The 576,716-nt window shown below is 44.1% G+C and overlaps 4 protein-coding genes and 2 long non-coding RNA genes across 12 annotated transcripts in view; 3 read left to right on the top strand and 3 right to left on the bottom strand.

Moving 5' to 3' along the window:
- Positions 1–7,955, bottom strand: part of LOC148683464 (uncharacterized) — a 12,135-nt gene extending 4,180 nt beyond the window's left edge. The window contains exons 1-3 of the long non-coding RNA XR_015947000.1: positions 7,909–7,955; positions 6,414–6,517; positions 1–605 (exon numbers count right to left, since the gene is read on the bottom strand). The exon at positions 1–605 is cut by the window's left edge and continues 4,180 nt beyond it. This is a non-coding gene — a long non-coding RNA (uncharacterized LOC148683464). The remainder of the gene's footprint in view (positions 606–6,413; positions 6,518–7,908) is intronic.
- A 32-nt stretch (positions 7,956–7,987) lies between these two features.
- On the top strand, positions 7,988–13,542 carry LOC148683463 (claudin-4-like). Of its 5 annotated transcripts, XM_088657741.1 has the most exons (4): positions 7,989–8,096; positions 9,290–9,482; positions 11,967–12,044; positions 12,516–13,542. In XM_088657741.1, the coding sequence occupies exons 2-4, from the start codon at positions 9,451–9,453 to the stop codon at positions 13,357–13,359; spliced, it is 954 nt and encodes a 317-aa protein (XP_088513867.1). In that variant the 5' UTR covers positions 7,989–8,096; positions 9,290–9,450; the 3' UTR covers positions 13,360–13,542. The 5 variants fall into 5 exon arrangements, with proteins under 5 accessions (XP_088513869.1, XP_088513870.1, XP_088513867.1 ...); XM_088657743.1 differs by lacking the exon at positions 11,967–12,044 and having other exon boundaries at positions 7,988–8,096; XM_088657744.1 differs by lacking the exon at positions 11,967–12,044 and having other exon boundaries at positions 7,988–8,096; positions 9,290–9,503.
- An 11,437-nt stretch (positions 13,543–24,979) lies between these two features.
- On the bottom strand, positions 24,980–38,008 carry BNIP3L (BCL2 interacting protein 3 like). Its single transcript, XM_035139727.3, has 6 exons — positions 37,845–38,008; positions 33,498–33,678; positions 31,640–31,712; positions 29,643–29,746; positions 28,412–28,561; positions 24,980–27,543 (listed from the first exon to the last, which is right to left on the bottom strand). Exons 1-6 carry the CDS (start codon positions 37,930–37,932, stop codon positions 27,495–27,497), a joined length of 645 nt encoding a protein of 214 aa, XP_034995618.1. The 5' UTR covers positions 37,933–38,008; the 3' UTR covers positions 24,980–27,494.
- Positions 38,009–41,388: 3,380 nt separating this feature from the next.
- PPP2R2A (protein phosphatase 2 regulatory subunit Balpha) lies at positions 41,389–120,312 on the bottom strand. Of its 2 annotated transcripts, none has more exons than XM_035138789.3 (10): positions 120,101–120,312; positions 117,359–117,436; positions 65,702–65,799; positions 59,415–59,580; positions 54,526–54,638; positions 53,062–53,239; positions 52,326–52,490; positions 51,015–51,184; positions 50,227–50,318; positions 41,389–42,325 (listed from the first exon to the last, which is right to left on the bottom strand). In XM_035138789.3, exons 1-10 carry the CDS (start codon positions 120,105–120,107, stop codon positions 42,046–42,048), a joined length of 1,347 nt encoding a protein of 448 aa, XP_034994680.1. In that variant the 5' UTR covers positions 120,108–120,312; the 3' UTR covers positions 41,389–42,045. The 2 variants fall into 2 exon arrangements, with proteins under 2 accessions (XP_034994680.1, XP_034994681.1); XM_035138790.3 differs by having other exon boundaries at positions 65,702–65,796.
- LOC148683462 (uncharacterized) lies at positions 120,248–141,672 on the top strand. Its single transcript, XR_015947121.1, has 3 exons — positions 120,248–120,372; positions 138,901–139,073; positions 140,543–141,672. It is a non-coding gene; the product is annotated as an uncharacterized LOC148683462 (long non-coding RNA).
- Positions 141,673–159,127: 17,455 nt separating this feature from the next.
- EBF2 (EBF transcription factor 2) lies at positions 159,128–410,570 on the top strand. Of its 2 annotated transcripts, XM_088657747.1 has the most exons (17): positions 159,128–159,844; positions 166,014–166,170; positions 167,583–167,646; positions 169,927–169,982; positions 170,290–170,363; positions 179,677–179,745; positions 338,333–338,414; positions 354,510–354,627; positions 360,931–361,061; positions 363,192–363,318; positions 371,160–371,248; positions 372,424–372,489; positions 374,383–374,557; positions 380,982–381,167; positions 391,066–391,233; positions 395,832–395,895; positions 408,368–410,570. In XM_088657747.1, exons 1-16 carry the CDS (start codon positions 159,714–159,716, stop codon positions 395,861–395,863), a joined length of 1,725 nt encoding a protein of 574 aa, XP_088513873.1. In that variant the 5' UTR covers positions 159,128–159,713; the 3' UTR covers positions 395,864–395,895; positions 408,368–410,570. The 2 variants fall into 2 exon arrangements, with proteins under 2 accessions (XP_088513873.1, XP_034994678.1); XM_035138787.3 differs by lacking the exon at positions 395,832–395,895.
- Positions 410,571–576,716: the final 166,146 nt, after the last annotated feature.

The following is a 576,716-nucleotide window of genomic DNA, read 5'->3' as shown; positions in this document are numbered from 1 at the left end:
TTTTTTTTAATTAAAAAAAGAACGAATTCCTATGCCCCACAAATAACCCAGAGATGCATTTTAAATAAAAGGGACACATTCTACTCATGTAAAAACACCAGACAGGCCCCACAAATAACCCAGAGATGCATTTCAAATAAAAGGACACATTCTACTCATGTAAAAACATGCTGATTCCCGGACAGTCCGCGGGCCGGATTTAGAAGCTGATTGGGCCGCATCCGGCCCCCGGGCCTTAATTTGGGGACCCCTGCTCTGGGGTATTAGCCACTCCTCCCAATTTGGTGTCATCTGCAAACTTGCTCAGGATGCCCTCAAGCCCATCATCCAAGTCATTGATAAAGATGTTGAATAAGACTGGGCCCAAGACAGAACCCTGTGGCACCCCACTAGTCACTACTCTCCAGGATGAGGAGGAGCCATTGATGAGCACCCTTTGGGTTCGGTCAGTCAGCCAGTTACAAATCCACTGAATGGGAGCATTGTCTAGCCCACATTTTACCAGCTTCTTTACAAGAATATCATGGGGCACCTTGTCAAAGGCCTTGCTGAAATCAAGATAGGCTACATCCACAGCGTTCCCTTCATCTACCAGGCTTGTAATCCTGACAAAAAAATGAGATCAGATTAGTCTGACATGACTTATTTTTCAGAAACCCATGCTGACTTTTAGTGATCACAGAGTTTCTTTCTAGGTGCTCACAGACTGTTTGCTTAATGATCTGCTCTAGAATCTTTCCTGGTATTGATGTCAGGCTGACAGAGATTTCCCAGTCACAGATATCAGATAATAAGTTATCTCTTTTGATAACGCGCAACAGGCTCTTTAAACACTAAAATGAGAATCAGTGAGAATCAATCCAATGTAACTGGTTTCTTCAGCCCTGTAAAACTCCACAGGATCATCTGTACTGCAGAAACGGATCCCTTTCTCCTCCTTCTCCAACTGCTGATAACATGCATGAGCGAAGGACAGAAGAGAGACCCCTGGGAGGGAGTTCCCACAGCGAGGCCCCCAGGCACAAAGCAATGTTCTTTCCATGGTTAAAAAGAAAAACAACCTTCCAAGCATGTTTCAGCCAGTGGGGTGTGAATAGAGCTTCTGTGCAGGGGGGGGGGCGCGCTTCCCCCATTGCCATTCATAATGAACCCAGGAGTGTAAGAAGTTACTATAGCAATAGCTGCAGAATGTGCCTGGGAGGAAATGTGATGTGATTGAATCCTATCCAAAAATAGAAATGGAAACAGTCTGGAAGTTTCCCAAAACACATGACAACCTTAACTGCCACTGTGTGTAATCCTATACATGTCTACTAAGAAAAGCCCCATTATGTTCGATGGAGCCAATAAATTGTAAATTGCCCTTGAGATGAAGGTTCTTTCACAGGAGTCTTGGACACCCTGTAGGAATTGGGATTCCTTTATAAGAGAACGTCAAACGAAATACTCACCCAAGACCTACGTATATTAGATATAGTGGCATCTTTTTAAAGTGTCGTTGGGAAGGGGGGAGTGGTGTCCTCGTTAGCCTCTCTTTGACCAAAATCCTCCACAGATAATTGCAGTTTTACTACTATCATTTTCTTTTCTTCTTAAAAAAATTTTTTTTTTCCGCAAAATAGATGGCAAAGGGTTTTTTTTAATGCAGTAAGTATGCTATGGGTGACATGCAGCATAGTGCAAGTGGGATTCCTCTGAGGCAAAGGGGCTTCTCCTTCCTGTCCCGTCCCTCCACCCCCCAGCCCCAGACCCAGCCCCAGCCCCTTACATAACACCTAAGTTTGCTCTGAAGGAAACAGGTTTTGGGTGCTTTGTGGGGTCATAGAATCATAGGGTTGGAAGAGACCATGAGGGCCATCCAGTCCAACCCCCTGCCAACCATGGAAAGAAGGGTCTGGAGAGGAAGAATGAGAAACCAGAAGCCCCGTTGCACAAACAGAAAAACACCACATAGCCTCCAACGTCCTATTCCATGATAATAATTTTACTGTTTATACCCCGCCCATCTGACTGGGTTGCCCCAGCCACTCTGGGCAGCTTCCAACATCTATAATAACATAATTAAACATTAAAAAAACTTCCCTATACAGTGGACGCTCAGGTTGCGAACATGATCCGTGCGGGACGCACGTTCACAACTCGCAGCGTTCGCAACCCACAGCGATGCATCTGTGCACACGTGGGTCACGATTCGGCGCATCTACGCATGCAAAAGCACGATTTAGCATTTCTGCGCATGCACGAGCGCTGAAACCTGGAAATGGCTGTAACCCGAGGTATGACTGTACAGGGCTGCCTTCAGAAGGCTTGTGGTCTGATAACTCCATACCCTCCAATATTTCTCAGTTGAAAATAGGGATGTCCTAAGGAAAAGCAGGATATTCCGGGATCAAATCAGAAACCGTGACAGCTTCTGTAAATCCGGAACTGTCCCTGGAAAATAGGGACACTCCACCCTCTAATTTCAGAACCTCACACATAGCCTATCAAGTTAAATTTTGCCACTGTAGCATTTTCTACTTTCTTACATTTTATTATGTTTTGATATGATCGTGGGCCATTTGAGGTCTTTTGTACAGGGCAGGAAATTGTCATACATATTTTGCCTTAGGTAGAACAACAACAAAAAATTTTTCTTTTCATTCGTCCCAGATCTATTTTGAACTAGGTGTCATGAATGTACAGTGGTACCTCCAGTTGCGAACGGGATAACGGGATCCGTTCCAGAGCTCTGATCGGATCCCGAGGAATTCGCAACCGGAGGTGCTGCTTCTGCGCATGTATGTGCAGCAAAACCCGGGATACTTCCAGATTTGTCGCGTACTAACCAGAGGTGAATGTAAGTAGAGCATAGCTGTCAACTTCTGCATGGAAAAATAAGGGATCAGCAGACTCACCCAGTAGCGCGGCACCGGAAGTCGTTTCTGCGCAGAGGCGATTTTCAGCAGCACTCGGCAAGTGAGCGAGCAGCCAGCCACCGAACAAGGCGTTTTACCGGGCGGCGGCTGGCTGCTTGCTCGCGCCGGGGGGGGGGGGCGGCCGCCAAGTGGAGCCTCCCTGGCCAGCAGGGAGGGAGAGGAACTGCTTCCTTGGAAATCCAGTAAATTTACAGGGTATTTAACAAGTCGGGGGTGCGGCGGGAAACGGATTTAAATCCGGGGGTTTCCCGCTAAAAACGGGAGGGTTGACAGCTATGAAGTGGAGTTACCACTGTATATGAATAGATCCCACCACCTAATGCTTTGCTAAGAGGACCAGTCTTGTAGCCTTGCTTATGTATGGTGCAGAGATTTTTGTATGTGGCATATTATGCGTCTTCTAATGAAACAGGGCAGCTTTCTCCACAAAATAGGGAGGAGGGGCAGGTGTTGTGTCTGCGCAGCAAGCAATTATTCCCGGGAAAGCCTGGTTGCCTTGGTAACCAGTCATCAAGCCAAGGCCTTTGCAGTATCTGTCAAGCTGAGCCTTCCTCTCATTTTTGTCCTCTTCTTCACGGTAGCAAAAGGGTCTTGCCTCCCAGGCAGACAGCCAGTTCGGTGAAGAAATGAGCAAGCTCCTTCAGATGTGGGTTGTTCAGAAGGCCTGACAGGCGTTGCACCGCTCTGAGATATAGGGAAAGACCTCTTAAAATGTCACCAGGAGGGGGGGTGACATCTGTACCGCACCTGGTTTTAGCATTCAGCAAAGTGGGCAACTGCCTCCAGTAGTGATAGCAGCGCCCCCCCCCCCCCAGCTATTCCTCCTGAGCCCCTTGGCGCTACCCTTCTCAGGAGAATGGCTGTATGTACCACCTGACTATCCTGCACCCTCACAGCTACTGTGCTGCCCTTAGAGGACCCTGTTCCTTTGCTAATATGGAAATAAGGACCAGTTGTTTTGGGGAATGTTTGGTGCAGCTGGAAAGCAGATAATGTGCGGTTGGAAAAAAATGGGAGGCGGAAACATGTTGGGAGCATGTCTTTATATAATAATTCCCTTTCCTTGGGGAAACAAAGAAACACATTCTCTTTTGTGTGAGAATGGTAGGAATCTCTAGGAAACACTATGGACACTTATTTAAAAGTAACCCCACCAAAATCAATGGAATTTACTTCCAAATAGATATGGAAGTTAAGATTTGCTGAATACTCATGAGCTGTTTCCATAGAAACATGGTTGATTCCGTCGCTTGCATGTGTACTCCACTATGAGGAGTTTCTACCTTCAAATAATGTAGAATATACATACACATATCTCTTTAGTCATCTGGCAAATATTGAAAATTATGCCATGATGCTTCAATGCCTATGTTCCACCTCCACTGTTGGAGGCAGTATATGGTACTTCTGAATGTCAGTGGTTGGGAATCACAAGTGTGGCAAGTCCTGCTTGTAGGCTCCTCGCAGGCTTCTGATTGGCCACAAAGAGAACATGATGATGAACCAGATGGACCTTTAGCCAGATCCAGAAGCCAGGCTTTTCCTATGTACTTATGCACTGGGACAAAAAGAACCAACCTCATTCCACTTCTTGCAAAGAAGGCAGACTTGCATTCTGGTCTTTCTAATCATGCCAGATTTTATCAAGGAAGGCTAACATATAAAGCAGCTGTGCCTTCTATTTCAGCTTTTAAAAAGCAGGTGCACTACGGTAGGACTGAGATGCGACCTCCTCCCAGTTAAAAAAAACAAAAAGAAACTCTGCATAAATCACAGGTTTCTAAAGCAGATTCGGAACTAGGAGTTAACTTGAGAATACACACACACAGAGAGAGAGAGAGAGAGAGAGAGAGAGGATCAGTTCCCAAACAGAAAGAGTAGCTACAGATCTTGCATGCATAATTCATTATGGATTATGCTCCCAGCATTGGAAATTAATTATGTGTAATTAATGTCAATTTGAGATGCCCTGCCTGGCTTTGAATTTCATCCAAGCAGTCCTGGGTGGGAAACAACAACAAGACTTCTGATAGGTGACCCAGAATGAGGCCATCACATCCCAATACAGTGGTACCTCTGGTTAAGAACTTACTGTAATTCATTCCGGAGGTCTGTTCTTAACCTGAAACTGTTCTTAACCTGAACCACTTTAGCTAATGGGGCCTCCCGCTGCTGCCGCGCCGCTGCCTCACGATTTCTGTTATCATCCTGAAGCAAAGTTCTTAACCTGAGGTACTATTTCTGGGTTAGTGGAGTTTGTAACCTTAAGCATTTGACACTATCGACCATAAAATCCTTCTGGACCTTCTAGAGGGGATGGAAGCTGGGGGCACTGTCCTACAGTGGTTCCGCTCCTTACTCCTGGGCCGTGTTCAGAAAGTGGTGGTAGGGGATGAGTGTTCAGACCCCTGGGATCTCACTTATGGGGTGCCTCAGCGTTCTGTCCTCTCCCCCATGCTTTTTAACATCTACATGTAGCCACTGGGAGAGATCATAAGGGGGTTTGGGCTGGGTGTTCATCAGCATGCGGATGATACCCAGCTCTACCTCTCTTTCAAATCAGAACCAGTGAAGGCAGTGAAGGTCCTGTGAGTGTCTGGAGGCGGTTGGAGGATGGATGGCGGCTAACAAGACAGAAGTACTGTTTGTGGGGAACAGGAGGCAGGCAGGTGTGGAGGACTCCCTGGTCCTGAATGGACCAGGTGCGCAGCCTGGGAGTCATTTTGGACTCACAGCTGTCCATGGAGGAGCAGGTCAATTCTGTCTCCAGGGCAGCTGTTTATCAGCTCCATCTGGTACGCAGGCTGAGACACTACCTGCCCACAGACTGTCTCACCAGAGTGGTGCATGCTCTGGTTATCTCCTGCATGGATTACTGCAATGCGATCTACAGAATGCGGCTAGATTGGTGATTGGGAGCGGCCATCGAGGCCACATAACACTGGTCTTGAAAGACCTACATTGGCTCCCAGTACGTTTCCGAGCACAATTCAAAGTGTTGGTGCTGACCTTTAAAGCCCTAAACGGCCTCGGTCCAGTATACCTGAAGGAGCGTCCCCACCCCCATTGTTCTGCCCAGACACTGAAGTCCAGTGCCAAGGGCCTTCTTTCGGTTCCCTCGTTGCGAGATGCCAAGTTGCAGGGAACCAGGCAGAGGGCCTTCTCGGTAGTGGCACCGACCCTGTGGAACGCCCTCCCACCAGATGTCAAAGAGAAAAACAACTACCAGACTTTTAGAAGACATCTGAAGGCAGCCCTGTTTAGGGAAGCTTCTAATGTTTAATAGATTATTGTATTTTAATATTCTGCTGGAAGCCGCCCAGAGTGGCTGGGGAAACCCAGCCAGATGGGCGGGGTATAAATAAATAAATAAATAAATAATAATAATAATAATTACACTGTTTTTGTTCAGTTTTTACCCAGTAAAGCGTGATCAGAAGCTTTCTCTCTGGATTCCCTCTGCATTACTTAAGTGATCTTGCTTACAGTACATACCTTTAATACATCTAGCTCAGACAGAATACACTGATCAGCAACAGCTCTTCAACATTTTAGACTGGGACATTCCCAGCCTTACTTGGAGATGTTGAAAATGGGACCTATAAGCAAACCAGACGTTCTATCACTTAGCTATAATTCTTCTTCTAGGGGACATATATGTTTCAGTCTCTATTAGCTGGTTTAAGTGTCAACATTTTGCTGAAATCCACCATAACATAAAATGGGGGGGGGGGGAATGTTTGGATCAAGATCTGCTGTGGAAGCCATGGGTCTGTGAGCCAGTGAGGCAGCCAAGCCAAAGGGACATTGGGACAACTAACTAAACAGCCTCTTGTTATTTATTAATGGCTTGAACAATGCACTAATGATGTCAGGGCAGGATTCTCCCCTACGCTGAATACAGCAGAACAATGGGGCCTTAGTTTCAGCTGGGTTAGGGTCAGGGCACTTCAACAAGGAGCACAATGGCTCATAGGAGGCCACTTCTTGTAGATCCAACTCCTGTAGTGCAGGCCAGGTGACTTGGGACAGTCCACCCAAGGCACCTTTGCTGGCATCCTTGATGAAGACTGGTTGAATCGGGACACTGTACTTGTCCTCAGTTGCCTTTGCTTAATGAGTTTTTAGTGCACCGGACCTTACTTAATATGCTAGTTAATACAATGAGTAATTAATCAATTACCCTGGAGGGTATAGTCAGCCAATTTCATACATACTGCTTTTGCTAAATGGAGTCCATTTTGTTCCCCTTTTCCTCATTCTAACTAACCTATCACATTTGGCCAATCTCTCCCTTAGCTCTAGAGAAGCCGCCTTAACCACCACCACACGGTTCCATCCAGCACCCTGTGATTAACAACATCACCAGCAGAACACAATTTCAAGCCAGCTTCTCTATTATTTCTTTGCAAGCAAGGGTGCCATTTCCTTCCAATGATCCACTGTTCTCTAAAATTATTAGTGTCTGGAAAATTATCTGTCCCTCTTAATGCTTGCTCCCTCACATGGCATATTTATTATTATTTTTGCCAGCCAAGTTAAGTGCACATTCTTACCGCTAGGCTTGTTTTTCATGCATGTCTAATCACTACCGTTTAATCGATTCTTTTTTCTATTTCAAAAGGTTTCGATAAGGAAGGGTTTTTAAATTAAAAGAGAGAGAGAAAAGGAAAAAGCTAAGGTTGCCATGTATCCGGATTTCCCTAGACCCGCCCTCTTTTTCATGGTGAAAATTTCTGTCTGGGGGAATTTTTTTTTTTGTCTTCCTCCTGTTCCTCTCCGTCTTTTTAAACTTTCCTCCCTCCGGCCAGCACAGTTGCTACAAGCAAATGCTTCCGGTTCCCAAGCGAACACCGCTTTGTTGCGTGGCCAGCTGCCTGCTACTCGGAACGCCGCTTGGCCTTTCCCCATCCCGTTCCTTCCCCAGCCTCCCCTGCCCCGCTTTGCTTCGAGTAGAATCCGGAAGTGGTTGTAAAGTATTTTACCTTACCTCTAGGGTGCCTCCTCCTCCTCCTCCTCCTCCTCCTCCTCCATCGCTGCTAAAATAAAAAAAATCCTTCAGTAGCACCTTAAAGACCAACTAAGATGCTACTGAAGGATTTTTTTTATTTTACTTCGACCCAGACCAACACGGCTACCTACCTGTACTCATTGCTGCTGTCAGGGAAGGAGCCACAGGTGGGGGGTGGGGGAGGGAGAGAGGGAGGGAGGGGGGTCATTTAGGGCTGCGGGGCTTCCCTCCTCCTGCACCCTGTGGTACATAGGTTGTTTTTCATGGGGCGGGGGGGGGGGGGACAAAGACAGAGGAAGAAGGAGACACCCCACTTAAGAGGGGAGGGAGGGAGGGAGAAGGCTTTGAGGGGGGGTCTCGGAGGGAGTCGTTCTGTGGGGTGATGCGTCTTTGGGGAGGTTGGTAATGGGAGTTGTTCTTGTGATGGTGGTGATCTTGGGGTGTTCATCTTCGAGGGGGTGGTCTTTGGGGGGTTGGTCATGGGAGTTGCCCCCCCCATATTTGAGCCAATAACATTAGGAAGATTGGCAGCAGCGACATGAGCCCCACGCCAATGCAAGGAGGTCTGGAATTCCCACGGGCGCAAATCCCCCACTCCCGTTGCGCTTGGGAGAGGGTGGCGGGCATGCTTCCTCGCAAGGAAGCTTGTGGCGGAGTTTGCAGCTGCACAGCAGGCATGTGGGCCAAGCAAACACGGCATTTTGGATGCTTTAGTTGAGATTCCTGCATTGCACGGGGGTTTGACTAGATGACCCCTGGAGTCCCTTCTAACTTTACACTTCTAGGTGTCCCCGTTTTTGCCCTTAAAAATATGGCAACCCTATAAGCACTTGTTTAGAACCTACTAAGGCTTGAACCTTTAAAGTAAGGATACATCTTTGATCCAACAGGTGGCTTTGATCACTTTGCAAGGCTCCACCTGTGAGGAAGGTAACTGACCACCTAGGGTTGCCATATCTTTTTTTTAAAAAAAAATATGATTTTTATTGATTTTCAAAAATGAAAATATAAGGATTTTTTAAAAAACAAAAAACAAAGGAGAAAGAAGGAAAGACAAAATAGTTACATCATAATATCATAAAAATTCCACATGTCAAGATTACTCTGAATCTCATGACTTCCCTCCCATCCCGTCCATAGTTCCTACTACTGTACACATACATTCAGGCACACACGCCAACAAGCTACTGTTGCTATTTTCTTGCATTTCTTATGCCCCTTGTCTAAAACTAAGGAACTGTTAGTTACTGAAGCTGGGGGAGATTTTTGTTTGTGTGTGTGTGAGGGGGAGGAAGATTTTTAAGAAGACAAACAGTCATGCAAAAGTGTTTCCTTACTTTTTGCCACTGATTTATTTCAGGAAGATAATGGGCAGCAAGTTAAAGCTACGGGTTCCTCTGAATGTTCCTCAGAGGAAGGAGATAGAGATGATGCAGGAAGATATGGGCTGCAAGTTAATGAAAGGAGCCCCCACCCCGCCCCTGGCTCCCCCGAACATTCCTCAAGTCACCCCAGGGTGCCATGGAACCCTGGTTGAAAACAAATGGTTTAAGGTGAATTCTGGCTATGAAAAGGTGAAAGCGAAAGAGTCTCTCTCTCTCCCCCCCCCCCCGGTTGTGCTGCAGTATCAGGGACGGGCAGGGGTCTGAAGGGTGGGCAGTGGAGACAGGGGGTGGGTGGGTGGGATGATGGTGCAGGGCAGGGGTCAGCAAACTTTTTCAGCAGGGGGCTGTGATTTACACTGTCCCTCAGACCTTGTGGGGGGGGCGCACTATATTTTGGGGGGGAAATATGAACGAATTCCTATGCCCCACAAATAACCCAGAGATGCATTTTAAATAAAAGGACATATTCTACTCATGTAAAAACATGCTGATTCCTGGACCGTCCACGTGGCCGGATTTCAAAGGCGATTGGGCCGCATCCGGCTCCCGGGCCTTAGTTTGGGGTCCCTGGTCCAGGGGAAGGGGCCAGTAAATTGTGGGGTTTGTTGCCACCCATGAGGCAGAAGGAAGAGGAAGAGTCTGGGCAGTCAGAGATAGGAGAAGGGGAGGCAGGGGTAGAGTTGCACGAAGGTGCAGAGGGGGAAGAGACAGAGTCTGGCCATTAGAATCTCCTCCACCCCCTACCCCACTGTCTCCAAAGATGAGGAGGGGTTTAACATGGCAGGAGCTACACAGGAGAAGTTAGTTGCCAGTTTCCTGTGCACACTATGCCAGAAGGGAGGGTTTAAATGTGCTGATGGAGCTGTTGGTCCAACTGTCTGCGTCAGAGGACAAGTAAAAAAAAAAAAAGATGCCTAGCTAGCTATTTAGCAGGAGCAGTGCATGTAATTCTTGCACCTTAGGAACTGATGTAGTCAAGTGCTTTGCCAATAAAGGAATAAACTTCCAATTGTGTATCTCAGTGGTTTTCAACCAGGGTGCCTTGAATGATGGTGAGGGGTGCTGTGGCCAACACTGGCCTCTAACCCTCTTTCTTTCCCTCCCTCCCTCCCTCCTCTGATGCCCTCTTGCATCTCTGCCTCCCAAAAGCTTGCACAGCTTGCAAAGCAGTGTTTTCCTCCACCATATGCAAACTGTGGATCTGTGTGGTAGTGAAGAGTTAGAAGTTGCACTGCGTGTGTTACTACTGTGTAACTTTTATACTGACAAAAGAACCAGATTAGTCTTTGGATTGTGTCCTTTGTGGGGAGATCTTTAGAATAGCATATGAAGTGCGGGTGGGTTCATGCATGACCCAAGACTGAGATTCAGCTCAAAAAGGATTGATTGGAACATCAAGAAGAGTAAGGATGGCAAACGGGGCACTCAGCCCACGCCTAAGGTACAAACTCTGTGCTATTTTTCTAGAAAAAGAAGTGCTGGAACTCACAACGATCGTCTTCCTTGTTCTCTTATAATGGCAACAGTGCCAACCTGAGAAGTGCTGGAACTAAGTTCCAGTTTTTATTGCTGCCATAAATACAATTCTGCCCCTTACATTTTCCCACAGTGATTTATAGCTAGGAATGACTTTGACAGAAGACCACAGGTATTTAGGAACAGATTTCCCTGTACTGTACAACACTGCAAAATTGTTATCCATACAGAGGGGCGGTGGGTTGGGTGCCCACATCTTCCACACTGCCCCAAACGGTCCATCCACCACCTCTCCCTCAGCTGTAGGGTGGCTGAGTGGGAGGAGGCAGGCAGACGCCCCGGAGGCCCCGCGGAGCGTCCTGCCTCCCGCCCCGCAAGCAGCTGGCCCCGTCCCCATGAGCAGCTGGCCCTGCCCCTGGGTGCAGGGCACGCACACCGCCCCAGGCGCCCAATCGGCTTGCTCCACCGCTGAGGGCGGTCTCCCATTCAAGGGTTCGTATTGGGATTGCTGGATATTTCCAGTCCCACGTTTTACAAGGGAAGAAATCCCCATGAGCATGTTCAGAAAAAGTCTCCATAGAAGACTTGTAAATCTACTGATTCAAAGATCCCCCCATCATGAATTTACAAAGTGGCCCTAAATTAAACAAGAAATTATTTCACAGTACCAGACGTCTCCACACCTCTGCCAGACTAATATGGAGATAATACTTGCCTGTCCCCATAGAGTTTTTTTATAAAACTTTTCATTTTTAGAAAAGGGAGACTGGACTAGTCAGATCCACCAGTACTATTGAATAAAGTTGCTGTAATTCAAAGGGGTGTTCAAACCCAATGGAAACAACTAAATATTTGTTTATTTGTGTATTAGTTTATTTCAAATCTTGCTTGCTCATTCCTTTGGAACTGGCAGCTGGGGAGTTTATTTCCACATTTTGTATCCAATCTTTGCATAAGCTTACTTCTGACAGAAAAGTGTCTTTTAAAAGTTGCAGAATCGCACTGGTATTTGAATGCATACTGCCTCCAAGCAGTTGCCAAATGTTCCAAACAACCAGTACCCTGGAGTTATGATTTGTGTTGTTCCGAGCGTTCAAAGCAAGCTGCATTCTAACTGCCTCAGAACTCCAAGGAGCAGTTGCTACGGTGCTCAGACCTGCCTCACTCTTCTCTTAGGTCAGACACTGGAAGAGAGAGACCTGGAGAAATTCCTTGCCCTGGAAAAAGACTGGTTGAAGAACTGATTTATTTGACGTAGGTGCATATATGCAGCGCTCCTCAGTTCCCCACCAACATAGCAGTGTTTTCTCAGACAGGAACAAATAGACGTTTTTAAATTTCCTTTTGTCCTGTCTGAGAGCCACTTTGTAGGCTTTTCACATTGTGTGTGTGTGTGTGTGTGTGTGTGTGTGTGAGAGAGAGAGAGAGAGAGAGAGAGAGAGAGAGAGAGAGAGAGAGAGAGAGTGTGTGTGTGTGTGTGTGAGAGAGAGAGAGAGAGAGAGAGAGAGAGAGAGAGAGAGAGAGAATTTGGACTAAAGTCAGAAAGGATTCTTTCCTGAACAGTAGCTGTATTGGTCTGCTGCACCAAACTTCCTTTCCAGGGTAGAATGCATAACTTTGGTGGGATCATGCCTGACATCACTATTAGCTCAAACTTTAGGAGATGTCCCTATGATACTGTGCCTAAGTATCTAACGGTTATCTTTTGTCTGTGTTTTTCTCCAGCATGCCTTCCATCGCAAGACTTCCGAGCAGTGAAGCTGAAATTCCACCCCAGGGGCATCACGGCTCCTTCCCCGTCCGACTGCTGTGCAGGGTCTCCTGCATGCAACTAGGTGCCTTTGTCCTGGCTGTTCTGGGCTGCGTAATGAGCATCTGGTCATCTGCCAACCCTGAATGGAGAGTCTGGCAGGTCATGGGCAGCAACCAACAGGGCACTGTGGTCATTGGCACCTGGAGCGCCTGTTCCGTGCAAAGCATTACAAAAGAGAAAATTAACACGGTATGCGCACGCTTAAATGACGAGGAGACCATACCAGCTGAAATCCTCATGGCCCAGGACTTGATGCCCTTGGCCTCAGTTGCCAATGCAGTGACCGTTCTGTGCATGGCCTTTGCGCTATTTAACATCTTTGAGCCGGGAAAAGCCGACAATTTCATCGCCACCTTCTTTTCAATTGGAGCAATGATGATCTTCGGAGTGGGTACATGCGTACTTATTTCCATTTTGTGGAACCTTCATTCTGTATTAACAAATGAAGGAATTCAACTTCCGGAGGTTTTGGAGGTGCCTCCCCTTCCAACAAAGCAAAGGGCTGGAATTTCTATCTACATTGGATTTGTAGCGGCAGCTTCCCAGCTGATAAGTGGAACACTGGTGCTGGGGGAAAAATATTTTTGGGAAATAAACACTTCCAAGCAAAAAGTTTTAAATGACCCAGAAAGTGTTGCAGACACTGAAGACCGAAAACCGAGGATGAAGACTTCTGTGACACTTGAATGTGAAGAAGAAAACTCAACTATTTGGCGGCGATACAAAAGTCATATCAAAACAGAAACCATGCCATAGTCATTAGGAATATTAGGCTTTTTTTAAATAGTAGCATGGGACGTTGTGAATGTCTGTATCCCACCATAGGGTTAACTATAAATAGGGGGGAATAAATGAAAAGTTTAAAACTTATATTTAGGTATTTATTTTATGCTATGTCTCTTTAAGCAATAAAAAGAATGTTATCGCATCGCACACTTATGCTGGAGTGCTTATTTCGCTGCAGATTCTACTGTCTGGTGTGTTTCAAATTTTCTCCATTTCAGAAACACTGCAAATAGCAAAAGGTTCTGGGACATGCTTCGGGTGGGTGGGTGGGTGTTTGCAGTCCGTTTTACAGAGAATGCTGGCCAAGCCTTTGAGTGTCTGTGTGCTGCTCCCAGCCCTGGCCAGCAAGAACAAGAATCAGGGACACCCGGTTCCATTGGTCCAGAGAGACCTGTCCTAGGCCACTTCCAGCTTTAGGCAAAAAAAAAAAAAAGGATGGAACACAAAACAAAATAGCGCCAACACCAAAGAAGTGAGATGTCATTAAATACGATGAAATATCTGCAAACAAAAAAGAACCATGTCTTTTACCAAATCACCTCTCATTTGCTTAAGTTTGAAGCTCTAAGTCTAAGCTGAGAGTGGGTGTCACATTTAGGTCTGCTGCAGGTAGAAACAAGAGGAGAGAAGAATCAAATACCAAAAATATTAAGAAGTGACTAAATCTGAGGCCCACTTTGACGTTGTCCACCTGCAACCCCTCCCCCAAATTGGCCCTGCTTACAGGATTCCTTCAAAAAACCCTGCTGCTGAACACCAAACATGACAGTGGAGTGGGCCCTAAGGCAGAGGTGTAGGAAGGTCAGGTGGTACCCGGTGCAGAAAATTTCTTGTCACCCCCTCCACATTGATATATTATTATTATTATATATAATTTTTGCCTGCAAAAGTGGTTTTACGTTATTTCATATTTTCTTACAAAGGAATGTGGATTCTGGGCCTCTGATAACAAGTAGTCGACTATGGACAGATACCATACTTAAATCTACAGGATGGGTTGTGTTTTGGCTTGTGTTATTTTATTTATATTTTTTGTTTATTTATTTAATAGTTTATTTTTTAAAAAAACCTGCAAAGTGGTTTACCAAACAAAAAACCCCACAGCAGTAAAATCTAGAAAAATTAACAATCCTACTTTAAAACATACAAAAGCTAAAATATTAAGATTAAAATTACTTCCAACTAGGCATGTTTGCCTAAAGAATGCTTTTAGCAGGTGCCGAAAAAGAGTCTAGCAAAGGCACATGCTTTGTTGCAATAGGCAGGGAGTTCCAAAGTGCAGGTGCTGTCACAGTAAACAATGCAGTACAGATATCATGTGGAACCTGTAGTAGTGCTTCAAACTACTGAAGGGGAGGTTTTATTTATTGCGATTTCACCACACTCTGTATTATCTAAAAAGGAAAACGTTTATTTAAAGAACAGGACTGCACAGCAGCAATCTAGTCTCATCATGATCAGTGGGACTTACAGGTGAAACTCAGGAAATTTGAATATTGTCAAAAAGTGCATTTATTTCAGTAATGCAACTTATTACTATTTATTTTTCTTTTAATTTTTACAAATGCCTTCTTTTGGAAATTCCACAGTAATAAAGCAAATAGTTACAATAATACAAAAATAAACATCGCTATTGCATTTCATTAATTACATTCCATTTATAATTGACCCACCTAACGACAAATAATTACAATAAAGCATTGACATATCTTGCTTTGCATGTTATGCATCTATCTTATATATTGGTTTCACCTTTTCAGTTGCATTACTGAAATAAATGCTCTTTTCAACGATATTCTAATTTTCCGAGTTTCACCTGTATTCCCGAGCCGCCGGTGCATAAGATGGGCTGCAATCCTATGCACCCCTTGCATCCAAGCCTGCACCAGAGAATTGGAGAGTTGGAAGGGACCCCTGAGGGTCATCTAGCCAAACCCTGGCCTGGGGCTATGCAGGAATCTCAACTAGACCATCCCTAACCGAGTGTGTGGTGTGTGGCTGAGGGAGGGGGGGGGGTCCTAGCTTCATGCAGGGGAGGCTGGGGGCAAAGGGGAGGCCGGCCTGCCTAGTGCCCAGAGTGGCGCTGAGCTGCTCCTCCCGGCGCCATGCGCAGGGAAAACGGGGTGGCAGCGCTGCCATTGTCCCGTGCGCTCCACTTTTGGGGGCAGCAGAGGCTTTTCGGAGGGGGATTGGGGCCCGAAGGGGGTGCGCAGGACAGGCCTCCTCAGCAGCCTGGAAAGCCGGCCTATGTGAAGTAAATGAGCCTAGGCCGAGTAGATTTGGCCTGGCCTTTGCCCCGCCCCCAACCCAGCTGGCCAATCGGCTGCGGGCAGGGGGCGGGGTGAAGGCAAGGCAAAGCCGAATCTATTCGGTCTCCCCAAACTACAATTCCCATCTTCCCCAACCACTGGTCCTGTTAGCTAGGGATCATGGGAGTTGTAGGCCAAAACATCTGGAGGGCCGCAGTTTGGGGGTGCCTGGTCTAGTCTCATTTTCTTCACAGGACCTGGGAGGGCAGTAGGGCGGTTCATTATATACATCATACATGACTCCCCAGGCCAAAGGATCCTTCTGTGACCCATCAACACCTTTTTGTAATGCTTACAGGTCTGCTCCTCCCCCAGTCAGCCAGGAATTCCTTTGCAGTTTGCATTCCACCTTCATACCACAAATTACCAAAATCCTAGCAGCTATTAATTTCTACGTTTTCCCTGTCTTAAACACCTTAAGCCGGGCCAGACAACACCGCCACCCGTTTCCTGGGGACAGTCCCCGGATTTACGAATCAGTCCCCATACAAAATCCATTGAAGTTGAAAAGTGTCCCTGGATTCATTGGGGGGAAAAATCTGGTAACCTTATACTGTACTAAGGCCCTTAAGCCGGGCCAGGCAACACCGCCACCCTGCCTGTGATAGCTCACAGACTTCCACAGCATTCTCTATCCTCCATCCAGGCAAGCAAGATGCATTATCAGAGTTCAATGACATTCCAGCCAGGTGAGACCCTCCTGTAGAGTGCAGAGCTGGACTGGTGATGGATGTGGACCGTGGAGAGTCAGGGTCAGGATTGGATTAAAGCATACTAAGGTAAGGTTACCAGATGTCCCCGTTTCCTGGGGACAGTCCCCGGATTTACAAATCAGTCCCCATACAAAATCCATTGAAGTTGAAAAGTGTCCCTGGATTCATTGGGGGGGAAATCTGGTAACCTTATACTAAGGCCCTATGTCAAACTGAAAAGGCCCCATAGCAGGGCTGGATTAACCATTAAGAAAAATAAACACGTTTTTACTTAGGTCATCAAGGGAAGGTGGGCACGACAGAAATTACCCACACAAAAAGCTCAGCTGAGCATTCATTTTCTCAGTTGAAGAATATTGAAAATCCCAACTGAACAACTATAGAACAAGGCTGGGTGGATGCCTCACCTCTACAGAAGCAGGTGTGTTACGTAAGATTATTTCTGAGCATCTAATCAAACACTTTGCAATTAGAAAAAGTAGATTTCCCCCCCAAAAAAATATACATAAAGGGGAAGTATACCAAAATAAACATTATTTTCCATCTTAATGTAGGTTTCATTTCATTTCAAAGAATGCAATTTTATTTTACGGTTATTATTGTTGACATTTTGAATTAGATTTTTGGCACACCAAAATCTTTTAGGTGCTTAGGGCCTCTAAAGGTCTTGATCTGGCCCTACTCCATAGCATCCCCCCACTGCTAAGTGCATCACAGTATTCTCACAGAAAGGACAGTGAAAATGGACCTCGCAGCAGCTGCAGAAGAGGAGCAGCATCCAGAACAACTACAGGAAAGGCAAACTTTTGCCATCTGTCCCAGCTCTTCTTTAGCTGCTGCTTTTCTCTTTGGGGAGAGAGAAGTTCCCTCATCCCTGGAAGGCACCTGTACCCACCAACCCAATTTGCAGCTGCCAGCCTTGAGGGGAGAAGAGCTACATTGCTGAGCTGACTTCTGAGCCAAGGGGTGGGTATCTGTGTTTTTATATTGATCTGGTGGTCAGTGTGCGTATTATTTTCTAAGGGAGCCAGGAAGTATTTATCAAATCTATCATGTGCCTGGGAAAACATACCTTGGACCACGTGGGGGCAGTAGATGGGAGTCCATTTTCAGTGGCCTTGGATAAGGGGTAGCTATGGAGTTGGATCAAGTTGAGGGAACTCACCTAGCCTGGACCATGGCACAGGGAGCTGCAGCCTGTGTTCTGTTTTGTTGGTGGCTGTGCCAGGCTGCCTGCAGGTCTTTAGGGGCTGTTTATAAACGCCAGATTGGTTCACAATAAGATATCCCTTAAGCATGATCTAATCAAGGCTGACCTTGTGTGCATAACTGAGAGCGGGGGGGGGGGCAGGGTGGAGTTTGCTTGTGCCCCCAACCAGTGTAGGCTTGAGAGCTGGAGAAGGGGAGCTGATGTCTAGCTCTCTCTACATCCAGGTACCAAGTGTCTGACCTTTATGTTAGACCAATGGGAAAGATGGGGGATTCTTTTATATTTGGATGTATATCCATAAGGCGAGGATGCAATGGAAAACCAGCAATCTAATTAAAACATATATTGCAATAAGACTATTTGCATATGAAATACCTTTAAATGAAAATATCTTGTGATTTGTACTTAGCAAATATAGTATGAGTACTAGTATTACAGCTTTTCTAAATAGATTTATAAATACAATATGGCAAATGATTGTGCAACCATTAAATATATATTTGTCATGTCAGAGGTGTATATTTTAGAGGTTTTTTTTTCTATTTCCATTATTTCTTAACCAATAATGTAAAACTTGGAATCCATTAATTTTGGCCATTTCGAGGTCCCTCATAAATGTGAGGCCTTAAGCTGTAGCTGACCTAGCTTGTGCCTGGAGAGCGCCACCCCTCCCCCAAAAGTTGGGCTTATTCTGATCTTGGAACCAACCACTTCACTCTTCCCCCCCCCCCCGGCCCCTGCCCAGCAGCTGACTCTCTCCTGGCCCCTGGCCCATTCCTCCCTTCCTGTCCCTTGCCCCTTTACGCTCCAGCTATAAGGCAATGGAGAAGAATGTCCTGGCCTGTATATTTCTGGCATACTGTAATTCTATTTTCAACTGCATATCAATACTTCTCCAGTTTTTCATATTTCTAGATTATCTGTACTTTCTGTTACAATACAAGTGCATTTAAAATCCTGCTAATGTTTTGACCTGTTTACAATGCTTTTGTATATACATAATAAACATTTTCCAATATTTTTTGAACTTCTTGTCTTCTTGATTCCTGAGTAGGGTTGCCATATCTTGAAGAACAAAAAAGAGGACTGCCTGAGCTGCTGCCAGCCCAAGCTGGGAAAAGAGGCACGCAGACACAGGCGCACGCGTCTGCCAGCATGCATCTTTCCCCAGCTTAGGCTGGCAGCGGCTGCAGCATGCAGAGCAGCCTGAGCCCACAAGAACTCCCAAACCAAGACATTTCCTTTAATATGTAAACATCTGCCCGGATGGGCATGCTGCCCCCCCCAAAAGAGGACATGTCCAGGTTTTCCTAGGTGTGTGGCAACCCTACCTTTACTGGACCCTGATGGCTCTAAAAGTTCTTCTAGAGCATGAATGGCTAGCACTAGTCTGTGGCCCACTGAGTATTATTGGACTCCAGCTCCCATTGTCCTCGGCCATTAGCCATGTGGCTGGCGCTGATGGGAGCTGAAGGCCAATAATAACTGAAGGGTCACAAGTTAGGTACTTGCCATAGGAGTTCACAGGATGCTGTCAATAATTGCCAGAGATTTCCTTGTCTTAGTTTAGGGATCACTGCATTATGCTCCTCTGTATCATCCTTTGTGTGTGTGTGTGGGGGGGGGGGATTTCCCTCTTTGCTTGGGAGAGATTACTTCCAGTGTGAGAAACTACTCTACACCCAGTTCCATGATCAGTGCTATCCAGTAGTTCTGATGGGTATTTATTTCCACATTAGGATGCTGCATAGAAACAAGTGTGTAAGTAGCACTCCTTAGAACATAGTTCTGAACATACTCATTGGGAAGTAGGTTCTAGTGAATGTACTGAGACTTAGGCCTAATTATCTCTGACACAGTAAACCTGTGATCGAACCACACAATTCCAGACTGCAGGGGGCGCTCACGTGATTACATTATTCACCCATCCCCAAAAGTCCTAGGCATGTAGAAAACTAAATTAGAACCCTTCTCCCTAACATGACAGTTTACAATGTGCATATTTATTTTTTCAGGACTGAAAATATTCAATCAGAAGTGGGCTCTGCAACAAAATGTTGCAGTATGGGGTGCTTCTGTTCAGCATTCCAGCTAGTCAGCCAGTCGCACCATCTTGCAGCCTCTTCCCATGACCCCCATTTTCTGCTTTTCTCTGTGACCACAGGGGCAGTTCTCATTCAGCTTTAGATTCCCCACTTTAGGGGGTTTGCTTTTGGGTTCTGGCACTTCTGCAAATCTTGAAGCACCCACAAGTCTGCCAAGACAACTCCTTCTTACATGTTACTGGTGCTATTTGACTGTATAAAGTTCCACACACTAGGATGCTTATGTGTCCTATTTTACAAAGGGCAGTCTGGAATTTCAAGAGCTTTCAGAGGACAGTCCTCTGTTTGCAAGGGCTGTGTGGTCCAAGCCTAGTTTAAAGATAAAAAACCATAAGAAGGAAGAACAGAGACCTTGAAGTTGACATTATTTATTTCACTGTTAGCACCTGAACAGCAGACTTTGCATGCACATGTGTCAGTTGGTTACAGTCTTCCCCTCTACAGCATTATCCTTTTATTTAAATTGTAGTAATTATTTCTAAATCTGCACATATAAATTAGCATATGTGAATTTTATGCAAATCTTTCTCCTCATTTTGGGTGGCTGATTCTACAGGTGACCAAGATAGTATCTGCTGATCAGGGAAGATAAAGCAGAACGAGGATGTAGATCTAGAGAAGGGCAGCAGAGAACATAGCTGTATAGCCTGAACAATGGGAAACCTTTGTTCAAACCAGAGACAAACTGCAAGGAAAAATTCTGCGTGGAGCAGCTGTGCAGTCAAGTCAGGAAATCCTGCAACCAGATCTCCCCCCTGGGTTTCCCAGCCAGTCATTCTTAATTTTATTCCTGCTGTGTTCTGGCTTAAGCTCTGAAGTGGTCCTGTTCTCGGCAAGATTAGCGTTGGGAAGGGGCCTTTCAGCACCAAGCTCTTCTTGTCTCTTTCAATCAAAGGAGGTAAGATCCCAGCCTGGAAAAGCTCAGGAATAAGCAAGGCCTCCTGAGTGACATCACTAGTCAGCCCACTGCAATCCCACCCAATTGCGAAAGCTTTTGTGCCTACCAACCCTCAAGCCAGGAAATCAAGCAAGAAATTCCACAGGGAAGCGGAAACCTCTCAGTTCTGCTAAGCAGTTTCCTCTCCCTGCCCACCCCACCCTCAATGTGAGCAGCCGTTTGTGCTGAAGATCCTAGTGGACACAAGGGCAGGCTCTACCACATTGTACGAAATTAAAAGGAGAATGACGAGCATTTCCTGCTTGCCCAACCCACTGGAACAAGGAAAACCAGATTTTATAAACCTTTCTACCTAGGAACCATGCTGCAGGTGATAAAACTATGAATTAACATGTCAGCAGTTTATTTTACAAGCTGTAATTTATCAACCTACATCCAATCTTCAGTTCACATTTTGAAGCAACTACTGTATTGGTATAAGGCTGCTTTTGATGTTCCAAGTGTGACCATGGCTGTCTCTAGCGCAGTACAGCGGTACCTTGGGTTACAAACGCTTCACGTTACAGACTCCGCTAACCCAGAAATAGTACCTCGGGTTAAGAACTTTGCTTCAGGATGAGAACAGAAATCGAGCAGCGGCGGCGGGAGGCCCCATTAGCTAAAGTGGTGCTTCAGGTTAAGAACAGTTTCAGGTTAAGAACGGACCTCCAGAATGAATTAAGTTCTTAACCAGAGGTACCACTGTATTACCATCACTGACTGGCAGCAGCTTTGTTTTCCACAGCCCTACCTCAATATGCCAGAGATTCAACCTGGTACGCTCCACACACAAGGCATGTGGTCCACCACTTATAGCCCTTCATTAGTTTCTGTTTCTCTTGGGGGAAATGCATGCAGAGGCCACCCAGAATGCCCTGGGTGGAAGGATGTCCTATCTGCCAACCTTGGCACCCCCTGGGAAGCTCACCAAACCAGCCGAGCCTGGAACTGGGTGCATGCAGTGTAGCTAGGTGAGTCCTGAGTGGGAGACAGCTGTGGGCAGCTCCATGGCCATAGTCAGGATTTTTGTTAGGGGAGAGAGAATCTCAATTTACTATGCATTTGTATTTATTTTCATTGACCGGGGGGGGGCAGCTGCCCCTCCCTGCCTCCACTTGGCTACACCCATGGGCAGCTCCATTGACCTTGGTGGCTGCCCATCAAAGCAAGCCTAGAGCAAGAAACTAGGCTGATGTCAGCATGTTCCAAGAATCTTCTTTGCTTGTGAGAGTTTGGGGGTTATCTGTGATCTGGGTGAGATTAAGAGGGGTGGCATCTTGGGCGAGAACTAGGAGCTTCAGAGGGGCAGAGTGAGGAGCTGCATTGGAAGAATAAAGTGTTATCTTTATAGGTTTTATTGTGAATTTTGTAACTTTTGTTGCTTTTCCATTTTCTGCACTCTGCTAAGAAATATTTTTATATATTAAACGGGGTAGAAATGAAATAAATATCATACACGGAGAGAGTTAGCAGCAGTAATTTTATTTTCCCAGAATGTTCCATTCTAGCACGGGTGTGGGGAACCTTTAGTCCTCCAGATGTTGCTAAACTATAACTCCCATCACCCCTACCATTGGCCATGCTGATGGGAATAGTTCTTGAAATATTTTTTTTTGGGGGGGGGGGCAAAAGTTCCCACCACATCTGATCTAGGGGAAATACTGGCAGCTGCCATTGGTGGTCACTATAGCATTCTGTTTTCTGTGAAATAAAACAGGCTGACAAAAACCAGTTGTTGCAAGAGGAGAAAAAGGTAAACCCTTCCCATGTCTGATAAATTGTCACAAATCACATACAGAAAATGAACTGTCACTTAAAGGTAAAGGGACCCCTGACCATTAGGTCCAGTCGTGACCGACTTTGGGGTTGCGCGCTCATCTCACATTATTGGCCAAGGGAGCCGGCGTATAGCTTCCAGGTCATGTGGCCAGCATGACAAAGCCGCTTCTGGCAAACCAGAGCAGCACATGGAAACGCCGTTTACCTTCCCGCTGTAGTGGTTCCTATTTATCTACTTGCATTTTGACGTGCTTTCGAACTGCTAGGTTGGCAGGAGCTGTGACCAAGCAACGGGCGCTCACCCCGTCACAGGGATTCGAACCGCTGACCTTCTGATCAGAAAGCCCTAGGCTCAGTGGTTTAACCACAGCGCCATCTGGGTCCCTCGAACTGTCACTTATGCATTTACTTTCTCATAGAGAACCAAGTAAGTCACATTTGGTTCAACAAAACGTGTGGCCACTACTACTTCCCTTCGCAGAACTGGGTTCTATGGGCTGCAGCATCTTGAAACAAATTTAAGGATCCCCAGCATCAATCTGCAAGAACAAGAGCTGCCTCTACAAAGCCTGGAAATAGTATCTCCTAAAAGGAAGGATATGCTTTTTCACAATCCCAATCTTAATCTAGTTTTGTAGTATTAAAAGTGTCACCTAACATCTCACGCCACTCACTATGATGTCAATAAGGAAGTTAGATAGTCCAAGAGGAAATTACTCAGCATCCTTTACATGTCCCATGGCTGACTAATCAAGAACTAATAGGATGCCAGGAACACATTTCATGGGATCTTCCTAGTTAGTGTATTTTAGCTGTCATCTTGCAGGACATAAAACTGTGTGCCACGATCTTTGTGTCAGGGTTTGTGCTTTTGCTACTGCTTTGTGAGACACCTGGAGCAGTTTAGTGGTATACGCTGGAAGCTGCTGCTGAGCTATTAATACTGAGGATGAGGAGCAAGTGCCTTCTCCAGTTGGGTTTGAGTCAAGGAAACATCTTAGGCAAGTGCCAACATTACCGGTATGTCTCCAACCATGTGAAGGTTTTAGGTACCTCATGTTAAGGACTGCAGGTGATGGGAAATGTTTCTGCTCAAGCATTGCTCAAAGAAAGCTGATGCCAGAAACACCGGTCCTCAGTTTCGTATGTTCATGTTGAACTGAGCTATCTTTCCTCCATACCAAGCATATTTCTTGGTGAGGTCCCCATGTATGATGTACAGCCAGACCAGAATAAATTAATCGCCTCCTGAACAGACAGTAATTTTAACCATTGATAACTGTAGGACTCTCTAAATCTGCTCCAGGTGGTTCCATTCTGGAGCAGATTTGGTGGTAAAAGCACCCTACATGTGCAACAAATTAGGTGGATACAACCCTATTTTCTTTCATGTGCTTCCAGATCTCAAGAGAAACACGAAAGCTCCTCATTCTGCTATGATAAAAAATGAGCAGGAAAGTATCTTCCCACAACCCTTGACCCCAACAATTAGTGCCAAAATGGGGGTGGGGTGAGGAGGACAATGTGTGCTACCATCAAAGTTATAGAAATGATATTATATGCACTTTGCACATGTGTGCATTCAGGTATACTGCACTGCATATTACAGAGAAGTCTGAAGAGTCCTGGACTAACAATCTGTTCAACAACTTTGTCTTGATCACAACATCTGCATCCTGATTTCATGCCGACGACACTGTCAAGCTGTGAAGGAACAATTCAATTCAGACTCACTTCCAGAATGAAATAAGGAAACCTGCAGTATAAATTTAGTGAAATATTCTTATGTTCCCACAAAATGACTCCCCTATTCTGCCATACCTTAGCAACACCACTAATTCCCTCCCAGGGGAATTAGGGAATTTCCATACCGTACCTTTCCTAGATGAAATTTTAGCAAATTATTGCAATGATGAAAATAATCTTAAATCTGAAAAATGTCACTTTCAAGTCAATGTATGAGGAAATAATCAGGGGGAAATAAAAGAGATTCAAACATTACCAGTATTTTTTTATGAGTGTGCAAACCATTTCACTTTGCTTTTATCAGCATAATTAAAGGATTTTGTGAACATTTTGGATTGAAATTGATAGGCATGCAAGCTCTAAGCACTGAGCAAAACTTTGAATGAGGATGCAAAGTCACTTCAACCATATGTGAAAGTTGGTTTTGAGAACATCTGGGGGCTCTTTGTCATGTGAATATAAAATGAAGCAAGAGAGTATTTGTTCTGAAACAAGCAGTTCATGGTAAAATGCCTCAAGTCAGAATACGCACTGGGGCAGTTTCACACAATGTATGCTCTAAGTGATGGAGCCAATTCCAGCACGTCACCAAGCGTAGTTATATAATACACAGGTTTACAGTCATGTTCTTGTCACATTAATCCTTTACATGCTTAGATGTACCTAAAGTGGGTGCACACCTAAAAATATATAGTATAAAGTCCCAAGAATGCGTCCAACATGCACAATGATCAGTTATCTAAAAATTCTTATGGGGGAAAAATAATTGGTAAAAAGCAACCAGCAGAAACTCAGTTTTGTGACAGCTTTAATGGCACAAAATGCTTATAGCTACAACTTATACATGTACTGTAAACTGTATAATAATGTTACAAAGTGCTAACTAAATATGAAGAATGCATTACTTTGGCTCAGTTAACTCCAATTATTTCAGTGATGTGTCTTTTTTTTTAGTTACTTCCAAAGTTTAAGTTTTCACTTTAAAAAAAGAAACAGTAAATATGTGTATTGTTTTATTAGTGTTGCACTTCAGCCCACTGCATTTTTTAAAAATGTGCGAGTTTATGCATTTCTGCTTGATCCTATGTACAAATATTTCAAGCCTGGTTTCTCACTGATCATTTGAATAACAAGGCCTGCAGCCCCCCCAACTGTAAACAGGTATAAAGCTATTTAACAATTAAATTAACAAAGCTTTATAGTTGATACCCCTTTTCAGATTATAATAATCTGGCCCATTCCATAGAACAACAAAAAGTCGTGGTCTTTCAAACTTGTAGTTGCATATCAATAAATACTGCTTTGTATCATTACATGACAACAAGCCCAACAGTGATCAGATATGAAAACGCCAATGGTATTTCTCCACCAGCAATTTCAATCTTATAGCTGCTTGAGTAATAGTATAGAAGTCCCAAAATATAGATATGCCCATTTATCACACAGCATTCTGCAGATTAATTATCATGTAATCTGGAAAGGAGCGAAGCTTTATTTTGTTTTAAAACAAACATGGTCCCAATTTAATATACATTATGCCATGTTGCAATTGTGTTACAAAACAGGGTACAATAATCAATGTTGAAAGTACTGCCAGACTTTTAACCCTAGCTAGGTTTGTCAGTTTGATGTTATTGTTTTAAACTCCTTATTATGTGTCATCACTTCAAAAATATCCCCATATCCACGCAGGAAATAAATACTCAGTTGCAAGTAATAAAAGTGCTATCATTCAAAGCCTAAGGGGGCAAAGGGAAACCCAGATGTTACCACAGAATAGTAAAAAATAAAAATAAAATAAGTATGTTGTGTTACAGAAACAGAAATGGATTTCATGCTTGTTCACTCTGCTTCATGACGTTCACCTATTTTCACTGGCATTGGCCACCATGCTTACACTGCCTACTTGGAGATCTGATGCAAAGGGAAAAACAGAGTACCTGTTTCCAAAGGTTTACCCAACTTATATTTGGGGTGTTTTTGCTGTCAATCTAATATGTTCTATTTCAATGGAATTTCACTCATTTTAAAATTAGTAATGGTTCCCTAAATATGCATTATTAAAGTTCATCATTATATAGATATAAAACAAAGCATTCTATCCTTCAGAATCATCTACATGTTCCAAAATCCAATACAAATCTACCTTAGGGGCATTTGTTTGCCCACATGTGTTGAAACCATTTGGAACTAAGCTTCATATTTTTTGGGGGGGGGGGGAAGTGTATCTGAAGGAGGAAAAGGCTGAGTGTTCCCATGAGCAAGATTCCCATCTAGCTATACAAGATATCACTAAGGACCTTAGGATTTCAGGTATTGCCAAGGGACATTCAACCATGGAAAATGGGAGTAATGAAACTCAACCACAGAAGACAGCTCAGAGCTTCATAAAATGTCTTTTACACAACTGCAAGACTATTTCCAGGAAGTATGCCTCGAGTAGCTACTGAAACAATCATCTATTTGTAAATTTGCAAGTGGTCCCAAAACAAGTAAAATCTCCTTTTACATGGAGTCTAAATACTTCAAAAATACTTCAAGTTAAACTACTTTTAAAAGGAAACCTTTTGTTAAGTAAAATGCTAAGGAATACTAAAAGCTTCTTCACATGCAAATAATGCAGTTCTTTCTAAAAACAATTTCTAGGTGCTGAACAGGTTTTTTCCTACCAGAAATTAATTCACTACTTCATAGAAAAGACAAGTATTATTCAGTATTAAAAGTTGCTGATTAATCAATTTTTATCCTGCTTTGATTTTTGTGAGCTTTTGCCTCCCAAAAGCTAAAAACATTAGTCAAGAGAATTGTAAAATAAGCTACACTTTAGAACAAAACTGCCAATGATTTTGTTTGTTTTTACAACCAACTTCAGTTAATTATGAGTCTTTTACAGACTGGAGGTTCTTATACCCAACAATTTAATCATGCATGCACTGTGCAGATTATTTCTTGCTGTAGTACAGAGGAGGGAACACCATCACTGATAAAATTATAATTTGCTGGTGGCATTTTGCACTGAAAGAAGCCCTTGCAACGTATAGGCAATTGTAAACTCTGTTAGGCAACTCTGATGTGTCTTGCAGGATGTGGAGAAAGGCTAGGGACAGGGAAGAGACTATTGAGACGTCTCCACAGAGTTCCAATACAATACTGAATTTCAAGAGTTACTGGAACCTGGATATGTAAAAACAAGGTGGAGGCTGGGAAGGGGTCATGCTTAAAGTTGTCTCAAGTTCAAGATGTACAAATGTGACAATAACACCTTCACAGATTACAAGGATTTCCAGGGTTTGTGCACCACTTCTTTCAATAAGTGCTAGCTGAAGGTGTGGTCAGTCGTTTTCCAATGTAGATACTGAAATGAAGCACAAAGCAAAGTATGCTGTCTTAGAAATTCTCATTATGCTTAAGATTTTGTTCAGCTAAAGTAATAAGACAGACACCCACCAATCATACAAATAGGTTAATGTAGTTTAATACTAATTCACACAACTCATCAGACTGGAATGAACATATCTTGTGAAGAAAGCATATTGTTATCATCTATAGTTGATTCTTCCCAGGATTAAATTTATTTATTTCATAAAATTTGTGCACTACTTGAATGTAAAAAACTCTCAAAGCAGTTTACAAAAAGATAGTAGCTACTCACACAACAGAAAATTATGGGAAATATCTGCAGGGTTCCCCCTGCTTTCTAGTCACTGAGTTTACTTCTATAACATTCTTCTCTTCTGATCTGGCTGATCAAATGAACACTTTGTATTGCTTCACAGGGTTTGCCTTGGTATGTAAAAATATTTTTATTCTTTCTCCAAATACAATGGAATCTCTACTGGGTTACCGTCAAAACTGCTGAAAGTAATTAAAATGTACAAATATCCAAGAGTTTATTCACTCAGTTTGCATCTGCATTGGAATTGTTCTGAGACGTTTTGTTTTATTGAAACAAAATAAAAAAAATCCTTCCAGTAGCACCTTAGAAGACCAACTAAGTTTGTCATTGGTATGAGCTTTCGTGTGCATGCACACAATTGTTTGTGTGTTTGTCACCCTGGGCTCCTTTGGGAGGAAGGGTGGGATATAAATTTAAATAGTTGTAGTAAATGATATGCATCACTTCCCTTAAAACATCCCAAAGCAATTGATGAGTAAATTCCCCCATATAAATACACGTTCTAATCCAATGCAGATAAAACCTAAATATATGTGCAAGTACTTACCCTAATCCCAAAGCCAAAACATGAGATATGAACAGAGATGGAATGAAAACCTTAAGAAACTCAGCTGAGAAAATGCCACCTTTCTTCATGGCTCCACTCTTCCTCATGCTTAAAGAAACAGCTCGTTTAGGATGTCTGAAGTGAAATTCCCTTCAAAAAAGAAATGGATGGCATGTGATAGAATGAACTGAACTAGACGCGTTTTAAAAAGCACAACGGACAGCAATTGCAAAATCTAAGAGTTGGGAAGCTTCTGGGAAAACATCTCACTCCGATTCAGAAGACATGGGAGCAGTAGCTGAAGAGATGGGGAGGCCCGAAATAGCATTCCTTTTTCAGATAGAGAGATACTGTTATCTACCTCCTACTTTTAATATACGAACTAGGGACACTGCATTTAAAATCCCCACGCAGCTTACCATTCATGATGCGCAAATCAGCATTAGTTTACCATTACCGTTAAGAAGATGATGATGATTATTGTTATTGTTACCCCGCCCATCTGGCTGGGTTTCCCCAACCACTCTGGGTGGCTTCCAGTACATATAAAAACATAATAAAAGTCACACATTAAAAACTACCCAACACAGGGCTGTCTTCAAATGTCTTCTAAAAGTTGTGTTGTTCTCTATCTCCTTGACATCTGATGGGAGGGCGTTTCACAGGAAGGGCACCACTCCCTCAACCATTCCTCATAAGGCTTGGTTTCCAGACCCTTGAGCATCTTGGTCACCCTCCTCTGCACACATTCCAGCTTGTCAATGTCCTTCTTAAATTGTGTTGCCCAGAACTGGAAACAGTACTCTAGGTGTAGTCTGGCCAAGGCAGAACAGAGTGGTACTATTAATTCCCTTAATCGGGACACTATTCTTTTGTTAATGCGGTCTAGAATACCATTAGCATTTTTTGTTGTTGCAGCATCACACTGTTAACTCATGTTAAGCGTGTGGTCTACTAAGGCCCCTAGATCCTTTTCATATGTTATATCCAAATCCTATGAAGAGTACTGCAGCACAAGTACACTAGGATGGTGGGGAGCAAGCAGGAATGTTTTCCATATTTTTCAGAAAAAAATACAAGGTACAGAATTTAACTATTTTTGCTAAAAGCCTTGAGAGCACTTTTTACAGTAATCCTTTTAAAAACAGCACCACCACAAAGCTTTATATTCTGATACAACAGTATTTCCTTCTAAGCAAAGGACCACTGAGTAGTAAAGATTTCAACTCACTTGGGAGGAATATTTTCAGGTCTACTTGACCAGTCCGATACCCAATCAACACTTTTCTTCAAAATGTCCACTTCCTTCTCCCCTTCTAATGTTTCCTCTTCAGACTGAAAATAAAAGGGAGCAATTTCACAAATTCAAGTAAGGTAATATTAAGTGTAATTCCATGATGTTTCAAGGATTTATTGTCTCTTTGGTTTTATCTTAAATAGAAAATATATTTTCTTATGTTTGTGTCAATAGGCATTTTGTGTTATTTGCAACTTACTAACTCAACTACTCCTTGCGGTAGTTACTGCCCAGCACTGATAGGGAGTTGTGCAAAAGATTACTAGTTCTGGCCCTCTTACCCAACCCATGTACTTAGGTGAGAACAACTTAAACAGAGTTAATTTGCATCAGTTCTTGTCACTTATTTAGACGGTATCCTCTCTAGCAGCGCGTAAGTTGGGGAACTCCTTTCTCACAGACCTGTATCTGGCACCTTCATTGTTTAGCTTCCATATGCTGAATACATACACACACACACACACACACACACACACACACCCCAAACTGCCCTTGATAGCCCCCCCCTCTCTATATAGGGACTCACCCATTATAAACTGTTTAAACTGATTTTAACCTTTGGTGAAAGGTATGTAAGTAAAATAACAACAATATCAAAAACAAAGCTTTCTCACAATGACCAGGCCATAGGGTTGCCGGACTCAATAAAGGACAGGACTTCTGTGCCTTTAATTGCCCTGCTCTCTTTTGAGTCTGGAAACCTTAAAGAGAAACTGCTGGTTTCTCTTTAAGGTTTCCAGACTAAAAAGAGAGCAGGGCAATTAAAGGCACAGAAGTCCTGTCCTCTATTGCAGTGTTTCCCAACCTTGTGCCTCCAGATGTTTTGGGACTACAACTCCCATCATCCCTAGCTAGCAAGACCAGTGGTCAGTAATGATGGGAATTGTAGTCCAAAAACAGCTGGAGGCACAAGGTTGGGAAACACTGCTCTATTGAGTCCGGCAACCCTACCAGGCCAGCATTTATCTAAAGATGTTTATAAAATGAAGGATTTAGGGAGAATGATATATTGTAACATTTGTAATAGGCTTGAAGACTGAGCACTGTCTGAAATTAAAGGCAACCTTGTATTGAGAAATACCCTGAAATCCTAGCTATCGCTTCAATGTAATTTGAATGACTATTGGTCTCCCTGAGTGTATAATTACATACATAAAAGCGTTCTGGCAACTTGCCACAACACACTCTCCAACACTTGAAACTCTCAGGTGAGATCAAAATTAGTTTTCTAAAATCCTAATTGCAATCAAGGTTTCAAAATAAACATTTTAATTTACAGCAGGTGTGGGGAACTGGATTCAAATGGAGGCCACATTCTGCCCTCACCCCCTCCCACTTGCAGGCCCTTTTGACCAAAAGAAGGGTATCAACCTGCCAATTGCCAGATGTTAAGTGAAGAACTTTTCTTTGTTGGAGCCCACACCTGACATCATAAACGATGCCAGGTGAATGTGGACTGGAGAAAACAGCACCATGGGCCAAATTAGAACTCTTTCCAGGCCTAATTAAGTCCATGGGCCAGAGGTTCCATGTCACTCATTGTTTTAATCATTGCTTTAAATTATATGATGCAGTATCTCAGGTGCTTAGCCACTGACAAGGTCAAGGCCACTGACAGGACAAAAAGCATTAAGCATAAGGAATTATTTATAAACTACACACTGACTGCATAGCAGAAGTGTGTTTTCCACAACTCAAAACCGAGAAATGCAGATTATGCCATTTTTAAAGGTTAAAGCAAATGAAGATTCATCGCTAGTAAACAATTTTAAATTCTGCTTACTAATCCACTTATCCACTTAAAAGCATGCTGCTCTTACTTCAGTTCTCAGTAGAAAATATGATTACATGTTTTAACTTAAATTGCTCTTTCAGGTGGACCTAACATCTTCACCTCAAACAGTATTATATGGAAGTAGTAGGAAAAGTACCTGAGAACTATTGTCTTTACTAGTGTGCATCTCCACGTCAAACATTATCTGTCCATCTTCTTGAGGAGAAGGGCTAGAATAAAAGGGTACCATTACTATTGTTATGGAACTTAATTATAATAATTACGTGCACTTAGAAGTACTGAATGTAACCTGTGTAGTACTGTATAGAGCCAGGTAACACCAGGAGATCCAGGGAACATGTAGATTGAGGACAGGGCAGAAAAAGCTGCTGAGAGACTACTGCAGTTGAAGTGTGCAATGCTATATAACTAACATGGAACACCATTAGACATATTTCTGTAGTGCAAATCCCATTAAGAAAATGTTAGTACATTTGAAATTAGGACAAATGACTGTAAAGAATCACTTACATATATGCTGGATTCTAATTCAGAAATTAAAAGTTCAAAGAACTTGATTTCTTGTGCTTCCTCAGTGGCAAAAACTCAAAACTATGCATATGTTGAAGGCTGGTAACAGCAAAGCAAAAACAAAACAGTTTACATTGCTGCCCAGAGACCACCTAGCTCCATTCATATCCTCTCTTCCTTTTTTTAGAGTAGTTGGTGCCTGTCCCCCTAATCATCTACTTCCAGTGAGAAAGTAGGGCCACACCCATTTCTGAAATTCAGAAGCCAGTCAGCTCGTCTCCCTAGCAAGTGAACAACTACTCTGTCATATTATAGAATCATATAGTTGGAAGGGACCCAAGGGTCATCTAGTCCAACCCACTGCAAAGCAGGAATCCCAGCTAAAGTATCAATGACAGATGGCCATCCAACCTCTGCTTAAAAACCTCCAAGGAAGGATATCACATTGACATAGACTCAAATATAAGAATTTCTTTGGTCATCTTTAAATTGATTAATGTAATCAACTAGTAGTATATTAAATACAATAGGAGGACAATTTGACATACCTAAGGACGAGTTACAACCTATGACTTCTTCAGAACACACTTCTATTTTTTTCTAAAATTTTATTACTGTAAAATAGAAGGGTGTTTTAACATTATCAGAAAAAGTAAAGCCATGCCCAGTGGTTAACAGGAAAAAGGACAGAGAAAGCAATTACAGCAGGACATTTTGATTTACAATAATAATTACAAAGATCCAATGAAGAGATACTGCGTGGCATAGATTCCTGCTAGATTGTCAAGACTATTTGAGAGATTTGATGGGTGAGTTGTGTTTTGCACCATATTTGGAAACAAGAAAATGTTCCTCTAGGTCAGATTGACAAATAATTGGGGAGTGGTTTTGCTATTCCCCATTACCGGTTACTTAGTAGGTTTTAAACACTCCTTGAAACTACAAAGACAGTCATCTTTAACTTGGGTTAGCCTATTTACTCGTACCTGTAGATTTGCACAAGGGGATGAGGGTGATCTGGGGCATAGAGGTGGCTGAACACAAAGAACCTGCCTCAAGATGAAAGGATGAAATAATTGACCAACATGGCTTACAGCCAATTTCTAGTTAAGAAGATTGAAAAATATTCTTTCTTTCTTTCTTTTTTTAAAAACCACCTCAAAAAACTTTAAGTTGATATTCAAATGTAGATGTACAAGGACAGCACCCAGGTACATGCAACTTTTCCACTCATTCAGAAATAAATCTAAGTAATTGAAGATTGAAGCCTCCAGAAGTCAATAGGATCATTTTTTTTAACAGTATTTGAATTGTAGCCCATAGATTCATAGTAGCAAAAGGTTATTTGTTCAAAAATAAATGTATATAGGAGGTAAAGAAGAAAAAACATTCAATTTATATTCAGACTAGGAACTGAACTGGCAGTACTTGGTTCAAGAAAAATGAATCTATTCCAGTGAAGTTGATAGAGCTTGAATTCCTACCTGTCACAGTGAGAACTACCTCTTGAACTGCTCTGTCCAGACTCATGCTGAGCATCTAGAAGTATCTTCTCCATGTCTCCATTGTGGATGGAAGATGAAGAAGGAACGTGTTCCAGACCACCATTTTTCGCATTTCCATTATCGTTGCCATTGCCATTCATCTGCAACTCTACCCAGGAGCCTGTTGAACAGTCAGATGTTTCATCAGAAACCATGAAACTAAAACACAGCATAAGGTTTATCTCTCACTTGCAGAAATATGCAGTCATGCCAAATTTAGATAACCAGAAAGAAGACATCCACAGGCACCAAATAATAATTTTCCATTCATCAACAGAGCAACATTATGAACTATTTCTTAAAAGTAAATTCACACACTATGAACCAGCCACATGTAAATAACTATTAATATTTGTTTACTTGTGTGATCAGGCATGTTGGAGATGCTGATGCTGTGTCTTCAATGAGTGTGTCTATGAGCAGTGTGCACGGGAAATGCAAGGAACTCCTGCTGACAGAAATTGCCACTGTATTTTCTATGTTTACGCTTGGAGCTGATGGAAGAGAAGTATGCATCATTTGCTTCTGAAGTCCTTCTGCACAATTTTATCAGTATCCTATTCCTTCCCTAGGGACCCAGGTGGCGCTGTGGTTAAACCACTGAGCCTAGGGCTTGCTGATCAGAAGGTCGGCGGTTCGAATCCCTGTGACGGGGTGAGCTCCCGTTGCTTGGTCCCAGCTCCTGCCAACCTAGCAGTTCGAAAGCACGTCAAAATGCAAGTAGATAAATAGGAACCGCTACAGCGGGAAGGTAAACGGCGTTTCCATGTGCTGCTCTGGTTTGCCAGAAGCGGCTTTGTCATGCTGGCCACATGACCTGGAAGCTGTACGCCGGCTCCCTCGGCCAATAATGCGAGATGAGCGCGCAACCCCAGAGTCGGTCACGACTGGACCTAATGGTCAGGGGTCCCTTTACCTTATTCCTTCCCTATGATAAGATGAATCTTGTTCAAAAGGACTTCTACATCTGGGAAAATTTGAAGCAGTCTGGATTGACAGGACTTAAAACAAGCACACACACATCCTGACCCTTTCAGGAAAAAATATATTTTGCTGCCTCAAGTGTAGAGCAAGGACAAAATGTTCAACTTGTACTTTTTAAACAGCTATCAGATATCAACTGTTCAGATATCAACTGTATAGTTAACACTAAGCAAGTGCATTTGACACTGAAGTCAGGTCTTGAAATTAGCTGGCCACCAGGTGCATTTTGTGCCTGAAGATTCTCTACAGTATTTGCAAACAGATCCAAAAGTCTGGCTGCCATTCTTGGCCTGAGACTCAAGGCTGCCCACTGTTAGCACTGACATCACTGGGCACAGGAGGACAATTGCCTCCCCTCCCCAGCAACAGACTGAGTATGCTCACTGCTGCGAGCGCATGGAAGAGCCACACTTCCCCACAAAGGCTGCCCACTGCCAGTGCTCACATTGTGCAGCCGCTGTTGCTCCCCAAGTCCTCCGGAGGCACCTGCTGCCGCCAGTGCCACCCCAAGGAAACCCTGCTCTGGCAGCAGGTGGGCAAGCGCCATGTGGAGATGCTGCCTGAGTGGGCGGGTTAGTGCCTGGCTCGCTGCTGAGGCACCTCGGAGCTCGCTCTCATCCTCCTCACATGCTTGGGCTGATTATAAGACATGATCGCAACATGGAGCTACCTGGCATACCAGGTGCTAGAGCCAAGAAATATTGTTGCGTATATGCCTTGCTTGTAACTTTCCCAGAAGAATCTGTCTAACCACAGTGGGAATCAGAATGCTGGAACAGATGGACATTTCGTTCAATCCAGCAAGGCTTGTATTACATACTTACAGAAAAAATAATCAAAAAATATTTCTAAAATCTCCTAGGACTTTTTCAGCTCTGATCATCAGATAAGCAAGGATTATAACATAAACGGTATTTTGAAGCAAAACTAAAGATACCGTTTTAACTAGTAGTCACTGTGGCCTAACATGAGTCAAACTTGAATCTGGGAGACCTGGGTTCAATTCTTGTGCAATTTCCATTTTGTAAAACACTGTTAAGTGTTTCAGGCTGAATTCCATGAGTTCGGACAATGGCTGAAGAAGACAGACGATTGTAGTATGAGATGAACAAACTGTTTTTCTGGGTGGGGAGACCAATTCAGAGTTTATGTTTTATAACTATCAGTGTGGCCGTCCTTCTAGACCCAGGCACGAGTCGTAACAAGAACAGTGATCCAGATGGTCTCTTTATCTGCCCTGTGACTTGATTCTGATGAAATTGTTCACTGTGATTTTCATATTTTGCTCACTGGGATCACTGGTCGATAAAGGGCAGATTAAAAATGTTTCACATGAATACATGCAATGTGTTATTTTGCCTTAATGATTTTTAATACATTTTTAAAAATAGTTTACAATACTAAGTGAATGGGAGAATACCTTTTATTTGTGTGAAGTTCAAAATACAACATGCATATGTGCAAGTTAAAAAGAACTTTGATAACGCATGGTCTCAAAGAATTTCAACTACAATCCTCAAAAACCTTATTAAGGAATAATTGTACGCATGATAGTGGACTCATTCAATAGGCATATGCTTTAAGAACAGATTAACTGTCTTTCATATTAACTTGTCAGGTATACTGGGGGCTGGGAGAGGGCAGGGAAGAAGCTTTCAGGCTATCCATCTTTTAAATCATTAGTTCACATACAGTATATGAAATAGCCAAACATGTGAGATGATCAAGAATAATTTCACTATTGTATTATGAAATCCAAGCCGAAGCTATTTGGATGTTCCTCCATCCTGATCCACAAACAAAAGGTTACACTGGACCAGCTGACAGACCCCGGATATAAGAGAAAAACAGCACACGTCAGTAATATTGACTCAGCCACTGAATAAACTCATTCTCACACTCTAGCTAGTTCCCCAGCATCCCAACTATTTGAGATAGCCAGCAACTAAATTAGCTCACCCTGTCAAAACATGCCAATTCACAGATCTCTCAGGGCATAGACATCTGACTCGTCTGCTATACTCATATCTGCCTGCAGCTATTGAAACTTACTTATAAACCCAACTGAAACCAAGTTTAGTCAATTTGCCTTCAATGAGCCATACTTTCAAGGTATGTTTAGGAATGCAACATCAATCTAATTCTTTCTGTCTAGAACAGTAAATAAACAAGAACAGACCATTCAATAAGTCCTTCTCTCATAAAGATTCCATCCTTCCCACACCCCAATCCTTTCCACTTCCCCCTTTAATTTCCAAAAATTAACTCATCAGCTCCATCCATAGCCATCTCCAGCCCATTATTTTTCTCCTACCTGTGACCACCTAAACTTCCTTCTTTCAAAAAGCCTGCATTTTTATTCCTGATCACTGTTTCTCTGTGATTGCACACATCCAGTTCCTTTCATTTCCAAGGAGGTTAGGGATCCAAGTACTGTATCTCAGACAGACAACCTGGCATCCATCACTTTACTGGAGTCTGGAGCCAAGGACCAACATTCATTCATTGCTCGCAAGGGGGGGGGCACAGAACAAGACAAAGAAAGGCCCCCCACAATGCCTTTCACACTTTATGACAAAAGAAATAAAGTTTATCTCGGTACTGGCAGCCAAACTGCTGTGAAATAGCGTCCCTTAACAGAAGAAAACTTAATTATTAAAGAAACAAAAAAGAAGCAGCAGCTAATAAGTAGAAAACGAAGAATACATATGTATAAATTTTAAGATCGTTGTTTTACATATTTTGTGGTTATAATTTTTTCAGCAGGAGTTAATCACGCTAAGAAGCTCCAAGGCAGAAAATGTGTAGGTCCACATAAACAAAAGCACATGGAGGTGTTTTTGAACTGGCGAGGCTTTTTGACCAGTGCTGCATCCTAGCCGCCTTGAGTGATGCGAACTTGAATAAAATAGACAAGCAAGCTTTGCCCACCACCTAACAAGCCCTCCTCCTCCCAGGTGCCCTTCTTCGGCTCGAGGCCTTTCACCCCCTTTTCTGGCGCCCCCCTTCTCTCCCCTCTCCCCAAATTCTTGCCCCCCCGCCCCGCCCTCTCCCGACCAGCATTCCATTGCACGCCCCGCCCCCTCTCAGCCGCCAGCTCCCCCCCCCAATTGGCCAACCACCTCTCGCGCGGCCCAGCTGCCAGCCAATCCAGGAGGGCATGGTGGGGTGGGGGTCCCTCCGCCCCTGAGGGGATGCGAAGTCTCCTGGCCGGGAGACCCGCTCACTTACAGGCCGAGGAGCCTAACAAGAGCGAAAAAGGCGGTAGCGATAACAATTCAAAATAAAGCCCCCCCCACTCACTATTGAGGCCTGCCTCGGCGGGCGTCCCGTCAGGTGGCGGGTTGTTGTTGTTGTTGTGCTGGGGAAGCGAGTCCTGAGGGGAGGACATGGCGGCGCCCACGACAGAAGCGACACGGAGAGGCCTCTGTTTGTGCTTGTGTGTCTGTGTTTGTATGCTCGGCAGGAGGAGCAGCAGCAACCCCAGCCGCCCCGGCTCCACTGCGCAAGCGCCCGGGCCGCCACGCCCACGCGCCGGAGCAGCAGGCGCCGCTCGCCCCGCTTTCGCCCCATTCCTCCCTGACGCTCCTCACGTCCGCGTGGGAGGTGCGGTCGCTCCGGCGGCACCGCGCGTGCGCTCTTGCACGCGCTCACCAACTCATCCCTCTTTCTCCGCCCCGCCCCCCCGCGCCTCTGACCTGCCCGCTCTTACACTGCGCACGCGCCGGAGCTTTGGCTGGTTTTCGCCTCCTTCAGACCCATTTTGTGTTTCTCAAATTTCGGCTGTTGTTGAACTACAACTCCCATCATTCCTGACCGCTGGTCCTGCTAGCTAGACATATACAGGGTCGAGTAGCCGCTGGCGACCAAAGTTTGAGAAACACTCATTTGTCTTAATAGGACTTCGGGGCTCTTGTAGCCCACCAGGGAAAGGGGACCTTGTGGGCTTCCAGTTGTTGCTGGACTCAATCTCCCATCAGCCTCAGCAATCGCAGCATAGAGCGAGGGATGGCGGGAGTTGTAGTGCAGCAGCATTAGCGGTGTAGGCGCGCTTCGCCCTCCTTTCTGCCGCTGTTTTCCTTCCCTCGGCACATACGTGGTGGGGAAGCTAGCTGTCCACAGGAAAACTAAATCCAGGAATTTAATGTATAGCTGTGGGGAAAATAGGTAGCAAAAACCAACAAACAAAACAAGAGAGTCAATCTTCCTTCTCGCTCAAGATTTTCTGTGAAATAACATCATTTGGGGACACAAAGAAGTCTGCAGGCTCAGATGTCCCCCGGGCATGTATAGGACTGGGTTCCAAATCTTTGTTTGGTGTGACTATTATCAGAAAATACTGCTCAGGAGTGTGAGTCACAAATACCAGAATGTGCTTTATATATGCGCAAACTGCCTAAACACAGTTCTAAAGTGGTGCATAGATTATGTGAATGTCAACATATGACAAAATTGGATGTCACTTTGGTTAGCAGATTATTTACGTCATACAGGATCCCTCTGTGACAAGACCAATAATAATTTTAAGGTGTTTGCAGCGGATCGCTTTATAAATGTGCCACTGGCACATCTTCACTCAAGTCAATATTTTTTTCCTATGGGAAAAGTATTCAAACCACCTTTTGTGATAAAAGCTTACTGCTTGTATGGTTATGTCACAGGTTACTACCGGATAGTCCCTGAGACATCAGCACCACCCTCATGATCAGAGGCCCTTTTCAGGTCAAGTGACTGTGTCTATTCTCTGCTCCTAATCACTATTAGGTCTTTATTTGTGTCAAATTTTCAATTGTTGCAGAAAGCACATTCATCCAACCTCGTTTGTAGGTTCTGCCCCACTTTTCAAATAACAGCATTGCTGATCCACTGGCTACAATTTATTGAGGTACTGCCATTAGAGCCAGATTCTGATCAAAAATACTAGCTTTCCACATGCAAATAGATTATGATAGGTTCATGTTCAGAGTAGACCCAACTGTCAAGGGATCCAATCTTCTGAAGGCTGCACCATGTCTCATTTTCTCATAAAAAGTTTTGGGTCAGTTATCTGAATATTAAATAGCAGAAAGAATCTAGGAAACTACTTTCAATCCTAACAGTTTGAAGTCCCACATAACTTTTTCTAAAAATAAGCATGCAAGATATTGCATCCCTAGAAAACAGGGGTTTGGGTCAGTGCAGCAAGTTTCTTAGGAAAACCTTCTATCCTGAGGCCTTGCTACTATAAAAAAAGTTGCTTACGTATTTATTAAGCCTTTATCTTCAAAGTTCAGAACAAGGATTAAGGAAGTGATTAGCGACTTCCCCCGCCCCCCTCCATAAGGACACCCTGCATCCATTCTTGAAAAGCAGTCATGGAGATTCCCAGGGGTAGCACTTGGGTACTGGAATTATCCTGAAATCAGTAGCAGTGAAAGAAAACCTTTCATTCCAAGATGTTTCCCCATCAATCTTACATGTATTTGTAAAATGCCCTTTCTTTTTCAAGACACTCAAAGTAATATACAATAAAACTAAAAGCATTAAAATTAACAATACACCCAAGCATTAAGCAGCTAGTGGAAACACCCACCACTATCTAAATAGAGACTAAATAGACTTCTGATCAAAATTGCCCAACCAAATTTTAAAAAAGCTTTTGCATGTCTGAAGGCAGTCTGGCAGTTCTCCCTGGCTCCTGAACATCACTTTAGAAATGAAATCCTGAAGGTTTGGATTCCCAACAGAAACCACACTGCTTGCACAATGTTTCAGATGTGTTCTTAAACACACACAATAGTAAACGTGGTGCATAAGCACCTTGCGCTCAGCTACATTAGTCAAAAAACAACATTTTGAATGCATTATAAATATCCAACACCAGATGGCGCCAGAGGGAAAAAAATTCTATGTGATTTTTACATCGCGTTTCCCCCCTTTTGTTAACGATTTAATTTCTGACTTATTTAGTGCTTAGATTCTGAATGACATGCAGACAGCTACTGTCATTTATCTGTGGACTTGAAGCATTTTCTGATCACCGTGACTTTTCAAGTTTGTCTTTAATGGCAGGAGTTTCGAAAAGCCAAATGAAAAAAGGAACACTCATAAGGTAAAACTACATTTCCATTCAAGTTACCAGTAGCAACAGAAATACATAAAATATAGGGATACTCAAGAATGCAGTATAATTTTTAGAACTATTTAAATCACTTTATATTAAATTTTGCACGACGTACTGCTTAAAAAACAAGAAATTTTAATGACATCTTTTTTAAAAGGAAAAGAAAAAGCACTGTCATGTGAGCCTGGATCCTAAAAAAAGGCATTCCATAAAATTAGGACGAAGGGGTTAACATAAGAAAAAGGTTAGTCCCATAAAACCTTAATTGTAGTCTACAAAAGTTCAACCCCCCCATCCCAATTCAGACAAAGAGCTCTGTTAACAGAGGAAAGAGAGGGAAAGGGAAGCATTTACCAATACTGTATATGAAATGAATGAATGACTGTTCAATAGAATCCAAGAGGTTGTTGTAGTTTTTTTTTTTAAAAAAATGCAAACTGCTCTTAAATACTAAAGTGACATTTTAACATTTTCATATAGGAATAAAAAGAACAACCCTTCCTCCATTTCCTAATGAAAAATAATACTGGTTAAAATCAATGCCAAAACATTTTATCATGCGTCAAGTTACAGTATTTTTAATAATAATAAAAAAGAAATTCATATATAAAGAGGTAGATTAAAAAGGGGGGGAAAGAACAGATTCACCATTCTTTGTCACTTTTATTCAGTAGAATCCCCCCTCCCCACCTTTTAGGACTTTATTTTTTTATGTCTGAAATGGCAAAGAGTGATTACAGTCAATTGTTTATTAAAACATTTTATTCTTTGCAACACAGACCCCTTTGACCCATTTTATGTGCTTTTCACTTTTTTCCCTCTATGAACCACCACCATGGGGCGGAGGGGAGGGGGGAAGGTTTTTTTGTTTTGTTTTTTTTAAGGGAAAGGAGTCCAGGAGGCATAGGAGGAATGCTACAAGCCACAGCAAGAACGAGCTGTTGTTTAATAATAAAAAAGGGCCACAAATAATACAGTAATGAGGTTACACAATTAAATCCCACAGCATGACTTGAAGGCTTTTCCCTGTGGCAGACGTCATCACAATGGAAGGCATAAAAAACTGGAGGAACCAAATGTTGATAATAGTCCAACCTCTAGTCCATTAGGCAAGATGGTGCAAGTCGTCGTCGTGTTAAAAAGTGCCCTAGCCTCACCTAAATGGCCAGCAGACATGGAGAACCCCTCAACAGAGAGAAACCACCCACATAGCTATCTAGAAGAGTGTGTTGTCAAATATGGCACATTTTTAAATACTGGGAAAGATGTGCCACAATGGACTTCTCTCTCTCGCTCTCTCCCACACTCTGTTTTCTCCCCTCTATTGTTTATGGGTACAAATGCTAGATTCATCTATCTGAACTATGCAGGAAGCGGACTCCCCTGCTAGGAACACTAGCTCTAATTCACTTTGTCTTGAAATATATACAAGTTGTTTGTAGTGGCTACGGCAATGATATTTTCCTTGGGATGCCAGGCTGTGTGGAGGATTTTCTTGTTGAAGTCTAGGCTGTCAACACTGATCTCGTCCTTCTTCCGTTTGCCGCTTGCGCAGACTTTGCGGGGCTTTAAGACTGTGCGGGGTTTATTGTTTTCCCGAGATGCTTCTAAAGTGATATCCCGCTTTGTGTTCCTATCAAACATTCTGAAGAAGTTGTTGTAGGAGCCAGTCATGACGACACTGAAAGATGAAGACAAAAGAGAGTTTCCAGGTGTGTTCCCTTGCTAGAAGCTTTTACTGCATTTATTTATTTATTTGGGGAGCTGAATAAATAGCCTATCAAAAATACAATTGCATTTCATCAGCATGGGCACTTAAAACATGAGCATAGGAAGCTGCCATATTCTGATCCAGCTAAGTATCAATGCTGATCGATCTCAGTATACTTATCTAGGATCAGCACTGTCTACACCAGTGTGTCTCTAACTTCGGTCCCCAACTGTTGTTGGACGACAACTCCCATCATCCCTGACCACTGGGGTCCTGGCTGCTAGGGATGAAGTTAGAGAAACACTGGAGATGGCAGGAATTGAACCTGGGACCTTCTGCATGCAAGATAGCCTCCTCAGTGCTCAAACGGTTTAATGATTAACTATTGTCATGGTACTGAATCATGTGTGCTTTAGGAAATGGATTTCTGAACAGAAATTTCTGGTTTTACCAATACAAAACAGAAACTGGAACGCCAACATGTATAGTGCTTACACTAAATCCCCTTACACATAAAACGTAACACACATACATGTAAAGGGAACTGGGATGCCCACTTGAAAGGGCTTCCTCTATTAAACAGTTTTCAAACTGCTAGGTACCCAGTAACACCTCTGCATTGCTTGCTTTTAGAAGGATTGTCAGAAGTTGTTTTATCAAACCCTGCAGTGAATGCAGTTCAGCCAAAGGAGCCGGGTAAATTCATGGCTGCAATGTGATGATCCCTGCCAAGGGGATGGGGAACTTTGCCCTCCAGATGAGGTAGGACTTGAATTACCATCAGTCCCAGCCAACACTGTCAGTTGTCTGGGATGATGGGAGCTGTAGTTTAGGAGTAACTGAAAGGTCACAGGCTGCCCATCCCTGCCGTAGCAGTCTGCTGTTACTGAGAAACAGTGAATGTCCTTCAACCCCACATACAAAAATGCAGACATTCCAAAATACCAAAAACAAAACAAAAAACAATCAAACACCACCTCATTGCAACTATCAAAAGAATCAAGATGGCAGCATTGTAATGGCTTCTCTCAGAGCTCCAAGAACTGAGAATATCTGGAAGAGTTTGAAAACTGTGTTAAGAATCTGTTCATTTGGGCTTCCGGTTCCACTTTGCCTTAATGGAAGCAGCCCCCAAGACAGCGGGAGATCATAGGTGAAGGAAAAACAAGGATGATTGAGAGTAAATCATCCTTGCAAATTCCCTCAATCGTAATTCGTCTCGGTACCTGGCTCTAGCATGGAATGAGGGGGGGGGCAGGGAGGCACTGTGACTGGCGAAAACCCTCCAATGCTGCCATTAAGAAGCAGAGGTTCTTCTGTTAATTAGAACTTAATTGGATTAAAGTACAGGTGCGTGCTGGAAGAGATGAGATCACAAACTGTGGAAAAAACCAACTGCAAGGACTTTAAGGTTTGAATTTGGGATAATACTTAATTTGGTGAAAAAGACGAGAGGAGGGGAGCCTACAGTTTCTTTATTTAAAGTTTTATTCTCTACATTTATGATTTGGCAACCCTCCTCTGAAAGTTAGTTCAAATTATATTTGTACAAGTGTGGATGGAAGAACTTGGATTATAAAACATCAAACAGAACTGTGTGTGTAAAAAAAGGAAAAGGGGAGGGAAGCTCTATTTTGCAAAAGGTTTACGATGGAAACTCAGAACTGACTCTTCCCCATTTTTTATTATCTACGAAGTGAACTGAATAACGCTAAGAGGACTTGGAATTTAATTTAATTGGAAGGATAATCAGCTGGAAAGAAGGATGAAATGAGTCTGTGAGCTGCCAAGGAACTGATAAGGTTCTTTATTGAGTCATCTGCAGTCTGACCACTCTTTTTCCCAGGCTGAGGGGGGAAATGGTGACAACAGTTTATTTACTGGGACAGAGTGAATTTTGCAGCTGTTGTTAAAGTTCTTGGTGCAAAACAATGAAGCACGAGACGGAGCGCTGGAGAAATTTCTGGAATAACAATGGAATATCAGCTCCGTCCGAGGCATGGCGGATAACAGCAACAATTGGGGGAAAGAAAGACATAGCATCTTACAACGAAACACCATGGACAAAATAATTGCCACACACAGGAAGAACAAGGGTATAGTTTGAGTTCCTCACTTGAAGTTTTATAAAACATTTAATGTGTCAACATGAATAGAAGTTATTAATATTGCAGTTGTTGTATAAAGGATTATTATTATGACCGGAATGTAATTGAAACTAGTAAGATTTTGGAACGCAGAAATATAGGAAATAATAAAATAATAAAATCTAGCATGTGGGGAGGGGTCAGTTTAATTAAATTATATAATTCGGTACTTGAATGGTTGGTATTAATAACTGTATTATAAATTGGTATTGTTATAATGAGGCTATTATTGGACTGTAAATGAAAACTGATACAAATTTATTCCAAAAAGAAAAAAGAAATCCGTTAATTTGTTTAGAACATTTTAAATCCCAGGCACTCAGGGCAGCAAATGTGGTTCCTCTTCATTTTGCCAACAACTTTATGGCATAGGACAGCCTGTGAGATGGCAACTTGTGCAAGATAACCCAGGGAGCTTCACGCCCTAGTGAAAATTTGACACTCATAACTACTACACCCAAAGTCTCTTACAGGACTGCCATTCCTATGACTGACTTCATATTTTATTTCCAGGAAACAGTTCGTGCTATACTGGGAATAGTGACAAGCCCTCTTGACACTTATGACACTTTCACACTCCCAAGAACCAGAAAAGGGTCACATCACTCCTGTGTAGTTGTTGTTGTTTAGTCGTTTAGTTGTGTCCGACTCTTCGTGACCCCATGGACCATAGCACGCCAGGCACTCCTGTCTTGCACTGCCTCCCGCAGTTTGGTCAGACTCATGTTGGTGGCTTCGAGAACACTGTCCAACCATCTCGTCCTCTGTCGTCCCCTTCTCCTAGTGCCCTCAATCTTTCCCAGAATCAGGGTCTTTTCCAGGGAGTCTTCTCTTCTCATGAGGTGGCCAAAGTATTGGAGTCTCAGCTTCACAATCTGTCCTTCTAGTGAGCACTCAGGGCTGATTTCCTTCAGAATGGATAGGTTTGATCTTCTTGCAGTCCATGGGACTCTCAAGGGTCTCCTCCAGACCATAATTCAAAAGCATCAATTCTTCGGCGATCAGCTTTCTTTATGGTCCAGCTCTCACTTCCATACATCACTACTGGGAAAACCATAGCTTTAACTATACGGACCTTTGTCGGCAAGGTGATATCTCTGTTTTTTAAGATGCTGTCTAGGTTTGTCATTGCTTTTCTCCCAAGAAGCAGGCGTCTTTTAATTTCGTGACTGCTGTCACCATCTGCAGTGATCATGGAACCCAAGAAAGTAAAATCTCTCACTGCCTCCATTTCTTCCCCTTCTATTTGCCAGGAGGTGATGGGACCAGTGGCCATGATCTTAGTTTTTTTGATGTTGAGCTTCAGACCATATTTTGCACTCTCCTCTTTCACCTTCATTAAAAGGTTCTTTAATTCCTCCTCACTTTCTGCCATTAAGGTTGTGTCATCAGCATATCTGAGGTTGTTGATATTTCTTCTGGCAGTCTTAATTCTGGCTTGTGATTCATCCAGTCCAGCCTTTCGCATGATGAATTCTGCATATAAGTTAAATAAGCAGGGAAACAATATACAGCCATGTCGTACTCCTTTCCCAATTTTGAACCAATCAGTTATTCCATGTCCAGTTCTAACTGCAGCTTCTTGTCCCACATAAGAGATTTCTCAGGAGACAGATGAGATGATCAGGCACAAGTTCCTGTGTAGTAGAGCTAGACTAATAAACCTGTAGTCTGATCAGACACTGAATTAGATTGCTTGCTTGGAATGCAGCTCTTCAAGGTGTAGGTGGAGAAGCCTCCAATATGCGGGAAGATAGTCTATCATTCTCCTATGCAATGTTTCAACTTGTTTGTATTCACTCTGTCCCAGGAAGGATGTTTTACTAATCAATCAGGCACTCTGGACTGCATTGTCCAGGAAGAACTGCATCATCATCCCTTTCTTTATATTTAAATTCTTTATTTATTGTATTTCTTTAAAGAAAAAAATCCATAAAAATCCAGAACAAAATCGCAGCCACATACAGATTACCCAGCATCCATATGGAGTATGAAAATTAAATATTGCTCCCTGTTTGCTCCAGCAATCGAACTGACAGGGACACTTATTATTCAGGCTATAGGAGGAAAGTTTGGATACGAAAGCAGTAACTGGAATACAGATACACAACACATTTAAATAACTGCTTGTGCACATTAGCTTTTAATGCAGCTTTTCCTTGTAGAGGAGGGACCACAGCTCATCGAGAGCACATGGTTTGTATGCTGAAGGTTCCAGGTTTGAACCAGGTTTGAACCAGGTTTGATTCTCCAGCATCTCCATTGTAAAGAAAAGGCTCAGGTAGCAGGTACCAGGCTGGAGGGATAAATAATCTGACCTAGCAGTTATGGCCTAAAATGAGAAAAGGAGGCCAAGAACCAAACTGTCCATAGGCAAGGCTGCTTTTCAGCCTTAAAAATTAATGGCACGCATAACGATGCACCCATAATGATGGCAATTAATCAAGCCAAAATGGGCAAAACACCAGGACCAGATGAACTGTCAGCGAAGTATTATAAGAAATTGTAAGATAACATTGTCCAGCCATTGAAAGATGTAATGAATAAGATACTAATAACAGGGAAGACTCTAGACTCTTGGAGAAATGCTTATATTACATTTATTCTGAAACAAGAAACAGACTTATTGTTAGTAACAAAGTATATTATTTAATTTCTCTATTAAATAATTACTGTATGCTGTTTGCAGCTATATTGGCAAACTGGATAAAAGTGGTACTAAAGGACATAATTCACCAAGATCAGACTGGGTTTTTGCCAGGTCGAAAGATGAAAGATAATGTAAGGAATATAACTGATAGAAAACGTGGAGGTAAGAAATTGGAAGCAAGTGGCATTGATGTTTAAAGATACAGAAAAGGGGGGGATTAAGAAAAACCTAGATGTGTGGTGAAGGATGAATCTGTCCTTATTGGGGAGGGTATCAGTGATAAAAATTAATGTGCTACCAAAAATGTTATTTCTACTTCAACCAGTGCTAGTGATCAGCAATACAGAATGTTTTATACAATGGCGAAAAGATACCACTGGCAGGGGAAGAAACCAAGAAGAAAATACAAATTGTTGATAGATTCAAAAGAGAGAGGTGGAGTCTCCCTGCCAGATCTGAGATTATATTATGAGGCATCCTGTCCTTGCTGGTTAAAAGAATGGATATCATTAGAAAATACTTATGTTTTGGATCCGGAAGGACATGATAATAGGTTTGGTTGGCATGCATATTGTGGTATGACAAGGTTAAAGCCCATAAGGGCTTTTTGAATCATGTTATAAGGCCCTGTGGGTTAAACCACAGAGCCTAGGGCTTGCCAATCAGAAGGTCGGCGGTTCGAATCCCCGCGACGGGGTGAGCTCCCGTTGCTTGGTCCCAACTCCTGCCCACCTAGCAGTTCGAAAGCACATCAAAGTGCAAGTAGATAAATAGGTACCACTCTGGCAGGAAGGTAAACGGTGTTTCCATGTGCTGCTCTGGTTTCGCCAGAAGCGGCTTAGTCATGCTGGCCACATGACCTGGAAGCTGTACGCCGGCTCCCTCGGCCAATAGATCGAGATGAGCGCCACAAGCCCAGAGTCGTCTGCGACTGGACCTAATGGTCAGGGGTCCCTTTACCTTTACCTTATAAGGAAGACTATGTACAAAGCATGGAATACAGTGATACCTCTACTTACGAATGACTCTACTTACGAATAGAAAAAATTGGGGTGCGCTTACGAATTTCTTCAACACCCAAAGGGCCCTCACCGCCGCTCCCGCCACCCCACTGGGCCAAATCGGGCCCTCGCCGCCGCCACGCTCAGCTGGCTCCCGCCCCCTTGCTATTCGGCCTTCGGCCGAATCGGGCCCCCGCCACTGCCGCGCTCAGCCGGCTCCACCCCTCGCCACCACCGCCAGTGCTCCCGCCACTCCGCTGGGCCGAATCGGCCCCTCACTGCCGCCGCCAGCGCTCCCGCCACCCTGCTGTTCGGCCTACGGCCGGATCGGGCCCTCACCGCTGCCACCTGTGCTCCCTGCACTGAAAGGTAATGTTGCTGTGCAGTTTGCATGCCTTTAAAGTGCACTTTAAAGTCTTTTTTCTAGGCTCCGGAACAAATTAATCTGTCTCCAATGCATTCCTATGGGAAACCGCAATTTGACTTACAAATTTTTCTACATACGAATGTGCATTCGGAGCGGATTAAATTTGTAAATAGAGGTACCACTGTAAATACAAAAAATAAAATAAAAAATAGAACAAAAACACTGTGGTGTCTCTCTCCAATAGAGGCAACCTATGTGAAATTCAGAAATGAGAAACTATTGGGTGATATGGAAGCATATCAAGAGATAAAATTAAGGAGACTTGAAGATATAAGAGGTTTAGTAATCAATTGGCTGCAGTAGTATCAGTTTAATGAAGTATTTAAATTGGATTTTAAAATGCTTTTTCGACTAAAATCTCCCAATTTGAAAAAGAATAGACAATAAAAGTAAATAAATTTCCAAAATGTACAAATGGCAAACAGAAGATGAGCAGGTCAAATCAGTGGTGATATACTGGGCGAGGGACTTTGGCTATAATATTGAAATGACAATGTGGGAGAGATTATGGAACATAGACATAGAATTTACAGCATGCTGTACTTTTAAAGAAAACTATATGAAAATGATGTACCGATGGTATTTAACTTCTAGTAAACCAGCTAAAATGCATAAATCAAAATAAAATGTATGCCAGAAATGTAAAGAGAAGGAGAGCACCTTTTACCACATGTGGTGGTCATGTAAGGCAATAAAAAACTTTGGGGAGATGATATATGATGAGTTGAAAAAATGTTAAAGATAACTTTTTCAAAGAAATCAGAAGTTTTTCTTTCAGGTGCGTAGATATTGAAAGATCAGAAAAAGCTGTTCATATGTGCGACCACAGCTGCCCGGATGCTGCTAGCCCAGAGATAGAAGGAAGATATGGAGCCAACCAAGGAAGAATGGCAGAGGAAATTAATGGACTATGCCAAAATTAACAGGAAGAATTAGAAACCACAAAGAATAAACTTTTACTAAAGAATGGGGAAAGTATATAATTTATCTGAAAAATTATTGTAAACAATTAAATTCATTAGCAGGATTGATTTATAACTTGTAGTTAAAAATCTGAACTAAGGAATATTAAGGATTTATTAAAAATTGGAATTATAAAGGAGATATGGGGTGGGTGGGATTCTAAAATAAGGATCCACAAAAGAGGGAGAGAGTTTTCAGATTTTATTTGGTGTTCGTAAAATTGAAAATCTGACAAATAAATTTATGAATGACTTGGAAACAAATACACACACACACACACACGGTTTTATAGGTGGAGTACATGGTCAATTTTTTTTTAATGGCATGCATTTGCACAAGGCTCCCTTGAAGCAGGAGGTTGGGGGATTATTAATACAGTTCATCTGGAATCCACAAAGTATCCTGAGACAAAGCCACATGGCAGGAGACCAGAACAGTAAAACTATGACAGCTGAATGAACGAAAATGACAAGTCAACAAGAAGTTCTTTTCACCTCCCTGCCCCCCCCCCAAAATAGTCTCCTGAACATCTGGTTTAAGGCAAAAATGTGAAACTGAGATAAGGGAGGGGAGGGAAGCACATTTCATTCAGGTATTGCCCAAGCAAGGAAGTAGTACTTTAAACCACCAGCATGCATTCAAGTGCTCAGAAATAAAAGAAAACAAAATAAGTCGAGACTTGCCTGTCTGATCCATTCCAGCAGCACTCAAACTTGTCAAAAATGCAGTCATTTTCATAAAGTGAACAAAGTTTACTTCTGAGGTATTCATGTACCTAAGGAGGAGGAGACGCAGTGGTTGGACATGACGACAATAAATGAATTGTTCAATTTTTTTTTTTAAAAAAAACATCAGTATCTATTATGAAGCCAAATATGGAATTGTAATTGTTAAAATTGATAAAGTACATATTTTATTTTCCACTTTTTATTTTTATCTTACGTTGTTCAATTAAAGTATTCTTAAGAAAAATTGGGTGGCGCTGTGGACTAAACCACTGAGTCTAGGGCTTGTCAATCAGAAGGTTGGAGGTTCGAATCCCCGCGACAGGGTGAGCTCCCGTTGCTCGGTCCCAGCTCCTGCCAACCTAGCAGTTCGAAAGCATGTCAAAGTGCAAGTAAATAAATAGGTACTGCTCTGGCGGGAAGGTAAACGGCATTTCCGTGCGCTGCTCTGGTTTCGCCAGAAGCGGCTTAGTCATGCTGGACACATGACCCAGAAAAACTGTCTGCAGAAAAACGTTGGCTCCCTCAGCCAGTAAAGCTAGATGAGCGCCACAACCCCAGAGTCATTTGTGACTGGACTTAACTGTCAGGGGGGTCCTTTACCTTTTTTTTAAAAAAGAAAAATCAATTAAATATATATATTAAAAAAGGTCTCATCCGTGCAGATTCAAGGAACGTATGTATTACTTAGACACATACGCTGATTTCCGAAGTCAAATCTGAGACTCAATATCTTCATAGCATACCTGGTACGTTTCCACAGGTCTGTTTTCCATATTTAAATCCCAAATTTTCACGGACAGATAATCCCTAGTCATCATATATCGACCACTGTGGCTGAATTTGACATCAGATATGGAGGAGATGATTTCGGAGAAAAATGATCGGTTGCTAGGGTCTTCTGGCTCTTCAAACACTGCAAGCAGAAGATAATCACAGTGGTTTTATCACATTTCATGAAGATAAACATTCTTTTCTCATGCACATTGAAGCAAAAAATGAGTAATATTACTACTGGGGATCTCAAATGGATGTGAAGAGAAATTTTACACTTTAGTTGCCTGATTGAAAAACAAACAAAGTCTGAGGCAATGTTGTTATTTTAAACCAGACACCTCACAAAGTGAGACAGACCTCCTTATACAGATGGATACATTTCCCAGGAAAGGTGTAAGTCAGGCTTCCCCAAACTTCGGCCCTCCAGATGTTTTGGACTACAATTCCCATCATCCCTGACCACTGGTCCTGTTAGCTAGGGATCATGGGAGTTGTAGGCCAAAACATCTGGAGGGCCGAAGTTTGGGGATGCCTGGTGTAAGTGGTTCAAAGTCTCCAGCCAGGCAAACTACTTTTTGTGCCAAAAATATCCAAATCTACCAGCCTATATAGGATCATAGAATTGTAGAATTGGAGGGTCCCCTGAGGGCATCTAGTCCAACCGCCTGCAAACACAGGAATCTCAACTCAAGTATCCATGACAGATGGGCATTCAACTTCTGCAAAGACTATGCAAACTGAACTTTGTAGAATACCTTTTTTAAAAAATGAAAGCAATTTGCTAATAAACATGGGGGGAAGTATGGAGCAGTCTGAAGTCTAACTGTCAGCCACTGGAAATAATTCAGCCACCTTCACCCACTCCAAGTCTGGCTATTAAGATCTCAACAAGCACTGCCCACAAACTTTTCAGAGCATCTCTGCAGCCACTGATAGACAGAAACTTGTTTTCAAAACAACAATAATGTGAAATCCTCAAAGCGCCACGTTCTGAAACCAATCTTTCTAGGCCTTGAGTGAACTTCTACTGTCTTGAATGGACTTGGAGGAATGGTACAGACTAGCTGTTTGCCTCTACCATAGTCTCATTACTATGGCTTGTGTGCTGCTCCACCATGCTGAGTAGCAGTGGAGGGAAGCAACTGCATTGTTTCTACAGGGTTATGGCACCCCTTGGGGTTGACAAGCTTAAGCACCCTCTACATTTTCTTGCTTGATTTTCTTGAAAGAGAGAAGAAACAGCAACAAGAAGTTGATTAGTACTGAAAGAAACTACTTACATTTTGAATGCCTGTCACAGAGTGCAGAAGCCCTCATGTCACAAAGACGGATTGTTCCTTTGCTACTGCTGTATACGAATGTGTTACAGCTGTTTGGATGGAATTCTGCTGCCGTTATCACCTCTGTCAGTTCTTCCATGTTGGCAGGCTTAATATCTACAATATCTAGAGATTTATTACGTTAAGGACTCTCCTTTTAGCAAGTTTCACAGCCCCTGTTTTGCACTCTAACCAACCATCAGATTTCTGGAGAATGCTGCTCTTTAGATTCCAGTACTATGGGGGAGAAAACCCTTTCTACCCATGTTATCCAAGCCATATACATTTTGTAAATCTCTACCACATTTCCCCATGCTTCCTTCCCCAATACACCATTAAATAGAACCTTGCCTTGTAAGAGAGTTGCTCCAGCAGCCTGTGTCATTTTTTTTGCCCAATTTCACACTTTTCCAGTTCCACAATATTCTTTTTGTCCAGTCAACTGCGCACAATACTCCAAGACTTGTTGTACCACAGATTTATATAATACTGGAAGTTTTGTTTTTGATATGGTCCTAATGTTCCCTGACATGGAATTCATCTTTTTCACAGCAGAAAAGGAAGGAAGGAAGGAAGGAAGGAAGGAAGGAAGGAAGGAAGGAAGGAAGGAAGGCAGTACAACTCTAAGATAAATCAAATGATCTTCCACCGAATTGAATATAAATACAATATAAATACATTTTGGAGAAAAGGATACTAAAACTTCTGTCTGTAATTTCCAGGTGCCACAAGTTAATCCGTAGGTCATCAGCAGACAGGTATGTTTCATAATCACTATTGATGGAGATAGAGTTAATGTGGTATGTATGTGCATTGGCAAATATTCTTCGTGGACTGGCTTCCACCATGAGATCCATGGGCCTGAATACTGGCACCTGCAAAGTACAAGGGAACAGAGACATCTTCAGCAGCAGCGAAGTAGTGGCAAATTCTGAAGTGCAGGAACACATCATAACAGACCCCAATGCCCTGTCCCTCCACGAAGAGCTCAAAAATGCAGGCAGCTATGTTGAGCTAGATATGCACATATACCTCTACCCCACAAAACAACAACAGTGCACAGTACAATACCCAGTTTACTAGAATCAGTTGACAGTGATGGAATAGATGTTTCTAAAATAAATTCAGCTTGTAAAAGAGATCTGGCAAATGATTATACAAGCAAGTATTACCATTTAAAATGCAAGCACAGAGTACAAACCCCAGCAAAGAAAAGGAAGAAAGTGTCCAACCTCTGTTTGATTAGTTGACTTCCTCTATGCTAATCTATCACAAACAATAAGAAAACATGAATGAATGCCTTCTTATCACCTCGTTCACTTGCCAAAGCAAGGAGGATCCATCAATTCACCCAGTGCTTCATCAGATGTCACATTCACTCCTGTCCTGCAAAAAGTGCCCTGGAGCTGCCTCCCCTGTGTTTCCCTTCCACTGTATCATTGGGGAATGAAGAAGATTTTATGATCTCCAACCATAAATCTTGAGGGTGGTCCAGCATCACTTCCTTGCATGTATGCTAGATCCCTCGCACAGCAGAGTGACGATGGTACAGCTTAAGTGTTGAAAGGATCAAGTTGTGCATGGCCGATGGCAATTAAACACTCATGAAAGCAGTAAAGCTCAGTCAAGCATTGTTTACTTGAAAGACAATATCAATCTTGTCACTTCAATCCTACATGCTGCCTGCACACAGCTCAGCAGTCTCTCCCCTGTAGGAATCATGCAAGTCCACAGCTAAGTGGCCCACATCTATTTAAAGCTGCTGTAGACTAAACAATCTTGCACCTCAATGCTTCAAGAATCTTCAAGAATCTTCTCACAGTTTTTGGAAACGAAACTTACTCTAACAGGGAAGTGCACCACCAAATGCTATCAGCATGAGAGGCAGAAAGCCAACATCTCTTGGCATGGGAAGATCAGGGCTCATAGGAGTGGTGGTTGTTGTTTTGATCTGCTCAACATGGCACTGGGCCTTTGGAGTTGGAGAAATAGCTGTAGTGATTATCTGTTGATTTGGACACCATGCCAAACCACAGTTAGCCAGCATCTGATCTGAAGCCTGTTTTCAAACCATGCGCCACTGTGGGGAAATCAAGACTATGCATGTTGCACCCTTGACATTAAGTGCTTGCCACACATGACAAATGAAAGTGCTACTCACCCGTAATGTTGTGACTGTAGTAGGGTCCCTATACCGCCCATCTTCTTCTTTCAAGTTATAGCCCTCCGGTCTTTTATCCCGTTCACTGATTTTCCATAGTTTTATTGTTTTATCTGAAACACATCACAGTGGTCACAGTGAGCACTGTTAAGAGTACCGAAACCACCACCAATAAAACTTACTGATTGCACAAGGGAAGACAATTGCAGCTAGTTAAAACTTGTTCATAGCTTTTATTTTTAAATGAACCTTTCTTCCACTGATGCTGAACAGTGGGCTGATAGTGCCCTGGCTTTGAATAATTTCCAATAGCAGAGGTAGCTAATTTGTAGTCTTCGGGATACTGGTGGTCTCCAACTCCCATCGCCCCCAGCCAGCATAGCAGATAGTCAAGGGATGATGGGAGTTGTTGTCCAGCAATATCTGGAGGGCCACAGGTTAATTACCCCTATCGTATAGGAAAGGGTGGCTGCCCTAATCTGTGGAACAGCATTCTTATGCCCGCAATCCGGAAACAAATGAAGACATTTTTGTTCCAACAATAATTCCCAGCTGGATGAACAGATCTCTGCCACTGGTGTCTACTTTGTATTTCTTTTAAATTGACTATCACTCAGCTGTGTAACCCAGAGCCAGTCTGCTTAGTAGAACGCTTTTTACCAGCTGGTCAACCTGAATGATACATTACAAAGTACAGGTCCCATTCCTGAGGAGATTACAATCCAAATTCCAATGCTAAAGAGACAAGAGAAAGAATGGAAATGTGGGTGGGGCTAAACTGGGGGTTGCCTATGGATTTATTTCTGTTACACATATTTTAGGCTTAGCAGCAGTGGGGGCATGGGGGCAAAGGACAGTATAAACAATGGTTCTGACTACCGTGCAGGTTACTCAGAACAGCTTGCAGAACCATGAAAAGATGTTTTCAAGTCTAATTTCATGCCTTATAGCACAGAACTAAAGGCAACAAAGAAGCCCTCTTTTTGAAGTAGGAACGCCAAAGTGCACAGCCTGTCAAGGAGCCAAAGAAGAATATGACAGAATCCTGGGCTTCAGATCTTACATTCAGGAATCCTGATGGGACAGACAGCAGAGCCAGACTAGAGTCTAGTGATACAGTCCTGAAGAAACCACCAAAGTGCTGGAGCTTCTCCCTGACTGATAACAAAGTCAGCTGGCCACGGAGGAAGGAGGAGCAGCATTTTGGGAGGGAGAATAAAAGGAGAAGTTTCTGAGAGAGTTGGATAGGGCTTGATTTGAGAAGGGAGACAGGAAGGAGGGCTGGGCAATAACTGCTTTCCAACATTGTAATATACCGCCTGCTAAACATTGTGGTATGATTCCAAGAAATATTATCTTGGAATTTTATGAAAAGAAATTTTGAAAAAATGGAGGTTGGCCAAAATTTTGTTAATGGGCTTAATGGTATCTATTCTGAGCAAAGAGCGAAGATTATTGTAAATAATGTGGTATCAGATGAGATAAGAATTGAGAAAGGAACAAGACAAGGGTGCCCACTCTCCCCCGTTATTTATTTCTGTACTAGAGGTTTTGTTGAATATGATAAGGAGCGATGAAGGTGTCAAAGGGATTACAGTGGGTTCGAAACAATATAAGTTAAAGGCCTTTGCAGATGATTTAGTATTGACTTTGCAGAATCCCGAACAGAGTGCAGTGAGAGCACTGCAGATAATTCAAGAGTTTGGCAGTGTGGCGGGTTTTAAGCTGAATAAAGGGAAAACTAAAGTATTGGATAAAAATCTGACACTACGAGAGAGACAGAATATAGAGGAATGCACAGGACTGAAGTGTGTAAAAAAGGTGAAATATCTAGGAGTTAATATGACGTCAAAAAATTTGAATTTGTATAAAGACAATTATGAGAAATTATGGAAAGAAATCCAGAGAGATTTGGAAGTATGGACGAGGTTAAAATTGTCTTTAATGGGTAGAATAGCAACTGTTAAAATGAATGTTTTGCCGAGAATGTTGTTTTTATTTCAGGCCCTACCGATAGTTGATAAAATGAAATGCTTTCAAGAATGGCAGAAGATACTGTCTAAATTTGTCTGGCAGGGGAAGAAACCAAGAATTAAATATAAACTTTTGACTGATGTTAAAGAAAGAGGAGGATTTTCCCTGCCGGACTTAAAGATTTATTTTGAAGCTGCTGCCTTTTGTTGGTTGAAAGATTGGTTTTTGTTAGATAATGATGATTTGTTGGATTTAGAGGGTCATGATAACGCATTTGGTTGGCATGCATATTTATGGTATGATAAAGTGAAATTGCATAAAGGTTTTAAAAACCATATAATCAGGAAATCATTGTTTAATGTCTGGATGAGATATAAGGATTTGTTGGAAAGGAGAACTCCTAGGTGGATTTCACCTCTTGAGGCAAAGAAACCTAAAAGGACAAATATGGATGAGAATAGGTTGAAATACAAAGATATCTTGATGGAAGTGGGAAACCACTTTAAGTTAAGACCATACGAACAATTGAAAGATAGGTTGAGTGACTGGTTTCAGTATGTGCAGATAAATGAGGTATTCAAGTTAGACAAAAAATTAGGATTCCAATCAGAAAAATCGAAATTAGAGACGGAGTTATTAGAGACAGATCACAAGAATTTGTCCAGAATGTATAATTTGTTGTTAGAATGGCATTTGAAAGATGAGCAAACAAAATCAGTTATGATTGAATGGGCCAAGGATCTGGGTCATAATGTGATGATGTCGGAGTGGGAAAAATTGTGGAAGAAAGGTATGAAATTTACGGCTTGTACGGTGTTGAAGGAAAATTTGATGAAAATGATGTATAGATGGTATCTGACGCCGGTCAAGCTAGCTAAAATGTACCACAAAAGCGACAATAAATGTTGGAAATGTAAACAGGATGTTGGCTCATTCTACCATATGTGGTGGACATGCCCTAAGATAAAAGGCTTCTGGGAAATGATTTACAATGAATTGAAAAAGATGTTTAAGAACACATTTTCGAAAAAACCGGAAGCCTTTTTGCTTGGAATAATTGGGGAAGAAATCCCCAAGGATGATGTTAATCTGTTTATGTATGCCACCACAGCCGCTAGGATTTTATTAGCAAAATATTGGAAAAAAGAAGAATTGCCTTCGAAGCAGGAATGGCAAATGAAAATGATGGACTATATGGAATTAGCAGAATTGACAGGAAGACTCCGGGACTGGAAGAAATTTAAAATGTATATAGGGAATGTATTCGATAATTAGAGTTTGAAAATCCAGGAAAGTAAAGAGGTTAAGGCATTAGGGAAACAATAGAAGATTTAAAGTTTGAAATTAGGGTAAATGATATGAAGATGAATTAACTTGGAAGTTTTAAAGGGATTGCATGATGGGAAAGAAGATGATTTAGAAACTGCTATAGAAGTTTAAAAAAAATGAAAACCAGATAGTAGGGAATTGGGGAAGCCTGAAGACAATGAGTATTATAATGGATGAGAAATGATATATATTTTTTTGTTATATTTTTGTATGTTGATGTTTTTGATGTGTTTTTGTATTTTGTATTTTGTATGTTTGGTGTATGTTTGTTGAAAAAATGTTCAATAAAAAATATTATTAAAAAAAATAAAATAAACATTGTGGTATGGCGGTATATCAAAATGTCAGAAAGGAAGTGGCAAGGAAGAAGGCAGTTGCTGGCCGCTGTGTGCAGCTTCTGCCTTTTCCAAAGCAATTCCTCCTCCAGCGCCCACCGTCCCCTCTGTCAAGGCAGTGGCAAATGAGGCAGATGAGAGAGAGCTCCATTTCCATGCTTGCCTCCTCTGCTGCCTTGGCACTGGCAAGGGGTGGGGGGTGGGGCAAGCAGGCTGCCTCTCCCTTCCCATGAGGAAGCAACACACTTGTGAACCCCCCCCCCCCGGTGCCAAGGCGGAGGCATCATCTGCCGCTTCCTTGAGATGGGCACACGGGGGGGGGGGGGGCTGCCTCTCCCTCCCAGGATGAAAAAGCAGCCCACTCATGCCTCCTCCACCACTGCCTTGACACGGAGTGGGTGGGGGCAGAATGGTGAGGCTCAGCTGGGGGACGGGAGGGCAACTTTGAACCTTCTCGCCTCCCCGGCTGAGCAAGTCCCCTGTCCCTCTGGTGCATGCGAGTTAGAGCTGGAGAGATGAGGGGCTTCTTTGCGCTCCTCAAGGGTGGGGGTGCAGGAAGCCTCCCACTACCCAGCTGAACAGCCCCGATCCTTCTACTGCTTGCATATGAGCAAGAGAAGGATTCGGGCTCCATCAGCTGAGGAGCGGGAGCACTTTAACAGAGCCCTGACCCTGGCACTGGCAGGTTGGGGCGCCATAAAACTGCTTGGCTGAGGCAAGGGTAGTGAGTGGCTGAGGCAAGGGTATTGGGGTGAGTCTGCGCTTTACTACATGGTGGCTAGTGGTGGGTCCACTACACCTGATTTTAAAGGCAGCGGCCAAGAAGGAACACCAAAAAAGGCCTAAATCAAAATGCAGAGAGCTGGCAAGGCCCCAACCCCAGCTTGGATTTTGCCAATTTCCACTCAGCTACAACCCTTCACATCATTCTTGAGGGTCCCCCAAGCATGGGGTCAATGAAGTGTAGCCAGAAAGGGGCAGGAAAGTCCTGTTACACATGTGGAGCTTGACACAGGCTGCCCTAGATTCAAGCTAACGTAGAGGACCCACAACATTAGCTGGGGATATGAAGATAACAAGAGTCCTGAAGAATCAAATACAGTAGTCTAAAAAGAAGTGGGGAGGGTACACTTCTCACTCTAGCCATCAACTGCAGCACACACTTAAATTAAGAGAATGAAGAAAAAGAAAGGCTGCACAAATAGGTCTATAGGAAGACCTGTCATAAATCAAACACTGAATGAGCCTTACCATTTGTAGACAATAAAAACTGAGCAGCATTTTTCTGGGGTAACCACCTAATTTTGTTGATCTTTTCTTCAATTTCTAAACTTTTCAAGTAGTCAAACTCTGGTTCATGGCTTTGAAAGGTACTGTAAACATTGTATTCGCCTCTGCTGTGAGATGGCGTTTTGTTCTGAAAGGGGAAGGGGAGCAGGGGGAGAGGGGCGAGAAATTGCATGGAATTCAGTGAATAACCAGTGTAGTTAATGTAGGCCACCTACAGATTGCAATTAGTGGGATACAAATAAATTAGAGCCACTTCACAGATATGAATTATTTCTGAGGCTGTCATTTAAGCAACAAACTCTTAATTGACCAATTATATAAGCTTACTGATCAATTTGCATTCATGAATACAAACATTCTGAAGCAATGAAAAAACATTCTTTAGATCAAGGAAAGCGAATCTGTGGTCCTCCATCCCTGCCTGATTTCAAATGTGTAATAAACAGCTATTGTGCTGTAGGACATCCTAGTCATGACTCACAGATGCTCTTCCCTCCAAACTGCTATCTAACGCTAAACATCTTAGCACTTGTTTAGCCAATATCTGCAATTCCAAGAGGGTGATGAACCACACTCAAGGGCGTGAGAATGCCAACATCATTTTAAAAATCCCAGGCACCTTTTCAAGCAGGAGGCAGGTTTGAAGCCAAATTCCAGACCAAGGTAATTAACATTGCACTGGCATGAATCTTGCTTTATTAGCAATTACGGGGCAGTATTCATTTCCTGTCTCCTAAGCTGCTCCACGATGCTTTGCACGGTTGCACTGCCACCTCATTCCAGCCCAGGCAGGCATGATGACAGCTTGCTGGTGAACAGAATTTCATGTCAGTCGAATTCTACGAAGAGATCCTGTTTCAACCGATACTGCTCTGTGGATAGCAACTGGGAATCACCTGTTCTGATGGGTGGTGCTTGGCTGATACACAGGAAGCTGCCTTATATGAGGTCAGACAAATTGTCTTTCTAGTCCAGTGCTATTACTGGACACCTTAAGGATCACCTTTTCCCATAACAACCTGCTCAGGAATGAAGTTCTTCTACAGAGACCCTTCTCAGGGTGCTGCCAACAACTGAGGTCAAGCAGATAGCACTGAGGCCTCCTGTGGCGGAGTGGGTCCGTGCGCCTGGCTGATAACCAGAAGTTTGGTGGTTTGAGTCCACCCAGGGATGGCTATGGGAAAATTCCTGCATTGCAGGGGGGACTAGATGACTCTTGGGGTCCCTTCCAACTCTGACATTCTATGATTCTAAGAGTACAGTACTATGGAATTGCCTCCCTAGGAAAGCTCACCCAACACCCACTTTGTTATCATATAGGTGGCAGGCCAATACATTTTTTTTATTCTCACAGGCATTTTAATAAATTGTAAAGAATGAAGCAAGTAGCATTTTAAACACCAGGCCAGTGTTATTTTATCTCACCCTGTAGTTAAGATTGTTTGGAACTGATTGCTGAGTGTATGGCATTTTTTTAAAACAGCAGACAAACATAATCTGGACAGCGTCCATGCAAAAAGGAATGGAAAGGATTTCATTGTGACATTCAGATGGACAGGTAAGCAATATTGACTACAGGCGAGTCCCACGTTCCGGATTTTAGGAAGATTTTATGAAAACAGAACTTTCTTCAATAAATATTGTGATCTGTAGCAGCTCTTCAGAGCTTTTGTAGAACTCTTGCTCATCACCTCCTAGCTTCAATTAACTGGAAATGCCAGAGACTGAACCTAGGACAAGCATGTATCTCACTACTGAACTTATGTCCTTCTCCCACTGTCTTGCTCATGAAATGCGTAATGAACAAGACAATCCACCACAATCATGCAGGTGTGAAACAATGTACCCCACTATTGCACAGGGAGCATTTCATCAACAGAGGTGGGAAGAGACCACTGTCTGCTCCCAGTGAGGGTTTTGGCATGAATTCTGGAACGGGCATTTCCTCTGACGAAACATACATGTTTCCATAAACTCGGTAAGTCCTTTACAGGACAGAGATAGGGAAACATTTAGCCCTCCAGGTGTGGTTAGGCTGCATCTCCCACCAGCCCCAGACAGCATAACTAGAGTTCAAGAATGATAGGAACTGTAGTCCGGTAGAAGCTGGAGGGCCAAAGGTTACCATCCTTGTCTCAAAATACCTTTTCTGATTTCCCTAAGAAATAGATTTTATATATTAGATTCATTTCAATTTCATTTATCTCAACCATAAACGACCACAAAACAGTTTAGCCCGGACACTGAGATCCAGCGCAGAGGGCCTTCTGGCGGTTCCCTCACTGCGAGAAGCAAAGCTACAGGGAACCAGGCAGAGGGCCTTTTTGGTAGTGGCTCCCGCCCTGTGGAACACCCTCCCATCGGCGGTCAAGGAGATAAACAACTACCTGACATTTAGAAAACATCTAAAGGCAGCCCTGTTTAGGGAAGTTTTTAATCTGTGATATTTTAATGTATTTTGCTATTTGTTGGAAGCCGCCCAGAGTGGTGGGGAAACCCAGCCAGATAGGCGGGGTATAAATAAATAAATAAATAAATAAATAAATAAAAAATAAGTAAGGACAGGTTAATAATGAGAACAGATCAAACCAGCAGATAACGCCAACCATAAAATACCATTTATCCAATATATGCAGTTTTGATTATATTTTGCTGTGGCCAAGCCAAGAATTGGCTGCCATCTGTATTACAGAGTTCTCGCTAACTTCTCTGCAATATATGTTATTTTAAGCATTAGCCTCCTGAGTTCCTTAAGTAGGTTATAATCTTATTTGATTTAAAAAGACCATACCACGAAACTGATGTTTCCTATTTCCATAAATTCCCTTCCCAAATTTGGAACCTAGTATGTGACACTGGTTTTAATGTTTTAATTTTAATGTACTAAAAATATCAGCTTAGCCACCTTTTGTTTGCTGTCTCGGTTGTCCAGTTGAACCAGAAAGGCAGGATATAAATGTAATAAAAGTAAAGTAAAGGGGCCCCTGACGATCAGGTCCAGTCGTGTCTGACTCTGGGGTTGCGGCGCTCATCTCGCTCTATAGGCCGAGGGAGCCAGCGTTTGTCCGCAGACAGCTTCCGGGTCATGTGGCCAGCATGACAAAGCTGCTTCTGGCGAACCAGAGCAGCGCACGGAAATGCCGTTTTACCTTTCCTATTTATCTACTTGCACTTTGATGTGCTTTCGAACTGCTAGGTGGGCAGGAGCTGGGAGCGAGCAACGGGAGCTTACCCCGTTGCAGGGATTCGAACCGCTGACCTTCTGATCAGCAAGCCCTAGACTCTGTGGTTTAACCCACAGCGCCACCTGGGTCCCCATAAATGTAATAAATACTGTAAATAGGTATCATTGTCCCCACTAGATGGCACTAAGAGATCAAAATAACTTGGTAAGGAAAAATCCTTACCAGAAAGAAAGGGTACAGAAAGAGAGTGATTGTTGTGAGATGAGAAACATACAAAGGCTAGAGGAGTTGGAAAGATGACATATAAACCGCAAGAACCTCCAAGCGCTTTTAATGTAAAAACCGCCCAGTATACGTACCTAGGCAAGACATCCTAGGCAATCAGAGACTCCCTGGCTGGAGCAGGCCAGTGGCCCATCTAGTCGAGTGCCCTGTGCTCACAGTGGCCAACCAGATGCCTGTGGGAAGCACACAAGCAGGACATGAGCGCAACAGCACCCTGCCCACCTGCAACTCCCAGCACCTGGTACTCAGAGACACATTGCCTCTGACAGTGGAGGTAGAGCACAGCCATCATGGTTAATAGCCATTGATATACCGGTAGCCTTTGCCTCCGTGAATTTGTCTCATCTCCTTTTAAAGCCATCCAAGTGGGGGGGGGGCACTTGCTGACTTTTGTGGAAGCCAATTCCATAGTTTAATAATGTGCTGAGTGAAGAAGTACTGTACTATCTTTTGTGTGCTCTGAATCCTCCAACATGAGTTCTAGTTACAAGAAAGGGAGAAAAACTCTTCTCTATCTACTTGATCACACCATGTATAATTTTATGCATTTCTATCATGTCAACTCTTATTCGTCTTTTTTCTTAACTATAAAAAGGCCCAAAGTGATGGCTCTCCTGTCTTTCTGGGCCACAAATGAGAGACTCTTAATTTCAGGGTTGTGGGTTCAAGTCCCACATTAGGCAAAAAGGTTCCTGCATTGAAGGGTGGGACCAGATGTCCCTCGCAGTCCCATCCAACTCTGTATTTGTATGATTCTATGAAATGCATAAAACAGATGTGCAGTACTTTCTAGGCATCGTGGTTGTCTGATGGGCACCTTATGAGCACAAACTGGTTGAGTGGTTTCAAAGCCATTTTAATGAAAACAGACAAAACACTTGCTGTTCATATGACATAGTATTTCCAGTGCTCATAAATGTCCAGTGCCTGTTCAAAGGCACAATATCAATTATATTTACTGCAAGAGAAAATCTATGTAGGGCAATCTATTACTGGCACAAATGTAGGCTACTTGAGAAGGATTTTAATAGGACAAAAGAAGAATGCTATTTGAAACTCAATGACTGTAGGAAAAGCATTGCTTTAGTAAGTTACATACAATGGGTTGGATAAAAAAACATGAGGAGAAGGGAAAGATGCATTACTGCTACTCCCTGGACTCCTGAGCAAGAACAATCAGAAGAATTCTTGCAGGACTATGAAGCACCTATGAAGATGCTTAAATCTAGTTAGACCCCTGGCTCATCTAGGCTGTATAGGTGCCAGGGGAAGACAACATTTACAACCCCTCACCTACACTGGCTGGCAGCAACTCTCCAGGTATCAGGCAGAAAGATATCTTTCCTAATCCTGCTAATAGATAGATGGGGGCGATGGCTTCCTAAAATCTCCTGCATGAAAAGCTTGTGTTCCACCAAAAAGCATTGACTCCTTGCTGATTTTAAATTGTTTTTTCAAAATATATTCAACATCTATGGATAAATCTTATACCAACAGATTGATTTACTTTTCCAATAATTAATAAATGGCCACCTGTTTTCAATAAATTGGTTACATCATCAATCTTCTGTAGGTTTTATACAACAGTGATTTGGAATACACAAGCACTGGAATACATCATTCTAGATAATGGTCTGCGTTATCTGTTCTGTAATACTCAGCATATAAGATAGTAAAGGAACCACTTCTCAGTATTATTATTTTTACAACAGTTTGGTGGGGAACAAACAACAGCCCAAAGAAACTGAACATGTAGTTTTGTAATTAAGCTTGTTGCTCTTACAACCCTATAGATACGTACATGGGAATAAGTTCCAGTGAATGAAATAGGACTTACTTCTGCAGAAAGTCACACAGCTTTGCACATTTTTTAATTGCATTCCTAATCTTTAACCAGTATTTCCTTACAATCAGTCATGGCCACCATAAATTATAAATTTCCTATGTAACATGTCCACACTGGGTTATAACAGTAGAATATCATGCTGGTACTTTTTGGTGTGGTTCTTGTTTTCAACTTATTCTCAGAGCACCATTTTCAGGTAATTTTCAGGTAAAAGCCACATTTCCCTCTTGAAATCTATAGAGCAGGGTGGATGCAACCCAAGGGCTACATGTAGCCGTGGAGGCCTTTTTTGGCGGCTCTCAAGTAACCTTTTACCCCACAGTCCTCACCTCGCAGCATAAGCCAATGGTGTCCAAACTTTTTTCAGAGGGCCAGATTTGATGGCGTGAAGGGCTGTGAGGGCCGACTAAAGAGCTGACCAAGTTGTTAACCTTTTTTAAGGATTGAAGTTGTTGAGCTTTTTTTATTATTTTACCCCAAGAAACAAACTGCCACAGGGGCTGGATTAAACCGACCGGCAGGCTGGATTAGGCCCCCGAAATGCATTTTGGACATGCCTGGCATAAGCGAAGCACTGGAATTCAGGAAGGAGGCATGAGGGCTCTGACTGGGTCCTAGAGTCCTCCTGCCTCCTTCCCAAAGCCTAGTTAGCACTTGCTCAGCTTTGGGAAGGAGGTGGGTGGGCTCTAGAACCCTGCCAGAGCCTCGTGCCTCCTTCCCAAAGCCCAGTGCCTCATTTAGCTGGGTTTGGGAAGGTTGCTGGGGGGGGGGGCATCAAATTTTGGCCTCACTCTCCACCCCATGTGACGAGGCACTGTGTGGCCCATGAGTTCCGTGGCCCATGAGCCCACTTGATATGAAAAGTTGGACTGCCTTGCTCTAGAGGAAATTGGGTTGTGGGTATGAACAGACCACACTGACACAGAACTCACCTCCTGCTCTTGTTGAAAGATAACAACTCTACCGCCTTTGTCTCCTGTTGCTAGCAATTCTCCAGAATGATTAAACTCTACTGTAGAAATTATATCTGCTGTATAATAAAGAGAGAGAAATGTATGTTAATATATTTTCTGTGTACATTTTCATGAAATACATTTACACAGCAATCAGAAAAACTTGCACTATGATGCGGCAAACTTCCTCCTGTGATCAGAACTGGGGAGATTCAGATTCAAGTTCCTTCTTATCCACAAAGCTCACCTTGGGCAGTCACTATTTCTTAGCACAACCTATTTCACAGGTTTGTTGTGAGAATATAAGGCAAGAATCAGCATGTATGTTGCCCTGATCTCTTTGGAAGAATAAACAAGCAGTTCTAAATTGTCAGCTGCACCAACGTTGCAAGGTTGTTGCGAGGATTAAATTGGGAAGGCGGGGAGAAAAGATGGGATGCACATTAATTTGAAATCGAAAAAGGATACTTGACAACTGGTACACCATGACCCAAAATAGGGGGGCTCAAGGAACCTAAAGGCACCATTCTTTAGCAAACTCACATTTCATTCACTCATTTAGTTAGCACTTTTGTGTCAAAGGCAAAACAGACACACATAAATAGCCACCACATAAGCTGACTTCGGGCATTTCTCCTCATGTGACAAAACTACTGTCTGAGGGTGAAATTGGGCCCACCACTGAATCTCCTATAGTCTGTATGCTGGAGAAATGTCTGCAATAGGGAAACTTTTTAAATGCAATACAAGAATGTTCTTTTTTTGGGGGGGGGTTGCTCAGGATAGGGGACACAAATGGCAGAGCCCAGCCCTCCCACTCGCTCAGTTGTTGATTGGGCAAAGGGGAAGTGGCAGCTGCTTCCCAGCAGCAAGGTACCCAATTCGGAAGGAGAATGAAGAGCCACTCTACAGGGTTGTTGAGGATAAGATGGGGAGGGGGAGAGGGAGAGCTGTGCATGGCACCTTGAGCTCCTTGGAGGAAAGGTGGGATATACTGGTAAAGGCTGAAAAGGCGAATAAATACACTCAAAGGAGCTTTGCTTGTTTCAGGCTCTTTCTGCACCAATGCAGATTCATCAGTGCAGAAAGGGGCCTTTGCTCATTTCAAGATCTCACCACATTCAGAACTATAGCAATGGCAGGGTTGAGGAGGCGGCAGTCTGTTGCTCACCTTAACCTCCCCCTCTGAAGCCTTAACTTCCAATGATGACCACAGCCAACTGCAGTGGCGTGATGTTCACAAGGTAGCCACCACCACAATGTAGGAAGTGGTCCACTAGTTCAGCCAGTTCAATACTATCTGCACTGACTGGCAGCAGCGCTCCAGGATTTCAAACTAGGGTCTCTCACAGCCCTACCCGGAGATGCGGGGCGGGGAGAGATGAACCAGGGACCTTCCATGTGCAAAGGCAGATGTTCCAAAAGTGAACTTCAGCTTTCCCTCCAGTACTGCTATTCCACCTGTAAACCCCCGATTGGGGAGAGAAGCAAAAGTGGTCCCCTTACTCGCTCTCCCACATGCACACAGACATACACCATGCTGAGGCTTTTGTCTGGGAGCATCCAAGAGGCTACTGGCATTCTGTGGATGTGTGAGGTTTAGTCACCCACTTCCAAGGGAGAAGGAAGGGAAAAACTGAGATGGACAGAGACAAAGGAAGAAGCTGAGCAGCCCCTAGCAACTGCTCAAGCACCCCTGGAGGGTACCCACCTCACACATGGGAACCATGGGAACCTCGTGGCACAAGGCAGGTTGCCAAGAACAAAACAAGACTGTTGTATTAGGTCTCCCCACCACCACACACTGCCTCAACCCCAATGATCCTGCAATATGAGGCCAGGGGAAGGAGGATCAGAGAGGAAGATAAGAATGCCTTACGTTGCTTGTTGCTAAGAGCTGTCGGCTGGCCTTCGCTAGCATTACCAATCTGCCCTTTTCTTGCAAACAGCCAAACAAAACGATTCTGCGAACTTGTAGCAGTGCAATGATTTTTACACTCCAAAATCCTCAACCTCTGATATGTAAAGTCAAAAGCAAAGTTTTAACCTGAAAATACACTCTTCTGTGTCCTGTGAACTGCTGAACCTGTAATAATGAAACTGTTGACCACCCCTTTAATATCATCTCAGCTTACCATTTAAGCTATTTTATATTTTCCAATTTATTTGCAGAAGGATCTCTCTCAGCTCTTAATTATCTCAGACTGCTACTTGGTTCCAGTTCATGTTTCTGTATTTGTTTTCAAGGGTCCTTTGCAAACTTTGACCCAGTTCAGAAATCATGCCAGCATATAAATAAGGAATCTTAACTGTGCCTTTGATATGAAATTGTATATTTGTGACCCAACAGCAACCCAAAAGCAGAAATTGTGGCTGGAAGCAGCTTGCCAATATGGTGTGTGCTAACTATGGTTTGGAAGGATGTCTGAATTGACAACCCATATTTTGGCCTATGAACACAAAGAGTCTGGAGTGCTCAGCAGACAGAAAATGAGACCAGACAAGCGCCTTTGAACCATGGCATGCCTGTATACTCAGAGACTAAAATCATGGTTTAAATTCTAAACTCAAATTAGAACAAGTGATAGTAAGCTGAGGTAACATACTTAAGTCCAAAACATTTACACCAGGCAGTTCCATATTTGAGGATATTCTTCATTTGAAGCATCAAGCATATATCTTGGTTTGAAGTAGTAAAAAGGTAAAGGTAAAGGACCCCTGGTCAAACTTGACAATGGGGTGTGGCGCTTATCTCGATTTCAGGCTTCTGGTGCAATGGAACACTGTGACGGAAGCCAGAGTGCACGGAAACACCTTTCATCTTCCCGCTGCAGCGGTACCTATTTATCTACTTGCACTGGTATGCTTTTGAATTGCTAGGTTGGCAGAAGCTGGGACAGAGCAACGGGAGCTCACCCCGTCATGTGGATTCGAACTGCTGACCCAACAGCAAGCTCAAGAGGCTCAGTGGTTAAGACCACAGTGCCACCCGCGTCCCTGGTTTGAAGTACAGCCTGCCTCATTAGTGTGGATCATTGGCTTTAAAAAGGGATTGGGCAAATTCAATGGACGATAGGACTATCAATTGGCTACTAATCATGATGGCTGTGTATTACCTCCAAGGTCAAAGGCAGCATGGCTCTGAATAACTGCTGCTGGGGAACAACAGCAGGAGAGGCTATTGCCCTCATGTCTTGCTTGTGGAGTTTCCATAGGCATCTAGTTTGTCACTGTGGGAAACAAGATGCTGGATGGGTCTTTGGTTGTGTTCGGTATGTCACTACTTAACTGCTAAGACAGTGATGCAACTGAGCATGCTTTTACAATCCTGCCTGGAAATGCTGCTGTGCTACTACTGGCAGGGCAACCAAGAACAGGAAAATTGTCTGCATTGGAAGAACTGAGCCAACCTTGCAAGGGGGAGGGGAGGGGGAAAGAGAGAAAGGAGGGCTGCCAATGTGCCTCCAACAGCACACAGCTCAAAATTGGCTTTGGAAACTAATGCAGGATGGCACAATGCTATAACACCAATGTATTGACAGAAAAAATGCTCTGAAAAGAGCTAAATCACCTAATTAATCAAAATGTGTACTTTGTGCAGGCAGTTAAGATGAGTCAGTAAAAGCAGTGAGTGCCTATTTTACACAGCATCTTGAAGGGAAAGTTGGGGGGCGGGAAACTACCAACAGAATATCAAAACATTATTATGAACTCACCAAGAAATAAGACCCAGGAACCTCTCAAGTGAACCTGGAGGACAACGCCCCAAGGCTTGTTGGCTTAAAACTTTTTGGATATTGAAACTGGTCATTAACATAGTGCAGGAGCTTCTCATGGTTTTATCCAGCTGCCTATTGTTCAGTACAGATTTTGTCATTCATGGGGTGTGGAGCCTTCTCTTAAAGGTTTACTTTAAGCAATAAATATTGGGGCCTTGTTGTCAATGGTTCCTTCGGGCATCACCTTGCAGCACTGGGATTTGTGCCTGCTTACAAGCAGGCGCAATTCCCAAATCCATCTATAAAAATCAGCATTCCCTCACATTCACATCCCCACGTTCTCCAGTTAAACCCAACATGCATATCTCTGATTGGTCCACTACACGATTTCCCTTCCTGATGTAGGTGAAACTGACAGAGGTTTTTTTTTTCTAAAATGAATTGGACCAATTTTAAAAAAGAAAATTTACTGCAGTGCTACAACTGAAAGTTAACATATCAGTAGATCATAGCTTTTCAATTAAAATTAATCCAAAAGGCAACTTGCTTTTCCTTTGTGGACAAGCCTTCAACCTACTTTATCTCAAAGGGGTGGGGAAACATGAAGTTGCAAGGCTAAACAGAATGATGCTCTGTTAACAACTACAACACACAGTACCAAACTACTCTGCACATAAATAAGCCACTAGAGCAGTAACTAGGCAAGCATTTGGAAGCAAAGAAACTCACCGTTAAAAATAGTGCATTCCCATACCTTGGTCAAAGAAACAAGCAGACATCAAGGCACTGGTGTTGAACTGGATGGATTTAATTGTGTTTGAGAACTGACAAGGGAAGCATTTCATCTTCCGCAGCACACCGATTGGCTTGTGTATTTTCATCTGTGTTAACACCCTTGCTGCCAAACAAAATGAATGCGACTCTTTTCTTTGAAATGGTAACTGGTATCTCAGTGATAATTATGGGGGAAGTTATTTTCGTCCTTCAGTGTGCATCCTTCAGCCGCTTCCTGGAGTCTCCTCCCCTCTGTGCGTGCTATTTTTTGCTATAGTCTCTAGGTGGGGGCCTTGCAACCGCACAGGGCTGCTCACACCACTGCCCAGGATCCTGCAAAGCGATCCCTACCACAAGTACGATGTAAAGAAAAAGGAGGAATGGCAGAGAAGCCAATGCACCGAAGTGTGTCACAGCACTCAAATATGCACAGCAGCCGATATACTGTGGAGCATGCTCTTCCTTGTGCTCAAAATCCAACACAAACAAAATGAATCACAGAGAGAGAGAGAGAGAGAGAGAGAGAGAGAGAGAGAGAGAGAGAGAGAGAGAGAGACAGCAGCCACCTAGCACTGCACACCAGCTGATATACCTTGAAAGCTAAGGTCAAATCAATGAAGACAATCTGCTGACAGATCCACCAGAAGTCACACCAGTAAAGCACATGATCCATCTTCGCTTTAAATAAGCCTACGTTGGACATTTTTTTTCTTAACAGCAGTTGCCTCAGGAGTCCAAGACAGCCTTGAATAGAACCAGCAAATGGGGGATGCTCCTGAGCCCTGAACCATTATCTGTCCTTCATGACCCCATGGTCTCCCACCCCACTCTGCCCATCAGTTGTGCCTCATTATCTTTCCTCTTGCCTTTTATCACTCCCTGCCAAAGTGCAGTGTAATCGGAAACATGTGGATGAAGCCATTCTTTGGAAGTCTACATAATCAGAGTCAGGTCTTCTTGTGTAAAACTCTACCCCTAAGGAGCCATATGCCATAAATCTCACCCACCCCAATAAGGCCCTTCTTATGGAAGTCACAGAAAATATTACACATGCTTTAAGGCACGAATGGGGAGACCTTTTTCAGTCCAAATGCCACATTTTATTCCAGGCTACATTCTGAGCAGTGCTAGAAACCAGCCAGGTGCCAGATTCCTGAGATTCCTGCATTGCAGGGGGTTGGACTAGATGATCCTTGGTGTCCTTTCCAAATCTGCAATTCTGAGAGTCTATGAAAAAGACAGGGTGGGGGGTGGGGAAGCAGGGTGTGGTTTAAGGAGATAGTCCCAAGGGCCAGATACAGAACCAGAGCACTGTTTTTGGCCCATAGAGCCTGCGGTGCCCTCCTCCCCATTTCAAGGAATGAAGACCCAGCTTTAACAAATGTTTCAAGGCCCACAATATCTAAAGCAGTTCTAGGCAACATGGTGTTTGCCAGATACAGTATTGTGGACTACAGCTTCCATCATCCTCAAACAGCAGCTGATGGGACCCGTAGTTTATAACAAACAGAACAAGGATTCCCGATATGTGGTATGTCAGGGGTCCCCCAACTACGAACTGCCGGCTGGATCCAGCCCGCTAGCTAAAACACCACGCCATGTTTCTGAAGGGCTGTCATATGGAGGAGGGAGCATGCTTGTTTTCTCCTGCTCTGGAGGGAAGGAATTCAATGGCTTCAAGTTACAAGAAAGGAGATTCCGACTAAACATTTGGAAAAACTTTCTGCCAGTAAGAGCTGTTTGGCAGTGGAATAGACTCCCACAAGAGGTGGTGGATTCTCATTTCTTGGAGGTTTTTTAAAAGAGTTTGGATGACCACCTGTCATGGATGCTTTAGCTGAGATTCCTGCATTGCAGGGGGTTGGACTAGATGACCCCTGGGTCCCTTCCAACTCTTAAGATTCTGTGATTCTATGATTCCCCCACAGAGTATATTTTGTATGTGAAAACAGATCAAATTTGTTTTTGATTAGCTAATATATTGCACATCTTTCTAATTGTTTCAAGAGTCATTTGAACTTTCAAATATATTTATCTTAATACTGTCCAACCAATTAAAGGTGCTGTATCTGTGTACTCTAAGATTGACCAAGTTGGGAAATTACGACCATCAGCAGGTCTCCAACGTTTAAGACATCAATAGATAATTTTATTGTTTTATCTATTTTTTAAATCATTTTGAAGTTTTTTCTACAATCAAGCAGTATATAATTTTAATGCAACAAATAAATAAACAAATTGGGGCTTGCTTTTGACCATATTCCTCCATGGAGCATTTAATGTATCCATACCACCAGAAGACTGAATTGGCATGGGGGGGGGGGACACACAAGGTTGAATTCAGGACACAAAACTGAGGAGGAGTGAAAATAAAACACCTTGCAATAGGTTGGCAATCAAAGCACAATCAGCACGGCTATGGATGCAAGGTGCACAGCAGTGAGGGTAACCTCTGGCCCTTGAGATGTTGCTGATCCAAAACTCTCATCATCCCTGTGCTTGCTGGGGCTAATGGGAGTTGTAGTTTTGCAGCATCTGAAGAGCCAAAGGTTCAGCACACCAGATGTACAGGAACAATGTGGTATAATACTTGGTGTGTGTGTGTGTGTGTGTCGGTAGAGAGAGGTGAAAAATGTTTCCAAAATTGGCTCAAATCAGACAAGTCACATCTCGCTATACCTTACAGCAGGCTTCCTCAACCTCGGCCCTCCAGATGTTTTTGGGCTACAACTCCCATGATTCCTAGCTAGCAGGACCAGTGGTCAGGGATACTGGGAATTGTAGTCTCAAAACATCTGGAGGGCCGAGGTTGAGGAAGCCTGCCTTACAGAAAAAAACTAGGTATCAGATGACCAAACATTTTGCATGTTTAAGAGTGCAGCAGTTCTGCATTTCAGTGAGGTTTGCATACAAGCAGCAGTTTGATGGACTTTGTTTTGGGACACCCACATCTGCCTAAGTTTGATATGTTCGAATGAAGACACTGATGTATTTAGAACTATCTGCCTGGCAGCTAAATCCTTTATATAGAAACTCTTGTGTACTGAGAATTATTTCAAAATCCAGTCCAGTTCCCACACCTGTCCAAACTTCATAACTGCCAAATCATAAGCTGGTGATTGGGACTCGCCTAGAAAGGGCAACTTGTAACACCTGACTTTCCATACACAGCATGTGAGAAAGTGCCACTGATGCCTTTGCAGACAGAGTTATTCTTGATACTGTAGAATATTTGGCAGGTACTGACATCTTCATCTAAATGTCACTCAAGACTGCTTCATTACATTTTTAAGGTGGATCCATGAAACATTAGTGCAAACAAAAGATGTGTATAAATGCAGAGTGTATTTGCAAGGGGTTGTGCCACATGCCTGTTGTCTTTGTCCATGGAGTTTTCCTAGCAGGGATACTGGAGTGGCTTGCCAGTTCCTTCTCCAGGTGGATCACGTTTAGTCAAAACTCTCCACTATGACCTGTCCATCTTGGGTGGCCCTGCATAGCATAGCTCATAGCTTCTCTGAGTTATTCCAGCCCCTTCGCTTGAAATTCTCGAAGCTACGAACATGAGTTTGACCAAACTGTGGGAGGCAGTGGAAGACAGGAGTGCCTGGCGTGCTGTGGTCCATGGGGTCACAAAGAGTCGGACACGACTAAACGACAACAAGTGCCACATGCACAAGTGCCAAGAAGCTGGAACTTCTTCCCCATCCCCTGGTTCCTATGACTGGCTCCTCTGGGTGGAAGAGTAGAGACTTTAAAAAGTTTTAAAAATTGAAATGTTGAGGTGTTGAAATAAAAACAACAACATAAAAATAAAAAGTGATGATAGTAAGTGAGAAGGCAAGGAAAAAAAAATGAAAAATAAGAATAAAAGATTTTTAAAAGAACAACCTGTGAGCCAAACTATTGTTATTTTGTTGTTGTTCTTTTAAAACTCCTTTAATCTTCTTTTTCATTTCCCCCCTTGCCTTCTATTATCATCACTTTTTATTTTTTATGGGTTTTTTATTTCAACACCTCAACATTTTAATTTTTAATTAAACATTTTAAAGTCTCTACTCTTTCCACACCCTCCCCCTCCCCCCTGAATAAAATATTTTATGTATTTTCCCCATCCATTTTCAACAGTACTTTTTTGTTTTTTGTTTGTTTTTATCTCTTTGCTCTCATACTATAACTTGAATCACCACCACAATTTTTGGTTTTTAATACAATCCTGCTAGCCTTTAATTTTTAATTCTTAAATGTGAACCTCTAACCCCACACCCCACCCTTGACTCCAGTCCCTCATTTGTGTGCATGTATGTGTGTGTTTGTTCACATATAACCCATCCCTAGATTTAAGGGGTGCGAGGGGAGCAGAGAGGTTGGAATGCTCTGTTGCACAAGCAAAAATCCTTGCACTTGATGGAGCGTTTGCATACTGCTACTCTGGATATGACCCTTGCTTCTAGAAGTATATGAACATTTGCAAAACATAGAGCAGAATTTGGCAACCTTTCTGCCATGGGCATAGCCAAGGGGGGCAGGGAGAGGCAGCTGCCCCCCCATCAATAAAAATACATAGCAAACTGAGTTTATGTTCCCACTAACAAAAGACCTGGCTACGCCCATGCTCTGCTCCACAGAGCTTTGTGTAAAAAGACAATCTGCCTTAACTGGAGGAGGGAAGCGATAAGAAGCCGGGTGGACAAAAAACATGAATGCCATAAACGGCAATCTTTAAATGGTTGCAGGAGGCTTGTGGAGAATGAGGAGGCCCACATGGAAGCCGGGCAATAGTGAGGCCATTGTCCTGCAGGCTTCAGCACAAAGCTTTTATTAGAGTCATTTTTAAGGGGAAGGAGGAACAGTAAGAGGGGGAGGGAGGGAGCCCTGATCAAGGATTAGCATAATGAAAAGTTTGTGCCCTATTAGAATTGAATTACAGATAAACTTGTGACCAGTTCTTGGACAGTACACAGATGAGGACAGCAAGGCTAAGGAACCTCAAGTGAATAGCTCTCCATTTTAAGTCTTAAAGGCAGCAAATGAATATCTTATGCCTGCCACCTGAAAAGCCAAACCATTAAAAACAGAGCAGACCCGCTCTCTTAGCCACATATGCTTGATACACAGCAAGGATCAGGGCAGTATCCTTCCCAGAAAACAACAAACCTTTGGGCTATAAGAGGGTGGTTTCTAGTGGTGGTGAATGACAAACCCAGACAGGTCTACACACTTTCCCCAGCATTTTCAAGCAGTGTTAGAAACTCTGATATATGAGCAAGGCACCAAATGGTTCCTTAAATCAAGGTTACAGCCACCAAAACGGAATGTCTAGTTGCCGTTTTGGGGTAAGATGGCTCTAAAGTCTTACTTTTCAAATGATGGACCGATTGTGATTGATTATGTTAAACACCTGGCTCGCTTAGATGACTACCTTGATTTAGGTTAAGAACTTTGAGAACTTAAGGAAGAAAAGTCACTTGATCCGGGGACAGTCCATGTATATATTTGCCTATTCCTACCTCGTTTTCTTAATGGTGACAAGGACCCCATTTATAACGTAGGGATAGTCTTCACAACAGTGAGCAGGGCAGTGGGGTGGGGTAAATGAAGACAAACAACAACAATTAACGATAACTGCTCCTGCTCAGGCTGCACAGAAAATTCATTCTGATTGTGCAGATAAAATATAACTGACAGAATTCTACAAGATGTGGTATTAGTGTGTAAAAGCAGTCAAGATCCGATGATTCCCAGGCATGTAGCTAAGCAATTATGTGGGCTTCTACCATTTCCCCTTCCAACAGCAAGTTCTCAGGCTTCAACAAATTGTGTTCAGGGGACCAGTTGGAGTGACATGGAGGAAGAAGCATAGTCCTTTGGATCCGTCACCATGTTTTAAAAATAAAGAAGTTATTTAGTTAACTATTTATCATTATATTCACTCTCATACGGCTTACTCTACAAGAATAATAATTGATTACATCAATCTGCACAATATGTAGCTGAATAAGTTCAAAGTAACTGAGCCAGTTTTAAAACCATTTTATGTTAATGTCTGCATCAGATCTGAACAGGATGAGACAGTATGGCAGATGTAAGCTTGTCTGTAGGGAAAGGGGATGTTATGGGATCTGCTCAGAAACCCAAACCGATCTTGGTTAGGCTTCTAATTGCCAAGAAATAGGAACACCTCCCTGTGAAGTCATCATACTCCCAACCAGCCCAGGGATATCAGCTGAACAAAGCACTATGGCCCTTTAGCACCCCAACAGGTCTAATTCTTTAGGACCCACACATGCCAGGTTGCCTCCCATATAGCAGCTGCTCTTCTCAAACATTCCTTTTGAGAATGCCAAAGTACAGTGCACTGATGAAATAAATGTTATGCCCCGCTTCATCTGCCCAATTTACTCAGTAGAATGTGTGAATGTGGCACTTGTCGCGTGCTCCAGACATTAATAATGTTTCTTGATTAATAGAAAGGCCACATTTGCATAGCCTACTGAAAAGCAAATACACAAATAGGTATTTGCAGAAGTTGCACCAGTTATTCCGCACACACATAAAAGTATACACAATTCTGTTTTCTCCATCCTAACCATGTCTACTCAGAAGCAGTGTTCAAAATCAGTCCAGCGCCAGTCGCATTTTGCGACAGGCAGCTAGGCTTTTGCGAGAATGTGGCGGTGTCCAGGCACCATATTTTGTGCCTTGGCGGCAGTGGCAGGGGATGGCAAAGAAGGCCAAAGCGGGGTGCTGGGGGCTGCAGCAAGAGGTATCACTGTCGCTGACTCCTGCTGCAGAGCCATTTGTGGCTGCCACTGGGAGCCCCGCCAGCGCTGTGAATGCAGAGCTGCTCGCTCTGCTTCTGCAGCTTCAGCAAGACCAGTGACTACAAGATGTCTGCAGCCCAGTGTTTGGGCTCATGGATGCGCTGAGATAAACAGGCAACAATTAAAATAAAGTAATCAAGCGCCCATGACAGCAGGATTTATCCCCCCATTCATCAGCTGATGAGCAGGAGGGTCTAATTCTGTTTAGTTCAGGAGAATTCAATGCAAGCCCCTTCCTGAATTAAGGGTCTTGATCCTGAATCAGTTCCTATTCTGAGTCGTCAAAGTGTCAAGTCACTGTGATGTCAGGCAACAGATAGGCAGGTGTCTCTGCGCACATGTCAAACAATCTTGGTGAAGATATGGCTCACGCAGCCAAAAATGTTCTCCACTTCTGACATGAATCCACAGTTTTGCTCAAGGGGATTCTTATGCCTTTAAGGTTCAGAGAAGATAAATGCATAACCAAAGTTACCCTTTAATTATGTACAGTCTTATGAAATGATCTGGTGCCACAGTTGTAAAATTCAGAGCACCACTACGTATCTATCTATCTATCTATCTATCTATCTATCTATCTATCTATCTATCTATCTATGTGTAGGCATTGCACACGCGGATGAAACAGCCTTTCTCCATAACCGCTGAACCAAATTGAAACAAATTTGGGCAGAATGTTCCACGCCCATCAGGGAGGGATCTGGCATTAAAAAAATATCAAAAAACCACACCTCTCACACCTAAAATAATGATTAAACACAAAAAGTGGCACCCCTATTACACATCACCACCAGAAGCTCTGAAGACTCCAGCAGCTGTGCTGCCAGATGACATCACAAAATTCCACAGCAACCAACTGAAAACAGTCCTTTTGCAGCAACAAGGCCCAGCTTTTTCAATAGGCTGCAGCATTGCCAAGCAGGGAAAAACAAACAGAATAGGGCCTTTCACAAGGGGGGGGCACAGGGATGAGGCACAACAAAGGGAGGGGGGGAAACACATAGCCATGGGGGGGAGGGAGGACCCTGAGTCAGCCAAGGCAGTGGGAGGAGGGTTGGGACAGGGAAAACTGAGTAGGCCGCCCGCCAAAACGGCCATTCCACCTCCAAAGCCAAAGCCCAAAGCCTCTCCCAGCAGCTGCATTAATAAACACCTGGCAGCATTAGACAGTCGTTCATCATTTCCCCTAACATGCACTTGGGGGCACAGTGAGGGGTTTTTGCTTTTTAATTTAGTGGGTGTTGTGTCACATGTGAGGCTACGGCAGCCATTTTAAGTAAGGGCAGTCGTGCCCCTTTTAACCTAGGCTTTATACTATGACTGATTGCCAGCCTCTGCGACTTTGTCCTCAAACCAACCCCACATCCTACATTCAAAACACCTACTCCAAAATAAGAAAATCCAAATAACCAAAACAAACAAGCAAACAAACCACAAAACACACAACGCCCAAATCATACAATACCCACAAAAATAAATGACAACCCCAAAAATAAAATCAAACAATAGTAACTTCTGCTTCTCATGTTCTTATTTCAAAAATAATCTATATATATATAAATGTTCACAATGTGTGCGCAGTAGCCAATGTAGCCAATACAGGGGGGAGGGGACAACACTCCCCAGGGACAACAGAGGGCTCAGACAAAAGTGCATGCTGGGAAACAGAACCCATAAGCTGACAGTTCCTTCTCCAAGGGTGGGGGCCAAGGTATGGAGAAACAGGGGGGGCAGCTCTCCCCGGAGACAACAGAGGGCTCAGACAGGGTGGTGGTGGGAGGAGGGGGCTCGATAGCTCATGGGTCGGGACAGGGTGGGGGCAGTCACAGGGATGAACCAGGGGGGTGGGGGGGAAGAGGGGGTCATGTGTCCGGACAGATTGGGGGGAATCACAGGAAAGAACCACAGCAACGTGTGGCCGGGCCAGCTAGTTAGCTTATATAAAACCAAACATCTGTCTTGACAGAGCTGCATGTTTCCATGACATGGCATTTTGGATGCTGGCACTTGTAAACATACCCCCCCCACACACACACACGTATTTCCCAGGGGCCTTCAGTTTAAGGACCGTTCATTTACAGTAACCATTTCATTTGTTTGATTTAATTTCAAGACAGCCAAGTCTTCATTTCGTTCTAATTCTGAACTCAAATTAGGTATTTGTGAAAATCCTAAATAACTTTCCTGCAATAAGAGGATATTATATTATTTACTCAAAATATAGACTGGTTGGTCATCTACCCCATAAATACCAAATAGCATTCCCCTCCACAGAAATAAGATGTGCCTGAGGCTTCCTGGAGTGACTCATAACAGGTTATACTAAAGAAGCTGACTGATCTTGAAATTGTAAAAGGTTTGAAACTGCAAAAAAAATATCATCTTAGTTATTTTGATCTTTACAGTCTGGCTACATGAAGTGGGCGTAACTTTGCAAGCAGAAAATGACTGTGGTTAATTCATAATTAAACGGTGCTTAGCAATCAGAGAAGTGCTTTCAAGTGTTCAAAAAACTTCAAACACATCATTTCAGTAATTCTTACAACCACCCTGTAAGGTATGCCAATATCACCTCAATCTCCATATTACAGGCTTGAGGTTGAGAGTGATTTTCTTTTGCTACCTTACTGAGCTCATGGCACTGATGCAAATCACACCAGGGACTTCCAGATTCAAAGCACATGCCCTTAGTCATTATGGTTCAGTTTATGCCAAACAAGGTTAAGGAAGTTTAACTAATTTGTGGTGATTTCTGAATTACAAAACCATGATTTCTTATCAGGCAGTAAACAACTATCAGAAACCACAGACAGTATTCGATGAACTATTTCTGCTTCTGCTGCAAGGATTTACACTTACAGTACACAACAAAACCACCCTTCCCTCTGCTCTCCCTATATGCTCTGGCACCCTCTGGCAGTTGGAGGATGGATGGCGGCTAACAGATTGAGGTTGAATCCTGACAAGACAGAAGTACTGTTTGTGGGGAACAGGAGGCGGGCAGGTGTGGAGGACTCCCTGGTCCTGAATGAGGTAACTGTGCCCCTGAAGGACCAGGTGTGCAGGCTGGGAGTCATTTTGGACTCACAGCACAGGTCAATTCTGTGTCCAGGGCAGCTGTTTATCAGCTCCATCTGGTACGCAGGCTGAGACCCTACCTGCCCGCAGACTGTCTCGCCAAAGTGGTGCATGCGCTAGTTATCTCTTGCTTGGACTACTGCAATGCGCTCTATGTGGGGCTACCTTTGAAGGTGACCCGGAAACTACAACTAATCCAGAATGCGGCACCTAGACTGGTGACTGGGAGCTGCCGCCAAGACCACATAACAAGGGTCTTGAAAGACCTACATTGGCTCCCAGTACGTTTCTGAGCCCAATTCAAAGTGTTGGTGCTGACCTTTAAAGCCCTAAATGGCCTCAGTCCAGAATACCTGAAGGAGCGTCTCCACCCCCATCATTCTGCCCGGACACTGAGGTCCAGTGCCGAGGGCCTTCTGGCAGTTCCCTCGTTGCAAGAAGCCAAGTTACAGGAAACCGGGTAGAGGGCCTTTTCGGTAGTGGCACCCGCCCTGTGGAATGCTCCCACCAGATGTCAAAGAGAAAAACAACTACCAGACTTTTAGAAGACACCTGAAGGCAGTCCTGTTTAGGGGAGCTTTTAATGTTTACTAGATTACTGTATTTTAATATTATGATGGAAGCCGCCCAAAGTGCCTGGGGAAACCCAGCCAGATGGGCGGGGTATAAATAATAAATTGTTGTTGTTGTTGTTGTTGTTGTTGTTGTTGTTGTTGTTGTTGTTGTTGTTGTTGTTACTACTCTTCAAATCTGTACAGGGCTGAGAAGCAGCACACAGAAAGAGGAGGAGGGGGACCAGGTCCATTGGCATGATACCTAAATTAACAAACCATCACTATGGTCATCCACAGAGGCAGAAAGGAATAGAGAAGCCCGGGGAGGAGCACTCGGCCCTCAAGAGTTGGAGGTTCCCCACCCCCTGAACTGAACACCACAAAGTCTTCCAAATCCATCTGTGTTGTTACTAGCTTCCAAACACCCTTTACTGCTGAATGTAAAATGTGCAAAACCTGTTGTGTGGTTTTTCTGACATTCATATTGCTCATGTTTGCAAAACTGAACTTAACTTGTTCAATATTTTATTCAAAACTGCAGTTAATATCTGCTAGATTATTTTAAGCATATAAACACAGTTAAATAAAAGGTTATAAGCACAAATCTTGATAATTTTAACCATGCTATTTGGTCACTTGAAAAAGGATCACCACTGGCTATCTGATTTAATTCTGCTGACCAGCACTTGGTTAAAAAAACCCTCACTTGTACACTATTAGGAACATGTAACCTCTTTTGAAAAGTCATTAACAGGATGGCTCAGATACACCATCAATGTCATGGGCTGGAGGGAAGTGGTTGCCACCCTCTTATTTGTACACAATCTGTTGCTCTGATCCTGTTAAAAAATCTGATATTTGGCAGTTCAGATTTAGTGCTAAGCCAGTGGTGGGAAACCTATGACCCTCCAGATGTTGTTGGACTCAGGCAGCATGGCCACAAGGTTCCCCACCCCCACACCATGTCATAGTTTCGGGTTATAAGTCTGGGGGAGCCCTGAGCTTGCATGCTTCTTTTCCTCATTCATGGCCATGAGAAGGAAGAGACTGGAAACACCCACTTCAAGGTTTAACACAAGCTTCATTGCCATGGTGCCATCACATCCAACAAGGACAATTTGCAGTTGATTTAAGCAGTGACTTAAGTCAAGATTCTGATGCTGATTCCTCACCTCAGGCCACGGTTTCTGGGCCTGATGGCAGTTGGAGCCCAGCAACATCAGGAGGGCCACAAGTTCCCCACCCCTGGTTTACACACAGGACAGATCTACATCATATATACATGATTCCTCCCCCTTCACAAGGAATCCTAGGAACTGTAGCTTCTTAAGAGTGCTAGTAATTGTGTCTCTGTGGGGTGGGGGAGAACTACATTTCCTAGGACTCTTTGGAGGAAGAAATGTTCTTTAAATATACATTGTATGTTTTTAAAATGTAGTGTGGATCTGCCCATACTGTAGTTTAGGGTTGTCAAATTGTAGTTTAGGGTTGTCTCATCTGAACTGGGGTTAACTCAAGCAGGTGTTCCCAGTCACCTCCTGTGGCATGTGCCAGAAGGGGAATGCTTAACCTCAATGCCCAAACAGGTTCTTCCATGCAGTGTTGAATTATGCTTCACAGTTTTGTCCAAACTGGGCCAAAATTTCTGGGAAGCAAGAAGCAAGAAACTGAAAGCTCACCAGCTACTAGAAACAAAGAAATGGATGGTAAGCTTGGCCAAACTGTGTTATTTTCTATGGAAGCCTTTAACTCAACTGGCTTCTGCCCAGCATGGCCTCCCAGGTGGTCTCTCTGCTAGCCAGAGACAAAGTGCACAACTTCAACAAATGTCCTTGGGCAGAAATTGGATGGGGGCTCCATTCTCAAGGAGTTTACAACACTGTTCTACACAGTGACTCCACCTCCAGGCAGAGGAATTCTTAAGCATTCATTCTTCTCCTATGCTGGAGTCAAGCTGCATGCATACACATGCACGACCCTGCAGTGACTGATGTACAAGAGCTGTTGAACCACTCTGGTGAGGGTGGCGGAACAGACAAGATTCCTGCTTCCTTTTATGAACAATTTTGGGTGACAGCAAGCACTAGGCTCTACTTCCACTGGCAGCTTTAATCTCATCTCTGCTTTCACCCCAAAACTCTGGGTTTCATGTTGGATGCAGTCATGCAAGTTGCTACGTGCTCCAACTGTTGCTTAAGTAGCTGCCCTCAAAACAAGCCTTTCCCTGGATGGGGGTTTCTATTGTCAAAGTAGCCAGTAAATGGCCTGAGGGCATCTAATATAATTTCATATCTGAAGGACAATCAGAGTGTGGATGGTATATTCCCCATGAAGTCCCATATATGCTGTTGGGGCTCAGTGGAGGAAGAACACAGCACCAAATGTAATAAATAAAAGTGGAAATTGCACAAGTACAGCCAGCCAGTCTAACATCCATCAATCTTTTATGTCATGACTATATCCCTCCAACCCAGAGGGAGAAATGTATATAAACACACAAAACTGAGCAAGCATGCTATTGAAATACGCGCGAGTCTTTTTTTCTATAGGAGGCTGCATTCCTGTTACATAGAAGTCAGTGGATTCTACACACATATGCTATAACCACTACTCTCCATCCAGGTATCCTCTCCACTTTAACAGCACATTCCAGCGTGGCAAAAACACTCCAGGAAGGTGTACAGCATGGCTGGTAAAAGGCAGAGTGGCCTGGGAAGTGGGCGCAGTCAGGGCAGAATCTCAAAAGGCAAAGAATCCTGAAGAGCCTGTTTTACCCCCAAGCCTGAGGTTCCCCAAACCAGTTTATACCAACATACAAACATGCATTGGGGTTACTTTACTACAAATCATGAATATTTAACTCTGAACATGAGCTCCCCCGCTTTTGTGGTTATTTTCTTTGCTATGTTCAGATGGCTAAAAGAATAAAACTATTCACATTTTGCTACTAGGTTGCAAAAGCAGTTTGTTTTAGGTACATCCGATATGTGTGCAACCACGCACACACACACATCACGCCAAACCTGGCAGTGACATGAAAATGTCATAAAGAAATCACCAAAAGGGGCAGAATGCGGTGGTTTTCAATGGGTGTTCCGATTACACACAATTTTACACAAGCGCACAATGACCTGGAATGCAACCCCTGCGCATACCGGTATGGGGAGTTGCCTGCACTATTTTGCAGAAATATTCCATGAATTGTGCAAAGTACTGAAGCTCCGTTCAAATAGGATCTTTGTCAGCCCTCCTTCCAACTTTCACTAGCATTGGGTGTACATCTTCATAGTCTTAAGGAACACAAATTTTCCTCATGTTTAAAATTAATAACTGGATGCTGAGATAATCAGGATCATGAATTCTGCCCCCAGTAGCAAAGTGCTTGCATGGTTCCAATGAATAATTGCAAAATAAGTAGCCCTGTTTAGATGGTGTATGAACACATCAAAAATGGTGGGAATACAAAATTTGACTAGTCTATAGGATATTGCTGTTTTTTTAATCTTTCCAATCAAGGTGCTTAACATTTCATGGTGGTACCTCAATCCAACAACTATAACCGAATCAACATACAAATTCTCCTGTTTCTAACCTCTGCTGTTAACTGAAACAAACTAAACAACTCTGTATAACTCTGAAACAAACTATATACAACTCTGTATAAAGCCTCGACTTACAAATTTAATCCGTCCCGAAGGTACCTTCGTAGGTCAAAAAATTCGTAAGTCGAAAAGCGCCATTGGAAACGCGATTTCCCATAGGAATGCATTGGAAACGGAAAAATTTGTAAGTCGCAGCAACCCCATCTAAATATTCGTAAGTCGAAAAACCCCTATCTAAAACCACCGTGGTTTCCGTTCAGATGTCGAGAAATTTGTAAGCGTGCGGCCATTTGCCCCACTCATAAGTCAGAAAATTCGGTTGTCGAGTCGTTCGTAAGTCGAGGTACCACTGTATGTGGTTTACAAAAAATCATTAACAATAATGTACGACATTTCAACTCCTAATAAATGGAATCTTAAAATAATATCTACAATGCCAAAATAATGACATATGCCAGGCATCCCCAAACTGTGGCCCTCCAGATGTTTTGGCCTACATCTCCCATGATCCCTAGCTAACAGGACCAGTGGTCGGGGAAGATGGGAATTGTAGTCCAAAACATCTGGAGGGCCGAAGTTTGGGGGTGCCTGACATATGCAACCTATTATCTCAAAGCCAAACAGTCCAAATATTCCTGACATAAGTCCATGTGAATGACTATGTGTATACTTGGGCTGGTGCGATCCCGATGGAACTCCGACAACGAGATACCCAAATTTCAATCTCTGTTTCATGAATCTTCTTCTGGTCAACCTGAAAAAGAACTATACAATGGCAATTCTATGCTCCACCAAATAAATCAGCTCCAATCTTAGAATGGCTCTTTTTTTTAAATGGCTGATTAAACAAAGCAAATTGAAACAAAGCAAACATGACTCAACATACCAAGAGCCAGGATTCTACGACCTGGGATTAAAAAAAAAATCCTTGAGAGGCCTTTTGCCTCCTTTCAGGGGGCAAGTTGCCAAGAAAAGTAGTATAGGGCTATTTATGAAGGGGGGGGGGGTAAAACCCTCCACTGCAAACACAGCAGAATAGGCTTCACAGCACACAAAAGTCAAGAGCTAGTGCCAGCTAAGGCACAACTTGCTAGATCAGTTCCTGCATACAGTGTATCAAAAATGCTTTTCAGCAAACATTTCGAACAACCACCGCCCAGCACTAAAAATATTGCAAACTTGGGAGAAAGGCTGTCCTGCTGCTAGACAGCTTAGTCAATATACTGTAGAAAGCTTTGATAGAGGTAATGTTATGTTCCATGAGAGTCTGGTGGGTGGTGGACCTGCACTACCAGCACCGTGTCAGTAGCCCAGGACACAACTCTGCTCTGGATCAAGACTGTATAAGACTATATAAACTACTTCTTCACACAGTGCATATTTGGCTCCCACATGAACCAATGACGGCCACCAACTTGAATGACTTTAAGAGGTTGAAACAAATCCATCAAGAATATGGCTGCTACCCCCAACAGGCATGTGATGCCACCCGTCAGAGGTGATATGCTTCTGAATACTAGTTGTTGGAAACGGGGATGGGATGGGAGGGTGCTGTAATTCTCAAGTCCTGCTTGTGGGATTCCCAGAGGCGTCTGGCTGGCCTGGATGCTGCACTCGATGGACCACTGGCCTGATCCTACAGGCTCTTCTCATGTCCTTTATGGCTTGTGAGGGGAGGCTGCTAGATTGGAAGTGCTACTTGTATCCTCCACAATATCTGCTTTCTAAATAATGCTTTAATTCAAAATACATTGCTTCTGGTAAATGAGCCCCCACAGCCGCTAGAGGGCCATGAAAATTTGTGCCCCAGACTCATCTACCCATGTACTAGTCGAAACCAAAGCGGTGCATTGGTTGCCAGATGTGAAACACATTGGCATTATTTTCAGCTCTCCCACCCCACCAAACTGAAATGTCTAACCAAGGTGATGAGAGATCAATCAAAGTGATCACAGAGGAAGCATTTCCAGATTCGCATTTTCATTTCACCCCTTTCAACTAGGATTTTTTTTGGGGGGGATGAGTTGTGCTATTCCTAGAACATTTGGAAGTTCTTCTTAAGCTCCCCAGGGCATCTGGCCAGCCACTGTTGACAAAAGGATCCTGGACAAAATAGACATTTGCTGTGACCCATCAAGGCTGCTTGTACATCCTTCAGAGATGTAGAGACTGGTATGCACTCCCTCCCACCTCTCCCTTCACCGAAACACTTCTGGTGTGTGTGTTTCAGTGGAGTAGAGGCTGTGCTTACTGGCCAACTGTTACCGGTATTTATCTCCACCCTGCAATCCCTCCCCCTGCTGAGAGATGGCAGGGTCTTCATTCTGCAGGGTATGAATAAGTAGAAGTCTCTTCTTACTATTAAGGGGATTCTGGCTACTTCTAACCTGTGTGTGTAAATAGCCTTATATAACCAACATATAAGTCCAATGAATGAATGAATGAATGAATGAAGAGGTGCCAGGCTTAGTGAAGTCACTTTCCCTTACCTTGGGAGGAAATGAGAAATCAAGCCTATTGTTCAACCTCCAGCCTGCCTGAGAAGTTCAGCTGGTGAGGAGATCTGAGCTGGTTACTCCAGCTCAGCCACATGGCTCTCACAAGTCACTCTTGAGTTTCTATGCCAGTGATGGGCAACCTTTTGAGCTTGGTGTGTCAAAATTCACCAAAAAACCGAGCATAACTCGGGTGGTGTGTCACTTCGAGAAAAAAAACCATAATTTCACAATATTTATAGTTTAAATAACAAAAATGTGTAATTGTAATATATAACTGTATTTAATAAACCAAAAACTAATTATTTAACCAAACCAAACCAAACCAAAAAACCCTTATTTATCACAAAGTGCCCAGAGTTGTTGAGCTTTTTGGGGGGAGCTGCTGACCAAAGTTTTGGAGCTTTTGGGGGGGGCAAAAGTTGCTTTGGTTTTTTGGGGGGACGCCCCGCTTTTGGAGGGGGAAAGAGAACAGAAATAAATGATGAATAATACCTTTGCTGGAACTAACATGCAGCACTGACATAGTCTGCCAAAGCGCAAAAAAAACACTCAGCACAGAAAGGGTTAAAAAGCGCCAAATAAAACCAGCACAGAAAGGGTTAAAAAACAAACCTGTTGCACCCAATCAGAAACATCCACTGACTCAGCAAATTGAAAAACAGACCAATCGCTGAACACAATCTCTGACTACCAGGAACAACAACAACAACAAAAAGGATCGAGGCCCCTGGCTCGTGCCAGCAGTGAGGGCTCTGCATGTCAAGTCTGACATGTGTGTCATAGGTTCACCATCACTATTCTATGCCAATGATTTAGGAACTTTCACCACTGTAACTAAGCCAAGTTTTACTGCCTGTGCAATGTTTCCTGAATTCTGTAATGAAAAAAGCACCAGACCATTTCTAACTTACCAAATGAGTGGTCTTTTTCCATGGTATGGGGGGAAAGGAAGACTCAAAAGGGCATATTTAAAGGGTCTAATAGCCTATATTTTATATGCAAAGACCCCAAAGAATGAAATATTTGGCCATCTACCCAAGCAACAAAAAAAGCACCAGGCTAAGTAAGTGGCTGTGATCTGCTCAATCTAACTCTTTGTATGTAGTACTTAATGCTGAAAGTTTTAAATGGTCAAATTGAAAACTTATAGCCCCATCATCATGAGAGAGCAAAGAAGTTTTGACATCCTGCAGCTATTATAGATTTATAGAATTGTAGAGTTGGAAGGGACCCTGGGGTTCATCTAGTCCAATCCCCTGCAATGCAGGAATTTGCAGCTGCCCCACAAGGGGATCGAACCTGGAACCTTGGCTTTATCACTACCAGGCTCTAATCAACCGCTTCCCCAGCCTTTCAGTTTCTCCCTCATTTTATCAATAGTTAATATGTGAATAGTTTGTATTAGTAGGGGAATGAGGAAACTGAAATATTTGAACTAAAATACTGGTTACATCCTTTCAGTGATCTGATAAAAACAGAGGAGGATCCAAGATGGCGACGTGAACGGTAGCCTTGTTCTATGCTCGGTAAAGCTTTTGCTTTTTACTTTCTGCTTTGAAGGGTTTTAAGGGCTCTAAGATGCCTTAGGACGTTTATTTTAGAAGTTTTATGGTTTTATGGTTCAGATTATTTCTACTTCTCCCATAAATCTGCAAGAAAACGCTGTAGATAAAGACTGTTTAAGGGAGCGGGGCTCATTAACAGCACAACCTGCCCTGACCCTGCAGTTTTGAGAAATCTTCTCCTTATTTTCTTGCCGATATGAGAGGGAAGAAACGCCGCAGACAGCATTCGAATGAAGCTACAAGCACTGCCAAAAAACAGACAAATATCAGGGATTTCTTGCCTGACAATGACCTAAATGATATCTGTAGAAACTTCCCTACCGCAAACAGCTATGAGGTCCTTGCTCCCAGTACTACTCATGAGGAGCCTGCCGGCACTGTGGATGGCCCACAACTAGCCTCGAGCCTGTGTATGAAGGAACAGAAGGAACAGACTCTTGAGTCCCTGCAGAAAACTTCACCTGAATTATCCCAGTCACCAGCCCAGTTAAACGAGGACCGAGAGGCACTGGAACTGCTAATCTGTCAGACTGAGTTGATAACACATACCATCACCAACTTATATAAAAGGCTGGATGGGATCGAAAAGAAGCTTGAAAAAGTCTTTGGCTTGTTCAGTTGCCCCCCCTCACTTCCTCAGCTTAACAACATTGCAAACTCCGCTCATCCCTGCCCAAGTGTGCAGGCCAACCTTGCACAAAAACAAGTGAGATGTCTGCCCAACCAAGTACAAAACTCAAGTCTGCAACTCCAGAACAGCAAACTTGCAGTACTGGTGGGAAACCACCCCTTGAACTATAACAAATGGGTGGGTAAACACTCGGTCGCAAATTCCCTGACCCAACTGTTGGGGCAGACACTACGCCCCGTAGATATCGTGGACATCTCATGGTTGCCCTCTGGACCTTATATGAGACGTATGGTTATTAACTTTAGATCTGCCCATCTCGTTGCAAAGATTCTAAAACTAAGAAACCGTACAAGAAAATGGTACATCTACTTTACAAGGGTATTCGCCAATCTGACCCGTACACCGCTATGCACCAGGATAAGTGCTGCCTGTGTTGATGCTGGGCCTGTGTGCCACAAAGAACAAATAGACGGGGGAATGGAGCCAAGGACTCCAAACAAGGGCAAACCTACTACCCCACAGGGAGTGGCAAGCCTGCCTGCAAATGACTTAATTGATTTTCTACACCCCCCGCTTGGTACCCTGGTCTCTACGTGCAACGAGCCTGACAGTGGACTACCCAAGCAAGACCAGTCTGAAATGCTCTCGTCCTCATATGCCTCGATGCCGGAATTGGAGGCTTCCATCATTCTAAGCCCAATACGCAATCAAGATTCACAGCATTTGTCAAATTCTGACCCGTTAGCAACATCGACACAAGATACAGCTGTTGACCTGTTACCTTTGCAACCTATACGGGTCAGCAAAGCCCTTGCTCTGGAAAAACCAGCTGAACATCTTGATATTTGTAATAGTGTCATCGAAGATCCTCTGGGCCATATCAACTTATTGGCCCCTCAGTTAAAGTTATCACACCCACCTAGGGACCAGCGACCTCAAACCTGGAAACACCAAGCAGGGCAGAAAGAGGACGAGCCTAACCCAGGAGCCTCAACCCATCGGAAAAGAGACTGACTGCCACTAATTCCACCATCACCCTATTTCCACATTCTATCTTGGAATATGGCGGGATGGCTATCTAAGCAGGGTGACGTCGACCTTCTGGATTTTCTTACAAAATTTCAGATTATATGTCTACAGGAGACATGGTGTCTAGATCCCCATGTCCCTTCTTTACAGGGATATGAAGCCTTTGTTACCCCTGCGATAAAACCAAATATCCGGGGCCGACCTAGTGGCGGTTTAGTCACTTTTGTTTCAACCAAGCTAAAGTGCAAGGTCCAGCAACAGCAGTGGGTGAAGAGTAACAATTTACAAATCTTACTCATTTCTAGCAGTGAAGGAGGAGATTTCCTTTGCTTTAACATATATATCCCTCCCATGGGCACCCCTCCCCAGTCGTCACAAACCTGGGAAGATCTAGAGCTATGCTTGGAGAAGGCCGAACTAGAACTCCCTGGCATGGATATCCTGCTGGCCGGTGATTTCAACGCCAGGATAGGAAATGACATTAACATGTACTGCTCCAAATCTCAGTTCCTGCCAGAGGCAGATTGGTTTATTCCCTGGTCCTCTGACGATAAGGTCTTGAATAAGGCAGGCATTACACTAATGGAGACTGCCTTCAAATACAATTTGTATAGTCTGCATGGTACCTATATGGATAGGTCAGGGGGTTTCTTTTCTTTCCTTGGGCCTAGGGGTGCGAGTGTTATTGATAAAAACAGGTCCTATGCAATCCCTCAAGTTAATTTGAAGCCATATATCAGTTACATTATGTGAGGGACAGGGGATATCGCGAAGTCCCTCCCCTCCTGAGTTCAAGCCCGTCCCCGAGCAAAGGGGAAAGCAGGGAGAGTTCCGATTCCAGTGGGGAAGCAGGAAGTCGTGTCCGAGGCTCAGGCAAGGTAGAGGAGCCAGGGTCCCAGGTGGGACAGGAAGGGGCAAGTAAGGGGGGAAGACCCATCCCCCCAACTCCAGAATTACGCAGGAAGAGGAGGGGCAAGAGGATGGGTCTGCCAAAGCTTTTGTGTTGGAGAAAGACGCGCCAAAAGCCATTAGGAGGTTCTGAAACCGACTGACAACATCGCTCCGTGTAAATAGCAATGACTTGAGCACTGTAAATACGCAGCACCAATAAAAGAATAAAATGCAGAGCTGCGTAGCGTCGTTACTCTGAAGTAGTCCACTCCGGCCACTGTGACAGCAACCTCCTAATCATTTTTGGGCTACTTTGGAGTTGCCGGGATGAGCGTGTCAGAGGCGGAGAAGTGGCGGCAGATCGCTGAGCAAGCCCAGCTAGAACTGCAACAGCTGTCGCTGCAGGCGCAGGGAGAATTGAAGGCAGCTAAAGAGGAGACTAAGAAGGTCCAGGACGACCGGCTACAACTTGCGGAACAGGTGAGAGAGCTCCAGGAAAAAGAGCAGCATTTAAGGGCGGTGGCGGTAGACCTCCAAAACAAGCTGGATGCAGAGAAAAACAAGGCGGGAGGGGCACCCCAAGTCCAAGTGCTGCCAGGAAGGAGAGCCGGGACCCTAGTAAGCAAGTTCAATGGAGACCCGAAGGAGTTTCAGGGCTTTGAGACTGAGATTGTGTATGCTCTTGAGCTGCACCACGATGAGTTCCCTGATGATGAGCACAGAGTAGCGTTTATTGTGGAGCACCTTACAGGGGCGGCCAGGGAGTGGCTAAGACCGTTAATTGCAACAAGGAATCCTTGCATGAAGAATGTCAAACTATTTCTAGAAGGTTTGAAAACGATGTATTCGTCCGATAGTCATATGGACCAGACTAAGGAGGAACTTCATAATTTACGCCAAGGAAATATGACAGTTCGCGCGTATTGGGCGAAATTCACCATGCTGGTGCACAGATTGGGGTGGGATCTGGAGTCTGCCCCAATGCAAGCGGCGTTTTACTTGGGGTTGCATGAGGAGGTGAAGGATGAGCTCTCGAGAGGTCCAAAGCCCAGTAATATGGATCAACTGAGCAAAGCGGCTCTGGCGGTGGGGGTGAGGCAGGAATCCAGATGGAGCGACAAGCAAGCAACGCGCGCAAAGCGGGCTTGGTTCCCACGGTCGCAGGAGAAGCCACTCCCTCAACAACCCTTTCAAGCCACGCCTGGGGCCAGTCAGGACCAGGAACCCATGCAGATTGATAGCGCGCGCGCGCGGGCTTTTCAAACCCCAGCGGCGCCAAGACGCAAGGAGGGAAGGGGTGGGAATTGCTTTCTCTGCAACTCCCCCCAGCATCTCGTCAGAGACTGCCCACATCGCAGGGAGTGGCAAGGAAAGGCGGGAACGGTTGTGCCCTCCCCCACTGACGCAGCACCACAGCAGGGAAACGGGAAAGCCTGGCTGCAGGAGACAAGGGGCGGCAGCCAGGCACAGTCAGCAGACAACAGCCCCAGCCCACCCACCCGCACAGAGAGGAGCAGAGCCAGCCCACCCCTCCCAGAGCAGGAGTGGTTCTAGAAGTGACGCTCACGCTCCCAAATGGCTATCCATTGACGGTCCTCGCCCTAATTGACAGTGGTGCCTCAGCCAACTTCTTCTCGAGAAACTTTGCAGAAGAGCACCAGATCCAGCTTCTGCAGCTGGATTTTCCTCTGCACGTGGCAACCATTGACGGCAGAGAGCTGCTGGGAGGGGCCATCACTCATCAAACCCCCCCCATGAGAATGACGGTTGGAAGGCACTCAGAGACACTGGCATTCAACGTCACCACCATCTCAGACCCCCCAATCGTTTTGGGCATGAGCTGGCTGGCGCGCCACGACCCCTCCATAAGTTGGCATCAGAGATGCATCACTTTTGGATCGGACTTTTGCCTGGAACATTGCATGCAGCACCAACCAGGGGAGGGGCCTCCGATAGCCACGGTGGCCACCATGCACGTCAAAGGGGGTGAGGCGATACCCAAACCATACTGGGACCTGCAGGAGGTCTTCAGTGAAGCGGAGTCCGACCACCTGCCCCCACACAGGCCTTTTGACTGCCAGATCAACCTGGTGCCTGGGGCAACTATACCCCCAGCCAAGCTGTACGCCATGTCAGACCAGGAACTGGAGGATCTGCGCGCTTTTATCGACAAGAACCTCAAGCGGGGGTTCATCAGAGAAAGCAAGGCAGCAGGGGGCAGCCCGGTCTTCTGGGTGGACAAGAAAGACACGCAACAGCGCCGTCTTGTGGTGGATTTTAGACGGCTGAATTCGGTGACAGAGCCAGTGGCTTTCCCCATGCCCAGAGTGGATGATCTCCTGACAGCGGCACGCAGAGGCAAGATTTTCACCAAGCTAGACCTGAGGGGGGCGTACAACTTGATCAGGATCCGGGAAGGCGATGAGTGGAAAACCACGATGTTCACGCCTCTGGGCTCTTTTGAATATCTGGTGATGCCCTTCGGGTTGCAAGGGGGCTCAGCATGCTTCCAGGCCTTCATGCACCACGTCCTGGGGTCCCTACTCTTCAGGAAATGCTTGGTCTTTCTGGATGACATCCTTATTTACTCCAACGACCCAGTGCAGCACGTGAAGGACGTCAGGGAGGTGTTACAGCGCCTGAAGGAGAACCACCTGTATGTGAAGCTGGAGAAGTGCAAGTTTCACACCAAGGAGGTGGACTTCCTGGGCTACAAGCTGTCAGACAAGGGGCTGGCAATGGACAAGGACAAGGTGCAGACCATCCTGGACTGGCACAGCCCCAGGACGCGCAAAGATGCCCAACGCCTACTAGGCTTTGCCAACTTCTACAGGAAGTTCATCAAGAACTTCTCTCGAGTTACGGCTCCCATCACTGACTGCCTGAGAGGCAAGCAGAAGTTCAGGTGGACACCAGAGGCGCAAGCAGCGTTCGAAAGCCTCAAGAGGGTGTTCGCCTCAGACCAGAACCTGTTCCACGTGGTTCAGGACGCGCCCCTACGCATTGAAACAGATGCTTCTGATAAGGCTGTGGGCGCCATTTTGTTGCAACTGGACGCCAACAGAGAGTGGAGACCCTGTGCCTTCTTCTCCAGGAAGTTGACCCAGCCCGAGCGAAACTACACAGTTTTTGATCGGGAACTTCTTGCGATCCACGCGGCGTTCCAGCACTGGAGACACTTCCTGGTGGGCGCCAAGCACCCCATCCAGGTGTGCACAGACCACAAGAACCTGGAGTTCTGGAGAACTGCCAGGGTGCTCAACCAGCGGCAGATACGGTGGGCGGAGTTCTTCTCGAACTTCAACTTCTCCATACACTACATCCCAGGAGAGCAGAATGTCAGGGCGGATGCCCTCTCCCGCAAGCCAGAGTACATGGAGGAGGAGGCGCCACCAGCCCCAAGGCACATTTTCCCCCCGTCGGCATGGTCCTGCGGAGCAGCAGTGGTGAGCGAGGCAGAACTCACAGCACTGACGGCAGCGGATGAATTTGCCAACCGCATCTTCAGAGAACTGAGAGGGGGGAGGGAGCAGGCAAAAGACTTTGCAGAACGCAGAGGGCTGCTTTTCTACAAGGGTGCGCTGTACCTACCCACCACCCAGCTTCGACGTACGGTCCTCAAGCAGATGCACGACAACCCTACAGCGGGGCATTTTGGAAGGGACAAGACCACTCACCTAGTCATGAGACACTTCTGGTGGCCAGGGGTGAGGGAAGATGTTCGAGACTATGTAAGGGGCTGTACCACCTGCCAGCGGGCGAAGGTGGTCAGAGCAGCGCCACCAGGGTTGCTGGAGCCCTTAGCCACACCACACAGGCCGTGGGAAGTGGTGTCCATGGACTTCATCACAGATCTGCCTTCGTCCAGGGGTAAGACTGCAGTGTTGGTGGTGGTGGACCTCATGTCCAAAATGTGTCACTTTATACCGTGTGCCAGGGCAGTCTCGGCAGAAGAGACAGCCAAACTGTTTGTTGATCACATTTTCAGACTGCATGGATTACCTTTAAGGGTTATTTCGGATCGTGGCCGCCAATTTGTTTCCAGGTTCTGGCGGCGGCTCATGAACCTCCTGCAGGTGGAGGTCAGCTTGTCGACGGCTAGACACCCGCAGACCAACGGACAAGCGGAGAGGGTCAACGCCATTCTGCAGCAGTACCTGAGATGCTACGTCAGCCAGCGGCAAACGGACTGGGTGGATCGCTTGCCACTAGCAGAATTTGCCTACAACAATGCAGTGCACGTCTCCACAGGGGTGTCGCCCTTTAAGGCCAATTACGGGCGCGACCTCAGATCTTTCCCAGAGAGGGAGAGGGAGGAGGAGGAGGAGGGCCCACAGGCTGAGGATTGGGCAGAGGAACTGGAGACGGTGCACCAGCAGCTCAGAGAACACTTGGAGAGGGCCAAGGAAGCGTACAAAAAGGGGGCAGATCGCCACAGGCGACAAGGGGAGGTCATCAGGGTGGGGGACAAGGTGTGGTTGTCCTCGGAGGGCCTTCCCACCAGAGGGAGGTGCAAAAAGCTGGCACCCAAATGGCTGGGCCCCTTCACGGTCACGCAACAGGTCAACCCGGTGGCATACAGGCTGGCACTGCCAGAGGACATGAGGGTGCATCCAGTGTTTCATAGATCGCTGCTGTCGCCGTACAGGGAAAGCAGCAGGCTCAGAGACAGCGAACAAACCCCCGAGGGAGGGGGGGAGAGGGAAAGCAGGGAGCAACTCAATGAGGCCACGGCCATCCTGGATTCAAGGTGGGGGGTGGGGGGCCTGGAGTACCTCATGGCATGGGAGGATGCTCCACCGTCCCAGAATGAATGGGTTCCCGCCACTCAGATACAGGAGGAATTCTTGGTGGAAGAATTTCACGCCCTCTTTCCCCACAGACCCAAGCCCTGGCACATGGAAAGGGAGGGGGAGGAGGAGGAGGCACGGGAGAACAGCTCACCATGGCGCTGGGAAGCGGAGTTTGAGGAACCAGAGGATGAGGTATGGGTGTCGCCAAGATCCACCCAGTCAGAGGAAGGAGCAGATTGGCAAAACATTTTTACCCCCACCAGCTCTGACGCCACGGACTTTTTGGGATTCCCGTCCTCCCAGGCGGAAGGGGGGGGCTCGCAGGACTGGGGGGAGGTGTTCACACCAACGGGCTCGGAGAGCACCGAGTTTTTAGGCTTCCAGTCGTCACCGACACATGGGGGGGGCCTGGGGAGGGGTGAAGGAGAGCTTGGGAGGGGGGTGGATGTGAGGGACAGGGGATATCGCGAAGTCCCTCCCCTCCTGAGTTCAAGCCCGTCCCCGAGCAAAGGGGAAAGCAGGGAGAGTTCCGATTCCAGTGGGGAAGCAGGAAGTCGTGTCCGAGGCTCAGGCAAGGTAGAGGAGCCAGGGTCCCAGGTGGGACAGGAAGGGGCAAGTAAGGGGGGAAGACCCATCCCCCCAACTCCAGAATTACGCAGGAAGAGGAGGGGCAAGAGGATGGGTCTGCCAAAGCTTTTGTGTTGGAGAAAGACGCGCCAAAAGCCATTAGGAGGTTCTGAAACCGACTGACAACATCGCTCCGTGTAAATAGCAATGACTTGAGCACTGTAAATACGCAGCACCAATAAAAGAATAAAATGCAGAGCTGCGTAGCGTCGTTACTCTGAAGTAGTCCACTCCGGCCACTGTGACACATTATTTCAATGATGAGATGAAAACTGGGAGCCACACAGAGGTGTTGGGGAAATACACAGATGAAAACTAATCTGATCTTGCAATCTCTCAAAATGCAGGGTCTCCAGATGAACCTACAGCCAAACTGATACTCATGTGAAATAAGGTAATTTGCTTTCAAAATGCAAAGTGCATTATTCTGGCAAACCAGTTTCTCTGCACCATGCACACAGACATCCGTACATTAGTAGTGTGTAGGTCACAGTATAAATCTGAATCCCATTCTTACCATTATGGCTTGAAAAATAATAACAACAAGCACAAATCCTTATTCTGAAGATGAATAAATGTTCCCTGAAATAGAATCATAGAATCATAGAGTTGGAAGAGACCACGAGGGCCATCCAGTCCAACCCCCTGCCAAGCAGGAAACACCATCAAAGCATTCTTGACATATGGCTGTCAAGCCTCTGCTTAAAGACCTCCAAAGAAGGAGACTCCACCACACTCCTTGGTAGCAAATTCCACTGCCGAACAGCTCTTACTGTCAGGAAGTTCTTCCTAATGTTTAGGTGGAATCTTCTTTCTTGAAGTTTTAATCCATTGCTCCGTGTCCGCTTCTCTGGAGCAGCAGAAAACAATCCTTCTCCTTCCTCCATATGACATCCTTTCATATATTTGAACATGGCTATCATATCACCCCTTAACCTTCTCTTCTCCAGGCTAAACATACCCAGCTCCCTAAGCCGTTCCTCATAAGGCATCGTTTCCAGGCCTTTGACCATTTTGGTTGCCCTCTTCTGGACACGTTCCAGCTTGTCAGTATCCTTCTTGAACTGTGGTGCCCAGAGCTGGACACAGTACTCCAGGTGAGGTCTGACCAGAGCAGAATACAGTGGTACTATTACTTCCCTTGATCTAGATGCTATACTCCTATTGATGCAGCCCAGAATTGCATTGGCTTTTTAAGCTTCTGCATCACACTGCTGACTCATGTCAAGTCTGCGGTCTACCAAGACTCCTAGATCCTTTTCACATGTACTGCTCTCAAGCCAGGTGTCTCCCATTCTGTATTTGTGCCTTTCATTTTTTTTTTTGCCCAAGTGTAGTACCTTACATTTCTCCTTGTTAAAATTCATCTTGTTTGCTTTGGCCCAGTTGTCTAATCTGTTAAGGTCATTTTGAAGTGTGATCCTGTCCTCTGGGGTATTAGCCACCGCTCCCAATTTGGTGTCATGTGCAAACTTGCTCAGGATGCCCTCAAGCCCATCATCCAAGCCATTGATAAAGATGTTGAATAAGACTGGGCCCAAGACAGAACCCTGTGGCACCCCACTAGTCACTACTCTCCAGGATGAGGAGGAGCCATTGATGAGCACCCTTTGGGTTCGGTCAGTCAGCCAGTTACAAATCCACTGAATGGTAGCATTGTCTAGCCCGCATTTTACCAGCTTCTTTACAAGAATATCATGGGGCACCTTGTCAAAGGCCTTGCTGAAATCAAGATAGGCTACATCCACAGCGTTCCCTTCATCTAACAGGCTTGTAATTTTGTCAAAAAATGAGATCAGATTAGTCTGACATGACTTATTTTTCAGAAACCCATGCTGACTTTTAGTGATCGCAGAGTTTCTTTCTAGGTGCTCACAGACTGTTTGCTTGATGATCTGGCTCTAGAATCTTTCCTGGTATTGATGTCAGGCTTACTGGGCGGTAATTGTTTGGGTCCTCTCTTTTCCCCTTTTTGAAAATAGGGACAACATTTGCCCTCCTCCAGTCTGCTGGAACTTCGCCTGTTCTCCAGGAATTATCAAAAATTATTGCCAGTGGTTCTGAAATCACCTCTGCCAGTTCTTTTAATACTCTTGGATGTAGTTCATCTGGCCCTGGAGACTTGAATACATCTAAACTAGCCAAGTATTCTTGTACTACCTCCTTACTTGTTCTGGGCTGTGTTTCCCCTGCTGAATCATCTGCTCCATATTCTTCAGGTCAGGCATTGTTTTCTTTTTTGGAGAAGACTGAGGCAAAGAAGGCATTGAGGAGTTCTGCCCTTTCTCTGTCCCCTGTTTGCATTTCACCATCTTCCCCTCTAAGTGACTCCACTGTTTCCTTGTTCTTCCTTTTGCTACGGACATACCCATAAAAGCCCTTTTTGTTGCTTTTAACCTCTCTGGCGAGCCTGAGTTCATTCTGTGCTTTAGCTTTTCTGACTTTGTCTCTACATGTGCTGGCTATATGTTTGAATTCCTCTCTGGTGATTTCCCCCCTTTTCCATTTTTTGTACATATCCCTTTTAAATCTTAACTCAGTTAAAAGTTCTCTAGATAACCACCCTGGCTTCTTTAGGCACCTTCCATGTTTCTGTCTCATTGGTATTGCCTGAAGTTGTGCTTTTAATATCTCTCTTTTAACAAACTCCCAACCATCGTGAACTCCCTTCCCTTTTAGTATTTCTGTCCATGGGATCTCACCCAGCGTTTCCCTAAGTTTTCTGAAGTCGGCTTTCTTAAAGTCTAGGATTTGAGTCTTAGTATGCTTGGTTGCTCCTTTCCGCTGAACAATAAACTCCAGAAGAGCATGATCACTCCCACCTAATGATCCTGCCACATCTACCCCACTAACCAGGTCATCACTATTGGTTAGGACCAGATCTAAAATGGCTGATCCTCTTGTTGCTTCTCCCACTTTCTGGACAATGAAATTGTCTGCAAGGCCAGTGAGGAATCTGTTCAACCTTATGCTCTTGGCTGAGTTTGACATCCAACAAATATCAGGATAGTTGAAATCCCCCATTACTACTATCTCACCTCCTTTTGAATGCCTGGTCATCTGTTCCAGGAAGGCTTCATCTGTGTCCTCAGTTTGGCTTGGGGGTCTATAGTAAACTCCCACAATGAGATCACTGTTATTTTTCTCTCCCTTAATTTTGACCCAGATACTCTCAATATGGCTTTGGAGTTTTAAATCCTGGATCTCTTCACAGGTATACACATCCCTGACATATAACACTCCTCCTCCTCCTTTCCTATTTGGTCTATTTCTCTGAAATAGATTGTATCCCTCTATTTGTACATTCCAATCATGAGACTCATCCCACCAGGTTTCAGTAATGCCTATTATGTCATATTTAGTTTGCTGTACCAAGAGCTCAAGTTCATCTTGTTTATTTCCCATGCTCTGTGCATTAGTATACAGACATTGAAGACCATTTATCATTCCCCCATGCCTCTTATTTAAGGATATTTTCCTTCCACCACTAGGTCTGCGTGCTTTTTGCTCCATTTGGTCCTTGACATTTGGATGAACATCTTCAGAACTTGATAGACTCCTACCTTCAGGACCACTGTCTCCCTCCCCCATATAAGTCAGTTTAAAGCCCTCCTGATGAGGTTTTTGAGTTTCAATGAAATGCTATTTGTTATACAGCAGAATCAAACAGAGAGGTTTTAAAAAGAGCAGTTTTTACACTCTGTTTCCCGGGGGGGGGGATTCAAATTTCCTGCATACCTCTCAAGGCCATCTCTGCTCCTCCAGCCCAGTTTCTTACAATACCAAGACTGCCCTGTTACTCTGCAGGCTCAGAGAAAGGCAATGGGAAGATGATTTCATGGTGAGATTGCAAACTCCTCAAGGAATGTAGGCTGCTGAATGTCAGCAGCCAGTGATATCAGTTGGATATATACTTACTTGTGTGTGTTTTAAGGTTATACACACACACACACACACACACACACACACACTTTCATGGTCCAGAAACCACTTCATCAGCTATTTCAAATGTTATCCCAAGTTGTTGTTGTTGTTGTTGTGTGTGTGTACACACAGGAAAGTCAGAGAGGGGGAAAGAAATGCAAAAGAAGAAGAAGACAGTGCTAATTGTGTTGATTATAACACAAATTTCCAGGCATTGGTAAGTTATTTAACATCTGCAGTGAGATAGGAACACCTTATCTTGATCCAAGGTGACAGAATTGAAAATAAATAAGCTAAGGAAATGAAATGTGAATTTCACTGTAAAATCGGTTGGAATCCAGAAACAGTTTAAGTTTCTCAGCATTACTTGCTTCAGCTTCTGTACAAGCAACTCCCAGTTTCTGAGCATTTGATATGTGCACAACTGTGCACAGCAGCAAACCCAGAAGTGACCAAAAAATGTCATAAAGATGTCACTGAAACGTTGCCAAAAGATCAGAGCTGGGGCAGAACAGGGTGTTTGCAGGCTTTTCCAACTAATGTTCAATTACATGCAATTTCATGCAACTATGCAATAACCCAGAACACAACCCCCACGCAAATGGGGAGTTGCCTGTACTGAATACGGATCCACCTAACCAAAAGGGTTTCATTGCTAGAGTTACAGAGCAGATATCGAAACAAAAAATAAAAAAATTCCTTCCAGCAGCACCTTAGAGACCAAGTAAGTTTGTCACTGGTATGAGCTTTCGTGTGCATGCACACTTCTTCAGATGTGTGCATGCACACGAAAGCTCATACCAATGACAAACTTAGTTGGTCTCTAAGGTGCTGCTGGAAGGAATTTTTTATTTTTTGTTTCGACTACGTCAGACCAACATGGCTACCTACCTGTAACTAGAGCAGATATCCATAGCTATAGCTGAAGTATTGAATACAAAAGGAATGAGACATGGTATTAAATTGCAGAGTTCAATATACAAGTTTTAATCCCTTTTTAGCCTGCTATGTTTAATTGTCTTTAAAACACTTTAATTACTTGTTTTCAGTTATTCACTGATAATATTCCTTGTAAAACTGCTTAGAGATATTATTACAATCAAGTGGTATATGTATTTTGTTAAATAAAAATAAAACACAAGCAATTTGAAGACCATTAATTTCTTCTTACAAGTGAAGTGATGACCAAACTTGTTTTCTCTATACTCTCCCTAAAATTTAGTACAGTCACCAGGGGCTAAAAGAAGAAGAAAAGACTGTGGGCCAGACATGGTTACTACTACGATCTGGTGGGCTCTTTTTAAATATAGATTAAAAGCCTAGTTATCACAAAGATAAATTAGAACTCTTCAGCAGCAAAAATATTCAAACAGTAAACTTTGCAAGGTATTTATTTTATAAACCTGGAATAAAAATGCATTGAATCCAGCTCTTCAAACCCCATCACAATTCTGCAATTATAAAATTAGGACAGAAGCTTGCCTGCCTGCCTCAGGGGGTAGGCAAGTAACCCAAATAGCAAGGTTTTTAAGGCAAACCAACCTACCATTTGTGAGTCTCGAATGGAAAAGCACATTCACATGTATGCCTCAGTAAGGTAATTATTTACCCTTCAGTGTACAACAAAAGAACAGTGGACTAGGAGAAAGATCACAGCAGTTCCCAGCACTCCAGCTGAATTACAATACTGTACTCATCTCTGGGAGGATGAGGGTTGAGGGGAGCAGGGAAGAGAATCACTATGTTGTTGCTGCAACAGTATAACCACCCTATTACAGTATAATAAAATCACCGTTTTTGCTGTGAAAATTGAGATTTTAAAGCTCAATGGTTTATAATGTTCAGATCAAATAATGTAAACACTCTGCACTGAATGTCCCAATGCAATTGGTATTATGACTCAAAATAATATCCGCACAAGGTATATTTGTACAGTCACAAAGAACTTGAAAAAAAATGCAGACCCCCTGAGTCTCGGGTCGGTAGTGGCGTCCAGGGGGACTGAGAGGCCCGGCGTGGAAAGGAGGAGGAGGAGGAGGAGGAGTTGGGGGTGGGTGGTTGCGAGGTAGGAGGAGGAGGGGGTGGGGTGTGTGTGGTGTCTGTAAAAGGATATGGCATTTGTTGGTTTGCCATCCCCTGGAGGGCGCTATTATTATTATTTTTACAGAAAATCACGTTTTTACCTGTCTCAGGTATGACATATCTATACTCTATGAGTTTATGCAAAAACTTGCATATTGGACTGGAATGTTGTGTCCAAATTTGAACGCAATTGGTCCAGCGGTTTCGGAGAAAAGGCAGGACACACACAAACATGCCCTATAATCCTCCTTACAGAACTTCTTGTAGTTCTACTACCGTATCTTTTTTCCAATCTTGTAAGAACCTCTGGTCCAGTCGGTTTCAAATTTTTCCTGTCATCTTATCCAGTTCTGCCTAGTCCATTAATTTCCTCTGCCACTCTTCTTTCGTCGGTAAATCTTCTTGCTTCCATTTCTGTGCCATCAATACTCTAGCTGCTGTCATCGCGTACATAAACAGTTTGTTATCCTGTCTATTAATATATTCACCTACAATGCCTAACAAGAATGATTCGGGATTTATTTTTTTTACAAATGTATATTTCAACATCTTTTTCATTTCATTATATATCATTTCCCAAAAGCCTTTAACTTTCTTACATTGCCCATACATGAGCATCTCATCAATTGGAGTCCTTCATGTACACAGTCTTATCTAGTAGATTTACTCCATAGTTGAACTATTGAACTCTTGATCTCAATTATATTGAACAGCAGTTTGCAAAACTGCACATATATATATATTCTAGTTGTAACTAGAACAAGAGTAGCCCAGACTGTGGCAAGGCTACAGGAGTTCCACAGGAACTCCTCACCACCAGCACTACTTGGGCTTCCAGCAGCAATGCTAGGTCAAGGGACACATGCAAGCTATCTATCACCTGCTCTTTCAAGGGGAGTGTGACCCCATTCAAAACAGTCCAACCACTTAATTCCTGGATCCGGGGCCTCCAACCCACAGCACCTCTATTTTGTTGGGATGTAATTTCAGTGTTGAAATGCAGCCCATAATCACCTCGTCACCTGTTTCATATGGAGACAACCTGATTGGCCCACAGCATTTCATTTCATTTTATTTTAGCTGTGGGGCTGCCTGGTCTCGTAGTGGGTAGCAAAAAAGAAAAGGAAAGGCACCTGGGCATTTTGTTTTGGCACCCACAACCTAGGTCCCAGGAGCCACATGGCTCCTAGCCATTCCTATCCCAGTTTCTAACATTATATCAATCAAACCTGGGCTCATTGTTTGAGTGAAGCAAGACAAGGCAAATCAAAGCTTAAGTTTGCACAACATGCCAAGCCAAATCAAGGCATGGATCACAGCAGCAGCACAGAAGGAACGAAGTAGCCACAGTCTCCTCTTTGGAAACTTGCACGCGTTCATACTAAGCCACAGTTTGGCTCAGCCAGTTTCATCAGCAATCACATTGTAAACACTCAGTTATCCAATAATCTGAATCAATTTAAATGACACACAGAGGTTTCTAGTCCTCTTAGTTGCAAAGATGAGTCTAATAAAAGCCATATAAATTGAGAGGGGCTATCAAAACCCCAGAGTACAGTAAAGCAAGGGAATGGTGCTTCACCATTTTGCATACCTTCCTGTTGAGACCAGCACAACTGAACCTCTGAGAACAGAATTGAATATGTAGGGCTACCTAGCAAGCCAAGAACTTGCAGAGATCACAGTGCAGCAAGTCCCATTTTTAGAATGGGCTTGTGTCATCTAAATCCACTGGCCATTGCTGCATATTATGGCAGCAAGTTTCATGTGTCCATCTTGAATCCACTGGCCAGTCAATTCCACCGGATGTCCCCAAGTTCTAGTATTAGAAGTAAGGGAGAAATACTTCCTGCTGTACACCTTCTCCATGTATTTTATAAGTCTCTATTATGTCCTAACACACTGATCATTTTGGTAGCTCCTTTTGTGCACCATAAATCAGAAAAATACATTAAAGAGCTTGTGGCACTTTCAAGATAATAAAAAGAACTCTCTCTCCCCCTTGTGCCCATTTGCCTAAGAACCTGAGCCATGTGGTACAATACATGTAGGCAGCTTCAATGTGCTCAGGATTCTCACACCTTATGTTTCACAATATGGTGCCCTTCAGTGCGCCCTGCATTATTCCCCAACCCCCACCCCAGAGTCAATGCCTCATGTGCAAGTTGTCAATCATGCTTCAATTTTATTTACCATTTACCCCTGTATTAATAGCTAAGACCACCTCAGGTAGAGAAATGTTATTGCTCCCTATACCTGACCAACATAATTCAATATGGATAGAAAAGTGTTCTTTTTTTTCTGAAAGCAGCCCAGTTTGGGCAAGTCTATAGGCAACGAGAGTTTCAGGGTTGAAGGCCTATGTGCACCCTCCTTCAAGCTTGACTCTCATGTTCTACCTTCTGTGTACACATTTCCGTTCATGTGTTCTGGAATGAACACGTACTAATGTACACGTCTGCACATCTATACACACACACCTGCCTGCAAAAGCAACTGTTTAGTTACCTTCAGGAGACTTGCTCTTGCACCAATGCAATGCAGTACAAAAAGAAACGCTAGCAAGGAGAGGGAGGGGGAGAAAGGGACTCAAAAGAAGGGAACAACAGCTGAGAGAAACCCAAAGCCTCAGTGGAAGCAGATTTAAAGGGATTGTATTGCTCTTTCTCTATATATCCGATTAATGCCAGGCACTAGGGCTGGGCAATCTCTGGTTTTCAACATCACGATATATCATCAGCTAAATATCACAGTATCACGATATATATCGGTGGTAGCAGAGGGCCTTGCTGGGCCTTCTCGTGACAGCAGAGGGTCCCACCATACCTCCCTGCAGCAGCAGAGGGTGCACCCCGGTCTCCCACAGCAGCAGAGGGCCTTACCATGCCTTCCCGTGGTGGCAGAGGGTCCCGCCGTACCTCCTGACAGTGATGGAGGGTGCACCTGCAAAGTATCTGCAAAGTATCATTTAGCTGAGCTACCCCCTGGGAAGCTGTCACGTCTCCACCCTTTGTTCACTGGTATATTACCTTGTCAAAAAAAAATTAATCCTTCCAGTAGCACCTTAGAGACCAACTAAGTTTGTCATAGGTATGAGCTTTCGTGTGCATGCACACTTCTTTAGATACACTAAAACAGAAGTCACCAGACCCTTATGTATAGTCAGAGGGTGTGGGGGGGGGTGATGGGAATGGGTGATGGGCTGATAGGAGTGGTAAACCTGTTGATGACTGTTAACGACTGTTAACGACTGCAATTGGTCTTGCAGGAAAAAGCAAGGGCTGAGGTGCTAAAGAAAGCTTGATCATGTATAATGAGATAAGAATCCTATGTCTCTGTTCATACCAGGTCTCTCCGTGGTTTTAAGCTTGGTAATGAGTTGCAATTCAGCAACTTCTCTTTCCAGTCTGTTTCTGAACACAGCTACCTACCTGTCAATATTACCTTGTTGAAACACTTATCGCAATGTTATTTCAATACCGATATTCAACAATATGGTGATTTATTGCACAGCCCTACCAAGCACTTGAACACCAGAAAGGCTTTTGCTGAAACTTGGGGGCAATTTATATACCCAGTACAAAAACAAGTGGCAAGGGGGAGTGCATCTTGGTACATCTGAACATCCACCCATCTGAAAAGGCTTGGGGAGCTTCAATTGGCCCTTTGAACACTTCTGAGCATGCAGGTTCTCCTCACTCTGAGGAGACCTATTGCATTTGGGCAGTTAGGTGAAAGCATAAAACTGCTGTTTCATTTAGACCACCAACAATTAAGCAGTACCACAAATTTGCAATCAGAAAAAGTTACACATTTTACAAAGTGTGATCTGACTCCTTAATTTTCAGTTGTGCTGGTACCCAAGTTCCAGGACCTTTCCAGGAGGAGGGGGATGGGAAGGAGGAAAGAGGTCAAGTCAATCTATCAAATGGCCTCGACACTTTTAAAAAGGAAAAACACAATTGGAGGAAAAGTGACACATTGTGCAAATGAAGCGGTCACCACTGCAACAGGAACACACATCTTGCAAACTGTTGCCCATGAGAGCAAACAGCCACTGGACCATTTCTCCTATTGAAAATAATTATTCAGGCATTCATGGGAATGCAGGGGATGATACAGTAGTTCACTGCAGTCTATCCCCCCCCCCAGGAACAGTCAGCTCTAAGTCAGTCTAAAAACTGTAGTAAAAGCAAGGGAAACAAGTGTATAAGATTAGGGCTGGGTGACATCTGGTTTTCAACATTGTGATGTATCACCAGCTAAACATCACAGTATCTCAATGTATCACAAAATATATCCAAAGCGGCAGAAGGCCTCGCTGGGCATCCCCACAGCAGAGAAGGGCCTTGCTAGGCATCCCCACAGTGAAGGAGGACCTTGCCGCAACTACGGTATCCCTGGCGGCAAAGGGCCTCGCCGGGCATCCCTGCAGCGGCAAAGGGCTTTGCCGCACCTCCCCATGGCGATGGAGTCAAGTGATACAACTTCTTGCAAAGACCTCTGGGGTCGGAAAGCGGTATCTGTCTCAATGCTAGCTGTGGACAAGATGATACTTTCAACATGCCAAGGTGCCCCAGGAGCCTAGAATCCCAGAACTTTGCACAGGGCACCCAGGAAATAAAAAATGGTGCTTCACAGAATTTTAGAGTAATTTAGATTCAGTCATCAGGATGAAGCTGCCTTTTCTAAGCAATCATCAAAGGAGTACCTACATGCCACAAGCTACAGTGCATTTCATCTGTCAAGACTCAAAACTACAAAGGTATTGATGACCACCACCCAGGTCAGGCATCCCCAAACTGCGGCCCTCCAGATGTTTTGGCCTACAACTCCCATGATCCCTAGCTAACAGGACCAGTGGCCAGGGAAGATGGGAACTGTAGTCCAAAACATCTGGAGGGCCAAAGTTTGGGGATGCCTGATCCAGGTCATAGTCCCAATGAATTGGTGCAGCCTACTTTTAGGATGGAGTCGATGAAGTTAGGGCAAAGAATTCTCCAAGGCTTCCTTCATTCCTCAGATTATATGAAAGATATGGAGAAATTGTCTGGATAGAAGTATACCTGTTTGAACTGGATATATTTACTTTACCAAGCCCTGTAAAAATTGAGGTATTTTTTTTTAAAAGGCTTGGTGAAGTTTTTTCACCCTAATGATTAGAAATCAGAAAACAATGCCAGCCCTTTGAATGTTAAATTAAGATAGCTGTCTAAATTTATTCAATTTACTGAATACATTTTGGTTTTGTTGTTACAGCAGCTGGGGTGTTCTAGTACAGAATTTAGGGCTCCAAATCACATAGCAATAGACTCCACACCTCAACCTTCCTTCCTCAACAGACCATCAGCTACCCTTTACTGCAGTAACAGCTGATCTACTTGACAACCAACTGAACATTTTAGAGCTGTCAAATACAGTACAGTATCTCCAATGAAATGCATTGAAAATACGATTGCGGCACTCATCTCGCTTTACAGGCCGAGGGAATCGGCGATTGTCTGCTTCCACAGACAGTTTTTCCGGGTCATGTGGCCAGCATGACTAAGCCACTTCTGGTGAAACCAGAGCAGTGCACGGAAACGCTGTTTACCTTCCTGCCAGAGCGGTACCTATTTATCTACTTGCACTATGTGCTTTTGAACTGCTAGGTTGGCAGGAGCTGGGACCGAGCAACGGGACCTCACCCCGTTGGGGGATTCGAACCACCAACCTTCCGATAGGCAAGCCCCAAAACCCTGTACTAAAAGATTCAATAGCAGCTAAAAGCTGAAATGCAGATGGTGCCCTTCAATTCAACCTTAGTTTTGCACTGTTACACAATGAACTTGGGGTTTAAAATGTCTGAGCTCCACAGCCACTTTGCAAATTTGAAGCAAACTTGCAATGTTTACATGCACTTGTTTCAAAATACTAAAAATAGCTAGACAAGCAAAAAAAATTCCCCTTAATTCTGTCGCACTGTCCTCTTCAATTCCTGAAATTAAGAAACTTCCTCTGCAACATTCATCCTTAAAGAATGCTCAAACAGACTGAAAACGTAACAGAAACAGAAACATGACAAGCTGTACCAAATTAGTGCCATCATTTAATGTTGGCCTCTACTTACGTCAGAAGTCAACAGCCTGATTTCCCAGAAGTGGAAATGCAGAATCTGGGAACTTGAATAACTTGGCCAAGGGTCAAAGAGGGAAACTTTGAAAGAAGACAATTAAAAATGACTGATAAGCACCCAAATCTTGTTGGCTATGAAGTTTTTGAGGCCAGGCAGGCAGCATCTCAAAACAAAAGATGGGCAAACAGCTCAATATGTATAATAGGGAATGCTCCTTCCACCCCACTGTCAAAACAGCAACCCCCCTCCCAATTTAAAGACCTAAGTGCTCCAAGGAAACGTGGAAGAGAAACAATCCAGGCCATGTGACCCCAAAGAGAACACTGCTTCATAACTGTTTTAACATTTGCTTTGCTGTAGTATTTCAAAGCAAATACTACCTTGGATAATTTGGAAGAGCAAATTATTATCACTTTCAATAAATAAAAATAAACTTAGCGTTGTATTCAACTAAGTTCTACTCAGAATGAACCCTCTGAAATTAATCATATTCATTAACTTCAGTAAATCAACTCCCAAGTAAAACTAGAATTGGATACAACCCTTAAATTAAAATTACAAAGTCACACAGAAGAGCTGGATTTGCATTTACAAGATGGTTTCCCAATTCTGAGAAAGCTGGACACCTTTGACTTTTCCTGCTTGCACAGGGCTTGATGAGACCATCGAGAGAAAGAAGTTCCCAGATTATCATGCTGATTCTACTACCAAATGCTCCTGAACAAGGAATCTATCCATCTGTCAGTATTGCCTCATATTGATTAACAGAAACCCCTCTCAGAAAACTGTGCAACTCTGATGTTACTACATGCTCCATCAAGATAGAAGAAAAGTATCTGCATGCTAGTCAGCCTCATGATTAATAGTAAAGCAAGTCAACATGTTTCCTTGAATTGTGTAAATAAACCTGCTACCAAGAACAGGTTTGGGTGTTGTTCTCTAGAGATATGATAATGCAGAGTAAGAAACTTTGCATTTCATTTAGGTCACCTTTAACCATTCAAATTCACCAACATAGAAGGACGCATGCATACGAAGACATACAGCCAGACTACTGGCACATCTAGTTCAGTATTGTCAGCACTGATTGCCAGCAGCTCTCCAAGGTCTCAAACATGGGATAAGAAGGGCATGAAGGCAATAACATCTCCCACTGTTGCTCCCCTGGAATTTGCTCAGGATAGTCTGAAACCTTCTGCATGCAAAGCAGCTGCTCTACCCCTAAGCTACAAACCTTTTCCTGAAGGCCATTATTTAGCCATTATTGGCCCCTTGGAAAGGAGGGGTCAAGAGCATGTTCAAATCCTCCTGCTCCTGCAATGTGTTGGAACCAGGAGATACTGCGTTTATCTGAACATGGTATTTTCTGTGACTGCAAAATTAAAGCCTCTCTAGAGGTTAGACTTGTGCATACAGCTATCCATTTCTCTTTCCCCATAGAATAAAGTCTCCCTCCTTCCATGTCTTTTAGGAACACCTCCCAAATCATGCACACTGTAAAGCAAAACAACAGTGTTAGCCTTAATGTTAACCAGGGCACCTGTTTTTAGCTGTTTGAAACCATGCTCAAATGTTGGTTCCAGATCCTACTGAAAAATATTTCCCTTAATCACACTTAGAGATGATGAAGCAGATGTTCCTGCAGCTGCCTCTCAATCCCAGCTGCTGTTCACAGGCTGCCAGAATTACTTCTGAAACAGCCAATACAGCTGAGATCAATACAGCAAAATCCATTTGAGGGCTGCAGATAGTCATTTACTGGGACATTGAAACTCTTGTAGCCAGCAAGCTATTGTCTAGAATGGGAACGGGGAACCTGTCTCCCCAGATGTAACTGGATGTCATTGGCTCCAGCCAGCATGGCCAACAGCCTGGGGTGGTGGGAATTGTAGGACAGCAACATCTGGAGGGCCACAGGTTCCCCATCCGTCATCTCTAGAAAAGAATATACAAAAGTTAGATCATTGCTGCATCTCACACAGTGCTGCCCAGTGTGAGGGGGCGGGGCTGGCGCCCATTCTGGAGGTGGGGCGCGCCTCCCGGAGGGCTGTGGCACGCCTCCCGGGGACACGGCGCGCCTCCTGGAGGGGCGTGACGCACATTCCGGGGGTGTGGCGCCTCCCGGAGGGGCATAACACGCGTTCCGGGGGCAGGGCACGCGTATTGGGGGTTGGGCGGACGCCCGCAATAGCACCCCTTGGACCCCGCAGCTTGGGGCGGCCCGTCCCCCCTTATCTTCCTATGCCCCTGGTGCTGCCTGTACTTACTGGCATCAGCTCTCCAGGATTTCAGACAGAAGTCTCTCCTAGCTCTATCTGGAGATGCTGGGGATTGAACCCGAGACCTTCTGCATGCAAAGCAAATGTTATGCCACTGAGCTATGGGCTGTCCTGTAAAGGTCACCCTAAAAAAAGAGGCCTACATATGATTTCCTTTAAAAGCAGTATTTATTACATTTTTATCCTGTCCTTGCGCCAAAAAGCTCATTGTAGTGTACATAGCAAAGTCTCCCTCTTTTATCCTCTCAACAGTCTTGTGATGCAAGTGTTAGGCTGTGAGATGGTTAAGTCTAAGGTCACCTAGAAAGTTTCACTTGCCTGTCCAATACTCCAACAACAACATCGTGCTGGCTGCTGTTAGGTTTAATTAAACGAAACACTAAGTGTATTATTATACTTCAGTAGAATAAGGATACAGCACTATTTCCTTGCCTAGTTACTTCATGTTTAATAAAATGACAGTGCATTATTAGAAATAAAAATGAGTTATTAGTGTGTATTTTAAAGAAGTGCAGTATTCAATGAGGAAGGAAGAACTCTTTGCTACTCATAACTGGATGTTGTTGAACTACATCTCCCATCATCCCTGATCACTGGCTATGTTGCCTGGGGCTGATGGGAGTTGTAGTCCAAAACATCTGGAGGGCCACAGATTGTGTACCCCTGCTCCATCAACTCCCTCCAACCCAGCCCATGGTCAGGAAATGAGTGGATTGTCATTTAAAGCCCTTTAAAGTCCTTTATGGCCTCTGCCCAGTATATCTGAAGGAGCGTCCCCACCCCCATCGCTCAGCCCAGACACTGAGGTCCTCCTCTGAGGATCTTCTGCTGGTTCCCTCACTGCAAGAAGTGAAACAAAATAAATAAATAAAAATTCCTTCCAGTAGCACCTTAGAGACCAACTAAGTTTGTCATTGGTATGAGCTTTCATGTGCATGCACACTTCTTCAGATACCTTCAGATTCAGATGCAAGAAGCGAGTTACAGGAAACAGGCAGAGGGCCTTCTCAGGAGTGGCACGATCCCTATAGAATACCCTCCCTTCAGGTGTCAAGGACATCAAGAACTACCCAACTTTTAGAAGACATCTTAAGGCAGCCCTAGATTGGGAAGTTTTTATTGTTTGAAGTTTTTTTGATGTTTCTGATTCTGCTGGAAGCCGCTAACAACAACAACAACAACAACAACAACAACAACAACAACGTATTAGAAACAAAGGCATCAAAGGCTGCAATCCCAATTGATGCACATGGAGTGGATTAGGATTGAGTGGACATCCTACTGACTGGCCCCTGCTGTTGGTGGGAGATTTTGCTGTTGTGAAGGTTCCCACTGCAGATACAGTAGTACCTCGGGTTACGAACGCGATCCGTTCCGGATCGCGGTTCGTAACCCAAAAAGGTTGCAAACCGAGCGCCGCTTCTGCGCATGGCGCGCACGCCGCTTCTGCGCATGCACGAGGCGCGCCGCTAACACTTCCGGGTTTGCGGAGTTTGTAACCCGAACTGTTCGCAACACGAGCGGGTCGTAAACAGAGGTACGACTGTATAGGAAAAAATTGCAGGGGGTTGAAGGGTCCCTTCCAACTCTACAGTTTTATGATTCTGTAAAATTCCACCACTGATAGTGCTCCCATTGGCAGTAACCAGTGAAAGTTTCTGAAATAGGGTGTTAAGGACAGGGGCTGAGCAAAACTGGTCATGCTTCCATTGGATCCTAGGCCTGTCCACCAGGGCTAGATGTCAGGTTTTGAACATCAGAATGTATCGCCAGGCTAACATCGCAATCTGGCAGTACACTGTGATATTCAAAACCCTGCTTCCAACAGCAGCACTGCAAGACATCGGGGCAAAATCGCTGAGGTGGTTTCACCCCAGCACCTCACAGCACCAGGGAGGAAGCAGCTTCGTGCTCCCCGGCTGAGCAACCCCATCCTCCTCCAGCTTGCACATGAGCAGGAGAAGGATCGGGGCTGCCCAGCTGGGGAGCGTGAAGCTGAGGGAGACCCAATGCAAGCCAGAAAAGCATCAGCTCCCTCAGCTGGGTGACAGGAGCACTTTAACAGAGCCCCCACCCCACCACTGGTTCGCATGAGCCAGCGGTGGGTCAGGGGCTCCGTAAAACTGCTTGGCTGGGGTAAGGGCAGCCATGCACTCCTCAGCCAAGCAGTTTAAAAGAAGCAGAAGGAGGAAAAAGCTGTACCAGCACCTTGTCGATTCAGCTTGTTTCTCCCTCTGCATCGGTATGAGGGCAGAGTGGGACGGCTGCTTCACTCAGCGGTATATCGCTGGTGAAACTGCTCCTGCTCCTGAGTCCCTTGGCCTCTGGCTGCAGCTTGCTTTTCCCTCAGCGCACTGGTGGCAGAGGGACTCAGAAGTGCTGGCAGTTTCACTCTCAAAGTACCACCAAGTGAAGCCACCATTGTGGTCCTGGGTGATGTATCAATACATCGTCCAGGCCTACTGTCCACTCCTTGAAGAGGGGGCCCAATTTGGCTCCCTCTACCATGCCAGCTAAGAGCTGGTGGTGCAAAGGAAAATCCCTGCCTCAACTTTCACCCTTGGCTGGTAAGATTGCAGCGGAGAACCTGCACATGGCACTTCCCCAGCCCCTCTTACAATCGCTTTGCAAGGTTGCTACATTATCACACAGCAACATTATACAACATTTTCAGACACCAGTTTAGTTGATACAGTAGCACCCCTTCGAAATTGCTGAATGCTTATGCTTCAGAAGTGTACTTTAAAAGCTTGCCTTCAGAAGTAAGGATGCAATTTTTTAGCTCAATGCAGCATCTCGTTTGCTCTGACGAAATAATATATAAAGGCTTCCAGAAGGGTAGCTGTGTTTAGTCTGCTGCCACAAAAATAAAGAGTCTTGTGGCTCCTGAAATTTATTATTTTTAGATCGCATATCATGTAGTGTAGTGGTTAGACTGAGTGTCAAACCCGGACCTGGGATACTCAGCTTCAAGCCCTGCTCAACTATGAAGCTCAATGGGTGACCATGGGTCAGTCATTGTCTCTCAGTCTGACCTGCCTCAGCAGTGGCATGGGGTGGGCAGAACCAGTATGTTCCTTGAATGAAAGTTGGGATGTAATAAGCAGATGCTGCTTGGAGAGGACCATATTTCAGTGGCAGAGAACTTGCTTTGCCTGAAGAAGGTTCCAGGTTTCACACCTGGCATGTCTGTGTTTTTGTTTTGAATCAGGTAGCAAGTGATGGGAAAGACCTCTGTTCTGAAACCTAGGAGAGCCACTACCAGTCTGAGCAGACAATACTAGGCTAGATGGATAGCCTCGTACTGTATGCCAATTATACCACCAAGAAGAAGAAAAAGTAAGCTGTAATTTGTCTAACCCAGGGGTTGGGAACCTCCTGCCTGTGGGCCAGAACACGTCTGCCAGGCCTCCCCATTAGGCCTGTGAGGCCATTCTGGCCCAAGCCCAGAATGAAGTTTGTGGACACCACTGATCAGCTGATTTGTGGCACCTACAAAGTGCTGTGTGTAGGAGCTTCACAAGACTCAAAAACCAGCTGCTTGTTGGCATTTCGTGGGCTGTGTAACGTTGCATCTGATAAGTGAGTGGCCCCACCCACCCGCCAATCTCAACCTATGGAAGGTGGGGAAGATCCAGTTCCCCATCACTGGCCTACCCAGACTGCAGCAGTTCTCAAGGCTCCAGGCCAAGGGGCTTTCCCCATCCCAACTACCTGTAATGCTTTTTAACTGGAGATGACAAGAACTGAACCTGGGACCTCCTGCACACAAACACAGTGCTCTATCAGAGAGCTATGGTTCCAGCCTCAGGAAAAATGAAATCTAGATTATTTCAAGTTAAGGCTGCAAACCTATGCATGCTTGTTCATTTGAGAATAAGTCCTCCTCAATGCTATAAGACTTCCTTCTTAAGAGGCAGAACTATGCATTGGATCGGGCTCCGTGGTGACATTCGCTAAATGTCGAATTTGCATGATGCTCTGATTAATTTCTTGCATACTAATGGTGGCTGCTCCAAGACTCTAGAACTTTGGAGGGATCCCTGGAGAAGCTAGACTGGCTCCCTCTTGTTGTCCTTCCGCCAACAGGTAAAAACCTCCTTCTTCCAAGAGGCTTTTGGGAAGTGACTGCTTTTAGTGAAAGGGTTGGCGCCAAGCTGTTTTCATTGTAATTATTTGTATGTTTTAAACAAGTTTTATGTGTATATATATATAGTTTTAATTCTATTCATGTTTAACAGTTTTTTAAATAATTGCTTTTTCTCTGGCTTTCGCAAGCCGGAGGCCAGGTGGGGGCTCCATTCAACTTATTCAGTTGGGGGGGGGCAAAGCCTCCTGCTCCCCAGCTGAGCAGCCCTGATCCTTCTCCTGCTTGCATGCACGGAGAAGGATCGGGGCTTCCTCAGCCAGGGAGCGGGAGCACTTTAATGGAGCCCCGACCCCACTGCTGGCTCGTGCAAGCAGGTGGCGGGCCGGGAGCTCTGTAAACTGCTTGGGGTGAGGCAAGGGCACTGGCGTGCTCTTCAGCCAAGCAGTTTAAAGGAGCGGAAGGAAGAACAAGCTGTATTGCACCTCGCCAATGCAACTTGTTTCTCCCTCTGCGCCAGTTATGAGGCAGAGTGGAATGGCGGCTTCACTCAGCAGTTTCACTCAGCGCTCGTAAGTCCCTCTGCCTCTAATGCCCGGCTGCAGCTCATTTCTCCCTCTGTGCGCTGGGCACTGGTAGCAGAGGGACTCAGGAGCAATGGCGGTGTCACTTGCAATATACTGCCGAGTGAAGGCGCCATCACAGTCTGCTCGTCATACATATCAATACATCACCCAGGCCTACCTATGAACTATAATACTTTCATGGTACCTTCTATCACATTTCTCATTTGAATGGTTCAGAGCTAATGGGAATTTCTAATGCTGTACTATAACCTCAGCAAAATCAAGCATGCAGAAAATCATGCCAGCCCTTCAGGTTTTGGATTCTAATAACTACATTTAGCCCAGACAGAAAACTTCACACATGAATTTCCAAAGCCACTGTGATACAGCTACTGGATAACTAAGTATCCATAGCGCTGATTGGTAGGACAGAATATACAGTATAGCCTCGGATGAGAAAGGTACCATCACCGGGTGTATGTGAACAAAGTTTAATGGTGCTTTAATGTTGCATTATAGAGGTGAAACAAAACCATATCAAGAGATCCAACTTTTTTTACCTCATGTCATCCAGTTTTGTTATTATTCTGTACACTCGTTGAATGATCAAAACTATGTTTAAATCTAAAATTTTAATTATTTATCTCATCCTGTTTGTGAGTTATGAAGGTTTGAAATTTCAAAAAACTGACAGTTTTGGCCTTGACAAACAAAGGATGAACCAAGGACTGCAACTGGTCACACTTACACTTTGACAAAAAATGAAATCTTGTGTGCAACAAATGCTCTTGAAAAGCATTTGGTGTAAAGTATAAATAATGGAGGAACAAATGTTTTCATGCGTAAAGTGTTTTTTTCTTAATTTTACATTTGTTTAATATGCACTTTATTGTAATGTTCATGAAATTAAGTACTAACAAGAATTCTTTCAAAGTGTTAATTCTATCACGCTATAGCAAGCTATCACTCGGCTTTGGAACACATTTTTAAAAGAAAAGCCTGAGTAGCTTTTCAGATAACTTTTAATTGAATAACTTTCTAAAGAAATGCTGATCAGAAGTAATTGATATTATAGTTTGAAGTCTTGTTCATTCTGTTATAATTTACTCCAAGAAGACCCATTTATCCTAAATAAAGCCCAATAAAGCAGACACGAATGTACTAATTATTATTTTTATGTGATCTCACTGAGATCCCAGGTTGAAAATTTGCAGCTCTTCAAAATACATTTTGGGAGAGGAATTTTATCATATTAATTTTTAAAACACTTTTTAACAGTTCCAATTTTGTAACTTAAATTGAAAATTTAAAGTAAGTCCATCACGTGACCTATCATATTAAAGCCCATGAAGTTCTGAAAAGATTTGTGTTTTTAGTTTTGACATATCTCAATTCTGGGCTGAGCTTTTAAGGTTTCTGTGTAGTCCAGCAAGGCAAAAATAGTCATTTAAAAAAAAAATTCAAACCCTCATAACCAGTGGTGGAGCTTCATGGTCTGGCACCAGGGGCAGAGAGCAGGCAGGGGCGGGGCTGGTGCATGTTCTGGGGGTGTGGCGCGATGGCGCCCTCGGGATCATGCTGCCCGGGGCGGAGTGCCCCTATTGCCCTGCCCTTCCTACACCCCTGCTCATAACTAACAAACGGGATGAGATTTAATAAAATGTAGATTTAAACTTAGTTTTGATCATTCAACAAGTGCACAAAATATAAAGACAATTGGATAGCATGAGGTAAAAAAGTTGGATCACTTGCTATGGAATGACCTAGAAAGGGCTACAAGCCGACAGACACCTGCATGTGTCAAAGGAGTCGTACACACTTAAAAACACATCCCACTTTAGTCTTAAGTGCCAATGAGCACGGAGTTTCTTCGTGGTTTTCTGAGATTACTGCCGATGTGCAGAGTTCAAGAAAAAGACAAGTACATTTCCGTGAACATCTAGCTGTGGCATCACAATCACATTGTCATTGGCAATATCAAGGGTTAATTGCTCTTACCTTCAGCTACATCATCGTCCACGGCCCCTTTCACCTGAGAAAAGCACCACTGAATGTCATTCCCGCCACCTCCGGCTCCTAGAAACAAAACAAAAGTTAAACAAATGTAATCCACACCCTGCTCATTAAACTTGCTGGACTCTGCTAGCATTCCACTCTAGTAAACAGTGGTTGCTGGCATGGGGAGTCAATGGTGCTGAGAAGACAGCACAGAAATCAAGTATTTTCAAAGCAGATGGAAGAACCTAGGAACCCAATCAAACTCTTCCGTTTTCACCCTGTCCCTGCTGCCACCCCCACCCCCCACATCCACACACAGAGACACACTTTTGTCGATGAGGATCAGTCCAGATTTCAAAAATATTTATCAAGCACAAACACCAGTTTCTCGACAAACTGTTGACATCTCTCAGAACCGTGTAACTAGTAAATCCAGAAGCCATACAAGTTTAGAATATAAGCATGCCACTGATGTCTGCTAGAATTTCTCACAGGAAGCAAAACACTTTACTCTTCTTCCCACATAAATTAACTTTCTGCATTCATTTTTCCTACACTGCTATTAAGATGCTAGGATCTAGAATGAAATCATGTAATTTATCACATAAAACAAGCCCATGTACTTATTTTAGGAAGCATGCTTCACTCTCCAAGTAAAAGGCTCTAAAGAATTAACACAGAGTCTTTTATGCACATAGACAAATATGTTAACATTCAAAGTATTTATTTAAAAGAAAAACAGGAGGACCTCCAGCCCTCAAACCTGCATAGGTTGGGTTTAAGGAGCTTTGTTTTGTTTTGTTATGAATAAGCTTTAAACTACCGTAAAAGATGGAGCGGAGAGAAAATTTCAGGAACATTACTGCTTCAGCGGAAGATGGTGAATCATTTGAACCTTGCCACCAAAACATGTAGAAAAGACACCACCCATTTCTTCTGCATGTCATTTAGACCAAGTCACTAGGGTTGGGTTCATACAGGAAGAGAGAGAATGAAGAAAGAGCTACCGGTAGTTGTCCTCAACTCCTGGAAGATGTCAAAATGGAGCTTTCCCTAAGACATATTCCCCAAAACAAGAAGTCTCTCTCTGGAAGAGCTGTGCAACAGTTGCCCCTTGGCAAGGCGGAATCAAGGGCGGTTTTCCCTCTCCACACAAGGCTAAGCAACTTTAAGAAAAAAGTTCAAGTCAGGAGAAGAATGAGCGTGCCAGAAGCATAAACAACAATCAGAGCACAGGAAAATGGAAACAATCTACAAATATTCTATTTCCACCATTCTTTGTTACTTTGTGCTGACACATTTTACCATATATAGGCACCCTGGAAACGTGAGGGGATGTTTAGCTACATGTTATATAGATAGATGTACTGTGTTTTAAAAGTGCATCTAACTGCAAGAGCTCCTAAAGCAGGGGAAGCTAGCAGCGACCTCCAGGTGCTGCAGGACTCCAACTCCCATCAGCCCTTACCAAGAGCCATGCTGAGGGGCTGATGGAATCAGACGCCACCTGGAAAACAGCAGCACATTGGCGACCCCTACCCTCTAAGGCCCACATCCGGTTCACCCACCCACCCACACCCTTTACTCTTTCCTAGCTATAGATATTTGGGTGGGGCAGGGGTTTTTCATGAAATGACAGAAAACTCCACTTTTATCCAGGAAAAAAACTGCTGCATCATTCCCCAACATCACATATATAATCTGCTACATTCATGGCTTTCCATTGATGAAAAAAGAAGGGCAAAACGGAGGCGTGTGGCTTGTGTTGCGAGACTGCAAGGCACGAATCTAAATATGTACAGCCGCCCATGCGACTCTTCCAAACACAAAGCAATTAGATGTGTGGGATGTGGGTGAACAGATTCCAGAAACAGGAACACAAATGGGACAGCAGCACATACCCTGTGCAATGAGACTGGTTTGCAGCCTTTTTACACCATGCAAGCTCTAGCACGCTGCAACATGGGGGAGCTCCTCTCAGAGAGAACACGCCTCGCACCACCCCACATGGAGGAAGCCCAGGCTTCTGTCTCTGCCTGCCAGACCCAATACCCCATGCTGCTACATCCCTCGATTTTGCATGCAGATTACTGCCAAGCTGCACCTCCACTCGCACCAAACCCTCATTTCAGACATAAGCAACGCTGCCCCATTGCTCTCCCAAAAGCTTGCAGAAACACACACTTAGGAAAGGGAGATCAGAAGGCAATGGATGAGACCCCCGGAATCACCCCCACCTCTGCCAGGGGAAAGAAGAAAATCAATCCCTGCACGCCCATCCGTCGAGATTTCTCCCCCAACTTCTGCCTCTGCCTCTTGTTAGAAATAAAAGGATAAATGGATGAAGCTGCATGGTCTAAGGAGGGAAGGAGAGAAGAGCAGGGGAATGAAGACCAAGAGCAGGCATTTGTGCTTCGGCGGTTGAGCTATTGGCGGAGGAGAGCAACAAAAATGAGGATGCAATAATAATAATAATAATAATAATAATAATAATAATAATAATAATAATAATAATAATGAAGCGGACCAGATCTGCAGAGAGAAATACATTGCAAAGGGCGAGGGGAGTGAGGAAGACGAAGCAGCCCAGCTCCGTCCCCCCAGGGTCAGCCTGCAAAGTGCAGCAAGCAACAGCAGCGCAGCTCTGCAAGCTCCACTAGAGGCGAGGCCAGTCCAGCTCCCTCACCTGCCTCCGGGCAGGCGCCCGTCCCCGGGAAGAGCGAGGGTCTGCTGTTTCCTTACCTGCCATGTTGGGCTCCCAAGGGTGGCCGGGTTGGCTGAAGCGGCCTCTCAGCTTTCCGGTACTACCCCCGTCCCAGGCTGAAACGGAGCGTGGAGGGAGGATGGCAGCGGATCGCGTCCGGGGGGGAGGCGGGGAGCGGGAAAGGCGGCTTCGCTCCCAGGGCTTCCCCCGCGCCTGGCTTCCTCTCCTGACCCAGCCCCTCCCCCCTCTCAGGTTCCACTTTCAAAATGGCGCCGGCGGAGCCGAGCGTGACGTCACCGGCGGAGGCGAGGTAGGGTGGGAAAAAAGGAGGGGCAGCTGGGTGCTCGAGGGGGCGGGGTGGGGCGGGGCCTACGGGGGAAGGGGGCGCGCGCATTGGGTGGCGCTCCTGCCGCGACCGCTCGTGACTCCGCTGCGCTGTGGGCGCGGGTCGCAGCCACCCCCTCGGATGTGGTGGGGGGCGCTCTTGCTTCTTGCGATCCTGTCCGTTGCAGCCCCGCCACTGCGCGGAGAAAGAGGGGCTTTGGCAAGGACGCAGAAGGAGTCACACGGGGCCGGCCCATATAGCCTGACCGGGTAGCTTAGTTTTCTTCTGAATTTCGAATAAATTTCGAAAAGTGGATGCGGTGGGACATAGTGCTCCTCGATCATTCCACATTCATGTCACTTGCCATTTCCCCCATATTTCCCCTCTCCTTCTCTCTTTCTTTCACTGTTTTCACAGGCCTTTGGATACAATGCTAAATGCAAAAACAATAAAAACAAAAAGCAGGTGTGTGTTGTCTTTAAAAGGTGTACATCTTACAGAAAGGATTGTAAGAAACTGGACTTGACAGACTAGTGTGGCATGGGGACCTTAAGAGGTCCACAGTGGATCACAATACACCCCTATTGCTTTTTATGGTGACTGCTTTAGACTTTTCACCTCTGTTATTCTGGGATCAAAATAACTATGGAGGTGGTCATATAGATCATGTGGTTCTCATTGTTTGCAACCCCAGCCCCCAAACTGGTGGAAACGCCCCATGGTTTAAATATACTGGAACATAGTTTGAGCACTAGCCCAAGTCATGTTGGTGCCAAGGTGCCCCACCCCCAGTCAAGGTGCTTCTTCACACAGTGCCAAGTTAAACTATAGAACTTGTTCCTGCAAAGGGTAGTGACGGTCACTAACTTGGCTTTAAAAGAGGACTAGACAAATTCATGATGGAGAAGGCTATCAGTAGCTGCTGGACATGATGTTTGTGTTCTGCCTCTGAATGCCAGTTGCTGAGAATCACAGGCAGAGAGAGGAATATTGCACTCAGGTCCTGCTTAGGAGCATCTGGTTGGCTGAGAACAGATTGCTAGATGGGCTTTTGGCCTGATCCAGTTTGGCTCTGCTTTGTTTTTGCATTCTTATGAGAATGCAAAAACCTCAATTGTAGAACTTTTAATGTTTTTATTACTGTGTAGCCGATAATTCATGGAAGACAAAGATACTGGTTAGAACTACTTGTTGGCCCGATGAAGGGGAGAACGGGACTTCCATCGTGTTCCAGAGCCCAGCAGTTACCTGGGCAGATGTGGAGGCTGAAGGACCAGTGGTACTAACAGAGCATGCATCAGGCCCAAGGACGGTCACTGAACCAGAGACACCTGAACCCAGGAACTGCTCACCTGGGGGGGTGGAGTCTCAGCAATAGCCTCCTGGATGCAATGTTGCTGCCTTTTAATGGGAAGGGGTGAGGCAGTAGAAAACACTGTGCACTGCAGATGCAGATGCGGAAGCTGTGTGCCTGAACACTTAAGAATTGTGCAGGCATGTCCAACAGGTAGATCGTGATCTACCAGTAGATCACTGGATGTCTGCAGTAGATCACTGGTAGATCATTGGCTCCCCCCAAAGAAGCTGAATAACTGTGGCTCCCCTAAGAAAAGCTCAACATTTTACCTCCTCCCTGAAAAAACTCAGCAACTTTGACCTTAACCCCCCTCCAATTGGTCTTCCTCCTTCCTAAAAAAAGTTCAACAACTTTGACCTGAACCCCCAAAAGGGGGGTAGATCACTGCCAGTTTTTAAATCTGTGAGTAGATCACAGTCTTTTGGGAGCTGGCCACCCCTTGTGTAGAGGAATATTTCAGTGGTTGCAAGTAGGACTGAGCGATATATCATCCAAAACCAGTTTGAAGTTCACATTATGATAACTGTTTCATAATATTTGAGCTGGCAGTATATCGTGAATCACAATGTGTGTGAGGGCTAGGCAGTATTTGGTTTTCAACATCACAAAATATCACCAACCAAACCAGTGGTTTTCAACCAGTGTGCCGTGGCCCCCTGGGGTGCCTTGAATGATGGTCAGGGGTCCTGCAGGCAACAATGGCCCCTAAACTTCTTTCTTTCCTTTCCTCCTCTGATGCCCTCTTGCGTCTCTGCCTCCCAAAGGCTTTCACAGCTGTTTGTTGCAGCAGCTCTGGCTATAAGCTCCCCAGGTGAATGGTGCCTTGGGGGCTGGCCAGGGGGTGCTGGTTGCCAGGAGCTGAGGTGGTCTCGGAGTAAGCAAGTAAGCAGGCCAGGGAGTTCAACCAGCCAGCCAGTCCACCAGCCCTTGCTGTTGGGAATGGACAGACAAGTCCCAGGCCCCTGTGGGGCAGTGTGAGGAGGCACCGCTCTTTGGGTTGAGTGGGGGGCAGCTGAGAGACCAGGAGCGGCAGCTGCTGCTGCCCAGAGGACTCCCAAGGAGAGGGGAGAAGAAAGGAGGTTGAGGGAACACTCCACAAGGGAGGGTGTTCGAAAAAGGGTGAGAGCCTGTCAATTCTGCAGGCAAGGGGTGACATAAGTGGGCTCCTGAGCCCCACAGGGGTGCCGCAGAAAGAATGTAGTTGTTCAAGTGAACCGTGGATTAAAAAACGTTGAAAACCTCTGAGCTAAACATCGCAATGTTATCACCAGTTAAACATTGCAATCTACCACAACGTCTGAAATAAGGATGGAACTATGCAGAGGCAAACAGGCAAATGTCCTGGCAACTGCTACTACTTAAGGGTCTTGTTATGTACTGAGCTGAATCCTAGAACAATAGGATTCAGAAACAGCGGGAGCTACCCAATCCAACTCCAGGTGGAAGTGAATCCGCAACCTGATTGGCCTGCTGGAGCAGCCAATCAGGCGGCTGGCAGAAGTGAATCTGCTACCTGATTGGCCTGTAGGAGCAGCCAATCAGGCTGCAGGCAGAAGTCAATCCACAATATAATTGGCCCACAGGTGTAGCCCTGAAGTAGCCAATCACGCAAGGCCCATTGTGTAAATAATGTATATAAGCAGATGGTTTGGGGAAAAGAGCCATTCTTCTTCTCCTTGATGACTATGAGCTGAATAAAGAGCATGAAATTCACTCTCGACTCCGAGTACATTTCAGGTCTGTAATTCAATCACTATACAGTGAGTTTCATTAGCAGGCTAGCCAAAATGCACCCAAACAGGACTTTTGATTTGGGGTTTAGCTACCAAATGGTGGTATTCAAGACAATCCAAAGTACGGCAATGAGTCATAGTAATGGGTCAAATAATCTGGGACTGCCAGCAGGCCTGTTAGGTGGCAGAAGTGGCAGTGGCAGAAACAACGGTGACCTCGTTGGCCTTGCCACAACCGCAGGACACGGCAGTAGTGGCGACAGCCTACAAGGCTTCGCAACAGTGGCACAATCAATGGCCACCTGTGAGGCTTGTGGTGGCAACAGGAAGTGGTGGCAGTAGTGGCGGGGCCCTGCGAGGCCTCGTGGCAGTGACCAGAGGTGATAGCAGGTGACATGATGTCAGGGACTAGGCAGATGGGTGGGGACCACCACCCCAAGAGCCTTTCAGAGAGGAGGAAGGGGCAGAGATTATAGACCTAGATTCATGGTTGGAGGAGGAGGAGGGAGTTGGGAAATAATGAGTGATGAAGGACAGGAGCAAAGTAACATTGAACCAAGGTAGGAGCCAGATGTTAGAAACTGTGCAGCAGCCAAGTTGCTCGCTGTCTCTGGAAAGTTTGACAGAAAACCCACCCTCTCAGAAACGTAGGCATTCAATGTGAATCACTGAGCAAAGATCCCAGAGGGAATCTGCCCTTTGCACTTGCCATAGGCAGCAGGAGGAGTCTGATCAATAGGAAGTAAAGGCAAAGGGGGTGGAGTTTTACTCTGGTCAACATTAGTCTGAGCGTAAGCTGTGTTTGCCTGCATTTCTTGATCCTTTTGAAATTAAAGAATGGAAAAGCTCCCTTTTTTCTGCATCCTTGATTTCCTGGGTGGTGATCCAGGAGCTGTCGGCAATGGAGCTTGCAAGGCTTCACCACGGCAGCGAGAATTGGTGGCGGGCGGCCTGCCTCAGCAAGGCCTTGCAGGCCTCCTCCGCTTCTGATGACGCCTTCTACTGCTGACACCACAACAAGGCATTGCAGGCTGGTGCCACTTCTACCATTGTTGCAAGGCTTTGCAGGCCACCACTACTGCAGCCGCCAAAACAAGGCCTTGCAGGCTGCCACCACTTCTGCTGTCACCACCCACTGCTGTGGTGAGACCTCGCAAGCTGCTAATGATTGTACCACTGATGTTAGGCTGCTGCCACTTCAGCTCCCCGGCCGTTGCTGATTCTGCTACCTAGCAAGCCTGCTGGCAGTCTGGCAGTCCCAGATTATTTATATTCACTATGATTCAACATCATACTTCGGATTGTCTTGAATGTTTGGATGTATTTTGGCTTGCCTGCTATGATGAAAGTGACCATTGATAATATCATCCTTTGTCAGTTTTAGTCCCTTAAGTAGTAGCAGTTGCCAGGACGTTGTCCTGTTCACCTCTGTGTAGTTCCTTATTTATTTCAGATATCGTGATATATTGAGGTTTAGCTGGTGATATATTGTGATACTGAAAACCAGATGCCACCCAGCCCTAGTTGCAAGTATGCACCTTGTCATGCAAGAGCAAATGAATTCTATTTGAGGCTTCCCTGTTGTCAAACTTTGAGACTACACTTAGCACAGAATGCTGCATCGTGGTTGCTGACGGGAGTGTGACCCTTTCAGCATAGGCACTGGTTGCCTATTTATTACCAGACCAAATTCAAGCTGGCACTGTTGATCTATAAAGCCCTAAACAGCTTGGGAACCGTTTACATGTTCTGTTGTTGCCTTCAGGTGCCAGAGTGTGGGTTGGGGAGCGTCCCAAGGGCCAGAGAGAAAATGTGGAAGGCCACATTTGGCATCTAAGCTTTCCCACATCTGACTGATACAGATAATCAGACTGGTATGAAAAGCATGAGATGAACAATAATACTGCTGAAACAATAAATTACCACCACCATCACCACTATAATCAGCCATAGAGCAAACAGGTATAGGTCAAAATGAATGGAACAGATAGGTGTCAACTAAAAATCTTATCATGCCCATGGCAAATAAGTTTTGGCCTGGCTGGCACTCAAATTATTGCAGTGTTGGTGCCAATTGTATGGTACCCCTTTGCAGGAGGCCATTCCCTAAATGGGACACGGCCACAGAAAAGGCCCCCTCGTGGCCACATATTGGACTTCTTCTAGCAATGGAACACAGTTTAAAGAGATGCCTTTGAAGTGCAAAGCTCAGGATGATTTTACTGCATTCATTCTGGACACTAATCGGATGCTGTCAAGTAATTTAGGAGTGTATCCAACACTGTTTTTCAATTCGCACAACAGACTTCTGCTTGCACAGCAAAACTTCCCGGTCCTCTCCAGCACACCATGCAACCTCACAATTGCTCCAGAGCACTGGGAACCCTCTAGCGAGCAGTGTGGTGTAGTGGTTAAGAGCGGTAGTCTTGTAATCTGGCTCCGCTCCTCCACATGCAGCTGCTGGGTGACCTTGGGCTGGTCACACTTCTTTGAAGTCTCTCAGCCTCACTCACCTCACAGAGGTTTGTTGTGTGAGAGGAAGGGAAGAATGTTAGCCGCTTTGAGACTCCTTCAGGTAGTGATAAAGCGGGATATCAAATCCAAACTCTTCTCTTCTTCTTCTAGAGCAGAGTTTGGGAGCAGGAATGGAGAGGTGTGAGTGGAACACCCACTTGCACAGTGTTGGCAGCTACAATCCTTAGTTTCCATTAAGGGTTTTGCATGCTTTTGGATTGCCTCAAAAAGCATATAAACATGAATTCTAAGCTGCTCCCTGCTCTGATTCTTGGGAACGCAATCTATTTTTCCAAGAAGTAATTAGTTTTCAATATAAGAGGCTCCTACGAGGATGGGCTTCCTGCTTTGTTTAGATAGCAGGGCAGCATCACCCCCAAGACTCTGCTTTGCTGCCACCTATTGGAAGCCAGAAAGCTTTCCCAATATTCAAGGCAAGTGGCCAGTACAGTGGTGCCTCGCTTAACAAACGCCCCGTAAGACAAAATTTTCGCTTAAAGAAAGGATTTTTCTAGCGGAGGTTGCCTCGCTAGACAAATTCGTTTTACGAAAAATTTGTCTAGCGAATCGCAGTTTCCCATAGGAATGCATTGAAATTCAATTAATGCGTTCCTATGGGCAATTTTTAAAAAAATATCAATGCATTCCTATGGGATTCGCTAGACAAATTTTTCGTTATAAGAATAGACCCGTGGAATGAATTAAATTCGTCTAGTGAGGCACCACTGTATATTTGTGTCATCGCCACCCACACATGAAAATTAATTGGTTATATTCTTGGTAATACTTGGAGGTTGCTAGACCCTTCCAGTGATAAACTTGCTAAGGCAGAGTATGAGAAGCTTGCCTGAATCCAGTGTCTTCTGCAGGGGCATAGCGTTTTGGGGGGGGCAGGGGAGCCAAAGCCCCATGCACAGATTTTTTTAAGGGACATGAGGGGGCATAACAGGCACCCCCACGACAAGCTCCCTCATAAAGGCCAGAGCCATGAGGAGGCAAGCCAAGCTGTGCCCAGGCCTTCCGTGGGGGAATGTGCCAGCCAGCTGGGAGAGGAGGCTGGACAGCTGGAGGAGGAGGAGGAGGAGCAAGAGGAATGAGCTCTGTCCTGTCACCAGGATCTCAGCATTCTCTCCAACAATGGCAGCAGACACATAATACTCGGAGAAGTTCATACCTCCCCAGGCACACCAGTCTTGCACAGTTGTTGTTGTTTTTTGGGGGGTAATATATGGTGCCAGTCTTACTACTTGGTACACGAAAGTGTGGGATATTGCCCTGTTGAAAAGACTAATAAGCGAATGAATGTGGCTGAAACAGTGACTCAGGGCATTTGAAAACTTTAATTATTTTTCCTTGGTATAACAGGGTTTGTGTTTTGCAGCCTTGTGTTGTTTAACCATTGTGTGTGCTATAAATACTTACAGTCACTACCTTCCACACATTCACATATCTGTGGTTTATTTATTTTGGTTATATTTATGTCTGTATTTGTTCAACAGTTATCTATAATTGTATATATGGACTATATATATTTTCATTAGTTCCTGTTAGGTAACACTATATTGTAACCCTTTTTTTAAAAATATCCATATATTTAAAAGTCACCAGTATTTTACAACACATTTTTCTTAATATGCACATTTTTAATATGCTTTTGTCTGATAGATACATTTCTGCAAAGCATTTCCCTAATCATAGCTGTCAAGTTCTCCCTTTTTTAAAGGGAAATTCCATTATGCTGAATAGGCTTCCTCGTGAGAAAAGGGAACACTTGACAGCTATGCCCCTAATATAAGACATTTAATTTTCGTATACTGTTTTCCCTAATGTACAGGGACACATTACTTTTTTCTCCAAAGAACTCACCCCTCATATCCTCATTTAATCCCCCCAACAACTCTCTGAGGTGGGTTGACTTGAGAGCGAGTGACTGGCCCAACGTCACCCAGTGAGCTTCATGGCCAAGTGGGGATTTAAACTCTGGTCTCCCAGGGTCCCTTTCCAAAACTCTAACTGCTGCGCCACACTCAGATGGAGAGCTGCACTGAAAAATTCAGAGAAGTGCGGAATTTCAAAGGTTGGCTGTGTTTCAGTTTGCATGTTGCCTTGGAAAGTGTGCATCAGGTAAGTTTACCTTTAAATGCAAACCAACTCAGATTTCTCCCTCATCTCTTTTTAAAAAAATGTATTTATTAAAGATTTTCAAACAACAAAAACATACAAAACACAAAAAGAAAATACAAAACACAAAAAATACAAAATGCAAAAAATATGAAAACAAAAATTCTAACTTATAACGCTTATTTCTAATCTATTGGCTTCCTCATTCCTCCTCCTTCTGCGATTCTTTACATAAAATCTGTAGTAAACTCTAAATCTTATATAATTTCTAATTATTAACTTAATATTGCCTTATTTCTCTATCTTTTACATCTTATCCTTTTATATTCTATCTATATCTTACTTCTTAATTAAATTATCATTAACTTCTAACAATACCTATTTCACACCATTGTATTAACTACAACCTCTATTTTATCTCCCTCACTTCCACTAATTCTAATCAATTATATGCTTATTCTTTAAATAAATTTTAAATTGCTTCCAATCTTCTTCCACTGCTGCTTCACTCCGATCCCGGAGTCTCCCGGTCAACTCAGACAGTCCCATGAATTCTATCAGCTTCTTCTGCCATTCATCCACTGTTGGCAGATTTCTCCCTCATCTCTCCTAGCCTAGCATCATGCTCCCGCTATGACTTACCAAGATATCATGGGGAAGCCCAGGTGCTGTGCATGAGTGCAATAGCCCCCTCCTGCTCCCCAATGATCATTGAGCTGCCTCTATGATCAGCAGTCAGCCATTGGGGCTAGTAGCATAGCTGCCAGGTGTTCCCTTTTCTTGCGAGGACGCCTATTTAGCATAAGGGAATTTCCCTTAAAAAAAGGGAGAACTTGGCAGCTATGGCTAGTAGCCATTGACAGGCTTACTTGCCAGTTTACCTCAAGCAGGGTTTCAGCACAGCCAACTCCCTCTGAATTGTGGGTCTCAGCAGCTGCCTAATCTGTGCGGTTGGGCTGGCCACCTGAGACCACTTTTATACATTTGAATGGAATGTGTCCTTTCCTATGAAAGTTCTTCTGGCACAACAAATAGGAGCCATAGGACTCTTTTTTGAGTCTGCACAGATGTTGTTTTATGGAGCCATTTTATTGTGGGGGATGCAGATGTTTCCCCTCAAAAGTGGTGGTGGTGGGAACCCAGCACTCAACCCAATGCTGCAAATAAAAATATACATTATAAAATAAAGTTATGTATTAAAATATGCATCAACTTGACATATATTGGCCCAGTATTGGAATTTAAACTGATGATTTTATTTATATTCTGAATGTGTTTTTTTTTTTAAGTCAGCTTGTTTTTATTTTCCTACTGTTATGGGTAATTGTAATGTATATTTTATGTAAACTGTTTAGAGACAATTAAGCAGCATATAATTTCTGTTAAATAACATGAATATATATAAATAAATGGGGACCCAGGTGGCGCTGTGGTTAAACCACTGAGTCTAGGGCTTGCTGATCAGAAGGTCGGCGGTTCGAATCCCTGTGACGGGGTGAGCTCCCGTTGCTTGGTCCCAGCTCCTGCCAACCTAGCAGTTCGAAAGCACGTCAAAATGCAAGTAGATAAATAGGAACCGCTACAGCGGGAAGGTAAACGGCGTTTCCATGTGCTGCTCTGGTTTGCCAGAAGCGGCTTTGTCATGCTGGCCACATGACCTGGAAGCTGTACGCCGGCTCCGTCGGCCAATAATGCGAGATGAGCGCGCAACCCCAGAGTCATCCGCGACTGGACCTAATGGTCAGGGGTCCCTTTACCTTTACCCTAGTATATGCTATTATTTAGCATAATAGTGTGTACCAAAAAAAAAAAAAAAATTTATTTAGCATAATCCCCTTCATGGATCAATGCCTTGTCGTGGCGAAGGGGCTTGAATAACTCAGAGAAGCTATGAGCTATGCCATGCAGGGCCACCCAAGATGGACAGGTCATAGTGGAGAGTTTTGACTAAACGTGATCCACCTGGAGAAGGAACTGGCAAGCCACTCCAGTATCCCTGCCAAGAAAACTCCATGGACAAAGACAACAGGCATATAAAAGTTATGACGCTGGAAGATGAGCCCCTCAGGTCGGAAGGCGTCCAACATGCTACTGAGGAAGAGCGGAGGACAAGTACAAGTAGATTCAGAGCTGATGAAGCGGCTGGGCCAAAGCCGAAAGGACGCTCAGTTGCGGATATGCCTGGAAGCGAAAGGAAAGTCCGATGCTGTAAAGAAAAATATTGCATAGGAACCTGGAATGTAAGAACCATGAGTGGAGGTAAGCTGGATGTGGTCAAAAATGAGATGACAAGAATAAATATCGACATCCTGGGCATCAGTGAACTAAAATGGAAGGGAATGGGCGAATTCAGTTCGGGTGACTATCATATCTACTACTGTGGGCAAGAATCCCGTAGTAGAAATGGAGTGGCCCTCATAGTCAACAAAAGAGTGGCAAAAGCTGTAATGGGATGCAATCTCAAAAATGACAGAATGATCTCGATACGAATCCAAGGCAGACCTTTTAACATCACAGTAATCCAAGTTTATGCACCAACTACCGGTGCTGAAGAAAGTGAAATTGACCAATTCTATGAAGACCTACAACACCTTCTAGAAATGACACCAAAGAAGGATGTTCTTCTCATTACAGGGGATTGGAATGCTAAAGTAGGGAATCAAGAGATAAAAGGAACAACTGGAAAGTTTGGCCTTGGAGTTCAAAATGAAGCAGGGCAAAGGCTAATAGAGTTCTGTCAAGAGAACAAGCTGGTCATCACAAACACTCTCTTCCAACAACACAAGAGAAGACTCTACACATGGATATCACCAAATGGGCAGCATCGAAATCAGATTGATTATATTCTCTGCAGCCAAAGATGGAGAAGCTCTATACAGTCAGCAAAAACAAGACCTGGAGCTGACTGTAACTCAGATCATCAGCTTCTTATAGCAAAATTCCAGCTTAAACTGAAGAAAGTAGGAAAAACCACTGGGCCAGTAAGATACAATCTGGATCAAATCCCTTATGAATACACAGTGGAAGTGAGGAACAGGTTTAAGGATTTAGATTTGGTGGACAGAGTGCCTGAAGAACTATGGATGGAGGCTCGTAACATTATACAGGAGGCAGCAACGAAAACCATCCCAAGGAAAAGGAAATGCAAGAAAGCAAAATGGCTATCCAACGAGGCCTTACAAATAGCGGAGGAGAGGAGGCAAGCAAAATGCAAGGGAGATAGGGAAAGATACAGGAAACTGAATGCAGATTTCCAAAAAACAGCAAGGAGAGACAAGAGGGTCTTCTTAAATGAGCAATGCAAAGAAATAGAGGAAAACAATAGAATGGGGAAAACCAGAGATCTGTTCAAGAAAATTGGAGATATGAAAGGAGCATTTCGTACAAAGATTACCATAATCAAGGACAAAAGTGGTAAGGACCTAACAGAAGCAGAAGACATCAAGAAGAGGTGGCAAGAATACACAGAGGAATTATACCAGAAAGATATGGAGGTCTCGTACACCCCAGGTAGTGTGGTTGCTGACCTTGAGCCAGACATCTTGGAGAGTGAAGTCAAATGGGCCTTAGAAAGCACTGCTAATAACAAGGCCAGTGGAAGTGATGATATTCCAGCTGAACTATTTAAAATCTTAAAAGATGATGCTGTTAAGGTGCTACACCCAATATGCCAGCAAGTTTGGAAAACTCAGCAATGGCCAGAGGATTGGAGAAGATCAGTCTACATCCCAATTCCAAAGAAGGGCAGTGCCAAAGAATGCTCCAACTACCGCACAATTGCGCTCATTTCACACGCTAGCAAGGTTATGCTTAAAATTCTACAAGGCAGGCTTAGGCAGTATGTGGATCGAGAACTCCCAGGAGTGCAAGCTGGATTTCGAAAGGGCAGAGGAACCAGAGACCAAATAGCAAACATGCGCTGGATTATGGAGAAAGCTAGAGAGTTCCAGAAAAACGTCTACTTCTGCTTCATTGACTATGCAAAAGCCTTTGACTGTGTCGACCACAGCAAACTATGGCAAGTTCTTAAAGAAATGGGAGTGCCTGATCACCTCATCTGTCTCCTGAGAAATCTCTATGTGGGACAAGAAGCTACAGTTAGAACTGGATATGGAACAACTGATTGGTTCAAAATTGGGAAAGGAGTACGACAAGGTTGTATATTGTCTCCCTGCTTATTTAACTTATATGCAGAATTCATCATGCGAAAGGCTGGACTAGATGAATCCCAAGCCGGAATTAAGATTGCCGGAAGAAATATCAACAACCTCAGATATGCAGATGACACAACCTTGATGGCAGAAAGTGAGGAGGAATTAAAGAACCTTTTAATGAGGGTGAAAGAGGAGAGCGCAAAATATGGTCTGAAGCTCAACATCAAAAAAACCAAGATCATGGCCACTGGTCCCATCACCTCCTGGCAAATAGAAGGGGAAGAAATGGAGGCAGTGAGAGATTTTACTTTCTTGGGCTCCTTGATCACTGCAGATGGTGACAGCAGTCACGAAATTAAAAGACGCCTGCTTCTTGGGAGAAAAGCAATGACAAACCTAGACAGCATCTTAAAAAGCAGAGACATCACTTTGCCGACAAAGGTCCGTATAGTTAAAGCTATGGTTTTCCCAGTAGTGATATATGGAAGTGAGAGCTGGACCATAAAGAAGGCTGATCGCCGAAGAATTGATGCTTTTGAATTATGGTGCTGGAGGAGACTCTTGAGAGTCCCATGGACTGCTAGAAGATCAAACCTATCCATTCTTAAGGAAATCAGCCCTGAGTGCTCCCTGGAAGGACAGATCGTGAAGCTGAGGCTCCAATACTTTGGCCACCTCATGAGAAGAGAAGAATCCTTGGAAAAGACCTTGATGCTGGGAAAGATGGAGGGCACAAGGAGAAGGGGACGACAGAGGACAAGATGGTTGGACAGTGTTCTCAAAGCTACGAACATGAGTTTGACCAAACTGCGGGAGGCAGTGCAAGACAGGAGTGCCTGGCGTGCTATGGTCCATGGGGTCACGAAGAGTCGGACACGACTAAACGACTAAACAACAACATTTAGCATAATGGGCTAGAGAACTGCATCACCAAATTTTGCTAGGTTCACCTTGAAATCAACTCTCTACTCCATCCCTGTTGCAGTAATGGCTGCTTATGGCCCTTTCCCAGCAAGCGGCGGTTGCGCTCTGACACAGTGCCTCCCATGGCTTGGCCCCGCTGCACCATGACATCTTTGCTTCATCCCGCAGCCCCTCGGCCACTGCAGAGACTCACGGGTTCCTGCCAAACCCAGCAGTTCATATGGGCCAATCCATGGTGGGCAGGGGGGGCATGGCTTGGTGGGCGGGTGGGCCTGAGGAAAGCAGGCTTCCCTTAGGTCCACCAGCCAACTATATAGCTCGGCTGACCCTGCATGCAGCAGTCCAGTAACTCATTCCTTCCCAAATCTCCTCGCACAAAACCATGCCTACACAACTGAGCATGAGTCTAGATTCAGGTAGGTAGCCCAAGTAAAGAGATGATTATGAAGCAATCTAACAGCCACCTTCAATTATTTGAAGGAATGCCCCATAGAAGCTGAAGCTTCTTTATTTTACTGAGATACTTTTATATCACTTACCACAACGCTTTTGAGGTGATGTGCAAAAATTAAACTATAATATATGGATAAAAACACAATACAATAACTGCAAATGAAAATAGACAAGAATGCAATAGAACATATATTAGAGCCAAGTGTCAGCAAAGACCTGGGTATGTAAGTTTCAAAGAGGCTTATCAGGGGACAGGATCTGACCTAATTCAGATTGGCACTGGGCTGCTGCTCTGCAGCCATTTATGATAAACTTTATTACTGAATTATTATGCATTTGTACTGAATGACATTGTTTTTCTAATAGTTTGCTGATACACAAGTGCATGCATATGTTCAATACAAATTTTAAATCTTTTAAATGCTTTGTTATCATTTGTGAGCCCAGGGTTATTGTTGGAAAAGCAGCAAATAAAATGAAGAAATAAAAGACCAAATTACAAAAGAAGGTGAGTTGTAGAATATTGGGAAAGACTTCCCTGGTGGTTGGAGCTGTATAAGAGTGGAACACTGGAACAGGCTGCCTTGTTAGATGTTTTTAAGCGTGCCCGCTTATCAGGGATGCTGTAGCAGCAGATTTTCTACAATGGTGAATTGGACTAAATGACCTTTGGGATATCTCTTTGATTCTGTGATTTCTGCTTCTTAAAAAGGTAAGAATATGGACTGAGCCATCCACTCCAGCATTCTGTCATAGTGCTGTCCAACCAGATGACTATGAGAAGAAGTCCCCAAGTGGGACCTGAGTGCAAGAGCGCACTCTCCACTTGGGATTTCCAGCAACTGGTATTCAAAGGCCTACTACCTCCAACAGTGGAAGGAGAAAGACTAGCAGCCACTGACAGACTTATTCTCCATGAATTTGTCTAATCCCCTATTGAAACTATCAAGATTGGCGGCCATCGCCACACCATGTGGGTGTGAATTCCATACCTGACCTATGAACTGTATAAAGAAGTCCTTCCTTTTTGCCTGCCCTGAATCTCTCACCATTCAGCTACATGGAATCATAGAGTTGGAAGGGACCCTGAGGGTCATCTAGTCCAATGCAGGAATCTTCCTGCCCAACGTGGGGCTTGAACCCGTGACCCTGAGTCTCATCAACTGAGTTATCTCAGAATTCTAATACTTTGAGAAAGAAACAGAGAACTTTATCCACTTTCTTCACGCCATGCCATGCCATTTTCTTACTTTCCTATTCCGTATGCTAAGAAACATCCACAACCCAAAATATTATGAAATTTATTTATATATTTATTGGTTCACATATAACAAAACAGAAATTAGAAATCATGGGTGGAGCAACCTCCTTTCTGCATATTTGTATCTTGTTCATTTTGATGATTATTGTTCGGTTTTGCTTTTTAGAAAAGAAAAAGAAATGAGCCAGAGAATAGTGAAGAAGCTGTTGCAGGAGCAGTTATCTTAGTCAAAAGCGAAGCTATACCTCTCTTTTTCTTTTCTGAACAGCCACCCCACGACAGTGACATGGCTAGGCTTGTGCAGTCACCAGCATTAAGAGGAATGGCACACCTATTTACCAAAAAAAGAGGGTTTCTATTAAAGAAAGAAGAAGGATGTTTTTCTCATTACAGGGGATTGGAATGCTAAAGTAGGGAATCAAGAGATAAAAGGAACAACTGGCAAGTTTGGCCTTGGAGTTCAAAATGAAGCAGGGCAAAGGCTAATAGAGTTCTGTCAAGAGAACAAGCTGGTCATCACAAACACTCTTTTCCAACAACACAAGAGACGACTCTACACATGGATATCACCAAATGGGCAGCATCAAAATCAGATTGATTATATTCTCTGCAGCCAAAGATGGAGAAGCTCTATACAGTCAGCAAAAACAAGACCTGGAGCTGACTGTAACTCAGATCATCAGCTTCTTATAGCAAAATTCCAGCTTAAACTGAAGAAAGTAGGAAAAACCACTGGGCCACTAAGATACAATCTAAATCAAATCCCTTATGAATACACAGTGGAAGTCAGGAACAGGTTTAAGGATTTAGATTTGGTGGACAGAGTGCCTGAAGAACTATGTATGGAGGCTCGTAACATTATACAGGAAGCAGCAACAAAAACCATCCCAAGGAAAAGGAAATGCAAGAAAGCAAAATGGCTGTCCAACAAGGCCTTACAAATAGCGGAGGAGAGGAGGCAGGCAAAATGCAAGGGAGATAGGGAAACTGAATGCAGATTTCCAAAAAATAGCAAGGCGAGACAAGAGGGCCTTCTTAAACGAGCAATGCAAAGAAATAGAGGAAAACAATAGAATGGGGAAAACCAGAGATCTGTTCAAGAAAATTGGAGATATGAAAGGAACATTTCATACAAAGATTACCATAATAAAGGACAAAAGTGGTAAGGACCTAACAGAAGCAGAAGACATCAGGAAGAGGTGGCAAGAATACACAGATGAATTATACTAGAAAGATATGGAGGTCTCGTACACCCCAGGTAGTGTGGTTGCTGACCTTGAGCCAGACATCTTGGAGAGTGAAGTCAAATGGGCCTTAGAAAGCACTGCTAATAATAAGGCCAGTGGAAGTGATGATATTCCAGCTGAACTATTTAAAATTTTAAAAGATAATGCTGTTAAGGTGCTACACCCAATATGCCAGCAAGTTTGGAAAACTCAGCAATGGCCAGAGGATTGGAGAAGATCAGTCTACATCCCAATTCCAAAGAAGGGCAGTGCCAAAGAATGCTCCAATTACCGCACAATTGTGCTCATTTCACACGCTAGCAAGGTTATGCTTAAAATTCTACAAGGCAGGCTTAGGCAGTATGTGGACCGAGAACTCCCAGAAGTGCAAGCTGGATTTCAAAGGGGCAGAGGAACCAGAGACCAAATAGCAAACATGTGCTGGATTATGGAGAAAGCTAGAGAGTTCCAAAAAAAGTCTACTTCTGCTTCATTGACTATGCAAAAGCCTTTGACTGTGTCGACCACAGCAAACTATGGCAAGTTCTTAAAGAAATGGGAGTGCCTGATCACCTCATCTGTCTCCTGAGAAATCTCTATGTGGGACAAGAAGCTACAGTTAGAACTGGATATGGAACAACTGATTGGTTCAAAATTGGGAAAGGAGTACGACAAGGCTGTATATTGTCTCCCTGCTTATTTAACTTATATGCAGAATTCATCATGCGAAAGGCTGGACTAGATGAATCCCAAGTCGGAATTAAGATTGCCAGAAGAAATATCAACAACCTCAGATATGCAGATGACACAACCTTGATGGCAGAAAGTGAGGAGGAATTAAAGAACCTTTTAATGAGGGTGAAAGAGGAGAGCGCAAAATGTGGTCTGAAGCTCAACATCAAAAAATCCAAGATCATGGCCACTGGTCCCATCACCTCCTGGCAAATAGAAGGGGAAGAAATGGAGGCAGTGAGAGATTTTACTTTCTTGGGCTCCTTGATCACTGCAGATGGTGACAGCAGTCACGAAATTAAAAGACGCCTGCTTCTTGGGAGAAAAGCAATGACAAACCTAGACAGCATCTTAAAAAGCAGAGACATCACCTTGCCTACAAAGGTCCGTATAGTTAAAGCTATGGTTTTCCCAGTAGTGATGTATGGAAGTGAGAGCTGGACCATAAAGAAGGCTGATTGCCGAAGAATTGATGCTTTTGAATTATGGTGCTGGAGGAGACTCTTGAGAGTCCCATGGACTGCAAGAAGATCAAACCTATCCATTCTGAAGGAAATCAGCCCTGAGCGCTCACTGGAAGGACAGATCGGGAAGCTGAGGCTCCAATACTTTGGCCACCTCATGAGAAGAGAAGACTCCCTGGAATAGACCCTGATGTTGGGAAAGATGGAGGGCACAAGGAGAAGGGGACAACAGAGGACGAGATGGTTGGACAGTGTTCTCGAAGCTACGAACATGAGTTTGACCAAACTGCGGGAGGCAGTGGAAGACAGGAGGAGTGCCTGGCGTGCTCTGGTCCAGGGGGTCACAAAGAGTCGGAAATGACTAAACGACTAAATAACAACAACAACATTAAATACACACAGTTTAGTCTGTTTTACTTTTGAGTTGCTTGTAAATGAAGTGACCAGTAGGTGGTGCTATAACACAGGTAAACGAAGTCTGTGTGGCCCAAAGTCCTCAGTCACAGTGTCATCTCCTCATCTGCAAGACAACAAAGGTGTTTCCTGGTGACATCACAGAAGGCCATGGAGGTGGCCTTGGCCGTGGGGGATAGTTTGAGACTCGAGTGGAATAGCTTTGCCTGACTGTCACCAAATCTGCTAAAATGACTCCTTTGTTATGCAGGGAAAAATAGACTTTTCTAATGCAAAAATTGGGTTATTTTAAAAGGCAGTCTCTACTCTTCCCTTTCAGCTCTTTGGAGTTACTGCAATTATGTATTATTATGATGTGTTGCTTTCTAGTGAAGTACACTAAGAACTCCTAAAACAGATACAAGCTATCTTTTTTTGGAGGGGGGGTATTTTCCGAAAAATAAATAAATCATAAAGAGTTTTCTGTGAGAAGTTATACTAGCGACATTTGTAAGCCAGGCTGGAAATCTAGATTGATATTTTGACTGTTCTTATCTACTCATTGAATGTTTGCCATTACGGTAGTTTTGGGGCAGTTCAGCACTGTTGCCAAGCATGCTGGGTAGTGGGGGACTGTGATGTTTTCAGCCCTCCAAAAATTTTCAAGGTGGGGGCTGCCCCCCCCAAAATCCTGTGGTACTGCTCCACCCTCCAAAGCTGCGTGGGCAGAAGGAGGCCAAGGGTGGTGCTATGATCCGCGTTCCCCAGCGCATGAGCGCTGACATCACAAGTCATTGTTTCAAACGGACTTGTTGTGCTAGGGCCACAGGACACTTTAATCCACTTTAAATGTGCAAACTTCAAGTTCGGGGATACAATTGAATCACTCCTGCAAAATACCTGCACTCTGGAGGCGCTGTGTGTGTGTGTGTGTGTGTGTGTGTGTGTGTGTGTGTGTGTAGGGGGGGCAAGCAGCTTATTTTCTATACTCTTTTAAAGATATATATATTATTTTTTCATAGCCACTGTGGGATGCCTGCAGTTTTCTGCAGCCACCTGCAGATTCTTCTCTGCTAGACCCAGGGAAGGAAATTCTTTCCTAGGACACACACACATAGTATGTTGTACACCTTAGCTGCTTTCACCATCTGGATTTATTTTGCTTGCTTCCTGTTGCACAGGCACCTCCGATACTTTGCCAGTTCCTTCCCTCTGCTCTATATGATGCATTGTTGAGAAGTACTGCATTCTGGGTGCATGGTGAGAGGAGCAACACCAAAACAGCCTCATCACTTAAGGACTAACAGATGGACTCTGGCAAAAAGCTTTTTTGTGTGTGGTCCCATTTCATCAGGTACATGTTTACAGAGCACAGGAAAAGAGTGGGAAATGGTGGGTTTTAATCCGTTTTAAATAAAGCGAGACCAGGTTACCTGTTTATTGAGCATTCATTCTTATTTGTTTGCAGGGAGGTTAGATGGTGATACATCAAAGCAAGTGTTATCCCACACTACTTGGTGCATTTTCCTGTCACTTTCTTTATTGCAAAAAGTTGTTATCTTTTGAAGAAGCAGGGTTGTTGTGCAAGACCGCCCACTCTAATTGCACAACACAAATTTGCTGGTATGAGGTTGACTCCGACCCCCCGAAAGTGACGGTCTGGAAATGTCCTCAAATTAATATGAAAACCCCTGTTGAGTGGTTACTGCACCAGACTAGGGCTGAGAATGTTCATTTTCCAAACCAAATGCATCCATGTCCTTTTCTGGATGGTTTGGGGCCATTTAGTTACCATCTCTCAGCCTACTTCATAGGGTTGGTGTGAAGATAAGATGGAAGGGGGAAGGGAGCACCCTAAAGTGGGTCTGCTTCTGGTTGGTGGCTGTTTTCAGTGGCAGACATTCATTTATAATTCCATTCATAAAATTTCAGCATCCATATGTTAAATTTTAAAAATCCATACACATAATTGTGTCAACTATGTATGTATCTTCTCACAAGATACACATTTCTACCAGGGATGGGTGAATCTGTCATGCACTGGGAAATAACAAATCAGCAGCTCTTTTTGGAACTCCCCAAATAGCACTGGGGATTTTAGACAGTAGATGGGCCACTGGTCTGACTCTCTATGTTCCTGTGCTCAGAGGCTGATTCTTGGGTAATGAAGGAACCATGTTTCCCACAATCCTATCCCACTTTGGAATGGTGTGACCCTTCCTCCTGGTACTCCAAACCCTATGTAAAACCAATCCCATCAGTTTGAAAAGCATATGGTAATTTGCACTTTATGCAGTGCTATCTGAGTGGCTTAGATGCAACCTGAGATGATTCCTCACTTGTATATCCCACCTCTTCTCGGTTAGGTGAAAGGGTTATGCTCAACAGTAGAACCACTACTGATTTGATTTCTATTTACAAGGCCAGCCAGGTGTGAATTGGCTCAGTTTTAAGACATGCTATCTCAATTTTTTAAAACATGCAAATGTTCATTTAACAGTTGGAATCTTTAAAAATTATATGTAATAGAGCAGGTTTTGAGATTAAGTCACATTATGGTGGTAAATGAAGTCATAGCCTATATGTTAAACAAAAAGTATGGTAGTGTGTATGTAAAATGTTCATTTAATACGGTTTTAACTTTACATGCCCTATAAAAGCCAGACATGATATAGATTCATAGAAACTGAAAGAACCTGAAAGTCACTTAATCCAGCCTCTGAGGTGAGCCTTTGTGAACATTGCTGTAAACCATGAGTGGGCAACACTCAAATTATGAATTATTTGTTGTTGTTGTCTTGTGGTACCGATCCTTGTTCCTAGCACTGCAAGAGGAGGCTGTGGAGGTGTTCATTAGCAGTGACCAGAGGAAAAATAACCGCTGGGAAGAGCGCAGGAAAAGATACACGATGGCGCATCTGCAGCAGCAGAACCAGATGCCTTCATCGGCCCCAGCTGCAACAAAACATGTCTCTCCTGCATTGGTCTTCACAGCCACAGCAGGTGCTGCAACCTTCCAACAGCTTGACCTTACCCCCCCCCCCCAGGTGCATCCTCCATTGTCTCTCGAGGCAGACAGGTGCCAACCATTATTATTATTTCTATTTATTACCTACCCTTCACCATCAGGTCCCAGAATGAGTGACAGCAATTTAAAATTCCATAGTTCAAACAAATCAGTCATGAGGATATGGTGAGTCCTGAAAACACCTCAGATTTCAAAGGATAGGATAAATGTGATCCGTTGCCTAGTAATAAATGTTCTCTGCAAGCTACCAGTTCAGGCCAATGATAATGTATTTTCCTTGGTAGCCTAGTACTGCATGGGAAGAGAGAGAGTGACCCTGACCTCTCCCACCATTGCCTTCAGCCCTGACCATCAATTGCATGCATCCCCCCCCCACTCCAGATTAGTCCTTGAAAAACCAAAGAGAACAATTGCCCACCACAGCTGTAAGCAGGTCGGCCTGAGGCTAAGTAGTGCCCCGGTTGCCCTCTTCTGGTCAGCTTTGAAGAGCCACAAGCCACAAGGCTGGGGGCCACATGTACAAAATACTGCATGCAGGTCCTATATGTGAGAATTCTCACCTCCCGTTCCTCCTTGCCCTGGGATCAAGCAGAATGATAGAGGGACTTCATTTTTTCTCATGTGGGCTTAGGGAAATTAGGCTGCATTTCTCCTGAGTACCTCCTCCAGATTTTTTTTTAATCCTCATGAAGATTTGAAAATTTGTCAGCTTTTAATGCAAAACTTTCATAATTTTGTATGTAGTTTTGACCAATATACATTTTTCAAGTAATTTCTCCTAAAGTATGCATTTTTAACATATGTTTGGTTGGAGAGCTGCATAGCAAAATTCGGGAAAGTGTGAATTTGAAAGGATAGCAGTGTTTCCGATTGTTTATTGGTTTGAGAAGTGTGAAGTTTCTCATTAAAATGCAAACAAAATCAATTTTCTCCCTCGTCCCTACTGACCTTCTCCCTCTGGGCCCAATCCACCCAACTGTCAAAAGGAAGGGAGGTGGCCATCATAGCTGCCAAGTCTCCTGTATTCCCCGGAAAATCCCTGTTTTTCCAGCTGTTCCTAGCTGAAAAAACGGATTTTTTTGTTTTCCCCCCGGTTTATTCTGGCGCGGAGGCCATTTTGGAACTGGGCGGAGCATGCTCAGAAGCGACTTTTGATGCTGCTCTGCCCAGTTCCAAAATGGCTGCAGTGCGACTTCCGGTCTGCTACTTCCACCCGGTCCCTTATTTCTTCGACAGCAACTTGGCAGGTATGGTGGCCATCCTTCAGACAATCCCCCCCCAATGCCTGTTACTGCTTGCATGCTTAGCGACGTCAGGGAATGACAGCAAGGGCACCCGCTGCAAGGTCTTGGTAGGTTCCTTACCTGGCTTACCTCTGATGTGATCCCTGAGTAAAAACCTGGGAAGATTACATAGCTTGATGGCTTTCAAAGGAGTGGGGCCACCTTCAGATAATAAATTACAGAAATTACAATACAGAAAATGACTTCTGCCGAAGAATCCTGGGAACTGTAGTTTACCCTCAACAGAGCTACAATTCCCAGTACCCTTTACAGGATTCAGTACCTCAGGATTCTTTGGGAGGAGCCATCTGGGTTAAATGTGCTTTAAATGTATGGTGTTGGATGTGACTTGGGGAGCTTGTGGATGGGAATGCTTGGCCCCCAACACAGAAGTAGGGGGGACAGTATTTGATGATGATGATGATGATGATGATAATGATAATGATAATAATAATAATAATTCATTATTTATACCCCGCCCATCTGGCCGGGTTCCCCCAGCCACTCTGGGCAGCTTCCAACAAAACATTAAAATACAGAAATCCATCAAACATTAAAAGCTTCCCTAAACAGGGCTGCCTTGAGATGCCTTCTAAAGGTCTGGTAATTGTTGTTCTCTTTGACCTCTGGTGGGAGGGCATTCCACAGGGTGGGTGCCACTACCGAAAAGGCCCTCTGCCTGGTTCCCTGTAACTTGGCTTCTCGTAGAGAGGGAACCGCCAGAAGACCCTCGGCGCTGGACCTCAGTGTCAGGGCAGAATGATGGGGGTGGAGACGCTCCTTCAGGTATACTGGACCGAGGCCATTTAGGGCTCTAAAGGTCAGCACCAACACTTTGAACTGTGCTCGGAAACGTACTGGGAGCCAATGTAGGTCTTTCAAGAACAGTGTTATGTGGTCTCGGCAGCCGCTCCTAGTCACCAGTCTAGCTGCCACATTCTGGGTTAGTTGTGGTTTCCGGGTCACCTTCAAAGGTAGCCCCACGTAGAGCGCATTGCAGTAGTCCAAGTGAGAGATAACTAGAGCATGCACCACTCTGGCGAGACAGTCTGCGGGCAGGTAGGGACTCAGCCTGCGTACCAGATGGAGCTGATAAACAGCTGCCCTGGACACAGAATTGACCTGTGTCTCCATGGACAGCTGTGAGTCCAAAATGACTCCCAGGCTGCGCACCTGGTCCTTCAGGGGCACAGTTACCCCATTCAGAACCAGGGAGTCTTCCACACTTGCCCGCCTCCTGTCCCCCACAAACAGTACTTCTGTCTTGTCAGGATTCAATCTCAATCTGTTAGCCACCATCCATCCTCCAACCGCCTCCAGACACTCACACAGGACCTTCACCGCCTTCGCTGGTTCTGATTTGAAAGAGAGGTAGAGCTGGGTATCATCTGCATACTGATGAACACCCAGCCCAATGTGATGTTTATGGACTCCAACAACATCTGGTTGTTATGGGCTACTAGATTTTCTTTCTGGTGAATATTAGCAAATATATTCATCCATTCCACAAGGCTGAGTAGCATGACAGAAGATGAAGCAGCAATGAAAATCACTAAAATCTCCAACAAGCCTCAAATGTGGTTTTAATTAATGTTTGCAAAGGAAGGCAACAATGTGCTTTGTTATGTTGGTATATAAACCAAGGAATTGCACCCTACTGTCTTGGAAGGCTGACAGTCCAAATCATTTGCGGCAGATTTCAACATGTTTGTTAAGGCCACAGCATGCTTTTTTATTTGGCTGGCTTCTTAAGATGCTGGAAAACGGTTGGGTGGCGATCAGTCATTTGCAATGTTCTTGCCCAGTTCTCTCCAAGATGGTCAAAGAACTGGCATTTAAATCTTCATAGGAGCACCTGAGCATCTGTCCTTCTTCCGGATCATTCTGGATCAGTTCAAAGGTCCATCCTGATTCTACCAATGGTCAGCCAGATGCCTCCTGGGAACTCAAAAGAAGGCTAGATATTGGATAGTCTCCACCTCCTACTTCCCTTTCTGTGGCAATTGGTATTCAGAGGTGTACCAACTTGGATGGCTTCAAAAGAAGATCAGAGAAATTCATGGGGAATAAGGCTATCAATGGCCACTGGCCCAAATGGCTATTTTCTTCTTCCACTATCGGAGACAGTATACCTCTGGATACCAGTTGCTGCCACTCTTAGGTCCTGCTTATGGGCAGGGGCGGAGGAAGGGGGTGTGGTGGGTGTGGGCCGCCCTGGGTGTCACCACTGAGGGAGGTGACAAAAGGCCAGGCGGCACTCACCATGGGGCCCGCAGCGTGCCCAGCCACACATCTCTCCCAGCTCTGTGCTGCCCAAACGATCCACCCGCTGCCTCCACCCCATGTAGGGCAGCTGAATGGGAAGAGGCAGTCAGACTCCAGCCCCTATGGGCAGCTCTCCCTGCCCCTGGGCACGCCATCCCAGGCGCCCGAGAGGCTTCCTCCGCTGCTGCTTACAGGCTTCCCTTTGGCACCTGGTGGGCCCCCTTGGGCCTGATCCAGCAGCCAGACTCTTCTTATATAAGAGATATAGGGTTGCAGCCTTAAGCACATAGAATCCCCACCAGCTTGGCAGCTCTAGCCATGGCGTGAAGATTTTCGTTCTCTCTCAAAAGCTCCTGTCTGTTGAATCCCCCCCCCCCGTTTCTGAATTTAAGGTGAAAGCAGGATAATGAGAAACAGATCTGGAGAAAATAGTATGGAACAGAGTTGTGCAGCAACCACAACACATGAATATTAACTCAAAGGCAAGGCTGTGCAGTATTGTGTCCAAGGGCCAAACAAGGTGGAAAGGGGCCATAGCTCTGTGGCAGAGCACCTGCTTTGCAAACAGAAAAGTCTCCCTTTTGGTCCCTGCCATCTCCAAGTTGTTTCTTTTAAAAAAGACCACAGCCCCCCCCCCATGAAGCCACTCATTGGAGAAGGAGGCTGCTGGGACAAGGAGCCTCCCTCGCAAGCCCCCCTCTTCTGCAAGCGGGAGCCTGGCGGCCTTTGCAACTGGGGCGAGCATTGGGGAGTGGGGCGATGCTGAAAGTGAGGCCTCCACATGCAGTAGCTGTGGCCTCTGAACAGCATGTGGCGGGGGCTGGAGAGGCCCTCCCTCCTTGCCCCGCTTCGCGCGCCGGCCGCTTGCGGGGAGAACAGGCCTCCCCGGGACCATGGGGAAGAGCTATCCTGTGAAGGAAGTGAGCGCCATGGTGGCCTGTTTGTGCGAGGGCAGATGTTGAGAGAGAAAATCACGGTCCCCAGGGAAGAAGCCTAACCCAACCCCACTCTGAGCCCCACGAGCCTGCTGTTCCAACTTGAACCACCCTCAGCTTTAAATTTTATGTCTATTCTTTGAAAGACATACTTTCTTTACCTTGGATCTTTAACATTAATTCTATTGTATTGTATTTTTTTTAAGTACTTTTGACTTTTAACATAGATTTAACATACAGTGGAACCTCGGTTTACGAACACCTCAGTTTACGAATTTTCAGTTTACGAACGCCACGGACCCATCTGGAACGGATTAATTCACTTTCCATTACTTTGAATGGGAAAGTTCGCTTCAGTTTATGAACGCTTCAGTTTATGATCAGACTTCCGGAACCAATTACACCCATGCTTCGGGTTAAGTACGCTTCAGGCTGAGTACTCCGCGGTCCCGTCTGGAATGGATTAATCCACTTTCCATTACTTTCAATGGGAAAGTTCGCTTCAGGTTAAGTACGCTTCAGTTTAAGTACGCTTTACTCCGCGGACCGTCTGGAACAGATTAATCCACTTTCCATTACTTTCAATGGGAAAGTTCGCTTCAGTTTATGAACAGACTTCCGGAACCAATTGTGTTCATAAACCGAGGTACCACTGTATATATGTTGGGTAAAATCTATGTTAAAAATCAAAAGTAATTTTTACACACGCACGCACGCACACACACACACACACTATACACACCTTACCCCCTTTTCTTTTTCTTTTTTCTCCACTTATATACACATATATTGGTTACTTTTTAATTATTTTTAATGATTACTATTTTTCTAATTATTATTAAAAACAATAATTCCTCCCTTATTATTTTTAATTGACAGACAGGTCAAGGAGAATTAACAGGGACCAAAGCAGTTTCTGTGCCAAAACTGGGCCTAAACCCTGATTGAAATGGATCTAGAAAATCAGTTTCTTCCAAAAGCACCTGGATCTGGTCCGTGTCCACTCGCTCCAGAACCTTGCTCAGGAAAGGGAGATTAGCAACTGGCCGGTAATTAGATTTTCCAAATCCAGGGTAGCTTTCTTAAGGAGTGGTTTTACCACTGCCTCCTTCAAACAGGCAGGGACCACCCCCTCTCATAAAGAGATATTGATCACCTCCCTGGCCCAGCCAGCTGTTCTCTCCCTGCTGGTTTTCATCAGCCAAGAGGAGCAAAGGTCTAGAGTGCAAGTGGTCGCTCTGACTGATCCAAGCACCTTGTCCACATCGTTGAGCCTTACCAACTGAAACTCATCCAGCACAAGAGGACTAGACTGTGCTCTGGACACCCCATGAGATTCATCTGCAACGACAGCAGAGTCAAGATGATCCTCAGGGATCCCTCCCTTCCAGCTCTAAAGTTCTGTGATTCTATTATTCAAAGAATGTGCTCTTTCATTTAGCAATGGTTCCTTTCCTCCCCTTTGTGTTTTTCTTTTTAAATTTAATAGCAGCCGTCGGATTAGATTTTGATATTTAAAGTCGGATATAAAGTAGGATATAAATTTTGATATAAATGAATGAATAGGGATCGCAGTGCTGGTGGTAGATTACTATTTGTTCTGTAGGGAGGAATTTCAGATACCTACATGGAACCTTTAAGCAGGAATGGAGGAGAAATGCATTCAGCTCACATATCCATGGCAAATCTAGCTAATTCTCACTTTCTGAAACAATCTGTGAACATACCCATTCTTTGAAATTTGCACTTCTCCAAATTTCATGATGCAGTTCTTCAGCTGAGTAATGTGTGACAAAATGCATTTACTGAAGTGTGCATTAAAATGCGTATGTTAGTGATGATAGCATACAAAAATGCATTATGTATGGGGAAATTGCTTTACAAAATTGTGGTTACTTCTGAACGTGTGTCTAAAATTAGATGGCTTTCCCCCTTGGTAGTAGGTGACCATATGTGAGTTCATCCTCCAAATGACTGCATTCCTTCTTCACTTGAAATATTGGGCTCATCTGTTCTTTGCAGCCATAAGTAAGCCCGTGTTTCCCACAAGGCTGACTCTCAGTGGTGTGTCCTGGGTCTGGAAGACTAGACTTACAAATCCATTGAGATCTTATAATTAGACTGGTCGTTTTCAAACTTTCTACCTTGGGGAAATTCTTTCCATGTCTGCTAAGGAACTCCTGCATGTTTGCTGCAGAAACCCATCTCATCCTTCTGTTTTGTGTCATCATTCTTTGCTGCTTTCAATTTATTAAAATTTTGTTCACAAAAAGAAAAGGGGAAAAGAGAACTACCAATGTGGTTTATTTATTTATTTCTGCATTTCTACTCTACCTTTCCTCCAAGGGGCTCAAGGTGTGACATAAACTGATCTCTCTTGCCCCATCATTTTATCCTCACCACAAACCTGGGAGGGTTCAGCTGAGAGACAATGACTTGGCCAAGATCTCCAGGTCCTACACTTTAATCACTATAAGACACACTGTCTTTGGGTGAATTTGAGCAAGAGGGTCTAATGCCTATGGCTCTGGAACTGCCTCCTTCAGGATGCATGTTAAGACTGTCAGGATGGGCCTGTTTAGATGTACTTCTTATGCTATCTGATCCCCCAAAACATTGTTTATGATGCGGCTGGGTTTTGTTCTAGCCCTTTTAGTCATGTTAACAGTTTGCTCCTCTATATGTCTACCTAGAAGTAACTTCCGGTGAGAGAATGGGATTGATAGGTTATTCTTTTAGGCTGTGATGCAGGAATGGGTAAGCTTTTTCAACCTGAGGGCTATATTACCCTCTGGGTACCCTTGCAGGGGCCATAGGTGGGTAGGATCAGAGACAATAGTCGACAGGCATCAAATGCAAATCTTACCTTTGTACAATAGGCTAGTTTCTATACAACCTCTCTATTCTGTATCTATCCTAAATCCTCACTGTCCTCCATCTGGTCAAGCAAGAGGCATTGTCAGAGAGTTCAAGGACAAATTCCAGCCAGGCAGAAACACCCATGTAGGTGTCATGGATTGACTGGACACAGAGGAATGGTGGGAGGCACCAGCTTGGGAACAACCAAGGGAAGAAGGCTCAGAGCCCGGGGATTTCTGTTGGGACAACAATGAGTGGTCAGAGGGAGAAGACTAGGAGGAGGAGATGTCAGAAGCTGAAGAGGTAACGGGGCTTAGTGAACGGGGGGAGTCTGTGGCAGAGAAAAGTCCAGAAGCAGGAGAGGAAGGAGGCTAAGAGGCAGATATGAGTCAGGCTGGTGAAGAGTTGCGGGTGTCTCTCCTGCTGTGACAAGTTCCCCTCCCACCTGGTCTTCCAGAACTAGGAGAGGCATAGTCTCAGATTGCTTGGGAATGACCAGGGAGAGGAGGAGACTTGCTTAAGCAGCTATAGGAAGGTGGGGACCTTCAGTCTCCACAACTGCCTCATAGGTGTAATACCTAGTGAGAGGGGTTGCTGTGCTCAGGAGCGTACCCAGGATTAAAACTGGGGGGGGGGCAAGCCATGGTCATTCAGGTTGTGACATTTCAGCACGGAAAAGGCGAATGAAACCAAAATTTTAAGAAAATTATATATAATTATAGCAGTGCTTTATTACGGTAGTTATTACAATCATTTGCTTGAAAAATTCTTAATTTTTATTCTAGTTACATGTCTTATACTAATATCATTTGTCTTGGGTTTGAAGAAAACTTGTTCAAAACTTTCGTTTCAATCCGGTCCTGATTTTCCTTGAAGAATTTTCGATGGACGCTCATCAAACACAACCCAGTCAGTCTGTCCTCTCCCATTGTACTTCTGAGCCAGGTCTTTACCCTTTAAAATTTAATTTTCTACAGAAATTACTTAACTTACCTTTTTGGAACCAGTTTCTTATATCCATTTAGGCAGCCTCGATGTCTTCTAAATGTAAATAAGAAGGTAAACTAATAGCGGGCGGCTCAGTTTAGCGGCGGGTGGCTCAGTTTAGTGACGCGGAACTCATTAGACCCCTCTAGAAGATTCCATCTTCTCTCTGCTAGAGCCTGCTAGAGACCTTTCCTTCCCTTGAATCCCAATGGCTGGCTGACATAGATTCCTCTACCAGTCACTAGGTGGCTCTAGAATCTAGATACTTCTTGGTTTTTACACCATTTCAGTGTGGTAAACAACTGATTATTCGCCATCGCCCTACCTAATTTTGTTTCGTTTCATCACTTTATAAGCACTTAATATTTTTTTTGCTTCTGGGGGGGCAGCTGCCCCCCTGCCCCTCGCTGGGTATGCCCATGGCTGTGCTCATTAGTCCTGGCCATCCTGAGGAGACCTTGGTTCTTCTCATAAAGAGTTAACTTCAATACTCAGTGTGATTTACTGCTGTCTTGCTCCTGACAGAAGGGTGCAGATCAGGGTCGGTTTGGGATGTGGCCTAGTGAGAGTTCTGAGGGCTAGAGAGAGAGGGCTGAAGCATCAGATTTGGCCTCTGGGCCTGAGATTCCCTGCTATAATTCCATACCCACTAAGGTGCAGTAAATTCCACAGAACTCAATTGGATTTAAATGCATAAAGGTAAAGGTAAAGGGACCCCTGACCGTTAAGTCCAGTCACGGACAACTCTGGGGTTGTGGCGCTCATCTCGCTTTACTGGCCGAGGGAGCCGGCATTTTTCCGCAGGCAGTTTTTCTGGGTCATGTGGCCAGCATGACTAAGCCGCTTCTGGTGAAACCAGAGCAGCGCACGGAAACGGCGTTTACCTTCCTGCCGGAGCGGTACCTATTTATCTACTTGCACTTGCTGTGCTTTCGAACTGCTAAGTTGGCAAGAGCAGGGACCGAGCGACGGGAGCTCACCCCGTAGAGTAATATAAGGCTCCCTTATGGGGTTGGAAATCAGCATTAAAATGTTTTAATACACTGATTAATACTATTTACAGACCACCCTGTAACAGTGCACAAATTCACTAAAATGAATGCAATTGTTCACACATATTTCTTTAATTATTCACCCATGTGCCACTTTTCTCTGCCCATGATAAAGCAGACTAATAATAAAATATGAAGTCAGAGCTATAAATGAAGGTGAATTCTTATTTTAAACAGCAGCAGTCAAAACATCACCACCAATTGGGCTGAAAAGATATCTCTTTTTTTTTCAAACAGGCCTTTAAAAATACTAAAGGTGGCAAAAGACATCATGATGATGACAATAATGATTTAAAGCCTTTTCTATGCCACTTTTCTGGACAAATGCTTGTCCTTAGCAGCTTACAAAAATAACAACTACAGTGTATGTATCAACTTTACAAAATACCAAAGGATTGAGACCCATCCAAATCCTCCAAAACATAATCCACTATCTTTTCTGATAATCAAAGCAGCAGCTCCAAAATTAAAAGTTAATTATTATTCTATTAATTATTTTCCAGTGCAGTACATGTGATGAAAGACATCTGTTGCCCAGAAGGTAGTGTATAATATTGCAGAGTCAGTTTTCTAGCTCAATGTTATGGCTGTTTGTGTACAGCACCTTCAACAAATCATTGCTAAGGTGGTCCCTTTTAAAAAAGATAAAGGTCAAGATAAAGTTAAAGGACCCCTGACAGTTAAGTCCAGTCGCATACAACTCTGGGGTTGCAGCGCTCATCTCGCTTTACTGGCCAAGGGAGTCAGCGTTTGTCTGCAGACAGTTTTCTGGGTCATGTGGCCAGCATAACTAAGCTGCTTCTGGCGCAATGGAACACCGAAACCAGAGCAGCACAAAGAAACGCTGTTTTACCTTCCCGCCAGAGCGGGTGTGCTTTCAAACTGCTAAGTTGGCAGGAAAGATGGTCTCTATCCTCAGCCTAAAAAGACATGACACACAAGGAAAAATAAATGGGATAGAGGAGAGAAAAGAAAGTTCAAGCACAAGCTCTTCGGGTTGCAGCTGATGTGTGATGGCTCTGGCTCTCTTGCCGTCCATAAAGAGCAGTCCGTACATGTAAGCACTCCTCCCCATCAGATCCAGTAGCAGAGGTGGTGACAATATCTGGGCAGCTTGTGCAACACTGTTTAATCATCCTCCATGTAAGGGCAGTATTCCCGCAAAAGCCTAATATCAAGGGGAAAACTTAAAGGTAGGCTGTTGCCTTCCTGTCTTCCTTCTGGGCTTACCACTGTGGGGAACAGGAAAGGAATGTAGGAGCATAGGAAGCTGCTTTGTACAAGTGAGATCATTGGCCTGCTCAGTAAGGATTGTTATGAAGGTTGTGCACCTCCCCCATTCTCTACTAAGCCACAGCAAGATTCCAGGGGGTTCCAGGCTCTTACGGCTATTTTACACCTGCATACACCTGGCAGTGGAAGACTGGAGTGCCTGGCGTGCCCATGGGGTCACGAAGAATTGGACATGACTAAACAACACCTGGGTCTAGGTGGAGGAAGACAGTTCACAGCATTACATCTTGAGAGCGGCTTTTTCCTCATAGCAGCACAGCATTGAAATCCAAAGCACCCTGCACTCTATTCCCATGTCTCTGTCCCAGCCTGCTAAGCTGGTTCTGCCCCGCATGACCTCTCACTGGAGTTTTGGCACTTTCAGTGGGTATATTCTGAGTATAACTAATGCTTTGTATTTCCAAAATACTTCTTGTCACCTGACTATCCCTGGTGACTCTTCTGCCAGCTTCAAGCAAAAGGGGCTGGATGTCATGTAAACTGGCTTAAATGAACCAGAAGGTGACAGTTTCCCCAGTTTAATTAAAAGGCTCAGATACAGGTGGTTTGTGAATCAGGTTGCATCTCATCCTTAGGTGCCTACATTATTTCAGAGACAAGGATAATAATAATAATAATAATAATAATAATAATAATAATAATAATAATAAATAATAATAGTAATAATAATTTATTATTTATACCCCACCCATCTGGCTAGGCCTCCCCAGCCACTCTGGGCGGCTTCCAACTGAATATTAAAAACAGTACAGCATCAAACATTAAAAACTTCCCTAAACAGGGCTGCCTTCAGTTGTCTTCTGAAAGTAGAATAGTTACTTATTGCCTTGACATCTGCTGGGAGGGCGTTCCACAGGGCGGGTGCCACTACCAAGAAGGCCCTCTGTCTGGTTCCCTGTAACCTCACTTCTCGCAATGAGGAAACCGCCAGAAGGCCCTCAGTGCTGGATCTCAGTGTCCGGGGTGAATGGTGGGGGTGGAAATGCTCCTTCAGGTATACAGGACCGAGGCGGCCACTCCCAGTCACTAGTCTAGCTGCCGCATTCTGGATTAATTGCAGTTTCCGGGTCACCTTCAAAGGTAGCCCCATGTAGAGCGCATTGCAGTAGTCCAAGCGGGAAATAACCAGAGCATGCACCACTTTGGCGATACAGTCCTCAGGCAGGTAGGGTCTCAGCCTGCGTACCAGATGGAGCTGGTAGACAGCTGCCCTGGACACAGAATTAACCTGTGCCTCCATGGACAGCTGTGAGTCCAAAATGACTCCCAGGCTGCGCACCTGGTCCTTCAAGGGCACAGTTACCCCATTCAGGACCAGGGAGTCCCCCACACCCGTCCTCTGTCCCCCCAAACTGTACTTTTGTCTTGTCAGGATTCAACCTCAATCTGTTAGCCGCCATCCATCCTCCAACCACCTCCAGGCACTCACACAGGACCTTCACCACCGCCTTCACTGGCCTTCATAACGAAAATTGTGCTTCTCTAAATGTGAGTGGGCCCTCCTTGGGGTCTGGAGCACCAGGTGGAAGGAACACATCATTCCAGGATAGGATATGGTCATGTGAAGTGTGATGCCTTCATTCCCTAATGCCAGCACCTCAACATAGGAATATATATTGAGCAAGACCATTGGTCCATTTACTCACTGACAGGCAGAGGCAATCCAAGGTCTCCCCCAGCCCACCCTGGAGATGCTGGGGATTCAATCTGGGACCATCAAAAGCTCTGCTAAGGACTTGCAGCCCCTCCCCTAGCAAAGGAGCTTTAAAATGTAAAATTAAATCTATCATCCTTGGCCAGAGATCTTCCCAGGAAAGACTGACTGGCAAAGCTAACCACTAGAGGTTGGATCCAGACCAGCAGTGTACACCTAAACATGCCTACTCAGAAGTAAATCCTACAGAATTCTTTGGGGGCTTGCTCCCAGGTAAGTTTAGCTTGGTTGTAGCTGAAGTTAGTTGAACACAGATCCCACTGAAATTAAGGGGACAAGGTAGTGATGATGACCAGTGATGCAGTGAAGCTGGGATGAAGCACCACCACTTATTTCACAGCAGGGGTGATGATGTCACATCCTGGGCATCTTTGCCTGTTTCCTGCATGCCAAAGAAGTAGGTTTTCTCTGAGAGAGATTTTAAAATAAGCTAAAGAGGGGTTGTTTCATTAGCACACATGTCTAAGGGTCAAGCTGCCATTTTTAATCTGAAAAATACAAAAGTCTGGGAGTAGCAAAAGAGGGAGCAAGCTTTCGGATCCACCAGCCAGAGTTCTTCATCAGTCAGGCTGCATGTTAAGGAAAGGAAAGAGAGAAAAGCTGCCTTGCTATCGAAACCATGTTTGCATTGCTCAAAAATTCACTGCTGTTGTCCCAGACCTTAAGAATTCCCCCCCCCAAATAATATTTATTCATTTTATAAGAATAAAAAAATACAAAATACTGCATCCCTGGTTCTGACTTTACTGAAGTCCTATTGCCTTCAGAGTGGGAAGGAAGTTCAACTAATGGAAAGTTGTAAGCAGCACGAGTCATACTCAGAGTTAGACCCCTTGCAATCAATAGACCTCACTAACTTAAGCCTGTTCCGTTCAGTGGGTCTACTCTGAGTAGACGTTAGTTAGGCTCCACCTCAAATCCTACGCAGAGTAGACCCATTGACCCATTCAGTGCGTCTACTCTGAGTTGGACTAGCATTGGATACAACGAGCCCCGCTTGGGAACCCGCCCCCATGGGGCTCTTCTTAAGGCGCTTACTCCTAAGAGCCGCCCAGCTGTATGGATGTGCGGCGCGCGCAGCGTCTTCGGAATTGCAGTGCTGAACCAAGAAGTCCGAAAACAAAGCAAATCGAAACTTTTTACATCATTTACTGATATCTTTTGCTCCAAAAAAACCGGAAAGGAAACAACTCCTAAGGGAGCCGATGCACAAGCTCAGTACGGCTTGTGTCTGGATAGGATGACGCCTAAAAGCGCCCCAAAGGCCGTGCAGGAGTGGAAATAAATAATACTTGGAGATAAAGTGGAGCCGGTGTGGGTTGCTTAAGCCGAATTACGTAGTGGGTAGGAAGATGTGTTTATGGCCAAGAGGTGGCAGTCGGCAAGCTCTTTTCTTTCGGCTGCTGGTAACACTGAGCAAGAAACGCTCCCTTCCGGCATCGTTAATTTGTGGAACCCTCCGCCGCAGGATCCTTGGTTTACACGGCTTTGAAAGGGGATTCCTCCCTTTCGTGGAGGAGGAAAGGTCTGCCAACGCTTTTATTCAGGGCTAAACGGGACCTCCAGCTTTAGAGTCAGTATCTATTTCGGGGAGGGAAGGACTGGGCTTTGCTTGCGGGATTCCCCAGAGCATCGGATTGGCCTATTGTAGGGAATAGGACGCCGAGTTAGAGGGATTCTTGATCTCACCCAGCACAGAGCTTCTGACATTCTTATACAGGTATGTCTGTGGTTTAAAAAAACTTCCGAATCACCAAACCTACCAAGCCAAAGCTTGTCTGACGTTTGCTTTCTTTTCATGGAAGCAATGGCTGTATCCTAGAATATGTAACAAAGGGGTGTTTGCCTCTGGTGGGAGGGGGGAGTTTCCCTTGGCAATAGAATTAATAGCAATTATAATGCTAAACTGGATGGCCTTCCTTTTCATCATCATCATAAACATTTATACCCCACATTTCCTCCAATGAACTCAGTGTGGCCTACATATCTGCACAACAACCCTATGAGGTAGTGCATGCTGAATTCACGACTGAGAGAGGATTTGAACCCACGTCTCCCGGGTTCTAGTACAGCACTCTAACTAAATCTGCATAGGCTGCTGCTATTACTATCACTACTACTAACTGCACGGAAATTGACTTGTTGGACCTTTTGGGTGGCTCAGATAACGTTTAAATCAAAAAGGTTTCTTCTGCTCCGTTGCCCCCACAAAGACTCCTAGGAATTGTAGTTTATTAAGGGTGCTGGGAACTGTAGCTCGGTGAGGCGTAAACCAAGGTTGTGTGCGTGTGCTTAGATCTAAGCCTGTCTGCTTAGATTCGTGATTTGCACAAAGCCCAGGTTGCACTTGCTACAATGAAAACATCCCACTTCTGGTACTTGGTTCTGAAATCCTCCCAGAAGAAGGAGGGGTTGAAGCTTTAAAAACAACAACAGCGAGGTAGTAAACTGAGGCAAGAGAGGGAAACATGGGCGTGGCCAAGGGGGCAGCTGCCCCCATCAATAAAAATCAATACAAATCTGAGGTTCTGCCCCTCTAACAAAAACCTCCCCCCCCCCCAAAAAAAAACCCTGGCTAGTCTTCACCCATGGAGGGAAAGGTTTCCGGAGATGAACTAGGAGGGTCACGCTCCTCTTTTGCGCCACTTTCGGATGTGCTCGAGAAAGGCGTTGACGCGCCCTCAACCTGCCTCAGCGGTCCGAGCTGAAGTCCCAGGTTTGGATTCGTTTGCGCAGTTTCCAATGCGCTGCACGGTATCCGCGGCGAGCCTTTAACTTGGCCTTGGAGCCGGGGAAGGTTCACCTTGAGTTGGGGCTATGAGGAAGAACGATGGGGAGGCAGGCAGGCAGGTTTCGCTCGTTTTCCCAGAAGTGCAAAATTTTGGTGGCAGCTGTTAGAGGCGAGAAGGCAGCCCAGTTCCTGACCGCGTCCCCTGACCACCTCTGACCCTCTCTCTCCCTTCCCTAAAAGCCAGAATCCCTCAGGAGCTTCGGGACACACAGGGCACTGTCTGTGTGTATGTTCCTGTTTTCCTTGCCCGGGAAGAGAGCACGTAAACACCCCGGGACAAATTGCGTGAGCAAAGCCAGTCCCTTCGCTTTTCTATGACGGCAATCCTCAACGTGTTAGCGTAGAAGTAATCCCGTTGAGTTCAACCGGATTTCTTTGAAGCATGCACAGGACTACAAGCTTGTAGAATGATCCTCCGCAAGTCTGACTGACCTCCATGCCATGCATTTAAAGCACGTGGTACTCCCTCAAAGGTATCCCGGGAACTGTAGTTTACGCACCACAGAGCCACAACTCCAAGCATCCTTCACAAGCTACAGTTCTCAGAGTTCTTTGGAAGAAGCCGTGTGACATGTGCTTTCAATGTACAGTATATGAGTTCTAGGATCGCATCCTTTACAGCTCAATCCTAGGTATGTCTACTCAGAAGTAAGTCCGGTTGAGTTCACTGGGAAGGAATTGCTCCTGGGTAAGCGTGTGTGTACGGTTTGCAGTTCCATTTAGGGAGGAAGTGTGTGTACACAGACACAATACATGGAGAGTATCAGTGATGTTTCATTAATCCTATCTTGTGCTTGACCAGAGAGCCAAGATTTTGGAAATAAAGCTGAAAACTGTCTTCGTGCGATGGTAGTTCCGTTGAAATCCACGAAAGAAGCGATGGTAATAGTGCAGCCACTGAGACCACCGCAATTTACTCACCAGCCTCGACTTGCTCCAGAGTAGACCCGCTGAGTTGGAGTAAACGGCTTTGTTATCCACGGGGTTGGCAGTTGGCGGAGAGCGCGTTATCCTCCCATGTGCGATTTACTTAAAAACCCCATTCATTTCAGTGCAACTTTAGGGCGCAATAAATGTGATGGGTACCATTCAAACGTGATACAGGATCGTGCCGTGTTGAAAACGAAATTAGTGTCATTGCGTTTAAAAGTAAGGACTGCTCAATGCAGGCAAATCCTTTCAGGGATTTAAGGTATTGTTTAAGAACATTTATAGAGGACCAACGGCTTGGAGACTTTTCCTGTTCCTTGCCTGACAGGCCGGGGAAGTTCTCCTGCGGAAGCTCCAACGAAAAGCACGAGAGCCGCGCAACAGCCACATCCTGCTCCCATTAATTCAGGCGACTAACCCAGGATTGTCTCTAGCATCACAGTAAGGACAAATTGTGCTAGGATTTTATTTTAAAATTTGCTTAAAAAAACAACAGCAACCTTTCGAAATTCCTTTAAAAATAGAAGCAAAGCCTTATATCGAGATATCTCAATTCCTAGGTTAATATCCATTGGTGGATGGAGAGAGGGAGGTAAATGCTAAGTATTTGTGCACCGCGGTGGCTTTAGATTTATTAGGTCATCTAACGCCAGAGCTGTCATGAATATGGACAGAATAATTTAGAAATCACCCTTTCTTTTCCCAACCCCTCCTAATCCTGAGAAAAAGCACCCCATCACACAAATACATACTTCCCAAGTCTATTCCTTAAACAGAATTGTAAACCTTTATTTATTTATTCGAAAGGGGTTGATTAAAAAATGGGCAAAACCACTCTTCCGACAGAAATATAAACGTAAGATTTAAAAGTCTAGGCTAACCCTAGGATTTGGTTTGAAAGCGGAGTTCCACGTTACCTTTAAGAGCGAGAGGAGTTTAAGAGGGGAGTTGTGCATAATGAGGCAAGGCAACCCAGGCTCTGTCGCTTTAACCGGGGGACATCTGATTCCCTCATCTGGCAGATGGTCTCTGAGTCCAGATTTGCATTCATTGTCTTGAAATCTGTTTTCCCGTTGGTGTTATATAGATTTCAGGGGCAGATCTATACCCCAGATCGCAGTACAAAAGGAACAGGGGGGGGGGTGGGAGGTAAATGACACCAAGCCAGCTTAATTTATATAGAGATGGTATTATTTCCAGTAAAATGAGCGTGGGCGGATGGAGAGGCTGCAACGTTGGGTCAGTATGTTTTGCATGATGATTCACTACAAAGAAGTTTTGTGTGTCTGTGTGTGGGGACACACACACACACACACACACGGCATATATGACAAGAGGACTATAATCCTCTGCACGCTTACTTGAGAGTAAGTCCTTTTGGAAGCTGTGGCTTATTTCTGAGTACATATGCATAGGATCGGACTGCAAAGGGCTAACCCCCCCCCCACCAACCTCGGGTTTTTTTCCCCTCTGAGAAAGGGTGTGTGAAGAAGCATGAGGTGCATATATCCAGCTCCCGCGAGCTGTGAAATGTTTGGAAGATGGATCGAAAATGTATGCTTGGATCCCCTCTTCATCCCCACCCCAAGCACCCACCAACAAACTGAGAATTTAAAAGAAGTATTTTGCTGCCCCATCCTATGCATATCTACTCAGAAATAAGCCGCTGCTTCTTTCAAAGGGACTTGCTACCGAGTAAGCGTGTAAGACTGGGAGTCCTACCCTACTGCCTCCTCACAAATAGCACATTGCTGGGATCTCTTTCCATCTTCACAGTCCTTCCTGTTTCCTACCAGACGCGTGAAACGATATATATATAACACAGCAACAGCAACACATTATTAATTAATTAACTACTACTACAACACTATAAAATGGAACATGGGGGAAAAAATGGGACGACGCTCGGTGGAGGAAGAGTAACATTTGCGGCCGCAGCCGCGAAGGAAGCTGATCTCGGTCCTCTTCAGAGGTTAACAAGCCGAATACAAAGTATTTGGTAAGCAACTTACTCGCCTTCCTTAGAAAGCTGCCTTGCCCTGTTCCATCTCCCCGCGAGGTTCCCGCGCCCCGCCCACCAGTTGTTGTTGTTTTAATTCCCCGCTCCTTGTAAGCCGCCGCCGCCGCCCGCGTGTATCAGTTTGGAGACCAAGTCTCCCCTTCTCATCCAATGGGGCGAGACTATGCAAATAGAGGCGCCTTATATGGCAGCGCGCTCCTCCCCTTTTCCTAGGACGTTCTCTCCCAGCGCTGTAACCCATTCATGGGGAACTGGGCACCGAAAACCAGCCGCGCTTTGCCTGGTTCAGAGGGTGTAATCCGACTCTCTTTAGCTGCGTCGCGTCCTTTTCTTTTCCCCATTGATCCCCGGCTTCTTTTCTTTTCTTTTTTTGTGCCTCCCCGCCCACTTTTCTTCCCCTTCCTCTTTTTCCTCGTGGATTAGGGAGCCGTCAATGCGACCCTGGTGTCTCCGCCGAGCAGGTGATCCTTGAGGCTGAGCGAGGACTGCGCTGTCCTGCGGTTTCCTCTCCGGCGGGGCTTCTTCGAAAGATGATCGCCAGTCTCGGAAGGGGCTGATCAGCGCAGCAACAACTTCAATCTGCGAGAAGCTAGAGAGGGACGGAAAACTCACGCAGCACCCCCTCCATCATTCCTTTATTCCCTTTCTCTTCTTAAAGTGCCATAGCAGCAGCCCAGGTCCTCCTTAAAGACGGAAGGAGCCCGCTAAGGCGAACTTCTTGGGATTTCTGCGTCTCCTTGTTTTGAAGTTTCAGCTTCGTCCGGAAAGGGGAGCGCGCGTTGCGGGGGGGGGGGGGGAACCGTTGTTTTGGTTTGTGTTTTGGAATAAACTTTTCCAATGTTTGGGATCCAAGATACTTTAGGAAGAGGACCCATCCTGAAAGACAAGGTGCTGGGCTCAGAGATGGATCCTGTCCGGTCCTGGGTCAGGAATGTTGGCGTGGTGGACGCTAACGTCGCCGCTCAAAGGTAAGTGGACCAAACCTTGAATCTTGCAAAAGAAAAAAGTGATGATCGCGGCGATTATTTCCTTTGCTCCTCGTAGTTCTCTCCAAATAATCCGTTAACGATCCGCAGTGACTCTGGAACAGCGGGAGGCTCTTGCTGTGATCCAGGCGATTCCTGTTTATTTATTTACGTTTTAATGCAGTCGTAATAACCAGGACCAGTTGGGGAGAATCCCGCCTGCTCCAAAGCTACGGCCTTTCCCCTGGTGGGGGCAGAATCAGTGCAATATCTTTTTTTGCGAGGGTGGGAGCCGCTTTAACCGTGAAATCCCAGCGATGTCTTACCGGAAAGCAAGTGCCATTGAGTTCAGTGGACTTTGTTCCAAGGAAGTCTTTGGCTCCCCCGAATGGAAAATGAATTGAGCTTCAGCAGCTTCCTTACATCCCAAGGATCGTGCTGTTAGCCCCCCCCCCACCGCTTAAGGAACAGGCACCATGGGACATGTTTGTAGACACTTAGAGGGATGCTGTTCTGTTCTTCTGCAGTTTAAATGCTATTAGGTGATTTTAGGCTGCAACCCGGCCACTGCCACAACCCAGTCTATGGCCAGGATGCTTTCCCGCCTGCAGACAGGAGGACCATTGATGCAGGCGGTGAATCCACCGTTCTGATCTTCCTTGGCCCCAATTCAGATAGCGCTGCTGTACTTAGGGCGCTCATTATGCACCACCCCAACTTTAGCTGAGAAGATGCATTGCTTCCTTTACCTCAGTGAGGTGAGCTAGCCCCATGCTTAATCGGCGGAGTGAGGGCCCTAGACCTCTGACCCCCAAATCTTGCCCTATCGCCATCGCAGTTCATACACTCAGGAGGTTCGTCTGAAATCAGCTTTCAGCTTAAGCCCCCCCCCCCCCAAGGATGGAGGAACTTGCAGATGTTAATGCAGAGTACAGTATCTTCTCCAGGTTATCCCAGCCTGGAGCTCCATGACTCAGTTTAAGTAAAAAAACACCACCTTTTAAATTTACGCCACACTTCAAAGCCCGGATGCTAAAATGTTTCGGGGGTGGGGGAGAGGGGCACTACGCACCCCCCTTTACAGCGCAATTTTAACCATGTCTACTCAAAAGCAGATTTCAGTGGGGCTTGTTCTGAAGTAGTTTGGGGCAGGATTGCAGCCTTAAAATGTCGGGGGCGGGCGACAGGGTTGCAAGCAAATCTAATAACCTAATCTGGAAAAACTAACAATCTGACAGCTACAGTGTAGTTGAGCCGAAGTGAAGCAGATTTAAAGCGAGCGGGGCTGCGATCCTAAACATACTTTTAAGGGTGCAATCCTAACTCCACTTACCCGAGAGTAAACCCTCTTTGAATTCACTAGTACTTAACTTCTGAGTAGGTAGGGTTAGGGTTGTGCTGTAAATCGAATTGAAGTCGATGGGGTTTACTTTGGAGCAAGCAAGCTTAAAATGAGGCGCCATAAATATATAATATATAACTAGGCAGGAAATGACATTCCGGTCAATGGAGCGACAATGGATTTTTGATGGGGTGTAAAGATCTGAAGTCGGCTGTAGCTCTGCCGAAAGTAAACTCCGCTAAATAATAATGCCTATATACCGACGGGAGTTTCAAAGAAATCTGTGTCCTAAAACGGACCATTGATCTCACTTAGCAACCCACACCACTCTGTGCAAGGCAGACCAACTTTTAATTCCGAGTCATGTAACAAATGGGATTTAAGACCTAGCGGCCCCAAATGCTCTTGACCCGAAAAGAAGATCCACAGAAGGAAACGTGGAGGAAGGGTGACAGGAGAGAGATCACTGTGGATTCCAGGCTTTAAGAGAGCCGCGGATCTTTCGTGGCTTTAAACTTATCTTCACGGCCTTCTGGAAGGGAAGCTGCCTAAAGCCGAGATAATCTGGAGGCTTTAAAGCTCAGTTTCCGAAAAGGAAAGTCACCGGCGCAGGAACAAACTCCATAGAGGCCCAGACACCACCGCGCTTTAATCGGCCAGCTGTGCTCCGGATACATTACAGGCATAAATATCCTAGCCCAAACCTAATGGGGGCTTACACAGAAGTATTTTTCGTTGAACTCTATGAGACTTCTCGAAAAGAGTGCTGGAGGAGGATCGTAGCCCGAGGAAGGTCTAAAACTCCTCTCCAAAGACAGAGATCAACCCCGCGGCTCCTTCTGGCGGCTCTTGGCGTTAGGAACCGAGACACCACACCAGCTGCTAACTCCGTGCGATAGATTTGCTTTCTAAGAAAAGCGGGAGAGGATGAAAACCAGCACGCCGATCCTGGAAACACGTCCTTGCAAATAAGTTCCAGCGGTTCCAGCAACACCTGCCGGACAAGGAAAGCACCGATTTGAAGTGAGCCGAGACTTTTTTGTTCGCATTGGGGATTTTCGTGAGGTTGAAGTCGTGGCCCTGAACCTGACAAGACTCACATGCAAAAGGTGATTGCCGGGAGCAGCTTCCACTGACACCGATCAGTACTACTTCCGCGTGTGTTCGGAAGACTTTTTAACGCGGCAAACCTGCGCGCGCTTCTTGGACAGGGCGGCCGCCTCTGGAGTTTGACGGGACTTTTTACCTAACGCGCATTCAGCGCCAGCCTGCAGGATCACAGCTTTGCTAGGTGGATTTCCTTCCTAAATCAATTTCCCAATAGATCTGGAATCTGCAGAGGAGAAATTCGGAGATGGGTCAGAACTGTGCTGGGCTCTAGGAGGAGGAAAAGTGTCTGTTCCTAGGCAGATGAGAGGATCTTCCGGACTGAACTGGAACGCAGGGAGAATTAAGTCTATCCTGCAAGAGAGCGAAAATAAACATCCATCTTCTCTCCAGGGCCGTAGCCTCCCTCCTCCTGTGAAGAAAGCGGCAGGATCGGCTTTCTCTAGGGGAGGTTTCCCCCCTCTGATTGTTCTAACAGGTCTTCCCACCTGGAGGCGCAAAAACAAACCACCGCCCCAAACTTTTCAAACTCCGTTGAGGAAATAAAGCTCTGCCATAATGAAATGAGGAAACGAGGAAATAAAACTCTTCTTGTCCAGACGGAGTTAGCTAAATTCAATGGAAAGGTTTTTTAAAGGGAAATAGAATTTTAAATGCCTTTCCAATGCTCTTAGACGCATGTTTAAATTAGCAGGAAGTCCCATTAAACTTTCTGGGATTTATTCGAAGAAAGTGAGGTTAGACAATTAGACCTTCCTAGAAAATAAAGTAGGATTTTTGGATCTTCAAACAGTCGCAAGTGTCTCCCCATTTTCCTCAGCGTTTGATAGAGCAATCCGGGGTAAATTCGGGGATTTAAAGCGGGGTAAGCCAAAATTCATTCTTGGTCTTCAATACATGCTTGGAAGGTTGTGTCCCGCCAAGGAATAAACAGGGCTGCCCCAATCCTGAACAAACTTCCTAGGTCAAAGGGTGTCGCCTGGGCAATTTTTTCCTGGAAACAAATCATTTTGCTTTTAGTGGGAATTATCAGAATTATGCTTTTAAAACGCTGTAGCGTTGACCGTTCTTCAGACCCGACCTTTTGCATATTTACTGGGAAATAAGCCCCACGGAATCTAATGGGGCTTCTCCCCAACGTAAGCGGGCCTAGAACAGGTAAGACTGCCTGCACCCTCAGACTGCAATCCTATAGTCTACATTTACCTGCGAGCGAATCCCATTATAAACCAATGGTTTATTTCTGAGCATTACTTCTGAGCAGACATGTCTCGGATTGGGAAGTTAAAATGGGAGGAAGTCCTAGTAGGATCCGTGAGATTTAAAGTAAACCTTCATAAAACAGGGCAGGAGAGCGAAGCAGGCCATAGTCAAAAGTCAGTGCTCAACTCCTATTGTTTTGCACACTTAACAACGGCGGCGAGGGCTATTTAAAGCGGTAGGATTTACTCCGAAAGATATGCATAAAATCCGTGCAAGAAGAAAGGGATTTGGAGGGAGGAGGGGGAGTGAAATATACGATCCTATGCAAACTTAACTCCGAGAAACTTACAAGTAAGCGAAGAAACGGATTGGATCAAGTGAGAATCTATTCCAGGGAAGAAGCCTAGCCGACGTCTGCTGAACACGCGCAGGGCCCTGTAGTATTTAACCTTCGCTTGTTCACTGGTCAGTGACCCACCAATCCTAAACGCCTTGACTTCGAAGCCAGTTGGATGGGCCTGCCTTGTCTTGGAAGTTTCGTCCTGTTCAGCGGTCCCTCCTCCGAAAGCCGGGAGGTTGTAAAGGCGACAGGTAGTATGCACATTGTCTCAGATACACTCCACTTCCTGCTCTCACCGCCCTCCGCCGCACGACTCTACCTAAAAGAGTTCAGAGTCCACTGAAAGCTTCGAGACTTTCTTTTCACTAAATTCGTTGAGAGGACTGAGGCTGCCAAGAGGGCAGTTTTAGACAGCAAAGCGTTTACCTGGCTGCAAGCCTCCATGAAAACAGCAGGACTAAATTTCCGAATGACCCTGCGCCGGATTGCATTGGCAATTAGGAAAATGCAAATCGTGCCATTGACACTATCGACGATGCCCCGGGCTTAAGCGAGCACTTCCTTTGGCAGTTTCTCCGAAATCGATGAACTTTCCCGGTTCAGTGCTACACTGTCCTCCTCCCGCGCACCGCCCCTAAGCGATGCGTTTCGAAACGGGGTAGCCATATAGGAGGGGAGGGGAACCCCCTCGCATTGATCACCATTCATTGATCCGAATTGGGTTCTTAACGGGAAGCGCACAGAAGTCGCTTCGCTGCTGTTTAACGAGACAGACCCTTTCCTAATCTCCTCCAGGGAACAGCAACTTAAAAGTAGTCCACTGAGCCTCAGGCGTCGTGGGTTGGCGAGCTGGATCGGGTCTAAAGCGAACAGGGACCTTTGGTGGTTGGGAATGCTTCGAGTCAGTTCTTTTGCCCTGGGCTATTTCTCAATGGACCTTGCTTCCTAATAAGACCAGGCGGTTGAGAGGGAGAAATGAACGGATTTGCGTATGTTTGAAGGCTGCTGCACCCAAGAAACTAAACTGATTTGGAGATTTCGCGATCCTTCTCTGACCTTCAGTTCCGGAGCTTCTGTTTTAGTACTGGTAAAACACCAGGATATATTTTAAAAACACAAACACCACAACTCTCCCCCCCCCTCAGTACCGCTATCCTCCAGCTTCCCCCAAATTAATGGTAGAAAATGTTAGCGAAGATGAGAATGAAAGTCATTAGACAGAGCCGGCCTTACTGTTAGACAGGGGGGAGGCGGCCCGGTCCGTGCAATAGTTGTTTTGAGGTGTGTGTGTATGTGTGTTTTGGGTTGTTGTTGTTTTGTTTTGCAGCGTTAAAGATTAGCAAAAAGAAAACAGCTCGGTTTATTCTAATTCTGATTTATTTGAATTTTGTCTTACATATATTACAATGATAAAATGTGGAGGATACAGTATTCTGCCTCCGAGGCACGGGAAGCAGAATACTGGTTGGGCCATCTCAAGTCAACAGTGCTAGAATCTGAGGCGGGCTTCTTGCAGGTGAATCGTCTATTGGGGCTCTTTCCCCTGGTGCTGCTTCCCCCCTCCCCCGCTCCCCTCTGTGCCCACTACCAAAAGTAAATAAATAATAAAAACAACATTGCGACCCCTTAAAGGCCCTGTCAAATATCTCTCGAGGCAGAAACCTTAGAGTACCCGACCGGTCAGACGCCTGCAGTGTTTGCTTTCTTTCTGTCAGGCACATATTAACGGTTAGCAACCGGGCTAAAATAATCTGGAAATAGAAGAGGAGGAGGAAAGAGTTCTTGCATTTGATGAAAAGAACTTTAGCTGTATGGCCGAAGAAACCTGTTGGTTTTTAAAGTGTTACAAAACTCGCTCTCAGTGTGTGTGACTGAGTATGCGGAAATGAAAGTAACAGCCGGATCCGATCCGTGTTTGACTCGGAAACACTGTGGCAATCCTGTGCATGCTAATACTGTTGGAAGGAAGTCCCACTGAATCCAGCGGGGCTTGCTCCTAGGAAGCGTGTATCGAGGAATGCAAACTAACGCTGAACTCGGATGCGCGCTGCGCTGGAAGGCCCACCGGGCGCAGCAGGCATAGGATCGCGCTCAGCCGCGGCGCCTATTTTACGTCCGTTCACATTTGCTCATTCAATCCACTTCTTTCCCTCCTTTTTCCCATTTCCTTTCTTCCACAGCGGCGTGGCTTTGTCGCGAGCCCACTTCGAAAAGCAGCCGCCCTCCAACTTGAGAAAGTCAAATTTTTTCCACTTCGTCTTGGCGCTTTACGACCGGCAAGGGCAGCCCGTGGAGATCGAGCGGACGGCCTTTGTGGACTTCGTGGAAAACGACAAAGTAAGGCTTTTATTAGGCTTGATGGCTCTCCCTGAAACCCAACCCACCCCCAAATCCCCTCCACGTCACCCCACTTGTGTCTCGCTCCTTAGCGTTAGCGCAATTTTTAAAAAAGACAAATCAAGCTGAGATGCTACCGACTTCTAAGAAAACGATCGTTAGAATTGGGGCTTGTGAAATAGCACTCAGCTGCACACTCAGGCACCCTCGGATCGCCCTTTAAAAATCAGCAGCAAAAGCAGCTCCTGCTAATTTCTAGGAACTGAATCTTCTTGGCAAGGACTGATTTATCAATTACTCCCTGGAGTTCAAAAGGCGCAACCCAACTGCCAGGAGGTTCTCCTGCGCAAAGCGCCGATTGAAATACACCTGAGCCCCGCAAGTGCAGCTCCCGTTCATTACTACCAGCTCAAGAGAACTTCCTCGGAGCTTGCCTTGCTGGTTGATTTCATCTGGGTTCAGAGGCTTGTCAGTTTCACTTCCTGCAAGCCTTCCTGCAAAGCGGCCCGCGATTCTGCCAGAGTTAAGCACTTCTGCAGCATGCGCCTAACCTTCGTTCAAAAGTGCGCCATTGGGCTTACTCTCTCATAAGCTTGCTTAAGAACTGCATTCTTTACGCGATTCCCAACAGGACTTAGAAGTCCTTAACTTTGGCGAAGCTGGTGCTCCCCACGGCTACTGGGCATAAACGTTTAAAACTAGCGCCCTGCGTTTTGTTTGTCGAGTTATACTGCATATCATTAACCGATGAGATCTTCTCTGGTCCACTAGGTGACTACTGACGTAATTTTAAAATAAGATGTTAAGTCCTCCTCCTTCCTTCCCAGCACTTCTCTCTGGGCCCTTTCTCTCCCTCCCCCCCCCACGTCTTTTCCCAGGGAATTTCCAGGTCAAGTGCTGGAATTTGAATTTTGCTGCTGAAATTTCTGTCTCCAAAGCCTCATCATCCCGGATCGCCGGTCCAGGAGGCAACATCACGTCTCCATCAGTCGCGGTTTAAACAAACACACACTTATTTTAGCGAAACTAAACTATACAGGTTATTGGCGTCAAATTTTAGAGGCAAAAACTCCGTCCCGGATCAAGGCAAGCCGGAAATGTCCGAGCAGCTCTCCGGAGTGCAAAAGTCCTCCGCATCAAATTCTTTTTCTGTAGCACTTAAGGAGAAGGGGTGGGGTGGGGGGCCAAATCTTGGGCACTCTTACTCGGAAGGACAATGGGACCGACTTCCATGTAAACCACGGATCAGCTCGGCCAGCACAAGAAAAGGTTAATTTGCGCTAGTAAAACACTTTCCTGTCTACCCAGAACTGACCCCAGCTTAGTGGGACTTGCTCCTGAATATAAAATATGTAAATGGGATATTGTGCCGGCAACCGTATTTGAATCACTTCTCTCTCACTTCTCGGCAGGAACAAGGCAACGAAAAAACCAACAATGGGACCCACTACAAACTGCAGCTTCTTTACAGTAACGGTGAGTCTCCTCCCCCTGGGGTTCAGAAAGAGTGATCAGAGTATTTGGGGAGCTCCTGTTCTAAAGGGATAATGTCTCGATTAAAGCTAAAATCAGAAAATTTACCCCCACCTCCATGTTGAAGTCAGTCAAAGAGAAATAACTGATCCTGGTATGGATGCTGGTCCCAGTTCTGCCACAGGTAAATACGATTGACAGGTCAGTATGGTTTAAAAAACCTCACAAACTCTTATGACCATAATAGGCAACATGGGACCAAAACCCGATGCATGTATTCAATGGGAAATTGATTCTTTTAATTCATTTCTTAAAAAAAAATAAAATGAAAAAATGTCCATCTCCAGTAAATAGGTTTGGTAGGTCTCATTTCATTTCATTTTTTAAACTACTGAAGCCTGTTTAATCTGGAGTAGCAGCAGGGCAAAATAGAGATGTATGTGCTCCTTGAGACTAGTGCCTATTTCAATCCAGTTTTGATGCTTCCTTCGCCAAAACAAATCCCCAGAATTCTTCATGGCTAAGATGGGGGAGTGTCCAGCACTCCAGCCACCATACCACACTGGCTCTCAATAGTGTAATAAAACTGCTAGCACATTTGTAAAACTAAGCAGGGTCTGGTCTGGTATGGTCTGGGGGATTGCGTGTTGAGAATTCCTGCATAGCAGGGGGTGGACTAGATGACCCTTGGGCGTACCTTCCAACTCCACAATTCAAGTTTTGTGGCGTCTTTAAAAGACTGGCCATTGCAGCATAAAGTACATTGGGCTGGTGTTGTGAATACCAGTAAGTGTGATAAGCTGTATAATTAAACTCCTTTTGAGGTTGCAAAGAAATGTTCATGTTAGGCCACCACTCTGTTCACAGCGTAGGTCACCCAGTCCACTGGTATGTAAGTGTGTGTGTGCGCGTGCGTGTGTGCAACACTACCCTGTTCCTGGGAACCAGCAGCCCCCGCCACACCACTCATTTCAGCAGCTTTACTAGATAAGAGAGAAGGGAATGAATACTAGTGCTGAACCTTCAGCTTCTTGAAAGTTTTCTTCCTTTGCAAAAATGGCTTCCTTTTATTATTTTTTGCTTCATTTTCAGGGAACGTTCAGATTTTGGTTGGGTCAGCATTTTGATGTTACCTTCTTGTTGTGAGGTGGCCAAAGGTGGCACACCCATGGGTCTTGAATTTCCTGGACATGTTCAGAATACTGCAGTCTGAAGCAGTGTCTGGGCAGAAATTGCTAAAATATCTGGGAAAATCCAGACGTATGGCAACCCATGTTGGCAGTGTTGTTTTTGGCGATTTCCCTTAAAAATAGCTCCAAAACTTCAATTTTTTGTGAATTTGTTTGAAATATGGCAACCCTGACATATATTCCTTTCCACTAAACCTCCCCCCCCCAGCAGTTTGCAGCCTTGCAGGCTCATGGAGGGAGTTGCCACATGATGTCTCACTCTGGGCTTTAATTGAAGGATAGGAAGGTTACAGGGTATAGACCAGGCATCCCCAAACTGCGGCCCTCCAGATGTTTTGGACTACAACTCCCATGATCCCTAGCTAACAGGATCAGTGGTCGGGGAAGATGGGAATTGTAGTCCAAAACATCTGGAGGGCCGAAGTTTGGGGATGCCTGGTATAGACCACTGGTGAGATTATTGGTAGTGTGAAAGAAAAGATACAGTACTGTTCCTTCTTCTTCTTCTTCTTCTTCTTCTTCTTCTTCTTCTTCTTCTTCTTCTTCTTCTTCTTCTTCTTCTTCTTCTTCTTCTTCTTCTTCTTCTTCTTCTTCTGTGATTACTCATAGCCGAGTAAGATTGTTTTCCATAAACACGGTTTTAACAATGCAAGCACACCTTGGACACTTGAGAAGCGAAGTAAGCATTCCACTCATTAGAATGTCACTGAAATTTTCTCTCCCCTTTGATAATTCTCAAATGCAATTTCATTTCTCATTAATTGATGGGGAACAGCCAGGGGGTGGAGGAAAATGTAAGAGCAATTTTCAGCTCAGCATCAATGAATACATTGATCTGGATCTGTAACCTAGAAACAGCTGTTTGGATCAGAAGAGGGTGGAGCAGGAGTGGGGAATTGGTGGCCCTCCAGATGTTGTTGGGGACTTGAACTCTCATTTGCTAGCATGGCCAATGGCCAGGGATGTTGGGCATTGTAGGCCTCCAGCATTGGGAGGGCTGCAGGTTCCCCATGCCTGATTTAATGGCTTGAGGAACTGATCCTTTGGAATTGTCTTATTTTTATTCTACCATGTTCTTCAATGTTCCCTGTAGGTGTCAGAACTGAACAAGATCTCTTCGTTAGGCTTATTGACTCAGTCACAAAACAGGTAAGATTTTCTGCCTCCTGCCCTTTAATTTCCCTACATACTAGAATTTCTTCCTAATCAAAGCTATGTCTGTAGCACCCTAATCAAATATTGGTGTTTCTCATATCCAAACTATTTCTAGTGAGATTTTTTAAACGCATAGATTGCCTACTATGTGCAAAAAATAATAATGCTTTCAATAATCAGACCTGTTTTTCTCCCTTTCTTTTAAAAGAATCAATTAACATAATACTACTAACACATTCTGCTGCTGCTGCTGCTACTATTGCTAATTCCCCTCTCTCAATGCTTGTTCACATTTCTATAGCCTATCGCCTATGAAGGACAAAACAAGAATCCAGAAATGTGCAGAGTTTTACTCACCCATGAAGTTATGTGCAGGTAAGTTGGCTTCAGTTATTTATGTGTCTGAGGGCATAGTATGCAGCCACCTTGCAGAAGCTTAGCAGGTGACAGAACCCCTGAACCCCGTGTATTCCACTTTAAACTCCATAATGGAAGAAAGGCAGAATATCAATGTATTAAAATAAAGCAACCCCTTTTCATTGGTGCGATGTGTGATTTGCACAATGAAAAGGGTGAAAAGTTTGCATTATTTGTAGAAAGATCCTGATCATATTAGCCCAAAATAATTTTTTAACCTGTGATCTTCCAGTTGCTATAGAACAGGCACCCCCAAACTTTGGCCCTCCAGATGTTTTGGACTACAATTCCCATTATCCCTGACCACTGGTCCTGTTAGCTGGGGATCATGGGAGTTGTAGGCCAAAACATCTGGAGGGCCGCAGTTTGGGGATGCCTGCTATAGAATAACAGCTCCTATCACTCCTGGCTTCTTGGTCTTGCTGGCTGGGGCTGATGGGATGTTAGGAGCTGTAGTCCATCTGGGAGACCTCAGCTTCCCTGTTCTTGGGCTTCAGACAGATTCAGCCTTATCTGAAGATAGTGGGAACTGAATGTGGAATCTTTTCCATGAAAACATGTTCTTTACCATTTAGCATCCTTGGACTGTGCTGTGGACTCTATGGAAATAAGCTTACGTAGGAAAGTTGTGGAAGTGATCTTTAGCATCCAGCTGTGCATCTATTACACAACCAGTTTCAGGCTTGCTGAGTGGAAATTTCGATTGATAGATTCCTTTAGTTGACACTTTTTGTTAGTTTTCCTGGAAAATCTGTCAGATCACCACTGCAAAGTTCTGCATGGGTACACACACACTGGGCTGTTTCCAATGTAGTGCTGTGTTAATGTCATTTAGTGGTATATGGGTTCTGCTGGTGAAATGGCTCATGCCAGCGGAATGTTGTTGCACAAGTAAATGCATAATCAGGTTGCTAGTAACTTAGTTGCACAACGGATTGTGCAATCTGTGGCAGCAAGAGGCTCCATTAGCGAAAGCACGCCTCTAGTTAAGAACAGTTTCAGGTTAAGAATGGACCTCCGGAATGAATTAAGTTCGTAACTAGAGGTACCACTGTAAATTGAAAACCTGTGTGTGTGTGTGTGTGTGTGTGTGTGTGGTGCCAGAAGATTAACTGGGTAGGAGGTATTGAATTTTTTAAAAATGAAATCTGAGGGTTGCAGGCACCATATCAGAAGCGTTCCATCCTTCTGCTACACATTTGGGGTGAGGTAGGGAGATTGCATCTTTTAAGCAGGTTTACACTGTAACACAGGTATGCATGATCTAAAATAATTTCTTCTTCAAGCATGAATTTGTTTATTCATATGCAAATGTATGCAGCTTTAATGCAGCAAATGTGATGAATTGCCTCATGGTACAGTACATACTTGGGACGCAGGTGATCAGAGCCTAGGGCTTGCTGATCAGAAGGTCAGCGGTTCAAATCCCTGCGACGGGGTGAGCTCCCGTTGCTTGGTCCCAGCTCCTGCCAACCTAGCAGTTCGAAAGCACATCAAAGTGCAAGTAGATAAATAGGTACCGCTACAGCGGGAAGGTAAACGGCGTTTCCGTGTGCTGCTCTGGTTCGCCAGAAGCGGCTTTGTCATGCTGGCCACATGACCTGGAAGCTATATGCCAGCTCCCTCGGCCAATAATGCGAGATGAGCGCCACAACCCCAGAGTCGATCACGACTGGGCTTAATGGTCAGGGGTCCCTTTACCTTTACAGTACATACTTGGACATTAAGCTCACTGTGTTCAGTGGGCCTTATTCCATACTATGTGCATTTAAGATTGCAGTTTATGATTTCTTTAACTGGGTGAAAGCCCTAGTTGGCACATGCAAATGGTCAGTGATCTTTATGTTAAAGCTGCGGTCCTATGCACACTTCCCTGTTAGTAAAAGTACAATGGCTGTACCCAGTGTTAGTCCTGCTCAGAGAAGACCTGTTGTAATTGATGGACCTAGCTAACTTGGGTTCATCAAATTAAGTCAGTTTATTCTGAGTGGAACTTAGCTGGATACATCCCAATGAATCTTACTTCTGAGTAAAATTCATATGCTCAGAGTGAAGTTGGTAGGTGGTGTTTTCTTCAGCTGAGAAACATGAGACCAATCTTTATCTTAGTCTGACTCCATTGTCCAAGGGTTTCAGTTTTTTTTTAGTCTAGCAGTGCTTGACCATATGTGTTTTCTCTAGTACTTAAAACTGCTAGGTGTTGTGTAAAAATTAAAATTAAAGAGGGCCCTTACAATCTTTCAGTTTTAGATTCTCTAGATTCTAAAGAGATCACAATTGATCTCAATACATATATGTTACTTCAAATACAGACATGCCTTTTCTTTCTATTTAAGCTCCCCCCCTAAAAAAAAAATCACATGAATTCTGTTGAAAGTTGTGTTTGTGTTCTTCATAATTAGAAAGCTAGTATATCAGTGAAGTTGTGGAAATAATGCATCAAAAAGGATAACAGTGGCTTTTTAATGTGTGAAAACAATAGGAATTGTTGCACGCGTCTTCTCCATGTTGGTCTTCAAGTATTTTTCATTATGGACATTTACAAGCATGTTTATTTTGGAAAGTGCCATAGCTCAGTGGTGGAACATTACTTTGCAAGCAGAAAATCCTAGGTTCAATCCCTGGCATCTCCAGGTAGGGTTAGGCGGGTCCCCTGTCTGAAACCCTGGAAAGCCAGTTAGTCAGTAAACAGTCGGCGGTTTAGAGATACATAGGCAAATGGTCTGACTCTTATGTCTCTAAGTATGCGTGTTCTTTATCAGACCATGTGGCTGTAAGCAAGTCTGAATATGAAGGCTGTATTTTTGTCAGTCTTATGCCATTGATATATGTTTTAAAAAGTACATAAGGGCGGATCTGAACTGAAATAAGTTTATAATCTAAAATTGTCAATGCAGAAGACAGATGTAATTGTTCTTGTTTTCTCTCTCTCTCTCTCTCTCTCTCTCTCTCTCTCTCTCTCTCTCTCTCTCTCTCTCACACACACACACACACACCCACACACCCACATTGTGTACTATCTTGCTTGGCAGAGACTTTGGAAAATTTAAAAGCTTGCCACAGTCTTGTGCCACTTTGGTTGATCCTAATGAAAGTATTTCCTAACTTTGGTTTTGAGGTTTAAAACTGTGCCAGGATTGTGTTCATGGCATGGTATTAATATCTCAGCATGATCAGTGCACATAAAATTCTAAGGATAGCAGTATGAGAATGATCCTTTGTGTAAGGAGAAATCCTCACACTGACAAAACGTTCACTTTAGTGCTACATTGAATACAACCCAAAGTGCATCATATCCATATGTGCAAAATAGAGTTGACACAATCCAGCCACAATGGAGCACATTTAACTCACATTGATTTCAAGGGAAGGGTTAAGCATGTGTTTACATCCCTTCTACTGAAATAAATTGGATTTAAAGGCAATTAACTTTTGCTAGGTCACACCAAGTAAAAGTAAGTCAAGTTTCATTAGCTAAATATGCTTGGTCATCACAAATATGGGAGGGGGGGAGGTAATTTTATACAAAGTTTAGTGACAGAGTACAACTTGACATTAATATGATGTTATAATTAATTGTTGATTATCTCAAGCACAGTGTTCCATTTTGTGAGACAAAACTCATGCTTACTTTGTGTCACTGTGAGGGTAAACATAGCATCTTTTTGTGTGAAATATTTATCCTTATCAGAGAATAACACTGCATTCTGGTCATCAGTTAGGAATGAGATGTTCAGTGTGCACTTCTCTTTTGGACTTCAAAAGAAGTTTTTATAAATAGGAACTCATTTCCTGTGAAATGCTTTAACATAAGCATGATTACATAAGAAAAAGGGGGTGATTTGACATTTTATAGATTCTTCTCGCAAGGGTAATGACATATCATAAATGGAGGCTAGTGTTTACCCCACATTGCCATATCACTGCTACGGTAATATACTACATGAATATGTAGGCAGAACTCTGGGGCTCTTGTGCCTTGGCTTATACATCAAATGCTTTGCATTAATTGTGATGGCAAAAAAGGCTCTCTGGTTATAAAATAATTATTTGTTAACATGTAACCACCTTGCTTGATAGATTAACTGAGGAAGAATGAGAATTCTCTGATGTCCTTTCAATGTAATGCATGGATTAGTGAACCAAATCAAGAGCTCTCTATAAAAAACCTTAATCGGGTAATTTGAGCAGAAGTCTTTATGTAGACATAACTTTTATAAATTGGATTTTTTTTTAAAAAAAGAAAACAACAAAATGAGCATGAGGATGCATTTCACATGGAATAAGATTTGATTTAACTATTGAAGCTTAGTTAATTTTGACACTTTTATTTTAAGCCCAATAATCAGATCTCACTGTGAGCTGCTTAAGAAGTAGCATCAATTTTTAAAGCTCCTAGTTTAGCCTGCATTAGTAACAGTATATCAAAATTTAATGTACTGTACTAGCCTTGCTGTTCAAGTGGAGGCCCATTGTCTTTGAGTGACAGGCCTTGCTTTTCAGCCTCAGTCAGAAGATAAACATCTTTCTGGTTTGTCATATGGAACTGCACGACTATTCAGCTCAAATGCAGACAAGTGTATCCAGCATCCCCTACATCTTTCTCCGAGTGACAGATGCGAGCTTAGCAGGGATGTTGTCTAAATATTTATGCAGATGCAATGATGTGTCACTGGTAGAAGAAGGGGAAATCTCTGTTTCACAATAATTAGTGTACTTGTTTAGTACTTGGAGGGTGGAGTCAAGCTGTTGGTGTTGACACCTTAAAATCTTTAAAGTGTGCTCTGTGAAGCTTCATTGATTGAAATGAAACTTCTACAGAAAATAGTTCAGATGGGAGATGTTAGACACATAAGCCATAGATCCTCTTAGCTGAATACAAACGTATGCAAAATCTTTGCTCCTATGATGGATAAAAAATAAGGCATTTCCCCTCCTGGAATAATCCTGCCTCCCCACACCCCAGTCTTGCCAACTATTCACTAAGAGGAAAACTGTTTTGTTTTGCTGTTGCCAGAAAGCCCCAGTGCCCTTGATGCTCAGGGGGGTGAAAAGGTATTATAATGTGAACAGAAGTAGTCTCGGGGCCTACAGCTGGCTAATAACAGAGTTGCATTGAGTGCAAGCGAGACCCACAGCTGTGACTTTCGCCACAAGGCCCAGACTAGACAGCAGCAGACATAATCAGCTGAGCCAGGCGGCCAGTGAGCCTAGGTCTTTATCGGCCAGATGGTGTGAATTTAGACACTTTTGTTATGCAATGCCAGGGAGGAGTTGGGGAGAAGAAAACAAAACAAAGGCCACCATGCTGGGTGCTTATTTGAGTTTGAAATTAGAGACAGATTTTTTTTTTGGTGAAAGTTGAGGGCTGAATTTTAAAACCATTTTGGAAGGGGGAGGGGAAAGACATAAGCCCTTCTTTGAAATGGGCAGCTTTCTGGGCCATCCAGTTTCTTCCAAGGCTATGTTTCATCTAGAGCACTGTTTGTGTGTGTATCCCCAGCATGCAACTATCCTATCTATTGATGTGCTAAACTAGATGTCATACTATTCCTATAGTTAAGAAGAATATATATTTTAGAAGTAAATAGAAGGTGTTATGTGTGTGTGTGAGAGAGAATGAGAGTGTCTCATCTGGATTGGGACCCTGGTGGAATAGGACTATTTTTCCTTGGCCTTAGTACCAGTTGCAACCAGCCCCCCCATGCCAGCTGTTTGCATTAGGGTGGCTGCATGTGCATCACTAAAAAGGAAAAATGCATCAACCCCCCCCCCCAAAGGAGGCAATAGGGAAACAGACTTTCATGTATTGATTTCTATGTAAAGGTGTGCATTTAGAAAGCTTTCTGGAATTTAAAACCAAAACACACTACATCTCAGACGGTGGCCTGTGTGTTGACTCAGTGTGTTTTCTGGGTGCTAACTATGGAAGGACAACTTTCAAGCTCAAATTCTGCTCTCTCTTATTGTTCTCTATCTCTCAACTGGGATTGGGCCATACATGCTTTCAAATAAAAGACTCCTCCAAAGAGAGGACTGTCCACTGTAAAGTAGGACACTTGCCGCTGCCCCCCTCCAGTTGCATTGACAGTAAAGCTCCCATTGGAACCACTCATGTTTTTAAAACGGGGTGTGTGTGTGTTTTTGCAATATGGGGATTCTTGCACCCCAAACAACATATGGCTACTTGCTAGCCCAAATTTATTTTGCCTGCAAGTGGCAGTTTCACAAGTGATGTTAATGCCTTTTAAAAACCAACAGTTATGCTGCCCAGTTTTCCATTTCTTGGCTGAGAAATATGAGTCTCCAAGTAGGACGTGGAACTAAAATGTTGCAGTGTGAAAGGATACTCCTGTTCAGTTTTACTCTTTGCCAGGTGTGGGGAACCTTTGACCCTTCAAATATAACTCCCACCAGCCCCAGCAAGCAATAGATGATGAGAGTTGCAGTTCAGAAACATCTTGTGGGCCAAAAGTTCCCCACACCTACTTGTTGCCATTCATCTGTGGATAGCTCAGTTGGTAGAGCATAAGACTCTTAATCTCAGGGTCATGAGTTCAAGCCCCAACTTGGGCAAACGATAACTTGGGCAGGGGGTTGGACCAAATGGTGTTTGTGGTCCCTTCCAATTCTACTCCATGATTCCATTCCTTTTCCTCCTAACTTCATGCTTCTGTCCACCCCAACAATCGTAGGTCAGCATTCCGTGCTGCAGAAAGGTTTCACTTCTCATTACACCCCTGCATTTTAAGCCCATTGCAGTTCTTTCTTGTCATATACACAGTGGCGGACCCATGGAATAGGTAGGGCAGAAAGCAAGGAGGCCAACAGTAGGGGGCCAGAGCAAAGGGTTCATGAATATCAAGCTAATGATAGGTGGAGTCAACAAATTCTGGTTTTGTCCCCACCCTCCTCCCTACTGCATTCCAGAATGGCAATGTCAAGATTGATGAGAAAGAGGAAACTGATTGATATTGCTACTCCCTAAACTCATTGTGGAGAATGAGGTAGGCAGGTGGGGACTGGCTGAGGACACCCTGAGTTGGGTAGGGCAGTGCCCCACTTGCCCCAATGGACTAGCCTCCACTGCTTTACCACTATGCGTATTGAAACCTACAGTGTGTGGTGGGGGAGCAATTGAGAGTGGAGAAGCAGTGGCAGGGCTCTCCTACTGCCCTGCTCTACCCCCCCCCCCAAATTGTTTTGCTTGTTGAAGAGAAGAGCTGGTGCAACTTCCCCAGCACTGAGTTTCAGCTTGCAGTAACCCCTTCTCAAAGTTATTGGAATGAGAGGCACTTTTGCTTTTCAGAATACTCCTTGTGAGTATGGAGCACCGATGCCGGCAAGCTTTCTTTCTTCCAAAAGTTCCCGTTGCAAGCAAATGAGACAGATGGCTCTCACTTTGCATCTGGATTCTCTGGTTTACCACAAGGGGCAGGGGATCATAGACCAGGAAATTACATACACCTTCACCCGCTTCTAGCCCTGATTGCTCCTATTGGCTGAAGACCCCCAAATATTAAAGGTATGATTTATGTTAGCACAGGAACACAGAAAGCTGTCATATTGATTGAGATCATTCAGTATTTCAGCATTGCCTACAGCCTGAGGGCTGCATTCTGTTCTGGGCAAGCTTCCAGGGGCCAGTGATGAGCAGGGCCAAAGGTAGAAGTGGCTAGGGCAATTAAATTCACGGGAGCCAGTGTGGTATAGTGGTTAGAGCATTAGACGAGGATTTGGGAGACCAGGGTTCAAATCCCCACTTAGCCATGACCTTCGGCCAGTCACTCACTCTTAGCTTAACCTACTTCACAAAGTTGTTGTGAGGATAAAATGGGGAGGAGGAGAACTATATCACTCCACCTTGAGCTCCTTGAAGGAAAGGTGGGAGATAGCAATAACTAAATAAATTTTACCTTTTTTTCAGTAGGTTTGTTCACACACATTCTCTTCTCTATCCTAAGTCCAGATGAGCAAGAGGCTTTGTCAGAATTCAATGATATATTCCAGCCAGTCAAAAACACTCAAATCTTCTTACATTGTTCTCCTGCATAGGAGGCCCTAATCTCATCCTGTTTTTTGCAGTTTCGGGCAGGTAACAAAAAGGATCTTCAAGCTTCAGTTAGGCCACCATTTATGCTCTGCAGTTGTATCCAGTTTGCTTGACTATACTTGTGCAAGCTGTCCTGTGGGGTACATCTTGCATGCCACTTTGTGGCTGCGATTTAGCTACATTGTGCTTCATTTCATCTGAGACTCTAAAAATATACATGCAACCTAACTATTTATATCCTTGAAAGTGGATCAAAATTTTATTGCACATTCAGCAGACATATAAAGTTATAATATTTTGCCAGTGAGAAATGAGCCAGCCACTCAGTGGCATTAAAAATTACTTGAAGGTCTGGGCTGTTGTGTATTTATCATAGCATTATTAAAAAGTTGGGAAGGTGCAATTGCAAGGCTGGCCCTGGGTTTGAGAGGGGCTCTGGTGTGGACTAGAGATGGTGGGCAGCCATTTCCCACAATGACCTAGAAACAGTGGTTGTTTCTGCCTGACTGGAATGTGTCTTTGAACTCTGATAATGCCTCTTGCTTGCCTGGAAGGAGGACAAAGCAAGACATGTGAGGGAATGTAGAAACCAGGGCTGTCTTAAGCATATGTGATGTCAGGGTGCAAATATCCTCCTGGCGCCCCCCCCTCCCCAGGTTGCCCAGTCCTAGGTGCACAGGATGGTGGAGCCAGCTGGCTGCCTCAGCATCTTGCTTGGCTCGGTTGTCCCCGAACTCGTGGCGCAGAGGAGCCCGCTGCGGCACTCCGACCAACGGACGGGCTCTTCCCCAGACTCCAACTCTTGGGCCCTGGACTCTTGGCCTGGTGCCCCTGAGAGCCCAGCGCCCGGGTGCCCCACACCCCTAGCACCTAAGGGTAAGACAGCCCTGGTAGAAGCTAGCCTACTGTGCAGAGGTAAATGTAACATTCATTATTCCACCCACATTTGCTTTTGGCCCTGTCTGCCATTGGCGTGTGACTCCCAGAAGGTTGTCCAGAAAGGAATGTAACCATCATCCTGTAAAAGGTTTCCCACTCTGGGCTCAGATGTTTGGAGAAGGCAGGACAGTGTATGATGAAGACAAGGAGAAAGAGAAGGACCAAGGGGAGGCAGGAGCATGACAGAAGGTGGGGCCCAATGATACCTGCTTCTGGTGCCCACCTTGGTTATACTTAGTGAATTATGATCCTTTTTTGTTTGTTTCCTTCATTCTCCAGCCGTTGTTGTGAAAAGAAAAGCTGTGGAAACCGCAATGAGACTCCTTCAGACCCTGTGATCATCGACAGGTAGGAAATAAAAGTTAAGTTTTAAAAAAGCAACAAAAACAAAGAGCAAGGTTTTTTTTTTATCATGTGCAACTGGATGAGGTGAAGAATCTTGATGCAAGTCTCTGCTTAACTGTTGATGTTAGTGCTGTACTATTTTTTGTGGGGGGGGGGAGGCTCTCAATATTTCTTGGTCCTCTGATGGAATGTCTGTTTTTTAAAAAAAATATAATGTCTTCTGTTTGCTTATCTAAGCTTGGCTAAGTATTCATTTTGTGGCTGCATGCTTGATGTCTGGTGAGGGATGGGCTTCTGCTGGATACATAGAACAGAGAAAGCATTTCAGGTCCTGCTTGCTGCTTCATTAACATTCCTTTATAAAATAATGATGTTACAGGCACATTCTAGTGGAAAAAGCATTAGCCAAGTTTGAAATGCCTGGCATTGGAATTACTATAAACTTTTCTACAGGTTGTTGCATTTCCACACTTGCTTTGTCTTCAGAGTTGTTTCTTTCTGAGCAGGAACCAGAGTTAAAAAGTGTACCCTTTTGTATCCTGATTGCAATTTGGGGCCTCTAATGAAAAATTGGTAGTAAACAGGGTTTGAAGTTGGCTGATGTATCGGCGGTGAAATTAACAGTCACTCTTTTTGGAAGAGAATGAACTCCTGAAGTTTGATAAGCTTTTGTGTGTGTGTGTCTGGTGGTGCCTCTTGCTTTGGAGATCTTGAATATGGTTGAAAGAGACACTCTGTGCATCAATAGAGATCATTAAGTTGAATGTGACCACTGTAGGTGGAAGCTGTTAGAAGTGTATGCGTGTGTCATGGACTGAAGCCCTCGACACAACACAGACAATCACCCACATGAATCCATTTATTGCAGTTTCCCTGAAATTACTCATGTTGCTCCAGAGGACAATGTTTGGAAATGGCAAGGAAGCAGAATTCATCTACATCTTGAGTTAAGGGCCATTTGGCAATAAAACAGACTGTCTCAGGAGGTGGTGGCTTCTCCTTTTCTGAAGGCAAAGTGAGGCAACTGCACCAGGTGGAAGATGCTGGAGGGCAGCAGTGGCAGCATCCTGGCTGTTCCTCATAAACGTCCTCACGCCGCCAGTCACCTCCCTCTGTGTAAACTAGTCTGATGCCTCAGATGCAATGGATGATGCTCATCACTGTCCTCTATTACTGGTGCTGAAGTTAGATTCAGCTGCTAGTCGGGTTGGCTTCTGTGCATGAAATGGGAAGGGGCAGAAAAATGTATTGGACCTGTTCTGGTATTTAAGCAGAGGTTAGCTACCTGTGAAGCATGCTGCGAAAGAAAGTAAGAGTCCTGCCCTGTGCAGGGCATGCCCTATGACTTTCAAGTTCCCATCTATTGTTGGGCTAGTTAAGTACAGCAAATTCCATGTATTATTATTATTATTATTATTATTATTATTATTATTATTATTTGTTGTTGTGAGTAGACTGATGGTTCATAGTGTGCTTTGGAACATCTCTATTACTTCTCTTTCTCCTCTGAAACAATTCAAGAGTTGGAAGCAGGTATGTGTGTGTTTGTATGTATGTATGTATGTATGTATGTATGTATGTATGTATGTGATACCGTAAGTTAAAAGGGTACAATCCCATTTCCTCCAGGCATACTGGTGAGCAAAATTATACCATTGCAAAGTTCTGTTCTGCAAGGTGGAGGGCAGGGGCAGCCTGTTCTGTTTCAGTGTCTTACCACGGTCACATGGCTGCAGCTTATGGCGAGATCTCATGGATCTCTTGAAAGAACTTGTGGAAGTCTCACAGAGTTCCGTGAGCTCTCACTGGAAGCCATTGCCACCGCACAAACCTGGTGGCAGCAGGGGTGGGCAACATGCCTGGAGAGGCACTTCCCTGCAAGATTCTGCCACCTGAGGCAGGCTCCTTCAATCCGCCTCATGGGCCCCAGTGAAGAGAATGGTTGGGCATGACTTAAGACTTTTAAATAAATCTTATAGCACAGCCCTGTACAAGTCTATTAATAAGTAAGTCCCACTGAACTCAACAGACTTTACTCCCAAGTAGCTGGCTATAGAATTGCAGCCCTCGTCTATTAATTGTATGAGATTAATTAATTAAGTTGGCAGGAATTTTGCTCATTAATAAGGAAATAATTTTGAAGGGGGGCAAGAAAACTTGTTTGATTTGTTTCTGGACGATAAATGTTAGTTGCATTAAGAACTGTCTTAGAAGCATTTCCTCCTGTGAGAGAGTTAAGGATAGTACTTTTCATCTGCTACTTTTAAAAAGAAAAAGAAAAAACTTTATGGTGCCTGGTTGTTGTTATTTTGGGAGGTGCTTTTTAGTAAATAATAAAAAAATTCAATCAAGAGTTTGATCAACAGAATGTGAAACTCATTCCTGGAATTGCTACAGGAATCCTGTGAAATGATAGCATTTGGGGCAATGCATCACACTACTTTCAGAGGTTTCTCTAAAGCATGTTTAATGCAGAATTATTATTATTATTATTATTATTATTCTGCAAAAAGCAACTGTGCAGAGCTCCTATTCAGATTGAAAGTGTGGCACATGTGGAGGAAGGGGTTAATAATTTCCTCTCTGTGCCTTTTTCCTGCCAGAAACTGCTTCTTCCTCCAGCATCTGTTTGTCCCTGAAGATGTCAGATTTTCATTAATCAGCACCTTCCAATGACAACAGAAATGAGAGGGGTGGAGGACGATTTGCACTGGGAAGATGATACGTAAAAGGAAAGGGTCAGCCTATTCTTCCCACACACAACAGTCCTGATCTGGCCACCTGTCTTCCATGCAGTGGTCTGCTTTCCACCAGTCTTTTCTGAAGTGATCCAGTTTTCATCTCTCTCTTGCACGGTCCAGATTTGTTGTGTGATCAGAAGATCTCACATGCTTTGTATCTAATCCCTTTCCGTCAGTTCATCAGCCCACATCTGTTACATCTAGGTGTCAAGGGGTTATGGGTTAATTTCTTACAGAAACAGCCTGTGTCCCCATCATTCCAGTAAGATAGCTAAGAGCTTAATATCCAGCTTGAATTTTGTAATTTGTACAAACCGGCCTCATGCAATTTCCCCAAAATTGTTGCATTTTGACATAGTTCCACCAGAGACATAAGCAAGTCACCCTCCTAGACATCCCTTCCAATGGAGCTCATCTCACCAGTCATATGTATGCCAAACTATGTTTTGGGGGCAAAATGGCAATTTTTACAAAAATTTTAGAAATATATAAGTATTAAGAATTTATTAAGCTATCTATTCAACATATGACTTTTCAGTAATGGACTAATCATGTATAGTTCTAAAGAAAAAAAGACTCTTACTTTGATTTAAATGAAGTAAAGGAAACTGGGGGGAAATGAATGGGTACCAAGATAGTGATGAGGTATCCTGTCAATATGGTTCTTAAAACCTATCAGTTTGTTCCAGTCCTTCTTCCAAAGAGTTCACAGTAATAAGTTTCTCACAATGTTCCTGTGAGGTAGGTCAGACTGTTTCAAGACTGGATAAATGTTCTCTCTAGTATTTGGTAATACCCACTCCATACATTTAAAGCACATGACTTTCCCCAAAGAACTCTGGGAATTGTAGTTTGCTAGGAATTGTAGGCCTATGACGGGTAAACTACAGTTCCCAGGAGTCTTTGGGGGGGGAGTCATGTGCTTTAAATGAGGCATCCCAGCCTGAAACCCTGGAGAACTACTGCCAGTGTAGACCAGGCGTCCCCAAACTTCGGCTCTCCAGATGTTTTGGCCTACAACTCCCATGATCCCCAGCTAACAGGGCCAGTGGTCAGGGATGATGGGGATTGTAGTCCAAAACATCTGGAGGGCCGAAGTTTGGGGACGCCTGGTGTAGACTGAGTATGCTGAGCTAGATGGACCCAATGATCTGACTGTATAAGGCAGCTTCCTACATCTCTTGTATTGAACAGAGCTTCTTTCCAGAATCTCTCCTTTTAAAAAGAAGTAGTGACATATCTACTGCTTCTTCTAGTTTGCCCCCACAGCACTTACTAAATCCCACTACAGAGAGCTGTCCAGTTCTGTAAAGCAGTGACAACAGCTTTCTTCTTCAGCTGTACAAATGAGTTGGAAGAAGAGGAGTGTGAATCTGTGGTTGGAGAACATAAACTCCTCTTGTCAAGATTTTTAACCTTGAACATTCTCCAAAAATTTCTTCACAGCACAAAATGTTTCTGCTGCAGCCTTCATTCCAAATGATGCAAACACCCATTTGCTTTATCTCCCACTTAATTTTCATTGGTAAGAGTTATTATTGTAAAAGCCAAGGCTATAACAAATATAACCCTAGTGTGCATTTTATGCTGTTTGCCTCTGAATTATCAAGCAAAATTTCCAGGTTTATAGCAAAGGTCTAAGTATGTATACTGAATACTTCTGAGATGGTTGCTCCCAGAATTGTATTGTAGGAGTTGCATAGGATTGTAGTTTTAATACACTTTGAAATAAAACATGTGAGAATTTTTTTTCAAGCCAAATCAAAAGTCTTAGCATACACCCCCTTATAATTCAAATGTGAACATAACTGCATCTCTGTTAATGTTTCATTCATTTTTATACACAACTTTTCATTTCCAATATCTCCAAATGGTTTGGTAGGTCCAGAAATTGTTGCTGTATCTACTACGGTATATTTGTAAAAAGCTTAGATTTTTAAGAGCTTTAGATCTTTAAAAATAAAGGCATGAGGTTTTCCAGCCTTCATTGCTGTGGAGCATAAAGGAGGGCTAGAAACTTGGGTTGCTTTTTTAAAAAAAATGTGAAAGCTTTGGTTTTTAGGAATCTGCGGATTATTGTTGTTGTAGAGGAAGGTGGAAAAGGCACTGACAGCAACAAGCCCCCAGTCACAAGTCGATTGTAGGACTCGGGAGCAGCAGGTTTCAGGTCCTTGTTTCCCAAGCTAAAGTACCCCACAGGATAAAATAACCCTTGAAAGTCTATAAGGGCAGGATCATAGCTAGAAATTTCACAGTGAGTGGATGTAGTGGAAGGGTTCTTTCTGGAACAGCCAGATCATAATTACCAGTAGCTCAAAAAGCTTAAATATATTTGATTGTATTAAATGTAATGTAAGAAAACTAGAGAACCTGGAACATCTTCACAAGTAAGAGAACGATACTTATTTTTCATCATGAATGAAAGCTGAAAATTCAAGGATCTGGAGTGGGATCTGGAGCATGTAGGCTGGCCCTGCCCTGACATCATGCCCCCTGCTGGCCATGTGGCCTCAAAGGCCACACAGTGATTTGGCCATTTGCAAAGGGCACCTGAGCACATGTAGCTGAACACATAGGAGCTTGACCTGATTGGGACTCCCAGTCATGCTGGGCCCTGAGTGCATGCAGCAGCAGCAGCAGCAGCAGCAGCACCTCCTCATGTACAACAGTGCACATATTGGCATTGCTTTGCTGACCTCTCACTTGACATGTGGACGTTGGGGCCTGGGCGCATGATGCCAGAGGGGTGGGACTAGTACCTGTGGATGGCAACCTGTGAAAAAGAGGTTAAAACTGAACAGCAGAATTGCAAATGTCACTTCTCAAATCAACCAATGAATGCTCCTATTTTACAGGTGGGGAACACTGAGTCTGAGAAAGGAGCAATTAGCAAAAAGCCCATTGTGGCTGAGAACTTTCACTTGCTATAATTGTTCAATTCATTTGTAATGTTTAGGCTGCCAGGGCCATTGTTTATGTGATCAAGATAGCATCAGTCTCACACAAGTATTAGCAAATTCGGGGGTGGGGTGGGGACCTTGAGGTTTGAAGAAGTACAAAAGAATTCTTAAGGAACCGGGGTGCCGACTTGCCCCCCCCCATTGAGGGGGCCTGGCATTGTGTGACGTCATAAGCACGTCCATGCGCAAATGGTGTGTGTGTGTGAACCAGGCGCCCTTGGAGAGATCCTCCTGCTGACAGCATGAGCTGGAGAGCACGGAAAGATCACCCTCCGTGTTGGTGGCGGGGGATGGGAGTGCAGAGGGCGTGTTTGCAGGCAGGAGGCCAGTCTGTTTGGGGGCTCCCTGACCGCAAATATTGAGGGGGCCAAAGCCCCTTCTACCCCTTATAGTTGGCACCCCTGTTAAGGAAAAATCTCCCCCAAACTGTCCAATAGAGACTGATCATATTCAGTGGGCATGGAGTGCGGTGCGGGGTGGAAAATTATGTGTATATGTAGACTTGGTTACCTGGAATTCTGATCAGGGAGCCATTGACTCTGCAACACTTTGTTGCCAACTCAGCTTGCTGTCAAACTATAGGGAATATGAAGCTTTGCTGATCTACTTCAAATAGCTCTCAGACGTACCACTAGATCCCAATCTTCTTTTGGCCTGCCCATGGCCTAGAACTCCACCCAGGAAGACAGGAAGTTACAGTCCATCAGGCTAGTTCATCAGGGCAAATAGGGCATTGTCCCACCAGCCTCTCTTTGTCCTCAGCCAGCCCCCAACCTGCCTGCCTTCTGCCAGGGGTGGTTCATCCTGCTTTGCCACTTGAGGCAAAATGGGAAGGTGCCACCCTGCATTTGTGCTACCCACCACCCCTCTTGCTGCCCGCCTAAGTCTTTCTTATCAGGGTGACTTGGCTGTGACTTCTGGCAAGAACCTTGCACGATCACCCGGAGGCCTCTAGAGGCCTCACACAATCTTCCTGGGAACCAAGTAAGCAAGGCATCCCAGGAAGGTCACTCAAGGCCTCCGGAGGCCTCTGCTAGATCTTGTGGGGCTCTTGCAAGATTCCCCAGGGCTCTTGTGAGATCTCACCAGAACCCAGAAACCACCACAACCACAGTTGCCTCAGTCTGCCTCATGGATCGCCCAGTTGTTCTGGGGATCCATGGTTGACAAACTGCTGATAAAAGTGTTCCCTAACTTTGGTCAAGTTTGGTTTCTCAAACTTTGGTCCCCAAGTATTGTTGGACTACAACTCCCATCATCAATAGCTAGCAGGACCAGTGGTTAGGGATGACAAGAGTTGTAGTCCAACAACAGCTGGAGACTTAAGTTTGAGAAACACTGCCTGAAAAGTAAAAACGTGGCTACTATTCCTATGCTATATAAATGGGAGCAAGCAGACACCTTGCATGTCCCCATGCAAACCAAGGAAGTTGACCCAGCCATGGCATGTTTTGGAACTGTTCCCAAGTCTTCTTTTCCCTGTCGGCTGCATGGTTGTCAAGGCAAGGCTGCTTGTTACCTACTGTGGTGCAAGAAAAGTCAAAGCAGACACATCTCTCTTCTCATGCCTCTCCACGGGAGCTGGCCAAAAGCCCCTCTGCACACACGCCTCTCCCCTCCTGAGCTTGCAGTGATCTCCCTACTTGTCCTGCCGAGTCCAAATGCTTTTGTTTGCTGCTCCAGCCTGGCTCTCCTGCGACGAACTGCTGCTGTGCCATCTGCTGCTGATTAATTTTTTAGTAGCTGGGGATGTTTGTGAGGAATCAGTAACTTGATGTGCTTTTGCCCTGTCACTTGACAAATGGCTGCCTTGGTCCCTTTTAAAGAACACTGGATTTCTTCTCTCCTCACCACACGGCCTCCGTCCTGAAGCTAAAGCACTCTGAGTTCTAACCAGATAACACTGAAAGCAAAAAATGTGTCAGCAATGGCCATAGCAGGCGGGAGAGAAGTCCACTGCCTTCTGCATGCAGCAAGCTGATGGCTTCTTTTCCCAGCATCTTGCTGAAGGAGAAAGCTTTTCACGTGGTCAGCCCTGCTGGGGAGTTGGTGACTCAGGAGGGGAGGGGCAGAATTGGGTCAGAGAAGAGCTTTCTTAAAAGGAACTGAAGCAACTGTGCCTTGACTCCGAGGCCTTCTAGATCACTAGCAGGGGCCTGCTGGAGAAAACCATCCTTTCCCTGGCAGCAGTGTTGCATAGTGGTTAGAGAGTGCCAGGCTAGGACCAAATGTCCATTCTTCCCTGAAGAAGCATAGGGTGAAAACATAATAAATAAAAAGATGAAGACTCTGCATACAGGACCTAGCAATTTGGAGCTTAAACGGTCACCTTGGACTTCTCTGCTGCAGCCAAAGCAGGTTCCGAGACTTCATGATGATTTACTGTATTTTGGAAGATGTCTTCTCTTATTAGGAAGACTAAAGGTAGGTCCTGGGAAACATAAAGCTAGAAGCATGAAGCCACATCTCAAATGCTAATGCATCTGATCAAGTACACAATGGAACAATGTGTCTTGCTGTTAACCAGAAGGTTGGTGGTTCAAACCTGCTCAGGAACGGTTGTGGGCAGGATTACTGCATTGCATGGGATTGGACTAGATGCCTCTCTCAGCAACAGCTTAACCTCAGGCATCAAACGTCAGGCCTGAAATCCAGGTTAACTATGAGCCTGCTAGTTGCTTTACGTCTGGCACATCTACAGGAGACTGGTAAGCGATGGTAGTTTGCCTTCAGAATTGACAGGATGGAAGGCAGAGAGACCAAGAACAAGTTCGATCTAGAGCCAGTGACAGGCAGAGCCAATTATTTCTAGTTTTGTTCCCACCCTCCTCCCTGCTCAGTTCTACAAGGGGCAGCATTGAGCCTAAGCTGGCAGGCAGAGCCCATACCCTGGGCTTCAAGGCAGAAGAAAGGCAGTTTCCCCTTCGCTGCAATGGACCAGTCTTCACTAGGACAGACATTCTTCTTTCTTGAGCAGCTGCTGTCAAGAACATATTACAAAGGACATTGTCAAATCTTAATACATGCAGTTGATTCCCTTGTGTGTTGGATATTTGTCCCTTGTGAGTATGGTCTGTTTCTTACTGTATTTCCCAGGGTGCTCGCAAATAGGGAAAAGAACAAGTAGTAAAAAGGGAGGACAAATAAGAAGACCAGGAGTCTGTGAGAAGAAAAACTTTTCTATTTTCTGTGGGTGAGGATATCACAAAGTTGTTTTCGTAAAAATATATATTTGAATTGAATTGAAAAATTAAATTGAATGATTAAATTAAAATGTCATTGCTGTTCAGAATAGACCCACTGGAAAGAATGAACATGACTCACCTAGATCCATTAACTTCAGTGTGCCTACTGTAAATTAGCTGAACACAGTTCTAAGTACCAGTATGAATTATACAGTGAAACAGAAAAGACAAGCAATTGCTTATCTTGAGGAGGCTGTGTAGGCTGTCTCTCCTCCCTTCCCCTCAAGGCAATGTGATTCTTCAGAAGCCCCTGGGGGTTGAGAGAGAAAGACCTTTCCCCTCCAGGAATAGTTTTATTCTTTCAGGGGCTTGGGGATGAAACAATACAATGGTATCTTGGTTGTCGAACGGCTTGGCTCCCAAACAAATCAGCTCCTGAACGCTGCAAACCCGGAAGTAAGTGTTCTGGTTTGCGAACATTTTTTGGAAGCCGAATGTCCGGCGTGGCTTCCGCAGCTTCCTATTGATTGGTTTTTGAACGGTTCCAGGAGTTGAACGGACTCCCAGAACAGACTCCTGCAGCTCTACCTCACTCTGCTCCATGTGGTCTTTCAAACCTCTGGCGCAAATTTGGGGCGTATGTAGGGGACTGCAGATGGAAAGAGTAACTCCCACTTGCGCAAGTCATTTGAAGAAGCAGAACATCACAGTGTGATGTCAGCTGGTGTTTACAAAAGTTCCCAGATAGTTTTGGATGGAGAAATCTCTCAATTCCAGGTTGTCCTGGCTTCTCATTTTGACAACCTTAAATGCCCTTCACCCCATTTCTATATCAGTTTGTGATGTTTTCTTTTATGAAAAGTCTGCAGGAAAATATATACACATTTTTATGCACATTTATCCTAACATATGCAATTTTTGCCTATTGCAATGTTGCCTACTGTTGTTGATGAGTGGGTGGTTGCTGAACAACTCCAAGCATGTCTGGAAGAAGCGGACCATTTGGATCCCTTCCAATCGGGATTCAGGCCTCATCATGGGACTGAAACTGCCTTGGTCGCGCTGGTCGATGATCTCCGGCGGGCTAGGGACAAAGGTAAGAGCTGTTTCCTAGTTCTGCCGGATCTCACAGCGGCCTTTGACACCATTGATCATAACATCCTTCTGGACCATCTAGAGGGGTTGGGAGCTAGGGGCACTGTCATACAGTGGTTCCGCTCCTTCCTCCTGGGCCGTGTTCAGAAAGTGGTGTTGGGGGATGAGTGTTCAGAACCCTGGGCACTCACGTGTGGGGTGCCTCAGGGTTCCGTTCTCTCCCCCATGCTTTTTAATATCTACATGCAGCCGCTGGGAGGGATCATCAGGGGGTTTGGGCTGGGTGTTCATCAGTATGCAGATGATACCCAGCTCTACCTCTCTTTTAAATCAGAACCAGTGAAGGCGGTGAAGGTCCTGTATGAGTGCCTGGAGGCGGTTGGAGGATGGATGGCGGCTAACAGATTGAGGTTGAATCCTGACAAGGCAAAAGTACTGTTTTTTTAGGGGATGGGGGGGTGGGTGTGGGGGACTCCCTGGTCCTGAATGGGGTAACTGTGCCCCTGAAGGACCAGGTGCGCAGCCTGGGAGTCATTTTGGACTCACAGCTGTCCATGGAGGCACAGGTTAATTCTGTGTCCAGGGCGGCTGTCTACCAGCTCCACCAGCTCCTACCTGCCCGCAGACTGTCTCGCCAGAGTGGTACACGCTTTAGTTATCTCCCGCTTGGACTACTGCAATGCGCTCTACATGGGGCTACCTTTGAAGGTGACCCGGAAACTGCAATTAATCCAGAATGCGGCAGCTACACTAGTGACTGGGAGTGGCCGCCAGGACCACATAACACCGGTCCTGAGAGATCTACACTGGCTCCCAGTACGTTTCTGAGCACAATTCAAAGTGTTGGTACTGACCTTTAAAGCCCTAAACGGCCTCGGTCCTATATACCTGAAGGAGCGTCTCCACCCCCATCATTCAGCCCGGACACTGAGATCCAGCACCAAGGGCTTTCGGGCGGTTCCCTCATTGCGAGAAGTGAGGTTACAGGGAACCAGACAGAGGGCCTTCTTGGTAGTGGCACCCGCCCTGTGGAACGCCCTCCCAGCAATAAGCAACTATTTTACTTTTAGAAGACAACTGAAGGCAGCCCTGTTTAGGGAAGTTTTTAATGTTTGATGCTGTACTGTTTTTAATATTCGGTTGGAAGCCGCCCAGAGTAGCTGGGAAAACCCAGCCAGATGGGCAGGGTATAAATAATAAATTATTATTATTATTATTATTATTATTATTATTATTATATTTTATTATTTTATGTTTTTAAATTATTTGTTTCTTATTATTATTACTGTTATTCTATTACATAACAAGGGATAAAGCAACTAAAACATATATGCATTTTTGCAATGAATTGTCCATCATATGCCATTCTGCACATTTCCCCACTAATATATGCATTTTGGGGTCATGTTTTAAAGTTGGAGAATTGCATCACAAAATTCAGAGAGTTGCAATTTTTGAAGGATAGCTTTGTGTTTCAGTTTGCTTATTAGTTTGGGAATTGTGATTAGGGGAAGTCCACATGCATATGCAAATTGAGTCAATTTCCCTCTCACCCCTGCTCACACGTAGAGAATTCTGTCTTCACTCTACCACTTTTAAACTCTGTTGCCAAAATAAACCAATGTACCTTACCGAAACCCAGCAGCTTTGTTATTGAAGAATAGACATGGGATTAACACTACCATTAGAGACAAGTTTATAAGATGAGCAAAACTGAAATGTTTATTAGGTAAATGATTTGCATGGAGGAGGGGATGCACTGGCTGAGAGAAGTAGTTCGGCTAATTAGTTTGTTACTAAAATATGAACTGCAGAAACAAATATATGTATATGTATATGTTTTATGAAGATTGTTGGTAACATTAGAAATATGGGCATAAAGATTAATAAATCGAAGAGAAGTACCGGTATATAAAACTTACATCATGGATTGATATCCTGCACTTAACCTTTCAGCTTAGAGAGATACTTTTTAACTTGAAGTGTTAAATTTTAGGGATAGTTTACAGAAACTTAGAGAATTCAGTGAGCTGAGCAGAGGATTCTGACTCTTTGTTTTGTTCTATTCTGAGCTGCTAACTCCAACAGAATTCATAACAGGGATTTTAAAAAAGCTAATCAAAATAATATAAATATGGGTTGGTTTTTTTTGAGACGTTAAAGGGGTTTGTTTGCAAAGCCTCCCCATCTACTGCCATATTAGGCCTCGTCTGCACCATAAGTTTAAAGCTGTCTTATGCCACTTTAAGAGTCATGGCTTCCCCCGAAGAATCCAGGGAACTGTAGCTGAGTATTGTTAGGAGATCCCCTATTCCCCTCCTAGCACTACAATTTCCAGAGTGGCTTAACAGTCAACCCATTTTTCCTGGGGAACTCTGAGAACTGTAGTTTTTAAGTTGCACTGAGCTCTGTGGGAGAGGAACCAGTGAATGAAGGCGATTTGGGATGCAAGGCAACTCAGTTTATCCCTTTCCCCACCCAGTTCCTGACCTTGACGCACCCAGTTTTGCCCTTTACACCAGTTTAACTTCCACTAGCTTAGCTCCCCCCAGCAGGGCATTACCGTACATCAGCCTGTGTATGTAGAAATGCCAGGGGAAAGCATTTATGCTGGCTTTTAGAAGGAAACCTCTGATTCTAAACCTCTGCTGCCTTCCAGCTATACTCATCCACGAGTAAACCCCAAGAAAAAATCTGTGCCTGCTGCCTTGCAGGACATCTTCAGGAGAAGAAAAGGCTATGTAAACACTACACAAATCTGGAGTTGAGTCCCTAAGACAGTCGGATGGCATCTTGTATGCCTCTTTCCAGCAACTCCTGCATCCATGCTGGTGCCAAATATATTGCTCAGCGAGGCTGAGAGGGAAATCTGTCTTCTGGGCAGCCCAGGACCTCTAAACCAGGGGTCAGCAAACTTTTTCAACTGGGGGGACACACACACTATATTTGGGGGGGGGGGAATGAACAAATTCCTATGCCCCACAAATAACCCAGAGATGCATTTTAAATAAAAGGACACATTCTAATCATGTAAAAACATGCTGATTCTCGGACTGTCCATAGGGTGGATTTAGAAGGCGATTGGGCCGGATCTGGCCCCCGGGCCTTAGTTTGCCTACCCATGCTCTAAACACACAGCTCAGGCTTGTGCCCCAGAAAGGTCACACTGGTGCTGCTAATGTAGCAAAACCAGCATGGGAGGCAGTAGTTACAAGTTACCGGTCTCTGCGGTCACAGCAGGCGCTGTGATTCTCCAGTGGTTTGACTTTACCTCCAGAGGTGCACTCCATTGAATTGAAAAGTGCCAACAAGTCCAGATGAGCTGGGGTGGGGAGATATGCCAAATCGCAACCCAGCCAGCATATCAGGGCTAGGACTGTCCATAAGATAGCAAAATCACAAGAAATATGAGATAAAAGCCTTCAGAAGGCAGAGGATTAAAGAGTGCTCTCACCAGTCGTTTATCTCATGCAACTAGGGCAAAAACCTGAACACAGAATGTGAAACCCACCCACCCCCTGCATAAAATTCCAAGCTTAACTAGAGGAATTAAGGGCTTGGTGGTGGAATACACCCACCCCTTGCTTTTAAATTAGTGGACGCTATTCTGTTTAAAGGACTGTACAATTCAAGATGAAGTGCTGTAAAAAGAGTCTTGAAGTTGTCCATCATCACCATCATACTGCCACAGTCATAGGCAGTGTGCTTCTGAACACCAGTTGCTGGGAACCACAGGATGGGAGAGTGCTGTTAAGTTCAGGTCCTGCTTGCAGCTTCTCATAGACATCTGGCTGGCCACTGTGAGAATAGGTTGCTGGACTAGGTGGGCCACTTGCCTGATCCAGCAGGGCTTTCTTAGTTTCTTAGCATCTGGGCAGCCGACTGAACTACCTTCCCCACTATGGCAAGATATACAGTGGTACCTCGGGTTACAGATGCTTCAGGTTACAGACTCCGCTAACCCTGAAATAGTATCTTGGGTTAAGAACTTTGCTTCAGGATGAGAACAGAAACCGTGCGGCGGCAGCGGGAGGCCCCATTACCGTAGCTAAAGTGGTACCTCAGGTTAAGAACAGTTTCAGGTTAAGAACGGACCTCCAGAACAAATTGCGTTCTTAACCCGAGGTACCACTGTATTGCATTTCTATTTAAATTAAAGCATGATTTCCAAATTTGCAGAAAGAAATGTAAATCAGCATGAGGACCTATAGATTAACATATGCAAATATTATTTTTGCAACCCTCTTGTCCACTTCTTTTTGACAATGCAAAAGTAGACAGCCTGCTGCAAAAATGCTGCCTGGCATGAGACCCGCCCTACAGTCTAAAACAAGTTTTAAGGTTCAGTCAGTGCAGAGTTATCTGGGTGTATGGCCCACTGCCTTTAATGGAACTGACTTCTGGGTAGGCATGAATAGCAGTGTGCTGTGGCCCCGCAGTGCAGAAACTCTCTCACTGGATCATCATGCCTTCTCGCTCACAACACAAATTAAATCCTAAACATATGAACAGGGTTCATTCATTCATTCTCTTTCTCTCCTGCTGCCTTTCCTTTCAACCCCCCAACCCTTTAGTGCTTGTATCCCCCACCGCATCTCCTTTCCCCTCTCTGTTTATTTTGTTTCCAGATAGAGAGTCCTGAAGCTAATTTCTTTGTCGGAATTCTATTTAGAACTCCAGTTGGTGGTTGTATTTTTGTGTTTCGTATGTGTGTGTTTAAATTTCAAGAGGACTCCATCGAGCTTGTAAATTGTATTGGATCAGTGAGCTCATAATGAGGCTTCCGAGTCCAAACAGTGCACGTCTGTTGGGACTTTATTGTTCATAAAGCGCCTTCCCCAGAGAGTAATAGAGTCATTAGGTGTGTGCTGTGTTTAATATTTGGCCATGACAGGAAGCAATAATTTTTTCTATCTTTACTGTGGCTTTGGAGTTGTTGTTTAAACACTTGGCTTATTTGAGTCTCGGTGACTGTGAACCAATTAGGCAAAGAGTAAAATGAGGAGAGTCGCTGCTGTTTTCTCATGCAGCACAGTGCCTCTCCCTTAAATGCATATGCTGCAACTGCCCCAGTAAATGAAAGCCGGCTCCGTGTGTGTGTGTCACTTACGGACCCATTGTTAAAACTGTGTTTATGGAAGACAATCTTACTCGGCTATGAGTGATCGCCAAAAAAGAAAGAAGTGTGTGTGCGTTCCCTGTCCTTGGTAAACTTACTGTCCCTATTTTGTCCCTTTTAATGGATATTGGGCATGCCTTGCTAGTGTGAGGGTGTTGGAGCTTAGTGGTAGAGCATCTGCTTTGCACACAGAATAGTCCAAGTCCAGTCCTTGGCAATACTGATTCTGATCATACAGGTTTGGTTCAGTACAGTACAAGGCAACTTCCTGTGTTCCAATGAGATGCTAAGAGTCTTCTTTCTTCCGGGTTCAAATCCTTTCCCGGGTCTCTCTGGAAGTGAAACCTTTGAAGTCTAAACTACATGTTGCATTAACTGCTTTGTTTAAAATAGCAGGTTTCAAATGAGCTACACCCCTTCCTAAATCCTGGGGACCCTTGTTTTGGATTAAGACTGGTGAAATGAGAAACCAAAATTGCCCACCCATGGATGGTATCATGTTTGTGTGTTAAGGAATGAATGCATTTCCTGAAAGATCCCCTCAAGAGGCAGATGGAGAGTGATGGCTAAAATCCCCTCACCTTAATTTGAAATTGACCCAGTATTTATGGGATTTCTCAGTAAGCATTTGAGAAAAGTTTGTTTGCTTTCTATGCTCTCTTTTTCTCTCTGCTTACAATGTCAAGATTTTAGTTTTGCCTTCATTTTTATTATTGTCAAAAGCCCTCCATTTTCCAGTAAGCTTTCAGTTGCTCCCTCAAAATTTCATATATTTTCACTCCAAGTTCTTGACATTAATCACAGCTAGAGATGAATTAATTGGTCAGTTTTGGTGTTCTCAGTTTCTTGTTTTTTTCCAGCCTTACGTTCAATTTATTTCTGCATCAATTTACTTTAAACCCTCTCCCTTTTTAAAAAAAGCCAGCGTGGAAATTTGTATGCATTTTTGTGTGTGTGTTTCTCCTCATATATGCATTTTTACACAGTTTTACCTAATGTGATTTTGTACTTAATTTTCATTAAATATGCATTTTTGTGCACTTGTTTTGTTTACAAAACTCCACCACAAATTTTGGGGAAAGGTGAAGTTCAAAGAGTAGCTGAGTTTCAATTCACTCTTTGGTTTTGGGAAGTAGAAATCATGTACAATTTCCCCCTCCCATCTCTAATTCTAATCTCAGGCTGTGTACACACTATACCTTTAAAGCTTATTCAAAGAACATTATTTCCCTCTCAGAATTCTGGGGACTGTAGTTTGTTAACGGTTGCTTGGAATAGTAACTCTGTGAGGGGTAAACTAAAGTGCCCAGAATTTGTTGAGGGGGAAAAGTGTGCTTTACAGGCATAGTGTGTACACAGTCTTAGAGCTGTGGAAACCACTGGAAAACAGCTATTTTTAAAAAGACTCCCCAGAGTCTTTTCCTGAGCTACTGAGACAGGAGTTAGATCAGGGATGATCCTGAGCCTTGGAAGAAAAGCTTGGGGATGTTTGCTGATCTGAATGAGCTGCATTTAGGCAACAGCTCTTTTACATATGTATATTTGTAGGCTCTTCTGTCTAAGATCAATGACTCTCAGAGCATTATAACTGGAAAAATCTGTATTCTAAACCAGGTAATAATACGGGGGGGGGGGCACTGTGGTCTAAACCACTGAGCCTCTTGGGCTTGCCAATCAGAAGGTCAGCGGTTCGAATCCCCGTGACGGGGTGAGCTCCCGTTGCTCGGTCCAACGTAGCAGTTCAAAACCACGCCTGTGCAAGTAGATAAATAGGTACCGCTCCAGTGGGAAGGTAAATGGCGTTTCTGTGCGCTGCTCTGGTTTTGGTGTTCTGTTGTGCCAGAGGCAGCTTCGTCATGCTGGCCACATGACCCAGAAAAACTGTCTGGCCTTGACGCGCAACTGTTGATACTTCCTGCCTGAAAGACTGCCTGCCACTGTGTAGAACTGTAAGATCACCTAAGGGGTGGAGTCAGGCTTAGGGATAAAATGTGACCCTCCAGGCTTTTATGTCATGTGAAAGTTCAAATGTACAGTAACACGAATGTCTGCCTTGTCTAGCGTCCATTCCAGCGAATGTCCATGGCAAACCCAGAAGTACTGGAACGGGTTACCTCCGGGTTTTCTGCTCACGCATGCGCAGAAACGCTAAATCACGCTTTGTGCATGCGCAGAAGCGCTAACTGCTTCGCGCTTGTGCGCAGACTTAGCCTTGTGTCCTATTCGGCTAGCGGCTGGGGTTCTGGAACGGATCCCAGCTGCAAAACGAGGTCCGACTGTAATGCAGAAATTAACAGTTAGGGAAACTGGGAAAACAGAAGAAACCACCATGTGGATGTGGCCTTTCTGTTGCTTGAAAGACAAACACGCCTCCACCTCATACTTCCTTTGGGTTCTGCTTTGATCTCTGATGCTCTTCATGAGAAGTTCATATGAGAAAGGAAAGAAATAATTGCTTTGCTCTTCTGGTGCTGTGCTAGAGGTCAGCATTGCAAAGGCACCACTGAGCAGGGCATTTTTCAGGGAGTACTCAGGGGTACAAAGTACCAGCACCTCTTTTTGTTGTTGTTAAAAAGTGTGACACTTACTGTAACAACTTTGTGCTGAGTACCGGCACCTAGGAAAAAGCACTGCCACAGAATAAAGTGTGCTTGCGCTAAACAAAAAAGATTTTCATTCATCATTTTAAAGAATATTGCTGTTGGAAGAAAATAAAGTTCTCTCTCTCTCTCTCTCTCTCTCTCTCTCTCTCTCTCTCTCTCTCTCTCTCTGTGTGTGTGTGTGTGTGTGTGAGAGAGAGAGAGAGAGAGAGAGAGAGAGAGGAGGTGGCATAGGAAGAGTTTATTTCTTGGAGCTTGAAGAGTGGTAAATAAGATTTGGCTAATTCTGTCTAAAGACATCAGGGATGGCTTCAGTATGTGGTTTGAAACACAGAAGTTTTTAAATTATTTTCAGAGGGAGACAATTAAGGAACCCAGATAAAAATGTTAAGTGCTGTTTTAAGTAAGTTTCTTTAAAATGTTCATTTCCTTGCATAAAGAGAGCACATTCAAAAAAGGTTGCTTTCCTTCCAGACTTGTGCAGAAATACAGGTGAAACTCGAAAATTAGAATATCGTCGAAAAGTGCATATGAACAGTAAATGGCCTTTTAGGCTTCCTCCACGTGAATAGGAGTTTACTTTTTGAATAATAAGAATTATATGTCACAGGGAGTTGGGGCATCAGGATTTTAGAGATGCTTAGGTGGGGCATGGCCAAAAAAGGTTGGGAACCACTAGTCTAGTCAAATGTTTTAACCATTATACAACACTCTTGTAACATTCTTCCTATTTTAAATGGAAGGACATGGGACGAGGAAGGCCTTCAGCAAACTGAGGATCTTTACAAGGCACACATGCAGTGTTTGAAACTCCCGTTGTTCTAGGTGCATTTTGCAACAGGGAATTTCATTAGCGCAAGCAGTTTCTGAGCTCTGGGTGCAATACTGTGCCTAAGATTTCAGATTAAAACTGCAGAGTGTTCTGCTTCTCCACTTCTAGATAATCTCTGAAAACTGGAGAAGAGACCCTCTTAAGAATATTAGGGGAGTGGGCAGGGGAAGGACTAGAGACCATGTGAAAAATAAACATAATATTTTAGCTGCAGTTCATTCATTTTCAGCTTTGTATTCTTGTTATAATAAAGCATGCCTAGACATTCCATTGTTGCACCCACAACCCATGTTTAAGGTGCCTTTTAGCCCCTAGCTTTCGAATCTCAGTTTCTAACACTGCACACATGTTTAAAAAGGGAAGAAGAAAACAGTGTGCAGTACAGTGGCATGGTATGGATGATCACACCATAGCTACACACATAGATGGTCTAACTGATAATGTCAGCCTGGCTTTAAACAGCCATCAGAGGGCATGTAAGCGACATAGGTTAGAGGAAATTAATATCTCATTAATCTTTTTTCATCACTTAATCACCCAGCCATTCCTGGGAAAGAAGTGATCGCAGCATACGTGTGTGTGATTTTAGTCTATGGCATATTATTATAACCTGCAAATTGAGGGGTGTGTAAAATAATGTTTCACTCTCTTTAGTGTATGCTGTGCCATTCAAATAGTTACAGAAGCAACTCGGGAGGTACTTTTCTCATTTCCCAGCAGTCTCTCATATTTTTGAAAGGCTTGCAACTGAATGCATGGGACCAGCCTTATACCTGTATTGATTACCTTTTTATCACGGCTGTTTTTCTCATAATGAGCCACAGACTGGCTATTTCCTGTCCAGGTATCAACCAGATCAAACCTTTTGAAACTTTATCAGGGCTCTTATATTATTTTGTACCTTCAGATCATGAGTAACGGACAGCTGAGCGAGACCAGAGTCCAGTGATGCAGTGCCTAAGGATTCCACCAGAGGACTGAAGCCTCTCTCTGATTGGCTACCAAGACAGCTAGCCAGAGGGGGTGGAGCCAGCACTTTGGGAGGGAGAATATAAAGAGCTGTTTCTGAGAGAATCCTCAGATACGGAGATGGTTTAAGAGAGGAGAAAGAGTTGCTTCTCCGTGTGTAACACCCACTAGTTTTATTATATTTATTAATTAGTTAAGTGTGCCCTAAAATAACTTGATTTCCTGACACAAAGTTTTGCCAACATTGTTCTGTAAAATCAACCTGTTCTTATTTGTTCACCTTCTGCTTGAGTCTCCAAGTGTTGAAGTTTTGCCTAGGACAAAACCCACAAGATAACCCATGGTGTTTATAAAGGGTCTGTGGAGGGGAGACGCGGGTGGTGCTGTGGTCTAAACCGCTGAGCCTCTTGGGGAAGGTTGGCGGTTTGAATCCCCGTGATGGGGTGAGCTCCTGTTGCTCTGTCCCAGCTTCTGCCAACCTAGCAGTTTGAAAGCATACCAGTGCAAGTAGATAAATAGGTACCGCTGTGGCAGGAAGGTAAACGGTGTTTCTGTGCGCTCTGGCTTCTGTCACGGTGTTCCGTTGTGCCAGAAGCAGTTTAGTCATTCTGGCCGCCTGACCTGGAAAGCTGTCTGTGGACAAATGCCAGCACCCTCGGCCTGAAAGCGAGATGAGCGCCGCAACCCCAGTGTCGCCTTTGACTGGGTTTAACTGTCCAGGGGTCCTTTACCTTTTATCTATGGAGGGGGCAGGTTTTCCTCTCCATGCCCTTGGACCTCTCTGCAATTTACAAGAAGCCAGGGAAGGCCTGCTTCAAGTTCAGAGGTACAGAGAGGTCAGCCTGCAGGGGTGTTGCTAGGAGTTATACTGTAGAGGCAGTGAGAGATTTTACTTTCTTGGGCTCCTTGATCACTGCAGATGGTGACAGCAGTCACGAAATTAAAAGACGCCTGCTTCTTGGGCGAAAAGCAATGACAAACCTAGACAGCATCTTAAAAAGCAGAGACATCACCTTGCCGACAAAGGTCCGTATAGTTAAAGCTATGGTTTTCCCAGTAGTGATGTATGGAAGTGAGAGCTGGACCATAAAGAAGGCTGATCGCCGAAGAATTGATGCTTTTGAATTATGGTGCTGGAGGAGACTCTTGAGAGTCCCATGGACTGCAAGAAGATCAAACCTATCCATTCTTAAGGAAATCAGCCCTGAGTGCTCCCTGGAAGGACAGATTGTGAAGCTGAGGCTCCAATACTTTGGCCACCTCATGAGAAGAGAAGAATCCTTGGAAAAGACCCTGATGTTGGGAAAGATGGAGGGCACTAGGAGAAGGGGACGACAGAGGACGAGATGGTTGGACAGTGTTCTCGAAGCTACGAACATGAGTTTGACCAAACTGCGGGAGGCAGTGCAAGACAGGAGTGCCTGGCGTGCTATGGTCCATGGGGTCACGAAGAGTCGGACACGACTAAACGACTAAACAACAACAACAACATACTGTAAGACTTTGCATCTAGAAACAGATTTGCCTCTGGAAAAATTGAGGTGGTGGGTGGGCTCTCTGGCTACCCTGTAAGCCCAAGGGTGGGAAATCTGTGGACCTTCCGCCGATATGTTTGGATGTCATCTTCCATCAGTACCAGCCAACATGGTCAATGGTCTAGAATGATGGGCGTTTAATAACATCCTTCTTAGCTACCCCTGCTGTTAGCAAAGTAAAAATGCTGGTTTTAAAAAGCAGCCAAGGAGTAGAGAATCTGGAGTGTAAGGTGTCTGGAGCTGCCACCCCTAGCAACACCCCTGCGGATCAGTCCATACATGGAGGGTCTTTTCAGTGGCTGCTCCTCCTGATCCTTTTTGAGATGGGTCCAAAACTTGCCTTCTTGAGATTTCTTTTGGAGATAACCCCCTGCTGTTAGTTATCTGCTGATTTATCATATTTCTGGTTTGCTTATTAATATATATTACATATCTGTTTCGGTTTAATTTGAGTGCTATTCTTTTTATCACGCTCAGCTGTGAAAGTGCTTGCTGGAAAGCAGTTTCAAAAATCCCCCAATAAATAATAATAAATCATGTGAGTTTATGGTCCATGTGATTGGTTTCACCCACATGTTTGTAGGTCTTTAGGCCATGGGTGGGAAGTCTGTGCCACCCCCCCCCCCAATCCTGCAAGATATTGCAAGACTACAATTTCCATCACCCCTGACCATTGGCCTTCCTGGTTGGGGCTCATGGCAGTTGGAGTCCAAAAACATCTAGGGGGCTATAGATTAGGTACTTCTGCTTCTTAGATGTTAGACCAGCACTATGGGATGATGAATCTTTTGGAAAAGTGCCTCCCATGGAGCAAACACGACCTGTAAAGTGAACTTATAAAATTGCTTTAAAAATATGAATGCTTATGCTGTTCCCTTGTTTTGTTACCCACTCTGGATTGCAGACAGCATGCTCTCTTTCTTCCCCTCACATTAAAATATTCCTGCACCATAAAACACCCAAGAAGTCGCAGAAGAGCCCTGCTCATTTGGTCCGTCAAAAGCCTCCCATTAAACAAGAAGTCAGGCAAATGTACAATGCAGTGTCAGCATCACTTGTTGACAAGAGTGCCTGGAAAGGATCCTTTGGGACATTTTTGTTTAAGGAGGAGGGAGGGAGGGAAGGAAGTCCTTTATCTTTAAGCATTTCCCAGTGTCCCTTCAAGACATCTGGTTCTCTCATTTTCTCTCTCTTGACTTCTGTGCTTTCAAAAATATCACTGTCAGATTTTTTTTTAAAAAACTATTTAGCCAAGCAACATAACGGAGCGGTGGTCCTGCATGATAACTTGCTTGAGACATGGCTGTCCTTCAGAGGCAGTGACCTTAACCGTTTTGCCAGCTCGAGTTTTGACATGATTTTGTGTTCTTTCATATCTCTCTCTCTCTCTCTCTCTCTCTCTCTCTCTCTCTCTCTCTCTCTCTCTCTCTCTCTCTCTGGTTTAACATATTGGGTGGCATTTTTTACTTGTATGAGAAAATCGATCTTTTGATTTTTTTTTAAAAAAACTATCCAAACTCTAGGAATGCCATTATGTCAATTAAAAATCTGAAGTGCTTTTAAAAAATGAATTTAATAACAGTTAGGATAAAATTTCTAACAGAAATGCACATTTGAAAGCTGAAAGACACTGTTCGTGGCAACCCTGAGATCATTAGATGAGATAATGAACTGAAATGACTAGATACAAATTATTTTAAAATAGAAAATTTAGGTCTTTCAGGAGCTAACTAAATTTTATTTATTACTTTAAATTTATGATGTGATTATGTGGTGCAATAAAAGTGTGCTACGGAAGAAGGCAGCTTTGGTAGAGGGAAATTTCAAGTGGAGACGTAGTAGTGGGGAGTTGACATTGCTTAACCTATGGGATTGCTTAGCCTATGCTTAACCCTCTGTTTCTCTGCTCCAAATCACTCCCCAAGCAGCTTCTTTACTAGTTTCCACCGACCTCTGCACAGGCTCTGGAACTCTTTCCCAAGGGAAGCTTGTCTCAACCCCTCTCTGATGGTCCTCTGTAGGATGGCCAAAATCGCCATTTTTGGAAGACTTTTGGGCTATAAATAGTTGCTCCCTTTTTAAAGTTGTTTTTAATGGCAGTGGTTAAATTATTTGTAATAGTTCATTTTTTAAATCTTTTTCTCCCTCTGCTGTTTTAGGCTGTGGTCCTAAACATGCCCACTTGGGAAAAAGCTCTGTTGAATGAAATGGGGCTTCCTTCTGGGGGGCAGGGTGGGAAGAGAAGTATATTCAATTTGCATTATAATGTGAATCTACACAGGTTATACTTCCTGAAGCAAAATGTGAGCCAAAAAGCAGTGATTCTTCAAAATAATACTTTCCCAAACTATGTCCAAAACCATCAACATATATTGGGGGAGGAAAGGTGCACAAAACTATGTATATTAGTAAAAACATTATACAAAAATATTATGGAATGTTATTTATAAAAATGCATATATTGGGAGAGATGCACCCCAAAATGCATTTTAATCCTGATTTTTTTTTTTTTAGAACAGCTTGCAACCTGATATGGAAAGGGGCTGAAATGAAATTCGGAAAAATGCCAAAACTAAGAGAAACCAAATTGAGATTTGTTGGTCCCTACTTCTGAGGAAAACATGCTTAGAATTGCTGCTTACTTATTGGTGCTTCACTGCTCTGTTGTCAAATGAGTTAAATAATTCTAATGTGATATTGTTAGTTGATTGTGCTTGCTGCAGGGAAGGTATGGTATATATGCTTTACACTTGTGTAAGCTCACTTAGATAACATAGGGAAATTCTACCTGTGGTACAACACTCTGCAGAATATCATTGGGTCGTTACCTAAATATGGGCATTTTCTGCTATTGCTCCTGTGTTATGGATTCCCCTTCCCTCTGCCAGTTGCTTCAGAAGCCTTGTAAATACATTTCTCTCTGCCCAGGCTTTCTTGACCCACAAGATCAGCCCTTACTTTTATTTCTTTGAATTCACCAAAGTCCTGTTTTTATTTTTTTGCTTAATGTGCTTTTATGCTACTTTACTGGTTTTATGTTGTTCTTTTGTTTCAACAATATTTTTCATTGTCTTTATGTTGTATAGTGCTCAGAGTCCATTCCCCCAAATAGTAAGTGGTTTATAGATGCTTTAAAATAGATAACTAACAAATATAAATTTAAATATGGAACAGTTTAAATAAATTTGGTGGGATTGTGCTAGTCACATGTAAGGTACACTTAACTCCTAAATTGAAATGATTCATCTGTGTGTGACAACGTAATTTGATTGAGATCTACAGGATTTATTTAATTCTGAAGTGAGAAAAGTTTGATTTCCACACACATGGCTTGTAACAGGATACATTTTTGTTTTTGTTTTCAAAAGCACCCTCCTCCATTTTTTCAGATTTCCTTTTGCCGTGATGATTACAGCTGTTTTCTCAAGATGCTTTTTGAATGTGACTCATATTAGTAACTGAGATCATTCAGGGAGGTGAAACCAAAAGATGCTGGTGAGATGAGTTGGATGACGGATGACCTCTCACCTTTGGAGGCATAGATCTGAACTTGAGAAATTAACATGGCCTCCTCAGCTCCTGCTTTGAATCCACATATGGCTAAGACCAAAACTGAAATCTGCAGGTTGGGGGGGGGGGTGATTGGCAGTCACCTCCTCCAGTTGAGGAGGCCCCAAGGTGGAAAGAGTAAGGGATAATGAATGGCTGCCTTGATCCCTAGAGAGTGTGGGGAGGGGGGATATTTTTCAGTGGAGTCCCACTCCATTCTGCTGTCACCCCCACTCTTCCAGACCCCCTTGGCTACAAAAGAGGCTTCAGTTTGCAGAGCTATAAATCTTAGCAGACTTTCTTTTCTCCCCAAAGAAATATATGAAATGTTCCCTCTTCCTTTGAAACAGAATCCATTTCATCGGAGAGGTATTTGTACTGGATTAGTGATTGTGTTCCTGATGGTGACAGGAGGAAAGCCAGTGCCAAGAACCCAAGACCCCTCCTTTGGGTGTGTTTGCTTGTGCACCGACCCTGCTGAGTGTCCTCCTCAAGGCTTGGCGCTTACAAATCATTGCCGGGTGCTCTCTTTCCAGAGGAAAGTTTTGTGGAGTGCTTTTCACATATGACGCTTAATAGCCCCAGCCTAGGTATGTATGTTTCCTCAAAAGGGAATTCTGTGAAGTTCAGTGAGTCTTACTCTCTAGTCAGTGGGCATGGGACTGGAACATGTTTGAGCAACACACACACACACACACTCCTAGGTTGTATCCAACAAACTTCTTCTGAGTCACTGAAATTAATGCACCCTAAAATAGCCATGCCTGTTAATTTCTTAGTATGCTCTATAATGAGTATTAGATAAAACCTATACCTATATCATTTGATTTTGCAATTCCTTTTGTTTTCATTGTTCAGTAATGCATTCATTTTGTTATTAATCTGTTAAAATGGCAGGCTACTCTTTTTTGCTGCATAGCATGGAGGTGAGGCATATTTGGCCCTCCTGACTTTGTCAAACCAAGAATCCTATCATTTTATTTATGTGTTTGTTTATTGCACTTATACCCCACCTTTCCTCCCTAGTTGCTCATGGTTCTCCTTCTCAGTAAATCCCCACAACAGCCATTTGAGGTAGGTTAGATTGAGAGACAGTCCAACAAGGGTATCCAGTGAGTTTCATGGCTGGTGGGGATTTGAACCCTGGTCTCCCAGGTCATAGTGCTCTGATGATTACACCACACTGGCTATCTGGCAAGCATGGCCAATGGCCAGGTATTATGACATTTGTACTTCAAGAATCCAACTCTGGAGGGCCAGAGGTTCCCCAAACCTGCATTAGCATTTGTTCATTGTCATTTCTTTTTAATTTCTGTTCAACCTTTGGCAGTGTTGAACAGTGTTTTTTGTTTGGTGGTTATCATTCCCCTCCCCCACCATCATATAAGCCAGAGTGATTAAACATTTGAGCCATTCTGGAAAAATAAAATGGCAGCTGCCAAGAGAGCCTGCCAAGAGAGCCTTTGCTCTTGCTTCTGACTCCCAAGTGAGTGACAAATGGGGCATTAAAAATATACCCTATTCATGACATTTGGCTACTCCTTCCATGTGCTCCATAAATTGTGAATAATGAGTCAAATATATATGACCATAAAAAGAGCTCTGCTGCATCTAGCCAAAGGCCCATCTAGTTCATCATCCTGGTCTCACAGTGGACAACAGCTTGTATTCAGAGCCATACTGCCTCCCAACAGTGAAGGTAGAACATAGGCATTGTGGCTAGAAGTCACTGGTAGCTTTATCCTCCATGAATTTGTCTAATCCTGTTTTAAAGCCATCTGAGTTGGTGGCCGTCTTGTGGAAGTGAATTCCATCATTTTAAGTACAGTGGTGCCTCACTTAACGAATGCCCTGCTTAACAAAATTTCCGCTTAACGAAAGGATATTTTGAGCGGAGGTTGCCTCGCTAGACGAATTTGTTTTATGAAAAATTCGTCTAGCGAATCACGGTTTCCCATAGGAATGCATTGAAATTCAATTAATGCGTTCCTATGGGCAATTTTTTTAAAAAAAAATTCAATGCATTCCTATGGGATTCGCTAGACGAATTTTTCGTTATAAGAAAAGACCCGTGGAACGAATTAAATTCGTCCAGCGAGGCACCACTGTACATATGTGAAGAAGTACTTCCTTTGGTCTCCCCTGAATCTCCTAACATTCTGTTTCAGTGGATAATGAACTAGGCTCCACTTGGTTCAATTTTTCTTTTGTTGTGAGAAAAATGCACATCCCTATAACCGAAGATATATTTTGGAACTTTAAAATGTGCACTATGGGCCTAAAAAAAAAAGGCGCAAATCCTAGTATGCAGATGATTATCAACTGACCAGACAAAATGCTCCCCCCCCCCAATGCTCCATGTTAATAGAAAACCATAAAACAAGACTACAGTGGTACCTTGGTTTACAAACTTAATGCGTTCCGGAAGTCAGTTCTTAAACCAAAACAATTCTTAAACTGAGGGGCCTTTCTCTAATGAGGCCTCCCGCCGCCGGTGCCCTTCCACCGTTCGGATTCCATTCTTAGACCGAGATAAAGTTCTCAAACTGGGACACTATTTCCGGTTTTGCGGAATTTGTAAACTGAATCGTTCTTAAATCGGACTGTTCTTCAATCGAGGTACCACTGTATTTTCAACTTCCTATTACTTAATAAAACAAAAGAAAAATAAAACCATGTTCCTTCAGTGAATATAGGCAGCTTTTACTCTGGGCTCCACTATCAGGCCTACCCAAATGGTAGTGAGTTGAACAGAGTGTAGGGTTCTCATGGAACACACCAACCAAATCGTTAGACAATAACTTTATTGTTTTTCTTAAACAGGTACAGTACAGCAACATTATCTAAAGATGATGTATACTTCTGAATTTTTTTTTGAGGTTATATCCAGCAGCAAGCCTAATCCAGCCAGCACACTGTGTGGACCAGGGCTGGTGGGAGTTGTAGTTCAACAACATCTGGAGGGTGCCAGGTTGGCAAAGGCTGTTGTAATAAGAAAAGATCCATTGAAATGAAAGGACAGGAGTCACTGAAGTCCATTGATTTCTGAGTAGGGCTAGCATTGGTTACACCCCTAGGATTCATTGAGACCTGTTCGATTCCTTCATCTTGTGTATGGATAGTACTGTGATTGGTATTAGGAGAACTGAGAATGTTATTAGTATATACAAGGTGGACCTGCAGCAAAATGTTACAAAATTGACTGCTCCTATTTGTGGTTCCAGGATATTCCCTTCCATTTCTCCTCACACTGCTTTGTATCCCCCCTCTGCCCAAGCATGCTGAGTCCTCACTGGGCTTTTGGGGTCTCCCCACCCCCCACCCCACCCCGCTTAGCAAGGAAAACCTCTAATACACACACATACACACAAACACACAAAAACCTTGGGGTTTCCCCATGTCTGCTTCTGTTTATTACTATTATAAATATTATGATCTTGAGCATGGGAGGTGCTGATTAGCTGCCTAAGAACTGGCACTCATGGTGCATTCAGACGTATGCCGATATATCGCTTCAGTTTACTCTATGTCAGTATACTGCTCCATTTTATTCCTGTGATTTTCTGGGTTAATGGGTCTGCATATGTTTTCTTTTCTTTTCTGGATGCAATTAACATGGAAATGAACATTAAACTCCACTATATTCTGTTAGATTTCTAGAAGTGGCTTTTACGTCATGGGAAAGCTCAAATATAATGGGGAAACGGAAATGTGTAGGGAAACGTCAGGGAAATGGAATAAACTGCTGTGTGAATGCAGCCTAAGTCCCCTATTAGTCAATGGAAGGGTGGGATGATGGGTTCTAGGGCAAGGATGACGAACCTGTTGCTCTCCAGGTCTTGGTGGACTCCAGGTCCCATCAACCCCAGCCATCATGACAGGTGGGCATGATGGATTTGGAGTCCAGCAGGTTCTCCAACCCTGTCCTAGGACATGGCTTGACTATGAGATTTCTCTCAGGAAACCCTTTGTATACACCATTGTCAGTTCCATGGTGGAAGAAGAAAGGTGAAATAGAAACATAATAAAGAAACATGGCATCACATTTACAGAGAAATGAAAGTTTTATTTATTTATTTATTTATTTATTTATTTGCTTTTCTGCTTAATCATATTATCAATGCATACTGTACTATGTTACAGTCAAGCTCAAGGTAATAAGAAAAAAACAACTTAATAATGACATAACTTATTCCTCCACTCTTATATACCTTGACTTTAACTCTCCTTCCTCTCTTTCCCTGGTTTCCTATCTGAGATCTTTTCAACCTGCATTTTCTTACTCTACTAAATTGTTTTCATTACCATACACTATCCCACTTTGTCACGTCTACTGCTGAGTATTTTTTTCAGTCTATTACACTTAATTTTCTTGTTATAATATTTTCCCATATAATCTTTATATAATGTCCAGTCTTCTTTTAGTTTCTTATCATCTTTATTTCTTAATCTGTTTGTCATGCTGGCAGAAAATTAAAATTAAAGCTGCTTGGCAGTATACTTGTTCCACCGGTGAGATGTTTTTGCACCAGAGGAACATTGTCGAGCATGAGAATGCATAAGCAGGTTGCTGATAACTTTGTTGCACAAAAGATTGTACAATCTGTTGTGCAATGCATTTGTGCTAGTGCTGGAGTCCTTGGTTGCACAGCATTAAACTCACCCACCTGCTAGCACATGAGCACTTGTGCTAGCGGATGGAGAATGTTGGATACAGCCCCATGTGTTCAGTGCCTGGGACAAGCTCTTTAAAAGCCACTAATAGCCTACTGGTGATTGGTATAAAATTAAAAATTAATTTAGTTTTGGGAAGTACTAGACTGCAGTCCTCTCCGCAATTACTTGGAAGTGAGCCTTACTGAATTTTGCTAGAATTACACCTCAGAATTACTTCTCAGTACTGTAAAGACTGCACTGTTAAGACTGGTATCCAGATGATTTTGGTTTCAACATCCAAACCCATAAGAAGGAAATTTGATTTTGCTGGTAGGGCTCTCATTGTGCACTTTACTGTGGCTAACCAGTAGCTTGTTGCCATCGGTTGGAGAGCAACTTTATATTCAGAGGATATTGCAATTCCAACACACATACTGTATTTTAAATTTCCCAATAAAGAACAGCACATGTTTTGCAAGTTGCTTGGTCACTTAATGTTCTGGTCAAAGGCTACCACATTATACAGCTTTGGAACTACAGACTTTCCTTATACAGAATCTATCATTCCATCAGATCAACTGTGGCCACTCTCAACTGGAAGTGACCTGTGGCCTTAGACAGAGGTCTTTTCCAACTCTTTTGTTGGTGAGCCTTTTAACTGGAGATGAGAGCCTGTGGATTGAGCCTGGGACATTCTGCAGCCAATGCAAGTGCTTGACCATGGAGCTTATAGGACTGCAGGAAAACAGCTCTTTAATGATCAGAGAGGAATGCTACACAGAACAGTCAATTTCTAGCTAGCAAGGTGTTGGAGTGCTCAAGGGAAGCCCTGTCCTCTGACCTACAATCCTGCCCCCTAAATAAGGTGGGCAGAAGGTAGATTGCTGGGTATTTTGCAGTACCTTTCCAACTCCCAGTCGTTGAACAATGACAACAACAAAAAACTACTTTTCCCACCTAAATTAGCCTGTTGAAATGAGGGGAGCTAACCAGTAGTGGACTTCTGTGTGAAAGGACTGTGAACACACCTCGTTTTTGGCACTGAAAACAAATCCCACCTAGGCTGATAATGTGGTCAGTGGAACCCTGTTCTTTAATTCTAACCCCCCCCTTAATCTGGCTCTGATTGATTCAGGTTATAGAAAGAAAACAAGTTAGACCTGTCAAACTGGAAGTCTATCCACCCTTGTCTTAAACACGGATGGGTAGGGGTAGTGAGGGAAAAGCTTTTGGCTTGTTTTACATTGTATGTTTCTGGTCTGAGCCTGCTCTGCTCATAGACTCATAGAATCGTAGAGTTGGAAGGGATCACAAGGGTCATCTAGTCCAATCCCCTGCAATGTAGGAGCTCAAACCCATGACCTTGAGATTCAGAGTATCCTGTTCTGCCAACTGAGGTACCCCAGGTGCTGTTGCAAAAAGATTCCGATAAGCCCTCAGAGTAAATCCTGACTGAGGCAAATAGGGTTTCAGCCAATGCTAGATCTACTCAGAGTAGACCCATTGAAACATGGCTAACTTAGGTTTATGGGTGTATTCTGAGTAGAACTGAGTTGGATACAACACTTAGTTCTGTAACACTAAACATACCTTTCAAGTAACAGACAATAAGAGCTTTTTTGCATATGCAAATCCTAGGCTTGTTGATGCCTGAAGCATCATATTAAACTCCTTCAGTACATGAAGATGCATGCATGGACCAAGCCTGTTGTCCCTAATTAATGTAACGATATCACTGTTCAGACAAACATCCTCATTTGCAAGATCACCTGCAAGCTGTGGCATACTAGTGCGCCTCCTGGCTACACCCCCTCATCAGCCACATGATTAGTATCAATGTCAAAGGGGTCTATGAGCATACAGATGTACCTGGTCTGATGGCTGTTGATGCAGCCACCTTGACGAAACAGCCAATCAGCCATTGGCGAATGCCTGAATGGGAGACCACCTAGGAACCCAAAGGATGCTTGCTTTTCCAGAAAGAAACAAAGCTGGGATATACAGTAAATGTATTATATAAATACATTTTCCCTTATGGGTGGAGAAACAGCTTGGGTAAGAGATAATAAAAAGCATCATGGGTGTGCAGCGCTTCTCCCTGTGTTGCTTGATTCAGAATTTGCTCCCACAAAGATGTAGTGATTGCTGCCAAGTTGAACAGCTCTAAAAGAGGATTGGATAAATTCATGGAGGATAAGACTATCAGCAGTTAGTAGCCACCATGGCTGTGTTTCACCTCTACTGGCAAAGGCAGCACACCTTTGAACACCAGCTGGGAACCGAAGGTGCGGAAAGCACTCATGTTCTTATGTCCTGCTTGTGGGTTTCCCATAGGGAGTTGGTTGGCCACTGTGAACGCTGGATGCTAGACTAGATTGGGCATCCAGCAGGGCTGCTCTCATGTTGTTATGTAGCACTCACAGCTACACACAATAATAATTATAACGATGATGAAACCTTTTTCCTCAGAGCAGACCTACCGTACTGAAATGTATGGATCTAATTTTGGCCCTCTCTGCACTATACTTTTAAATCACTATACCACCTTCAACAGTCATGGCATCTCCCCAAGAACCCTGGGAACTGTAATTTGTTAAGGGTGCTGAGAGTCTAGCAGACCTCTATTCCTCTTACAGAACTATAATTCTCAGAGTTCCCTGGGAAACGGAATGGACTGTTAAACCACTCTGCTAATTGTAGATCTCTGAGGGGAATGGGTTTTTCTATCAACTGTCAGCACCCTTAACAACACTACACTTCCCAGGATTCTTGGGGGAAGCCATGGCTGTGGAAAGTGGGACGGAGCTTCTTTAAATATACAGTGCAAATGGGGCCTTAGTCATCTTCATTAATTTCTATGGGTCTGCTCTGAGTAAAACAGTTGAATAGCACCCATAGTGTCTTGCACACGACATCTAGTTTTGTCCTTGGCTCCTATGATGTTTCAGCATTTAATGCTCCTTGACCATCCTCTAGGCCCAAGTCAGTGTTACCTCCTAATAATGCTGGCTCTCCTAGCCATTTCTTTAACCCCCCCCCCAAAAAAACCCCCACACAGCCTCCATGCGATACTTGCCCTTTCCCTTTCCCCCTCCATGCAAGGGATAATGACTTCCCTAAGGCACCAAGATGATGCGAAACATACTCTATTATCGGCTGTGAAGTGCTGGGAATAGTCTGTACATGGAAAACTGAATGATCACCCTTATTCTTTTGATGATTCCTTCTGTGATAACATTGTTGACCACAGCTCTCTCTCTCCTCCCCTCTCCCTGGCTCTCCATTTTCTAATTCTGAAAACATCAGTCTCCCGTGTGATCCACCCAGATTTTTTCTCCTATATCTAGTTCACCTTACTACTGGTACTTTTTCTTTGTTTTAAAGAAACACTCTGTTACCTTAATATTGCAAATGCAGCCCCCCTCTTTTTCATGGGGGGGGGAGAGTTGTCCCTCTTATTAAGCCATGTTTTCTCTGTGAGTTCACTATTGTTTTCTCAGCCCTCCTGTCACAAAGCAGAGGTCACATCAACACGACCTTTTGCTGGTACAAGGAGGTTGCTAAATAATTCACATGGCCAACTTGATTTCTGAGTCCACATTTGTTTTTTCCACTCTCCTAATCAGGATGCTCATTTAATTCTATTCCAGCACCTGTTCAGCAATTAACACCCTACAATTTGCATCTTACCCTGACATTTGCTATCTTTCCAATTAGTTTTTATATCAGTATAATTAGGTAGGGTTATTACAGTGCATCTAACAGGGTCGAGGCTATTCCCAAGTCTTTTAAGCTCTTCCCCAGATTTGTTTAGGGATGCCACAGAGGGTAAATGGTTGATTAGGATCACTGTTTTTCTTCTTCATTCAGATCAGGAGAAAACTGTTTCCCCATGTGGCTCGTGAAAGAGCAGGGGAAATATATCAACCTAAAAGCATGAATATTATGTTGCTCGTGAATGCTAGGCTGAATTTTGGCAGGGTTAGCACAAATGGTGATGCTCTGACGTCCCTTTATATGACTTTTGCATGAGAGAAAATATAGCTAAATCTTTTGAAAAGTAGCACCGTGTGTGTGGGAAAATGAGTGGAAACAAATTTGGGAAGAGCAAGAAGAGTACTCTGAAACGCAGATTGTAAGCTCCCTCTCTTTTGCTAATGTCATTCCGTAAAGCATCTTGCACTTCTAATGGTACTATTATTGTTTTATTGTGATTATCACTACCTTTGCTGCACCGATCCACCAGAAGAAACTAGCACTATACACTATTAGCAAAATCCATGGTGATTCCTTAATTACTCTATTAAAAACAAAAACCCACAGAGAAGCTTCTGCAGAGAATTTGGAAACATCAGTCTCCCAGCTGATCCACTGTGATATATTCTGCAATAAATTCTGCACAATTTGCAGAATTATTCTGCATAAACAGCGATGGCATGTTCTTTGAGAAATGTATTTTTTGTGTGCAATGGGACTGTCTGATCACAATCAAGGAGCCAGGCTGTTCGGGAGAGTACCACTATTAGCAGTCTATGATGGAGCTTAAGTGGAAGCGCTGCCCTTTCTAGTTCACCTACATTGTCATATCTGGAAAATTTATAGGCATGGATAAGCCGTGGGAGGTGCCTTATGGAGAGCTACATATGGGTTTTGTACATCTCCCCCCTCCGCATGGTTTGATTGAAATTTCACCCTATCTCCTCTAACTAATCCACTATCCTAGCCTGATTCTCTTGGGTTGCAATCAGGCACTTTTGCCACTAGTCAGCAGGTATAAATGTATATAATGATACACAACTGAACGAGGTGAGGGGTTTTTTTGTGGTAGGCATGGTTTTTTACATAATGTTTTGAGAATATTGTTTATGGCATTGTGGTATAATAAGACAACGATAAGGTGAATGTTTTATGGTGTGAGATTAATGTAATCAATCTGAATCTGTCAATTTTGGTTTCTCTCAGTTTCACATTTTTCCATATAATTTGTGATTTTAAAAAAAGGTCATTGTGAAAATTTAACAGCAATGCAGTGCATCCCCCCCCCAATATACACAGTTCAGAATGCATTTTTGCCTGATGTGCACATTTTTGCATGCCTAATATAGTTTAACCTAATACAATGCATTTTTGTATGTTATTTTCACTATATTGTGAAATTTTTATGCACACTTCTCTTCTATATTCACATTTTTCGGTTGGAGAACTGCATAGCAAAATTCATGAATTATTTCAGGAAATGTGAATTAGGTAGGTTCTCATTAAGGTACAAACCAAAGTAAATTTCTTCCCAATCCTCTCTGGGCATTTATTTGAATCCGCCTGTTCCATGGAATCCTACCACTACATCTTCTGCATTCCTCCCTTGTTTCATTCTGCAGTGGCTGACCAGATGTCTCTGGGAAACTAGCAAGCAGGATTTGAGCACTCTCTCCCCCTGCAGTTTCCAGCAACTCGTATTCAGAAACATTGCTGCCTCTAGCCAGGGAGGCACAATATAGCCATCATGGCTAGCAGTCATTGGTAGCCTTGCCTTGCCTTCCATGAATTTCTCTAATTCTCTTTTAAAGCCATCCTTCACTGCTACTGTGGGAGGAAGTGTTTTCTTTTATCTGTCCTGAATCTCTGAACATTCAGTTTCAAAGTCCATGAGTTCTAGTGTTATGAGGGAAGGGAAAAAACTTTTCTGTATCCACTTTCTCTATGCATGATTTTATAAATTTCTATCATGTTACCATACCACTCACTTGCATTTCCTGTAAACTAAAAAGTCCCAAATGCGGCAACCTTTCTTCATAGGAGAACTGCTCCATCCCCTTGATCATTTTGGTTACTCTTTTCTTAATCTTTTCCAATTCTACAATATCCTTTTTGAGGTGAGGCATCCAGAACTATGCAGTATTCCATATGTGATCACACCAAATATTTGTATAATAGTACAATGATACCGGCAGGCACAGACCTTAAGGACATGGAACAGCTCTGCTCATTGGTTGGGAGTGTTATATAAGGGTGTTCACACATTACATTATACAAGTGTACAATCTGTGTACACAAATTGTTGAGCTGTACATTTGTAAATATTCACATCCAATGTTCAGTGAGTGTACAGTCTCTGCACTGTTGTACACAGTAGATGAGCTGTACAAATCAACAAGTGTACACTCTTTCACACAAACACTTGTACCTAGAGCCTGTACAAAGAGCTTGTACATCTTTTCTGTCTATTGTGTGAAGAAGCCTGTAATCACTGCAATATGAATATCCAAGAAAAACTTTCAGAATAGTTGGGGTCCTTCATAAACTACTGTAAGAATATTGCTATTAGTGTAGGGATACGATATCCTATGATTGACTGATAAAGCTGGGCTTGCCAAGAGAGAATAGGCAATTGCGAATCTAATTGTCAGGACCATGGTCAGCAACTGGCATCTTTTGGCAGCTGCCAGGGCCTGAATGTCTTGACAGGACCAACTCCTGATCCTTGGCCTGCTCAGTGCTCTGATAGTAGCTGCCATATTAATACCCTTCAGAGCCCTCAATGTAGCATCACTCTGGACACTGTGAGAAATTAAAATGGCAGCTCCTAGCCACCACGTTCTGCTTACTGCTCAGCCTTCCACCAATGATGTCCAGGCAAGCTTCCACCAGAGGGTTCTTTCCCCAGGACTCTTGCAAACCTGTAAGTCATTAATACTGGGCACCAACTGTGTTAATTTCCCTTGACTTTCTATATGAGGGAAGGTTTCTCTGCTACACAGGCCAAAGTGAATCAACACGATTTTGCCACAAACCTTCAAAATGCACAGTTTATTTGTGTGCAATTAAATTACAATGGTGCAAATCCAGGTTTAATCCTTAAAAAAACAGTTTTAGCTAAAACGATGAAGGGGGACAAAGAAAGAAATCTTGCTCTAAGTCCAATTGAGGTGTTGTTTTTGTTCTTGTTTTTAAGTTGCAGAATGTTTTTTTCTTCGAAAAGACATCACCCTTGTTCGTTCTTTCATTCATCCCTGAAGAATGAAGCCGATCTTGAGCCAACAGGTATAGGCAGTGTTTGACATTGTTTGGAAATAAATTAATTTCTAAGATGAAAAGGTCATGCAAAATATTTGGGAAGTTTGGAAGTGTTGGAGCTGAAGTCAGAGCTGCTGCCAGGATGGCCTGCCTTTTCCTTGCCAGGTTTTGGATGTGATAGATACTTGTTCACATACATAGATGACTCCCCCCCTTCATCTGGGCGTTTTGTCACTTGGAACAGGTGACTGCTTGATTAGTTGCTACTATGTTTTGAGGAAGGAAGAAGGAGAGAGAGGGGGGGGGAAGAGAGAATGAATTCCAGCTCTGCTTGGTCGCATTTTAACACCTTCTCTGCTAAGCAGGAGGCCAGCTTAGGGTGCTAAATTCTTGTCTGTGTCTGTCTGTGAAATAAATCTGTGTGTTGTGTAGTTCCAAGCTGTCAGCAACGGTTTGCACTGATGGACTCCTGAAAGGAGTTTCGTCTCCGATCTGTGGAACAGTCAGCAGCCACTAGGGAGCTGTCTTTAGCTCATATTTCAGAGTTAGCTCATTAGCCCAATATCAGCGGTCGCTCACTTCAAACCTTACTTCCAAAGTTGCATTCTGGGTTGTTGTTTTTGTATCTGTGCACAACTTTGTATAGTGTAATATATTGTTACTGTAGCTCTATATATTAATATATATAATATATTCTACTATAAAACGGGTCACAATATTTAATTAATTAGGCTGATCAGTAAAACACACACACACACACACACACACACACACACACACACACACACACACACCAACCTAACAGTACAGACGGAGGAATCAGACTGTTTCTGGTCTCTATCACTTTTATATATGTTCACCTATAAGTCAGTTCTGTCTTCTGTTTTTATCTTCATTACATACACACACAATTTTATCTCAAAAGATGCATTTTTTTTAAAAAAACAAACAAACATATTTTGATGCATTTAAACTGCCAATTTCAACATGTGGAGAATTTCAAAATCTAGTGTATAGTTAAGGTCAGAGTTGCAGATTGAGTCAGTTGGTATCAGATTTTACAAAGATAAAGTTCCTTAGCACAGCCACATGTTTATCTGAGAGTAAGTAGCATTGTGTTAAATGTAGCTTGCTGTCTATTAAGTGTTTTCAGGATTGCAGTACAGATCAGCTAAAATTCATACAATCACAGTGCAATCTCATGCGTGTCAATTCAGAATTCCCACTGCATACAACAGGATTTCCCTGGGAGTAAGTTTGTGTAAGATTGTGGCCTTAATTGACTGACGATTTATTTAATTGGGTGACAACCCTGATGACAATGATATACAAATCTGTGTATTATTTATTTAAATTATTTAAATTTAAATGATTGTTTCTTCCACTTCAATGTTTCCATTTTCCAGAGATGCTTACAAAATAAATGAATAAACAACAGCAGACACAACATGTGGGGTGGGTGTGGGTGGGATGAGAAATAAATCTGTTTAATTAAATTAAAAAGCAATTAAATCAGAAGAGCAACAAAGTAGACCAAATAGCAACATTAGTTAAAACAAAATTCAAATGATTAAAAAGCCTAAAGAAATAAATAGGTTACTATCTGTTGCCAAAAGGACATCAAAGTAAGCGGCATGTGACTTCACTGAGGGAGAGCATTCCAAAAATCAAGGCATCATAACCAAAAATGCCTCCTCTCACCCTCTACATGTGGAACTTCTGTAGGCAGGGGAGCAAGATGATCTAGTACTGAGCTGTAATCTCTCCTCCAGTTTCTTGAAAGTTTTCTTCCCCTGCAAACATGGCTTCTATTTTTCAACCTCATTCTCACAGCACAGTAAATATTTATCCAGTATTCCGTCACCTCTCAAGCGCCCTACACTTCTTAATCTGAAAAAAGGGCCTAAGGGAGGAGTTGCCACAAGATACCTCCCCCTGGACTTTAACTGAACCAAGGGCAGTCGGTCAAGCTGCAGAGTGCAGACCACTGGTGAGATGATTTTTAGAATGAAAGGAAGGGCGCATCAAAAACTCCCCCCAGCCACCTCAAAAATAAAGCAAGTGCATCAAAAGCCCTGATATCCGCCCATGAGAATTTCATGGAAATGTTCTCTTCCCTTTGATATTTTTCAAATGCAGTTTCTTTTCTCATTAATTGAAGGAGGATAGTTTTGGGGGTGGGGGGGGGAAACATATGAGAAATTTCTGGCACAGCACAAGGATGATCTTAACACACAGGCAGCTTCATGCGAAAGAAGAAGGTCCTCCAGACACCCAGGTCCCAGGATATTGAGGTCATGGATAGTCAAAAACCATATAATAAAAAAATGTATTCAGAACTGGTCTGACAGCCACTGCAGCTGTTTAACCACTGGAGCGTTGTGTTACATACAACTGATTCCAATCAATGACCTAATCACAATACTTTGGATCAACTGATTTTTCTGATGTCTTCAAAAATGCATTTCAATCAGAGCTGGTTCTACCACTAGGCAAAGTGAAACAGTTCCCTCTTGCAGCAGAATCTGGCAATATGGGTAGGATTACATGCCTTTGTTGGCCCTTTGGGAGGGGACAAAGAAAGAGCCCTTGCTTTGCATGCAAGAAGTCCCAGATTCAATCCTCAGCATCTCCTGCTAACAGGCGTGTAGCATGGGGGGTGCCAGAGGGGCTGTGGCCCCAGGTGTGGATTTTTGAGGGGGCGTAAAGCAGGTGTTCCAATGCAGGCACCCCCAGTTGGGCTCGGCTTGGTGCTCCTCTACTGGCATTGGAGGAACCAACGCTTGTGGAGAGGAGCACTGGGTCGGGCCATGCTGGGTGTGTGTGTGGTGTGGGGGCATTTGGTCCATGCCTGCTAACTGCTGTGTCGGCTGACCAGGCTCCCCACTGTGTGGTTGGGCAGGAGGTGTAGTGCAACCTTGCTTAGCTCTGGGGCAGGGTAGAGTTGCTCTGTTGTTGGCAGTCAGGGCTGGGTTGCTGCTGCAGGCTCCTTCATCTTCCGCCCCCCTCCCCCCATGCACACATCCCTCCAGCTTGTGTGCAACCGCTCCAGGCATCATGAGCCCAAGCAATACTGCCACCTGCCAAAAGGATAAAGTTGCAGATGACATGAAAGATGTCTGCTTGAGATATTGGTGAGTTGGTCTGAGTTGCCTTCAGATCATCCTTCAGATGTTACTGGACAACAGCTCCCATTGTTCCAGACCATTGCTCATGCTACCTGGGGCTGATGGGAGTTGTAGTGCAACAACATCTGGAAGACCACAGGTTCCCCAACTTGAATGCATGCTGTGACCCTTACTTCTCTTGCCAGAAAAAAAACCAAAACATTTTCCTTCTTTTCCTGTTTCACTTCTAACTTTTCCCCTTTCTTTTGGGAGCCTGCTACCATTTTAGCAAATGTGCTATTGACTAAGTTGAATAGTTCTGGATTCTATTGGGTGAGATGGCAGATGGATTCTGCTCTCTCGAGCCATCGCATAAGAGGAAAGGATTGTCACTCTGCGAAGCTTGGCAAGTTGAGCTGGCAACCCAAGTATTAATTAAACAGCTGATAAAGTTTCATTTGGCTCGTTTTCTCCAAATGAACGAGATCATTTCTGAGCATCCTGGTAGCATGGAATTGCAGCGACAGCAATTGCGACAGCCATGGATGTTAACAATAAACCCTCAAGTGCCATAGAAAGGAATATCACAGGACTGCCTTCATGGGTAATAGAAGTGTAATGTAATAGGACTTAACAGCTGGAGCAAAAATCTGTGCCCAAGGACAGGGCCTCATGGGTGCTTTTGCATGGTACAGCTGTGTCTTAGCTTCAGACACGGGTGCAGCCTCAGACTGCAGTACATCAATGCTGCGTTGGGTCTGTGTTCAAACTGGCACAAACAGCACCCCAAGTGTGGCAGTTGATCATGACAGTGCTTTCTAGGTCTGAATGGCTTGACAGAGGAGTGGGGTTTGTGATGGGACATCCTGAAACCATTTCTTAAGCTTTGGGACAGGACTAATGCTCAGCTGGCGGGGGGCGGGGGGATGAAAGAGACATACTGTTAAGCACTGCAATACTTTTCAGAGGCACAGTTTCTTGGAATAAATATAGTGGGAAGGTTTGGGCTGGGCGCACCTATTGGGGGTTTGGAGGGTAGTTGTTTTCTTCCTGATGGGCATACTTCTTTCCTTTCATTTGCTTGTTGTCTACTAGTTTGTCAACATACCTTCACATAAACAAACTAACAAAATAAATTGGGGAGAGAAAAGGGAGTAAAGCGAGATGAGCATCGCAACCCCAGAGTCGTTTGTGACTGGACTTAACTGTCAGGGGTCCTTTACCTTTTACACATTACTTGGTTAGAGAACTGCACTGCAAAATTTAGAGAAGCGAGAATTTTGAAGGTGTGGTTCGGTTCACGGTTGTTTCGGAAGGTATTTTTGAAGGTACAAATGTGAAGTGAATTGAATTTATCCTCCAACCCTCCTCACCAGAATTTTGGCTGAGTCCTACATTTAGGAAGCTGCAACCACCTCCTGTTATTTCTGTGTCTTTACAGGGTTGTAAATATTTCAACTAGATAATGCAGGTGAAATGCTTTGAACACTGTACAAACACTAAGTCATATTTATTTTACCTGTTTAAATATGTATAAGCTGTGTGCTTCCATAGAAAAATATAACAAAATGTGGTACAACCACAGTTCTAAAATAACAACAGTAAAAAAAAACATTAATGATATGGATTAAAACTGGTTCATTAAAAGGTTTCCAAAACATTGGTTGCCAATGTGGTGCCCTTCAGGACCACAATGCTCAGGGATGATGGAAGTTGTAGTACAACATCTGGAGGGCACCACATTGAAAATGAAGGAAAGCAGGAATGGTTCCTGGCAAACCTGGCAAGGAATACCACACGATAGCCTTGGTCCCGGGTAAAAGCTGACCAAACTATTGGAAGATCTCAGTGATTGAGATGGGGAGCATAAGGAGTCCTCAGGCAGTCCTCAAGGGTGTTGATCCTTTAGATTAGGAGTAGGCACACCAACGTGTATTTCCCAAAAATTAAACGGCTCATGTTTGAAATATCAAGGGTTGGCATTTTTGCATTTTCACACTGTTAAAAAAGACAAAATGTTGATTATTAAACAATTAATTAATAATTAATTAAGCAGGGGTCAGCAAACTTGTTTGGCAGGGGGCCGGTCCACTGTCCTTCAGACCTTGTGTGGAGCCGGACTATATTTTTTTTTAAAAAATATGAATGAATTCCTGTGCCCCACAAATAACCCAGAGATGCATTTTAAATAAAAGGACACATTCTACTCATGTAAAAACATGCTGATTCCTGGACCGTCCACGGGCCGGATTTAGAAGGCGATTGGGCCGCACCCGGCCCCCGGGCCTTAGTTTGGGAACCCCTGGTCTAAAGTGATGCTTTCAAAAGGGGTAGCAGGTGTCTCTCCAGCAATGGCCCTAAGTACAGCTTTCACACACATGCATGTTTTGGAGCCTTGTTGACTTTTGTTAAATAAGAGAAAGCAGCTTTGGGGAGATGGGAATTTAGAGCAAAGAAAGGGCCGGGGATTGGGTTCTCCTGGAGCTGCTGTCCTACAAATTACCACCACCATGCCTGCCCCTCCAATGAGATTCCAAAGGTGTGTTAGCATTTGCCTTTGTGAATGCACATCTGGAAAAGCAGCTGGTGCCCCTCCCCATGACTGCTGTATTCCTAATCACCTCTTCCCAATACTACTTTTCTCTAACTGAAGTGGCTCTTGTTACATGATACTATTATCCAGCCCACATTTAACCACATTTGCTATTCAAATCAAGATAAACTATGTCCACCACATTCCCACAATCAACTGATTTTAGTCTGATTAAAAAGAGAGCTAAAATTAATCTGGCAAAATTTGACAAATCCAAAATGGCTCCTACTAATCACTGCACTAGTATAAAGATGCTATCGACTGCTATTTAACCACAGAAGACAAATGCGGTTTGGCAGTATTCCACTGAAAACCAGTTGCTGCTCTTTTCAGGGAAGCATCTGGCTGGCTACTGTGGGGGACCAGGAATCTGGGTAAATGGGCCTTAAGGAATCTGAAGTTTCACTGCCTTTAAAGGTATTTGTGAACCACCCTGAGTTCTGTGGGTATAGGGTGGTATATAAATTTAATAAATAAAATAATTAAAGATTTAGGAGAGCTGTTAGATTCTCATGAGCATTCTTATTTTTTGGAGGTGGGATTGGATCTGTGGGGAAGCATCCTAAGCATGAATAGATGTGCCTCCTTAACTTCCTGCAACCTTTTCATCATAGGCTAAAAAGCTTCACTGAGCTGTATAGTTCACATCCATCTCCCTCTTCCTTTATTATTATTATAGAGAACCTATTTCCACTCCACGCTAGCAATTCCATTGTTGCTCCGCTGAGAATAGTGAGAATAAAAGCATACACGCGGGGAAATTGTAGCTCCTTTTAGCATTCCAGTTCTACTTATATCTGATGACATTTCAGGAGCCATTCTCTCCAAGGAGCCCGGTTCCTTTGGAGACAAGTGCTTTGGGGAGAAGCAGCAGCCGCAACAATAAAACTGCGGAGCCATATCTTTCAGGCCTCTCTGTGTTGTCTACAAGAATTCTGGCTGTCATAATTTTACCCACCTTGCCTAATTCAGAGCACATGGCTCAGTTCAAACAGGCCTTCCAGAGGCACGTTGCTGTCTACCTCCCAGTGGGCCTGCTGTGAGTTTGTCAGCAACACCGTTAACAATGACAGAGTAGTGTGTGTGTGTGTGTGTGTGTGTGTGTGTATTCCTTTCCCATCTCCAATATCCTACAAGCAGCAAAAAAATTATGTGCTGTTCCTTTGCCCCTGGTCAGACAGATTCAGCTGTGGAAAAGAAGGCTTTGTAGGCCTCAGGGCAAGTTGTTCTGTAGGTCACCCTATGAAGTCAGGGTCTGCGGGCTCACGATGCAGCAACCGTGGTGAAGCTAAGGAGGTCTAGATAATCAGTGCCTGGAGGGGGAGGCTTTCTGGGACCCTCATAGTCTTATTCACAGGTTACACTGAAGACACATACAAGTATTTGGCTGTACGTATTTCTTGTTGATTTGCTTAGCTCATCCGTTGCAGGGCACAGCTCCATTAACAGCACAGTCACTGAACATTGCCTGTGAATAATAATCCACAGCTCAACAATTGCACAGGTCTGTTTATTGTACACTAGTTGAATGTCTTTTTTAGTTAAAGAGAAGAAAACAGGAACAAAAATGAAATAAGTGCACTCTCACTTACTTGTGAGCCTCACAACCTAAGGCAGTTGTGTGGCACCTTGTACACCTCCTTCTAGCAACTCTTGCAGCTCAGCTGGTGCCAAAAGTAATGCTCTGCTTTCCTTTGGACCACATCAGCAAGGCTGAGAGGTAGGCTGTGTCATCTGGGCAGCCCAAGACCTCCATACACACTGCCCAGCAGGGGTGCCAGCTCCTGAGGTAGAGGCATTTTAACCCCCCCCTTTAAGGAGGGGACTGAGCCCCCTCAATATCCAGTGTTGTGTGCCGTTGCGGGTGGGATGTCATAAGATGTGCCCTCAATTGTGGGCACAAGCTTGCACCAATGCTACCCAGGGTTGCACCCTGGAGATGTAACTTTGGTCTCTTTGTGCAGCAGATTGACTTCATCCCTGGAGACACATTCTTTTGCCACTCAAGACAGACAGATGACAACAAAACTTCCTTATCAGCTTTGAAGATAACTTCAACAAAGCGCGTTTGATAGGCCCTCTTGTACTGTGGCAAAGCAGCAGGCTTTTGCTTTTGAACATTAAGGAGAAAGAGCCATCTGGCGTCCACCATTTTGTTATTCCCATGATACCCCAGGTTCTGCATCATTATGGGGCAGTGTGAGATAAACAAAATGGCTGTTCATGCTTTTGTAGCACCCACCATTTTGGAGTTTCTAGAAAAACAAAACAAAATGGCAGACTCCAGCCCAGTTGTGGTTGCCATAACTCAGTCCTTCAGGGGGATGCTGAGGGCTAGCAGGTGTCAGTTTGGCTGCCACACATTAACACAGCCATGTCTTTACTTGCAATGTAGGGATAATAATGCTGAGGAGTTACTGTAAGATACTCTAGTCTATGTGATACACGTAAAATACTCTAAAATGTATTCAGTTCTCAAAACTTTAAAGAGCTAGTGCTAGCATGGATTATTCTGCTTGAATTTTTCTGTTACTCTTGGGATAGCAATCCTTTAACTCTATCCAGTTTCTGATGCGTTTACTCATTCAGGGGACTATATAAAAAGCAGCTAAGGAGGCTGGACCCATCTTCCGCCATCTTCTTTAATTTGAGCATGGTAATTTACACAAGTCAGCAGTGGATATCTGGCCAAACCTAAACAGAATGTGTAATTGAAGTGCATGGACAGTGATGATATGGAAACATGAAAGCTATTTTGCTTTATTATTTTCTTAATGGTAAAATGGCTGTTTTCTGTTTTGAGGCAGTTTTTTTCTTGGGTTCCTAAACCTGAAATGTAAAGGAGGAGGAAAGAAACCTGGTGATTATGGGAACTGGAAACTTAACAAACTTTACTGTCCTACTGATTGGCTAAGAGACTAGGAAGGAAGTTTAAAATAGTCTTTTTAAGTGAAGCTGGCAAGCAGGTGTAAAAGAAATCAGAAGAAGCAGCTGCCAGGATGGAGAGGGCAGCGGAGGACCCAGCCTCCAAGGACAAAAGAAGATGAGTCCAGGGCCTGGCAGTTGACTAGGGCAGCAGAGCTAAAAGCAATTCTTTTGGCCAAGAGTAGCTGGTGTGGTGGAGCATTGCCACATAAATACTTTCTCAATCACTACTGTTTTATGTATACCCTCCAGAGGTGCAAACTTCTGAAAAAGACGGGGGGGGGGGGGGCTGACATGACACCCTGCTTTCCCCATCCCTCCCCATGCTGCAGCAGCAGGAGCTGCTGGCTACCGAAGCTGTGCCACACCCAGCTCTGTATTCGCTCTCCTCCACCCTCTGACATTGGGAGGGGGGAACAAACCAACCAACCAAACAAACAAAAAAACATGGGGGGGGGGCAATGTGCCTCAGCCCCTAGGAGTTGGTGCCTATGATACCCTGCAACACAGAATGATGGAAAAACTGGGATGCCATCTTACGGGGCCACGCAAGTCACAGGACCCACACCAGGTTGCAGCCACACTTTCCTGGGACAATACTGCGGCAGCCAAAATGGCTGTATTGTTTTCTTTTAGGTCCTGGCATGGGGAACATTTGGACCTCCAGAAGCTGCTGAATGACAGCTCTCATTATCCCATGTCCATTGACAATGCTTGTGGCTGATGACATCACTCAGAGGTCAGGGTGGCATGCAACACTCTTGTTAATTGTGGGTCTTCCTGGTTTAATACTGTCTTGCACAAAGGGAGAAGCTATGAGTCTGCATGCGCATGCAAAAAAGCTTGTTCATATCTCAAACCAGATGAGTATGTAACTTCCTCCTCTGCATTACTTGCTCAATGTTCCCATTTGCTTCTTCTCTGGTGAAACTGACAAGCTTTAGTCAATTGTGTCCACCCTCTTTTCTTAAAAAAGGTGTGTGTGTGTGTGTGTGTGTGTGTGTGTGTGTGTAATGTCTACCAGTGCTGATGTGTGTTAGGGATGCATTAGAATTTTGGTCAGTTAATATTTTTAAGTGAGTCAACCTGATTTATACTTCCCAGACTAAGGCTGCCTATGTACCATCCACCAGAGGTTTCAACCTTTTTGAGTCCATGGCTCCCTTAAGCAACTACATTCTTTCTGTGGCACCCCTGTGGGGCTCAGGAGCCCAGCTATGCCACCCCTTGCCTGCAGACCTGGCAGCCCCTCACCCTTTTTCAAACACCATCCAAGCAGCTGCTGCTGCCAACCCCTGGTCTCTGAGCTGCCCCCCAGCCTGCCCCAAAGAGAGGTGCCACCTCACACTGCCCCACAGGCGCCTGGAACTTGTCTGTCCATTCGCAACAGCAAGGGCTGGCGGACTGGCTGGCTGAACTCCCTGGCCTGCTTACTTGCTTACCCTGAGGCCACCTCAGCTCCTGGCAACCAGCACCCCCTAGCCAGCCCCAGAGGCGCCATTCACCTGGGGAGCTTGTAGCCAGGGCTGCTGCAACAAACAACTGTGAAAGTCGTTGGGAGGCAGAGACGCAAGAGGGCATCAGAGGGAAGGAGGGAGGAAAGAGCGGCAGAGGCCAGTTTTGCCTTTTGGCAGGCCTGACCATCATTCAAGACACCCCAGGGTGTCACAGCGTACTGGTTGAAAACCACTGCCATACACGTAAAAGCACACACCACCCCAAGAATTCTGGGAACTGTAGTTTGTTAAGGCTGCTGGAAATGTAGCTCCATGAGGGGTAAACTGCAGTTTCCAGGGGTGGTAAGCAACACTAGCCCTACTCAGAATAGACCCATTGAAGTTAGTGGACATAATTAACTTGAGTTCATTAATTTGAATGGAACTGCCCTGAGTAGGACAGGTGTAGGACATGATTCTTGGGGTGGAATTGGGGAATGTCCTTTAAATGTATGGCGTGTCTGCAGCCCTGATATGTGGCTCTAAATGTGGCCTAGAATGTTTCTCTGCTGTCCTTCCTTGTTAGTTTTCAGGGCAGTTGACAGAATAAAATATAATTCCTGGGGATAACTGAGGCAAGGGAGTAACTGTCAGTAGTTTGAACTCTCTCAGAACTACCCACCATACATATGCACTGCTTAGGGATAGCTATGATTAAGCGGTATACAAAAGGTTTGAAATTATATAATATTTTGACATATATAGCGTTTAATGTAATGCAGACTTGCGCCTGCATTTGCCCAAGGAAGAGGCAGACTTGACTGTTGTGCTTGAGCTTAATCTGATGTGAAGTAGGAATTTTTCCATGCTCCTCTTGTAATAAGAGATCAATCTCTCTTCGCAGCACCAAGTGCAGCCCTTAATTGCCCCATTGTAACATGTTATCCCTGAACTAATCATTTGAGTTATTTCTTTGTTAACCTTTACACAGCCAATAACAAATTAAACATCATTACCTGGGTTTAAAACTGGTTGTAAATCTTCCGGGACCTGGTAATACTTGGGCACTTACAACAAGGGAGCAATAAAACGCTATTTAATGGCACTGAAAGACAACTCAGAAACCTCTGTGAACAAACCTCGGGAAAATGGGCCCGTTATTGCAGTGATGCTTGATTACACAATACTTTCCACTTTCATTTCTAATTACAGGTTCCCAGGACTAAATCTGATGCAGTTGTGTGTGTATTCTGTACAACTGCAAGGCAAAAGGTTAGTGTGAGCTGAGCTGTACTTGCAATGAGCTGTACTTGCAATGATCATCCCATGATCCCTAGCTAAGAGGACCAGTGGTCAGAGATGATGGGAATTGTAGTTCAAAACATCTGGAGGGCCGAAGTTTGGGGATGCCTGGTCATAGTGATTAGAGTACCAGACTAGGACTGGGGAGACCCAGGTTTTAACGCCCACTAAGCCGTAAAATTCATTGGATCATCTTGCACCAATTTCTAGCTCTCAGCCTGATTTACCCTACAGGGTTCTTATGAGGATTAAATGGGGATGACAGTTACATACATCACCTTGAGTTCCTCAGAGGGAAGATGTATTATTAGACATATTAATACATAAGCATAAATGCAGCAGGGTCATAATTTCAGTTTCAATGTACATCTTTATGAACATACCCATTCTCTAAACCACTTAGGATGTTGTGCATGGTTTTCTCTCCAAGCCCATTTTACGTCCCCAGTAACCTTGCCAGGTAGGTTTTGGCCAGGGATGGAGAGGCTGTGGTCCTCTATAGACAGGGCTGGACTGGAATTAGGGATGGAGGAGAAATTCAGTTCACTTTACACTGAAAGGTGAACTTCCTTAATTTGCATTTTCTGAAACAAGATGCAAACTGAAATATTTTGCAATGCAGTTCTCCATTTTTATACACATTACTGTTATACACATTTACATTTTTATACACATTACTTAATGTGTATAAAATGCATAAACTGGGGTAAGTCTGCATATAAATTAATCTAACAGACAATGCATTGAATTTGTAAACCTGCTTTGCAAAAATGGGTGTATTCTGAGAAATATACACTAAAATGTTGAATTTTCATGAGAAGTTTCATTAAGATAAATAATATACAGTACCATGGAAATATAGAGAACTGACCTTAAGCTTGGAAAAATGAGAAACTAAGAGGAGCAATTATTTCCCACTGTTGCTCTCCAGCAATGGATTAGTCAACTGATTTTTTATTTTCATTTTATTACCCACCTTTCACCATAAAGTGAACAAACTCAGTCTATAATTTGAGAAGAAAGGAACAGAGACATTTTCTCTTAGGTCAGGCCTTGTACAGAGCAGGGGGATATTCAAGTAAAAATACAGAGGAAAAGCTTCATCAGAACTACAAAGCCAATCAAAGCATGTGCTACCTCAGTAAACATCTGGCCACCCAGCCTGGTTGCTAAGGAACCCATCCCCCTCTTGACTGTTTCACTCCGACACTAACAGACTCTACCCTTAAGTTGCTCACGGGATGATCTCTGCTGTTGCACTTCCAACATTTTCTTCATACAGTTCCATATCCACATACAAGACTGTGTGTAGGAATCTGGCAGTGTGAAGCGGCCCTAAGGGAGCATGGAGGCCAATGATTGACAAAACACTGTTTTGCAAGGTATGAGATCCTTCATCAATCGGAAGTTTGCAGGCAAAGTGAAAATATTTGTACAGCGGTTATATTACATAGTACTTATCATTCATCTTTCTAAAGGTTTTACTCTTTCTCATCCACTAGCATCGAAACAAATTCTGTATGCCCAATCAGCCTTGGATATCAGACATTTGATATTTGCAGCTGGGTTTCAGCACAGAAACCTAAACTCTAATCCTGGGAACTGATCACTAACTCGCAAACTGGTATTGGCCACCATCCAATTCCCCCCCCCATATTTTTCTGGCAGAAAAACTTAAATACACAGCACAATATATACTACTGGGGTTTGCTCTAATGGGTTAGTCAGTGGTGGTTCATTTTCCTGGATTCTATCCACTTGAAACGTATTTAAATCTTGGGTCACGGTTAGCAGAAGATTTATTTTCACAGAGAGACTAATTTTATACTGCTATTCTAGCCATCATGCCTTAGGTAAAACTTTATTATCAATCATTTATATGTCATTTTAATATGCACATTGCTTCCTCCAATGAGGTGGAGGTGGCAGCACATGGGTTTACTTCATTTCCCCCTCATTACCATCTGGCAAATTATCTTAGGCAGAAAGATAGTGACTGACCCCAAGTTCTCTAATAGTCTGTAAATCAAGCAATGATCTGCATGTGAAATGATCTAAAACCAGCAACCAGGACGACAGTTAGATTGTTTCCATGTTAGCTCAAACACAATGGGTTGTACCCAATTTAATGCTAATGAATGCATTTCATCAGCGCAAGGATATCCACTTCTGCAATGGAACTGTCCTCCTCTCCTGCCCCTACAAATCCCATAAAGCTGTTCTGGGGTTTCCCCAAAACTTGTGGAGCAGATTTGGAGAGGTTCAGGGGCCAAGTGAGGAGAGCAGGAGTTGTGTTGTCTAAGCAGAAATCCTTGTGCTGACACAACACATGAACTGGATACTCCCCAATGTTTTCCACTGAGACAATTCACCTGTTCTGCTGCTAGTCATCAAGTCAATTGATGTGGGAGAACAAGTCTTATAAAGAAAGGTCAAAGGAGGTGCCTCCTTTTAGCGTGGAGAACAGATGACTAAGATAAAGTTGCCAGACACCTGAGGTGGGTGGCAAGTAGGCAGGAGTGAAAAGGGGTCCTTGCCTAGTGGGTCAGGGAGATGAGAAGGCAGAGAGGAGCTTCTGCACCTTTAGCAGAAAATGTGTGCATGGAAAGGGGAGTTTCAGCAGGTATGGTAGAAGTTGGCAAATTTTCCCTTTTCCTCTTCAAAATATGGCAGCCCTAACAAAGAGACATTATGACAGCTGTCTTCTAATATGTTTGAAGGACTGCCACATAGATGATGGAACAATTTTCTTGTGGTTGCTCCAGAAGGCGAGACCTGAGGAAATGGGTTAAAATGACAAGAAAGAGGATCTCAGCTAAGGGCTTCCTGATGGTAGAAGCTATTTGACAGGAGAACAGACTCCCTCAGAGGGTGATGTACTCTCCTTCATTAGAGGCATTTCAGCAGAGGCTGGCCACCTCTTAAGAATGCTGCAGCAGCAGATTCCCTGAAATGGCAGAGGGTTAGACTAGATGACCTTTCAGGCACCTTTAAAATATTTCATTCTATTACTATCCGTGTGTAAGAGTGAAAGAGCTTCTCATCCCCTTCAGCTGCCAAGGTGTGTTTATTAGGAGCTCAGGGTTGTCAGAACCCTCCCCAGGCCACACACCACCCCCTCCCTGATCCACTCACTTTTGCCTCTGATCCTTCCACCATTGGCATGTGAGCCTCATAGGTTTGCCTAGAAGGGAAGGTGGCCCTTGGGCCAAAAATAGATTCCCAATCCCTAGTATAGACATGACCCTCCTTCCCTTCTACTGCTGCCAGAGACCCTGCAGTTTTCAAAGCTCCTGTGCTACATTGACATGCCGACCCTGCCTGCCACCATCATGCTTAGATTACAAAGCATGCTAAACATTACTTTCCTATCAGAAATGTTCTCATTGTCAATATCTTTCCAAGATGGGACAGCTTTGAGGCACGGAGGTTTAAACAAAAAATGAATGTTTCTGGGGGATTTGGATCACGCCCAGCTCTTTTCTGTTTAGTTAATTCTGGTGTCATTTTCCCTCCACTCAGTGTATGATCCCAGATTTGGCATTCCCTTTGAGTCAGGAAGTGCTAATTTGAGTGGCATTTTTCCATTACCCATGGAAACAGCCAAGAAAACACGTGTGTTTATATGAAGAGCTCTTGGCTTTGAAGCTGTCTTGTAGCATCAATCCCTCCATGGGGGAGTGACTGAAGGAGCAGCTTCTCCTGGAGTCTGATGCTGTTTTAGTTCTGTTTGATAAACTGTATTTGCTAACCTTTATCAAACACAGCTGACTGGGGTGAGCGTTCCCAGTAGCAGCCATGCATTTGGAATCTTCTTCTTTGCCGATCACTCGTAGCCGAGTAAGATTGTCTTCCATAAACACGATTTTAACAATGGGTCCGTAAGTGACTGTGGAGGCCAATTCTGGATCCACACGTCCTTCCACAGTGGGGACATTGGTTTCCAGGTGGGAGTTGATCACGGAGTGGATTTGCCAAGCATGCCTTCCTTTTAGCACGTTTCTCCCTTGTGTCCTGAGATTGAGTTTCTTCAAAGCCCATGACATCTTTGGTAAAGGCTGTTCTCCAACTGGAGCGCTCGCAGGCCAGTGTTTCCCAGTTGTCAGTGTTTATACTGCATTTTTAAAGATTTGTCTTGAGACAGTCTTTAAACCTCTTTTGTTGACCACCAGCATTACGCGTTCCATTTTTAAGTTCGGAATAGAGTAGTTGCTTTGGAAGACGATCATCAGGCATCCGCACAACATGACCAGTCCAATGAAGTTGATGTTGAAGAATCATTGCTTCGACACTGGTGATATTTGCTTCTTCCAGTACACTGATATTAGTTCGCCTGTCTTCCCAAGTGATATGTAAAAATTTTCAGAGACACCGTTGATGGAATCTTTCAAGGAGTTGGAGATGGCGTTTATAAGTGGTCCATGTTTCACAAGCATATAGTAAGGTTGGTAGTACAATAGCTTTGTAAACAAGCACTTTGGTTTCCCTGCGAATGTCCCGGTCCTCAAACACTCTGCACTTCAATCGGGAGAAAGCCGTGCTCACAGAGCTCAGGCAATGCTGGATTTCGGCATCAATGTTGGCCCTTGTGGAAAGGTAACTGCCTAGGTAGGAGAAGTTATCGATATTTTCCTATGTTACACCACTGAGTTGGATTTGTGGCGCTGCAGAGGGGTTATTTTGTACTTGTCGGTGCAGCACTTTGGTTTTTTGGATGTTGAGTGATAGGCCAAACTTTTTGTAAGCTTCTGCAAAGATATTTAGGATGGTTTGGAGGTCATCCTCTGAGTGTGCGCACACTATGTTGTCATCTGCATACTGAAGCTAGTCAAGACTGAAGCTGGTCAAGACACCAGCAGGGAAAGTGGCGTATTCCAAATGCCTTCAGTATGCCACTTTCACTGCTGGTGTCTTGACGCCTTTGGGTATTTTTTTAATTATTTGTAATAACTGACATACCTTTGTTTGGGGAAAAACAGAGTCAGGCTCCTTTCTTTCCCCCTGTGGTGAGGCAGATAATGGAAATGATCATACACAGGAGAGCCAACTTGACTAAAATATGCCCCCCCCCCAGATAAGCAGCACACACACACACACACACACCATTTAAATGGCAATGCATATCAACTTGGGGGGCAGCCCCCTCAAATATTTTATAGAGGGTGAGGGGCATCAGCCTCCAGGTGTTGGCTCCTATGATCACACAATTGTAACTTCAAAATTGGCATGATTTCTGATCAGGGCTGGTGCCAGAGGTTGACATCATCAGGTACTTCCTGATGCCCACATTCCTTCAAGGGGTCCACATATGACTCCTGATTCTGCCCTCCCTTCCCTGTGCAATTGCTTACTATTCACCCCCTCTCCAAGGATGCAAGCCAGGGAATGGCCATAGCTCAGTGTTGGAGCATCTTCTTTGACTTCAGAAGGTGCCAGGTCCAATCCCAAGCAACTCTAGGGAGGGCTTGAAACCCTGGAGAGCTGCTGCCAGTCAGTGTAGACAACACTGAGCTAGATGGTCTAGGGCATGCTGCTCAAAAGTCTGTGTGGTGTTTCTTCCAGCACTCCTTCTCCTGCTGCATTGCAAAAAAAATAAAAATAAAGCCAGGCTTTGTCTTGTTGCGTCTCCAAACAAACCATGACTAGCAATCAAGGTTTGTTCTTGATGTAGCACTTTTTTATTGGCCGGGGTGGGGGAACAAACCAGACACCTGGGTATGGACAACACAGCTAAACAGACACTGGGTTGTTTCATCCCAGCAAGAGTAGGGATGCAGCACTGAAGGAAGTTTTGAGCGGCATGCTGCTCATTCACATCAAACTGCGGTCTGCTTCAAGCTACAGTTTAATGTGACATACAAACTGGGCCATTATGTAGCAATTGTGTTAGAGCCAATTCCTCAGTAATATTCAAAAACCAATGGGTGGCATTGAGGATGATTTCTGTGGACTGTGCAACTGTTCCATCCATGTTGGTCCACCACACCCTCCCCGCAGCTCCAGTGAACCCCCACACACTGCCTGGCATAATACAGGATTGAGTAGTCACTGATGTATCACCAAAAAGAAAAAGGAGGTCACATACATACTATACATAAAAAGCAGACTCTGGCTGTAAGTGGAAGCTGAACTCTGTATTTGTGTATATTAGGGTTAAGAACTTTGCTTCAGGATGAGAACAGAAACCGCATGGTGGCAGCAGGGTGGCAGTGGGAGGCCCCATAAGCTAAAGTGGCACCTCAGGTTAAGAACAGTTTCAGGTTAAGAACAGACCTCCGGAACGAATTAAGTTCTTAACCACAGGTACCACTGTATTGTTTATAGCATTGTGGTATAATAAGACAATGATAAGGTGACCTTTAGGTGTGTGTGGTTGTTGTTTTCAAACTTTAGAATCCCTACAGACTTTTGAGCAGCATGCACTAGACCATCTAGCTCAGTGTTGTCTACACTGACTGGCAGCAGCTCTCCAGGGTTTTAGATATTCTTTAAATATTTTCCATTCTATGTATACTTTCTGGTTTAAAAGCCCTCTTACTTTCCCTGACATCATTGCCAATTCAAGATATTCTATCATAAGCGTCTGCCATTCTATTATCGTAGGTGCTGTTTCATCTTTCCATTTTCTTGCCAATAGTATTCTGGATGCCGTTGTTCCATACATAAACAATGGTCTTATCTCTTTTCTTATTTCCAATGACATTATTGCAAGGAGGAAGGCTTCCAGTTTTTTTCCTAAATGTGATTCTAAACAGGTAGGTAGCCGTGTTGGTCTGGATCGAAGTAAAATAAAAAAAAATTCCTTCAGTAGCACCTTAAAGACCAACTAAGTTTTTATTTTGGTATGAGCTTTCGTGTGCATGCACACTTCTTCAGATACAGTGAAATGGAAGTTTCCAGGCACTTATGTAGAGAAGGGGTGGGGAGGGGTGGGGATGGGGAGGGGGGATCACTCAGAAGGGTGGTGGAAATGGGTGATTGACTGACTGATAGCTGTTGATGACCGCAAACGACTGCAAATGGTTATGCAGTTTAGAAATGTGATTCTAAACAGTTTTTTAAATTCATTATATAGTTTATCCCAAAATTCCCAGATAACACTGCAATTCCACCACATATGTAAATATGTTCCTACCCCTTTTTTTTGCACCTCCAGAAGGTTGGTGATCTACCTTTATACATTTTTGCAGTTTTGCCATCTGTAAGTCATTTTCATTACATTCCCTCTAAGGTTATTGCACGCTGTGAATTTTATATCCTTCCTCCATAGTCTTTCCCATTGTTCCATGTAGATATTATATCCTAAATCTTGTGCCCATCTCACCATTACACCTTTAACTTGCTCTTCCTTCACTTCCCACTCTAATAAATAATTGTATACTCTTGAAATATGTTTTCCATTCTTATGTGTTAGTTCTTTTTCAAATTTTAATGTTTCTTTTGATAGACCCTCTCTCCTATCTATGGTTTATTTGAAAATATTGGAGCCAATCTGTTAGGTGGTTTTTAATTTCATCATATTTCTTCAACATTGGTTTATCTTCAACAAACTCCAATATTATGTGGGCCATTCTTTCTTCATATTTCTTTTTTTTTTTTAGTGCTAGAGCTTCTGCTGGAGAGATCCATAAGGGTATCTTTGGTTCTAGCAGTCTTTTATATTTCTCCCAGATCTTATAGGATTTTCTTATTACATGGTTCAAGAAACCCTTATGGACCCTCACTTTATCATACATCAGATAGGCATGCCACCTGTATCGATTATCGTGGCCTTCAAGATCAAGTACATCTGTATCTTCTAGTATAATCCATTCTTTTAGCCAGACCAGCCCTGTGGCTGTGTGGTAAAATTCTAAGTCAGGGAGTGAAAAACCTCCTCTCTCCTTTCTGTGTATTAACAATTGATGTTTGATTCATGGTTTTCCCCAATTCCATATAAATTTTGCAATTTCTTTTTTCCAATCCTGGAAGCATTTCATTCCTCCCAGGATTGGAATTGCTTGAAACAAAAAGATCATTTTAGGAAGGGTATTCATTTTTAAAACTGCGATTCTACCCAGTAAGTTTTGTCCAAGTTTCCATATTTTTCTTTATTTCCTTCCAGGTTTTAACATAGTTGTCCTCATATAAATTAATGTTCTTTGTCGATATCCAAATCCCCAGGTACTTAACTTTATTTTTAATCTCTAACCCTGTTATTTCTTCTAATTCTTTTTTCTCTTCCAATGTTATGTTTTTAGTCAATAATTTTGTTTTTTGATAATTTACGGTACCTTCAATCCTGTTTCAACCTTCAATCCTGCTATTCTACCATAGTCTCCAAGGCTGCTGGTACGCTCTGTTGTGGTTCTTGTGTTGTTACAATTAGGTCAAATTAGCAAATGCTCTGACTTTGTATGATTTCCCCCCTGTTATGATTCTTTTTATTTTTTCGTCTTTTCTAATATTTTGTAGTAATACTTCCAGAGATAATATAAATAATAGCGGTGACAAGGGGCATCCCTGTCTTGTCCCCTTGGCAATCGTGATGCTTTCTGTAAGATTACCATTTTTTAAGAGTCTGGCTCTTTGTTGATTGTAGATTGCTTTTATTCCATTTCTAAATTTTTCTCCGAAACCCATTAATTCTATTTGTTTTTCCATGAAGAGCCAGGAAATGTTATCGAATGCCTTTTATGTGTCCAGTAATAACAGAGCTGACTTTTTATCACTTTTAGATTCTAGATATTCTAAAATGTCAACAATATTCCTAGTATTTCCCAAAATCTGTCTTCTCGGCAGGAAACCTGCTTGGTTAGGATGGATAATCTCTTTTTTGGCTTCTTTTAGTCTGTTTTCTAATATGTTAGCAAATAATTTATAGTCACAGTTTAATAATGATATTGGCCTATAATTGGCTATCGATTCTGTATTGCCTCCTTGTTTAGGTATTAGCGTTACATATGCTTCTTTCCACGAATCTGGGATTTTCCTTTGAGAGTGAGGCTCATTATTTCTATTAATGGTGTTGTTACTACTTCTTCAAGTTTTTTTGTAGAATTCTGCTGGCAGGCCATCTGGTCCTGGTGTCTTTCCTGTTGTTGCCTTTTTTAATTGTATTTTTGAGTTATAGTATAGAAATCGGATCATTCAATGTTTTAATTTTTAATTTTTTTCACTTCTGGAGTTTTATGTTGTTTTAGGAAGGAATCTATTTCTTCCCCTACCTCTATATTTTTAAAATACAATTCTTCATAATATTGCACAAATTTTCATGTTATTATTTTGGGATCATCTATGCTTTTCCCTTCTATTTTTAATCTGTTAATTTGTTTCTCATTTTTTCTTTCTTTGAGTGCCAGGCCAGGTATTTACTCGGTTTATTTTGTTTCAGTGATTTCAAATTCCATTCCATTTCTTGCTCAATTTTTGGGATGAAATAAATTCTTAGCCCAAGGTACCACTGTACATAGCAGGAAATCTAGGTTGGACTCAGTGTAGAAAAGGAAGGAGGGACAGAAATGATGGGGTATGTGAGATTGAACCAATGTACATTTTTCAAAATGCAGAATCCCTTTATAAATAGCAGTTTGTTTGTTTTTTAATTATTTGTATAAACTATTTAGGGCATGCCGCTCAGTGAACCTGACAACCAACAGGCAGTGGTGGCTGCTTTACACAGTAAGCTAAAATACCACCCTCTCCAAGTCACTCACTTCAGGGTCTTGTTGCTTGCTTGAGAAAGAAGCGAGGCAAAGAGCCCTTTATTAACCAGGAGCTCTTGACTTGCCTTGGATTCATCTCAGTTTAACTACATCATCATCATCATCATCATCATTTCTACCCCACCCATATGGCTGGGTTTCCCCAGCACTTCATCTAGGTATGAAAAGGTGGCCAGATTTTAGAGCTGTTTTTAAGTGCACGCTGCTATGGAATAAGGGATTGTATTTACTAGGGCTGTGTGATAAATTGCCATATATTGAATCCCGTATTGAAATAACATTGCGATAAGTGTTTCAACAAGGCAACATACCAGTGAACAAAAGGGGGAGACTTAACAGCTTCCCAGGAGGTACCTCAGCTGAACTGATACTTTACAGATAATTTGCAGGCACCCTGTCTCCTGCTTGGTTTGCTCTCTCCCTCCTGCCTCCTCACCTAAGAAATGAGCATAAGTGCTCACACAAACCAGCAAACTCTTTCAACTTCACAGGCATCTTTCCACTTAGAGGTTAGCTACAGTAATTATGCGGAGCATGCTAACAATCCAGGAGGGACGCTAGACAATCAAAGATTCAGTAAACAAAGAAGTAAACAAAGAACTGGTAAGCACTTCTTTCACCCCTCACACTCCCCACCAGTGAAAAAAAGAGGGGAAAGAGTTTTTGTTTTTATTTTCTGGTGGTGTTTATGTTGTTGGTTTCCCCCTAAATAGCTTTCCTCCATATAGAAAAGGAAAGTTTTATTATTATTTAAAGGAGACTGTCTTTTTGCTTGCTTGGCCTCCCTTCCCTCCCTTTGATTAAAAGGGAGAGATTGGTGGGATGAGGGATTTTTTTGGGGGGGGGGATTCTTTAGTGTGTGTGTGTGTGTGTGTGATGTGTAAGTTTAGCTGAACTCAGTGGGGCTTATGCATGCACAGATTCCACTTAGACCTCTGAGTGGGGAAGCAGATGCAACTTGACTAGTAAAGCACTTAAACTACTCTTAGTTGAAAATATATTAAATATATTATATGGAAGTCAATTTAATATTTTAATTAAATTGACTACTTCCTTACATGTTAAGGTCCTCCAACGCTGCAATGAACCTTGTCAAGGCCCTCGGTAGGGCAGGACCCTCTGCGGCCACAGGAGGCCCAGCAAGGCCCTCCACTACCACAGATATGTATTGTGATATATTGGGATATCATGGTGTTTAAGTGGTGATATATCATGATGTTGATAACCAGATATCGGCCAGCCCTAGTGTCTACAGCACCCTGTGATTCACACACATACACATACAAAAGAGGTTGTTGACTCAGAATTACAACACTGTGTACATATCTCTGTAATTTGTTTAAATAAACTCTTGTTAAGATATCCAGCTACTTCAAGGCGCTTCTGCTGCTTCCTCAACAGTCGGAAGAAAGATTTTGCTAGGTTAGCCTAATGGATAGCACTTTATTACTAAATTAGCTTTCTAACCACTTGGCAGCTTGCTTAAATAAATGGAGTGGAAGCAGGTTGGGGCAGGGGAAAGAGTTGCAAGAGTGGTGTATTTCTCAGCTAGGATATTGTTAGCTATCTTGTTGAATGGTTGGTTTTGAGAATGAGATTGTAATGAGGATATAGTGAAGTGCTGGCTGTGGAAATGATGGGGAAGGGAAGAAGGGTCTTACATCATGTTTAACTCAGTATATATTGGGGTAGCAGTAATCTAAAGGCATTGCAACCAAACACCTTTCTCAACTAGCTCTGACAGCAGGGTCACAGTTCACCCAGGTTCCATTTTTTCCTCTTTCTTCTAAAAGACTTGGGAGGTTTTTTGCCAGGCAGGGCAGCACGAGTGCCATGGAGGTGGAGTCCCACCATCATTACAGGGGTCAAAGGTCAGCAGTCTAGAAATTGACACACTTGACCCATTTCCTTGCTGCACTGGACTGCGATCTGTAGTGATGCCCCCAAGGGACTGTAGTGTGGGTTAGAAGTGAGTCTCCAATCCTTTCTTCCCAGGAGGTGTATAATTTGATATTTATAGCCTCTTTTTCTGACAAGGTCTATGACACCTCCGGGACCCATTTGGCAAAGAATGCCGATTCCCCTTATGAATTTTTGATGTCAGGGGAGGAGCGTCATGATCCACAATGGGTTGCTTGTGAAAAGTTACTCAGCTCCCCTTTTAGTTTTGGCAACATCACTGCAGGCCCCTTTCCATGATAAAGTTGCTCTATCATGCCTTCTTCTGTGCAAAGCATATTTACAGGAGGAACAAGTCATGCCTGGGCAATGCATTTGAGCTCAAGTCTCCAGCTTTTTTAAGACCCAGGATGACCCATTATTAGCTCCAAACCTGCAACATGGGGCAATTCACCAGCTAAAGCCCAATGCAACAGAGCATATTCAGATTTCATTCTTGATCTTTTTTCCAGCAAGGAGCAAATGGAATATGTTGGGGTAAGATTTTTTTTTGTCCAGCTTGGGGGCTGCATCCACTTCTGGACAACCTTCTAGGGACCACATGCCAAAATGGGCAGAGCAATCAGTGCGCAATTACATTTGTACAGTGGACTAATTATATGCACCCGGGCACAACCCTCTATATTTACCAGGCCTGCAAAAACACTCAAGGAGGGTGCAAAGCAGGACCAGTAAGGGAGGCAACCTACAGAGGGCCACCTTTGGCTCTCAGGGCCGGAGGTTTCCCCTTCACTGACACAAGTCATATTTGCTTTCCCTTACACACCATTCAGTCTCATAGATGCTATTCTTAAGGTTTCACTTTCTTCAAGGTCACATTAGAACTAGGCTGAGGTTAAAATGAGAAAAAATATTTTGTAGCTGTTCCATTCACATCAAAATGGGTTATTTCAATTTTTGAGTGCAATGGGCAAATAAAGAAGGATGTCTTTCAGAAACATGGAGATACTTATTTTACTTATTTACTTTTACTTATTTTACTTATTTACTTTTACTTATTTACTTACCCAGGCCATGCAGGTTTATTCACATACTTCTGCTTATGGTTGCTGAAGAGGCACACTGAAGAATCAGGAAAACGAGTCAGCAAAATGAAGGGGTGAATGTTTCACACAATGGTTTCTCCTTGAATTGCTGAGTCATTTTCATGAACTTCGGGTTGAACTACTGTTTCTCATTAGCTCCAATCAGAACCCAGCCCAAGAATGCCAGAGTGTTGATTCATTGTGGGTGTATTCATCATACGTTCTTGACACAACAAGAGAGTTTTAGTGGTGTATTTATTGTGGTTTGGTTTGGTTTGCAATGCTTCCCTGAAGCTACCAGATTATTGCTGTCAAGGGGAGCCTATAGCACAATAAACGTGGAACAAAACAAAACCGCAACATTTGTGGTATAAAAACATACAGGATATTTTTGTTAAATATTCAGTTAGAGTCGGAATTAATTTGGTGGTATGTGAAGAAGAAAAATATAAAATTATTCTAATATTCACTGTTTGGATGCTGCTCAATTTAAGGATTTATATAATATTAATTTATGCTTTTAGTGTTAAGGTTGTTTCATGTTATTTTCTAAATTAATAAATAACAGTTGGAAAGAATCAAAAAAATCCCTAATCAGAAGTTTGATTCTTTTATTCAAAAACTCAAAACTCTCCAGGCCCAATTCAAAGTGCTGATTTTGACCTATAAAGCTTAATGGGGTTCAGAATCCCCTAAGGACCGCTTATCCCCAGATGAACTAACCTGGACCCTGTATTTGTCTCCTCTCCCCTGACATCAAAGTCCTGATCAACTTCTCTTGCTCCTGTGAAGCTGTGTAAGGAGATTTGAAGATAACAGCAAAGACCCACTTTTTGGGTGGTTGTCTGTGATGAGTTCTGAACAGAGAGATTTAAAGGTGTTTAAATTTGGCTGGAGTGTGGCCCCAAATGATTATGGTGATGGCTTTTTCTTTCTGGAGATTTTTCTGCCTGCTCCTAAATTGACTTTGACGGTGGCCTCTCTGTAGAAAATCTCATCTCCTGTTGCGTTTTGTGTTATTGTTCTTCCCCTCCACGCTCTGACAGTTTATTTTTGGCAACATATGGTTCATCATACGTATCATAAAACAAGATGAACCATTGTGCTTTAATTTGCCCAGCAGAGAGCATCAGTCAGGGGTTGAAAGGGACAATGTGTCTACCTGAGCTTTCATATGTCAGAAAGTGAGAAGAACCTTGCAGGCTAAGAAGGTGACTTTTGGGAATTCTGACTTTCGGAAGTGGAAAGATGAGCTAAGGGGCTGGTAGAGCACTGAGCCTGGCTGTTCAGAGGTGTGCCACTTAGCAGCCACATAAATTTTAGAGGGGTGGGGGTGGGGCAAGAAGTCAGTTTTGATCATATTTCATTATGAACCTTTTATTTTGCACTTACTGAAACAATATGCAAAAGTGAAATAGTTATCCTTAAAAATTCACACTTCTATGAATTTTGCAAGGCAGTCATTCAGCATCCCCCCTCCAAAAAAGTGGATAAAAATGCATATATTAGGGGAAGGTTTGCATACAAATATACATATTAATGAAAATGACATACATAAATGCATTATATTGGGGCACTGGTTTGCAGAAATGCACAAATTAGGCAGAATTGCCTGCAAAATGTGTGTATTAGGAAAAATGTACACAAAAATGCTGATGAATTTCCATGAGGACTTCTTCTTAGAAAACAAATAAATCGCAAACTGATGTGGAAATGTGAAGAGCTGAAATTAAGATTGGAAAAAATGAGAGACTGAGAGCAACCAAAATGGGCGCCTCCATCAATTTCACCCCTTGTCCTTAGTGAGGCAAACTCGGCCCTCCAGATGTTTTGGGACTACAACTCCCATCGTCCCTTACCACTGGTCCTGTTAGCTAGGGATGATGGGATTTGTAGTCCCAAAGCAGCTGGAGGGCAGAGTTTGCCTATGCCTGCATTTAACCCTTCTGTATTTTCCCCACTCACCTCACATTTGTCAATTGACAACTGTTTATATAGCTTGGCAAGAGGCAGAGCTGGTTCCTGGTTTGGGGAAAGCTATGGGCATGATGCTCTCAGTGGGACCCCTAACCTGAATGGAATCACCTCCTTGCTGCTGATGCCCATTTATTCATCCTCCCCATTTTGCTCCGCTTGGCACCATTTCCCAGAGAGAGCACAAAGTGTGAATATATTTACTACTCTTTGTTGTTTGCTTACTAGTAGACAACAAGAGAGCAGGCAGCAATAGCAGGATGAGGGAGAGCTTGGCTCCCTACTGGGTGTTGTCAAGGACCAAGAGTCAGATTCCTCTCATAACTGCCAAGTCTCCCGTTTTTCACGGGAAACCCCCATATTTTAAACCGTTTCCCGCTGGCAGCCCGGATTGGGAAAAATCCCATAAATCCCCTGGATTTCCTACCTGCCAGGGAGGCTCCATTTTGGGCCCTGGTGCCGCCCGATTTACGGTGCCCAGACATGGGTAGCGCAGCTCCGGAAGTCGCTTCTACGCATGTCCGGAGATGCGTAGAAGCGACTTCCGGTGCCGCGCCACTGCTGATCCCGCATTTTTCAGGGGGAGACTTGGCAGCTATGATTCCTCATCTTCGGGCGATGGAGCTGAGGACTCCAAACCAGAAGAAGAAAGCCTTGCAGGGCCACTCCTAGAAGCACTGGTGTCAGATGAGCCTCTGGCCTGAGAAACTGACACTGCCATTCTTGGAGGACTTTTTAACATTTGAATATGTGCATCATTTGTACACACTGCATGTTGCAAAATCTGGAGAAGTGTACATGTATGCATTATTTGTGCATTATTTCAGGAAGTATGAACTAAGTAGTTTCTCCTGGAAATGTAAACTGGATCAAACCCTCCTGTCCCACAGTACTTATCCAGTCCTCCCTCTACTACACCACACTCTTTCCTAAGGCCACTTAAGGAGTGAATGGTGTTTCTGATTCAGATCTCCAGCGCATCAGAGGATGATCTCATTAGTAACACCTGCTGAGGCTCATATCTTGAAGCAGGTCCGCTGTTGGTTATGCTCTCCCTGTACTCTCTCCCTCTGGTGCAGAGTAGCAATGGTAGCAATAAGGACATGCGTGCACACAGATACTCTGTTTCTAGCTATGATAAACTCGCCCTACTTATTTTTCCTCAGACCTTGTCAAGAGGAACTTGTCTCTGTATTTATATACTCACAAGCAGCCTCCTTCCCTGCTATATTACAAGGGAATTATGACCCAGGCAAATTCCGCAGGCATCTGCCAATGGAGTCCCTGATCTAATTTGAGGAACTTGGCGCCTCGCCGTTTTAACCGCCAGCCATCTTGATGTGTGGCTGCTTTGCAAATTGCTTAAGGGACACAGCCAGTCATGTAGCATGTATTGGGCAGGGGGGAGGAAGAGCCGACTGTTGCTGAGTGAAACAATGGCTGGGTTTTGTTTTGTACTTCTAGCAGGGGAAGGGGAGAGAGGAATATATATTAAGTGGGAGGGTGGGATCCTAAAGGGTTGTTGTTGTTGTTTTTAGGAAGCTGAAGCCTTGAATTTAAAGCACACACACACACACACACACACACACACACACACACACACACCACAAGAGAGAGAGAGAGAGAACTTCTGCAGTAAGCTCAAGTCTTGGTTTAAAGAAAACGCAAAACACATTATTTGAGAGAGCAATAAAGCAAGCAAGCAAGGTTCTTAATTTTATGTTCTCTCTCTCTGTATGTATAAATGTGTCCTTCCCCCTTTTGGTCTTCTTTCCTTCCACAGCGAGCGATGGTGGGGGGTTTGAAAGATAACCCGTGCATGTGTAATGGTCCCTTCCCATTTGCACAAAGTGACAAGAGCTCCCTGACAGACACTTCTGATGGGCTCAGGGGCTGAGGCCAACCTGCCCACCAGTCTGTGACGAGCGACTTTTCTGCTGGACAGACGGGGTTCATGGTGCTTCACTTTTCCTCTTCAAAGTGACAAAGGGTCATTTTTTCATGCTTCTGAAGTGACAGTGAAAGGAACTGAGAATGAGGAGAGGGGGAGCGGTTGACTCTGGGTGCCTCCGTTTGAGGGCATGCAGCACTGAGTCGCCATAACCGGCCTTTTGAAGTTTTTCAGTTGTTTTGAGAATGCACAACATTACCAGCAGGCTCCCCAGATGTTAGGTTTCGACCTGAACATTTCTGCCGCTGGCCTCCGTTCCCCAACCGTGGGATGGAGATTATGAACTGGGATTGTGCCTAGTGGCATCTGGCAAAGTCTACATAACAAGGCCAGAAGGCTTTCTTTCTTTTGTTTGTTTGTTTAAACGTGAGAATTGACAATTTGCGTGTTCAGACCCAGAGACCTCCCCGCTAAATAAATTTACACTTGACTCAAATTTTGGTTTGGTTTTTGGCAGAATTTAGGCCACAACTTTATTGATTACAGAAAGTGAGTGTTTGCATAGGCTCTGGTTCGACTAGCTCCCTGCAGGTAGCGCTGACCCAGAGCAGCAGCATAGGTCAGCCTAGGGTGAACACCTGGTTAGGTGGAAAGCTGGGAACAGGCTATGTCCGCCACCCAAATGCCCCCTGGATTCAGGCACGGGCACAACCCCCTCACAGGGGTTGACCAAACCATTTGAATCCTGGATTCCTTTAACGGAATACTGTACCCTTCACATAGGGATGGCGAGAGCGTTCTCCCATCCCTATCACCTGAACCAGTGCCTATCCGCAAACTTACAAGTTGTGACGATTTGCTACGCGGCAGGCGAAACCCAAATGGCACCAGCCAATTAGCCAAGTGGGGAAAATTCCTGCCCTGCCCCTGTGCTAACAACAGATGACACATGACGGCATAGCAAGGTCAAGCACAACAAAGCCCTAAAAGTAGGGAGAGGTGGGCGGGTGTTCCGAATGCATGGGCCGAAAGAGGAAGCTCTGGGTCATGTGCATGGGTATATATAGGTCCCTTGATCTATTTGGACTGTGCCCCATTGGCCAGATTGAACCCAATATTGAGGGACCTACCAATCGGGTGTTGTGGCTGACCAATCCTACCCACCCACAACACAGGAGGCCGGTCTCCAGGTCTCACCGCTACACATGCCTTCTTTGAGGGAGGACCCAATTTATAAATGGGTACAGCTAAAGCTGTGTTTTGGAATGTGTTCCTAAAGCAGGGGTCCGCAAACTTTTAAAACAGGGGGGCGGTTCACTGTCCCTCAGACACTGTTGGGGGCTGGACTATATAGTTTGAAAAAAATATGAATGAATTCCTATGCATATGTAGATTGTGACACATACATATGCACAAACATACTGTGTGTGTGTGTGTGTAGAAAAAAATATTATTTGTAATGTACATAAAAAAGAAGTGGGCTAGTGTTTGCTTTTGGAGGTTACTTTTAATGTGTGTTTGTGGGAGGTGATCCTGGAAAGTGCTGCGCCTGTTAACAACTTCCCCAAACTAAAGCCTATGTTGCTGTTCATATTTAAGTTGTTTTCCAAGCTTTATCTAACAAAAGTAAATCAGGGTTCCCGCATGAACAGTGTCAGCAACAGGAGGGAAAAGCCCAAGACAGAAAGCAAACCTGAATAAGCAAAGGAAGGGCGAGAGGAAGGAGGAAGGGAGAGAGGGAGGAGGAGAAAGAGACAAGAAACGGGATGGAAAAATAGGGAAGGGGCTCTCAGGTGGTGGGGAAAACAGCAAGAAGAGGCGGGAGGGGACACCATGTGTTGTGCGAGCCAGGATCTGATCCCACGAGCAGAAGGGATGATGCAGGGCATGAGGAGGAGGAGGAGGGAGGAACGGGATCCCCGCCATAGCTGCCAAGTTATCCCTTTTTTCAAGGGAAATTCCATTATGCTGAATAGGCTTCCTCGCGAGAAAAGGGAAAACTTGGCAGCTATGATCCCCGCACAGACCTCCAACATCCAAAAAGCCAACATCTTCCGCATGTAGGGCTGGATTTCCTTCTGCACGCTATAGCGCTCTTCCTGACTCAGGAGGCTCTGCAGGAACTGGCGGTCCCTTAGCAGCTGTGGATCCCACTTGGCCTGGATCACCCGCTCCATGCACAGCAGTTCCATGTGTCTGGATCTGGATGCAGGCAGCGGCTGGAGGGTGGCTCCTCTGGCAGTACGGAGGCTCCAGGCGCCGCACGGCATGGCGGAGGCTGGCTCTAGGAGCTGATGTGGAGAGGCACCGCGTCCAGCCTCTGCCTCTTCCGTGGCACCCTCCAGAACTGGGCGTCGTGGTTCCCTGTGCCACTAGCCTCTATGGCTAAGATGCCCTTGAAGGCATTTAGCCTGTGCCAGTATCTCAAATAGGCTAGATCAATTCTGGCTGCTAGCAAAGGGAGGCTGCCGGTGTCCTGCAGGGAGGCCCCAAAATCCACTGTCCAAATTTAACTAGCATCCTCCTAAGTCTGATTATTTAGACCCAAGTCCACTCGTCCATGTCCATGCCATTTGTTTCTGGTCTTCTTCTGGGTAAGTGGCTGCCTGTGTAATTTTGGCAGCCTTTTAGCTCAAGGAGCACCTCTCTGTTTGTGAAGAGGTGAATCAGCAACCAGAAAGTATCTCAGGTCAGTGAGTCTGAGAAGTTCAGTTCAGTGCTACTTTATGGCCTCTGTGTGCCCATGTGTTTACAGTGAAAACTCTCCCCAAGTATCAGGGACGTCCCCAAGGTGTCTTGAATGTTCGCCTGGATTTCTGCCTCAGTTGGTAGGACACCATTGGTAGCCACTTGTGGATGATCACATGTGGGCTGGCTTGGGGCCTCAAGTGGGGAGTGGAGTCTTTGGGTTTTTAAAATACCCTGTGGGAAGCATGGCCAGCTGCTGTGGGTAGTATTCCATCATGCCAGGGCTTTGGGCATTCTCACATCTGGGCTCCCTCGTCTTGACCCCTCCAACCTCAGCATTGGGTCAGAAGGGGTCAAGTCCAATATGTTAAATGAATCCAAGATATTGGGTGAGACATCCAGATCAATATCCCCAACAGCAGTGATGTTTAATCCAGGGCTCCTAGCTTGCCCTGCATCCTGGGTTCCTAGCGACCCTTCGTTAGCAAATGTCTCAAACAGCATTTGGTCACCCACAACATAATGCAGTGGTTTGTCGTTTAGAGCCCTAGAGTCCATGTTCTCATAGGAGGGGGGTTGCAATCCAGATCCATTTTCAACAAGTCCCACAAAGGCCTTGAGACCCATTACCTCCTTGCGAAGTGAGTCCACACTTCTAAAAATTCCTTCCACAGTGTGGTGAGATAGAAGACAGTGGTCCCGTAGGATCTCCCACAGTTCAGGAACCCCACTCTCACCTGGTCGCTGTGTTTCTATGGTGGAGGCATCTTTGCCTGTTGACGGTGTAGTTTTAACCTGTGAGGCTTGGTGTTGCCCAGGTTCATCGAAGATGCCATCATAGAATGCTGGGTCAATGAGCCAGTTAAGTGTCTCTTCAGCAGTGACAATACCAGGTCTGCCTTCTGTGGGGAGATGAACCATAGTGAGGCCAGGGCTTTCATGATTCTCCAGAGGCTGAATTGTATCCTGGCTCCTTGTATTTGCAATATTAGTCCCTGTTAGTATGTTGCTTTCTGTCCTGTAAAAGTCCAGGATGGTTTTCTGTTGCTGGGCACTTCCTTCAGCTTTCCTTGGGGAGAGGAAGCCCTAGTAGTTTCTATATGGGTGAGCACCATCCTCCCCTTACCATCCTCCCCTATTGTAAGCCTTTTGTAAACCAAGAAGATAAAGAAAATAATTGCAATTCCTTATATAAAGATATAAGAGTTTTTCTTGTGGCCAGCTTCCTTCCAGGTGGGTGGGGCAGTTTCTCATAGAGCCTCCTCTCCCAGGTGATTTATATGTAGCAACCAACACTATTCTTTGCTAACTGCACAGTAAAATTATTTGAAGGGAACAGGCCGCCTAGACTGGTGAACCACACATTTCCCAAGTTTTCAGGTCTCCAAAATAATGGGGAGTTGATAAAACAAGTGCAAGTTAAGTCTAATTAACAATGTGTTAAACCAAGTTAAAATCTCAATAGTTACAGTGTCGGTTTCAGCCGCCTTCTGCGCTTCCACTCGATAAAAGGGATGCTGACAAGACAGATAAGCTCCAGGCTTGTTAATTACTGTTTATCTCACAGCTCTGCATTCTTCTGCTCTCCAGCTTCCAGGTTAAAAGAACAGGTGATAGTGCATAAAATACTTGGTTTAAAACAAGTTAAAATCAATTAAAACTCAATTAAGATCTGTGAAGTTCTGGAGCTGGCTGCCTGGCCTGTCGCCATCTTAACCAGAAGTTGGATGTCCCATTGTTGCAAATGGGGGCTGAGAGTAAGAGAGGCGGCATCTACACAGCTATAAAAAAAATAAAACCTTCTGAAAAAAATGTTCTAAAGCTCACAAAGGAAATTTTTGTAGAGCTCCGATTTCAGCTGTACAGCGCCATCTGGTGTCATAATGCTATAATGCATTTATAATGTTTTATTTACACTAATGTAGCTGAGTCCAGAGAGTGCTTTGGGCCATACAGTACCATCAGCACAACAAATTAATTGCATAGAGAGATGAAACACTGTGGGTGGTGTAGACAGGGTCTGATCACCTATCTGCTGCCCTGAAAGCAAGGCAGTGAGTACGCATTCCGCCATACATCAGATGTTACAGCTGTCTTCCATCTGTTTTCAGTTGAACCAGTCTGGCCATAGACCAGGCATCCCCAAACTTTGGCCCTCCAGATGTTTTGGACTACAATTCCCATCTTCCCCGACCACTGGTCCTGTTAGCTAGGGATCATGGGAGTTGTAGGCCAAAACATCTGGAGGGCCGCAGTTTGGGGATGCCTGTCTTAAGGCATGACCAATTTCACACATGCCACTTGGCTGCCTCTGATAAGCATCTTAAAGCAAAAGGTGGGGAGGAGATAGCAAACATTTAAATGTGCCGCTTTTAGGTTTGATGATGGATGGCTCCCCATTCCTGCTACACTGGGAAATTCCAGAGATTATGCATTTCTGTAGCAGACTTTGACTTGTGGAATTGTCTTGCCCCATGCATGTGCACTCCATTGCTTCAGTCAATAGCACTTGCACTGTTACAAATTCAACATAATAGTCATGGCAGCATCTTCACTTGGGAACTCCCTGCTTATTGACACCAGGAAGTCACCTTTTCAGTGCCTGCTTGAAACATTTTTGTTCATGCAAGCCTACCCAGAAATGTAGAAGTTACATGCATTTTTTATTTAAAAAGTACTGTTGATTTTAATCACCTTTTGAATATTTTTAAATGCCTCTTTCTATTTTTTAAATTGATAATATGAATGTTTTATTTTATATTTTATAAACCACTTCCACTGTCCTTCTCTCCCAGTGACCAATCAGCTGTCTTTGGTAATACGGTGCTCTGAGCAAGGACAAAATCCCCACCCCCATTTCCTATTTTCACAGTACAATTCCTTTGGTACAGTTTATCAACGTTGACAATGATACTTTATGCAACTTGTTCTTGGTGTTGTTCCTTTCTAGAAGCTATTTTGTTATTTTTTTTTTTTAAATATTCATTTAGGATGATTTCTTTTTGGAAAGGCTCCAACAGCATATGGCAATGTTGAGCGAAAGCATTCACACTTTCCATGTTAATATTTGTGGGTGATCTGGACACTAGATTAATAGCCCATAAATACAGTCATAATATAGTACGGAACCGGCAACTACAGGCCATTGGGCCATGTCTTTTTGGAGGAAAGTAGAGTGCTTAGCCCACCATAGCCGTGGGTGAATCTGCCATCTTTGATTTCACATTTTTCTAATCTCTAATTCAGTTTCTCATATTTTCTCTCCAGTTTGTGATTTTTATAAAAAATAAAACCCAAAGCCCTAGTGAAAAACTACCAGCATTTTAGTGTGAATTTTTGTAAAACAATTTCCTTGAATAAGATTAATCTTAGATCCTTTTAGGGATCAAATTTGTTGCTGAGCTGGTAAGTCAATGGCTGTCCTATAAGATGTTGCTATCTTAAAGCCTTTGTAGCTCACCTATAAACTGATCTGCCTTGCCAGGTGACGTAGCTAAGGATCATGGAGCATGCTAAGAAAGAAAGAAAGAAAGAAAGAAAGAAAGAAAGAAAGAAAGCCTCACTATAGAGGAGATTAATTTGTCATATGAGGCAGCTAAACCTACATAGTGCAGAAGGGCCCTAATTGAAAATTGATGCACACTTTTGGAGTGTTTTCCTCCCACTCCTTCATTCAAAGAGGAGAAGACCACAGTTTAAAAGATTTAGAACACCAAATTATTAGAGCAGCCTAATCTCCCTAATTAATCTTTCTGCCTTTGGATCTCCCCTTTAAAGACACAAAGGCCAATTCTCTTACCTCAGTGTCAGCCTGATAACGAGCAGGGAGGGGCCACCAGTAGCTTGATTGTTCTGGATGAACTATCAGACATCCACCGGGAATACTAGTACCTTGACCCCTTTGACCTTCACATTGCTGAGTGTGGCAAACATAAAATCTCTGCAGACCTCGGTAGGCGCACAATGTCAGGGTGAAAATGCATTTCTTGGGAAGCTACCTTAAAAACCAGGCTGCATCAATGTGCTAATGTTTCATACACTTTGTATTTTAATTATCAGTTGCACATGTTTCCTCCTTTTGCCTCCCTTCCACCCCCATTCTTTCTTCATGTTGTAGGGCAAAGCTTTTTTTCTTCCTAGTCCTACAAATGCGTGTGCACAATGATCTTCTAATATTGTTCAGAGCTAAAATAGGGGCAACTCTTGTATACTAGTAATGCCTCTCCACCCTACCACTCGTTATTATGTACAGGTATTGCCAGAGACTCTCCTCTGTTTGCAGTTCCTTGACTCTGCAGTAGCCAGTCCTGAAATGGTTCTGAATTAGGATAACTGGTTGTCTGGATACACATTTATAGGTTAATCAAAAGAAAAGGCTATACAGTGGTATCTTCTGCACCTGCATTTGTGCCTGGGTCCATCCTCCTCAGTCCAAATTTCATGAATGCATTCTTGTACTTAATGGGCAAAATGACATCATCAGCTGGGGTGGCACTTGTAATTAGGTCAGAACAGGGAATGTAACCCTGCTGCAATCAAAGCCTACTTCTGAAGATGGTATTTGCTTGGGGGAAGGGAATCCCCCCCCATTGGTGTCAATGGGGAATTACTGTTCATTGTAATTCATTGCTTCAGAGGAGGGATTTACTGTGGGACTGCAGCAAGGAAAGGGTAAAATTCCCTCTTCATGTCTGCCTCGATCCTAATGATCAGTGGTTGTCTCTCATCTCCCCTCCCACAGCTGATACTATTTGCATTTTAAAATGAAAAGTAAAGGGAAGGAAAATTGCACGCTAAATGCCGTCATATGCAATGTCTAGTTTAAGACATTTTAGTACATGTGTCTGAAGAATTACACGTTGTTGTTTTTTAAAAGATGGCATTATTATTAATATGGCAGTGAATGCCAAAATAGGCTCCTAATCTTCCTCAGAGGTTGTGGGACCCAGGGATGTTCTCCAGTAGCTAGATACCCAATATGGGACCTTTTCTACAGTGGCCCCAAGGTTATGGGAACTCCCTTGCCAAACAAATTGGGAGCAGGATAGCTGATGGACAATCTTATTCACTATGAGCAACTGTGTTCCTCAGATTGTGCACTGCTGATGGTACTGTATGGCCCAGGAATGTGCTTAGCCTGTACTAGAAAATAGACTTTTAGTATTGCAGCTCCAGCTTTCTGGAATTGATTACCAGTGGAAATAAGACAGGCACCTAGCATGATGATGTTGAGGCACTCACTGAAGCCTTAAAAAAAGAAAGGCTTTCCCTAAGGTTTTCCCTTATATCAGATGAATTTGTTTCATTTTTAAAGAGTTTGTACAGATGATTTTACTGTTTTAGAGTTTTTTGGTTTGATTTTATTGTTCTTAGACCTTATGTTTCTGTGTTTTATTCTGGCTTTATGCTGTGAAGTGGTCTATAAATTTGTTTAATAAATTTAAGAAACAATAATAATAAATATTATTGTTTAATAATAAATAAAAAATAGAGATGATCCACTCCCCTCTGACTTTGCTGGTTTTCTGATACATGGTTTGTTTGGTTTTTTTAGCTTTTTAGCTTTTAGACTTTTAAGCTTTTAGGCTTTATTTCACCTGGGTCAAAGACCCAGTTTGGCACACACACCCCATGAGCATTTTCACGCGTGTGTGTGCGCACACACACACACACACACACACAGGCTAGGACAAAGAAAAAAAAGGCTTCCCCCCCAGCTATGGCTCTGTTTTAAGCATTCTCTTTTAATATTGGAGTGGATTTTTCTTGTTTCTCTGTCAATCATTCCTGCTGCTCAATTTATTTTGATGTTTTTGCAGTTTGAGTACTGTTTTTAATACTTTAACATGCAGCTTAGTATTTTATTAGCCACCTTGGAGGCCTAATGGAAGAATAAAACGTTTTTAAAAAGCAAACCGTGTATAATCATGTGAATAATAATTTACCTATCTTCCAATGGGACCACAGACCTCATATGACCTTTATTTTAAATACCAGTATATTTTCCTCCACCTCACTTTTTGGAATGGAAAGTAGTATAATATGACCCAATAAATCTGACAATGTGTTCAAAGAAATCTCTGTAAAGTCCATAATCATCTGCACACTTACATGGGAGTAACAGCACAAGCCTAACTATATCTACTCAGAAGTAATTCTATTGAATTCAGCGGGGCTAGCTTGAAAGGAAGTGGGGTAAGGATTGCCACCTCAAGTCTCTTGAATGTAGTTGAACTTTCTTTGGAATAATGATAAGACTGTGCTGTAAACATCTTCAAAAACATTGGAAAGAAACTCCCTCCACCAAAAAATGGGAGAAAAGCAAAGTTTTTATTTTAAAACAACAACAACATGCTGAATCAAAATGAATGAGTCAAAGGACTGTAAATATTACAGTTTGTCCCTCTGAAAGGAGGGGAAGGAAGTCTGCATCATTAGCATGAAAACCCAGTAATAAGTAGAATATGTACGTACCGGTAGGTATTTTGTATGTCTGTGAGAGAAAGAGTGTTGTATGTTAAGCTATTGGAAAACGGTTTAAAATCCCAACTGACATTTGCTTGTTATAAACTGCTTTGGCTGTCTCACCCCACCCATATACTGTAATTCAGAGATCACAAGTGTGTTTCTTCCAATGTAGACTCTCCACCTTCTTCATTTGAGATGGTGTTAGATAGATAGATCGATCAAGAGAACAAATGATAGCAAGGATCTCTTTGCTATTAAATTCCTGTTGCTAGGTCTCTAGAATATGTGGGTAAAAGCCTTTCAATATTTTGTATCTTCAATCCCACCCAATCCTAGATGTTTCAGATCAGTGGCAACAACTTAAAAGGCAAAAGTATAAAAATCGATCTCAGAACAACAAGGTGTCCAGATAGAAACTCACCATTCCCAGCATATTTTGAACCCAGGCCAAACCATTGTGGAACAGGTTCAACCTCAATCCCTCGAAGCTAAGTTAAGGAGTTGTTTGAATGCAAAACTTCACATTGCAAGCTGAAACTCGCTCATTTTATTACTTGCTTATCCCGCGTTTTCTGACAGAGTGGCTTGTTGTCTTTTCAGTTTGCTTATACATTCCCTATTATCTTCACAACAACCTTATCAGACAGGCTAGGTTTAGTGTTAGTGAGTGATTCAAGGTCAGCCAGCCTGCTTTAGGCAGCTGAGTGGGGATTTCAACCCCGGTGGTAATCCAAAATTCACACTGCTACACTTACATTGGCTCTGGATGGGGAGCTGTGAAGCCCAACAGACAAGTGGGCATAGGGACATGTTTATAACATCCTGTTTGTGCCTGTGGGCACAAGGAGAAGGGGATGACAGAGGACGAGATGGTTGGACAGTGTTCTCGAAGCTACCAACATGAGTCTGACCAAACTGCGGGAGGCAGTGGAAGACAGGGGTGCCTAACGTGCTCTGGTCCATGGGGTCACGGAGAGTCGGACACGACTAAATGACTAAACAACAATGCAATCCACACTACAAACCCAATCCCCCCCCTAAATATTTCTTTGTGCTTCTACAAACCCCAGAGTTCCCACAGTCATGCTTCCATCAGCTGCATAATACTATACTTGGAAATGTAATTGTTACACAGGATGTTAACATTTCAAAATGCATTGCAGCTCTGCTGTGAGTGAAATGGCAGGCTATGTATTGTGTGGTGACTTTGTCTTCACACTTGTGAATAAAGCAGTCCACAAGGCTGCCAAATGTCTCTATTATTTGGAACATATGAGTAAATGAAGAGCAATTTTGTCCCCTCTCCAAAGCAAATTCAGTTTTCCATGCTATTCTGTGGCATTTGTTTATCTCGTTCCCCAAGTGCAGCACCGTTTGTTGTGTTTTTATTTTATTACTTAAATGGGAAGCATTGCAAGTTGGAGGAATACTTAATTAAACTGAATTGCTGCGACTTAAAATATACCCACACCTGCTTCTGTGGGACTTTGAGAGACTCCTGCTCCCATAAGATCAGAAATACGAGGAGGAATTAGCAGGGCAATACATCTGTTTTGTTCCATCTGAATCTACAAGTTGTGAACTGCATTCTATTTCAGGTGTTCTGTAGCCAACCTTAAGTTAACTGTAGATTTTTTCATTTTATTTCACCCCCTCTTCCCTTTCTTCTTTTCCTTAATCAATTTTATACTATCCTCACCACACAACTACACCTTGAGAAGCTCAAAATAATGTGGCATTAAAATCCACTGTAGCTTAACTTCTCACAGTGAGGGAACTGCCAGAAGGCCCTCGGAGCTAGACCTCAGTTTCCAGGCCGAATGATGGGGGAAAGATGCTCTTTCAGGTATACTGGGCTGAGGCCATTTAAAGCTTTAAAGGTCACCACCAAAACTTGGAATTGTGCTTGGGACTGTACTGGGAGCCAGTGTAGATCCTTTAGGACCAGTGTTATGTGCACCTGGCAGCCGCTCCCAGTCACCATTCTAGCTGCCTCTTTCTGGATTAGTTGTAGTTTCCGAGTCACTTTCAAAGGTAGCCCCACATATTGCGCATTGCAGTAGTCCAAGTGGGAGATAACCAGAACATGAACCCCTCTGATGAGACAGTCCACAGGCAGGCAGGCAGGGTCTCAGCCAGTGTACCAGATGGAGCTGTGCTGGACACAAAATTGACCTCCATGGACAACTGTTCACCCCACCTGGCAAAGCACTTCTGGAGTTAAGTATCAATAAATAAACCATCAATAAATATACCATCAATAAATAAACCCCTAAAAACACAAAGCAGTCCAATCCACTTCAGACAAACACAGAAGCAAATGGAATATCAGTACAGTGGTACCTTGGTTTATGAACACAATTGGTTCAGGAAGCCTGTTCATAAACTGAAGCGTTCATAAACCGAAGCGAACTTTCCCATTGAAAGTAATGGAAAGTGAATTAATCCGTTCCAGATGGGTCTGAGGCGTTCGTAAACCGAAAATTCGTAAACCGAGGTGTTCGTAAACCGAGGTTCCACTGTATAACCACTTGCTTTCACTACAATGAATTTTAAATAAGTGGCGAAGTGGGTGGTGTTCCTGGCTGGCAAATACTCCCCCATTTGTTTCAATGGAGGCAACTGATCCAGGGGTGTTAGCATTTCCTTGTGTGCATCTGCTATCTCAATTGAAATACCCAGGGCAGCTCTTTCACGATATACTTTTTTATTTTTATTTAAGACTTTTACGGTAGTTTATTTACTATGATTTGTTCATACTTTTTGTCTGTTGTGTGTCTATATCTATTTTGTTCAGTATTCATGAGTGCCATTGGAAATTACATGGGTCTGTGGATCTGGCTGTTATTTACACCAAACCCACCAACACCAAAAACCCTCTGACAGGCGACAATTCTGATTATAATCCAACTAAAATCCAATTTACAAGGATTAACCAATTAATCATGCTGATCTTGTTAATTGAGTAATGAGCTCAGTTCTAAGGACTGATCAGATGTCTTTTTTGTAAAAATTGACTTTGCATCCCATCCATCTTAATGCAATGCTAAGAAGAAACAGGACAGAGTATTTCACCCCAGCTAAATTACCTAGCATTAAAAGAGCTATGTTGCAGTTGTCAGGTGTCTTGGAGGCCAGATCCTAAAATGATGGGAGTGATTCCTAGCAACACAAAGGGTGAAGTCTTATAGGATGGAATGGAGCCCATTGGTGCTTGGTGGGTCTGTAAAAGAACTGGCTGTGGGACATGATGACATTAAGAGATGCATCAAACCGCAGATGTACTTAAGCCTTACACGAAATAGGCCCCCTTGTTAATTCTGGACCCACACCTTGCAAACTTACACAGAATACTATTTTCCCATCTATTGTCTGTTTTAACCTTTCCCAACTTGGTGTTCTCCAGATGTTTTTGACCACAACACCCACCATCGCTGACCATTGCTATGCTGGCTGGGGTAGATGGGAGATCTAATCTATTCTGTTAGGTACCTCTGCAAGCAGCTGTTGGGTACAGATCTTCCATATCACCTGTTATCTGAATATTTCCCCCCTGGAACTACAAGGGATTGAGCCTGGGACCTTCTGCATGCAAAGCACATGCTCTGCCATTGAGCTGTAGTCTTCCCAAATGCACTTCTTCCTGCAGAGACCCCAAAAAGAAGACTAAAATCCCAACTACACTGAGATTGGTGCTAGAGAAGCACAGATTCAAATCTCCCTTAGAGGTCCATAGACCCATAGACCTCAATCCCGAGCCTTACCTGGGAGCAAGTCCTATTAAATTTAACAGGCATTTATTGCTGAGTAGGCATGGTTAGGATTGTGCTCCCAGCATGGCCAGTGCTAATGGGCACTGAGTGTTGCAGTTCAACAACATCTGGAGGGTCACAGGTTTCTTATCCTTGACCTTGAAACTCCCCCGAGTTGCCCTCTCTTTAATGGCCTTCACAAGTTGGGAAAACCATCCTTTTTAGGAAGTCGTTAGCTAAATGACTGTTTTATGATGTCAGTTTTTATCTGTCTTTTCAAATACTCACGTAAAAAAAAAAAAGCTGCTCTGCTGTGTCCCTCTGTTTTTAGTGATTTAGTATTTTTGTGTTAGATTGTAAGTGGTTTTTTTAATGGTTCATTTGTGGCAGCTTCATTTCTTATCCCTAGCTGCCTTGAGCTCTTTTGAAGAAATGCAGGATGGAATGGTCTTTAAGAAATAAACATTTTATGGGTTGGCACGTTCCATTGAAATTGATCAGCAGAGGGTGTAGTCTTTAGAATTAGGAGAGCCTTGCAAGCCAAGAACTACAGAAGTAATTGATTATTTTGAACTGTTCAGTTTATGCTCGGTGTGACTTCAGTCGAATACATGTTGCCATTTTCAATCTAAATGAGGAGCTCTGGATGGAGGATCAAGAAGGATGTGCAAGTGAGTATTGAAGCACACCTACTACACAAAGATTAAATTAAAATCAACTGCTCCACCTCCTATTGCCTCTGGCCACACTCACCTCTGCCATGTGGCCCCCAGAAGGAAATATGGCCCTCAGGCTGAAAAAGCTTCCCCAGCTTTGGGTTACATTGTTATCCCATCCTTTTTTCCAAGGAGCTAAGGGTGATACAATATATTTTCTTCTTTATATTTTGAACAAGAGGCACCATTACAAGAGGCACCATTACAATCCAAGGACACATTCCAACCTAATAAAATCTTCCAAAGAGGACATGGACCAAAGCTACTGGCTCCTCCAGCAGGCTGCTGTTGTCCAGGTGCTGCATGGACATCTGAAGTATAAAAGCCTGCATACATAGATTTCTCTGGGTCCTAGAACCCTGTGCAGTGTGGATCCCAGGACCCAATGAATATAGATATCAAGTCCATGGGCTTCTCTACCTCTGGGTGGGTCATGTGATATGATATGTCAGGTCATTCAAACATAATTCAAACTCAGGGCCTCCTCTGAGAGTCTTCTAGCAGTTCACTCACTGTGAGAAGTGAAGTTACAGAGAACCAGGCAGAAGAAGGCCTTCTTGGCAGTAGTGCCCTTCCTGTGGAACACCCTCCCAGAAGATGTCAAGGAGATAAAGAACTACACAACTTTTAGAAGACACCTGAAGGCATCCCTGTATTGGGAAGTTTTTTAATGTTTGATGTTTTACTATGTTTTTATATGCACTGTAAACAGCCCAGAGTGGTTGGAGAAACCCAGCAAGATGAGCGGGGTAGAATAACAACAACAACAACAACAACAACAACAACAACAACAACAACAACAACAACACAAACAGAGGAAGAGAGCATATGGCACTTTTGAGGCAGGCCGTGAAATCAGAGAATGCATGGCACAGTTGTAATTTCACAAGTTTTTCCTGAGAGCAGAAAAAGGAGAGAGCTTTCATCCCCATGCTTAACGTCTGGATTCCATAGCAAGCAATAATGGGATCCAGGCTGCTTGTTTTGTGGCACCTACACCTTCATCCAGACGACTGGCAAGAATCTGAGGGCTTAGGCTATTCTAAATGACAATTCCATCCCTTTTCAATTAGTAGGACATTGTCCGTTTCCTTCCACCCTGCCCCTGTTTTCAGCAGCACACTTTCTCAGGCGCATTCCTCTTCTACCCTGAAGAATCATTCAATAAATATGTGTAAAAAATCCCTGCCCTCCCAGCTGTTCTCCACCCAGCTTCAGGCTCCCATGCCTGATGTGTGTATGCACTTACTCTCCTACAGATGCTGTGGTTGCTGCGATCAGCGGAAAGACGTCATGCCTTTTTCTCATTAACTCCCACACTGTCAGCCTTTTCATTACTTCCTTGTAGTTGGATGCAACTTATCCTTGGATAACAGTTACATTTTTGGCACTGGGTGTCTAAGAATATTAATGGCTTATGAGCAACAAATCCTTATGCTGGAGCCATGCAGGATATCATTTACTTAGTCTTCTCTTTCTTTCACCTCCCAGATCCGGCAGTTCATGTGGATTAGGAGCCTGACAGCATATTCCAAGGCTGCGAGCTCCAAGTTGTTGGGATTTTTAGAGGTGATGTTCCATGCTAGTGTTGCTATGGGCTTGCATCCAGAGAAGAGGAAGGGAGTTAGGAAGATGAGAAACTATATCAAGTAAGACCATTGTAGACGGTACAGTATATAGTATGTCCAACTGCAAAATGAAGAAGAAGGACATCGTTGTCACCATTGCCATCACCTTCTATCTCAAAAGGTATATGCTTGGAGAAGCATTGAATCTCCTGCCCCTAGAGAATTAACAGGCCCTGTCCAATAGATTCCCCCCTAATATAAGTGCAACCACATTTCACACCACATTAACAAACACAATTGATGGCTATCCAAAGGGGTATATGATGTTTGAGTGTTGGGAAGTTACAGTTCCTGCAGCAAAAGTGTTTGTGCCTTTGAGGAAAGAAATCTAGATCCTGTGCAACCAAGAAATGTATTGGTATAATGGCCACAATCCAACACCAACTGAATGTATTGGTATAATGGCCACAATCCAACACCAACTGAAATGCCCCAAAGCCTATGCATTTAAGCCAACTGAAATTGAAATGAAATTCAGTTTGCTGTGTTGGATTGTGGCTACTGTATGGGATCAGACTGGAGGGCTGATTCCAAACCATGCAGCTGGAAAGTGATGTCATCATTTTGTTTCTTATGCATTGAAGAGGCAAGGCAGTCTTTCCCCAGAGGAAGATGGGCGTGTGGGTGTAGAGGAAGCTGTACTGTCCACAAATGATATAGATCCACTTGATCTTCTTCAGACACTGGGAAGTATAGAAAACTCCTTTCAGGCAATCAACAGTCTTTAGGCTTCTACAGTTCCTCTCCATGTAGTCCACAAATTTACTCCAGTCTTTTTGGAACCTTGCCTCTCCCTGGTTTCGGATCCTGCTAGTCAGCCTTGCTAATTCCGCATAGTCCATCATTTTCGTCTGCCACTCTTCAATCGTCGGTAACTCCTGAGTTTTCCTTTTTTGGGCTAACAAAGTCCTAGCCGCGGTTGTTGCATAACTGTGTGTAATCTGTGATGTGCTGCAGGATCTAGAGCTGCCTCAGTTCACAAGCTATTGTGGCATAAAGGAGTGTGCAGTCTGCAGTGCTTGATTGGAGCGACTGTCTGTAGCAGAGGCATTATGGCCCTGTGTTGAAGGAAAGTAATGTAAGACACGATCTGTCATCACTGGCTTTAATGTTGCTTAGTGAAATATGTTACAGTAAATCTTTATAGACTGTATGAGTACACTGAGTTCCAACAAAGTTAAACCAAAGCAAACATTTCTCTTATGGGAAATTAAATTCCATACGGTTAGGGCAGGACTATGATTAATTCAGCGACAATGGAAACAGAGTAAATGCATCCACTGCGAAACATTTTGATAGCCAGAAAGAAAAAAATGCTCTAAATAATGAAATTGTGGGAAATGACAGGCTTGGGGTCACTGATGGTTTTGCTGCCATGGAATTTAAAAGGAACTTTGGACAATTGAAACTTTTGTCCAAGAAATTAAAATGGTTTACTTGACAGTATCCTGATATTTGCAGCTTTTCTCTCTCTAAGGTTCCAGTCCTCATAGATGTAGGAAAGAAATAATCAAAGCTTGACTTCTATTTTTCTAATTTTGCCTCCTAAATTTCACTTTCCTGAAGTATTGCCTATTCTGCTCTCAGCAAAGAAATTCACATGAACAACGCAGCAAATGTGACTATAATTAAACAATTTAAGCTGCTCTTGGTAGTGGGGCAGTTAGGAAATTTTAGATGCTAGACTTTATGGGGAAGGGCCATAGACCAATGACAGAACATATGCTTTGCACACAGACGTTTCCTGCTTCAATCTCTGGGTAGGGTCGGGAGTGTCCCCAGTCTGCAACCCTGGAGAGCTGCTACCAGTCAGTGTAGACAGTACTGAGCTAGATGGAGTAATGGTATGACTAGGTATAAGCTAGTTTCCTATGTTCCTGAGTCTTATGGGGCTGGCCCTGGACTTCTCTCCGAAAGTCCTGCACTGATGCCAACACAAACTATTGGAGGAGGGACTTACAAGAAACAATGCAGCATCCTGCTCATGAGAAGTCCAGCTCCACAGGTACCTATCACTTTCAAATTTATCTCCATTACCCTGTAGTAGGACTATGGAAGTCCCCCCCCCCAAGTCACACCTGTCACCAGCAGCACAACTCACTAGCACTGGTCTACTAGTCTTCTTCAAGTGCCTTTGTCTGTAAGTAAAACTTGTTTACCTGGATGGAGAAATGTGGGAGGGCATCAGATGCAGTTGAGATTTGCCACAGACATGTTGCTCCACCCACTATTATCTGTGACCCTGCCCACTTGTACCTCTGGCCCCAGCCACTGTGGCTCACAGTCCCTGGAAATTTTCACATGAGAGAATGCATAGCTTAGGCTAAAAGAAAAGGTTTCTGTTTCCTGCCTTAAAGGTTGAAAGGCCAGCTAAGATTCTCTTGATGCTGTCATCAACCTCCAGTTCTTTTGTATTACAACCAAACTTGAAGTATTGCAATATGTTGTATATAGTTTGTCCTCCCTCTCTTTGGGCCTCACAGAAAACCTGTGTGGGAGGTTAGGCTGAGAGATGGTGACTGACCCAAGGGAGCTTAGTGGCTACATGGGGATTTGGAGCCAGATCTCAACAGTCTTGGTCTGGTACTCTAGTCAGTGACTTTCCATACCAGTGTGTCATGTGGCTATTGCATTAGGGCAGGCATCCCCAAACTGCAGCCCTCCAGATGTTTTGGCCTACAACTCCCATAATCCCTAGCTAACAGGACCAGTGGCAGGGGCATACCCAGGTTCAGAACTAGGGGGGGCAAGAGATGGGAAGAGAGAGGGAAGGAAGGAGGGAGGGAGGGAAGAGAGAGAAGGGAGGGAGGGAGGGGTGAGAGAGAAGGAAAGGAAGGAAGGAAGGAAGGAAGGAAGGAAGGAAGGAAGGAAGGAAGGAAGGAAGGAAGGAAAGAAGGTGTGTGTGAGAGAGAGAAGGTAGGGAGGGAGAGAGAGAGAGAAAGGAAGGAAGAAAGAGGGGGAAGGAAGGATGGAAGGAAGGATGGAGCTCCCTTCTGCCCCCCCCCAGCTCAGGCTGCTCCTCCCCCCTCCTACGTTCCTGTCGCTGGCTGCAGCCGTGGAGGGGGCGGAAACAGCCCGATTTCCATAACCCGCAGTGACTTTTCCCCTTCAGTTTTCGGAGGAAAAAAGTGTGGGTTATGGTCCGTAAAATACGGAAAATTTTTTTTTGCTTGGGGGGGGGGCAGCTGCCCCCCTGCCCCTCGTTGGGTACGCCCATGACCAGTGGTCAGGGATGATGGGAATTGTAGTCCAAAACATCTGGAGGGCCGAATGGGGATGCCTGCATTAGGGACTAGTGGACTTGGAAAAATGTTAACCTTATCAGTTGGGTGCATCAGGAAAATAATAATAGAAGAAGCCTTCAGGTATGTTTACTGTGCTCAAGAAGGTTTTAACATAAGAACATAGGAAGAGCTTGCTGGATCAGGCCAAAGATCCGGCAGTTGGTTCTCACTGTTGCCATCAAGATGCGAATGGAGAGCCTACAAGCAGGACCAGAGCACAACACTCTCCCCACTTGCAGTTCCCAGCAACTGATATTCAAAGGCATACCGCCGCCCACAGTGGAGGTAGATAGAACATAGTCAGCCTTATCGTCCATGAATTTCTCTAATCCTCTTTTAAAGCCATTCCCCTTGGTGGCCGCCATCACCTGTTATGGGAGCTAATTCCATTGCTTGACTATGTGCTGTGCAAAGAAGTGCTTTTCTTTTGTCTTTTCTGAATTTCCCCACATTCAGCTTCACTGGGTGTCCCACAGTTCTCATATTATGGGTTTTGGATATTAATCCTTCTTCAGGGCAAATAACACCTATTGCACCTCTAAGACTCAAGCTGGTTGTGCTTTAAGAAAAGTTAATCAGGTTATACCCTGAAAAAAGAAATTCACCTGCAAGACATGTTGGACTGTATACATACTTCTGTGCCCCTGGAGGCTCTCTCTCTCATTTTTCTGCATTCACTATCGTCTGCATTATATCATAAATAACCACCCAAATGGTGCTGTATTTGTGTGTGTGTGTGTGTTGAGATTTGTGTATCATCTTGTTTAGTCTTCCCACCGTGAGGATAGCCATGAATGGTGAGTGCACTGAAGGCTTTTGGCCCTGAGCCTTAGCTGGGGCAAATGGTTTCATAATGTTCATTTTAACGTTAAATGATTTTTAATATTTCACATATGGTTTCATGGTTTTAAGCTTCCTCACTGGGAATGAACAAGGCTGTGGTATGATGATGAATAGTGGACGGTGTCCAGGAACACCCACTTTATTCCCTCCATATCAAACATGTGGCGCTCCCATTAAATTTGGAATTCTCTCGGGGGAGGTTGACTTGTCCTATCTAATCCAGGCCTATTTTGTTCCTTCGACCTGGATTGAGTAGGATGCATTGTTCCCATACATTCTTCATTTAATTAAATGCAGTAGATATGTCATGTCAGTGAAATATTCCAGGTCTGTTTTTACATCTGTAGCCGTTTTCTTCTCCACTCCTTCCATTTGGCTTCTTGGAAAGAAAGTTCGACATTCAATGCAGCCTTGGATTAGATGATTGGCTCTGGGTGTGCTGCCAAAACAGCTCAAATCAAAATCTTAATGTTGGGGATTTGGGTTTTGTGTGTGCATGTGTTTGTTTGCCCCTCCCGCCCTGCTTTATAAAATGAAGTTTGTAAAGGGTGCATCGACTGTTTTGGTTCCCAGAGAATGAGGGATGTAGACTTGGCTTGCATCAGTGCAAAAACTAAATGATACTACTGCTGTGTAAGATGGAGCTACTATATGTTATACTGCAAAAAAGAAAAGAAAAGAAAGTGCTTAACCCTTCCCGCCACCATCAGTTTTCCCTTGTAAGTGCTACTCTGGCAAATGTGTTTTTAACTCTCCCTTCTGCTGCCAATTTCCCTCTGTAATTTCTGTTGTGTACTTAAACCCTTCCTGCCACTGCCATTTCTCCAGTGTAAACACTTACTACGCTACCAGGTGTGTGCTTGATCCTTTCAGCTGCCTTCAACCCTTCCATGTAAACGCCTTATTGCCAATTCTCTCAGGTAAATGCCACACTGACAATGCCACACTGTTGCCACCCTTTCTCACATGTAAATACTATACTGCCATTGCCAGTTGTCCCATGTATATACAGTACCTAAGAAGGGGGGGGGGAATGAGCAGAGGAGCATTTCAGGGAAGAAATGACATGTGTCGTGCAGGTTAAATTTCACCCTCACTCAACATCAGTATTATGAAACAACCACAGGTCTCAGGGCAAGCCCAGGACATTTTGGTACAGGACAGGAGACAGACCACAAAATGCTGTGCTCCCCACCACCACCAAGGAAGAAGGTGTGAGGGATGATCTACATCAGGAGCAAGGGATGAAGAGAGAGCAATATAAGGATCTGCTGCTCTGGTGGACCCTGCCACCCAAGGCAGTCATCTCACCTTGCTTCATGGGTAGGGTTCCCATATTTCAAAACCAGGAAACCACCAAAATTGTTGAGCATTGACCAGGACAAGCCCAAAGTATGGCAGGCCTATTCGCGGGTGGGCCAACCCTGGCAATGACATACCTTGCTAGTCCTACTCAGAGTAGACCCATTTGAGTAAATGTGTGTGCTTGACTCAAGTTAATTGATTTCAGTGAATTTACTCTTGAGTAGGAATAGCATTGGATACAATTCTAAGATTTAACTAGTTTGGACAACTGTTCAACTAGAAGGAATCTCCAAGAGAGGCTGTATGCATAGCACATTGCTCTAGGTGCAGAGGTCCTCTTCCCACTACTGCATTGGCTGGTCAATTACTTGAATGTCCAAATTGGCTGCAAGTAAAATTTTTCTGTTAGGCATTTATGGCAATAGTTTCAAATTGTGTCCACTCAGGTTTTTTTAGGAGGGCCACATTGGAAAAACTGTATGACTGAAATTGTAGATGTTCTGTTCCTGTTATATATTCTGTTCCTGTTTATATTTTCTTGTACAGTAAGTGGCTAAAACCTTTTTGGTTGGCCAGTAAACTGAATTGACAGTGAACAGGGTGAACAAAAAGAGGGTGGACAAAAAACTCAGGTGAATAAATTGTGGATCTTTCTAAGTGATGTTGGATATCACTCTGCAGCTAAAGAAAATAATGTTATTTCTACCGATAGTTTTGGATGAAGCAGTGCAGGGGAAGCAGCAATCTTGGGACAGTCTTGATCACTTTTGAAACTGTTCTGTTGTAGTGTGACATATGCAATATCACTTTGAGAACTTTAAGAAACATACTCTTGGAATTATCAAGCTCAATTCTGAAGCTGTTATGCCAAATGCCTTTGTCATAATAATTTGTTACTTCCTGACTGTTAGAAGGAATGCAGATTACGGCTGCTAAAGTTGATTGCTCTTTGTTTTTAATTGATGAACTAAACAAAGGGTGACTGAACCAACTGCTACAAAATAGTAGTTCTTCTGCATATACACACGGCAGATTATTTTGGTCTGAAAACTGATCTCATTTTTTTAATACCCCTGTTGGATTATTATTTTTTTAAATGCTGGATTACAGTGAACAATTCACAAGAGGTTAAAACCGCAGCCTTATTATAAGGGATACTAGAAGTAAACATTATTAATTATAAAAATCGCTTAAATTAAGAGTTTTTTCCACACCTGCCTCTTGCTAATTAGCAAGTAGTCCACACACTTCAGTTGGTTGAACTCTTTAGTATTTATTCAAGCATACTTGACATTAACATACCGTTTGATGTTTGATAGCTTGAGTTTTTAATTTAACCACACGACAACAAATGGTATTTATGAAATATCAGTGAGCTGGAAAAGTAGCTTGTGTTTCATTTGTGCACGCTATAGTGAACTGAAAGCAGCTTTCTTCCCTGAGGCTTCGGTAGAGGAGATATGCAGGAAGCAGAGGAGAGGGGAAGCTCCCCCCCTTTTGTTGGGGTGCATATCAGAAGTTGGTGCACAGCACCAGAGGCACTCATGAGGCAGGGGAATGGCAAAATAGCAGACAGCATGATATCACAAGAAAAGATGAATCCAGGGACATTATCTCTCAGTTCTCCTGCCCAACCACCGTTGACATGTTCAAGAGCAGCGCAAAAATGTGGCGGTGTTTTTGCACAACTATTTCACTGGAGCTCCTTGACAAAAAGTAACATTCAAAGGTAGAACATTTTGAAGGCATTATATTACGTAAAACATAGGTCTATCTGTTGATCAAATCTTTTTCAGAAACACCCTTCTATGTAGCTCATTGGTAGTGCACCTGTTTTGCATGCAGAATGTCCCATGTTTAATCCCTGGCATTTCCAGGTAAGGTTGGGAGAGACTTCTGCCTGAAACTATGAAATACGCTGCCAGTCAGTGTAGACAGTACAGAGCTACAGTAGATGGACCCCAGGTCTGACTCAGTGTAAGGCAGGGGTCGGCAAGGTTTACCTCGCCTGGGCCAGTTCACTCCAGTGGAGATCCCTCCGTGGGCCGGATTGCGTGTGCACCCATGATTTCCGGCGTCTGCGTAGACATAATTTTCAGCGTCTGCGCAGAAGTGAGTCCCCGGGCCCCACTGTGCTGGTTTAGTGCAGCACATGGGGACTCACCAAGCGGGCGGCTCAGTTCGGCTTGTGGACCGGTTAAACAACCTCCATGGGCCGCTTGTGACCCATGGGCCTTAGGTTGCCTACCCCTGGTGTAAGGCAGCTTCTTATGTTCCTGTAACAGTCATAATAAATGTTAAGCAAATCATTTTATTTAGGGCTGTCTTAAACATATGACAATGTTTCTATTTTGCTTAATGGGGGGGGGATTGTCAGTGTCGCTTGTGTAGGTTCTCTGCTGTTCACTTGTGTTCCTTTGATAGTGAGAGATGTTGGGGTTGGCCTAGGATATGGTTGTTCCTTTGTGGTTGGCTGTGTGGTCTTTGTTTTGTGTGTGAGTGGGGTGGGTGAGTGTTTTGGGTCAGGTTAACCATATTGATTCGTATGCTGTTGGTGGATTTTTGTCATTGTCTTGTTGGGCTGTGTATGTGATAAAGGGGAACCATACCGGGGTGAAGCCGTCTTCTTCTATTTGTCCCCGTGTCAGTTTCAACTTATTGGTTAATTTTTCTAGTAAGGCTGTTTCCCATACTATTTGGTACCATTGGTCCATGCTTACCCCTGACAGGTCTTTCCAGTGCCTGGTTATGGTGCTTCTGGTTGCTGAGAGTAAGTGGGTTATGAGTTCTATGTGATTGGCATTATTGTCCTGGAAGATGTTTAGCAAGACCAATTCTGGGGTAAATTCTAATGTTTGTTGGGTTATTTTACCTATTTCTCTTATGGTTGTTGTCCAGAATAGTTGGATTTTGGGGCACTCCCATCACATGTGGAAAGATGTGCCTGTTGAGGTGCATCCTCTCCAGCATTTTGATGAGGTTCCTGGGCGTATTATCGCTAGTTTTCACGGTGTTAGGTACCACCTGTAGATGATTTTCAGGGTGAGTTATTTCCTTTTTGCTGATATGGATTTAGAGGGGGGGGGGTTAGACCACATTCTGGTCCATTGGGTGGGGTTAAATGTCGTCTTCCCATTGTCTTTTGATTGTGTCTAGGGGGTTTGTGGGATTTCGGAGCAGTATTTTATATATTGCAGATACTATCCCTTTGCCGTGTCCCTTTGTTGTTAGGAGGAGGTTTTCAAAGGTTGTCAGGGGCCTGGTTGCTGCTGATTTTACTGCTGGATTAAGAGGGCATGTAGTTGCTGTTGTGCTAACCAGGAAATTTGGGTGTCTTCTAGTTTATCCTGTATTTCTTGTGTTGTCAAAGGTTTGTTATTTTATAAAAGTCTATTAGGCGATATAAGCCTTTGGTCTGCCAGGTTTTTATCTGGAGGTTTTGTGCTGCATGGTGGAATAATGGGTGGTAAACCAGGGGGGTAATGGGGGCGGGGTTGTCTGTTTCTGTTTTCCATGCTTTGAACATGGTTTGTGTGTACCTATTTAGTGTTGTGGGAATCTTCCTTAGTTTGTTTGGGAGGAATGGGTATGCTGTGGTGCAGATACTTTCGATTGTGTCCCTCTCTAAGTGTATCCATTGTTTTGTCTTATCTTCCAGTATATATGGGATTATATGTCGTATTTGGTTGGCTCTATAATATGTTTCTATGTTAGGGATTCCCCATCCTCCTTGTGAGGTGGGGAGGTGCAGGTATTTGGTGCTTATTCTTGGTTTTTTATGTGGGAAGATAAAAGAGTGTAGTTTTCTCTGCCATCTGCGAAGTTGGGTTGGGAGGATCCAGATTGGGAGGGTTTGGAATAAGTAGGTTAATTTTGGGAGAGTGATCATTTTGATCATGGCCATTTTATCTGAGAGGTGAAATTCATATTGTTCCATCTCTTTAGGACTTTGTTTATTTGTCACCACAAGGGTTTATAGTTGTTTAGGTATAATTTGTTGAGGGTTTTGGTTATTTGTACCCCTAGGTATCTGAACTTGGTGTGACAGAGTTTTATCTTGGTGATATTAGTGAGTTCTTTCTGGGTGTGAGGAGGGGTATTGAAGCACATGGCTTCTGATTTTGCAAAGTTTACTTGTAGGCCTGACACCGTTGCAAATGTGTTGAATTCTCTGATTAGGGAGATTGATGTTTTTAAGGGGTCTGATGTTGTGACCATTAGATCATCTGCCAAGAGCCCTAATTTATATGTTCTGCCTTTTATTTCCACTCCCTTGATGCTTGTGGATGCTCGAATTTGGTTTGCTAGGGGCTCTAGAGCCAGAATAAATAGGAAGGGAGATAGTGGGCATCCTTGCTTTGTGCCTCTTTGGATTGCTATGGTATTTGAGTCCATATTATTAATTCTGCATTTTGCTGAGGCTTGGGAGTATATTTGTTTGAGGATTTGTAGGAAGTTGGGGCCAAATTTCATGTTAGTTAGTACTGCTATTTCCACTCTAAGCAATCAAAAGCTTTGAGGATGTCTAAGGACATAATTGTCAGTGGGAGTTTAGTTGCCTTGCTGTGTTTGATTAGGTTCAGTAGTTTCCTGATGGGGTCCATAATACTCCGACCAGGGACAAAGCCAGTCTGATCTGGGGCTATTAACTTGCCTAAGAAAATTTTTAGGCGATTGGCCAGGATTGTTGTGAATATCTTGTAGTCTTGGTTTATTAATGAGATCGGGCGGTATGATTCTACTTTAAGATTGTCATTCAATGGTTTTGGGATGAAAACTATTTTGGAGTGGTTCCATGTTTTGGGAATGGGCCCCCCTTTCATGATGTCATTAAATAAGCATGTCATGTAGGGACCATATTCCCTTCTGTTCCTCTGAATGCTACAAGGCAGACATGCATACTAGTTGTGCCTTAGCAACACGAAGGTTGCTAGCGTTCTTCTTCTTGAGAGCCAGTGTGGTGTAGTGGTTAAGAGCGGTAGACTCGTAATCTGGGAAGCCGGGTTTGCGTCTCTGCTCCTCCACATGCAGCTGCTGGGTGAGCTTGGGCTAGTCACACTCAGCCCCTCCCACCTCACAGGGTGTCTGTTGTGGGGGAGCAGGGGAAAGGAGATTGTTAGCCGCTTTGAGACTCCTTCGGGTAGTGATAAAGCGGGATATCAAATCCAAACTCTCCTCCTCCTCCTCCTCCTCCTCCTCCTCCTCCTCCTCCTCCTCCTCCTCCCCCTCCTCCTCCTCCTCCTCCTTCTTCTTTTTTGCCAGCCCATGCTGCTGTGCCTTTAAGAGCACTCTGACCTGTGGCTATGATCAAGCAAGGTTGCTCATCTGTGTGGCGTGAAAAACTTGCTAAGCTGGAGGGTAGAGAAGAGTGAGCATTTGGGGAAATTAGCCCAAAGTTATATTCATTGCACTGTTTACTTTTGCCCCAGGCTCTGTCCACCACTGTTATGTGGCCCTTGGACAATTATCCAGAAAGGAATGTGGCCCTTTGAATGGAAAAAGTCCCCACGCCTTGTCACATATAATGCTCCACAGGAGCTTCAAGCAGACACGTGCAGCTACTCTTTAATTGTGTGCCCCCCCCAAATTTGGCTATAGAATGCATTAGCATCACTCAAATGATGGAGGAGGAGGAGGAGGAGGAGGAGGAGGAGGAGGAGGAGGAGGAGGAGGAGGAGGAGAGAGAAGTGTCTCGGTGATATACAGATTCTGGTTAATGACAGAAACTTGTTCCAGTGAATTTCTGCTGAATGATGCTGGCTTGCCTCCAGTAAGACACCAACTTACATCTGATGTTGATTTGTGCCTTTAAATCATTTTAACATGGATCTTGTAGAATTTTTTTTTTAAAAAATAGCACCGTCAAACTATTGTTCTGGTTTGACATCCATCATTAGTCTTGTTCTTCTGTCTGTGCCATTTATATTTTGGCTGCCAGGAGAACAGAAAGTGTGTGTTTGTGTTTGTGCATGTGCATGCACACAAGAGTTCTTTGGAGATGCAGTGGCTATAACCTCCTTCTAAAACGAAGATGCCTGTGGGATGGGATATCAGTTGTCATGCTGTATACTCAAGGGGTGGCTTTGCTTAGAAAATTTCTGGTGCAGATTTCTTACCTGCCTTCACCATGAGATCCCAGAGTGGGTTGCAATAATTTTAAAATACAATGGGTTGTATCCAATTCTAGTTCCCTTCAGAGTTGACCCACGGAAATTAATAGACATGGCTAACTTAGGTCAGTAAGCAGTGGTGGACCATATCTCAGATTTCAGGGGTGGTGCTCTTCACCTCCCGTCTTCCATCCTACAATATAGTTGCAGTGCCCCCAAGGTTCCACAGCCTTTAAATCCGCCTCTGATCTCAGGTGTCAAAGGCAAGGGTAAAGAGGTGTGTCATCCCAAACAAATTTCAGTCAGGCAAATGCACTCAGGGATGGCACAGAGCATGGGGGTAAGTGGTGTGACCTGGGGAGGGTGTGTGTGACTTAGTTGGAATCTTCAAGAGCTTGATAGAGATGGAGGACTGGACTTAATCTCTAGGCCTGAAGTTTCCCATCCTGGTTCTCACAGGTACAGTCTCCTATGATATAAGAACTCCTTTCCCAACCTGGTGTTCTCAGATGTTGTTGGACCACAACTCCCATCATCCCTGACCATTAACCCTCCTGGCTAGGGATAATGAGAGTTGTAACCCAACACTTTCTGGCAGGACCATGCAGAGCAGGGGACAGCTAGGTACACTTGTTCCAGGTCTCAGAGGGCTCAGCCGGACAGGAGGCTTATGCTACCTAGCAGGCCAAGAACACCCCATGCCTCCCAGCCAACCAGGAACTCTTGCCCTGGGCCTCATATGAGCTCTGCATGGGCCTGCCTTCTGGGAACCCAAGCTTAGGAAAGGCTTTACTCAGAGTAGACCCATTGAGATTAATAGACCTAACTTAGTCATGACTTAAATGGATCTACTCTGAATACAACCAACATATGATATGGGTGGGGAGCCTTTGATCCATCAGAACAGGGTTTTCCAAACTGACTTTGGACTACAGTTCCCATCATCCCTGACCACCTGTCCTGCTAGCAAGAGATGATGGGAGTGGTAGTCCCAAAACAGCAGGAGACCCAAGTTTGGGAAACCCTGCTCTGGAAGTTGGGGAACTACAACTCCCATCAATCCTAGCCAATGACCATGGGTGATGGGAGTTGTAGCTCAGCAACATCTGGAAGACCAAAGTCTCCCCACATAGGGCCAGTTGCCTTCTCAATCCGACCCACAAGCGGTCCGGGAATCAGTGTGTTTTTACATGAGTAGAATATGTCCTTTTATTTAAAATGCATCTCTGGGTTATTTGTGGGGCATAGGAATTCGTTCATCCCCCCCCCACATGGTCTGAGGGACGGTGGACCGGCCCACGGCTGAAAAAGGTTGCTTATCCCTGGTCTAGTCCTTCCCCTGCCCACCCCTCTAATATTCTTAAGAGCAGGCATGTCAAACCTGCGGCCCTCCAGATGTTTTGGCCTACAACTCCCATGATCCCTAGCTGGCAGGACCAGTGGTTGGGGAAGATGGGAATTGTAGTCCAAAACATCTGGAGGGCCGCAGGTTTGACATGCCTGCTTAAGAGGGTGTCTTCTCCAGTCTTCAGAGAGTAGCTAGAAGTGGAGAGGCAGAAAAAGGTCCTCCTTTCCTTCCACTCTGCAGTTTTAATCTGAAATCTTAGGTGCAGTACTGTGCCCAGAGCTCAGGAACTGCTCGCTGTAATGAAATTCCCTGTCGCAAAATGCGCCTAGAACAGTGGGAGTTTCAAACACTGGAGGCAATATCTGAAGGCCCCTGTGTCAGCAATCTGTGGCTTAGTAAATACTGCTCTTTGACTGTAGCAGCAGGTGAAATTAGTTGCTGTGTTCAATAGCAGTTTGGTGATGTTATTGGGCGGTTGTAGGAAAGAGCTCAGGACTGCAGTGAGGTAGCCCATGAGGAATGCAGGAAGACCATAAGAAACTGAGAAACAGACAAAAGCTGTGAAAGGAAGGGTGCATAACACATTATCATTATTATTACTCTTATCTATTATTATTATTACTCTTATCTATTATTATTATCTTCAAATGCAAATAAAAAACCCATAAAATAGACTAGCAGGAGAATGTACAACACAAGTGGGTCATAAAATGTTACAAGCAAGTACATTTCCTTTTGATACATTGAAATGTTACATCATTGCTATGTAAGCCAGGAACGAGAGAATTTGCTTCAGCGCACTGGAAAAATCACTTGGACTTTGTGGGATGAAATTTCCTCTTGGACTTTGCAAGGAGAGGGAGGAGGGTAGAATTTGCAGCCAGGGGAGGAGAGGAGGGAGAGAGAATGAGAAAACAGTGTAGGCCAGAGAACTGGGGTTAAAATTGAATGTTGCTATTGGGCTACTTCCAACATAACATTGGGAGTGCATTGAAAAGGATTCCCATGGAGGATTATGGCTAGAAAACACTATGACAGGCAGGGCCAAACTAGACAGGACAGCAGCAGACCCATGGACTGATTCAGGTTTGCCACCAAATCCCCATAAAATTATGGGAGCATGGAAGAGTTGCAGCATGGGGGTGGGTGGGATGGAGGGAGATGTGAACCCCCCCTCTCTATATATGAGAAAGATTTGAGAACCAGCAGATTATCTAGTAATCCTTAGGTTATCCTGATTGTGCATCTTACCTGAGAAACTTAGATGGATTCGAAATTCCAGTGAAACTGCCCATCATACAATGCTTTCAGCAGACAACAGGTCCACTTGTGAACTCTGATCAGAGGTTCCTGGCTAGACGGAATCTTGGCAGTGTGGTTTTATTTGGTGCCAAATTAAAACAGTATGTAATGTGAGCAGTATTCCAAAAGAACAATTCGGAGCACACTCTAAGGCTCCTGGTTGTTTCTTTGCATCCATGGATCTACCTGCCCACAGGTGATTTTCTACGATGTCATGTGAGTACCAGATGGCTGTGGCCAGGGGAAAACATTCATGGGCCAAATTAGGAGGCCTGATGGGTTTCATTAGGCCTGTTGGCCAGAGCTTTCCCACTAAATATGCCAAATATGCTTAACTTGGTGGCTATTGCTTCAGAGTAGGCACAATGCAAAGTTCTGGTGAATAAGTCCTGCATGGTTTAGGATGGGAATATTTGAAGGCTGTCTTCTTCCACTTAAACCTGAGATCATAGCCCCTGCTATGTGTGGTAGCATTCCCCTGCACTTGGTTGGGACCAAGGAACTGGCTTTTCCTTGTTCTCACCCAAGCTCTGAAAGTCCTTCCCAGGGTATGCCTTGACCCATCTTTAACAGTCTTCCAGAAACTAATTAAAACCTTCCTCTTAAAGATATTTGCTTTGTAGACAACTGTTCTATTGTACAAGTTTTAAGCTACTGATTTGGAATACTGCTGCTGTTGGCGTATTCTTTGCTTGTCATTTTTTGTGTTTTAATGGTTTGTGACTTGTACTTGCAATCCAAACCTCTTTTGCATCAGACTGAGGTAACTGGGCAGAGATGTCCCTCTGCCCAACTGTACAAGGCTCTGTCCCCCACATGTGCACAGTGGCACCAACATCACTACACTGGCATGGAGTTCCCTGTTCCACTCCCTGAGAGTTTAGGTGGGTGGAAATATACTTTTGGAAAGCCCCCAAATGAGGGGTCTTGGGCTAAAATGGCCTGGTATCTGCTGTTTCCCTATCTGGCCCTACTGCTATCACTTGACAGTAGATTTGCTTGCACTCTTCCTTCCACCCTGGCAGGCATCAATCTCAGGGCTGTCAATGCAGCAATGATTCTCTGCCACTCCATCACAACCTGCCACAGCCTGGCCAAGGCGTGGAGTTGCCCAGTTAAATGGTTAATTTAGGATTTAATGTTACTGCCAGTTCCAGGGATTGACCAGGTTAAATGCTGTCTAGAGAAAAACTTTTGGTTGGACAGTGTCTTCTTTCCCCTGCTCTTGAAGGAGACATATTTATTGTCCTATATCTCATGCAACCCAGTTGTCTGCATGCATACTTAGCAACATGTTCAACCATGTCCAATGAGTGTTACTCTCCAGTAGGGAGATGGATGAATCTGTCAGTTTTAGTTTCAGTTTCTCTTTTTTGCCAATTTTCAATTTAGTTCTCCACATTTTTTAAGCATTCTCATGCACCATTCTACTAAAATACACATTTTGGTAGAGGCATTTTTTTTTTACTGATACACACATTTTTGCAATGAATGTTCATCAATGGAATGCACATTTTGCTAGACACACATTCTCCTACTACATGGATTTTTGGACATATTGTTGGAGAACTGCATTGCAAAAGTCAGAGATGTGCAGATTGTGTTTCTGTTTGCATATTTGGTTTGAGAAGTGTTAGTCAAGCAAGTAAAGCTAAAGGGACCCCTGACCATTTAGGTCCAGTCGTGACCGACTCTGGGGTTACGGCGCTCATCTCGTGTCATTGGCCGAGGGAGCCGACGTACAGCTTCCAGGTCATGCGGCCAGCATGACAAAGCAGCTTCTGGCGAGCCAGAGCAGCACACGGAAACGGCATTTACCTTCCCGCTGTAGGGGTACCTATTTATCTACTTGCACTTTGACGTGCTTTCAAACTGCTAGGTTGGCAGGAGCTGGAACCGAGCAACAGGAGCTCACCCCATCACAGGGATTTGAACCGCCGACCTTCTGATCGGCAAGCCCTAGGCTCCGTGGTTTAACCCACTTCTCATTAAATTCTAAGAAAATTGAATTTCTTCCCACCCCTACTCTCAGATAAATATGTAAAGAATCATAGCCTGATTTAATGGAATAGATCTGGCAAGGTATCAACTGGGAGGGGTGGAAGATATTTACGACGGTGCAAATTGTTTGAACATTGTCTTAGAAATGGTGAAATATCCTTGCTTTAGCCATAATTATTCAGCAACATAACATAAGTTCTAATGTGCCTTGGCTTGTTGTTTTGTGGGGGGTGGGTGAATCCTTTTTTATGCAGTAGACTTTTTAATTGGGCCACCAAAAAGACTTTTAAGGGTTGTTTTATTTTATTTTATTCCAGGAGAAGGGATAGAGGCCAGATCAACAAGGGCTGTGTAAATAAGATGCCTCAGGCGCTCTCTCTCTCTCTCTCTCTCTCTCTCTCTCTCTCTCTCTCTCTCTCTCTCTCATATATATATATATATATATATATATATATATATATATATATATGCATGCTACTTCAGATTCTGCAGAAGTAATAATAAAGCTGGACCTAATGGGTCACCATATGTGGAGAGCCATCCTCTTGGGCCTTAGCATATACACTTAAAGAGTGAAACAAAGAGAAGGAAAAAAGCTGTAATATTGGCAACTGTTGTTAGGTAGTATAAACAATGGGCTGCCATTGGCACAGAAGAGGGGATCGGATTCCAATAGCACTCAATAGGGAGCCTTCCTTAAAAAATTAGAAGAAGCTGGGCTGGAGCTGGCCCATGCTGGGAATGGCAGTAGAAGCAAAAACAAGAGTAAATGAATGGAAATTAAGCAGCAGGAAATGGGGATTTGGCACAAGGTCGGAATTTGAAACTGCAGAGAGGTGTCAGTGATAAGGGCTGGATAGAGTTTCTGGCTGAAAACAGAAAGAAAGAATGCAGATGTGTTCATTGAATAAAGTACAGATGTAGAGAGCAAAAAAGAATCAGGGGGGGGGAATCACGTCAAGTGGAGGTGCTTTTATGGAAACTGCTCTGTCCATGATCCTGGGTGAAAATGACAAGCTCAGCTTTATATCATGTTTTGCTGTTTATTACACATATGCACAGCCTTGGTTGTTGCTTTTTAAGGGAAGATATCAGAGTCTGAGGCTGGTCTCTGTGTGCTCAGGCCTCTGGACCCACTCAAAGCACAAAGGGCAGCTCCCCACCATTGGGAAGCAAGAAAGAACTTCTGAATAAGGCATACACACACACACACACACACACACACACACACACACCAGAAATAGGGGGGGGGGGGCTGTGACCTCCAGATGTTGATGGAACTCCCATTCCTATCCATAGCTGCCAAGCCTCCCGTTTTTCGCGGGAAACCCCTGTATTTTAAACCATTTCCCGCTGGCAGCCCGGATTGGGAAAAATCCCGTAAATCCCCCGGATTTCCTACCTGCCAGGGAGGCTCCATTTTGGGTCCTGGCGCTGCCCAATTTCCGGTGCCCAGACATGGGTAGCACAGCATCGGAAGTCGCTTCTATGCATGTGCGGACATGTGTAGAAGCAACTTCCGGTGCCACTCCACCCATGCCTGGGCAACGAAAATTGGGTAGAGCAGCACCGGAAGTTGCTTCTACGCTTGTCCAGACATGCGTAGAAGTGACTTCCGGTGCTGGTGCCACCCGATTTCCAGTGCCCATACATGGGTAGCGTGGCACTGGAAGTCGCTTCTACGCATGTCCGGACATGCATAGAAGCGGCTTCCGGTGCCGCGCTGCTGCTGATCCCACATTTTTCAGTGGGAGACTTGGCAGCTATGTTCCTATCAGCCTCTGTCAACATAGCCAATGGTTAGGGATGATGGGATTTGTAGTCCAATAATAACTGGAGGACTCCAGATTCCCCACTCCTGAGTTAGAGGCTAAGACCTGCCATTGACTCTTACCACACACCTCCTTGCTTGCAATATTTCAGCTTCCACTTCTTTTATCCTCCAGATCCACTTCCTGACCATGAGCAGTGTTGTGTATTAAAGTAATAGCACAACCAAGTATGTATTGTAATATAGAGTTTATTGTATTGTATTCCAGGGTTTATATGAATGTACAAGTTCCAGCGGGAATGTCAATCATTTGCTGGTTCAGGGTGCAGGATTTGGATCCTCTGCCGGATTGGTTTCCGCGAGAGGGAATCTGTGCCATTGGTTCCCGCCAAAATGTATCTTTTCCCTGCTAGTCCTCTGTTATTATATAAGCCCCCGTTTTCCCCATTCCTGTGTTCTGGCTCTTACCTGTTCTTTGAAGTAAAGAGATGTTGTACCAGATTCTCGCCTCCAGCTTCTTATTTGCCCGGGCTGAAATCACTGAATACCCACTACACAACAAGCACTGTGGAATATAAGACTTGGGTACAACTGCTTGCAGTCCCTGCCTGGCTCTGAATATATTCATATGTATGTATTTATTGCAAAATCAGCCTCCCTCAGATTAGGTGAGTGATGAGAAACCTATGGGCTACAGCCTCCATCATCACTGACCATTGGCCATGCTGGCTTGCACTGATTGGAGTTGGGGTTCCAACAGCTTCTGGAGAGCCACAGATTTGGGGCAGGTGATTCCTTACTTAAATATCTGGGTGTTCACCATATGTTTCTGGTTCTTCCTGCCTAAGTGCAGAACCTTACATTTGTCCCTACTGAAATTCATTGATGAGCATCCCTTCAATTCCTTCGTCCAAGTCGTTTATAAAGATGCTGAACAATAATGGGCCCGAGACACCCCACTGCGGCACCCCACTGTTTATGTATGCTACTACAACTGCAAGGATGTTGCTTGCCCAGAACACATATGGGTATTCCATACAAGAAATCATGGGAGACTGTCAAAAGCATTACTGAACTCAATATACACTATGTTCACAGCATTCGTCTGATCCACCAAGCTTGTAACTCCATCAAAAAAGAAATGATATTGATCTGGCATGACTTACTTTTGAGAAACTCATATTGGTTCTTAGAAATCACACCATCCTTTCCTAAGTGCTCACAGGCCAACTGTTTAATTCTAGGACCTTCCCTGGTATTGATGTCAAGCTCACCAGTTGGTAGTTACCTGGGTCTCCCCCCCCACCCCCACTTTTGAAGATGGGGACAACATTTGCCCACCTCCAGTCTGCAGGGACCTCACCTGTTCTCCAAGAATTCTTCCAGATTATAGACAAAGGCTCTGAGATTACACCCACAAACTCCTTTAGTACCCATGGATTAGCGGTAGAGCAAGTGCTTTGCATGCAAAAGGTCCCGGTTCAACCCCTGGGTTCTCCAAGTAAGGCTGGGAGAAAACCTTGCCTGAAATTCTGTACTACTTATGCCAATCACTGTAGACAATACTGAGCTAGATGGACCAGTGGTTTGCCTTAATATAAGGCACCTTCCTAAGAACACATGTCAGTAGTGTGATGTGGTAGACACTGCTTAGAGAAGGGTAGAGCAGCTACCCTTTGGTAGATTTTGCCCAACAAGCAGTAGTCATTTTTATTTCATTTATTGATATAAAAAGTTCTATCTCATAGTGATGTGCCCTTAGCCAGTGTGGTGTAGTGGTTATGAGCAGTAGTCTTGTAATCTGGGGAACCGGGTTCGCGTCTCCGCTCCTCCACATGTAGTTGCTGGGTGACCTTGGGCTAGTCACACTTCTTTGAAGTCTCTCAGCCCCACCCACCTCACAGGGTGTCTGTTGTGGGGGAGGAGGGGAAAGGAGATTGTTGGCCGCTTTGAGATTCCTTCAGGTAGTGATAAAGCAGGATATCAAATCTAAACTACTATTCTTCTTCTTCTTCTTCTTCTTCTTCTTCTTCTTCTTCTTCTTCTTCTTCTTCTTCTTCTTCTTCTTCTTCTTCGCAGCCCCTTTAGTAAAATGCTGCTCATATAAGCAGAACATATGAGTATGAGTTTTTAAAAAATGATATTATGTTCTTTCTTTTTAAATTTTATTATTTATTATAATAATTTCTATTATTATTTGGTTCTACAAGTTCATTCACAGAAAAATATTCTTGCAAATATTAAAATTCTTTCAAATCCTAGGACTTCCCTCCTCCCCTCTGTGGGTCCGTTAAGAAACTTTTCCAACTGCATATTGTAAATCCATTCAGTTTACAGTCCTCCATTATATCCAAAGTCTATGTATCATTGCAAGAGTTAATTAAAGCCTGCCAAACACTTTCAAGTGTTTACAGTGGTCTTTCAAATACACTCTATATTTGTCCCATTCTCTGTTGAAGTTTTGATCCTCCTGATTTCTGATTTTCCCAGTTAATCTTGCCATCTCTGCACAGTCCAATAGTTTCATCTGCCAGTCCGCCCTTGTAGATATCTTACCATCTTTCCAATTCTGGGCAAGCAACATCCTTGCAGCTGTTGTAGCGTACATAAACAGTCTTTTCAGTTCTTTTGATATTTCTGCACCTACAATTCCTAACAAAATGCTTCTGGTTTTTTTAACAAAGGTTATTTGAAACATTTTTTTGAACTCATTATATATCATTTCCCAGAATTCCTTTATCACTTTACAATTCCACCACATATGGTAAAAGGTGTCTTCCTTCTCCTTATATTTCCAACAAATATTTGAACTTGTTCTATACATTTTCACTAATTTACTAGGGGTTAAATGCCATCATTTTCATATGATTTTCTTTCAATGTATAAGACGCTATAAATTTCAAATCCTCTCTCCATAGTTTTTCCCATGCTGCAAACTGTATATTATACCCCAAATCTCTTGCCCATTGAACCATGACCAATTTGACTTCTTCATCTTTAGTAAATCATTCCAACAACAATTTATACATTTTAGAAAGTAGTTTCACATTATTTTGTAACAATTATTTCTCAAACCTCAATAGGTCAGTGGCAAAACCCTTCCTTTTATCCATTTTAAAAACATCATTCAGCTGATGATCCTGTAACCAATCTGTTAAAAGGTCTATTATATCCTCATCCCCCCCCCATTTTAGCTGGTGGTCCTCTATGCCGTTTTTTGTTTTAGCAAATGTATTTGTCCCAAACTGCATGTGACTTTCTTATTAAATGGTTCAGGAAACCTCTGTGTACTTTAACTTTTTCATACCATAGATGCGCGTGACAACCAAATCTGTTCTTAACATACAAAGGATAAAATACAAGTTTTGTCCTGGGATTTAGGAGAAAATGAAGTTCCCCCTTAATAAGGCACATTCCTTGTTTGTTTTAATCTATCATGGGCAAATTAATGCCCCATTGGGGGGGGGGAGATTTTGGGATGGTTTTTGTAAAAATGCTGTTTAGTATCCACACACATGCGTATTCCTTCAGATTTCAACCCTGCCTCCAAACTGGATACGGTAGTTAAATCTCTGTGTGGAGCATGAATGCATCTTGAGTCTAGGTGCAAGCATTTTTGTGAACAGAAAAGGCCAAGACACAGTTTCTGTTCTACATCGCCATGCCGAACATGTCTAGACTATTTAATATAAGATGTCTAGACAACTTATTTATTTTATTTTATTAATTATATTTCTATACTGCTCTTCATCTGAGGATTACAGGACAGTTTACAATATAAAAACACAAAAATATATACTATAGTAACAAACAAACAAACAAACAAACAAACAGGACGCAGGTGGCACTGTGGGCCACAGAGCCTAGGGATTGCCGATCAGAAGGTCTTCGGTTTGAATCCCTGCGACGGGGTGAGCTCCCGTTCCTCGGTCCCTGCTCCTGCCAACCTAGCAGTTTGAAAGCACATCAAAGTACAAGTAGATAAATAGGTACTGCTCTGGCGGGAAGATAAACGGCGTTTCCGTGCGCTGCTCTGGTTCAGCAGAAGTGGCTTAGTCATGCTGGCCTTAGTAATGACCCAGAAGCTGTATGCTGGCTCCCTTGGCCAATAAAGCAAGATGAGCGCCGCAACCCCAGAGTCGGCGACGACTGGACCTAATGGTCAGGGGTCCCTTTACCTTTACCTTAACAAACAAAAACAATACCCTCCTCCACAAGTTTAATCAGTTATAGATTCTTTAATTAGCCAAAGGCCTGGTTATAGAGTAATGTTTTTGCCTGCTGCCTAAAGATATGTAATGAAGGTGCCAGGCAAGTCTCCCTGGGGAGAGCATTCCACAAGCGGGGAGCCACTGCGGAAAACACCTGTGAGGGACAGAAGCTATAGACAGCCCCCTCCCATCTTAAACACAAGCTCTTCGCCCAGCGCAAGTGAGAGCGGGGAGGGGGATGTTTCGAGTGGGGAATCAGGAAGCAGAAGCCTGGGCTCAGGCAGGGTAGCCGAGCCTAGGCGCCGCTTGGGAAAGGAAGGGGGAAGTAGGGAAAACGCGGGACGAAGACCGATCCCAGCGACCCCGGAATTGCGCAGGAAACAACGGGGGCGGAGATTTAGTATCCCCAGGCTACTTTGCTGGAGAAAGACGCGGGAATCTCCATTCGGAGGTTCTGCACCGGACTAGCAACATGTACATAGTACTGTTTCTGCACTGTAAATAGACTGCACTAAATAAAAGGATAAAAATGCAGAGCTGTGAGGCGTCGTTACTCTAAAGTAGCCACCACCGCCACTGTGACAACACCCATTGCCATGTTGCTGTCCTCTGGGTCTCTCCCAGGGGAGGCACACAAAGAAGGGCCTCGGATGATGATCAAAGGGTCCAAGCTGGTTCATACAGGGAGAGGCCCTCCTTGAGGTATTGCCTAGAAGGTTAGAAAAAAAATCTAAGTGATATACAAATATGCAGTAAAAAAGCATACAATCACTAAAAGCATCATAAGAATATAAACAATAAAATGCAACATTGAGAAAGTATGGAAATGTAGAGTTACAAAGTCTAGCCTTGGAGGCGGGTGTCAGGAAATGTGGGATAAAAGGAAGGAAGGAATATTTTCAAGAAGTGCCTCAAGTAGATAACTGATGGCACCCCACAAATCACTGAGACTGCCTGCTGAGATAGTTTATGCTGATGACTGTTAAGTTAGAGGTGAACCCTTCTATGAAACCTTCTTCTGATCTTCAAAGAAATAAGCTGTTATGGTCAGTTTTGTATAATGGACAGAGGAAATGTTTCAAACATAGGCCTATCCCGATGTTCTGAAACATGCTATGATACTTAGGGAAAGTAAATAAAGAAATTAGAGAAGTTGTTGTTTTTATACCCATTGAAGTTTTTGAGCTTTTTCTTTTTTGAAGGCAGCACCAGGTCAGGAGCTGTATAACATGGTCCTTTAACTGCTCTTGGGCTTGGGAGGACATGTTAAAATAAAATCGTTCTAGCTGTAGTCTTAGGTTCCTTGCATCACACACAGCCGATTGAGATTACCTACTCATGTGGGAACTTTCTTATTTTCTTTTTGTTGCTTATGCTTTATTTGTTGTGCTTAGTTGTGTACCTTCTTAGATAGCTATGTATGTCTTACAAAATATAATAAACAGAAAACTACAAAAAGGAAACCAACACAACCCTAAGAAATAGTTAGCATTCTTTCATTGAAACGAAATCAGATCTGGCATCCCTAGTATAATCCTCAACTCTCTGTCACTCAACAAATATATTGGGACTTCTGCAGTAGGAGCAGTGGAGGAGAAGAAAAAGGCAGGAATCAGGATCACAGATCTGGAGGCCTCCAGAAAATCCTCCTCTGGATCTTTAATGTGTGATGCATAGTTGTATTTTTATATTACACTAGTTGGCCCGGCCATCCATGTGATTCCCCCCACCCTGTGTCGATCCATGACATATCCCGCCCCCTCCTTCCCCCACCCCCGGCTCATCCCTGTGACTGGTCCCACCATGTCCTGACCTATCCTGTCCCCTCCCCCCCCAACCCCCATCCAGGTGAGCTAGTACCTCCTTTCAGCCTAGTATGTAAACGGGAGCCGAGGTGCTGTTGAGAGGAAAGGTTTTATAGGTGCAGTACCAGTGTAGCCACTGCTAGAGGGCACTGGTTTGCAACCTGGTTCCCAGCATGCATTTTCGTCTGAGTGGTGTGTTTTGAAACACAGGGGTTTGGGGGGTTTTACCTGGCGGAGGTGTGACACCTGCCTTTGAAAACGTTACGGGGTCACTCTCATATTTGCATGTGGCATTGTGGCAAAATTTGAACACAATTGGTCAAGCGGTTTTGGTGAAAAGCTAATGGTCATGGCCAGTTTGCATCTTTTTATATATAGATTGGAAGCTGCTCAGGGTGGCTGAGGCAACCCAGTCAGATGGATGGGCTATAAATAAATCGCCATCACCATAATTTCTGCATGTTCATCTGAAGGGGTTTGAATGCAGCAGGGTAACTTTCTGCCCGAGGGTCAAATGTGTGCCTCCAGCCCTCAACATCTGTCCATTGGGATTCTCCCCAGGCCACACACCCCTGTGGTCTTGCCTCACATCCTCCTTGACTGTTTTTGCCTGGCTGGAATGTGTCCTGGAACTCTGCTAATGATTGTTGCATGTCTGAATGTAGAATGAAGACACACACACACACACACGAAGGGAATGTGGCTTTGGGGCTGAAAAAGATTCCATACCCACAGCATAGAGCCTAGAATGTTTGAGCACAGGCTCTGTGTACTCATTGCCCTTTCATTTTTCAGGGTGCAGGGTGCCCAGTTGTGCAAAGATATATAAGCTTTGCTCAGACTTTGAACCCTTTTCAGCCCAAGGGCTACCTTTTCTTCTGGACAACCTTCCGAGGGGCATGTGCCAGTAGTGGCCAAGCCAGAATCTAAAGTGGGTGGACTGGCCTTTGTTTAGTGTCATTGGTCCCATGCTGTAGAACATTCTCCCAGCAGAGAACCAGCAGCCCCCCTCCCATCTTTTCACTTTCAGGCATCTCTTGCAGAGTTTTATGCCATTATATAAAATGTCCCTTGCTTTGCCTTGTTTTTAAATGCTTTTATGTTGCTGTACAGCACCCTGATGTTTTGCAAGAGGGTGATACATGAACACCTTTATAAATAACAAATAAATACAATTGCATGGCCCGAAACCTGCTACTGCTCTGTGCTATCCTGGCCCCATCCAGGTAAGCAACAAGTGTGTGTGTGTGTGTGTGTGTGTGTGTGTGTGTGTGTGTGTGTAGCCATGATCAAGCTGTATCCCATTGATCACAAATTTCTGATCAACTATCTTCTGGTGCTTCTTACCAGCTCCATTCATGCCCCATCACCAGAACTCTTTCTGGCTGTCAGATAACATTTTTTCCACTTCCCAAAAACCTTTCGGAGCAACACTGTTGATAATGTAGTGCTACACTGATGGGGGCTTCTGGCAGGAAATGGGGACAAGCACCCCCTTCCCATCCAAAGAACATCACTTCTGAAGGATTTGGGGAGAGAGAGTAAATGATAGCTGGTGGCCACCAGAAGGCACTCCAAATCAGCTAAAATGTTTCTCTCATGTTGTCTCCTACAAATGGGGAGGGAATATGTGGGGGAAGCATTTTGGCTCAACCCTAGTGTAACCCCTTTCAACCCGCATAGCATTTGGCCATTGTTGAGGCTGGTGGCTGGATGATCTACAGTGATGGTGCTGAAGCAAACAGGCTTCCTCTTCAAAGTGCCTCACAGTTGCAGTGAAAATGAATGAAGACACACACACCCCGCCACCTTTAGAGGTCTTTTGTCTCTAACTCTACAGCATGGAGCCGCTCAGTTTTTCAAATGGGTTGCTGAAAAGTTGATGGGCAGGATCTCGTTCTCTGTAAACAGCCAGAGCAGCTTGCACAAAACTTTAATCATTTAAATCTTTCTTGGATAGTGACGCTGCTCTGTAGGAATTTGCTAGAAGTAAATGTTGGGTTAACTTTTTCACTTTGGCCGTGCCAAGGCTTTCCATCATTCCAGAGCCAGCCATTTTCACAAAACCTCATGTGCCTTTTTAGCCCATTGATGATGTGTTTGCATGAGCTGTTTCTGTTCACGAGGGAAGAATAAATGTTTATTGAGAATCAGCATAGAGCCAGCGGGGGTTGCCCTCTTCTTCAGACATACAGAGTCAAGCTTACAACCTTAGTATACCTAATTTCAATATTATTTTATTTTATTCATTTTCTTACTTTCATATTCCACCTTTCTTCCATTATAGAGCCAAAAGTGGTTGGATGTGTTGCTTCTAGGTGGTCCCACAACCAAATGGCCAGACCCAGACCTCAGTCAAGTGGTCTGGACATATTTAAAAGGCTTGGTTTTAATGAAGGCTACAAAGTGTACTTGATAAATTGGCTTAATCAATTGGTTTTAAAACAGTCTGTGAGCACCTAGAAAGGAACGCTGTGATCACTAAAAGTCAGCATGGGTTTCTGAAAAATAGGTCATGTCAGACTAATCTGATCTCATTTTTTGACAGAATTACAAGCCTGGTAGATGAAGGGAACGCTGTGGATGTAGCCTATCTTGATTTCAGCAAGGCCTTTGACAAGGTGCCCCATGATATTCTTGTAAAGAAGCTGGTAAAATGCGGGCTAGACAATGCTACCATTCAGTAGATTTGTAACTGGCTGACTGATCGAACCCAAAGGGTGCTCATCAATGGCTCCTCTTCATCCTGGAGAGAAGTGACTAGTGGGGTGCCACAGGGTTCTGTCTTGGGCCCAGTCTTAGTCAACATCTTTATCAATGACTTGGATGATGGGCTTGAGGGCATCCTGATCAAGTTTGCAGGTGACACCAAATTGGGAGGGGTGGCTAATACCCCAGAGGACAGGATCACACTTCAAAATGACCTTAACATATTAGACAACTGGGCCAAAGCAAACAGGATGAATTTTAATAGGGAGAAATGTAAAGTACTACACTTGGGCAAAAAAAATAAAAAATGAAATGCACAAATACAGGATGGGTGACACCTGGCTTGAAAGCAGTACATGTGAAAAGGATCTAGGAGTCTTGGTAGACCACAAACTTGACATGAGTCAACAGTGTGATGCAGCAGCTAAAAAAGCCAATGCAATTCTGGGCTGCATCAATAGGAGTATAGTATTTAGATCAAGGGAAGTAATAGTACCACTGTATTCCGCTCCGGTCAGACCTCACCTGGAGTACTATGTCCAGTTCTGGGCACCACAGTTCAAGAAGGATACTGACAAGCTGGAATGTGTCCGGAGGAGGGCAACCAAAAGGGTCAAAGGCCTGGAAACAATGCCTTATGAGGAATGGCTTAGGGAGCTGTTCAAATATATAATGGAGCAATGGATTCAAACTACAAGAAAGAAGATTCCACCTAAACATTAGGAAGAACTTCCTGACAGTAAGAGCTGTTCGGCAGTGGAATTTGCTGCCAGGGAGTGTGGTGGAGTCTCCTTCTTCGGAGGTCTTTAAGCGGAGGCTTGACAGCCATCTGTCAGGAATGCTTTGATGGCGTTTCCTGCTCGGCAGGGGGTTGGACTGGATGGCCCTTGTGGTCTGTTCCAACTCTATGATTCTATGATTCTATGAAAAATGTGTCCTAATTATCTGGGTAGCATTTAAAAATATTGTTGTTTTTATTATACTTATAAAAGCTGTAGATGACAAGCAGTCTAACTCTTGGGAGATTATTATTTCATAAAATTACACACACCATACATTTAAGCACATCCCCCCTGGGAACCCTGGGAACTGTAGTTTGTTAAGGGGACTGAGAATTGTAGCTCTGTGGTGGGTCAACTACAGTTTCCAGGTTTCTATGGGGGGAAGCCCTGTGCTTCAAATGTGAAATGTATTATATACAGTGTGTCTGTGTGTGTGTGTGTGTGTAAACTTTATTGAGGTCTAAAGACCCATAGAACAATTTCAGAACAAAATACAGTTAAGACAGCCAACCACAAAAGAGAGAGAGAGAGAAACCGAGGCGGTCATTTTGTTTTATCTCCAGCTTGATGATCTTTGTTTCTTTTGACTTCTGAAAGAAACTTTGCCATGGCCAAATTTAATATCATTAGACCTGTCATCCAAAAGATACTTAATATGGGAGGCTTCAGATTTCCCCAGCAGATTTGCCAGTAGGGGTTAGATCAGTTGGTCCCTTGCTTGCTCATATTGCCTACAATGCAGTAAGTGCTTCAAATGTGCTTTAAATAAATGGTGTGTAAACTGCCCAGGTGGAATGAACACATGTATTGGGGGAGGTGAGGAGTGAGATACTGGCTGAAAGCCCCTCCTTAACATATGTATGCTCATTTTATTGACGGAATAGTATACAGCTCCCTGTACAACTCTCTGTGTGCAGGTGTGTGCAGGGAGGACCTTGCTTTTTCAAGAGTCCCAGTCATATGAATAGAAAGCTGCATATGCTTGAGGAATGGGCAAATATGTTATTGTCTCTAATTTTCTCTTTTTAAAAATCCTATACCCATTTTTCTAACCTTATGTTGTAAACTGCCCTGAGATCTACTAGTTTGGGGTGATGTACAAATTATTATTGTTATTGTTATTATTATTACTACTACTACTACTTCCCAATTGACATTTCTGTTATTTACACATGTTATTTTCACTAATATGCTTTATGCATTTTAATGCACATTTTACACTTTTTGTACACATTACTTGGCTGGAAAACTGGATTGCAAAATTCAGAAAAATGTGAATTTCCAAGAATGACTGTGTTTCAGCTTGCAAGCTATTTTGAAAAAGGTGAATTAGGTAATTTCAACTTTTAAATGCAAATAGAATAAAATTTCTCCCCATCTCTCAATGGGGATGGACTAGGCTCACAATCGTAGGGCTAGACTCAAATTTTGAGCAAGGCACGTGTGATTCTGCTTTCTCTTCTGTGAACATTCACAGAACGTGTGAAAGAGTTTAACCTTTAAAAAGGTATTCCCTCCTTGACCTCACACAGAAGACAATGCCTCTTCTAAGACAACACACACAGCTGGTGTCTTCCCCCAGAGTGCATTGTCTATTTAGTGGTGGATGGACCTGTTAATCTTGATTTTTATCAGTTTCTTATTTTTCCAATATTTCTTTCAGTTAACCCTGTTTTTTAAAAACAAAAACCTTCTTGTGTGTATATCCTTTCCAAGCAATAACACTTTCCAAGCAATTTCCCCTAATATTAGGCATGTGTGCGTGCATTATTTTCACCAATATCAACATTTTTAGCACATTTCTATCATGGAGCCAAAGATGGTGCAGATGTGGTTCCCAGGCTGTCACCCATTTAGGCACTGGCAGCTTAGCTTCTACCAGGTGGTGGCTTCATATACCTTCTGACCATGCCATGGGACCTTCCTTAATATCACCCATCCCTACCTCCTGCATTTTTCTTTTTCTGACATTAAGAATATTTCTTTTCTCTCCTAAAAAAGAAAGTAAAAAAAATTACGGTACACTGTTTTCCGTATTGCATTTTTGTGCCCTAAGCAGAGTACTTCGTTTTAATGAAGCTTAACAAACCTTTCTGGTGGAGAACCCCCATGTTTTGATGGGGTTCTGAGTAACCAACTATTGATGGGAAGGGGGTGAAGGGGAGGGGTAGCAGTGGGGAGGGGATCATGCTGGTCCTGGAGGAAAAGGAGAAGGGGCAGCTATAAGAAGAGTCAAATGCATCAAGAAAAACCCCATCATGAGCTCTTTATTAAGTGCTGCTCCTGCCAGGGAAAGCTTGATGGCAATAACTTCTTGATGCATATCTTTAAAATCAAGTACAAGGTTAAGATATTACTCATCTAGGTGCGGTTAGAGACAGGCAGAATTTTCAACAGCTGTGTAGCTGCACTGGGTTTTTTATTTGTGATTTTTCTTTCTCTCTCTCTCTCTTTTTTTTTACAGCTGAGAAGAGTGGAAAAATTACATTAACACAAAGGAGCACTTCTTACTAAGAGTAGGCGGTGAAAGGCATAAAAAAAATAATACCTCAAGATGCATTGAAACATTTTAGGGAATTAGGGAATACTGATCTCCTGCAAAAAGAAAAAGAGAGAGAAAATTAATATTAAAGACAAGCTGTGAGTGCTGCGATTTTCCATCTGGCCCAGGCGCTTTCGACTAACGCTTCCATGACGGAATTCATCTGTCCATCAACTGTCAAAAATTCTCCTGTCAGTAAATCCCAGGATACCCCTTCTGGCCCACCCCGCTCAAAAATATTCCAAGCCACAAAGAATTCAGAATTCAGAATCTTGCCTCTGCACCCCCTCCACATCTCTGCAACTGACAATAAACACACACACACACACACACACACACACACACACACAACTTCTTGTTGTGGTTTTCCTTTCCTTTCCAATACTGGGGTGCTAGGCAGGAATTGAAATTAGAAGGGAGTGGGAAGGGGCATTCAATCATGCAGAGATTAAATTCTTACCAGACCATTTTAAGGTCGTCGTCCCCCACTCTCTCTCTCTCACACACACACCACCCATTCTAGCACAACAACAGAGAGCCCACATCTGTTTTAAAACTCTGAGTGGTTGTGAAGTGTGAACTCCCCACTGTTTAATGTAACTACATGACTATTTAATGTACACAGTGGTAGAGTGAGTTGGAATGCCAAGATGCTGTGACATGCCTGAAGGATGGATATAAACATAATATACGGTGGTTTATTGTGACAAATGCATCTAAGTGGCAAATAGGGATGACTGGGCTGGCTTCGTGAGCGGCACTGAAAGGAAACAGATTATTTACGGCAGTTTTCCTTTCCTTTCCTTACAAAGCTTAAGATAAATATACATGGAACACATGTTCGCAAAAAATGACACAGTCTATTTAAATGCCCAAAGCAAACAACTGGAAGTGTCACCCACCCACCCACCCCACACATGCATTGCAAGAAAGGAAAAACTCTGGACAAAAACAGGAAATAATTAAGCTGGTTGTATATATTCAAACACCACCACCCATATTCTTGGTGGTTGGAAAAGGGTTCATATTAGGATGGAGGTCAATGTATAATAATTACTCTCCTTCTCTCTCTTGCTTGTAAGTCATTCCAGAGTTTGGAATTCCACCCACCCACCCCATCATATAGGTAGCTAAATGTCATTAGGTGTCATTTAGGTCCCCTCTTTCAGCTTGGGATGCAGAAAGTGTGTGCAGACAATAACACAATTTGCAACTTCATTTGCTGTGTGTGTGTTTCCCCCATTCTGTTTTCCCCTTGCCCCACTCCAACAGAAACATAGAACCTGTAACTTGTGGTTTCTGACACCTCATTAATCAACCATCAGAATAGAGTATTTAACAGCAGAAAGGCCAATTAGCTTTTCCCTCTTCTTTTTTTTCAGAGCAGCCAAAAATAATTTCTAATTGTCAAATGGAAAAACAACCCCTGCCCGATAGGGGGTCTCTACTCTTCCCCCACTCTTCCACTCCCCTCCCCCCCCCAAAAGGAATTTTACCTGTGTTTGTTTTAAAAGATTTCTATCAGAAAGGAATGTTTCAATGGAAGCTTGTGTGTTTCACTTTCTGGACTCTAAAGCAAACAGTGAAATGTGAACACATGCAAAGAGCGCAAAGGTTTTAGTCTTGATTCAGCAGCAGAACAAAACTGCACCGACTTTGAAATCCCTTTGGACAAAATAGAGGTGTACTCCACTCTCACCTTGCAATTTAATACCCCAAATTTGCAATTTGCAGAAAATATAACTTATACTGAGGACAACCAGTCAGATATGAAGTGAGTCAGCCTGAGAACTTAAGATCACACCGTTTTGCATGTTCTCTCTCTCTCTCTCTCTCTGTCTGTCTCTCTCTCTCTCTCTCTCTGTGTGTGTGTGTGTGTAAAAAGAAAAATGCATACATTTCCCACTTAATCTTTGACCTGAATTCACCTATTTATCAGTCTGTTGAAAATCTTGATCTCAGTGAAGTCATTGTCGATTTTGATTTAAGGCTTCACAATTAATTGGGAGTAAGTTTCACTGAAGTCAGTGGACTTACTTCTGAGTAAACACACTTGTGGTTGGGCTCCACATTGATTTCAATATGCTTTAAGGTTCAGATGCAAAATGCTTTCAGGCACTTTTTAACAGCTGATTTTATGTCATATTCTTTTGAAGTCTGGAGTACAAACCAAACTACAATTTGCTGAAGGGTTCTTAACATATGGAAAATTGTAATAGTGGTGTGCTTAAATTGTCAAAATTGTGACAGTTATCTGGGTCCCCCCCTCCCAAAGCATCCTACATCTAGTGGGGATGAGACCTAGGCTGCAATGCTAAATATACTTATCTGGGAGTAAGCCCTATTGAACAGAATGGAACTTATCTCTAAGTAAACATGTATAGGATTGCACTGTTAACTACCAGCAGAAATTTACTGGGAAATAGCTGAGTTTTTTTTAAGGGCAAGAAAAAGAAAATCTTTTATTTTAATTATGAAAAGTTTTAGTTTTTTAAGACCATTATTTTTCCGAACTGGTGGATGCAAGAATACGAAGCTTTTATTCAAGAACACACACACCGTAGTTAATATATTTGGTTTTGTTCCAAAAGCAAAACACATTTTATACGCAGTCCTGGAATGTCACAATGACAACCTTAGTAAAGTAAACACACCCGTGAACTCAGGAAGATGAAAGGATAATTCTAAAAGGATTATTGTTTGTATAGAAAAGTAGGTTTTTAAATATATGCACAAATGTGTGTGTGTGGTGCTTGTTATGCACATGTATGTGTTATCTCTCTCTGTGTTTGTGTGATCTAATTTTTTTTTGGGGGGGAGGGTGCTTCAACCTGGCCCTTTCTCATGAAACATGATATTTGCAGCAAAGATCCTTCACTGGCAAATAAGTAGTTTCCAACTGTTGTAATTCCTGTCATTTAGTCCGTCAGTTTTGAGCGGACCTGCATATTCATAGGGCTGTTCCGTTGACTGCTGTGCTTCACTTGCTGATGTTGAAGAGTAGGAAAAATCTGCCTCGCATCACTTTGTTTTGCATTGTTGTCCTTCCTGTTTATTTCTGCTTATGGTCCAATCTGGCCAATATCATTTGGCAGAACTTTCACACAAAGTTCTTTTACCCCCCCCCCAAAAAAAAATCCAGTTGGAACCGTAAGGACCAATTCCTTCCCGAAGATGTATTTAAATCAGCGTAGCAGTTAAGTCTCATCAATCACACTTTTAATTAAAAAGACGGACATCAGCACCCTCACGTTAGGCACAAAGCACATAATGAAATTGTGTAGTAGGGAGGTCCTGTGGGGAGGGGGGGGCTCCTCCATCCTCCCCCTACCGTGTGTTGTTCAATATATTTCGAGGAGGGGAAGAGATGGAGGGGGGGGGGAAGGTCAAAACATGCGGGTGAATATGCGAGAACGAAACAAATAACATCTCTAAATTCTGATAGGGTTGGGTGAGATGTGTCAAGCCCTGTCATCCAGGAACAAGAGAGGCAGTGTGCCTAGACAAAGGGGAGGGTGGGATCTTGACGCACTGGCAAACTCTGACCCACGCGTAAGGGCTTTGTGTAGCAGATGCCACGTCTTATTGTTGCCGCTTTCCCCTTCCCAACACCCCTGACAACAGCCACTGCCGCTGGCATTCCACCCTGACATCTGTTCAGCTTTATTGATGCACTCCTGGAGGGATTCCCAGTGTAAACAGGGAATTCTCTACGGGAACCCTATGTTGTAAAAGGGATGAGCTGCATAATGCAAAGATTTAACCACTATTTAAAGGTGTGACACTTGATTGAAAGTGACTGGATTTTTTTATAAAAAAACAACAACACCCTCCCCCCTCCCCATACTTTAGCTATATTTAGTGCAACATCTCTGATTCCTTTTTGGCTCATATCTTGTCCACATTCTTGCCATTTCCTCCTTAAATAATAAAAAAGCAGGCAGGCAAGCAAACACATTTTTCACTGGGGGGGGGGGTTGACTACAATAGGGTGGAGTGTTGCCCCTTTCAGGTTCTTGAGACAGCAAGTGTGTTCCTCACAGGTCTCTTTCACACAGATACCACCGTGTTTGTACATGGATGCTTTCAGGCGCTGCAAAATTGTTAGCTTAGGATAATTTAAAAACAAAGCAAAAACCAAGAAGCAGTATCAAGCAAAAAAGTAGTTCTGGCTTCATTGTGATCTACAAGTGGCTTAAAGTGATGCTATCGCTGCTTGGGAGCCAGTTCACATCTTTCATTCAGCTGCACATTTTCTCTTTTTCATGCTCAAATGAATGAAGAATGTGAACTGTGAACTTGGTGAAGCTTAGCTGCAGGAATGATAAAAAAGTGCTCCAAAATGTATTTAATAAGAAATCGCTGGGTCTGATTTTCTTATGATTCAACCTGCGCTTATGAAGTGACACTAGGCCCTTCAAGTACCTTTTGATGAAACAAAACTTATTTAATTGGAAGAATAGCGGTTGAATATATTTGTACATACTGGATGTTCAATTTAACATGTCCTTGTTCTAGCGGGGCAACAGAGGCTTTACATTTATTCTAACGTTACCATGGTTCTGCCATGGATGGGCTATTTATCTATTTAATGCTGAAGCACCTATTTCCCCCCCTCAGCGTTGTATATATAAGATACTAAAATCCACACACACGATTGAGGAAAGAAGCTCTGCCGTGGTTTTCTATTTGTGATGACTGCTTTGCATGACTGGGGACCTTGCTGTACCAGAGGCTAGACAGATCTTCTCATATTCAAGTGAATGCATGTGGAAGTCACCTTGAGTTGCATGTAACTGAGTTCTTTTCACAGGGGACCCTTTGAAATGAATGAAACTAAGTTAGTTGTGGCCATTAATTTCAGTGGACCTACTCTGAGTGGGACTAGCATTGGTTACAACACCTTCTATGCATAATATGAGGAAAGTAATGGAATGTGGGGGGGGCACAACATGCATGATGATGTTGGGGTGGGATTTAGATATGTGCCCCTGATCCCCAGCCCCCATCCAAACTTTGTGAGCCTTTGTGAGTTCAGGCCAATTTATGAACATGCCTACAGCACATAGCAGTGTCAAAGCAGTTATCTATGTCACCTGATACTATTTACTGCTGGCGTGGGAACCTTTGGCCCTTCAGATGTTGTTGGACTACAACTCCCATCCACCCCTGGCCATTGGCCTCGCTTGCAGGGGTAGATGGGAGTTGTAGTTCAGGAACACATGACGGGCAAAAGTCCCCAACCCTTGATTTACTATAATTGTCAGAAACTCTTATGGTTGTGGTGTGTCCTACTCTACAGAGGCCATTCCTCTGTTTGAAGGGCTGCCCCATCTTAAGTCTAGCATAAAGGTCCATAAGAATGAAAAGATAGAGGAGATTTCACAATCCCAGACTTAGAACTGTACTTTGAAGCCACCTGCCTTTGTTGGATAACAGACTGGGTATTGCTTGAAAATATACAGCTGCTATATTTTGAGGGTCATGATGTCAAATATGGCTGCCATGCTTGTATTTGGTACGGCAAAGTTGGAATACATAAAAGCTTCACCAAACATGTTATGGGGGGGGGAGGGTGTGGGAAAAATATATAAAAAATTATTAGAGAACAAAACACCAAGATGGCTATCCACAACAGAAGCAGAAGCAAGGGGAAAAAATGGCAACTGGGGAACCTATAATGAATTGTTAGACTTTTCATAAGGAGAGCCCGCACTGCAGCAGACTTTGGCTATAAGCAATAAACTTGATACCGATACCGATAAGGAGAGCCCAAATAAAAATAAAATAATAATAAATGATTAAAGAATATGTGTTGGATTGGCTAACTATCACCAAATCAACTCAAAATTTAAGGCAGATAAGAAATTGGGATTTGCAGAAAAACCATAACAATTCGAAAAAGCAATATTAATATCTAGAGTTAAAAAATTATCTAAAATGTATAGGATATTACTCGACTGGGAAACGAATGAAGAACTTGTGAAATCATCTATGATCAAATGGGCACAAGATGTGAGTCATAATATTAATTTGAATTTGTGGGAACAATTGCGGAAAACAAATCTAAAATTTACTGCTAGTTACACATTAAAAGAAAACTACTTTAAAATGACCTATAGGTGGTATTTGACAACAAGTGAACTAGCCAAAATGTTTAGATCAAAAAGAGACCTATGTTGGAAGTGCAAAGAAACAACCAGCACATTCTATCATTCATGGTGGTCTTGTAGAATAATAAAAGAATTTTGGGAGGTGGTGTATAATGAACTTTAGAAAGTGTTTAGAAGAACGTTTCCCAGAACCCCAGAAGCTTTATTCTGGGTTAGTAGAGTCTGTAACCTGAAGCGTTTGTAACCCAAGGTACCACTGTAGATGTTACAACATGGGATAGTGTAAGGTAATGAAAACAATAGAGTAAGAAAACGCAGTTGAAAAGAAAGCAGATGGGAAAGCAGGGAAAGAGTGGAAGCTAAAGTTAAGGTTTATAAGAGACAAATAAACTGGAGGAAAAAGTTATGTTATCATTAATATGTGTGTGTGTGTGTGTGTGTTATTTTTCTTATTATCCTGTGTATGACTGTAACACAGAATATGTTGATGATATGATGGAACAGAAAAGCAAATAAAATATATTTTTTTAAAAAAAGAATGAAAAGTGGGAAGTGGAGTCTTGAATTTGCCAATAATAGTCATTTTTTAAAAAAAATATTATAACCCAACCATCTGGCTGGGTTTCGCCAGTTTGGTGTGTATCTAAATCGCGTCTACTCATAGTAGACCAATTAAAATCAATGGAGCTAAGTTTACCATGTCTGTTATTTTTAATGGGTCTATTCTGAGTACAAGTATCATTGGATCAGCATCTCTGCAGCAGACTAAGCGTGTATATAGACTACCTAGTCACAATCTTCCCTACAATGGTGAAATATATTGTATTTCTATTTAAATGATAGCAAATATTTCTAAATTTGCATCTATTGTGATATGCAAATTTTATGCAGACCTGTCCTCCTTTGCCCTCTTTCTTGGCAATGTGTGAAGCGACTACCCTTGAAGCTCTTATTGCCAAGTATTGTTGCCTGAGATCCATTATGTAGAAACGCACTAAGGTTTGAACCTGGACTTCAAGGTGGGAGTGGGAGACCAATGGCCCTGCCTAACACCCCAGACACTGCAGGACCCTTGGAAGCTAGGGTGACAAGAGATGTGCAAACTTATTGGGAAACAGACATCTTTGCTGAAAAGAGTTCCTTATGAAATCATCTGAAACTTTAGCTTTGTGGCATTCTAGAGTTGTGACTGTGGAAGAGATTTTGAGAATCTTTGGATTTTAATTGTAAATGTGATCGTGTACTTTTCAAATATAATTCTATGTAATAAATGCATTAAATTATTGGGTGCTTTTTATGTATGTATGCATGCATAGAAGGTTAACACCACACTTTGAGCTGAATCCAAAGCCTTCCACTAGCACAATGGAACTTCCCCTCCCCCTCCTTCCCCTCCCAAAATCTGCTCCAGAGGGCTGGGGGAAAGTACAGAGTAGATTTCAGGGCTACAGAGGGAGAATAGAGGCAGGGGACATTGCATTGATATAGTCCAATATTTAACTCTACCATTCTATGATTCTATTTTTTCTCTGAAATATCAAAATCTAGTTATTTCAATTTTGCCAATTAAATCCCCAAGATTATAATCAGACAGCTGTAACTGTAATACAGAATTAGAATGTTACGGACTGACTACGAATGCTTCAAATTTCATTTGGATTGATAATTCTATTTTGTCATCCTTTCCCACTGAAAACAGTTTTTAAAAAAGCTGGCACGGGGTGGGAAAGAGATATCACGACTGTGGTGTAAAGGGAGATTTTTAATCCTTGCCTTCATCACAATCCTAACAGAAATCATTATTTGCAATCGGAGGAAAGCTCCCATGGTGGCCAATGGAAGAAAAGCTCCCATTGCAACCAATGAGAGCTTTTCTCCAACTGTGAACAACAGGTGTGTGGGATTCAGATCATGACATGGCAGAGGCATAGAGCTAACACCCTCCCCACGCCATTGTACTGATCCATTGTACTCACAATCACCTCGTGCCAGCTATTTAGTTTTTTAAACAAACAAACAAACAAACAAACAAACAAACCAAAACCTATGGTAATGCAACTTATGTGGCAAATCTAGTTTGATCCTGCATCTATGTTGGAATGTACCCATACCCTACAAGCATTATTCGAGGCGCTTCTCCTTGTGCCTCCTACAAGAGAGGTGCAAAGGGCTGCAACAAGGGTGACAGTCAGGCCCGGCTCTAGGTATAGTCCCGGTGGTGCGGGGCCGGCAGAGGGGGGGGCAGAAGCCATGCTGTGCACTGTGAGGGCAGGGGCGCCGGAGTGATCTCTGTCCCTCAGCGCCAGGGCGCCTGACCTGCTTGAGACGGCCCTGGTGACGGTCTTTTCAGTTGTGCCCCCCCCCGAATAAGGCCCATTGACTCTCATCTTCACCTAGGCAATTTATGGTTGCAAAGATTTTAAACTTGATTGTAAATTGCCTGACAAATTAATTAATAGATTCTATAGCGAAGATATAAAGGTAAAGGTACCCCTGACCTTTAGGTCCAGTTGTGGACGACTCTGGGGTTGCACGCTCATCTCGCTCTATAGGCTGAGGGAGCTGGCGTTTGTCCGCAGACAGCTTCCGAGTCATGTGGCCAGCATGACTAAGCCACTTCTGGCAAACCAGAGCAGCGCACGGAAACATCATTTACCTTCCCGCCGGAGCGGTATCTACTTGCACTTTGACGTACTTTCGAACTGCTAGGTGGCCAGGAGCAGGGACCAAGCAATGGGAGCTCACCCTGTCGCAGGGATTCGAACCGCTGAACTTCTGATCGGCAAGCCCTAGGCACTGTGGTTTAGACCACAGTGCCACCCGCGTCCCACTACAGCGAAGATATAAGGTGATTTTAATTTAAAATCCTTTCTTCCCAGGAAAATTTAGGAACTGTATTGCTATGTCCTAGGCATAATTTAGTCAAACTCACCAGATAATCATGTTTAGAATTCTTTTTTGGGGAGGGAAGAACAGCTGTGTGAATTAAATGGTAATAAAACTGAAATCTGCAGTGTAGATACTCCCTGAGCAATGGAAAGATAAAAACACTGCATATAACCCAATCAAAGGCAAGGGTTTTCAAAAATCTATTTTATTTCAGTTAGAGAGAGATGTATACCTTGATAGCATGTAGAGTTAGGTTCAAACTGGTGGGTTACACACAGAAGGGTGTAACATTAGCCCACTTTTTAAAAATAGGAAAACAGTTCCGGAGAGGCACTCAGGATTGTAAAAGTGCCAGCTGTGGGCAGGGAAGAGGAGATTTACCCCTTTACCATCTGCCATTTCCTTGATCTGAATCACCCTTCACCCCAGCTGCTGTCCCCCACCCCTAAACACACACATAGACTGTTTGATTAGATTTCCTCCCCCAATTAGATGACTAAAGTAATCTTGATCTTATTATGCTCCAGCTCAAAAGCTTATGTGCAATACAAATTTCTGAGGAGCTATTTAGGGGAAAGTCTTCAGGACAGAAAGCATTGTGTTTAAAATCATACATGGAGTTGCCCAGTAACTCTCCACCCCTTCAGGAAGAGGGTATAAAGAGCGAGGGGAGGGGGACACAAAATCCAAAATCCAGCCAGAGGGAGCTCTCCCTGCCTATATATGCAACCATCTGTTCCTCTCTCCTATCTGTAAGACTATTGTTCACTGCTTAAGAAATCACTTTCATTTTTTAAAAAAGTTCTGGGCCTGTGGAGTGGCCACTTTGTGCTGGTGAAGCAAAGGGGCCATAGCTCAGTGTTAGAGCACATACCCCTCAGTACAACTGAGAAAGATCTCTTGCAGAAACTCTGGAAGCCAGCATGGGCAATTGTCAGGAATGCTGGGAGTCATAGTCCTGCAACAACTAGAGGGCACAGGTTCTTCACTCCTGAGGATGAACTAACCAGTGGTTCAACTCGGTACGTGGCAGCTTCCTGTTAGAAGTCAAGAACAGGAAACACCCTGATGATTATGAAATTCTTCACCAGTGGTGTTAATGCTTAAATTACAATACAGTTGAACTATGGCACTTCCCCAATACAACATTGGTTTGTTGGGCTTGGTACTTAGCTTTACATGACCAATTCCCCTGACCTGTGATGGTTTACTTAGTAAACTTTTACTTACAAATATTTGGTGAAGAAGTTGCTCAATGCCCTCCCACTCTCAAGTAGGGGCAAACTTGTCACACCCCACAACCCCTGTGAAGAAGCCTCCCGTAGGGGAGGATTGGGGTTCAGAACTTTGGCTCTTTGGCTCAATCAGAAAGGGGCAGTAGCCCAGCTTCCTCAGTTGGCCCCACCCCACATTCTGCCCTCTCCTTCACTGCTGCACCCTTTGGTGTGTGGGCTACGCTAGTCACTCATTTTGTGAGGCTGAGTGATATGGGGGGGGGTGATTCATAATTTTTTTATTATTTATATCCCGCCTATCTGTCTGGGTTTCCCTGGCTGGACTGCTTACAACATATCTTACAACATAATAAAAACACCAATCCTTAAAATCGTCCCTAAACAGGGCTGCCTTCAGATGTCTTCTAAGTCAGATAGTTGTTTATTTCCTTGACATCTGATGGGAGGTCGTCCCACTGCTACCAAGAAGGCCCCCTGCCTGGTTCCCTGTAACTTCACTTCTTGCAGTAAGGGAACCAGAAGAAGACCCTTGGAGGAGGACCTCAGTGTCTGGGCTGAGTGATGGGGATTGAGACGCTCCTTCAGGTATACTGGGCCAAGGCCATTTAGGGCTTTAAAGGTCAGCACCAACACTTTGAATTGTGCCCAGAAACATACTGGGAGCCAGTGAAGAAGATCATATAAGACCGGTGTTATATGGTTCCGGCGGCCACTCCTAGTCACCAGCCTAGCTGCCACATTCTGAATTAATTGTAGTTTTTGGGTCACCTTCAAAGGTAGCTCCACATAGAGCGCATTGCAGTAGTCCAAGTGGGAGATAACCAGGGCATGCACCACTTTAGCGAGAAAGTCTGTGGGCAGGTAGGGTCTCAGCCTGCATACCAGAAGGAGCTGGTAAACCGCTGTCCTGGACACAGAATTGATCTGTGCCTCCATGGACAGCTGTGAGTCCAAAACGACTCCCAAGCTGTGCACCTGGTCTTCCAGGGGCATAGTTACCCTGTTCAGTACCAGGGAGTCCCGCCATACCCACCCACCTCTTTTCCCCAAGAACAGTACTTCGTTCTTGTCAGGATTCAACCTCACTCTGTTAGCTGCCATCCATCTGCCAACCACCTCCAGACACTAACACAGGACAGCCCCATGGAGGCCATGCTTTCCACGAAGTCCTGAGCAGCCCCTTGTAAGGTTGTGTCGGCATGGATGTTAAAATCCCCTAGCACAACTAAACTAGCTGTCTCCAGGAGAACATCCACCACAACCTGAAGCAGCTTGGGCAGGGAATCCTTGGTGCAGTGGGGAGGTCGGTACACCAATAGGAATCCCGTACTGCCTTTATTGCCCAACATCGAGAACATGCACTCAAAAAACTGGGTCTCCCTAATAGGATGCCTGGTGCAGGATAATGACTTCCTAGAAATTACTGCAACTTCCGCTCCCTGCCCCTATGACTGGGTTGCTGTGCATAAGAGAAACCTGGTGGACAAGCAGTGGCAAGAACAGGCCCATCTGCTTCATCCAACCAAGTCTCCATTACACATGCCCAGTCAATTCCTAGCACTGATTGGCCTGATTGCAACTCCTCTTGTATACCCTCTTCACACAACTAGGTGATTTTCCTTGCTGTTGGAGTGACAGTTTGTGTATTTTGTTTAATTGGCATTTAAGTGAGAGAATTTAAGAAGTGGTTGGTTAAACACCTGAGCATAGCTGCCAAGTTATCCCTTTTTTTAAGGGATTTTCCCTTATGCTGAATAGGCTTCCTCGCGAGAAAAGGGAAAACTTGGCAGCTATGCACCTGAGGCATTATTGGGTTTATTCACCTTTCACTGCTGTTGGTCTGGCAGGGGGGAGATGCCCTTAAGGCTTGGAATGCACAGCTTGGTGAATGCTAGACAGCAGGACCACAGTGTGCAGGTAAGGTTCCCATACCCAAGGTTCATGTAGGAAGGAAGGAGAATTTCCTCCAATCCTTTGCTGCTTGGCCACAGATTATGGCTGTGCATGTGCCCAGGAGATGAGAAGGATGAGATCCCTCCTTACTGAATATCTCTCCTGCTTGGACTGCTTTGATTTGGCTGATCTGGTTGATTGGTTCATGCAGATCCTGTAATTTGTTATATTTAATAAATATAGCTTTCCCCATGTAATACATCTCAAATATTCTTTATGGGTAAGATGGCAAAGGCTTTTTGTGAGTATTACGTTTTCCACATTGCCCGTTACAGTATGTCTGTTGGTACTCTCAAAAATTTCTAAAAAGGTGATAAGGCAGGAGTACACTTTGCAAAAGTCATACTGATTCATCCTCAGCAAGGCTTGTTCTTCTATATATTTCACAATTTTAGCTTCATTAATTCTTCAATCAATTTATCTAGGACTGAACTTAGGCTGACAGGTCTATTGTTTCCTGAATTCCCCCTGGAACTTGTTTTGAAAATGGGTGATACATTGGCTATATTGCCTATCCTCTACAATTTAATGATGAGTTGCTTAAAGACCAGACATTTTACATGCAAATTCTTTAAGTACTTTCAACTGAATGCTACCTGGTCTGGTGGAGTTATCAATTTGCAATTTGTCATTTACCTGTAAAACTTCATTCTCTGCTTGATATACTTTTTAGACACCCTCCGTGGTAACCATGGTTTCAATGTGGTTGTGTTTCAGGAAGTGGTTATAATTCAATGTGGTTATAATTCAGAATAAAGACTGATGCAACGAGTTTGTTGATCCTCTCTGCAATTTCCCTTTCCCCCTTTTACTCTGTTATAGTTTAAAAGCTCTACAATTTACTTAGCTTGTTTTCTGTTCCTTATAAGAATGTGCTCTTTTCAAAGGAAGCTTTCTAGCATTTCCTTGGCACTGCTATCACCATGTCGGCATCTTCTTGGACTTGTTTGTGCAACTTCTAGTTCGCAGCACGTGTTTTATCTGAAACTTTCTTATAGTGGTTTTTTAAACCTGCCTGCTTCCTGAAGGGATTTTTAAACCTCCTGACTCTGCCCTTCAGCTTCCTTCTAAGTAATCCCCTCATTTTTGAGATATTACCTCTTCTATAATTAAATGCAATAGTATTATATTTTTGGGGCAATTTTCCAGTGATTATATATATATATATATATATAGAGAGAGAGAGAGAGAGAGAGAGAGAGAGAGAGAGAGAATTTGGTAGTGTTTGGGCTGTTATTCCCAAATGGTTCAGCAACACTTACATCTCTTATCAGATCCTAGGCACCATTCAGTATTAAATCAAAGGCCAACTCCCCTCTTGTCAATTCCATGACTTTACTATTCTAAAGCTCTCTGTCGTGACCTGCATGTGTATTTACTCAGTCAAAGTTAGGATAATGGAAGTCACCAATTATCTCATCATTTCCCCCCCTTTCCTGTCTACTCTGACTGGCAGCAGCTCTTCAGGGCAAAGGGGATGGGTCATTAATGTCCCCTGTCGCCCAATCCTTTTAACTGCAAATGCCAGGGACTGGATTATTGCTGTGTGTTGGCCTCTGAAATTCTCTACTCCTCTCCTCTCCTCTACTCATGGCCAGAGTATATGGGGAGGGGAGCAACTGTTTTCTCCAGGGAAAGGAGAACAGAAGTGGGGCTCACTATTAGCAGTGGCAGTAGCAGATTCTTCCTTTTATGTAAGCTGTTTGTTTGCTTGCTGAAGTGCAGTCTGTATCCCAACATAACCAGAAGTTAGCATTGTTCAGTCTGGGGGGAAGATATAGATTGCCACTTGTGGAATGTGGAATGGTAGCTCCAGTTGCGTAACAGCTTCAGTTACACAGACTCCATGCGAACAGACAAATCTTGGAATACCCCACCAGCTCAAGGCAGTGGGGAAGCTGCAACTAACTGCAGGACAACAGAGCATACCATATCATAGCAATTATTTGTTATTTCCAGGTCAAAGGCCTGGAACCGATGCCTTATAAGGAACGGCTTAGGGAGCTGGGCATGTTTAGCCTGGAGAAGAGAAGGTTAAGGGGTGATATGATAGCCATGTTCAAATATATAAAAGGATGTCATATAGAGGAAGGAGAAAGGTTGTTTTCCGCTGCTCCAGAGAAGCGGACATGGAGCAATGGATTCAAACTACAAGAAAGAAGATTCCACCTAAACATTAGGAAGAGCTTCCTGACAGTAAGAGCTGTTCGACAGTGGAATTTGCTGCCAAGGAGTGTGGCGGAGTTTCCTTCTTTGGAAGGAATGCTTTGATGTGTTTCCTGCTTGGCAGGGGGTTGGACTGGATGGCCCTTGTGGTCTCTTCCAACTCTATGATTCTATGATTTATTTATTTGTTATTTATTTGTTTGATTTATGCCCCACCCTTCCTCCCAAAGGAACCCAGCGCAGCAGACACAGCAATGATAAAACAATTTTAAAAGTAGTTTTGAAACATTATAAACACAGTTTAAAATATTATATTCTAGCCACTGGTTTTGAAATTTCTCCTGAAAGTCCGTCACAAAGAAGGCAGAAGTAGTTCACTTGGGAGAGCATTCCAAAAATGGGGAACTGTCATTGAAAAGACCTTCTCATGGGTCACCACCAACTTGACAGCCCCCAGTGGTAGCTTCACCACGACTTAGGCCAGGCTATCACTATCTAGGAATGACCTTACTGGTAAATCTGCCTAAGCTGGATATAAGTGCTCTTAGACACACAAGTCACTTGAAACTCCAGTGACAAATATGAATCCAGGAATACTAGCTCAGTTGGTTAGAGTGGGTTTCTGATAATGCCAAGGTTTCAGGTTTGATCCCAATATGAGACAGCTGCATATTCTGACATTGCAGGGGGTTGGACTAGATGATCCCCAGGGTACCTTTCAACTGATTCTATGCTCTGCAAACATGCCCCTTTGGAGGGAGTGCAGCCCCTCCCAGAACAAGTCATGCACCTAATTCTCAGACACAAGAACCACAATATTGCCTACATAGCACATGTTAAGGGTGTGTCCATTAGCAGATGTTCTTTCCTGGCATTTTGGAGCTTGAGTGAGCATGGAAAGCCCTTAACACATGTTCAACTGAAAGGGTTTCTGTTTACCGAATACATCATATATCTTACCCACTTAAATCACAACTTCTATTACACTAAACTTTTTATTCTCAATTTGCTTGGTTAAAATCAAGCTGTTTGGTGTGGGTATATTTTTTTAAAAAAGAGTTAACATCTGAGCTTTTTCTAATCAGTTTTCTCATTTTGCTAATATTCTAACGACTGTCAATTTACGTCAGTGGTGCCATTTGCAGAATTTTCCAATTAGCAGGAAACCTGTTCCTCCTTCTTCTATAATTACAGGGGACTCACTTCAGATCAGCTGTGGCCAGACAGCAGAAGAGACCCTTGCCAAAATCTTTGGAGTGTGTGCATGTGTGGTTTGGGGGGTGGGCTGGGGGGGGGGACCTTTGAATGAGTTGGAACTGATTTAACGCCTCTGTTTGTAGGAATGGAAAAACCACTCCAGTGGCATGTGTCAAAACATCCAAATAATTTCCAATAAACATGCCACAATGAAAACACAAATATGCACAGACCATATTTTTAAATAGATCTAATCAGCAACAGCTCTTCTTAACTGGTTTACATAGATCATTGCTAATTTACAGTATGGAGATAAAATATACAGTCATCAATCCCTTACTTCCAACATTTACAATAAATGTTAAAAGCAATGTATCAGCCAAGTTCTGCCCTAAATGGTTTGGGTAGTTCAGCAAATGTAATGTTGAGTTTTCATTTTGTTGTTTTGTTTTGTTTTTCAAATGTTTTCCTATTAAACAGCAAATCTGCTGCCTTTTAAAAGCATTTAAAGCACTGACATTGCAGCCACACCGATAACTCTGATTGTTACATGAAAAGAAAATATATTTAATAATAAGCTCATTGATTTTTAACAGCATCTCTGTGTTGCCTAATTGATGGGAAGTTGTATGTTTGTGTAGCCAACGGGGATTATGAATTAAATATGGCCGTCGTTCCTTGAGGGATGCATGTCAATGGAAGAAGGATGGAAGATCTACATTTTCCCCAAGCTAAACAATCCCCTTGTAACAGAGATAGGGAAATCTGAAACACAGGGAGGTTGGAGAAGGGGAGGGATAGCGGGGGTTGGAAATAAAAAGCATCCATCACTGTTTATTAAGTGCTGCTACTTGAAGGTAAAAGAGGTATTGAACTGTTTTTAAATTGGAAGGAATGTAGCTAGACAAAACATTGATGGTAATATTAGGTTGGTGACAAATTTTATTATTTTGTCCACATTTATCAAAGTAGCAATTTGGAGTGATTTATGTCCTATGCATCCAAGGATCCTTTTTTTTCCAAATAGAAAAGAACCTATTTATTAAGAATTCTTTAGTAATAAAATGAACTCCTTTTAAAAAACAAACAAATCTGTCCTAAACTATGGGATAAAGGAGATTTAGAATCTGGGTGGATTTTAAACATTGTTTATTTAATCTAGCACGGGTAACGTGATGCTGTTCAGATGCTGTGGACTGCAGCTCCCATCAGTGCCAGCCAGGGATAATGGGATATGTAGTCCAAAACATTTGGTTTCTGCTACCCACATTTGCTACCATAATTTAATCTGAATACCCCTTTAATGCATCTCCTATGTAGGTTGAAACAATTTAAGAAAATGACAATAGTTAATTGTTTTGTAAAGTGGATTACTGGTCCATCTCAAGCTCATACCAAAATAAAAACTTAGTTGGTCTTTAAGGTGCTACTGAAGGATTTTTATTATTATTTTGGTCCATCTCAGTTTCACATGTGTTCATTCATAAATTCTTTCTACACAGTTTCTGTATTAATCTGATTTTTTTAATTTAGAAAATTTCGTAGAAAAGATTCATATTTAAATTCAGAACTAAATGCCTCTTTAAATATGCAGCTTATATTTTGTCCCAAAAATGTATAAAAACATATTTTCCTCAATATAAGCATTTCTAAAAGTATGCTATGCAAAATGTACATTTTGGTATATGTTTTTGAGCCAAGAGCTATATTGCAATATTTGGAGAAGTGTGAACTCTGAACAATAACTTCCATTCTGCACGTTACTTTGGGAGGTTCAGACCAAGTGAGCTCACAGAGAATTCAGATTTCTCAAGCATCTCTAGGGATGGAGGAGAAATCCAGTTCTGTTTGAATTTTAATGTAGACCTCTCTAATGGCACATTCCAAAACAATATGTGAGTCACAGTACCCTTCAAAATTCTCTAGAGTTTGTGATGCAGTTCTCCAACCAAATCATGTATACAAAATGTGTACATTAGGGGAAAATGTGTATAAATATCCACATATTTGTGTAAATAATGCATAAAATGTATTACATTAGGAAAATGCTTGGAAAAGTGCACATAGGCAAAATTGTACACAGAAATGTGTTTATTGGGAGGAATTTGCACTGAAAAGCAGATGAATATTCATGAATTGTGAATTTTCATTTTTGAAAAATGCTAAGTGGTGGGGGAATGTGAACTGAATTGAAATCTGGGGGGAAATGGATACTGAAAAATTAACAGAACCATCCATTCTTAAGCATCTCCACTCAGAAGTGAGGCCTGTGGCATGCTATTGGGCTTCATCCCACTTAAATTGTCTACAGGACAAAGCCAATGTCAGACAGAGCCAGCTAATTCTAGTCTTGCCCCTATTCTCCTCCCTGCTGAATTCTGCAAGGGCACCACTGAGACTAAGAAAGAAGGCAGGCAGATGAGAACTGGCTGGGCAGACTGAGGTTGGTCAGTGTCAGGGGCGGGTGCTGGGAGAAGGTCAGTAATAACTTACACATCATCAGTGAAGCTAACTCTTTATTCAAAGAAACAAGCAGCTCAGGAGGCAAGGTCTAGTGAGCACAGCAACTCTTCCCAGCTGTTCTTGCTCCAATGAGGTAGTTGTGAGGACTGAAGGTCCCCACCTTCCCACAGTTACCTAAGTCTTCATACCTCTTATGGTCCTGGGACACTGGGAAGAGGGGAGCTAACTGCAGAAGGAGCGAGAAACCCCCTGGCTTCTTCAGCAGCCTGCCTTATCTCTGCCTCTTGGCCCCTCTCCTCTCCAGCCTCCGCTTTTGCCTCTGATTCTGTACTGCTCTCTGCCATAGCCTCTTCCTGCTCACTAAACCCTATTGCCTCTTCAGCTTCCAGCACTTCTCCCTCTGACCACTCATCCTCCTCCTACCGCCAACCCCCTGGTTCTGAGCCTTCTTCCCATGGGGGTTCCCATAGGGGTTCCCCAGCTAGTGCCTCCCACCACTCCTCTACATCCAGGCAGTCCATGACAGTGGGGCAGTGCCCCACTTGCCCTAATGGACCAGCCTCCACTGACCAGACAGCATCTTTAGATGACTTTTTAAAAAGAAGTGCACATGTTCATGGAACATGAGCCACTGCCGTTATGTTAGCTAAATTGTTAGCTCCATGGTCAGAGCCAGTGGGCCCCTAAGTGTCAGTTGCTGGGCATGAATTCTGCTTGTTCAGTCATTTGAGGTCCCCATTCCCTAATTCATAGTTTTGCATTGCACTGTCTTCAGTAGCGGACATGAAACTGCTCCTCTCCCATCTGAACACAATTGCATGCAGCTCATGGTGTGCGTCTGTCTCTGAGTGTGTGCACTGTAGTTCAATAGTAGGTGCCATGCTTTCCATGCAAGCAATCTCAGAATCAGTCCCTGGAATCTCCAGGGAGGCTGGGAAAGACCCTTGTCTGAGACTCTGGAGAACCAGTTCCAGAGCAGACTGCTGCCCTCCAGATATTTTGGACTGCAAGTCCAAACAACTGATTATGGGGATTGTGACCACCACCGTGAGTTTATTATGGTCAACTGACCATAAAAACCATATAGTACACCAACAGGGTGTACAGGACAAATAAAAAGGAAAATAAGATGTAACAGTTGAGTTATATGCAAAATGAATAACCTGAGACAAGCCCCTGGAAATAATCCCTTCCTATTTGAGATGATTAATTACCTCCATATTCTTAGTGCCACTGATAGAAATTTGGTCACTATCAATGAGACCACAGGCTTTTCTCTCCCAGCAAATATTTAACACAGAGAATTGAGCTGTCCTTCCTGATAGTTTAGCCGGTAGAGGGCCAATCATCATGGTCAGGGCCGGCTCTAGGTAGAGTCCCGGTGGTGCGGGGGCACCAGGGTGCTGGGCCGGTAGGTAGGGTGCTGCACGGCGAAGCCATGCTGCGCCCTGCAAGGGTGGGGGCGCCGGAGCGATCTCCACCCCTCAGCGCCAGGGCGCGCGACCTGCTCGAGACTGCCCTGATCATGGTCGAAAACATCTGCTTTAGTTGAGTATTTGTTCTTGAAATGAATGGCAGTATACGCCTTTCTTTGATAATGATTTAATAATAAAGCATCTGGAGAGCACCAAGTTGGGGAGAGCTAGATTCAGGGGTCAGCAAACTTTCCCAGCACTGTCCCTCAGACCTTGTAGGGGGCCGTACTATATTTGGGGGGGGGGTGAACGAATTCTTATGCCCCACAAATAACCCAGAGATTCATTTTAAATAAAAGCACACATTCTACTCATGTAAAAACACCAGGCAGGCCCCACAAATACTGTAACCCAGAGATGCATTTTAAATAAAAGGACACATTCTAAACATGTAAAAACACACTGATTCCCGGACCATCCGCGGGCTGGATTTAGAAGGCGATTGGGCCAGATCCAGCCCCTGGGCCTTAGTTTGCCTACCCATGAGCTAGAAGGAGCAAAACTCTGACTTGCTAATAGGTAACCTCTTTATTCCAATGTTCATCCATGTGCCTTTACCACTCTCCTACCACTAAACATGGATGTGTTGGTGAAACTTTTTTAAAGCAGAAATCTTGATGTAACTGAGCATTTTGCTGTATCAATATTCATTTTTGTTGTGTGTATAGAAAGTTTACTTAGCTTTTACTTTAAAATATTTATATGCTGCTTTTCTGAACAAGCTCTGTCTGAAGTAGATTATTATAATTAAAACTGCAAATATATATACAAATATGTATATATCTATATATTTATGTCTATATCATTTATTACTAAAGCCAAGAAGAAAACAGATTAAAAAGAATTTCCAGCAGCATTACAATATTTGCAGGCAGGACAATACTTACCCAGGGAAGGTCAGCTGAAACACAGGCTTTCAAGCATTCTGAAAAGGCTGAAGTGTTAGCCACTCACCAAGGGAAGATGTGGAATCACCACAGGATGTGGTCTGTCTCTCTAGGCCATGGAGGTAGAAACATCAACAGGGCCCCTGATTGAGATTTATTTTATTTTAGTTTAAGATTTATAAATTACTTTCCAAACACAAGTTATTTATTTATTCATTAAATTTCTATTCTGCCCAGCCTCCCCAAAGAGCCTTGTACCGAAGCTGTGTACAATAAAAATAAAATACGATAAAATGTAAAATACAAATGATTCAGTAAGGGATAGGTAAATCTGTCTGTTTCTCTCAGTTTCTCTTTTGTCCAGTGTTAAATTCAGTTCTCCACATTCTTCAATCAGTTTATGATTCATTGTTTTAATTCCCTCATGAAAACTCACCAGCATTTTCATGTGAATTTCTCCTAATATAAACTTTTTTGCAAAGCAATTTTATTTAAGGCAATACATGTTTGTATGCTTTTCACTAATATAAGCATTTAATGCACACATAGACATTTTGTACACATCACTTGGCTGGATAACTGCACTGCTAAATTCAGAGATGTGCAAATTTCTAAGGATATCTGAGTTTCTGTTCATGTATTGGTTCAGAAAGTGTGCATTAGGTAGGTTCAGCTAGTGAACTGAATTGCACTCTCCCCACCTGAACTCAGTCAGCTAAAAGATCTCAAAATGCAGGCAGGATGGTACTGGCATACAGGTAGGCAATCTGCCAGAAAGCCCAGGTTCGATCTATTTGCAGCTGCCAATATCAAAAAGTTAGAAATGCATAAAAAGACCCCAGATGCAATTGCACATAGAATCAAAACACTGTAAAAAAGTGACATCACTAATGTGGAAGGAGGGTGAGGGAGATGCAAATGACCTCAGCAAACTCAATGCTGAAGGAAAACTATGTATTCTCCAAATATGAAATGAATTTTAGAAATTGTCCTGGTTTTTCTTTTCTTTTTTTACTAAAGGTTTTCTTGGTTTACAAAGATATGTGTAATGTCTCTCATAACATTTTTACAAATCAGTTTCATTTGTTGAGACATTAGGAAGAAATGCAGGAGTATTAGAATAGTGCATTGTACAATAAGGATGGGGGAGAAATTTCTGGATACCTAATTCACACTTACTGAAAAAATGGGCAAACGGAAACACAACCATCCTTTGAAATTTGCACCTCTCTCTATATATACTTTGCAAAGCAGTTCTCCAGCCAACTGACGTGTACAAAATGTCTATTCTAGAGTAAAATTTGCCTATGAATGCACATATTTGTGAAAGCAACATACAAAAATGTATTATATTAGGGGGAAATGTTTTGCAAAAATGTCTATATTGGACAAAATTGCATTAAAATGTGGATTTGAGAAATGTGCACTAAAATGTTGGAGAATTTTCAGGAGGACTTTAAGAAAAATGGCAAACTGATGCGGCAATGCAGAGAACTGAACCTGCATTTGGAAAAATTAGAAACAGGGAGAAATGGAAATTGACAGATGTATTGATCCCTAGTAAGGAGCAGGCCCAATCAACAATAAAGGAAGAGAAGGGGGCAATTTCACCTCTCCCCATTTAGATATCTTTGGGTGGCGCTGAAGTTGATGAGTAATTGGTTCATGCCATAACTTGCTCTGACAAAGAAGGCACTGACTCCTCGGTCTAATCTCTCATCCAACATGATCATGCTAATGACAATGCTACTCCCTTGTTGGTTCCATTTGCTAGTCTTGATGTCTAGCTCTTCCAGCAGCTTCTCAATTATTGAAAATGCAAACATCTGGATGAAATAAACCAAGGAAACATCCTGCAAGCTTTGCATGTGATCGAAAACTTGGTTACATTTTTTTAAAAAAATTAAAAAACCTTTAGATTTATGGTGGCCTGGGGAGCGGGGTGAAACTTAACTAGGAAAAAGTTTCCAAATTGCAGCATCCAGTGAATGTCTAATGCTCCTAGTGATAAGACTGAGGAAAAGGAAGAGACTTTTGCTGGTAGGGAATAGAACACATTCAGACAAGACACATTGAAGTGTTGTGAAGAGGACAAAAAATACTTTGTATCATAGGAATGTGTCTTAGGCCGAGTCCATCTAGTATTGTCTGCACTGTCTGCCAGCGGCTCTTCTGGGATTCAGAGAGGTTATCTTCCCAGAGGGAGATGCCAAGGACCTTCTGAATGCAAAGCAGATGCTCCAGCTGTTTTCTCCTTCTAAATGGATGGATGTGTATGCATAATCTATACTGTTATGAAAGGTGCATCAAAAATGGATATCTGATTAAAATGGTTGCCCACTTCCCATTCTAGATAAATGGTGCAAAAAATAGTTTCAAGGCCAAGAAAACAATGCTTTTCTACATTAATAAGAGAACAGAAATCTCTGCTGATATCATCCAAATCCAGAAAACTGGAGTTCTGTGACCAGTAAAATAATTATGCAAAATGTTGGGCTGCAACACTGAGTCAATTAGATTAATCAGGTCAAAACATTTTGATTAACTTAAAAGATACCCCCCCCCCCAATTTAATCAGTCAGCAAATTATATATGGAAACTGCAAGTCCTACGTGGAATGGCTGAAAGAGCTAGGTATTTTTTGCTCGAAGAATAGAAGATTAGAGTCTTTAAATATCTGAAGGGAAGTCACACAGAAAATGGAGCAGATGTGATCTCTGTTGCTCCAGAGGACAGGACTAGAACCAATGCAGAAATTGCAGGAGAGGGAGCAGATTTCAGCTAAAACATTAAGAGAAATGTCAGAGCTGCTGAAGAGTGGAGCAGGCTGCCTCAGGAGATAGCTAGCTCTTCTTCCCTAGAAGAAGCTGGATAGCCATCTATTAGGTTTGCTTTGGGCACAGTCTGCACTGCAGATCCCACATTGAACAAGGTGGGGAAGTAGATGGTCTCCAGTATCTCCTTGCAAATTTTGTGGCTTCGTGAGCCAACGATTCTTGCATCATCCCTCTGTATTGCTTTTAATAGTACATAATGAAAACTGTAGACATTCCCTGTTTGCCATCTTAAAAGAAGCAGTCTCTTGGAGTAAATGTGGCATGCATCATAAGAAGATGTGGTCTTCTTATTTTAGAACTACCGGTATTGGGTTGCATCTTGTGTTGTACTCAGAGCAACACCACTGAAATTGATGGATATGACTAAAGCCCCAACTGCACTTTACATTCAAAGCAGTATCATATCCCGCCCCCCATATCCTGGGACCTATTGTTTGTTAAGGGTAGTGAGAGTTGTTAGGAGGCCCCCATTTCCAGATGCTACAGTTCCCAGAGGGGTTTAACAATCAATCAAACCCTTTTACTGGGGAACTCCAGGTTGTATAGTTCTGCAAAAGGGATGTGGGCCTAACAATTCTGAACAGTTTTAGCAATCTACAGTTCACATGGTTCTTTTGGGGAAGCCATACTTGTTTTTGAGGTGTAGTGCAGATGGAACCTTAGGCCAATTAATTTAAATTTAATTAAAAACTATGCAGACACGTTGAATGTTGGTGTATGTTTTAATCTGTTTTTAGTTAACTGTTGGTTTTTTAACAAAATGTTTTAAATATTAAATGTTTTAACTGTTTTTTATTGTTTTATTCTGTTTGTAAGCTGCTTTGAGTTTTTTTAAAGAATTTTTTAGATATTATTATATCTAAAATAATAATAATAATAATACAGTAGTAGTAAATAATAATAATAATAATAATAATAATAATAATAATAATAATAATACTTGATTGGCAGGAAGAGAAAGAAAGTGTATTACAAAACTGAAACCATCTCTTTGAAGAACCACATGGCTTGTCATCAACATATGAAGAATTGGATCCTGTAAGCCTGGTCCACACTTCCTGAGATGTTTTCAGACCCATCTCCCATCAGCCTTGGTCCATATGGCCAATGGTCAGTACTGATGGGAGTTCTGGTCCAAAATTTCTGGAGAACACTAGGTTACATCATGCAGAGAAGGAATCAACAACTAAAGTAAGAGCAGAGACTCCTTTGGGGCCTGATGATCCCATTCCCTCATGGACAAATGTCGGGGGGGGGGGCACATGACAGAGGCGGGCAAGGCTAGAGGCGTGATCACCAGAGGCAAAAGTTGGCAAACATTTGCCTTTAATTAGCCACCTGCTTTCCTGTCAAACAAAACCTGGGGGTTTTCTAACACACACACATCTCTCCATCTTCCATCTTCCAAGGAAAGGGTGAGACATTATCATAGTTCAATGGCACCTTCCAGACTGGCCATATTACTCAGGGGCATGGGCTGGGAAGGGTCCTGAGAGGGAATTGGAGAGGCCTGGATTGTTGCATTTATCTCCTGGGCCTGAGGCGCCAGTCCACACCAGAAGTAGAGGTTGCAAGGCCGAGCCCATACCTCTGATGAATCTCAGGTGGCCACTCAGCTGGCAATGCAGGCACATGTTGTAATGAAGTGGGGTGGGGAGGTTTGCCCCTTCAGCTCCCTCCTCAAATTTGCACTCTTGTAAAATTTGTTAATGACCAATTCGTTAGTGCTGGAGATTATTCCAAAAATATTGGGCAAAAGGGGCTCCTTTTGTGTTAGGGATTTTTATTTGTTATTTATTGAATTTACACACCACCCTTCATCCAAGATCTCCAGGCGGTTCACAAGATAAAAATATGGGATAGAAGCACAAAATAAATAGTTAAAACAAAAACAAAATAATAACTTCCCCTCCCACAAACACATTTAAAAGGCCATAGGATATTAATTAGCCAAAGGCCTGGTTGAAGAGGAATGTTTTCGCCTGGCGCCTAAAGGTGTATAATGAAGGTGCCAGCCAAACCTCCTTGGGGAGAGCATTCCACAAATGGAGAGCAGGCCACTGCAGAAAAGGCCTGTTCTCATTTTGCCACCAAATGAAGAAGGGCCTCAGAGGATGAGCACAGAGTTCGGGGCGGTTTATATAGGGAGAGGTGATCCTTTAAGTATTGGGTTCCTGAGCCATTTAAGGCTTTAAAACAAGCACTTTGAATTGGGCCCGGGAGCTAATTGGGAGGTAGCGCAGTCAGGCCAAGATTGGTATGCTCAAAGCATCTTGCCTAGGTCAGCAACCTGACCACCGAATTCTGCACTAGTTTCTGAATCGTCTTCAGAGGCAGTCCTACATAAAGCATGCCACAGAAATTTCTCAGAAATCTAAAACAGAAGAAGGAAGAGAGAAATTTTGACTCAGTTCTACATAAAAATCTCATATTAGTCTGGAGTATTCATCACAGAGGATATACACTGTGTATCTTTAGGATTCACTGTGTTGTTTAATCCAGCACAGATGGGATTCATTCTGCCATAGTCATATTTTTCTCATCCATTCATTCTTTTATTTCACACTTTTTTTACATCATTGAACTCAAGTTGACATGAGGTTACAAGGTGGTATCCTATCCAGGCACTGAACAAAGACAGCTGGGCTTAGCTTCTCCACAGTGGCTCCTTCATGTACCCTCAGCCCTTTCCCTTGATAATTTCATACTGATGCATGCCCCATACATGCCCCAGAGTGGCTTGCCCTCTGATGAAGCTTCCCATTGCCTTCTAGTGTGATGAAACTGAATTGTTCTTGCCTCCTTCAAATCAATCCTTGCTGGAGCTGGGTTATTTTGCCCTTTACTTGCCTTGGGTTCAGTCATTTGTCCTGATGCAGAATGGCCTTTGCTCAGAGGATACTCCTCATTGACTTCTTAATTTCATCTAAAAATGAAAGGTGTGTGTGTGTGTGTGTGTGTGTGTGTGTGTGTGTGTGTGTGTAAACATCCCTGCAATTTAAATTCAGAAGTGGGGTGGGAAAGTGGTATCAAAGTTTGGGAAAGACAGATCTAGATTGTGTGACCTCTTATTAAATCCACTACAGAGCCCCATTTTTATTGGATCCACAGTGATTGGCTCATAACAAAATGTAGCCTTGAAATCTCAGTTTGGGTAAGTGATGCACTTGCTATCAAATTACATTTTAAAAGCTCCTTTACTCATTGGCACACATGCTTCTTGAAGCCTAAGTTCTCCAACATTAAAGTGATCCCCTTCATTCTAATTATTACCGAATGCCTCCAATACTAATGGCACTTAATTGTTCCACTAGAGCGATTGCTGTTGTTTTTGGCAGATGGAATAAAAACAGTTCCAAATACCATCAAAAGTGCTTATCAACACACAGCGTGTACAAGGCAAACGTTTGATATACAAGGGTGTGTTAATATCATGTCACTTCTTAATGCCACAGACCGTTTTGTAATCCGTTCCTGCCACAGTGCATGCTTGAGGAAAAATCCAGCGGGTTGAAAGCACCAAGGAGGAACTTCTTGGTAACAAATAGAACATTTATCCCTGTCCTTGCAAATAATTCACTGGCGGTCTCTTATTTCCTGAAGTACGATTCTTAAATTGATCTTGATTTACCTCTATCTTTCCCGCTTGTTTGAATTTGTATGCAGCATCAAACATGCTTTTCTCACATATGTTCTTACCGGGGTTGATTTTTTTTTTTAACACTTACTTAGCAGTTTATAGAAGGAAGTGAATGATCTCATCAAGATGCTTACAAATTAAAAAAAAAACCTGTGCTTATTAATTATGCAGGATTAGTCTAATTATAATTCAGCAAATTAATTAGCGACAGAAGGTGTTCTGAAACATTGGCGTACATTTGCATGTTAAATGGAGAGGCTAGTCTGTAATATATGTAAATTTATGCATGGCTTCATAGTTTTAATTTAAAAATTTGCAGCTGCATATGGTATGGGAGCAGGTGAAAAGTCAGTTTTAGTTTAATAATGCTAACAAACATGGGATGCCGTCCTGTCTTAGGGAAGGGGTAGGCACCCATATCTGCCACTCTATAAATCTGTCATTGGAGTCTAATGTTACATCAATGTTCAAACTCAAGGTCATCGTCAGCGACTAAGACACGCCAGTGCAATAGGTGTAAAAACACCAACTGAAACAGACCTTTGAGATGAAGGGGAAAAGGTATGTGGACCCAAGGTGCTTGATTGCAAATTGGCTCTCTTAGCAAATTAATGTATGTTTCCTTTCACGCAACTGCAGTTTAGGGACTAGTAGGGCTCCTGGCTTGTGTAGGAGTGAAAGCCCTTATCTGAGTGTTATCTGCTCTGGCAGGTGTAAAATAGGTTCCTAACCTTGATTCTGTCTCTTGAATGTTCATGCCACGGCTGCCTCCTCCTCCTCCTCCTCCTCTCTGAGAGTTACAGGAAAGTTATTACCAAGTTTGGAATTAAATAGCAGAGGGTGTTTGTTTGTTTTTAATCGGGTTGGCCTCTACCATCTGGCAGCAATAGTAAAAACCAGTGGACCAGTCAACAGCAAAAAAAGGATGGAAAGGAAAGGAAAAGGCTAGTGGTGTAATTGGTGTTCAGTGCACAGCCTTCCACAGAGATGTGGGGGAGAAAGGGGGATTTGCTCCAAAGGCATAGGAATGACTAGGCTCTGTTGAGGATGAATGTGTCTGTTGGTAATTGGTCCTGCCTTGGGAATGGGGGATGCAAAGGGGTAATAATTGCCCCAATAATCCTGAGTCTGAAATAAGGCTTTGCATTCGGAAATTGTAGGATTCATGAGGCTTCATTTCAGGTATCTCATAACAATGGGTTTTTGCATCCTGCCTCCCCACATTTGAAATAGGCACAGAAATTAATGTTTGAACTTCTGACAGGGAATATAGGAACATATGAAACTGTGTTGTTATTGGTCTGTCCAGCCCAGTGTTTTATCTATCTACATCTCCCTCTCCCTCTCCCCCTCCCTTCCTCCCTCCCTCTCTCTCTCTCTCTCTCTCTCACTCACACACACATTCTGCAAGGTCTCAAGCAAATATTTCTCCCTTCAGCTGCTAACCTGATCCTTTAACTGATATAGAGGATGGAATAGACATATACATGGGAACTGAGCCAAAGTTCCTCAGAAGACATTTTTCCTCCTGAGATTTTTTTATTTTTCTCACCTGCTAGAATTTCTCCAAATATTTGCCACTGTGTGTGTGTGTGTGTGTGTTATGGGATGTAAGAAGGCATCGATTTTCATTGCAGCCCGTGTTCCCTGCATTCACTGCTGTTTCTGTTCTGCTGCAGTTTAGCTTCTGACAAAAACTATTCATCTGACTGTCCACTGTAGTGATGCTGTTTCACACCATTCATTTCAGTGCAAAGGAAACATAATGCAAATGTGATGAATGTCATCAACAATGTATCCTTTGCAGACTGAAAACAACAACAGCAAACATGATTGTATCCGCTGGATTTTCCATTCTAGATGTGGGACAAATAAGTGAACATCAGCAATTTCTGCTCCCATTTTTGTTGGAATTCTCCAGGATCTAATGGTAGCCAAATCTGTGCCCCCCACCTGCACTGGAATGATGCTCAGTTGAGAACATTGCAGAGGCTGAGAACTGGTGGCCAGGCTTCCAGTACAGTTACTGATGCTGCTGCCACTTGCAGTAGAATACAGTGAAATTGCCCCCACCCCAACAAACAAGGTATACAATTTTATGAGACCAATTGTGCTCAGGTCAAAACACATTGAGTTTCATTGTGCAAGGATGTGTTGCATTATGATTTATTTTACATCTTTCCTGAGTAATTTGAGAATGCATATGCATGTTGTACTAGTGTTTGAACTTGGAGTGTAGAATTGTGTCCTGAATGTGCATACCAAAGCTTTCTGTAGATTACTCTGATATCTCAGCATTCAAAGCAGGTATTGTGCTACAATGTATTTTGCACCTTACATTTTCCACCTTGAAAACCAGAGTTTTGGTAGATTTGCCATTCACTATTGAAGTGTAGTATGTACTACATTCAGTTCAGGCATGTCAGCACTGAATGAAGATATCAAGGTATTAACTAACAAGCAGAGTACAGTAAACAGGGGGGGGGGTCATTTCTTTCTAAATCCAAACATTTCATTCTACCTATGCAGCATGCGGGAAGGTATCAGCTCTCTGATTACACATTTATCTATAAGACAAAGAGAGGATGTGAGCTTGTGCCTTAACCCTGAATTCCTTACTTAATTCACAAAGAAAGATGGCCTTGGGATAATAGCTCTCAGTGGCTGGATCCCCCTTTGCACCTCTCAGTTTTTTCTGCCTGCATCTGGGCTCCATCATACTTCTACCACCTCAAAACTCTGCCATTTTATTCCTACTTGAGTATGCATATGTGAGGCCTTCATTTACTTATAGGACATTGTGGCAAAATGGTGTTAGAATTTGGGTATTAATAGATCAGGGATAACCAATGAGGTGTGTTCCAGATGTTGTGAACCTCTACTCCCATAAACTGTGGCTGGTCTGGTCAGTGGTCAAGCATATGGGAATTGTAGGGTTGTCCCCAATGCTACTCCTACACAGAGCAGCCCTGCTGAAATTAATTTCAACTGGTCAACTCTGAAGAGAAGCTAGTTGGATATGACCCAGTGTCTATAACACCTGGACTACCCCTTCTATAATTCTCATCCATTTTTTTCCAAGCTGACTTTTTGTGGGTGGGGAGGGGAGAAGGAGAGAAAAGGGGGAGGGGAAACTGAGGAGAAAGGGAAGCTGCTCATATTGCAATTTGCAAAGATCTCTCCAAAGACTTTTTTTGGAATAACAACGGCAATTACAACTGCATTGTTAGGGTAGTGTTTTATTTTCAATCCCAGCCCATAGAGCTCAATTATTATTTTTTATTAATGGTGCCAGATTTTCAAAACAAGGTGGCTTTCTTTGGAGATCGTTTTGTTCCTAGTGAGTGTGAGAGTAGCAAATGACTGTCTTTGGAGCTGGGATGTAAGCAGTAACCAGTTGTAGTTTTGTATAATTGCTATGTTAGAAAATAAATGGTGGATGAAAGGGGAAGAAGAGCATTACATATTGGATGTTCTCCCACATTAAAAATAAATAAATCCCTGCATTTTTTTAAAAAAATGTTTTGTTTGTATATTTCTAGTCCTTGATGGAATACAAGGGCTGATGCTAGGGCTGAGCCTGGTTCTCTCACACGCAGGAATGCAGAAAGCAAAATTGATTAAACCATTAAAAGAGGCATCCCCTCCCGTATGAGAAAGGTAAACAGAAATGCTTCTCTTGAGATGGTTCTTTTCATTAACAGTTTATGTAAGTACTTTGGTCAAACTTCGTTAATAATATGATAATATGATTGATCCAGGGTTGAGGAACCTGCAGTGGCTCCGGATGTTGTTAGACTCCAACTCCCATTAGCCCCAGCCAGCATGACCAATGGTCAGGGATGATGTTAGGGAAGTCCAATAGCATCTGGGGGACCCCAGGTTCCCCATCCCTGGATTAAGCATTTGAACATTCAACATTTCAGTTCTAATCTAAGCCAGCTATGTTGAATGTGAATATTTATTTCAAACTTTAAGATAGAAATAGGGAAGCCTCCAGATCAGGCATCCCCAAACTTCGGCCCTCCAGATGTTTTGGACTACAATTCCCATCATCCCTGACCACTGGTCCTGTTAGCTAGGGATCATGGGAGTTGTAGGCCAAAACATCTGGAGGGCCGCAGTTTGGGGATGCCTGCTCCAGATTAACCATGCTGCTCAGGCTGCTGGGAGTTGTAGTCCAATAACATCTAGAAGGCCACAACTTCCTACTCACTACTAGATATGATAAATGCTGTAATAAGAAAGGTGTTGATCCACTGGTGATCCAATTATCACACAGCCTGTTGTTGAACTCACTTTCATTTCAAGGTATTAAAGGGGCATAAGAATTAAGGCAAATAGTCAAAATAATAATGATGATGATGTTCCACAATTATAAGAATCATTTTTCTGAAACTTATAGAAATGACACCAAAAACCTGATTCATCTAATTGATGTGTTCTGTGAATGAGTTCTATGAACCGTGTTTCCATGCGCTGCTCTGGTTCGCCAGAAGTGGCTTTGTCATGCTGGCCACATGACCCGGAAGCTGTGCGCCGGCTCCCTTGGTCAGTAAAGCGAGATGAGCGCCGCAACCCCATAGTCGGTCACGACTGGACCTAATGGTCAGGGGTCCCTTTACCTTTATGAATGTCCCAAATTGAAAACCAACTGATAAAAATTGCCACAGGTACAACTGAAATGTGTCATATTAATAGTTTTACTCAGTTTTTTCATATATTTCTTTCCCATTTTGTCAATAACTACTGGTGTATTTTATTCAGACTTGTCAGGGAAGACACACTTTCATTGGTTTGATGAAGTTCTGAGCAGTTACAAAGGTTTTCCAAAATAATATGGTGTGTTTTCAAGTTTGAAGTGAGAATTTTGCTAGTACTCCAGTATTTTCAGAAAGAGCCATCTGCTGGATGCTATGCACAATGCCTATAATTATGGAATATGACAGTGTGGTGCAGTAATTAGACCAGAGGTTACTAAATATTTTAGACCACAGTTACATTTGTAAACCTAATAAGCTGTTGTTGGGATCACTCACACCACCTTGAAACCACACACACACACACACCTGTGTAAAATATTCTGCTAATGTACATGTGCGCGCACACCCAACTGCAGTGTTCAAAACTCCCATTGTTCTAGGTGCATTATGTGACAGGGAATTTCATTAGCCTGAGCAGTTTCTTTGCTCTGGGTACAGTACTGCGCCTAAGTTTTAATAATAATAATAATAATAATTTATTATTTATACCCCGCCCATCTGGCCGGGTTCCCCCAGCCACTCTGGGCGGCTTCCAACAAAACAGAAATTCTAAAATACAGAGATCCATCAAACATTAAAATACAGAAATCCATCAAACATTAAAAGCTTCCCTAAACAGGGCTGCCTTGAGATGCCTTCTAAAGGTCTGGTAATTGTTGTTCTCTTTGACCTCTAGTGGGAGGGCATTCCACAGGGTGGGTGCCACTACCGAGAAGGCCCTCTGCCTGGTTCCCTGTAACTTGGCTTCTCGTAGTGAGGGAACCGCCAGAAGGCCCTCGGAGCTGGACCTCAGTGTCCGGGCAGAACGATGGGGGTGGAGACGCTCCTTCAGGTATACCGGACCGAGGCCGTTTAGGGCTTTAAAGGTCAACACCAACACTTTGAATTGTGCTCGGAAACGTACTGGGAGCCAATGTAGGTCTTTCAGGACCGGTGTTATGTGGTCTCGGCGGCCGCTCCCAGTCACCAGTCTAGCTGCCGCATTCTGGATTAGTTGTAGTTTCCGGGTCACCTTCAAAGGTAGCCCCACGTAGAGCGCATTGCAGTAGTCCAAGCGAGAGATAACTAGAGCATGCACCACTCTGGAGAGACAGTCAGTGGGCAGGTAGGGACTCAGCCTGCGTACCAGATGGAGCTGATAAACAGCTGCCCTGGACACGGAGTTGACCTGTGCCTCCATGGACAGCTGTGAGTCTAAGATGACTCCCAGGCTGCGCACCTGGTCTTTCAGGGGCACAGTTACCCCATTCAGGACCAGGGAGTCCTCCACACCCGCCCGCCTCCTGTCCCCCACAAACAGTACTTCTGTCTTGTCAGGATTCAATCTCAATCTGTTAGCCGCCATCCATCCTCCAACCGCCTCCAAGCACTCACACAGGACCTTCACCGCCTTCACTGGTTCTGATTTAAAAGAGAGGTAGAGCTGGGTATCATCAGCATACTGATGGACACCCAGCCCAAACCCCCTGATGATCTCTCCCAGCGGCTGCATATAGATGTTAAAAAGCATGGGGGAGAGGACAGAACCCTGAGGCACCCCACAAGTGAGAGCCCAGGGGTCTGAACACTCATCCCCCACCACCACTTTCTGAACACGGCCCAGGAGGAAGGAGCGGAACCACTGCATGACAGTGCCCCCAGCTCCCAAACCCTCTAGACGATCCAGAAGGATGTTATGGTCGATGGTGTCAAAAGCCGCTGAGAGATCCAGCAGAACAAGGAAACAGCTCTTACCTTTGTCCCTAGCCCGCCGGAGATCATCGACCAGTGCGACCAAGGCAGTTTCAGTCCCATGGTGAGGCCTGAATCCTGACTGGAAGGGATCCAAATGGTCCGCTTCTTCCAGGCGTGCCTGAAGTTGTTCAGCAACCACTCGCTCAATCACCTTGCCCAAGAATGGAAGATTTGAGACTGGGCGATAGTTGGCCATATTGGCCGGATCTAAAGATGGTTTTTTAAGAAGCGGTTTAATAACCGCCTCTTTCAGCGGGTCTGGGAAGGCTCCTTCATGGAGAGAAGCATTTACCAACCCGCGAAGCCCATCGCCCAGCCCTTCCTGGCTAGCTTTTATAAGCCAGGATGGGCAAGGATCAAGGAGACAGGTGGTTGGTTTCACTCGTCGAAGCAGCCTGTCCACATCCTCGGAGGTAACAGATTGAAATTGATCCCACAAAACTTGACTAGACAGGACTCTAGCACTCCCCCGCCCCGGCCCTGCTCCCACGGTGGAGTCTACCTCTTCCCGAATCTGAGCGACTTTATCTGCAAAAAACTTTGCAAAATCATTGCAGGAGATCATGTGGCCCGTACTGGGCCCGGATGGAGCAGGTGGTTCCGCTAAATTGCGAACCACCTGGAAGAGTCTCCTGCTGCTGTTTTCTGCAGATGCGATGGAGACGGTGAAGAAGGTCCTCTTCGCTGTCGCCATTGCCACTTGGTAGGCTCGAAGTTGAGCTCTAACCCGTGTCCGGTCTGATTCAAAATGAGTTTTCCGCCACCGGCGCTCTAGCCGTCTCAACGACTGTTTCATCGCCCTCAGCGCCGGGGAAAACCACGGGGCTGTCCGGGCTCCATGCAATCTGAGAGGGCGCTTCGGAGCCAGACAGTCAATAGCGCTGGTTAACTCCGCATTCCAGCGGGCCACCAGGGAATCAGCTGAAAGGCCATCGACATGGGATAAAACATCCCCTACCACTCTCTGGAAGCCAATTGGATCCATTAAGTAGCGGGGGCGGACCATCCGAATCGGTCCCACCTCCCTGCAGAGGGGAAGGGTTGCAGAGAAGTCCAGTTGCACCAGAAAGTGATCTGACCATGGCACTTCTTTTGTTTCGCTTTTACTTAATGTCAGATCACCAACATCCATAGAGGTGAACACCAAGTCCAAGGCATGTCCGCGGCTATGAGTTGGGCCAGACTTATTCAGGGACAGCCCCATGGTGGCCATGCTTTCCACGAAGTCCCGAGCGGCTCCTTGTAAGGTCGTGTCGGCATGGATGTTAAAATCCCCTAAGACAACCAAGCTAGGGGAGGGGCAGATCAACCACATCTGGAGGGTACCACATTGGCTACCCTGATATATAGGATTTCAGCTCCCAAAATGATTGATGGTACAGCAGACAGCAACTCCCCACTAAAGATTTCTTTCCCTGAGGATCAGCAGCATTTGATTGCTGTTTGCCCTCTAGCCAGGCATTTTCTGGACTTTAACCTCTTTCAATTTCCCTATTGAAATCAATATGAAATGGTGGAATAGAAAAAAATGCACTGTTTTTCCCCAAAAAAGAAGAAGGGTTGTATCCAACCAAGATTTACCCTGAGTAGGCCGATTAAAATTAATGTACATTACATAGTGAGGTCCATTTATTTTAGTGGGTCTACTCTGAATAAGATTAGCATTGAATACAACTGCATGTTTGGGGGGGGGTTGAGGGGGAAGGAATAGCATATTCCTAGTATTTGTTCTTTCCTCTTCTTTAAACCCTAGTTTCTAGCCAGAATTTAACCACTTTGGAACCACTCGGTGCTGGAATCCCAGAATGATTATGGAGTAGAATTGTTCCATTTCACACAACTCTCGTTGTGTGAATCCCCAAATTTTCCTCTGAGACTTTTCTTCTTTTTGCTTTTTGAGGAGTGTTGAGAGATGCACATGAAATAAAACACCATGGAAGTATTTGTGTCGGAGATTATTCTTATGTTTGAGGTCTGCTCTATCAGATCTCACAAGCCAGATGGGATCACGTTGCCGGACTCTGAAAGCGGCTTTATTCCTCACTCACTGTGGGCCACCTGAGCTGCTTGCTCACATAATGTAATGCCAAGGGTAAACTATTTTCATCTGTCAAGCGTTAGAAGGTATGGACTGCGGCACCTGAAAAATAGCTTTGGTAACCTTGCGACTGTGTCCTGATAATAATACATGCTGATGGTGAGAGGAGAAAAAAAGACAGCACTTCCATCCTGGGAGGAAAAGAAACAAACAAACATAATTGTCCAAGTTGAAATGTATGTGTGTGGGGGGGGTCTAGATTCTGGACTTCTGAAAGACTGAGGAAGTTTGCATCAAAACACCCCAATTTGTTGTCTCCTTCCTTTGCATGATGGTATTGGAATTAGGCTCTGTATCTTGCTGACCTCCCAGTTGGCAATGCCAATGCTCAGATTTTCCTTCTGGAAGCAAGACCTTCACACTACCAGTTTTTCTGATGTTGATTCCAGGGCAATTAAAATAGCTATATGGAAATGAGTTGATTCATAATGCGCTGTTGATTTTCTCTCTGTCCCTTGAATATATTCTTAGTGACTTAATAACTATTTAGGAGGCAAAGGCAGAATGCTGTTCTGTTACACAAGGGTCTGAGGACCTCATAGCCCTTGAATGAAGCCTTTGAACATATTCCATGCAGATAACAGCTTTCTATGAATACGTTGCTGGATGTTTGGAAGGCTTATATTATAGGTTTAACTTAAGATGTATGCAGTTAGGGCTATTGCATTCAGATTGTGAACTGATTATGGGTTTTTATTGGGGTTTGTTGTTGTTAAATTAGCAAATAATAATAGCAGCAGCAGCAGCAGCAACAACAACAACAACAACAGCAACAACAATGTAGGGTGCCAAAGGGCTTTAATTGATAAATATTAAACACCCTGATGCTGCATATTAATAGTCAGCTCTCCATCCTGATGAAAAGTACAAGAATTTTGCCCTCCCAAAAAAGAGGAACTGCCCTCTCTACAGGAATGGCAAATGAAAATGTTGGACTTTATGGAACTGGCAGAATTGACAGGAAGACTCCCAGACCAAGCAGAGGAAAGGATGGAGGAGGATTGGAGGAAATTTAAATTATATATAGGGAATTATTTTTGAGAGTTGAAAGTTTGAATATCTAGGGAAATACAGAAGTTAAGGCAATAGGGAGAAAAGTGGAGAGTAAAAAAAATTAAGAAAAATACAGGATGATGAAAATTAAAAGTAAGGAAATAGAAACTGTTATAGCTGAATTTAAAAGGAAAGAGAGGAGTTGGGGAAGCAAAAGAGACAATGAGTTAAAAAGATAATATAAGATGATGTATGTGTTTTTTTTCTGTTTGTATTGTTGTGTTTTTGTTTTCTATAAAAAACCTTCTAATAAAAAATATTTATTAAAAAAAAAAGAATTTTGCCCTCCCCCCTGAAAGTGCAGCTTGCCCCTTTTGGTATTCCCCAACCACATCCATAAATTCAGAAACAAAGAAAAAAGGAGCACAGAAATCATTGAGCTCTGTCCTCATGCATACCACCCAACATTTCTCTGATGAAAATAGGGATGCCCTATTCCATCATCATCATCATTATTATTATTATTATTATTTTCACTCATCTGACTGGGTTGCCCCAGTCACTCTGGGCAGCTTCCAACATATATAAAAACATAATAAAACTATACAGGGCTGCCTTCAAGTGTCTTCTAAAGTTTGTATAGCTACTTATCTCATTGGCTCGGGGGGGGGGGGGTCGCATAACTACATACCCATGCAACATTTATCTGATGAAAATAGGGACAAAAGCAGAAATTGGGACAGCTTCTGAAAATCTGGGTTTGTCCCTGGAAAATTGGGGCACTTGGAGCTCCTGCTCATGGTCAATCCTTCCACGCCATGTAGAATTTAGACCTGTGGTGTAAAGTGGAGCAGCCCAAAACAGGTTTATGGCCTGAAAGAGAAAGGGTGGGGAGAGAGATCCTTTGGTTGCAATGCTGTCTACTACATGCCGTCTACTACAGCATGGGGTGGGGAGGGGAACCTGTGGCTTTCCAGATGTTATTGAACTCCAGCTAACCATCTGCCCCCGCCAGCTTTATGGTCAGGGGAATGATGGGAATGGTACTCCATCAACATCTGGAGGTTCACAAGTTCCTTACTCCTGTACTACAATATGCTTGTGTTTGGCTGCCTTTAGGTGCCTATGGTTCCAGTAGGCCTGGAATACTTCTCCAAAATAGCCATGCATTTCAAATTAGGCCAGGCTTGCCTCAAGTACTTGAGTGATTGAAATATGTCATGAAACAAGCTGTATCTTTCCACATGTGGCAGCAAGAGTTTGAGTCATGGCTGAAAATATTTGAAGCCAAGCATGGGCCAAGTAGCCATTGGAGTCCCTGTTTAATGCCTGTGTGAATTTTGTCTAGGAAAAGTTGTGAAAGCAGCTTTCTAATTATATAAAAACCAGGAAAACCCATTCTGTGGCTCTCCCATTGCCCCTAAATCATACTTCTGTGGTGTTAAGCTCTGCCTCCTTTTTTGCTTCCTCTCTCCTGAAGTCATTTTTATTGTAATACCTCCATAAATATTAATGCCTTTACCAGATGCAAGCATGTAAAATATCTGGATATATATATAAAAGACAGCACAGAACTCTTTTATATGGCTGCTTAGTTATCATTAGAGACTGGCTAGAAAATATCTGAAAGGAGAGGAAGGAATGAGTAACACGGTTCAACTAACACACACACACACACACACACACACACACACACACTTGTGCATATGTGAGTATTTAAAGAAGTTTAAAGCCAGAGGAAGAAAATTAGGCACTTTAATGTTTCTACTGGGGTTTAAAGCAAATAAAGCAGCCATAATAAGGCTGAGTGTAGGCAATGACCCATTGAGGTTGAAATGCTAAACATTCCTTGTGATTTAGGGTGTAGTGTTTGTTTGTGAAGAGGTTGAGAGGCTGATGTTGAAATGGTGGGGAACCATCGCTTTGCAATTCAGGACTTTGAAGGTGTTTCTAAGAAAGCACACTCAACATGCTTATGGGGCATTGATATAAGTGTGTGTGGTGCTGTTATTGTCTTTGTTACTATAAGGGCTGCATATGCTTGAGCAGCTCTCACTTGCTCCATAAGGAACTCCAGCTAGCCATGAACTTCATTTGAACTGTGTCTATTTACACAGCTTTGGCACCTTCCCACGGAAATATACACAGGAACTCAGGAAGCTGCCTTACTTAGGAGGTGATCTAGTCCACCTCTGCAAGTTTTCACGCAGGGATCTTTCCTAGCCATAGCTTGAGACACCAGGGACTGAACATGGAACCTTCTGAATGCACAGCGTGTAACTAAGGCTGATCTATTTGGGCAATAAGGGCCCTGCCCTGCCTCAGCTTGCCCTCAGTCGACTCTCTTCTTACCTTCTTACCTCTTCTTAGAGCCAGGCTGACACTGGCTTTAAGCTTTCTCCCTCAACGTCTCAGTGTTGCCCTTGGGCAACCTAATAGCAAGGAGGCCAGGGACAAAGTTTGAATTAGTTGGGCATGTCTTCCCATGGATCTGGTTCCACCTCCTGTTGGTCTCCCTGCTTTCCATCCTACCAGTCCCAATAGGCACCAGCCATGTGCTCTGCCACTGAGCTATGGCCCTTCTGTCATGATTCATTTCTTAAGAGCAGTGGGAATTGTAGCTCTGTAAGGGGAAAAACTACAGCCCCCAAGATTCTTTCAGGGAAGTCAGGTACGTTAAATGCGTTCTGGGTGTGCTTTAACTGTATAATGTGGAGCTGCCCTTTGGTGACCTGGTTTTCCCCAAATCATGCTGGAACTGGAAGGTGGGGATGGACTTTCTTTGGCGATCACTCGTAGCTGAGCAAGGTTGTCTTCCATGAATATGGTCTTAACAGTGTGTCCGTATGTGACTGTGGAGGCCAATTCTAGATCCACACATCCATGGGATGGTAATATATAGATGAGTAAGGCCACAAATTAGAACATGTAACAAATTACAAATATCTCGGAATGGTAGTACAGGCCTCAGGATCCAACAAACTACACATAAATTCTATCGGGAGCTAAGCAGAAAAAAACGCAAACTGCATCCTCAAATTTTTCAGAACAGGTTTTTTTTTCTGTTCCTGTGGCCCTTAAGCTATTCAAGGCCAAAACACTGGCCCAGCTCCTCTATGGAACCTTTCTGGGTCTGCCCTCCTCTTCCTTCTCCCCCCTGGAGCACGTACAATCCAAATTTCTCAGAGCCCTCCTACACGTCCCCAGATGCGTTTCGAACACATGGGTCAGACTTGAAACGGGAACGATGAGAGTGGAGGCTTCAATCTGCCGATCATCAATCTACAAATGGCTGGCTTTAAATCTGCTCCGCCGAGGAATTGCTCCATTGATCCTCTGTGACCAGTTCCAGTCCGGCTGGCAGCTAGCAGTCCTGAACACTCTCTAGACAATGGGCTTTGCTCCCCAAGCCCTTCTAAGTTTGGGATTGGGCCAAGCAAAAGCCACGGTCAGACAAAGACTCATAGATATTGAGAGACAACAGGACTGCTCAAGATGCCCTGAATATAAAATTGGAGAAATCGAGAGATACATAGCCGCTCCGGCACCCTACCTCTCCTTTCTCTTATCAAAAAACGCAAGAAGGGCTTATACACTTGCCAGAAGCGCGCCCTTGCCCACGCCTGTTTTGGAAGCATCATACAAAAAAATCCCATACTCCCAAAGACTCTGCACCTGCCCTTTGAGGGAAATAGGAAGCCCAGAGCACCTTTTCTTCAGATGCCCCTTCCAAGAAGAGGCACGGAGGGAGATCCTGGACCCCATACTGGTGAGGTCAGCAGGCCTCCCGGAAAAGCAATTATACGACCTGCTCCTGCTAGGCAAAGACCAGAAGATAACCAGGACGGTCGCCAGATTCTGCGTCCAGATATGCAGACACAGACTTTCTACTGAGAATAACCAGCCCGTCTGAACGTCCCAAAATACGGTTTCCTGAGCAACCTAGTCTCAGTTCTCTGCGGCAGCTTATTAAGTTTTAAGGCTTAAGTTTTAAGTATTCCTATGCACATTGCATTTACAAATATCAATTTTATTGTTGTACAAAGTGTCACATATATGTTATGCTCCTTGGAACTGTTCTTCCAAAGGGATTTTTACAAGAGCTGGTCTTTGACCGTAATAAAGTATTCTATTCTATATAGATGAGTAAAGGTTTAGCCCCACAACCACTACCCATTTGCTCCAAATATCATACACCACTCTCCAAATGACTAGGGTACACTCAGATTTAAGGAAACAGCTCAGTTGGTTAGAGTGTGATGCTGAGAGGTCTATGACCATGCAGTTAGTTAGAGACTGGTTCAACTGAAAACAGATGGAAGACAGCTGTAACATCTGATGTATGGCGGAATGCGTACTCACTGCCTTGCTTTCAGGGCAGCCGATAGGTGATCAGACCCTGTCTACCCCACCCACAGTGTTTCATCTCTCTATGCAATTAATTTGTTGTGTTGTTTTCCATGGGAAATGGGGCCAAACTAGATGTGACATCATGCAGGTGATGTGCACATTTCTAATGATGTAAGTAGCCATGGGAAAGCCTCAGCAACTAGATGCCCATAGAAGTGAGGAGGACAGATTGTACTCTTTCCTTCCCTATACCATGGTTCCAACAAAAAAAAAATCCATTTAATATCTCATAATTTTTGCATTTCAATGCATTCTTGTATCAATAGCACACATTCTTGTTATGGACTTCTGGGCCGAGACTGAGATGTCACAGTTGTATCATGCAGACAAGCTTGTGGGTCTGTGCATCTATTTAGCAAACAATTGGAGGAGGATGTCAGAAGGAAGCTGCCACCTCAAAATGTTCCTCTTTCCAGATGTTTTGAGAAATAATTCTCATCCGCTTCAGCCAGCATGGCCAATAATCAGGATTGATGGAAGCTGTCCAGCAATGTCTGAAGGGCACCAGATTAGTGAAGGCCGACATAAACAATCATGCCCACGAAACCTTAGGGACTGACTTCTCCCATATGTTCCTCCTCTTCCCCCATGTGCACAGGGAAAGTCCTGCTCTAAATACTTTGTTCAGACTTTAAAAGTATAGGGCCTTATCAGTGGTGGCACCTACTCTAGAAATTGCTTTCTAGGGTGACTAATGAAGTTTGGTCCTTCACAGTCCTTAGGAAAATGGGGAAAGACTTTTAAAAAAATACTTCAAAGGGCACTGGATTTTATTAGATGAACTGGTTTGTTTATTTGTTCCTCTATTTTTTAGAATTCGTGCTGCAAATTGACCTGCTCTCTGAATCTTGTTGGCTATGGCTGTTCTTTCAAAATGTGTTGTTTTTGTAGTTTGGATTGTACTGTGAGTCCCTCTGGAAGGCTTCTGACATCATTTTGAGAGGCATATCCATTTAAGACTGAATGAATACTTTATTAGCTAAACTATTTATCCAAATGAGTGTGAGGCATGCTCAAAGGTCCAATACTGTATTAAAAACTGTATTAAAAAAGATAGCATTTGTTCATGAACAATATGGATCAGTGGAAGAAGCAGACACTCTGCCTCTTCCCTTTCACACTCAGCTCCATCCTCTCTCTCTCCATATATTGGAGCTCAGCCCCCAAGTCAGAGAAAGCAAAGTGCTGCTATTAGTTGCTGGGTCCTAGATTTGCACATCCTCACTCTCTTTTTAGTCCAGGCTACAACAGCAGAAGACCCACAAGCCACAAGGCCATCCTGGGATGCAGGCATTCCCTCATCAGGCAATCTTAGGGAAAATTTTGTTCAGGGGAGACGATAAGTTCTTTAAGATTTTACTCATTCTCTTGCACAATGTGAGATTTGGGATCAAACATAAAAAAATGAATTTTTTAAATGAATTTTTGGGTTTATAAAACCTCAGAGTTTGTAACTCTACCATAGGGTGAATTGCAATTTTTGCATCTCTTTAAGTACATACAGTAATGTGGATAGCTATATATCCAAGGGCCAACATTTGCCATTATCTACTCACCCTAAAGTGTGGGCATCTGTATGGATTTCAGTGGAGTCTGTTTCTGAGCTAGCCAATGAGGTGCCCTCCAGATAGCATTGGACTATAACTCCCATCAACCCTGATCATCCGCCATGCTGGTTAGGGATTATGGAAGTTATAGTCCAAGAACAGCTAGAGGGCACCACGTCAGTTGTCCCTGATCTATTTGTTCATAAAAGTTGCACTCTTTTGGGGATGCCTTTTATTCATCTTTTCCAACTTAAATTTAACAATGGAGTTAATTGACAGTAGCCAGGAGTTTGTGTGTATATACTTCCATGTCCATCAGACAAAGAGGTTTGGATAGTCTGCATTAGCCACAGAGGGAAGTTAGTACAGACATGGCAGGAAGGGGAAAATGACCTTACTTTTTAGTAATCCCATTGAGAAAGACACCAACTTTAAAATAATAATGATAATACACAATCTGTTAATAAAGTTAAAAAACACAACATTGGTATTTTTAAGAACAATTTAGGTGATATTAATATCTCATCAGTTTAATGATTTTCCCACACTCCCCATTCTTTTGTTGTTTATTATTTGCTGTTGGAAATGAATTGGATCTCTAAATATTTCCTTTGTTTCTGTCTGTTGGTAAAAAGAACCCACAATTTTTGAAGTTGGAAAAACTAAGGTTTTATTGGAGATGTAACACTGGTGTGTATGTTTTTTGGGGGAGGGGGGTGATATGTTTTTTGCCTTGTATGTCTATTGCTTGTTTTTCTTGTTGGTAAACCTTGGGAAAAATATACATCTTTCTTCTTTAAAGTTCTAATTCAAGGCATGAATGTGTGAGTTCTGGAGGGACTTTGGGACTGCGGTAAAAATTCGTTGTCATAGTAACAGAAAGGGAACTAGGCCTAGCTCACCTGGGACTTTAACTTACTGCAAAAGCTGTTTTTTTTAGACAAGCACTCAGCAAGGGAAATAAATAAATAAATTGCTCATTGTGTTCCCAGCTGACTTTCAACTCCCGCCCCTCTCCGCAAGTATTCAACCCTTATATGAATGCATTTTATTTTGTCCTGCAGCCTTCATGAATTTTCCGTGTCCCAGTTAAATCTGTGGGTTCCTCCCTCATCACTGCAATTTAGATGTACTACTAGGATATCAGGGCAAACACACACACACACACACACACACACACACACACACACACACAACGAGAACAGAAAATGTTTCCAGCTAAAACAAAGCTAGATAGATCACAGACAGACCTAGTGATGGTGGAGAAATCAGTTTTGTTTGCAATATAATGAGAAATTACTTAATTCACACATCACAAACCAATACATAACTGGAACACAATTATCTCTCGAAATCCACATTTCTCTGAATTTTGCGATGCAGATCTTAACCAACCAGTTAACAAAAATATGAATGTTAGTGAAAATCACATACAGAAATGCATTGTGTTAGAATAAATGGTTTTGAGAAACTTACATGCTAGTCAAAACGGCATGCCAAACATGTGTATATTAGAAAGTCACATGTTGGTTACTTTTCATGAGTTTTAATTATTATTGCAAATTACCGCAGAACTAAATTTGAGACCAGAAATAGGAGAAACTGAAACTGACAGATTCATCCATCCATGAACAGAGCCATTCTCATTTTTGTGTTTGGATGGTGTAAACTCTGAAAATATGTTTAGGGGCCTTTTGTTTTCTCATTCTCTACCAGTTGCACACAAAAATATCTAATGTAGCATAGGCTAATAGGTCACAAAGAGATCTGCTATTTATTCTGTAACCTCGTTGTACATCTCACCTGCCCAGTGTTTCATTTTGATTTGTACATCTTGTGTCCCCTCAGTCCCAAAATATGGAAACATCCATGTGTTTCTTAGCATGTTTAAGATTGTCTCTTCTTTTTGAGTATTTTGAGTGGGGACCTAATAGATTTATGACTGTATCAGATGGAAACAAAACAGAGCTGGCTCACACCATTTTGAAGCAAGTAAAATAATGCACATTAGCAACTAATGTGCACATTAGCCTACTCCTAAAAATATTAATTCCAAAGGCTAAAATGGTCCACTGTGAATAACCTATTGTAGGTTGTTTGGTCCTGGGACAAATTGTCGTCCTGCTGGATAGGAAGGCTCACCCTTCTTGCTGCACTGTTTCAATGGCCACAACTGCAGATGGGCAAATATGTCAGTTGTAATTTCAGTTTCTGGTTTTTTCAATCTTAAATTTATTTCACTACATTTCACTAAGAATTGGTGATTTACTTTATTTTATTCTATTTGGGTTTCTTGGCATTTAAGTGTGCATTTCTCTTAATAGACACATTTTTTTCAGGCAACATCCATGTTTCCATATTACTTTCACAAATATATGGTTTTGCGTTTTTGTGTTGTTGTTTTTGTCTTTAATAATATGTGTCTTTAATATGCACATTTTAAATCCCCCTTTTGGGGTTGGAGCACTACATTCACTAAAACGTGAAGCAATGTGAATTGTGAAGGTTAATTGTGTGTTTTTTATGTATTGTTTTGGGGAAGGGAGAATTGGGTAGATTTGCATTAAAATGTGAACTCGACCAAATTTCTTCCCCATCCCTAGCTGCCATGCTACGGCCATAGCAGCAGGGCTCTCGGGTGTGTTGTTAAGAGGCCAGCTTAGCCCTGCTCTCGAAGCAATTTGCCTTTTCCCTCTCCCCACCTTTGCCCTGACTGGCCTTACCTAACTGCACTGTTGAATTGTACAGTCTATTCTACCACTTCCAAACTTTACCACCTCGTTTCATTCCACGTGTAGACAAGGCCTTAACCAATCCCTTTTCAGATTTCAAATCAGGTTCTAAGTCTCAAACTTTAATAAATTAAATGTACCAATGCTATTCATTCAGGTTTGGTGGGGGGTTAGGGGAAGGCACAACATCACAACAGATGCAATATTCAAGGGTAAAACTGAATTTTTCAAGTCAGTAAAACATTGCACTTTTAGTGGCTGGGAACACATGGACTGCAATAGAAGAATCTGTAACCATGGTGGTAAATAGAGAGGCAAGGAACAAGGTTGATTGAACTGGGCTACAATATTTTCACTTTTTGGGATACTGAGTCCTTCAGCCTTTCAGCCTTCCTGCTTAGCTCCCTCCTAGCACACCATAAGTCTGGGAATATGTTACAGCAGGCATCCCCAAACTTCGGCCCTCCAAATGTTTTGGACTACAATTCCCATTTCCCCTGACCACTGGTCCTGTTAGCTAGGGATCATGGGAGTTGTAGGCCAAAACATCTGGAGGGCCGCAGTTTGGGGATGCCTGTGTTACAGGCTGCCCCCCTGCTGGCAAGTTCCACAGCCCTGTACAAAATTCAGTCAATATATGCACAGATCTCAAGGGCCCTTGGAGATTATGTATATTGACCCAGAAATGTGCACAATTCCTGCCTTGTGGAAGGATTGTGTGCACATTCTCCATGAAACCGGGTGAATGTGCACAATGGCCAGTTGTTATGCACATTAATCACTCAATTTACAGTCCATATACAGTATATAGATATAAAGATTACAGTGTGGTAAACAAACAAACAAACAAACAAACAAACAAAAACAAACTCACCACTTGTTGTTGTTGTTGTTTAGTCGTTTAGTCGTGTCCGACTCTTCGTGACCCCATGGACCATAGCACGCCAGGCACTCCTGTCTTGCACTGCCTCCCGCAGTTTGGTCAAACTCATGTTCGTAGCTTCGAGAACACTGTCCAACCATCTTGTCCTCTGACGTCCCCTTCTCCTAGTGCCCTCAATCTTTCCCAACATCAGGGTCTTTTCCAAGGATTCTTCTCTTCTCATGAGGTGGCCAAAGTATTGGAGCCTCAGCTTCACGATCTGTCCTTCCAGGGAGCACTCAGGGCTGATTTCCTTAAGAATGGATAGGTTTGATCTTCTTGCAGTCCATGGGACTCTCAAGAGTCTCCTCCAGCACCATAATTCAAAAGCATCAATTCTTCGGCGATCAGCCTTCTTTATGGTCCAGCTCTCACTTCCATACATCACTACTGGGAAAACCATAGCTTTAACTATACGGACCTTTGTCGGCAAGGTGATGTCTCTGCTTTTTAAGATGCTATCTAGGTTTGTCATTGCTTTTCTCCCAAGAAGCAGGCGTCTTTTAATTTCGTGGCTGCTGTCACCATCTGCAGTGATCAAGGAGCCCAAGAAGGTAAAATCTCTCACTGCCTCCATTTCTTCCCCTTCTATTTGCCAGGAGGTGATGGGACCAGTGGCCATGATCTTGGTTTTTTTGATGTTGAGCTTCAGACCATATTTTGCGCTCTCCTCTTTCACCCTCATTAAAAGGTTCTTTAATTCCTCCTCGCTTTCTGCCATCAAGGTTGTGTCATCTGCATATCTGAGGTTGTTGATATTTCTTCCAGCAATCTTAATTCCGGCTTGGGATTCATCTAGTCCAGCCTTTCGCATGATGAATTCTGCATATAAGTTAAATAAGCAGGGAGACAATATACAACCTTGTCGTACTCCTTTCCCAATTTTGAACCAATCAGTTGTTCCATATCCAGTTCTAACTGTAGCTTCTTGTCCCACATAGAGATTTCTCAGGAGACAGATGAGGTGATCAGGCACTCCCATTTCTTTAAGAACTTGCCATAGTTTGCTGTGGTCGACACAGTCAAAGGCTTTTGCATAGTCAATGAAGCAGAAGTAGACGTTTTTCTGGAACTCTCTAGCTTTCTCCATAATCCAGCGCACCACTTACCTGTTGGTAAAACACAGAAGTAAATTAAATGCATCCTATAGGATACTGAAGGGACGCCATGTTGTTTCTGTTCTGGATAACAGACGTGTGTGTGTGTGTGTGTGTGTGTGTGTGTGTGTGTGTGTGTGAGTCTTTTGTAAGCCCCTCAGGGTTATAAAGCAGGATGCAAGTATTCAAAATAAATAAATAATCTATTTATTGCTATGTCTTGAAAATATTATTGTCTCTAATACTTTCCAGTGTTATGAAAAGATATGTGATGTGGAATGTTTTCCCATTCATATTTATAAATTGCATTTCTGTTCCCCTGGAGATCTGAGGATACTATACATTGTTCTTCACTCCCTCATCATTTTACCCCAGCACCCCTGGAAGATAAATTAGGCTGACAGGTAGAGACTTCCCCATGGTCAACCTGTGTGATCATTACAGCAGATGAAGATTTTAAACAAGCCGGTCACATTGGCCTTTGTGTTGGACCACACTCACTGACCTCATCAGAATGTCTGCAAACATCCCATGCAAACATCCCAGTCTGTCGCTTAATATCCATGTGCTGATTGGAACATCTATGCATTCAAGTGTTGTGTGCTGATGTTCTGCTTAATGCCTATATATCAGGCTGTCTCCCCCCCTCCTCCGTGCTTTAGGGGGGGGGGCTCTGTGAACAGCTCTTACATGAATTTCATATTTTATGTAAGCTCCCAGCAATTTTATAAAATAGTCTAAACTGAGAGAGAATTGCCCAAGGCTATTCAGTAAGGTTGATGACCTGAGTAGGGATTTGGCCCTGTGTCCCTCCACACCAAAACTCAATATTCTGTCCACTTCACCATGTTTGACCTCATTATGGCTTCTTCACTTTTTAAAGTATATACCTTAAAATGTAGAGTATGGATGAGATCATCACATAAAATTGCCTGACACTTAAACAGACTTTTAGTCCTTTATCTCAGTATGGTCTGCCACAGTATTGTCTGTGACAACCCCCCAAATGTTGTTGAACTACAACACCTATCATCCCTGACCATCAGCATCTGGAAGGCCAAAGGTTCTCCAGCCTTGGTCTATCATGACCAGCAGTTGATCTCAGAAAGAGGATCTTTTCCAGCCCTGGTACTGAGATCCTCTTGTTGAGATGTTGAGGATTCAACCTGAGCCCATGTGCATCCAAAGCATGGGATCTACCATTGAGGTACGGCCCCTGGAAACATATTTATTATATACATACACTCAGCTTTTTTTCAGCTGGAACTCACCGGAGCTGTGTTCTGGCACCTCTTTGCTGCGTTCTGGCAGCTTCGTAGTGCTGCGTTGCCCAGTGTTTCATTTTGAATTTTGAATAATGGGCCCCCATTAAAAAAAGCTCAACAACTTTGGGTGGGTTCAACAAGTTCTAGCACCTCTTGTTCTATCAAAAAAGCCCTGCATACACTTATGAAAACACCAGGATTGGCTTCAGCTCCTCTGGATTTTATGCAAATCCCAGTTTCACATCCACATAATGTGTGAATGTCACTTAGACCCAGATAAAGAGATATAAATTGCAGAGTTGCATTCATGAGTATACAAATACTTTCAGGGTTTTTTTATGGGGGGAGATTCTAGGTCTATTATCTTTATTCTTTCTTTTTGTTTTATTGTTTCAAATTCCCAATGCAACTGTTCTTGCCTCTGTCCTCAGATTGGAAGCTTCACCTATTGTATTTTGCCTTGTTTGTCTGTGAGCTAAAAGTTTTTTTTTTAATATAAAAAAGGATCTCTGGTTTCTAATAGCACTAGGTATTTCTTTGCAGGGCAAACAAATTCCACGAGAAATGTCATTTTAATCTGTTTTAATTGACAGCATGCTTTTAAAACACTCTGTTGATGTCTCCCGGTGGATTCTGCCACAAGGCACAATCATATCCGCACAAAGCAAGTAAATAATAACAGACACAATTTTTTTTAAAGTGGAAGATGTCACACACACTCTCTCTTTCCCCCTACAGATTCTTCTTAAAATTTTTCCTCAAGTGCAATCAGAATTGTTTGAAAACAGCCGGGAACCCTCGAGATATGCGACGGTTCCAGGTAAGTGTTATGGGATTCTCTGTTAAGTAAGTTGTCTGTCTTTTCGCTTCCGTTCCTCGTCACTGACACTGTGGGTAATAAATGAGATGACAGTAAATGATAAACCCCATCATATATTGTTAAAGTTTTCCCTGCATTTGTCGTATTTAATCCTTGCTTCCCCCGCTTTCCCCTTCTGAATGCCCAGGAGGGGAGGTGATGTACCCTGCCAACTAGTGATGTATATTTGATTTGACACCCCAAAGCAAAGCGCTTGCATGTACAACTGCCCATAGCAGGGACTGTGTTCATGATAGGTAGCTGTCTCTGAATTTTTCAAAGTAGCTCTGTCTGTGAGCCATGCACAAGTCCGACACACACACACACACACACACACACACACACACACTTTAACATGCTCAGAATTGTCCATTCAAGTGCTTTCAAAACGGCAGCTGATCCAGGCATGGTCACTTTAAAGATCTTGCATGGTAAAGGCAACAAGGCCCATGGGACAATGACCCAGCTGCTTTGCAGGAAAATCTGCCACTGGTTTCATCATAGCTGTCGCTGATGTATTGAGAATACCAGCTAATAAAAACACAGAAGGAGGTGAAGTGTGTCAAGTTGGAAACATGGGGAGGGGGGGAGGGAAGGAAGAGGAGGGGGCTGAGGAGACACAGGCACTAAATCTCATCTCTCTTTCTCTCTCCTTTCCACGCTGTAATTATTTAAGGCTGTGTGCAGACGTAACACATTCACAGCAGTTCTCCACATACCACTATAATGCCTCGAGCCTAACCACTCTCCATTTGATTCTGCTACTGTAGCTTGATGACTGAGCAAACATAATGAAAGAGTAAACACACAGCCTTGCTGCAGGTGGTTTTAAGGGTGCTGGGGGTAGGAAACAGGGTTGCTTCTTAAAGAAAAACAACCCAGCAGGTTAGCTTTCAACTTGGAGAGAGATAATTTATTCTGTAAATCGAATCTGGTGCTAAACCATCATGGTATGGTTTAGACAAGTCTCTAGCCACCACATTCTGTACAGATTGTGGAGTTCCCAGGCTACCTGCTTGTGACTGCAGAATCAATGTACCTTTCCTTATTTTCCTTTGACACTTAAATTTGGCACATTATCTATAGTGCAACAAAGAGGGTCTATCCCTAACCCTAACCCAGATTTTCGGTGGTGGTGGTGGTGGTCCACAACAATTGCATAAACATTTCTCTGTTGTTGCTTTGATTCCTGATGTCTTCCCTTCCGGAATTCCACTTCTGGTTCTCTTGCAGTGTCTGCAGAAGCAAATGGCCTTTGTAATCACTTTGAGAAAGGGAAGTCTCTGCATCAACCAGGGTGGAAGAGGGCATAAAGCTATTTAAGCCTGTTCTACCACTTCTTTTGGCCTCTTCAGTTTCAAAACTCAGAGTGGATATGGCCAATGTTCACATACAGTCATACCTTGGATCCTGAATGCCTTGTGAGTCGAATGTTTTGGCTCCTGAATGCCGCAAATCCGGAAGTGGGTTTTCTGGTTTGCAAATGTTCTTTGGAACCCGAATGCAGCTACATGGCTTCCAATTGGCTGCAGGAGCTTCCTGCAGCCAATTGGAAGCCGCTCCTTGGTTTCAAAACATTTTGGAAGTTGAATGGACTTCCACAGGGCTGTCTTAAGGGTATCCAGCGCTGTGGTGCAAAAATCCCTCTGGAATCTGCCCCCCCCATGGGCTTGCTAGGCACCGTTAGAACGGCGGCTAGCAAGCCTGCTGTTGCGAGGGGGCGAGGCGGGAACAGTGCACCGAAAGGAGCCCTTTCGGGCGCTGCTCCCGCTGCCCCCCCGCCTGGGCTCGGGAGCCACCGGAGCTCTTTCTGCAGTGCGCCCCGGCCTCGCCTCCACGTGGGCCGCGCACCTCCCTCACTTGCTGGGGCGCCCCTGAGAAGCCGGCGCCCTGGCGCAACGCGCCAGTCAGTCCAGTAGGAAGGACGGCTCTGGACTTCCGGAATGGATTCTGTTCGACCTCCGAGGTACAACTGCATTTGTTTCATGCTGAGACAGAAATCAAACCAGCAAATATATATTCACTGTTGTTTTTGCTTTTTGTCCACATTTACATCTTCCTGCTATTTGCATTGTTTCCTTTGCATTGAAATGAATGGGGTGGAATAACAACTTAACTTTTATAAGTTACTTAATGTGGCTTGAGGACCTCTGGCCCTCCCTTCCCCCAGATGCAATACGTCAGCATCAAACTACTTCTAAACTTCTTCAGGCACAAGTCTTTATGGAAGACGCTGCTATGGATGCTATGCAATTTCCAGCCAGGGCTGTGTCCTCTCAAGCAGTGGAATGGAAACAGCATTGCATGTGACAAATACAGGGAAGAATGGAAAATGTCGTCCTCTTACACCCCTGACCCTCAGATACCTTTAAGAGTATAATTTCACAACTGACCTTCAGAGCTGTGGTGCTTGCTGTCAGGGAAGGGAATATTTTGGGGGCCAACCTGTAGCATACAGCTAGAGTTATGGGGCCTTGGAAGGGAGTATAACAGGAAGGTTTCCCTACTTAAGGTTTGAGACTCAGAACTTGGATTGAAATCTGAAGAGGAATTAGTTAAGGCTTTGTGTACACATGGAGTGAAATGAGGTGGTAAAGTCTGGAGGTGGTAGAATAGATTGTACAATTCCACAGCACAGCTGCATTGGACTTAATAGTCTTATGAGGCCACCTCTTTCAATTTAAATGTGAGTTACTTTACTTCAAAATGTGTTAAATCATTTCTGCTACACTGAGGATCTGCTTGCTCCTTCTTCTGGGTGTGGTCCTCAACTATAGCTTCAAAACCTGTCCGCGCAACATAACTGGTACCATTTCAGATTGCAAAGGGAAATCCATCTTTTAAGTGCTCTTTGTTTAATTCTCTCCATGTGAGAGAATTTTTAAAATGTGTTGGTGAACATGGTATTTTTTCTTTCTGTATTTTTTTCTGTATTCTTTCAGTATTTTTTCTGAGCTCCTTCCACTGCTAAACACTATGCACTGTAAAAGCCCAGAGATTCCTGGATCCCACATTAAAACTATCTATATGGTATATTAAAGAATGCAAAAAAAATACTAAAACTTTTTCTCTTCTGAAGAGTTTCACACAGATGCTGGTAAGAGTTCCACTCAAGTGTTTTTAGTGTGAATATCATATCAAAATATCAGTAATGTTTTTGCAGCTCCCAAAATGCATGCTCTTTTATCTTTCATCCAACTTCTTCCATATGCCCTATATCAGCAAAAAATAATTAAAGTGCCAGAGATTACGATTTAGGTTACAATGGACACTTGTCAATCCTAAAAATGTAAGACCATCTCAGATTCATTAAAACAAGATACAGGCGTTGCACATGCAGAATGAAGGATTAAAGGGGGTGTTTCTTCAAACTCTTGATTTAATTATGTTTTAGAAACAGAAAAGTAGGTGAGGGGAACAAAAAGATCTGAGTTAATTTTATCTCTATGCTAGATCATGTACAGGTTATAGAAGGGTCATATATATGTAATGTAAGCTTGTATACTATAGGTCATGTAACCTTGTATAGTATTAGAAACACTGTCAGAAGAGAACCCTCTATTTGAAGGTAACTGATGTAGATATGGCACAAGGCTTTTTAGTGCTAGTACATGTCCAGGGAGAAAGTCAATTCAGTTCACATTTAAAGGTAAACCTACCTCATTTGCACTTTTTGAAACAGTACATGAACTGGAGCATGGCCATCCTTCTAAACTCACCCATCTTCGAATTTTGCAATGCAGTTCTCCAGCCAAAGTCATTCTGTGTAGTAGCTTTACAATGAGACGTGATCAGTGATGTGACATTATTTTGTGGAAACCCCCTCCCCCTTTTCTAACAAAATACTGAGTCTGGAGGTGACCAATCAGTATATCCTCTGAATAAGCAACTGACATCTTCCATAGATCTCTGGGACAAGTAAAAATTTCATCCAACCAGGTTTCCAAATTAAACATATCTCTTACCATTATTTAGCCACTATTATTGTGTGAACCCCAAAGTGATTAGGCAGTATTAACAATGAGTTAATCCGTTAACTAAATTGGTGCACACTCACAAAGACAAATTCATTAGTCATTTTATCTCTTCCTTTCACACTGGAACCCCAATGGATCACTTTGGGAAGCTTGTCCGAATGGAAAGAGAAAGCAGAATGGGAGGCTGCTGTGACTTGTTTTTCTTCTTCCCATGATGAAAATAACAATAATAAATATTAAAATTTAATAGCATAGCAACTTTTGCCAAACTAGAAAAATATGTTAGTGTAACTGAGCAGTTATAAAGGAAAGTACATCATGAATTTCGCATTGTTTCCAGATGTCCGGTGCTATAAAGGATCCCCACCCCTCTCTTGGAACTATATCAGGATTCCACCCCCACCATTTCACTGAGGGATGAGATAGGCTGCACAAATTCTGGACACTCATTGGGAACACAAACCTCAGAACAATTCTAGCAGAAGAATAACCTTGGAGTACATTGATGACACCATTATATTTCAATTAGTGCTGGTTCTCACAGCGGTCCCCACTAATAGCAAACTCAGGTGCCTGTGTGCCAGTCAGTCTGGGAGCAAATAAATGAGTGATTGCTACATGCTTTGCAGAAAGAAGAAGAAATTTTAAGGACCAAAACAGGCACCTGTGAGGTCCTGTTATTTAGAGAATAATGTTGGTGATTAACTCTAGAGAGAGACAAGCAACTATACCCTCTTAGACCCCAATCACCTGATTACAATATCATTCTTCTGCATGCATAGACATATTTTAATCTTAAAACCAGCAAGTAATGAACAGGTAACTTGTAATGGGATATGCACTCCTAGATGTAACTAATGTGCAAGAGAGAGAGAGAGAGAGAGAGAATATGTGAGCAAAGGTGAAGGCAGATCCACTCAGCCACTGTATTAAGTGTACATTTACAACGTAAGAATTAAATTCATGCCACCAGTGTTTAATCTTGGCTGGCAAAGTGAACCCAAACTAGAAAAGTGTCTTTCAGGAAGGCCTTAGCCTGACATCTTGCTTAGCTATACAAGTGATACTTGCCTATGGTGTTCAACAGTTATACTAACAGTCCAGTGTCTTTCACCAGCCTTAAATACCCTTAAAGAAAACAAAAGCATGTCATGTTTTATGATAATGGGTGAACAAGTGGTATTGATGGATATGCCATCAGGAGGGCATTGGCAAAAGAAGGGAGGGGGAAAGCACCTAAATGGTTAACAAGATAATGGTAAGAAATATTGACCTTGATTTGTTTAGCTAAGATGTAAAGATTTCTGAAGGTCAAAGGTTTTCTTGTGTAGTGTTTTGGAGTCTAACTGTGCCTGACCCTCTAACATTAAGTTGCTGCGGCCTGCAGTTTTGAAGAGTGAAGCGAACGAGGGGGGAAAGGAGAAGGGGGAGAGAACAGGAAATGGAGTGAGGTGTTTCAGGAAGTTGTCAGGAGTTGACTGATTGATTCCAGATGGAAAGGGTCACCCTCCATGACCCAGGAAATGCTCACTGGGGGAAAGCTGTTGGCTGGTGAAAGGGGGAGGGCCTGGGAGCTGGAGACTATAGAGGAATGTCCGCTTCCTTTTTTAAAAAAACCCAAAACAAAACACAAAAATCATGGACTTTTAACTCTTCAGTATAGAACATGCTTGGTAGTGGTCTATTTTCAGCATGAGATTTGAGTGGAGCTAGGAATCAATTAAAGAACAATTTCTCATCCATAATGCTAAGCAGCTTTTCGTTGATAAAATATGTTGTTGTGGTGATTACAATAATGGCAAGCTAGTATACAACAAAACAACTCAATACAAAACAGCAATTCAAAAATGAATTCAATATACAATAAAACCAACATATCATTATTAAAGTAGTGGGGAATCATTCAACTGGTATCAGGAGGCACTGGAAGCTACAGTAGGTATATTTTAAAGTAGATGAATGATTCATGGTGAAGGAAAAGCTTGGGTGGAACATGATGAAGATTCATCTAGTACTCTCTCTAGCCCTGTGCCAGAAAATGTCCCCTGCATTCCTCCCCCCTGACTATTCTCCATTAACTAATGGAAAAAAGAAATTTCACCTGAAAATTATCAAAGGGGACATAAAAAGTTGGTGAAATTCTCATGGGATGCAAGTGGCCAAGGGGTCATTGTGAGTGTCATGTCTTTCATTCTGTAAATCATCTCACCAGTGATCTGCACTCTGCAGCATTCTTGGGAGTCTGCACTTCAATCAAAGCCCAGGGAAGACATCATGATGTAACTTATTCAATGGGGTGGAATGGAAAGTGAGGGCAACCCAAAAGGCTGTAGAGTGCTGGAGAAGTTTTTGATGGAAAGAAAAACACAAACACTACCCTTGGCCACCTGTCAGAGAACAGGTTTATGCCACACTGCAGACCAACCAAAATCCCAATGAAGTTCTAAAGTGCCCTATAGAAGCCTCTTTCACAGAGGAAGAAAACTTTTGAGAAACCAGAAGACAGATCTTGGCACAGCACTAGTTTGCCCCCAGTATCCAACAATTGAATTGACGCATCCATGAAACAAGATGAGGTGACCACCTTGAGTGGCAGGATCCACAAGGGCAGCAGATCTGGCCTCCAGTGAATACATTGCCCACTGCTGCTGCTGCTGCTGCGGTGGCAGCAACAGCTAAGGCTGTTGGAGGCTGATCTGCCTACTCCTTGCCAGCACTCTTGGTGAATAGGAGGTCTCCTCCCACCCTTCTTCCTGACGTAGATCTTTCTTCCCCTTTTGTTCTTCACTCACCCTTTCTTCCCTGGCCGGGGAGTGGGGCATGTTGCCATTTTATGATTCACCTCAGGTGTCAAAATGTCTTGGGTCAGAGGCATACTGACACTGGGTGTGGATAATAATAATAATAATAATAATAATAATAATAATAATATATTTATACCCTGCCCATCCGGCTGGGTTTCCCCAGCCACTCATGTTCCATTCTTATTGTTCACTTGGGATATGCAACGAAACATTGCAATGTGGAGTGTTGTTTCTCAAGATGCCAATCAGCCATGCCCTTTTACAGGATACTCCACTTCCTTCTAGTTGCCCAAACTAGAAGCAGCAAAGGCGGGGGGCTGGAATCTATTTTGTTGTTTTTGTTGCAATACACAGCATATTTGTGTACTGTTCTGGTGGACACACATACTATGAGCTGTGAATGTCATATGGTAATGATGGCTGTAACAGTAACAAACATGTTAGAACCAACATATGCCAGGGACTGCTGTGCCCATACTGATTGTGCAGTTTGAAAGGTACGTTTGTTAAACATTTCCCTTGGTGTCCTAGAGTACTACTGCCAAGGTTTGAGAGTGCAGATATGGAATATACACAGTTAGGTGTACGTGTGCTGTTCACATATATGTATTCTTTGGGCCTAGTGTGCATAGGGTTGTATCCAGTGTAGTGCTAAGGAACCCATCATGGTAGCACACTTCTCCCCACCCCCACACTACCCCAAATCTCTTCTGGATCCCCTCCCCACCCACTAGAGCAGATTTGGGAAGGCTGCTGGGTTGTATGGGGAGGAGGAAAAGCAGATGAATTTCTGTTGCACAAGCATAACTTGTGCTAGTACTCTGTCCAGAGTATGTAAGAGACTGCAAAACTATGAATTAATTTACTAATTATTTATTTCAACATTATCTAAATTATTTTGTTTTGGTGTGGGGTAAGAGAAACTCCCCAGCCCCCTAAATCCAAGACAATTGGGATAATGTTGAAATAAATTATAATATGTAATAAATGAATAGATCTATTAACCTCAGGGGGATGGTGCTTAGCATTATTTACCATTTTATTATGTATACTTGTTTTTTAAATTTTGTGGATTTTATCTGTATTTTTGGTGGATATTTTATGGAAACAGCTGAGAGATTTTTCTTTTTTTGTGGTGGTGGCAGGAAGCACACCCACAGGAGATTCACAAGTTGGACCATTCCTAGTTTGGCACTGAGATACTGGGCAAGAACTAGGCTGGGGAGGGAAGAGCTCAAAGCATCCAGACCTGCAATAAGGTAGTGGGGCAGTCAAGTTTCCTCCTCCACATGCAGTTTTTGTTGTAAAAAATAATATATTTCCTCACCTTACTTTATATGAAAAATGAGGCAGAACCATGAGAAAACAACCATAGCTACCACATCACATCTTCTCTGGCCCCAAATCTCTCACTACATGATTGTTTTTGATACCTTATGCCACTGCCACCTCCAGACATATTAAATTAAGCACACGCATGAACACACATATATACATAAAAATATGCTAGAATGATCTGTGGTTGACTGTATGCTTCCGGTGTATATATAAGTTTATACCTCTATCCCAGTGGGTGTGTATAATATAGTCTCTGCTTGTGCGTGGTTGGAATTGTTTGTGTGTGTGTGTGTATTATGTATGTGCAATAATATACATTTTGATTTACATTTGGTTACAATTTAAAATCTTCTCGTAAATATTTCAGACACTGGAATAATTCAACCTTATTCCCTTGCCACTGAAGTGTGGTCTGGGCTGGCCAGCAAGAGATTAAAATTTATTTCCATTGTTTAAGAGAAAATAATGAAGTGCATCTGACTGGGCTCTCTTATGTCACAGGGGAAATGTTCACTTTGGAGCAGAGTCCCAGCTCCACCCAAATGCACAATGATGAAATCTATTGGCACATGAAAGCAATACATTTTGTGGCGGGAATGCGAGTACAGCATTAATGTGCAGTATGACAGGCACCTTTTGGAATGAATTAAGTTCATCTTGTGAAGACAAAGCATTCTTTCAGTCAGCATAAAATTCTCCCAGAGAGCAGGTTTCCCTTTTGTGGGCCAAGAACAGTTTTGTCAGCTGTTAAAGCCAGAAATTCTCTTTCTGAAAGTGGGACACACAGGTTTGAGAATATTCCCACACAGGGTGAGCTTTTTATTTTTCAATGAATGCACATTGGTCTAGAGAATATGGGTGCTTCCAAAATTCTCCTCTGAATTTCTCCGTGGATTTTTGAGGTCTGGAGTATCTTGTCTTCCTTCTAAAGTAAATTGATGCACTGGCCACACTCCATTGTCCTGTTTGGCTTTTTTAAATACAAATTTTCTACTAAGAAGAACCCTACTGGATCAGGGCAAAGGTCCATCTAGTCCAGTAATCCATTTACACACTGGTCAATGAGATGCCCATGAGAACCTAAGCATGAAGCCCTCTCCTTACTTTCAATTCCCAGCAACTGATGTTCAGAAGCCTACTGCCTCCAGCAATCAAGGAAGAATGTAGCCATCATGGTTAGAAGCCAGTGACGGCCTTCTCCTCCTCCATGAATTTGTCTAATCCTCTTTTAAAGCCACCCAAGTGGTGGCCATCACTACATCTTGTGGGAGCAAATCCCATAGCTTAACCATGCACTGTGTGAAGAAGTACTTTATTTTATCTGTCTGGAATCTTCCAACATTCAGCTTCCATGGATGTCCCTGAGTTCTAGTAGAATTAGTTTTGACTTTTTAATCTTAATCCTTCAGGGGAACTCTTGAGGCATTAAGGCCAATGCCAGTCAGGGCTCCATTGGGAATAAGGGCAGAAAATAAATTTAATTAATAAAATAAATAAAAATAGTGGCGATAAGAGAAAAAGCTCTAGGCCTTACTGACAAATAAAAAAATGAACAAGCCACCAGGTCCAGATGGCATTAAAGAAGTTCTAAATTCGAATGTGAAATTGGTGATTTTCTTACCAAAAAAAAGTAAGATAAACATCCATACCTTAAGATTACCGTAATACCCATACCTGACCAATAACACTAATAACACTAATGAATAAGAATAAGAATTGAGGTGAGACATTACAGGCTAGTTAGTTTAATATTTTTCTGGTAAAACTGGTGAAAAGCTTTCTCAAAGAGAGAATTACCAAACATATAGAAGAATACGTCTTGCTGAATAAGTGCCAGCATAGCTTCCTCAAGTCCCATCTAACAAACCTTTAGTGTTTTGAGTGGGTAAGTATGCAGATGGATAGACATTGTGTACTTGGACTTCTGAAAAACTTTTGAAAATGTCCCTGAGTAAGATGAACAGTCATGGGGCATGAGAAGTGGTTCTCATAGGATAAGTAACGGGAAGAAGAGAGCAGGAATAAATGGAGAGTTTTGACGGTGGAGAGATGTAGTGGAATCTGCCCAATACGCTCATTGGGATCTCTGTGTTTTAATTTGTTCATAAATAATTGGGATGAATGGTGAGCTGGGATTGAGAGGAGCCCCCAGAGAACCTCTCGAAACTGAGTGAATTGAATTCAGATGAGAAATATGATTCCAATCTAAACAAGTGAGGCAAAAAATTCACACTCACACTGATGGTGCCTGAACTAGTGAGGACTGACCAGGAAAGAGAAGTTCATGATAGTTCAGTGAAAATGTTGACCCAGTGTGTGGCAGCTGTGAAAAAGATGAAGTCCATGTTACAAAAGGTATTGAAAACAAGGCTGCCAACATCACGATAACATTATAGCAATCCATGGTGTGACCACATTTGGGATACTGTGTGCAGTTCTAGCCACTGCATCCCCACAAAGATATTGTAGAGGTGGAAGCAGTTCAGGAAAGGGCGACCAAAGTGATCCTAGGGTAGACATAACTGCCTATTTGATACCACAAGATGTAGTGATGCCCACCACCTTAAAAGAGGTTTGGACAAATACATGGAAAATAAGGCTATCAATGCCTGGTAGCCCCAATGACTATGCTCCTCTTTCAGCATCAGAGGTAGTATGCTGAGGAGCACAAGTGGGAAAGCACTGTTGTGCTAATGTCCAGGATTCCCATATTATGCATCTAGTGAGAACAGGATGCTGGACTAAATGAGCCTTTGGTCAGATCCACCAGGAGATTCTTCTTATGTGTGTATAGGATTGCAGCCTTTGATATTACTTTAGCCATATGGCAGTTACAGCTCCCATGCAGCTAGAGGCAACATGAAAGAGCCCCCTTTTCACAACCATAAGGGGTAAAACCCAGTCAATTACAAAGGAGCTTTCCCCCACTGCCCCATCCTTAACCCCATCTTGTTGTCTTCTGTAAGCTTATCAAATCATTACAACTTTGTATGGTTTGGTGGTTAGGCATTGGAAAAGCTTGGTTGATGGGAGGGGAAGCTGTGGCCATCCCCTGTCCCTCCATACTAAAGGGTATTCTGTTAAAGGAATCCGAAGGGCGTGGTCTCTGTCCAAAGCCCAGACGGTGGCTAGGGCCATGGCATGACCCCTATTGGTGACCCTGGGGGAGATCCTAGTTGATGTGTATTAGCAGGGCTCCCCCTGCTGGTGGTAAACCCTTGTGAGACTTCCTGCAGGCAGGCAGGAGTCAGATATAGTCGGTTCAATTCCAGTGCCTAAGCCAATACCGTTCACATTCTGTAAGCAATAAAGTTGTGGCCTAAATTTTGCCGATTAACTTAAAATACGGTGTGCACGTGTTATTATTCAACATAAGGGGAGGCCACGGGGTCTTGACACACACAAAAATGTTCATTTCCCCCCAAAATATAGTCCGCCCCCCCCAAGGTCTGAGGGACAGTGGAACCTGCTGAAAATGTTTGCTGACCCCTGTCTATTCCCTTTCCCTGAAATAAATTACACATGTGCTGGTTTCAGAATCAGTTTTAGAAATGCTTGGAAATAGGGTGGAACATGAAGCTGGACCAAGCAAACTTAGAGAATAATGATGGAATTGAACTAAGGAAATAATAATAATAATAATAATAATAATAATAATAATAATAATAATAACTATTATTTATACCCTGCCCATCTGACTGGGTTTCCCCAGCCACTCTGGGGAAATCTATTCATTGTATGGTTCTACATTTCAAAATGGAGGTGTAGAATTGGAAAATGTTCCAGATAAGACAACCACAATTATCAGGGGGCTGGAGCACTTCCTGCATGAAGGAATGTTTGAAGCTTTTTAGTTTAGGAAAATAGTGACAGGAGGGGGCTTGATTGAGGTGCTTAACTTTATGCACAGTGGGGAGAAAGTGAACTGAGAGACCTTTCTCTCATAATATTAGAATTCAGGGTCATCCAATGAAACTGACTGGAGGCGATTCGGAATAGACAAGCTGAAGTACTTCCTCACACAGTACTATGGAATTCACTCCCAGAAGATGTAGTTCACATCTTCACAAATATTTAAAGCAACATAAAGCATTTGGCTTCCCCTAAAAAAAATCAAAAATAGTAGGAGCTGTATTTTTTAAAGAGTGTTGAGAATTGTAGCTCTATGAGGGGGTACACAACAATTTCCAGGATTTCTTGGGGAAAGACATGTGATTAAAATTTGCTTTAAATATCTGGTGTGGATGTGACCATAGTGACAGCCACTAACTTAGATGGCTTTAAAAAGAGCTTTGATAGTAAGTGGGTTACTCTCAGTAACCAGAAACACCATAACCAGACACTGGAGAGACCTGTCAGGAGTAAGCATGGACCAATGGTACCAAACAGTATGGGAAACAGCCTTACTAGAAAAATTAACCAATAAGCTGAAACTGACACGGGGACAAATAGAAGAAGACGACTTCACGCCGGTATATTCCCCTTTATCACATACACAGCCCAACAAGGCAATGACAAAAATCCACCAACAGCATACAAATCAATATGGCTAACCTGATCCAAAACACCCACCCACCCCACTCACACATGAAACAAAGACCACCACAGGCAACCACAAATGAAAGCCATACCCTAGTAGGCCAACCCCAACATCTCTCACCACTAAAGGAACACAAGTGAACAGCAGAGAACCTACACAAGTGACGCTGACAAAACAAAACAAAACCTCCCACATATATTAAGCAAAATAGAAACATCGTCACTCCACCCCACCCCCACCCACCCTTCTCCCATCTACCTCTTTTCCCCTTTTCTTCCCAATGTCTCAACAAATGAAACTTATTTGCAAAATGCTATGAGAAACATTGCACATATTTCTGTAAACCAAGAAAATCTTTAATTAAAAAAAATGGGGAAAAAGAGATTTGATAAATTAATGGAGGATAACAATGGGTATAGGCTCCCTTCCAGGTCAGAGGCTCTGAAAGTTGGAGAACTTGGTGGAAGAGGACTTCTGCACCCATCTCCTGATTGTGTGCTTCCCAGAACATCTGGTTGTTCTTTTGCAATAAGATACCTGCTGTGGAATAGAATGCATGTCAGTAGATTCATATATTAATGGTTGCACTCATGTACAAATTGCAGCAAGTCACTGAGCAGGGGGCAATATATGCCCTTGTTTCATACATTGTTTGCCAGCAAAACTGGCAAGACGGATATTACAGAGAATGTCTAACTGTTTGTGACTGAATCCCAGATGGGGTGTAGTGGGTTAGAGTGTTAGGCTAAGCCCCAAGAGACTGGGGCTCAAATCTCCACTCAGCCATCAAGCTCACTGCGTGATTATTTAGGTCACAGTCAAGTTCACTGGTGCATTTCATTTTTGGTTATTCATAAATATTTGGTGTGGGATTTGCAGTATTTACTTGCAAATGTTGACATTCAGGAGCTTTCAGATATTCGTTGTTGTTGTTGTTGTTACTACTGCTACCACTAGCATTTCAATTTAGCCATGCAATAACCAATAACACTCAACAAAAGAGCAGCAAAGCTAGTACATGTTTGATACAGGCATGCTCATTCATATAAGACTACTCTCATTGTATGATTTGTGTTTTGGAATACATTCCAGCTTACAAAAACACTCTGAGAATTATGTTCTGATTCTTGACCAAACCAGGCTTACCAGACACCCTTTAGAAAGGGTGTACTTTATGTAACGTGATGACTTCATCCTGCTGAATTGCAAGGTGAGCTGTTAGGTGCCCCTTGCTTGCACATTTAAGATCTTTAATGCACTGGGTGTTCTTTAATAAATACAGGAGTAGCCAAAAGTCTTAAGAGCATTACAAAAGCTCTGCTGGATTGGATCAAAGGTCCTTCTAGTCCAGCAATCTTTTTCTCCACAGTGGCTAGCTGCTAGCAGCTTCCAGCAAGCTCCTCAGCAGGGCACAAAGGCGATACCCTTTCCCTGCTGTTTAAGGCCTTGGCATGTGCTGACTCTCATGCTAGCTAACATCATAGGGGCTTCCCCTCATTTCCCTCAGTGATGCTCTCATTGCTCAGAGCAAGTGCTTCAATTTCTTATTGTACCAGTTTTAAATTTAGTCCTCCACATTTCCACGTCAGTTTGCAGTTTACATTTTTGAAAAGTCCTCTGGAAAAAATGTCAGTATTTTTGTCTGACTTTCTCCTATACAGTTGATATCTGCAAATACATACATTTCTGCAAAGAAATTTCTACTAACATAATTCATTCTGTATGTTATTTTCAGTAATATGCACATGTATACACATGCTTTTACTATGTGCATATTTGTACATATTGCTTTGGCAGATGACTGCATTGCAAACTTTGGACAGGTGTGAGTTTTGAAAGATCATAGACTTGTAGAACCATAGAGTTGGAAGGGACCATCATCTAGTCCACTGCCCCCTACCATGCAGCAATCCTTTGCCCAGTGTGGGGCACGTATTCTAACAATGATTATTGTTTCAGAAGGCAAATACCACCCAGTGTGCAACATAGCTAATTAGGGATTTGAATTCAGGTATTCTAGGTTCTAATCTAATTATCTACAACCTCCTCTTACTGTTTGCTAGAGCCTTAATTTTTTCCAGTGCTGCATTTGTAAGGGCCAGCTTGTCTGTTCTATTGATTTTCGAAGCATGCTTAGGTGATTTGGGAAAATGTACACAGAGTCCTTGACTTCATAGGCAAATGCATTTTAAATATGATGTTCTATAATGCTTACAGGTGCAGTATTGCTGATGGCTGCACTACCCATGCGCGCATTGAGAAATGTACTTGCTTTGCATAGTACTTCTTTAGACTGTTCAGAAATGCATGGAGGGGCAGTGGGTTTATTATTTACTTACTATTTATTCCATAAAATTTCTGCACTGCTTCATTCTAAAAAACAAACAAAGCATCCAATCAGTTTGCAAAAAGATGATACAATGAAAAAAATTACAACAATGCTTTAAAAACAATACTTTAAAAACATGCAAAAATACTAAAACAGATTAAAATTAAAAACAACTTTCTAAGCATCTGGGTAGGTTTGTCTAAACAATAATGTTTTTACCTGGCACTGAAAAGAATGCTTATTGTTCACCCCACCCACATCACCAATGACTACATGTTAACAGGCTCTGTATAGAGTCAACATTCTTGCAACTTGCATGTAAAGCAGGATACATGGCCACCCTATCAGAAGTAAAGAGGCAGTGCACACAAGCAGGACTTTTCCCACTGACTTCCCCCAGTAACTGGTATTTGGAGCTGTGGAACTTTTCATCCTGGATTAGGGACCTTACTTTTTCCTGAATACTCAGTAGTGCATAAAGCTTGTATGTGCATAAGCTCTGTGATCAATAGATGGCACAGTCCCATCCACTCATCTTTGGGGAAGTGCTGTGGTGTGCAGAAGGTCCCAGTTCAATAGCTGGCATCTCCAGGTAGGAGAGGGAGGGACTCCTTTCTGAATAGCTCAGTTGGTTAGAGTGGTGCTGAGACCCTAGAGAGCCATTGCCAGTCAATGTAGACTGAACTGAACGAGATGGACCTGTGCTCTGACTCAGTACAAGGCTTCTTTTTATATTCCTATGTATTCAAAATAGGGCCTTTTAGCAAGTCTGAAAAGAGTCTGTGATACTTTCTGATATAGGAAATAAAATGTAAGGCCATTTGCAGTCCACTGGCATATTACGATGCCAAGACCCAAGGACGATTCCAGTCCTTAGGAAGCTTTGCTAAATGAAATTAATGCAAGGCAGAAAGATATTTTCCCTCAATGAAAGAATAAGCCCCGCAGGACACAATTTCATTTTGCCAAAATAGAATGGAATTTTAAACTCAGCTGATTAATTAATGCATCTCAAACATGGATCTCTGAAAGTAATTTATCTGCCTTGTCTTCCCCTGTAATACACAGGTTGTGTTATCAACAACGGTGAATGTCGATGGGCACGTACTGGCAGTATCTGACAACATGTTTGTTCACAACAACTCAAAACATGGACGGAGGGCGAGAAGGCTTGATCCGTCTGAAGGTATGGCCCTTTATCTGGGGTGGGGATGGGGAAGGAAAAACAGCTATTAGCTATTTTACCCCTCTTATCCATTTGAAAATATTTCATAGGTCTCTTTTAAAAATTGTGTTGCCATGGACAGCTGGAGTTACCAATCGTCAACCCTCCCTCGCCCCCCTCTGTGCCTTCAAACATTAACAATGCAATCCTATACAATGTATGTTTACCAGGGCTTGTTCCTCAGAAAGTATGTTTAAGATTGCTTAACAGAGCAAGCATAGACTTTTTACTTACTCTTGGGCATCTCAATGGTTCTTAATTCCAAGAAAACCTGTACAGGGTTGTGCTTTAAATCCCCAATTGGAGGCATGGTGGCTGCACCCTCTCTTTAGTGAAAATCTAAATGTGCACACATAAGCACTAGGTCTCACTCCCCTCAACTGGAAAGGTCATTTTTGAATTGTTGCTTGCAAATTTATATTTCTAGTATGTTGGGGCAAGAAACCCTTTTCAGCCAGAGGATTGCATTCCCTTCTGGACAACCATCCAAGGGCCACTTGCCAGTGGTGAGTGGGGCAAAAAGCAAAAGAAGGCAGAGCAACAAATGTAAAAGTTATTTTGGGACAGTAGGCTGGTTTCTACACAAACTCACACACTCCTTGGTATCCGCCATCCAGATGAGCAAATTAAGGCAAGGAATAGCTTGCATTCCAAGTAAATCTATGCCATTAATATCATATGTTAGCTTGGCCCTTCTCTGTAGTGTGTAGCTGAACAATTCGTTTGGCTAATTTACTAATGTTCCTAAGATCTGAAGGGAAAAGCATCTGCTTTCCATGCAGAAGATCCCAGGTCTAGGGCCTGGGATCTCCAGGTAGGGATGGAAGAGATCCTAGTCTGAAATCATGGACAGCCATTGACAGTCAGTGTAGATAATACTGAGCTAGGTGCACCAATGGTCTGATTAAATACAAGGGAAAGACCATAACTTGAATACAGAAAATTCCAGCTTCAATCCCTGCTATCTCCTTGTATGGCTGGGAGAAAGCCTGATCTGGTATCCCGGAGAGCCTCTGCCAGTCAGTGTACTGCTCTGGATGGACCAATCAGTGTATTATGACAGTTCCCCATGTTCCCATCAGCTTATGGATTACCTTGCTTGTTGGGTTGCATAAGGAGGCAACCCTTGCGAATGAGATCAGCAACCCTGCATAATGTCTAAAGTTGACCAACCCTTTTGTATCATTAAAATTTGGCGGTCTCACTATGCATTCTAGTTGCTTCTTTAGGACAGAGCCGCTGAGAGGCAATGTGCTAAATATTCCACAAAAGAATTTCAGACTCCGTTGCTCAGCTGGGCTTGACTTGATTTTGAGCAAATCAAGCAACATGACATCTTAGTTAAACAGAAATGTAACAGCACAAGATGTGTATGAAAAAGTGTCAGCCGTTCCCTTAAACAAACTGCGGGAAACGTAACAATGCGCAGAAGGGAACTGACACTAATTGATTTTCGTTTGTTTGGCTAAGCGAGGAATCACCATCGTCTGCAGGCTGTATTTTCAAGCAATTACAAATCACTGGATCTGCTAAGCTTCAAATTGGATAATCGCCTACACTCTTGCCAGCCCCATTCTGGCACCAGTTAAAAATAACTAGAGAAGCCCCTCTTGGCCCTGTCCTTGCAGCTAGTGAAAGTGAGAAGACTTTGTGACGTTACGAGAAGAGACAAGTTAGTCTATTATTTCATTAGGGTGTTTTGTTGCGTCCCTCCCTTTTAAAATGTGCCCTGCATCAACCTAAAGGAGAATTAATGAACTGGAAGAAAATGATTGAATCAGTAAAGAATTCGGAGCAGTGTTAATTCTCCCCCAGCGGGCAGTGAAATGGTAGAAGGAAACTCCCAAGATTCCAAAGCTAGGAAGCCTTCCAGTTTTTCCTTGACTGATTGAATGTGATTGACTGGCTGTTCAAAGGAGTCTCGTATTTTTGGAGCCCTGCCAAAGCTCCCTTCCACCTCTGACCTTGTCAACATTGGGAATGGAGTGATGGATTGACTTTGGTTATGGACTGGAAAACCATATTGGGATCTTGATGGGATGTATAGTCCAGAGGCCCTGAACGTATGAAAGAGGTTGGAGGGTGTGTGTGTGTGTGTGTGTGTGTGTGTGTGTGTGTGTGTGTGTGTGTAGGGAAATACCCTATCCTATGAAAGCCAGAAATTCTTAAAATGAATTTTATTACCTATGATCTATTTATTACATTTGTATACAACTCTTCAGTTTATATTCCCCTGGATGGCTTGGGGGGGGGGGGAGAGGGGGAATTAATACAGGCATTAAAATGTAAATACACCAGGGACAAAACACAATATGTAAAATGTAGATATCTCTTGCAGTAATACTGGGATGAATGCAGGAGGTGTTTTGTTTTCTGTTTTGTTTTTTACTATGCCAACCATTAATACACCCAGCCTATTGATACTAACTTGTTTTTATTTGTTTTAAATTATATTGCACCATCAAATTCCCTGGGGCTTCACAGAGTTAAACTTACTTCTGAGTAGACATGGATAATAAATAATAATAACAATAATTTATTATTTATACCCCGCCCATCTGGCTAGGTTTCCCCAGCCTCTCTGGGCGGCTTCCAACAGAAAAATAAAACACAGTACAGTGGTACCTCGGTTTATGAACACATTTGGTTCCGGAAGTCTGTTCATAAACTGAAGCGTTCATAAACTGAAGCGAACTTTCCCATTGAAAGTAATGGAAAGTGGATTAATCCGTTCCAGACGGGTCCGCGGAGTACTTAAACTGAAGCGTTCATAAACTGAAGCATGGGTGTAATTGGTTCCAGAGGTGTGTTCATAGACTGAAGCGTTCATAAACCGAAGTGAACTTTCCCATTGAAAGTAATGGAAAATGAATTAATCCGTTCCAGATAGGTCCGCGGCGTTCATAAACCGAAAATTCATAAACCGAGGTGTTCATAAACCGAGGTTCCACTGTAATCTATTAAACATTAAAAGCCTCCCTAAACAGGGCTGCCTTCGGATGTCTTCTAAAAGTCTGGTAGTTGTTTTTCTGTTTGACATCTGATGGGAGGGCGTTCCACAGGGCGGGCGCCACTACCGAGAAGGCCCTCTGCCTAGTTCCCTGCAACTTGGCTTCTCGCAACGAGGGAACCGCCAGAAGGCCCTCAGTGCTGGACCTCAGTGTCCAGGCAAAACTATGGAGGTGGAGACGCTCCTAGTATACTGGACTGAGGCCATTTAGGGCTTTAAAGGTCAGCACCAACACTTTAAATTGTGCTCGGAAACGTACTGGGAGCCAATGTAGATCTTTCAAGACCGGTGTTATGTGGTCTCGGCAGCCGCTCCCAGTCACCAGTCTAGCTGCCGCATTCTGGATCACATGCTTAAGAATGTAATCCTAACCACACTTACTAGGAAGCCACACTTAAAGCAGGACTTGCTTCCAAGCAAATATGTACAGGATCAGAAGGTCGGTGGTTCGAATCCCCGCGACGGGGTGAGCTCCCATTGCTCGGTCCCAGCTCCTGCCAACCTAGCAGTTTGAAAGCACGTCAAAGTCCAAGTAGATAAATAGGTACTGCTACAGCAGGAAGGTAAACGGTGTTTCTGTGTGCTGCTCTGGTTTGCCAGAAGCGGCTTAGTCATGCTGGCCACATGACCTGGAAGCTGTACGCCAGCTCCCTCGGCCAATAACGCGAGATGAGCGCTGCAACCCCAGAGTCGGTCACAACTGGACCTAATGGTCAGGGGTCCCTTTACCTTTACAGTTAAAATGCTTAATATAAATGTTGTGTATTGTTATTAGCCAGTTGACATTGGTGCTTATATTTCTGCTTGGTGCTGCCTTATGGCTGGTTCAAGACCACTGATGCATCTAATCAATTACTATCAGTTCTGACTGACAGCAGACTCTCAGGGCTCTCGGGCAGGGGTTTCTCACCATCCTGCTACCTGAGCTCTTTTAACTCAAGATGCCATGAAGGAGCCTGGGACATCCCACATGCAAAACATGTGACCTACTGTTGAGCTGTTGTAGGGACCCAGGTGGCTCTGTGGGTTAAACCACTGAGCCTAGGGCTTGTTGATCAGAAGGTCAGCGGTTCGAATCCCTGTGGCGGGGTGAGCTCCCATTGCTCGGTCCCAGCTCCTGCCAACCTAGCAGTTCGAAAGCACGTCAAAATGCAAGTAGATAAATAGAAAGCGGGAAGGTAAACAGTGTTTCCGTGTGCTGCTCTGGTTCGCCAGAAGTGGCTTTGTCATGCTGGCCACATGACCTGGAAACTATACGCCGGCTCCCTCGGCCAATAATGCGAGATGAGCGCGCAACCCCAGAGTCGGTCACGACTGGACCTAATGGTCAGGGGTCCCTTTACCTTTACTGTTGAGCTAATTCATACTTCATTGCAGCTGGCTCTGTTGGTTGTCCACCCCCACCCCCAATATCAGTTGGACAGATATTAACATTTTTGGACTGCTGCAAGGCAACATGATTCCCCAACCATCACCTTACCAGCATCAGAAGTTTAACAAAGTTATTCTGCAATGAATATCCTACACACTCACTAGAAGGGCATATCTGAACCAGGGATGGGCGTCAGAATCCCCTCTGCTTCTCATTTTAACATGAATCTACCTCATCCACACTTCCTGAAACACTATACAAATGTATATACAGCTCTCCTTCAAAATGCATCCTCCTTCAAAGTTTGCAAGACTGTTATCCAACCAAAAATGCATTATAAATATGCATTATAAATGCATTATAAATAATAAATTATTATTATTAATTTTATTTTGTTTGTGATTTTTTGTTTTTTGTTTGTATTGTCTTATTGTATTTTTATATATAGGTTTTATAGATTACTGTGTTTTATTTTCTGTTGGAAGCCGCCCAGAGTGGCTGGGGTATAAATAATAATAAATAATAATAATAATAATAATAATAATAATTATTATTATTATTATTATTAAACTGAATATTTGTAAGGACTGTTTTTCTAAAGAACAATAATAACAATGCAAACTGATCTGGGAATCTAGTGAACTGAATGTAAGACTGACCGGGGGGGGGGGGTAGAAGCTGAGAGAAACAGAGTTGGCCATCTCTAGTAAGAGCATAAAAACACAAGAAGAGACCTGCAAGGGCAAACTAAAAAAGCCAATGCAATTCTGGGCTGCATCAATAGGAGTATAGCATCTAGATCTAGGGAAGTAATAGTACCACTGTATTCTGCTCTGGTCAGACCTCACCTGGAGTACTGTGTCCAGTTCTGGGCACCACAGTTCAAGAAGGATACTGACAAGCTGGAACGTGTCCAGAGGAGGGCAACCAAAATGGTCAAAGCCCTGGAAACAATGCCTTATGAGGAACAGCTTAGGGAGCTGGGTATGTTTAGCCTGGAGAAGAGAAGATTAAGGGGTGATATGATAGTCATGTTCAAATATATAAAAGGATGTCATATAGAGGAGGGGGAAAGGTTGTTTTCTGCTGCTCCAGAGAAGCGGACACGGAGCAATGGATTCAAACTATAAGAAAGAAGCTTCCACCTAAACATTAGGAATAACTTCCTGACAGTAAGAGCTGTTCAGCAGTGGAATTTGCTGCCAAGGAGTGTGGTGGAGTCTCCTTCTTTGGAGGTCTTTAAGCAGAGGCTTGACAGCCATCTGTCAGGAATGCTTTGATGGTGTTTCCTGCTTGGCAGGGGGTTGGACTGGATGGCCCTTGTGGTCTCTTCCAACTCTATGATTCTATGAACATCTTAGGATGGCAAAGAAGAATGTAGAAGTTCTCCAGAATCAGCAGAATTTATATCTATGTTATAAAAGCCCAGGGAGAAAATGTTAACTTTTCTGAAGTTTCTGGCAATAGAACGATAGTTATTTAACCCAACTTTCACTGCTAATATTTACTTTGCTGTTCTCCAGATGTTGTAGGACTCTATCTCCCATCAATCATAGCCAGCATGGCTAGTAGCCAGGGGAACACCTGGCCCTCCAAATGTTGCTGGACTATGAGTCCCATCATCCCTGACTCCCACTGACCCATGATGGCTGGGGGTGATGGGAGATGGAGTCCAACAACATCTGGAAGTTCCAAAGGTTTTAACCCGTGTAGTAAACAATACTGGCTGCAATTGGTATAAGTCAGCTTTATATTGTAACAAAATGGAGATAGCTGGAATCTTCCCTGCAGGGAAGGCTCAAAACTCTTGGTACAATAAAGCTATTAATCTTTGCTAGAAAAGTAACTCTGGTGTCTCTTTTCCCCTTCTCCCATCCTGTAGCCACTCCCTGCATCAAAGCAATTAGCCCAAGTGAAGGCTGGACCACAGGTGGAGCAATGGTTATCATTATAGGAGACAACTTCTTTGATGGGCTACAGGTCGTTTTTGGGACCATGCTGGTATGGAGTGAGGTAGGTCAGCGTGCTTTCTGGTTATTGCTTGCCAAGCTGTCCTTCTCAAAGAGCTAAGGTAGATTGCATTGGTTCTACTGTACTGGCCTGAATATAAGCCACATTTTTTTTCCCTTCCAAATTCTGACTGGGAAAAGTTAAAGTGTGGCTTAAATTCATGACCTTACAAAAATGGGCTTTTACGATATCGCTGCTGAAACAGACATACTCTAAAACAGAATGGGTGTGAGTGCCTGCGGAGCAGCTTATATTTGGATATTGTCTTTTTTCCGTCCCCTCCCCCCCATTGAATTTTAAAGGTGTGGTTTATATTCGGGCCAATACAATATTTATCATTTCTCAGGAGGTAAAATTCAAATAGCATAATCAACGGGTTGCTAACAGAGAGAGAATATCAATTTTTTTGTAAGATTTTGTACAGTGCACCCCCAGTGTTTCATGATGGGAATGTCCCCCCAGTGGCAGAGGTGATGAGGTTGTGTGAGGTTGCTGCAAGGACAGAGGAGTGCCATAGACCATTGCCATCAACCCAGAGCTCCTTTAACCTCACTTTTGTCTTGCCTCCATCCCTAAAAGTGCCGTGCTGCTGCCAGGAGACACAACTGCCTCTGCTCCCCCACACCCATCAATCAATCTCTGCAGTTTGCTGTAGCTTTCATGTTCCTCTAAAGGCCTACTTCAAGTGGAGGCATTGGCTTCGGACCACTCACGCCCCCCATGGAAGTGAAAAATACGTAATACAGCTATGGGGGCGGGACAGACAAGCCAAGGTTTTCAGAGGAGGGTTGGCTTAACTTCAGGTTTTATACAAGATGGCCAAGTGTGCCCCTATTTACACTTTAAAAAAAAACATTTTGATGTCGACCAAACAACTTTCTGAAATATATAGTAGATGGTGGAGGGGGGCTTGTGGGAAAAGAGAAGATGAAACTCATAGGCAGCAATGGGCAGAAAAGGAGGAGCTGTTGATGTAGACATCGTGGGCACCAAGACAAGTTGCTTCCCACCCCCCACCCCCCATGGCATGCCTGAAATGGCAGAACAATTTGCCCACCCCCAGGGAAATTCAGACAGCCCTACACCAATCCCACCAACAATAGTTTTGGGGGGCAGTGTTTTGTCAACATGGCCACACTTTATGCATTAGCTCCATAGAAGGGGTGCAATGGGGAGGCACTCACTGAAAACTGTGCTGAAAACTGTCACAAACTGTATATGCAAAATTTGGAAATGAAAAATAGAACTAGTGAGGACATTTAGTGGATTGGTTTGTCTTATGAAACAAAACCAGGCAATTCATAACTTTTTTGATCAGGCTTTACAGATATGAAAAGTTGACCCAATTTATTCAGTACTTAAAACAAAAAGTACTAGAGATGGAGTAAAATTGGTTCAGTTCACATTTTAATGCAGACCTACTTACCTTCCTGAACTAAGACGTAAACTGAAACACGGCTGAACTTCCCAAGTCACTTCTCTGAAATTTGTAGTCCAGTTCCTTATGCAAAAATACACACCAAATAGCATATATTAAAGAACACTTGCACACAAAAAGCATATATCAGTGAAATATGCATCTTAGAAAAAAATAATTTAAGAAAATGTATTATATATGAGGAAATTGTTTTAGAATGCATGTATTAGACAAAATCGCATGCAAAAATGTATACTAGGAGAAATGTGTAAATTCATACAAATTGTTCAGACTTTTTTAAAAAGCAAATTTATGTGGAAATGGGGCAAACTCAACTTAAGTTTGGATAAAATGAGAAACTGAAATGGACAGACTTGTTGTGCACCCCACCTTCATCATTAATCTGAGTAAATAAAGGTGTGTGTTTTATTTACCCGCTGACTTGGAGAAGTTTAATTCTGCTAAATTTTAATGTCCATTTTTATGTAGAAAAGGCCTGGGGAATCTTTGACTCTCTGGATGCTGTTGGACTACAACTCCCATCATCTCTGACTATTGGCCATGGCGTCTGGAGCTGATGGGATTTGGAGTCCCACAGAGTTTGGAGGGTCAGCAGATCTCCAGCCCTGTTCTAGCAGCACAAACTGAGAATGGTGAAGGGTCCTGTGGAAATGCTTCACCACTGTTAATTCTTTTCTCTCCTTGACCCTTCCCAGCTGATCACCCCTCACGCCATCCGTGTCCAGACACCCCCTCGTCACATCCCTGGGGTCGTTGAAGTAACATTATCATATAAATCCAAGCAGTTTTGCAAAGGAGCCCCTGGTAGATTTATTTATACAGGTATGTGAAAACTGTGTATCACAAAGGACCAAGTCCAGGTGACCTATTTGTTCTAAATTACTAAAGTGGAAAGTTGTGTTGAAAATGGATCTGGGGGGTGGGCAGCAGCAAAATGTAGTTTTTTGTTTCACTTTTCTTTTCTTTTGCTTTTTTGCCTCTTTCCCAACATTTGCACTGGTTTCTTCCCACCCAACCCACTGGTTATACTGTATTTAGTTGTCCTGAGATCTCACATTGAAATATCAGTATAAACAACAGACCATGAGGAAGGACTAGCATCAGCACCCAATGTCCTTGGACAGTTGTTGAGGTCCCAGCACCAGAGCAGGGCCTCTGACACCTGTCCACCTGTCCTTCACACCCCCTGCATCATTTTCCAGCCTAACACTATGACTAACACTGTGTAGCAGTATCGTGCTGCCATCCCAATGTAACTTAGCTCAGGGGCATTGTGGGAAAATGTAAATGGTGACTAGATGCAGCCACACAACTCCGCTTGGAGCGCAGCTCTTGGTAGAGTTGCTGCTGCCATTTTCCCATGAACCCCACAAAGCTGGAGTTGGAGCTGTCGTAAGAGTTTTTGTATTTCTCATGAGTAATAATAATACAAACTAAATGTAGGCCTGATTTCTTTTGCCTAGGGTGGTCCACCTATGCCTGGGCTGTATCATTTTGGACAGCAGCTGTGAGATCCCCCACTTGTACCTTTCTGCATTTCTTTCAATGACAATAGTGCTTTGTGGTAGAATGGATTGTGCCAGCACTACTGAGTTTGAACCATTTCAGAGTGCACTGATCCAGTTGTATACTCTAGGGCATGTATTGGCTCTAGGTATACTCCAAATTATATATATATCATTTATATGCAGCTATGTCACCTGGACGCGGGTGGCACTGTGAGTTAAACCACTGAGCCCAGGGCTTGCCAATCAGAAGGTCGACTGCTTGACAGATACAATGATCTGATCCAGCAGAATTATTAATACTCATAATAGCAGATAATATTTTTTGTTTTTCATATAGAAAATATGGGTGTAAATAGAAGTTCTGCACAAGCGGATTCTGCTTATACTGTATTTGAATAAGCCACAGATTTTGCGAAGGAAACTTTGTTTAGAAGTCTAGAACTAGCTCCACAAAGACACTCACATGTCCCCTTCCTGAAACCCTGGAAAGCCACTGCTGGTCAGTGCTGAATTAGATGGACCAATGGTCTGACCCAGTAGAAGGCAGCTTGCCATGTTCCTACGTGTCTTGAATGAGAACCAATTCCCATGTGAGAATGTAAGTAAAAGAACTTGCTGGATCAGGCTAGTGGTCCATCTCGACGAGCATTCTGTTCTCTCAGCAGCCTAAGGGAAGCTGTAAATCAGGACTTGAACAGAATTCTCCCCACTTGTGGTTCTCAGGAACTGAAAATTCAGACGCATCCTACCTCCAACAGTGGAGATAGAACATAGTCATTATGGCTAGTACCATTGATAAGCTTACGTTCCATGAATTTGTCTAATCCTCTTTTAAAACCATCCTAAATTGGTGGACATTACTGCCTGTTGTGGGAGCAAATTCATAACTGTGTCTTATGGGTGTCTCAACTCTTCTCCCCACACAAACCTTCTTTTTACCTTTTGGTTCCCTCCCCTGCACTATGGGCCCCCCACTTTCTGTTTGAAGTGTGGCTTCAGCCAGTGCCCCAAGTGAGGCTGCTGCCAGAAACAGATAATCCATCTATCCAAACAGTGAGCCAGTCCCACTGCTGCTGTTTGACCATACAGAAGAACATAGATACCCAAGGAAACAGTGAAAGATGATTTTCAGATCCACCCAGAAGGGAAAGGTTGTTTTGCTGCTTTGTGCTAGAAGATGCTCCATAAAATTAGTGATGGGAGGAGGGAGAATCAAGCAATTTCTCAGTCTCTCTATCTAAGTAGATCATGACAAGCAAAGCGATAAACACAACTATTAAGTACAGCTGCACCTGGTGTAAGCAATTCCCCCAGCTCATTTTGGCTGGTAGTAGAATTGTTGAAAGAAAAACACGGAACAATAAAATAAGAACTTCCAAGCTGCACAATTAACTCAGGGTGCTGTTGTTTTTCTTGCCTCCAATCACTATATTAGTGGTGTTCAAAGTCTGTTTTGATCGCTCCTTTTTTCAGCTTTCACTGGTGAATCTATACATAGTCCTGGATAATATGCAATACTTCCTATATGAAATCAACAATTTAAGTCAAAACAATGGCTGGAGTAAAAATCAAATTGGGGCAGGGAAGTGGGAATAATTTCTTTTAAAAGTAACATTTGAAATTTAAAATTTTACCCTGCCCTCAATAAGCTATAGGTACAGCAGCTGTCTTGCACATATTCGTGGCAAGACTGAAGGGTCAGCATTCAAAATGTGGTGTTATAATTTCTGCATTCTGAGCAGGCAATCCATGTGTGTGTGTGTGTGTGTGTGTGTGTGTGTACACACGCACGTACGTGTGAATTAGGTATAAGCCAATTTCACCAGTTCATTTCTTTTTGGGGCGGCCATAGCTCAGGGGAGAGCATTTGCTTTGCATGTAACAGGTCCCTAGTTTAATACTGGCCATCTCCAGGTAGGACTGGAAAGCCCCTACATGAAATCCTGGAAAGCTGATACCAGTTAGCGTAGACCAGGCATCCCCAAACTGCGGCCCTCCAGATGTTTTGGCCTACAACTCCCATGATCCCTAGCTAACAGGACCAGTGGTTGGGGAAGATGGGAATTGTAGTCCAAAACATCTGGAGGGCCAAAGTTTGGGGATGCCTGGCGTAGATCAATATAAGGCACCTTCTATGTTTATTGTTCCATGGATTCCCTCTGTCTGGCATCTAGCTCCTCCTGAATTTATTTATTTAATCCACCAGTCTTTCTTCAAGCAGTGATAGGTACTATCTCAAGTTTTCTTTTCTTAGTAAAACAACACAAATAAAGAATCTTGATGCAACCTTGCACCCAAAACAGCAGTTCTTCAATGTGTGCAAAACTATGACAAATTCCACATACAAAGAGCTCTGTACCACATTTGGGGAGGGTGGGGGTATGGAACCGTTCAAATTTGGAAACAGGATCAGGTAATAATTCAGATCTCAGAATAATTGTCAAATTGATGCTCAGTTTCCACTTAACCCCCTACAAGGTACTAGGAATCAAGTCCAATTAAATCCAATGATATGTCTGAATAATCATGGATAGGAATCAGGATCAAATATTAAATTTGTTCTCATCTCTTAGAAACTGCTTCTAATTGTGTGATACTTTGAGCCATTCTTCCTTATTAGGAATAAGATGGATCCAAGTCTTTGATTGGATTTGTACCATGATCAGCACCAGAGTGGAAGTGGAGTCAATAAGTCAATAGCAGTTTTGATGTCAGAATCAGGTTCCTATCAAGATCCCTCCCAAGGGAACTGGCCATGAAGGCAGAGACTGAATCCGGTGTTCCTATTAGCAAGCAGGTGGAGAGATGATAAAGCAGAGATTTTCGGAGCTCAGGTTGCAACTGCTAAAGATCTGAGGAGAAGTCTTCAATATTTAATACAAAATCCAATATTCATTCCATGTTCAAACTGATTAGGCATTAGCTGAACAAGAACAGCACTGAGACAGCTTGTTTGAAGAGGAGAGAGCCATAAACTGTTAAAAAGACAACCATAAAAATTAAAGATAAATTCCAAGGGTAAATCTAAATGTCACAGTGGGAGCTGTTATCGGCATGCATATGTTCCCCATAATGGGTATTTATAATAGGTTACGGCAAAGTATGTCATACTAGCAATGCTGTAGTTAAGAATCTGTCAGCAGTTCCTCTCTGAGTGTTATCACTCACAATGCTGCTGCAAAGCAATCACCCAGCTGATTGTGGTGCCAAGGCAGTGTTTATTGTTTTGAGCTTCTCCCCGCTTCCCTCTACCCACTCTATAAGGGGGGGGGAAGTCCCCCAGTAGCTGAAAAGGTTTAGAAACCTATCCATGGAGGTTTGTGGAAATGGGTTGATTTTTGGCACCCTGCTTTGGGCCTGAAAACACAAAAGACACACAACAGTGGGATGGATCCAGTCAAAAGCTGCAGTCCTAATCCCACTTATCTGGGGGTTGGGATGCTGGAGAATTCTGATGAAGGCAGAAATAGGAGTGGAAGTTGCCACTGTACACTTATTTGTTCCATGTCCAGAATGGAAATCAATCTAGTGAATACGATCAGTTGTTGCAGCTGCTGTTGCTTTCAGTCCACCAAACAATTTGAAATTGATGACATTTCCTCCACCATTTGCATTATGTTTCCTTTGCATTGAAATTAATGGTGTGGAATAACATAATGGCAATGTAATTTACGTAACTTACATAATTACACCACAGTGGACAGTGAGATGACACTTTTTGGTGGGGGCAAACTGCAGAGGAATGGAAACAGTGTTGCATGCAATTAATACAGTGTGGAATGCAAAACGATGCCATCTTACATCCTACCTGTTTACTATTATTGATGGATTATTGAATATTGCTTTATTTGATATAAATTATTTTGGTGATGCAAACACTCTTTTTTTGGCAATGCATTACTGCCCTAATAAAATTTCATCAACAAACTGGAGGACTAGAATTGTTAACAGAAAAATCAAATCAAATAAGAACTGAGATTCACTAGATGCTATAGAGCAACTGTTGCAATTTATCATGACAAACTGAAAGCACATTTTTGTTGATTTTTTAAACAATTAATACTAAGTAGTAGCCTGATTGTTTTCTTGATCATTAAATCTGGATATTCCCATTAGATATTTTTATTTAAATATGCACATTTAGATTTTATTTCATTTATTATTTTTATTTCATAAGTTCATAATCACTTTTGCTTGAAATAAGACATGTAATTCACTTAAACTATTAGACTCGTAAGAAAGAAGAGAAATGGCACATTGTGATATATAAGATCTCTGGAGGATTCTGACAAATTCTCACGATTATTGGCATAACTTTCCTGCCCTGCTCCCAAATGGGAAATAGATTCTGTGGCAGTTGAAATGTGTAATATTAAACTCCTTAAGTGATCCAGAATGGTTCCCAGTAGGCAGGAAAAAAACATTCTAAGTATAGTAAAATCTAAATTCTCAGGTTTAAGGCTTTCCTGCTCAACTCAGTCCCATAATATTTAAACTTGCCATCATTGTTTCATTAAAATAAATCAAAATGTATGTCACCAGGACATATTATTATTTCTTGCTTCTATGTTGCTAAGTAGAGGCAGATGAGAGCAGGGGACACCACTATGATTGCCAGTTTAATTCATTGCTGCCAATCAGCTGTCAAGCCCACTCGTGTCCCCCAGGCAAAGTGTAGCTCTGTACTATTCTCAGCATTAGTGCCCTCCAAGTGGTTTGACCAGTGGTGAGGGTGGGCTGCCGTGGAGTGAAGCAGCAGTGGCGCAGGCTGCAGCAAGGGTTTGTGAACCACCCACCATTTAAAATTTCCCACAAGGCTCTGGTGCAATTTTGCTCTATTTGGATATTGTGGGCATTTCAAGGTGGTGAACCATCTGCCATTAAGTTAAAAACTAGGATGAAAGGAACAAGTGGGCCCGAACTCTGCTTCCCGCATCAGCACTAGTGAGCTCTCCCAAGGGGCTCTCCTAGCAAGCTTGCTTGTTGATATGGGTAAAAGTAGGAGTCTGTCCAGAGCTGAATCCACTGTGACCTCCTCCAGTCCACTTTGAAAGATATTCCTTTATCGTTGATCTGGTCCAGGGGTGGAGAACCTTAATGTTTTACATCAGGCATGTCAAACCTGCGGCCCTCCAGATGTTTTGGACTACAATTCCCATCTTCCCCAACCACTGGTCCTGTTAGCTAGGGATCATGGGACATGTAAAATTTACATGATGGGTTTCATTTGAAGACAGTTCTGCAGCTGGTGCAGCATTCGGTGGCAAGGCTGCTGATGGGGGCAAGACAGTCTGAACAATTAATACCAATTCTGGCATGCCCTGGTTACCACTTCATTTCTGGGATCAATTCAAAGAAATGTTTTTGAGCTATAAAGCCTTATGAGGCTCAGGACCCGGTACCTCAAAGACCGCCTCTCCTTACATAAACTGCCCCAGACCCTGCAATCAATATCAGAGACCCTTCTTTGTTTACCCACTCCACAGGAGGCATGGAGGGTGAGAATACGAGACTGGACCATTTCAGTGGTGCCCTCACACACTTGTGGGGAATACTCTCCCCACCTAAAGGGTTTTGTTTTTTTACTTAGGCTTTGGGTCCTTATATTGAAATGTAGCACTGTTTTATCTCTTTAGTTGCATTTTTTAGATTTTTATTGGATGTTCTGAATTGGTTGTAATGTAAGTCACTTTGGGCCCCTCTGTGAGAAAAGTGATCAACAACTTAATAAATAAATAAATAAATGATCAATCAATAGGTCCCTTCTGGGCAACCTTCCAGAGGTCAGACGCCAGTGATTAGTAGGGTTAAATGCAAAAATGGCAGAGCAACAAATGAAGATTTTACCTTTGTACAGTGGGCTAGTTTCTACGCACATCCATCTCTATCCTCCATCCAGGCAAGCGAGAGGCATTCTCAAGTTCAGACCTGGGGAGATCAGGTGTGGCGGGGGGGGGGGAATGGTATGGGGAAAGTTTTGTGGACCAGTTAGAGAGGTTTAGAGAGATGCTTTTGGTCCCCGAGCCAGAGGTTTTTCCTACCCCACCCTGTTCTAATCCCTAGGAGATTAGCCTTTGCACATTCAGTAGAAATTGTTCTCATAGAATCATAGGGTGCACATAGGTGTTCTATTGCAGGTGTGACAGGGGTACTTTTTGTTGTTTTCTATTGGCTGGAAGATGTGATGTCATAAGCCCCCATTTCCAAAGCACTTTGACAAGTTATTTCCCCCCTCTTAATATGGCCAAGAATAAACAGACAATATGCCTCTTAAAAGATAATTAAAGGCATCTGCCAGCCTGACAAAACTAGCAGCTGTTGCAGCATTGGGTGATTGCTGTGTAAAGTTGGTTGCTTTTTCAGTGCTGCAGAGATATTGCTCCCCCCCCCATATCAACTGGAAACAGAGTTAAAACAGAGGTTCCACATAACACTAAAAGTACTTTACTGTTTAGCAATGCCATTTTCAATAGCCCATATCCTTCTGTAATACAGTGGTACCTCGGTTTATGAACACAATTGGTTCTGGAAGTCTGTTCATAAACTGAAGCGTTCATAAGACTGTCCGCGGAGTACTTAAACTGAAGCATTCATAAACTGAAGTGAACTTTCCCATTGAAAGTAATGGAAAGTGGATTAATCCGTTCCAGACAGGTCCGCGGAGTACTCAACCTGAAGCGTACTTAACCCGAAGCATGGGTGTAATTGGTTCCGGAAGTCTGTTCATAAACTGAAGCGTTCATAAACTGAAGCGAACTTTCTCATTGAAAGTAATGGAAAGTGAATTAATCCGTTCCAGATGGGTCTGCGGCGTTCGTAAACCGAAAATTCATAAACCGAGGTGTTCGTAAACCGAGGTTCCACTGTACTTACTTACAAGTAAGGCCTGTTCAGTAACAGTACCTTGCACTGTTAAAACTTTTTTCCATAAAAGTTCTACATGTTTTAAAAATTGCCCCTTAATTGCCCCTTAAATAGCCAGCTTCTGTTCTCCACTCGTGTGTGTGTGTGTGTGTGTACACGCATGTTTGCTCTCAGTTACTGATTTCATTGTTCCTGCAATAGCATTTTTCTTTCCCAAAGGAAGGCACATCTTTAAGCCGGTTGTTGCCCATATGTGATCTTTATTTATTTTTTCCCCATTCCCTATTTTAGCTTTAAATGAGCCTACCATAGACTATGGTTTCCAAAGACTCCAGAAAGTTATACCAAGACATCCTGGTGACCCAGAACGACTAGCGAAGGTAAAAAGTTTTCTGTTACTTAACATATTTTTGAAACATTGAAATAAATATTGTATGTGTATCTAAATGTATGCCAGTTTAATTGACTGGTTGATACTCTCTAGATAATATGGATTATAACTGCCATTATCCCTGACCATTGACTAAACTTGGTTGTAGCTGATGGTAGCTGGAGTCCACAGTATCTGGAGGACACCATGTTTTCTACTCGTGGATTAGTCTAACAAAGCTCATATAGTCAATCAATGGAGATTTCTTAATAGATAACTCCCACATTAAACATTCATAAATGAAGGGTCAGAGTAAGTACTGGAGGTCAAATTGACACATATAATCTCCAAACAATTGTGAGTGGTCAAAGGATGGGCTTACTTGCAACATCTGTTTTCTATCATTTGTAGTAAATGGCACAGCAATAACCATGGTAACTTGTGTAAGTTCATCATTGTTACTTCCCAATGCCATTCAAAAATTCTGTGATGGAATCCATTGAATGAGACCAAAAAGAAGAGAGATTTCTGGGGAATGTAATTGTCCTCAAACCTGCTTTCCACACGTTTCACAGCTACAGCCTCTCCATCCGCCTGTTGGAGAATTCCCCTGGCTGGCTGCAAAGGAGGGCAGTATAGCTTGCTATCCACTGGAATTCAAATTGGCCAATCATTGGCCAGAGAGGGCAGTGCTTGAGTGACAGACCAGAGGGAAGTAATCTCTCCAGTCTGCCAGCCAGCTATATAGGCTGGCTAATTTTATGTTCATTTCTTTTGACACTGGACCTACTCCCCAAAATGTGGCAGTCCTTCCAAATGAGAAACTGGTTGGTTGTCCACTGGAACCAACTTATTTTTTAAGGGAGAAAAGGATAACCCCAAGGAATTGCATAGCTGCCAAGTTATCCCTTTTTTAAAGGGATTTTCCCTTATGCTGAATAGGCTTCCTCGCGAGAAAAGGGAAAACTTGGCAGCTATGGAATTGTTAGATTTGTTGTATTATTCAGGATGATACTGAGAAAACTAGCAGTGTGAGAGTGCAAATGATGTGATACATAGCATCATTATGGCTACACATAACATCAAAGCAAATCTGAGTCATTCCAACATGGGATCCTGTTTCCCAGAGACTTGCTGGCTAGCCCTTCTTTATAACCATTGGTTGTCCTTCTCTCTTCCTTGCAGGAGATGCTATTGAAAAGAGCAGCTGACCTAGTTGAAGCACTGTATGGAACGCCACACAATAATCAGGTTTGAACACACACCCTTTTCTCTTCCCACTTCTCTCTCTGACATTCATTGAATTGGGGAGAGGGGAGACATCAGGATTGAGTTAGCTGCCTTTTCTCCACACCTCTGCACATTTATCTGAACAAAACCAATGAGCTCCTCCCTCTTTCTCTTTGTCCCTGATTTATCCATCCATCCATGACAAGAGCCAAGGGTTGCATGAAAATGGACTGACAGCCACATGCAGCCCTGGAGCTGCAGATTGTCCACCTGTGTTTTTAAATAAATAGGTGAAGGTTTTTAGCAGGGACAATAGCCCTGACCCTAATTTTTAGGGGTATGCATCAGATTCAAATGAATCCCAACCTGAGGTTGCTGCCTCAGAGGGATTTAAGACTTGTCAGAGGCAAAGCAGGACCTGTACAAGGTGGCATATGTCAAAGTGGGGACCCATGAAGCACTTTGTGGTGCCATTGCATTCCAGACATTAAAAAAGGTCGTGCAAACAAGTGTCGGCTAAAAACAAAAATAATGTCTCTAAGCTGGAATAACACCAAGAGCAAAGACTGGAGTGGAGAGAGCTTGGGGGAAGAGCTCCATTGTGACTGATTCATCAAGCTTGTAACCAGAGGGACTGAATCCCTTTTTGTTCTCTCACCTCCACTGCCCCACCAAATCAACTTTACAGGTATCTAGCACAAAAACTCTTTGTCCGGTTTGGCAGGTTTCTTACTCCAGGACACCTCACTCATGTCTACAGTTTTCAGATCAGCTGCCCACAAAACACTAGGGGAGAATAAGTGATTGCTTTTTACAAACCCGAAAACTGTAACGGTTGCCCTTATGTGAAAACTGTTCTGGCCATCCTTCTGAAATTTGGCAGGATTCATGCCCTCTGCCTCCAAATTAAAAAGTTATAGACATTTCCTTTCTTAAAAATATCAAATTTAAAGGTGTCCAGCACAAAAGCCTCTGGAAATATTTGCCTCTAATATGACAGGCTTTAACTACTACAGAGGGCTGCAAATGTCATCCACTCTTGTGAAAAGAGAAAAGAGGTCTTTCCAATAGTGAATAAGAATGAGGAGGACCCTTAGCTGAGCTGGGCTGCCTGCTTAAGAACATAAGAACAGGACTTTTTTCAGGCGGAACTCGCTGGAAGTCACTTCCGGCAGCTCTCAGATGGGCGCCATTGTCATTCTAAGAGAATGAGGGAGGTGTTTATGGTGATTTCCGGTGTCTCTTTTTCTAGAAACGTAGCAGTGCATGAGGAGGGTCATGCTGTATCAGAGTAAAGACCTGTTGAGACCCCATTAGCACATATGTGAAACTAGGTTTCTTTGTTTCTTTGCTCCAGTGTTCATCAGTTTATGCTTGCTTACAGTGAATTTCATTTGCCATTTCACCTTCCTACAAAGTACTTCAGACTAAGGCAGGATGTTTTTTGAAGTGCAGAACAGGGGTCCGAATTGAAATGCGGCCATCCTTTGAAATCTGCACTTCTCCAAATTTTGCAGCACAGTTCTCCAAATACTGGAGCAAGGGGTGCATAGAATGCATATACAGTGGTACCTTGGTTTCCGAAATGTTCAAAAACTGAGGCAAAAAGGGCAGTCTGCAAATTTAATAGAGAAAATTGAGAAAAATAACATATACACTCAGTGGAAGCCATTCGACTTCCAAGGCGCATTCGAAAATGGAAGCATTTAGTTCCAGGTTTACAGCGTAAACATTCATCAATGGAGACGTTCGAAAACCAAGGTACCACTGTATTGGTCAAAATAACATATAAAATGAATTATATTGGGATAACTTGCTTTGCAAAAATCTGCATATTGGGGAAAGGTAGATACAAAAATTAGAAACTGGGAGAAACTGAAACTGACAGATTTGCCCATCCTTTGTTGCATGCAGGACATTATTCTGAAGCGAGCTGCTGATATCGCAGAAGCTCTCTACAGTGTCCCCAGGAATCCAGGCCAGATCCCTTTGTCAAGCTCTCCAGCTCACAGTAGCATGATGGGCATCAACTCCTACAGTAGCCAGTTGGGAGTCAGCATCTCAGAATCAACACAAGGAAACAATCAAGGTAAGGATCCCAATATTAGAAATATGGAAATGTTTAGCTGTTTTTCTTTTTACCCTAGTTTTATTTACACAATTAGCACATTGCACTTGTCAAATGATTGAAGGAGCCTTCTGTTTTTTTTAAAAAAACTATAAATTACACACTAAAAATATACAATCCAATAAATACATCATTAAGTCTTCATACACACCCACACACCCACACCCCTTACATATTATTTACTTGGTCACTGCCATAAATTATTAATAAATATGAAATATTTTAAAGTGTTAAATTATAACCCAATCATTATTCCAATCAAGAGAGACTACTTTTGCATTCTATTCTGTTTTTTCTTCCTCTAGAAACAAATAATCTATTCCTTTTTCTGATATATATTTTTTAAAAAACCACAATGGATTCCAATGCCTTATTTCGTATGCTACACTAGCCAGTGACATACTTTGCCCCTGTGAATGCACTGGCTTGCCCTGGTTCCAGTTGATCTATGGGGAGTAGGGGTTGAATCCTGTGCACCTCTTTGATTCACTGGTTGTATAGTCCCTGGCTCCCCTCCCTCTTTGATCACATGGGTACTAGTCTTCCTAGAATGTTGGCTTCCCATTTCTATGATTTGGGGTTGTTTGCTCTCATGATTGGCTTCATCCATATGACTGCAAGGAGGAATTTTTAGCCTTCCACCCATACTTGGCCTTCTCATTCTGGCTACCCAGGGGTGATTTGTGCATGTTAAGTAACTTAGGAAGCTGCCTTATTTCAGATTATTTGTCTATTGAACCTAGAATTGTCTACTCTGGATGTAGCTCTTTAAAGTCACAAGCATAGACTTTTAAAATCCCCTACTAAATGATATTTGTGACTGGGGATGCCAGAGAATAAACCTGGAACTCCTATGTGGAAATCCCAGTGACCTCTGGTCAATGCAGGTGCATTGCTGTATAAACACAATTCCATCCTGTGGGCTCAATAGATTCAAAGCTGGAAGTTGCCCTTCCACATTCATTTCTGATCCTTGTTTTGAATGTCTTTAGGCAAGGCAATCATTGCCTTCAATCTACAGCTACTCTTTTATTTGATTGGGTGTTTTATTCTTCCTGCCCTATCAGTACATTGATTATTACAGCTTTGGTCAGTTAGCTCCGCCCAAAACAGACTCCAGGCAAGGGAGCAAGAAGCCAACAGGGAAGCTCAAAGAAAGACAGGTCAACAGCCTGCAAAGCACCCAAGGCTGGAGAAAGACTACAGTTCAGGGATGGTGAACTTCAGGCCCAAGTCTCTATATATGACCCTCAGGATTCTCACTAAGGCCACAGCCCTCACAACTCCTGCTCTGTGCTCTCAAGTGCTTTGACAAGTTTTGTGTCCTTGAACTCTGATGATGCCTCTTGCTTGCCTGGATGGAGATAATACATGTGTAAACATTTGTGTGGCTGGAATGTAGCCTATCTCTGCTGCCTTGTGCCTATACTCATTCATGAGAGAGGCTTCAAACCCCGAGGAACAATCTGTACCCGCTGCCTTGTGGGACATCTTTGGGAGTACAAAAGACTAAGGAGTAAACCCTACACAAATCCCTAAGATGGGTGACACCATGTACATCTCCTTCTGGCAACTCCTGCAGCCAAGCTGGTGCCAAATGTATTAAACTGCTTTCCTTGGGACCACATCAGCGAGGTTGAGAGGGAGGTCTTGTAATCTGGACAGTCCAGGCCTTGCGCCCTGAGGAGGTAGGTCACTTTGGTGCTGCAAACATGCCAAAAACAATGCAGGAGGCAGAAGATACTAGTTATAAGCTCAACCTGTTCAGTGTAAGGTACCAGCACTATGGGTTGCCTTTGTCGGTGGGAGGGATCATCATGTCTCACCGGTCAGCTAGTGCCCACCATAGCTGCCAAGTACCCCGTTTCCCCCGGGAAACCCCCGTATCACTTCGTCTCCCATTTTTCTCCGTTATTTTCTAATGCCGGAGGCCATTTTTTTCTTTCCGATTTGCCCTTCTATGGGCACCAAAAATGGCCACCGCCGGCTTCAAAAGTCGCATCTACGCATGTCTGGAAGTGCAAAAACGCGACTTCCGGTGTCGGCCATTTTTGGGCGGAGCGACACCGGAAGTTACGTCGGCGCACTTCCTGACATGCCTACAAGCGACTTTCGAAGCCGGTGGCGACCATTTTTTGTGCCCATAGAAGGGCAAAGCGACACCGGAAGTTACGTCGGCGCACTTCCTGACATGCCTACAAGCGACTTTCGAAGCCGGTGGCGACCATTTTTTGTGCCCATAGAAGGGCAAAGCGACACCGGAAGTTACGTCAACGCAACTTCCGGTGTCACACGGCTGCCGGTCCCGGATTCTGCAGTCCGGGACTTGGAAGGTAAGATGCCCACTTTAAGCTGGGCAGCCCCTGGTCAATAAAGTGCTGACCTGCCACTGTCTACCTGCATCAGTGGTAGACTTCTGCACCAAGTAAAAAAGAAATAAAACTAACACTCTTGTGCCCAGCAAGCTGGAACATCAGGACTATGTAACCTGGCATGCCCACCGACCTATTTCAGGTCAATAACTCATGGAATGTAGCCTAATGTAGGAAGGTCAAAATCACACCTGCTCTTCCACTTGCTTTTTGGCTCTGGCCCTACCCTACTCACCACTGGTATGAAGGCCCCAGAAGATTGTCCACAGGGGACTGCAGTTCCCCACCCCTGTGGTGTGTACATGTGCCCCACTTTCACCTCTTTTAAACAGGTTTATGAGCCGCCATTCATTAAAAAAAAATAAGCAAATGAGTTCCAAATGAAAATCCATTCCACGCTCTTTTTGTGTAACTTGGAGCCCTGCTGAAACAATCTTTACAGGTCACAAAGAGGTTACCAGGAGGGGAAGGAGAGTGAAAGTTGGCCTGCCTTTATAAATCACTTATAAAATTAGGAACCTTTGTCCTTTCTGTCTGAAATGATCCTTTGGAGGAGGAAATTGATGTTTTAAAATCTCATAGCAAAGAATAGAAAACAGACATTGCAAGCATGCAGAGATCAGCAGGATCTTCCATTGACAGCAAGGTTTATAAGATGTTCATATTTTTAGTAGCAACTGAAACTCTGGTGCTTTGCCCAAATCATTTGATATCTGGCAGATCTCATACCTTTACAGAATATGCCTGAAAACATCAGACCTATAGGGTGGAAAACAACAAAGCTGCCAAAAGTAGATGATTGTCTGGGTCTCTCATCGAAACCAATTGCAATGAAAAAGAAATGGGAGCGGCGGAATGTGTTGGAATTGGCAATGCCATGAATGCTACATTAATGAATGAATAACAAAATGAATACAACTTTTAATAATGAAAGTGAAAGGACTAACAAAAAAACCGGTTTGTATGTTAGGAGAAGGGGTGCCCTAGAAATGAATATAAAATATACAATTTCTTTTTTAAAAAATGACTTATAGCAGTACTTAGAAAATTGGGAGGCACTGGCTTAGAGGAAGGGTAGCCAATGTGAATATTGTTGGGCTTCAACTCTCAGCATTCTTGACCACTAGTCATCTTGGCTATGAATGATCAGTATTATAATCCAGTGGTGTCTGGAGGACACGACACCAGTTACCCCTGATCTAAGCCATCATTATTACTCCATAAGCATCTATTGTGTGAAAACATTGCAAAACCTATTTTTAAACAAAAACAAACAAACAAACAAATGCCCTCTGCAGTGGAGAAGCACCCCCTGAATCTCTTGAAATCCTTGAGAAGATACAGCCTTGACCACAGTTTGCAGCAAATCCCATGTTAATGTTATGAACATTAAAAACATAAGTGCACTAATTTTTTCCAGATCCAGAAACACCCTTTCACATTCTTTCAACAATCAGATGTGATCAGCAAAATGTACACATGTTGTCAAACAAAGGCGTGCTCTCCTCAGCCAGAGAAACATGCTTAAGGGGTGAGAAATGGAAAGAAATCCTGCACAGTGATCCTTGTGTCTGCAGGCAGCTCTTCATCCAGCACTCTGGAGTTGGGGTTTCTGCCAGCATTAGCACACTGGCTAGTGATGTGCCCTGTAAGAGTAGGCCTTTATTCTAACAGTAACAATCCTGAGCAGGGATTTGGGGTGTGTGTGTGTGTGTGTGTGTGTGTGTGTGTGTGTGTAATTTGATTTAGTTCCCATCAGGGCAGTCTCGAGCAGGTCGGGCGCCCTGGCACTGAGGAGCGGAGATCGCTCCGGTGCCCCTGCGATCATTTTCATGAGGATTTTTTAAAAAAGAGAACAGATTACTGCAAAAAAAGAGAGAACTGCTTAGCTTCAGTAAGCTTTTGGACCAGGGGTAGGGAACCTGTTTTAGTCGAAGAATCACATTCCCACACAAACAGACTCTTGGGCCAAATGATAGGGCTAGAGGTAAAAATGGATGAAACAACAGGGGCACAACTCTTGTATCTAGTGTAGTCAAAACAGCACCACCTGGGTAGATCAGGGAGACACCAACAGACTTGGAGGCAATCCTGGTACAGTGGTGCCTCACAAGACAAATTTAATTCATTCCGCGGGTCAATTCATTTTGCGAAAAATTCATCTTGCAAATCGCAGTTTCCCATAGGAATGCATTGAAATTTCTTTTTCTTTTTTTTGCCCATAGGAATGCATTAATTAAATTTCAATGCATTCCTATGGGAAACCGCGATTCGCAAGATGAATTTTTCGCAAAACGAATTCGTCTTGCGAGTCACCATCAGATCGCAAGACACATTTGTCTTGCGAAAAATTCGTCTTGCAGGGCATTCGTCTTGCGAGGTACCACTGTACAAGGGATTGTGTTGCCTGAGGTGAGCAGGGGCTCTGGCCCTGTCACCTCCTTCCACCACTGCCCCATTGTCTTCTTAGTGGCAGCATCACTACCACCATTCTTATCTTCTCTCCTACCCCACCCCCATCGCTCTCTCCCTTTCCACCTTCGGCCCCCTCTCTTTCTTTCTATTTTAAAACCTGTAGCCCCACTACGGTACATTTACAGTGTCAGTGCTGAAAGCTTCTCTGCCACCTCCCCCCCCCCCCGCCTCATTATGCCTGACTCTAAGAAAGGGTTGCGGGGGTCCTTCTTCAGAGCCAGAAGACGACATGCACCAGTTTAAACAGCATTTCTAGTCACTGTGGCATCTCACCACAGTAGCAGAGGCCCTCTTCTGGCCACCTTACCCAGAATGTCTGGCTCTGAAGAAGGACTCCTTCAGCCCTTTCTCAAGTTGAGGCAGGGAAGAAGAGATGGAGACAGCGGGAGGGGGGCGGGAATCAAAATTCTGATGAGGACTTGACTTTTTTTTTCTAAACTGATATGGAAATGTAGAGAAGTGAATTTAAGAATGGGGGTGGGAATGAGAAATGGCCTTGGTCCTGTATACCTGAAGGAGCGTCTCCCCCCCCCATCATTCAGCCCGGACACTGAGATCCAGCACCGAGGGCCTTCTGGCGGTTCCCTCACTGCAAGAAGTGAGGTTACAGGGAACCAAACAGAGGGCCTTTTCGGTAGTGGCACCTGCCCTGTGGAACGCCCTCCCAGCAGATGTCAAGGCAATAAGCAACTATTTTACTTTTAGAAGACAACTGAAGGCGGCCCTGTTTAGGGAAGATTTTAATGTTTGATGCTGTATTGTTTTTAATATTCAGTTGGAAGCTGCCAAGAGTGGCTGGGGAAACCCAGCCAGATGGGCGGGGTATAAATAATAATAATATATTATTATTATTATTATTATTATTATTATTATTATTATTATTATTATTATTTGAGATCAGCAGATTTGTCAACCTAGTCCAATGAACCATTGAAACTGATGGGCCTCAGTTAGTCATTTTTTATTATTTCATTTGGTCCACTCTGAGTATGACCAGCATTGGACACAACAGAGTGTGCCTGACACACACACCTATGCCATGAAATAACGCAATTCTCAGGTGGGTGGCTGCACCCACTGTGATCATTGTGTCCTTCTCCTCCCCCTTGATGAAAAGCCACTAGCTGATGACAGCATGCTATGATCAGATGGATTCACATTCAGGACCATGACTGGGCTACTCTGAGCGTCACAGGGGGCAACATTTGGTGAAGGGAGTTGTTATAAGAAAAAAGATGGAGGAAAAAGGGAGAAAAATGGGGCGGGGGGTGTCCACTACATGCACACTCTTACCAAGGGAAGAATCCTCAGCTATTAAAGGTAGGATTTAAAAAATGGCAAAATTCTCTCTCCCACCCTCCCCAGAAGCCTCCAGTGCCCTCTGAACCACTGAGATTCATCTAGGGCCAGGACTAGTTTCCTCATCTATGGTAACATTTGTTCCATTGAAATCCAAATTAGTGGAGAAATGCGCGGCTGAGAGAGATCATCCCGCTGTCCTCATCTCTGGGCACTCAGTGAATGTTTATTTCTTGTAGGTTACATCCGCAACACAAGCAGCATCTCCCCGCGAGGTTACTCTTCCAGCTCGACCCCTCAGCAGTCTAATTACAGCACCTCCAGTAACAGCATGAACGGCTACAGCAACGTCCCCATGTCGAACCTGGGTGTTCCTGGCTCGCCTGGATTCATTAATGGCTCTCCCACAGGATCTCCCTATGGCTGTGAGTAGTCATCCCTTCCCTTCCTTTAAGATGACCTTTGGTTTGACTTAAGCCAAGAGGCAATCTGCCAGAAAATACTTCTCTCCTCTCCGCCACCAGCTTTCTGGGGCAGTAGTGCACCAGAAGATTTCCCGACTCTACAATAGGAAATTGAATGCAAAGCTGCTACAGAATGAGCCTGCAAGGGCCACCGCTGCTTCTGCCTTCTTGCCTGAACCTGCCAGTTGTGTAGCATAGTGGCTAAATTGTTCAGACCACCCAGTGTCAGCATTTGCCACCCTTGAGAAGTTGTCAATGATGCCTTCCTGGGGCTCTGATCCAATGAACACTAGGTGTGGGAGCTGGTGTCTTAATTTTTGCAATACCCCTGAAATAGCATTGCAGTGGGGCACTGTGGGAAATTTAATGGTAGCTCCATTGCTGTTGCAGCCTCTTTCTGTTTTTGATACCACTAGGTAAATTAACATAGGGGCAAGGGGCAAATTAATATTGGATGGAGGGGCAGCAGAGGCTCCAGTTCTGGGCTGACCCAAACTCTTGCCTATGTCATTAACTCACCAGATTGGCTGAGACAAGCCACAGCTCTCCTAGACTCAACCAGCCCTCTACAAAAAAAGGGCAATAACATCGGCCTGCTTTATAAGAGTCATTGTAAAGGAAGCTTCCATTGTCTGCTTGCCTCCAGTGGACTAAATAACAGACTGTCTTCTGGGTTGGAACACTGGCAGGAATGAAGGTTTAATAAACCCTGTATACAACCCTGATTCAGATCAGGGTACCTGTAGCTTCTTTTTGCATTAAAACTAAGCATATAATTATCTGGCCCTAAGTCAGCAAAAAGATGCACTGAATGTAAAAGGAGAAAACTGGAGGGCAGTTTTCACATTATGGCTCCATCTGCACTACACATATAAAGCAGCATCCTAGCACTTTAAGCAGATGTCGCCTCCCCCAAAGAATCCTGGGAAGTGTCGTTTGTTAAGGGTGGTGAGAGTTGGTAGGAGACCTCCTATTCCTCTCACGGAGCTACAATTCTCAGAGTTTCCCGAGGAAAGGGATTGACTGTTAATCATCTCTAGGAATTGTAGCTCTCTGAGGGGTCTCAGCTCTTAGGATTCTTTGGGGGAAGACACGACTATTTAAAATGAAATGAATCTGCTTTAAATGTATAGTGCATATGATGCCTATATTTGTGCTCAGGTTTCAGTAGGGGCATAGCAAGGTGGCAATGGGGGCGGTGCGCCCCAGGTTCCACTCTAGGGGGGTGCCACTCGGTGCCCCCCACGACGCCCAAGCCAAGCCCCAGCGCCCGGTTAAAAGCATGCGCCGACGGCTTGCTCGCAAACCTGCTCGGCACGCGCTTTCCTTTTTCCAGCTGGAGCAGAGGCAAGGGGCGGGCCAGGGAGGGGCCTCAGTGTTGCTCCGTAGCGCGCATGCGTCATGTGTCGTGACGACCCTCCCTGGCCCGCCCTTTGCCTCTGCTCCAGCTGGAAAAAGGAAAGTGTGTGCCGAGCAGGTTTGCGAGCAAGCTGTCAGCACATGCTTTTTACCGGGGGGCAGGGCTTGGCTTGGGTGTCGCGGGGGCGCTGAGTGTCACCCCCTGACTTTGCTTGTGGGGTTTGTCGCGCCGCCGCGTCCTAACGTGCATGTGCAGTGCCACGACGCACAACACATGCGCCACGATGCATGCGAGCTGCGGAGCACTACGCTCTGCGGCTTGCTCGTGGGGTTTTTTGTGGCTCCGCTACAGACACCCCCGCCCCCCGGTGCCTTCAGGTTTGCCACTTGCCAGTGGGTTTCAGTAGCCAAGCACAAGATACTTTGTCAAATCTGAAGCATGGAGGCATGTGGAATAGTGAGGTTTTCACACATTTTCCTCAAAGAGAAGCATATGCTGTTATTTTGTGTGTGGAAACCTGCAGTCAGATATAAAATGTAAACTGAAAGTTGACTTATAGCCAAAGGCAAAACTTCATAAATATGGAGCTCTCCCTCTCCCTCTCCCCCCTCCCTCTCCCACACCACCCAAGAATATCTAGCATTCTGCCTCAATCCCACGTTCTTTCTCTCTGCAAAGTATTTTTTTGCTATTGGCCCACCGTGTCTATGGTAGTTGCTAGAGTGATCATGGCCTGTCCCATCCTGCAGGCCTGGGTCAAACTACATGCTATGTATGTCAAGAAGACATTTAAAATAGTGTGCTTAGGACTGGCCACTTTCTTTCTCTGAAAAAGAAGTCGTCGTGGGGTCCTGGCCCAGATCATGAATATGTTATGCCAGGTGAGCACTTCCTGCATTGTTTTTCAAAAAGTCCCTGTCCAGCTGCAGTTCATAATTTTGAATCAATGAAATACAAAAACAATCCACAGTTCTAAAACAATTGATCAATAAAAGACAAACATCAGCACAAAATTAACAGAAAGTCATGCAAACTATAAAGAAGTGTAGAACCAATAAATGGCACTTTTAAACCCAAGAATTATAAACAGGTAGGAAATAAAACACCTGGGAGAAAAGAAAAGCCTGGCACGGAGAAACATTTAACAAGGAATTACCAGGCAAGCCTCTCTGGGAAGAGCATTCCATAGCCATGGTGCCACCACTGAAAAGGCCCTCTGCTGACTAATCCTGTGGTTCTTTGGGTGCATGGTTAGGATATATAGTAGTCACCTACCATACCTCATTAGGGGACAGAATCTGGAGAAGGGTCTCTGCTGATGATCTCAAGGTGCTAACAGGTATATATTGGAAGACGGTTGGATGGCATCTTGTTTGCCTCCTTCTGGGAACTCCTGCAGCTCAGATGGTACAAAACATGTTGTCTGGACAGCCCAGGACCAATGTGGCAGGCAGCAGTTATGTGTTACTAGTCTCTGCAACCACAGCAAGCACTATGATTCTCCAGTGGTTTAACTTTACCTCCAGAGGGGAACTCCGTTGTCTCTTGATAGGAAATCTCAGCCCCAGACACCAAACATGGGCCCCAGGCCTCTCTATTGGGCCCTTGCGACCAGGCGTGCTGGGTTCTTCCCCACTTTGTTGGTGCCCGTCATGGTCCTGTGATGTCACGCCCGCAGCACGTGCGTGACTTCACATGGCAGGAGGAGACCTGATGAGGCCCATTGTGGCCTCCAGAAGGCCCAGCAAGGCCACGAGAAGACCCAGTGGGGCTGCAGGTGGGGCTGCACCATGGCTGTAGATAGGCCCATCGCAGCCTCAGGAAGGCCCCAACCGAGGCCCCACAGCAAAGGCGGAGGCCCCAGCCCAGTCACTGTGGCGGCACCAGAGAGCAGCAAGGCAGCTGCCACCGGCGGCTGGTGGAGGCCGGGCACCCACAGTCAAACGTTTGTGGGTGTCCAGGCCCCCCAGAGATGGCTTCAGTGCTTGTGACTATCTTGCTTGCTTTTCGCTTGGTGGGAATGTGTGCCTGACCTATGATCATGCCTCTTGTTTGCCTGGATACTGGATGGAAAGGTCTATGTGTGTATTTTTTAAAAAAAAAAAACACAACCTCTGACTTTTATACAAAGGTCACTTCTGTTGCTACACTCACTTTTGCTTCTGGCACCATCCATTGCTGGCGTGCAGACCCCAGAAAGTTGCCCATGAAGGAATGTGGCTTTCAGGCTGAAAAAAGCCACACACACAAACACACCCTCCATACAGTAACACAGCTTTAGAGTGTTCCCAGCATTTAACACACAAGAAGCCATTAAAATAGGTGGTGGTGGTGACAACTGAAGAGAGATTATATCGGGAAGAGAAAATGATTTGCCTGTGTAAGATTAGTGGGGCGTGATTATTATTATTATTATTATTATTATTATTATTATTATTATTATTTTATTATTATTATTTATTGTGGGGGAGATTCACACTGCCATGGATACACCTTTAACATAAAGGTGTACCAAAAATCTTCCTTTGCTTTCAGATGAATGCTTTCAGAGGGGGCCTTGTTCCCCTGTGAAAGTGGAGGAATTTTCAGCTGCTTTTAGGGCATGGGAGTAATTCTGAGAAATATTGAGGACTGGGTGTATTTGGCATACCTTAATTTTAAACAAGGTGGTCAAGCATTCATCATCGTCATCTTCTTTATCCGTTTACTAAAACACCATGTCCTTATGTTTTAGCCATAGTCAGTGGCAATAGCACAGCTACCATTTGGGTGGCCTGTCTCCTATCTCCTACCTGTGCACTGTGGTGGGGAAGTGGCAGTTCTACTGGACCTTATACTACTGTATACTGTATTAGATGTTTGCTCCATCAATCCCAGTATTGTCTGCTCTGGCTGGCAGCAGGTCTCCAAGATCTGAGCCAGGTCTCTTTCTTACTACAGTATCTGAAATCCTTTCTAATGGAAGAGGACAGGGATTGGAGCAGGCATCCCCAAACTGCGGCCCTCCAGATGTTTTGGCCTACAACTCCCATGATCCCTAGCTAACAGGACCAGTAGTCAGGGATGATGGGAATTGTATTCCAAAACATCTGGAGGGCCGAAGTTTGGGGATGCCTGGATTGGAGGATAAGGTCAGCAATGGCTACTAGCCATTATAGCTATGATCTACCTCCACTGTTTGAGGCAATGTGCACTGAATACTAGTTCCTGGGAATCCCACATGGAGAGAGGATGCTAGACTAGGAGGGCCTTTGGCCTGATCCTGCAGGGGTTCTTATTGAAACTGGGATCTTCTGTGTATAAAGCAGAAATAGGGAACTTAGTGGCCTCCAAATGTCATTAGACTACGACTCACATTACCCCTGCCAGCCAGAGTTGATGGGAGTTGGAGCGTAACAACATCTGGAGGGAGCTGCAGCCCAAGATATGAAAAGAGGTAGTAAGGGGACACGTAGCTACTTTAAATGAATTCAAATCTCCAGAGCCTGATAAGCTGCATCCAAGGGTACAAAGGAGCTTGCAGATGTAATTTCAGAGCCTTTGTCTATTACCTTTGAGAATTCATGGAGAACAGATGAGGTCCTTACAGACTGGAGGTGGGTCAAGGAAATGCTGTGGACATCTTGATTTCAGTAAGGCTTTTAAGAAAGTCTCCCTTGATATTCTTGGGAGGAAGCTGGTAAAATGTGGGTTAAATGATGTAACTGGTAGGTGGAATTGTAGCAGGTTAACTGACCAAACCCAAAGAGTACTCATTAATGGTTCCTCATCATACTGGAAAAAGTGAGAAGTGGGGTGCTGCAGGGTTCTGTCCTGGGCCCGTTGTTGTTCAGCATCTTTATAAATGACTTGGATGAAGGAATTGAGGGATGATCAAATTCACAGATGACACCAAACTGGGAGGGGTAGCTAATGCTGCAGAAGACAGAATCAGAATTCAAAATAACCTTAACAGATTGGAGAACTGGGCCTGAGCTAACAAAATGAATTTCAGTAGGGACAAATTTAAGGTTCTGCACTTAGGCAGGAAGAACCAGATGCACAAATATGGGATGGGGGAAACCTGGCTTACTAGCAATACATGTGAAAAGGATCTGGGAGCCTTAGTGGACCACAAGTTGAACCTGAATCAACAGTGTGATGCAGCAGCAAAAAAAAAAAACTAATGCTATTCTAGGCTGCATCAACAGAAGTATAGTGTCCAGATCAAAGGAAGTAATAGTACCACTCTATTCTGCCTTGGTCAGACCACACCTGGAATGCTGTGTCCAATTTTGGGCACCACAATTTAAGAAGGATGTTGACAAGCTGGAATGTGTGCAGAAGAGGGCAACCAGGATGATCAAGGGACTGGAAACTAAGCCTTACGAGGAACGCTGGGTATGTTTAGCCTTCAAATATCTTAAGGGCTGTCACATGGAGAAGAGAGCATGCTTGTTTTCTTCTGCTCTGGAGGGTAGGACTTCAACCAATGGCTTCAAGTTACAAGAAAGGAGATTCCGACTAAGCACCAGGAAGAACTTTCTGATAGCAAGAGGTTTTCAGCAGTGGAATGGTCTCCCACAGGAGGATATGTACTCTCCTTCCTTGGAGGTTTTTAAGCAGAGGTTGGATGGCCATCTGTCATGGATGCTTAAGCTGTGATTCCTGCATTGTAGGGGGTTGGACTAGATGGCCCTTGGGATCCCTTCCAACTCATAAGATTCTATGACATATGATCAACCACTGAGCTCTCCCTTTCACCTATAAAATCAAGTTACAGTCTATCCATGTCTTTCTTATCAATCTTACCCAGAAACTAAAATGTATCATGGGGGTGAGGGGAGTGAGGAGAGATAAGTCCGTTAAGATGCTGGTCCATAAGACCATCTGCTCCAAGTCATACGTTATGAAAAGGTTTGTGCTAATATTAGAAATCAAACCTAAATTCCAGGTTCCTCAGTCAGTTTTCAGGGGAGAAAAGTAGGCCGTTTGACCATTAAGGTTGAGGGAGAAATTTAGTTCACCTAATCTGCACTTTCCAACGCAATACACAAAGAGAAACACAGCCATCCTTTGAAACTTGTACTGCCGTTCTCCACCCAAGTAACATGTATAAAATTGCAGATATGGGGATAAAAATGCATTATATTAGGGGATAATGTTTTGCGGAATGTGTATATTAATTAAAATTGCATGCAGAAATGTTTGTATTAGGAGAAATTCATAGTTAAATGCTGAAGAATGGGAACTTAGTTTTTTTTAATTAAAAAATGCAGACTGATGTGGAGATGAAAATTGGAGTGGGGTGAAAATTAGAAACTGAGAGAAACGGAAATGGGCTGATTCACCCATCCCTAGAAATGGACTTTGCAGCTTGATTTGGATAGTTTTGGATAGGCTTGGGAAAAGGTTGACAACTCTGGGAAACGGGGGGGGGCAGCGCCAGAGGGATCTTTGCACCACAGCGCTGGATATCCTTAAGACGGCCCTGCTTCTAGTAAGCAGCAGAGAAGCAACTGACTGGAGGTCAACTGAGTGCTGGCTCCACACCGTGCTGCCTGCTGCTGCTGAATAAGCAGCTGGACAGTACAGTTTGGTTTTAGTCTATAGTCTATACTCTATACCATTAGCCACATCCACTAGCACTAAAAGCTGAAGTAGCAGCCATCATGAGAGATGGGGGAGAAATTTGATTCAGTTCACATTTAAAGGCAAGACTACTTAATTTGCACTTGCTGGAACAAGATTGGGCCAAAACACAGCCATCCTTCAAAATTTGCATTCTTCCGAACTTTGAAATGCAGTTTTCAAGCCATGTAAGGTGCAAGATGCATGTACTGGGGTAAATTATGCATAAAAGTGCACGTGAAAGTGACATACAAAAATGCATTAAAACAGGGAAAGTTGCACTGCAAAAATGTGTGTTATTGGGCAAAATAAAATAAAATGCTGCTGAATTTTCATGAGGGCTTTTAAAAAACCATGCAAACTGATGTGGAAATGTGGAGAACTGAACTTGAGATTGGAAAAATGAGAAACAGAGAGAAGCTGAAATTGACAGATTAACACAAGCCTGGTCTTCACTCCTTTTAATAAGAAACTCAGGTGGTGAGTCCTGGCAGGATTAGAGACCAAACAAGCCACTAAGTAACAACAGGGAACTATCATTATACTGCAGAGGTAAAATAATAATAATAATAATAATAATAATAATAATAATAATAAATGAACTGAGGGAGAACCCCCCCCTCCCAAAAAAAACCTCCACAGCCTCAGTAAAGACTGAGGATGTTCATCAACCATGGAATGTTGAGTGTTACGGAGGCTGACTGGAACCCTGAACAGGAGATGACTTGTTAAAAAGCAAGTATGCACTGAAATAGTTTGTTGCTGGTGCCTCTTGTTTGCTTTACTATTCCATCTGTCCACTTATGAGTGGCTGTAGTGGAACTGAGATTAAAGGTGATTGTTCCAAGTCCTTGTCAATGTCATTTCATTTAAGATAGCCATTCATTATCCACCGACAATACTGAATTGTTTTTGAAAAATAAACCCAGCCCACATTATAGGATGAAAATATATTGAAGTATTTTTTAAGGAAAATAATATTAATAATAATAAGTTGCCTTTTTAAAAAAGTCACGCTTCAAAAAAGAAATTTGAAATGTCTATTGATTTTTGCACAGAGAGTTTAAAAATGGCCAAACAGATGTTTGGTAGATTTTTTTCTTTTTTTGTAAAAAAGAAAACCCTTACAAACTCTACTTCCTGACTGAGTTATGTGTGCCAAGTTTTAGCTCCAGGGAAAAAGAGCGAAATTTTTACAGCTGAGTTATAAACCCCTGACAATAAGGGTTTACAATGAGATGCTGACAGACCCTTTAAAAAAATTAAAAAAAGGAAATGTTCAGGCTCTGAGAAGAAAATGTGCAGAGTAAAATCCAGCTGTGATTGTGTGGGCATGCTGTGGATTTGAGGAACAAAATGAGTGTTTTTGCCAATTGGATCCCAAAATGGATTGCAAGGCTTAGTTCCTTCCAGGTTCAACCATCTCTCGCCCATTGTCTAAAGTTTGCTTCAACAACAACAACAACAACAACAACCATGAATTTGCCTAACCCTGTTTTAAAGCAATTCAATCTGGTGGCCATCGCAGCCTCCTGTGTTTATCCTTAGTTTATCTGTGCGCTGCATGAAAAATATATGCTTTCTTTTGTCCATCCTGAGTCTTCAGTGAGTTTCAATGTCACTAGATGTCCATGAGTGTTATGAGAGAGGGAGAAATCATGTCTATGTCAGTTCATTTGAAAGATTGCCTTGCTCCAGATGTGGCCTCTGAACCACTTTGATATGTGGAACTGGCCACTTTACAAGTGCCACATAATATTCATTCCAACCAGTCTTCTAGTGTGGCAACACCTAATCTCTGGAGGTAAAGGTAAAGGGATCCCTGACCGTTAGGTCCAGTCACGGATGACTCTGGGGTTGCGGCGCTCATCTCGCTTTACTGGCCGAGGGAGCAGGCGTACAGCTTCCGAGTCATGTGGCCAGCATGTCTAAGCCACTTCTGGTGAACCAGAGCAGCGCACGGAAACACCGTTTACCTTCCCACCAGAGCAGTACCTATTTATCCACTTGCACTTTGACGTGCTTTTGAACTGCTAGGTTGGCAGGAGCAGGGATTGAGCAATGGGAGCTCACCCCATCATGGGGATTCGAACCGCCAACCTTCTAATCGCCAAGCCCTAGGCTCTGTGGTTTGGACCACACCTATTAATATTTGGCAGGTGCCTTCTCTGTATTGCTTTAAAGGTAAAGGGACCCCTGACCATTAGGTCCAGTCGTGACTGACTCTGGGGTTGCAGTGCTCATCTCGTGTTATTGGCCGAGGGAGCCGGCGTACAGCTTCCTGGTCATGTGGCCAGCATGACAAAGCTGCTTCTGGCAAACCAGAGCAGCACATGGAAACGCTGTTTACCTTCCCGCTGTAGCGGTTCCTATTTATCTACTTGCACTTTGACGTGCTTTCAAACTGCTAGGTTGGCAGGAGCTGGGACCGAGCAACAGGAGCTCACCCCGTCGCAGGGATTCAAACCGCCGACTTTCTGATTGGCAAGCCCTAGAGCTCTGTGGTTTAACCCACAGCGCCACCTGGGTCCCTAGTGTATTGCTTTAGGTGCCTGCTAAAATAATGGAATAATGGAATTCTACAGTTGGAAGGGACCCCAAGTTACCTTGTTCAATCCACATTTTACCAGCTTCCTCACAATAATACCATGGGGGACTTTGTCAAAATCTTACTGAAATCAAGATACAGTAGGTAAAGGTAGGGGGACGCGGGTGGCGCTGTGGTCTAAACCACTGAGCCTAGGGTTCTCATCAGTCACCCCTTAAAGATGCTCTTTGGATTGTAAATTGGTGTGAAGTGGGAGGGAAAGAGGGAGGTGGATTTTCTAATCCCCAAAATTCCTATTTATTCTAATGAAATTTCTGTTTCTCCCTTCCCCTCCTCTTCAGTGATGTCTTCAAGTCCAACAGTCGGTTCCTCAAGCACTTCCTCCATCCTCCCATTCTCCTCCTCTGTTTTTCCTGCTGTCAAACAAAAGAGTGCCTTTGCTCCCGTCATCCGACCCCAGGGGTCTCCTTCCCCGGCTTGCTCCACTGGCAATGGAAATGGGTTCAGAGGTACGTAAAACTCTATTTTCCACTCCCTACCCCCTGGAGCCTCCATGCCTGCAGAATGTTTTGTTTCAAAGGCAAATACAGAAACAACAAAGAAGTTGAAAGCTTGGAGGATCTCGATGCATTAGCAATATCACTTAAACAACACAGATGGAGTCCAGACACAATAGGAATCCTGATAAAGCATCAACGGAGAGAAACAAACAAAAACAATGTACAACCTGGAGAGAAAGGTTTTGACTTTTCTTTAGTCAGGTCTTGTTCACAGTGGGGGGATATACAACTAACACATATAAGGGGAAACTCCCTCAGAACTGCACAGCCAATCAGAAGACAGCCAACCTCAGCAAAGATCATGACACCGTAACTGGTTGCTAAGCTACATCGCCAGCAGCAGCCTCTTGGTTGGCTTGCTTTAACATTAAGAGAACACCTTAAGTTACACTCTGAATGATCTCTGCTGTTGCACTTACAACATGATGTACAAGTAATGTTTGTGAATCTGGGCTGAATGTAAGCTGGGTGCCACCCAGTTCATGATATCAGCAGGCCGAAATGTTTCAGGAACCTTAAAGTTAAAGCGAAGTGTAGTAGGCTGGGCTGTATTTTTGGAGTGAGCCTACTGGAGCCCGCCTTCATCTTGGACATGTGTTCCCAAACTGTGGTCCATGAGCTTAAATCAGTGGGTCTAGGGATGCCTGAGAACAACAGTTATCTTTCAGAATGCACACTTCTCTGAATGTTGTGCTGTTGTCCCCGCACCCTACCCAAAAGAGTATGGAGAAAAGTATGTTTGGGAAATACGTCCCCACCGAAAACTGACACCTGCAAACAGAGTAGTGAATTTGCAGGATGGAAGATACACCCACAGAGAGATTTGTGAGTGTGTGTGTTGGGGGAACCAGGCATTGTCTGCACTTGTGATTCTCAGCAACTGTAAATAGTACCTAGCCAGCAGTGGGTAGTAGCCATTGCCTTATCCTCCCAAAATTTGTGTAAATCCCCTTTTAAAGACTCTTTGGTGGAGTGAGGAGGCCCAACATTTATGGTGGCTGCAACAATGGGCCTTTGGTCCCTGTTGTATTTTCGGTTTTTGATGGGAACTGTTGGAGCTCCTTTCAGAGGACAGGGACTGCCATCCTCACCCCTGTGAAGCGATGCTTCATTCTGGGGATGGAAGGGTGGCTGCCAGCTGGTGACTACCAAGAAGAGCTGTATTGCCAGCACCTGCAGAGACTGTGTTATAAAAAGTTAAAGCCCTCCCACAGACAGCTGAAGAGTTTTTCTCCACTCTCCCAGTTGTCCTGAGGTGGCTTTTATTTTATTTTTAGTGTGTGTGTGAATCTCCTTAATAGCAGGCTAATAAGTTTCCACGCAAGACCTACTGGCTCACCCATATTGCTAGGTAATTTGCAAATGGAAAAGGGGGGAAATCATTCTGAAAGCGCCACTAGATTAAACCAGTGGTCAACCAGATGCCTGCTATTATTATTATTATTATTATTATTATTATTATTATTATTATTATTATTATTATTCACCACTCACCCTAAGGTCCCAGAGTGGGTTATAACATTAAAACACAACATTATGATGCAATATTAAAAACAGTTTTACATTACAACTTAAAATTACAGAAGTAAGGTAGGTCCAAAAAATATAGACCTCTTAAGTGTCTAAAGCCAGGGCAAAGAGGTGCATCTTCAGCAATTGCTGAAAGCTGTATAATGAAGGGGCCAGATGCACGGCCAATGAGAATCCTCTCTTCCGAGCCACCCCACCCCCTGAGCTTCTGAAGATGGAGGAACTACCAAGAAGGGTGTCTCTGCTGATCTTAGCACCTGAGAGGGTAGGAACGGAAGGAGACTTGGATGCAATAACTCTGTTCCATCCCTCTTTTCCAGCAAATTATATTCGCATCCTGGCACCCTTGGGCAGCTGACTGGTCCTGTCACCTGCCCTGGACACTCTACTCTTAGCAGTAGCAACCAATTTAATTTCCCACACTGCCCCAAGAAAGCAAAGCAAAGGTTCACTTGGGGGCCATGCATACCTCCATTTGACCCACAGCTTTCCTCCAGGAAAACCCATGGTTTAGCATTAAATCGGAACAAGTGGCAATTGGGTGGTGGGGCAAAGGCAAATCTGCTTGGACCCATGCCTGGAAAGAGTGGGACACATGGGAAAGTGCTTGGACTCTTGTTTTCTAGGCATGGGACAAGTAGAAGTGTGGACGAGCCCTGAGAGACAAGTGGGCAGAGGGATCAGGCTAGTGGAGCAGGCCTGACGGGGAAGGGTTGTAGCTCCATTGAGGAGCTCCTCCTCTACATGCAAAGGTCCCAGATGTGATCCCCAGCATCTCCAGGTGGAGCTGGGAATGTCAGCTGCCTGAAACCCTGCAGAGCTGCTGTGTAGACAATACTGAGCTACAGAGGCACCATCTTGGGGGGAAGGCAAGGGGCTGAGGACCCTTCAAAACATTTCAAGGAGGAGGCCTGGCCCCCTCAATATTCCAGAGTGACATGCACATGCTGTGTGTGAACAACTGCAACGTACTGATGTATCGCACACATGAGTGACATGAGCTTGTCATGCAGCGTGTACGCATGACGTGATCACGTCATGTGGCACCGGCCCCCTCAATTGCAGGGGCAAGCTCATGTGCCTGCTGAGCTAGATAGACCAAGTGTCTGAATCAGTAAAAGGCAACTTTCTATGATTATTGTTCTATGTGTTCCCTCTCTTTGGCATTCCATTCCTCCTGAATTCCCATTTGTTTATTTTTCTTATTTCATATGTTTATATCCACCAGTCTTTCTTCCATCAATGGGATGTACAATCTCAATGGTTTCTTTTTGCAATGTGCTCAACTGCACAAGAACCTTGAGGCAATAGTTCTTCCAAATAGTTCTTCTTCCACGTGCTGTCGCCAGCCAGCTAGGCTGGCCACTGGCCTAACTCAGGAGGCAGGGGCTCTTGGAGCCATTTGTGGGATTCCCTGCTAGAGCATAGGCCTTGGCAAGCGTTTGACAACATCACCCTGGGATTCCAGCCATAGTATCAGTTCAGCTCTTGCAGAGCTTCTCTATCTTCTAACGTTGCTTAGGAACCTCACCAAAGAAATCATCCCTCTGTGAACCTCAGTGAGACTGATCAATTTGAAAAGGGAGGTGAATGAGAATGGACAGTTCTAGCCATGTAAGTTATGTTTTACAGCCAAAGCCAAACACCCAAAGACATAGGGCTTGAATAAATTTCAGCTCTCCATAGAGCAAAATGATTTTAATATAGGGAAACTGAGTGGTTCCAGGGCCTTCCTGGTCTCAGCAGTGATCCCCTATCCCAAAAGAGCACAGGCAGGGCTCCAAAGTATATGTGAAATCTCTTCTTGAACCACCAGGGGGGTTCAATAAGAAGTATTTATGTCCCAAAGTGGAAACACACAACACAATCTCTTTAAAGGTAACTTGTATAAATGCCCCATAAAATCTCCATCCCTTGCTTTTTGTGAGTGAATATGCACTTCCATATAAACATGTATAATACATACCTTATACATACTTATACATATCTCTAGCTAACTAGTTCCATAGCTAGTTCAACACCTGAAGAGGTTTTTGAAATTGTGTAGAGGACACAGTCGCCACCACTGCCCCCCAAATCCTTGATCCATCCACCTTTGACCTCCTACATGGAGCAATAAGGTCTGCAGGGTTATTGTAAACTTGTTCAAGTGAATGCATTTAGAAGTCTCCCCGCAGTCAGGTATCCCACTTTATCAGGGTTCCATTCTCCCCATGTGGAACCAATCAGTCTGCCAAATTATCACATAGTCTAAAAATGTCCCCCACCCCATCCTAAACCAGATCCCCATTTTCATGTAAAGGAAATGTCATGTGTGAAGTGTTCCTTACAGGTGGTTTGAAGTGTGACCATCTACCTGGGCAGGAGCATTAGAAGAGTTCCGCTGGATTAGAGCAAAGTCCTACTAGTCCATTATCCTGTTCTCACAGTGGCCAACCAGATGCCTATGGGAAGCCCACAAGCAGGGCCTGAGTTCAACCAGGCATTGTCTGCACTTGTAATTCTCAGCAACTGTAAATGGTACCTAGCCAGCAGTGGGTAGTAGCCATTGCCTTATCCTCCCAAAATTTGTGTAAATCCCCTTTTAAGTCATCCAAGTTGGTGGCCATCACTGCATCTTGTGGTAAAAATTCAATAGCTTAACTATGTCCCATATACTGTCCTCCCTTTTGTCTGTCCAGAATCTACCATCAGTTTCATTAGATTACCCTGGTTCCAATATTATGAGACAGGAGGAAAAACTTCTCTCAGTCCATTTTCTCCCTGGCATACATAATTTTATATGCCTCTATTTAGTCTCTTCCAACCCCCCCCCCCAACCTTTCTGTCTAAACTAGAAAGCCCCAAAAGGGAGTTGCTCCATCCCTCAGATCACTTGCATTGCCCTTTACCATGTGCATCAACCAGAACAGTACACTATGTTCTATGTGGGGTATATTACAGCATTATGATATTGGCAGTTTTATTTTGAATCCCTTTCCTAATGATCCCTAACATGGAATTTGCCTTTTTCACAGCTGCCGCACAGTGGGTCGACATTTTCATCTAGCTATCCACCACAACTCCAAGAACTCTTTCCTGGTCAGTCACCACCAGTTCAGACCCCATTAATGTATATGTTTGTTAAGGGTGGGGTGGTTGCCCCAATCAAACTGAACCTCATTTGCCCATTCACCCATTTTGGAGAGGTCCTTTTGAAGCTCCTTGCAAACCCTTTATTTTCATTTTCAGCATCCTTGGTAATCTCTCCCCTAACTCCAAATCCATTATGAGCTGATTGTCCCTGACCTGACACTGTGTTTTTAAGTGCAATGTAAGGTCAGTGAAATGATTGTATGCTTTGGGAAATGAATGTATTATTATTTATTTATTTTATTTATACCCCGCCCATCTGGCTGAGTTTCCTACACCACTCTGGGCAGCTTCCAACAAATACCGAAATACATTAAAATAATGTAGTCCTCTTGTTTGCCCACCAGCTTAGATGAGCTCATAAGCCAGTTGTAGGTGTCCACGGTTATTTGCTGGCCTGGATGGGAATCCAGTATATTTGTGAGCACCAGGACTACATTCATTTCTCAAAGCATACAATCATTTCCTTGACCTTACTTTCCACCTTAGAAACAGTGTCAGGTCAGGGACAATCAGCTTCATGGAGCTAAGAAGTGGGTGGGGATTCTGCCCTTCCTCCAGCTCAGACTTGGAATGGGGTGCAGATGTTTGATTCATCTCCTTGGTTTTTGAGTTCTATAAACAACCAATCAGTGCAGAACCACAATAAACCAAAACCTTGGGGCTGAGGAGAGGGCAGAGAGCCTTCCACCCTGAAGTTCCAGTTCTGAGGTGCATCTTGCTCACCAGAGGGAGACTGAGCACTCTACCAGGGCAAGCATGTTAAATGAAATGGTGGGGTCCTGGGAACCAAACAAACACATGGATGATTATCTTATTAATGGCCATGATAGCTATATCACTGGCGGAGAAAGAGGAGTGCGGGGGGGGAGCGCACCGCCCCTGGCAGCGCGATCCCGGTGGGGTGCCATCGCGGCTGGCCCCCCACCCATGCTGGGTGCCACGCCCCCACAGGCAGCGTGCCATGTCCCCAGGACGAGTGCACCAGCCCCGCCCTGCCTGTTCTCCGCCCCCGGTGCCGGAGCATGAAGCTCCGCCACTGAGCTATATAAAGCCTCCATGTTTAGAGGCAATGTAAGAAAGGGCTCAGTGGTAGAGCTGGACTGGATGGGCCAAGAAGGTTCTTCTTTTCTTATCCATGGGGATAAGATATGCTCTCTATTTCACTGGTGTGCCCTTATCACCAATTTCTGATAAAGAACACGTTTGAAAGCTCGCAATGTTTCAAGCAATTGGTTGCTATTCTAAGTTGCTCTATGGTTCTCATTAAGGTTACACAAGGGAGGAAACCCACATGATTCTTGGCTTCCACAGTGGTGTTAGGAAAGACACGTGGATACCCTTAGATAACCCGCCTTGTGCCATGTGTTCCTGCTTTCCGCTCCCTGTGTGCCATCTGCTAGACATTCCTCTTATGTAGCCAGACATGGTAGGCAGGGGGAAAGCAGCAGGCCTGACAACACCCCCATTTCTTGGCTGCTCCCCCAAATTGATAGCAGGTGTCCTGATCAGGAAAAGCCCGGCATTTATTTTGTGTCGGACGTCAAGGCTGCTTAAAAACAGCGTGGCAGAGATGTAATGTGACGTGACGCAACGTGAAGTGATGAGTACCCTGGTGTCTAATCATCTCATCACAGATGCAAGGCAGCAAATTGGAAACTGCTGGAGCAGTACAAAGGAACTGTTGGCCACCTATGCCTTTGCCTAGATCGGAATATCTGAATGGAGAAATTATTTCCTCTGTCTCTAATGTTTAGGTGTGCATGTCATTGGTCATGTAGCCAAAATGGCACCAGTGAGGGATCAGCAGGCTTGCATGGGAACCCAAGGTTCACACAAGTACACAACAGTCTTTCGTGGGGAGACTCCTCAGAGCGGGGAAATCAACCCAAATAGCCCAGTGAGGACTGAGCATGCTCACTTGCCACAGAATGCTAACTGGCTTGTGTGTGCGGAATGGAAAAGTAGCTAGGAGAAGGGAGAAAATGGAGAGTCATGGATGAAGGTATGGATTAATGACTGGAACATGAATACTCCGCACTGCAGGTGTTCAGCGACTGAGGAGGGAGCACAAGGGCTCCTGCCTCTTGGATTTGTGTGACTGTCCAGGCTTGTGTGTGTGTATTTCTGGCCGGTGACCTTGCAAGTGTGGTGTCCCTGAGCACATGGTCTTAGGGGGCGAGGCTTCCGTGGAGTCAGGTGCGTCACGTGACTAGCTGTGGGTGGAGCTAGTCAGTGCCTGGAGTTCAGCAACTGAGGAGGGAGCACAAGGTGAGCTGAGCTTGGGGGACACTCTGTAGGTTTAGTGGATTTGTCTTTTTGGTGGTGTGTGTGATAAAGTTTGTGTGCTTATCTGTTTCATTTGCTTGTGTGCTTGTGCTTGTTTTCTAGGGCTTCTGCCTCTTGGATTTGTGTGACTGTCCAGGCTTGTGTGTGTGTTTGTTTCTGGCCGGTGACCTTGCAGGTGACCTTGGAAGTGTGCTCTCCCTGAGCACAAGGTCTGAGGGGGCGGGGCTTCTGTGGAGTCAGGTGACTAGCTGTGGGTGGAGCTAGTCAGTGCCTGGAGATCAGCAGCACACGACGCTGGTTTGACCCATCTTTTAGATTTAGGGGAATTAGTCTTCAACGTTTATTGGGGGAGACCTAGGTGGCTGCTTCTTCTTCTTCTTCTTCTTCTTCTTCTTCTTCTTCTTCTTCTTCTTCTTCTTCTTCTTCTTCTTCTTTTCCCCTGACTTCAAGCTTTTCAAGATGGAGGGTAAGGGAACAACTGCAGTCACCTGCAATTCCTGCGCAATGTTTGTATTCTTGCCAAAGGATGTAGGCAGCTACACCTGCAGCAATTGCAAGTTGGTTGCCCTACTAGAAGACAATTTCAGGCCCGTGTATCTACGCTCCAGAGAATTAAAGAGCTGGAGCTTTTCTTGGATGCAGCAGAGCACACTGTCTGCACCAAGGAGGAGACAGGGGACATCCCTGAGGAGGAGGTCAGTTCCCCAACACAGGAGCCAGATGTATGGAGGAACGTGACTCATAGAAGTAGAAAGCCTAGGGATCACTCTGAGTGCTTAGAACTACACAATCAATTTGAAGTGCTCTCCCTTAACATGGAAGACGAAGAACAGACTCCATTTGAAGATCTCTCCCTCATCACAGTTGATCATGCCCTCCCATCAGAGGTCAAAGAGAACAACAATTACCAGACCTTTAGAAGGCATCTCAAGGCAGCCCTGTTTAGGGAAGCTTCTAATGTTTGATGGATTTCTGTATTTTAGTATTTTGTTGGAAGCCGCCCAGAGTGGCTGGGGGAACCCGGCCAGATGGACGGGGTATAAATATTATTATTATTATTATTATTATTATTATTATCAGAAATATGAAGACGAGCGCAGCAAAGTCAGTCCTCTGGGAATATGCAGGTGACCTTGGAAGGGACAGCACATGGAAGAATCCCGACCAAGCCTATGAGGAGGCTTATAGTGGTGATAGGGGATTCCCTACTGAGGGGTACAGAAGCAGTGATCTGTGGGCCTGATAAGACGTCTCGAGAGGTGTGCTGTCTCCCTGGGGCCAAGATCCAAGATGTAACAGAACGGCTGCAAGGAATCATAAAACCCACTGACAAATACCCCTTCCTTTTGGTCCATGTGGGAACCAATGACACTGCAAGCCATAGCCTTCAGAAGATCAAAAGTGATTATGAGGCTCTGGGCAGGAAGTTGAAGCAATTAAATGCACAAATTGTCATCTCATTTGTCCTCCCAGTTGAATGACGTGGCACAGGGAGAGAGGGAAAAATAGGGGAAGTGAACAACTGGGTTCGCAAATGGTGCAAGAAGGAACGGTTTGGATTCTTAGATCACGGTCTGCAGTTTCTTGAAGATGCACTTCTGGCAAGTGATGGGCTGCACCTCACAAGCGTTGGGAGGAATGTTGTTGCCATGAAACTCAAAAACCTCATCAGGAGGGCTTTAAACTGACTGCAGCAGAATGCGGCAGCTAGACTGGTGACTGGGAGTGGCCACCGAGACCACATAACACCGGTCTTGAAAGATCTATATTGGCTCCCAGTACGTTTCCGAGCACAATTCAAAGTGTTGGTGCTGACCTTTAAAGCCCTAAATGGCCTCGGTCCAGTATACCTGAAGGAGCATCTCCACCTCCATCATTCTGCCTGGACACTGAGGTCCAGCACCGAGGGCCTTCTGGCGGTTCCCTCGTTGCGAGAAGCCAAATTGCAGGGAACTAGGTAGAGGGCCTTCTCGGTGGTGGCGCCTGCCCTGTGGAATGCCCTCCCAAAAGATTTACTATAGATCCCCAAGCCAAACTGAGGACACAGATGAAGCCTTCCTGGAACAGATGACCAAGCATTCAAAAGGAAGTGAGATCGTAGTAATGGAGGATTTCAACTATCCTGATATTTGTTGGATGTCAAACTCAGCCAAGAGCATAAGGTCGAATAGATTCTTCACTGGCCTTGCAGACAACTTCATTGTCCAGAAAGTTGGAGAAGCAACAAGAGGATCAGCCATTTTAGATCTGATCCTAACCAATAGTGATGACCTGGTTAGCGGGGTAGAAGTGGCAGGATCATTAGGTGGGAGTGATCATGCTCTTCTGAAGTTTATTATACAGCGGAAAGGAGCAACCAAGCATACTAAGACTCAAATTCTAGACTTTAAAAAAGCCGACTTCAGAAAACTTAAGGAAACGCTGGAGTACTGTGTCCAGTTCTGGGCACCACAGTTCAAGAAGAATACTGACAAGCTGGAACATGTCCAGAGAAGGGCAACCAAAATGGTCAAAGGCCTGGAAACGATGCCTTATGAGGAACGGCTTAGGGAGCTGGGTATGTTTAGCCTGGAGAAGAGAAGGTTAAAGGGTTCAAATATATAAAAGGATGTCATATAGAAGAGGGAGAGAAGTTGTTTTCTGCTGCTCCAGAGAAGCGGACATGGAACAATGGATTCAAGCTACAAGAAAGAAGATTCCACGTAAACATTAGGAAGAACTTCCTGACAGTAAGAGCAGTTCCACAGTGGAATTTGCTACCAAGGAGTGTGGCGGAGTCTCCTTCTTTGGAGGTCTTTAAGCGGAGGCTTGACAGCCATCTGTCAGGAATGCTTTGATGATGTTTCCTGCTTGGCAGGGGGTTGGACTGGATGGCCCTTGTGGTCTCTTCCAACTCTATGATTCTATGATTCTATTTTGTTGCAGGCCCCATTTCTGTATGCTAAGAGTCACACTACAAAGCATTATCTGCATATGCAGAGGAATGAGGCAGAAATTAAATTATGACACTGTAGAATGAACTGCACCTCTTTAGGCCACAGGCTCTGAGAAGGTGGCACGAGGGCTTCTGCAGCAACCCAGAGCCCTCACGCCTCTTTTCCACTGCCTGGAAAGTGTGGCACCTCACTTCTTGCTTTGGAAAAGAGGCCCAGGGGCCCTGGGAAATTCACATGGCCCTCCTGCAACTTTCTAGAACCTGTAAGCGAGAAAAACCTATTGGGTACACAGGTGTGTAGTGAATCATAGAATTGTAGCATTTGAAGGGCCCCGAGGGTCATCTAGTCCAACCCCCTGTAATGCAAGAATCTCAACTAAAGCATCCATGATACATGGCCATCCAACCTCTGCCTTAAAACCTCCTATGAAGGAGAGTTCTGCATCTCCCAAGGGAGAATGTCCCACTGTCTAACAGTAAGATACCATCAGAAAGTTTTTCCTGGTGTTTAGTTGGAATCGCTAGTAACTTAAATCCATCGCCTCAAGTCCTACCCTCTAGAACAGGAAAAAACCAGCATGCTCCCTCTTTCATGTGACAGCCCTTTAGATATTTGAAGGTGGCTATCCTATCTCTAGTGGGAGGTCTCTTCTTTTCCAGACTAAACATACCCAACTCCTCAACCGTTCCTCATAAGGCTTGGTTTTCAGACCCTTGAGCACCTTAATAAATGGAGAGCAGGGAATGGTAGGTGTTCCCCACTCTCCTGTTATTCATTTATTTTCCCCATCACCCACGTAAGGTTGCAATCATATAAGTTAAGTGAGTGTAAGTTGTGTGTTTACTGTGTAACTGTCACTTCATATCTTGGTTGCAGCAGTGGTACATGGGAAGTCATGACAAACGAGAAATTCATTTAGTTTGCATTTTAATGGGAACTTGCCCAGATCACACTTTTTGAAATGATAAGGGGATGATACAGCTGTCATTCAAAATTTACACTTCTCTGAATTTGGTACTGCAGTTCTCTAACCAAAAAGTGTCCACAAAAACAGCATATGATGCTACAACCTATTAGTGGAAATTGCTTGTAAAAAAAACAGGTTTACATCTTAGGCAAGGATGCAGATATTAGGGGAAATGTGCTTGGAGATGGATATTGATTTATGTGCAAACTTTTTAAAAGAAAAAAATGAGAAACCAAGAGAAAGAGAAAGAAGCAGATTTGTCTATCCCTAGTGGGAGGTAACTGGTTTTACTGCCTTGCTGCCACCACTGCCTAGTAACCAAAAGAGGAAAGGACACTTGGCAGTGGCAGCAGAAGCAGAAGCAGGGAAATCACATTTGGAGAGTTCATGCTCCACACCTCCAAATAAAATTATTTTGGACCTGAGTTTCTCTGCCCTGTAGAATACCCAGCAGGAGGTGGAAACTGATGAAAAGCCTTGAGGCACAATCTGGAGAAGCCTTTTGTCAGTTTCACCTCTGCAGTAAGTCCAGGGGAGCTGAAACTGTCAAGAAGCTTTCCCCCCCCTGACTTTGCCTTGAGACTTGATTCCTTGTGAAATTGGTGGAGTCTCAAGGTATAGTCTGGAGAACTCCCATGTCAGGCTCTATTCAATTTCAGTTTTCTAGTTTAAGAGTCTCCCTCCCTCTCTCCCTCCTTCCATCTCTCTCTCTCTCTCTCTCTCTCTCTCTCTCACACACACACACACACACACACAGAGAGAGAGAGAGAGAGAGTTCAAGCTTGTGGGATCTCCTTTATTTTTTATTAGAACCTCAAGCAAAGCCAAGCAGAACCAGGTGCAAAAATAATGGCTCAGAGAGATGGACATAGAATTAAGGAGCCTGTGTCTGAGTACATGCTTAGTGCAGCAATTTGGTTTTGGTAACAGAGCTAAATTCACAGTCATATTATAGAACAGTCCTTTCCTTATTTTCCCCACACGTTTTTGTGGGGCCAGAGCACTCTCATTTTGAAAGGGGGGTATTTTTGGTTGCAATCCTATGTGCAGTGGGAATTGAGTTGCAATTAAGACAGGACTTATTTCTGAGTCAGCATGCATATAGGGTCACATCCTTGGCTATTGCTGTTGTTGAACAATTAGGAGTAAGACACTAGAGCTGTGTTGAAACAGTGCCATGAAATTCACCCTCCTATTCACAGGCAGTTAAATTTAGGAGGCAAACCTCACATAATTTATCCAGGAGGAAGAGAAATTTTCAAACAGTTTATCAAGGATTGGACTTCTCATGAGCAGTGGCTTATGTAAGGGTTGATGCTGCTGCTGTTGTTGTCTGGGCACAATTTTGCATCTTCCACAGTGCTCCTGACAAAGCATCATTCTGGGCACTGTGGGGTAGAAAATGAGATCCAAAACAAATGAATGAAATGAAACCCAATTGCACCTCACTTTCTCTGCACTATACCTGGCTGATTTAGATAGGAGGTGTTAAGATAATATTATACCTAATTACTCTCAGTTTTAGACTGCTTATGATAGCATAGTATATCTATGCATTTGAAACTATAGCTTCCAGTGATCTCAAACAAAAGGGGAGGCCTTCACAAGGAGGAAACAAACATTCAAGACGTGATGGTGTTAGTAATGAGAGAAATTTGAGAGCCTCTAGACCTTGGGCAGCACATGTCCAAGCAATTGTGTATCTTGTTACAAACCTGAGGCTGCTTTTTCCAACAAGTTACTGAAATAACCCTCAGAGGCCATCTCAGAAGAAGCTAATGGGGGAGAGGAATAGTTACATGCCACAGCATTTTCCTCCTTAAATAACGATGCCTGTTTTTTTCTGAGGTTCTCAGCCCAGATCTCGCCTCTTATCATTACTGAGATTATGAGCTCTTGTGAAATGTGATTGATTACAGCAGTGGTTTGCTATATGTGTGTGTGATCCTAAATGTTTGAAATGTTGCGTGAAGTTGACAATCCTCAACAAATTTTGTGAATGTCTGGAAACCCACATATGCAGCAGTGAACGCAGAAAGTGATCTAAATTTGACTGTTCACCATTCATTAGTGTATGTCAGAGAAGGTGGGAAATATTAGTTTGGAGGCATTCACAAATTCACCTGTGATTGTCAGCATTCACATGTGAACATTTACATTCACCATGCACAGGCATTCCCTGTAACACAGAAGCAAGAATGCATGTTTCCCAAAGCCAGAATAAACAAGGGAGGAAAAAGCACCTTCCTTCAAGAGGTTATCAGCAAAATGTGTATAACATATGCTCTCAAGCTTCAGACTGCTTTTGATGGGTTGAATAGAATATCTGTGAATGTAGGTATTTGAACCTATAGTTTTCACTGAACTCAATCAAGGCAGGGATGAGAGAGCAATCTGCAGAACACAAATACCCAAGTGGGCTCCCCTGATTTGATCTGGTTGGATCATGACCAGGATTGGATTATATTATGAGCCCACTTCAGAATCAACAGATCCCTTTATCAGGAGCCGAAGAATTACTTACCTTTTGCCCAGCTCTTTACAGGCACAGTCCATGCTTTAGAGCTCCATGTTTTGCCCTGGCACTTTCCCCACAAAAACCTGCTCTTTAAATATCAATTGACGCAAAAGGCAATCCACAGAACCCACAGATTGGTGTTTGCTCCAGTTGAGCGCTAGAAAGCGGGTTTTCGTGAGGAAAGCACCAGGGCAGAACAAACCAACAAACCTTTGCTTGGACTCAGAGCTTTTAGGCGTGGAGCTGTGCCTGAAAAGAGCAGGGCAAAGGGTAAGTGTAGGAGTGGGCAACAGGTTCTCCCCATTTGCATTTTTAGAAGCCCAACACAGGCCATCCAGACACAACCTGGAGTGGGTACCATACAAGGCTCCTTGCCATCACACACGTTGAATACAATAGAGCAAGTCCCCCTGGGAATGATGGGACTTAACAACATTCTGTCAGTCTCAGAGGGAATTGTACAGGGGGGGGGGACCACAAGGCTGCCCCATGTAATAAAACTGCTCTATTGTACTCAAATCATGTATGGCAGCAAGGATCCCTGGTTGGGAGCTTTATGTAGAGGCAAGAAAAATGCCTATTATCCAGACAGCAGCAGCACTTCATACAACTTCATATTCCTGTGCAGATTTTAAAAGGGTTTCCCTTTAAACCCCACACAGAAATGGGATGGACTTGGTCCTGGCTCATGGGATGAACCAGATTCTAATGGGTCCTTCCATCCCTTGCTAGGCCATTCCATAATGGTTACATGCAGATATCCAGAATTTGCTTTAAATTGTAGGTGAACCTTTCAGTTGTCTCTATGCATCATTCTCAGGCAGTACATGAGTGCTGTTGCATACAGGCCAAGTCCACCCACCTGCCCACTCCACTTGGCTCAGTTTTTGCCCTGCATTCCAGGTGGGTGCAAATTACCCATGGTTCCCTGCAATGCCCTTCAGTGGCCATAGCTCAGCAGAAGAGCATCTTGGCATTTCCAAGGTAGGAGACTGTCCCCTGCCTGAAAACCTGGAGAGCCTCTGCCAGCCAAGGCTCATCCAGACTGGCCCTTCTCCCTCCACTTTCCTCAGAGGTAATTCAATCTTTACTGCTGAATTGGAGCAAATGTCAATTGCGGTGTTTTTTCCTGGATTGCTCCAAACTATCACTAAAGGGTGGGGAGATTGGGGAAAAGTGGTGGCACAAAGGTAAGATCACTCAGACCTGTGCCTTGAAAGCGCAGGACAGGCAGAAAACCACTTTCTAGTGCAAGTCTTGATGGGCCCTCAGCGTAGATACATGGGTTGGTGGCTCAACTTGATATAAGTCAGCTTTCTATATAGCTAGGTTCCTATTGAATTTTTGGAAATCCAGTGGAATGCAGCATAGTTGCTTCTTTGCACCACAGCCAGTGAATCCAATACAAGTGCAGGGGTGTCAGATTGGGGGGGAGGCAGCAGATGTCAGGGGCCCAGCAGGTGCTTTTTGCTAGAGGTCCCCTTGAACCTCAAGTCCCCCATAATCTGTCCTGCTACAAGGTATATGTTCCTGTCCTCTGTCTAAAGCAACCTGCTTAATGTCGCTGCATGAGAAAGATGACCTTGCTTGTATTTTGTTTGTTTTTTCTTTGCAAGTAGGAAAGCAACAAAAGTTCCTTATGTTTATTAGTATTATTAATAACACATACCTAAGGTGTGCATGTCACCCTAGCATCTGGGTGATTTTTGACAAGCTTAATCAAGCGTCTCATCTGATCACGGCAGTCTTTTGAGGTTAATACAATGCAGCATGTCTCTAATTCTTCCCATTTCTCTCCAATAAGAGAGAGAGAGAGAGAGAGAGAGAGAGAGAGAGAGAGAGAGAGAGAGAGAGAGAGAGAGCAATCCCTGTGGAATAATCACAATGGTTCCTATATTCCCCCCTCATCATGGTATGTCCTGCCATGAACCACCTTTATTGAAAAGTTACATCGATTCAATATATAGTAATACAGGCAAAAATAATTACAGCTTTGCGAGCAGTGTAAGACCTTAATCCGAAGCTCACAAACATTCAATAAAAAGTAGTGCAGACTGGGAAATAGGCTTTTGACAGCACAGCCCCAAAGGGGAGGAAGGTGAGAACAAAAGGTAGGCTACAAGCTGCCATTAAGTCATCTCACAGAAATAGGTCAAATAGAGGATTGGTCATTTTAGAAAGCAATTAATACCCTTGGATTTTATCACTGAAAGCAGCAATAAAACCAGAGGAAGCTTATGCCACATCATCTCAACATTGGGGAAAGCATCCACTTGGCTCCACAGTAGTTTCTGCCTTTATGGCAACCCCCCCCCAAAAAGTTCTCTCCTCACTGAGAGTTTGCTGTTACCTAACCAAGAAAGGGTAAGATTAAAGTTGAAAAGAGATGGAAGCTGGCCCATTGGAGTAAATGGGGCACTGCCTCTCCAGCCCCAGTCTGCCCCCAGCCAGGCTCCACTTGCCAGGCTGGCATTTGTCTGTTGTTTTCCTCTTCCTTATTCTCAAGTGTTGCCCTCATAGAGCTCAGCAGAGAAGAGGCTGGGGACAAAACTAGAAGAATTAGTTGGTTCTGGCTGTCATTGACTTTGGCTCCAACTCCTGTTGGTCTCCCTGTTGCCTACCCTATCAACTCCAATGGGCACTAGTCATGGCTGGATGGCAGCTGAGGTCACCCTACCCCACCCCACCCCACCCCAGAGAATTAAAGGTGATATGATACAGCTATTATTGCACACATTTTGTACACTTTCAATTTTTTTATTTTATTTTGGCTCTACTCTCTAAGCAAATCTACAAAATGTTCCAAAAACTTCAATGTCTACAAAAGTATTTCTTTGACCAGGTTCAGGAGTTAGATAGTAGAAATCCATGTGCAGAATTGTGACTGCCACATTCAGCATTCTGAAAAGCAATTGCTTCTAGTCTAGGACAAGTTGGCACAGTGGTACTGCTAGTTACGAACTTAATTCATTCCGGAGGTCTGTTCTTAACCTGAAACCGTTCTTAACCTGAGGTACCACTTTAGTTAATGGGGTCCCCTGCTGCCGCTGCGCCCCAACATGTGATTTCTGTTCTCTTCCTGGGGCAAAGTTCTTAACCCGAGGTACTACTTCCAGGTTAGCGGAGTCCGCAACCGAAGTATTTGTAACCTGAGGTACCACTGTACTCCACTTGCCCTTTTCTCGTCATCTGTTCACTCACAACCCCTTGTGGTTTTCTTTTCTTTTTGTTGCAAAATTAAATAAATAAAAATAATCCTCATAAATCAGGGTTACTAGAAGGCGGATCTGTGGAAAGGCAACACTGTAGTGCAATTATTTGTCAATGATACCACCACAATTCTCTGTAAAAGTGAGTTAACAAATTATAGAATTGTAGAGTTGGAAGGGTAACATCTGTCCAGTTTGGAAGGGCAAAGTACTTATTATGGTTTCAAATCCTGCCTATTTCATTGCTTCTTACTGACCATGGATAGAGGAAATAGGGACGAATATTTATTTATTTTAGCAGTACAAACAAACATACGGAGTGTCCAGGCTGGAAGGGGCACCTGCCACATTTCTATATATTTCTATTTTAACAAGCATTGGAAATGCCGATGTTAATGAATAACTAATAATTGAACCATCTTTGTCTGCTAAATTTCTATTTTGCTATATTTCTTTTTTGACAAGCGGTTGCAATGTTAATGCTGTCCATTTTCATTTTCAGCTATGACAGGTCTTGTCGTTCCTCCAATGTAAAAGAAGAGGAGGAGTTGCTGGAGTCCCCTTCGACATTTCCCCTCCTTTTTTACAGCACAAAACTACTTATTGTTATGGAGCACTAAAAGGGGGGGTACTACAAGTTCTATTGCTGGGGGAAGCAATGTGCAGAACGCAAGGGCACTTTTAAAACAAAATAATAGTGAATCCGACACACCAGGAGGCTGCTCTCATCTGTTCCGGGTTTCATATATGCTGGCATCAACCCACCCCCTCTCACAAGAACATTAAAATGAGGAATTGGCCATGATCCAAATGCACACTGTTTATGGGATTGAGTCCGGAGTACAAGAATTCTTTTTTTCTTATGGACACAAAGCCTTCCTAATGTTTGTAAAATATTAAACGGAGGAACAAATTGGCCAACCATTCAAGCTTGATATTTTGGATACTCTTTTGTTTTACTTTGTAGGAAAATAAAAATAAAAATGTTGAAGTTTCTATTTTCTATGGAGCCTTTCAGATACCAATTTAGTTTGTGCAGAAAATAATAACCACAAAACAGGGTACCAGCATGGAAGTCTTTCCTATAAAACTGATATGAATGGTGGAATGTGGGTGTATGTGTGTATTTGCTTATAGTTTAATCTCTTTTAAAATGGAAAATGTAAGATGTTTTACAATTATTTAAATAAATAAACTTGTAAGTTATTGTATGTAGAGGTAGAAATTGAAGACTTTGGTGGGGAGGGGAACTTTTTCTGTCTCCTGTTGTACGATGAACAAAAATAATGCAAAAAAAAGCAAGCAGCTACAAGCGTACATCTTTATAGTACAATCTGTCTTCACTTCTCTCCTGCTTCTGATTGAACCAATGTATAAGAATTCCTTAAATTCTTCACGAAGGACTCATCCACAACCTTTTATACGCATAATGGTATATATACATATATATACCCTGTTTCTCATATTTTAAGACATACCCATAAAATAAGCCATAGCAGGATTTTTAAGCATTCAAGGAATATAAGCCATACCCCGAAAATAAGACATAGTGATAGGCGCAGCAGCAATGCCGGCCGCGGCAGGAGGAGGAGGAAAAAAATAACACATCCCTTGAAAATAAGCCTTAGTGCGTTTTTTTGAGGAAAAAATAAATATAAGACATGTCTTATAATATGAGAAACACGGTAAATATAGGACAGTAGTTAATGTATGAATATTATACACCTTTTTCACCTTTTGATTCAATTAAGGTTTCAGGTACTGACGTAAGCTGTCTAGTTTCATACATCCTAACCAGTAACTCTGTGGCATGTATGGGCTTTTTATCAGGTTTTTGTGCAGAACTGTCAGGTTGCAATTTGAGCAAGAGGGAACAGAAAAAGATTTCTCCTATTGTTGCTTTTTTGTGTAGCAAAGGCAAAATTCTGTGTGTGTTTCGGAGAATGTTGAAACTCATGTATGAGGGATTTTGCCCAAATTCTATCTTGGATGCCAGTCGATAGTCACCAACATTCTTAAGTTTGGGGAAATTTGTCCAGAATTGTCAATGTTCATATCTGAATGCTGACACATTTCAATCAAATTTCAGTTATTTGATGTAACATGTACATTGTAAGAAACAATGCAGCAAAAAAATCAGGAATTTGGATTTGAATATACATTTGGCTCCCTGGCAGGCCACTGATCTCCATGGGTTTGTACAATGCTCCCCTCCCTCCCTCCCTCCCTCCCTTTTTTTTAAAGAAAAAGAAAAAGTGGCTAGAGGGACAGGTTCTGCACATGCAAACAATGGGGCCCTCCATTGAAATGAATGGGGAAGCATGGCTGCACAAGAGATTCATATGTGCTTTAAATGTAAACGGATCCATGATTCAGGGCAACCATCTCCGGAAATTCATGAGGAATGCCGTGAATAAGCTGATCCATGCCTCCCCTATTCATGTGGTGATTGCTGGTGAGAGCTGTTCTAATGAATTGGTAGAGTCCCTAAGACTTTCTAAACCCCCTTCTGCTTCTGTCATTGTAATCATCTCCACTGGAGTCCCATATGTTGATAATATGCCTATAAAAATCTATTGATCACTTATTGGCTTTTTACAATATACTATTTATATATGTACCTGTATTTTAAGGTGAAACCCAAACTTCTGTGCACCCAATGAGGGTAACTGTGTTTTTCAGGGGAATAAAAACATTAGTGTTTTCCCATGATGATTGTTTGTGAAAGTTCATGACAAAAAGTACAGTATACAGTATATGAAATGTTTACTTAATTCCTGAATTCCTGTTTTCTTCATTAGGGCAACTGCTCTCTCTCTCTCTCTCTCTCTCATACACCTGCAACTCTCAGTTATGTTAGACAAATGAAACTACTCTCATGGATCAGCAATCACGGTGCATTCGCTTTTATTATGCTGAACACACCCAGCAAGATAATGGTATCATTTATTACATCTAACTAAATAATAATAGCCACAAAACAGCAAGATAGCCAGTGATGATCCTCATATCCACATTAATTTGCTTATTGCAAAGAACCAGTTCAACAGTAATGGACCATGTGGTCTAGTGGAATGAAGAGTTGCCCTCCAGTCTTAAACATAATTGCAATTTACCTGGACAGGACTGGAGTTGACTTGGACAGGGAAGATTTGGGGTGGGTGGAGGCACTGGTGGGAACAGCAGATTTCACAGACACTGCCCTGCCCACTTGTCAAAATGGCCTGCATGCCAGATTCATGTTGGCCATTGTGGGAACCAGATTGCTGAACTCAAAGGACATTTGATCTCATTCATTCTTATGTTTTTATGGACCAGAACATAAATCAGTGCTATATCACTAGGAGCTGCAGCTGACCATGACTTCCCAGCATAAGCACACAGCATGACTTTCACACATGTAGGATCATTATATGTTACAATCTACATGCTGATTACCCCACACAATTTGTAACATGTGAAGTGGCTTTTAGGATCTGAGGAAGCAAAATGTCTTGGGTTGGCCTCCTCCACCCCTGCTTTTGAAGGGGAAAGTTTCGGACGAGGTCATAGAGAACTAACTTCTACTCAGAGTAGAACCATTGAAATTAATGGACCTAATCTGTGCACAGACTAGAACTAGCATTCAATGCATTCCACAGGAATCTCTGATTTTGAGATCTGTACATCATGAAAAATCCTATCTATAGACAGGATTGAGGAAGTAGCTTACAGAGGCACTACACCAGTGTTTCTCAACCAGTGTGCCTCCAGATGTTTTGGGACTACAACTCCCATCATCCCTAGCTAGCAAGACCAGTGGTCAGGAATGATGGGAGTTGTAGTCCCAAAACATCTGGAGGCACACTGGTTGAGAAACACTGCACTACACTAATAACAGACACACACCCCCCCAAAAAAATAACAACCTAATTTGGAAGAATCAATGGAGCCCTCACATAGATGCAGAAACATCAGGCATAGAAGAGGACAAGTGAAGGTAAAGGTAAAGGGACCCCTGACCGTTAGGTCCAGTCGTGACTGACTCTGGGTTTGCGGCATTCATCTTGCATTATTGGCCGAGGGAGCCAGCGAACAGCTTCCAGGTCATGTGGCCAGCATGACTAAGCTGCTTCTGGCGAACCAGAGCAGCACACGGAAACACTGTTTACCTTCCCGCTGTAGTGGTACCTATTTATCTACTTGCACATTGACTTGCTTTCGAACTGCTAGGTTGGCAGGATGCAGAAACATCAGGCATCGAAGAGAACAAGTGAAGTGAGTGGAAAAAATGAAAAATCTCAGCATCACCTCTTTTATTGGAAAGTAGTAGCCATCTGTGGAACACCTCCAACTTTATATCTCTACTGATGCCATCCAGGCTGCCTTATGTCCATGCACCAGCTATTCATTTTTATTATTTATTTATGTCAACAATTTTTGTTTAATTACAGTCATCTCTAAGCAGTGTACGGAAGACTCCATACTAAAAAGAATTAAACTGTTTAAATCAAAATTTAGTTAAAATGTATGCTGGGAACTGAAGAAGACTTCAGTAATAATAATAATAATAATAATAATTTATTATTTATACCCCGCCCATCTGGCCGGGTTCCCCCAGCCACTCTGGGCGGCTTCCAACAAAACAGAAATTCTAAAATACAGAGATCCATCAAACATTAAAATACAGAAATCCATCAAACATTAAAAGCTTCCCTAAACAGGGCTGCCTTGAGATGCCTTCTAAAGGTCTGGTAATTGTTGTTCTCTTTGACCTCTAGTGGGAGGGCATTCCACAGGGTGGGTGCCACTACCGAGAAGGCCCTCTGCCTGGTTCCCTGTAACTTGGCTTCTCGTAGTGAGGGAACCGCCAGAAGGCCCTCGGAGCTGGACCTCAGTGTCCGGGCAGAACGATGGGGGTGGAGACGCTCCTTCAGGTATACCGGACCGAGGCCGTTTAGGGCTTTAAAGGTCAACACCAACACTTTGAATTGTGCTCGGAAACGTACTGGGAGCCAATGTAGGTCTTTCAGGACCGGTGTTATGTGGTCTCGGCGGCCGCTCCCAGTCACCAGTCTAGCTGCTGCATTCTGGATTAGTTGTAGTTTCCGGGTCACCTTCAAAGGTAGCCCCACGTAGAGCGCATTGCAGTAGTCCAAGCGAGAGATAACTAGAGCATGCACCACTCTGGAGAGACAGTCAGTGGGCAGGTAGGGACTCAGCCTGCGTACCAGATGGAGCTGATAAACAGCTGTCTTGGACACAGAGTTGACCTGTGCCTCCATGGACAGCTGTGAGTCTAAGATGACTCCCAGGCTGCGCACCTGGTCTTTCAGGGGCACAGTTACCCCATTCAGGACCAGGGAGTCCTCCACACCCGCCCGCCTCCTGTCCCCCACAAACAGTACTTCTGTCTTGTCAGGATTCAATCTCAATCTGTTAGCCGCCATCCATCCTCCAACCGCCTCCAAGCACTCACACAGGACCTTCACCGCCTTCACTGGTTCTGATTTAAAAGAGAGGTAGAGCTGGGTATCATCAGCATACTGATGGACACCCAGCCCAAACCCCCTGATGATCTCTCCCAGCGGCTGCATATAGATGTTAAAAAGCATGGGGGAGAGGACAGAACCCTGAGGCACCCCACAAGTGAGAGCCCAGGGGTCTGAACACTCATCCCCCACCACCACTTTCTGAACACGGCCCAAGAGGAAGGAGCGGAACCACTGCATGACGGTGCCCCCAGCTCCCAAACCCTCTAGACGATCCAGAAGGATGTTATGGTCGATGGTGTCAAAAGCCGCTGAGAGATCCAGCAGAACAAGGAAACAGCTGTTACCTTTGTCCCTAGCCCGCCGGAGATCATCGACCAGTGCGACCAAGGCAGTTTCAGTCCCATGATGAGGCCTGAATCCTGACTGGAAGGGATCCAAATGGTCCGCTTCTTCCAGGCGTGCCTGAAGTTGTTCAGCAACCACTCGCTCAATCACCTTGCCCAAGAATGGAAGATTTGAGACTGGGCGATAGTTGGCCATATTGGCCGGATCTAAAGATGGTTTTTTAAGAAGCGGTTTAATAACCGCCTCTTTCAGCGGGTCTGGGAAGGCTCCTTCATGGAGAGAAGCATTTACCAACCCGCGAAGCCCATCGCCCAGCCCTTCCTGGCTAGCTTTTATAAGCCAGGATGGGCAAGGATCAAGGAGACAGGTGGTTGGTTTCACTCGTCGAAGCAGCCTGTCCACATCCTCGGAGGTAACAGATTGAAATTGATCCCACAAAACTTGACTAGACAGGACTCTAGCACTCCCCCGCCCCGGCCCTGCTCCCACGGTGGAGTCTACCTCTTCCCGAATCTGAGCGACTTTATCTGCAAAAAACTTTGCAAAATCATTGCAGGAGATCATGTGGCCCGTACTGGGCCCGGATGGAGCAGGTGGTTCCGCTAAATTGCGATCCACCTGGAAGAGTCTCCTGCTGCTGTTTTCTGCAGATGCGATGGAGACGGTGAAGAAGGTCCTCTTCGCTGTCGCCATTGCCACTTGGTAGGCTCGAAGTTGAGCTCTAGCCCGTGTCCGGTCTGATTCAAAATGAGTTTTCCGCCACCGGCGCTCTAGCCGTCTCAACGACTGTTTCATCGCCCTCAGCGCCGGGGAAAACCACGGGGCTGTCCGGGCTCCATGCAATCTGAGAGGGCGCTTCGGAGCCAGACAGTCAATAGCGCTGGTTAACTCCGCATTCCAGCGGGCCACCAGGGAATCAGCTGAAAGGCCATCGACATGGGATAAAACATCCCCTACCACTCTCTGGAAGCCAATTGGATCCATTAAGTAGCGGGGGCGGACCATCCGAATCGGTCCCACCTCCCTGCAGAGGGGAAGGGTTGCGGAGAAGTCCAGTTGCACCAGAAAGTGATCTGACCATGGCACTTCTTTTGTTTCGCTTTTACTTAATGTCAGATCACCAACATCCATAGAGGTGAACACCAAGTCCAAGGCATGTCCGCGGCTATGAGTTGGGCCAGACTTATTCAGGGACAGCCCCATGGTGGCCATGCTTTCCACGAAGTCCCGAGCGGCTCCTTGTAAGGTCGTGTCGGCATGGATGTTAAAATCCCCTAAGACAACCAAGCTAGGTGTCTCCAGGAGCACATCCGACACGACCTGAAGCAGCTCGGGCAGGGAATCCTTGGTGCAGCGGGGAGGTCGGTACACCAAAAGGAATCCTGTACTGCCCCTATTGCCCAACTTCCAGAACATGCACTCAGAAAACTCCGTCTTACCAATAGGACGCCTGGTGCAAACTAATGACTTCCTAAAAATCACTGCAACCCCCCCTCCCCGCCCAGATGGCCTGGGTTGCTGTGCATAAGAGAAACCTGGTGGACAAGCAGCGCCAAGAACGGGCCCATCGGCTTCATCCAACCAGGTCTCTGTCACACATGCCAGGTCAAATCCTCCATCCACAATCAGGTCGTGAATGGCAGTGGTCTTATTCATCATCGACCTGGCATTGCACAGCAGCACCTTCAGGTCATGTGGGTATCCCTTGCTGATTCCAATATCCGTCCGGTCAGGACCAGACCCGGAGGCAGGGATAGTCCTCAGACAACGACTAAGTCTGCCTCCTCGGTAACGACATGGTCTGGTCTTAGCGTAACTCCTCCTCCTACCCGTGACCACTGAGATCGGTTGTCCCAGTGCATCACCCCCTGTGGAATCTGCCCCAGCCATTTTGCTTGCTGGGACCCCCTCCCGGGCAGCCCTGACCCCTCCCCTTAAAAACAAAATAAAACCTCTGTAAAAACAGCAAAGAACAGAACAAAAGAAAAACACAAAAAACACAATAAAACAATAAAACCAAAAACAATAAAATTTACAAATACACTAAAATTTAACAGATTCCCACACCCGACTAAAAATCCCTCCCTAAAACCTATGTAAATCAAAAACTACAGTAAAACAATACAAAGACAGAAAATTACAAACTAAAATTGACCCCTCCCCTTAAAATCAAATTTAAAAACAATACAGAAAACAAACTAATGCAGTAAAACAATACAAACAAAGACAGAAAATTACAAACTAAAATTAACCCCTCCCCTTAAAATCGAATTTAAAACCAATACAGAAAACAAACTAACAGACTAAACGATAAACAAAAACCAAAAACAATAAAAGTTACAAACACATCAGAATTACAAGAAAAGCAGCAGCGGCACTGTTTCAGGCCTCCTAGGAGCCTTAAAGCTGTGGTAGAGTATGGGTCCCGCCCCCGGGCCCCAGGTGGAAGTGGGCTTCAGGGGGAGCAGTCCTCCCAAACACTCCCTGGCTCTTGAAGTTCAACAGGGAGGGGTCCTGTCTGACAACAATGGGAAGGGAATGTCCCAAAATTGGGCCCACAATCCTGAATGTCCAGCTTCTAGTGGATCTGAGCCATGGAGGCCCACTGACAGTGACGCCCACAATCCAGCAGTGGTTGCAATTAGGTGGTTCCTGTGGTATTCCAGACCTGACATTATTTAAGGGCCTTGTAAATTAATAACAAAAACAAAAAAACTTTGAAACTTGTTGAGTAGCATATGGACAGCCAATGCAAGCTTTTGAGTGCAGGAGTTACGTGCTGGTGAAAGTGTTGTTTGAGTCTGTAAGGGGGAAGGCTTATAGGGAACAGCCCCCCCCGCCCCAAATCAGGTCGAGTTCCTCGCCAAGCAGTAAGTCAAGCACAGGATCAGATTACAAGAGCCAGGAAACAGAAAGGGAGACCCGAGGCTCTGAAAGCCTCAGAGAGCCCTTGCTCCAAGGGGAGGGAGAGAGAGCAGTGGAAGAAGGGACCGGCAGACAGTCAGCCGGGGTTCCCAGGCTGTTATGTTGGGCACAAAACAGAAAGCAGCCATTGCGAGATTCTGACTCAGACTGAGGCAGACATGATTTATGGACACTTTGCACTGTAAATAATATGCATCAATAAAAACATCTGAAAGACAAGCAGATGTGGAGGGTCGTTACTCAAGAGTAGCCACAACAACCCCTGACAGAGTCTAATGGAAAATAATTTTTAAAATGTGCCTAGTGGGAATCACTCAGCACAGTGGTTTTCTAACTCTTCCATTGGGGAAACTCAACAGTTCATTGGAAGCCTAGAAGGATTTATGCAGCGAGAAGGTCAGTAATGGGAGAGAAGGTGAAATGCAATTTCCCCACCGCTAACCATGTTTCGTCACAGAATGCAGCCTCCTAAGGAGTATTGCTTCGTGTTCTAATTGCAATGTTCAAACCCTACACTGTGGTTAATCTTCATGGTGGCTTATTAAAAGAAGCCACTGTCATAATTTATTGTTCGAAATTGCCTTGTTTCAATAACCCATAATTAAGACTAATAATAGTTTGTACAAATTTGGACATACAGTTAGTAAAAACAAAAAAAAAGTTTCTGATCTCTTTCTTACATTCATACTGTAACAGAGGGCAAGTGGGGGCCTCACCAGACTCCCTCCTTCCAATACCTGTGAAAACCAAATATTTCCTTTTCTCTTTCTCTCTCTTTATGCACACACACACACACTGTTCCTGTAAGACCAATTGCAGTCGTTAACCGTTGTCAACAGGTTTACCACTCCTATCAGCCAATCACCCATTCCCACCACCCTTCTGAGTAATACCCCTCCCCACCCTCTGACTATATATAAGGGTCTGGTGACTTCTGTCTCAGTGTATCTGAAGAAGTGTGCATGCACATGAAAGCTCATACCAATGACAAACTTAGTTGGTCTCTAAGGTGCAACTGGAAGGATTTTTTTATTATTATTTTGTTTCAACTGTTCCAAGAGTTTGTTTGGGTCAAACTTGCATTCCACATTAATCAGCAGGGAAACAGTAGCCTCTCTTTCAGCCACTTATGGGGGACAGCTAGGGAATTGACGGAACAGTTAAACCATTTAAGTCATTGACAAGGCACAGCTGCTGCAAGGGAGAGGATCTGAGGAGTTCTAATCACACCAAGCTATGGACGTGGAAGTGTCTCATTAACTCTGCTTGCAGGACTAGATTAAACTGACAGCTGTGGGGCTGTGCAAGAAGCAGGAGGCATGGCAAGGGTAGAATGGGCAGCTTCCATTTGAACCATGGAACGGGGGGGGAAATCATTCCGACTATGCAACAGAGGGGAAAATAAAATCCTGCCCCAAAGAGAAATGAACAGTTGAAGCTAGAAAGTGGGCCCAGCTGACAGATTATTTAACCATTTGGATGAGAGGGGTTTCTTCAAATCTGAACATCCCATCTCCCTACATTGCTCAGTATTTGACCAGCGTAATTAATAACAGCATATTACACAAGTCCTAGAAGCTAAATTCAGTGCATTACCTGTACTCTTAATGTATAGGGTATAGGTAAAAGTACCCCTGACCGTAAGGTCCAGTCGTGGACGACTCTGGGGTTGCACACTCATCTCGCTTTACTAGCCAAGGGAGCCAGCGTACAGCTTCCGGGTCATGTGGCCAGCATGACCAAACTGCTTCTGGCGAACCAGAGCAGTGCACGGAAACAGCGTTTACCTTCCCGCCGGAGCGGTACCTATTTATCTACTTGCACTTTGGTGTGCTTTCGAAATGCTAGGTTGGCAGGAGCTGGGACCAAGCAACGGGAGCTCACCCCATCACGGGGATTTGAACCACTGACCTTCTGATTGGCAAGCCCTAGGCTCTGTGGTTTAACCCACAGCGCCACCCGCTGTATCTAAATGTAGAAACCCCTAAATGGCCTAAGAGCAGGTTATCTGAAGGATCACCTTGCCAGACCACTGCAGTCATCTCCAGAAGCCCTCCTGACTGTCCCACTGTACCCATTCCATAGTCAATTGTATCAAAAGCCACAGAGAAGTCAATAAGCGGGAGCAAGGTCACACTTACCCTATCCTGCTGTCTGTAAAGGTCATCCATTGGGGTGACCAAAGGCATTGCCACTTCTGCTCTAGGCTGAAGCTCCCAAGGTACCAATAAGCCACTTGGGCTCCAGAACACCAGAGGGCTCAGAAGTCCTAACAGAAGTCCTAAAACTACTCTTCTGTGTATATTAAAAACAGAAGAAATATAGATGTTCAATTGACTCTCAGTCTGCTAACAGGAGTAAAGTTTTACATTGCACAATTTGAAAAGAGAAAATAATTCAAACATTAAAAGAATGATTACAGAAGATGTGGGAAACTGACATATCAAAGAACAACATCAAATAAACAAGAAAAAAATAGATGTACATAAAGGTCGAATAACAAAATTAATGATATAATAGCACCATATGACACTGAGTCCTCCTGTCCTTGATATATTCATAATTTCAACCCTTTGTTTCTTATCTGTCTAAACAGAATAAATAAGTGGGAGGGGAAGAAAGCAGATAGCTGTGATGAAACAGTTACAATATCTGAAACCAGGCATGGGGCAAATAAAATGCTGTTTTTGAGCTATAACATAAGCTGAAAGGGTCCCCTGGATTTTATCCAATATTCTCTGTCACTAGTGGAAGGGCTCTTGTGCTAGTGGATGGGTGAGCTTCAATGTTGCACAACAGAGGAATACAGTGCAACAGCTGCCACTAGTAGAAACTTGTTTTGCAACATACAGTATTGTGCAATCTGTTGTGCAACAAATTTACCAGCAACCTTATGCATTATCCTTGCAACAGATTTCTACTGGAGCAAAGCATTTCACCAGAGGTTAATGGCACCCAGATTCATGGTGCCCTGAAGGACCCATCTTTGTCTGAGACCCTGAAGAAGTACAATGCTAGGTGGCCAGCTTCATGTGTTCAACCAGGGCTGGAAGCTTTTCTTGGCTTAATCAATCAAAACTACTTTAGTTGATTGGTCAGTGAGGAGGTAAGAATCAAACACAAAATGTACTATTCTGAGGTCATTTTCGTTCTTGTAGATTACTTGTGAGGTGTGTGTGGGGGGGGGAATCCAAAGCACAGTCTTTACTTTGTAATTAGAGTGTCAAATTGTGTCATGTTTATAGATGTGAGATCTTTATTTCCAACATTTCCCATTTCTTCCATGGGAAATATTAGTTTTAATACAGTATTTGCTTAAAATGGGATTTTAAACTATCATTTTAGCTTCACTTTTATTTTTCCACATGGTTTCTAACAACAACAACCTTCACGTGTTCTGGAGAAATTTAACCATCTTAACTTTTTCTCTGAACTTCTTTTTTTTTAACTAATCTCCTCGTTTTTGGGAAATCTCTTCTTTTGAAGTCAGCTCTGATAGGATTGAACTTTTTTTGACAATAGTCCACTTACCTATATGTTGAATCTGACAGCACTGTGATCACTGTTTCTAATTGGTTCAAGTTGCTGGCATTGGCCTGCATAGGGAGTCAATGGAATACAGTGGTACCTCGGTTTGCGAACGCAATCCGTTCCGCGGAGGCGTTCGCTCACTGAGGTATTTGTTCGCTGAAGGCACGCTTCTGCACGTGCGGGAAGTGCCGATAGAGCGCTTCTGTGCATGCACGAGCATCTGACGCCACAGAACCCAGATGTAAACACTTCTAGGTCCGCAGCATTCGTAAACGGAGGTGTTCATAAACGAAGTAAACCAAGGTTCCACTGTAGTGCACCTTTGGGGGTGAAGTCAGACTGTTGGAAGGCCTCCTGTGGCTGTAGAGATCAATACGGGAGAGACATGTTTTATTGCAGCAGGGGCAGATGAAGGCATCCAGTTGTGCACTTGTTGGTTCAACAGCACTTAAATCTTGCACCAGGTTCTGCGACTGACTCTCTCTCTCTCTCCTTCTCTGACTTTGCACTTGGCTTGTATAGCACACTTGCCACCACTGGCAACATTAAGTACATGGTCACACTCGCACTGTACATTTCAAGCACATGGATTCCTCCAAAGATTCCTGTGAAGTGAAATTTACTCCACACAGAGCTATAATTCCCAGCACCCTTAACAAATTTCTGTTCCCAGGATTTGTTTAGAGGAAGACACGTGTTTAAAATATATTTCAAATGTATGGTGTGGATGTGACACGATCAGTCATTTGATCCCCTTGGCAATGGGCTTTGGGGACCATGCTACATATCGGAATCAAGGCTTCGTATTGTGTGGTTGTAGACTGCAAAACAATCTTCTCAATTTTCCTGAAGTTCATTGACCTCTGAACTCTAAATAGGTCTATCTCTGCTGGAAGATTTCAGAGCTTTTAGAAGCATTTTAGCTTCACAAGCAACAGGAAGGAGAAAGGGTGGGGAAAATCAACTCTTTATTTATTTGTAGGCCCCTGTGGCAAAGCAAACAAATCCTTAAGCAGCTGACATCAAAGATTCTCTCTCTCTCTGAAGTTAAAGAGCCTATTAATCACAGTTTAAAACTGCTCTTTAATAACCTTCTGATATAATGACACACTCCAAAGGGAGGGGGGGGAAACAGACACTTTTTGGAGTTCTTTGTATTTATTTGTGTTTCAGATCTCATCAGATATTCCACTGTGGCCCCTCTTTGCTTTTGGATCTCCATTTCACTCCCCTTTGGGCATTGTTTATTATTTAACTGGGCTAAGCATTTAAAAATTGTTGGGCGGGGGAGGCACTGATCCTGAACTACTTTTCACTGCACAAAATTGCAGTGGACCTGCAACCATGTAGGGCTTATTCAAACAGCATAGGAACATAGGAAGCTGCTCATAATGAGTCAGATTATGGGCCCATCTGGTTTAGTATTGTCTACAGTGACTGGCAGCAACTCTCCAAGGTTTCAGGCAGCTTTCCCCAGTTGGACCTAGTGATGAGTCTGGGACCTTCTGCAGATGCTCTACCATTGAGGGAAAGGTGGCCCTTCCCCTCCATGCTCACTAGTGGAGAGGGGAAGGGAGGTGCAAGGACCTAAGTTCCATGCAGTGCAGCATGGTGGGGCCAATGCGTCATGCCCCCCCCCCACACCTCCAATAAGCACCAATGACATGCTGTGTTTGGAAATGAGGAGAGCAGCGTTACCCCACCTCTGCTGCCCCACCATCCACTGCTGGTTTTATAAAAAAGGTAAAGGACCCCAGTCGTGAATGACTCTGGGGTTGCAGCACTCATCTCGCTTTACTGGCTGAGGGAGCCAACGTTTGTCCGCAGACAGTTTTTTCCGGGTCATGTGGCCAGCATGACTAAGCCGCTTCTGGCGAACCAGAGCAGCACACGGAAACGCCGCTTACCTTCCTGCCGGAGCAGTACCTATTTATCTACTTGCACTTTGATGTGCTTTTGAACTGCTAGGTTGGCAGGAGCAGGGACCGAGCAACGGGAGCTCACCCCATTGCGGGGGTTCAAACCGCCAACCTTCTGATCGGCAAGCCCTAAGGGGCTCTGTGGTTTAGACCACAGCACCACCCGTGTTCCTGGTCGCTGGTTTTATAGTTTGCTGTAATTAAGAAACATCAAATCACAGAGCTTGAAAGGGACCTAGTTCAGCTTCACTGGATTCAACTACATAGAATCATAGATCCCTTTGGTTTATAGCCACAAGCTTTTCTCCACCCAAGGCTAGGGTGACACTTTAACAAAAGCAGGATGAATTAAAGATAGAGGTACTGCCCAAAGTGATGAAGGCACCTCCTCTCCTGTTCTAAATACAGAAGTTGATCAGATTGGAAATTATCTATTACTTCAGGCAAGGGGAACAATACCCTCCACTCCAACCATGGGCAGCAGGCTAGCAGATAATACCGGTGTGATATTGTGGGAGGGAATGGTGCAAAACTGAAACTATGAGGATTGTATCCAATGTAGAACCAGGCATCTCATTCCAGTAGCACAAGGATTTATGTGTTCACCCTGGAGTTTACCCCCTCTTCTCCCCCTGCCTGCCCATAAATCTGTTCTGGGGGTCTTCCAGGGCAGATTTGTGGAGGCTGTGAGGTGCACATGAGTCAGAGAGCGGAGGCTTCATTGTGCAAATGTAAATCCTTGTGGTAATTGGATTTTGCCCCAAATGTTCATGGACAGCTTGTGCATGCTCACAATGAGTGCAACAAAGTAAGAATTTTTTTAGAGGTGATTGAATATAATGACTAGACACCCAGGTATCAGTCTCACAGCCTTGCAGAAAATATTTTGTTCCATTTGTGTAGTACGAACTTGTGGGGTAATGGAAGGTGAGACAGCAGTAGGTACATTGACCATGAAATTGGAATAAAAGATCAGGAATAGGTAGCTAGAGATCATTAAGCATGCTGCAAAGTCCTATGGGAGACGATTTTTGTTCAGCTTTGGCCTACAAATCCTAATGTTTGTGTATCTATAATATGGAAGGAAAGATTCTAGGGGATGGATTGTGCTTGCTTCTCTGAGAGTTTTTGACTCACCTAGGGACCAGGAGGTGAGGCCTCCACCAGCCTGTAACAGAATGCAGCTGTCTGGCTTTGGAAACCACATGCTAACCTTGGTCACTTGTGAATCAGCATGTGAGATTTGAAAGTGCATTTGTGACCTATGCTTCTGCAAGCTGCTGAAATGCTACGGAATCTCCACAAACATTCTAATTGTTTGGGTTGAATGTGCCAGTATTTAGCATCTGACAAATGGCATAATTGCTCTAAAGGAAGCAAAAAGATGCTTGTCAGAGGGAAGCTAGTTCCAGTTCCTTCATCCTTAGAGCAAGCCTTGTGTTCTGCAATACTAGCATTAGCCTGAATGGCCCTCATTCTTCCTGGTTTAAATTTGCTGTGAATATTCAGGGACAACAATTAACAGACTGGCTAATGTCCTGGACTGTTGGGTTTGTCTTTGATTATATTTGCTGCTCAGATTCAGGCAGTTGCTAATGAAACAGTTGCTGTTTTGTTGACAGAACATTAATTACTCGATCTTAGGACTTGGTAATTGCACGGGCCCCCTCTGTACAAATCACTAATTACATTAGCAATTATATGGCATTTTAAAGACAAAGAAATGACTGCAGCAATTGCAGCATCAGAGATACCCTTCTGGTATATTTCTGTCAAGTTCCTAATGTTTCCTAGAACCATCAGGATAAGGGCCACTTGGCATAAGATCCTGCACTGTTTTATACACGTTGCATTTTTCTTCTTCACAGTGATATCCTCAAAGATGTTATTCCAGGATCTCTGGATACCACTACATATTCATATAGTTGTTAAATAGAGCTAATTAGGTTCTTTTATGTGAGACTATTGAATAAAACTGAGCCTTTCATTCTTTCTCTCTCTCTCTCTCTCACACACACACACAAACCACACATTTTTTTCTGTTAAAAAATTCTACACATAAAATAATAAAACATGACATGACTGACAAAAAAGGGACACTGGGGGGGCATAAAATACTAAAGATATTGTTTTACAGTACAGGCAACGTGATTTACACACAATCAAGGCACACACAATTCGTAAAAGCACACATCGCCACAGAATGTAACCCCCATGTAAATGGTGCCTCAGAATGTAACCCCCATGTAAATGGGGAGTTGCCTGTGTAAGATAGTTTCCAATTCACGAAGACTTTTAAAATAAAATTCATGAACTGATGTGGAAATGTGGAGAGCTGAACTTAAAAGTGGAGAAAGGAGAAAGTTATGGAAACCATAACTGACAGTTTTGCTCACCCTTAGGTAGCAAGCCAAAATTCTCAGGAAATGGTCCGATGACACAGGAGTGCATGTGTAGGCATGCCATAAGTTTCATGACAGAAGAAAAAGGCAAATAAAAGTACCAAAAAAACAATGGCCCTCCTAAACACCGTCAAGGATTTTCAGAGCTACAGGGTAACCTAATAAGAGCCTCCTGGTTCAGGACAGCAGCTCCCCTAGTCCAGCATCCTGTTCTCACTGTGTCCAACTATGGGAATCCCACAAGGAGGAGCCAACGACAGCAGCACTCTCCCCTCCTGCCCTTTCCAGCAACTGGTACTCAGAAGAACTACTGGTACTGCTTCTGACACTGCAGGCAGATCATAGCCATCGGGATTAGTAGCCACGGGTGGCCTTCTCCTCCCTCCATTTTTCTAGCCTGTGGGCAGCGGAGAAGCCAAGCTCCCTCCACTGGCTCCCCTGGGACAGGCCAGGCCCATCCAGCCTCCTCTTCCCTCCTGCAATTCCCTGCCTATTGAGATGAAGCAGATGCCTTTGCTGTCCTCTTTTCAGCACCTGCTAAAAACAAGCCTACACAGAAGCTTAGAAAGTTGAGGCGGTTTTATTCCGGTTTAGTATTTTAACATTTGTATGTTTAAAAGTAGGGTTGAATATTTCACTGTATTATATTTTGGAGTATCTTTTCAGGTTTCTTACAATCAAGTGGTATATAAATGTTATGAAATAAATAAAATAAATAATATGGGGGCAGCCATTCCATTAGGTTGCCTCAGCAGGAAGAGATAGGAAGCAGGGCTCATTTCCGTCCCGCACCTTCTGCCCCTGAATGCTGGGCTTTCTAGGAATGACTACTTAGAAATTGATGCCAGAGTTTGATTTTGATTTTTTCCTTTCCTCCCTACAGGCAGAGATTGTCTTCGAATAACAGAACTGTAGAGCTGTAGAGTTGGAAGGGACCCCGAGGGTCACATATTCCAGCCCCCTTCAATGTGGCAATCTCAGTGTGGGATGCTAAAGCCAGCGGCGTCGCTGGCCTTCTGGCTGCCCAGGGTGGCAAACCCGAAGGCACCCCGCTGGGGGTGGGGCATCCGTCGCGCGCTATGGTACGGACCGTATTCATAGCGCGCTTTGTGCTTCTTCCTACTCAGGCGGAGGCGGAGCAGCGAGGGGCGTCAGCGGCCGCCACTGATGCTGCTCTTTGGCCCGCCCCTTGCCTCCGCACCACCAGGAAGAAGCGAGCGGCGAGGCCAGAAACATTGGGGCCTCCGCGATGGTGGTTGTGCCGCTGCCATGGTAGCATCAGCCATCGGTGGAAGGGGCAGGGGGCGCCCCGCTGCCCCACAGAGTGGAGCCCGGGACGCCCCGCCCCCTATTGTGACGCCCCTGGCTAAAGTATCCTTGACAGATGGCTATCCAACCTCTACTTATAAACCTCCAGAGAAGGAGAGTCCACCACCTTGCATGGGAGACTTTTCCACTGCTGAACAGCTCTTACTGACAGAAAGTTCTTCCTGATGTTTAGTCAGAACGTCCTTTCTTGTAACTTGAAGTCATTTCCTTGAGCCCTACCCTTCCTTGCTCCATCCCTTCCATGTGACAGCCCTTGAGATATTTGAAGACGGCTATCATACCATCTCTCAGTCTCTTCTAGGCTGCATCAAGAGAAGTATAGTGTCAAGATCCAGGAAAGTAATAGTACCACTCTATTCTGCCTTGGTCAGCATGGTGTAGTGGTTAAGAGTGGTAGACTCGTAATCTGGGGAACTGGGTTCGTGTCTCCGCTCCTCCACATGCAGCTGCTGGGTGACCTTGGGCTAGTCACACTTCTCTGAAGTCTCTCAGCCCCACTCACCTCACAGAGTGTTTGTTGTGGGGGAGGAAGGGAAAGGAGAATGTTAGCTGCTTTGAGACTCCTTCGGGTAGTGATAAAGCGGGATATCAAATCCAAACTACTACTCTTCTTCTTCTTCTTCTTCTTCTTCTTCTTCTTCTTCTTCTTCTTCTTCTTCTTCTTCTTCTTCTTCTTCTTCTTCTTTTCCAGGCTAAACATACCCAGCTACTTCAAGCACTCCCTCATAATTCCCAGACCCTTGATCATCTTGGTTGCCGTCCTCTGCTCACGTTCCAACTTGTCAACATCTTTCTTAAATTGTGGTGCCCAGAACTGGACACAGTATTCCAGGTGTGGTCTAACCAAGGCAGAATAGAGTGGGACTATTACTTCCCTTGATCTGGACACTATACTTCTGTTGATGCAGCCTAGAATAGTATTAGCTTTCTTTGCTGCTGCATCACACTGTTGACTCATGTTAAGCTTGTGGTTCACTAAGTCCCCTAGATCGTTTTCACATGTATTATTGGCAAGCCAGGTGTTCCCCTTCTTATATACTTGTGCAGCTGGTTCTTGTTTTAACTGCTTGTATGTCAGCCACTCTGGGAGCTAGTTTGGCTAAATAGTGTAGCACAACTGCTCTAAATAAATAAATAGGTAAGGTAAAGGGACCCCTGACCATTAGATCCAGTCGTGACCGACTCTGGGGTTGCGCGCTCATCTCGCAATATTGGCCGAGGGAGCCGGCGTATAGCTTCCAGGTCATGTGGCCAGCATGACAAAGCCGCTTCTGGCAAACCAGAGCAGCACATGGAAACGCCGTTTACCTTCCCGCTGTAGCGGTTCCTATTTATCTACTTGCACTTTGATGTGCTTTCGAACTGCTAGGTTGGCAGGAGCTGGGACCAAGCAACGGGAGCTCACCCTGTCGCAGGGATTCGAACCGCCAACCTTCTGATCAGCAAGCCCTAGGCTCAGTGGTTTAACCACAGCGCCACCTGGGTCCCCCTAAATAAATAAATAGCCCCCTTCTAAAACCAACCAACATGGTAGACATCCATGCCTCTTGTGGGAGAGTAAAGGTCCATCAAACCAGACTTCCATTGTCTTCCAAACACTTGTGTCATGTCTACCGGCTGACAGTCTGCCTGCAGTGACCTTTCAAGTGGCTACACAACATCATCCCAGGCCACCTGTTGCTATTTTAGGAAACATCAGAGATGAAAAAGCATAGCTGTGGTCCTGAGATGGGTGCCTTTGCTGATTTTTCAGTAGCAGCAACACCACCCCAGACCAAAAACATGTTTGCCCAATGATGATACAGTTGCAAAAATGCCACTGCTGTACCAGCTACAGTTGTTATTTACACACAACTCTTTCATTTGTATGGTGTGGTGCATTTTATGCCATATGTTAGCTGCTTAATTTATATAAGGCAGTTTGGCAGTGACTAACTCTGACTAATAAGATTCAGCACCACAGTTAAGAAGTGTTGGGGTGAACTGTGCTTATTTGTTTGTATTTAACACATACTATTTTTAGTAGTTCACAATTATGAGATTCTACCTCCCACGCCCACCCCTGGCTGTGGTGGATTAGATTATTCATAACTTCTTGTTCACAAGATGTAAGCATGATTTAATAAATGCAGATAAATAATAACTTTATAATGATAGATAATGCATGTCTAGATGGATCAGCTAGATATAGGACTAGTTGAACTGAGATCTTAGCCACAATACCAGACTAACAGTCCATTTCCCAGCAAAATTCAAGGTGTTGGTTATAACCTATAAATCACTATATGGCTTGGGCCCAAGCTACCTGAGTGATCCTTATAGGAACCTGCCCGGGTGCTAGGATCCTTGAGTGAGCACTTCCTATTGGTCTGATCAACATCTGATGCACAATTGGGGCTGTTTCTGTGGCTGCTCTCATACAGTGGAGCTCCCTCCCAAGAGAGGTTAGAATGGCTTCTTCTTTGTTATCTTTTCACTGGCAGGCCAAGCCCTTCCTGTTCAAGACATATAATGCTGATCGCTGGGCTGTTGTCAGGGCGAGCTGTATTACAGCTGCTTGTTTTATAGTAGATGAGATATGACTATTTAACTAGTTTCTTTTTATTATCATGTATTTTATAATTGATTGTTTTTAAATACTGCCTTGAAGCACAATTTGGAAGAAAAGCAGGATATAAATCTATTAAAAAATAAATAATAATAATAATAATAAATGGTAGCTGGGACAGAAGAAAGAAGGTTATAATTAATTTGCAAGCCGAGGTTGGGGGGAAAGGACTTGATTTGTCTATCAGTGGTCCTGGGGAGCCTCAGGTTCAGGGGCCAAAGGTGGCTCTCCAAGCAGTAGTGGAGGGTGGAGAGGGTACCTGACCTGACTGATGCTTAGCAGGGAGAGCAGTGTGGTACAGGTGCACCAGCGGAGCCAATCTGGCATTCCTGCAGATGTTTTTCTACAGCTCACCCTGGGCTGCGCTTGCTTGATTCCAGACTCCCTCCCTCTGTCCATCCGGCGACCACCTGGCAGGGGTGCCACTGGGAATGAATCAAGTTGGTGCCACTGGGAATGAGTCACAGACCATTGTTTCATCTAGCTCAGTACTGACTACACTGACTGGCAGTGGCTCTCTGGGGTTTCAGACAGGGAATGTTCCCAGCCATATTTTAACCTGGGATCTTCCACAAGCAAGGAAGATGTGCTGCCACTGAGCTGCCGCCATTTCCAGATTTGATATTGTAGGAACTAGTTTTCCCATATGCTAATCTCTAGAACACTACCAACGGCTAGCACAAAAGACCCTATTATCATGCCTAAAGAACTATGGTTGGGCTTCACACACTTCTTTCCAAGGTGTCGGCTGAAAGTGCCTTAGATATCTATTTCAAAAGCACCAATCTCTACATTGTAGCTGAGCACCAAACACAGGAGTTAAGGCAGCAATAATCATGTCCACAGGGACAGCAGTGCTATTCCTGTCAACGATTGCTCATCTTTGTGTTGCCTAATGACGAGAACTACTTTTCCATTGCTTTCACTCCTTTCCCTACTCCCAAGTCCAATTTCTCTCATCTGCACCTGGCCCTGAGTAAGGTACTGTTGCCAGATCAAAGACTTGTGTGATTTTATTTGGACACAATTAGTGCATGCAGATGACGTACCAGTTAAAAGGTATTACGATTCAGCTTAGCATCTTTGTTAGTGCATGATGTTTTTGTCATTGCTGTTTGACTCTATGCCCAGTTTCTCTCCTCAGACAGTTGTTAAGTTTTCACATCTCTATGCAGAAAAGGTATCACAGATCTCTTTCATTCAATCACTTTTGGAAGAAGGAGAGGAGGAAATGGTATTGGGGGCAAGGAGGAGAGTAGTAGCCAAGTTTAATACTGCACAGCAGCAATACGATTCTCCTGGGCATCAAACATTGTTCAGGTAGACACATCTGGTGAAATGCATCACATCAAATTAGTATCAAGGGTATTGAGATTCTAAGTCAGCCAGCAGACAATTCCCCTTCTAATGTACTGCTTTTTAGATTGTTGAAGAAACTTGAATCCCAAATCTCATGTGAAATGAGTGATACTAACGTGCCGGCTCAAATACTGAAAGTGAAGATCAAAGAGGCGGGTGTCCAAATTGGCTTTGCAAACAAAGCAGCACCACAAAGCCCCAAGAGACTGTGGCGCTAATTTTATCAGATCTCCTGGACTTTTCTACTCCCCCCGCCCCCACTCTTAATGTTTTTGCCATTTCAGAAAGCAAAACAAAAACACACAAACACACACACAAATTGCATCTCTCCCCTTCTCTCTCTCTCTTCCCCTTCTCTCTCTCCCCCCCTCTCTCTGTGTCACACACACACACACACACACAGCCATGAATATTTCAATACAACTCCGTCTTACAGATCAATACTGCCGACTCTCAAGCTCTATTGATTTTCAGAGGTTTGGCTCACAAAGGTGATAAAATATTACTCAAGTTATGAAGCTAGAGTTAAAGAGCTTTTGCTGACACTTCAGCATTTACAAGACACATCTTTCTCCTCTTCCTCCTCCTCTTCCTCCTCCTCCTCCTCCTCCTCCCCTCTTTCTCTCTAGATTTATGACGAAGCATTAAGTCCTGCTAAGGTGGACAGCAGCATCCCATCGGGCCCACTTAAGGTCAGAAAGAGAAGTCAGTGTAACTGAACAGCAATCAGGTCCTTAGATTCCACTTTCCTAAGCAACCTTCACTCCCCCCCCCCGCATGTGCCTCCAGCTTTATGCTTCTCCCACACATCCCTGAGGCCCTCAAGTTCATCATTCCAAAAAGCCATTCATTAAACAGTGGATGCAACTCCCCTCCAATATCTCCTTTGAGCCATGTTAAAGAGATGGCTTGGAATGGACACCAAAATAGATCAAGCAATTTTCTGCTCTCTAGAGGACATTAATCCTTTCAATATGGGAAGGGAAATATATTTAACTATATGTATTTATATGTACTATTATTCAGATTTAAAGGTTGCTGCAGTTACTTTTCTCCCTCCCTGACTCAAATATGAGTCCTACATAATATATACACATCAGAAAACAAAGCTGTTACAGTTTTCCACTTAATTCATTGCAGCATTTTAATGGATAAAGTGGTGGTCTTTAACATAAGCAGGTTTTTAAAAATCTCCCATAAAATACATGCAAAGATCTGTTGAAATTTTAGTCGTTAGTATTGGAGTGTCTCCCTAGTGATAAATATCCAGGGAATGTCAGAATTTGAACTATCATAAATTAGAAGGGTGGGCACATATCACCATAGTTGAAAATAGATGGACTTCTGCACTATGCATTTATACTATTTTAAACATTCATGGCTTTCCCCAAAGCATTCTGGGAACTGTAGTTAGTTAAGACTACTGAGAATCATTAGGAGATGCCTAGTCCACTCACAGAATGAACAAAATACTTCTTCCTAGAGAACTCTGATAATTCTCTTTTTCAGCTGGGGCTGATGGGAGCTGGAATCCAGTATCATTTGAAGGGCAGCAGTTTGGGGAAAGATTTAGAAAAACCACGATGCAACAGGGTTCTTCTATATATATATATTTTAAACAGAATACTAGATAAGTACAGTGGTACCTCTAGTTACGAACTTAATTCATTCCGGAGGTCCATTCTTAACCTGAAACTGTTCTTAATTTGAGGCGTGCTTTTGCTAATGGGGCCTCTTGCTGCCGCTGTGCCACCGGCACACGATTTCCATTCTCATCCTGGAGCAAAGTTCTCAACTTGAGGTAACTCTTCCAGGTTTTGGAGTTTGCAACCTGAAGCGTTTGTAACCTGAGGCGTTTGTAACTCGAGGTACCACTGAAATCCAAACAAAAAATATGGATATAAATATACAAAACACAAAAAATATGGATATAAATGTACAAAAGCACATTTGGCTCATTTGATTAATCTAGGGCTGAGCCAGAGTTGGTGCAAGAAAACTTCTCTGGAAATATCCCTCCCCCCCATTTAAGTTATAGTTTGGGATTAACATGTTTGCCTATTGACAGTTAGGACAGGAAGAATTTTACCCTCACTTTGATTTCATTTGTGGCCTTTGTCCTGTTCAGTGATTCATAGCATTGGCATGTAAGCAATCACATGAGGAGCAGTGGCCCACCGCCAAACTCCACCACCTCTGGTTTGCCATAGAATCATAGAAGTGTAGAGTTGGAAGGAAGTCCAAGGGTCAGCTAGTCCAGTGTTTCCCAACCTTGGCTCTTCAGTTGTTTTTGGACACAACTCCCATCATCCCTAGCTAGCAAGACCAGTGGTCAGGGATTATGGGGATTGTAGTCTGAAAACAGCTGGAGACCAAAGGCTGCGTAAAGTGATCTATTCCAACCCCCTACAATGCAGGAAATTCAGCTAAAGCATCTATGACAGATGGCCATCCAAACTCTGCTTAAAAGTCTCCAAGGAAGACTTTTAATATGCAAAAAATGGCATATTAGAAAAAATACGTACTGTACTAAAATGCGAAAGAAGCCTTTGTTACGGGTTTGTTAAGAGTGCTGAGGATTGCAACTCTGTGCTGGGTAAACTACACTTCCCAGAATTCTTGGAGGGAAGCCATGTGCTTGGCTATAATGTGAATGTTACACTATTGTGTGCATAGTGTCTCTGGTGTGCTTTTAAAGGTAAAGGGACCCCTGGTCCAGTCGTGACCGACTCTGGGGTTGCGGCGCTCATCTCGCATTATTGGCCAAGGGAGCCGGTGTACAGCTTCCAGGTCATGACAAAGCTGCTTCTGGCAAACCAGAGCAGCGCACGAAAACGCCGTTTACCTTCCCGCTGTACCTATTTATCTACTTGCACTTTTGACGTGCTTTCGAACTGCTAGGTTGGCAGGAGCTGGGACCAAGCAACGGGAGCTCACCCCGTCACGGGGATTCGAACTGCTGACCTTCTGATCGGCAAGCCCTAGTGTTATGTACTGAGCTGAATCCTAGAACAATAGGATTCAGAATCAGCGGGAGCTACCCAATCCAACTCCAGGTGGAAGTGAATCCGCAACCTGATTGGCCTGCTGGAGCAGCCAATCAGGTGGCTGACAGAAGTGAATCTGCTACCTGATTGGCCTGTAGGAGCAGCCAATCAGGCTGCAGGCAGAAGTCAATCCATAATATAATTGGCCCACAGGTGTAGCCCTGAAGTAGCCAATCACGCAAGGCCCATTGTGTAAATAATGTATATAAGCAGATGGTTTGGGGAAAAGAGCCATTTCGTCTTCTCTTCTCCTCCTTGATGACTATTAGCTGAATAAAGAGCATGAAATTCACTCTTGACTCCGAGTATATTTCACTGGCGACGAGGGTGGGATCCTGCTGAGCTGACCGCCACCACGCACTGCACCGCAGCACCGCCACCTGCTGCACCGCTGCATCGCACCGTGCATCCAGGCTTCAGCTCCAGGACCCAAGGAACCCAGAATGGCAACCGACAGCAGCTTCTCGCCATTCAAACCAGCATCAGGAGACTGGGAAGGGTACGCCGCCCGTTTCAACTTCCTCCTGCAAGCGAAAGAAGTCACCAACGATGCCATGAAGAGGGCGACATTCTTCAGCGTCTGTGGAGAGGAGACGTTTGAAATCGCCCGGGCTCTCCTTGCACCTAGAGATGTCGCTACCGTCTCTTACAAAACAATAATGGAACGGCTGAAGGAGCACTTCTCACCACAGCCCTCGGTGGTAGCTTGCCGAAATGCCTTCTACGCAAAGCGGCAAGCCCCGGGGGAAACCATAACTGGGTTTGTGACCTCCCTCCGCCAAGCCGCCCGGTTATGCAACTTCTCAGAATTGGAGAACATGCTTCGTGACCGCCTCGTCGGTGGCCTGAGGGACTAGATGTTGCAACGACGCCTCTACGCCAAAAAAGACCTCACGTTCCAGATTGCTCTGGAGGAAGCCCTGGCAACCGAAGCCGCCGAGAGGTCAACGCAAGAGGCACGACCGGCCCCGCCATCCCAACCGAGGGTCTACCATGAAGACCTCACCGACGAATCCGAATCTGACAGGGAGGAAGTACACCGAGTACAGCGGCGCACTCAAGCAGCACACACACCACAGCAGCCTCGACGAGAAGGAGGGAACTGTGCAAGCTGCGGGGAGAACCACGAGAGGAGGACCTGTCGTTTCCGCAACGCAGAGTGCAGGCAGTGCAGAAAATTGGGACACATCGCCCGGGTGTGTCGGGCTCGACTCACCCGTCGACAAGCATCAGATGACCGACCCAGGAGCCCCAGGTCACACGGCACCATGCACCAAGGCAACTCGACGGAGATCACGGACTACCAGGTATTCCAGTTGCCCCATCCCAGCACAGAGAAAATTTATATAGAGGTACAGATAGAGGGAGCCCCATGCCGCATGGAGCTGGACACGGGCTCAACTCTATCCATAATCTCGGCCCGAACATTAAGGGAACTGTGCCCTAATGGGGGTCCCAAACTAAGGCCGGCCCCATTCACCCTCCGGGACTTCCAGAAACGTAAGGTCCCTACTATGGGGGTGGGGACCTTCAGGGTGCAATATCGAGGGCGAAAGCAACAATTGGACTTGCTGGTAGTTAAGGGCCCCTACGTTAGCTTACTGGGACTGGCATGGTTTGGACCTCTGGGGCTAGCCGTTACCGGGGTGAACCGCACTAGCTTACAAGTGGACGTGGACGCCATATGCAAAGAGTTTCCAGGGGTTTTCGATGGGGCATTGGGACGATATACAGGACCCCCCATTGCCCTACAGCTGGACCCCGCTGTACGACCCATCAGGCACAAGGCCCGCCGGGTCCCGTTCGCCCTGAAACCCCGCATAGACGAGGAATTGGACCGGCTCGTGGAGCAAGGAGTGCTGGAGCCGGTGCCCAACGCCCCCTGGGAAACTCCAATTGTCACACCCGTCAAGCCTAACGGTTTGGTCCGCATCTGTGCAGACTACAAATGCACCATAAACAAGGCTCTCACGGCCCCTGCATACCCAGTGCCAGTGGTCAGCCATGTCCTCGCCACCCTGGCTGGGTCAAAAATCTTTGGCAAACTGGACTTGGCCCAAGCGTATCAACAGTTGCCTGTGGACGAAGCCACAGCAGAGGCTCAGACGATTGTGACGCACAGAGGGGCATTCAGAGTTAAGCGGCTGCAATTTGGCGTTAGCGTGGCACCAGGCATATTCCAGAATCTAATGGACTCTCTCCTTAAAGGGATTCCTGGCGTCACCCCCTTCTTCGATGATGTACTGATCGCCGGGCCCACACCAGAGGAATTTGAGGACCGCCTCCGCTCCGTCCTGCACCGTTTCCAGACGGCGGGCCTCAAGGTGAAGCGGGAAAAGTGTTTACTGGGAGTGCCGCAGGTGGACTTTCTGGGATTTAAGGTGGACGCAGAAAGGGTCCATCCAACTGGTGACAAGGTACGGGCCATTTGTGAGGCCCCAGCGCCCAAGAGCAAGCCCGAACTTCAGTCATTCTTGGGACTATTGAACTTTTACCATGCCTTCCTTCCCCATAAGGCAGCGGTAGCGGAGCCCCTACACAGACTCCTAGATAAAAGGGCCCCTTGGGTGTGGGGCCAGCGACAAAGGGCCGCATTCCAGACAGTCAAGGACTTGCTCGTCTCGAACTCGGTCTTAGCACACTTCGACGAGAGGCTGCCAGTGGTGCTGGCATGCGACGCCTCTCCCTATGGCATCGGCGCTGTCCTGGGACACCAACTCCCGGATGGAAGAGAGGTGCCGGTGGCATACTTCTCCCAGACGCTTGCTGCAACCGAACGAAACTACTCACAGATTGACAAGGAGGGTCTGGCAATCGTGAAGGGCGTAAAAAAATTCCATGATTTCTTGTACGGGCGGCCCTTTACCATAGTGACTGACCACAAGCCGTTGCTTGGCCTGTTTGCCCCTGAGAAGCAGACCCCCCAAGTGTTGTCTCCACGTGTCCTCAGGTGGTCAATTTTCCTTGCCGGCTACCAGTATGCACTAATCCACCGCCCTGGGAAGGCGATGGGCCACGCAGACGCCCTCAGCAGGCTACCACTACCAGAAACAGGCCCCGACCCAGCGCCTGCGCAAGAGGTTATGACCCTGGAGCTGCTTCCCGACCGACCCATTCAGGCACAAGAAGTTGCGCACCATTCCACAAAAGATAGGGTCATCTCCCGGGTCCTGGACTGGGTGTGGCGAGGATGGCCCAGCAGCAGCCCCGGGCCAGAATTCGCTGGCTACACAAACCGCAAACATGAACTGTCGGCCCACAAGGGGTGCCTGTTATGGGGAAGCAGGGTTGTTGTTCCCCAGCCCCTCCGCAAAAGGGTCCTCACAGCCCTACACGAGACACACCCAGGGGTAGTGAGGATGAAGGCCCTTGCCAGGAGTTATGTGTGGTGGCCGGGGATTGACAGAGAGATAGAGGCCTGGGTCCAACACTGCCAGACCTGCCAAGAATCCCGCCCGGATCCCCCAAGGGCCCCAGTCCAGCCCTGGGAGTCCGCCCGACATCCATGGTCACGCTTGCACGTGGACTTCGCTGGCCCCTTCCAGGGAAAAACATTCTTCATAGTGGTGGATTCCTACACCAAATGGCTGGAGGTCGCACTGGTACCATCCACTTCTACGGCGGCAGCCATCCGGGTACTACGTAAGCTGTTTGCGACCCACGGGCTCCCTGACACCCTCGTCTCGGACAATGGAACCGCATTCACGTCAGAGGAGTTCCAGACCTTCACAGCGCAGAACGCCATCCGCCACATCCGCTCAGCACCATTCCACCCTGCCACCAATGGCCAAGCGGAGCGCATGGTGCGGACCACCAAGGACAGCCTCCGCCGCATGACACAAGGGGACTGGGAATACCGCCTTGCCGCATTTCTTCTAGCACAGCACAGCACCCCAAGCACAACGACGGGCCGGAGCCCAGCTGAATTACTAATGGGCCGGCGCCTTGCAACTAGACTGGACCGACTTCACCCCGACAGAGCTCAGGATGAGGTAGTGGTGGGGAAAGGCAGGAACCCCCGGACATTTGTGGCCCAGGACCCAGTGTATGCAAAGAATTTTGGGGCAGGCCCAGCATGGGTACCCGCCACAGTCACCAAGGTGACCGGTCTCGTGTCGTACGAGGTACTAACGGAAGGGGGGCAATGTTGGCGCCGCCACTGCGACCAGCTACGGCGACGATTCCCAGGAGGAACCCGGGAGGAGAGCGGGACAGAGGGGTCCCAAGGGGACAGCAGGGCAGTGAGGCCTGTAGAGCGAGAGGGGTGGGCAGGGGAAGCAGAAGCAGTAGGCACAGAGGGGCGCCCCGAGGCTGGAAGGACACCGGAACCAGAGCTACAACCTAGTGGTTCAGTGGCGCCAGACCAGACAGCCCTGGCACAGCCAGCAGCCTCGGAACACGAGCCAGAGCCAGAACCCCTGACCAAGGAACACCCCAGGCCACAACGCACACGGAGGCGGCCAGCAGACCTTGGGGACTATGAATGCAACTTCCCGGGCAGGACTGGAACTTAGAGGGGAGGGGTGTTATGTACTGAGCTGAATCCTAGAACAATAGGATTCAGAATCAGCGGGAGCTACCCAATCCAACTCCAGGTGGAAGTGAATCCGCAACCTGATTGGCCTGCTGGAGCAGCCAATCAGGCGGCTGACAGAAGTGAATCTGCTACCTGATTGGCCTGTAGGAGCAGCCAATCAGGCTGCAGGCAGAAGTCAATCCATAATATAATTGGCCCACAGGTGTAGCCCTGAAGTAGCCAATCACGCAAGGCCCATTGTGTAAATAATGTATATAAGCAGATGGTTTGGGGAAAAGAGCCATTTCGTCTTCTCTTCTCCTCCTTGATGACTATGAGCTGAATAAAGAGCATGAAATTCACTCTTGACTCCGAGTATATTTCACCTAGGCTCTGTGGTTTAACCCACAGCACCACCCGCGTCCCCTCTGGTGTGCTGTTAAGTTTCAATAAACATGCAAATAGTGTGCTAATTCCCCAAATTACCTCTTTCTGCAAAATTATTTGCAGCTCCATGTGCAAGGTTTCATTGGTAGGGTTAAGTCACATTCCTACAACTCTTGAAACACTAGCCCTTTGCTTCATTTTTTTGCTGATGTGTGCATGTCCATAGACTAAATTTTGCCTCCCCCATGCAATGATGTGACCATATGTTTTGATATGATCCTGCATTTTGCATCAAGATTCTTTTGTACACATGTGTGATTCTTCATTGATGTTCACATGTGCTCTGCCTCTTGGGAAAGCACCACACCCAAGCATCTTGGTGCAATATCAAGTATTTTGTTTGCTTGTGTGTAGAATTTACAGAAAGCTCTTCCAGGTATATCTTTTATAGCATTATCCTTACTGGGTTTTTCAAATGGTTATCAATGTGTCACTGCAATGGGCCTTCTGCATTCTCTGTCCACTAGTGCAAGGGCCAAGGAATTTAAACAAACAAGGTTACAGTACAATAAACAACTGTTTTACGCGTGACTCTTCTAATTTTTTTTTAAAAAAGATGCCCAGCATGCATCATCCTGAATAAATATTTTCCAAGGGTAAAAATGCCTGGCAAAAATTAATTCCAAAAATGACCTCCATGCCATGGGCAAAAATGTCTTCCAAAAGATTCTTCAAGAGCAGAAACATCCTCCTCCTCCTCCAAGTTCAAAATGTCCTCCAAGTGCAAATCAGCTCAGATCCATCACCTCCCAGAGCAGTCGTACTTCTCAGAGTTTTTGCCATTATGTTAAAATCCCTCTTTTTCCTTTCATTTTCGTTTTTTTTAAAAAAAGGCACCCAGGTTGCCATCCTCTAATCAAATTACACTTTTCAAGCTGTTCACTTCCCCAAATCCCATAAAAGTGCTGCCTAATAGTTTTCCCACAACCAACGTCAAATAGTAATTGCTTGCTACATCTTTTGCCCCCTTTGAATAATGGGTGTTACATTTTCCACTTTTAGAATCCTTGAGAGTATGACCTGTCATTATAAAACTTCTGAAAAATTCAGTTGACACATTGTGATTTTGTTTTTCCTTTCCCAAAAATTCAAGTATCCCCCCCCCCTTTTCTGTTGCCAAAACCCTTGTGAGATGCCTCTGAGATGCCTCTCTCTTCGGCAATCATTGTTTGCGATTTTCATTCTTAACACCTTTAGCAAGTATGAAAATAGAGGGACAAGATTTCCAGCAGGAGGAAACTGACATCACTCTGTTGAAAAGGCCATAAATATATGCTAAATTACACCAGGTGAAGTTCCATTAATTTTTTCTATCTGTCCAATTTGTTCAGACATTTCTGTTCCTTAAAGAAGCTTCACTTAGATGTAATGCTTCAACCCTGAACAAACTATTGACTATTGAACAACCTGAACAAACCTAAACTGACTATTAATGGGGTGGGCGAGGTTTGTTACAAAAATGCTGGGGAAAACATCCCCAAGTTTACTATTATTAATAATACTTAAACGCTTGCCAATCAGAAGGTCGGCGGTTCGAATCCCTGTGACAGTGTGAGCTCCCGTTGCTTGGTCCCAGCTCCTGCCAACCTAGCAATTCGAAAGCACGTCAAAATGCAAGTAGATCAATAGGAACCGCTACAGCGGGAAGGTAAACGGCGTTTCCGTGTGCTGCTCTGGTTTGCCAGAAGCGGCTTTGTCATGCTGGCCACATGACCTGGAAGCTATACGCCGGCTCCCTCGGCCAATAATGCGAGATGAGCGCGCCAATAATGCGAGATGAGCGCGCAACCCCAGAGTCGGTCATGACTGGACCTAATGGTCAGGGGTCCCTTTACCTTTACCTTTACCTTTACTAAGGCTTTTTGAAGTTTTCTGTTTTCTACGTTGTTTGGGTGATGGGAAAGGGATTGTATAGCAATATTGAACGTAACTCTTTGTGGGGCTGGTTTGCCAGAAGCGGCTTTGTCATGCTGGCCACAGGACCTGGAAGTTATACGCCGGCTCCCTCGGCCAATAATGCGAGATGAGCGCGCAACCCCAGAGTCGGTCACGACTGGACCTAATGGTCAGGGGTCCCTTTACCTTTACCTTTACCTTTACTAAGGCTTTTTGAAGTTTTCTGTTTTCTACGTTGTTTGGGTGATGGGAAAGGGATTGTATAGCAATATTGAACGTAACTCTTTGTGGGGCTGGTTTTGCTAGTGATGATGGCAAAATAATGGATTGAAAGCTCAGAGCCTCTAGTGTGCACCAGAATGAAGATCATTACTGAAGCTCTGGCAGTATGTTGACCCCATGGCCTTCTTTTTAAGAAAAATCTTTAATACATAACATTATGGGATTCCTGGCGGCCCTTGTTTTGGTGCTGGCAGGGCAGAGGTCAATGCCTGGAATGTCACTGGGGCTGCTGCTTACCAGGCGGAGACAATTAGATGAAGTGTCTAGACTGCTGAGTTTGGGGCACAGTGATAAGCATGTTATCAACTCTCCGAGGTGATATAAACAAGATGCTGCAGAGTGTTACCCCCCTTTCCTCCTGCCTGCCTTTCCCTTTCCCCGAAAACCATGTGGCTCCAGCCTGCCCATCACAAGTCACTTTTCAGTTCTGTTCTGGATCTAAGTATTTATATCTAGATAGAAAAATACAAAACATGTGAAGCACAGTGTAGCTGTAATGCCGAATGTTAGTAGCTCATGATGGAGAACAAGAATCCATGGTCAGAATGTTACGAAAGGCCTCCACTCTCAGTGCCTATGGCATGGAAGTTTGTGTGTCCTGGGTGATCATAGTGAACTGTGGCTGTGTGTATGTGACCCATCCAAGGCCCAATGCACAACCCTACTCAACACACCAAAAAGCAACACGGATCTGCAAAGGAATCTATTCTGTTTCTACCCCCAGCCCTTTCCAGTTAGGTTCAGCATCACCCCTGGTCCTTCTCCTGCTCCCCATGTTTGCCTGCCTCATTCCTCCCCAAGCTGTGGACAAACTTGCCTTCCCTGTTCCTGCAGTTGCTTTAAACAAGAAGCTGTCTTACACCAGGCCAGGGTAGTTATCCATCCAATGCAGAGTTGTCTATTCTGTCAGCGGTTCTCCAAGGACTGGAAGAAGCCATTCCCCATCTCCTGTTGGATGGAATGTGAGACCTCCTGCAAGCAAAGCATGTGTTCTGCCACTGAGCCAGGGCCGGCATGTCCATTAAGGTGAACTAGGCAGTTGCCTAGGGCGCCAAAATGGAGGGGGCGCTAGCATGACGGGGAGCGCTGCTGGCTTTGCAGGACTCGCTCTGCCGCGTGGCCGCTGCACCCTGATGCCACCTACCCACGTCCAGGGTGGGCGGCAGAAGCAGTGCCGGTGCAGGCCAGGCGTGCCTGGAGCGCCGAGGACAGCAGCGTGTGGAGGACACGTGGGGCAAGAGCAGCCCCCGGGCCTTCAGCTCCAGGCGCTGTCGCCACGCTCTACTTCTCAGGCAAGCCTAGGCCCGTGGCTGAAGCCCGAGGGCAGCCAGAGCAACCCAGCCGTCGATGTTGCAGGTAAGCAGGAGGGGCGCTGGGAAGGGAACGGGGTGAAGGCTGAGCCAGGCCCGCAGGGAGGATGCAGATGCCCCCGGGGGGCGCCAGAAGGTGATCTCGCCTAGGGCGCAAAAAACCCTAGCACCGGCCCTGCACTGAGCTATACTTCTCATTCCTTTACAGATCTTTCATGCTACCTGATGTTTTCTGACTACACATAACACATCCTTGGCTATGCTATAGAGGAGCTGCATGTCTGTCACCTTGGTGAAGGAGCCATGAAGCTCACTGCCCTTCCTCCTCTGCCTTCTGGTGCATGGCCGGAGTTTCATCAGGGGCTGCATCACCCCACCTATATCCATATGTCACTGATGCAGCTGACTAAGCTACATTGACCTGGCCTTCTAGTCCTCTGATGCTATCCTTTTGGGGATACCCTCCATAAGCACACACCACTAAATGTTTTTTTGTAATATGTAGAGCAGATTCATTGGTCTTCAGCTAGTGTTAAGCTGAGACCTAAAGTGTCTTGTGCCTAACATGGTTTGCATCATTGCCATTAAAAAGAGAGCGGGGGGTGGGATGCGGGAATAAAGAGATGGTCATAGAAGACAACAAGGAACAGGAGCAGCTCATATCAAAATGTAAGTGATTCATGTACAATGGGCATATTTCAGCTTGACATGCCCTGACAATCTTTGTGCATGTCAAACCCATTCAGTTACACGAGTCCCTATGCATTAATTTAAACCATGTTGACCCACCCTCCTTAAAAAGACCCTTGGGACCTAAATTCCTTTTCACACCATCCAAAATGTGACTGAATTCTTATTATAAGCATATACAGGATTTGTTTCAGTTATATTCCTTAGTATGGGACCCAGTGGACCAGTTGGGCTTTTTTTCCAGACCTTTTAAAATCACCTTTCCTCAATTAACTTAGAAATATTTTCATATCAGGCCCTACACATGCATTTGATTACAGAAAGTGCCCCGCTTACCAGTAGCCTCTTAGCCAGGCTGTGATGAAATCAAGAATACAGGGATGGTCAAGAGTGGCTGTTTGGTATCCAACCGAAAATGATGTTGAACTTTTAAAATACAAACACAGTTTTCACTGAACATGTTGCAAACTGCAATCCAATAGTCACTAATATACAGACTAATTCCTAGATTGTTCTGTTTAAAAATATAAACTATGTCAACATAATATAAATGTTATATAATCCTGGGACATTCGCTGAAGCTCAAAAGAAAGTATTCTCCCCCCCCCCCACATGGTTAAACTATGGAATTCACCCACGGGAAACAGTGATGCTTTTGCTGGGCCTGCCTCTAGCTTCATGCATTTTTCTGTATATTGTATTTGCATACTGTAACTGCAGACATGGAAGGTATTTTTACCCAGAAATAATAATAATAATAATAATAATAATAATAATAATAATAATAATGTAGTATCAGCATTAAACCAAAGAGCCTAGAGCTTGCCGATCATAAGGTCGGTGGTTCGAATCCCTGTGACGGGGTGAGCTCCCGTTGCTCGGTCCCAGCTCCTGCCAACCTAGCAGTTCGAAAGCACCTCAAAGTACAAGTAGATAAATAGGTGGGAAGGTAAACGGCGTTTCCGTGTGCTGCTCTGCTTCGCCAGAAGCGGCTTTGTCATGCTGGCCACATGACCTGGAAGCTATACACCGGCTCCCTCAGCCAATAATGCGAGATGAGCACACAACCCCAGAGTCGGTCACGACTGGACCTAATGGTCAGGGGTCCCTTTACCTTTATCAGCATTAAAAAGGCACATTCAGCCTTTCCAATTCTAGAAAAAACATATAAGCTTTGCTCAGAGGAACATTATCACAGAAAGCAATATCAGAAACAATAGCCAGGGCCGTCTCAAGCATGTCAGGCGCCCGGGCGCCGTGGTGCGGAGATCGCTCCGGAGCTCCCACTCTGGTGGGCGGGTGCAGCGCACAGCACGTCTTCTGCACGACTTTGCCGTGCGGCGCCCCCCTGCCGGCCCGGTGCCCTAGCGCCCTGCGCCACCCAGCCTACCCCTAGAGCCGGCCCTGACAATAGCTAAGAAAAACCACTTCACTATGTTCTGCAATCTAAAGGATGTGGGGATATTCCAAGGAAGAAAGTACAGATGCAGAAAAGAGATTCCAGTTATTGGTTGAAATGGAAAAAGAGTGATTATCTTCCATGAGAATACAGACAAGTATCAGTATCTTTTTCCAATGCCCCACAATGGATTTTATGGTACTCCCAAATCTAATTGCCTGTAATATGTATGTGCACACACACACACACACACACACACACACACACACACTGTATACTTTTCCCAGCTATTTTAGCTGGCACCAGAAGTTCCAGGCTAGAAAAAAAATGGATGACAGCAGCTTGTATATTTATGGGCAACAGGGGGAAATGATACCATTGCAATGTCAGGTCAAACCAAAGAGATGCCTATAAAGCAGTTGGAGTATGGGGGATCTGAAACCTTTTACTGGAGAACCAAAGTTACCACTAGACAACTATAAAGAAGGCCTTCAGAAAAGAAAATGGAAAAAAGCCATTCTGCAAGAGATAGGGACACAGAGGCAGAAGATGCCAGACAAAGCTTCCTCTTATCACCATCTTCTGTTACAGGACCATCTGTCGCAGAGCCCCAATGTAAATGCAGCCTGTCAGAGGAGGAGTTTCTCAAAGCCATAAAAGAAGCCAAGGACTTCCAAGGCAACCTCCAGCATCCAGCAATCTCCAGGTGTTTGCATTGAGAAAGAAAGCTCTGAAAGACAAGAAGGGTTGCCGCAGAATTCAGATCAGAAATTGCTGCTGTTTGCTTATTCATCCCATGTCTGGGATTGATCCAGTGAATACAATTCACTATTGTTGTTGCTTTCAGTCAACAAACGATACCTAATGGATTACAGGCAACTCCCCATTTACATGTGGGTAACGTTCCAAGGCGCATTTAAGTGAAATCATGTATATTTGAAACACCATTTTAAAAGCCTGCAAACACCCTGTTCCACCTCCACCCCTCCCAGCCCCATTCCATTCCACCCCTATTTGTGACATTTTTATGGCATTTTTTGGTCACTTCCAGATTTGGTGTAACATGGTCACACAAATATTGGACATGCCTTAAATGCTCACTGCCTGTACATTTTCTCCAATTTGCATTATGTTTTCTTTGCACTGAAGTGAATGGGGTAGAATAACATAATGGCAATGTAATGTGCAATTTAGGTAAGTTACATAAATTCACAACAGCAGACAGTGAGATGAACATAGGCATAAAAATGGGCCCTGTAATAAAGAAAGGGTGGAACAGAAAACGATGCCCTCTTACATCCTTAAATACAAGTATTTTGGTTCTTGCTTCTTAAATCAGGAAGTCTGATGATTCAGAGAACTACATTCATTTTGGAGGATCTCTGAGGTTCTAAAGATAATCTCTTTGATGTGTGCTGCAGTTCAGAAAGGGAAATATATAGTGGTACCTCTGATTACAAACTTAATTCGTTCTGGAGGTCCGTTCTTAACCTGAAACAGTTCTTAACCTGAAGTAGCACTTTAGCTAAAGGGGCCTCCTGCTGCCACCGCGCCGCCGCCGCACAATTTCTGTTGTCATCCCGAGGTAAAGTTCTTAACCTGAGGTACTACTTCCGGGTTAGCAGAGTCTGTAACCCGAAGTGTTTGTAACCTGAGGTGTTTGTAACCTGAGGTACCACTGTATAGTCACTGGGTTAATACTGTTAATACTGATTTATTAGACTAGATTATATAGTGGCATTTAAGCTTATTTCGTTATCATTCAGTGACTTCTCTTTAACAGGACGGAGGGAGCTGTCCCATTAGAGCAAATGAGACACTGCACTGCCAACCACAATCTACTCTTAAGCAGACACCACCTGCCTGCATTCTTACATGCTGCCCGGAAGATGATTATCACATTCCTCCTTCTTTTGCCCTCCAGTGGGGAGGATGATGGGGACAAAACTAGAAATAATTCTTTCTGCCTGTCATTGACTCTGGCTGTGCCTAGTGTCGGGCTCCTTGTGTTCCACTTTGCCAGTACCAGTAGGCACCAGCCCACCACCAAACAGGAAGTACCGTTTCACTTTTCAGTAGAAGGGGTGGACAAGGTGTTCTGCAAGGTTCAAAGACTTATTGAATATTGTATGCTACATTCATTTATTCTGCAACAACACCTATTCCAGTGTTTTAAAAACCCAAGAGGATGTTTGTGACTTGGGTTAAGAACTTAAGAATAGTTGCCAATAGGCCAATGACCCATCTAGACAAGCGTCCTCTTCTCCCAGTGGCCAACTAGATTCCTATGGGAAACCAGGGAGCAGAACATGAGCACAAGTGCTCTCTCCCTTCCTGTGGCTTCCAGCAATTGATATTCAGAAGCATTGCTGCCTTCAGCTGTGGAGAGCAGAGCAGAGCCATTGTGGCTACTAGCCATCAATAGTCCTTACCTCCATTAATTTTTCTAATCCTATTTTAAAGCCATCCAAGTTGGTGGCCATCACCGCCTCCTGGGGGATTGAGTTCCATAGTTTGGCCACAAATTGCATGAAGTACTTTTTAAAAATTTGTCCTAAATCTTCCAATATTCAGCTTCATTGGATACCCTGAGTTCTTGTGTTATGAGCGTGGGGGAAGGGGCTTTTCCCTATTCAAATTTCAAATATAATTGTTAAAATCGTACAAAACATAAGGCTGGCATCTTAGCTGTGTGGCATCTTATCAGTCATGTGCATGCATTTACATGCATCTGTATTGGAGACAAAGTTCACCCCCAGAATGAAATTCAGTGACAGAGCATCTGCTTTGCATGCTGATGGTCCCCAGTTCAATATCTGGCATCTCTAGGTAGGGCTAGTGAATGGCTCCTGCCTGAAGCCCCATGGAGCTGCTCCCACTCATTGTGGGCAATACTTTGCTAGAAGGCTCCTATGTTCCTATTTATTCCCATTCAAACTTTTAACTTTCAAAGACACTGAGAGAGAGCCCAGTCCTGAGGAAAGACAACTCTAACATCATGCGCTGCCTACATTTTAAGAGGGCCTCCCCAAACTGAAAACAGAGGGCACTACATCTGATCATAAAGGTAAAGGCACCCCTGACCATCAGGTCCAGTCGTGTCCGACTCTGGGGTTGCGGCGCTCATCTCGCTCTATAGGCCAAGGGAGCCGGCGTTTGTCCACAGACAGCTTCCAGGTCATGTGGCCAGCATGACAAAGCCGCTTCTGGCAAAGCAGAGCAGCACACTGAAACACCATTTACCTTCCCGCTGTAGCGGTTCCTATTTATCTACTTGCATTTCGACGTGCTTTCGAACTGCTAGGTTGGCAGGAGCTGGGACCAAGCAACGGGAGCTCACCCGTTGCAGGGATTCGAACCGCCGACCTTCTGATCAGCAAGCCCTAGACTCTGTGGTTTAACCCACAGCGCCACCTGGGTCGCCTGATCATACATCTCCTCTAATCTGGCCCATACATACGTTTCAGTGTGCATAGAAGGGAAATGTTATGTTTGACTTTTAAGTAAAATAATCAACTGCACAATGTTCACTTTTGCATCATCATCATAAAATGATGATTCTAGATTCAGGTAGGTAACCATGTTGGTCTGATGCAGTCAAAATAAATTTACAAAATTAAAAAATTGTTCAGTAGCACCTTAGAGACCAACTAAGTTTGTTCTTGGTATAAGCTTTCGTGTGCATGCACACTTCTTCAGATATGCTGAAACAGAAGTTACCAGACCCTTATATAGAGAGGGAGAGTGGGGTGGTGTTTTTCTCAGAAGGGTAGTAGGAGATGGGTGATTGACTCAATGGGTATGGTAAACCTGTTGATGACTGTTAACGGCTGCAATTAGTCCTACAGGAAAAAGCAAGGGATAGTATGCAGATGACCAAAAATAGTTTTAGTTATTTAGCTAAAATGATGATGATGAACTGGGCTGTCAGCTTTCAGACACTCCTTTATTCCATATGCATATGGGGCTGGCACACATGGATCATATGTGCTGGATGGGCAGGGAGGAGTTGTGCACACTCACACTGTGAGATCAGGAGAGATGTATCATCTGATAGGGTGACCTACGTTACAGGGGACAGTCTGTATTTGATAAGATCCTCTCTTGGAAGGGCTAGCTTCTCCAAGTCCAGATTAAAAATAAAGAAACTTCAGAAGGGAGAGTAGGGGCTCACCCCAACTTTCACTTATTCCATGCCTAGAAACCATGGGTCTGAGCAGTTTTCTGCTTGAGCAGTGCTTTCTAGGTACAAGTCTGAGCAGTTTCCCACTTGCCTCACTCCTTTCTCAGGGAAAATGCTCTTTGTAGCTCTGAAGCAGAGCAAACTTCAATCCAGAGAAAACTCAAATTGCTGTTTGCTCCAAATGAGTGCTAAAGAGCAGTTTCTCCCAAGCGAAAGTGGTGGGAACAGTGGAGTTGCCCACCAATGGTCTGCTTTGGGAGAGCAGAATGAGCAGATACACGGGGCTGTCTGCCATGGCGAAAGTCACTGTAGTTCTATTTAACGGTGGTTCTTGCATTGCAGGGGCTTGAACTAGATAATCCTTTGGGTCTTTTCCAACTCTACAAGTCTATGATTCAAATATTTTAAAAGAGAGCAATTATTTCTATTTTTTCTTCTATACAATAAATTAGCGTATGCAGATTTTATGCAAATCTCTGCTCCCCTTGCTCTCTTTTTATGGTGTTGGCCACCCTGTCATTTGATCCATCAGGGGACAATGATTTGCCAGGGAAAGTGAATAGAAAATAGGGAGCAACCCTGGTAAACAGGGACAGTTCCTTAGCAATATATGATATACAGAATTAATACAAACTTGATGTTGTTGGGGGCAGTGGGACAATATACAAAAGAACTTCCTTGGGTAAATAACCACTGGGCTCTTGATTCTTTTATAAAAAATAGACTTAACACATAAACCATGTGTGCACAGCTCAACAGACTTCAATCTTTTGACAAGAGTGGCTTTTTGATTGGTCAAAGGTCACATGCCAAAAATGTAGACTAAATATAGACAGCAGAGAAATTATTCTAGCATCTTGATGAAACAAGACCCTCCATAGTTTCTCCCATAAACACTCCTTACCAATATGGCTACCTATCACATTTTCTTCCCCGTTTTTAAATAATGTTTTATTAGAAAATACTCAGAACACAGTGAATTCCAAAACAGTAAGGAGCTGTTATTTTTAATGCACTGTAAGAAGTAAATGGCTGTGAGGGCCAAAAAGAAAAACCTTTAGTGCAGAAATAACATGGAAGTTGACCTAAAGAATGTTTATTTTCCTTGCTGGGCTGACAGCTTTGAAAATCAGCAAGTTTCTCTTTCAGGTCAATTAAACTTTTGTTCAGTGAAATTGCTCTGGAGCCAAGACTCCGGGAACATGAGGTATTGATTGTGAACCTCGCACAATGCTGTACAGGATCTTTGCAGCCTAACACAGGTAAGTGATATCAGACGGGCAATTTCCCACACAGGCGCTCTGCAAGTGTGAAGAGTTTTCCGGTGATGGAGGAGATTTACTGCTGAAACACCAGTTGTGTGGTCAAGAGAGATGTCACAGCCTACATGAGGTGGAGGGTATCCCAGGACATGTCTGAAACATCAGGGCCAGTGTCAACATCTGGCATTCCCAGGCCAGGGGCAACCTCATCCTGCCAGGACCTCTTGTTGGTGCTTCTCATACTCTCCCACCTCATTTATTTTTTAATGGTCTGGTACAAACATCAAGTATCTAGATCAGGGGTGGCCAACTCTGAAGAGACTGTGATCTACTCACAGAGTTAAAAACTGGCAGTCAATCATATGAATTATTATAAGGCAGCTACATATCGTAATTATATGAAGGTATATCAGTCCAAGCAAGTTCTTGAGTACTGAGCATCATTTCCAATTTATACTTCAGCTTGTTTCCAGTACTATTTAACATGGGGACACCTGAGGCTATGAATGGGTTTGCTAATTTTGATTTTTAAATCCAGTTTTCCACATTTCTGCAGCAGTTAAAAAAATTCTCATGAACATTTCAGTATTGTAGTGAGAATTGTTTCGAAGAAACACATTTCTGCATGCAATTTTGCTTAACATACACATTTTTGCAAAGCTATTCCCCCCCATTTAGTGCATTTTTGTATGTTATTTTCACTGATATGTGCATTTTCATATACAGCTTATGTGGCTGGAGAAGTGCATTGCAAGTGCAGAGAAGTGCAAATTTCAAAGGTCAGGTGTGTTTCAGTTTGCATATTGCTTCAGAAAGTGCAATTTGGGTAGGTTTGCCTTGGAAAGTAAACTTCATTGAATTTCTGGGGCCCTTCAGTTTTTCCAGGAGAGAAAGCAAGCTTACATTTTCCATGTACACAAATGACATGGTAGCACATAGCCTCCCACGTACAAATAAAGTAAGAAGCCGACTAATCTTGCTTCATGAGTGGCAGCAGAACCTCTATAGAACAGAACAATTGCAAGCTAATATAACTCTTTCTTTGCTTGCAGTTTCTCTCATGCTTATGATTTAAAAGCCCCCGCTAGAAAACCAGTCATTATTTACAAACTAGAGCCAGAGGAAAGCTGCCCCCAGAAACACAGAAACACAGCTGTTTGTTTCTGCTATGCGATGCCAATCGAACCCAAATCCAACCATACTTTTTCTTGGTAGGTTTTCCCTCCGAGTGGTAAACACGCAGCTGGGAAGCTAAGCTGGACTAATTTGACCAGTTATTATTTGATTGAAAGGTGATACTGTGTGTTTAAATGGTTATCCCTTCCTTGTTAGTGGCATCATTCAATCACGGCCGCTAAGCCTCGGAGAGAGGAGAGATGTGAGCGCTGAGGGAATTCCCTCGCTCACTCAGACCAGGAAATGTGAGGTTTGTTAGTTCAAACGGCATCTGTAGGAAGCTGGTAAACAACAGCTGAGATGATGAAAGATCAAATCAACTCCTTGCTTTGAAGTAAAGCGATATTAAAACCGTGAGTGTAGCAATTCTTATTATAAAGTGCAGGGAGCCAGCCCCCCCATGCCCCCACTTGATGCACTGCCCCCCTGCTCCCTGTTTGCTGCTGGTGAGCAGTGACTCTATGATTCCTCTGGCCACATAATGAGTCGGAGGAAAGAAATCCATAGCAATCTCCGTGTCTGTTCTTGGGTTACTGACTGCACCCCACACCATACCAATAATGTCTCCATGCCAGAAACCAGGCCACAGATGTGGTTAGGTCCCACTAGGGAAGGAAAAGTTTATTCCCATCTCGCTCAGTTTTGTGGGATAACCAGTTATCAACGTGCTTAAGTCTAATCAATGCATGGAGGGCCTAAGACCATAGATCATCTTGCAAATATTGCTACCGTATCATCATCATCATATCATGAACATGAGAAAATGCACTGGATAGTGTGTGATAACAATGTTGTCTAACCTCCCCAAAACAAAACAAAAAACAGAATAATTTTCAATAAACCAGCTGCCTGAAAACTCTCTTGGATTCACTTCTCAATTTATGAGACAGAGCTGTTTGGATTAGCCGGAAGACATGGAAACAGTGTCAGCCACAGATACCGGGAGTCCATTGGACAACGTGCACCTCCTGAGCCCCAATCCCTGCATGGGTTCATCTCCTTGCTATGGTCGCTGCTGCTCATCTGCTTGTACTGTTGGGCAGAAGGAGAGGGTGAGGTGTGAAAGTTCTTGCTCCTTCTCCTTACTCTTGCCACTGCTTGGATACATGGAGAGATAACAGGTAGCAACAGAAGGAGCAGTAAGAATAGAGCCAGGATGAGAAGTCAGCAATGGACCCATGCCAGGATGTAGACCTGTTTAGGCTGGCCCTGTCTGCATCTTGGAAATGCAGCACACAAACTTGCCCAACGCTCCTATTTTGTCTTCTTTGAAACTCTCCCCTCACACACAGCCATAGAACACGAGGAAAGCCCTGCAACTTTCACAGAGTCCTTGGCCAGCTCTTAAAGCCCCTTGGGATCTGCCGGTGCTTCCATGGAAACAGAATCTCAGGAAAGCTTCCCCTGAAAAAAAATCTCTTTTTCTTTTATGGTATTGCTGTTGCTGGTGTGTGTGTGTGTGTGTTGGAGTTTATAGATTGTGTTTGCAACTCACATTATTGAGGAGTAACTGCAGTCCGATGCATGTTTACTCAGAAATAAGCCCTGTTGTATCTGAAGCCCATGCAGGTTTGCAGTGGTAAGCATGCCTCTTGTGGTTGTGCTCATTAGGATTCCACAGTGATGTGTCAACACTAACACCCTGGCAGCCTTGAGGAACAAAGTTGGGAGGATCTGGTTGCTCAAGCAAAGTGCCATAGCAAAGCAGGAAGCATGTACTGTCCTTCCTGCCCAGGAAGATGCAATGGCCAGCCAGACTAATCCAGAGCAATGAGAGAACTGAACTGCAAGGAAGCTTGTCCACAAGGTGTAGCTGTAAAGAGGGCCAATTTTTTAAAGGCTTGTGGCTCCTGGCCAGTAGTGGTGGGGGGGAGGCAGGGGAGAAAAAGTTCAGGTCATCCCCCCCCCGCCACCGCCCCGAGGATTGATGGTGTTATATCTGCTAAGGAGCTGGGGTGTGTGTGTGTAATGGAACAAAGGAACCTCCTTCCTCCAGAAAGTCAATGAAGTGATAATAAGGCTTTCAAGTTTCTTTTTGGCAGGTTAGCATAGAAGCTGCCAGAGAATGGAGAGAATAATGAAGCAGATGCTTCACACACACACACACACACACACACACACACACACACCATGGGGTTTCTTCTTCATGTTAGCAGATGGAATGATAACATTTCTGTTCAAGATTGCCTGATTAAAAGCTCAATATATTTTACAGGTTACATCTCTGAAGTCAATAAGAAGCACTACTAAGTTCAATGGAGCTTACTCCTAGGAAACTATGCATAAGGCTGTGCATGGGCTCTTGGTCTTAGGCTTTTATTTTGTATTTTTATGTTGTGAACTGCCTTGTGATCTTCGGATGAAGGGTGGTACACAATACTGTAATAATAAGCCCCCCAATCTGATTGGGGCCCCAATCTGGGACATTAGATCCGCAATGAAGGAAGGAAAACTCAGCATAGCCTTCTTCCCCTGCCCCCTCCCAACAGTAGATTTAATTAAGTGTTAATTAGTTAGGTGTCATCTGCATAATCCTGGATGATTTCTTCTGGCAACATCATGTAGATATTTAGTAGCATGGGGGAAAGACTGGAACCCTAAGAAACCTCAAAGGCTGGGAATTAATCTCCTAGCATCAGCTTCTGGGTACATCCAACCATACAACACAACAGCCCCACAATATTGGAAAGTTCTTTAATGCTTGATGTTTTATTATGTTTTTATATGTGCTGGAAGCTGCCCAGAGTGGCTGGGGAAACCCAGCCAGATAGGCGAGGTAGAAATAATAAAGTTGTTGTTGTTGTTGTTTGTTGTTGTTGTTGTTGTTGTTTTGTGCCTTCCCCCGCAGAACCAACAAGAAAAACTCGCTTTGCTTAGCTCCTGGTAAAGGGCACCCACCAATACACTCAAGGCCATTTCAATCCTTGATACAGGTCTGAAGAAAGATGGGAAGGGTCTACATAATCCAAGAAAACCTGGGGCTGAGTAGCCATCTATTGCTTACTCAGAAAAATAGATGTTGGTTGATAAACATCCAGGATGGGAGGAGTGAGATGTGGGCTCTTTAAGTAAAGGTCTCACCACTGCTTCCATTATTGCCACAAAATAGAAATGCTCCTTTGAAGGAGCATTTATAACCCCTGGTTATATCCAATGTTACTCATATTCAGAGTAGACTCATTGGAATTAACCGAAATGATAAACTTAGTTCCAATAATTTCATTTTGTCAACTCTGAGTAGAACTTAATTGGACCCTCTACCACCCATGTGACCAGTCCCTGTCTGGGAAGCTTTTATTGGGCAGGAAGGACATGGATCTGATAACTAGGAGCTATTCCTCCATGAGTTTGTCCAATCGCCCTTTAGTCATAACTATCACCACTTCTTGTGGCAGAGAGTTCCATAAATTAATGATGGACTTGCATGAAGCTGCACTCCCTTTAGCTGTCCCTGAATCTCCTGCCAATCAGTTTTGTTGAATGACCCCAAGAGTGCCAGTATGATGCGGAGAGTGCCGTGCTTTACTCTGTGAGTAATCCCCCAGACAGAAGAGGGACTCTCAAACACCAGCAAAGAGCCCTAATGCACTTCAAAATCCCCCACTGTCACACACGCACTCAGCCCAACCCTGTTGGCATTACGTCTATCAGACTGGGGGGGGGGAGAGGCGACTTATACTTTCTCCCCTTCAGCCTTCATTATTCCCCACCCCCTGCAAACAATTAATTTTCAAGCTGCTCCTAAATTATAAATTAGTAACTTTAGGGGGATAGAAAAAGAAATAGATTTTACTCGATGTTACAGAAAAGCAGGGAAGTCAGAGCAGCAGCTGTGTTGGAAACGTTGGCTTTTTCTTTGTTCGGAATGCTATTTAAACATTGGCAGGGGGCCTCATTAAAGATGAATCGATGAATTAGTAAGTAGAGTTGTAGCCAGGAGAGACAGCGGGCGCTCCTGTGGCGCAAACAGATTTGCACAAAAGAAAGGGGAAGGGGGGAGAAATAGAACCCCGATCCCAATATGTAACAAAGTCAATATTTTATAATAACCTGCCAAAAAGGAAAGAAAGACAGAGAGAAACCTAGTGTTATCAACCAGCAAGCCAGGAAAGGTTTCAGAGTCATTCCAAATAATGTTTCCTTAATAGGTGTGGATGTTGGAGACCAAAAATCTAGACTGGGCCAAACAGTATCAAACTTTTCAAGTCTTCAGCACTATGAGGTTAAGTGCAAAGGGATAGCCATTGCAAAGTCCAATACATATGGAGAGATGTGCGTACAGTGGTACCTCTGGTTGCGAACAGGATCCGTTCTGGAGCCCCATTCGCAACATGAGCAGTGCACAACCCGCACCTGCGCTTCTGCACACATGTGGGTCGTGATTCAGTGCTTCTGCGCATGACATCATTTGACGCTTCTGCGCATGCACATACCACTGAACCCGGAAGTAACCCGTGTTGTACGCAACCCACAGCATTTGTATCCAGAGGTATGACTGTATTTTATTTATCTTCATTTAAGAATAACTTCCCAAAGCAACATCCCTATGCAATTTAACAAATTGTGTCCCCCCTCAAAGAGGGCACGTGTTGCAGTGCGACCTGGCAACCGAACCCTGTGCTGTGGGTGGGTACGATTAGATAGCCACAACACCCTATTGGTAGGTCCCCTGGTGCTGGGTTGAATCAGGCCAATGGGACACTAGCCAAACCAATCAAGGGACCTATATGTGCCCATGCACGTGACTCAGAGCTTCCTCTTTTGGTCAGTGCATCAGAACACAAGCAACGTGTCCGCTGTGAGCCGAAAGAGAGAGTGATTTACCTTCGATGATCACGGTGATCTGTTTCATTTATTGCCGCTATTTTCCTTGTTTTCTCCTTTAGTTAATTATTCTCTCCCCATTAATTCCCCACCTGCCTTTCCCATTTTTTCCCTTTCCCCTCCCAAGGGGCTTTGCCCCACGGGGCTTCGGCCCCTCAAGCTGGAGCTTGCCGCCGCCTCGCTGGCCGGGCAGCTGTGCGTAGTGGCTTGCTCCTTTCCCCGGCTTGTGGCTGCAGCGCCAGGGCTTTGAATTTGCTGACGCCGAGTAAGACATTGCGGGGAGTCCCCTCTCCTAGCGGCTGCTCTAAATTAGTGTCTGGGGGCTGTGGGGAATTTCGTCAGGCTTGCGAACCTCCCCTTTTTTCGTGCCAACGCGACCGCCATTTTTGTACCTTCTTGTAGGGACGTCACTATTCGGCTTTTTGGCGGGAGCACCATCTTAATTTCGGCTTTTGTGGGAGCGCCATTTTAACGGTGCAGTACTATTGAATTCTATTCTGTAGTTTTGCCAATTTTATTTGATTCTCAAAATCATGATGCCTATTAAACGGAAACCGAGTCCTGCTCTCCCTTCCAAAAGGGTAATCAGAGGTCCATCTCAGGCTTTGCCTTCAACACCTGTACCAGGGTTCCCCAGCATACGCTGGATTACTTGGGTACAATTATGGCCGATATTGGATCAGACCCTGCAGCCCTGGCAAGATTTAATACGGAGCCTTGGCTCACCAATTCAGAAGGCAGCCTGTTTCTCAGCCTGGCCCTTCCACATATTCCACTGTTTTTGAAGCTCATGGCTCTTCAGATACAAGCGAAGGGAGTGAGCCTTTTGATCCTTCTGGTGCCTTATTCTCACAATTCCAGCAGTCCAGGATCCCAGTGCCAGCCTGTCCCAGCGGTAGGCCCAGGAATATGGGCCCCACGATGCAGTAGGCTTTCCAGTCCGGATTGCCCCGCTCACAGTCTATACCACCAGGGCATGGGAGTTCAGGGGCTCAACTTGTGCAGCATGGGGAGTAGTGGGTCTTCTTCCCGGATGAGTTCGTCGCATGCTTCTGCCTCTGCTTCTGCTTCTGCTTCCCTGCAGGTACAATCTGCTCCTTCAAAGGAGGTGTTCAGTATCCAGTCTTCAGAGGAGGCTCTTCCAGTGCCAAGAGTCCCTTCCTCAGGTGGCAAGCGGCAGAAGAGCAGCCACTCCAAACGCAGGACCAAGAAGTGCAGAGATGGAGACTCCTCCTCTTCCACTGGAACGTCTTCTGAGATCTCTGAAGATGAGTCTAAGGTGTTCCTTGGACTGTATTGGGGTCATGGGGAAAGGGGCTTCTGGCCTTCTTGGGTGGGTGTGGCTAAATGCCATTTACCTTCCCAACGCAGCAATACCTGTTTATCTACTCATGCTGGTATGCTTTCAGAATGCTAGGTTGGCAGGAGCTGGGACAGAATGGAAGCTCACCCAGTCACATGGACTCGAACTGCTGACCTTACAATCAGCAAGCCCAAGAGGCTCAGTGGTTTAGACAACAGCGCCACCTCTGTCCCCCTATATTATGTATATTATGTATATACCACTTTAATAATAATATTTGGGTACTTAACATAAAATGACATAAAATATCAGTTTTAGAATAGAAACAAAAACAGACATTAAAAACCGTAGACATCACAAAATGATCAAAATACAGACATCATCAACAGTTTTAAAAATGTAAAGAATAAAATTACATGTGTGTGTAGTTTATAATAATAATAATAATAATAATAATAATAATAATAATAATAATAATTTATTCTTTATACCCCACCCATCTGGCCGGGTTTCCCCAGCCACTCTGGGCGGCTTCCAACAGAAACATTAAAATACACTAATTTGTTAAACATTTAAAGCCTCCCTAAACAGGGCTGCCTTCAGATGTCTTCTAAAAATCTGGTAGCTGTTTTCCTTTTTGACATCTGATGGGAGGGTGTTCCACAGGGCAGGCGCCACCACCGAGAAGGCCCTCTGCCTGGTTCCCTGCAACTTGGCTTCTCGCAATGAGGGAACCGCCAGAAGGCCCTCGGTGCTAGACCTCAGTGTCCGGGCAGAATGATGGGGGTGGAGACGCTCCTTCAAGTATACAGGACCAAGGTTGTTTGCCTAAACGGTAGTTTTTTTCCCCCAGGCATCGAAAACAGGATGCAGTGAAGGTGCCAGCCTCATAGTAATAAAGAGAGAGTCCTACAGAGCACTGCTGCACTAAAGGATCAATTCATTGCAACATCAGAATGAACATCACGTGCCATTTGCAAAATTGCCTGTTCCTCAAATCAAAACAGTTGAGTGGTCGTATGTGGGGTAAGGTGGTCCTTCAAGTACATTGGTCCCAAGCTCTTGAGAGCTTTATATACCAACACTGCAGTAGCACCTTGAATCTGCCGAGCACTGGACTAGCTGCATAGTTACAGGCAAGTGCAAAACTTCATATCCCCCATGGATTGCTCCACAGTGACACCATCTGGTGCCAAAGCCATCCCACTGGAGGCTGCTGTTGGTGAGGTATAACTACCGATAGTATTGCAACCCAGTAAATGTGAGAGTCTAAAACAGAAGACGCAGGGTAAAAGTGGGAGGTGCAGTGGGATTCTCAGAAAAAGCAGAGCTGGCTTAGTTGAACAGCCATGCTTTGTGAACAATATTACTGGAGGGTTGGAGCTCTTTCCATATTAGAAGGGATATTGGTTCAAAGTAATTGCACAGATCCTGGTGTCATTAGAAGGATGATATTGGTGTGCATTAAGGAGGAGACAATCTTTTTTAATTAACTTCTTCTCCCTTGCTGTTCTCTCTCCCTCCTCCACCCCCAGCCCAATAACATGCCTGGTATTCATTTGGCTTCTCTTTTTTCAGAACTATGCATTGGCTTAGATCTGGAAGGCTGACATTCAAGCAAGTGGCTAAATGCCACAGGGGACAAGTTATTATGTCTCTTCATGCCCACAGTATCCTGGCGCAAGATTGTATATAAGGGTGAAAATCTGAGAAGAGTGACAGTCAGCAACTATCTTTGTTGAAAGGCCAATTTCAGAAGTGACAGAGGAGTGGTTTATTAGCAATTTGACCTCTAATCAGCTCTATGGGCTTTGTTGGCATAAAGGGCATTTTTATATGGTTTCCATTGGACTACAACAGGGGCTGGGAGCCTGTGGCCCTTCAAATGTTATTTCTGGACTATAACTCCTATGATCCCTGGCCATTGGTCCTGCTGGCTGATAGGAGTTTAATTCGAACAACCTCTGGAGGGCCAGATGTTCTCCAGCCCTGGCCTATAAGTGACATTGTCGTTAAAACCTTTATACTGGCTACCAAACCAGTATAAACCAGTATATACCAAACCGGCAGTGGGCACGCTGGCCAGGGCCCCCTCTATTTTGGCGCCCTAGGCAGTGGCATAGTTCACCTAAATGGACACGCCGGCCCTGGAACCTTCAGTGTTATTGGTCCACTGCACCAGAATGCTCTTCCAGTAGAGATTCAGCAGGCACCTTCTCAGTAGACTTTTAAACATTTTCTGAAGACTTTTGTTTGCCAGACTTATGCAAAGAAGAAAAACATGCTCCATAATAGCTTGTGATCTTTTCTAATTGTATTTTAATTGTTGTAAACAGTTTTGATATTTTTATGAAACTGAAATATGCAAATATTTCTTTTAATTAATTAATTACTTAATTGGGGTGGGGTGCGGTGGCATCCCTCAACAGGCTAGATATGATATAGAAATGCTAGATCAGGGGTCAGCAACCTTTTTCAGCCGTGGGCTGATCCCTCAGATCATGTGGTGGGCCAGACTATATTTTGGGGGAAAATATGAACAAATTCCTATGCCCCACAAATAACCCAGAGATGCATTTTAAATAAAACCACACGTTCTACTCATGTAACAACACCAGGCAGGCCCCACAAATAACCCAGAGATGCATTTTAAATAAAAGGACACATTCTACACATGTAAAAACATGCTGATTCCCGGACTGTCCGTGGGCCGGATTGAGAAGGCGATTGGGCCGCATCCGGCCCACGGGCCTTAGGTTGCCTACCCCTTTGCTAGATTCTGCTGCTCCAAAAAATCTCAAAATCTGCTTCAGGATGTCAATAGAATTTGCGGAAATATATATTTCTTATTTTATTGCCCTGCCATAGTTTTATTTATATTTTCATCATTACAGTATAGCATTACAATCAAAAATTAAAAACATTGACTTCCCTTCCACCTTTTCATAGCTTCCTTGGCTTATCTTTTATCACTGCATATTCTAGTCACTCCATAGTTTCTCTTTTCACCTTTTGTTTCCACATATTTCATATTGCTTAATTTATTCTAAACCTGCTAATGTTTTGACCTGTTTACAGTAGTTCTCCATATATTCTACAAACATTTTCCAATCCTCTTTAAATCCTCTTTTATCTTGCTCTCTAACTTTGCCCGCTCTGCATCATCTTCAGCTGCCATTCCTCCCTTGTCGGGACTGCTCCCTCCGCCCACTTTTGGGGATATAAAATTCAAGCTGCAGTTGTTGCATAGAGAAACAAGTTCTGACTCAGTTATTCCAAGGACAAACTGACCTGGAAGCTGTACGCCGGCTCCCTCGACCAATGGAACAAGATGAGCGCCGCAACCCCAGAGTCGGTCACGACTGGACCTAATGGTCAGGGGTCCCTTTACCTTTAGGGATGGGCAAACCTGTCAGTTTAAATTCCCCTCAGTTTCTTATTTCCCCAATCTTAAATTCATTTTGCCACATTTCCGCCTCAGTTTGTGATTTTTTAATTTCTAAAGTCCTCAACAAAACCCCGTCAATTTTTGGCATGCATTTCTCCTTACATATATCCGTATGCAATTTTGTCTAAAGTACACACTTATGCAGGGAAATTACACAAATAAAATGTATTTCTGTATGCTTCTTTGCATGTCATACACATTTTACGAATGCTTAATATACATTTTTTTGGGTTGGAGAACTGTATTGAAAAATATTGGGGAAATGCAAATTTCAGAAGTTAAAAGTTATTTGGTTCTTATATTGTTTTCAGAGCTGCAAAGTCGGTAGGTTTCTGTTAACATGCAGCCTGAATCTCTCCCCTATTCCTAATGCAAGGTTCTAGTCAGGGCCGTCTCAAGCATGTCGGGCGCCCTGGCACCGTGGTGCGGAGATCGCTCCGCCGCCCCCGCCCTGTTTCTTGCTGCGGCTGGTGGGCTTCCACGCGGCACCCCCCTGCTGGCCCGGCGCCCTGCCGCCCCGTGCCACCCAGCCTACCCCTAGAGCCGGCCCTGGTTCTAGTGAAGGCCCTGAGTCAAAGATTCTTCATCTGCCACAAACACTTTCCCTTAGAAGGAACACCTTAAGATGTCCTTTGCAGCCATAGCGTAAGTAAACTTAAGCTACGTGCTGGAAAGGAAGAACTGGGCGGACACTTACAGTGTGCTCTCAAGTGTTACTTTCAAGCTGAATCACCTGATGCCATATGACATCAGGTGATTGATAGCGGGTGGCCCCACCCACCTGTCACAAGTAGCTCACTGAGCCAGATCTAAATCCTGTTCTCCAACCCTGCCTTAAGGGATTACTGCTCTCTGCATAAGAACATGGGAAGAGGCCTATAATTCCTGACAACTAGCACAAGATTTAGAAATGACTGGAAACCTGAATGGCTTTAAAAGAGGATTAGACAAATGCAAGAAGGACAAGACTGTCAATGGCTGCTATGTACTACAGTGCCAGAGGCACTATGTATCTGAATGCCAGTGGCTGGGAATCACAAGGGGAGAGAACACCATTGGACCCAAGTCCTGCTCCCTGGATTCCCACAGGCATCTGACTGGCCAGTGTGGGAACAGGATGCCAGACTAGATGGGCCTTTGGTCTGATTCAGCAGGGCTGCTCTTATAAAGAACGATAGGTGTTAGATAGACATATTCCCAATTAATTGGAGATACCGTTCTGATTAGGGACCCAGGTGGCGCTGTGGGCTAAACCACTGAGCCTAGGGCTTGCTGATCAGAAGGTCGGCAGTTCGAATCCCTGTGACGGGGTGAGCTCCCGTTGCTCGGTCCCAGCTCCTGCCAACCTAGCAGTTCGAAAGCACATCAAAATGCAAGTAGATAAATAGGAACCGCTCCAGCAGGAAGGTAAACGGCGTTTCCATGTGCTGCTCTGGTTTGCCAGAAGCGGCTTTGTCATGCTGGCCACATGACCTGGAAGCTATACGCCGGCTCCCTCGGCCAATAATGCGAGATGAGCGCGCAACCCCAGAGTCGGTCACGACTGGACCTAATGGTCAGGGGTCCCTTTACCTTTACCTTACCATTCTGATTACCCCAAAAGGTTTTTAATCAATTAATCTATCCCATTAATTGACAAAACATGACGAGCCTAGTTAAAATGTTCCTGGGGTGGCAGTCTTTGTTTTATATGTGTACATCCCGATTTAGATCTATATATTCAACCACAGTCTAATAACTCTACTGCCTCTCCTCTCCTAACTTTTCTATTCCTCCCATTTTCTATTCATGGTGATGCTCTATAAATTTATCTCTGAATAAATGCTAAGAATTTCACAGCTCTGATACAGTTAACACATCCTGGCCACAGAACACATCTCTCATCAAAACCCACTTTGAAATTGACAAGGCTGCCTGTCTGGAGCAGAGGAGGAGGGGGGATGAGGAAATGGCATATATCCCCCCCCCCCACACACACACATACCCCTGGCTGTGCTGTACTTTCTGTGGTTCAGGTCATAAAAAATATTGTACCTTTAAAAAAAATGTACTTGAAACTATTGATTTCTGCTGCACTAAAGCCCCTGACATTCTCGTGCAATGAAGTTATTGCTCTGGACCCTGTGTGCTTTCCCATACCTCTCCAAGGATGGTATTAAAGATATTGTAGCTCCCACTTCCTGACTCTGGGATATCAGAGAGATCCTCCTGTGTAAAGAATAATTATCAGCACTGCTGTTACCTCTAGTAAGTGTGTAATTACATGCTCTGTTTTTCTGGGCTGTGGGCTGTGCAATTTTGAATTATAACCATAATGTCAAATTCTGCCCATTCCCCCCCCCTCTTCATTACCTCCACACCACTCCATCCCCACCCCCTTAAATCAAAATGGATTGAATCCTTTTCCTTTTGCAAAGAAAGATTAGCAAAGGGGGACTCCTGTATTTGTGTGTGTGTTTCCTTTTCTATAGATAGATAGATGATGATAGATAGATAGATAGATAGATAGATAGATAGATAGATAGATAGATAGATAGATAGATAGATAGATTAAGAGATATTAAATACGAAAAGATTCTACTTTCATGCTTGAATGGAAAGCCAAGAAGAGGGGGAGAAAAATGGAGGAAGAGATCACATTCAAGAGAATCACATTCAAGAGGGGGATCACATTCAAGAGAAATGGCAGGAGAGTATGAATGAAAGAGCACCAACTGGGGTTAAGAATTGAGTCACTTTCACACGTGGAATGCTCACTCTAATACCAACAACATGTGGGTTTTTTCCTGATGAGAAAAGCAATAAACAAAGTGATCCTGGGATTCAGACTACTCTGGACCAGCACCTTCCGACCTTGCCTTGCTCTCTAAATACAGATGTTAAGAGCAGTAGAGAAGAACTGTCTGTAGCTCAGTGGCTCAAGTACTTGCTCTGCATGGATAAAGTCTCAGGTTCATTCCCCAGCCTCTCCACTTAAAAGGATCAGGGCGCAGGTGAAAGAAATACCTCTGCCTGAGACCTTTGAGAACTGCTCCCAGCCAGAATGGACAGTATTGCCTGGGCTCCTAATAATAATAATAATAATAATATAAATCACCTTCTACACAAGCATCTCAAGGCAATGCAAACAGTTAAACACACAAACAAGAGCAGATACATTTAAAACTAAACTAAAATAATACAAAATAGACACTCATAGAGGGGGACAAACAAGCAATCTCCCCATCAGCATTTGGCTCAGTATGATTGATCTAACTTTAAATTTAAACATAATTTATTATCTTCACTTTGAACCCACCTCCGACAATCATCAATATACCAACATCTAATATCATTTCAGTGGTAGCCTAAGAGGAAACGGGACTATTACTCTTGCTTAACCTAAGCACAACCACAAAGGCTCCTGATTAGGCATTTGGCAATGTGACGTTGAATGTTATCTGTTAACTCTGTTCTGTTTCTCCTTGTTTTTGTTTTTGTTTAAACCAATCCAGGAATCATTGACCACTAATTATGAACCATATGTCATTAAAAGGTCCATTGTCCAATGGTTGCTTCTATATTAAAGTCAGGTACATCTTGATTTTACAGCACAAAGCGAAAAGCCATGCATTAATACACTTCCTAACAAGACTTGAGTATGATCTGCAACACAGCAAAAACACCAATATTTGATTATTATTTTTTAAAGACACTCTTGGAAAAGACTCGTTTATGTAGCCTAACAGAACAAAATATCTTCAGTTCCGGGAGATGCAGATAGCGACCCCCTGTTGTATCTTGCCCTGAATGCTCTTATTCCATAGAACGGAGGCAGCCACACTAAAAGTGGTGCTCTAAGCTCCTGCAGAGTGGGTTTCTGAGTTTCTGAGTTTTCCATAGGCCACGGAAATCTACTGGGTGCATAAGGGATAAGGCAGGGTTTTTCAGGGGGAACTCACAGGAACTCAGTTCCCACACTTTTCAGGTGGGTGCCACTGCCATGATAAGAGAACGAGGCAGGTGAGCTCCGGCACATCTTTTTCTAGAAAAATAGCACTGAACACAGCCAACCTGGAGGGTGTGGCCAAAGGCAGAAGTGGGCCGGATAAGAAGACAAAATAAAACAAGTGACAAAATGAGGAAAATGTACAAAGTTGATTTAGAGTAGGATCAGTCCTCTCCTCCAAGAATTGCTGCCTCGTTACCCATGGCAGAGTGGATTGGCTCACCCTATTTCACACTTCAAAAAGTAGCCAGCTTTAAAAGCACCCAGGAATGTGTTGGCTCCTAGCTCTGGAGTGCTAGAAAGGCAAAGGTGAGTGGTGCTACATGCAAACAGAGCATCAGAAGGAGAGCAAACAGATTCCCTTGTGAGCAATCATTTGCATCTCTAGAAGAAGCGGGGGGGGGGGGGCAAACCTGCTCAAGCAAGCAGAGAGCCACAAGCAACCAGAAACTCTGGCATCTAGTGGTAGAAAATGGATGCTGCAGTTTTCATACACCAAGTGAATCTAATTCCCGCCAAGAGCAGCGGGGATGGGAAAAGATGCCAAAATCAAACAGTGCCTCCATTTTAACCAGATTCAAGTTATATGGCACAGAATTGCATGCACACACCATGGTCTTCCAAATGTTCAAAAGTGCTCTAACTTTACCCCGGGAAGAGCACATGAGTCTGGGTGATGTCAGAGGACTAGTGGGAATGGTTTGCTGTAAAGGGCATGGCAGGCCAAATGGAGAGGTTCCCCAGCACTGATATAAAGGCTTAGTTTGATTATTGGTCAGGCAGCCCAATCCACACATAGCATCTTAGCATTGCAGAGTTGGAAGGGACCCCAAGGGAATGCAGGAATCTCAGCTAAAGCGTCCATGGCAGATGGCCAGCCAACCTCTGTTTAAAAACCTCCAAGGAAGGAGAGTCCACCACCTCTCGTGGGCATCTGTTCCATGCTGAACAGCTCTTACTGTCAGAAAGTTCTTCCTGGTGTTTAGTCGGAATCTCCTTTCTTGTAACTTGAAGCCATTGCCTCAAGTCCTACCCTCACAGGAGAAAACTAGCTTGTTCCCTCTTCCATGTAACAGCCCTTGAGACATCTGAAGATGGCTGTCTAAGATGCACACCTAACCAACCACACACAGCAAAGATATCTATCATCTGTCTGTCTGTCTGTCTGTCTGTCTGTCTAGCTGGGTATCATCTATTTATTTATCTATCTATCTATCTATCTATTACTTATCTATTTAGATCTTGCCTTTCTTCCAGGGAAGCACCCAAGTGTTGTTTTTGTTTGTTTGTTTGTTTACAAATTATTTTTATTTATTATTATTTTTATTAATTTTCAAAATTATTACAAATCAAACTAAATTGCTTTAATTTAATACAATTTCTTAAAATCAGGTTTCTCGCTCCTGTAGCAAACATATGTATACATATGTTTAGGACCCAAGTATATATATATATTTTTTAAAAAAACACAATAAATAAGTCACCCTATTAAAAAAATAACTGAAACACTTAAAACCATTTAAAAGCATGCACACCCACCCACATGCACTAAGAACATGCCCCCCACACCCTCAGAAGAGCCTGCCACCACAGCCAGTTAGTGACCTGTCAGAACAAAAAAGTCTTTGCCTGTCAGCTAAAGGAAAGCAGGGAGGGGCCAGTCCAGCCTCCTAAGGCGATAACCACATATAGCTGGTTGTTCTCTAAAGGAGTGAAAAAAATTGATGTTGACTAGGGTTGCCTTCTTTGCTCAGGCAAAATACGGGACAGGTTGGGGGGGGGGAATTGGGCTAAATATTACAGGCAGGCCAGGCCCGTGCAAACCCCCTCTCTGGCGTTCCAAGTCCGACCCAATCCCGCCCCCCTCTGCCCATGCAAAAAATATCTCTCCTGCACCGGAACAGGCCTCTGCAACCCTCCCTCCCTCTCTGACCCACACCCATATAAAACCTGAGACTCCACCGTAGCAGGCCTGTGCCCTGAAAACCCCCTCTTGCTCTCCATGACCCACCCTCTGAAATTCCACTGAATCATCTCTTCTTCTTGCTGAATTATGCAAAAGAACAGATCAGACTACACCACCAGAACCAAATATCATAGATTATAACAATGGCTAGAATTTTATATGCAAGATCTTGGGAAAATATTTGGAAGCCTAATAGATCTATTGAGAAAACTTTGGGGACAATTAAGTATAATAAAACTAACAAGAATATTCCAAGATTGAGAAAATATACAGAAACTATAGAGTTGGAATCTAATAGCACAATATGTAAAGAAAAAGAGGGGGGGATGAGGAACCATAGGCAAAGAAACATGTTATCTTTTTCTAATGAAGAAAAGTAAAAACAAAACTACTACTTGTGTATACAAGATCTGAATTGTGCATATCAACAAGTGTGTATAATCTTTGACATAAAGAATTGTAGGGTGTGGAGATAGCTTGTACATTTATTAATTGTAATGTGTAAACAACCTCTGAACACTGCTATGCTGCTTCAAGTCCTACATGTATTCTTCCTGCATGTAATCTTCCTTCCCCCCCCCCCACTTTTTCGAAGAAGGGGACAATATTTGCCTGCCCTCAGTCTGTAGGGACCCAGAGGCATAGCTAGAGCGAGGGCAGGGGGCACTGGGTGCCACACCACAGCGGGTTGCACTTACTAAATGGCCCAAGCCACGTGTCTCTGCTGGAAGTTATGTAGTGGCTCGGGCGCCTGCAGGCTCTGCATTGCCTGAAACAGCGGCGTGGGGTTTACAACGCATCTGCCCGCCACCTCCCCCTCAGCGGCCCAAAAGCTATCGGGGGGGGGAAGAGATGGGTGGCTTCTTGGAGGATCTGCACAGCACACACTGCGCCACCCTGGGATCCTGAGCAGCTAGCTATGCTGCTGTGGGGACCTCACCTGTTCTCTAAGAATTCTCAAAGGCAATAGACAAAGGCTCTGAAATTAAATGCGCAAGCTCCTTTATTACCCTTGGATGCAACACATCAGGCCCTGGAGATTTGAATTCATTTAAAGTTGCTAGGTGTTCCCTTACTACCTCTTTTCCTATCTTGGGCTGCAGCTCCCTCCAGAATAATTTATTCTGTTATCATCAGGTCAGGCATCACTTTCCTTTTGGGTGAAGACAGAAGCAACGTAGGTGTTGAGCAGTTCTGCCTTTTCTCTGTCACCCATCTTCTCCACACAAAGGACCTAGCACACAAAGGACCTAGCATTTCTCCATCTTCTCCACACAAAGGACCTAGCACTTGCTTAGTCTTTCTCTTACTTTGGACATAGCAAAAGAAACCTTTTACAAATTATTTTTAACATCTATTGGAAGCCTGAGCTCATTCTGAGCTTTAGCTAGCTTGACCTTCACCCACAACTGTTGGCTACTCATGTACTCTCCTCCTTTGTGATTTCTCCTTTCTTCCATTTCTTATATATGCCCTTCTTAATTCTCACCTCATCTGTAAACTCTTTATGCAGCCACACTGGTTTCCTTAGATGCCTCCCACTTTTCTTCCTTGTTGGTATTGTCTGCATTTGGGCCTTCAATATTTCTCCTTTTAGAAATTTCCATCCTTCTTGGACTCCCTTCTCATTGAGTATTTCTGACCACGAGATCACACCCAGTAGCTCCTTCAGCTTTTTGAAATTGGCCTCCTTAAAGTTGAGTGTGTGTGTCTGACTACACTCAGTTTTCCTGTGCCTCTGTATCGTGAAACTCAGGAGAACATGATCACTTCCTCCCAAGCTTCCGAGTACATCCACTTCATTGATCAGTTGTTCCTTATTGGTGAGGACCAGGTCCAAGATAGATGATCCTTTTGTTGGTTCTTCCACCCTCTGGGAAATGAAATTGTCAGTGAGACAATGGAAGAATTTGTCTGACCTTACATTCTTGGCAGGGTTTGAGTCCCAACAGATATTGGAGAAGTAGAAGTTCCCCATGATTACTATTTCTCTCCTTTTTGACTGTTTTGTAATCTGCTCTAGTAAGGCATTATCCAAGTCTTCAGTCTGGCTTGGAAGTCTATAGCAGACACCCACTATAATAAGGTCACTGTCATTTCTCTCTCCTACAGTTTTTACCCATATACTCTCAGTCTGCTTTTCATGCTCCAGGTCATGGATTTCTTCACAAGTGTACACATCCTTTACATATAATGCTACTACTCCTCTCTTCCTGTTTGGCCTATTCCTTTTGAACTGGTTATATCCCACAATTCCTACATTCCAGTCATGAGTCTCATTCCCACCAGGTTTCAGTAATGCCTACCAGGTTGTATTTGCCAACCTGTATTAAAAGCTCCAGTGTGAGTGTGTGTGTGTAGTTGTAATTGTAATTGTGTTTTTATTTTGTTTTTTATGGGATGATATTCCATTTCGTTGTACTATGTACAATGACAATAAATTATTCTATTCTATTCATCTTGCTTTTCCCCCATACTCTGTGCATCTGTGTAGAGACAACTGAAACCATGAGTCGTTCCCTCCAGCTGCTTCCTTCCTGTCGTTTCTTGCCCTTTAGCAGGTTTCTGGAGCACCAGCTCAGTTTCTTGTGCATCAGTGAAGCTATTATCCCCAGTGCCAGGTGCTCTTCTGTCGTTTGTAATGTTGTCTCCCTCCTTCTCAATATCTAGTTTAAAGCTCTCCTGATCAGATTCTCAAGACTCTTGGCAAACACATTCTTGTCAACTGCTGAAGTCTTACATCAAGGAAGCGGAGACCATGATCCAAGAAGCCAAATCCTTCCTGACATCTGTGCAGCCAGTGGTTTTCCTCAAGTATTTTCCTCTCTTTTCTTGGGCCATGACCATAAATAGGCAGGGGCGTCGCAATAGGGGGGGGACAATCCGCCCCGGGTTCCACTCGGGGGGGGGGTGCCACTAAAATGTCCGCCAAGCAGACTTTTTACCGGGAGGCTGGAAGCTCAGCTTGGGAGTCACGGGGTGGGGGTGCCAAGTGGCACACACACACACACACACACACACCGCTGCACCGAGCGGGTTTTCTACCTGGAGTTTGTAGCTGGAGGCGCACGACTTTGGAGGCACGGGGTTGCGGCAATACCCCGTCACGTAACGATGCATGCGTCATTACGTAGCGGCGACACACATACCCCCAGGTGCATGGCAATTTGCCGCCCCAGGTATCGCAGCGCCTTGCTATGCCCCTGTCAATAGGAAGGAGAGATGAAAAGACTACCTGGGCCCCAGGTGTCTTCAGCTCCCTTCCCAGTGGCTCATAGTCCCTTGCTATGCATTGCAGGCTGTGTGTGGCAGTATTATTTGTACCCACATGAATCAGAAAGAAGTGGTAGTGGTCAGTGGGCTTTATCAGACTTGGCAACTTCTATGTCCAGCTGTTGGTGCAGACAACACAAAGAGGAGCTATCACTTTACATGATGGCATCATGCATCATGCAATTGCACCTTGATATGTACAAAAGCACACTGTGAAAGAATGAGCCCTGTGCATTTCAAAGGCTAAATGTATACACAGCCTTTAAAAAGAGCCATCCTGCCTTGCTGTTATTTAAAATTCATGTTGTTCCAACTTCCATTTGTCATTGTTTTGATGATATACATGAGCAGAATTTAAGGCTTTTGAAATGACCTTCCAGAAATCATAGCAACACTTTATTTACATATAAGCTGCTCATGTTGATTTTTTTTAATTCATTAATTTAACTACTGTACAGGTAAGGAAAGAGGCATGTGATTGGGGACCAGTAGAACAGCCATCCCTGTTTCCATCATATGCCCTGTTACTTTCCACCAAATGAGGGATTGTTCCCCGGATAATGAATAGACTGAAATGCAATACCTTGCCACATGTGATCTTGCCCTAAATTTTCTTGCTGCTTTTAAATAAAGGTGTTTGCATTGCCCTTTGAGATTGTGCTATAGAATTTTAAGAGGGAACAAACCATCAGGGATCTATTGAAGTTATTGTGTGTGCCTAACACATTTAATAAGGCATAAAAAGCCTTTTCTGCAGGAGATTTTTATATTCATCCAAAATGCAGTTGAAAATTCACTGCATTCAGTGCTGGTCAAGTGAACACAAAAGAGCTTCCTCTCCAGACTTCTTCTCTGCCCCTAATCCAAAGAGCTGAGGACTAAGGATAGTGACCAAGTTCATTAAAAGAGAGCAACAGATCTTGCAAAGCTCACCAGATCACCCACAAACTGGTCTCCAACCTCACACACAGGAGTTCTTAAGCAGTCTGATACTTATCTTAAGATACACTTTCCATCTTGAAATTCTCATCACTGGTCTGATCTCTGTGCTTAAGCTTACAATTCGGCTCAACTAGCTTCATTAATTTTGTGGTTCCCAGTCAGATCTGGTGTGATTACAATGTGTATTGGAAACAATCTGTGTGCTCTGCTTGTTTTATTCACTTTCTTTAAAAGCAGATACTCTTCACAACTGATGTGACTGTCAGCCATCAGCAACACACAGCTGCAAAATCAGAAAAGAGAGGAAATAGTTGACGACACTTTGTTTTCAGTAGCAGATTTTTTTTTTCAAGGAAAGCTTTCTTTCTTCAGTACAGTATGGTAAATAGACACATCACACCAAATATATTTATTTAAAATACTTTTAAAAAAACTATAACACATGTTTTGTTTTGCAAAATCAAACACCTAGAGAAAACGTGCAAAACAGTGTTCTACAAGACTCAACATGATTTGGGGCTGCCATGACTTAGCTCAGACTAAACCCAAATCCCCCTAAATTAACCCACGTCGGTTTGACATTTGGCTGAATGTGGCTCAATTCAGCCTACCTCCAACCCAGTTGACTTTGATAATGTGCATCTCAAGCAGCAAAATATCCTGGGTTGGCCGTGAGATAACCTCAGTGCCTTCTCCGTCTGCTTTCCAGTTGTTAACCTTGCCAGGTAAGGTTCTTTATCTTTAAATCATACCTTCAAATGTGGGACTGTCCTTTGTAAAGTAGGACCCTACTGTAGCAGCACATGAAGAATACTTCAATTTTATTATTGATTGATTGATTGATTGATTATATTTATACCCCACCTTTCTTCTAAGGAGCTCAAGGTGCTGTGCATAGTACTCATCCTCCCCACTTTATTCTCACAACAACCCTGTAAGGTAGGGTAGGCTAAGAGCGAACTTCAATAGATCCCTGACCAGTTAAAGACCACTGCAGCCATTGACTCCTTTGAGGTAATTGAGCTTTCAGCTATGGGGTTCTCACCTTGGGGCTATCTTGATTCTTCAAGGACCACCATACTCCGATGGTCTGGGGGTAGATGTGTGGCTTCATGATTCAGAGGAGGGGAGTTTGGGGTTCAGTGCTTGTGGTCCCATACAAGATGGACTAGGGCATGGGTAGGCAAACTAAGGCCCAGGAGCCGGATCTGGCCCAATCGCCTTCTAAATCTGCAGATTTTTACATGAGTAGAATGTGTCCTTTTATTTAAAACCCATCTCTGGGTTATTTGTGGGGCCTGCCTGGTGTTTTTACATGAGTAGAATGTGTGCTTTTATTTAAAATGCATCTCTGGGTTATTTGTGGGGCATGAGAGTTTGTTCATTTCCCCCAAAAAATATAGTCCGGCCCCCCACAAGGTCTGAGGGACAGTAGGGGGGGCCGGGGGATGGAGGAGAGGGGGGAAGACAAACTCAGCCTTAAAATGGACTACCTTCGGTCCCAACACCCGCAGGATCTACTGGTGGCAGAAGTGGACTTGTGGGGGGAGGGAGGGAAGGTGGAGAGATATGTTTTTTATGTTTTGTTTTGTCTATATAAAACTAATAAAAATTATTATAAAAAAAAAGGTCTGAGGGACAGTGGACCAGCCCCCTGCTGAAAAAGTTTGCTGACCCCTGGACTAGGGTATGAATCAATCTCCTCCTCAGAACTACAGTTGCTTCAGAGAAGTCCTACTTTGGAACCATGAGATATACACACAAAACCTTTAGAAAGTTGAACGACGTGGCACAGGGAGAGAGGGACAAATAGGGGAAGTGAACAACTGGCTTCGCAAATGCTGCAAGAAGGAACGGTTTGGATTCTTAGATCACGATCTGCAGTTTCTTGAAGATGGAATTCTGGCAAGTGATGGGCTGCACCTCACAAGGGTTGGGAGGAATGTTTTTTCCCATGAAACTCTGAAACCTCATCAGGAGGGCTTTAAACTGACTTATGTGGGGGAGGGAGACAGTGATCCTGAAGGTAGGAATCTATCAAGTTCTGAAGATGATCACCCAAATGTCAAGGACCAAATGGAGCAAACAGCACGCAGACTTAGTGGTGGGAGGAAAATATCCTTAAATAAGAGACATGGGGGAATGATCAATGGTCTTCAATGTCTGTATACTAATGCACAGAGCATGGGAAATATACAAGATGAACTTGAGCTCTTGGTACAGCAAACTAAATACGACATAATAGGCATCACTGAAACCTCGTGGGATGAGTCTCATAATTGGAATGTAGTAATAGAGGGAAGCTGTCTGCGGACAAACGCTGGCTCCCTTGGCCTATAGAGCGAGATGAGCGCCGCAACCCCAGAGTCGGACACGACTGGACCTCATGGTCAGGGGCCCCTTTACCTTTTTAATAGAGGGATACAATCTATTTCAGAGAAATAGACCAAACAGGAAAGGAGGAGGAGTAGCGTTATACATCAGGGATGTGTATACCTGTGAAGAGATCCAGGATTTAAAACTCCAAAGCCATATTGAGAGTATCTGGGTCAAAATTAAGGGAGAGAAAAATAACAGTGATCTCATTGGGGGAGTTTACTATAGATCCCCAAGCCAAACTGAGGACACAGATGAAGCCTTCCTGGAACAGATGACCAAGCATTCAAAAGGAAGTGAGATAGTAGTAATGGGGGATTTCAACTATCCTGATATTTGTTGGATGTCAAACTCAGCCAAGAGCATACGGTCGAACAGATTCCTCACTGGCCTTGCAGACAACTTCATTGTCCAGAAAGTGGGAGAAGCAACAAGAGGATCAGCCATTTTAGATCTGGTCCTAACCAATAGTGATGACCTGGTTAGTGGGGTAGATGTGGCAGGATCATTAGGTGGGAGTGACCATGTTCTTCTGGAGTTTATTATACAGCAGAAAGGAGCAACCAAGCATACTAAGACTCAAATTCTAGACTTTAAGAAAGCCGACTTCAGAAAACTTAGGGAAACGCTGGGTAAAATCCCATGGGCAGAAATACTAAAAGGGAAGGGAGTTCATGATGGTTGGGAGTTTGTTAAAAACACAACTTCAGGCAATACTAATGAGACGGAAACACGGAAGGTGCCTAAAGAAGCCAGGGTGGCTATCTAAAGAACTTTTAACTGAGTTAAGATTTAAAAGGGATATGTACAAAAAATGGGGAAAGGGGGAAACCACCAGAGAGGAATAGCCAGCACGTGCAGAGAAGGGAAGGGAGTTCATGATGGTTGGGAGTTTGTTAAAAGGGAGATATTAAAAGCACAACTTCAGGCAATACCAATGAGACGGAAACATGGAAGGTGCCTAAAGAAGCCAGGCTGGCTATCTAAAGAACTTTTGACTGAGTTAAGATTTAAAAGGGATATGTACAAAAAATGGAAGAGGGGGGAAATCTCCAGAGAGGAATTCAAACATATAGCCAGCACGTGTAGAGACAAAGTCAGAAAAGCTAAAGCACAGAATGAACTCAGGTTTGCTAGAGAGGTTAAAAGCAACAAAAAGGGCTTTTATGGGTATGTCTGTAGCAAAAGGAAGAACAAGGAAACAGTGGGGTCACTTAGAGGAGAAGGGGACAGAGAAAGGGCAGAACTCCTCAATACCTTCTTTGCCTCAGTCTTCTCCAAAAAAGAAAACAATGCCCGACCTGAAGAATATGGAGCAAATGATTCAGCAGGGGAAACATAGCCCAGAACAAGTAAGGAGGTAGTACAAGAATACTTGGCTAGTTTAGATGTATTCAAGTCTCCAGGGCCAGATGAACTACATCCAAGAGTATTAAAAGAACTGGCAGAGGTGATTTCCGAACCACTGGCAGTAATCTTTGAGAATTCCTGGAGAACAGGCGAAGTCCCAGCAGACTGGAGGAGGGCAAATGTTGTCCCTATTTTCAAAAAGGGGGGAAAGAGAGGACCCAAACAATTACCGCCCAGTCAACCTGACATCAATACCAGGAAAGATTCTAGAGCAGATCATTAAGCAAATGGTCTGTGAGCACCTAGAAAGGAACGCTGTGATCACTAAAAGTCAGCATGGGTTTCTGAAAAATTGGTCATGTCAGACTAATCTGATCTCATTTTTTGACAGAATTACAAGCCTGGTAGATGAAGGGTATGCTGTGGATATAGTCTATCTTGATTTCAGCAAGGCCTTTGACAAGGTGCCCCATGATATTCTTGTAAAGAAGCTGGTAAAATGTGGTCTAGACAATACGACCATTCAGAGGATTTGTAACTGGCTGACTGACCGAACCCAAAGGGTTCAATGGCTCCTCTTCATCCTGGAGAGAAGTGACTAGTGGGGTGCCACAGGGTTCTGTCTTGGGCCCAGTCTTATTCAACATGTTTATCAATGACTTGGATGATGGGCTTGAGGGCATTACAGATGACACCAAATTGGGAGGGGTGGCTCCCCAGAGGACAGGATCACGCTTAAAAATGACCTTAACAGATTAGACAACTCGGCCAAAGCAAACAAGATGAATTTTAACAGGGAGAAATGTAAAGTACTACACTCTATTAGCTTTTGCCCTGCTTCATTTTGAACTCCAAGGCCAAACTTGCCAGTTGTTCCTTTTATCTCTTGATTCCCTACTTTAGCATTCCAACCCCCTAAAATGAAGAACATCCTTTTTTGGTGTCATTTCTAGAAGGTGTTGTAAGTCTTCATAGAACCGGTCAATTTCACTTTCTTCAGCACTGGTAGTTGGTGCATAAACTTGGATTACTGTGATGTTAAAAGGTCTGCTTTGGATTCATATCAAGGTCATTCTATCATTGTTGAGATTGCACTCCAGTACAGCTTCGCCACTCTTTTGTTGACTATGAGGGCCACTCCATTTCTTCTACAGGATTCTTGCCCACAGTAGTAGATATGATAGTCATCCGAACTGAATTCACCCATTCCCTTCCATTTTAGTTCACTGATGCCCAGGATGTCAACATTTATTCTTGCCATCTCATTTTTGACCACATCCAGCTTACCAAGGTTCATGGTTCTTACATTCCAGGTTCCAATGCAATATTTTTCTTTACAGCATTGTACTTTCCTTTTGCTTCCAGGCATATCCGCAACTGAGTGACCTTTCGGCTTTGGCCCAGCCGCATCATCAGCTCTGAATCTACTTGTACTTGTCCTCTGCTCTTCCTCAGTAGCATGTTGGACGCCTTCCGACCTGAGGGGCTCATCTTCCAGCGTCATAACTTCTATCTGCCTGTTGTCTTTGTCCATGGAGTTTTCTTGGCAGGGATACTGGAGTGGCTTGCCAGTTCCTGCTCCAGGTGGATCACATTTAGTCATAGAATCATAGAGTTGGAAGAGACCACAAGGGCCACCCAGTCCAACCCCCTGCTAAGCAGGAAACTCTCCACTATGACCTGCCCATCTTGGGTGGCCCTGCACGGCATAGCTCATAGCTTCTCTGAGTTATTAAAGCCCCTTTGCCACGACAAGGCAGTGATCCGTGAAAGTGATACCCCTGAGTACCCCCTGAAAAAAAGCATTGTAGACCAAGGGGGAGGGGAGCTTGTCTCAGTGGGAAAGGGAAACTCCTGGGATTCCCCAACAGTGTCTTGACCTTCCTCCTTTGCTTTAGCCTTGGAGTTTGAACTGAACAGGCTCAGAGCTTGTCACAGGCTCTTTCTGCCCACTAAATCCTGTTGTCCCTTCAGCATCCAGCACGTCCTCCCAAACTCCCCCCTCTGACCTCTCCTCAGTGTCCCACCACCAATCCCCAGGCTCTGAGCCTTCCTCATCTGGGATTTCCCTTGGGGGTTTCCCAGCTGACGCCTGCCACCACTTCTCATAGTCCAGCCTGTCCTTGGCAAGGGGGCAAGTTTGAGAAGGGGGTCTCTGAAATCTGGAGCTCAGCCTACAAAACACATAGAAGGAGATGAAAAAGGGAACTGCCTTTTGTTGTGATTTCTTTTTATAACAAATCATATTATAGAGCACTTAGTAATGAACCATAGATGTGGTGATCTTGAAGAATGATCACATATCATGAAAATAGGAAAGGGGTGGGTTGCTGCTTATACAGTTTCCTACTGAAGAAATTTGGAGTGCTAGGATTGGGGTGCTAGGGTGCTAATCGCTATGTAGGTCTGTGAAGCATACATGCACACATGTACACACACACACACACACACACACACACACACACACAAGCGAAGGCATATTCCTGTCTACTCTGGAGAGCTGTCTCCCATCACAGCTTGCTTCCCTGCCAAGTGATATTCATATATCACAAAACATATTTGCAGCGTGAATATGTTTACACTTGCATGAAAGTCACCCACATAAAAGATGTGATAATGTTATCACTTTCAGTGCGGAATTATAATGAGTGGAGAAAAAAACACCAAGAGGCTTCCACATGCTAATAAGAAGCAGATTCCGCCCCACCCCTCCTCATCGTTGGCAGATGGAAAGGAAAACCAAAAAAAGAAAGAAAATAAAAGAAAGGAAGCAAAAACATATATTATTTTAATAATTGTATTTGTCCACAATTTGCAGAATTTCAGGAAGAGAGAAATGATGTTCCACTCATCTGATAAGATCCAATTCAGTACATAAGATCAGGTTTTTGCGAGGCATGGAATAGCCATGGAACAACAAGAGAAGTTCTTTGACTCAGGGGAATTAATTGGTGCATGATACAATCAAAATATGGGCCAACTGAAAGTGTGGGTGATCTCTAAGAGCTGAAAGATAACAACAAGGCTGCTTTGTGGCTTAGGGGTCCTCTCCATTTCAGAAGAGTCCCCTGGATCACGATGCCACACGCCCATCTAGTCCATCATCCTGTTCTCACAGTGGCCAACCAGATGCCTAAGGGAAGCCCACAAGGAGGATCTGGGGGCAACAACCCTCTGCCCACTTCTGATCCCCAGCAACTGTCATTCCAAAGCATAATGCCTCTGGAGGTAGAACGAAGCCACCATGACTGGTAGCTATTTCGTTGCTCCTGCTTATGCAACATAGAGGGGGTTGCGCACTTCCTTGAGTCAACAGTAAACACCTGCAAATGTAAAACTATCCACATTTATTCAGAGGTAAGGCCTATTGCACTCAGTGAGGTCTCCGTGCAAGTAAATGCAGATGGGATTATCTGTCTGTTTGCTTAACAATTTATAGCCATTGTAGAACTCCAGAGCAGTTCAGAAACATCATTTAAGACAATATACAATATGGGGTGGCAGGGGCGTAGCCAGGATCAAAATTAGGGGGGAGGGGCAAGGGGTGGGGCCAAGGCACGGGTGGAGGGAAAGCCCCAGCAAAGCGTTTGGCTGGCTTTCCCTCCGCCCACCCCACAGCCAGCCGGCTAGAAGGGACGTCTCCCTTCTCCCTGGCTGGCTGTGGGGCGGATGGAGGGAAAGCCAGCCAAATGCTTTGCACGGCTCTGGGGCTTTCCCTCCACCCGCCCCACAGCCAGCCAGGGAAAAGGGAGACGGCACCGGGCGGCAGGGGGCAGCGGGGCAGGCTGGCCAGTGGCCCTGCTTCTAGGGGGGCAACTGCCCCCTCCTGTCCCCCCTGCCTACGCCCATGTGGGGCGGCAGTGCATAAGTGAGGCATACTATGCCTCTGCCACTTACAAGGAAACATAAGGCCTCTCAGAGGCAGCAGCCCCACCTCCCAGGAAGAGCATCATAGCAATAGGGAGATGAATCTGTTCTCAGCCAGAGAAGAAGTGGTCAAGCGAGTACTTACTTTCCTCTTCCACCTTGATTTCCTTTTCCTTTTGTAACCCATCTATTGGATTGTGAGTTCATCAGTTAGGACCATGTTATCTTTTAATAAGACAGCATTTCGAAAATTATAGGAGCTTCATAAGATCATAATAGTACAATTTGAACAAAGAAGCAAACTAAAGCCAGCAGCGAAATATGACACACAGAAAGGAGGCAGGGGGTGAAACCAACAGTATGCTGAAATGCCAAGAAAAATGGGCCACTCAGGTCACCTGGGTCAGGGAGCCCCACAAGCTGGTCACCACAGCTAGCTAAAAAAAGTGTTCAATATATAAGGTTAAGATGCATAAAATGTAATGCTTATTTAAGTTAAAAAGAAACTTATATAAAGGTTTGGATTTGCAAAGAGCATAGCTGCCAAGTTATCCCTTTTTTAAGAGATTTTCCCTTATGCTGAATAGGCTTCCTCACGAGAAAAGGGGAAACTTTGCAACTATGGCAAAGAGAGGTTTGCATGCAGCAGGAAAAGGTGGGTGTTTCCATTCAGGTTAATTGAGGCCTGAGCTGCAATCTCTCTTCAGGAAGGTGAAACCTGAGAAGTCAGGTTCTCATCAGCAGTGGAACCAGTAGTAGCAGCAGCAGCAGCTGTTGTTGTGGCTAAGCTCTGTGGTGATGAATAAGTTGCTTAGATTCTCTCTCTCTGGGATCAGAGAAAGTTTATTGACCTGTATTAAGAACTACAAAGAAGATGGGGCCACATTGCTTGTTTGTTAAAGAATCCGGCCCCTGTCTCTTCCCTCCGGCCCCAAAGACGGGTTCATGCATCCACTTTGGGGAGTCCCCCGCGTGCTCCTTGGAGAGGTTACTTGGCCCAAAGCGCCCTCCAGAACATGGTGCCGTGGCGCCTTGCGCCAGTAGCCTCTATGGCTAAGACGCCCCTGGACCGTTGGTGCCACACCCAGGGAAATTTTGAATGCCCGGACTATGGGGCCTTTCAGCCTCTCTCTCACTGCACCAGTGGGTAAGCCTACTCTTGGTTGGAGGGGATGTTGTAGCCTCCATGGGTAAGGGTATCCTGTTAAAAGGATCTGGGAGGAGTGGCTCCTGTCCAATGTCCAGACAGAGGCTAGGGCCATACCACTCCTCCAATGGGATGCCCCAATTTGACGTAGATCACTGCCAAATTCACCCTTAGAAACACTCCCAGCGTATGGGCCGGAATGACATGCACAGTTGGCCAAACCTCACATCTCTAACCAATAAAGTTGTGGTTGTATTTGATCCCAAACCAATATGCTGTGCATAGCTGCCAAGTTATCCCCTTTTTTAAGGGAAATTCCCTTATGCTGAATAGGCTTCCCCGTGAGAAAAGGGAAAACTTGGCAGCTATGATGCTGTGTGTTGTCTAGTTCTTTGCACCTTGGGGAACAGGGTGGTCCCAGGGCCTTGAAAGGCAACATGTGCATGCATGAAATTAGTCTGAGGGCCACATGAAGTTTGAATAGGATTGGAGCATGCATACTGCTATTTCTCTGCACAGCAGCTGCTGAAAAAATATATTGAATGTCTAACACTGCCACATCACATCGTCATCAGTTTATTTGTATACCACCTTTCATCCAGGTGGCGCTGTTCAAATCCCTGTGACGGGGTGAGCTCCCGTTGCTTGGTCCCAGCTCCTGCTAACCTAGCAGTTCGAAAGCACGTCAAAATGCAAGTAGATAAATAGGAACCGCTACAGCAGGAAGGTAAACGGCGTTTCCATGTGCTACTCTGGTTTGCCAGAAGCGGCTTTGTCATGCTGGCCACATGACCTGGAAGCTGTACGCCGGCTCCCTCGGCCAATAATGCGAAATGAGCGCGCAACCCCAGAGTCAGTCACGACTGGACCTAATGGTCAGGGGTCCCTTTACCTTTACCTTTTCATCCAAAAGGCTCCCAAAGTGATAAACATTCATTAAAAATACAAGCAATAAGATAAAGCAAAATAAAATGCAACAACATTTATAGGTATATACACCCCATCATTGCCAGGGTTGAAGAGTGCCCTAAAAGATATTTCAATCTAGTCCGTGTCTAATCCATTTTAATGCAATATGTTGTTTAAAAACACTTAATTGCTTCTGTGTTTTTTGTTGCTGTGTGTTTTAGCTTTTGGTAATTGTCTCATGAGATCAGTTTTCTTTGAAAGGCTGAATATTGTTATATCTTATTTTATTTTAATAACAAAATTGTAGGGCAGTGGTGTTTTCCAGGTATATCTTTAACCAAAAGAACTAAAAGTCAGTGGAGAGCCTGCTACTGCAGGGTAAATGAATGCAAATAGCATATGCTAAAGGTGGCGCTGTGGGTTAAACCACAGAGCCTAGGGCTTGCTGATCAGAAGGTCGGCGGTTCGAATCCCTGCAACGGGGTGAGCTCCCGTTGCTCGGTCCCAGCTCCTGCCCACCTAGCAGTTCGAAAGCACGTCAAAGTGCAAGTAGATAAATAGGGACCGCTCTGGCGGGAAGGTAAACAGCGTTTCCGTGTGCTGCTCTGGTTCACCAGAAGCAGCTTTGCCATGCTGGCCATATGACCCGGAAGCTGTCTGCGGACAAACACTGGCTCCCTCGGCCTATAGAGTGAGATGAGTGCCGCAACCCCAGAGTCGGACACGACTGGACCTGATGGTCAGGGGCCCCTTTAAATATAATGGTGATAGTTGGCTGTGGCTCAGTGATAGAACACTTGCTTTGCTTCCAGAGGGTCCCAGGTTCAATCCCCAGCATCTCCAGGTGGAGCTTTTGAAGAAGCCCCTGTTTGCAACCCTGGAGTGCTGTAGCATGTCAGTGTAGGATCTACTGGTTGTCTTGTTAACATTTCCCATTTTTATTGTAGAGCATGGTTTATCATTGTTAGTTAGCTTCAGCTATATTATAGGCAGGCTATACATAGCAGAAATAGGCGGTGTGAAATCTTCAGCAATGAATGAGAGCAGCAGCGTGTGCATGCCCTAATAAGACTCTGTTGCCAATCTGCTACCAGGACAGATTTGAAGTTTAATGTGTTAATTCACAAAGCCCCAAACATGTTGGGTCCAAAGTATCTTAAGGACCTCCTGATCATAGCTGCCAAGTTATCCCCTTTTTAAAGGGATTTTCCCTTATGCTGAATAGGCTTCCTCGCGAGAAAAGGGAAAACTTGGCAGCTATGCTCCTGATTTCTTATGTTCTGCCTCGGTTGCTGAGCTCTTCTGATGGGAACTGACTTTTAATGGTCCCATTATTAGGGGCTGGGCTTTTAGCAGGCCCTGCCCTGTGGAACTCATTGCCAGCAGAGGTTCAGCAGGAGTCACCACTGCTCATTTTTAGATGTCTTCTGAACCTGGGATTTTTTGCAAACCAGCTTTTAGTCATATGCCTGACATTTTTATTTTTTATTTATTTAATTTTTGCAATGTTTTTAAAAAGATTTCCGTATACTGCATTGTGATATTTTATATGAAATGGCAGTAGAGGGATAGATAGATAGATAGATGATAGATAGATAGATAGATAGATAGATAGATAGATAGATAGATAGATGATAGATAGATAGATAAAGATATAGATAAAAAGTCTCCTAATAAAATAGGAAGTGATTATGCAGCAGTAAGGTTGAGGTGTCTGAGAATCAAGTCATGTTCCCTTTTCCAGTGAGAAATTTATTGTTCTCATAATGAGCCATGCTGATATTGACAGGTTCTGCATTGCAATAAACATCCAGCTATGGAGAGCCTTTTCCATGTGGTAGGAATACACCCATGTGCCACTCAAATGGAGAGTGTTATTAGCATTTGGAGGAGTAGCCTCCCCAGGGAAGGAGGAGAAAGCCCACCATTTCAGCTGTTACACAAAAGGAATAAAAAAAAAACCTGGACAGAAGCACTGGAGAATATTCTAGTGGGAATAATCCCGCAATGGCAGGGGGCCGATTTGGCTGCGCTAATAGGTATTTTCCAACCCCAGTTGCAGTGTCTACTGGTGTAAACTAAAGAATAGAAAAATAGTTTAGAAATTAGTAGTGGAGACAGCATTTCAGTGAGGGCAGGGTGACAAAGGGATTCCAGTAGCATGGGGAAAGATTCTTGGCGAGATTGTAAGGCCCATGCTTGGATACATTCAAGATTAAATTGCAAATAAATAGTGGTTTTCAAAAAGCATTTGTTAATATGCACTTTAAATATCTCGCTATAGCTACTGCAATACAAAACAAAAATACAAAGAATCATAGGATAGAATCTTAGAGTTGGAAGGTACCCAAAGGTCATCTAGTCCAACCCCCTGCAATGCAGGAATCCAAGCCAAAGCATCCATGACAGATGGCTATCCATCCTCTGCTTAAGAATATCCAAGGAAGGAGAGTCCACCACCTCTCATGGGCATCTGTTCCACTGCTGAACCGCTCTTACTGTCAGAAAGTCCTTCCTGATGTCCAATCAGAATCTCCTTTCTTGTAACTTGAAGCCATGTGTTTGAGTCCTACCCTCCAGAGCAGGAGAAAACAAGCTTGCTTCCTATTCCATGTGACAGCCCTTCAGATATTTGAAGATGGCTATCATATATCCTCTCAGCGTCCTCTTTTCCAGGCTAAACAGACCCCGCTCCTTCAAGCGCTCCTTGTGAAGCTTAGTTTCCAGACCCTTGATCATCTTGGTTCCCCTCCTCTGCCCATGTTCCAGCTTGTCAAGATCCTTCTTAAATTGTGGTGGCCAGAATTGAACACAGTATTCCAAGTGTGGTCTCAATAAGGCAGAATAGAGTGACACTATTACTTCCCTTGACCTGGACACTATACAGGCATACCTCGGAAGTTGAATGGAATCCGTTCCGGAAGTCCATTCGACTTTCGAAAAGTTCAGAAACCAAATTGCGGCTTCCGATTGGTTCCCAATTGCACAGGCACACCGAAAACAATAGCGGAAGCCGCACTGGATGTTTAGCTTCCAAAAAAAGTTCGAAAACTGGAACACTCACTTCTGGTTTTCGATCATTCAGGAGCCGGAACGTATGACTCCCAACGCGTTCGGGAGCCGAGGTATGACTGTACTTCTGTTGATGAAGCCTAAAATAGCATTAGCTTTTTTTGCTGCTGCATCACACTGTTGACTCATGTTAAGCTTGTGGTCCACCAAGATTCCAAGATCCTTTTCACATATACTGCTAGTAAGCCAGGTGTCCCTCATTCTATATTTGTGCATCTGGTTTTTCCTGCCTAGATTTGTCTCTATTGAAATTCAAGCCGCTCCCCCAAAAAAACCATTAGAGCTATGCAAGTGTTAAAATTCATTTCCCCCTTTTTTACATCAGACACCATGTCCTTCCTTTAACCCTATGACTTTCCAATTTCTGCAATGATCTTTGTTTCCCTCTGATAAAATATTGCAATATGTTGACAGCTAAGATGCAACATGAGAGAGAGAGAGAGAGTGTGTGTGTGTGTGTGTGTGTGTGTCCCTTTGCAACAACAACAACAACAACGTCAGCCACTCCCCCTCCCCATCAGCTTGAGGCTGGCCATACAGAGTCCAGGGTATTTCCCCTCCTTCCTCTCCCTAGACTTTAATTGACAGCAAGAGTCTGATTGCTGAAACCAAGGTAAAGGGCTGAAGGTAGAGTGATCAGACCGCCGTCCTGGTAATAAATCACCATAGCCCAGGTCATGGTTTGGAGTGCAAACGCAGTGTTCAATAAAGCAACACACTCCACCTTTCAGCTTCCAGCCGACCCCAGCTAATTGACCTCATTGTGGTCCCCCCATTAATCATTTTGGCACAAGAGGGCAAGAGGCAGCTGCGCTGCATAGACTGATGTGGGAGAGAGGGGAGGCATGCAAGGTAAAAGGAAATCATAGACAATTCACCCTTAATTAACTCATTGGGTTTTCCTCTGGTTTGTTGCATGGGGCTGCTTTGGTGAAAAGGACTTGGTGAAAACAATAAGACACCATGTGGCTAGCATACATTTGGGAAGCCCCCGGAAGGCCCACTGCAGCACTCAAGAAAAACACAACCATGAAGAGCTGAGTGTGGGTGAGCAACACAACAAATAGGGAGGAGGATGCAAAGAAGTCATTGAAGGTCACGATCTGATCTTAATGGCCAGAGGACTGCTAATGTACTACAAAGGGGAAGGGCCACAACTCAGTGGCAGAGCACCTGCTTTACATGCAGAAGGACTCAGGTTTGAACTGGGATAGAACCTTACCTGAAATTCTGGAGTGCCAATGCTTTTCAGTGTGGACAGTTCACACTATAAAGTCCCTCTATCTAAATCCCACTTTCCAAAACAACATGCAAACCAAAACACAGCCATCCTTCAAAATCCACACTTGCGAGCCCAGGCACAGTGGAGCCATGGGCAGAAGGGTCAAGGCATGATATAGCTGCAAGAAACAAAGGCCAACCAACTGGGATTTAAGCAGAGCACAGCTTTATTGACTACAGATGTCAGCAAGTTTCGGCATAGGCATCAGGTGTGTATCTCAAATCAACCAACCCTTCCTGGTTGATTAATTGACAGGGTTAACTGCCCTTAACAGGTAAAGAGTGCCCCTATGACGTATATCATATCAGAGAGACCCCTCCAACATTACCATGTTGGAGGTGCTATGGCCCATCAACCTCTGTCTGGGAAGCACCCACATGGACTAGACACACCTTATTGCATGTACATGTGCAAAAATGTCTCCAAGAATTGAATTTTCATATGTACAACTGTGCATATGCATGAAGGCTTCCATTCTTCTGTGTGGTCAGGGTTCCAGATTGCATGGAAGCCTCTGTGTGCACAATGAATGTGTTCCTATAGATGTGCATGCTGGATGTGCAACAGCAGGTAGTAGGGTTAGGACAGTCAGTGCACATTACATTGAGGGCATGACTGCTCAGTGCAGTACTGCTCCTGCACTGGATTAACTCATGAGTAAAATGTCTGGGTAGCAGTGGTGTAGCATGGGTTGCCACCACTCGGAGCTACACAGAGGGGTGTGCAGAAGGGAGGGAAACAGATGGAGAACGCATGCACATCCAACTGCCTAATGTCATCCACATCACACAGAAGATCCCAGCTTCAGGGATAAGAAAAGAAGAGTCATTCCATTGTCTGGAGAGGCCACTTCCTGGTTTGCATGGAAGCTGTTTTCAGTGGAGCCCAGTGAAGAAAGCACACAGCTGTATTGAGGCAGTACTGGGTGTTGAAATTTTGCACCCCCTAACAATGTTGCAGCTGGGGAAACAACAGCTGTGCCCCACACTACACCACAGCTGGGCTACTACCAGCAGCAATTTTGGACCCCGATTACTCCTACATCTCAAACCAATTCTTGATCCTGGTCAAAACAACATACCGGTATTTCCCTTAAAGAGGACCAACATTCAATGAACTGTTTTACTAATAAATATTTAGTCTGATAAGACATCCATCTCCGCCCCCAGCAAAGTGAACCCTGCTTGCCCTCAAGGAGAGGCTGAAACACAATGATGGAACATACACTTTGTGTGTAGATGGTTCCAGGTTTACCAGTAGTGCCTGTTGCCTCCTATTCAAGCATCTCAGGTAGCCTTGGAGCTTGGAGAGCCACTGTGGGGCCATAGTGCATAGTATAAATGCACACATTTTGCATGCATGCATGCAGTGATAGGAGAGCCACTGCCGGTCACAGTGTTTGACTGGAAATGGACGAATGGGCAAATGCAACCAAGCCAGGTTCATTCTAAGCCTTGTAAACTGGCAAGCGTACCAAAGGCACAAATCTCTATGTAAAGGCGGAGAAAAGTATATATACAAGTGTGTGATTATTATGATTACCAGCCAGCTTGTGGTAGCTCAGAGACAGGCTTTATTTTACTGTTTGCACCCATATTGTGGAATGGTCTCCCTGCTGAAATATTGGGGGGGGGGGCTTGATATTGGCACTCCAGTGGGTCTTGATGGCATACAAGCATTTTCCTAAACTCCTGACTTGGCTCTCCTGCTTTGTTGTTTTAAATTTGATGCTGTTTCAATTAGCTGGCTTATTATATATTTTAGCTATGGATGTTTTAATGCAGTTGCTTTACTTTGTATTTTAACTACAGGTTATTACAATTGGTCTTATTCTCAGTGCTTTGCTGCTGGCTTTTATTTGTTTGTGAATCATCTTGGCATTTCTTCTTGAAACGAAAGACAGTTTATACATTCTTTTAATAAATACTAGTAATACTAATTTAGATGGTGATTGTTGTTACTCTAGATCAGGGATGGGGAACCTCAGGCCTGGGGGCCAATGAACTTATGTAAATTAAAGCCCCCCCCCTTTTTAAATATAATACACTGCTCTCTTTTTACAGCATAACCTTGAATGGGCCTCTGGACTCTACCAAACCATATTCTTCTCCCCCCACCCCCAACCAACACTGAAATCTGAAACAGTTCCTTTGGGGTTTGACACCCCCCCTAGACATGATCCCTGGAGCTGCACATACAATTTCTGACAAGTTGAAGTTAGCCACTGAAAGCTGCTCAGTTACCTGAGCTAGACGACTCAGCTGGGGGCGGGAGAGTTGTCACATTTCCCAGCATGATAATTGTCACACTTTCCCAATTACATTAACGGAGAGATGCAAATGAGGCAGCAGCCTCCCGGCTTCTGCTAGGCCTGCGCTCTGGCCCTGGGTGATGAGCAAGTCCCTCATCCCTGATCCTGAGCAATATGCAAGCTTGTATCTTATCACATCAAGGCCCCGATGCTCCTTTCCTGCCCTTGTTCTGTCACTCCTCACAGGGCAGGAATTTTCGCTTCCTGTTCAGACACTAAAAGCGTCTAGCGTTAAGTAATCTCCCATACTTTGAGGCCACACGTGTAGATGGGACCCCTGAAGGGAAACAGTCCTCTGGTAACTGAGGAATTAAACAACGAGGAACATACGCCAGCTCTTTCCATTTTCTTATTAATAGGTTTTGTGTATTGGGCTCCAAGGGGGATACTCCTCACTTTGAATTGCTATAGGGAAAGCGTTCAAGCATTACTTGATGTAAATGGAAGAAAACTTGGAGGGGAATGGATAATTCTGTGGGAGACTCTCTCTCTCTCTCTGTGTGTGTGTATGCATTAGCCTGAATTTAAAGAGATGTTGTATAAAGACAAACCATGTTGTAACATTTGCACATGATGCACCGAGAAAATTTGTAACTGGAAATAAAAAAGAAAAATAGGCAAGTGACAAGAACAAGCTTAGATTGTAAGGTCCCAGCTAGGAATGGGTGAATCTGTCAGTTTGGGTATCTGTCAGTTTCTCATTTTTGAAATCTTAAATTGAGTTTTCAAATTTATTTATTTATTTTAAATGCACATTGAAATTCATCAACATTTTAGTGTAAATTTATCCTAAAATACTCAATTTTTATACAATTTTACCTAAAATACTCAGCAGAGCAATTTCCCCCAATATAATGCATTCTGTATCTTATTTTCACTAAAACGTGCATTTTATTGCATACTTTACCCCAACATACGCCTCTTGTGCAAACTGTTTGGCTGGAGAACTGCACTGCAAAATCTGGCGATGTGTGAATTCTAATGATGTCTGTGTTTCAGTTTACGTATTTTTTTCAGTTAGTGTGAATTAGGTTGCTTTACCTTTAAATACGGTAAATGGCATCAAATGTCTTTCCCCTCCCTTGTCCCACCACATTGTTTCCCCTTCAAATGTAACCAAAGCATGTATAACAATACGTAGTCAGATCCTCTTCAATAGTGAGGGGTGCACCTAGATCCTTCTGTGAACCGCCATGAGACCTCCAGTTATAGGGCGGTATATAAATTCAATAAATAAAATAAAATAAAATATCTGTCACCTGACCATCTTGGAGCAATGCTGGATCGGAAGCTGCTTACTGTGATACCTAAGGATGTGTTCAGTGCAATCAGGCTTAGGCTATTAGTCATTATACTGCATCAGCTCCCAGGAAAGGGCATAATGAGGATGGGACAATATCTGAAGCATGTCCAGTGCTGGAAAAGGATCTGACAAATTCTGTATTTCATAAGAGCTTAGTACTGCGCTTGCTAATCAACAAATCAGATAATTTGCAAATGCATAAAAATATTACAGAGTAGCACAATGAAAGGTTCCAGTCTGTTTTAAAACATTGGTGGCAGGGGAGAATAGCGAGCTATTTTCTGCAGCTTTAATTTAGTGCTTCCTGTCTCAAATTGGTGCAACCTACTTCAGTAACTAGTTGCCATTAAGTTGTTGCTACTGTCATGGGGCATGTTTTAATATCCAATCAAACAATACTCGTTTTAAAAACAAATCTCCCAAAAGTAGATTTGCACAATAAGTTGGCATGGATGTGAGGGTCAATAATTTTCATAAGATTTATTTCCCTAACCAGGTTGCATAAGATTGTGTGCAGCCTTAGGCATGCAAAAAGTGTGGAATTTGGTATTCAATGCAGAATTTGGTATCTCAGCTTTCATGTTTTTATAAAAAATCTCATCCCCTTTAAGGCTGTGCAGGTAGGTGAATTGAATTGAATTTAAAACTGGGGAAATGAGAAAATGCCTCTTGTGCAAACTGTTTGGCTGGAGAACTGTGCAGGTGGGTGAATTGAATTGAATTTAAATCTGGGAAAATGAGAAAATAGAAGAACCAAAACTTACAGACCTTCCCATCCCTAGTGAGAAGTATTTTGCGCAGTCAGGCGGAGTCCCCCCAGCCCCCCAGGGCAGCCCCGAGTGGAATAATGACACAGGACCACGTATTTATGGGATTAAAAATTGGCCACAACTTTATTAAAATTCAGATGTAGGAAGACCTTGGCGCAGGCATTGGGCGTATATCCCTCCCAGCCCCCAGCAGGGGGTGGGGTGATCTTCAGGGTTGTCCAGCATGAGTGGGGGTTGGGCTAACTCTGGAGAACATATGTTCAAGCAGATAGCCCGCCCCCCCGATCGCCGCCGCTGGAAGGGGGGGGCAATAACCAGCCAAGTGGCATCGCCAAATGCCCCCCCCCTTGATGCCCGATTACGGGAACCCTGTTATCGCCGCCGCCATAGGGCGGGGGGTCACCGCCCCCTCGCCCCTCCCCTTTATGTAAATGACTAAAGGATTCCGCCCAAGGCCTGCATCCGCCAAAGTTGTGACGAATTGCTACGGGAAAGGCGAAACCTGCCAATGCAGGGAAAGTCCTTTCCAGCCCTTTAACAGCGACCGGTCGTAGCAGCGCCTGCGTGCGTGTACGCCTGTGGAAGAAAAACCTGAAACGCAAGAAGCCTGTGGAAGAAAACCTGAAAAGCAAGAAGCCTGTGGAAGTAAATATTTTTATTTTTTTTCTTACTTTATTTTTATTTATTTTTTATGTTTTTTATTTTTTATTTTTTATTTATTTTCTTTTCTATGGACCTGAAAAGCAAGCAAAAGGTTAGGGAGTGGAGGGTGGGAAAGCTCTGAATCCGTCGGCTGCTTCCCAAGAATGGCTCCTCTTCTTTGTGTGCAGGTAAGCCTACCTGATCCTACCTGGCCAATCCCCCTGGCACGCCCCCTTCGGCCGGATTGGTCGGCTGATGGAGTGGGCGGTGACTCCAGCCTCCAGCCTCAGGTAGGCAGTGCCAGCCTCCAAACTTCCAGGTCTGCCCTAGGGTTCCCAAGGGGGCTGCACGCGACTGCGCAAAATGCGCCTCCCCTTTATGTTGGGGAAGCGGTCATTAATGTTGGAAAGGAACCAAAAGGTCATCTGCTCCAACCCCTATACAGTCGTACCTTGGAAGTCGAACAGAATCTGTTCCGAAAGTCCGTTCGACTTCCAAAACATTCGAAAACCAAATTGTTTCTTATTGGCTGCAGGAAGCTCCTGCTGCCAATCAGAAGCCGCAGAAGCCCTATCAGACGTTGGGGTTCAAAAAGAACGTTCTCAAACCAGAACAATCAATAAATATGTGACTTTTGTGACAATAAATATGTGACTTTTGTGAACAGTTTGCACATAAGGAAACAGATTTACTGGTCATCATATATGACCCATGGCTAGAAGTATTGTATTTCTGTTTGGAGTAATTATTTCTCAAGCTGCATCTAGCCATAAAAATTAGCATATGCAAATACTATGCTGATCTGTGACTCTTTTTTGGCCGTGTGTGAGTCACCTCCCTATTTAGAACGGGGGCCTTACATACCATAAACGCCTACACTTTCAGTGGGATGTGCTTCCAGGTAAACATGCTTAGGATGTGTCTTAGATCCCATAAACCCCATTGATTGACTCCTTTGCAAGAATGCTCAAGAGTGCAGGATTAGACTCTTCCATAGGAGGCATCAGAGACATTTTCAGGCCCAGCCTTCATAACAAACGTTTCAGGATGAATTATATTCTGAAGTCATTTTCTCACAGTAGATATTGACACTTTCTCAAATGCAATCTCATCTCCTACTCCCTGGTGGCCGTTGGTCATTTAAATGTTGAGAACGACTCGTCACACCTTTCAGCTGCCTGCCACCAGGCTGCTGATGTTCTTCTTGTTGTTATTTCCAACTGTACAAAATTGAAGTGACCAAAGAGTAACAATCATCTTGAATTCACATCCTACTTTGCATCCCAAGCAGCCTGAAAAATGTTGTATGCCATTTGTCTTGCTGCTGCTGACCCTCGAAGCACTTGGAGGCAGACATTCAAACAGCAAGAGAAACTACAGCCAGCCAGCCAGCCTTTAATGCACTCAACTAAATCTGGCTGTTCTAAGGCAACATGTGTCATTGATGCATTTTTGTATCCCACAAAAGACTAACACAGCAATCTAAAGCCCCAGCACCACAGCTTTGTGCCAAGCTGGAGTTTGGATTGGGTGGACAGATCCCTCCACCCAGCCTTGCTGGACTCCATTGGCGTCCTGCTGGCTGCTTGCCTGTGGAAAAATGCCAACATCCCTCTTGGGGCACAGAGCTGCCCCTTCCGCCCACTACTGGTGAGAGCAGGCAGAAGTGATGCTGGAAGGATACTCACCAGTGGCAGGCAGTGGAAAGCTCCAAGCTGCCTCTTCACCTCCATGTTTGTCTCTGGCCACCAGATGTCTAGGGTTGCAGGTCGCAGTGGTGTCCCCACTGCTCCATAGAGTCCTAACAGGCTTGAGATATTTCTAGAAAACACACAGAGGCAAAAAAAAATGTCAAGAAAAGTGAGAGTATTGCAAAGTCTGGAAAAGATGGTGGTATTGTGCCTGACTGCAGTGACCCTGCTAACTAACCGAACTATTGCAGTGATAATTTGCAACATCTTATAACACAAAGACAGACCACAGCAAAACTGTATTATATGATTTTTCTCAAAGATTCCAAAAACCAGAAGATCTTCTCCTGCACACTACAAGAGGAGACAAGTAAATGATGACGTGTGCCATCAATGGTTGATATATTCAACTTCAAAAGATGCCTTTTTTTGTTTTTGCTGTAAATTGTTCAGCAGAACGAATAGTGAATAGTGATTCAAAAGAATGGGAGAACACTGGAACAATTCTGACTTCACATGGGGGGGAGATGTTGACCACTTAGAAAACTATCAGACCTGGGGAGAACATGAAAATCAGCTGATGATGTTAAGCAGCAGAAAATTAGGAAAGAAAAACAATATGCACGACAAATATTGGAATGCTTGATAGCTTGGGTCAGAGTTCTTGGCATGCAAAACTTGGCAATCTGAAAAGTTGTACAATACTAGCAACTGACTTCTTCTTTTTTTGAGGTTTGTAGAATATCTAATCCTTTTTCATTGTATCATGAGTGAACATTTGTGCAGAGTTAAAGATCAAGAAACAATGGTTCACTACCTAGGAAAAGATAGCCAAAATGAACTTATGCTGCTTCTAGCAAGTGCTATAAAGCAGGAAATTTTAGCACATGCAAACTCGGCCAATGAGATGTTGATGTGCCTGAAACTGAAACTTTTAAGAGACTTAAATTTTAACATCACAATTCACACAATTATTTAAAATTATTTGTGTGGTAAAGCATTTTCTTTTGTATTTGAGAAAGTCAAAGATTGTTGTATTACTTGTAATTGCAATTTAAAATAAATGTAGCAGTTTAAAATTTTGTGCTTTTCATTTTTTCTACAAGACACATGTTTTTATAAAATTGAAATTGGGAGTGCATGTACTTAACCTAACCTAGCACACAAAACAACCTGGCATTGGAGATGAGCTATAGAAATGGGCTCTGTGCTGGACTTCTGGGCATTTTGGAAGTGATGTTTCAGTTCATCTCTCCACCCTGAGTACCATACTACTGTTTCCATTGCAGCACAGAACTACCCCTTCTTTCCCTGTCAAAATATTCCAAATAGGATAATCAATAATGCCATCAAAACCAGTTATGCAAATTAACCAGATGTATGCAAATTTGCAGATGTTATTCCAACCAGATAGTTTGTGTGTGTGTGTGTGTGTGTGTGTGTGTGTGTGTGTGTGTGTGTGTGTGTTCCCCTCCCGGGGGGGGGGGATCAGAGATCGATGCTTTCTGGTTTTCTTGGTGCAAAGAATGACCAACCTTGCAAATGTTACCTCTGGTATACAGACTGAATGAAAATATTATTCAATTCCTATTTAAAGGTGAACCTAAGTAATTTGCACTTCCTGAAACGTGGAGGAATTCAGTGTCATGTTATTATGATCATTCTGTCAGTGCAAACATTTCTGCTTGCCAGACAGAACAATCTCCCCTCTTCTTCCCCTGCACACTGTTCTGGGACCTCGGCTAATGCTTCAGGGCCAATTTTGGGGCACAGGGGAAGGAGAGGGAAGGGGGACAGTCCTGTTGCCCTAGCAGGACTCATTGCAATATCTCCTGTTGGTGCAACTGTTTACTTAAATCTGTCCAATGGTGTATAAGCAAAAACACAGTAATCTTGCAATGTTGTTCTCCATCCAATTAATAAATACAAAAATGCACAGATACGGAAAATTGTGCATAGAAATGTGTGTGTGTGTGTGTGTGTGTGTGTGTGTGTGTAGCTGAAAATAACATACAAAAATGCATTATATTATGAAATATTGCATAGGAAAAAAGTGTATTCTCTCTTTTTTGCATTTTGCATTTTTATTAACAATCTTATACAACAACTATAGTATACATCCTCTTTGACTATATTGATCTATATTGCATCTTTAGCATATTTTCTTTGATGTTATAACATGCAGTGAATATCATAGTTGTTTTCCAAAGATTTTCCTACTCACTCAGCAATATAGGGCGACCAATGCCTTGAGCCCACCTAATCATGACTTCCTTAACTTCTTCCTCCTTGACTTTCCATTCAAGGAGGACTTGGTACATTTTGGATATTATCTTAATTTTATTATTTATTAATTCCTTTTTTTAATTTGGAGGGTTCTTTAGAAAATCCATTTTTTTGTCTTGTTTAAATGTTTTGTGGAGTTGATGATATTCCAACCAACCTGCTAGCTGATCTTTGATTTCCTCATATTTCTTAAGTTTGATTATCCTCTTCTAACAATAATGAGTCATATGTTAGCCAGCTTCCTCTCATATTTTTCTTCTTCACGGCCTTTGCTTCCAATGGAGAAATCCATCTGGGGTTTTTGGGTTCCATTAATCTTCTATATTTTCCCCAAACCCTAAATAAAGCATTTCTTACTATATGGTCGGTAAAGCCTTTAGCCTTATTATAATTCAAATATGCATGCCAACCAAAACGGTTGTCATGCCCTTCTTTTCTTTTCTTTTTTTAATACTAATTTTTATTGGATTTTTAAAACATAATTAAGCAAATACACCAACAAACACATAGAAGAAGAAAAAGGGGGAATCAAAAAGAGAACAGGGGGGGGGGAGAAAAAAGAAAAAAGAAAAAACAAACTTTAAAACATCCAATTTTCAAATCATTATCTTGTAAACTTTCCCTTCATCCCCTTTCTGATCTTCAATTTATAAACTTTTTAGCAATATCCTTTATCATAATTTTCCAATCCTTAACTCAATTTTTCTTACATATATTATACTGCCCCCCTCCTCCACCCCCTTCCCAAAGATCCCCCTGCCACCAAGGAATCCTCAGGTGTAGTAGGACGGAGGAGAAGGCAGTCCTTTTTCTCATTGAAGTCCTGCAGCTTCACGTTGTCAAAAGAAATGATAGATCCATTTGCGCTGTGGCTCCGACCCCCTCGCTCTCGGGGGCTCAAAATAGAGCCTTTTCTGGGGAGGGGGGAGCCCGCAATCCCTGCTGCCGGACGTCCATGTTCCCAAAAAGCTCAATTTGGGATTTCTAAGGGGACCCGCTGCGCTGGAGCGGTGTCCCCAGCCTTTGACGCGCCGGGTTTCACTCTGACGAGCAAAACCCCGACCGAAATGGCTGCACGATCGACCATAAGTGCCCTCCTAAATCTAATAGATCATTATTTTTAAGCTGACACCAATCTCTTATCCACGAAGAGCAGGCTGCTTCATTATATAATTTTAGGTCGGGCAGGCTGAATCCCCCTCTTTCTTTAAGATCTATAAAAAGTGTGTGTTTTATTCTTGGTCTGTTTCCTGACCAGTTGAATTTAGATACAGTCATACCGTGTTTCTCATATTATAAGACACGTCTTATATTTATTTTTTCCTCAAAAAAACACACTATGGCTTATTTTCAAGGGATGTCTTATTTTTTTTCTCCTCCTCCTGCCGCGGCCGGCATTGCTGCTGCGCCTATCACTATGTCTTATTTTCGGGGTATGGCTTATATTCCTTGAATGCTTAAAAATCCTGCTATGGCTTATTTTATGCGTATGTCTTAAAATATGAGAAACAGGGTATCTCAGGTTAAGTACACTTCAGGTAGAGTACTTTCACGTTAAGTACTCCCTGGACCCGGAAGTGTCTACTTCCGGGTTCCGCCCCGCATGCATGCTCAGAAGAGATTTGTGCGCTTCGCGCATGCGCAGAAATGTTCAGCGCACTTCGCACACGTGTACTATCGCCGCTCAAGTGAAGTACTTTTCAGGGTGCGAATGGCACCCTGGAACCCGGAACCAATTAAGTACTTAACCCAAGGTACCAGTGTAAAAAAATTTTTTTCATCTACAATACTGAAGGAGCGTCTCCACCCCCATCGTTCACCCTGGACACTGAGATCCAGCACCGACGGCCTTCTGGTAGTTCCCTCATTGTGAGAAGTGAGGTTACAGGGAACAAGACAGAGGGACAGAGGGCCCTCCCAACAGATGTCAAGGCAATAAGCAACTACTTTACTTTTAAAAGACAACTGAAGGCGGCCCTGTTTAGGGAAGTTTTTAATGTTTGATGCCAGATGGTCGGGGTATAAATAATATATTTATTATTATTATTATTATTATTATTATTATTATTATTATTATTATTATTATTGTCTTATTTATTTTAATGGTGATTAATTGACTCTCAGGCAATATTGGATTTCTCTTTGGAGATCTTTTGTCTGTTTTTATCTGTTGTGTCTTTTTGTTACTCTAGACCAGGCATCCCCAAACTTCGGCCCTCCAGATGTTTTGGACTACAATTCCCATCATCCCTGACCACTGGTCCTCTTAGCTAGGGATCATGGGAGTTGTAGGCCAAAACATCTGGAGGGCCGCAGTTTGGGGATGCCTGCTCTAGACCACTATACATGTTTTGCCAGTGGTGTTAATTCTTATTCAAAGAAATAAATAGCTCAGAACGCCAGTCCTAGTGAGCACAGCAAGTCTTCCTGGTAGCTGTTGCTCCAATGAGGCAGTTGCGAGGACTGATGGTTCCTGCCTTACCGCTGCTCTCTAAGTCCTCTCCTCCCCTGGTTCCCAAGTAATTTGAGGCTCCTTCATCTTGCCTGTCTTTGCTCTGTGTTCTTCATAACTGTTTCCAAGGACCCACAGGGGCTCGAAGAGGCAGGCACAGCTGCAACTTCCATTTAGGAAAATTGCTTGCACATGCCCTATCATGTAAGGGTACTTAAGTCCATGCTCACATTAGGGGGGCACCAGGTTGGGGAAGGGAAAAATAGGGAATACCATCCAATAGTAGATGGACCAAAATGTGCACCATCCTAAGATTGCACACCATTCTTCTTTACTCCTGAATGTGAAATGGGCATCATCTTCACATTCCAGAGATATTTGTAACTTCAGTGTTTGGGCCTCATAATCAGGGGATTGTGTGATTATTTTTTTTAAGCATCATATATTTCATTATTTCTGGTCAAGCAAATCGTGAAGAGTAATGGATGACGACTCTGCCCTTAAGAGGGCCCAAGTTATTAGCCTAATGCACAGAGAGGAGCGCTGCATTAAGGCATTAAGAATCAAAACAATCACATTAAAGCTTGACAGCATAAGCACGAAACAAAAGATGAGGACTGTAATATGAACCATATGGCTTAATAGCTTATACTCAATTTAAGCAACTCTGTTAAAACAGGTCTTCCATGTTCCTTTAACATCAATATTTGTGCCTCCCTCTATTTCTGCGCCTTCTTTTTACATCCCCCCCTACCCACCCGTGAAGTTCCCAAAGCTACTCCTCCCCCTCCAAAGTCCAAATCATACGTCAAACCAATTAAGCTGACACCTTTGTAATAAATGAGGGTTGTCAGTTAGTCTCACTTGAGACCCAAACTCTACCTAATATTACTCAATATGCAGATGTTTTCTGTCTGTTTCCTTTAGAGAGAGAGAGAGAGAGAACTGCATGTTTAAATGGATTAATGATAAATTGGTGAAACTGGGAAGGGGAGATACTTGTAGTGTAAAAAAAAAGTGTATTCAGCTAAGTCCTGCCCATAGAAATTAATGAACCTAACTTAGTTATGTCTATTCACTTCAGTGGGTTTACTCTATGACTGAGCCAGGTGCCATTTGTTAATTTACAAAGCCCTGAGCACTTTTGGTCCAGCATACCTGAGGGACCACCTTATATCTCACGGAGATCATCTGCAAGAGCACGACTGGTGTCGTTCCCTGAGTTGCTGATGCTCATCTGACAACAAGAAACTGAGCCTTCCATGTCCTCTGGAACACTCTGCCGAAAAAAGAGGATTCAGCAGGCGCCTTCTATTTCAACTTTTTCTTCCCAATCCTTTTTACTTATTATTTTCAATACTTGATAGATATGACATCCAATATCATAAACTCTCACAGCTGAGACAGAATGTCCAATGTTAGGTAAAATAAAGCAGGCATAGGTTGTGTTCTCATCAAACCCGTGATCATAAATGCCTAGGGATTACATCTGACTGGAAAATCAGAGGAAGCAATTTACCATCTTGTTTATTAATATGCAGTAAACAATGAAAGGAGTATCAGGTAATGGAGAAAGATTTACAGTATGCATTTTAACTCTTCTAGGCTGTCTGTTGTGCCTGCCACCTTCTCCACCACAGCTAATGGCCAGATTCTATCCTCCACCACCAGCCATGTAGAGTAAAATGCATGTGGTACCTCTAATGCTAAGTAAGAACATGATTAGATATTTATATAACAGGGGATATGGACAACAAAGCCAATCCAGGGTCCATAGGAATAAGTCATTGCACTATAGTGGAGACATCCTGGAATTTTCTGTCCCATAACACTTGGTTGACTGAGCTTTCTCACCCCATGTGGAAAGAGTTGCCTACTTTGCAGTCCCAACACTTGGCAGATAGATTTGATTTTTTAAACACATGCTGAAAACTTTTCTGTTCCATCATGCTTATGCAAGCAATTGATACATCTTTCTAGCTGATTTTAACTTCTTCTTCTTCTTCTTCTTCTTATTATTATTATTATTATTATTATTATTATTATTATTATTTTATGTCTTATGCTGAGTGGTGTCGCTGCTGTTTCTTTCAAAGGACAGTCAAGGGACCCTGAGGATCATCTAGTCCAACCCTCTGCAATACAGAAATATGCAGCTGTCCCATATGGAGAGAAAACCTGCAACCTTGGCGTTATCAGCTATCACCAAGCTCTAACCATCCAGTCTGTGATGTTTTTTGTACTCTTTATTTTAGATCTTGATGTGATTTGTGTGGAAATTGTTCAATTTGGTAGTGTATTTTTTTAATGTTTTGTTTATTGTTTATGACTACTTTTGTTATGTTGTAGTAATGCTTTTTCATGTTGTAAGCTGCCTTGAGCATGACTTGAACTGAGGAAAGGCAGCATACAAATAAAATTATGTACATATGTATGTTATGCACAATTGCTGGAAACCGCTCTTATATTATTTATCAACTAGCTGACCCGGCCACGCGTTGCTGTGGGGTTTTTTTTGGGGGGGGGAGTATTGATGTCATTTGTGTTTTGAATGGTAATGGTTGCATAACTTGTTTTTGGTTAGTATTATGCTTTTCCGGATGTATGAACTTTGTCCTTGTATTTGTTGTTTTATTTTTTTTATAATATTTTTATTAGTGTTTTCAGAAAAATAACAACAATACATAAGAAAAAAGAAAAAAACACATACAGTGAAAAAAAGGAAAAAACAAAGAAACATATATAGTAACAATTCTCATATCATCTCACATGGTTTAATGGGACCTCCTCGGGCTTCCCTCCCTGTGGTTCTTTAACACATTTATAGTTAACAAATTCTAAATCATTTTTATCACCTTGCCTAAACTTGTTTTCTATCTTTCCTATCACATATTCCTAAATTCCACAGTTTATTTACAACTTAATTTCTGATCTAATATGTTACTTTAGCATATTTTTTTAAATACAGTTTAAAATCTTTCCATTCTTCTTCTATCGCTTCCTCTCCCTGGTTGCAGATTCTTCCGGTCATCTCAGCCAGTTCCATAAACTCCATTATCTTCATCTGCCAGTCGTCAATCGTTGGTAATGTTTGTAGTTTCCAGTTCTTAGCAATCAAAAGTCTCGCTGCTGTCGTAGCATACATTAAAAAAGATACATTCTTCTTTGGAATCTCCTTCCCTACAATGCCCACTAGAAATGCTTCTGGTTTCTTAACAAATGTGTTTTTCAACACTTTCTTGAGTTCATTATAAATCTTATTCCATGGATTTGTTGTTTTAATTATTTTTGTTTTCTTATGATTATTTGCTGTGCCTGACTCAGGGTCCTTGTTTCCCATGAAAGGGGAAGGGTGTGTCCGTTCCCCCCTGGACTATGTTGTGTCTCATCCCTGTGATTACTCCCATCCTGTAGTGACCCATGAGGTATCCCATTCCCCCTCCCCCAACCCTGTGGCTCCCCCCTGCCCTATGCCAGCCCATGACCTATTCGGGCCCCTCCTCCCCCCACCCCCCACCCAGGGCTCCACTCGGGATAGTATTTAGGGGCCTAGTTTGTAGGCTGTAGAGCTGAGGCATAGCCTGCAAAGTGGAGTCGAGGCCTAGTCTGTAGGCTGTAAAGTAGAGCTGAGGCCTAGTCTGTAAAGTAGAGCCGAGGCCTAGTTTGTAGGCTTTAAGTTTGTAGGTGAGGCCTAGTCTGTTGGCCTTGGCTTGGGCTAGTACTGTATTTAAATGCGAGCCGAGGCCTCCTCCCTTGGCCCCAGCCTGTCTCTGTGGGTTGTCTGGTAATGGCTGCCTTGGTGATTTCAGTTGCTCGGTTGATGACATCATTATTTGGCGCCGCCCTTCAGAGCTTTTGCTGGTGACAGCGCACAATCTGCCTTTCTATTGGATGCTGCTGGAGTCTTCAGGGCTTCTGCTGGTGATGTGTAATTTGGGCGCCACTTTTTTGTGTTTAATCATTATTTTAGGTATTTTAGGTGTGCTTTTTTGGGGGGGGGATTATTCCAGATCCCTCCCTGATGGGCAAGGTATGCTTTGTCCTAATTAGATGATTTGATGCAATTTGGTTCAGTGGTTACAGAGGAAGGGTGTTATATCCGCGCACGCAGTGGGAACATTTTATATATATATGGATAATTATATATATAAATACATGGGGAACAAAGGAAGCTCCCTCGTAATGAGTCAAAACACTGGTCTATCTAGATTGATGTTGCCTATTTCTGAGGCTTCAGGCAGGGATCTCTCTCGGCCCTAGCTGGAGACACTGGCGGTTGCTTCTGGGACCTTCTGCATGGAGAGCTGGTGGTCTGCCACTGAGATACAACCCTTCCCTACCCTGAGTAGGATTAGCATTGAATATCTCCTGTTGTGTGAAAAACAAGTTCCCAGACATGTGAACAATACTGTCTTCTGTGCCTTCTTGACCATTTTGAAGTTGTTTTCTGGACCACACACTCTCCCCCACCCACCCACAGCACACACCAGATTGGAAAACTGGCGCAATCCAAAGTCTCTCCAGGGGATTCCACTGAAATACAGATTAGGAAAATGACACAAAGCAGAAAGCAATGTTGCAGGATGAGAAGAGAATGGAAAACATGAAAATGTGACAGACCTTAAACCTCCAAACAAACATGAAAAACTGGCAGGAGCCCCAGTTCAGAAGATGGAGTTGTGCCTCTGCTTCTAGGGTGGTTTTCAGACCACGTGCGATTAATAATGCAGGGATGTGTGAGCAAATGGCTAGTAATAGTCACTAAGTCACCTATAGATGTATTGTATATTGTTTGTTATGCCATTTTGCAAACTATGCAAGTTTGAAATAATTTTATATATATCCCATGGGCATCTTGTTGGCCACTGTGAGAACAGGATGCTGGACTAGATTAATCTTTGGCCTCATCCAGCAGGGCATAGCATAGGCCAAAGATTCATCTAGTTCAGCATCCTGTTCTCACAGTGGTCAACAAGATGCCCATGGGAAGCCCCCAAAATCAGGACCTGACAACAGGGGCATAGTGTGGGGGGTGCCAGAGGGGCCATGGCCCCAGGCACGGATTTTTGAGGAAGCCTGAAGCAGGTGCTCCCACGCAGGTGCCCCCATCGCAGCCTGGCCCAGCACTCCCCTCCCGGGCACTGGAGGGACCAACGGCTGCATAGAGGAGCACCCGGCTGGGCCGCACTAGGGACACCTACTTTGCACCCGCCAAGTGCCGCATTGGCTGGCCAGGCTCCCCTCTGTGCAGTTGGGTGAGCAGGCAGTGCAGCATGGCCCTGCTTGGTTCTGGAGTGGGCGTTCACTCCAGCAGTGCAGATGGCGAGGGTTGGGGAGCCGTTCCAGGTTCCTTCACCCTCTGCACCGCACCTCCTGGTGTGTGTGCCCACCCTCCCCTGGCATGCACACTCATGTCTGCCCTCCCTGGGCATCAGGAACTCATGCTCCGCCGCTGCCTGAGAGCATCAGTGCTCTCCCCACTTATGATTCCCAGTGACTGCTATTCATAAGCATGCTTCCTCCAACAGTGAAGGCTTTCCCTCCATGGATTTATCTAATCCTCTTTTAAAAGCTACCCTAGTTGGTGGCCATAACTACATATTGTGGGAGAGAATTCCATAGAGAAAACACCTGCTCTCATACACTAGAACACAGAGACATCCAATGAAGCTGAAGGTTGGAAGATTTGGGATAGTCAAAAGGAGGTGATTCTTCATTCCGTGCATGGTTAAACTATGGAACTCACTCACACAAGCAGCAGTGATAGTCACCAACTTGGATAGCTTTTGAGGATTAAACTAATTCATGGAGGTAAAGCCATTACAAACAGTGGTACCTCAACTTACGAACGACTCAACAACCGAATTTTTCAACTTACGAATGGGCGCTTACGAATGTCTCGACATCCTGGGGGGGGGGAACAGCGGCGGTTTTAGATAGGGATTTTCGACTTACGAATTTTTAGATAGGGTTGCTTCGACTTACGAATTTTTCCGTTTCCAATGCATTCCTATGGGAAATCGTGTTTCCAATGGCGTTTTGCGCCTTACGAATTTTTCGACCTACGAAGGTGCCTTCGGAACGGATTAAATTCGTTCGTGTGGAGTCCCTGTAACCTAGGCCTAAAAATAAATTCAGACAGAACTCAGATTTTTGGTTGTGTTTTTGGCAGAAATTAGGCCACAACTTTATTGATTACAAATCAAGTGAATGGTTGCATAGGCTTTGGTTCCAAAGCTACCTGGAGTAGCGCTGACTCAGGACGCACCTTGAGTCAGCAGCCAGGTTCACACCTGGGACAGTGTGAGCAGGCCTGATTTTCCCATGTGTGCCCAGGACACTGGCAAGGGCACACCCCACTTATGGGAATACCAACCAGTAGTCCAATGGATTCCTTTAAGAGGAATCCCTGGGGATAGGGCGGTAAGGGCGCATTCCTCCCCTATCAGCGTGAACCAGAGCCTATCCGCCATCGAATTGCTATGCGGCAGGCGAAACCCAAGTGGCAACAGCCAATCAGCCAAATGGGGAAAATTCCTGCTGTGCCCCTGTCCCAAAGACGGCATAGCAAGGTCAAGTGCAAGCCCTAAAATTAGGGAGTGGTAGGCGGGTGTTCCGATGCACAAAGCCAGAGAAGGAGACTCCCTAGGGCTCGGGCAGGGGTTATATAGGTGGTCCATCTGCCTCTTTTGATTGACATGCCCTTAGTCCAATTGCATCCCGCAGATGAACCACCAATAGGGTGTTGTGGCTGCTCCAATTGTCCCCGCCCCAATACCTAGTTCTGGTTGTCGGGGCCCACTGCCACGCGTGCACTCTCTTGCAGGGAGGACCCAATTTGTTTAGAAAGAGCAGCCATGGGAGTGTGGGAGGAAGAGATCTGAGTCAGGACCAGCATACCCTCCAAGTGTGCCGTTTTCCAGAAAATTATGAAAGCCATCCTGGCTCCCGATTTGATCCTGGAGTGTCACGATTTCCCCCACTAGTTCACCACCGCCAAACTCAGGAAGGATGAGCCAGCACTCGTCCCAAGCAATGGGGGCAGCAGTTGCAGCAGCTGCGACTGCAAGGGAGCACCCCATTGCCTCTCCGTGGCGGCAGCTGCTGCTGCTGACCTCCTCCCTTCAGCAGCTCATTGCTCTCTGCAGTGTTTCACCATTGAAAACTTACCCCTCTCCCTGAATTGTAGCTAAACTGCTTGGGAAAGGGGGGGGGGAATCCATTACCACCCTTGGCAATGAGAACCCTGTCACCTGAATGGTGACCAAAATGATGATTCTTCCTCAGGTTTGCAGGATCCATTAGAGGGGTCGGGGGGGGGGGGGAGCTAAGACTCAATTACTGGTAGTCAAGCGTAGCCAATATGGGAACTTCCAGATAACGTGAGACTACAACTCCCATGATTCCTGATCATTGGCAATGATGGCTGTGACCAACAGAGGATGTAGTCCAACAACATGTGGAAAGCATCACATTGACTGCCCCTGGAGTAGATGTCAAAGCACCTGCATTCACGGCCGAAAGAAGACACTCCATTTAACCACATTTTAAATAAGTTAGATGGGGGCGGGGAGAGAAACAGGAAGAGCAAAGGGAGAGTGCAGTATAGCAGCTAGTGCTCTATAACTTATTCCAGACATTTATATTTTACAAAAAGTAGCCTAACCTTGGTTACTTCACTTGAATTCCACCCCCACCCATCCCTCCTTATTACGGCTTTCCTAATCTTGCAGTTGGTGAAAGTTGCCAAATATTGTCAGTTTCCAATATTAATTGGTGATCTCCTCTTTGACGAACTGCAAGTAAGTAAGAAATAGATTCTCATTTACCTACTTTCTGGAGCAATTCAAAGCCCACCTGGGTTTCTATGTACCTTTGTGCCATAGAGAATGGTTAGGAGCTGAAGGTTTTGACACTGACCCAGACACACACATAATAAATAGCATTTCTTCCTGGGATGATTAAAACCACCTGGCGAAAGCAAGATGGAGGAGAACTTAACTGGAGAGAAATGAATTAAAGATAAAGTTAAAAGATGTGTGTGTGTTTAAACATTTCCTAAGTAACCAAAGCTGTTTTTCATAACTAAAATCCAGAAATTCTTGCTGGAAGGCCTAGCCAATTTTTAACTACCCCTCAAAACATGGAAAATATCTGATCTTTTATTTGTTTCTAAGAGACCGACAATGCCAAAACATTTGCTGGCTTCAAGACCAAACAAGGGTGTGTGTGTGTGTGTGTGTGTGTGTGTGTGTGTGTATTGCAGTAACTCCACATACCATCAGCTCTCTCTATATATATATGCCGGTATATTTATATATATGGTACTGTATATATATATATATATATATATATATATATATATATATATATATATGTGTGTGTGTGTGTGTGTGTGTGTGTGTGTGTGTGTCTGTGGGTGTGGGTGGGTGTTGTTAAATAGCAGTTGTAGGGGGATTGGGATTGGGTTCACAGCTTGCTGCAGTCCCAACTGACCCCACCACCAACTCCAAGTTGCTGTAAGCTGTTAGAACCACTTCCCAACATACCATAGTTCCAGTTCTGAAGGCCTTCTCTAGTAGCTGCTCTTTAACAAAAGCGCACACATATGCCAAATGCCTTAAATGCAATCATGCCTTTAACTGAATGCATAATTTTACCCATCATCTAACTTTGGAAGTATGAGTAATTCAAAAAACTAGTGATGGAACACTTCATTAAACCAGGTACAGAACAATTAGCATTGTAGCTTATATTCAGTAGTGCCTCCTTTTTAGAAGCCTCTTCTTTTCAGCAGAAGTTTCTGTAAACAGAACTGGGAGGGATGTGTTTTTTTGTAAATTCCTCCTTTCCCCTGCAGCCAACAAACACACCACCTTCCACCCTGTTCCAGAGTGTCTCTCAGCTTTTGGGGGGAGAGGGGTTTCTCGAGGAAATGAGGAATCAATAAAAGTAGCCTTTCCCTACTTTCATTAATGAAGTCTGTAATAGGTCAAAGAGCCTTCCATAATGAAACATCAAACATTAAAAACTTCCCCATACAGAGTTCCTTTAAATGTCTTCTAAAAGTTGTGTAGTTCTTTATCTCTGTGAGGGACAGGGGATATCGCGAAGTCCCTCCCCTCCTGAGTTCAAGCCCGTCCCCGAGCAAAGGGGAAAGCAGGGAGAGTTCCGATTCCAGTGGGGAAGCAGGAAGTCGTGTCCGAGGCTCAGGCAAGGTAGAGGAGCCAGGGTCCCAGGTGGGACAGGAAGGGGCAAGCAAGGGGGGAAGACCCATCCCCCCAACTCCAGAATTACGCAGGAAGAGGAGGGGCAAGAGGATGGGTCTGCCAAAGCTTTTGTGTTGGAGAAAGACGCGCCAAAAGCCATTAGGAGGTTCTGAAACCGACTGACCACATCACTCCGTGTAAATAGCAATGACTTGAGCACTGTAAATACGCAGCACCAATAAAAGAATAAAATGCAGAGCTGCGTGGCGTCGTTACTCTGAAGTAGTCCACTCCGGCCACCGTGACAGCAACCTCCTAATCATTTTTGGGCTACTTTGGAGTTGCCGGGATGAGCGTGTCAGAGGCGGAGAAGTGGCGGCAGATCGCGGAGCAAGCCCAGCTAGAACTGCAGCAGCTGTCGCTGCAGGCGCAGGGAGAATTGAAGGCAGCTAAAGAGGAGACTAAGAAGGTCCAGGACGACCGGCTACAACTTGCGGAACAGGTGAGAGAGCTTCAGGAAAAAGAGCAGCAATTAAGGGCGGTGGCGGTAGACCTCCAAAACAAGCTGGATGCAGAGAAAAACAAGGCGGGAGGGGCACCCCAAGTCCAAGTGCTGCCAGGAAGGAGAGCTGGGACCCTAGTTAGCAAGTTCAATGGAGACCCGAAGGAATTTCAAGGCTTTGAGACTGAGATTGTGTATGCTCTTGAGCTGCACCACGATGAGTTCCCTGATGATGAGCACAGAGTAGCGTTTATTGTGGAGCACCTTACCGGGGCAGCCAGGGAGTGGCTAAGACCGTTAATTGCAACAAGGAATCCTTGCATGAAGAATGTCAAACTATTTCTAGAAGGTTTGAAAACGATGTATTCGTCCGATAGTCATATGGACCAGACTAAGGAGGAACTTCATAATTTACGCCAAGGAAATATGACAGTTCGCGCGTATTGGGCGAAATTCACCATGCTGGTGCACAGATTGGGGTGGGAACTGGGGTCCCCCCCAATGCAAGCGGCGTTCTACTTGGGGTTGCATGAGGAGGTGAAGGATGAGCTCTCGAGAGGTCCAAAGCCCAGTGATATGGATCAGCTGAGCAAAGCGGCTCTGGCGGTGGGGGTGAGACAGGAATCCCGGTGGAGCGACAAACAAGCAACGCGCGCAAAGCGGGCTTGGTTCCCACGGTCGCAGGAGAAACCACTCCCCCAACAACCCTTTCAAGCCACGCCTGGGGCCAGCCAGGACCAGGAACCCATGCAGATTGATAGCGCGCGCGCGCGGGCTTTTCAAACCCCAGCGGCGCCAAGACGCAAGGAGGGAAAGGGCGGGAATTGCTTTCTCTGCAACTCCCCCCAGCATCTCGTCAGAGACTGCCCACATCGCAGGGAGTGGCAAGGAAGGGCGGGAACGGTGGTGCCCTCCCCCACTGACGCAGCACCACAGCAGGGAAACGGGAAAGCCTGGCTGCAGGAGACAAGGGGCAGCAGCCAGGCACAGTCAGCAGACAACAGCCCCAGCCCACCCACCCGCACAGAGAGGAGCAGAGCCAGCCCACCCCTCCCAGAGCAGGAGTGGTTCTAGAAGTCACGCTAACGCTCCCAAATGGCTATCCCCTGACAGTCCTTGCCTTAATTGACAGTGGTGCCTCAGCCAACTTCTTCTCGAGAAACTTTGCAGAAGAGCACCAGATCCAGCTTCTGCAGCTGGATTTTCCCCTTCACGTGGCAACCATTGACGGCAGAGAGCTGCTGGGGGGGGCCATCACTCATCAACCCCCCCCCATGAGAATGACGGTGGGAAGGCACTCAGAGACACTGGCATTCAACGTCACCACCATCTCAGACCCCCCCATCGTCTTGGGCATGAGCTGGCTGGCGCGCCACGACCCCTCCATCAGTTGGCACCAGAGATGCATCACTTTTGGATCGGACTTTTGCCTGGAACATTGCATGCAGCACCAACCAGGGGAGGGGCCTCCGATAGCCACGGTGGCCACCATGCACGTCAAAGGGGGTGAGGCGATACCCAAGCCGTACTGGGACCTGCAGGAGGTCTTCAGCGAAGCGGAGTCCGACCACCTACCCCCACACAGGCCTTTTGACTGCCAGATCAACCTGGTGCCAGGGGCAACTATACCCCCAGCCAAGCTGTACGCCATGTCAGACCAGGAACTGGAGGATCTGCGCGCTTTCATCGACAAGAACCTCAAGCGGGGGTTCATCAGAGAAAGCAAGGCAGCAGGGGGCAGCCCGGTCTTCTGGGTGGACAAGAAAGACACGCAACAGCGCCGCCTGGTGGTGGATTTTAGACGGCTGAATTCGGTGACAGAGCCAGTGGCTTTCCCCATGCCCAGAGTGGATGATCTCCTGACAGCAGCACGCAGGGGCAAGATTTTCACCAAGCTAGACCTGAGGGGGGCGTACAACTTGATCAGGATCCGGGAAGGCGATGAATGGAAGACCACGATGTTCACGCCTCTGGGCTCTTTTGAATATCTGGTGATGCCCTTCGGGTTGCAAGGGGGCTCAGCCTGCTTCCAGGCCTTCATGCACCACGTCCTGGGGTCCCTCCTCTTCAAGAACTGCCTGGTCTTTCTGGATGACATCCTTATCTATTCCAATGACCCAGTGCAGCATGTGAAAGATGTCAGGGAAGTGTTGCAGCGCCTGAAGGAGAACCACCTGTATGTGAAGCTGGAGAAGTGCAAGTTTCACACCAAGGAGGTGGACTTCCTGGGCTACAAGCTGTCAGACAAGGGGCTGGCGATGGACAAGGACAAGGTACAGGCCATCCTGGACTGGCACAGCCCCAGGACGCGCAAAGATGCCCAACGCCTACTAGGCTTCGCCAACTTCTACAGGAAGTTCATCAAGAACTTCTCTCGCGTTACGGCTCCCATCACTGACTGCCTGAGAGGCAAGCAGAAGTTCAGGTGGACACCAGAGGCGCAAGCAGCGTTCGAAAGCCTCAAGAGGGTGTTCGCCTCGGACCAGAACCTGTTCCACGTGGTCCAGGACGCGCCCCTACGCATTGAGACAGATGCTTCTGAGAAAGCTGTGGGCGCCATTTTGTTGCAACTGGACGCCAACAGGGAGTGGAGACCCTGTGCCTTCTTCTCCAGGAAGTTGACACAGCCCGAGCGCAACTACACCGTGTTTGACAAAGAACTTCTTGCGATCCACGCTGCGTTCAAACATTGGAGACACTTCCTGGTGGGCGCCAAGCACCCCATCCAGGTGTGCACAGACCACAAGAACCTGGAGTTCTGGAGAACTGCCAGGGTGCTCAACCAGCGGCAGATACGGTGGGCAGAGTTCTTCTCGAACTTCAACTTCTCCATACACTACATCCCGGGAGAGCAGAACGTCAGGGCGGATGCCCTCTCCCGCAAGCCAGAGTACATGGAGGAGGAGGAGCCACCAGCCCCAAGGCACATTTTCCCCCCGTCGGCATGGTCCTGCGGAGCAGCAGTGGTGAGCGAGGCAGAACTCACAGCACTGACGGCAGCGGATGACTTTGCCAACCGCATCTTCAGAGAACTGAGAGGGGGGAGGGAGCAGGCAAAAGACTTTGCAGAACGCAGAGGGCTGCTTTTCTACAAGGGGGCACTGTACCTGCCCACCACCCAGCTCAGACGTACGGTCCTCAAACAGATGCACGACAACCCAACGGCGGGGCATTTTGGAAGGGACAAGACCACTCACCTAGTCATGAGACACTTCTGGTGGCCAGGGGTGAGGGAAGATGTTCGAGACTATGTACGGGGCTGTGACACCTGCCAGCGGGCAAAGGTGGTCAGAGCAGCGCCACCAGGGTTGCTGGAGCCCTTAGCCACGCCACACAGGCCGTGGGAAGTGCTGTCCATGGACTTCATCACAGATCTGCCTTCTTCCCGGGGTAAGACCGCAGTGTTGGTGGTGGTGGACCTCATGTCCAAAATGTGCCACTTTATACCGTGTGCCAGGGCAGTCTCTGCAGAAGAGACAGCCAAACTGTTTGTTGATCACGTTTTCAGACTGCATGGATTACCTTTAAGGGTTATTTCGGATCGTGGCCGCCAATTTGTTTCCAGGTTCTGGCGGCGGCTCATGAACCTCCTGCAGGTGGAGGTCAGCTTGTCGACGGCTAGACACCCGCAGATCAACGGACAAGCGGAGAGGGTCAACGCCATTCTGCAGCAGTACCTGAGATGCTACGTCAGCCAGAGGCAAACGGACTGGGTGGATCGCCTGCCACTAGCAGAATTTGCCTACAACAATGCAGTGCACGTCTCCACAGGGGTGTCGCCCTTTAAGGCCAATTACGGGCGCGACCTCAGATCTTTCCCGGAGAGGGAGGGGGAGGAGGAGGAGGAGGGCCCACAGGCTGAGGATTGGGCAGAGGAACTGGAGACGGTGCACCAGCAGATCAGAGAACACTTGGAGAGGGCCAAGGAAGCGTACAAAAAGGGGGCAGATCGCCACAGGCGACTAGGGGAGGTCATCAGGGTGGGGGACAAGGTGTGGTTGTCCTCGGAGGGCCTTCCCACCAGAGGGAGGTGCAAAAAGCTGGCACCCAAAAGGCTGGGCCCCTTCACGGTCACGCAACAGGTAAACCCGGTGGCATACAGGCTGGCACTGCCAGAGGACATGAGGGTGCATCCAGTGTTTCATAGATCGCTGCTGTCGCCGTACAGGGAAAGCAGCAGGCTCCGAGACAGCGAACAAACCCCCGAGGGAGGGGGGGAGAGGGAAGGCAGGGAGCAACTCAATGAGGCCACGGCCATCCTGGATTCAAGGTGGGGGGTGGGGGGACTGGAGTACCTCATGGCATGGGAGGATGCTCCACCGTCCCAGAATGAATGGGTCCCAGCCACTCAGATACAGGAGGAATTCTTGGTGGAAGAATTTCACGCCCTCTTTCCCCACAGACCCAAGCCCTGGCACATGGAAAGGGAGGGGGAGGAGGAGGAGGCACGGGAGAGCAGCTCACCATGGCGCTGGGAAGCGGAGTTTGAGGAACCAGAGGATGAGGTATGGGTGTCACCGAGATCCACCCAGTCAGAGGAAGGAGCAGATTGGCAGAACGTTTTTACCCCCACCAGCTCTGACGCCACGGACTTTTTGGGATTCCCGTCCGCCCAGGCGGAAGGGGGGGGCTCGCAGGACTGGGGGGAGGTATTCACACCAACGGGCTCGGAGAGCACTGAGTTCTTAGGCTTCCAGTCGTCACCGACACATGGGGGGGGCCTGGGGAGGGGTGAAGGAGAGCTTGGGAGGGGGGTGGATGTGAGGGACAGGGGATATCGCGAAGTCCCTCCCCTCCTGAGTTCAAGCCCGTCCCCGAGCAAAGGGGAAAGCAGGGAGAGTTCCGATTCCAGTGGGGAAGCAGGAAGTCGTGTCCGAGGCTCAGGCAAGGTAGAGGAGCCAGGGTCCCAGGTGGGACAGGAAGGGGCAAGCAAGGGGGGAAGACCCATCCCCCCAACTCCAGAATTACGCAGGAAGAGGAGGGGCAAGAGGATGGGTCTGCCAAAGCTTTTGTGTTGGAGAAAGACGCGCCAAAAGCCATTAGGAGGTTCTGAAACCGACTGACCACATCACTCCGTGTAAATAGCAATGACTTGAGCACTGTAAATACGCAGCACCAATAAAAGAATAAAATGCAGAGCTGCGTGGCGTCGTTACTCTGAAGTAGTCCACTCCGGCCACCGTGACAATCTCCTTGACATCTAATGGAAGGACGTTCCACAGGACAGGTGCCACTACCAAGAAGGCCCTCTGCCTGGTTCCCTGTAACTTCACTTCTTGCAGTGAGGGAACTGCCAGAAGGCCCTCAGGGGAGGACCTCAGTGTCTGGGCTGAACGATGGGAGTGGAGATACTATTTCAGGTATATTGGGTCGAGAGCTTTAAAGGTCAGCACCAGCACTTTGAATTGTGCTCAGAAATGTACTGAGAGCCAGTGAAGACCTTTAGGACCAGTATTATATGGTCCCAGCGGCCATTCCCAGTCACCAGTCTAGCTGCCGCATTCTGGATTAGTTTTAGTTTCTGAGTCCCACGTAGCACCATGTAGTCCTACATAGAGCTCATTGCAGTCGTCCAAGTGGGAGATAATTGGAGCAAGAGGGAGGTAGGGTCTCAGCCAGTGTGCCAGATAGAGCTGGTAGACAGCTGCCCTGGACACAAAATTGACCTGCACCTCCATGGACAGCTGGGAGTCCAATATAACTCCCAGGCTGCACACCTGATCCTTCAGGGGCACGGTTACCCCATTCAGGACCAGGGAGTCCCCCACACCCACTCACCCCCTGTCCCCCCAAAACAGTGTTTCTGTCTTGTCAGGATTCAGCCTCAATCTGTTAGTCACCATCCATCCGCCAACTGCCTCCAGACACTCACACAGGACTTTCACTGCCTTCACTGGTTCAGATTTCAAGTAAGTGAGGTAGAGCTGGGTATCATCCACATACTGGTGAACACCCAACCCACCCATCCACCCACCCGATGATCTCTCCCAGCAGCTTCATATAGATGTTGAAAAGCATGGGAGAGAGGATGGAGCCACAAGCGAGACCCCAGGGGTCTGAACACTCATCCCCCAACACTACTTTCTGGACACAGCCCAAGAGGAAAAAGCAGAACCACTGCATAGCTGTGCTGACCCTCAAAAGATCTCAGATCATTTCCCCAATTTTTCAAGGATCCAGAAGCACACACACACACTTACACATCTGTCTCTGTTGCCCTGACTAACATCATGCCAGGGCACTAAATTCCCAGGAGCATTGGGAGATGGAGGCCCATGGTAAAACTACATTTCCCATGCCCCCCCCATTTATGTTAATCAGTACATTAAGGTGATGCAGAAGGAAACTTCCTCCTGCCATGTCCTGATAGGCTATTGTTGTTGGTCCCAGCCAGCCCTGCTGCTTGAAAGGGAAGAAAATGGAACAGTGGGGGTGAATTGAAGGCTGAGAGCTTTGGGGGAGGTGAAGGCTGACAAAGACGGAGGGGGGCAGGAATTCTTATCCAGGTCCAATTTTAATCTAAACCAATGAAGAGTTTGGGGAGTTTAAAAGATGACCTCAATTTTAAGTGGGCCCCTGAACCTCACTTCTGACCCTGACTTGGGCAAACTCCCCTTCCCTGCCATTTGGGTTGGGTGGAGATTTATGCAATCTGTACCTGGCTGTTGTGTGGCATATGAGGTTTGGGTGTGCTGAATGAGTGCTAAACTCCCAGCATAGAAGCATCTGGGAAAGTGTTGCTAATTCTCTAGATCAAATCCATCAGGAGTCACTGAAAAATGGTGGCTGAAGAAAAAGGAGAGAGAATAAAAATATCACGTTAACACAAGAGCGTTGATTCCACCAGGGAAAACAGATTGTTCTCACAGTCTCTGGGTGCCATGTTGTCACCGCATCCACCAATGAAACAGCATCACTTTCAAAGCATAATGAAGTACAAAAGCTATTTAAATCAGACAGCAATAACTCCTTGACTGTACCACCCACCAGATAGCATGAAAAACTAAGATGCAAAATAGCAGAGCTGAAAAGAAACTCACAAAATGTCAGGACTATTTTAAATAGCAATTGGTGCAGTGGTACTATATAACGCTGCTCTTTAGGTGGGTGCTGTGCATGTGATATATAATAATAGATCAATATTGCTGCCCACATTTTTGGACTTGCCTTGGGGGTATGGCCATCAAGCTGAACTCCTGCACTTCAGGTTATGCCGCTATATCAGCCTTTCCCACATCAAGGCAGTTCAACTTTTCATACCAAGTGGGCTGCAAGAGTGGGCCACAACATGGAACCTGCAGGCCACACACTGTCTTGTCACACAGGGCAAGATGCACCAAGATGCACGCAATGCACCAAACCCTCCCACTGCCTTCCCAAAGGCAGAACTATCTAGGATCATAACTCCATATTGTTGGAAATTAAAGGAGGAAACAGGTTGTATTTCAGATTGAGACTGAATTAATGTTTGCTAGACGACCAAGAAATATTAAATAAAGGTGCAAAAGTATTAAAGGATTATTTTGATATGAATTTAAATCAAGAAACAGACTTAAATGTTATATGGGATGCAAGTAAATCAGTAATGAGAGGCTTTTTATTCAGCAAAATGCTTTTCAGAAGAAGAGAGCAAAAGAAATTAGAAATAATAACTGAACTGATTAAAAACGTGTAAGAATTAGTTAAGACCCCAAAGTAAGAATCAGGAAAACAGATATCAGGAAATAGAATGGAGAATTAAAATCTTGGAGCAAAAACAATTCAAATTTGCAAATAAAGCTAGAAAATTACTAGCTGAGCAACTAAAGAAACAGCAAGAGATGAGTATCGTAAACAAATTGAATATTGACAAAAAGATGGCAGATAATTCAAAACAAGTAAGAGACCAATTTGTAAGCATTTATACATAACTGCATTGATCAAACAAAGGAAATGTAGAAGAAATGGAAAAATATTTAAAGGAAGTAACTTTATTTAAGATTCGGGGGGGGGTTCAGCCTAAATAGAACTATAACCACGATGTAATTACAATAAGTGATCAACCAGATGATATTAGGTAAAACACAAGGTCTGGATGGACTACCAGCAAAGTATCAGGACTGCTTAATACAACCATTAAAAGATACCATGAGTAGGATATTAAAAACTGGAAACAGACCAGATACATGGAAGAATGCATATACTACAATGATCCTGAAACAGGACAGTGAAAAATTATAAGCCAATCTCCCTCTTAAATAATGACTATTAACTCTATGTATCAATATTAGCGAATTGGCTTTAAAATATTTTGAAGGATTTAATTCATGAGGACCAAGCTGGTTTTCTTTCAGATAGACAAATGAAAGACAATGTAAAAAATATAATTGATATAACTGAATACCTGAAGGTTAGAAATGAGAAACAAGCCGTGCTAATATTTTTGGTGATGCCAAAAATTCTTGCTGATGGAACCCCACTTTTGAAACCCAGTTTTTAATTCAAACAGGGTTTTTTCTGTTTTGAAATGAAAATTTCTAGTTATCATTACAGCTTTTAGAAAGCCCATTCTAATACCTTCCACCTTTGAAACATTTCTTGTGGAGAAGCTACTAAGACCTCAATAATTAAAGGAAACAGCTAGTAAGAAGCATACAACCTATGAGTTAGAACTGGTTTTTGGCTAACTGGGTTGTGTTCATTAAAAATAAAGAGAACAGCTCAGTTCTTTCCAAGTCCAATACTTGGACTTTGTCATACTTTGAGTGAACACAATGGGCAGGAATCCCTCCTACAACCCGCCCAAAAAACATCCCCATATGTTCTTCACATACCCCCTCCTAAGAGCCTCCATCTCTTCCCCAAGCCACCCAAACCTCAGATGACTGCAGTGGTGGAGGCACTGGGAACACTTGGGACGAGCAGGCTTCAGGGATCCTGGGAAAGTGGGCTTTCCTAGGGGCCCCAGTGGGCCATGTGCTCTACCACAGAGTTTTAACCCGTTTCTAGAAACAGAGTGCAGAATGATGAGCTTTTATAATCATGTAAGTAGGGATGAAAGGGACCCAGGTGGCGCTGTGGTTAAACCACTGAGCCTAGGGCTTGCTGATCAGAAGGTCGGCAGTTCGAATCCCTGTGACGGGGTGAGAGCCCCTTGCTTGGTCCCAGCTCCTGCCAACCTAGCAGTTCGAAAGCACGTCAAAATGCAAGTAGATAAATAGGAACCGCTACAGCGGGAAGGTAAACGGCGTTTCCATGTGCTGCTCTGGTTTGCCAGAAGCGGCTTTGTCATGCTGGCTACATGACCTGGAAGCTATACGCCGGCTCCCTCGGCCAATAATGCGAGATGAGCGCGCAACCCCAGAGTCGGTCACGACTGGACCTAATGGTCAGGGGTCCCTTTACCTTTACCTAAGTAGGGATGAACAAATCTGTCAATTTCAGTTGTTCTTAGTTTCTAGTTTTCCCAACCTTAAATTCTCAACCTTAAATTCAGACACATTTTTATGCATACTTTCCCACAATGTATGCACTTTTGCACCTATTATTTGGTTGGAGAACTGCATCGCAAAATTCAGAGCATGGCAATTTTTGAAGGATATCTCTATTTTGGTTTGGGTACTGGTTCATTAAATAATTTTCATAAAAGTGCAGACAAAATTGATTTTCTTTCCTACATCTAAATGGAAGGAAAAGTTCATGTATGCACACATACCAGGTACTGAAAAACAGGTATATGATGTTGCAACTTGATATATGGTAGTGGCAAAAGTGCCAATCCAGGGGACAGGTTCAGATCCCCATTCAGCCCTTTCTTCAAGCTAACCTACCTCATGGGGTTGTTGTGGAGATGAATCAAATGCAGTCCCTCAGCTCCTTGGGGGAAGGGTGGCGTATTTTTAAAAAAGGTAAAAATAAATAAAGAACAGATGTTGCAGGGTATTTATAAAGGCTCCAATTTTTTGTCCAACTTGGAGCCCTAGAACTTTTATAAGACAATAATCAGACAGCTTTATGCATGCTTCCTTCCCTCGTCCTTCCCTTATTCTTTCCCCTCCTCTTTACAGATAGAAACAGAGAAAAGATGGTGGGAAGTGATAGGAGTGAAGAACTGGAAGAGAGGCATTGTTCTATTGCATGCATAAATGGATGAGCTATGGAAAGTTTTCAATTAAAAAATGAACAGATTTGTCACTGAAATGTGTGTTCTCGCAAGCAATTCTTGCCTCCCTTAACTAGAAGCAGATGTGCGTAGGAGGCATCTTACAGAAAAGACTCACACACTTTCTGTCCTCCCCTTTTGTAGGGATAATGTAAGGAACAGGCAAGTTCATGGGCTCAAGAGGAGCATCTCAGGTGCCCTGTTCCAACAGTGTGGCTTGTTCTGCTCAACAGCATCACATAGCATTTGCCAGCTGTCTAAAGGGCTTGAAATGTTACTACAGCACAGAGCTGTGGTAACTGCAAAAGATGTGACATTTTGAAAGAAAAGCTTGAATCAGGTTGATCCCAAAGCAGGATTAAGAACTTCTCAAGTAGCTCGGTCCAATGTTGTGGTTTTCTTGAAACTCAACAGGTTATGCCCAGCTTACTTGGGGGCAGAGCATCTTCTGGCTGTCATTGTAAGGATAAAATATGGAGAGGGCAGAAACTTTAACTCATTGAAGGAAAGATGAATGAATGAATTTATTAATACGGTCGCAGACCAGCATCAACACGCACAATATCACAGATCATAAAACCTATCAAAAATACAAAGGACAGTATGAATATAACAAGGATTTAAATATAAAAATTAAAATTAATTGTTAGCGTACCCCCTGTAGTTAACATTTAGGAGTTTGATCATTATGGGATACCACTTGCTTCCTGCGATTGATTGCAGACACACAGAATTTGGCTACATTTAATGTAGTCTTGGGATTCTTGTCCTCTAGCAGTAGTTTTAAACTATGGTGTTCAGATTCTTTCATGGACTTTTGCAAAACAGGTGTAATAAAAGTCAAACGTATATCCTCATAAAAACAACAATGTAGCAGTACATGTGAAGCAGTTTCTACTTGAAGGAAAGATAATTTGTATGATAACGAAATATTCAGAGACAATGTACTCACTACCATTTGCTGGGCACGGCTTCATGCTCTTTGTGCTTCATGTGGATTTTGTTTTCATCAGGAAATGAAGGGCAAATATACTATGGGTGTTCATCAGCTCTATGTGAGGGTTGAATGATGGGGCAAATCAGAGTGATTTGGGACCATGTTATTCTGCTGCTGTGTTTCTTTGTTGTATTTCCTAAATATATTCATGCTTCGCTAGGTCAATGGGGCTGTTCAAAATGTTGCCTGTAAAGCACTAAAGTGCTCTGGATTCTTCTTTCTGAAAGCACATCAGAGGGTTGTGTGTGTAAAATTAAAAACTTCAAGCTCCGCGATAAGGAATTATGGGCAAAAGTGAATACTCTTTCCTTGCCCCACGGAAAGCCCCTGGACCTATATGTTTGCAATTTGGCAGGCTTAATTATCTGTTCTATCTGTAAATTTCATACACTTTGGCCTAAAGGTGTATGAAAGCAATTTTCATACTCCCCATACAGTAAATGGGGACACACAATACTTCATTTTATACAGTGCAGCTCAGAACCCAAAACACAAATTGGCATAGAGAAAGCACTGAATGATTTGGGAACAAATCAGAATTTAAAAAAATGCACTGATTGAGATATAAGGTGACTCTTGGGGCTGTGCACAGCCCCAAAAGATCTCACATCCATGGAGCCTCGAAATTGCCATTGAGATAAACACAGGTTGTTTAAACAAAACTGGATTAAAGTTAGCCTGTCACCTAATTAAGATCATTTTAGTTAGTTCACTGTACTGTATATGTTTTCACTGAATAATTAAAGGATGGGAAAACTTGTCTCTAGATATTGTTGGACTCCAGCTCTCATTAGACCCAGCCAGTATTGCTAATGGTCAGGGATGGTGGAAGCTGTAGACTGTCAATATCTAGAGGGCAGAATTTTCCCAGTATTTGACTTATATTCATAATTTTAATATTACTAATATTTTAATATTATTAAAACTTTGCAATTTATTAATCAGGGTATCTATTAGTAATAATAATAATAATAATAATAATAATAATAATAATAATAATTAATAATACCTTGCAACTCTGGGGCAGCTTCCAGCACATATAAAATGCATGTCATGGATTAATTAACATAGTTTGGCAGCCCTAAAGTATTTGGAAATATGCTTTCCAAAAAGCATATTGGATTGTGTTCATATTAGTAGTAGTAGAGTTAGCACCAGAAGTAAAAAAATAAATTTTAAACATTGCAACCCCCACTTTCACCTGTTTTATTTTTAAAACTGAAGGTCGCTAACAATACCTCTCTCCTCCCAAAATATATTTTTACATTAAGGAGCTCAAGGCAGTATTCATGAGTCTTCACTAGAATGTCAGAGAATTTCATCAGAAATGGAAATGGAAGCAGAAATTCATACAATTCACATGTCCATAGGAGCTCAGGAATGCAAGCAGGATTCACTACCTTTGTTTTTGTTTTTTACTCTACCAATGTTATGGAAATAATTACCTTATTTTCTATATCATTTTTGACATTTCCTTCCCATTGAAATGCATTGTAATAACAAATTACATAAGTTTCAGCCATAGTGGGCAATGAGACGAGTAGCTTAGCTTTTAGCAGAGGCTGAAAGGTAATAGAATTGAACCAACACTGATTGTGATGAAGCCAGAACGGGATGGAAATCACTACTGTACCTCCTTAGAGCTGGATTTGTCACAAGCACATAAGCACACACAGAGAGAGAGAGAGGCACACTTTATTATCACTCTATTCTTTAATGTATTTTTATTCCCTGTTGGAAGCCGCTCAGAGTGGCTGGGGAAACCCAGCCAGGTGGGCAGGGTACAAATAATATATTACCGGTATTATTATTAATTATTATTATTATTATTCACCTGTGAGGCAGAGGTTTGGGAGGAAGGGCAGGAACTACCAAGTGAGCCTCACAGCTAAGTGGAGATTTAAATTTAGGTATCCCGAAAAAGAGTGTGACCATCTAACCCCACACCACTACATATGCTAGGGATGCTGGATGATTCCCTCTTTTTCCTGCACTTTTAAGCTAACTGACCTGATTCTCATTTCCTGGAATAATATATATATATATTATTTTTCAGTTTCTACACCTCCCTGAATTTTGTAGTACAAATCTTGGCTCCACAAATGCATGTTGTAAGGTAAAATGCATTCAAAAAGTGAGCATTTTAGGGTGAAAAGTATACAAAATGCATATTTTGTGGTCAGGGGGAGAAACAAGTTAAAATTGTGTGAATTTCCAGCCAGTGTTTCTTTTTTTTTCAGTCACAGCTTGATGTGAAAGTTGGGCAAAACAGTCTTATGAATGAACGCATGCAAAACTGACACAGAACAGAAACAGGCTGGTCGGTCTATCCGTATGCTTGGCAACATAGCTGGATGCTGGAGGGACTTACAGCAGGAAATCTGATCTTCTGCCAGCCAAAGAAATACACCTGAAGATTATTTTCTTGCATTTGAGATTTATATCTTTCTCCAGGGATGCCCACTTGCAGCCCATGGACTACAGCTGGATCCTGCCCTGGTTCTGATTGGCCCGACCCCTCCTTTTTGCCCACCACACCAAATCAGATTGAAAGCAGGAGGCCTGGAAGTTCTTTTAGCTGTGGGTCGTTCCTTGGGTGAGCTCAGTCAGTGGGACAAGGATGCTTCCTTCAAAAGCAGCACATGAACTGTCACTTCTGACCTGGCACCATCTCGCGGAGCTCTCTGAGGGACACTCGACCAGTGCTGCGTTTCCCAAGCAGAGTCTTCCAGAGAAGGGCACTGCCCAAACTCCCAATGCAAAATGAGAAAGTGTTTAAAAAGGCATTTAATCCCACCCCATCGCAGCCACACTGAAATCATCCCATCAACATGTAGCCAAGATGGAGAAGGGCCATTTCTCAGCTGTAGCGCATCAGCTTTTCATGCAGAAGATTCCTGGCTCATTCCCAGGCATCTCCAGGAAAGATCATTGGCTGTATACTGAGAGAGTCACTGCCAGTCAACATAGACAACATTGAGATGGATAGACCAATGGCCTGACAGGAATCCTGCTTGATTATTTTGTATTTTTTTATAAAAAACCATTACCAATGGAAAGTAGTCAGTTATTAGCCTCAATCTGCAAATACTTGTGAAGGAACTTGCATTAAATCTGCCCAGCACTGTTCTCCAACTGATCTCTGTGCTCTGCAGGCAGGGGCAGCCCATCCCATTTCATCGCCTGAGTTGAAATGGGAAGCTGCTGCTCCCATGTGGAAGCATTGCTTACCAGGGTTGTGATTTGGTTAATCTCCACACTAGCTATCCAAATGCCCATTGGCCTTAGACAAAGAACTTTTAATTAGGACTGAGAGAGCTGGGGGGGGTCCTCTTTACTAGCAAGCTCTCTCTTTTCTTTGATGTTACTAATATTATAAAATAGAAACAAAAAATAAAAAAATTCCTTCCAGTAGCACCTTAGAGACCAACTAAGTTTGTCATAGGTATGAGCTTTCGTGTGCATGCACACTTCTTTTGTTTCGACTACATCAGACCAACACAGCTACCTACCTGTAACAATTATAAAATAGAGTCAGCTTAATTCCAATCAATAGAAAATGTACTAGGGTGAGGTAGGGATCCTGGCATTGAGGTATGTAGAGTATATGGGAGATCGGGAAGGGGGGAAGGGGAGACACAGAGAGAGACCCGTTAAGGAGGTGCCAGCAGAGACCCCCTCCGGGAGTCTTTCCTGCCTGCCAAGTCTCCCATATTCTCCGGGAAACCCCCGTTTTTCTAGTTGTTCTCAGCTGAAAAAAACGGATTTTTTTTGTTTTTCCCCGGTTTATTCTGGCACGGCGGCCATTTTGGAACTGGGCGGAGCATGCTCAGAAGCGATTTTTGATGCATCTCTGCCCAGTTCCAAAATGGCTGCAATGCGACTTCTGGCGCGGCGGCCATTTTGGAACTGGGCAAAGCAGCATCAAAAGTCGCTTCTGAGCATGCTCCGCCCAGTTCCAAAATGGCGGCAGCGCTACTTCCGGTCCGGTCCCTTATTTCTCCCACAGCAACTTGGTAGGTATGCTGCCTGCTCATGGGCAGCTTACTGGGCACCAGCATGGCTCAGAGAGGTCTAGGTAGCAGTCGTTCAATCTGCCATTCGATGATGAGCCTTATTCCAACTTTCACCATGTGAGCACACCCTAGAGATAGGAAAAGGTTAAGAGTGATCCTCGCATGAACACTTCCTGGCTGAGAGCAGGCACATCCATAGAGATAGGGAAAAGTAAATAATGATACTCACATGCACACTTCCTGGCTCTGTTTGCAAAAACCTGGACATTTTGGCAAATTCAAAAAATCAAATTCAATGTACTATGTAGGACAAAGGCACCTGCCCTTTGGAACTCCCTTCCATTACATATCAGGAAAGTGCCATCTTACTTGTCTTTTCAACACCTGTCAAAGACAATGTGTATTCCATTTATTTTTACATATGACTTTTTAAGTATTGTTTTCATATGTCATGAAATAACTCCTCCCAATGGGGCTTTTTCCGACCAAGAAGTGCAGGCAGCTGGCGAGGCTGCAGGGTAGTGATAAACTGTCTACTGGAGGAAAACCCATATACTACTCACAGCCAACCTGCAAGAACAAAGTAAGCTCAAAACTCCACACCCACTAAAATTTCAAAGAAGAAAAACAAAAGCTTCTTTTGTAGTAGAAGAAACATTTGAGAAACTGGAGAGCCGATTTCAGCATAGCATGGGCAGGATCTATTGGTGTTCTCCTACTTCCCCTTGTGCAAGAGGCTTCACAGATCCTTGGACTTGGTTCCACTTTTCATGCCCAATGTCCTAGAGCCAGGGTGGGGAACTTGCTTAGTATGAGGAACACATTCCATTTTGTGCCAACTTCCATGGGCTGCATGATCAGTGGTGGGTGGGACAGAGGCAAAAGTGGGTCAGGCAACAAATATGAATGTTATTTTTGCACACTCACACGGTCTCCTCTGTCCTCCATCCAGACAAGCAAGAAGCACTCTCAGAGTTCAAGAACACTTTCCAGTCTAGTATGAAAGGTGAGTGAGGGGTGAGGCCTGGGAAGAATTCCAAGGGTCAATTAGAGAGTTCTGGAGGGCTGCCTTTCACCTCTAGACCTGAGGTTATTGACTTTCATTGTAGTTGATACTGAACTAGATGGACCAATGGTCTGACCAGGTATAAGGTAGTTTCTTACATTTCATGTAACCATGCCTTGCTTCTTCTATGCTCCAACCACTAGCTGCTGGCCTGGCTCCACCTTCTGGAAGAGACCTGCATGTTTGAAATTAAGTGTTTGCGACTGCAACTCTGGGCAAGCTCTGACTTTTCACAGGGAAGGGCTGGGAAGAACCATACGAAAGTGAGGGCAGGCTCCAGCTGCTGTCCATGAGCTGCCAGTTGGCCGCTGCCACATGAGAAGATACTGTAAGAGATGCAAAAAGAAGTCTCTAAGTTCCAGGATACAGAGAGCACAAGTATGTATGAGCCATGCATCCTGGCAGAAAAAGCCCTTTCCATGTGCTGCCAAGAAACTTTAGCTGATGCAGGTGCAAATAGTTTTCCAATTCTGGCTCATTAAAATATGAATTTTGCAAAAGGGGATTCAAGTCAAACATCTGGGAATCTGGGTTTGGGGGTGGGAACACAAAGGCTTCCATGTGCACACGGACACTTGCGCGCGCATGCACATCATGGGCTTTACGTCCAGGTCAAGCTGTCCAGTTTCGAGGGCCCCGGACTTCATCAGCAGTGGTAATTGTGGGAAAGTCTCCGAAGATGCCAAAGCAACAGGAAATGACCCACAGAGTCTGTCAGCACGATCAACTGCTATTTTCATTGTTCCTTGGCAAATTTATACACCGTCAGGAACACCTGGGCTGGCACGCAGCCCGGCTTTGACTAATTGCCAGGGGAGAGGAGCAGTCATTTGTCTTCGGTGGGGTTTCCTACGCTCGCTCTTCAAAACATGTGGTTTCACTTTTCCCCTCTCTCTGCAGGAAATGGCAGGACAGTGAAACGCAGAATAAATGAGTTCGATTCCAAGAGGTTGGCTCCTTGGAGGCCACTCCAAAAATAACTGTCTTGTGAGAGGCTGTTAATAACCGAGACTCTATATACTGTCTTCGGCAAACAACATTTCAAAGGCACACTGTTCCTTTTGCTCCCCAGGCCCCCATGTAAAGCCAAAACAAAGGGGGAGTAACTGAGAGAGAGAGCCTAAATTATGAAAATCCTTCATATTTCTTTGGGTAGGGTGCATCACCATTTTTATAAAAGGTGCATAGGAAAGCCACTTTTGATACAACCAGAAACTGGACTGTGGTTGCATTTTGCTCTTTTTCCTGTGCGAATTTAATGACAATTCCTATTTCCAAGTTTCTAGTCCTCATGCTTGCAATACACTACCTGTTATATGTTGCCTACTGAAACGTCACAAACCACAATAAATATTGGCCAAAACATCAGCGATTGGAAAACAGGACTTCAAGTTAGCGCCAAATAGCTTTCTAGAACTTCCTATGTTTCCATTTTAGCTGTAAGCCACTTTGAGTCCCGGTCAGGGAAAAAGGCAGGATATAAATAAGTATAGGAAGAAGAAGACAGGACCAATTCAGAATGCAGGTGAGAGACTGCATATGCCAGTGCTGCCTCTGCACAAATCTCTCTCTCTATAAAATAATTATTGCCAAGCTTTCCTCCTAAGATGGCACACAAGTGTTTGGTGTGTGTTTCTTAATGTGCAGCCTGAGGTGGGAGATAAGGGGTCTTTTGTGAAATCATCAAAACCCTGTTTTCCCCCTTTTGGAGAAATTGAGGATGGGACACAGTGGCTGAGCGCCTCCTTTTTACGTAGAAGACCCCAGATTCCATCTCTGGCACCTGCAGATAGGACAGGAAATCTTCCTTGCCTGAAACACTGGAGAGCCCCTGCCAGCCAGTGTAAGCAATGCTGAGCTGGGTCTTGATGGCCCAATGGTCTGACTCAGAATAAGGCAGTGCCCTGTGTACTTCTCCTACAGCCTAAAAACAGTAGTTAAAGAGGCCATTGACAAAGGTGGGGCTCATTCTGCCCTCCTCCCGCTCCCCGTGTAATTTGAACAGTGGAGCAGATCCAGGACAGCTGTGTCACATGTTCTTCCTGCATGCATAGTTTAGCTCCAGCATATTACTTGGGAGTGTGGGCCGTGTCCCCAGAGAGGCAGAAACATTGACCCTGGAACACTATCGCACTCACTGATGGAAGCCAGCTGTCCCGACCACACAGACCATGCCACTCCCACACTAGTCTTTTTCAGCCCCTGGGTCAGCATTGGACTGTGAGCAGAGCACTCCACATGTCTGGACTTGGAGGAAAGAAATGCCAAAGCTACACTTTCGATCTTAGAAATCCAAACCATATGGGCAGGTCTCTCACCTTTGTTCCATAACATGAACCTCTCTCTCTCTCTCTCTCTCTCTCTCTCTCTCTCTCTGTCTGTCTCTCTCTCTCTCTCTCGTTTTCTGTTCTTTTCTTATATTTATGTTAGATTATGTTCTATTTTCTTTCATTTACATATATCATACTTTTCTCTCAACCACGGTTCCCAGGCAGTCTCTCATCCAAGCACTGACCAGACCCAGACCTGCTTAGCTTCAACAAGGTGGTGGCCTCACGGTCCTTCACATCATACCCTGAGACCAAACGGGCTTTGCCAAAATGTTCCCAAAGTTTTACAAGTCACTGTGGTCAAAATAACTAGGTTCGTCCCACATCTGTGACAAATGAAAGTCAGAGAAGGCATAGGGATCCCTGAAATTAGAAAACATCTGGCACATGGCCTCTATATCTTCCATCACAACACAGCATGCATCTGTGTAAGGACGGCATGTCCAGAGTTAGTCAGTGTGCCCAGGATCTGCCCAAAGCCCTTTGCCACCCAATTGAAGGGCAAGAAGACCACCCCCTCCCAGACCCACATGCAGAACCTGACCTGGCTGCCAGCAAATGTCTAATTTCAATATGAGATACATTCCCTAGCACACACAAGACAGCAAGCCAGATTAGGGGGCCCAGGAGAGAGAATGGCTGAGGGCTCAGGAGAAGTAGCCAAAGCCAGGCATCTTCTGCCTGAGGGTATGCGAGTGTTCAAAATGCTTGGTGTGGCTGTGACCTAAGTTAGTGACCATCACCACATCTCGTAACAGGGAACAGCATAGTTTTATTTTGCATAGTGCGAAGGTCTAATTCCTTTTTTCTGTTTCAGTGCCCTTGGATCAGCCTTTACCAACTTCGTATCCTTGATATGTCATTGAACTACAACTCCCATCATCCCTGCCTGTAAGGGGGAGGGATTACAGAGAACACCCCACCCCCTCATCAGAAGCAGCCCGTCTCCAAGCAGTCATGAGAGCGAGGGGCCTGAAGGGGTGAGTCAGGAAACGGAGAAGGAGAGCCAGGGCTCTGGCAACACTGGAGAGCCCTTGCTCCACAGGCAGGAAGAGAGAGAGGCTGGAAGAGTGGACAGGAATAAGGCAGACCGTAGACCCTTCCCCCCCAACACCGGAATTGAGGAGGAGGAGAAAAGGGAGGAGATTCACTGTCCCGAGGCTTTTATGTTGGTCCCAATCGCGAAAGGGGGCAGTGCCGGATTTTGATTCGGAATGAGGAGACATGAAACCAGCAGCTTGCTACACTGTAAATAATGTGCACTAAATGGATTTTTAAAAAATCCATTCTACCGGCTTACATCTTTTTCTTCCAAATTGCAATCTTATTGTTTTCAGAAAACATTTTAGCTCCATTTCACAATTAAAGAAACCTTCAATCAATCATTCCTTTTTATGAATTTTGATTTGATCTGCATATGAATGGAAGAACAGTTCTGAAGGGAACAATTGTGCAATTTGCAACAGAAGCTTTTAAGTGTTTAAGATGCTTCAGTTCAGCCTTCCACAATGTGGTGCCCTTCAGATGTTTTGGACTCCAACTGCTATCAACCCCATTGCCAATGGGCAGTGTCAGGGTTGTTATGACTACTCCTGAGTAATGACCTTCCACATGCTTGTCTTTCAAAAGTCTTTATTGTCAGTGATTTTTATTTGCAAAGGCATCATAAGACAGTAATCATGCGAGAGGCTGTGGGGAGGCAGAGCCTAAAATCACCTTCCAAATGCAAATTGTAAGACAAGACTTGACACAAATCAATGGCAGATTAGGGCTAATTCACACCAAATGTCTTCATAGACCTATCTGTTTAGTCACAATGAAAGTAGGAAATGGCATAAGCAAACAGCGGCAGGAGCGCGGGAAAACGGCGCCCGCCCCATGCGTAGTTCCCCGTCCTCTTCCCCAAGACTGGCAAGGGAGAGAGCAAGGAAGGGGAAAGGCTGCCGGCAACGCAGTGCGGCTTCCCCCCACCCCCCAGTATGCACCCAGGAGCAGCGAGGAATGGAGCGGTTTATATTCGGATATTTTTTCTTTTCTCCCCCCCCCTCCAATTTTAAAGGTGCAGCTTATATTCGGGCCAATACGGTACCTCTTTGCTGATGTCACAATGCATGCATGTACATCAAAGGGCCAGGCGAGCAGTGTATGTCACATGACAGGAGTGGAAGCAACATCATGATCCTGTCCCTCCTTTTCTCCAGGCATTATGTGCACCCATGGAGGTCTCAGAAAAGCTACAGTGGTACCTCAGGTTACAGACGCTTCAGGTTACAGACTCCGCTAACCCAGAAATAGTACCTCGGGTTAAGAACTTTGCTTCAGGATGAGAACAGAAAACGCAGCAGCGGGAGACCCCATTAGCTAAAGTGGTACCCCAGGTTAAGAACAGTTTCAGGTTAAGAACGGACCTCCAGAATGAATGAAGTTCTTAACCCGAGGTACCACTGTACTGTCAACTCAGCTAGCGACAGTAACAATTTGACGCCTCTGTGTACCAGGCCTGCATGCCCAACTAGAGATGGGAGAAAACTTTGATTCAGTTCACATTTAAAGCTGAACTTGGTAATTCACATTTTCCAAAACACTATGCAAACTGAAGCACAGCCATCCTTTTAAATTCAGTCCTCCGTTCAGGTAAGGTGTAGAAAATTACATATACTGAGGTAAAATGTGCATATGTTAGCATACAATAACATAAAAATGTATTATCTCATGGGAAATAGTTTCTGCAAAACTATGTATATAAGCAAATTTGCATGCAAACATATGTGTAGTGGGAGACACCTGCACACAAAATGGTGATGAATCTTCATGAGGACTTTAAAAAAAAAAGAAATTCAGAAACTTGGAAAAACTTGGAAATGTGGATAAATAAATTTAAGGCTCAAGAAAGGAGAACCTGAGAGAACCTGAAATTGGCAGATTCAGCCATTCCTATGTGAAATGCCACAATCCCAGCACATGAAAAGGGAGCGGATGCTGCAGCTAGCAGGAGATATGACAATGTAACCACAATCATAGAATCATAAAACTGGTTTTGAACTTATTTTTACATTTAGAGGCCATTAACCTAGTTGTCTAGTCAATGAACAACAATTTAGCCACAAAGTGAAAACACAAATCAAATAATACAATCAGATATCAGATAGAATAAAATAAATGCAGCCTCAAAAAGATAGAAATACATTAAAAGGGCTACAGTAAATCATATGGGAGTTCAAATGTTTGCTCAGAGTAGAATCCAATGGTCAGAGTAGAAACTAAAATCAAAATCAAATATCAGCTTAAAATGAAACTTACAGCACCATCCTAACCAAGTCTACTCAGAAGTAAATTTTATAGATTTCAATTAGACTTACTTCCAGCCAAAGATGGCAAGATCTGCCCATTTTATTTTCTTACCTTTTCGGTCTTAAGTTCAGACTGCCACATTTCCACATTAATGGGGGGCGGATTGACGTTCCCATGCAAATTCATCAACAAATTTATCCCAATATACACATGTGGTTATGCAATTTTGCCCCATATACACATTTTTTTGCAAACCAATTTCCCCTGGAACAATACATTATTTTCATGAATAAATGCATTTTAATGCACACTTTACCCCACTACAAAGGGTGGCTATGTTTCAGTTGCTCATATTGTCTCAGAAAGTGTGCATTAGTCTAAATAATATACAAAAATGCATTATATTAGGAGAAATTGCTAGATAGATTTAGATATAGATGATATAGATATGGATGATACACATACACACACACATATACAGAGAGGGAGCAGGGTGGATTTTAAAAAAATGGATGCAGAAATTGTGGGGGGATCAATCTGAGACCCACATGTGGATTAATTAGCAAAAGAACCAGCAGGGCACCCAGATTCAAAACACAGGGCTTTAAACACAGCAGGAGAGAGCCCCCAGCAAAGTTTAAAATAGTCACAGAGTTAAGCAGCAGTGTTGTTGTTGTTTAGTCGTTTAGTCGTGTCCGACTCTTCGTGACCCCATGGACCAGAGCACGCCAGGCACTCCTGTCTTGCACTGCCTCCCGCAGTTTGGTCAAACTCATGTTCGTAGCTTCGAGAACACTGTCCAACCATCTTGTCCTCTGTCGTCCCCTTCTCCTAGTGCCCTCAATCTTTCCCAACATCAAGGTCTTTTCCAAGGATTCTTCTCTTCTCATGAGGTGGCCAAAGTATTGGAGCCTCAGCTTCACGATCTGTCCTTCCAGGGAGCACTCAGGACTGATTTCCTTAAGAATGGATAGGTTTGATCTTCTTGCAGTCCATGGGACTCTCAAGAGTCTCCTCCAGCACCATAATTCAAAAGCATCAATTCTTCGGCGATCAGCCTTCTTTATGGTCCAGCTCTCACTTCCATACATCACCACTGGGAAAACCATAGCTTTAACTATACGGACCTTTGTCGGCAAGGTGATGTCTCTGCTTTTTAAGATGCTGTCTAGGTTTGTCATTGCTTTTCTCCCAAGAAGCAGGCGTCTTTTAATTTCGTGACTGCTGTCACCATCTGCAGTGATCAAAGAGCCCAAGAAAGTAAAATCTCTCACTGCCTCCATTTCTTCCCCTTCTATTTGCCAGGAGGTGATGGGACCAGTGGCCATGATCTTGGTTTTTTTGATGTTGAGCTTCAGACCATATTTTGCGCTCTCCTCTTTCACCCTCATTAAAAGGTTCTTTAATTCCTCCTCGCTTTCTGCCGTCAAGGTTGTGTCATCTGCATATCTGAGGTTGTTGATATTTCTTCCGGCAATCTTAATTCCGGCTTGGGATTTAAGCAGCAGTACAGCATAGGAATATAAATTGTTAGAACCCTTTTCATATTTTCATATCCATTTAATCCACTTACAGCTCTTGCCCCTCTCTCTAACCCCTCCGGCAATGAACAAACCACACACTGTTAAGTAAGTTTAGAATGCTTTTTTACCCTCCCAGATAAATTTACTTAAATCCCTTCTCCAATTTTCGAATATATCCTTTTTATCTATAATAGGGAGCATTTGGAAAAGGAATAACATTTTGGGGAGGATCGACATTTTGATTGCCACAATCCTTGCTGAGAATGATAATTTTAGATTTCCCCATCTTTCTAAATCCTTTGTAATATCTTTCCAAGTTTTTACATAATTATTTTCAAATAAATTTATATTATTTGCTGAAATTTCAATTCCTAAATACGTTATTTTCTTTACTATTTCCCATCCTGCATTTAATTTTATATCCTCCTCCTCTTTCCCCTTTATATTTTTAACCATTGTTTTGGTTTTCTTCATATTTATCTTCAATCCTGCTACCTCTCCATATTTTTGTAATATAATTTTAAGATTTATTATTGACTTTAAGGGGTCCTCTATCATTATTACTACATCGTCGGCAAAAGCCTTAATTTTGAACATGCTATTCCCCGCTTTAATTCTCTTAATATTATTATCTTCATTTATTGCCTTTAACAAACATTCTATTGATAACACAAACAGGAGTGGTGATAGTGGGCACCCTTGACGTGTACCCCTTGATACTTTGAACTCAGCCGATAATTCTCCATTAACAATCAACTTAGCTACTTTTTTCTTATATATTGCATTTACTCCCTGAAATAATTTCCCTTCAATTCCTATTTTCCCAATCATTTTTTTCATATAATTCCAATTTACATTATCAAACGCTTTCTCTGCGTCAAGGAATACAAATGCTGCTTTTTTGCCTGAATTCCAATCTAAAAATTCTATTAGGTCTATCAATATTCTCACATTCCTATTCATCTTCCTTCCCGGTAAAAAACCCTGTTGATTTATCCCTATAATTCTGTTAAGAATCCCTTTCAAACGCTTTGCCAAAAGACTAGCAAAAATTTTGTAATCTGCATTTCATAGAGAAATAGGCCTGAATTTTTCTACTTGATCAGTGCTTTTATCTCCTTTGGGGATTAACGTAATATACGCCTCTTGCCATGTCTTGCAAGAATACAATTTAGATTATTAACTGATATAAAAGAGAGAGGAGGGTGGGGGTACCGGATTTGAAGATATATTATGCGGCAGCAGGCTTATCTTGGATCAAAGACTGGATAGAACTTAGAAATAAAGAAGTATTAGATCTGGAAGGGTTTAGAAACACCGCAGGCTGGCATACATATTTACTGAATGAGAAAAAAGGAAATCTCAAGGAATTCTCGGATCATGTATTCAAAAAAACATTATTAAAAATTTGGATGGATTACAAACATATTTTAGAATTGAAAAGACCGTGGTGGGTTTCACCCGTAGAAATGATGGCCTTAAATAGCAGAATATATAATAAGGTATGGTTAACATATCAAGATTTATTAATAAAAGAAAAAGGGAAAATAATACTAAAACCATACCAACAAATTAAAGATCAATGTTCAAGCTGGCTACAATACTATCAAATGCAGAGCTTATTTAACAAACATAGAGAGGCTGGATTTTCGGATAAAAAAATCAAAATTGCAAGAGAATTATTGGAGAATGAAATCAAACCATTGGCAAAATTATATAATCACCTATTAGAGTGGGAAATTAAAGATGAGGAAGTGAAATGTACAATGATAAGATGGGCACAGGATTTAGGCAGGCCAATTTATAGGGACCAATGGGATAAATTGTGGAGGGAGGGAATGAAATTTACGGCATGTTCTAGCATAAAGGAAAATATGATGAAAATAGTATATAGGTGGCATCTCACACCAGATAAAATTGCAAAAAAATATAAAACAAATTCGAAAAAATGTTGGAAGTGTAAGGATAAAATAGGTAATTACTTTCACTGCTGGTGGTTATGTGATAAAATATACGAATTTTGGAATAATGTATTTGAAAATTTTTCAAAGATGTTAAAAATTACATTCGAGAAGAAACCAGAGATATTCTTGTTAAGTATGGTATTGGATAATGTTCCTGAAGACAGGAGAAATATTTTATTATATGCCTGTGCAGTGGCTCGTCTTCTTATAGCAAAAAACTGGAAAGGAGAGAAGGTACCAACAATACATGAATGGCAAGTAAAATTAGTGGAATTTATGAATTTGGCCAAGATGACAGTAGTGATTAGAAATATATCGAAACGAAAATGTAAAGCAGAATGGAAATATATAGAAAATTATTTAATCAAAGAAAATGTAAATACAAATTTGGTGATATGCTTTGATTGAAATGTATACAGAAAATATAGAAATTTCTGAATGAAGAGACTATAGGGAAATATGGTATATATGTTGACATTAGGTAAATAAGAAGGGAATCTATAAGAAACTAAGTAAGATAAGATAAAGTAGGATAAGATAAAAATTGATAAAGGAAAGCGATGTTCAAATATTTGGAAGTCAATTTTTTTAAACTGTTTGTACATATGTTTTATGTATGGTTTTTTTTTTTGCTCTCTGTATTTTCTTTATATGTTTTGTTAATATTTCTTTTTTCTCTTCTTTGTATCTTTTGTTGATTTGTCTTTGTAACTTTTATAAAGTATATAAATAAAGTTCTTTCTTTAAAAAAGTAAGTTTAGAATGCTTTGCTTACAAAATCCAAAGGTCTGATTCATGTGTTATTAAATGCAGCAGCCAGGAAAACTCAGATAGACTACTCTTAGATGCAAAATGAAGAAAGATGGTTTCAAACATGCAGTCTGGTTTTAGATTGATTATATGACACATAGAGATGGTGAGGAAAGGGGAGAAATTTCACTTCCTCTGCCACTGGAGGTGAGGAGGAATGACAGAACTGAGTCCAGGAATACAGCTCTGTAGTCTTACCACCTCCATGCACTAACTAGCACTCATGCATAAAGGTAAAGATAAAGGGACCCCTGACCATTAGGTCCAGTCGTGACCGACTCTGGGGTTGCGCGCTCATCTCGCATTATTGGCCGAGGGAGCCGGCGTATAGCTTCCAGGTCATGTGGCCAGCATGACAAAGCCGCTTCTGGCGAACCAGAGTAGCACACGGAAACACCGTTTACCTTCCCGTTGTAGCGGTTCCTATTTATCTACTTGCATTTTGACGTGCTTTCGAACTGCTAGGTTGGCAGGAGCTGGGACCGAGCAACGGGAGCTCACCCCGTCACAGGGATTCGAACCGCTGACCTTCTGATCAGCAAGCCCTAGGCTCAGTGGTTTAACCCACAGTGCCACCTGGGTCCCTAGTGCATGGAGTCTTACCACCTCCATGCACTAACTAGCACCCACAGTGCCACCTGGGTCCCTAGTGCATGGAGTCTTACCACCTCCATGCACTAACTAGCACTCATGCATACTTATGTTTATTGCAATTTCCTGCAGAAATGTAGCAAACTGAACTTCAGATTGGAAAACTGAGAAGCTGGGAGAAACTGAAATTGGCAAATTTGTCCATCACTAACTGTAAACAATAAAGTTGTGGGCATATTAAACACAAATCAGTCTCCAGATAATGAATCACTTTTGTACATCACTTACTGCATGTGACTGACAAAAAACTTGTTTTGCATATTGCAATTCAAGTTTCAGGATTTTCGCTTGCCACAGTTTGTGAAAAAAATTAGTTTGTAAAAAACTAAAATAGAATAGTGAAGAAAAGATCAATTGTTCAAGCGCCACTCCAAAACTGCATTTCCCACTTTTAATTTAATACCAAAAGTGCAAATTAACAAACCTGAATTACTTTGCAAATTCTGTTTTGGCTCTGCAAGCAAAAAACAAAAACCTGTGTCTTGCAGAAATCGAGGGTGGAGAGCCCCCCTTAATCCTTTGCTCCTACTAAAGTCACAGGCTTGGATTGGAGATTTTGAAAGTCTATGAGAAAGAACAGAAGAAATGCTGCAATCACCTGCATTATAGCCCTATCTCCGCTGAGACATACAGCTTTGACATTGCAAGACTTTGCTGTAAAAGATCGCCTCTTTACGAGAACCACCTGTCTAAAACGACAGCTTGTTCCTTTAACTTCGGAACATATTTTTAAGGTTAACATACCTCTAAAAATAAAAAATAAAAATAAAAATGGGGGGAGCAGCCATTCCTTTCCCTTCCCCAATCCTTAACATCAACGACTAAGATGTCATTTCCATGCACAAAGCCTGTTTCAAATATCCTTTTATTCCTCCATTCCACCAATTCTGCTCTTTCACTTAATTGTGCAATATTTTAAGATTTCAGATTGGATTCATTTATGGCAGTGGCATGGCTTATATCACTATATTTCCAAAGGAGGCTACCTGATCTTGGGGGCGGGGGGGGGGGGGAGAGAGAGAGCAGCAGGAGGAAGCATGGGTCGGATGTGTGAGGGGAAACCTAAAAAACCCCACCAAATTCCAGTATTCCTGGCCTTAAACAAAAACCTGGAGACAGAATGCAAAACATGAGACAATGCTGGCTAGCTGCAGAGCCCAGCAGAGGCCTTGAATGGGACTTGACTCTCAAGGAGCATGCAAAGGTATAGAAAATTTTCCAACCCTCTGCAGGGCAAAGAGAGGCAGTGGCTGAAGGGTTGAGCTATACAAGCTGCATGTTTTGCCCTGCATGTCATATCCACACCATACAGTACATTCAAAACACTATCATACCACTTTCACAGACATGGTTTCCCCCAAGGAAGCCTGGGAACCATAGTTTACTAAGGGTGTTGAGAGTTGTTAGGGGACTCCTATTTCCCTTATAGGTAAAGGGACCCCTGACCATTAGGTCTAGTCGTGACCGACTCTGGGGTTGCGGCGCTCATCTCACTCTATTGGCCGAGGGAGCCGGCGTATAGCTTCCAGGTCATGTGGCCAGCATGACAAAGCCACTTTTGGTGAACCAGAGCAGCACACGGAAACGCCATTTACCTTCACGCCGGAGCAGTTCCTATTTATCTACTTGCACTTTGAGGTGCTTTCGAACTGCTAGGTTGGCAGGAGCTGGGACCAAGCAATGGGAGCTCACGCCGTCGCAGGGATTTGAACCGCTGACCTTCTGATCGGCAAGCCCTAGGCCAGGCATCCCCAGACTTCGGCCCTCCAGATGTTTTGGACTACAATTCCCATCTTCCCCAACCACTGGTCCTGTTAGCTAGGGATCATGGGAGTTGTAGGCCAAAACATCTGGAGGGCCGCAGTTTGGGGATGCCTGCCCTAGGCTCTGTGGTTTAACCCACAGCGCCACCCACATGCCTCCTAAATTCCGAGAATGGTTGAACAATCAATCCTCACCAGGAATTCTGAGAATCGTAGCTCTGTGAGGTCTGCTAACAACTTTAGGCACAGTTCTCAAGACTTTGGGGAGCAGGTAGCCAAGACGCTTAATGTGGCATACTGTAATACGGTTTGGAGGTTTTTTTTCTAATACCTGTTTTTATTTTATTGATTATTTTAATGGTGTGTGTGTGTGTGTAAACCACTTAGAAGTTTTATTGCAATCCAGCAGTAAATATAAATACAGTATATAAATGTATAATAAATAAATGAAATAAATAATAGTGCTTGAAATGCCTGGTACAGATGTTTCCACGCTTTCTTAAGCTGCCGTCAGGTGCCCTGGAGAATGCAATTGTGTCTCCAGTGTTGAAGGAAGAAGTAAAATCTCTTCCACCCTAGCAGGAGGAGATGTTGTGGGCCCACGAGGCCTTCACGTGTGTGTGGGGGGGGAATGGTTGCCATTCCCCCCCCCAGCCCATTGGTCGGCTCCCTGCCGCGACGCACCCTTGGCTCATCCAATTAGGAGGTTCCAAGGGGGCGTGGCTCGCTGATTAGGAGGTTTCAAGGGGGCGTGGCTCGCTGAAGTAATTGCTGGCCAGTTGGCTTCGATATGTGGGGTCACCACCTTGTCCTTCACTTTAGGCAGCAATGAATGCTGGGAACTGTAGTTTGTTCAGCTGCTGACCCCACAGAGCTACAATTCTCAGCACAATTAACAAACTAGAGTTCCCAGGATTCTCTGTGACAGTTAATGTGGTATAAGAGTGCTTTAAATGTATCATGTGGCTGTGATCTCACTCAGCTGAAGTGCTGCAACTGTTACGGATATTTTAGGGAGACTAGAGCAACTGACTTCCCCACAGTTAGCTCTCTCACCACCCTGGAGTAGCTAGCAGCTGAAGTGGCACTACAGAGGCTCATAGCTGCCAAGTTTTCCCTTTTCTCGCGAGGAAGCCTATTTAGCATAAGGGAAAATCCCTTAAAAAAAGGGATAACTTGGCAGCTATGCAGAGGCTGGCATGAACGGTTAAAACAAATCATTTATTTAACAAACAGCAAAAGAACTGACTTCTTCATAGAAGTTATCAGAGGCACACCCAGACTTCACTTCTGACAGGAATAACCGACACCAACTCTCTCTCTTAAGGTGGAATGGAACATTACAACAGCAACACCTAGCACTGCCTTATGGTGGCACTTTCTCCACTTGCATTTCACCCAGACTGTAAGCAGTTATGTGGTTGAAGCTCCCAAGACAATTTCCTTTATATAAAAACTGCTGGAGGGGGCAATTTGGATCAGGGTTCTGGTGTGAGGAGAATGGGTTGTTTTAATGTGGGTATAATTATAAACTGGTTGTTGTTGTTGCTGCTGCTGCTGCTGTTGTTAGTTTCTATTGGTTTATTGGTTTATTTATAGCAGGAGTCGGCAAAAAAATTTCAGCAGGCGCCGGTCCACTGTCCCTCAGACCTTGTGGGGGGGGGCGGACTATATTTTTTGGGGGGGGGGGAGAATGAACGATTTCCTATATCCCACAAATAACCCAGAGATGCATTTGAAATAAAAGGGCACATTCTAGTCATGTAAAAACCCACTGATTCCTGGACCGTCCGCAGGCCAGATTTAGAAGGAGATTGGGCCGCATCCGGCCCCTGGGCCTTAGTTTGCCTACCCATTATTTATAGCCTGTATAAGATAATCTGTTCTTTAATGTTTGATATTGTCACAGTGGCCGGAGTGGACTACTTCAGAGTAACGACGCTACGCAGCTCTGCATTTTATTCTTTTATTGGTGCTGCGTATTTACAGTGCTCAAGTCATTGCTATTTACACGGAGCGATGTTGTCAGTCGGTTTCAGAACCTCCTAATGGCTTTTGGCGCGTCTTTCTCCAACACAAAAGCTTTGGCAGACCCATCCTCTTGCCCCTCCTCTTCCTGCGTAATTCTGGAGTTGGGGGGATGGGTCTTCCCCCCTTACTTGCCCCTTCCTGTCCCACCTGGGACCCTGGCTCCTCTACCTTGCCTGAGCCTCGGACACGACTTCCTGCTTCCCCACTGGAATCGGAACTCTCCCTGCTTTCCCCTTTGCTCGGGGACGGGCTTGAACTCAGGAGGGGAGGGACTTCGCGATATCCCCTGTCCCTCACATCCACCCCCCTCCCAAGCTCTCCTTCACCCCTCCCCAGGCCCCCCCCATGTGTCGGTGACGACTGGAAGCCTAAAAACTCGGTGCTCTCCGAGCCCGTTGGTGTGAACACCTCCCCCCAGTCCTGCGAGCCCCCCCCTTCCGCCTGGGAGGACGGGAATCCCAAAAAGTCCGTGGCGTCAGAGCTGGTGGGGGTAAAAATGTTTTGCCAAGCTGCTCCTTCCTCTGACTGGGTGGATCTTGGCGACACCCATACCTCATCCTCTGGTTCCTCAAACTCCGCTTCCCAGCGCCATGGTGAGCTGTTCTCCCGTGCCTCCTCCTCCTCCCCCTCCCTTTCCATGTGCCAGGGCTTGGGTCTGTGGGGAAAGAGGGCGTGAAATTCTTCCACCAAGAATTCCTCCTGTATCTGAGTGGCGGGAACCCATTCATTCTGGGACGGTGGAGCATCCTCCCATGCCATGAGGTACTCCAGGCCCCCCACCCCCCACCTTGAATCCAGGATGGCCGTGGCCTCATTGAGTTGCTCCCTGCTTTCCCTCTCCCCCCCTCCCTCGGGGGTTTGTTCGCTGTCTCTGAGCCTGCTGCTTTCCCTGTACGGCGACAGCAGCGATCTATGAAACACTGGATGCACCCTCATGTCCTCTGGCAGTGCCAGCCTGTATGCCACCGGGTTGACCTGTTGCGTGACCGTGAAGGGGCCCAGCCATTTGGGTGCCAGCTTTTTGCACCTCCCTCTGGTGGGAAGGCCCTCCGAGGACAACCACACCTTGTCCCCCACCCTGATGACCTCCCCTTGTCGCCTGTGGCGATCTGCCCCCTTTTTGTACGCTTCCTTGGCCCTCTCCAAGTGTTCTCTGAGCTGCTGGTGCACCGTCTCCAGTTCCTCTGCCCAATCCTCAGCCTGTGGGCCCTCCTCCTCCTCCTCCCTCTCCCTCTCTGGGAAAGATCTGAGGTCGCGCCCGTAATTGGCCTTAAAGGGCGACACCCCTGTGGAGACGTGCACTGCATTGTTGTAGGCAAATTCTGCTAGTGGCAAGCGATCCACCCAGTCCGTTTGCCGCTGGCTGACGTAGCATCTCAGGTACTGCTGCAGAATGGCGTTGACCCTCTCCGCTTGTCCGTTGGTCTGCGGGTGTCTAGCCGTCGACAAGCTGACCTCCACCTGCAGGAGGTTCATGAGCCGCCGCCAGAACCTGGAAACAAATTGGCGGCCACGATCCGAAATAACCCTTAAAGGTAATCCATGCAGTCTGAAAATGTGATCAACAAACAGTTTGGCTGTCTCTTCTGCCGAGACTGCCCTGGCACACGGTATAAAGTGACACATTTTGGACATGAGGTCCACCACCACCAACACTGCAGTCTTACCCCTGGACGAAGGCAGATCTGTGATGAAGTCCATGGACACCACTTCCCACGGCCTGTGTGGTGTGGCTAAGGGCTCCAGCAACCCTGGTGGCGCTGCTCTGACCACCTTCGCCCGCTGGCAGGTGGTACAGCCCCTTACATAGTCTCGAACATCTTCCCTCACCCCTGGCCACCAGAAGTGTCTCATGACTAGGTGAGTGGTCTTGTCCCTTCCAAAATGCCCCGCTGTAGGGTTGTCGTGCATCTGCTTGAGGACCGTACGTCGAAGCTGGGTGGTGGGTAGGTACAGCGCACCCTTGTAGAAAAGCAGCCCTCTGCGTTCTGCAAAGTCTTTTGCCTGCTCCCTCCCCCCTCTCAGTTCTCTGAAGATGCGGTTGGCAAATTCATCCGCTGCCGTCAGTGCTGTGAGTTCTGCCTCGCTCACCACTGCTGCTCCGCAGGACCATGCCGACGGGGGGAAAATGTGCCTTGGGGCTGGTGGCGCCTCCTCCTCCATGTACTCTGGCTTGCGGGAGAGGGCATCCGCCCTGACATTCTGCTCTCCTGGGATGTAGTGTATGGAGAAGTTGAAGTTCGAGAAGAACTCCGCCCACCGTATCTGCCGCTGGTTGAGCACCCTGGCAGTTCTCCAGAACTCCAGGTTCTTGTGGTCTGTGCACACCTGGATGGGGTGCTTGGCGCCCACCAGGAAGTGTCTCCAGTGCTGGAACGCCGCGTGGATCGCAAGAAGTTCCCGATCAAAAACTGTGTAGTTTCGCTCGGGCTGGGTCAACTTCCTGGAGAAGAAGGCACAGGGTCTCCACTCTCTGTTGGCGTCCAGTTGCAACAAAATGGCGCCCACAGCCTTATCAGAAGCATCTGTTTCAATGCGTAGGGGCGCGTCCTGAACCACGTGGAACAGGTTCTGGTCTGAGGCGAACACCCTCTTGAGGCTTTCGAACGCTGCTTGCGCCTCTGGTGTCCACCTGAACTTCTGCTTGCCTCTCAGGCAGTCAGTGATGGGAGCCGTAACTCGAGAGAAGTTCTTGATGAACTTCCTGTAGAAGTTGGCAAAGCCTAGTAGGCGTTGGGCATCTTTGCGCGTCCTGGGGCTGTGCCAGTCCAGGATGGTCTGCACCTTGTCCTTGTCCATTGCCAGCCCCTTGTCTGACAGCTTGTAGCCCAGGAAGTCCACCTCCTTGGTGTGAAACTTGCACTTCTCCAGCTTCACATACAGGTGGTTCTCCTTCAGGCGCTGTAACACCTCCCTGACGTCCTTCACGTGCTGCACTGGGTCGTTGGAGTAAATAAGGATGTCATCCAGAAAGACCAAGCATTTCCTGAAGAGTAGGGACCCCAGGACGTGGTGCATGAAGGCCTGGAAGCATGCTGAGCCCCCTTGCAACCCGAAGGGCATCACCAGATATTCAAAAGAGCCCAGAGGCGTGAACATCGTGGTTTTCCACTCATCGCCTTCCCGGATCCTGATCAAGTTGTACGCCCCCCTCAGGTCTAGCTTGGTGAAAATCTTGCCTCTGCGTGCCGCTGTCAGGAGATCATCCACTCTGGGCATGGGGAAAGCCACTGGCTCTGTCACCGAATTCAGCCGTCTAAAATCCACCACAAGACGGCGCTGTTGCGTGTCTTTCTTGTCCACCCAGAAGACCGGGCTGCCCCCTGCTGCCTTGCTTTCTCTGATGAACCCCCGCTTGAGGTTCTTGTCGATAAAAGCGCGCAGATCCTCCAGTTCCTGGTCTGACATGGCGTACAGCTTGGCTGGGGGTATAGTTGCCCCAGGCACCAGGTTGATCTGGCAGTCAAAAGGCCTGTGTGGGGGCAGGTGGTCGGACTCCGCTTCACTGAAGACCTCCTGCAGGTCCCAGTATGGTTTGGGTATCGCCTCACCCCCTTTGACGTGCATGGTGGCCACCGTGGCTATCGGAGGCCCCTCCCCTGGTTGGTGCTGCATGCAATGTTCCAGGCAAAAGTCCGATCCAAAAGTGATGCATCTCTGATGCCAACTTATGGAGGGGTCGTGGCGCGCCAGCCAGCTCATGCCCAAAACGATTGGGGGGTCTGAGATGGTGGTGACGTTGAATGCCAGTGTCTCTGAGTGCCTTCCAACCGTCATTCTCATGGGGGGGGTTTGATGAGTGATGGCCCCTCCCAGCAGCTCTCTGCCGTCAATGGTTGCCACGTGCAGAGGAAAATCCAGCTGCAGAAGCTGGATCTGGTGCTCTTCTGCAAAGTTTCTCGAGAAGAAGTTGGCTGAGGCACCACTGTCAATTAGGGCGAGGACCGTCAATGGATAGCCATTTGGGAGCGTGAGCGTCACTTCTAGAACCACTCCTGCTCTGGGAGGGGTGGGCTGGCTCTGCTCCTCTCTGTGCGGGTGGGTGGGCTGGGGCTGTTGTCTGCTGACTGTGCCTGGCTGCCGCCCCTTGTCTCCTGCAGCCAGGCTTTCCCGTTTCCCTGCTGTGGTGCTGCGTCAGTGGGGGAGGGCACAACCGTTCCCGCCTTTCCTTGCCACTCCCTGCGATGTGGGCAGTCTCTGACGAGATGCTGGGGGGAGTTGCAGAGAAAGCAATTCCCACCCCTTCCCTCCTTGCGTCTTGGCGCCGCTGGGGTTTGAAAAGCCCGCGCGCGCGCGCTATCAATCTGCATGGGTTCCTGGTCCTGACTGGCCCCAGGCGTGGCTTGAAAGGGTTGTTGAGGGAGTGGCTTCTCCTGCGACCGTGGGAACCAAGCCCGCTTTGCGCGCGTTGCTTGCTTGTCGCTCCATCTGGATTCCTGCCTCACCCCCACCGCCAGAGCCGCTTTGCTCAGTTGATCCATATTACTGGGCTTTGGACCTCTCGAGAGCTCATCCTTCACCTCCTCATGCAACCCCAAGTAAAACGCCGCTTGCATTGGGGCAGACTCCAGATCCCACCCCAATCTGTGCACCAGCATGGTGAATTTCGCCCAATACGCGCGAACTGTCATATTTCCTTGGCGTAAATTATGAAGTTCCTCCTTAGTCTGGTCCATATGACTATCGGACGAATACATCGTTTTCAAACCTTCTAGAAATAGTTTGACATTCTTCATGCAAGGATTCCTTGTTGCAATTAACGGTCTTAGCCACTCCCTGGCCGCCCCTGTAAGGTGCTCCACAATAAACGCTACTCTGTGCTCATCATCAGGGAACTCATCGTGGTGCAGCTCAAGAGCATACACAATCTCAGTCTCAAAGCCCTGAAACTCCTTCGGGTCTCCATTGAACTTGCTTACTAGGGTCCCGGCTCTCCTTCCTGGCAGCACTTGGACTTGGGGTGCCCCTCCCGCCTTGTTTTTCTCTGCATCCAGCTTGTTTTGGAGGTCTACCGCCACCGCCCTTAAATGCTGCTCTTTTTCCTGGAGCTCTCTCACCTGTTCCGCAAGTTGTAGCCGGTCGTCCTGGACCTTCTTAGTCTCCTCTTTAGCTGCCTTCAATTCTCCCTGCGCCTGCAGCGACAGCTGTTGCAGTTCTAGCTGGGCTTGCTCAGCGATCTGCCGCCACTTCTCCGCCTCTGACACGCTCATCCCGGCAACTCCAAAGTAGCCCAAAAATGATTAGGAGGTTGCTGTCACAGTGGCCGGAGTGGACTACTTCAGAGTAACGACGCTACGCAGCTCTGCATTTTATTCTTTTATTGGTGCTGCGTATTTACAGTGCTCAAGTCATTGCTATTGACACGGAGCGATGTTGTCAGTCGGTTTCAGAACCTCCTAATGGCTTTTGGCGCGTCTTTCTCCAACACAAAAGCTTTGGCAGACCCATCCTCTTGCCCCTCCTCTTCCTGCGTAATTCTGGAGTTGGGGGGATGGGTCTTCCCCCCTTACTTGCCCCTTCCTGTCCCACCTGGGACCCTGGCTCCTCTACCTTGCCTGAGCCTCGGACACGACTTCCTGCTTCCCCACTGGAATCGGAACTCTCCCTGCTTTCCCCTTTGCTCGGGGACGGGCTTGAACTCAGGAGGGGAGGGACTTCGCGATATCCCCTGTCCCTCACAGATATTTTATTATGTTTTTATATATGCTGTAAGCCACTCAGAGTGGCTGGGGGAACCCAGCCAGATGGGTGGGATATAAAAAAAAGTTGTTGCTATTATTACTACCACTACTGCTGCTGCTATCACCCCAACTGTGGCCCTGATCTGGATTGCTCCCTACCAGAGCTGCTATTAGCAACCCAAGACTGGAGCAGTTTGTGCACTGAGTATAAGGGGGAGATGAGCTGGACTGGCCACCTAATTCACGGTCTGCAGTGCAGGAATCACTGCTAAAGACTCTCTGACTGTTGGCCTCCAACCTCAGTTTAAAAACCTCCAATGAAGGGGGGTCCATCAAGTTCCAAGGTTGTCCATTCCACTGTCGAACAACTTTTCCTGTGAGAAAGTTATTCCTGATGTTTTCATGTAATTTGAATCTCTTGGTTTGGGTCCTTCCCTCTGGAGCTGGAGAAAACAAGCTTGCTCCATCTCCCCCATGACAGTCATCCAGACACTGTATTTGAAGATGTCTATCTCCTCTCAGTCTCCTCTTCTACAGGCTAAACCTCCCCAACTCCCATCTTGGTTTCTAGACCCACAATCATCTCAATCGCCCTCGACTGCACACATTATGATTCTAAGCAAAATAAAAAAATTCCTTCAGTAGCACCTTAAAGACCAACTAGGTTTATATTTTGGTATGAGCTTTCGTGTGCATGCACACTTCTTCAGAGGTATCTGAAGAAGTGTGCATGCACACGAAAGCTCATACCAAAATATAAACCTAGTTGGTCTTTAAGGTGCTACTGAAGGAATTTTTTTATTTTGCTTCGACTCAGACCAACACGGCTACCTACCTGTAATTATGATTCTATTTAGCAGTAGTAGTAGCAGCGGCACTGTTGGGCTTAAATGTAAAATTTGTCCTGTGCTGGTTATGGAAAATCCTTTTTGTTGGGATTTGCTGGGAATTCGAGATTTCTGTTGAAATGTGAAGCAGTCTATGAATTAAATATATTAATAGCTAACTAACCAAGAGCTGCTTGATTTCCTCCCATCTAATGATTTAAAAATGTTATGGGAAGCATATTCCAACCAAAGGCCATATTCCACACAACTTCCAGGGGCCACATGCCAGTGGGGGGGGGACCAGAGGCAAAAGGGGGCAGAACAATTAATATGATTGATTGATTGATTGATTGATTGATTGGCTGGCTAGCTGATAGATTTTCTGCTTTGTACAGTAGGAGGGTTTCTGCACACACATTCACACAGACCCTTCTCGATCCTCCATCCAGGCAAGCAAGGAGCGTTATCAGCGTTTGAGGACCCATTCCAGCCAGGCAAAAACACTCAAGCTGGGTGAAAAACAGGGCCAGCCATTGTGTGGCCTGAGAGGGTCTCGGGGGCCAGATGGATAGGCCTGGAGGGCTGCACTTGGCCCCCAGGCCTGAGGTTTCCCAGGCTTGCCTTAAAACCTGTGGAAGGATTGGTTTTATGCAACAGAAGAGGGAGGAAAAGGGGGGAGGGAAGCAACATTTGGGTTTGATTTGGGTTCATTTGCAGGCCCAAGCCGAACAGGACTGTAACTCTACCCCGACTCACCTTCCTTCGCCTTTTCCGCAGCAAAAGGTGAAGAATGCAACGGATCGTTTTACACTGCACAGCCCCCGCAGTCCTACCAACCGCGCCGATAAGTGTTTGGTTTTGGCTCCTCTCTTTCCTATGTCTGAGCTGTTTTGACATGTTTATTTGTTTAATTTGTTTATTTTGACTAGCTCTGATGATAATTGGCAGCAAGGCGCAAAATTTACATCAGACAGTGTCTTCGTCTTGTCGGTTACAATTATGCGAAAGGCATGCAAAGGCAACTCTTTGCCGGCAAAGTGACAATACTTAGAGCAGCCTCCGCCTGGCTGGATGGCAGCATTGCGATTAGCCAGGAGGAGAGGGCCAGGGGGCAGGCTAACAGCAAGGCAAGGGGTGGGAAACAGATTTGGCTGGCAATTGATCCAAGGGGGGGGGGAGTTTGAAATAAAAGGAATGCATTGATTTGTACATTTGCTTGCTTGTTTTGCACTCAGCATACTGCTAACGTTTTCAAAAAAATGATCAAACAGAAATTCATCTTAAACTTTCGTTTATTCTTTGCATGCTGCTCCTACAGCGGCAGTAATGTAGTACCCTGCCTCCTGTTCTCCCTTTGCTGCAAGGTGGAATAGGAGCATAAGGAAGCTGCCCATCATGGAATCATACTGCTGGTCCACCTAGCTCAGTATTGCGCACACTGCATGGCAGCCACTCTCCAGGGACCCCAAGGGTCATCTAGTCCTCTTCCAAACTGTTTGCCTCTTCCAAACAGTACAAGCAGACATAAGCAGGCAGAGAGAGATAGGCACTCATTTGGTCAATCAAATTTAACTGATTGAACTATTTATTTGTCAAAGTGAATTGATTCATCTAACCGATTACAGTGGAAATGCATGCAAATTAATTGGCTAATCCTATACATTTGAATTAATCAAATAAAATTCCTTTTTAACCAAGTTCTTAAAAACACAGCTATTAAAATAAATAAATAAAACGGCTTCGTATTTCACTTCCTTAAGAGCATTTTCATTGCTTCTGTTTCCAGGGTGAGTCCGAATCCTGCTCCAGGTCAAGGTGCATAGTACCCAAGTTCTAACATCTGTCATCTATGCTCTGGTAGCCTCTAGGTTAGATTACTGCAACACATTACACATGGGGCTGCCTCTGAAGACAATCTGGAAACTTCAGCTGGTGCAGAATTCAGCGGCTAGGTTGCTCACCGGCGCAAGACGGTTTGAGCATTGAACGCCAATTCTGGCCTGATTGCACTGGCTGCCTATTAGTTTGCGGGCCAGCACACAGTGTTGGTTTTGACCTTTAAAGCCTTAAGCATCTCAGGACCGCAATACCTCAAGGACTGCCTCTCCTGATATGAACTAGCCCAGAGCCTGTGACCTTCATCTGAGGCCCTTGTTGCATGTCCACTCCACAAGAATTCCAGAGGGAAGCAACATTAGAACAGGCCTTTTCTGTGGTGGCTCCCTGGTTATGGAATGCTCTCTCCAGGGGGGCTCACCTGCCGCCAATATTACAAATCTTTAGGCACCAGGCAAAAATGTTCCTCTTCTCCCAGGACTTTGGCTAATTAGACAATCAACAGCCTTTTAAATTTGGGGAGTGGGTGTTATTTTTGTCTGTTACTATGTTATGTAGGCTATTCTTGTGTTTTTATATTGTAAACTGCCCTGTAATGCTTGGGTGAAGAGCGGTTTAGAAATTTAATAAATGAAATATAAATAAATTTGTATTGCAAAACTGAGAGAAGTGCAAATTTTGAAAGGTAGCTGTATTTTGGTTTGTAAGGTGCAAATGAGTTAAATTAAAATGGTGCAGAACTGGCAGTTCTACAAGTATCATACAATATATGTTCTCTGTGTGTAAAGAGTCATTCTACTTTGGAACTCCCTGCCTATTGACATTAGGCAAATGCTATCACCATACTCCTCTAGATACCTACTGAAAATTCTTCTGTTTCAGTCAGTGATATGATTTGGTTATATCTCTTCGCAAGTTTGAGCCAAATATTTTAATGTTCTTAAATGCTTTAACAGTTTTTTAATGTTAAAAACACATTTTTAGTGTTAATTATTACTAAAGCGTTTGGTGCCCTGGGCTCTTTTGGAAGGAAGGATGCAATATTATATTAATTAATTACTTTATCAACTTTCTCCCACATCACTACTCATCAAAACCGCATGAAATGCACTTTTGAAAAAAGGAAATCAAAGGTTCAGAAAAGAGCCACTAAAGTGATCAAGCGGTTGGAACAACTCCTCCATAGCTCAGTTGATAGGGGATGAGATTTGTAATCTCAGGTTTGTGGGTTCAAGCCCCACATTGGGTGAAAGATTTGTACGTTGCAGAGGGTTGGACTAGATTACCCTCCTGGTCCCTTCCAGCTCTACAATTCTGTGATGCTATGAAAGGTTACAGCCTGTAGGACTTTTCAGTCCAAAGAAAAGGTGTAGAAGTGGACATGATAAGAGGCGTATAAGATTATGTATGGTGTGGGGAAAGTGGATAGTTTTTCTCCCTTTCTGTTAATACTAGAAACTAGTGTTGTCTAATGATGGAAGATTCAGTGGAGACAAGAAGAAACACAGCACTTAGTTAAGCTATGGAACTTGCTCCTATGGGAGGCACCGATGGCCAACAACTTGAATGGCCTTAAAAGAGGATTAGACAAATCCATGGAGGAGAAGGCTGTCAGTGTTGCTAGCTATGATGGCTATGGTCTACAGTACCTCCATTGAATAGTTGGAGTTTTTCACAGCAGGTATCTAACTTGCAATGGCAATGGAGTCAAATTTCTCTTGTTCCGTTCTCCCTACTGATTCATTCAGCGGAGGTTCAGACAGAGGTGCCTGAGCTCATACAACTGCATGCACAATAGCCTTCAACACCAGCGGGGAGAATTCTGGTTCCTCAGGTTCTCACGGGTGGGAAGAACCTGTCCAAGTGTATAAGCAGCTGCACCTTTTCCAATGCTTCTCTTAAAGCACAGAGATGATGCCACAGGGACACCCTCATTTCTTTCATGCATTCGGTATGTGCAGAGAACAGCATCTGAACTGCCCTTTCTAGTTGTTCACTTTATTACTCGCCTGAGTTTAAAAAAGGGGGTTATAAATTATTTGTGTTCCCCAGTTACTCTGGAGGAGACCCCACACTGAGTGCATCAGGTAAATTGTTGTTGTTTAGTCGTTTAGTCGTGTCCGACTCTTCGTGACCCCATGGACCATAGCACGCCAGGCACTCCTGTCTTGCACTGCCTCCCGCAGTTTGGTCAAACTCATGTTCGTAGCTTCGAGAACACTGTCCAACCATCTTGTCCTCTGTCGTCCCCTTCTCCTAGTGCCCTCAATCTTTCCCAACATCAGGGTCTTTTCCAAGGATTCTTCTCTTCTCATGAGGTGGCCAAAGTATTGGAGCCTCAGCTTCACGATCTGTCCTTCCAGGGTGCACTCAGGGCTGATTTCCTTAAGAACTGATAGGTTTGATCTTCTTGCAGTCCATGGGACTCTCAAGAGTCTCCTCAGGTAAATATCAGGTAAATAATAATGATTAATTATACAAGATGCCTTTTTTAGACAAGCCACATAAACGATGCTCCTCAAATTTCAGAGGCAGGTGCAAAAACCATGTCATTATGGCCCCATATGTCAGCCAAATCAATTCAGAAGGTGAAATAAACTTGCAAATCACTTAAAGGTGTGGGCTCCCAAATTTGTTGTGTGTGGGGCAAATGTTTAAAAGTCTGTTGTTAACAGGGATTTTACTGTAGATGGAATGGGAGGAAGAGATTTATAGGTAGTTGTAAATTTGTGAGGTTGCAGGTGAGGGTGTGTCTCTCCCCCCCCCACCCTCCACAAGGGACTGGATAGCAGAATGGAAGGTGTCATATTGGCTATCAGGGGTAGAAACCCTGTAACCCTCCAGGCATTGTTAAACTCTGACTCCCACCAGCCATAGCTGAATGGCCAATGGTGAGTGGAGATGGGAGTTGTTGTCCAGAACATCCAACAATATCTGGAGAGTGCTATGTTCTAATGGATGTCTTTACACCGTGGTTGATATCCAGTGGTTGTCCAGATATTATCCGTCTCCTGCTCCCATCAGCCCCAGATGGCATAACCATCAATGGTGATGGGAGCTGTAATCCAACAACTTTTGGGGGACCACAGTTCTGCCACCACAATTTGTGTGCATATGCATGCACCTCAATTGTGTCCCTGACAAAATGTATCCCCGAGATGTTTAATTATTATTTAACTATCTATATCTTGGCCTGAACAGGCTCTGTGAGTTTCTCCTCTCCCCGCCGTCAGTTCCCATTAAATGCAGCTTTTTAAATGTTTGGCTTACAGTCAGTTAACAGTGTTGCTATAAACTGACAAAAAAGCTACAAAATTTCCAAGCCATCCCACTTGCGAGGCGAGCTCTTCTGATGTGTGTGATATTGCAGCCCATATGGTCCACAGCATCACACTTTTCATCGGCACCTAGGTAAACGGCAACGCTCACAACCCTTCCTTCTGTGCATGTAGACCATACAGCATGTGCCTGGGAAATCTGGGTGACTTTCTTCCTCTTATCTGCCATATGATCTCTTCTGCTTAGCCACAGTTTCCCCTCCAACCACCACCATGGGCCCAACGCTCTGCACTTCTTTGCATCCTCCGCCTCTGTGTCACCTCCACACTCCAATCTCCTGAACTGCAAAGCCTTCTGGATGCAGGCAGGCACTGCTGTAAGGTATGGAACCAAGGAGACAATATCAAGTGCTACAATTTCACCCTTGTTTTCGAGCTGCCAGTTCCCTCTATAACTGGAGTCTAGCGGCCGCTGAACGATTCAGGAGGCAGAGCCTGGCTATGCCTGGTGACTCAGGGTGGAGCCTGATGGACACGAGACCCTAAGCCCTCATGAAATCAAGCAGGATACAGGTGAAACTCGGAAAATTAGAATATCGTCAAAAAGTGCATTTATTTCAGTAATGCAACTTAAAAGGTGAAACCAATATATGAGATAGATGCATGACATGCAAGGCAAGATATATCAAGCCTTTGTTTGTTGTAACTGTAATTATTTGTCGTTAGGCAGGTCAATTATAAATGGAATGTAATTAATGAAATGTAATAGCGATTTTTTTTTGTATTATTGTAACTATTTGTTTTATTACTGTGGAATTTCCAAAAGAAAGCATTTGTTTAAAAAAAAAAGTTGCATTACTGAAATAAATGCACTTTTCAATGATATTCTAATTTTCTGAGTTTCACCTGTATATCCTGATCTTAGCTCCAGTCCATTGTTCATTCCAAGGGCCACCGTCCCCTCCAGGCAACTATCTGAGGGCCACATGCCAGTGGTGGGTGTGGCCAGAGGCAAAAGTAGGCAGAGCAATACATGTAAAAATTGTATTTGTACCATGGGCTAGTTTCTACACACACACTTACACCTCTCTCTCTCTTTCCTCCCTCAAAGGAAGCAAAGGGCATTATTGGAGTTCAAGGAAACATTCTAGCTAGGCAAAAGCACTCGGGGTATGAATTAGGGGGTTTGGGAGAGCAGGTGTTGCCTGGGAGGGTGTGGCTGGGAAGGGGAGTTGGTCTTAGGAGGGTCCTGAGGGTCAGTCAGAGGAGCTATAAAAATGGAAAGCGTAAGGCTGGTGGTCAACAAAAGAGGTTTAAAGACTGTCTCAAGGCAAATCTTTAAAAATGTATGGTAGTATAAACACTGACAACTGGGAAACACTGGCCTGCGAGTGCTCAAGTTGGAGAACAGCCTTTACCAAAGGTGTCATGGGCTTTGAAGAAACTCGATCTCAGGTCACAAGGGAGAAACGTGCTAAGAGGAAGGCATGCTTGGCAAATCCACTCCGTGATCAACTCCCGCCTGGATACCAATGTCCCCACTGTGGAAGGACGTGTGGATCCAGAATTGGCCTCCACAGTCACTTACGGACCCATTGTTAAAACCGTGTTTATGGAAGACAATCTTACTCGGCTACGAGTGATCGCCAAAGAAGAAGAAGAAAGAAATTCTGCCATTTTTCCCAGAAGGTGTACGTACACTAAAGGTGAACAAATGCCTCAACCCTTAGACCAAATTGGGGAAAAAACTGGGACCTGCCCTCTAGCTCCCCCCTGGGGCTCCCCGCTCTGACTCAGAGGGCATCGCCACAGCCCCTTCCCCCGATACCGGAATGTTCCATTTCAATAACTGAAAACTCCAGCTTCATTTCAGATCTTGCTAGGGCTATTGCCTAAAGCTAAGCTGGCCCGATCATCCATTTCCACATCTTGTGCACACATAAATGGATTTCAATACACACATTTCTGTACACTTTATGAGATGTAAACGTGGCCGTAAGAGATGTTGTGGTTTTGATTTGCTATTCATTCTTCATTGTAAAAGCTTTGAAAGTATTCTTTGAAGTTTGGCATGAATTTTACTCCAAATGACAATATCCAGAGAGGGGTTGTTGTTGTTGTTGTTGTTGTTGTTGTTGTTGTTGTTGTTGTTGGGGTCTTGGGGGAGGGGTAGTTGGCTGCAGTTTGGATGTCAGGAGCTGCTGGAATCTGTGGCATCTGCCCCATGTGGTGAGCAACTGAACTGCAGGCGGCAGCTTCTGGGTGCTCAGGCCCTAGACCAGGCATCCCCCAACTGCGGCCCTCCAGATGTTTTGGCCTACAACTCCCATGATTCCTAACTAACAGGACCAGTGGTCAGGGAAGATTGGAATTGTAGTACAAAACATCTGGAGGGCCAAAGTTTGGGGATGCCTACCCACCCAGTCTGGCCATTGGATCCTATTAGACAAGAATGAGTATTAAAAGGGGCTTCCCGTTCCAGAAGAGCCTTGCTTAAGTAGCACAGAGAGAGCATCAGACCCAGGGAAAACAGGATGTGCATGCATTGCATTGCTTCCCACTGAATGTGCACTTGCACCCACTGAAAACAATCCGGATCAGCTAACTGCAAGTAGGTATATGGGACTGCTGGCCCTCTCCATCAACTGGACTGAAAACCTAGCTCCATCAAGCCTAATAATAATAATAATAATAATAATAATAATAATAATAATAATAATATACCACCCATCTGACTAGGTTGCCCCAGCCACTCTGGGCTGCCTCCAACCACATATCGTAACACAGAAAACCTCACACATTAATAACCTCCCTGTATTGGACTGCCTTCAGATATCTTCTAAAGGTCAGGTAGTTGTTTATTTCCTTGACATCTGCTGGGAGGGCATTCCACAGGGTGGGCGCCACCACCTAGAAGGCCCTCTGCCTGGTTCCCTGTAACCTCACTTCTTGTAATGAGAGAACTTCTAGAAGACCCTCGGAGCTGGACCTCAGTGTTTGGGCTGGATGATGGGGATGGAGACGCTCCTTCAGGCATACAGGGCTGAATCCCTTTAGGGCAGAGCTTTCCAAACTTTTCATGCTGGCGACACACTTTTTAGACATGCATCATTTTGTGACACAGTAATTTGGTTTTACTAGCAAACCAGAGGTTAAACTAACCCCTTTCCAAATAGAAAGAAAACCTACCCAAGTGATGCTGACACCAGAACCCCACGCATACACAAATTAAAACATGGGTAGGCAAACTAAGGCCCAGGGGCCAGATGTGGCCCAATTGCCTTCTAAATCCGGCCCGCAGACGGTCCGGGAATCAGTGTGTTTTTACATGAGTAGAATGTGTGCTTTTATTTAAAGTGCATCTCTGGGTTATTTGTGGGGCACAGGAATTTATTCTTTTTTCCTCTTCAAAATATAGTCCGGTCCGCCACAAGGTCTGAGGGACAGTGGACCAGCCCCCTGCTGAAAACGTTTGCTGACTCCTGAAGTAAAAGAACATAAGCTTTACCACCCCACCCCCCTCTCCAGTCCCCCTTTTTCTTCCCAACCCTATGCTGCATATAACACCAATGTCTCACAACAAACTGATCTGTAGAAAACACAACCTGAAGAAAGAGACAATGCATGTGCTTTTGTAAACGAGGAAAATCTTTAGCAACAACAACAAAAACCCTTTCCAGTCCAGGGAGGAGAGTGGGGAGCATTCACACGACACACCACATTGCAGCTGACACACTAATGTGTCACAACACACAGCTTGGAAAGCTCTGTTTTAGGGCTTTGAAGGTCAGCACCAACACTTTGAACTGTGCTTGGGAATCTATTTCAGTTGTCTCCTATCAGCAGCAATTCCATCAAGCTGCGGCAGCAGGAGAGATCAGCCCATCTGAGCCCTTGAACAATTTCCTTTCCAGTTGGTCAATGCAAGAACTCCAACATTCGCCCAGGTTTTCTAGGAGGCCTAGTTTCAGTAAAAAGCCTGGAACTTGAACCAACATACCCCTTTTATGCATCACCCACCAAAAGCTACACTGAAGTATCAGTTAGGATTTCTCCCCTCAACTTCATTGGTTTGTATGTTGATATGCTATGGTGATAGACACACACATAGCTTTTCCGACCTCCGTCTGGATAAGCAAGAAGCATTATCAGAGTTAAACACCACTCAGGCAACACACTCAAAGAGTGCACAGAGAAGTGTCGGGGGGGGGGCTGGCTGGGGAGAGCATAGCTGCCAAGTTATCCCTTTTTTAAGGGATTTTCCCTTATGCTGAATAGGCTTCCTCGCGAGAAAAGGGAAAACTTGGCAGCTATGGGGGAGAGACAAGGTCTAGCAAGAATTCCAGGGGCCTAAGAGGCCGGGGGGGCACATTTGCCACAGCCCTCTGCCCCAGGCCTAAGGTTCCCCACCCTATCTTATGCACAGTGCCTTATCACACAAGCCACACCTGCTCAGATTCACTCTTCCACACAACTATTAAAGGTTCGGCGACGTGTTCTCCTTTTCACCCAACTGCCAGAATCTGTCCTAGTAATCAACTTTTAAAACATTTGTAATCTTGGCTTGTTTTTTAAAGCTTAAATGAGCATGTCACTTGGACACTGTCTATTTGAACAACAGATCTCTTTGTACCTAGCTAACATCACTACAAACTGTTTATGGTAGGAAAACTCATGGAAGACTGTGCCCTTAAATAAGGTCCTTTCCACCCAAGTTTGTCCTTAGTGGTGAGAATGGAAAGTGCCTTGTGTAGCTCTCTGTTGCCATCTTGTGGCTAAATGCTGCACTAACCCTAGGGAACACCGACAGTCTATAGGCTATAGCAGTTTGTGTTTCAAAGGGGCACTATGTCCTAAGCAGCTTTTCTGGTGCCATTACTAGGCCTTCTTCATTGGTTAGTGTTGCATTTACTCATTTCCATGTAGGAAATAACAGGTAAGCTTCATATGCAATTACTTGTGTCTGCATAGCAAAATATATTCTTGTGTGGGATGCACAGTTTTTGAAAAATGTAATGGGTGAAGCAGCTCCCTGCAAAATGAAGGAATGGATAATGGTTCTTAAAAGGTGGTGTTCCCCCACACCCAGAGAGCATGGTGTGGAGAAAGTGTACAGAGCGAGTTGGCAATCTCTCTCTCTCTCTCTCTCTCTCTCTCTCTCTCTCTCTCTCTCTCTCTCTCTCTCTCTCATGAGACTACAATTCTGGGTCATCCAATGAAGTAAAGTGTGGGAAGATTCAGGACAGACAAAAGGAAGTACTTTTTCCACACAGTGCGCAGCTGAACTATGGAATCTGCTCTCAGCAGATGTAGCACTGACCACCAATTTCAATGGCTTTAAAAGAAAACATCATGGAGGTTAAAGCAATATGCCTTTGAATACTAGTTGTTAGAAACTGCAGGTGAGGAGAGTGCGGCTGTGCTCAAGTCCTGCTTGTGGGTTCCCCAAGGGCACCTGGTTGGCCACTGTGAAAACAGGATGCTGGACTAGATAAGCCACTCGCCTCATTTAGCAAGGCTCATCGTATGTTCTTATCTGGAGCTCCTGTTGTATCCATGATCTTAAACTCAAGTCACAGTCTGAAGAGATAGAATGACTCAAGAACATGCCAAAGCCCAGACAACACATCATAGCAAATCTGTAGCTCATAGCAAATCTTCCAATAATCTGATCCAAATTTTGAGTATTGCCATTAAATAAAGCTAGGAGGCCAGACTAGTGCTTTAAGATTGAAACTGGGCAAATGGGGTGTAAAATGCATATGATTTAATTTCAATGTTTGGGTCTGTGTGGTTTGAAATGACTTGGGAAGGACTTGAGTTGGAGAACACAAGGAGACTGAGGCCATGTGGAGAGTACAGGCACAAACACTTGGGGTTGTATGCAACAAGGGCATCCCCTTTGCACAAGGACTTCTGTTGGTGTAAGAGACCTTCCCCTTCTTTCCCTCCCTTCCCAAATTTTGTTCTGGGCTTTCCCCCAACTCTCCATAGCAGAGCGAGGGAGGATGTGTTGGATACAAGCCTTGGCATCTTAGAGCTCAAGCTTTGCTTGAAGAAGGTGCCCGGTCTGATTTGTGGCCTTTCCAGTTAAAAGATCTTAGGCACCAGGTGATAGGAAATAGTTGCCTCTTTTTGAGACCCCAGAGAGCTTCTGCCAAGCAGTACCAGTGTCAGTGTACAAATAGCCTGATTCCGGATTCTCCCAGGATCCCTTATTAAAAATTGGGATTGCATTGGCCACAATGTAAGGCACCAGCACCTCCTTTTTCTACCTTCCAAAAAGAAAACACTGGGGACGTAACATGTTTTATTAGCAAATCAAGAAATTTCACATTTAGAATTCATTGGTTGATGACATCCAGACCTAGTGATTTGCTATTTTTTTTTGTTAAATTCTTCAGATTCCTTTCCTGAAAATGTCAGTTCCACAAGCATCTGCCCCTCGTTTTACAAGGAGAAGACCAACGAAAAGAATTCATTCAGCTTTTCTGCAATCCCCTTTTCCTCCTTTAGCATACCTTTATGTCTCTAGTGCTAGACTTCCTTGAGTTGTCTACTTACATGAGAAAAGACCATCGCTCCATGACAGAGCATCTGCTTTGCATGCAGAAGGTCCTAAGGTCATTCCCTGGCATCTCCAGGTATGGCTGAAAAAGACTCCTGCTTGAAACCCTGGAGAACCACTGCTGGTCAGTGTAAGCAATACTGAGCTAGATGGACCAGTGCCCTGAGCAGGTATAAGCTAGCTTCTTATGTTCCCCTGCATGGTGTATAGCAGGCATCCCCAAACTTCGGCCCTCCAGATGTTTTGGCCTACAATTCCCATCTTCCCTGACCACTGGTCCTGCTAGCTAGGGATCATGGGAGTTGTAGGCCAAAACATCTGGAGGGCCGCAGTTTGGGGATGCCTGGTGTATAGCATTGTGGCTGCTGTTTCCAATTGATTGAACAATGTGGAAATGGTACCCTAGAACTGATGTGAGACATAAGATTTTATCCTGGGTTGTCTCCTTTCTTGTTGGTTCCAGGATCCACTGTTCTAAGGCACAGAGTTCTATTTCTCTTCATGGCAAGAACAGACATCCATACAGCCTCTGTAAGGGTCACCGAAGTCCCCCATGTCACACCTTCTCTTTGCCTCCGACCCTGGAGTGAGCATATTAAATGCATGGCTGCTAACCACTCTAACCTTATTCTCCAGGCTGGTGTTCAGCCACATCTGAAGGGCACCAGGTTGGCTAAACCTGATATGTGGTGTTGCATAGCTCTTAGAGCAGGGAATGAGAGCCTGTGACCCTCCTGATGCTGTTGAACTACAATTCCCATCAGCCCCAGCTAGAACAGCCAAAGATCCTAAATGATAGAAGCAGTGTCTAGAGCAGGCATCCCCAAACTGCGTCCCTCCAGATGTTTTGGCCTACAACTCCCATGATCCCTAGCTAACAGGACCAGTGGTCAGAGATGATGGGAATTGTAGTCCAAAACATCTGGAGGGCCGAAGTCTGGGGATGCCTGGTCTAGAGGGCTACAGGTTTCTTACCTATGTTTTATGAGTGAGGTGGGGAGCCTGTTCCAGCCAGACATCCTTCCAAGGGCATGCTAGTGGCGGATGGCAGGTGGAACCAGAGCCAAAGGTGGGTGGAGCAGCAGATCTAAATTCTAGCTCTGTACTTCCTACACATACATTATCCCTCCTCTCTATGTTCCATGCAGGCAAGGAAGAAGCATCATCAAAGTCCAAGGACACATTGCAGCCAAGCAAAAACACTTGGGGTGTAAAGCAGGGTCAGGAAAGGGATGTGGCCATGGAGACTTACAAGGGCCAGATGCAGATGTCTGGAGGGCCACATTTGGGCCCCAAGGCTGACATTTCCCACCCCCGTTTCAAAAGGACAGGGGGGGAAAATCCTATGGAAAAGGCAACAAAAATCAGGAGGAAAGCCTTTTTTGTCCCATTGCTACCTCCCCCCCCCCGGCATTGCATCATTTTAAAAAATTAACAATAAAGGATTGAGCAGAGCTCACCCAGTAACCCCCCCCCCTCCATTTTCTTTTAACGTACTGTAATTTCTCAGAGAAACACTTTGTGAAAAGTAAGCCATATATCGCAGCCCAGGAATATGTAACCCTCTTTCCCGCAGCCATGCAAAACATCTGTGACCTTGTGCAAAGGTCACCTGTGTAGTCATGTTTCTCTTTACTTTTAAAGAAATGTCAGGCCATTTTTTACACAAGACTTATGACAGGGTGCTGTTTATTGTATCACAAAGCCACTATAACTCCGCCATAAGGAAACTGCTATTATTTGGAGAATATATATCTTTCTGACTAGCAGTAAAGATGAAAATTAAGAAGAGTCTTTTTCACCGAGGTCAAGAGTGTCTCCTTTAATAATTCTGACATCTTCTGCAGAGCTACAAGCAGATTTGTTCCTCTGGGCCCTGGTCAAACCAATTAAAACTTCAGGACTCTTAACAATAAGGGATGGGTCCCAATCAAATCCCTTACATTAAACTGTGACCTGCACAAACTTTTCAGGGTTTGAAATAAGAAAGCAGATCTAAGCTGCCTAGCCAGTGTTGGGTGGTTGAAGTTTCCAGGACAAAAAAGAGGTATCTAAATTTCTCTAAATGTTGAAATGAAGATGACATCCCTCTTGCACTCATGTCTAAATGTCAGGTTTAAATGTTCACATGACTGTTAGCCAAATAAAACTGGGTTTGGATCAGATGCAGGTCATGTTGAACGCAGAATAAAAATCTGGATCCATAGGTCATTGATTAGCTTTGATCTAGAAAGACAAATGTTTGACACGAAGTCTAACACCAAATATTCAGCTGGCTCTTTCAAATCACTGTTGGATTATTTGCTTCTGTGCATTACTACCAATAATTCGCTCATGAAAGTAGGGAATCTTGTTATAACACAATTTCACACTAAGGGAAATGAACACAGGATACCCATAGATCCACCGAGTCCAATAATTTCCAGAGCAGAGCAAACTTGGCCCTAGTGGTTAAGAGCAGTGGACTCATAACCTGGTGAACCGGGTTTGATTCCCCGCTCCTCCACATGCAGCTGCTGGGTGAGCTTGGGCTAGTCACACTTCTCTGAAGTCTCTCTCAGCCTCACTCACCTCACAGAGTGTTTGTTGTGGGGGAGGAAGGGAAAGGAGATTGTTAGCCACTTTGAGACTCCTTAAGGGGAGCGAAAGGTGGGATATCAAGTCCAAACTCCTCCTCCTCCTCCTCCTCCTCCTCCTCCTCCTCCTCCTTCTCCTCCTCTTCTTCTTCTTCTTCTTCTTCTTCTTCTTCTTCTTCTTCTTCTTCTTCTTCTTCTTCTTCTTCTTCTTCTTGTGTCCTTGAACTCCGCCACTGGATGGACGATAGAGAGGGGTGTGCATGAGTGTGCGTAGAAACTAGCCTACTGTACAAAGGTAAAAGCTGCATTCATCAATCTGCCCACTTTTGCTTCTGGCTCCTCCCACCAAGGGCATGTGTGGGCCCCAGAAATTTGTCCAGAAGGGAATGTGTCTGTTAGGCTGGAAAATCTTCCCCAGCCCTAATCCGCATTGACTCTCCAGTATTTCAGGCAGGAGTCTTTCCCACTCCTAGCAGGAGATGTGGGGATTGAACCTAGGACCTTCTGCTTGACAAGCTGCTGCTCCAACACTGAGCTAGACCTTCCTCCTGCTGAGCTGCTCCCCTTTGGTCTCAGAGCTGCTAGGAAGGAGAGGCTCGCTTCCAGTGCTTGATTACTCTGCATTTGAATCATCCTGAATTTTCGTTCAACCAGAGACCCCATCATGCATTATCCAGGGGTCAGCAAACTTTTTCAGCAGGAGGCCAGCCCACTGTCCTTCAGACCTTGTGGGGGGCTGGACTATATTTGGGAGGGGGGAATGAACAGATTCCTATGCCCCACAAATAACCCAGAGATGCATTTTAAATGAAAGGACACATTCTACTCATGTAAAAACATGCTGATTCTCGGACTGTCCACGGGACAGATTGAGAAGGTGATTGGACCGGATCCGGCCCCCAGGCCTTGGTTTGCCTACCTATGCATAATACATATGAAATGAGCTCCACGGCTGTGTTGATGGGAGTTGTAGTCCAAAACCTTTGGAAGGCACCAGGTTGGAGAAGGCTGCATTATGCATTTTCCTCAAAGGGCCTTGCAGGGGGTCCCTTTGGGTAATGGCATGTATTACTTCACACCTGGGGCCCCTCCTACTGGTTCCCCAGGACACCTGTCCCAAAGTCCTGCCCTGTTGCCGCCTCCTTACAGGGCCATTCTACATTATTTATATTTTTCCACAATGTAACTCAATGTAGTGTACAAGGGTTTCTGGAACAGTCACTTTCCAGACCGCATCTGGACCTGCTTAGTTTCAGGAAGGTGACTGCATTGTCTGTCTTTAAACCACCTGTGGCTAACCAATGGGCCTCCAGATGTTGAACTCCAACACCCATTATCCCTGGCCGTTTGCCATGTTGGCTAAGCCTAATGGGAGCTGGAGTCTAACAACATCTGGAGGTCCACAGGTTCCCTACCACTCCTTTAAAGCATAGGCATGGCTTGTTCTCAGTTGGTTCTGGCCAGACAGCTGGGTAAGCACTTGCCATAAACGCTTTAGAGAAAGGATCTCCTGCTTTGGCAGTGCATGAACTAGATTATCCACTGGGCGAATTCCAGCCCTGTGATTCTATTATACCTAATAATGTTGGCACATTTCTATAATTTAGCTTTCATATCTCTGTGTGTGAAGATGGAAGACTAGAGTGCAGCTAGCATATGCTATGCTCTCCATTGAGGGCAATTATTAATTTCCCAGTGGACATCCTCCCCCCCCTTTTTTTTTTACAGCGAATGACAGAGTGTGGGTTTCTTTATTTGGGGGTTGGGGGAGAGAGAGCCAGTTATTGCTCATTCCTTTTATTTAAGGCACAAGTTGATGTCTTTATCAAAACACACCTGCTGTTTCAGGAATTGCCCAATGCCTGGCAGAAGCTTGCCACAGGAGACTCAAAGTGGGTCAGGCAGAATGGTGGAGAGGAGAACTGACATTGCCATACTTTTTGCCTTCTGCCAGGGGGATTCAGAATGAGGAGGGATGGTTTGATGTCATGGAGGAGAGTCCTCTGTTTGAAGGGCTTCACATCCAAGTTCAGTTTAAAGATAAAGAATCTTGGTGTTGGAGTGGCCATAACAGCCCTCTTGGATCAGGCGAGTGGCCCTACTAGTCCATCATCCTGTTCTCACAGTGGCCAACCAGATGCCTGTGAGAAGATGCCTGCCCATCAGCCAGTCATTAGGCAAATGAGGTCATAATCTCAGGTGGTAGATCTTAGGAAGTATCCACCTAAGTATCCACCATTCAACAACACCCTCCAGGGTGAAGAACAGAGCTGGATATGCCGCATGACTTGTCCTGAGTCCCACATGACTTGTCCTAGCCTGCTGCCTCAGGTGGAGTAGAGGATGCTCATCACCATCACCATCCTCCATCGGTCCCATTGCTTGGGATTCAGCTGCCAGTCCTGCCAGCTTCTGCAGATGGAATTGGAAAAGAGCACCATCATGCTCTTTGCCCTGGGCAGCGAAATGTGTTGGACCAGCCTTGCCATCAACAGCTAGCAGAGACACAGTCTGGTCACCATCTTCCCCACCCTGGGGTTGGATGCATTGCCTTTTATTTAAATTATAATTTCTAAATTTGCGTCTATACAGATCAGTCAACACATGCAAAATGTTTGCAAATCTCTGCCATGTTTTGTTCTGTGTTTGTTTGTTTTTTGACAATGCATATGTGGCACCCAAGACATGAGTGTCTATCTTTTAGGCAGAATGGCTGGTCCTTTGGGAAAGTGATGGGGAAATTATGCTGGGAAGCTGGGAAGGGATGAATGAACGATTAACAGGAATGTGTGTAAACACCCCACAAGCAAATCAGGACTAATGTAGGCTATAGAATCATAGAATCTAGTTGGAAGGGACCCCGGTGGTCATCTAATCCAACCCCCTGCAATGCATGAATCTCAGTTAAAGCGTCCATGACAGATGGCCTTCCAACTTCTATTTAGAAACCTCCAAGGAAGGAGAGTCCACCACCTCTTGTGGGAGTCTGTTCCACTGTCAAACAGCTCTTACTGACAGAAAGTCCTTCCTGAAATTTAGTCGGAAACTCCTTTCTTGTACAATAACTTGAAGCCATGGGTTCAAGTCCTACTCTCCAGAGCAGGAGAAAACAAGCTTGCTTCCTCTTCCATGTGACAGCCCTTAAGATATTTGAAGATGGCTATCATATCTCCTCTCAGTCTTCTCTTTTCCAGGCTAAACATACCCAGCTCCTTCAAGTGTTCCTCATAAGGTTAGTTTCCAAATCCTTGATCATCTTGGTTGCCCTCCTCTGCACACTTTCCAGGTTGTCAACATCCTTCTTAAATTGTGGCACCCAGAATTGGACACAGGATTCCAGGTGTGGTCTGACCAAGGCAGAATAGAGTGGGACTATTACTTCCCTTGGTCTGGACACTAGACCTCTGTTGATGCAGTCTAGAACAGCATTCACGTTTTTTTGATGCTGCATCACACTGTTGGCTCATGTTAAGCTTGTGGTCCACCAAGACCCCTAGATCCTTTTCACATCCCTAGATCCTTTTCACTCCTAGATCCTTTTCCTTTTATATGCTCATTGTCATATATATGCCTTGTGAATAAATCAGAACAAATTTTCAATAAGGGCCAGACATACTCTACCCATGACATAAACTTTCTGCAAATCAGGACGAATGCTGAATAAACAGATCCTCATCAGAAGCCCTTATACAAGTCCAAAAGCTTCTTTCTCTTCCTGTGTTTTTAAGCAGCATCTCACTGCATAAAAGGTCAAAGAAGCAACTAGCGGAAGTTAAACTGAGGCACCACATAGCAGTGGAAACAGAAAAGGAGGGGGAGACAATTTGGGGGTCTTCATCCAATTTTCCAACCCAAATTAGATCAAGAACTTTCATAATTAGTTTTTACTCCAGAGACCTCTAAGAAGAAATTAAGGAACTGGAAGAGTCACAAACTGCTTTCCCTTTTTCATTAATATTTCCTCCCAAATGCAGGCCAAATAAATCTAGCACAAGACAGAAGAATCTTTTAAACCAATGGACTGGATAGTGTTTGGTTTAATTCACACTATACATTCTGCATTCATCGTTCCTCTTTCACCTTTAGTTATCATGGGTGTGTGGGTGTGCATATCTTTTGCAAAAAAAACCCCTTTCTTTCTAAAGATCAGTGCTAGTTTTCTAGAAAAATGAACACCTCCCTTGTTCTCTTAGAATGGCAATGGTGCGCGCCTGAGAGGTGCCAGAACTGAATTCCTGTGAGTTGCCCCTGGGGAAAAAGCCCCACTAAAGATGAAACATGGCTGGTTAGTTTGGTGTCTTGTGTTGCTGCTTGGGGGTGATCCACACATCAAAATCCTGGTGCAGCCTACTCCAACCTTCCCAAGCTGCGGTAGCACCTTCCAGATAGTGTTAGATTACAACTCCCATCAGCCCCAGACAGCATGCTGAACGGTCAAGGATGACGGGAGCTGTAGTCCAAAATATCTGGAAGGTTCAAAATTGGAGAAAGTTGGCCTATACCACAGATGGGGACCCTTGGCCCTCCAGGTGTTGTTTGACTCTAACTCCCATCAGCCTCAGCCAGCCTGGCTAATAGTAGTCAGGGTGGCAGGAGTCCAGCAACATCTGGAGGGCAACAGGTTTTCCATCTCTAGCTTGCAGTGTTACTATTTATTTCACTTGGAAGATCTTGCAGACCCTCCAGTATTTCACTGATAAAAACAGGGACACACTTCTAATACACCTGTAGCAAAAAACCTCTATTGCATATTGCTGAAGCCTCTGCTTCAGAGATGGGGAACTTGTGCCCCTCCAAATGTTGCTGGACTGTGCATGTAGAGCACAGGTGGAAAACCCTTTTTTAACCCGAGGGTCACATTCCCTTCTAGTCTAGATGAACTGATGGTCTGACTCTGTTAGACAGCTTCCTGTGTATCTTCCTGTTCCACTGCCCTCTCTGGCCTGGTTTTCCTGTGTGATGATGATGAAACTCCAGGAAAACAGTTGGATTCATAGAGTCAAGATGGAGATACAGCATCTATTCAGCAAGTTCAGAGCAAGGAGGTTGCTTGCCATGCCCTATTCTATATTCTGTTGAGACTCATTTGCTACAGCTAAATAAGCCACTCAGATGGAGATCTCTGTATGAGGGGGAAGAGGCCAACATCTGCTTTTACAACTGGAAAACAGAGTCATAGTTTAAAAACCTACCACCTCCTCACACACAATCCCCCTGACCCTGACATCAATGGGACTACTCATGATTAAATGATTTCAGGGCTGCATATTGGAAGGACACACAGACACAAACATTTCACTGGTCAGAATGACTAAGTTCCTGTCAGTTTCCAAAAGCAACAAACAAACAGAAGAACACAAAAGAAAAGAAGAGGAAGGTTTGCTGCAACAGATTAAAGTCCACCTGCTGGAGGCAATAAATGAATTAGATTCTTCTCTTGGAAAAGGTTCTTTTACTGATGATGTCATACATTTCCTCTGTCTGCTTTACAGTAGCAAATCTAGCTCACCCCTCCAGCTTAGAGTCTGGGCCTTTTTTCTGTTCTCCCCCCCCCCCATTTTTTCAGGCGTCAAATAAGAAAAAAGAAAACAAAGCAAAGCAAAGCAAAACTTCCCTCCCCCCTTTTGTGGATCCACGTGTTATAGTTATTCCTCCTGCATCTCCTTTATTTTTACTAATCCTTGGTTAGTATTTTTACTAATCCTTGGTTATTTCTTATTTCAATTTTTAGTTACAAGTTTCACATCAATCCTGCTAATTAATTTAGTTTACAATAATTTTTCAAATAAATTATAGACGGTACTTTCCCCATTCTTTATTAAAAGTTAACTCTTCCTGGTTTCAAATTCTTCCTGTGAGTTTTGCCATTTTGGCACGGCCCATTAATTTTATCTGCCCCTCTTCCTTGATCAGGACTGTGTCTTCTTTCCACCTCTGCGCTAGCAACATCCAGGCAGCAGTGGCTGTATACATAAAGAGTTATTTCTGATCTGTCAGTATCTCCACATCTAATATTCCTATATTTTTTCTTCAAAAAATATATTTTTAGCATTTTTAAAACTAATTGTAAATCGTTTCCCAGAAGGCTTTTATACATCCACCACATATGATAAAAGGTGCTGTCTTTCTCCTTACCTTTCCAGCATACATTTGATTTTGATTTATACATTATAGCTAATTTACTAGGAGTTAAATACCATCAATACATCACTTTCATATCCTTTTCTTTCGAAGTATAGCATTCTGTAAATTTTAAATCTACAGTCCATAACCTCTCCCACGCTGCCTTTTCTATATTAAAGTCTCTTGCCCAGCGTATCATCACTGATTTGACCTGCTCATCTTTTCTATGCCCTTCCAATAATAGTTTGTACATTTTGGAAATTAATTAATTTTTATTTTCTAGAAACTCTTTTTCAAATTGGGAGGTTTTATTCAAAAAACATTCTTTTTATCCAACTTAAATACTTCATTAAGCTGATGATACTGCAACGAACTGTTACTAGTCCTCTTATATCTTCAAACCTCCATAATTTAACCTCTTGATCTACTTCCATTAATGAATCTTTATAAGTCGTTTCTCATATTTCTTGTTTTCACAATATTGCCTCTATTGTTTTTTGTTCTAATAAGTTTTTAGATTTATCCCATACTTCATACACCGTTTTCCCTATAACATGATTCAAAAAGCCTTTATGGGTTTTAACCTTGTCATATCACAAATATGTGTGCTAATCAAATCTATTATCTTGTCCTTCTAGATCCAAAACATAAGTATTTTCTATCAGTTTCCATTCTTTTAACTAGCAGACAGGGTGCCTCATAATATAATCTCAGGTCTGGCAGGGGAAATCCACCTCTCTCTTTAGAATCTATCAACAATTCATGCCATTACTTTCTAATGTTGTATGCTTAGTAGGATATGTTTTATGCAGAGAAACTAAGAACTTTATATTATTACCTGACATTTTCAGATGATAAAATTAAAATTCTTCATTTTTTCAAGAGCAGTTTATGTGCTCTTCATTCAAACATTGATTTGCAAAGGTAAATATTGTCCTATCACAAAAAGTGATTTATTTACATCAAAAACACATTTTTAAGATCACTCTCTGAAGAAATTTGCAAAAATTTAGTTTCACCCCTTAAAATGGCATGCCCAGTTAGGGAGTGTTTCTTTCTTCGTTTGTTCTACACTTTACAGCCTTCCTGGGTGCCATTATTTCAGTTAAAGTTTTAAGGGTGACATCATGAGGTAATTCTGCCTGTTGGGGCTTCTTCAGATCAGGAATCACAGGCAGCCAAGGAGGTTGCACAACACAGACACACCACCCTTGGCCACTTTGCAACAGTTAAGTTCACCTCAAGATGCTGCAGTGAAGGAAATTCTGAAGAAATTATCAAGATATGCCGGGGAAAATCTCAAGTGCCCAGAGAATGAGGTGGGGCTGGGGGAATGGAAACCTTTTTCACACAGTCTTCATTTCTGTTGGAATTGTTTTCAGATGTTTAAATGGCTTTTTCCAGTTGTGTGTATGCTGCCCTGGGCTCCTTTGGGAGGAAGGGCAGGATATAAATTTAATAAATAAAATAATAAATAAAGCTTTTGAGAAACTGTAAGACAGGTTTTGGCACAGAATGACTTCTAGTAACACACAAAGTAGATCCCATAAGCCTGGCGCCTATAAATAGTGAAAACATTGCCAAATTTAGCCAGACTAGCAACAAGACTAACAAGCGGAGAATATCAACGGGCTTGCGAAACCTCAAGGTTTGCAGAAATATAAAAACAAACATCCCTTGAGAACTTTCCCCCAGTCCATGAGGGGACATAAAAGCCCATAACAATGATGAGTGTCCGTTGGGGACTGAGGGTGGGGGTCGGGGAACAGAAGTGAATATCCTCAAGAAGGGAGTGTGACTAGCTGGCTGGAACCCTAGGCAGGCCCTCACCACTGCAACAATTCATTGCAGTGTCTCACTTGTAATTTTGCTACTGGTTCTTTTAATTCTACGGAACATCAGCAATAGCTTACCCTGCATGGGCCAAGAATGCTGCAAAGAAAGAGCTGCACACAGCACGATTCCTTGTTTGCTAGAACAGATTACAGCCCCACAAAGAAGCGCCTGCTTCCCTCCATTTAACAAGCCATTTTTCCTTAATAAACTATCCCTAGCATTAAATTTCAGGCCCAGTGTTTTTGTGGATCTACGGGCTATTTCCAAGCCCAGCCATTACCAGTGAATGCGGTGACATTAATATGAGTAAATGCAGGAAAAAGGATGAAATAAAACATATCCTATTGAAGGAAATGAGAGCTCCTTAAGAAAGGAAAACACACATAGGAAAGATGTGGGCATATCAGAATACAAATGGGACACAGGGGAGCTCCAAATTCCAGAAGCATGATGTTATTGAAGTGTTTGATACCAGAATAAGCACCTGCAGATATGAATTACATCCTTGTTCAGGACTGGAGTCCTGACATCTCAGGAACTGCTTATGTTATATTTCAGACCCCGCTGCCAAGTGCACTGGGATCAAATAAATCAATCAAAGTTACAATAGGCGCTATCTGACGGACTCACAAATCCTAGAATGAGTCACCTTTGTCCTAAACAATGGTGGGCAGATCTGCGGATATGGGGATGCTGTCAGAAACAGTAGCACAGGAGTGGCCAACATGGTGCCCTCCAGATGCTGTTGAACTACAGCTCCCATCAGTCCCTGCAGGCATGGCCAATGGTCAGGGATTGGGGGAGCTGCAATAGCTGCAGTCTGTACAGGACTGTGCAAGGCACACACACACACCCAATCTAGTGGGAAGCTTTAAATAGCATTATCTGAACATGCTTGGAAGACTCTTGAAAATGGCTTATGCTCATAAAAGTTTCCTGGTTTGGGGTGTGTGTGTGTGGATGCTCCTAATTACATTTGGTTAAATTTATCTCTGGGGAACTTTGGGCTATGAAGAAAGCTGGGCAAAGACTTGCACAAGTGGTGCAAGTCTTGCTTCAAGTGAACACATAGTCATGCCTACTACCCGGTAGTATGTGGTACTGTTGCTGCAAAGATGGACTATTGCCAAACAGTCCTTTTTGTCCCTCTACCTATAACTGATGCCTGAAGCTTCCACCTCCCGAGGCAACCACTGAGAGTAAGTTTGCAATGTTTGTTTAGATTAAGCAGAGCATTAATCAGACCAATACCCAGGCATAATGCTTTGTTTCCATTTTGAGTTTCATACTTGCTATTCCTCCACACAGAGATATATATTTGAATTTATTTGTTAAGTAAGATACTTGATGGTCAAGCAAAAATCACATATTCTGAGTGTGGGAAATTTGTGACAGACAGTTGTGAGATTTGCAGTGGTTGCCCAAAAGTTGAGGATTAATATGGCAAATTGCAAAAAAATATTTAGATGATTTAATTTGAATATTTAATTGGATGATTTCAATGTATTGATTTCTTTAACCATTTGTATTTTATTATTTTTAATCTTTTGTTAATTGTTATTATAATTATTTGTATATTTTAATGCAAAGATATATTTTGGTTGATGTTGTTCTTCAACATTATATTAGCATATATATATATTTATGTGGTTGATGTGATCACGTTGGTTGAAACAACAACAAACAATACTACTTCTCAATAACTGCATGATTGAATTTCTGGGTTATACTGGTTTCTGCACACACTCAAGGAATGGTTAACCTCCCAGATACCCTAGACCAGGCATCCCCAAACTGCGGCCCTCCAGATGTTTTGGCCTACAACTCCCATGATCCCTAGCTAGCAGGAGCAGTGGTCAGGGAAGATGGGAATTGTAGTCCAAAACATCTGGAGGGCCGAAGTTTGGGGATGCCTGCCCTAGACTATACTGCTGGTTGTCAAAGAGCTGGAATAGCAGAGAAGAAACAGTCTAGGATTTCAGATGGCTGTTTCTGTGCTCTAGTGGACTAAGGCATTGTGAATCCCAACCCCTTGCCCTAAGTGGCCCATAAGAGGGTGTTGGCAGTAAAAAGAAAGGGCTAGGAGGAGTTCTCTAGGGAGGGATTTACAAAGTGTGAGAGCCGCTTACCCCCTTTTAGGGGTGTGGTGGCTTTGTGGGACGGCCAGTGCCTCCCCCCCCCCCACGATGATGCAGGGCTGCGTGTCAGGGATCGGTTCCTGCCGGAGCGTGAGCTTTGGCTTGCGCTCCCAGCTTGAAATCCTGCTCTGCATCAGTCTGCTGAATGGCAGGGCTGGGCTCTCCAGGGGCAGGCCTGAGGGAACACTCAGGCTTCCCTCAGGTCTGGCCCCAGGGGATTTAAATTCAGCCCCACACCAGTCCCTGGCACCCAGCTCTTCCTCATCGGATCAATCCACCCACCCACTCCTGTAATTTTGCATTTGCTCATTGAATTGATATTGCTAAGACTGCACCGGTCGCTGTATTTTCGCGGCCAGGTAGGAATTTGCCCATCAGGCAAATTTGCTATGACCTGGAGGTTTTGCCTACCTTGTAGCAATTGTCACAACTTCAGCAGTTTAGGCATTGGGTAACCTTAGTCTTGGTTGGAGGGGGGGGTTGTACCCTCGCTTTCCCCTCCAGAAACAGGGTGTCCCGTTAAAGGGATCCGTGGCAGAGCTGCTTCTGTCCATTTACCCAGATGGGGGACTTGGGGCTCAGTGCTCCCAGAGGCAGCAATCCCTGCTGGGATCCCCTTTTTTATGTAAGTCACAGGAATCCCCGCTGCTGGGCTGACCCTGATATCATTTCCGGCAGATGGGCCAGAACTAAATGCTTACTCAATGTCTATGTCATCTGTAGTCAATAAAGTTGTGGCCTGATTTGAACTCATTCAACTGTTTGTTCTCGTTGATTTGGTAGCTCATCTGAGCTGTCTGTCCATCAGCATCCTCCAAGCCCTGTCCCTTGGCACATGAGCACTTGCCTGCCCATCACCAAGGGGGCTTAGCACTGTGCTTCCCAGAACAGGAAAGTTCAGCGCGGCTGGCTTGCTGGGCCTCGGCGCACAGTCCTCCTTCCCTGCTGGTAGGATAACCAGTGGGTCCATTGATCTCATATCCTGTTTTACTTCTTTTTTACGGAGCCCCAATATGTTGTGATTTTCAGACAGGTCCAGAACATATGACGCATACAAGCTCCATTAGAGTTACACCTGCAACATTCTTCTTCAGCCTGGTTTAACTTGGAGTCTCGTTGCTGGCCAGACATCTCTTTCGTTAAGCAGATGATGAGTTAATGGCTCAGAATGAGCAGCTGGTGTTTTCTCAGTGGTATCTCATGTTTGGGAGAGATCTAGCTGGAAAGTGAAGTCCATCAGCTTTGAGAAGCTGACTCATCCTTCCCATCAGTGGGAGCTGATCTAAGGTCTACATATGCTTGTTTGAACTAGTTTGGGGGCAGGGACAATGAGCTAAGGCTGAAAGCATCTTGGCTGTCTCTTTAGGGCAAGCGTAGCCGGTGTGTGTGTGTGTGTGTGTGTGTGTGTGTGTGTGTGTGTGTTTGCTCCACATGTGTTTTGACTACAATTCCCATCAGCCTTAGTTGCATGGTCAATGGTGAGGGGAACTGTGGTCCACAACATCTGGAGGGCTTTAGGGAACAAAAGTGATGAAATGAACCTGCTAACTAATGGGAGCATTGGCGCTCTTTGTGTGTGCTTATCTCTACTTCTACAGAACCAGAAGGGATCTTGGAGGTCATCTAGGCCAACCCCCTGCTTCTCACAAGAGCTGCAATGCAACATACAGGTGCAGCATCCATGCCAGATGGTCCTCCAGCTTCTGTGTGGAAATATCCAGTGAAGGAGAGCCCTCCACCATCACCCACATGCAGATCCTGGCAGTCTCTTCCACAGCTGAGCAGCTGTTACCATTAGGACTCTAATTCCCTGCAATTTTCAAATTTGTAAATAGATCAGATATTGCACTGTGTGTCATGTTCTCTCCTCCAAAAGGAAAGGAAACCTTAGTACTGTTGCTACCCTGGAATATGCAATGAGGGCTCTAGCTGGGCTTTACCCAGACAACTGATTAGCTGTCGTGGGAAAGAGGATGCTGGACTAGACAGGCTTCTGGTCTATTCTTATGAAACCTAAGGCCCCATCTGCACTCTATGTACATTTGGAGCAGTATCACACCACTTTAAACAGTCGTGGCTCTCCCCAAATAATCCTGTTAAGTGTCATTTCTGAAGTGCAGAAAGTTGATGAGTGACTTCCTAATTCCCTCATAGAGCTATAATTCCAAAAGTTCCTTGGGAAGGCAGATTGGTGGTTAAACCACTCTGGGAATTGTAAGGTTTTCAACCTTTGTGAGTCCATGGCTCCCTTGACCAACCACATTCTTTCTGCAGCTCCCCTGTGGGACACAGGGGAATCCCCACTTACACAGGAGTTCCGTTCTGTGCCACCATGTGCATCACTGGGACGCTCCCCTTCCTTTCTTGGTTTTGAAGGTTGCTGAGGAGCTCTGTCTTGCTAAACTGTAACCCAGGCATCCCCTAACTGGCTTCACTGAATGAATGACACCATCAGTCACAACCATCAATTTCAATGGACCTACACTGAGTAAGATTAACTCTGGATACAACCCAATATAAATGGGTTTTATCCTACTCAGGGAAGAGCCACTGGAGGCCAATGACCCCTGAGTCAGCCACATCCACCACTTTCAGTAGGTCTCCTCTTAGATTTTAGAATTATTACTATTACAGTTTATGGCCTGTCTATTACCCACCTCTTTCAATGGGTTTCCCCATTGCCTTCAATCCAAGAATAATGAGAATGAGGATGAAGATGGGCTTTGCCTAGCGAAGTACTACACAGGAGTAGAACCCACTGGGGTCAACAGGTTGAGGATGCCCCACTATCGTCCAATGGGCATCCTGCCCAGTAGGGCTTACACCGGCCGCAGCCCTGGCAGGAAGAAGTTGTCTTGCTGGGTTCAACCGTCACCTCACTCTCACCACACAGGCCCCATGAACCTTCCACTTCCCTCCTCTCCTCTTCCTCCTCGCATGCTCCCCTCATGTTCCCCCTCAGCAGCTGGGATCATAGAGATGGGCTGCAGAGGCGCACACTTGGGCAGCATTCTTTTGAAAGTGAGCAGCGTCACATAGCACAATCATACATCAAAGAGTAAAGAAGTGCATCTCATTTGTCTGTTGGAGTAGGAAGCTTCCAGTTTTGTGTTGGAAGCCATGTTTTTTTCATCATAGGTGGGGAGGGAGGAGGGAGGGACATTGGCCAGTGCTGCTCACGGAGCCCCTGACCATCGTTCAAGTCACTCCAGGGTGCCACGACACACTGGTTGAAAACCCAGGAGCTAGGGGAATAGGGGTCTTCTAACAACTCTCAGCACTTGAAGTCAAAATCTTGATGGAGGAAAAGGCTTAGGCAGAGATAGGAAAATGGCGGCTTCCAAGATATTACTGGAGTACAGCTACCATCATCCCTAACCATTGGTAATGCTGGCTGAGGCTGATGGGAGTTCCTGATTAAACAATTGGAATCAGAAACACATCCTTAATCTACCACTGTAAATCATCCAATCTATGTTCTACCTAACTCCGCTCGCTCCAATACATGTAGCGAAAGTCTTTGTGTCATAGTTCCAGCTTTAAATTTTCATGTTAATACAGTACAGTATTTCATCAGGGGAAGATGTAGAGTGCAATTTTTCAAATTAGCAAAAAGAAACCCCATGTTTTCTTTCCTGTGGAACCGTTTCACAAATGAGGTGACGTAAGCAAGTTCCAGAACCTTTTTCATACATTAGCAGTTGCATAAATCCACTCCAGTCCATTGCTCCTCTGCAGATCTATTCCCACCTCCCTGCTCCAGTTTAAGGGTTTTCAGGGAAGGGAGAGGAGAGAGGAACCAACACAAAATAAAGAGTAAATTCCATGTTCCCAAGGAATGAACACAGTGTAATTGTGATTTTGTTAACCATCAGTCTGTCCAACATTACACACCTTCTGGTGTCAGCCTTACAATTCTATTTCATTTTCACAAGATGCGAGAAGAGGGGGAAACAGTGATGACAACCAAAGGAGTTCAGGTTTCCTTTTGAGAGGGGGGGGGGGAGAGAGAGAGAGAGAGAGAGAGAGAGAGAGAGAGAGAGAGAGAGAGAGAGAGAGAGAGCGCTGCAGTAATGTGAAAGGCTAAATGTGGACAGAATAGTAATATGTAAGCAGTTCCTAAGTTTTCTGAGGGGAATACTTAACAGCAGAAGTATGTTTCCTCAGGAGGACTTCTCCGCCATTTGGTCCAATTTCTTACTCTGAGAACTGAACCAGTTCATGATGTAATGCTCAGGGGAAAACATTCCTCTCGAAAGTGTGTCTTCCTAGGGAGAAGGCTGCAGAAAACATCTTAATATTGCTTAAAGGACTCTGGGTGTTTGCTAGCTTGCTGCTTTGCATTTTAGAGCATGCAGTTTTCACTTAGATTTCAGTCAGTGATCTCTCCTGAGTTTTCACAGAGCTGATTTGTCCCTTTTTATCTTCTTTCTCTGGACTTAGTGCAAGCCAGATCTATGGTTTAAACATAGAATAAAAGACATGGGGTGAGGGTGGGAGAGTATGTCAATTTTGGTTTCTCTCAGTTTCTCATTTCCCCCCAATCTTCAACTCTCCACAATTCTCATAAGAAATTGTCAGCATACTTACCCTGCCCAGCCCCCAAAATTATGAGAACCAAACCACAGCCAACCATCAAAATTTGCACTCCTCTGAATTTTCCAGTGCACTTCTCTAGCCTAGGAACGTGCACAAAAATACAAATGCTAGGGTAAAGTGAAAATTATTTATTAGTGAAAATAGCATATATATGCATCTCTTTACTGAAGACAACATATAAAAATGCACAATCCTTTCTACAGCATCTCACATCCATCTTTGGATATACAGATGCCTCTTCAAATTCTGTTTGCTTCCTTCATCCACATAAGACCTGCTGTTAGTTTTAGATTGTTCACCCTTCACATAGGTGGTCCAGCCCCTTGCTGTTGTTTTTTAAACTTGTAGGGTTTCCATGTCAACACTGCTTTATTCCACTATATTAGAAGGAATTACTTTGCAAAAAATTGAAACAAGAAGTTCCATATTAGGGGGGGGGGATGCACTAAAATGCTGATGAATTTTCACATGACTACTTTTTTAATTGCGAAGTGCTATGGAAATATGGAGAACTGAACTTAAGATTGGAAAAGTGAGAAACTGAGAGAAATTAACATATCTGCCCATCCCTACCTATAATGCATACAGGCATCAGCTCAGCCGATGGACATTAATGAAATCAACAAGCACCATGCCCCAACTCCCCTCGATTTTGGCCAAATCAGGACCTCTGCCACGACCATTTCCAAAGCGACATACAAAAACAAAAAAGCCCAGCAGCTCTGGTTGCTATCACAAAAAAACAACAGCAATCTGCCCCACTATACTTGAAGCTTTGCCAACGAGACAATCACTGTTACTTTTGTCACACCAGTAAGTGAGATGGATTTGAAGCTTGCAAACCCTGTCAGTTGTCAACTCCTGTGCTATACAGGTGTTTAAACGTTTTAAGCAATACAGTGGTGCCTCGCTAGATGAATGTAATTCGTTCCACGGGTCTTTTCTTATAACGAAAAATTCATCTAGCGAATCCCATAGGAATGCATTGAATATTTTTTTTGAATTTTTTTTTTTGCCCATAGGAACGCATTAATTGAATTTCAATGCATTCCTATGGGAAACAGTGATTCGCTAGACGAATTTTTCATAAAACGAATTCGTCTAGCAAGGCAACCTCCACTAGAAAAAACCTTTTGTTAAGCGGAAATTTCGTTAAGCAGGGCATTCGTTAAGCGAGGCACCACTGTACTCTGGGAGACCAACTAGCCCTTAGCCAACATTTTTTGCCAGGATCCCAAGATAGTCAAAGGGAGAACAGTTATAAATAAAAATAAAAATAGACAACCTTAGGAGAATTTTATTTTTTCTAGTAGTCATTCTTTTCATCTAGTATTATCTCTTCTCCTTCTCCTATGTTGTTTTGGTTTTTAAAACCCTCTGGGCTAAAGATGCTTTTTTCTGTCCTCTTAAACAGCCTTTTATGAGGCAAAGGCCTTCCAAGTGACTAGAGCGACCAGGTGAGAATGGGTCTCCGGTACCTTAAATACAGGTATACCTTATTGCACAGTATTGCACAGGAATGGATTGGGAATAGTTGTTTGTTAAAACTCCCTCATCCACACAACTGTTCATAGTATCTTATAGCATAGAACACGCAGAACCTCGCCATAGCCTTCAACCTAAAGATTCCAAAGGTAATGACTTTAAGAGGCAGAGCAGGAGCGCGTCCTACCACTCTCCACATGGTTAAAGGGGTTTAGGCTCTCCCTACCACTACAACCACCCATATGGTTGACTGCTTGCTCCTGACTAAGCAGCTCCTGATTCCCTGAATTGGCTGGGGCTGGGGGGAAACAAACCACAGCCCACCAGAAAGAAAGAACTACATAGTGCCAAATTCTAAGGTCTTTTTTTCTTCCTTATAGCCATTAGTTTCTGCAGCTATAAACAGAACCACAGCAGCACCTGCTGACATGAAATAAGCATTACAATGTCAGTTGAAGAGAAGGAAACAATTGCAATTATCAAGGTATCCACAACTATAAAAGGAGGTATTTTGGCAGCAAAAAAAGAGGAGCAGGCAATGACACTCCTCCTCTCAGATGCCCAGAGCCTGGGGTGAGGTGACTGCCTCAATGCACCTCACGACAGGACTGATCCTGAGATGTTTGCTTAACATTATTGATGCTGCCGCACAGCATGCCCTGCTCCTAGGGGTCAGATACAAGACTTCCAGGAAGTCAAGATGGTGTACAAGGTTCTCCTCTCCTCATAATCCCTACAACCCTGTGAGGTGGGTTAGGTAGGTTAGGCAGTCAGGCAGTGAATAGCCCAAGGCCATTAAGTGGGCTTTATGGCTAAATGGGGATTTGAACCCTGGGCTCCCAGGTCCTAGTCCAATACAGACTCTTCAAGTGTCCCTATTTTCCAGGGACAGTCCTAATTTACAGAAGCTGCCCTGGTTTCTGATTTGATCCCGGAATGTCCCACTTTTCCTTAGGAGGTCTCCATTTTCATCAGAGAAATATTGGAGGGTATGCCAATATTGTAAATACTACACCACACTGGCTTTCAGTTGTAGAACATACTAACAATTATTCAATGGGTTGTTGTTGTTGTTTAGTCATGTCCGACTCTTCATGACCCCATGGACCAGAGCATGCCAGGCACTCCTGTCTTCCACTGCCTTCCACAGTTTGGTCAAACTCATGTTCGTAGCTTCGAGAACACTGTCCAACTGTCTCATCCTCTGTTGTCCCCTTCTCCTTGTGCCTCAATCTTTCCCAACATCAGGGTCTTTTCCAGGGAGTCTTCTCTTCTCATGAGGTGGCCAAAGTATTGGAGCCTCAGCTTCACGATCTGTCCTTCCAGTGAGCGCTCAGGGCTGATTTCCTTAAGAATGCATAGGTTTGATCTTCTTGCAGTCCATGGGACTCTCAAGAGTCTCCTCCAGCACCATAGTTCAAAAGCATCAATTCTTGAGCAATCGCCTTCTTTATGGTCCAGCTCTCACTTCCATGCATCACTACTGAGAAAACCATAACTTTAACTATACGGACCTTTGTCGGCAAGGTGATGTCTCTGCTTTTTAATATGCTGTCCAGGTTTGTCATTGCTTTTCTCCCAAGAAGCAGGTGTCTTTTAATTTCGTCACCATCTGCAGTGATCACGGAACCCAAGAAAGTAGACAGGCTTAAGCAGTATGTGGACCGAGAACTCCCAGAAGTGCAAGCTGGATTTCGAAGGGGCATAGGAACCAGAGACCAAATTGTAAACATGCACTGGATTATGGAGAAAGCTAGAGAGTTCCAGAAAAACATCTATTACTGCTTCATTGACTACGCAAAAGCATTTGACTGTGTCGACCACAGCAAACTATGGCAAGTTCTTAAAGAGATGGGAGTGCCTGATCACCTCATCTGTCTCCTGAAAAATCTCTATGTGGGACAAGAAGCTACAGTTAGAACTGGATATGGAACAATTGATTGGTTCAAAATTGGGAAAGGAGTGTGACAAGGCTGTGTATTGTCTCCCTGCTTATTTAACTTATATGCATTCATCATGCGAAAGGCTGGACTGAAGGAATCCCAAACCGGAATTAAGATTGCCGCAAGACATATCAACAGCCTCAGATATGCTGATGACACAACCTTGATTCAACAGATTATAGGATATCAACTCCCTGCAGTCCCCAAAGTAACCTTGTTCTGTTACATTATTATTAAATGCATTGATTGCATCTAGAATCATGCATTGTCTTCTACAAGAAAGCTTTGGAGATTTTAGATTGGTGGTGGCAGGGAGAAAAACTGCACTGTTAATTTTGTTTACAATTGAACAAGAAGCTATTATTCATCTCAAAAGTGGTCACTCTTTATTACTTTCTGAAATAAGAATTTTCATGATATTCTTAACCATGTGTTTTCTTCAACAAAAGAATTCATTTTTGTTCTCTTTAGCTGGAAGCTATAAATGAATAAGAACACTTATGTTGCCGTAGTGACCTTGTAAACTGAACTCACCTAGTGATAAAGGAAATGGAGGAGAATATGAGCCATTTGCACAAATACCCAGACAAGGGGGCTGATGAATTCCATCTAGGCTTCTCATATATCAGGAAAATTCCTGACATGTCCTCATTTTGAAGTGTAAAAATGGCATCAGGGGGGAATTTTGCCAAGTGTATTTTACCTGGATGTGTGGCAACGCCACAAAAGCTGAACAATTTGCGGGTGTCAGGAATTTTACTTTTTGAAATATGGCAACCCTAATTCCATCTCTTGTGTCTTTTCACCCTGACTGATCCAACAGGCTAAGTTCATTTTTTTCTGTTGAATTTTAATGGTGAAATCGTTTAGGATTTTTCATATTTTATTCATTCAATTAGATCTTTCTTAGAAGACAGATTGCTATTTTTTCCACCCTATTTTTTTGGCACAGTATCCATTTTGACAGTTAACTGATTCCCCTCTTTCTTACATTACCTAAAGGCCTTTGAGGCTTTGTGCCAATAAATTTAAACATTATTATCAATAAATAAAGTTGTTATGCAATAAAACCTGATGTTGCATTACGTGATGCTTCTTCTTGGGACTGAAAAGTACAAGTGTTCACTAAATTGATTTATAGTGGCAGAAAACAGCAGTTACGACCATCACAAGGAGGGTATTTAAAACCAAACATTTGTGGGATTGGAAAACAGTCCAGGGAAAGCTTCTGTCAAAGGGCTTACTGCAGTTTGACTAAATTAAATGTGGTCTGCAGTTTGTAGCAGTATAGCAGAGTCCCTAAAATTTTAATCTTTGATTCTCCGCTTGATTTTATCACCCATCAGGGAGCAGCATTAAAAATGTATTTTGGCAAAGAGATGCCATTGGATGGGAGGTGCCCATTTTAGGAAGGGGAACAAAGATTGTTACACAGTTCGAAAGCATTCTGAATGTAGGCAGTAGCATAACTAAAGTTGCTCTACCTTATCTTAAAAAAAAAATAATTCACCTGCATGTTCTAAATATATTAAACCTACCCACCCTTCCATATTTACTTTGGCTTTAACATCCCAACTGCACATGGGGCTAAAAAATTGTCAACCCAAAATCTAGCTTGAGTTCTGAGCTGTAACTACTGCCAGTTTTGAGTGGAGCACATATCCAGGTTTTGGGAATACGCTGTGTTTGTTTTGGCAACGATGCAGGGTAGAACAGTTTCCATTCCATCCGAACAGTCAAACGGTTTTGAAATATGGCACAATAAAAGCCATTCATTATATCTGTCTCCTCTGCCTTCCAAAAACAAAAAAATGACTGACCAGTTCCAAATCTGTGCAGGGGGCAGGAAGTTGAGAGTCAAGAGGTCATTGGAAATAACCCAAAACTAACACCAAGTTTTTGTAGGTTTCTGTTAGGGAATATGTTCCATGCCTTCATTTCCATCACACACTGGGTCCCTCTCCCCAACCCCACTCTCCAAAGACTGGTTCAAGTAGTTAATTGCTCGGTTATGCACAATTTACAAGGCTTAATTACAAAACTAATACATTAGCCTTCTTGTCTAAGTGTCAAATACAAAGTTATGCCCTCCCTTAATGCCCAAAGTGCAATCAAATCCTTCTTTGTGCTTTGTATTAATTGCAAATTTCACTATGTGGAAGGATGGAGAGTTGGATACAGGGCTTGTCTTGGCACCTGGCATCCTCAGGTAGTTCCCTGAAGCCACAGTATCCCAGCAGGTGTTTGCCTTGGTCATCTTCTCAGGTACTCCAGTGACCAATTAAATTTCCCAGGTCATCACAGTGATGCTATGTTGGAGGTGCTCTGAGGTGTTGTGGGAAATATGAATAGCATCTCCGAACTG

This window comes from Zootoca vivipara, chromosome 14 (genome assembly GCF_965207765.1).
Source record: "Zootoca vivipara chromosome 14, rZooViv2.hap1.1, whole genome shotgun sequence".
NCBI lineage: Eukaryota > Metazoa > Chordata > Lepidosauria > Squamata > Lacertidae > Zootoca > Zootoca vivipara.
This window is presented reverse-complemented; position numbering and strand designations above follow the sequence as displayed.

Bases quoted from the DNA above. Each gene is read 5' to 3' on its own strand.
- LOC148683463 (XM_088657741.1), top strand. From the start codon at position 9,451: ATGGAACCCTGGTTGAAAACAAATGGTTTAAG. The intron at 9,483-11,966 runs GTGAATTCTGGC...CTCTTCTCTTAG, and splicing joins TTGAAAACAAATGGTTTAAG to GTCAGACACTGGAAGAGAGA. The intron at 12,045-12,515 runs GTAGGTGCATAT...GTTTTTCTCCAG, and splicing joins GAAGAACTGATTTATTTGAC to CATGCCTTCCATCGCAAGAC.
- BNIP3L (XM_035139727.3), bottom strand. From the start codon at position 37,932: ATGTCCTCCCCTCAGGACTCGCTTCCCCAGCACAACAACAACAACAAC. The intron at 31,713-33,497 runs GTAGGAATTCAA...CTTTTATTCTAG, and splicing joins GGTAGTTCTCACTGTGACAG to CCCTTCTCCTCAAGAAGATG. The intron at 29,747-31,639 runs GTACTTTTCCTA...TTTTATTTTCAG, and splicing joins GTAAAGACAATAGTTCTCAG to TCTGAAGAGGAAACATTAGA.
- PPP2R2A (XM_035138789.3), bottom strand. The intron at 59,581-65,701 runs GTGAGTTCTGTG...TTCCCCTTTCAG, and splicing joins TCTTTCAACAAGAGCAGGAG to AACAAAACGCCATCTCACAG. The intron at 42,326-50,226 runs GCAAGTCTCGAC...TTCATCTTTCAG, and splicing joins TGCTGGAATGGATCAGACAG to TGTCGTCATGACTGGCTCCT.
- EBF2 (XM_035138787.3), top strand. From the start codon at position 159,714: ATGTTTGGGATCCAAGATACTTTAGGAAGAGGACCCATCCTGAAAGAC. The intron at 179,746-338,332 runs GTAGGAAATAAA...TTCCCCCTACAG, and splicing joins GACCCTGTGATCATCGACAG to ATTCTTCTTAAAATTTTTCC. The intron at 354,628-360,930 runs GTATGGCCCTTT...CCCATCCTGTAG, and splicing joins AAGGCTTGATCCGTCTGAAG to CCACTCCCTGCATCAAAGCA.